The 496,409-nt window shown below is 36.5% G+C and overlaps 7 protein-coding genes and 1 long non-coding RNA gene across 30 annotated transcripts in view; 3 read left to right on the forward strand and 5 right to left on the reverse strand.

Moving 5' to 3' along the window:
- FMN1 (formin 1) overlaps positions 1-50,875 on the reverse strand; it is a 178,523-nt gene extending 127,648 nt beyond the window's left edge. For 2 of the 6 annotated variants that reach the window (XM_033062178.1, XM_033062177.1), the window contains exon 1: positions 1,758-3,236. In XM_033062178.1, coding sequence (XP_032918069.1) covers positions 1,758-3,221 — 1,464 coding nt within the window. In that variant the 5' untranslated portion in view covers positions 3,222-3,236. Of the gene's footprint in view, positions 1-1,757; positions 3,237-11,109; positions 11,286-37,392; positions 39,401-50,769 lie in introns of those variants that run through there. The other 4 variants (XM_033062175.1, XM_033062173.1, XM_033062176.2 and 1 more) reach the window with 4 other exon arrangements.
- A 20,701-nt stretch (positions 50,876-71,576) lies between these two features.
- RYR3 (ryanodine receptor 3) lies at positions 71,577-271,928 on the forward strand. Of its 16 annotated transcripts, none has more exons than XM_033062284.2 (106): positions 71,577-71,787; positions 119,261-119,380; positions 121,143-121,250; positions 122,800-122,811; positions 123,118-123,192; positions 124,176-124,254; positions 126,229-126,341; positions 126,694-126,793; positions 129,342-129,435; positions 133,212-133,286; positions 134,146-134,302; positions 140,170-140,343; positions 144,153-144,274; positions 145,477-145,645; positions 147,080-147,218; positions 148,794-148,889; positions 149,633-149,751; positions 152,158-152,291; positions 153,933-154,174; positions 155,242-155,434; positions 157,159-157,375; positions 157,575-157,679; positions 158,098-158,201; positions 158,629-158,712; positions 160,046-160,205; positions 160,641-160,788; positions 160,888-161,093; positions 161,778-161,952; positions 163,416-163,624; positions 164,793-164,977; positions 165,667-165,703; positions 166,071-166,231; positions 166,770-166,935; positions 169,596-169,682; positions 170,064-170,290; positions 171,350-172,151; positions 172,652-172,852; positions 173,117-173,219; positions 177,966-178,103; positions 180,991-181,264; positions 182,880-182,994; positions 184,782-184,914; positions 185,856-185,959; positions 187,394-187,529; positions 188,305-188,485; positions 188,953-189,058; positions 190,202-190,322; positions 190,918-191,087; positions 191,732-191,952; positions 192,338-192,428; positions 193,799-193,939; positions 195,563-195,744; positions 196,684-196,762; positions 197,901-197,990; positions 199,408-199,557; positions 201,063-201,125; positions 201,563-201,638; positions 201,808-201,931; positions 207,734-207,849; positions 208,804-208,871; positions 209,467-209,588; positions 211,769-211,818; positions 212,531-212,591; positions 213,609-213,847; positions 214,735-214,816; positions 218,574-218,704; positions 221,324-221,644; positions 222,944-223,184; positions 223,495-223,582; positions 223,686-223,778; positions 226,573-226,593; positions 228,443-228,457; positions 231,395-231,565; positions 232,029-232,088; positions 233,183-233,314; positions 234,167-234,279; positions 237,007-237,106; positions 239,838-239,947; positions 240,743-240,794; positions 241,494-241,544; positions 241,819-241,918; positions 242,125-242,204; positions 242,555-242,631; positions 244,833-244,906; positions 245,141-245,158; positions 245,648-245,728; positions 246,126-246,214; positions 246,608-246,736; positions 247,084-247,188; positions 247,976-248,057; positions 248,374-249,695; positions 253,017-253,075; positions 254,095-254,263; positions 254,860-254,946; positions 256,764-256,961; positions 257,321-257,451; positions 259,848-259,890; positions 260,449-260,576; positions 261,492-261,552; positions 262,360-262,506; positions 264,167-264,301; positions 266,236-266,392; positions 268,340-268,404; positions 268,508-268,608; positions 270,130-270,181; positions 270,990-271,928. In XM_033062284.2, the coding sequence occupies exons 1-106, from the start codon at positions 71,737-71,739 to the stop codon at positions 271,083-271,085; spliced, it is 14,667 nt and encodes a 4,888-aa protein (XP_032918175.1). In that variant the 5' UTR covers positions 71,577-71,736; the 3' UTR covers positions 271,086-271,928. The 16 variants fall into 16 exon arrangements, with proteins under 16 accessions (XP_032918175.1, XP_032918176.1, XP_032918179.1 ...); XM_033062285.2 differs by lacking the exon at positions 237,007-237,106 and adding an exon at positions 238,178-238,274; XM_033062288.2 differs by having other exon boundaries at positions 195,581-195,744.
- A 71-nt stretch (positions 271,929-271,999) lies between these two features.
- AVEN (apoptosis and caspase activation inhibitor) lies at positions 272,000-355,220 on the reverse strand. Its single transcript, XM_033062032.1, has 6 exons — positions 354,978-355,220; positions 337,020-337,200; positions 276,071-276,141; positions 274,958-275,053; positions 273,033-273,393; positions 272,000-272,440 (listed from the first exon to the last, which is right to left on the reverse strand). Exons 1-6 carry the CDS (start codon positions 355,218-355,220, stop codon positions 272,322-272,324), a joined length of 1,071 nt encoding a protein of 356 aa, XP_032917923.1. The 3' UTR covers positions 272,000-272,321.
- Positions 319,149-368,327, forward strand: CHRM5 (cholinergic receptor muscarinic 5). Of its 2 annotated transcripts, XM_033062302.1 has the most exons (3): positions 319,149-319,312; positions 319,589-319,830; positions 360,982-368,327. In XM_033062302.1, the coding sequence occupies exon 3, from the start codon at positions 361,065-361,067 to the stop codon at positions 362,649-362,651; it is 1,587 nt and encodes a 528-aa protein (XP_032918193.1). In that variant the 5' UTR covers positions 319,149-319,312; positions 319,589-319,830; positions 360,982-361,064; the 3' UTR covers positions 362,652-368,327. The 2 variants fall into 2 exon arrangements, with proteins under 2 accessions (XP_032918193.1, XP_032918192.1); XM_033062301.1 differs by having other exon boundaries at positions 319,149-319,830.
- A 331-nt stretch (positions 368,328-368,658) lies between these two features.
- LOC116998258 (fibrinogen-like protein 1-like protein) lies at positions 368,659-382,131 on the reverse strand. Its single transcript, XM_033063767.1, has 3 exons — positions 381,884-382,131; positions 371,791-371,959; positions 368,659-370,331 (listed from the first exon to the last, which is right to left on the reverse strand). The coding sequence occupies exons 2-3, from the start codon at positions 371,936-371,938 to the stop codon at positions 369,631-369,633; spliced, it is 849 nt and encodes a 282-aa protein (XP_032919658.1). The 5' UTR covers positions 371,939-371,959; positions 381,884-382,131; the 3' UTR covers positions 368,659-369,630.
- Positions 382,132-388,216: 6,085 nt separating this feature from the next.
- EMC7 (ER membrane protein complex subunit 7) lies at positions 388,217-395,337 on the reverse strand. Its single transcript, XM_033063326.2, has 5 exons — positions 395,059-395,337; positions 392,666-392,785; positions 390,710-390,848; positions 390,135-390,215; positions 388,217-388,705 (listed from the first exon to the last, which is right to left on the reverse strand). The coding sequence occupies exons 1-5, from the start codon at positions 395,292-395,294 to the stop codon at positions 388,553-388,555; spliced, it is 729 nt and encodes a 242-aa protein (XP_032919217.1). The 5' UTR covers positions 395,295-395,337; the 3' UTR covers positions 388,217-388,552.
- A 10,668-nt stretch (positions 395,338-406,005) lies between these two features.
- Positions 406,006-426,218, reverse strand: KATNBL1 (katanin regulatory subunit B1 like 1). Of its 2 annotated transcripts, none has more exons than XM_033062717.1 (10): positions 426,147-426,218; positions 418,005-418,132; positions 417,191-417,231; positions 416,534-416,813; positions 414,126-414,244; positions 413,889-413,939; positions 413,714-413,803; positions 413,069-413,158; positions 412,615-412,708; positions 406,006-411,148 (listed from the first exon to the last, which is right to left on the reverse strand). In XM_033062717.1, the coding sequence occupies exons 2-10, from the start codon at positions 418,116-418,118 to the stop codon at positions 411,116-411,118; spliced, it is 912 nt and encodes a 303-aa protein (XP_032918608.1). In that variant the 5' UTR covers positions 418,119-418,132; positions 426,147-426,218; the 3' UTR covers positions 406,006-411,115. The 2 variants fall into 2 exon arrangements, with proteins under 2 accessions (XP_032918608.1, XP_032918609.1); XM_033062718.2 differs by lacking the exon at positions 426,147-426,218 and adding an exon at positions 420,307-421,877.
- Positions 426,219-478,537: 52,319 nt separating this feature from the next.
- LOC116998173 overlaps positions 478,538-496,409 on the forward strand; it is a 76,231-nt gene continuing 58,359 nt past the window's right edge. The window contains exon 1 of the long non-coding RNA XR_004418333.1: positions 478,538-478,738. This is a non-coding gene — a long non-coding RNA (uncharacterized LOC116998173). The remainder of the gene's footprint in view (positions 478,739-496,409) is intronic.

Consider the following 496,409-nt stretch of genomic DNA (forward strand, 5'->3'; position numbering starts at 1 on the left):
AATATCCCAGAGCATGCTCCTCTGACAAGTAAACATTGGAGCAATTCACCTAAGACACCATTTGACAATGTAATTTTCTGGAAGCAGAGTCAGTTTATGAAATTCCTGCCCCACCCCCAGCAGATTGCTCAGTCCACATACCAGGTAATACTGCCACATCAAAGTAATGCTGCAGCTGTTAATGGGACTGCACTGTCAACTGGAACGCTAAAATAACTTTAAATGGGGAAGGGGGTGGAGGGGGAATGACCCACTAGACAAGCATTCTTCTAGTGGGACTTTCTGGGTGTTTTTATTGTATCTCCAATAGTTCTGTAATCTGATTTACAATATACTACTACTACTACTACTACAAGTAATCACGTAACACAACTGCAACAACAGAGAAACCCTATATGAAAACAGCCCCATAAATGACCCACAGGAGCAAGGGAAAGAAAGATTAGACACTTGGACTCCAGCTTTGCCCTGAGAAAATACAGATTTGCACTAGACCGGACATTAAGCAGACCTTTATAAAAGCCACTCCTGCTGACTCCTGTGCCTCCTCCCTCCCTGTGTGTGATGACAGCTTCCCAAATAGGTTTGCTGTGAGCCACACGAAGGCTGACGCCAGCACAGCCGCTGTGTAAGCAGGAAGGAGCAAGCCAGGAATGGGAAGGGCACACACATACTGCACTTGCTGTACATTCCACAGCCAATGAATACCTGTTTTCTCCTCCCCACAGGTAATTTACTACAAACTGGTATTATCAGTCTGCCCAAGTGTTGGCCAGGATTTTTTACATACATTTTTTTTATATTATGAAAGAATAAAAGTTTTAAAGACAGTATAACCAACACAGAAAATTAATTAAAGTAGCTTCAGATTTAAGGTCCAATCCTGAAAATGGAATCCTTCATGTAATTCCCCCTTCAGCCAACAATCATCCCCTGGGCTGATTACGTCTGCCAAAGACGTGGCTGCAAGAATTCTGGGCTGGGGGAATGCCAACCCAAAGGTTACTCATTTAATTAAAGAGTTCAAATCACATTAAAAGTCATTTATGATTGCATGAAAACTTTTCATTGATTTTTTTTAATATACTAACTACATCTCTATATGCCTAAGAGCATTAACCTTGCAAGCACTTATATTAATCAAAAACGAGTTGTCTAATTGAAATCACTTAGTTACACCTGGATAAGATTAAATGCTTATCAATATTTGAAAAGCCAGATATATGCATGCAAACAAGACAAAAAACCTTCCTGTTCTATGTCTTGAGCAAATTGAGCTGAAAATCATCCACAACTTCTTGTAACAACTCTCATCATAAAATTATTCCTACAGGTAAAATGAAATATTACTATTAAAAATAAAATACTCAATGAAAGAAAACAGAGTGAGATTGATGAACTGTTAAATAATATTACAGTAAATATCTGCAGCATCAAACTGATTTAAAGCCATAATTAACATACGGAGAACTGTTATTTATAGTCAGAAACTGATTTTTAAGTTCCCACTTCTAATCGAGAGGCTTTTACTGTCACCATCAGTTGTGGCTGAATTCTGCTTCAACTGCCGATGATCAAAAATTCTGACAAATTAGCCCAAAGATTTCCTCAGCCAGGAATCAAAAATTTGAGATTGCCAAAAGAAGAGCAATTCTGATACTTTGATCTTAAGTCCCAACCAATAATATTTAAACAAGAAATTATCTTTTTAACCCTTCTACTTCCAGATCCTAGGAAGAAAAAGTAATTCAACCTACAGACTTGTCTGATGGTCCATCCCCAGGTTTTGATTTTGACCTTTCAAATACTGCTTTCAAGGACTCTTTTTCATTTCTCATTTTGCGTTTTAGGGCTTCCAGCTCTGAAGTATCTGCAGTTGTTTCTTTCTTGGGAGGTCGCGTGAATAAGGCTTTAAAGGCATCCAGTGCAGATTCAGCAGGGCTTGATTTTATCTCCTCAGAGGGAAATCGTGGTTCTCTTTTGCTGGAGGCTTTGTTCTCTTGAGCTTCATCACTGTCCTCAGTCTCCCCAGATCCCTCACCAGAGTCCTCAGTTCTATCTTCATTCTTGGAGACCTCTATGTTTAACAAGTGTGAGAGTTGTTCTAGGAAAGTGGGATTTCCTTTAGGTTCAGATGATTTTTTTTTAATGGTCAAACCTGATGCAATACTGGATTTCTTAACAGGCTGTCGTAATTTAAGCAGAGCTAAATCGTTCTCCCTTGGTTTAATTTCTGTAACAGTTTCCCCATCTTCTGTGGTTAGTCCCTTTTTCCTCACACGTAGTCCACTAAAGAAAGCAGGCAGTTGGAAAGTCTTCTCAGCCAGTGCTGTTTTTTGGAGTGATATATTATCAACGGAAGGTCTTTGTTCTTCATCTGAAAGTTCTTGAGGGCATTCCCCTGTAGCAAGCAAACGACTGAATTGCTCATCCATTAACATTTTGTCTTTTCCACTGGAGTCATACTGCAGAATACTGTCCAGCTCTTTTGGGAGCTGGTTAGAGAATGGTGGGTGTAACTCAATGTCATCTGTATCCACAGTGTCAACACTGTTGCTGTGCCCTTCTGATTCTGACTCTTCCTTCTTTTGGTTGCTATTGTCCAAGGCCTCAGCACACAAAGCAGCATTTTTTAGCCCATATTTGCTTGCATTGTTGTCATCGGTGTCTAGGTCCTTATTCTCCGTGTCCGATTCTGTGTCACTTGTTGTATGAACCAAAGTACCTTGCACAAGAATAGCATCCTTGTCATCATTGTCCGATTCAGACAAAGAAGTCTGAACAAACCTCAGATGCTGAAGAAGTAATTCCTTTTGGTCAGCTAAGTCCAGCTCCAGGCCTGCTTGCCTGCCAGACATTGTGTCAGCCTGGCCACTGGTACCATCCACGCTGTGCAGATTTTCTGAGTCCTCTTTACATCCATTATCATTCCTCTCATGCCAGGTGTTAGCCTGAGTATTTATATTGCTGTGCAAAGGCTGAAATGCTTTAAGCACTGTTTCTTCTTCGGGAGCTGCAGATTCAAGCTTACTTGTAAATCCAAATAGTGTTTTTACAGAAAATGTAGTGAGTGGGTCAGGGTCGCTTTCTGTTGTGTTCTTCAGGTCTACAAGCTCACTGCAGTCAGGTATCCCATTACGTTCTTCCATGTTGCGTGCAGTAGAGAGTAGGTTCGCTTCCAGCAGTGCTGCTGCCGCGGAGCCAACACTCACTGCGCGCATTCAGGCTGCCGGCGGGGCTGGCTGCCGGCGCTCAACAGGCGGCCCGGCCTGGCCCGGCCCGGCCCGGCCCGGCCCGGCCCGGCCCGAGCAGGCCGCCGGCCTCCCCGCTCCCGGCCGGGCCGCCCGCCGCTCCTTCCGCCCCGGCCGTCGGGGGCCCCGCTCCGCCCGAGGGAGCGGCACAACCACCCGCCGTAAAACAAAGTTCTCGGCAGCGTCTGGAACTCGTTCCCCCGCACAACAGGGGTTTGTCACAGCACTAACCTCGGCTGAAGCCTCGGCCAATGGTCCCTCCGGGGCCCCGCGCCCCGACGGGCTGCGCGCCACCGAATCCCGGCGCGCCGAGCCCGCAGCGCTCAGCAACAACAGCTAGAGCAGCCACAGCACCCACGGCACCTACAGCACCCACAGCACCCACGGCAGCTACAGCAGCTACAGCAGCTACAGCAGCTACAGCAGCCACAGCAGCCGCCCCGCCGGGCCGAGCGCGCCGCCGCTGCTCCCTACTTCCTTGTCCCGGTGCGCCAGCGCTGGGTGGTTTTCAGCAGAAAATTCCTGACGGATTCCTTTGCACAGTCTTTCCACTAGGATAAAGAACTTCTTTTGTAAATCCATAATCACCAAAACACGTCAGATGGAAACCCGAGCTAACGACTCCGAAGCTTCCCGTGCCCTCTCTTGAAGCCCTTGCAGAGCTCCCCGTGCCCGGCCGGGCAGAGCCAACTCGGGTGAGCGCCCTTGAAGCAGAGCAAAGTAGGAAAAAAAGAGACTCCCTTCCGATTTGCTGGAGGTTTCATCTGGAATGCAGATTTCAGCCTCCAGGGCCACGAACAAAAACCAACGAGACTGGTTTCATATTACCACTGTCCTTGCCCTGCACGGCTCCTGCGGAGAGGTGCACACAGGTACTTATCACAGACTGCGGCCGCGCCCGGCGGCCGGGAGCGCAGGGTGGCGGGACAGCGGCCAGCGCCCAGGAGGGACAAATTAACTGTGTAGAAATCGGACAGCTTTGTCCATGTGCCCGGCACCACCTGGGATGGTTCCGAAGCAGAACAATCTCTGCAGGCATATTCTGTGATGATTTTCACAGACCGTACTGCTACATGTGTGAGATTTGTTTAGTTGAAATTAACAAGAACACCTGAAATCTACAAAACTGTCTAACTCAATGTTGACAGAAACTGCCAGCGATACTACATATTTTTTTATCAATACAGATAAAGTACAAAATACTCTTAAGCACTATTGACATTCAGAAAGTCAGTAACATTTGGTGCAGCTTTCCATCACGAGTCTCCACTTTTGCTACTTTTTTTAAAATTTTACCCAAGTTTAAGGGTCATTCTACAGTCAGCCGTTTAGCTGTGATGAGTAATCTTAAGCAAGCAACATGAGGAAAGCTGTTCTTCACAGGGAAAGCAGCTGCAGATCACACTGCTGTACGTGATTACCAAAAATCATTTCTAAAATGCTGAGTATTACAACCAACAAGCAACAGTAAAGTATCCCAACACATTTAACTTTCGGTTTAATGTTTTAAAATGTAGACTGTACAAAATCCAATTGTTTATCAACAGCAAAAGCGAAAGCCATTGGTATCTCCTGCAGGAACAAAGTTCTTGAAAATCAGATTGTAATACTAAGGGCTTAGATGAAGCTTACAGACACCTTTTCAATTACAGGGTTGCGTGCATACCTATAGACAAAGGGCATTGGAATCATTCCCATCTTTATCTGTGATTTAACATGGAGAAATGCCTTCTGCCCTGCTGCCTGGCATTTCCTTAGCAAGCTCTGGACTTGCTTCTCCGCTACGCTTAATCATCAGGTGCCAAGGTCAGAAGCAACTGACAGGTCACGGCTCCCCTGGTTTCCAGGCTTCATATAGATTAATATCACAAAACAACGCTCTACATAAAGAAAGAGACAGAATCCTTATCATTCCCTATGCCAACCTATTCTTAAAATACCAGGATTTATAAAGCAGATGGAAAGAAGCTACCTCAGTGCTGGTGGCTTCCCCCAAGACAAAATTTCTTGAAGGCAAATCTAAAGCATTTCTAAATTACATTTTATGGCAAAATAAATGGGGCAAAGTGACAATACTGAACCAAAGTTTTCTACATTTAAATGCACATCTGATTTTATGTTCAATTACATGATTAATTGTTCATTGTTTCAATAAATTGTATGGTTATGCCTTGCTTATTTATTTATGTGCGTATTTATTTGGAGTTTGATTAACTTCTGATGGATAAACATTAAATCGTATTTTCAAGAATAGTTTTGTTAGTCACTAACAAAAATATGCCTCTATGAATAACTTCATGATACCTTTTAAACTGAACATACTGATTCAGATTATGCCAAAATATTTATTCATCTGTTTATATTAACAATAACCCACATTTAGAATAAAACTTCTCTGTAATAAAAAAGGCTCACCAAGCTGTAATAATCCTATGAATAGAAGGTTAGTGATTACAGCTACTATTTAACTATTTAAGATTTTAAGTGAGTTATGAAAAGTTTAGTTTATAAGTGGACTTGAAACAGGAATCTCATCCTGTAGGTCTAAACAAAATCCCAATGAAATATAGGAGTCCAAGATCAAATTAGAAGTGAAAAGGATGGTGCTTTTAGTGTAAAGCTAAGGTTTTACAATATATTGAGGTACTGGGAATCACAGAGTTGAACAGTGACTAATTAAAACTCCAGAAGCAGATGTATACCCTATAAAACCAGAGGTAATCTCACAAGCCTGCAGAAAACACTGCTTTATATGTAGTAATCTTTTTGTAGTAATCTCTAGGAAGTGTGGAGAAACTTTCAAGCTTTTTGAGCTCTAGGATGAACAAGGAACTCATCTCTCCATATATGCCCAGAGAAATGACCAAAAACTCAGTCATTGTCATGAATGAGTCAGCCAGTCTCTGAAATTCACCACAGTCCATAAACTTGCAGCCCAAAATATGGCTTTTGTAGAGATCTGCTTCCTGCATTCTGATGATCAGCCCAGTGGAGAGTCCTTTGAGGGACTGAATAGCTGATTAGGAAATACATATTGGTTACTTAATCAATAGAGTGTTTCTGGGTAAAATACATACCTTAGTATGTGCCCTTAATATTTTGATATAAAAAAGAGGTCATCACTGTGATGTAAAATGAGATGGAGCCAGTTTGTTGGCAGAAGTGTTTTAATGCTGGGTGGATCTCTCTCATAAGGAAAGTCTCTCTGAACAGGCTGTAACACTGCATTTAAAGGAACAACTTCAAAATCTTTAGAAAAAAATCAGTTATGATTATGTTACAAGCCTCTTTACTTAATAAAACTGACAACTCTCTGGTGCCTCAGAAAAGCCCTTAAAACCTGTCATAGCAACTTTCAAGGCAGTCAATGCACTAATTATACAAAAGGATAACCATCCCTTACAGTTTAAAGCACATTTAACAATCCACACCCTTTTTGACCTACATTTCATCACAGACAGAAGTCACACCCACAACTCACTCCAGTTCTGTTCTTGAGGTGTCTAAAAGCTCACCTGAAGTAGGTTTTAAAACTGGCGTTGAAGACAACACACATTAGGCCAGAATAAGGTCATCTAATTTCTACCACTATCATATGGGAGGGCTTAACACTTCCTGACCCCATATCTATTCAGATTGCCTTTTCAGATCATTGTAGCAACAAACTAGATAAATATGAACAGGACAGAAAGACATTCTACAAAACAGCAAGGTTGCTAAACTGAAAACAATATTCTACTGTTTTTTCAAAATTAAGAACCCCAAATGTAGAAAAGTTTGCATAACTCCTAGAAAATAATCATGGATCAAATATGTACCAATTGTGTCAGGCTTCAGAAGAGCCACAAGAAGCAACAGGCTCTGTTTGTAGCTCAGGTGGTGTGAACTGATCTGAGGTTCAGCTGACACAGTCTGCCCTCTGCCCTATCCTCAGCCTAACCTTTACTGTGCAGATTGATAATGGTCTTAACATTCCCCTGCTCTCCTGCTTGTCTCTCCTGCTGATTACCTCATTTTAGACTTAGTATTTTAACCCATTAAATACTCTAAAATAGAGGCAGGGAAGATAGAAGAAAACCTATAAGGCCTTGATTTCCATCATTATTATCAGCCTTGTTGCCTCACTTGGACAGCTTTCCTGAGTTTTGAGGAACTGGGTATCACCAACATAAATGCTTTAAATTTAAGTAATTAATTTTTGATGTAGCAACAGAAACATAGACTTGATAATTCTTTTCAGAATTCAGCAATACACGATGTTAACAGAATGTGTGGACATCAGACACACTGGTGTAGGGGTCTGTATAAATCCAGCTGTATAAATACAAAGTGGTTTTTAATGTTTTCATCTAAATTCTGATTGATGTTGAGAAATGGACTACTTTAGAGAATTTTGAAAAAGCACTGTGATAGCTATACAGTAACAAAATCAGAAAGCACGTTAAAAACTCAGTTTACTATTTTGCAGGAGTGCATATTGTATACAGTATAAAAATGTATGGAATATTAACCTGTACAACCTATCATACGAAAAAGCAATGGTAGATCTGAGACTGAAATTCTAGAACGATGTATTGACTGATCTGGTTAATATGAGCAGACACACAAATAACAAAGACAGGGAACAGAAGATCACTGTAAACTGTATAAGTAAGCTAAGTAAGATCTTTGTACATTAAGCCACAAAGGCTGGCACTTAATGGTACAAAGAATAGAGATTAATTTTTAATCCTTTTCCTTTTCTAGGTTACTCTCTTTTCATCTTCATTTCTACAGGCCTTTTGCTCCCTATCTACAATATGATATAGTAGTTTAAAGCTTATACAAAAAGCTTTGTAAAATAAAATCCACATAGTTACATTCATTTACCACAATTTTTAAAGTAATTACTAACTATTAATTGCAATTTTAGCTGCATTTTCACATCTCATTTTTATGCTTTTTTTATCTGAGATGAAAAGCCGTCTAAAAATAGGGTGGAGTTTCATTTCTATTTTGTTTCATTACCTTCCATATCTCTGTATCTTCTCCCTGCCTAAGGTTTAAAATGCAGGATCTTTTTTCATGCTTCTGGTGTAGATTGTGCATTTAAAAGTCCTGTCAGCGTAGAATTCATTCACTCTCTCTCTAATCTGCATTATCTACCTTCTTCCAACTCACAGAAACATAGAAACAGCTTTTCAATAACAAAATGGACAAGCAGAACGGGGCCAATGGGGATATTATGAGGTCAAACGTGCCAGGGTAGGGCAACCCCCGGTATCAGCACAGGCTGGGGATGGACAGATGGAGAGCAGCCCTGCCCAGAAGGACTTGGGGGTGCTGTTGGCTGAGAGGCTGGACATGAGCCAGCCATGGGAACCCCCAGCCCAGAGAGCCAAGCGTGTCCTGGGCTGCATCCAGAGCAGCGTGGGCAACAGGACAGGGAGGGGATTCTGCCCCTCTGCTCTGCTCTTCTCTGTCAGACCCCGCCTGCAGGGCTGTGTACAGCTCTGGGTGCCAGCACAGGAAGGACAGGGACCTGCTGGAGTGACTCCAGAGGAGGCCATGAATATGATCAGAGGGCTGGAGCACCTCTCCTGTGAGGACAGGCTGGAGAGTTGGGGTTGTTCACCCTGGAGAAGAGAAGGCTCTGGGGAGGCCTTACAGCACCTTTCAGCACCTTTTACAAGAAAACTGTAGAGAGACATTTACAAGGGCCTGTATTGCTAGGACAAGGGACAATAGCTTAAAACTGAAAAAGACTTGGTTTAGATTAGATATTAGGAAAAAATTTTTTGCTTGTGATGGTGGTGAACAGGCTGAACTGGAACAGGCTGCTCAGCTAAGATCTGGATGCCCCATCCCTGGAAGTGTTCAAGGTCAAGTCGGATGGGGCCCTGTGCAACCTGCTCTAGTGACAGGTGTCCCTGCCCATGGCAGGGCAGTTGTAATTAGGTGATTTATAATGTCCGTTCCAACCCAAACAATTCTATGATTCTATAATTCCATAAGCAAACACTAGTGTATCTTTATATGCACATACACAATTATGTATTAATGGTAGGGTGTTCCTAATCCAGAGCAAGCAGAGCTTTTCAATAAGTAGTTTTTTCATATTGTTATTATTATGAATATAAGTGCATTTTAAAACAATAGTGCCAAACTTTTGATCAGTCAGGCTTTTCTTCTAAAAGCAGAAAAAGGCCATAAATAACATGACTGGGTGTAGTGCAATAGTGAATAAATAAATTGGTCCATTTTAGATGCTATTTCCTGGGAACATGATCTTAGCTTCAGAATTGCTCTCCAGACACTGGCTCCTTTTTTACCACAATTGTCTTGCTGTCCAGTCTGATGACTGCACAGGGAAGACAATATCTGGGTGTGACATCCCACCCTGAAGAGGAAGGGAACACCCAAGGGCTGTTGTCACCAGGGCAACTCATGTAGTCTGGTTTTGGCCACTATCTTTCTTATAGGCTTCTTCTAGCAGGGTTGCAGTCCAAACAGATTCTGATGGCAGCAACTGCTGCAGCAGCCTTCTCACTTCTGTTCTTTTGGCAGCTCCTCCTTCAATTCCACAGACTCATCTTGAAGAAGAAAAATAATCTTGGACGTATAAGGGCTCTGTAATTCAAACCAGAATTCTGTCCTAAAGAGAGTCACAGGGGGTGACCTGCAGAATAAAGTGTCTTGGTGGATCCTTAGCAGTCCATCAGCCCATGTTGAGCCCCCATTTTTTAATACAAATTAAGACTTTTGTTCTGAGTATTTTAAAAATAATGGAATAAATACTCTTCCTTTTTAACTACAAAAAACTGAAATTATTCCATTTTTTCATAATGCAATCCTCAAGGATTATATACTTCCTGTTGTAGCATATACTTCTAGCAGTGATAGCAGCTTTGTCACAGTTCCTCTCAGTTCAAATATTTGTTTACATCTCAACAATTACAAGGATAAACCTGTACCTTCACACGGGTACAAAACTATTCTAAATAATTATTTTAAGAAAAGAAAGGACAAGAAATTTTATAATAAGCTCAAGAGAATAGCAACAGTGGTTGTAAGCATTAAAAAGCATTTTAAATTTTCTTCTAAGTCAATTCTTTTATTTCCACCAATAGATGTCACTCTTACACAAATTTGTCTTCTGTTTCCTTGCAAAACTGTATTATGCAATCTAGTCTTTAAAGCAATTTATTTCAACAATTCAATCCTTCCCATGTTTCTTTCCTCCTCTTCTACGTTCTGTTCCCTTTCCTTCCAATCTGAAAACTACTGCCAAAACGTGTCTCTGTTGGGTGCTTACTGCTCACCCTGGGAGCACGTAAGTATTTCCAGCTACCTTAAGCTGGTCTGACGTTATGATGAACTCAGGTTGCCCTCTGAAGCTTCATTGTTTCATACCAGAGGAAGTTTAGAAACTTTTCCTGTCAAAATCATGTCCAGTCTGACTCCAGTGCTAGTTCAGCTTCTCCAAAACTCTGCGAAGCAGAAGCATGGCTCCCAGTACTTGGGTTGCACACATGCATGTGAGCACACACACAAGCACACAGCTTGCTCCTGCAATGCATTTCCAGGAAGCAACTAATTTAAACTAAATACCCATCAAGATTTTAGAAATGGCACATCATGTATCTTAATCTATTTATATAATTTCAAAAATTTTCCATATGTATTGCTCTCAGCTGCACAAAGACATATGGGCTCACAGACCATCTGGAAAGCTGTATCCCATCCAAAACTTTGCAGTTTGTCAGATATTTTGGAACATGCTTTTAGACTGACCCGAAATAAATGCATACCAAAAATGTAATAGTATATAATAAATGGTTGTTGAAATCCAATATAGCATAATTACAGTCCTACTCACATTCAGTTCCAGGCTCAGATGCAATACACTTCTGTTGATCTTCTCTTTCTCACTTGAATGAGGAAATGAGTTTGAGTGTCCCAGTCTGCAATCCAGAACCCACGTATCTTCATCCCTGTTTGCCACATCCAAACTAGTCAGCCGTTCAGTGAAGTCATCCTTTAAAGCAGACTCTGCTGGGAGCCCAAAGGAAATGAAATTAAATAATTTTATGCATCTGCACATAATCATTGCATACAGAAAGTTCTGCATCTTTTTGAAACTCTGGCACACACTACCAACACAAGCACTTCCAGTTCTCCTGTTTGTTTAAAGCATAACAGAACAGTATAAAGGGAGTACCAACCTTAACTCTGAAAAAATCTTTTTGTCCTTAAATTTTATGGGTCTGATCTAGCAAAAAAAAACAAAAAGAAAAAAGGGCTGCTTGTCTTTCCCCCATGTACAGACACAGACCCTCTGTAAGAGGCTTGAGTTTTCACCTCTGCCAAGGCACTCTTAATCTGGTCATCCTAAATGAGCTTGTTATACACACACATTTCAGAGATGGGTGTGAAGTATAAAACTACATCAAGGAAGCTCCCTAAACTGATTAGAGTAACTGTTTGACATTGGTTAAACACAGCCTTAGTGTAGACTGTGCCAATCCACAATCCACCTTACTCCCTTAGACCCAGTGCATAAAAAGCAGAATCTTTCCATCAGAAATGATACTGAAGATTTTACCTTTCTCCAGTAACCTTAAAACATAGTATCAGCCTGCTTTTGGAATGATTTTGGTACAAACACCCATGGATTTAATGGAGAGGTAAGAACAAAACCTGACAGCCATAGGTGTATTCCTGCATGTCATGCATTGCAACCACTCTACACTCTCCCCGCTGTTCACAGCATTGCTGGTTTATTAGATCCCTCCAAAATGTCTGTTTCTGCATGACAATCTCCACTTTACTAAGGAGAAAACCGATTAATTCCATGAATTTAGTGTGTTCTCTGAAAGTGTACTGTCTGACATAAGACACATAGCACCTCTTTTTATATTCTACAGGATATATACATATATCCTCATATATATACTCTTTCATGTACACAGACACACCCATCTTGGAACATTTTACTGGAATTACTTCAGATATTAGCACAATTACTGGCTGCTGCATATCATAGCTTAGCATTATAAAAGCAGTCCTGGAAGAGTTTAAGGCCAGGTTTGATGGAGTTCTGAGAACCTGGTCTAGTGAAAGACATCCTTGTCCATGACATGGAAGTTGAAACTAGATGGTGTTTATGAATCCTGTTCAATCCAGGCCCTTCTCTGATTCTATTAATGGCACTCATAATTTTGTAATTTTTAAAATTTTTTTTCCCTAACTTTAAAAAAGAGGCACTAGCATCAGAATCTGTAAGAGTGTTTGTTTAAATATAGCCTGATTTTCAAACTTTCTGGTAGCTTACACTCCCAAAATAATTTAAGATTTACACTGTATCAATAAGCATAGTAAAGTATAAATCTTGATAAAATGACCAATTATCCAAAGTACAAGTCAGTCATTATTGTGTGAATAAACTCATCTTTCATCTTATTCAGAAGAAATCTGAGTGAGATCCTATCAAAATACAGCATTTCTGCAAAAGAGTATTACATTTTGAAATTATGCTCTGCACATAATATTAAACTGTACCAAAATAGTCCAACATTAGACAGCACATTTTAAGACATTCTGAGATCTAGTTGTGCTATCCCTTTAGATCAGAGGTCTAAAGAGAGAATTGCTTTCTGACTTTGGTCTTCTATATATCTTTACACATTTGATACAATATTCGTTGTGTTGGCCCTTATGCCATTATGTAAGTGTTGTGGTTTAACCACAGCCAGCAATCAAATACCAGGCAGCAACCATGTATTCAAAACACAGCCCTGTCCCAGCCACAGTGAAGAAAATTAAGTCTACCACTCATTAAGTCATTTCAATATTTAGAAAGCTTTATGATCAGAAATACAAATATTACGCTTTTAATATTGAATACAAATATTATGCCTATAATAACCTGAATAAAACGCATTGGCTGAATTTTGACCTCGTTTGTGTTGCACCATATAATTAGCCTAGTTACCTCTAGCCTCCCCCATTTACATGATTATGATGTGGAAAATACAAAGGAAGTTCCAGGTGAGTGGAGGGGGAAAAGTAAAAATCACCATTTTTAAGGTAATTGGACATTATTTGTTTCAAGTTAACAAACCTGTCATGACAGGTTTTGATGCTTCTGATTTCTGTCATAGAACAGTGCTACAGTTTTTGTGGGTATCTAGTAATTTTTTGTCACAAAAAAACTGGAATCCTGTCATATAACCTATAAAAATCATATATGCTTTCATTAAAAAATTAAAACAGCATTAAAATGCAAATGTTCATAGTGAAACCCAGGAAATACTACCATTTTTAACTCAATGCCCTTTGGGAATTCATTTTATCCTTGTTATTACCAGTTCACTGGATGCCCACCCTGCTCAGCATTACCTCTAATACTTCAAAGTTTGCAGTCATTTTGGATCAATTATTTTTAGCTGTGTTGTTCGAGGTGTCTGTTCTATGTTAGCTACTGCTAAAGAGCAAATTCCTTTGCAGCAGTGATTTTTACCCTTAATATGCTTACTCTGATCATTTCCATTGATTCATTAAGTGATACAGAGCTGTAGCAAGAGGCTACAATCAGAATTCCTTCTTGCAGCAGTTGGTATTTCCCATAACTAACTGTGGCCCAGCTAAGAACAGTCAGCCTGCCAAATGCTGCTTTCTGGACCTCTAGAAAAATGAATACCTCCCTCAGCTGCAGAGATTCCATTTCTGTCCAAATTTAATTTTATGCACCATTATATTAATTTCTGGTATTTTTTGCTGTTGGCAGACTCCTCCAAAGTCTGTTAGCCTCTGTGTAATTATTGCTTAATGTTCTGTTATCTATGCATTTATCCCAGTAGCTGATGATTGCATTCCTCCCTGAACCAGTTCTCACCTGCACTCACCATTAGCATACAACCACTTCTATGGTAAGGGACGCATCCAACCCAGTGGAGTATGAAAGGAGATCTTTAACCACCTCTCTAAGTATTCTATTTTAAGCAAATTCTTAAATGTTTGGCCATATTTTTCCCCGGAGTTCACCATTCTGTCAGCTCTGACAGAAAGATTTTGCTGCTACTTACACTTACCCAGGAAACTTTTTTTTTTTTCAAACTGGCAACCTAATCTGATTGTACATTTTAAAAAAGGTCATATATATTTTATGCATGTATATGCAAACATATGTATATATCATTGAATCACAGGCTAAATTTAGCAAATTTTAAAATGCATATGTTTATCCTTTAACCAGCTTAAATGAATCGACATAATTTTTTTCCTGCTGAAAATAAAGAAGGCTTTCAAGAAAATTCATTTGCTATTCAAACTGTCTTCCAGGTTTACAGTTTATACCACTTAGGAGTACCTCCTGTGTGCATTGAATGTACGAAGAAGACTGCCCAAATACAGATCTGCTGCCATCTATTGTCCCAAGGGAATGGAAGACAGAGCAGTGTAAATAAGGGAAGACTGAATACTTAAGGCTTCTTTGGCAAGTTTTACCATGCAGACTTTGTGAGTGTAAGGAAACAACTTTTTTAATGTAAGAAAAAAACTCTTATATTGTCACAGGTAAGACAGATGAGACACTCAAACCTCAGGGGTACAGACAGGGTCACATCATCAGACTGTAGCAATAATTAGTACATGCAGGATTTCCTAAACCCTCTAGTCCTACGCTAAAAATACATAATTATATGGTAATTGCATCTAACTTTTTTATGTATAAACTACCATTCTTGTCACACAAAGTCTTTTAAACACAAATTCTTAAATTAGCAAACAGGCATATTAGATATATGTAATACATTTCTGTTAAGTCACCATTGTGGAATACACAATTCTATGGAACAGTTTCTATGGGCAGTCTCTCTATAGAAAACCTGTTCGTGCTCTCTCAGCTGTCTGGGAAAAAAGAACTTGGGAGGAAAGGAATCAGCTTCTTAAGGTTGTTTTTTTGTTCGTTTTGGGGTTTTTTTGTGGGATTTTTTTGTTGTTTTTGTTGTTGTTTTTCTGCTAGTTTAAGGGATTAGGATGTCATGATATCCATTTCCTTCAGTACATGGTTTGCTTAACCACAACTCATTTAACTCTAAGGCCAATGCTTACACTGATTGCTTTTAGCTATGTTTCCTCACCACTGTACGTTAGTATGTCCATCACTCTCCATTCTTTCTAGATTGCTTTACTATACCCCATAGGACAAAAATATAATGCTTATTCTTTTTTGTATGTTGATTCCTATGTAATGTGATTCTGTTGCCTAGTTGATAAGCTCTTATGCATGAATGAAGAACACCTTGTGCTAATACTTGTATTCACTGTTTGCCTCTTGGAAGAAGTGCAAAGAAGGTAAATAAAATTTAAATATTTGTACATCATTTGGGAATGAGTCTCAGAATGCCATATTTTGTGGACCTTCAAAGTTTTGAGGGTCTTAAATTTTAGGGAAAAATCCACTAACAAACAAAATAAATAAGTAAGTAGGTTTTTCAGCAAGTTAGCCACAAAACTGAAAGTCTAACTCAGAAGCTGCCTATTTAAAGGCACCATTTTGACAGTAGAAATGAACACTCTAAACATCAGAACTACATTTAGAGGATTTACAGTATTACTGACTTAAGAGAATGTTATTACTGTAGGGATTTAGCTGTTGCAAGATCTTAAGTCAGTAAATCACAGCATGTTACAGAGTCTTTGGTACACTTCCTTGTTCAAATAGATGAGGTCTGACCATTGTTATTGAAAGCATTGGTGGAACATGAAGGTAAATTAAGTCAATATATTTTTTTAAATTGTAGACATCCAAAATATGCAGATCCTACCAAATTGTTTTTTGTTTTGCAGTGAGAACCTCAAATTTCATGATCCATCCCTCTGGTCTGACCTTTCCCTTTCTAAGCAGTAAAAGCTTTCTGATTTTTCCTCTTTAAAATGTCTCTCTTATTTTTGTTATTACAGACACCAATGTATTAAATCTCAAATTAAAATAGCACTGGAAGTAGATTTCAGATTCTGTGGTTAGATGATATTGCACATTTCCATCCACATGCCATCTGTGGTATCTCATATCTGTTAGTATATAAAGACATTAATTCTGTATAAACATTTAAGTTACGCACTCAGTGTTCCTGTGTACGTAGCTGACACAGAGGACAATAGGATTAGATTTTCTGGAGTTGAATTCTACTATGAAGTTTAAGAAATATGAATAAGTAGGGAGAAAGATAAGAGAAGAAGAAAGAGGATTTTAAAACCTAGAGGGAGTCCTCCTCCCTCCCTTTTAATTTCACAGATTTCCTTAATGGGAAAGAAGCAAACAGAAGAAACCTGTTTACTCTGGTAGAGACCCAAGAGAAGACTGAAATCTCAGCATCAATGCAATTCTTTCCGGTTTATTGGATAGAATGCAAGAAGTATATAGTTGTCTGTGCAGAAAAGTAAACATAGTGTGCTAGGTAGATGAATAAATCCTTTTTACATGAAGAAAACTCACAGTACAAGGTTAGAGAAATTGGAAAATGACACTAAATGCTGTCTTTGGGAATGAAGACATATATCATCTTTCCCCCTAATTTATATAGTTTTATTTAATCTGTATTGTAGCATGGGCAATTCATAGTATAAGCAATTTAGCAAAATCCTTGCTGAAAACTACCTGTTCCCACAGTACATTTAGAAATTCTTTTTGCATGATGACAAATTGTGGATTTTAAAAAGCAATTGTTAAGCCTGCTACTTGCTATACTGCTCTAATAAAGAAGCCTGAATGGCACAGTCCTTAAATCAAATCTCTCTAAGTGGTGAGTGTGGGAACAAAGCCCTGGAGCAGCAACACCCTCCAGTGCCATTTCAGGTCCTTGTAATGCTGAGAAAGCTAGAAGCTCCTTAAGTACCAATATCCAAAACAATCAACCATTTATTGTCTTTTTCTGTGTCCTCTTTCTCCTTGCAAATAGTAAATACAACTTAGTACAGCTATTAATGGAGAAAAAGTGTGCAAGTGGCTTTAACTCCATACAATTACTAACAGAAAAAATCTATCACCAAGTAAAATTAAGACCTCCCTCCCTTGCTAGACAATAAAAATCAGTGTTTTATTCTGAAGTGTGAAATTGAAGAATATCTTCCTGCAGGAGGTGAAAAACTGTACATAGCTTGACATGAACATCTATCACTGAAAGAAAATAACAGCAAAAACCGGTGAAAAGAAAGCTCTCTGGCCTAGAAAGTCTGACTGAGCAATCACCAAACTTAGGGATATGAAGGAAATTAAAAATATTTATTGTCTTGTAAAAAAAGTTTTTGCAACTTCTCAAAGCAGAATATATCACCTGCAAAAGCACGCGAAACAACTCAATGCTTTTCAAAAATACTTCAGAATCAATATAAACCTAATAAAATTCGCAACATCTATCAAATTCTATAAATTCCTTATATAAATTTAAATGGTTTGTATAAAAGTAACATTTCATTTAGTCTGTTGACTCTGAATGATTTATAATTTTTTTTATTTATTAAGGGTTTAAATTTACAGTAATTTATATACTTTATACTGCTTTTTTTCCTTCACTTCAGTCTATTCATTCTAGACAAAAATCTCCAGTCCATAAGACAGCAAGCCCTAACAGAAAAAATAAGAATACTTGTTACTTAGTGTAAAAGATCTAGTACAATTTAGATTAGGAGGAGAAAAAAAGCCCCAACAAACAAAACCAAATAAAACAAAGAAAAAGGCATGATTGTCAGCAGAAAGGTGAGAGAACCATATTCAAGATTCAATGCTGTATAATCCAACATGTTCCTGAGAAACCCGAGGCACAGGAACTCTAGTAACAAGTACAGAATGTGTTTCCTGAATTAGGATACAGACCTGGAAGGTGCTGAGCCAGTTTGGCCCCATACAAGCCTACTGCTTTAGCACATACTCAAATTTAATGAGTTTATTTACACTGAGCAAATAATGAGCAAGACCTGCCTTGTCACTTGGCAGCCCACTCTTGCTTTCAGATGCAAGCAAGATGCCCTCCAAGTGTTCACAACTGGCACAATAAAAAAAGAGCCAAAGACTCTAAAAACCCCAAGAGGATATAAAACAGGAAGCAATTGGCACCTCAGTGCAAATTCTTAATCTTTTACTATTCCCAAAGAAACTTCACATGTCCATAGTCAAATGCCACAATCAATGTTCAGGCCAAGGTTCTGAGCAGCAATGCCAGGAGCTTTTAGTGAAAGGCTCATTTTTAATGCCAAAGAACTACAGTGCTCACAGTAACTTCCAGATGAGGGCCATATCCAAAGTAATCTAGCTCAATATCCAACCAGAATGTATTAATTATACAACATTTCCCAAGTGAGCCTTTTATGGACATACAAAAAATAAATACAACAGAAAACTTTAAAATACCTGACAATTCACATATGTTTTTTTAGTAAGCATATGCTAAGTGTCTTGTGGGATAATAAAATAGATAAGGATAATTTTCCAAAACCTGTTTACAACTTTATTACCTGAAGTAATTTCTGTAATCAGAGCACATACTATACTTGTTATAGATTACACTCAAAGCAACTACCAAAAATGGAAGCATTTCTAATCCTGTAATTGCTGTTATGGGGAGTGTTTCACTGTGACTTTTTACAACTAGTTCTCTCATCTGTGGCATTAGACAGTTAGCTAAAAGAATGTGGAGAATTTTTTATTCTTTATTTTGTTTAGCAAGATTTGACCTTGCAAGCAACAGTTTTTGAAAGGATTATAAATTCGTATCTAATGCAATAAGGAAAATTAAGAACTGTATAGAAAAGCATTGCTTTTCTCATGTGCTTTTTCTATAATATTTCTCCCTATATACTGGTTCTCACTCTTAACCATGAGAAAGGCAAAGTCACCACAGAAAAGATTTGGTTTGAGCATTAGGTAAGTAAGAAATGAATGACAGTAGGATTGACTTTAAATAATCTACATCTTTTACCTTACACTTCAAAATTTTGAAAGTTGCCTAAAACAAGCTTTAACATCAATGCATCTATTTGTAGAGGTCACTTAGGTCAGCCACCTCTACATTACATTTATGTCATTATACAAATATTTTAGTGCAAATACTAAGATTTGATATAATGAAGTACAGATAGAAATATGCAGAAGTGTCAGAAGCAACAATCAAAGAACAGCCTGTATAGATAACCAGAGACATTATCGACAGCAACAAAATTAATTAACACTGAGCATGTTATTTATAACTAGACCATGATTCATCACTGCAAGGCTGCACTGTGATAATAGAAGAATGCACATGGCCTGCATAGCCTGTGCTCTTCCTTCTTCTCCTCTTGGAATAACATCACATTGCACTCTTCTGCCCTTTATCCAACAGGAAGACAAACAACAGGCAAAAATATACTGAAAATCAGGAAACCAGGAAAATGGGCAGCAACCTTGCTTAACATTTCTGAAAAACAAAATACTCAAGACTTTGCAGCAAAAGGATCACCTGTTTTATGACCAATCTAGCAGAACCTAAGAGACGTAGTCAGGATTTGACAGCTAGTGTCTCCTTTTCCCTCTAACCTCATTCCCAATGCTGTCCAGACTACTTTAACATATGCATTATCTTGAGTGAGAGTGGTAACATTCTGTGAATGTGCAGAATCAATCTGGGCTATACGAAAGCCTTTGACACTGTATCCCACAGCATTCACCTGGAAAAACTGGCAGCCCATGGCTTGGATGGGTGCACTCATCGCTGGGTAAGTAATAGACTGTGCCCAGAGAAGCCATGAAGGAAGGTGGTGGCCAGTGATGAGTGATATTCTCCAGGGCTCAGTATTGGAGCCAGTCCTGTTAAATACATTTATCAACAACCTGGATGAGGGGACCATGTGCATACAGGCAACACCAAGTTGGGCAAGAGTGTTGATCAGATGAAGGGTAACAGGGCTCCGCAGAGGGATCTGGACAGGCTGGATCACTGGGCTGAGACCAAGGGTATGAGGTTTAACAAGGACAAGTGCCAGGTCCTGCACATGGGCACAACAACCCCAGACAGCTCTACAGACTGGGGGAAGAGTGGCTGGAATGCTGACCAGCAGAAAAGGATTTTGGCCTAATGGTTGGCAGCAGCTGAACGTGAGTCAGCATGAGCTCAGATGGTCCAGAAGACCAAAGGCATCCTGGGCTATATCAGCAACAGTGTGGCCAGCAGGAGCAGGGAAGGGATTGTTCCTCTGTTCTCCACATTACTGATGCTGCACCTAGAGTTCTGTGCTCAGTATAGGGACCCTCACTACGAGACAGACACTGAGGTGCTGGAGCCTGTCCAGAGAAGGGCAGCAGAGCTGGGGAAGGGTCTGGAGCACAAGACCTGTCAGGACTGTCTGAGAGAATTGGGATGTTTAGCCTGGAAACAAAGGAGGCTCAGGGGAGACCTTATTGCACTTGACAACACCCTGAAAGGCTGTACTAGCAGGGTGGGGCTTGTTCTCACAAGTAATCAGCAGTAGGACAAGAGGAAATGACTACGAGCTACACCAGGGAAGATTTACTCTGGTTATTAGGGAAAAGTTCTTCACTGAAAAGGTTGTTAAGCATTGGAACAGGCTGCCCAAGAAAGTGGTTGAGTCATCATCCCTGGAGGGTTTAAAAAATGTGTAGATGTGGCACTTACAGGCATGGTTTAGTGGTGGACTTGGCAGTGCTGGGTTAATGGTTGGACTCAATGACCTCAGTGTTTTTTTTTCAACCTAACCAATTCTGTGATTCTAAATTAAGTAAAAAATTGCATCCAGGACAAGTAAAATGCATTTTTGCAACTGTAGGATGACACAGCTCTGAGTCATTAAGGAATGCCCATCCTCTTTGCAAAAGCAGCCACATTAATATTTACATAAAAGAAATAAAGAAGTCTGTCTGACACCTAAAATTATTTGATAATTCATGTCCCGAAGATCTACAGCTATGTTATTTCACATGTGCTGTGGCAACCGATACCTACTTTTTCTGCTTTACTAAGACAAGAACAGAAAACAAGCAGTGAAGACCTTTCTGCAATAGTCAGATTCTGAGAGGCAATATCTCAGCATGAGGACAGTAGCAAACAGAAAAAATTACCTTAGCTAACACACTTTGCTAAGCACACCCCGTATCACTATTGACAGGGTCATGTTGAACCGAAATCAGTCGACATCACATACATTTTCAAAGGATGCAGCTGACTGTTTTCTAATGCAAGTTATCTCTGAATGTGTTTTAGTGCATCATGGGTTTACAGAAACTCCAAAGCCCTGCTATGCTTCTGTTAATGGAATACTATCATTGTGATTTTTGGAGCGCTACCAAGTAATCTTATAGGCACAGACAGACATATACTGACTTATATAGTGTTAGGGAAATGACTGAACAAAGGGAATTGATCACCCATCTGGCAAAATTTCTGAGTTTTCACAAATGTCCAAGTCCTATTGCCAAAGAAAAAGATTCTGTACAGGATACAATTTTTGTATATACTCACAGTGAACTCTCAATTAAATAGGTTTTGTCTTTACTGTAGCTCACTGACTCATAAATGGGCTTCAATTCATCCAAAACCTCGGGAAAGCACTATAACCACACCCATGGAGATGTGTTTTTCACAGTTCCAGTATGACTTGTATAAGAATTTGAGCTGTGTCACTGACATTGCCTTGTGTTCTTCTTACCCCTAAACTTAAATGGCAATATTGAATGGCCTACTTTATCTTCTTTTTTTTTTTTTTTTGTAATATTATCCACTCTTTTATTTTATTTTTTGTGTTTCAAATCTTTACTTGCCTCAGCTAATCACAAGCTCACTGTATTAGACATTGGACAAGAAATCAGTTAAAACAAAAAACAAGCCATCAGCTTTTTCCTTAATTAATTAATTGAAAAAAAAACTTTAATCCTTTTTCTTGGTACTTAGGAAATCTTAAGTCAGATTTACTCCACAACCACTGGACAGTTCTTCCCATTTTCAGTGCTGTAGAATATTCCTTACTTTCACAGATTTCAAAAGAACTGAGAGGTGAGCAGTACATCTGAAAATAAATTATGCCACCTATATAGGTACTGTTACTTGTGAAAACATGGGGGTGTGGAAGTGGTAATAGATTGCTTAAAGTAGTTTAAACTTTCTTTGAATAAATTAAAGGTTCAAACTATTTCTCTTTTACATTTATGCTTTTCCTGGCGTCTTGATTTTTTTTTTTTTTTGGTAAACATGTATTGAGATGTACTCTACATTAATAGCATGTGAGCTCAAGACTAAATTACAGTGGCATCCATTAATGACTTCTTTTTAACTATTAAAAACTGTTGCAAACTGAAAATTCTGCATTCAAACAAGATGGTGTACATTTACCGTATTCATTCCACTGTCAACATTTTGGTGCACTTCAGCTGGTATACAGGAAAGAGAGAGAGAAAAATACAGTCCCATCCAATCTCTTCAGCCACTCAGTTTTACAATCTGTATCATACATCGTGTCAGTTATCTTTAGGGTTTTTCTCCCAGGTTAAAGACAATTCTTTGTACTTCAAAACTGTTGTCCTTTCATGAATATGACCCAGTTTTACCATATACTTTTTGAGACAGAGAATAAGGGACTGCAAGATATTTGAAGTGTGAGAGCACTAGATCTCATAAAGTGGAATAATGTTTTTGGGGGTTACTTCTCTAAAAATTCCCAATTTGCTTATTTAAAAAGTTATTTCGTTTTTCATTTACATGGGACTGTTGAGATTCAAAGCTCTCATTGGTGGAAGGAAATGACCAGCTGCATTTTATATATGAAGTAAAATTGTAGGGGGTTTTTGTGCATGGCTTCCTATTTATTTCCTTTAAGTTCACATTTTTCTACTTAGTAAATGCTTTCTACAGTTCTTCACAGCACTTCTCTCCAAACATCATGATGTGATATTCATTAGCTAGAGCAGCATTCCTGACCCTCAGGAGATCAGGCTGGATGTTATGATATGCATCCCCAGGCACACAAACATTGATTTTACAGCCAGGGATGAAGATTAGGACTTGTTTAACTGTTGGGATAAAGAGGGGAATGAAAGGCGAACATCACAATGGAGGAGGTTTCAGAAATCATGAGGATATGTGCTACTTCAGAACAGCTACCTCTCAACATCACTCATTTCCTTTACTTTACAGTGTGATTCAGCATAGGACTGGCTAATTATAGCAATCTAAAAATTGCAGAACAGAAATTATGCAAAAAAAAAAAAAGAGCTAGAACTTTACTAGTTACCACCTACATTTCTTTTTAATCCAGTCTGTATTTATTCATATTTTAACAAGTATCTGCCAAAATGACAAGCAAATTTTCACAGTCTCAACTCTGACACATCTACGTGCTAAAACTAGTCAAATTTGGAGACAGCTTTTAATTTTCTTTAAAGTACTTTTTTTTGGGAAAGACTTTTTTCAGTATGTGGCTGTTTGCATAATGTCTGCAAGATACACATGCATGTTCAGTAACACAGTGTGTTAAAATAACTGTATAACCAACCAGAAGTCACAAGCATCTCAGCTTTATCAAGGCTTTCTTGAACTCAAAGTGTTCTATTACAAAACAAAAGAAAACACTCTTCATTATGTAACTTTGCCCTTTTTATTGGCCTCAGTTTGGTCTGTCAAAACAAAGCCTTAGATGTCTAAGTACCTAACAAGTGGTCTGCTTAATCCACTAGAACATATTTTTGTCATTCAATTCACTTTTGCAAGTGTTTTATGCAGTTATATTACACTACTGAGGAAAAAATAAGCTGTATTCTTTTGAAAGTTCAGAGCCTAATTAAAAGGTGGCTCATTAGCCAAATGGATTTTTGTCACATGAAATTTTTCACTGGCTTGCTAATGAAAACAGCTATAAATACCAGTCACTACTGAAACCCAGCAACCTCAAGGCTGCCAGTATTATTACATTCACTTTAAATATAAAATTACAACTTTGCAAGTGTTGGCCATCTAGCATATAATTTTGTTTTGGAAAGCATTCCTATTTAAATCAATCATAAGCATATGCTCTCTGTCTTGCTTTCAGTTAAGCCTGCACTCAGTGCTGGTCTTGAAAAGGGTGGTTGTCTCTCTCAAGGCACTCTGATAACACACGCCATTCTGAAGCACACCACGACAGGAATGTGACAGCAAAATGCTATTGCTCATATTTCTGATTCATATGAAAGACATACTTCCTATTTTAAACTTCTTTCATCTTCAACATGTAGATGCCAAAGGAACCAAATGAAAAGCATAACTTCTTATTCCTGTGCTCATAGTTCTGCTCTAACAGTAAACCTGTTATGCAAATTCTGCACACTGGCCAAAGACCTCTAAAGTTTATCCTCCTGAACCTTATACTTTTGTCACCAAGAAGTACAATTAGTGTCACTTCATCAATTTTCATGGTAGGATTAAAAAAAAAGGGTGCTGTATCTGTGGACTGAGGACCATAAAACCAGTTTCCAGAAAATCCCAACATAGTCTGTTAGGTTTTACGGTTAAAAGTCAAATGAAGTGCCTTACTGTACTGATGCAGAGACAATGGCTAAATTATACTTAAGTAGAAATGTAATTCAGAAATACAGGTAGTTCCCAGGAGAAAGAATACAGAACTAAATAGAGTTCAATTTTTAGAACAATAAACAAAGACTATAAAGCACCAAAATGTACGATGAGTGTCTAGACCCAAATTCAAATGGATTTTTAAAAAATAATTCTTTTTTTCTGAAGGAGTTTATCCATTTTTTAATAGCTTGGCTAGATGAAGTTAACAAGAATTGCTGCAATAAAAAGCTGAAACATCATTTACAATACAACTATTTGGACTCAGTTGCCAAAATGAATGTTAGATGTCAAAATTAATTTACTTTAGTCCACAAAGGTGTGGATCATTCCAGGTCATTTTTGCAGCTCTGTGTCTGTGCCTCAGGCACCCCTAGGGCACCTAAAACTGTGCTTTTTCCATTCTGCACAATTTTGCATCCATTCTGAAGATCTTGTGCAATAAGGAAGTAATATTCAGCATTCCTTCCTTTCATTTGAGAAATTATCTTACAGGTAATTGCCCAGCATATTGAAGAGGGTGGCAGAGATCATTTCATGTGAACAAGCAAAGTATGAGCTTGTTTCAAATGGTGCAGATAGGAGAGCGTAAGTCAGATGAAGGAGAAAAGTAATGGAAATGAAGGAGACATGATGAAGGGGTTGTGGGAGTGTTTTTAGGATGACTGCTGAGTAAGAAAGCAAAGTAGCATGCTACTGTACAAGAGGATGGGTGGAAATATTTCTATGATTATTCAAAGTCATGACTATTTAAATAGTAGTGTCATTAGATGTTGTTTTTAGCAGCCAAAGCTGCTAAAGCAAACTTGAATTCCAAGAAACCTTTCATTTATTCTGCTGGAACACTCAGCTGTCATTTCCATTTGCACATTTAACATCAATTTCAATGCATTACACATAAGAGAATTCAACCCTCTGATGACAGAGCTGCAACTTACTTTACAAGGTTAATTGAACCTCCTTTTATGCCCTGTCTCACTGACCATCCACATTATTAATGCCTCAAGCCCAGGCTATGGCACAGCCTTGTTTGTAGCCTGGAATCCCCTTTGAGCCTGTAGTCACACCTAACCCACATGAGGAAAGCTTCAGGTCCTTGCTCTGTGCCACAAGAGCGGAATGACTGCAGCTCACTGGTGTGAGAGAAGCTGTGTGACACCAGCCATGCCATGGGGATTTTGACAGATGTATGAAGACTGTGCAGACATATCTTAGCAGCTGCAACTCTGCAAGAATTGCTCAGGCTTCTCTTTGAACTGTGTGAGTATCCATCCAGTGAGTCTCATAGACCAAACTGGAAAAGCAGTGGGTGGCTAGTGTGAACCAGACATGCCATGCAAACACACCCTGTGTGGCTCCTCTCATACAAAGCACCTACATTACTGTAAGTGAAAGACAATTACACAGAGGGGGAAAAATAGGACTAGAAAGTAAATTTGTATGATTAGAAATACATGGAGGATGAGAGGGGAAAATTCTCACTTATTTAATTTACATTAAAAACCCCCAGACTTCTGCCTGTTTTTGATAAAGATTATTTCACTTTGGAGGAGTTACAAAAGAGTCTTATCATTGTACTTAGCTATCTCAAAGGTATCTCTTTAGCAAAAGAAACATCTCTTGCAAAGTGTCACCCTAGATATCTGAAATAGCTTCTAACTACAGCTCATTTTCTGCTAGCCTTCGAATAAAGCCTTAAAATTCAAAGTTCTTACTGGAAACCAGATTCTGAACAGAATGGAAACAATCCTTTTGCTTTGGTTGCAAGGTGAAATAGTTTAAATGTTATCCAATCACTCTGATGAAAAGGACTTGACAAATATTCAATGCCTGATGAGATGAGAAATAGGGCTCTTTGTACTAATTAGGTATGGCCTCTCTCACTAATCCACAGATTGGAGGAAAACTCTCAACGTGGGTTAAGACTGAAAAACTAAGCAACAAAATTAGGACATTTTTCCTCATGATATAAGAAAAACATTCAAATGCAACACTGCCATTTATACTAAACAAAAGATGACAAAATAGAAACCTAAAGGTTAAAAAGTAAGAGATTTTTGAAAAAAGTGAAAACTTGAAAAAGTATGGCCTAACATTTTGTTTCCCATCTTTGGATGACAAACATCTTTCATTTTTGCCTGAGTAAGTATAACTTGCATAAATAAGTATAAAAGTGGAATACAAATTAATTACAAGAAAAAAAAACATGTAAACAATTCCTGGGAATTTATATAGTCCTATTTGTCTTATTTATGTGTAATACAACTACACTGTGTGTCAGATTTAAAGAATAATCTGTTGCAGCAAACTAGTACAAAAATTATTAGTCTACATCCCATGAAAGAAGCATATTAAAGGAAATTAAGGTACAAAAGCATGATAAGTATGTACTTAGATTTTGTACAAAACTGTTCTTTTTGCCTATGCAAAAGATGTATTGCCATCGCCTGTTCTTGGTATATTAGTTGAAGTTTATTATTAACCTGAAAAATAATTTTCAGAAGCCTGCAACTTCTGGAAAAAAACTTGTTTGTTTGGAGTTTTCTTTGTTTTATATTTTATTTCTATGAAAGCTGGCATTTTTCAAAAAGAAACAAAAAAATCTGACTGGCATGACTTTATACATCTATCAAATACATGCTCAAGTTTCAACTGTAATGTCTATTGGAAAATGTACATGTCACTGTATATAAATTATATTACATCATATTATGTATAACTGTAATTATATTTTACTATAAGTTTAAAACATATACTCTCCAAAATTGAGTAGTTTTTATTTTAATAACTTTTTTCAATATATTTTTCATACTTGAATACTTTAATTTCTTAAGACAAAACAAATTTCACTTTAAAAAATCAGAAATTAGTAAACATATGCTCAAGTTTACAATATATTGATAACTACATTACTGACAAAAATGTATACTCTAGAAGAAACTTAGAGAAGATAACCTCTAAATTTTAGTTATTGTGAGAGGAAATGGCTCAATGCCAGCTGTTTACAGGTCATATACGTATCTGTTTTAAATAAAATTAACACAGAAAAAGCCACCCCCAAAAGTTTACTTTCTCCAACATACTTAACAAAGATTTAGATTTCACTTCTGAGACAATAACTATCAACCTCAAGTATATGCTAACAAAATGTTAGTTGAGAGACTACAAAAGCACTGACTTCAGCGCTGCGGAAAATAAAAGAATCAATTTTTTGAGTAATTGCTCCAAAGATCTTGGAATTACTTCTGCTGACTAATGCTCCTAATTTACCACAATATCCTTAAGAAAATTCTGCAGCTTTTAAATATGCCTGCATTAGCAGCTGTAGTGTTCAGTTTTTCTGGGCATGGAAATCAAGCTATTTGTTCTAAGCACACTGACAATATGAATCAGATCCCATACACAAATTATGTATATGAGGCAAGCACGATTAACATCTTAGGTCACAGAGAGCACCTGGTATTTTGCAAATAGTAACAATTAAAACTGCTGAAGCAGGTTGGGAACTGAGGGCGTGCCCCCCAACTGGCAGGACTACTAGCCTAGCTGCTGAAAAATGTGGAGTGTTAGGGGATAAAAGGATGGGAATAAACAGTTTTAGATTTCCTACAATTCCTGACTCCAAAATAAGTTCATGCACTTATAGAAGTAATAACTTTTTGTTTGCCAAACTCCTCTGTACTATAGTTTTGTTAGTTTTACTTGTGTTTCTAAAATAGAAGCACTGAAGCTTAGAGAACAATAATCAATTTACTTCATTTTGTACACATAATAATAATTATTTTCTGTTCATATATATTTTGTGGCTTTGGTGATTTAATAGGTTCAGATTTGCAATGCTAACAATCAATAAACAGTTCTACTCATGAGATAGGCAAAAAAATACTCAAATGATTGAAAATGTTACAGAGTAGAAACTCAGAATATCTTTTCCTTTAGTCAGATTTTTCTAGAACATATTTTCCCTGTTAATTTTCCAATATATTCAAGAAAAGTGAGAGCAAACATGGTAATATAGGTTAGCTAAACCATTTATCAGTTATACCCTTAATCTTGGTCATTTTGAACTATCCAAGTCAAAAATCACTAAATGGTGTATTGATAGCAAAAAATTGCTGACTGCTTAGGACAATTTCAGAGAGGCTTATTGTATTCAGAATGCAAAAATGTCCCATATGCCTCTTCACTGTAAAAGCAAACCTTATAAGAAAACAACATATCACTTTCCATTTTAACACTCCCAAAATGTAAATGTGAAAAAAAATGTAGAAAATTACAAAGCACTGAAATCTTTCTCACACAGGAAATTACAAGTGGCAGTATATAGAGACTGTCACTCAGGTGAGGAACTGTGAATTGTTTATGTTTTCTTCTTTCCTCATTTTTTGTCCTGGTAAAAAGATTAATTTCCCAGAGCCTTTAAAATTCCTCATGTAAAACACATCCAACAGTTCTCAACATCTCACCTCTATTTTCTCTGTCCTATTTTTACTTTGCTGATCCCAGCAACAAAACAGACAAGCCTGAATAGATCTTTGAATATGGTCTAGAAAATCATAAACACTTAGTGCAACTGAGAAGTCAACATAATCTACATGCAAGGCTACTCATAATCTAACCCCGAAGAAAATTGCTCTGACACACTTAAATAAATCATTAAACCACTAGGTGAACTATTTTATGCTATGACTCATAAATTATATTCACTATTTATTTAAATGTATTATTATAGATTTATGTCACATATAAATAATGAAATATCATTCAAGATCATTTACTGGTATGGGACACCACAAACACATAAATTGCATCTTTATTAATTTTCAGTATTTTAAAGTATATTTTTAGTAGGGATTATGCAGAATTTACCACCACTTTTACAAGTTGGGTTTGGTGCTATGTCACTTTTTCAGAGACAAAATACCAAAGAGTAGCTAATAGGGAATTTAAAAAATCCTAAATTATTAAATCATACTTACAGAGATAAATACCTGAATCTGATCTCAGTTTATATATCATCCTGATCCATCAAGAAAATTTCAGCTGAGCCATTTCTATCAGCTTGTTTTAAGCGGCCAATAGAATACATACAGATTTAAAAAACGGCTACCACCACATTATCCCAGTATTTTACTTCAAGAAATTCTTTTTGTACTGGTGAGAAAAGAAGTCCATTTCATTGCAGTAAGTTTCTTAAACTGAGTGCACAAACTGTAAGCCAGAAGGAATGTTTTGGCCTTTTCTCCCACCATGAAACAGAAAATTGTTAATCTATGACCTGCATAAAACATTAAGCTGTCTCTGGTTTTCCATTCCAATTTAATTCACTTGGTTTCCCCTCAGTGATTGCCTTTGACTGAAGAGTCACATGTTACAAAGAGAGAAGAAAATATAACTGTTGCTTAAGTGTGTCATGCTGAGAAGTCATTCAACTATAACAGGAGCTATTTGTTCACAGAATCTATCAAGGCCAGTTTTCAGAGGGTCTTTTTAACTCAGAGACCTTGTCTTGAACTTACAGTCCTGCCTACATTCATTTCAAACTTTCACAAGTCTACCTTTCAATGCAGCATTGCCTTGTTTCGTTTATACTGGTACAAGATTTTAGCTGCGCTGGGATGAAGTATTAAGGATCTTTTATCATTACCATGTGTAATAAGACTCAATAGAGAACACAGGATGATGTCCTCAAAGGCAATCACAATATAGTGTGCAATGAGTAACTGCACTGAATACACCAGGAAAACAAAGATCCATTAAACAGCTATGTAGTGACTGGAATTTTAGTTGGACATACAATTAGCAAACTTTGCAAGATTACAAATGGAGAAACACTGTAAACGTAACAGGAAAAATTTTAGATACAGCTTGCAACTGTATCCAGAGAGAGCAAGAGAAATCCTAATAAAAGAGGATATCTGTCTTACAGACCTAAGTGACAGTCAGGACAGTGGTGTTACTCACTATGACTCAAAGCCAGCAGCTGGAAAGACCTTCAGAAATAATAAACTCTGTTTAGCCACACTAAGTCTGTGTAGGTAACACAATTCCCATAGGATATAAGAGACACACTGGGCCAAAAGAAACAAGTTTAGAGTAGAAGTTACTGGTATTTGTAACACCGAGATGGTAAATTGAAAATTTACATAATTCCACCTGAACCAAAGAAAAAAACTCTTTTACTGTGAGAGTGACCCAGCACTAACACAGATTGCATAGACAGGTTGTTCAGCCATCGCTCTTGGAGAAATTAAAAAACTTGTACACAGGCCCAGGCAATTTGCTCCAGGTGACCCTGCCTGAGCAGAGGGTTGGACTAGATGATCTCAAGTGGTCCTTTCAGCCTAAATGATTCTGAGATTCTATGATTAATTCTCTCTTCTTTTTTATTTTAATTCTTTTCTTACACCAGTGGCTTAATTCTTAACTCCTTTATGGCATCTTCAAAGAACATTCATTCTGAATAAGATGGGTTTTGTGAAGCAACACATCATGTATATTACTTTCATGTGAATTACCTGTGAGAAACTATGCATCATCTTTCCATGTGATCCATATGCAAGCTTACTTCATGAAGTGCATACTTACTGTGGACAGAACACTATAGTGCTTTTAAAATGCTAATTAGCAATTCTCTGAACCACTTCAATTAGAGAAGATATTTATAAACCTTTCCCTTCCCTATAAAAGGAACATCAAAAACACTATAATATAATCTGTCTCCTGTTATAAGAGCCTTCAAACAGAGTTTTGTTTATATGAAACTTCATTTTCCAAAACCATGGTTCAGGAACACATCATAAGGCCTTCTTAGTGAATTTCTCTTAACTGACCCTATTTGTCACTTTTCAGTTTAAAGAGTGAGTTAAGTTAGGAAAAGACAAAATAATATTCAAATAGTACCTTGATATTAATTTTTTTGCTGCCTTCATTACATATCTGGGGTGAAATGTTACCTGTATGCCATTTTTCAGTAACATTTCTTCTGGCACTGGCACTGCAATAGATTCATTATCTTGTAGCTAATGATAATACATACAACCCCCAAAACTAAAGCTTCTCACATCCTGCTACTTTCATGCTGGAAATTTAAACAGATGTGTAGAACTATATAACTTCTATATTTATAGAATCAGTGTGTTCTTCTTCACACGGAAGTAAGCTATATTTACACTGCAAACAGAAATGAATGCAGGAAAACTGGGATAACCCAGTTTTCACGGGCAGTAGAGAGACAGACCCCAGCTCTTAGAGCACAGATATGAACAGTTTCTCCAGCCACCAAGGAGTGAACTGTAACTGAATGTATCATTTTGTGCTTTTCACACCCTTCAAGATCTTTGAGGATTAAAATACAATTTTACACACATTTAATAATAATAATATTTATTTAAGTATTTATCTATATAGTAAACAGTTTTTTATAGGTTACTTTCATATTTTAAGACTGCAAAATTGATCTGCCAGAGGTAGCATTAGCAATTGGCATGTTTCCAAATGGCAGTGTGTAATTTTTGACAACCATATAAAACTACCAGAATGTTTGTTTTCAATTCCTTCTAATGGAAAGTGAACTGCTGCCATAAAATTCTCATTGGCAGAAACAAGCAAACACAACATTGTCCATCTAATAATCAGCAGGGACAGGGATAGATGCATCTACAATTACATCCAGAATATATTGTAAATACATTGCAACTCTTGGGTAAACACCTTTAACTAGTCAATTAAAGAAAATTATTTGAGAAACAATCTTAAACACTTAAATTCACCAACCTTTTCAAGCAGTTAAGATGCCTTCCCTACAACATGACAAGCATTATATTTTGAAGACCTTAAAACTGAAACTCTACCTCATTTATCTTTTTCTTCCTCCCTTCTTTTCTCTGCATCTCCAAAATTTCACGATACTGCACACTCACTTCATGAATCATCAGCAAGTCAGATAGTTTTATGCCCTTAATGTACATTCTAAGGTTTACAGTTCCCTTTGCAGACTTTCCCAACAAAAAAAAAAAAAAAAAAAATTATCTCGCCTCCAATCGGCCACGTTCTAGTTGTTATGGGATACTCCATAAATGTTCTTTATCATAGCCAAGGTAACACTCTCTACTCAGCCTTGGAGTTCCCCTTTCTCACTTGTCCTCCATCTCTTGTTCTTCCTGCTTCAGCATTAATAGCACCCACTCAAAATACCACAGTCTCTCCATATCTTCATCCAACTTGACTCATCTCATTTCCCACTCCTAACAACTTCTGTTTTACCCAGCCCCAGCCAGCCTTCTGGCTTCCAGTTTTTGGATGCAGCTGAGAGTTTTGGGAATCAAATAATTCCCTTCAGGAGGGGTGGTCTTGCTCACTTGTCCTTTCTGCCACACTTGCATGTCCTCCCTCATCCTAGCTGTGGTTTTTATCAGCCCACTGTGAACTGTTCAGCTCACTAAACCAGCCAAAGCTGCTCACATCTCTCCTTTTGTGAGCTCAGTTTTCAGCTTGCCTAGTGATTTGACTCAAATTACCAAAAACCAAGGAAAACACCAAAGTTAATGCAGGGAAGGGGAGGAAAATTGAAGAGAGGAGGCTTTTGCTGGAAGGGAGTAAGAAGAGAATGGGCCTGTCTTTTCAGTCCCATAAGTCTCAGCCTTTTTACCTGACACAAACCTTAATCATTCAGTTCTATTCCAAGTTGATTTAGTTTCTCTACAGTCCTACTAACTTTGGATTTCTGTGCTTTCTGGGTATCTTCTTCCTTCACAACTACTAGATACCAAGTAAGAAGCATTATTCACTGGCTGGAGATGGGGTAACATCATCCTTCTCATTTGCTCCCTTTCTTGCTTTCACCATTCCCCCTTGGCAGAATTTTATTCTTTTTTTTTCCCCACTAGGAGCAAAAGATGTAACAGAAAGTGTGGTGAATGATCCTTGCCAGTCTCATCCTGACTCAAAGCACAGTCATCAGTCACTGTCCTGGAAGCTATAACCAGTCATAACCAGTGATTTTTATTTAAAACTTTCCTGCTCCGAATCAAATTCACTTCAATAACTGCTAAAAATATCTCTAATCTTCTTCCTCTTACAGTAAAATAGCATATTGGTGTCACTCAGTACTAAATAAATACAATAGCTATGAAAATTTTCTCCCTAGTTTTTTCTACCACTGTGAACAACTTGAGAGAGAAGCAGTGACAGAAACTAAAAGGTCTCAGAAAATCTTTCCCTGAGACAATATATCTGATATTCAGATACACTGAAGATCTTTTCAAAGGCTTCTCCAAGACTACAAAAACATGATATACTTCACACTACAGTAGAAGGAATTTCATATAGAAATGCAGGAAGTATGTTCCTGAGGATTTAATAAATGTCATTCAATGAGAAATTTTACTGCTTTTGCTGCCTGTAAATGAGAAGTTTATCATTGGAAAGCCCTAAGTTATTCTAAAGCTTTTTCTTAGAGTTTTGATAATTCAAAAAAGCTACTGCATGCCAATACAGGAATTTTGATTCCCAGTCCCACCTACAGAGAAAATTGCCAAATAATTATTGTTGAACTATAAATTATTCCCAGCTAACTATTAACTCACTCAGATGAAAGCTGTGGCCTATTCCCAGGGCCAATAGTTGCACTTCAACAAGAAGATCCAGTAAACTTGTACCTTCAAATTAACTACTAATAGAACTTTGTGCAATGAAACTATGATACATGTGCCCTATATGTATCTATAAATCTATAAAGAAACTGAATTTGAGAAAAAATGGAAGTACAGAAGTTAGGCACCCTGCTTTAGTTGTTTGCCTTTTGACTAAAGGAATATTCTCCAATTATTGAGAAAGACTGTGAAGAATCATGTTTACAAATGATAAGAAAAGAGAATTAAAATTATGTGCAGAACTGTATGATGAGTCAAATTTATAATTTAAACTAATAAATGAATTTATTATTATTAGAATATTTAACTAATTAATGAAATTTTCCAAATACAAAGTTACATGGGTAGCAAAAGGCTCCCAAAGTTTTTCAAGTGCATACTGTGACAGCAATAAAACTTTGAAAATATATTCAAAAGGCCATCATTTTTGCCATGAAGAAAATCCTTCAATCAACCTGACTGATAAAAAGTTGACCAAAATTCTCAATAATTCTTAGAGTCACTGTAGATACTTACACAATTTAATAACAGACTGGAATTGAAAGAAGACATTTCTCAACACCCTATTCAAGATAAATCTGAAAAATATTCTTGAACTCTGCTCTTCACACATGGGTGGAATCTGATAAGAATCAAACCAGGAGTGCAAGTTTCTAACTGTAAATCTTAATATAATTTACATTAACTAAAATTGGAGATACATAATTTGTCTCGCTGAACTATAGTCAGTTAGTTATTATTCATGTATGTTTACAGAAGAGTGGTATTCCAAATGCTCTGTCAATATGAATATTCCACCCCTGGTTCAGGAAGTGGAAAGTCATATTATCCCAAATCCCAGAGACATATCTATAGTATTATATATACCAGCAAAATAGGGAATTTTTCTAACACACCAGTAATAATGCTGGCATGAAATCATACTTGAAGATGAAAACAAAATAAAACAAAACAAAACAAAAAACTTGTGATATTTTCTGCTTGTCTTAATGTTGCCAGGTAACTGCAAGCAAGAACCAAAATTAGGCTTGTCTGCTTTTCTTCTCTTCTGCTTAATAGCCAGGATTTTCAGCCAACAGATGCCATTAGTATGTATGTGTGTTGTTTTGTTTCTTGTAAAACCATTATGGGTTAAGCCCAGTGGGAAAATAAGCACCACACAGACTCACTCCCTCCCTCCTCCCTTCCCCCAAGTGGCATGGGGGAAGAGGCATGGAAAAACCCCAACAACTGGGGGTCAATATAACAAACAAAAATTTTGTTTAATAACTGAAAGATAAGCGGAAAAAGACGGAAGAAAAAATGAAACAAGTGATGCCACAGCAATCACTCACCGCCTCCCATGGGTAGACTGATGCCCTGCCAGGTCCCAAGCAAAAGATGGCTAACCCCTCTGAAGCCCCCTCTTTGCGCTTTTATTCCTGAGCATGACGTTATGTGGCAGGGAATTTCTCTTTAGTTAGTCTGGGTCATCTGTCTGGTTGTGTCCCCTCCCAGCCTATTGTGCAGCCCCTGGTCTATTCACTGGGGGGATGCAGAGTGAGAAACAGAGCAGGGATTGATGCTGTGTAAACAGGGCTCAGCACAAGCTAGAACATCCCTGTGTTATCGAGACCGTTTTCATCACAAATCCAAAACACTGCCCCATGCAGTGTTCTCGACTGTAGAGAAAATTAACCCTATCCCAGGCAAAGACAGTGCAAGAGTACAGCACAATAGCTACAGTTCCACACCCAACAATTCTAAAAGACACATTAACTTTAAAAATACTAATGGAAAACAGAGAGAAAAAGATTACTGTGCTACTTTACTCTTACAAAGGGGTGAAATTGCTGTTTTTAGCTGTCAGCTAAACCAGCTCACCGAAAAGTATGATGAGTACAAGATGTAATGAGAGGGGTAGGACAGCACAGCCACAACAGGAACCAAGAAAGGAATGAGAGAAGAGCATAGTACCCATCTTTTCAGCCTTGTCAACTCACCAAACACCTTAACTTTGATTTAGTCTTGAATGGAACTAACACAACTTCTAGAAGTAGCAGGTGTGAATGCAAACCTCATAGGCAGTATTCAACATCCCCCAGTTAAGGTAATGGTTTCACATCCCTACACACCTCCCCTTTTGGAATCCCCCTTTCATGTCACTTTGCACTGCCAGGTCCCCCATGAGACAGAGGGACCAGTCTGAGCCACATCTAGACCACTGCAGAATTAGGTCCTCCAGCCTTCCTGTTTCTTAAGCTAAAAATTAAGGGTATAGATGTTGATCTAGCTAACAAAAATAACTATTCAGGATGTCATATAATTATGCATTTTTACACGGTGTATCTTTATAAATAAACCCTTGCACTGTACTCAAATACATTGTAACATGACTACAATCATTTTAAAATAAGCCTTTTCTTACAGAATTTACATCGACCTCTTGTAGCTAAATGGTTAAAGCACCAGTCCTATACCTAAGGCACTGTAAATTAGCTTGTTCAGAAAATACTCTATCAGTTAAGCCAAAAATGCAAGAAGAGAATTTTGGAGACTAAATATTACCATAACAGTTTGCAAGACTAGAACATAGCACAGGAAAAGCAAGAAAATAAGCATGTGAGCTTTTTTCATTTTATACAGAAAGGTTTTTCCTTAACTTTGGCTAAGAGGTCACTCAGTAACAAAGGGACTGAAAATAAGCTAACATAAAAATGTATCTTGAAACCTTTTATAACTGTAACTTTTGTTTAAAACTTCAACAACTTTTCACCCAATCTGTAAGTGGTGAAAAATAATTTTTATTTAACATCATATTTGTTACTAATAGCTAGTATTAAAAAAACCCAACCAAACAAACCCAGAAAACACTCAAAGACTTTGATGCTTGGTTGATTCTACTAGTTTAAAAATGTATTAAATAAGACTGACCTGGACAGAAATTCTGCTGTGTCTGAATAGTTAATTTTTCTTGCACAGTGCACTTTTCAAAATGTCCAGCAGTTGCATTCTGATGCAGGCCCCGTTGTCTTGTGGCAAATCCCAACTCTCCAGGATCAGAAAACTTCCGATAAAACCGTGGCTCCAAATCACTGAAAGAGAAGTTTACAGCACCGTGTCCTCCATGGCCATAGTCACTGAAGATGGATTCGTCCTCGGCGCTCTGTGCTGGCAGCGGGAGGATCCGGTGATGCAGCTGCGGGCTAGGCAGTCTCGGAGATAACGGAGAAGGAATAGGAGACATTTGTTTGTGTGTATTAGATAGTGGATATGAATTACTAAAAACATTACTCACTGCTGCTAATGGGGGTGAATGCAGCCTTTTCTCTTCCAGTTTAAGATTATTACTTGTTGGAGGAATATCAGGACTCTCATTTACAGGCAGGCTCAAAAATAAATGCTTGCTGTTTCCCCGGGATACCGTGGTCCTTTTCTCATATAGTGAGCCTGGCAGGTTTCTGTCTGCTCTTGTAATTTGTTGCAGTCTCTTCCATTCTGCAGCTTCATCTAAACTGTCGCTCCGGATAACTTTCAGAAGAGCTTTATTAACAGCTCCCACAGGGTTGCATGACTCATCAGTAATGTGCACTCTCTCTGCTTTGTACTGCAAACCAGAGCCATCTTCCTCCTTCTCCTCCAGCACACTGTTATTAGACTCTCCAGCAGCTTCATCTACAGAGCATACATCAGTTCTTGATATAAACTCATTATGTGTTGTCGTGAGAAAAGAAGAAATGGTTTCATTGTGCCTGTGAGAATCAGATAAAGACTCTGCAGGAGTGTTGGTAACTTTTTTAATACAAGTGTTTAAATCCTGGACTTCAGCAAGAACTGTGATTCCTGGTTTCTCCTTGCATACTGGATCAGTGTACTTGCTACTTTCCAAGATTTTAGCAGCTGCAGATTTACTTAATGTCTCAAGTTTGTTAGAGAGACTGTACTGAGATGAATTCACCAAAGTGGTGCTCCATTGTACCTTCGTAACTTCAGAAATGCATTCTCCATTATCCACAGGTTCAACTGCAACAGCACCATTGATATCTTTTAAGCTAGAACTTGGTAAGTCAACATCCACAGCTTTGTTGCTCTTAAGAAAATACCCCTCTTCTGTCCACCTTTCTGGTTGTATTCTATTGTCTACTGGTAAATTATCCTTACCTTTTACTGTTAGCCAGCTGGAGGGAGAAAAGGAGCTGGAATAACTCCTGACAGAAAGTTTTGTGGAGACCATCTTCTTATTTTTCTCTTGCATGTCTTGTGTACTCAGTAAAAAGAGGTGCTCTTGTATCTTTTTTCCCTCTTTCCGATGTCTGATCTCCTCAAAGCTCTCTTTCCTTCTGTATTTCCTCATTTTTTTGTGATTCAAATTGTCCCTCCTTGTAGAATCCAGCAATAATTCCTGCTGATGTGTAAGACTGGAGTAATTATCACCTTTAAGTTTCGGGACTCCAGAAACATCCTGTCGCTTTTCCTCCTGATGTCCTGCCTTAAGGTCCAGAAAATGAGATCTCAAAACATTGGATAACAGTTTTTCCTTTTCAGCAGTCAGTTTGTACATTTCATTGAGAAGGTCTTTTGTGGTAGTTTGCCTGAAAATAATAACTCCACAGTCTTCATATGCACGTTCTCTCAGGTCCATGTCCAACCCCTCCCTTACTTGATAGCAGCCACAGAAATTCTTACTGGTTCCATCCAGAGTTCCAGAGCTCTTGTAAGTAAATCCTGTGACTTTCCCCTCTGGATGATAGAAGCTGATGTAACAAAGCTCCATAATGGGTTTGTGCAATTGAAGGATGGTATGTGTGCCTTCCATTATGCTTGCCAAATTAGTCATTCATTTAAATTACGTTCTAAGTGTTCCAAAGCTTGCATGACATAGCATGTGAGGCAGGGAATGGACAGAAGGCATCTGACTAATCTTCAACAATAATATTGTCTGCTGGAAAAAATAAAGAGAAGCCTGTCAAACTTGATTATGGCAAATTTAATATGACAAATAACAAGCCTGCAGAAGCACAATCTTCTCTCAGTATTGTCTGATACTAATCTTTTACCTTGAAAATCTGACACAAAAAGAATGACATTGCTAGCACTCACAGTTGGAGTCATAATCTTTCTCTCTCGTACATCATCCCTGTCTCCAGGGTTCTCAGTCAATGCTGTTCCATCAGGTCACAAGCTGGTCACTAAAACACCCATTTCAAAGAGACTTCACTTTTGAATGGTGGAATCTCCTGCCCTCTCTCTGTTAAAAGTTAACTTGCTATTGAAGACTTAGTAAAAAGAACCATTCAAGCATGCCTGTTGCCTTTTTTACTCAGCACAACCACCAGCATAACACCATCACAATGTAATTACGTCTCGCTGCTTTATTTACCAAGAAAACATTTAGAAAATAAAAAAGGCTGGATATTTTCTTCTTGTACTGTTTTGTGGAACTGCCAAGACATGAAGAAAACTTGGAATAACAAAAAAAAAAAAATACAGGTTCTATTGACTTGCCTAACATACAGGCACTATACAAATCCAACTTGAATCAACATGCAATAGCATAATTATACTTCTATAGGCAGATTTATTGAGTTTTTTTATTTCCTGTTCTTTTCATCACATATTTTCTTCCTACAGATTGGATATATTTGCATTCTTTGGATACATAATGGAAGTTTGCTTGCTCCTTTTGAGAACTAAATTGTTCTTTATCAAGAAAGAACTCTGCTATCACAGTTAAAGTGAAGAAATCTGAAGTCATTAAGAAATGTATAAGCATCAGAGAAAGATCTAAAGCCCAGGAGCAAAAAAGCTGCTGTGCACCTGCTCCTACATGGAAAAATGCAAGAATTTCAGTTTTCAACTGGAAAAGAATAAATACAATAGAATTTTCAAAATTTTAAAAGAGTCAAACATAGGCAACAGTATTTAAAAGGAAGCTGTCACATTACTATGTAGCATATTTCATAGAGCCATAAAACAAGTTGATTTGGAAACGACCCATCAAGATCATCAAAGTTCAGTTCCTGGCCCTGCACAGGACACTCCAAGAGTCACACCATGTACTTGAGAGCATTGTCCAAATGCTTCTTGAACTCTGTCAGGCTTGGGGCTGTGGCTGCTGCCTTGGGGAGCCTGTTTCAGTGCCCAGCCACCCTCTGGGTGAAAAACCTTTTCCTGATACCTGACTCAGATTCATGCCATTTCTTCAAGTCCTGACACTGTTCATGAGAGTGAAGAGATTGGTACCTCTGCTACCCCTCATGAGGATGTTGAAGACTGCAATGAGGTCTCCTCCAAGTGGAACAAAATGAGTGACCTCAGCTGTTCCTCTTCAGGCTTCCCAAAGCTCTAGACCCTTGTCCATCATTGTAGCCCTCCCTTGGATGCTCTCTAGTACTTTTTATCTTTGTTATACTGTGGCTCTCAGAGCTTTCCCCAGCACTGGAGGTGAGGCTGCCCCAGCTCAGAGCAGAGCAGGACAATCCCCTCCCTTGCCCGGCTGTGATGCTGTGCCTGATGAACTCCAGGACAGGGTTGGCCCTTCCTGGCTGCCAGGGCACGGCTGACTCATGTTCAACTTGCCACAGACCAGGATCACCAGGAGCCATTCCACTGTGCTGCTTCCCAGCCTCTCATTCCCCAGTCTGTCCATACATCCCTGATTGCCCATCCCAGGTGCAGAATTCAGCACTTTTCCTTGTTGACTTTCATGTGGTTGGTGATTGCACAGCCCTCTGACTTGTCAAGGTGTCCCTGCAGGCTTCTCTGCCTCTGAGTGAGTCAACCACTTCTCTCAATTTAGTGTCATCAGCAAGCTTACTTAGTATTCCTTCAAACCCTGCATCCAAGTCATTAATGAAGATGTTGAAGAGCACAGAGCCAAGAATGCAGGTCTGTGAAAGCCCACTAGTGACAGGTCAACAGTCTGATGTCACCCTCATCACTATAACCCTTTGCAACTGTCCCATGAACCAGTTGCTCATCCACCACATGATGTGTTTATCCAGCTGTGTGTTGGATATTGTGAAACCCAGTATTGAAAGCTTTGCTGAGATTCAAAAATATACAAGTTTTGTATCAGTTTTTATTATCCAGAGTTAGATATCATTTTATAACGATGCACATAACTTCTTGCAAGTAATTAGTGAAGCCCAGCTGTAAGAATCAAGCAGTATTGACCCAAAATATCTTATCAATAAGGAGTCATTTATTCCAGTGATTTAATTGAATATTTTTACAATGCTCTTTAACAGTTTCAAACTTTCCATTTACCATTTCCATTTAGCACTCTTCATGCCAGCAAAATTCTTAAAATGTATACATAATCCTTAAAGACAAAGAAGATATCCTAAGGAGAGAGACTACAGTAAGAACAATGTTCCATTAGAGCCATATGAGCTTCTTAATTCTATTCACCAGCAGTCAACTGTTGAATGGCATGATTCAGAATACTGTTCAAGTATAGGAAGTGGTAAGAAAGGTGCAAAACCTTTAGTCACTACTTTTGTTGAAGACTGGTTTGTTGTTTCATAGACCTGTGAGAGATTCTGACAAAAATATGCCATTCTGTTTCCTATTTAACTCTTTGTGTGAGTTTGGAGTTTGAGATACAGGCAAGGTTGAGCACTACCTACAAGAGTAGCCTCACCTCTTGCCTCACCAGTCCTCCTTGTCTCCAGCTGTGCATGCCTGCTGCTCTCTAGCATAGAGCGATCTCTCAGTCACAGGGCGTGTGAGCCACAGGCACATGCAGTCAAGAGTGGTTCTTCATACAGAAATACTAGGAGCTGTCTTAAGCCTGCTCATTATTCAGTCAAGCAGCAGTGAACACCCCTCAGGAAACAGCATCATGGAAACTATAGACCCAGTAGCTATAGACATAGACATTATGATCAAATTTAGTATCCTCAGATGACATCTATGATATCACCAGGCTCAAGTCAGCCCTATTCTGTAGAGCACATTGCATTTGGTAACATGCATTGCTTTGGTTTGGTTTGGAGTTTTTTTGGGGGGTTTTTTTGTGACAAAAGATGATATGTGTAAGTGAGAGGCCTATCTAATCTGAGTTCTGAATTATTACATTACTGAAACAAGATCTACAGCTCTCCTTGAATCATATTGCAAAAAGGATTAAAATTAAAAGCTATTTTTCACTTAGAAATAAAAGAATCTATTGAAGCGTTTTTTGGGTTTTTTAAATTTTTTTTTTTTAAACTTTAAATTTCCTTCAAGGAAAACATCTATTTAGAGAAAGCTAATAACAGGAAAGAACAGCTGAAATTGTTAAACAGGCAGCTGAGAAGCAAACCTGCTCTGCGAATGGATTTTCTTTCAGGTTAACAACAGTAGTCTTCAAAGTCTAATGTCACCACATCCATTCATTATGCTGTTCAAAACATGCTCTTACAAACTCCATGGGGACTCCAGGACTCCACTCCTGCAGTTCTGTTTCTAGCAGGACACAGCGTACATTTTTCAGCTTGACAGATGGACTTCCTCATTCTCTGATACATAAGTAAACCAGAACTGACATTCCTTACTTTCCCAGCTCTCCCTAATATCTGATAGTTAGTAGGTTACAACCTATTTCTGAGCACACTATGACTAACTTTCTGAGCTATGTAGCTAATTAACACATCACAACAGAAAAAATATGGTAGGAAAAGTATAGAGGAAAGGTAGTAAAAATGTGAACAGACCAAGGCTTCACATCACAAGCTGAAGATAATGAAATGAAATTACCATAATATTTGTTTACTGAGCACAACTGTTTTGATAGAGACAAAAAGAGACAAACACTATCATTTTCTTCTCCTGCCTAAACTCGCAAGTTTCTCTGAGGTCCTTTCAAATTTTCATTGGACTTACAAATATTGTCATTAGAAAGATAATAGTTATAATATCTTCATGAAGACAAAATATTACAGCTCCTTCCAGCAGCTTTGACATAAATAAAAGAATTCCATAGAGAACTTTCCAACTCTAGGTATACATTGTGATTGTTGGATTGCAGCAAAACCAACAAAAAAAAACCCAAACCAAACACCGCACAAAAAAGTACCAACCAAATTTAGAGTATTTAATTATTCGTATAATAATTTGAACAATACTGCCTACTGTTAGCAATGGTGGTTTAAAATACTGCTCTTCTCAACTTCACAAGTACTGATTTACACCAGCAAAGGAGAGCATTAAGGAATACAAAACAGAGCCTATGCCAGACAGGAAGCTGCTTTATTAAATTTCAGATCTCATCTAACAGCACAAGGGAAGTATTAAGGCATATAAGGGTCTTGTCAACAAATTCAGATGAAACAGAGAAAACCCAAATCATAGTGTGGGAAGTCATTAAATTAATCCACAATGCAGAGCTTTGAATACCAAAACCAATATTTAACCATAAATGCAACCTTTGGCTGCGTTGTTCTGTTCAATCTAATCCAATACCAAGAACCAGGAAATCCAGGTCAGCGTCCATGAAAAAAAAAAGTGGGACCCAGATCTCTGAAACATCATGTTTGTGATCCACAGATGAGAAGATCTAAAACTTCTTGAAACAAAATTCCATAATTTAGCAAAAAGATAATTTACACAAGGTGTGTAAAGTTAATTACAATGGAATTTAAAAGTTTCTGGCTGGATTGAATAATATTATGATGTCTCACTAGGAACAAATACATTCTCAGTAGACAAAGTGTCCCACTCTTTTTTTGGTCCTTTGTAGATCGCTGTCTCATTTGACATAGCTACAAATATGCATATTATCTTCTTAGCATACAGAAGGTGGAAAAAAGAAGAAATGATACTTTGGGGTGTAGAACTAATACCATTTATAAAAAAAAAAATGTGCATTACGTTTGACTAGTCAAATATAAAATAATACATGTATTTTTTGCACCACCAGGTCTCAAAAAAATGGTCCCGAAAGTTCTCATCCCTCGTAGCCTACTTTAGTTTAACAAAGCAATATCTATCTTCTTCTGGCACAACTGCATCAGCAAGTTAAAAAAAAAAAAGTTGTCACACAAAATGTCCTCATGAAACTGTTGTTAGAGTCAACCACACCACAAAAATGTCAAAAATCTGTTTGTCAAAAGCAACTAATTTGCAAGAATTAGTTACCAAATGAGATTTCCATCACAAACTCATCCATCTGACTGTATAAGAGGTTGCTAATAAAAAAGTCTGCAATGGATATTACAAATATAAAAAGTCTTTAATGTAGGACGTACATTAAGTAGCAAAACAGCAGACTTAAAGCAAAGAATGAGCAAGGGCAATCTGTACACATATCCCAAAGAAATAACACAGTAACAGCCTGTTTGACTATTTCAAGAAGTAGAGCATTTAAACAAACAAATAAATTCCTTCTGCACTTCAGCCGAGTTTTTATACTATCCACCTTGCTCTTAGGCATTTGGCATTGAAAGAACCAAGAGAGCAGTTGAGTCAATCATCTTGTTTCCAGGTTTTTTTGACTAGAATAGAGTTTTCTGACTGCTGAAGAGGCAAACTGAAAGGTAAGCCCCACTAAAAACATTCCTCACCATATGTAGAAGCTCAAACTTATGATTCAAAGGGATTCAAAAGATGCTTATAAACAAACAAAGATTACCCCAAACTGTCTTTGATGGTTAGAAAACCTGTAATTAGCTCAGTTGGTTAGAGCATGGCGCTAATAAAGACAAAGTTGTGGGTTCTATCTTTGTATGTGCCATTCACTTAAGAGTTGGACTTAATGATCAATTGTGGGTCTCTCATAGTCCAAAGTATTTTGCCGAGTCTGGAAATTAAAATAAATGTTTCAATTATTTTATCTATTTTTAAATAAAGACATGGTATCACATGGTATATTGTGCTTTACTGATTTTCCATCAATGTAGTAATATATATACCTCATTCAGACAAATAACTCTCCCCCACAACATCCCTACATCCCTAACTCCTCCCCTATATCCTCTGTACATAAGATGAACTCTCACAATGGAATCTTGTAACTTAAAATAGAAAACTACTCCTTGATTTCTGTACAGGGGATAGTGGCTAATATTCGGTTGAACTCATAGTGATGTAAAAAGAAATTAGAGGCAAGAGGGAAAGATCTTTTGCCTCAGGTTACTGATGTCTTAATGAAGAGCTGCACTTATTAACAGTCAGCTGATTGTCAAGCAACAAAGAAACAAATAAACAAAAAGCCATACTAGACCAGAACTACAGACAAATTATTCACATTATCTTAAATTTAATCTTTACATATTTCAGCACAAAAAGAATGTATTATCAGGAAAAGTAAGATTAAAAGAAATAATTTACAGAGAACAAAAAGATGCAAACTTGCAATATTATATCTGTACATGTCAGACTTGGGTCATAAACTGCACACATGACTTTTTTCAGTTTTAACCCAGATAGGTAATACCCCTTACAATAAAACATTTTTTCTCAATACTTTATCAATGGATAAGTTCTACAGGAAACACAGTAACTTGTTTCCACTTCTGGCAGCAAGTATAGGATATTTCTACAGGAAAACAACATGAATTAAATAAGTATTTTCTAAATAAAAGGATCATCTTCTCTTTAATATTTCTCTAAAAGCTTTAATTTTGCTTGTTCAAGTAGCCAACACTTCAGCAAGAACTGCATCTTGTTCTGTATTGTATTAATAACATCTTTGATTTCCCCAAACCAAGAAAGTACATTTTATTTTTTAGTTATTGAATACTCATGGTTGTTAATGTCGTGATGATATTTAAATGAGGCATTTAGTATGCAGCGTTTCAGACCAGAGATCTTTCACCAAGCATCACCTTCAGAGACGTTTCTGGCCATATATTCTGAACTTTTAACCCAATATGGTATTTAGGGAAGCAAAGAAAGAAACTAAAAGGCTAATTGCAGAAATGTTTGAGCTATTTCATGAACAAGGGAAGAAATTACAACTGCAAAAAGTATGGACTTATCACAAAAGGAGGTGCAAATCATAAGGAAGTTTCAGTGGTGAAAACAAGAGAGAAATTGAATTTAAAGAATAATAACAGAAATTAAAACCCCTCCCATAACAACATTTTATACCTATAGAATGACTCCTTCAAAATACAGCAGGTTTTGAATATATCTTTCTGTAATTAAAGGTCAAAGACACTGTCCCACATGAAGTTCTTAAGAATCAAAAACAATTTTCTAAAATTTATACATTTAATAAAATGTATTTTATTTTTTTATTTTATATGTAAGTTAACGAGCCTATTTTTAATTATGCATATTTTTTAAAAAATTATGCAACAGTTGAGAATAAACTCAGTAATTTTCTCTCTTCAAAAATTGTGGTGGTCTTGAAATTACTTCAGCCTTAAGGAATGTTGGGTTGTTTCAAAAATTCTGACAATAATTCAAGTTTTGAAAACCTTGGCTGTACGAGATAAAATGGGATGTAGTGACTTGGGATGATAATATTAAACACTTCAAAGAAGAAAGTATTAGATCAGAGAATTGTGGAACTGTGATTGCATTCCAACTTTTTGCTAGTAGCATTTCATACAACAGTAAATAGTTTCAATATATGACAACAACTAACAAAAAAATACAAACCAAATTGCTAGGAGAGATCATAGGTTTTCAAAAGGCCTGTTAAAGAAGTAAGCACTGGATTTTAGATATCTGTTTAGTCTATTTTATCAGTCCCAAGTGCATAGCATTAACATTTTTAAAAGTCTTGAAAATGGTTAATTGCTTATATGTCATTGTCATTTTCTTGCTGTGGTCCCTATCATGAGAGATTGAACACAGAATTTTTATTAAATTTAGCAAGTCTGTCAACAGAAAATGCATTTTTACCAATAAAAATAATTATAAAACTCAAATTAGTTTAAGATTAAACAGGTTACATAAATCCCCCATGGAAGTTCTAACTTAAGCAACAATAAACCCCCATTGGGAAAAGAAGCAATAAGATTAAAACATGAAGAACAAGGTATTTCAATATAATAAGCTTAAAATGCCACAAGATCAAGAGAATGACCGAGAAAAATGCTGACTTAAATCTTGACTTAAGAAATGCTCATTTTACTTCAAGTGCTATTTAAATTAATCTATAAGACTTGATGACTCTTTAAATGGAGGACAGAAGCAATTCAATATTAAGAATTTAAAAGTCTATTGTAATATTCTAAGGGCCCAACTCAACAAAACGTATATGGTCTTGTGGAGATAATCAGTCCTCCATTATCACCCCGTAGAACTGGATGTAAAATCAAGCTGACTGTCCGAGGTAATGTTTGGAAGTTCAGTCTTCCATGGAAAGAGAACAAACGGTAGCACGTGCCTGACTAGGAGACAGTGATTTGGATGAGAACTCATGCATAGCATTTTTTGTGTGCTTCCTTTCCAACTTCTCAATCAGAAGTGCTGAGATACACATACTGCCTATTTAGCTATACTGTATCTCCAGTCTGGCAACACTTACAGGCAAGAAAAGTCACAAATATTTATCTGGAAAGATTGAATGAAATTGTGTAAGAGTAAATGATCATGGCAAAAAGAACCCTTCCGTTGGGTTTCTCATTACAGGCAGAATGAAGATTTATAGGCTCCACTGTCACAAAGGAAGCTTGAACTACTCTGGCCATTAGACATAAAACCAGACTTAAAAAAAATTCAGGTACCAACTTGAGCTTTGTCATTAAAATACTATTGCAGTCTTTGTTCCTACTGTCTCTAAGTATGGGGAAATAAACTTTAATGGTCACAACTAAAAACTATAGCAGTGATGTGATTATTAACTAAAAAAAGAGGCGCTGTCATCAAGGAATAATGTATAAATATATAAAACATGCTGAAATAGTAGAAGCAATTTACACTTGGTTAAGATTCTGATTCCATTGAGTTATATCTATTTGATTACCCTATGATGGCCAGTTTACTGCATTTTGGTACTCCTCCTGATTACTAAAACCTAATGGAATATACATTCAGATTATATATCTTTTAAAGTCATATGAGATCCAAGCTAAAAGAGGAAGTTATTTCATGCCAAGATAACTAAAGAAAAATTAAAAGCTGACAGACTTAGATTCCAGGAAGAGTGAGTGGGTGGAGAAAGGGATGCAAACTAATTTTTTTAAACAGCAACACAAAGGCACATAGAAAAGTTGGAGTTTTTTAAGACTAGAACTCATTCAGTTCTTAAATACTATACTGTAGGAGCAAAAAGCTATCCAACCCTTGAGCATTAATGAAGAACTTCGTGATTGTTCTTTGTTCTCGCTTTTTTTTTTTCCCCCTGCTCTTGACCACTGTCTGAAAGAATTATTTGGACTTGATTGCAAAGGTTGCTTTTGACTTTTGGCTCCATTTTCAAACATTTTATGTGTGCAAGTTAAAGAAGGATCAAAGCTTTGGAAAGAATGACCCAGTTAAATGATAGTGTGAGGGCCCTAGGTCTTTTCATAGGTAAACAAAAAACCAACCAAACACAACAAAAAAAAACCCTACAAACAAATCCTAAACCCCCAATGAAACACCAAAACCACAAGACACTCAATCACCACCCCTTGCCAAGTAGTTCTTCATATCCCAGGCAGAACTGTCTCTTCACCACCTTTTTATATCTTGACAAATGTCAGTATGAAGTTGACATTCATTACCTTGGCATTTATTGTGAAACCCAGCCATTTCCCAATTTTCTCCTTGGTATTTGTCTATAGCTTTCACTTTACAGATACAAAAATCTGAAAACAGAAATTGAAAGGAAAAGTTCCAATTTCCGGGAAATACCAGTCTACGTAAGAAAATCTCTACAGCGATCATAATCTTTTAGCCATGCCTCTACTTCAGTCTTATCTTCACAAGATGCAAAATATCACAGAAACATTGTCCTGTTGTTTACTACTTACTACATGATTAAGTCACCTATGCCCATGTAGCTGTACCCCGTACACATACATCCATTAACATGCAGGAACATGCATGTCCATGCCACTTGACTTTTAGTGAGATAGGTTCAACTCAAGTGAAAACTTATTTCCATTGCTCACGTGTTTAATACCAAATTGCACCTTTCTGTCGACAGTCTTTCAGATTAAGTTAATGATGTTATGTGTTGACAGTTTCTTTCTTTATAGTAACGCAAAAAAAGCAGTTCTTTTACTCTCCATTTAACCCAAAGCTGCTGAACTGCTTCTGCTGAAATTTACCCAAACAAGCCAATTCACCAGTAAGCACAGTCCAAGTTACCTGAAAGGTGAAAGTTTCACATTATGTGGAAGTGATTTACCTAAACTTCACAGGAATTCTACTGATTCTACTTGTAGAAATATCTTTAAATGCGTACGTAATAGTTTAATGGCAACATCTGCACAAGATATTTCTATGAGTAAAATGATCATTAAGCCATCATGAATGATTCAAAGGATGGGTGTAAAAAAATAACTAAAATTAGGAATGTATTCAAAATTCCTTCCTCTGTAATTTCTCTGCAATTTTAAAAAATTGGTTGATTTTCTCTGAAGCTACAAGAAAAGAACTCATTATGATTCCTGCTACATACTTGAGAAAACAAGTATCACAAGACAAGACTGTGGGACAGCCGGAAGGACTAAATATACACAGTTTCCAGACCAACTCTCTGTCTCTTGTATCATGGTGTGATTTAATATAGCAGCTGAAGAAAGGAGACTGTGCAAAGCAGCAAGAGAAGGGTTTCTCCAGAATGTCAGTACTTGTCTTTTTCCTGCATGTAAAAGGCATTAGCAAATGTCAGCATACGAATGCATTCTAACTCAGGGTAACAGTTCATCCTCCTCATCTGCAGTGGTGACCCCTGTAAGCTTCAGAAGGCGCAGTAACAGATTGTGGGAACGCTGTAAATATTAATCACGTGTTTCCCACGGTATTCGCACACACCAAATGCCACAGAACCACAACAATCTGCACTCCCCGCTTCGCTGCACCTATCCCGCACTCCGGGCTAGAAGAAAACGAGGATAGTTTTAGAGTAATTTTGGGGCGAGGGAAGTAATCCAGTTACATTTACTTTAATAGCGCTGTCAGGAATGGGGGAGGGAGGAAATCTACGGACTTTGTTCGGACCGCAAGAGAAACTAAGAGATCCCAGCTCTCGTGATCCCACAGAAGCTGTTTATAAATAAGCAGCCAGAAAGAAGATGAGATGTTAATGACGACCAAACAGATCCCTTCCCCGTAGTCTTGAGTTAGTGGTTTTATTTTGTAATCCACTCGATTGCGACAGAGCCGCTGCGGGGAACCGAGCAGATGGGCAGAGCGGTGGGCAAGCGAACGAAAGAACATTACCTTGCGAGAAGCAGCGCGCCGGGTGGCGATGCTGCGCGGCTGTTCCCGGTGCGGGGAGGACGCGGGATGCCGGGCGCTGCGGTGCCTCGCGTTATTCGGGCCGCCCCCGCCTCCTCCCCCGGCCGCCGCCGCCGCCCGGATCGCTCCCGTTGCGGGGCGCGCGCCGCACCGCTCCTCGCCGCGGGGCGGGACTGACGGCCCGCCTGGCCAATGGGCGGGCTGCGCGCTGGGCGCTGACCAATGGGCGGGCTGCGCGGCTGGCGCGCGCCGGCTCCGCGCGCGGTCCGGCGGCGGCCCCGCGTCCCTCCCGCGCGCGCGGAGCCGGCCCCGAGCGGGAGCGCAGCGGGACCGCGGGGCCGCCGCTCCCGGCCAGGACTGCTGCCCCTCGGGCAGCCTGAAACGCGCTCTCCGGAAAAGCCTGGGGCTCAGGGCAGCTAAGGCATCGCCCGGCAGCCTGCTCGTTCTCGTCGTTAACTGCCGTTGCATAATCCGTCAAATCTGTTCTGCCCCTGGATGAGCATCGCTGCCAATCATGTCGCTACGGCTCACCACGGTAATTGCAATACAGCCCCCAAGCAAGCCAGACGTAAATTTGAACTGCAACATTAGAGGACAGGAAATCCTCTGCTTTTATCCTAACACTGACAGAAGAGGAAAATCAGAATACAAGTGCAGTCCTAAACCACCTCATAAAATACCTCGCTCTTTCAAGGCACAGAATTTTACGTGGAGCAAGGACCTGGTTCATTGGTCTGAACCTCACTTTTGTACGAGTAATCTTCCTGCTAATCTTCCCTGAAAGTTCTCCATGCTGAAAGGCACCATAAAGGAAGAAAAAACGCTTTTGGAATAACAGATCTAGGTAAAAATAATAGCCACAATTCAGAAGTAACAGTGTTAGAGTTAAAACATTTCTAGTAACAGACACAACTAGGACAAAGTAAATATCTTGTAAATTCCACAAGCATTTCAGAGCCTTGTCTGTGTAGTCAAATACTGAAACAAAATACCTTTTCTCACGGGTACAGGGTTACAACACTCAATGTAACTTGTAGCCTCCTGGAAATGTCCCGTTTCGTTCTGCTTAACGAATTAGTTTATTAAATTATTTATTATCTCATTGTACAGATCTTTCATAAGTAATTATGATCTTACTGAACTTCAAAAGAAAACATCCACCTCTATTTGAAATACTAGAGATTATCAGATTCTTGTCACTTTAGACCACTCACATCTTCCTTTCCTTTTGAAAACTTAGCAAAATCAGTTTTCCTACTTTTTACCTGAAGTTTTTTGACCATCAGCTGGTGACCTGTACAAGTACTAGCTCATACTCTGCATATTGAGACGTCTGCAGACTAGGGAATGGAAAAAACCCCGGCTGAAAGTAAGTCTTGCTCTTCTGGTGTCTAGTACTTTCAAGCAAAATTACTTTCTTAGTAACTTCATTTTGCAAACACGTGATTCATGGGGAAACAAGAGTTCACAGAATGCAACCAACATGAAATGATTATGTCAGGCTGTGCTGCAATGTAGGGCACAGTGAGAGCAAAACCTAATCTCTGAGAGGTTTCCACTTCATCTGCACTCATCTGCGTAATCAGCTTTTCATCTTGTCATAGGATAAATGCAACCTGCCTTCTGCTTCATTTACCCCATATAGAACACTGGTATAGGTTTGTATGAAGCAACCGGTAAGAGTCTATGTAGAAATGTATTCAAAAAGGAACTTGAAACCACTCAATTTTTAAAGGAAATTAAAGATTGGAAGTCATCTATTTGCTAAGTTAATACACTAATTAGAACTGAAAGCTATTCACTACATCCAGTATGCACACTGACCCTGCTTTAGATGAAACAACCTTTACTTTCAGCTACCGTTTCATTTCTTAATCTGTGACTTTGTGTATGGTAATAAACAATAGCTGTTGTTTAAACCTTTCAGGAGCTGTTATAAACTGCTAAATTCCAGTGACTAACCCAAGCTAGTTAACGAAGTGGAGTTATTATTAGTTTTTTAGTTCATCTGAGTGTGGAAGGCTCACGCAGAAGTGAAGACTTTAATGGAGCAAAGCAATGATCAACAGCCTCCTGTTCAGGCTGTGCCTTTATTTGGAAAAGTTGGGAAATCACCAGAGATCACAGCCAACAATCAATGAAACAATTTACCAACAGTATTCTCAGAAGTAATGTCTGATTTGCTTTGATGTCTGACAACCTAACTCTGAACTGTTCTAAAGACTAACAATGGTGATACAGGCTGACCAACTACATATTTATGATTCCTTGTGCTCTTCTCTCAAAGAAGGAATATTTTTCTATATTATTGTAAGAAACATATTCATGAAGATGTATGGGTAATCTGCAGGTACAGGAGGAAAACATGAACTGTATAATTCAAAAAGGGGAGTAGGAAATACATTACAGCTTGCTGCTGAAACAATCGTTACCAGTTCATTTGCACTTGAAAACTAAAAAGCGAAGAACTGTCATGCATAAGACAACTTTATTTTCCCCTTTTTCCCCCCCATACCTGCAACAAATTCTAATTCCTGAACTAGTATTTCAGTCTTTTAATATGTTTATTTTCTTGTCCTAGAATTGCACATCAGAGCCGACACTTCCATATAATAGGCATACAAGATTTAATATTTTCATCTTAAAATTACTGCTTTGAATTCCAAATAAATGCAGCTCCATAATGCAACAGTTCATTGTCTACTTAAATTAACATGGCCACTTTTTGCACCAAAAATATTTAAATCTATTCTGACTTATTTAGAAATATTAATTGAATATATTTATGGCATAGCAAATACACCCAGAACTCTACACTCTTCAGTTCCGTCTCCTGCACTTTCTCAAATCTCCCTAGTGTCATCATCCCATGTTCCTCAATCCATGACATCCCATGCCTTGGAACGGCAGCCTGAGCCATCGTTCCAGGAATACCATGTACTGACCGCTGCTGCAGATTCTGATCCCTTCTGTCCTGGCTGCCAGTTTTATTACCATATTGAAAAATCATTAGAGATTGTGAAATTTTATCGAATCCTTAAGAGGACCAATTACAATTCCGGTATTATTGTTTAACGTAATGGATAGACAAAGAAAGAAACAAACACAAAACCCCCCATCTAGTTAAGTGTAAGAAAACATCTGTTTTCTTAAAAATTATTCAAATAAATAGAATTGGAATTGTAGGACCTTGATTAATTTGTATCGTCATATAGAGAAAAAAAAACACTAACACTGTTTATATGAACAACATAAATGCAAATATATTGAAATTCTATTTTAAATGGATTGGATGGAGGGGTTTTGAGCAGTGCTTTTTTTTGTTGCTTTTTTGCAACATATACTGCATTGTTTTAATTTAGTTTATTAATAAATTATTGACCTAAAACTATCTAATACAGAAATATTATAGTTTACAATAGTAATCCATTATATACATCAATATCAACAATTTTATCCTAATGAGATTTGCCTGTTTCAAATTATACCAAATCACGCAAATGCTTAAGTAATTTTGGCCAAAATGGCTTTTTCTCTGATTAATAAAATGGAAATTCAAAAGACAGCAGAGGAGAATATTTGTAATTTTCAAAATCCTGGATGTATCACTTTGAAGTGCTGCCAACTCTTGTTATTAAATGACTTGATTTTGGAGGAGGCCAATATTACAATACCAGTATGTGTATGCAAAATTCTGAGAGCAGGGTGAAAAATGACTTATTTTTATGGGAAAAGAGCATAATCAGGATTATTACAGAAAGCAGACAGAATGTTTCAGAAGACAATGTGGAAGGTCTCTCTGGAAATGAGTATGTATTTAAGTGGCTAAAACACTGCTAAAGGTGAAGTGGTAGGATCAATTTCATCAGAACATTGAAATTGAGGTTTTGTCTTCTGGGCTTAAGTACAAGAAGAAAATTAAGGGAACTGGTGGCAACCAAAATTTCAAAATAAAATGATACCAAGGAAAAGCTCTATTTGTATATTGTATTCTGTAAACAAATGTATGGAAATATCAAACATTCTCTAATGATTATAAACACAAATTACTTGTCTGAAGAAGGAGGAGATTACTGTTTGGCATATACTACATACCAACAGATTTACATGAAGCTATTACACCATCAAACCCTTATACAATCAATAAAATTGGCATGACTTCTCCTCATGTAGACTAAACACTAAGATTATGGAAAAGATGTATGTGTGTATGGTATTAAGTACCTTCTGGAAAAGATTAACATCAACTATAGATACAGCCATTTATTTAGGTCAGTAGTGAAATTCTATAGGGAAAAAAACAAACAGACTAGAAAAGAAAAAGAAGGTAGTATATCATAACCAGTTGTACTGGTTTAAAGATTGTGGAGACAAACTGCCCTCAGAAATGGTCTTAAGGATAAAAGAATCTTGGGAGAACATATCTTAAAAATGCCTAGTTAAGAAAAAAACACACCAACACTCAATGATCCAATGTCTTTAACACAAAACATCTGGCAATACTGCACAATAAATAAAAATGTAGGAAAACAATTGATGTTTTGCCATTTGTATCAGTGGTTTTATACACATTTCAACCAGATGCAGCCAAGCAACAGTGGAATTAATTAGATGCAAAATTATAGTTCCTCAGGCCTAGTAGTCTGAAGGAAAAGGTGGAGGAGAAGAAGAAAAGCAATGTATGTACAAAAAAAAGTCACACCTTTTCTAAAATGTCAATGTTCAGTATCGTTGTCTGAAAATATTTGCAAAATAAATTCAGAAGCATACCATGGCTCTTTCAACCTCTCTGAAGGTAACTGAACTTACTTCAACTGTTTTTGGAAATGTGAAGGTGCTTTGCAAAATTTAATTAAACTATTACTTGTGAGAATCTCAGTTTCACACTTTGATGAGTCAAAGAACATTCTAAGGGAAATTTGCATGTCTAAGGTCACCACAAATAAGGAACTGAGATGAAAAAATCCAATTCTCTGGATATTTTGCAAAGATGGACTATTACTTCTTCCCATATAATGCAGAAAAATAGCTGTTATTCCAGTGACAGGAGTAGACCATGATGTAATACTGTCAGACCACAATTATCTACTAAGCTTAGATCTAGTCTTTATGAAAAAACCCTGTATTTCAAACAATTTTCTCTTTATGTCTGTGGGCTTTTTTTTCAATTTATTCAGAAAAAAAAGGAAAAAATGGAATCACATATTCAGCTGCTTTGCAAGCACAACACATATTTGGAAGGAGAAAAACAGATAATCTTCCATTGTTTAATCACATAAGCCACTTCATAAATTGATCATGTGAGTTTGATATTTCTCATAAGAATATTTAGCTTAGAAGAGAAGCAGCTTTTTGTTGTTGCTGAAAGTTATTAAAAATATTTTATTTACAGCCACCATTTATGTAATCTCACCAAAATAAATCCCAAAGCTAAAATGCTTCATTTAATGACTGCATTTCTTAAAATTAAGTCTTTAATTTGAATTTTTTTAACTGTCTGATGCCGACCAGACTTGGCATGCTCTGTTTTTTTGTAGACAGTGTGCATGCCAAGTCTAGGGCAGCAGAGAGCAGCACAATTTATACCCCCAATTATTCCAAGAAGAGGACTCACATGTAGCAGTGGTGCTAGTCTTTCAAATACTACTTAATTTACCTTCAGATTCTAAGCAGCTGGAAGGTTTGCAATCCTGAGGGATTTGAACTCAGTGGTTACAATGTTAAACAGGATAATCAGCTGACAGTCATCAGTCTGACTGTGTTAAAAATTTTCGTTTAGCTTTAGCATAGTATTTCCATGGCCTTGAATGCCGCAGAATTCCCCATTCTATACACTTGGATAAATTTTGTGTCTTTGTGGAGTAATATTAATCTTTGGATGTAGAAGGTGTGAAAATGTATTTAAGTAAAATTCTTCTTTTGAAAAAAGCTTCTACATTTTAAACATTTAAAATATAGGCTTATAAGCAATATTACATCTATGTATTTCTGCACACAATATGAAGTAAGATACTGGCATATCTTGACATAGGCTCATTGATCAACAGATTAAAAACATATTTAAAAGCTGAAAGGTTTATTTAAATAGTATTTGCGGGAGGGGGGGTGGGGAACCAAAAGTAAGAAGCCCTGCTTTGATTATTGGGGAAAGACAGTCAGTATAGAATTCAGCCTCTGCCACAGGATTTAATCATTGAGCTTTGAGGTAAGCTAAGTCTGTATATGGTTAGTAATGATATATACAGTTTGTGTGCAAGTAAAATGAAAGAATAAACTGGAAGTGGTATACTACTGAGCAGTAGTTTGATCATGTAAAAATAACAGAATAGCAAAATTTTGCGCAAAGACATTCAACTTAATGGTCCTAATGTCCAACTTGGCCCTGAACATAGGATTTAAAACCAGTATGTGAAATAACAGCAATTTAAATTCTTATCTGAAGCCACTTTCCACCATAAAGCACAAACATGTCAAAACTGTATATGTAATAAAATCACTTGAAGACAGATCCTATAGTATTTACAAAAATACAAAACATGTCTTCTGATATTAAAAGCTGCCACATAGTAACTTCTTTTCACTAAAGTCTACTTAGTCTAAATGCACGAGTTAACTCTGTGCAAGCTTCCTAGATTCATAAACAAGTTGAAAAATGCCCCCCTGCCCCCTAAATATGCAAAAAGGTCTTTAGAAGAATATAATAAGCCAATTAAAAATTGAATTTATTTTTTTCTGTTGCATGCACAAAAAATCTTCATGCATTTTTCAAAATATGTTCATATATGAATTGCATAGTTGCAATTTGATACTTTAGAAAATTCTCCAATTTTGCCTCTGGGACAAAAATATTCAAATACTCATAGCAGCAGGAGGATACCAAAAGTGGTTATTTCTGTAAGCACATTATACAGATGTAACATACCACAGTATTTGAGAGGAAGAGCTTTTCTACAAGGAAGTTCTGCTTGGAATTAGACTGGCTGGATAAATAAGGCCCTTATACCTTACTGTGAGAATGGCACACGGCAGAGGAGCAGCAAGGAAGATTGCTGAAATGCCATTCACAGTTTTCATGCCCTAGGGGGAGTTAGGCATCCCCTGAAAGATAGTTAGGCATCAGTCAAAGCAAGCAGTTGCTAATTTGGCTATGAAGTATTTTTAAATTAATTACATCTTGCAGACTGTGATCATTGCAGTAAACGAACCACCTGGAAAGTGAGCTACTGCTTGAAGAAGAAAAATGACCTTCAAAAAACTGGCTGGTTGTTTAAGGACAGTGTCAGGAAAAGGAGCACAACAGATTTTAGATTTGTGGTGCTCAGTAGCTCTAGCTACTGTTGAAAAACCCTTCTAGTTGAAGTACCAATAGAAATAATGCCAACAGAATAGATATAACCTCAAAATTTAAACATACACTGAAATAGAGACAGCAAATTTGTAAAACTAGAGTGTGAAAATACTGTTTCCCCACACACTTTCAGGAGGGAATAAGGTAATTCAAGTTTGTGTCTTATATTTGATCAGAAGAACACCTAAGGCAATGTAAGAAGTGAAAGAATTCAAACTGAAAGTTTTCACCATCACAGAACTGGTTCTCAACAAGGAACTGTATTATGTTCAGATTTACTGTGGAAGACTGTAATAGAACTATTCAAAGCTTCAAGGAAATGAATGCAAAACTGACAAATGTTCGTGACAGAAAAATCAGAGCAAAAGATGTGATTGAATATGTGAAGCTGAATTGGGGCTTAAGGAAGCACATTTGAAGGTTGAATTGACACAAGTTCTGGAAGTGATGCTAAGCAATGGTATGTAAATTCAGGAAAGAAAAAAGAAGAATGCACTTTATAGCTTCTTCATGACATTGTGTCATTCATGGTTATGAAGCCTCAGATCAAGTCATTTTGTAGTTTTGTTGAACTACAAATTACTGTTAGGTTTTGACTTCATAAATTACCAAGCCACTTTCAAACCACAAAAAATGTAGTTACACTTTTCCACATCAGACCCTATTTCTGACAGCCTTTTAATTTCATATTCATCCTAATTCAGTATTTTCATTAATACTAATACAAAATTTAATCTCATTTTCCAAATTTATTATAAATGTTAAATAAATGTACATTTATCATCTTTTCCCATTAGAAACCAGTTCCAGTTTGCTTGATATTTTACCAAAACCTTTAAAAGAAAACTGCTGAAAAACCTATAATGTAGGTGTGGATTTCTGGGAGTGGTGGTAAAGGGAAAAGAATGTTTTTAATGTGACATTTTTCCCAGAAAAAAACATTGCAAAGGTAATTTAAATGCAGTTTTGATAATACTTACATGTATTAAGAAAAAGTGCCCAGAAAACAAGGTTCTCAGGGAAAAAACAAAAACCAGACATGTATTTTATGACAACCTAGTATAAAGTCATCTAATTATTTAAGGAAAAAATGTAAATTAGAACAAATTAAGATAATGTAAGATACCAAAAATTGTCATTTAAATATCTGTAATAGTATATAAACCTTTATGTAATTTAATTTTAAAATCATTCAAATTCACATGTAATTGTTTCATTTTGTTAATTTGAAACTAGAAGTATAATTAGAAGTACAATTTCTTTTAATAATTTTTAATGCAGCAGAATATTCCAATCTGGTTTTTATACTTTTTATATACTTGTCCCATAATTAAAAGTTACACATATAACTTACAGAAAGTGAAAAGAACCTTCCAACAGCCTTCTAATATAAAAAATACGATGGATATGTTTCTAGTAGCACCAAACAAGAGGTGACCACAAATACCTGGGACTTAGTCATTTAGGATTTTATGGATTAAAACTAACTACATAAGCTCAACCATAGCCCAAGCAGGAAACAAGTGCAGATGGTGTGCTACTCAGCCCATAAACCTGTTAGAAAGAGGGTATTCTACCAGTGTGTTACTCAAGTGATCTATTGGACAGGGTATGGGATCATACTACTAGAACTGTTATTGAATTCCTTCATTCATCGTCAGAAAGGTTTGTTAATAGATTTTCTACTGTTGGTAGAAATTAGGTATCTTATTCTTTCAAATATTCTAATGATTCATGACCTAGGAAGAACTTAGGCACGTGACAAAAGCAATACTAGGCAGGTGGTATCTCTACCTGAACAGAAAAATAACAGGCAGTCTCTGACTTTATCTTCTGCACTGTCTGGTAGCTACAGAGAAGCAATTCTGCTTGAATAATATTCTGTCAATTACTGCTACAAATCAGCATCCTGGGGTCAAAGTTGACAACTTCCAGAAATTAAGGTGGCTAAAGAGTATGAGAGAAAGCAAAACAGAGAAATAGAAACACAACCACATATAGAGTCAGATGTGGTAGCTCACACAACTATCTATATTTTTCTCAGTTTGTTTGTGCACAATGGAATTTCTTAATAGGCAACTGTAGGATGAAGTTACGTTAAAATAATAATACTCATTTTTTGAATAAATCACTTTACAGTGTAACTGGCCACTGAGATACGAATTCTACAAACAGAGATGTACTTGTATTTTTAACACAATTGTAAAGGACAAAATGGTAATTGAAATAGAAGTATTTTCAAATAACACTTGTTCAAGTATCTTTTGGAAAAACCTAGGATTTCAACCTAAGAACTATAAAGTAACTGATAATATTTCTAAAATACTGTAGTCTTTAAAAGTAATTTGATGGTGCCACAGTAGATTTTTTGCAATGTTTTTAGATTGAGAGGAAGGATATTTCTGCTGTAAAAGGGGCTGAAAACTTTAATCTTCTATAAAAGTAAGTTTTAAATTGTCATAAAATACTACTCTAGGAACCGGGATATTGATTTAGAAATGGCAAAATGAAAGAAAAATTAATCTTGTCCCTCAACTAAAGAAACGTGGCCATGCTAAAATTGAAATAGGTATAAATCTAGCTTGAGGATAATAAAAAAACTCAGCAAATACTATGTATTAGGAAAAGACAAAATGCCATAGAGACCTCAGTGCCTAAATTCACAGAATCAGGTATGACCTGACACATTTAACCATAAGAATGTGCCAAAAATTCTTAGATGTTTGTAAATGTAAAGATATATGTATATTCAGGTCAAGAAGTAATTAAATAGTGTCCAAATTTTTGTGAATACAAGTAATTTGAACATGTGTTTTTATAAATGGAAAAATTAAAAACATTAGGACCAATACTGTGTGTCACTTTCTTTGACTGCAAGTTGCAGTGAATCCAACATGACAGTTTACTGTATTTAGCCATGAATTCCATTAACTCAAGAACAATTGCTGAGCAACATCTGTGCAAAGTGTTATCCTTATTTATGGTTAGTTTTATTTCTGCTCATGAAGAGAACTGTTGATTCTCCTTTCTCAACTCTAATTGTTCTTTTCTTTGTTATAGCTAGTTAGACCATCTAACAGTTTGAGTGATCACAATCTTTTCTATCTGTATCTGGCTAATAGCTGTTCTTAATTAAGCTTGGGCTTCTAGGACTGCTTTATCAAGAGAGCAGTATCTCTTTGTAAATGATAAAAGTAAATATATTCCTTTTCTCACATCCAGTAGATGAATACAAATAATTAAACTACACATTTCTAGAAGAGCTGTTGAACCTAAATTAATTCAAAGTAAATGATGAAAGCTGATTTTTTAAATTGCATTTTTATTGATTTTTTTTTGTGGTTTTTTTCAGATTTAGACCCCTTTATCTTGGGAATATTTGGAAGAGTTAGTCGCATAATTGGTTCTTACATTTTCTCAAGAGATCATATCTAATATTTTCAGAATCTTGCTACAAAAGTTAATTAAAGTATCTCCAGCACATTTTCATTTGCTGCAACATGAGTAAGATTAATACATTCACAGTGTCTATGCTCCAGTTGAGGAAAAGCATTTGATTAACAAGTTGTGACAAAAGTCTTACATTTGGATATTAAATGGCCCTTTTAAAGCTGTGTAAAATTACAACAAAACTTGAAAATAAAACCAAGTAAACAAGGAGGTCAATAAATAGGAATATGCATAAAAGTAGAAATTACAATGGCTACTTCTTCTAAAGCACACAGTAATATGTACTAATGAGTTTGTACTACACCAAGGAGCACTCAGTACAGCACAAGTCATTTATGGGAGAAAATTTTAGGCTTCTTGGTTTTTAGTTATTGAGAAGAGAGGAAAAATACGTGTTTTTTTTTTTTTTTTTAATTGAGTGTCATAAAAAGTAGAAGTTGGAATTCTTTATTGAATGAAATTCAATTTTTACTTTCTTTACATATTTATCTTATTAGTTATGCCAAATTAATTTTTTTTAAATGCTGCTTTCTACAACTGATTTGTAGTTACTACATTCAACTGTTCAAGTACAATGGGATCCCATATTTGTTGTTTTGCAAGAAGTGGAAGATTTTGAGAGACTATTATAACAAATTTCTCTGTTCTATTTTTTTTTTTTCCCTGAAGTATTCACAAGTGGGCAATACCAGAAACAGGCTGAAATGCCACTTTGCTTTGACTCAGCAGTCCTTATGCAACTTTCTAATTATATTTGCAGGTGTAATATAAGTGTTTATATAAATTTTGGATTAGTATGGCTGTTCAATTTAACTTAGGTCTAACCTGAACTGGTAAGATAAAGATTATTATGGTTTGAATAGGCATGGTTGTGTACTTGGTATCCCAAGTGAAAATGATACCTTTTTATGTGATACACAGTCTAATTACCACTTGTGTAATAAGCTAGAGTAAATTTATAGATATTTATAATCTCTAAAACAGCAATATCAGCATGATATATAGGGCAATTTTAATTGTGTAGTAATATTCAGAATGGGGTTTAATATAGAGTGTAGTCAAAATTGGTTTCAACTGCTAATCCCTTCCTGGGATACTCCTAAAGAACCATTAAGCTAAACTGGTAAAGTGTCATTTGCAGACATTTTTCACTGTAAAATTGTATTGTGAGTGATTCTAATTCACTTTGGGACCTGATTCTAGAAAAGTGAATTGATCGGACTCTGTAAAAATGGAATTTGGTATGTCACTGTAGCCTCCCTTTCAGTATCAACTTTAGTATTTGCTGTATGTAAATTAATGGTGAGAAAGCACTCTTGCAAGTGGCTTTTTTCTCAAATATGCTAATTATGAATTTTTTAATTACTGACTGTTTTTCCTTATAATCTCCTTATAATGCATCATTTACCATGGTCAGTAGTCATGATTGTCAGTACTAACTCATAATTATCCAAATCCATAATTTCACAGGATATAAATATGATCTCAACAGTAAGAATTCTGTTGTCACATTTACTGAATTTTAAATTTTACTAATGATATCAAGGTTGTCATTTGTTACAGGAGATGCTGTTCTTACTGAATATATCTACATCTCTCTATATATATAAATATTGAAATTTTGTTTTGGGCTTGTGTATCTGTTGCATGATTGTTTGCAGTTATGGTGGACTTGACTCATAAACATAAGAGGCCTCCTCTCTAAATTGAAAGTAATTTATCTACCATGGCTTGTGTTAAAGTAACTAGTGGGTTGACCCTGGTTGGGTGCCACCCACCAAAGCCTCTCTATTCCCCACTTCCTCAGGGGTGAGAAAATATAACAAAAGTTTCATGAGTTGAGATACAGAGAGGGACTCATCGAATATTGTCATGGGCAAAACAGGCTACAGTCAGAGATATTAATTGAGTTTGTTACTAAAAAAATCGGAGCAGGACAATTAGAAGTAAAAATAGACTTTAAAAACACCTTTCCCCCACCCCTCCCTCCTTCCCAGCTCTACCTCCTCCCCAGTGACGCAGGCAGAGCGAATGCAGGTTAAGGTCAGCCCATCACCTGTCTCTGCCCGGGGAGAGGAGTCAGTCCTTCCTCTGCTCCAGTGTGGGGTCCTTCCCACGGGAGAGAATCCTCCATGAACTTCTCCAGCATTGCTCCCATGGGACCTGCTCTCCACAGATTGCTCCAATGGGGGTCATTTTTCCACGAGAGGCAGTCCTTCAGGCACAGCTCCAGCCTGGGTCCCTCACAGGGTGACAAGTCCTACCAGGGAACCTGCTCCAAGGGGGGCTCCTCTCTCCACAGCTCTGCAGGTCCCTGCCAGGACCCTGCTCCAGCCCCGCGGGGGTCCCAGGGGTCACAGCCCCTCTCAGGCATCCCCTGCTCCAATGTGGGTCTGCCCCAGTGTAAGTGTTAATGTTGAAAAGTAGGATGCTATCAGATTACCAGTGTAAGTTTCTCTGATTCCTGTCTTAGTCACAACTGTCCTTTCTTCTGAGCACTTTTTCTGGAACTTTATTTGGCTAGGATTAATTTGTGATACACTAGAAATTACTTGCAATAGAAACTATACCTTTCTTAGACTCTGTTTCTTTCTATGATACCATAAGATCTCAAGATGAACTGGCTCTATATAGAGTCATGTCAGTAGAAAATATGAAATGATTAAAGAAATTCAATATTTTCAATAAATGACCATAAGTAATTTTCTCTAAGGCAGAGTGTGTATTGACATGATTTTAATTATCTGTAGAAGAAAAATGATTATTGAAATAGTCCCTGGAGTTTAAAAATGTGGATTTATTTTATATAACAATTATATATACAGTAATTAAATATTTATGTGTAAAAGTTCTGAGTAAAGAAAGGTAAGTCATAAGCCAAAGTAAATTTTATGAAAAGCGCTTGAACAACTCGCTCAGAGGCAATCCAAAAACAGTGTTGGGAGACTTATTTTGCCAATCACAACTGAACAATGTAGCTGAATTCAAAACACTGTATATATGCAACCTTTTAATATTCAGCTGTTTGGATTAGAAAAGCTATAGTAATTTTATTGACAGCAATTACAACAGTCTTGAAGGAAGTTAGAATTTAGAAAGCCTTGAGATTTTTACAGAAATTAAGATTATTTTTATAGTTGCAGCTCTATAATTAGCTGAAAGGGTCATGGCATTTTCTGGTGGTAATTCTTGAATTACTTAGTAGAAGCAAAAGAAACACTAGCTACATGGTAAGTCTAAAACTTGGCTTATGTCAGTACTCTGTATCACGTTCTGGAGGCAGCTACTCGGCTCTGCTAGTACAGAATTTTTTCTGTCTCAGCTCTTTGGAAATGACTGGTCATGCTTTTATCGAATTCAAACTGAGTTAATGCAGTTCTCTGTTGGCAGATGGGCTGAAATTTTCTTTGCACAAGCTCCAGGTTCTTCATAATGTGCTGCCATAGGCGCTTCAATAAAATTATAATTTAGTTTCAGTGAACTTTGTTCAAAACCTTGAAAATCACTCATTAAAATTTCCTAATTGGTCATCAAAACAATCTATGCTCATATGCTTATAGATAATTATGCTGAAATGGTCATGCTTCATCTATGAGAGACAGATAAGACTTGGGAATGTATGACACATATTTCAAGAATAAAGCAAGCTTAAAAATACAAGTTTGTCCATATATAATAATATGAAGCAGAAACATAAAATTTGGTATTGGCATCATTTCAAGACCAGGAATGATTTTGGTTTCCCAGAGATAATCTCCCTATATCATGCTACTTTTATAAGACACAAAGTCAACATTTCTAGTTACTCTAATTAGTTAAATTCTTACTCTGCTTAATCAGAATGCTTAGTCTCACTCAGAATGGGGACATGGATGAGGCCTTCTGCAGGCAGCCAGAAGCAGTCTCAAAGTCACAGCCACTGATTCCTTTGGGGGGCTTTAACTACTCTTATATCTACTGGAGAAGCAACACAGTGAAGAACAGTCTAGATGTCTCAGTAACAAGAGGAAAACTAAGGATAATGTGGAGGACGCTGGTAACAGAACACAGAGCAGGCAGAATTACTGAATGACTTCTGAAGACCAACCCTCAGGAATCTCACCCAGAAGAGCAGAGTAAAGGAATCCTAGAAGGAGAACTCCTTTGGTCAAGAAGGATTGGGTTAGAGAACTCCTAGACAGAGCACCTTGACACCCACAAGTCCTGATGGGATGTATCCACAAGTGCTGAGAGAGCTGGCAGATCCAATACCTAGGTTGCTCATGATCATCTTTGAAAGGCTGAGCTGGTTAGTAGAGGTTCATGAGGATTGTAAGAAAGCAAATTTCACCCCAATCTTCAGAAAGGCAAGAAAGAGGACCCAGGGAATTATTAGACAATCAGCCTCACATCAGTCCCTGGAAGATGATGGAGCACCTCATTCGGGAGGCCATTCTGTTTATCCACAAGGATGACAAATAGGTGATCAAAAGTGTTCAGCATGGATTCACTAAAGGTTCATGCTTTGACCAGCCTGACTGCCTTCTATGAGGAAACAACTGTCTTGGATGGATGAGGGAAGAGCAGTGGATGTTGTCTACCTCAACTTCAGCAAGGCTTTTGACACTGTCCCTCACAGCATTGTCACAGGCAAGCCCAGGAAGTGTGGGCTGGATGAGTGGACAGAGAGGTGGATTGAGCACTGTCTGAACAGCAGATGCCAGAGGGTTATAATTAGTGGCACAGGGTCTAGCTGAAGGCTGTCACTGGTGGTGTCTTCTAAGGTTCAGTGTCCATAACTCTTTACCTTAATTCATTGATTTCTTGGATGAAGGGCAGGTGCTTCCTCAGCAAGTTCACTGATGGCACAAAGCTGGGAGAGTGGCTGATACCCCAGAGGGCTGTGCAGCCCTGCAGAAGGACCTCAGCAGGCTGGAGAGATGGGCAGAGAACTGTCTGAGATTCAACAGAGGCAAGTGCAGGGTCCTGCCCCTGGGCAGGAATAACCCCATGGACCAGCACAGCCTGGGGCTGGCCTGCTGGGAAGCAGCTCTGTGGACAGCAAACTGTCCATGAGCCAGCAGTGCGTCCTGGTGGGCAAGAAGGACAATGGGATCCTGGGCTGCATTAGGAAGAGCACTGCCAGCAGGTCGAGGGAGGTCCTGCCTCTCTGCTCAGCCTTGGTGAGCCTCACCTGGAGTGCCGTGTCCAGTTCTGGGCTCCTCAGGACAAGACAGACAGGGAATTCCTGGAGCTCCCGGTGAAGGGTGACAAAGACAATAAGGATGTTTTCCTGTTTTACAAGGAAAGTCTGAGGGAGCTGTGCCGGGTCAACCTCAAGAAGAGATGACTGATAGGGGACCTCACCAATGTCTGTCAGTATCTGAAGGGAGAGTGTCAGAGGGAGGATCAGGATTCTTCTCGGTGATGGACAAGATGACAGGAGGCAATGGGCAGAAACTGATGTACAGAAAGTTCCACCTGAACGTGAGGAAGAGCTGCTTTCATGTATGGGTGACTGAGCACTGGAACAGGTTGCCCAGAGAGGCTGTGGATTCTCCCTCAGTGAAGAACTGTCTGGACACAATCCTGTGCCATGTGCTCTGGGATGACCCTGCTTGAGCAGGGAGGTTGGGCCACTGTGGACAAATGTCTCATAATCTATAGTAAAATTGGAAATAAGACTCCCAATATCTTAGACTAAAATAATATTAACTGCCATGCTTACCCAGTCACAGAATCTTTTTTAAACTTTACCACCAGATGGCAATCTAACATAAATGTTTGGTCACTGGTGAATAAGGTTTTGAGCATCTGTTTTGGAATACTGTTCTTTCCTCATTTTGCTTTAAGTAGTCCTGAATTTGCTTAGAAAGCCACTGAATTAGGCCTTAAAAGCAATATTGATGCTATGTTATGAATTCTGAAACATTATATAATACACTTTATGGTTTAATGTAGAAATGACATCAAAGGTTTTATTTTGTTTTTTGAAAATTGAGGAAACCTTTGGCCAAGATTCTGCATTTTCCACATGAAAATTTATTGCAATTTGTCTAGACTAAATTAAAAAGAAAACTACTCCAAAGAAAGACCCAGAAAAACCCAAGTAACAAGACAAAATGACAACATAGCAAACCCCAGAAGCAAACAAAGAACTTTTTAGTTGGATATCTAGAGTAGTTTTCTCTTTGGTGAATGAAATGTTCACCTTTTTAAGTGCCTAACATTCCTGAACTGAACAAGGAGCTGACTGCTGAAGATAGCCAATATAATGAATTTAAATACTTTTGTGAAGTTATCTAGAGAAAACATTTTTCTTTCTTTTAATGATATTTTAAAACCTGTATTCGTGCATATATTTTTGTACTTAAGAGGCATATAAAGGATGCAGAGATATGGCAGTCTTTTAAGAAGGACCTAACTTTTAGCAGTAAGGCTATTAATTATCAGTGGAGAGTATAGTTTTGATTCCTCACCTAAATGATTCTTTGGTAACTGGCATTACCTGTACTTTCTAAAATGTCAGCATGCAGGTATTACCATTGCAAGTTTTGTAAATATCTTCTACTTTGTATTTGATTCATCTTTGGGCATGTCAGATCAATCTTCATAAAGATAAAATGCACACAACTAAAGTTGCTCACAGATTTTTCAGATATTAATTTTATAAAGAGTGGAGATTGTTTATTTTGTTTTGTAATATCCACCTTACTGTTCTATTGTCAGGCTACTGCTACTACAAAAATTCTCTCCTACAATCAAAGGCAAGTGAAGAGTCAGTTAGCCTGAATCCCTCTGTGAGAGGGGAGAGTTTATGTTGAAGGATAAGCAGGCTACGTGTTTGTAATGAAAACTGAAAGGAAGTTTTCCTTAAATTTGGTTTGTGGACAAGTCCTTCTGATAGCTTTAAAGCATCATGAACTCTGTCCAGAGAGTGTTTAGGAACAAAAGTGTTAAATTACGGATTGGGATAAATAGAGTATCATAAAATAGACAAGTAGTCACAATTCTGATTATTGGACCTGTGTGGTTTTCACAGTGGAATGCTGCACTTTACAGTCATATCCACTAAATAGAGTGACTGTGTATGTATGTATGTATGTATGTATGTATGTATGTGTGTATGTATATATACACGTCTACACATATATATATATACATATAAACCTTGTGTGCCATATGTGATCATTACAGCCAAATCTCAGTCTTGCAGCAATGGGGAAGTCCTAGAAAACACGTCTTCAGGAGTTGTGGAGCTCATAATGTTGTAGTAGGTGAATAATTTTCTTCAGAAACACATAGCAGGAAAAAAAAATCTAGTGAGCAGAAGTGCTATGCAGAGGTTTTGTATTGCAGTTGGCAATTTAAAAAGAGGAAATCTAACGAAAATATTTTATTTATTATGGCAGGATATTGTTTCCCATAATAAGGCATGGGATACTTTGTAAAGATGAATATCAAACAATAGAGGAACTTACAAACAAAAACCCATACCAACTGGTTATACATTAATCAGAATTTTACCTAATCTCTGTTATAATGCTCAAGGTACTCCCAATATTCCTTTTTTCATATTCTTTGTCTGTTTTTTAAAGAAATTCAAAGAAATATCCTAGCATGTTGATGTCTGCTTAAAGGAAAAAATAATTAATTTTTATATCTGCCTTATTAGGAGTTGCAGACATAGACATCTATAGCTATCTATATTAATAGATATAAATATATTATTTTACTCCAAGTTTTCTTCATTTCATATGAAGCATTTTCATTAGATACTCTTACACATGAAGAAAACACTTGAAAAGTTATATATTTCCCCCTTTTAATTTGATTCAATTGGATTAATCTCAGCTTTACATGTTCAGAACTTACTATCTGGAAATCTTGTTGCATAACTGAAATAAAATTTGGCTAGCATATACACTAAATGACATTGATTTCTATTTGTGAAGGAAATTCAGCACTTGCACTTATTTTCTCGGGTTTTTCAGTTATTTCTTGCTTATAATCTTTCAAAGTAAAGTATGCTTGAAAGGTTGTTTCATTTAAGATGTTACAGAAAAGCTGTCCTTGCATGTGTAGGTTTTGCTGTGCAATATCTGTATCAAATCCATTGTGCATATAATAGAATCTTAGAATAGTTTAAGTTGGAAGTATCCTTAAAAATCATCTAGTTCCAACACTCCTGTCTTCACTTCCTCTGGTCAAGGAAATCTTCAACTAGAATGTAAATTAGAAAAGAATATAAATGTATAGATAAGCATGTGTCATAGTAGGCCTCACTGCCTACTCTTTTTAGCAAAATCACTGAGTGGCACACTTTGATTTTGGGAAAATTTTCCCGACTTCGCTTTTTTTCTTTTTCTGGAATAGTGGTACTCCATAAGGAACATCTGTTACAGTATGTTCTTTTTATTGATGAGGAATGAGATAAAGCATTGATCCAAAGATGGCTGGAGTTAAAATAAACACCTCAAAAAGGCCCCAAGCACAAAAATGGACACTCAAATGCCAACCATATCAGTTTTCTGGCACTTCAGAGAAACATTTTTCTGCCACATTGCCTTTGCCATGGCAGAAAGCTCTTTTTCTTCACAGCAACCAACTAAAACTATGGAGTGGGGAAAAGGGAGAGGATGGACTTGCAGGGTGAGTCTGTATGACTATATCAACTTAAGCTTTCTGAGCTGCTTTTGACCTGAAATTGCCTGTTGCTGAGTAATGTGATTGGTGTTATTTTTTGGATGGATTTTCTCAGGGTAATAAGACAGAGTGAAATAAAACATTTGTCAAAGAGCTCTACCCATCAAGGTGCAAAAATCTTGGGCATCTCATTTTCTGGCTTCTGACTATGCTTATTTTAATTAGCACAAAATCAGAAAACTATTAATTTAGGGGGTGGAAGGGCAGTGTGCATTGGGTTCAGTGTCCAGAGGACAGTTGTCCATAATTTATTAGTTTGTGGGCACAGAGTATGTAGTTTCAGTTTTCAGTGTGCTACACTCATCCTTGTGACCCCAGAATAGATATTATTTCCTTATTGTACCTACGTTTTTCTTTTTTATTGAGAAAAAGACTGTATGCACATGGTAGTCTGTGTGGGAATGTATCAAGTTAAATAGGCACCACACAAAGTTGGGGTAATTCTTCTCAGGGGTTGAATGTAGGGGTAAGCTGTGGATGCAATCTTATCACAAGATTCAAGATCACACAGTGAATTGGCTGGCTGGAGCCTCCTCAGTGCTTTCTTCTGTTTCCTTTTTGTTCTCCTCCTTCACTTAAGTAAATTTTGTTCTAGTGTTGACAAATTTTTTCCCCTTCATTATTTGCTCATATTGAAATAATAAATAGGAATTTTCATTAATTATGAATTTCTTCATTATTGAACTAGAATTTAAAGTTATTTCAAGTTTTATTTTAACATTACTGTGTTTTATGGATTCTGAAGTAAATATGTAGCATCTTCTATAAATATTCAGGTGTAGTTCTAAAAAGGTACAGATAAAACCCTTGAAGTCCTTGGGATATAGGTATAAATATCATGTAAAGGGATAGCACAAATAACTACACATAGTTGGTTCAGATCATGAAGTCATCTTGGAAATCAGATTTGCAGCTGCTTATGCAGAGAAGCAAGAAATGGAAATTATTGTAAGCAAGCTGAAAACACCTGCTGTCAAAATCAGCTTGTTCTGTGATCCTCAGGATTACATCCTTCTGCTGCATAATCAGTAGGTTCAGAATTGTTGAATTTGATACATTTCAGTGCAAAATTTGCTATCCTGATCTGTGAAAATGGAAGCTCAAGCTCTGCTTTTATTAACACTTCACCATTTTTGTTGTTCTGCCCAGACAGTATCTGGAGGGGAAAAAAATCAACACCTAGTGATGCATATAATGCTTCCTGCAATACCTTAACAGTAGGGGGTTTTGCCTCCAGGGTGGAGAGAAAAGGGAGAGAATTGCTTGCTATGAGCTGGAAAAGCAGCGCAGTTGGCTCTGGCAGTGAGGGGGTTGACTGACAGTCTGCAGTGCAGTGGAGTTAGCTGAGCTCCCTATATGGCTGTGGATTAGCTATATGCTAATACTGATAGGAGAGGAGCAGTACAGAGCGCAGTGAGCTGACGGTGGAGGCGATCAGCCTCAGCAGAGCTGACTCCTCAAGAGCCATGGCTGAAGGGGGTGAAGGAGGGGAAGATGAAATACAGTTCCTACGAACTGTAAGTATCTGCTTTTTATAGGTCATGTACTACATGATTTTATGCCTCATATCTATTTCTTTTCTATTGTATTAAAAATAAAGTGTTATTTCTGTGCTGGGATTTGCCAAATGGCAGAATTGATTTAGTCAGTGGATAAAATAAAGCAAGAATAAGAGCTTTAATAGCATCATGCAGTCTCGGTGTGTTCTTCCCTGAATCTGCTCAATAGCCACTTTGGTATAAGGAGACCTATTTCCGCTGTAATCCCCTGTGTTTGAAGCGTCCTCGTCAACTTTGTACTTGGGTTTCTAAATGTAGCATGCCAAATATGTGACCTCTGAAACTTCTGTCTGGGTTAGATTTCACTGACATTAACAGAAGCTTTGCAAATAGGAGTGCCTTAAAATGATGAATAAACCAAGCAAGCCCCTGATGACCTCCTGTGATAAACATGCACACAGAAGCACACTTGTGTGTGGGGAATACCAACAGATGTTGAAGTCAGGGCTCTGCAAATATTTGGGGTCTTTTCTCTACTTAAAAGAAGCTTATCTTTAAAGGACATAAGCATTTCTTTGGGAAGGGGTGTTAATTAGTGAAATACCCTCCACTTGGTGTAATTTTCTATAAAGAGCCCTGACACCATTCTTTGCTAAAGCTTTACACAAATCTAGTATGACAACTAATTTGGACTTTTAAGTGAGTAGTGTACATGCTAATTTTTGGGAAGAGGATAACATCCTTTTCATGTCTCATCTTGTGTCTCCTTATTTTTACCCTGCATGACTAAGAGTGTGTTGTTGTGTAACTAGCATGAAAAACTATTAAATATGTGTATTCCCTCCTCTTTCTATGCTATCTTTACTTTGCATTTATCAGAAATAATGTTCCAGGAACAGGCTCCTCTAGAGTTCATTCAACTTTAAAAGGATAAGTCACTAAAATAAAACATGCTGAGTTCCCAAAGTAAGAAATTACAAGATTGATTTGTGAGAGGCTGGGGTAAGTTATTTACGGGAAATAAAGGTTGGAGTGAGGTGACGGCTGCTGCTGTAAGTTGTTTAGGTGTGATGAAGTGTCATTAGCACTTTTAAGACTCAGAGAATTTAATGGAGGGGGGATGAATAATGACAATGAAAAATCTTTTCCAATATTCCTCCCCTCCACTACAGTTTTAGAGATACATATTTTAGCAGATTACTCCAGCCTTTAATTCAAGACTGGAGCTTTAAATGTGTATCCTTCATCCTTTCACTTTCTAGGATGTTCCCTTGACTGAACAGCCATCCTCAGTGATGGAGTGAGAAGCTTTGCCCTTTCTTAGGTAGCCTGTGTGTGCTATATGAGATGGCAAATTCTGCTGCTGTGATACATTCTCATGCTAGAGTAACTCTACTGCAGTTCTTTCCAATGGTTAAAGTGCCAAATAGAGGGGTGGGCCAAAAAAGGAAATAGCAAAAGGAAGGCTAGGCAGAAGTGCTCCTTCCACATAGTGCAAGGAAATCTTCTATGGGGGAGAGAATGGACTAGATTTCTGTCTTGGAAATTCTAGCTACTTCTTGTTCCAAACAATTAAATCAGTTACTGCTGTCTCCTCTCCACTATAAAACTTCCTTCACCTTCATGAGGAAGAGATGAATTGTTGTTTCTTGAAATACTGAGAAAGGAAACATTTATTAGATTAGTGCTACAGTGAGATACACCTTCAGTACTGATTTCTTACAGATTTTATTGCTGCCTAAACAGTGTTTGTGCTTACAAACATAAAGTATAGTAGTCAGTCCTTAAGAACTCTTCCAGTGAAATTGTTAATCAATTAGGATCTTCTCCAAATCAAAATATTTTCTGGAAATTTGGATTGCTACTGAATGTTTCCGAGGCTTATGCCGCTGAATCTTCCTTTGAAAACATTGATATCCATATTTTTATTTTTGAATCCTTAGAGAGAAGCTATCTAGGATATTTTGGGGTCTTGGGGATAGCTTTTTGTTGTTTAGGTATAAAATAGGATTAGATATCTTTTGATTCAAAGATATGCAGCGTTTTTTTAAAGAGCAAGAGAATCCACTCTTAAAAATCTACTTAAATTGTTGTTTGCTATCTTAAAGACAAATGTCCTTTTGTCCTCAATTTTTTGTTGGTTGTGACTCTTCTGTCTTCCAGATCTAAGTCATTGTTTAGTTTTGTGCCTCACTTTTATGTTCTTTCCTCATATAAAAGGTCAAGAAGCTTGTTAATGCATGATGATGAAATCTGGATTTGTTTCTACGGGGCAGCAACTTGTGGGCACATTTATAAGATGGAAAGCTTTTTGCTGCCACTTTCTGTTCCAGAACATTCCTTATATTTGATTAGTTTGGCAGCAGTGGGAATGAGAAACACCTTAATTCCAGAGAGGATAACAGCATTATCATTGTTCTAGTAGTAGTATGTCTACAGTACTCATTTCAAATATGTCCCAGTGCTTGTGTGAAGCCTTTACATGCCATGACAGCATTTCAAGGAAGGTATTATTAATACAGTGTAATTTCTGTTCTGAATTTTTCCCTTACTTGTAAGTTCAGTATAAACATAAATAAATATATAAGCACACATATTTTACTGCTACCCTGTTGTGTCTTTGTTATTAAATCTTTGGTGTTTTCTTTCTTGTAATAATGCTTGGAATTGTTTATCTATTTTCTAGTTGGTGGCTTCCTTCTGGTTTTGGCTCTGGATATTCCGTGTGTCATGTGTGGAAGGGAGAAGCAAGGCACTTGTTGAATGTGTGTAACATGCAAGACTGCTGTGTTTTAGTTTCCTGTTTGTTTAGATTATTTTCCCATATTGCTTATTTGCTACCCTCTCCAAAGGTGTGAATACATGAGATATCAATGTAGCTGATATTATGCAGCATTAGGTGAGAATACCTCTTGAAATAAAAATACTGATTTGAAATAATATATTGAGGGATGTAGAAAGAACCTCATTGCCCTTAATTTGAATGAGTGAGTATAAAGCATTGTCATTTAAGCCTTTCCTAGCTACTGGGAATTTACTGGTATGATAAATTGAAAAAGTCCTGTCCTCTCTGGAAATTATTCACAAGTTCCCACTGCTGTTGAATTAGTCAAAAGTGAGGTGGTCTCCATCTTGGAGCAAAGAGCTTTTGCCTTCTTCCATTAGAAATGCCTAAATAATAACTTGCTAACAGTAACTGAGAACATGGTTGAGGATGGAGAGGAAGTTCCACCCCTGCCCAAAGTACATACTTTAAATGCAATGAAACATATCAAAGTCGTTTGTCATCCTAGAGTCCCAAATATGGTGGTAACTCTAGTTATTAGGTCTATTGCTTTGCTAGTTTTCCTGAAATTCATGCAATTAATGGAAAGAGTTTCTGCTTATTTTAATAGAAATACTTTTTTTTTTTTTTTGAGGTGGTTCATTAGTCAACAAAGTTCTGCCTAGTTTTCTGTAAATCTAAATAGTGTTTATGCTGGTGTATCTATGCCTTCGTGTATGTGTCTGTGTATGTGTGACTTTTTCCCTAGCTGGTTACCAGGCCTTCATTTCTGAGTAACGATTGATTCTTATTCAACTTTTGCTCTTTTAACAGCTTATCTCAAAGGCTTTAAGTGTTCTGATAAACCTCTCCAATCACTATCTAAAAATTTACACATAGGAATTGGAAATCATTTCCTTCCACAGGCTGAGTGTGGTTGTCTGTTGTATTAAGTAGCAAAATACCATTGTTACAAAGACCCAGAGAAAATATTTGGAGTTTATTTTTTCAAGATCTAGCCCATGTATGTAAATTTACACTATGAGTTTACATTTTTAGGACCATTTCTGCATTGAGTTGCTGCTCAGAATCAAGACACTTGAGTGGCTCATACATATATTTATTTGTGGATACAAATTCCTATCTACACTTCTTGAAAATGAGATCTTCTGCTGTTCAGATGTAACAAATGAGATGGGAAGTAATCTCAGTTTTACGATATGAACTGTCAGGTATAGTGTGATTAAATTTTCTTTTTTTTCTCCAATCATTTACACTATTGCCAAATATAAATATAAAAAGTGATTATATCATACTTCTTAAAAACTACTTTAAGAGTTGTACTAGTTAATTTCAGTTTATCAGAGCTTAGTGCGGCGTAAATTAAGGGGTTTTTTGGATGCCTCTAATACATGTTGTTTCATCAAATCTGTGCTCCTAGTGGTGTATCTCAAGTGACATAACAAAGAGCATATGAAGTGGAGATATGAAAATAATTTTTCCTTAATAGTCCAACTTTATATCTAATAGTTATGCTACTAAGCACATGCTGATATTCTGGACCACAGATCGCTGTGGCTTGATTCAGTAAAATACAGGTATCTCCTATAAAATACCCACCAGACCAATACTCGTAAACAAATCTATTGGACAAATGTCCAAATTCCAAATAATAATGAAAGATATTTCTAGGGAGAAGCTTTTAGCAGTGCTTAATTAAAAACTGGGAAAATGTGGTAACTAATTGCAGTGAGTTGTGCATGAATTTATGGAAAAGTATAGAAAGAACAAGAAATGCCTTGAGTTCAGATCAAATCTTCCTGCCCTTTTTAAGGGAGCTGGCACGTATTCTATGTGCTTTTTGAACAGCTCTGTGTATTCCACTGTGTTGTTTTCAAATTAATTAGAACATTTTGTCTATTGTCACTGAAATGTGCTGCAATTCATGACACAGCAGTTCATTAGTCAGTCAATTCCCTTAAAAAAGGGGGTAAAAATAAAGAATAATATTATATAGAACTTTAATTGCTTCTGAGAGCTGCTGTGTGTTAGGATATCAGTCATTTTTGAGTTAAATATTTCTGTATCTGTTTATCTATTTATCTCTGTGCATTGAATCTTCCCCTTCTGATCCTAGTGCTGCAGTTGTACAGTTATGTAGCAATCCACACTTCTGAGGCTTTTAAGTAGTACAACAAAAATTATGTGACCCACAAAACAAAAATTACACCATGTTTCTTTCTCTCTATGAAAAGAGTCTTTCAAATAGACTTATTTTTTGCTACTTAAACTTCAGGCTATCACCAGTACAACTACTCACAATCACTTTTATTTTCCTTCATTTTCTACGGAGTATTTTCTATGGAAATCATACTTCATGTTGTTAATTTATCCTGAATTATGTTTCTAAGAAATTGTAGTGTCCTTCTTCATAAATAATATTGCTCAGTTTATTTTCACTCATTCAACTGCCACTTTTGCTTCCTGCATGTGTTCTCAACTTTATGAATGTTTTGGACCAGTTTGTCACCACAGGCAGAACTACTCATGGTTGCTCTTAGCTTAGGACCATTTCCCTGTGGAAAGTAGGATCCTATTAAGGACAGATTTAGAATATGAGAAAAAATTCTGGTGCATCATGTGCTGTGATATGCTGTGTTTATTTTTTATAAATTAAAGAATAAATCTTGTGCAATTAATTGCAACCTCTTTTCAAGGCAGGATGGTCTACCTTAGCATAAAGACTATAGTCATTGCTTCAGACTGTAGTGTGTGTCTTTTTTGTTAACCTCCAAACATATTGGAGTAGTTGCTTGATATCTATATCAGCCTTTCAATTACTTTGTAATAATTTCTCTTTAGGAGTGAATGTGCATTTTAGGCTCCAGGAATGAAATAGTTCTTTGCACCATGATTAGATAGAAAGGGAAACACTTCAATAATTTGGTGTGTTTAATTTAATTTAATGAAAGTCATTTGATGTTTGTAAAAAACCCAACTGTAATAAATAAACTGGGGAAAATGTATTTTCTGGGTTATAGTGTATTGTGTATAGTGTATATAGTGTATAGTGTATCAGGTAAAGGGGAGCAGAAAGAGGAAAGGCAAGTACAAAACAATGAACAATGAAGACTTACATCATGATTAATCAGAGGTGAAGGCAGATTTCTTTCTATCAAATTGAAGGTAGTTGAGGTAGGAATACACTTTCAAAAGGTCCTGAAATTGGTCTTGATATGGTATGTTGTTTGGTGGTTTCTTTGAGACATTTCTTATGTTTTATTTAGCATGGATCTATAGAATAGGTAGTAATTCTATTTTTTTCTACAAAGATGTAGATCAGCAAAGATCAGAGAAGCATTGTAAAACAATACATAGTCGTAGTAGATTGCTGTATGACATATGTATGAATATATCATAATATCATATCAATGGGATATATGTAATTATATGTAACAAGTTGCACCTTACCAAGCTGCTTCATATTAGACCAGCCTACATCAGTTAAAATCAAAGCAACATTATACTACCTGAATTCAGCATTGTGCTTTTCTACTGCTTCTTTCTACAGCATAAATTTAAGAATGCTATTTCAAAAAGAAACCAATGCATATACTACAATGTTACAAATCCAGTGGATTGTTAGAAAATGCCTGTGAGATTGAACATATTCATATTTGATTCAACTTCTAGGATAGATCTAACTCCTTCCTGTTTGTGACCATGCAATAATCCTAAATTAATACCCAAGCATATATTTCCCTGTTTCCTCCTAGCCACACTGGGGGTTTTTGTAGGGATTTGTTTTCTGCTCATGCTCTACTTTTTGGTGTCTAAATGGCAATATCTTCAGTAATAAATAATTATTTTTTTGGTGATTTTGTGCATTTTTATAGAATGCAGCAAGTAGGTTTTCTGATCTCTAGTCCCTTGCTGTACTAACTGGATATGATTCATGTTGAAATCCAGCAGTGAATATTGCCTATTTTCAGTTCCCATGGCAGTGCTGTGACCACACAGCCAAATGCTGCCAGGTGCATTAGCTACACATTCCAAAAATTTAAAACAGAATTGCAGGCATGGAAGAGATGAAAAATAAAATTGGCATGCAGTGATTTTGAAGATACTGAATTCAATAAAAGAACATTAGCTAAAAGTTCTATGTCTCTTGACTTCATACGCAAAATGTACATTTTCCCAAATGACACATAATAACAGTGTAGCTATATAACAAGCACAGATGTCTATAGACAGTAAAATTATCATCTCAATTGAAAAAAAAATTGGTAACATAAATACACTTTAAAAGATTCAGAAAGAAAACATGAGGTATTCATGTATGTCTCAATGAGAATTTTGGTTTATTTCCTCAATATTTAAATCTAAAACTTTATTAAAGTTTTAACTTTATATTCTGCCTTTAATGTCATGCCAACATCTCCAGACCATTCCTTCTGTCTATAACAGTAGGATATAGTGGTTTTGGTGCTGGAAGATCTACAATTGTGTAGCAGATAATACTTACGGGGAATGTATGTTCAGTAGATATTTTCTACCTAAATACTTTATGTGCTCTGGTAACTTTTGGAAACATGTTTTCTGAAAATTACAGTGATGTTCTGAAGTGCAAATGGCAAATATGTGAAACCTCAGTGTGTGTCTAAAGTAGTTCAATATTGGGATATGCACTGGAATTACAAAAGCCAGTAGGGAAATTGAGATCTGCTCTTGGTAGTGTCTGGGTGTGAGGCACAGAGAGCTGTTGATTGGCAGTCATTGCACACCTGCTGTCGGTCAAGTCTCAGTCCCCACGGACAGGGTCCAGCTGTAAACAGAAGCTGATGACCAGTCTGTAAGCATCCTTTTGCAGTTCCCTCTTCTGGCACATCACATCCATGGGCAGGAGTGTCAGCTCTGGTCAGTAGCAGTAACAGTAGAGACATCAGCAACATCAGGTGAAAGATTCAGTAGTAACATCAAGTTTGTTCCTTCTCCTGGGCTTTTATCCAAATAAGCAAGTGCTAGTTCCTCAGTGAGCTGAGTAGTCAGCACACGCCTGAGCTGTTTTTAGTCCACAGCAAACATCTCTGTCAGTCTTGAGTATTTCAGCTACTTCAGCACTCAACCATGTTCTCTACACTTTGTGCCAGAAAACCAACTCCCCTTGACACAATTGCAACAATTTGAAATCTCTTCAATAACAAAGTTATACAGAAGATTTGCAACTTAAATAAAATCTTATAAAATTACTTGTACAAAAAGTGGAATTTCAACTTGCAAATTGAAGCACCTTTTTAACAGAAGATGCAAAATCAATTTACAGCACTGGAAGTTTAACATGCTTTCAAACTATATCAGCAGTACCCCATACAAATGGGAATACAAGGATCATCAAGCTCAGAATATATATTAGTGCTAATGTCACAGATGATTCACTAGAATGCTCGAGGCCAAATAACTCCCATTTCCCAAGACTCCATCTGATGTTCATTGACTTCACTGCCTCATCTTTTCTGTGTATGGAAAATTCTCAGAAGACCCGTACACCTGATACATATTAAAGATACTTTATGTCATTAATTTGTATAATTTGGAGGCTGATGAAGAATGTATAGAAATATTGATACAGTTAGTTAACATTTAGACTAAAAAAAAATTAACTCCCACCTGTCAGTATAAAACTCCAAGTTACTAGCCTGTCTTCTCAAGTGCATAACCATTTCTGTTGCACTGTCCAAGAGATCAAAATCAATAGACATAATAGTTCTCAGCCAAAGCTGAGAAAAGTAGAGTTAGAATATAGACTACCTCAGTCCAATCGTATATATTTTATGCTTGCAGTTATCTCGTAGTTACAAGATAACCTTTTTGTGAAGAACATTTACTGAACAAAAGATAACCTTGCTGCATTCATATTGATCATTACAGGGCAAAATGCTAATAGGGATTTATAAGATCTTAATTTTTTATTTGTCTCTGGAAAGTTAGAGTTGATTGTGTATCAAACCTTCATTAAAATATTTGCCTTTTTCCTTTATTTTATGAACTACTTTGATATACTAGAATTAATAAAAAGTGAAGTTTTTTTTAAATGCATAGGAAAATATTAACATTTTGAATTTGCAGACACTAAACCTTTTCTCTGAGTTGTAAGTTGCTCCCTACTTGCTTTCCTAGGAAAGTTTTGCAGATCTGTTGGAAATCTTTGTTTATTTTAATTACTTTGCTACCACATCTGGAAATAGGTGCAGGTAATCTGGTATAGGTGAAGCTACAAGTGGCTAAGGACAACTAATGATTTGATGGCTGAATCACACATGTGCCAGCTGGGATGGTAGATTTAAATTTTTTAAAAATTATCTGTTTGCTTTTTTTCATTTTTTAATTTTTTTTTACACAATGTATCGAAAAATTCTAGTTCAAAGCTTTCAAAAATGTGAAGGACTTTGCGTACTATGCTGGATCCTGTTTTAGGCAATGTCAAACTGGCCCCATCTTTAAGGCAGCTCTGTTGTCTGAGTGAATAAAAGAGCTGAGTGCTTGAATACTGAGTAGCACCTCAATAATAACTGTTCAAGCAACTCTTGATTATACAAGGTGGGTTTTCTCACTGATCACTGATTATTGATTATTATTTCGAAAGCTTCAATTAAGTCTTGTTAAATCCATCAATTTTAGTAAACTTTCTGCTGCTACTACTCTTTAAAGTAGTTCTGTCAATCAGGACCTCTTCCTTCCATCACAGTGAATTTGGATTATCCATATTTGCATTAGGTATTTGGTTTTATCCAAGATCTATTTACTGTGTTTATTGTAGTTTTGCTCAAATATCCCTAGTTTTTTAAAAATTTCTTCCATGCAATGCAACGAGATAAAATTTTGGATCTTGTACAGGTCCAAAATATTTCCACCTGTAAAATTAAGTGAAATTGCATCTCATATTGTGCCAGGTAATATAAATGTAGAATGTTTGTATTCTATTATTATCTTTGATTTTGTATCTGATTAGACCCATAATATTTTCTTCTCACATTTCTTTTAATAAAGATGTTGATATATCTTTTTGTAAAATAATGATGTTGATGTGTTTCTTGCATAGTTTAAAGCTTTTTTCTGATACTTTGATTTCTATAAAGAGGGGAAAAAATCTTTGTACATGCATAGTAAAAAGAAGTATAATAGAATTTACAAAAAAGAGCTTCAATAATAGTAGTATGTTAGTACAAATTTTTGCTTTACAAGAGAAGGAAGAGTCAACAACTATTATGAATCTTTTTCAGGACCAATGTTTTTTTAATAGGGACTTTAAACTGCACTGCAAAGACAAGTTTACTGGATAAAGTTTCCCAGAGGGGAATACAACAGTGTTATTGGATAATTCACTGTATTATATCCTTCACCAGTCATGTGAACATTTCCCCATTGTTGCTTCAGTTTCCTGTGTGAAACAGTAAAAGTTTAGTATATCAAAGCTGGTCTAGGGAGGAATCCTTTGCTTCACTCACACAAATCAGCCTGAGTTTCAGAATTCTTTCATTCACACATTTTGCATCTGACCTCCCTCATGCATGAAATAAACAAAGCTGTGTGGTATCCTTGTATCACTGTGAAAGTTAAGAGAAGTTAAGAGCTACTAAGTCAACTAGCACTAAATAATTAATTATGGCCCAAAAGAACATGCTACAATATATACCATATGTTCCAAATATTGTTTAAACACACAGAAAGTTCTTCCAGTAGAGAATACACACTAATTGCTGTTAGATAGTAAAGAGTTTCCCTAAAGAGAAAAAAAAGGATATCACCTGCATTTAAAATATATTGATAGGAATATATGAAAATATATCGATAATGTTTAAAAAATCTTTATTAAGGAAGAGAACTTTATCAGAAGGGAAAGTGTTTTTCTTACCAAGGCTTTTGTTCATTTTTTGATTTGAAAAGGCACAATTTGATGACTCATTGTGAGTGGCCTAGCCAGCCTAACTGCAGATAAGTTACAGAAGCTGTAATGACCTTTTACTGCTAACCAGAGTATAGTTGCTATTTCGTGTCAGAGTCGATATTTGCTTGTCACAAGCAATAAGCTGTAGTGTTGTATCCACTGATGCCTTGCTATTGAAAAACACCAACTTTGAGAGAAGTTGAACAAAGAAGTGCAGACTTTCTGTGATTTATTTGAAATTCAGGAAGCTTGGTGGTCTGTGGAAGGTTCTAGATTCATTCAGACTGTGTAAATTGAATTTCATGACGAAGTTTATTTTTGTTAGAAAGACACATTTTTTCTGCCAGGGATCTTGCCCAGCCAGCTTCTCTCAAGGTTGACCTTAGGCTTAAATAACATCACTGACGAAATAAAGGCCTGTTTATGAAGCTTAACTTGCCAATTAGAGTGGTAATATGACCTTTCTTACCTTTGCCAATATGAAGACCATTTAGAATCATAAATCACAGCATTCTAAAGGGTGAAATGTGTTCACTACAATGTAAGAAATGGACGGGGAGGAGAGATCAGAAAGGAAAATATAGATGAAGAAGGGTTATATTCTGTTACAGATAGTCCATGACATCTGTAGAATATTCCTAGTGCTATTTAGGAAATTAATCACATTATTACATAGCTCTATCATGAATTCATGCAATTTAGCTATATCCTGACCACTTAAATACTTTTATCTTTTCACATCTGTGTCTCTTTTGCTTGTTTTTCTAAAACAAACCAGACAGAGAGCCTATGATAACATGGGAGTTGATGGAAGATTATCCTGACCTCAGGCTACTTCCAGGCAACACCAGCTAATAACACCCAGTCTCTATTTCTGTGCTTCCCTTAAATCTCCAGCACTACTGCTGTAGGAAATACTCTATCAGCTAGCTATGTAATGCAGCTATATCAGAACACCAGAACCAGATACCAGCTTCTGTGGACTCTGTTTTCTCTTTTTGTCATTTCTTAAGCCAGATGTTTTCACAGCAACAATAACAACTGCTTGCAAGAGAAGTCACAGAACTATTCCTCTGAAATGCAGCTGCAGAGGAGAGGCGAAGATATTATTATACAGTTATTATTCTCTGGAAACTAGGAAGAGGACATTAGGAAGAAGTTCTTCACAGAAGGAGTGTTTAGGCATGGGAATGGCTTCCCAGCGAGGTGGTAGAGTCATCATCCCTGGAGGTGTTTAAGGAAAGACTGGATGTGGCACTTGGTACCATGGTCTACTTGACAAAGCAGTGTTTGGTCATAGGTTGGACTCAATGATCTCAGCCTGGTTCATTCTGTGATCCTGTAATATTGTCTAAACACAGCAAAAGTAGTGCTGACTTAGCTTCCATCTGACCATGCCACCATGCAAATGCAGTTTTCTTTGGTTGAGATGGCATCCCAAAAATAGCCGATACCTCCTTTTCCTTAAGCGGAGATTTATGTAGTCAGGATTCTTGGTGCATGTGGCAATTGTTTGGGGATTTTTAAGGTTGGTGGTTTGATTAAAGGATAATTGCACATTGATTGGTAAGCATTCGGGTTGCAAGGTGAAGAGTTACAATATTTGCAGAAATGCTGTCTTAGACAGTGTTGAGCAATGTGCTTCTGTCCTAAAATAGAGGTCTGAAGCAATGGCAACACCTGCTTCTTCCCAAGTATTTCTTCTCCTGTTACAATATTCTGTATGCATATTCACTCTGGTTACTTTGTGTCTAGTACATGCATAGTTTGCATGGCTCTTGTGACTATTAGCTGTGCTTGAATCATTGGCTGCAGGTCTTGTCTTCAGCTATTTGCCAGTTAGTGTAATGTTCATATGCAGAACTTGATAAATTGTTATAGCTATGTGTAAGAGTCAGTCCTTGGTAGTTACATGTGGTAGAGTGTACTGTTGCTAAATAGTAATTGGAAGGTAAATGTTCTAAATATGTGAGCCTGTAGATGCAGCAAGGGAGACCTACTGCATCTGTGGATCAATTGAAAAAAAACAATTGGATATTTAATTTCTATGTCTTTTGTATTAAGATTTGACTCAGCAGAACAGCCACTCCTTATGTTATAATGAGAAGTAGTAATTTCAGTCCAGTTATCTAATGATGGCCAAATTTGAAAGAATTATCTTAAACCATCTCAAGTATACCATTATTAAAACCTATGTTTTTGCCTAATTAAGGTGCTTTGAAGGACTCCCTTAATGTTTGCAACTGTCATTCACACTGTGGTGTTAATCTAAGGAAGAAAAACAATATCTGTGATATAACACAAGTGTATAGACTATCTGGGCAAGAAATTATTTGTTTTGCTTTTTAAAAAATATTTGACTCGTTTTGATTTTTATTCTGTTGCACCCAGAGAAAGGCTAGGAACTACTTGTGTACAAATGCAGGAAAACAGTGCATTCTCTGACATAAAGTGGATGTGTGGATGGACAGGCTGCAGATGGTCAGTATGAACAGGAGTCATCACACATTTTAAACATTACACTGCAAAATGAAGGCGTTAAATAAAAGTTAAACAAAACAGGTGAAACCACAAGAGCAAACAAACAAACACTCAAATAAATCAGAAAATGCTAGGAGGTTACCTCTGCAGGAATCTGTTGAAGATGATAGGTGATTCCCCAATCAAAATCTAAAACTAACCCCTAACCTGAATGTTTTGTAGATGGCATTTGTGATCAGTCCAAAAAACTTAAGAGAAATGGAATTTGCTTGATTGAAGGGATGGCATCTAAAGTATTGCAAAATGTAGAATATCCCCTTAAGACAGGATGTTCTTTGATGTTTGATCTTTGTATCAGGCTTTCAAGACTTATCAACCACAAGGGAGATTTAATCCATGAAACAGAGAGCAGCTAACAAGCAAGCTCCAAGTGATGTCCTTGAGTTAGAAACACAAATTACTTGTTGGTGGAATTGCCTTGTTAAGGTACAGAGCTGGACATGCTTCAGCAATCTCAGACCTAGGGGGAGGTTAACAAGGCTTGGGAAGTAGGATGCCCACTGAAAGTGGACACAAAGAATGTAGAATTTGCAGACCACCAGAGCTCCCAAGATAAGGAAGAAACCAACAAACCCATCTCAGGAACTGTGCTGAAATCAGCTCCAACTGCCTAAAAGGTAATTCCAGCAGGGAGAGGTTGCAACCACTGGAACAAGAAACCAACTCAAAAGAAGAGAAGGCCTGAGCATGTGGAGTAATCAATGTGGGAAATGAGAGAATCTGTAACCACTAGAAGATACAATACTAATAAATAAGACAACCATGCAACTTGTAGACAATGAACTCTAATTCCTTAGGTTGCTAAAATATACAAATAGTAAAAATTTTTGATAGTTGCTGTGCTTGATTTGTGGGATACCACTAGACACCCAGGCTTGCACAGCTCCGAAATAAATAATCAATGTCTCTCTCAGCTGTGTAAATATTGACTTGTTGCATACCACAAAATGAATCTGATTTTTGCAGACAACAGAAGGATGAGTTGTTAAAGATACAATTATTTAATGGGATAAAAAGGAAAAGACTAAGGTACAGTTATCCTGCAGAGATGGATTTTTCTCTTTAACAAGAAGGTTAGCAATATCATAGTGAGATACAAAAGGAAGTATGGGGATAGAGTTGACTAGGGAGACAGAGAATTTTTATAGTCAGTCACTGTGTGTACACATTAGTAGTGAAAATTATCAAGGAGAGACTGACACACCAGTTTATACCCATTTCCCCTTTAGCTCTACCTGAGGGTGTGAAAAACAGAATGAGAATAACTGTCCTTTTGTCTCTTGTTGATTGATGTCAAAAGAAGGAATTGTAAGAAATTGCATGCTTTTTATGAATCTTGATATGCATGACTTGTCAAAATTGTGGGTCTTACCAGGAGTTTTCTTGCTCTTAATGGAGAATTACAAATAGTTAGGTATTTTTCTTCTCCATCTTCGAAGTGGAATCTATATTCAGTAATAAGTAAGGCTGCATTTTTTAAAATATGGAATGAATACAATAAACAATAAAGATAATTTTCTGATAATACAGAAATTTCTCAGTCATTAATCCTCAAAGATCATCTTCACAAGCTCTTCTTCAGACTTGTTAAGTAACTGAGACTTTCCAGTCTTTTTGTACATCTTATTTTTACCATATAGCATCCATCTGAATTACCTTTTCTCAAGTTAGTCTTGCATTTGCTTTCAGTTAATGTGATAATATTTATTTGTGCATCACAAGAACAGAGGACTGAGGAGAACTTTATGAGTCATTGAATCCATTTTGAACTGAAATTCAGTTTTAGAGTTTGTTATAACTTTTCTTCTACTGCTTTTATCAAGGTACCAGTCCATTAATCTAGTAATCTTCCTTCATTTTTCCAGCTTAAATATTTTTATGTATTTATAGATTTTTTTTAATGTGTCTCAACAGTAATTTATTAATATATTTATTAAAAAAACCTCTATTCCTTCTCCAATTTGTCTTTTCTGGAATAAGTAAACTGACTTGTTTAGCTTACTTTCATGTGATTGAACGTTAGGTTTTCTTACAATTTTGTTATCCCTTTTTTATATTCCTACTGTCTCACTCTCCTTTAAACATCGGTGACAACCACTCCACGGGCAGTGACATAGTAAATTCTTCTTTTTTGGCCAGGATTTGCTCACCTTTCATGGCAAGACCACAAATTAACGAATATAAATTCAACCTAGACACCAGCCTAAAAAAGGAAGACAGGCTTAGTATCTGAACCTCTTTTGAAGGCTGTAAAATCTCTGTCTGTGTTAGTAAGTGAAATAGCCATGGTTAATTCTCTAGCCTTGAGACAAAGTGGAGGTATACAGCCTACATGCATACAGCCAAACTAATTCCCCAGGAATATTAGCTGTACTGCCTATCGGAAAGAGTCCCTGGCCAGCCAAGGTATTTATGGCAAGATTCTGGTAGGTACAGGGTAGCATATTTCCTGGATTCATGCTGGGTGTGGTCTCCCATCAGGGCAATCTCTCTGTCCTGTCTAAGAGAAACTAGAGGAATGTCAGGCACTCAGATAGTCATGAGTCTTTATTTACGTTGGCATCAGTCAGAGAGGATTTAATACTGCTTTTCATGCTCTTAAAAGTGTTTTTCCCCTGAAGTATCACATTTTAGTTTTGAAGGAAATTTAATTTTAATTCAGAAAGAAGTAGTTCCAGAAATATGCTTTCTCCTTATAGCACCATAGGAAAGAGCCATAGAATCATCAAGGCTGGGAAAGACCCTTAAGACTGAGTCTGGATGTTAAGCTAGAAAAGTTGTGCTCATCACTAAACTGTATTCCATCTATGAACCTTTTAAATATATCCAGGTAGGGTGTCACAACCACTTCCACAGGCAGCACGTTTCAATGCTTGATGAACATTTCAGTGAAGAAATGTTTCCTAATATCCAGTCTAAACGTGTATTGGTGCATTTTGAGGCCACTTTCTCTTACCCTATTGCTTGCTGCTTGTGAGAAGAGACTGATTCCCACCCCAGCCTCCTTTCAAGGAGCTGCAGAGGGTAATAAATTCTCCCTGAAACTCCTTTTCTCCAGGCTAAACAACCCCAGCTTCCTCATCCACACCTCTAGTCCTTTCACCACCTTTTTGCCCTTCTCTGGACATGCTCCAGCACCTCAGTGCTTTCTTTTAGTGAGAGGCTCAAAAGTGAACACAGTATTCAAGGTGCAGCCTCACCAGTGCCAAGTTCAGGGGGATGATCCTGCTGGCCACACTATTTCTTATGCAAGTCAGGGTGCCACTGACTGTCTTGGCTCTCTGAGCACACTGTCAGATCATGTTCAGACAGCTGCTGACCAACTCCCCCAGGTCCTTTTCCACAGGCAGCTTTCCAGCCACTCTTCTCCAAGCAGTTTGTTAACAGATTATGTGTTGCCACTGAATGACTTAGTTCTTCTGACAGTATTTACTCACCCAGCTTAATGTTTTATAAGGCACAGGACTTTATCAGAAGTGTGACCTCTGAGACAGAATCAACCAGAGAAAGAGTTCTTAGTGCTGAGTCAGAAGGAAAAATTTAGGAATAGCACTGCAGTTGTCTACAAGCCAAAATTCTCTAAACCAGGCTTACAGTCATAGCTGGATTTCTGTTCACTGGGAGAAGTATCCTCGATGAGTAGGAATGGCATCCCTGATCATTGAATTTATGAAGAATGAAGTGTGAAAGCCCTGATGTTAATTGACATGTGGTCAGGAAGCCCATGGCGAAAACTTGTATCCAAGCTGAAACATGAAATCAGTGTGCATCATAGTAGAGCTAGAGTTAACTGCTATACTTCAACACACAATAGAATAGTTTATTTTAAAAATTCCTTAAAATCTTGACTGTATCCTTATTACCATGGCTTTAGAGATGGAAAGCCCTCTTTTCTTGGTGTATGCATTAATTAGGCCTGAGACAAAATGCAAACATATTCTCTAAAGTCAGTGTCATGCTACTGAGAGGTAATTTTTATAGCAGCAATCCTCTCAGACATGGGATGCCTTTTACATAATCAAATTCAAGAGTAGAAATGCAGTTCCTACAAAGAAGGAGAATGATTGAATTCAGCCCTTTTTGTATTTTTTATTGTTTGGATGTTGGGATTTTTTTACATTCACAGTTAAACCAAGCCCCTCATTTCACTTGGAACCATTGTTAATAATAAGAAAGTGCATTAATACGATGAAGTCTTCCATTGCCCAAGAAACTTACCTGCAGTTCTCAGTCAAAGATTTCTAAATTAGAAAGGCTATATAGCTGAAATAGTCAGTAAAACCTATAAAAATCCCTCCCTTGAGCTTCCACTTGCAGGTAGAATTTAAGTGACCTAATTAAGCCTGAAAGTGATGCAGTGTCATTTATTTGTCTGCCTGTGTGCTTCCAACAAATGTTTCTAAATGCTGTAATTTTTTTCTGTGGGAGTCTTAGCTCCATGGTAACCATACCCAGTTTAACTCTTTAGGAATTTTGTCACTATAGAGAAATCTTCTTATTTAATGTTAAAATTACTTTCATCTCCTTTTAACTGTCTTCCTTTCCTTCCTAATTTCCCCCAAGCAAGGTTTTGTCAAGTATGGATGTAATTGATCCTCTGGTGTAGAATGACATCACTTCAGAATAATTCTTCATGTTTTCATCTCTTCATGAACAAGAAGAGAAATACAGGGTTAGGACAAAGTAATACTAAGATGATGAGTCAGACTGTAGTCTCACAGTATTCAGGAACAGTACCATTGCCAAGTTTGAAGTTCAGGACGTGGGAAAAAAAGTACTAAAAGCATGGAAATATTCATGCATGAATTGATGATGAAATAATTGGGACCTTTAGAACAGAAACAGTGCTGTGACAGAGATGCTCTGCAAGTTACATAGGAGTGCCCATTCTTTTTCTTAGCACAAGATAAATTTTGAAGGGAAAAAGTGACAAATTCTTATGATTCATATTGAAGTAAAAGTCTCACATTCAGAAAGAATAAAATACACTAGAGAATAAAGGTATTCCAGTAAGAAATGTATAAGGATTTTTCAAGGAGTTCTGCACTCTGCCGTAGTACAAGAAATACAAAGTAACCACTGTACATTTGAAGACTGTGAGGAAGTTTCCAGAATGGTTTTAAGATAACTGACTTAGATTTGCATGGTAATTTGTGGAATGTGCAAGGACGGGGAAGATTGTTTGTAATTACTTACCACTTTCCTCAAAGTAATGGTGTTCATTTTAAACCACAGTGATATTTTAAACCACTGATTTGACTGCTTCTGAAATAATTTGACCCAAAAGCTATTGATATATATCTTTGTGAATTTCAGTTACAGCAATTTCACGATTATAAGCCGCACCATTTTGACTAAAGTTTTGCTCTGTACCTGGAAGTGCGGCTTGTATTCCGGAGCTGCTAATATATGAAAAAAAAGTTCCGAATTTTGCCAACCAGAAATGCGAGCATGCAGCAGCCCCAAGCCGAGCCGAGCCTGCGCGGCCCCGAGCAGGGCCAGGGCCGCCCCCGGCAGCTGCGGGGGAGCGGGGCCGGGGCCGGTGGGGGATGGGAGTGCCATGCTGGGCCAGGGAGCTCCATGACAGCAGGACCAAGCCGGGCCGGGGCAGGTCAGCTGCGGGGGAGGGGGGGCCGGGCCGAGCCCACACGGCCCTGAGCGAGTAAACCCCATGTTCCCGCGATTCTGTTACTAATTGGCCACTTTGTGAAAGTTCCACGGGGATCCTCGCTCCGAACAAAAGTGCGGCTTACGATCCGGTGCGGCTTGTATATGGAGGAAAAACGAAACGTTGCCAACACCCCGGAAGTGCGGCTTATAATCGGTGTGGCTTGTAATCATGAAATTACTGTATTTGCAGTCAGTTGTCTGTGTACAACCAAGGAGAGAAAGTTCTGTCTCATGTTGAATTCTGTTGTCTGGTACATACTGAATGTAGATTTTATTGGTTTTCTTTCTATATATCTTTTCTCTCTTCAGCAGAAATCAAGTTGGGAGTCTAAGAGGATGTTAAATTAATCTCATATTAGTCCTTCTGGTTACAATTCCATTTGACTTTCACTGTATTATTACTTAGTCATTATAATGAAACCATATTGAAATCCTGGCAAACTGCCTGAGACCTTCACATCTTTCTGTGTTGAAATAAAGTGTATGCTGCTATTCTGATAGGAGTCACAATAGATGGTACATTTTTTAAATTCTATTTATTTTCAGAATTAATTTTTTCTTTTTAGTCAAAGACATAGCTATAAAAAACTGGCACAGCTTGAAAACTGCACACATTTTATTATAGCTGAAATTGTTTTGTGGTTTGCTTGCATCACCGGTCTTTAATGGTGCCCTATGTAGTACTCTGGATACCACATCTTTAAAATATGTCCTACTTCTGTTTACCTGGGTCTTACTAAACACACAAAAAATTATTTCTTTGAGCTATTGGCTGTCTTTGCCTCATGTTGTTTAGAAAAAATTCAGAGAGGAGGAATTGCCCTCCTGGTTGAAACTCTAAGTTAGGAGAACACAGGATTCCATGCCCCCTAGAAATGTGGCATCAGCCACTTGCTAGTGAAGTGAAGCTGATGACAAGTCCTACCAGACAAGCTGCACAAACTGATGGGCAGAATTGGAGTCTCCACTGTCTTCTGTCAGAAACAGCACATTCGAGAGAATTTGTGGTTGCAGTATTGGGACCAGGGATATATACACATGTATTTAATACTTGAAATGTAAATGCAATGTATATTATACTCTCTGCGGCCATCACTGACCAAAATATGCAGGTTAATTTCACAGAATAAAGCCATTCTTCTGCTTTTTTTTCCAAGATCTTGCTTTGTTAACTAAAATATTTTTGTGCTAAATACTCAAAGTACGCTTTCCTTTCTGAAATGATATACATATTTGAATTTGATTTTTTAATTTCCTTTATATTTTTAGTATAATTTTTGTCTAAGCAGATCTCATTGGCTAAAAAATGAACATAATCAGAAACTGCTTCTCTGCCACTGTGATTAATCTTTATCTAGGCTTTTAACAGTGTGGGAAATTAATGTCTTAATGTGTGTGAAAACAGGTAACTTCTACTCTTCAGTGGGACAAAATATCTTTTGTAAGTATTTTCAGGCATACAGGGAGGGTACAATTGGGATCAGCAGCTTTATTACCTCCTTCTTTGCAGTGCTAACAAGCTGCCTTTTTCTTTGTATCCCTAAATTTTATATCTCTTACACTGACATACTAGAATTAATGAGAATTGAACATGTGATTTATTGCAGTATTTTTAATGTTTGTGAGCAAAGAATTTTATTTAAAATTGAGGTTGTTAGAACCTCAAGGAACAGGAGGGAAGAAAAATAGAATATGAAGTCTTCTGTGTATTGATTTTGGAATTGCCTTTAAAAAACCCAAAACATTTTTAAGAGATTTTGACTAAGTAAGATAGTTTTGATTTTTTTTTTAAATAATTGAAGCACAAAATTTATATTCAATTTAGCTATATTTCTATTTCTCTTATATCAGATAGCACGTAATCCACAATAGATTTGCAAATCATATCACTTCCTGTCTCCAATTCAGTGACTTCCTAATTTAGAACAGAAAATGCAGTTCCCTTAGCCATACAGATAGTGGCTGCAGGATTTTTTTTGTTGGCAGTGGTGATGGTGTTTGGATTTTGTTTTTATATGTAATTACATCAAAGAGTTAGAATCTCAGAACAACATTTGATTATGTCTGGTGTGCTTGAATCTCAGACTACAGACAGTCTTAATTCAAACTCAGTCTTTCATGTCTGGTAAATAGCTCTTGTGACATTAATCAAAATTTATATGATAAAATTTAATACAATGCAAATACCATCATTATCTTGTTTATTAAATTCACTGTCTTGAATATATATTATCAGTTTATTTATTTCTCTGTGTTTTTCTCAAGATTGTGAAATCCATTCAATTCAAAATGTGAATCCAAGAGGAGAGTGATGTCTGAAATATATTACCTGGAAGATTGGAAGCAGAAAAGAGAACATTAGTATGCTTGACCAATTCCAATACAGAAAAGAGATTTAGTAATAAAAAACATTGACTAAAGTAATATACTTACTCAGACAAAAGCACTATGGCTAAAATATGAGATTAGCACTTAAACTGTGGAGACACATAAAGTTATGTACATTTGATATAAAAAGCAGAAAAGTGTCAATCAAGCCAGTGAATTTGTGCTCTTAGGCAAATAAAAGAAACCTAAGTAAGATGTATTGTGAGATCTCTGCAAGAGAGACAAAGAAAAACAGGAGCTTGTAAGAACAAGAGAGACAGGAGTCTCTTCAAATGCAAAGCAGTACAATCCTCTACCATTGCCAAGTCGTTCCATCATATTGAGAGCAGCCAGCTCAGTTCTATGGTGCTAAGGTTGGAATGTTTAATAAAAACTCTTAGGGGAAACACTTATTTCAGGAGATGGGATTTATTCTAAGTTCTCAGTATATATTATCCAGTGCAGAGTGAAATCTATATTGGGACCAAGTGTTTTATACTTTTATTTTTAAATGAAGATTCATGAGAAGGCTGTCCCATGAAGGCTGCTGAAGTCATGAATGACTGTTTGCTCTGAATGTGTTATGGTTTGTAAAATATAAGTTCCCAGATGTGAGGTTTAGAATAGGCTTATGTGAACAAATTATCTGTGAATGTTTATCTTAAAAATAATATAATGTTCACACATGTAGAATGCAGAAATTGTAGATTGTATTTTTACTGATGGTAGTAGTCTCCCTGAAGAATGGTTTACTTAAAATACAGTAAGGTATTTTAGGTACCTTCAGGCTTAAAAACCTAAATGCCAATTTTTCATTATGTCCTAAATTATTTCCAGTTAATGCAATACATTTAAAAATAAGTGCTATTTTAGAAATTAGAGTCAGTTATTTCTATAAATGACATATAATCACCATGAGATTATAGTGCTAGCTGTAGCAGACTCTGTAGTTACTTAAATATTTTGTCTTTTGTCATTGAAGAGTGTTATTCCTTTAATATAAAATTAGTTTTGTTTTGAGTTATTAAATAATTCTCCAATTATTATATTCTGAACATTTTCTCTTACAACTCCTCTAGCATGGACTAGAATCACCAAAGACTTTTTTTATACTTGGTTTCAAACAAGTGACAAAACAATCATGCAAAAAGAAATCTGGTGTCCCAACTACTGTGAGACAGGGTTGGGAAGTTAGGGAGTCTCTGTTAGCAAGTTATATCAGGCTTGCATTGGAAGATTAGTTCATAATTTTCCAACATTCGCAGCTCCACTTTGTTTATGTTGATTTTACATATAAATCCATGTCCAACATCCCTAGAACTTAGAGAAATATTTATTACCTGTGTGACTATGTAAACCTTTTTTGATTTTTCTTTAATGAAACACAACTTCTCTAATTCACTCAGTAGAAGCTGCAAAGCTTTGGCATCAATTTTATAACAATTATTTTCTGCAGGAAAATAAATCCTGTTCTACCATATAGCTTACTATATAATTTGGAACTTCATGCACAAAACTACTGCTTTCTCAGCTTTGTTCTGATTTCTCATATAAAAACTCTTCCTAATTAAATTAGTTTTATATGAAAATAATGTAGCAGTGTATTGGTTAGTGGGTATACTAGGTATTCTTGCAGTATAACCCGAAATGCTTAGAAGTTTCTGCATATATATATGCTGGACAAGAGTTCCACTACAGGCAGGGAAAAGGCTCAGTTTTGCACCACGTGATAATCATCAAGCCTGTGATTGGTTTCACTATGAGTCAGCAAAACTTGTCCATCATATGATGAAGGTGTTTGATGTCATGTCATCACACACCATAGCGCCTCACAGTGTCTCTACTCAGTTGTCAAGAAAATATTAAGAACTAGGAAGTTATAATATAACAACCTCTTAAACATTTTCCCAATTACTTTTGGTATCTACAAATCAACTCTGCTCTTTTGAGAACTGGATTTATTATTTATTTTATTTGTTGTTTGTTATTATGCCAGTGCAGGTTATTTGTACAGTTATGTATAATCCAAAGTGTATTATAATACTATGTACAGCAAACTCCCTCAATTATTATTTAAATTATTTTTAAATGAGCCTACTAATAGCAGAAAATATTAATACCTTATCAGGCATTTAGACAATCGCAGAATATTCTGATTGGAAGGCATCCATGGGGATCACCAAAGTCTAACTCCATGCCCTGCACAGGACACTCCAAGAAACACACCATGTGCCTGAGAATGTTGAAACATTTCTTGAGCTCTGGCAGGCTGATGCTCTGACTGCTTCCCTGGGGAGCCTGTTCCAGTGCCCAAACACCCTCTGGGTGAAGAACCTTTCCCTAATATCCAATCTAACCCTTCCCTGACACAACTTCAGGCCATCCCCTTGGGTCCTGTCATTGGACACCAGAGCGAAAAGTTCAGTGTCTGCCCTCTTCTCCTCATGAATTAGTTGTTACTGCAATGAAGTCTCCCCTCAGTCTCCTCCAGGCTGAACCAACTAAGCGACCTCAGCCACTCCCCACACAGCTGCTCCACCAGATCTTTCTCAATCTTCATAGCCCTCCTTTGGATGCTTTCTAGCACTTTATGTCTTTGTTATACTTGCACCCCAAACTGCCCCCAGCACTGGAGGTGAGGCTGCCCCAGCTCAGAGCAGAGCAGGACAATCCCCTCCCTTGCCTGGCTGTGATGCTGTGCCTGATGAACCCCAGGACAGGGTTGGCCCTTCTGGCTGCCAGGGCACTGCTGACTCATGTTCAACTTGCCACAGACCAGGAGCCCCAGGTCCCTTTCATAGCACAACTCTCCAACCTCTCATTCCCCAGTCTACATTCATAACCAGGGCTGCCCTGCTCCAGCTCAGAATCCAGCACGTGCTCTGGTTAAGCTTCATACACTTGCCTATTGTTCAGCCCTGTATGTAAGCTCTTCTCTTCACTCTCCAATGGGATTTGAGGAAAAAATTAAACTGTATTTGGAGTTTCAAATTCAGATTATTCAATAAGTGGATCTGATGCTTTTGAGGCAGAATTTTGATATTACCTTTATAACAGTTTTCTTTCATATATCAGTAGTTATTTCAGTTAGCAAAGTACTGAACATGGTACTCTGGAAGAATTTTATACTCAGTGGAGAAGATATTAGGAAGGGATAGTATTTATCTTCTGTAATTAATGTGCAGGCTAAAGATTTCACATATTAAGAAAATAAAGCAACCTATGTGGCTTCTTGTATAGGTGCTGTGAGGGCTTACTTTTTCCTGAAGTGCTTCTTAGACTCTATCATTTGTGTGCTGGAAATGCATGGAGTGAAACAGCTTGGTGATACAAGCCCTTCAAATTTAATTGAACCCATGGCTTATGCTATATATTTACTGAAATAACTTCTTACGAACTTTTTTTCTCATTCTGCTTTGTTGCCTGTCAGGTTCTGTTACCTGATTTTCTGCTTCTGTTTTATTTCTGATAAATTGAGTTGGAATTCCAAATTTTTCTTCAATTCTCTTTAGATGAGAAAAAAAAATAGAATTACAGAATTGAGGCAGAGTCCTCCATCTGAAGATCTTGGTAAAGAAGGAGAGAGATGGTAGGAAGTTCCAGTGTCGCAAATGACTTGATGAAGAAGATAGATATGTAGCTTTTGAGATAAAAAATAAAAGGTGCTGTTCTTTTGCAAATGCATCATACTTACCCATTTGTGTTCCCTGTGCAAAATAAGAGATAAAAGAGTGAGAGAGGAGGAAACAAAGACCCTGCTGAGCATTAAGGGGCTACACAATAAGGTAGAAAAAGGCAGAGTGGCAGAGAAGTAGAGAAAACTGGAACATTTTGTACCTTTTGCCATTTGGTCTGGAGAAGGGGGCAGAGAAGAGGTGGTAGGAGTCATCATTCCTGATGTTCTTTGTCATGACAATGTGACCATGACACAGGCTGTTTTGGCTTGGATATGTTTGTATGCCATGGTGTCTTCTATCGGTGTCTGCCTCTTACGCAGATGCTCTCAGACTCCTGTAGACAAGCTGGTACCAGTCTGTGGGAGACAAGTCTCCACATTTCTGCATTTTGCTGATGCTGACAATCCATGATCAAACAAGTATCTTTAACATATATGAAGTGAGTTCTGAACAGAATATATGTGATGGCATACCTTGAAGAACAGCCTCAATGCAGGGGTAAAGGGATCTTTGTCTTACATTTTGATTATAAATAAGGAACAGATTAATTGAATTAATGGAGCCCTGTTAGCACCTACTTGGTACAGGACACAATTATTTTTTCAGTAGAGACTCAGTTTAGTAACAGACCAAAGTTTTGTCATGTACTAAAAAAAGTGTTTATAGCTCTATTGTATATTAAATCTCGCACATTTTTTATATGCTGCACTGGGTCTGGATGGGATATTTGGCAACTATAAACCACAAAACTGACACTGATTTAAAGTTTAGATTGGCTTCTTTCATTGTATTCTTTTTTAAAAAATTGTTTACAGTAATGGTTTTTTTAGTGGGGTATGAAATGTTCATGCAAGATATGTCTGGATCAAGAAAGACAGTTTATATCTTAAAAACAGTATCTGAGCATTTGGAATGCCCATACATATCAGAAATAGCCAGAACTCTCCTTGAACCAGAACAGACATGTTGGTTGTGGGAGGGAGAAGGCAGATAGAATACACAAACAGAGAGAAGTGGTTATAAGATTGATGTGCTAAATGAAGAGTGAAGAAAATCAATACATGACAAAGACTGTGGTGAGAAATGATGCAAGAAGTAGACACGAGAGATGTGCAAAATTGAAAAACAGGAACTGATATCTGGACTACATAGGTTCAGCTTTTAAAAAGTGTTCTTTTAGGACCTTCATGTCTAAGTACAACTGCGAGAAACACATTTTGTTCACTAAGATTTTGCTGATTCTGTATAGGAATTCCATCAGGTACGTTCCAGTGAATCTTCAGAGACAGCTTTTGCATTTCCATTAAAATAACGACCAGTAAAAAATTATTTGTACAGGCTTAAAGTTGATATTCTGTGAATTTTGCAAGTGATGGAAACTTTTGAAAGAGATAAAAATGACTGAAGTTAGTAGTGATGTAGAAAACTTCATCTAGAAATAGAAGGATCATTCAAGAGTGCTATTGTTCACATAAGCATCTTTTCCTTTAGTGGACATGTGTCAAAATACAAGAAAATGGTTATGTAGGAGCTTCAGATGTCTTTGACCCCTGTACTAATGAATACAGATTAGATACAGAAGATACAGAAGCAGGACTGTAGAATTGAGGGTTTTGCTAATTTTGGGTGTAGTCGGTTGTAAGTTTGCTGTTATTCTAGCCAGTTTTAGTTTGAACTAAGATACCTGCACTGTTAAAGAGGAAGGAGAGAATGTGAGACACTTGAATGTGGCAGAGAGCCCTTTTTAACTCTGATGATAGCTAGCATCATTATTCTCATACCTGTCTTTCTCCAAGTATATCATTCTTCTCAAACCTCAGCATGCAACCTTTCCAGGAGACTAAAACAATTGATCTGCAAAGAGGTCTGAAATATTTGTATGTGGAAAAATGTTACTTGAAATAGCTTTTTCTCTCTTCCTATAATTAAAATAATGTCAGTATTCTCATCTGAACATTTTTAAAAAGGATACTGAGTGATGCCTTTGCAGTGCAATTGCCTTTTCTGCAGTATAAGAGTATGCAATTTACAGTATATGTAAAAATAATATATTATTTGACTGCATTAGTAAACCATAGAAGCCCATGAAGTATGAAGTCTGCCTCGCTGTAAAATGTGGTTCTATATGTAACAACATTTGGATAGTATTTAATAGTGATTATCAGATAAAGCTGTAAGTCCCCTTTTTTGAGTTCTCCTATAGAAATACAGAGAGGTAACCTAAAAGGATGATCAGTATCTCCACAATCCTTTTGAACAAATTGCAGAAATATGTTTCTAACATGCTTAATTAATTTAATTGTCAAAAGTGTCTGTATTCTGATAAGGGGTTTCATGATTTTAGCATTCAGCCTGATATATTTATTATATATTTGTCTGCTGTGCTTATGATTCAATTATTTGGCTCTTATCTCTGTGAAGGAAATGTTATTCCTAGCAATTAAGTCAGGCTTATCTGTAGGGTTTTATCATAACAACCACACTGGAGAGATGTCATGCTGCTGAAGGTGACTAAAGATTCTATGTAACCTACTTTCATTTTCATTGGAAGTTTTTTCTCATTTGAAATGTATCAGCTGATAGCATGAACAGTCAGCATTCAGTAAAAAACTTGGAAAGTGAAAAGGCTCTTTGTTATTGTGTGCTCAGTCAAAACATGCTTAAGCACTGAATACTTGCTTTGTAAACTTTCTTAGGCAACCTGACGAAAGCTGTGTGTGTGAGGGTTAAACTGCCCCAAGCACGCCTGTAATTTTCTTAGTGCATTTAATTATCTTGGTGTTATCATTTAAAGAGAACATGTTTGCATGCTCATTTAGTTCCTAAGCAGGCAAGAATGGGTGGAATTTTTTCTGTGCTAGTTATCCTACTGCTCTCTATTTCTGCCTAAAAGTCTTGTCGGAGGAGAAAGAGATCTTCCAGAAGAACTCCAATAGACAGTCGGTTTTAACCACCATGCCTACAGACACACATGTAAAATTTTATTAGAACTTGCATGATGACAAATTGGTTCAATGCTATCCTTTTATTGTGGCTCTATGACAGCTTCTTGCAGATGTTGAAAAATACTTTGTAAGGCAGAGTGCATTATTTGCTACAGAGAATGAAGGACAATGTAAGGGTACTTGGCTTGCTGACACAGCAAATAATTTATATCTGATTAATATCACAGTAATAACTTCCGTGACTGTAGACAGAATATGCTGTTGGATGATTTTTCAGTGCGTATGTGAGTTGGGTTTTTTGTGGTTTTGGCTTTCTTTTTAGCATTTTAATACACATTCATTGTTGTGCCACAGTTTTAATTTTGGCTGCCAATAATGAACGTTTTGTATTCATGATAAAATGAAATATCAGTGTTAACCAACTAGCAAGATATTCTGAATCTGGTTGGAGACCAATTCAGAGCCCCCTGAGTCCCAAAATAATTTGAAGTAAAATGTTCAACCAATCTCATCCTCAGATTAAGAAGCACTTTACAGATTTCACTATGTGAACAGGACTTCACACAAAACTGTGTTTTCTGTCCAGAAGATTTCCCACCCATTCCTCAAGTAACAGGAGTAGAAAGTATCATGGCTCCCATTTTTCCCACAAATAGGCTAGAGGCAGGGAATTAAGATCCAGGTTCGGATTTTCAGGAACTTTATGTAAGGAATCCAAGTTAAGTAGACCTAAACAAGAATGTTCAGGCAAAAATCTGTATCTAATTCCTCATATGTGTATCTGACACATGTAGTGTGTACCATCAAGCCTTCATTTTTGACACTTGAATGAATGAAATCAAGTCCAGTAAAGAGTTTGCTTATGTAATATCTGAATTTTCAAAAGACAGATATGACTGTTCAATGAGTGATACTTTTCTGAAAGTTTCTCATGACTTCCAGGTTAAACCACTTCTAATTTTTAGACAGCAGCTACCAAGATGACAGTGTCAGAGAACATGTCAATAGTAACTGCTGGAACATCTCTTTATTATCTTACTTAAGAACTGAAATTTCTGTGCCCTACTACCACAGAAAAAGAAGTAGTATACTAATTTGATTTTGAGGTAGTGTGGGATTTGAAAATAATAAATAAATAAATTGGCCTATACTGTTTGTTTAATCTTGAATGAGTATCTATAAACCTCAAAAAACTCCATGAGTGCAAAAATTTGGTGGTGGTAAAGTTTAGGTTAGGATGGGAATGGTAGAAATTATAGCAGAATATGGATGTGCAGATCGTATTAAAGGAATGAATCTGATAAACTAACTTTAAAGATCTATGCTTTGGACTTCATCCTAATGATAACTGAAGTTTTACAGATATTACAGGTATTCTTTTCTACTGTATTCTGTGATGCAGTTCATAGTAATCTTCAACGTCTTGGCTTTTTTATGGATCCAAGATGATAATTAGAGATTAGGCTTATGTGGAGACAATAAGAAGTTTGTAGCAGAGACAGAATATTAATCCAGGATCAACTACAAAGGAAGCAAGTACCAGATTTTACAGGAGGTGGTGCCAGGTGCATTAGTTTGAAGAAATTTTTCTCTATGGTAATGTTTCATCATTGTGTCTTCATTAAGACCTGCACTAATTGCTCTAGTCATTTAGCTCCAAGGTTTTGGTTTTGTCTGGACACAGCTATGTAAAATCTCATTCATTCTCAAACTTCAGACACCTGATTTGTCACTGAATTGATTTTTAATCTGATCTCTTAAAATTATTCTATTAAAATCTGAATCTTTAATTATCTTTCTATGCTTCATTTTAACATGTCTGTTTTTCTTGTGTAACTCACGATGAAGAGAAGGTCTAGCAGATGCACTCTAAATCTCTGCCTATCTCACTGATACTTCTGTTTGAAGTATTGAAGTGTCATTGATCTACCCAGTGGTAATAAAAATAGAATGAGAGGTTTTGCTGGCTATACTTTTCAGGTTTAGACTAGCAGAAAGTTAGAAGTTTTGTGTGAAGAAAAATGTGGTTCTAGATATGGTTCTAGATTGGGGGGGGGAAGAAAACAAAAAGGAGTACCAGAATACTTGAATATTCATATCTCTAGTAATTTTCTTTTCCCAGATGAGTTTTGTAGACATGAACATTTTGAAATAATGGATGTCAGGCAGTAATTTCTGTGGCAGAAACTCACAGTGGGAATATAACAGTTTCCCTGTAAGACAGTTTGAAGTGGTGATAGATTTTGTAACTTTGTAATTTCCTCTTTCTTCATATGTCAAGGGAGAGATGACTCCAACTTAGCATATGTGCAAGTATGAAATCGGTCTTAGTATTCATGATAAGAAAATCTAATTTAGCTCTTAGTGATAGCTAAGTTTCATGGAAGCAGGCAGTATGATCATGAATTTTGAAAGTTCAGGCGCACAGTAAACTTGAGGAAGAAAATTTGTTTCTCTGCAAGAGTGTCTGTGACTGAAACAGGATATCAGAAATAAGAATTTCTTGTTTCTTTGCTTACATCTGTGTGCAGTATTTGCATTGGCAATCAGCTGAACCAGGTGTTTATGGTGGTGTAGCATTGAAACAACCCACGAGTATTCTATATATCTTGGCACATATGCCAACCTAACATACTATAAGGCATTTACCTTTTCCTGCAGCGCACTTCTTGTTGCTGCTTTAGAAGTTACAAAGTTCCTGCATTTTATAGGTTTTTTTCCCCAATAATTTCCTTGCACAAGCAGCACTAAAATCTTTGCTGAATGTTTTTCCTGTTATACTCAAAACAAGGTCTAAGTGGAGAAGAAAGGATGAAGTGGAGGGGATTGCTAGATAAACAAAACCATACAGAGATACAAACATAGTAGACACGGGAAAATGGAGACAATGGCAAAGACCAGGGCTCTTCAGCTGCTAACTGATGGCCCATTAAGAACACACAGACAGCATTTGGAGAGGACCCATCTGCACTTTGTAACTGATAAGGCAGCAAATATGAAGGTTTTTAAATTATTTGAAGGTAATCTGTAAGACTCTGCAAAACTTATGAAGAGCTGTTTAGTGGAAGGGGAGTGGGGAAGAGTAAAGTGATGCTAAGGGATTGGTGGAGCTGTAAAAAGGGCTGGTTTTGCACAAACAGTGCCCAGCCAGTGTGCTTGCCTGGCAGCACTGTGCCTGAGCACAGCAGTTTATCTTCCTATTTAATAGTGTTAGGCAGAGGGCCGGAGCTGATCACTGAGGGAACTGCAAATTTTTGTATGCTTGTGAGTCTAGAGAGTTTCACAACAAACTTCAATCCTGGTCCTGAAAATAAATTATTTTTTCCCTATTTTGGGGATAATCAAACACTGGAACAGGTAGTCCAGAAAGTCTCAGAAGTCTCTGTCTCAGGACATATCTTATACCTAACTACATGGTTCTGAGCAGCTCATTAAAGTTGACTCTACTTTGGGCATAGGGGTGGAACTAGACAGTCTCTAAAGGTCACTTTCAACTCAAGATAGAAACAGAATTTTTGAACTTGGAAAAAACCTCTAAGATCACTGAGTTCAAGTGTTAACATAGCACCACACTGTTCACCACTAAATCATGTCCCCAAATCCCACATTGAACCCAGACATGGTGATTCCATCACTTCCCTGAGCAGCATATTCCAATGTTTGACCAGCCTTTCAGTGAAGACTTTCCTAAGATCCAATCTAAACCTCTGTTGCAACTTCAAACCATTTCCTTTCATCCTGTCCCTTGTTATCTGTGAGAAGATGCTGACCCCTACCAGGCTGTAATCTCCTTTCAGGTAGTTGTAGAAAGCGATAAAGTCCCTGATGTGCTACCCCCAGGCTTATCTCTTGCAAGCCTGGTTTTACCCCTTTCCCCCTTGAAATCTGATTTAAAGCTCTTTCAGTGAGCCCTGTCAAAGCCCATGTGAAGATCTTTTTTCTGCTTTGGGACAGGTGTTCCCCATCTGTTGTCAGCAGGCTTGGTGTTTTGTAAACTGATCTGTGATGAAAAACCACAAAATCCTGCTGGTAACACCAGGCTCGGAGCAATTACTCATCTGTGTGATTTTCCTCCTCCCACCTTCCTCTGCAACTGCCAGAATAGAGAACACTACTTGTGCTCCAGATCCCTCAGTGAGTTATCCCAAAGCAGTGAGGTCCCTCTTGGTATTCCTCAGGCTTCTTGGGACTTCATCACTGCCCAGTGGAAAAACTAGCAATGGATAATAATCAGAGGGCTGTACCAGACTGGGGAGTTTCTTGGTTACACCCCGAACCTGGACCCCAGGGAGGAAGCAGACTTCTCTATGGCTTGGGTCTGGTCAGCATATTGATCCCTCTGTTTCTCTCAGAAGGGAGTCATGGAAGACTTTTTTCCCATAACTGAGGCAGCCATGGGGTGTCAGGTAGACTAATTCACCCTGGACAATTCCTCAGCCTGTGAACATTAGCCCATGTTGCTGTGTACCTGACCACCCTCACTTCCAGAGCTTCATTCCTGTTGTATAAGGACACTTGGGAAGTGAGGTAGGCTGGGAGGGGATTCACCTCTAGCCTTGGGCAGAGACCTGGCTCCATTCCCCCCATCTCCTCAGTCCCCTCCTGCTGCCTGCTGACAAGACAGTTGGGTATCCTTTGCTAACTGTGGTGTGGCTGGCTGGTGAATATAATTTGATGTGAATTTGTATAGTGCAAAGTAAGTGATTATTGAACATTTCAATTTTATGAACTTCTCTGCTGAAAACATGTCAAGGTTTGGCTCTCTAATTTGTTACTGAATGTGTTGGCTTATTTTTGGTAGAACAGGTGTTACAGAATTTTTAAGTGTATTTTATGAAGTAATTTGCAAGTAAGCAAGCACTGCTAACATCTTATCTGGGACAGGAGCAGTGGGGAATACAGTGATACTGATTTTCTATAATTCTATAAATTTTCTGTAATTTTCTGTAGAAATCAACCTAATTTCAAAATTAAGTGCGCTTTCCTTTGGCACCATGTAATTGATGAAAAAAGCACAAAGCAGACTAATATGTCTTTATCATGCTTTGTAACATCAGTTAGTAGACACAGAGAAATATTTTTCCCAATTTTATAGAAATCATTCTATTTCCAGTAATTATGCTTGCCTTCAATTATAAATCCAATGTAATGACATCAGTGACTGAGCGTGTAGTTAGCTCACATATTCCCGCTCAGTTTGCTAGAGAATGATGTCTGATCTGTCACTTTTTTCGGATATTTCTACCACTTGCAGATTTGTAGGTGTCTCCTACTGTAGAAACCACTGTGCAGGGAAAACTGCAATGCAGCTGCTTGTTGGTGGCTTGAATATTTTATTTTGGGGGGTATAGTCGATGGATATGATTCATTTATGCTCTTTCAATATCCTGTCCCTGCCAATTCTTGTCTAAACCTCGAGTATTTCACTTTCTATAGCCCAGCTTTTAAAATATGTGTGAATGCTTGACATGGAATGGACGGCAGTTGAATGTACTCAAATTTTCACATTTTATTTCTGTGCTAGCTCTTATACTTTATTCAGTCTCTTTTTTTTCCCCATGTATTTTGTATGAGGGCTGTTTAAGTATCCGCTGTGTATTTCAAATCCCGTTTGAAAGATTTCTGTTCTAATTTACCCTGCATCTGATGCCTTTTCTCTTTTCAGCTGTAACAGATGTGGATGATTACTGAGTATTAGTGAGGTTTTTGTTTAAAGGAATTTCCAAAAATACCAGAAGTCATAATTCAGGATTGTAATGAACAGTTAAGGTCAAATATACATGACAGTAATTTATGGTTTTCGGAGCTTTTTGTTGAAATGGGAATGTAATTCATCTTAGCAGACTTCTTTAAAAAGTTTTACTGGCAGAAAAAACCACAACAAACTAACAGGTGTGTACATATACATATTACAGTATCTTCATAATGAGTACACATTAAGAAATGGAAGATACAGCTGGATTTAAAAGGCATTATATACTCATATTAAGCATATTTTAAAATAATTTGTAAACACTATAGCTCTATAAACTAAAGTTTCTTTAGTTCTGTGGTTCAATATTGGGGAAGTAATTGTGGCTGATGCTGGATTGTATATCTATCTCTATATCTATCTATATATCTACAAAAGTAGATCAATTTTCTAGTAAATTAGTAAATTTTAAAAACTCCTCCCAGAATTCTTTTTGTCTAGGTAATATATACCCCTACATATGTGATGGCACACTGTTCTGACATTCTCTCAATAAGGATATTATCAGAGAAGTTTAATTAATTGTTTGTTTGAGGAAGAATTTTTTATCTGCATGTAAAAGCTCTTCAGTGTCCTCTGCACCCCTTAATATATCTGTATATGGACTGAATACTGAAGTATACATTATTATAGCTGTATATTTGCTAGTACAGGAAAACTACAGGTATTGTACTTCCTTTAGAATTCTTTCTCTGTATAATTTGTGATCCCCCCATGTACACGTATAAATTTTAACTTATTTCATAGCTCTCCCATTCTTACCAATCCATGTTTGCCTGGCAGCTCATCAGCTATTCACAGGCTCACTCTGGTTCTGAGACCTGGTACAAAGTCCTTGTAAACTTTCTGTATGTGTTTAAATGCTACTGTCTGTTTATCTGTGTTTCTGTTGCCTACAGCTGACAAGGGTAAGACTTAAATTCAGGTCACTGTGACATTTTAAAATCTCCTCTGAGAACACCTTTTTTTTTTTTTGTAAGTGTCTATAAAGGTTTCTTCTACCTTCATGTAGAAAGCAGTTAGCCTACAACTTCATGTAGTGACTGAGCAAATTCTGCTTTGTTTAATCTTTTTTTCAGGGCCTTTTTCAATTTGTTTTGAGTTCCTAAAGTTTAAGGTAGATAATTTTTTGTCTCATTATACGTTGCTAATTTTCAAAGCTGTATGGTAAGTATCCCTTTTGTCAGAAGTTGATATAGACCATGTTTAAAATCCTGAATGGTATTAGATTCTGTAGAGTCAGTATTTAAGTTTCCTAGTAAAAAACTGTTGATTCAAAAGGGAAATCTTGCATCTTTAACAAAATGTGGTATTATATAGATATCTGAAATATTTATAGTTGATAGTTCAGAGAGACTAGTCATATACAGAATTCATGATTTAAAGAATATTCTAAATACAGTGCGCACTCATTCTCATTTTGAAATAGATATGATCTAAATGTTTGTTGCTGTTGGTATCTTTACTAATCTGGTAGTGGTCATGCACTAAGATTCCACAAGGCTGACAGCTTCTATTTGGATTCCTTCTTGCTGTCAGGTGTCAAGTTTTTTAAATTGGTTCATCTGTAATTGAGACAAGACGCTGGCTATTCCATTAATATTTATGGTCATCTTTCAAACAGTAAAAGTTTCTAAGCTAAACCCTGCAAGTTGAGTTTATTACACCAAAATCTCTTAGATTTGTGAACTTCAGTTTACAGTTAATTTCTGTAATGAAATTTGTTGTAAATTTGTTATAATGGGTGTCCTATGTTATATCTTCCTGTTGTTATCTGGTTAGCCTGCTTCACTTGCACCAGATGTAAAAGAGATGGGTAAAACAAACAAAATATATGCAACTATGTATGTACACAATAATGTATCTTACATTCATTTCTCTCTCAAAAAGGATGCTCCATTAAAATGAACAATGACACCTTTCTTTCCTAATATATCTAATATATTTCTTCATTTGCTTATATAATCTCCGCCAGAGGTTATGAATGTGAGAGTTGCAAAGCATGCCAGTACTGACACCACAACTGTAGAATCATAGAAATGGTTTGGGTCAGAAGGCAGCTTTAAAGATCATCTAGTCCAGTCCCTGCTATGGGCAGGGACGTTTTTCTGTGGATCAGGTTGCTCAGAGACCTGCTCCAATGATGGAATATCACAGCTTTTCTGGACAACGTGTTCTGGTGTCTTATCACCATCATTCTAAAATAGTTCTTTCTTGAATTCAATCTGAATCTACACTCCTTTAGTTTAAAACTGTTGTCCCTTATCCTGTCCTTACAAGCCCTGGTAAAAAAAATCTCTCTTCATCTTATAAGCCCCCTTAAGTATTGAAATGCTGCATTGAGATCTCCCTGAAGCTTTCTCTTCTCCAGGATGAACAACTCCAGCTCTCTCAGCCTTCTTGATGAGATAATTGTTTCCACCCTCTCAGCCTCTCTTGACAAGAGAGCTGCTCCAAACCTCTGACTGTTTCATGGCCCTCCTTGAGACCTGCTCTAACATGTCCATTCAGTAAGTAATGATAAGGTACTTGGGCAGGGTATGTGTTTCTTAGATAGTATCACTTCCTTGATTAGCATGGTGTATATCTTGATGCTTTTAGTCAATCTGCCATTCTGTTAATTAACATATACTTACATGTCACTTCCTTTCTTGTCTCGTTTAACCCCAGCCAGCACCCAAGCCCATGCAGCCACTTGCTCACTTCCCCATTGCTGGAATCAGGGAAAGAATCAGAAGGGTAAAAGCCAGAAAACCCCTGTACTGAGATAAAGACAGTTTAACAGGGAAAGCAGAAGCTGTGCACACCAACAAAGCAAAACAAGGAATGAATTCAGTGCTTCCCATGGGCAGACAGGTGTTCAGCCATCTCCAGGAGAGCAGGGCCCCATCATCTGTGGTGGTGAATGGGAAGACAAACACCATCCCTCCAAATGTCCCCACTTCTTCCTTCTTCCCCCAGCTTTATATACTGAGCATGATGTCATATGGTCTGAAATGTTCCTCTGGTCAGCTGGGGTCACCTGCCCTGGCTGTGTCACCTCCCATGCATTCCCAGCTTCCTCACCAGTGTGGCTGTATGGAAAGCAGAAAAGGTCTTGGCTCTGTGCAAGTCCGGCTCAGCAGTAACAAAAACATCTCTGTGTTATTAACTGTTCAACACAAATCCAAAATGTAGTCCTGTACCAGCCACTGTGAAGAAGATTAATTCTACCCCTGATGAAACCAGAACACTTTAAAGAAAGACAGGCTCTACCTGATAGGAAAAACTGGCAGCCTCTGGTTTGGACAGGAGCACTCAGTGCTGGGTTAAGAACTGACTGGATGGCCGGGCCCAGAGAGTGGTGGTGAACAGTGCTGCATCCAGCTGGGGATCAGTCACCAGTGGTGTCCACCAGGAGTTTGTGCTGACACCTGTTCTGTTCAATATTTTCATTGATGGCATGGATGAGGGCATTGAGTTCTTCATCAGTAAATTTGCAGATGACACTAAGCTGGGACCATGTGTCGATCTGTTGGAAGGCAGAAGGGCTCTGCAGAGAGACCTGGACTGGTTGGATGGATGGGCAAAATCCAATGGGATGAAGTTTAACAAGTCCAAGTGTCAAGTCCTGCATTTTGGCCACAATAAGCCTCTGCAATGTTACAGGCTGGAGATGGTGTGGCAGGGGAGTGCCCAGGCAGAAAGGGACCTGGGGGTACTGGACCATAGCTGGCTGAACATGAGCCAGCAGTGTGCCCTGGTGGCCAAGAAGGCCAATGGCTCCTGGCCTGTGTCAGGAGCTGGGAGGTCATTCTTCCCCTGTACTCAGCACTGGTGAGGTCACACCTCAAGTGCTGTGTCCACTTCTGTCCCTCAGTTTAGGAAGGATGTGGAGACACTTGAGAGCATCCAGAGGAGGAAACAAGGCTGGTGAGGGGCTTGGAACACAAACCCTGTGAGGAATGGCTGAGGGAGCTGGGGTGGTTTAGCCTGGAGAAAAGGAGACTCAGCAGGGGTTGGTATCTTACTCCAAGCAGCAGCTGACAGAACCAGACAACACAGTCTTAAGCTATGTTTAAGGGAAATATAGGTTGGGTGTTAGGAAAAACTCTTTCATGGAAACAGTGATCAAGTACTGGAATGGTCTGCCCAGGGAGGTGATGGAGTCACCATCCCTGGATGTGTTTAAAAAAAGGTTGGACGTGGCACTTGGTGCCATGGTCTAGTTGAGGTGTTAGGGCATGGGTTGGACTTGATGATCTTGAAAGTCTCTTCCAACCTGGTCATTCTGTGATTCTGTGAGAGGACATATTTAATTTGCCTGAGGTACACCAATCTGGTCTGCACAGCTAGTTTACACCAACTCATTAATAAGTTTTCTTTTTCTCAATTACAGTTTGAAATCAAAGGAGCAATTTTTAAAGAATATTTAGTACTCAGCTTTAATGATAGACAATAACTAAATATTTTGGATATTGCACTTGATCTTGGTATTTTGTGTGGATGTCCCTTTGTGGTCACTCTCTCATGTGATTTCATTTCCCCAAAGAACTGCATAAAGGGACATGTGGAGAAAGCTGTGATACAAAGGGCAGCAAACTATCTAAATGCTTCAATGACAACTCATACTGCCTGGAACTGGATTGAAATAAAAAGAAGCAAAATGGCCAATATGGCACTGCTTGACTTTCTGAAGCAATTTTTTATTCAAATACTTTTTTGTTTTGTTTGGGGGATTTTTTGTGTGTGTTTTTGTTGATTTTGTTGTTGTTGTTGTTTGGTGTTTTATTGCTGTGTATTTGCTTATTCTGCCTTGCTGATGGCTTGATATAAGATATGGGAAGGAGTATGTTCCAGAGTTATGATTGAGGCTTTGGTCCAACCACTGTTGAAGGAGTAGACTGACAACGGAAACCCCAACTCTATTTTTAAAATCTTCTGAGAAGTGTCAGAAGGTGCTGTGTGAATTTCCATCAAAGAACTCTGCTGTCATCATAAGGATCCATTTACAGTGAGCAGGTTGTAGTTACTGGGAGAAATTTGTATGCTTACTGGGGGGAAGACAGGCCCCAGACAGGGCCCAGACAGGCCTTGTGTTGGTATGTTACTATAAAGAAATAAAGGCTTTTAATTTATAAAAAGATTTAAAAAACAACTGATAGCAAGAAGTGAGGCTAAATCTCCTGAAAATCCACCTGCCTGTGACCACCACTGATTTAAGATCTACTCTGGATATTGGTTTTCTTCAATTTTATTGTAGATTTTGTGGTGATTTACAATATGAAGTGTCTAAGCACACCTTTGTTTTAGATGTTAACACATACTGTTTACCAGAAGATTTATTTATAGACATTTAAAGCAAAGCCTAAGATGATATATTCATGTGAACTCTTCCTGATTCAGTGGCATGACTGTGATGTCTGTACTTTGGGACCAAAATATTCATGCAGAATGCTCTTCTGTGTGGAGATCCTAATGAATTTTATCATATTGCAGCAGACCTGTATAATCCTTTCTAATTACAGGAGCGAAAAATATAACTTGAGTCTTTTAGGAACCTTTTTTGGTCCATAAGCTGACTCTGATATTAGACCTTGCTTTAGGTTATCCTTGGATACATCATCTAATAAACAATATTTCTAGTATTAATTTATGGAGCAAGTAGGTTTTTATAGAAAGTAGGTATTTATAGAAAAAATTATCTTCACTATTGTAAGTGGATAGTGTGGGGAAAAGAAGTGCTCTCTAGAGATAGGAGATTCACTTCACTTTGGCAGAATGGCAGAATGTAACTGCTCTGAGACAAAATTGGTAGTTCTGTAAACAGGAAGGATTTGTTTTTCTGGCATGAATATAAGAGAAACAAAACAGTAAAAATGGTTTAATGACTGGAAATGTAGTCTGGGTCTTTTTTTATTTTTTTTTTAAAAAAAGGTATTAATTAAATTTGTCCTGATAACTTTCTTAGCAGCTTACAGTTTTCTTTAAATTTTTCTCATTATTATAATTTGTGTTTTATGTATTTTTTGATGAGCAGGCACATGTTTTTTTCTTCTGCTGTCTGACAATATGACTGAAACTCTTAAACATGGAAATACTGAATAGAATATGGCAACAGGAGTACCTGTTACACAGCCTTTTAAGTTGAACAGAAGTATGAAATTACCTATAGGAGCATTTGAATTAGGACAAATAAGTACAACATAAGTTTGAAAAAAATTTTGAAATTTCAGAACTTTTAAAATGTTCACACTTCAACATGGATCCTATGCACTGCATATTGCCTCTTTGTTCTGATTGTTTCTCATTTCGTAAAAAAGATAGGATTAAAGTTCATATTACTGAAATTAACTTTAAAAGAGAGATTTGAGTTGTTGAATAACTGGGTGACTTGTCATTGATTAGGAAAAGAGAATAAAAGAATACTCAATGAAACGGTCCTGGAAGTCACCATACACTTTCCTTCTTAGGTTTTGTCCTAAGAGGTGGTTCACAAGCTGCCCTCCCTTTCCAAGTGCACAGACCAAGGGTGATTGTCCCTGCTCCTTCCCATAACCATGTCTGTGGGGTACTTTTCCCCACGTGCTTGGTAAGGCAGAGCTGCTGCTCACTGCCACCCACTCTTCACTGAGTGGGTCTCAGGATTCCACAGACGCCTGTGGAAATGTTTGGGGACTGCTGGTCAGTGCTGACTCAGCAGTAAGGACCTGCTAGGTTGCATTTATAGTAACCACAGGTAAGTTTGCATGCCTAGTAGGGTGTAGATAATTTTTGTTTGTTTCTTAGTTTCTATGTGTTTTGGTCTTTTTGAGGTTTTACTTGGTTTCCTGTTTCTTTTTTACTCATGACTAGTCAAAAAACAGAAAGAAGTTGCTTTTTATCTTGACAAAGAGTAGGCAAAATGAAAAATCCATGTCATACACTAGCTTTGTAACTGTAATAAAAATTATTTTTCAAGTGAGAAATGTCTTCCCAAAAAACAAAATCCAAACCATTCAAAACTTCAATTAGTCAAATCTCTACTGCATACTATACATGAGTGTCAGTCTTCATGTAAGAATGAACAATTATTTTCTTTGTTAAGAATGGAATTGCCTTACCAAATAAATAAAGCTTAATACAGTGGAGCTTTTGGAAATTTTCCCCAAGGAATTTTTTGTTGAGGTTACACCTCAGTTATTTGGCAGAGAAAAAGTGAAATGACCATGAAGCAAGATTTCTGATATATTTCTGATATAAATAATATATTTATATTATATTTACATCTGCATGGACATGTGATACACAATTGTTCATAATTGCAGGAAAATTGCTCTATTTTTGCAGTACAGGAACCTAAACAAACTGAATTTTTGTACTAGCTAGATGGCAAATGAATACATTAAGTTATTTTTCTGGATCATAGCCTCAAACCCAAAACAACCCAAGTAAGATTTAATCAAAGAAGCTTTTAATTTTCATGAACTTAATTAGGAAGTCAGAATAGTTAAGACTGTGTTGCCTTGGTAGATAATAAATTCAGTGGCCAGAATTTTTCCACATCCTTCACCTGAAGTAGAGGAACAGTAGCAGAAATAACAAGCCATACCAGAACAGTTTTCCATATCAGTTTTATGAAATTAATTTTCACAATGTAAAAGGCAGAAAAAAATACAAATTTGCCAAATATTGCAGTAACAATAATTGAAGCAATAAATCCCAATAATAGTTTATAGGTTTGAAAAATTCTGTTCTTTTCAAATGTGGAAGTAGTGGAATCCTTTAAAGTGGTGTTCTGTGAAGCTTCTGTTTTAGAATTAGTGGAATAATTGACTGTATCCACTGAGAGGTTGTAAACTAGGTAAATTATGGAATCTTTTTAAATGGATTTTTTAAATGGATTTATACAACAGAAGCACATAGTTACTCACTTTATTTTTATATTAATATTTAGGAAGTCTTTGTACACTTCATCAGTTTGCTATTTTGAGTCACCTTTCTTTAATTACCTTCTTAAATGCAGCAATCCAAGGAATCAGTGTGAAAAATTTTTCATATACATCATCAGCTTTATACTAGGTGTAAGATTTGACTACTGCACAGAGATTTATCACTCTATAAAAAAAAAAAAAAATTAGCGCAAGTGAAAAAGCATTTTGTCTACTTACTTAATTCTGTGCTTTCACTGTTGTCTGGGGATTTAGACTTGCTTCCCACAAAACACTGTCTAGAAATTCAATGGCTTTTATTAAAGCTGCTGTGTTATTCATGATGTAGGTGGATATTGACTATATGATTTTCCACTTTTTGTAAAAACTGTCTACGATGCATTATTTTTTTGAAACTAAGACTTAAACTGTTTATAATTATATAATTATTATGGAAATAAACAATACAATTAAAAAACAATTATTTCCTGTGTCTAAGTGAAATAAATTTATATACTGAACATGATGTCATATGGTCTGAAAACTCCCTCTGGTCAGCTGGGGTCACCTGCCCTGGCTGTGTCCCCTCCCAGCTTCCCATGCAGCCCCAACTTCCTCACCAGTGTGGCCATAGGAAAAGCAGAAAAGGCCTTGGCTCTGCACAAGCCCTGCTAAGTAATAACAAGGAACTGGTGAGTGCAAACAAATTTACCAAATCCATCTTCAGAGAGAAGATTGTCAACTCTGCATTTGGTTCCTTACTTTGTGAAGAAAAATGCAGCCACTGCAGATTGCAATTTCTGGTGAACTTTGTTTCCCAAGATTTTTCCAGAAAACTCTAAAGAAGTACAGTCCTGTAAAGAATCATTTTGTAGCTAGTGTTCAAATGCTATCTAGATGTTTACTTACATCCTCTGCTTTGTGATAGAGGAAGAGATGTGAGTAGAATGTTGTCTATGAAAGAGTGGAGGTGGCTGTGGATTTTTACTTTGTTCATTTCTTCGCAGCACTGATCTATAATCAGCAAGTGTCTCACATTAATCAGGTCTGTACAGAGCATCAACTCCATATGCCTACTTGTTTTATGGTAAAAACCCAGGAATTCTGAGTTTCTTTGAAAGATATATGTTGTTTTGGGTTTTTTTTTAAGTAATATATATATCTTGATGGAAAGAATATATTATCAAATAAAACTTTTCCATGGTTTTACAGAAGAATGTACTTTTAAACAATTCTCTCTCGCTTTGCATGTAAGTTAGTCATTCCTGTGAAAGTACCTACATGAATGTTTATTGCAGCTGTGAGTAAATTATAATCAAAATATATAACTTTTTTGAGAAGAGTCTTTCTTTTTATAGTATGGTAACAAAATTGATTTATTATCTAGAATTGATTAATTTTCAATGTCATGTCAATTTTATTTTATCAGTTAATTTTCAGCACTGAGTGTTATAGAGATTAGGTAGATGTTGATTCAGTAGGTAATAAACTAAATCTAGGATATCATTTTCCAGCAACATTTGCACGTATGTATTTTGTGTATTTATGGTTCTGTGGTTGATAATATATATTGAAGAGTGTCTATTTTTGAATACAAACCCATTTATGTGTACTATAAAGATCACTACAACTCAAATTATGGAATATATATGCAACATAAATGAAGAAAGAGTTTCACTGATTGTTGGAATTTCCTTGTTCTTATTTCAATTTCCTTATTTTCTTATTCTCAAATTCTGAGTTGAAAAACTGGTGCACTGTGCAGGAACAAGGTCATGTCAACAATACATTAATTCACCTTGATAATTGAATTCCTTTGCAGCAAGTCAAGTAATGGAGTACTAAAAATCAATTTTTCTTAAGTTTTTACTTATTATTTTGTCAAGGTAGGCCAGTTTAAGTTTGCCATCACTTTATATTATGGAACCTGAGGATGAAGACAGCCTGAACATCAAGACAAAATAGTGTTTGGTAATGAACTACTGGACTGTAGTTCTTCAAAAATTAATTTTGAAAGTTATATAGTACACTGCTTAATTCTGCATTGCCAAAGGCTAGGAATAAGAGTTTTCTGTTAAAAAAAATGTTAAATATTTAATGTATTCACAAAAGGCACACTTTTGTGTAGTCAATTTCTATTTTTGTAACTTGTTCATTCTTAAAATTAGAACATACTGAGTTTGTAACTGTTTTAGAAATACCTTTTTTTCTCAGTTTATATTGAATTACTGTCCTGTCAGATTTGGAATACAGCTTCAGCTCTAACCAAAGAAAGAGGAAATTTACTTATGCAGTCAACAAAGTTATGTGGTTACCTACTTTCAAAAAAAAACCCCCAAATCTCCCATACTGTCTTTTTCCTTTTTGCAAAAGTTATGCAGTGTGGATAGACAAAGGAACAATGGATGGTATTATTAGCTACATTACACTAGGTAAATTCTGCAATATTTAAGACCATCTGAAATATATTTTAGCAATTTCAACAGGTTTTAATGTATAAACCTTAGATTTGGGTTGGAGTTACTCTGTGTGTGTCCTTTTGCTAATGGGCTGAGAGATGAATCCTAACCAGATAAGAGATTTCTGGACAGAAGGGAGAACTTCCACTTCCTCTTCATTCAGAATAAGAGTTAAGAATTGCTGTGCATCTGTATTTTTGAATAGACAGAATGATGGTAGTCTAGAATGTATCTCATGGCTAACTTGATGTTGTCACTGGTGGAAACCAGTTATTAGTAAAAGATGCTTAGAATGTGTGTAGTTTTTGAGGAAGAATAGCAAAAGCAGTTTCTTGTGCAAATGCCATCTATAGTGGACCATTGTTTATGGGTGTCCTTTCCTACCTGTGATTCTGTGCACTCTAAGCCTGTTTTTTTAAAAACCAACCAATCCATCAAAACAAACTAGCAAACAAACCAAACAACAAAACCCCCACAGAAATCCCCCACAACAACCCCAAACCCTACCCCCCAGAATAAATGGACTAGAACATGGAATTCTCAGAACTGCTAGATGAGAAAAATTGCATTTTAAACACTTACTGAATCAAAACCATTTCAATTTGTTGAATTCATGGTTCACAAACTAATACTGAAAACAAGGTACTGCTGAGACATGGTCTGCATTTTCATGATATCATAGCAATTCCATAAAACTCCTTTCTATTAGCATCTTCAGGCCAGAAAAGTAATTACAGACCTCAGCCAGAATGATGTTTTTTCAGTGTGAATATGTTACTACTGAATCGTCTTAACTAATAATTGTCTCATTTGCAGATTGTATAGGCTTTTTTAATTATTTATGCTCAGTCATGAATTAATACTTTTTAAAACTTTGCTGGAAAACATTCTGAAATACCATATAACATAATATTCTTGCCACTTATAGAAAACTGCTGAAGGTTTTTATCCTACCTAGCAAATACCCAGCTTGTTAAGTGTTGTAGCACAAAGGAAAGGGCACCTTGGCCACTTAGGGCAATAATATAAAACATCAGTGTTAAATGCTGCATACCTTTCTAAGGGCATTCTGTGCTTGTATTTTGGTATTACCGTACTTAATGATTGATAAAGATATTCAGATACCACTGTGAATTTTAAGTGCTTATTTTTCCAAATTCTAGAGTATTACAATATTAATTTCATTATATTAGGAGCTCTTCCCCTTTTATGCATGTGGATTTAAAAACAAAATAGTTCATTTATTTGATTAATTCTCATTTTAAGTAAGTTTTACATATGTTCACAGAATCATACAGCAGTTTGGCTTGCAAGAGAGCTTTAAGATCATCCAGTTTCATCCCAATGCCATGGGTGGAGAAACCTTCCATAGACCAGATTAATCAGAGCCCCATCCAACTTGGCCTTGAACACATCCAGGGATGGGGCATCCACAATTTCTCTGGGCAACATGTGCCAGTGTGTATCTAATGTAAACCTACATTCTTTCACTTTGAAGCTGTTACCCCTTGTCCTATAAGAGAAGACAAGCCCTTGTAAAAAGTCAGAAGGCATAATTTTTTTTTTTAGGGAACTATGAATTACAATAGAGGCTATATATATGTGCACCTCTGTGGAATGATGAATACTTCAATGTAGTAGGGAAAATTAATACAATTTGAGTTATATAGAAGTAGTATAATGTAATGGTAAGTGCATGCTAAGTTGCAAACCTCAATTTTATTCTAAGTCTTGGTATTTATAAATTAATGTTTTAGTATTTTATAATTTTTAGCCCTAAAATAGGTATGTTCAAATATTGATACAGGAACCAGATGATGAAAAATATTTTAAGCATCTTTATTTTTATCTTATGTATGTTCTAATTTTTCCCCACCAAATAGGTATGATTCTGATGAACATTTTAAAAAATTCATGTAGGGAGGCATGTAGTGAGTATTTAATTGTACTCATAATTTTTGCAACTTATTACACTGAAGATTAAAAAGAAAAAAAAATTTATTAAAGAACTTGAAAGCTGAAAATTTCAGAGAGCATTTTATAGAAATGGAAGCAGAAGTAACAGGAGGAAAAATATTTTTTTAGCATTAATTAATTCTGTCTAACTGCTACATTTTACAGTTGTTTGCAAAAATGTCTTGAATTCTTTTACTGTACTGTTGAAAGCACTACTGACTGTCATGCAAAGCTAGATAAGAAAAATACTGCCTATAACTGCTGATTAATCTGAAATGTAGCAGTTGCCCATTTCAGTAAATAGTAGTAAGTAGGCAGTGAAGGGTCCCCTAAAAAAAGCCCTGTAACTTGCACACACCTATGAAATCACACAAGTGAAAAACATGCTTTTGATTTCCCTCTTTCAAGGGTGTGTCACTTAGTTCCTTTGGTGAAAATGACTTTGCCTCTCACAGCTTTTATTTCCAGTGCCCAAAGCTGTGGTAGTGTCATAGTACTGCAGTTGCATAAGGGGAGTGTAAATAGCAGTGCTGCTTTTAGAACATAATTGTTCAAGTGATCTCAGAGCTCAGCACAGGCGGCTGTTGTGTATCTGCTTTGATAATAATAATTGACACCAGTATAACTTTGTAGCTAGAGGGGAGAGTGACATATCATATCACTCCTGTTTTATCAGCTTCTGCCCCCTTGAAAACTTGTCAGGCGCTGTCTTTTGGTAAACAGTACAGTATACAGCCTGTATAAAAATAAATGCTTCTACATGCTACTCTCAGAGATTTTTTTCTTAGTGGACAAGGTTTGGAAAATATATTTTTTTTTAATTCTGTATATAGCTTTGACACAGTCAAACACTAAATTTAATCTCTTTTGGCTTGCTTTTATCAGCTTTAGTATCACATATTAAGAGGTTAAAAAGGGCTTGGCACTTTATGTCTTCGGCATTGTATTATGCAGCATTTGTAAAAGTGCTTTTCCAGATTGTTCTTATTCTTGGAAAATGTCTTTTGAGGATCAAGTTCTTACGATTTATCTGACCTTTCACCTAAGAAATGCCTCTTGGATCTTTGTTTGTACACAGAGATTTCTATATTACATGAAAACTTAAAAGTTAAGATTATGCATTCTGAGGAACAGTGTTGATATTTCACTGTGCTAAAAAATAGCACTGTTTTTTGCAAAATTGCAGTAAAGGTTTTTTACTGAAAACATTAAAAATATTTTGCTGAATAACAGTGTGCTTGCGTTTGTTTTAAATTGTAAAAGAAATGAAAGGAGACAACAGTTGTAAAAGCCTTGAATACAGTGTGCAGTCTTTGTCACTTTGATACAGTCTTGAATATAAATCTATATAGAAATCTTTACCTGTTTTTAAATCTGTTGTACATCAAAAGAATCTCTGCATATGTACATTATATGATTTAGAAGTATACTGCATTAATTTTCAACAGATGTTGCAGGATTTCTTAATATTATAGTGTGCATATAACTTCAAAATAATTTTCTTCTTGTTCTTTGTGTTGTGACAGGATGATGAAGTAGTACTACAGTGTGTTGCCAGTATTCACAAAGAACAAAGGAAGTTTTGCTTGGCAGCTGAGGGACTTGGGAACCGCCTGTGCTTTTTGGAGCCAACATCAGAAGCTAAAGTAAGAAGCTGATACTCTCAACTGGTGTAACTGATCAGTGAATGTCAACCTACTTATTCACAAGCATATTTCATTCTGGTTTCTTAAATGTGATGCTAGAGGGACTTTATCTATGCTTTTCTTCTGGACTGCATCTTAGAATTGTTGCACAAATTTCCTAGAGATTCCAAATAAATTTTGAGGCATGCCTGTGAACAGTCAAAAGCTGCTATTCTTTAACTAAGAAAATGCCTGTAATTGAAATACTTTCTATTTTCAAGATTAAGTCTCCAGACTGTTATTAATGTTTAAGTTCACTAAACTCCCATATTCCTATTACTGCTGTAGGTTCAAATATATTGATACACTGGACTGATAATTTTAGAAGCATTGTTACCTTACCTGTCAGTTACTGGTGTGAAGTGTTGCTCCTGACTTCATTATCAGTCAGGAAGTTAAATGTACAGGAACAAGAATGATTAAGTAAAAAAGAATTTTAGAAGATTAAAAAAGGAAAATTGAAAAAAGAAGCTAGGGAGATGTGGAGGAAAAAAATCCCTGAAACCCCCCAGGCTAATTAGCAGAGCTTGAGAGGAGAAAGGAGAGAAGAGATGAAACTCTAAACCTCAACTAAAGAATAATGTTAAGAATAAGTCAAACAGAGGAGGACCGCCTCTCTCTTTGTTCTCTCTGGATCTTTTTTCCTTAATTGCTTTTATTTCTTCACTTTTCATCACCTTAAAACGCAGCATTATCAAGGCTTCTCTCTTGTCACTCTGATTTAAAAGAGAAGTGCATATCCACTTTAAAGCTCACCCACAGCCATGATCTTTATCATTAGTCATAGACTACAGAGTTGTTAAGGTTGGAAGAAATCTCTGAAGGTCATCTAGTCCAAACTCTCTACTTACATTAGCTTCAGACTGAACAGATTGCTTAGGACACTTGGATCAGAGTTTGAGTATCTCCAAGGGTGGAGACTCTTCCTCTCTCTGGGCAACCTGTTCTACTCTTTACCATGCTCACAACAAAAGTAGGGGGCTTTTGTCACGTTTAAAAAATGTTTCCTGTATTTCGTTTTGTATCAATTTCCTCTTGCCCTTTCACTGGGTACTACTGTGTAGTCTCCGGATCTGTCTCTGCTCTTTTCTGCCAGCTCCCCTTTCTCATGGCTCCCCTTCAGACTTTTTTGAGACTTATTTCACTTGGACACGTCTTTCTTTGGACGTATCAGTGGCAAGATTTTGGAAAAAAAAATAAAATTATGCTGTGAAGTTTCATGTTTGAAAACCAGCAGATATATTGGTTCAAAAATTAAAATTTCCTAGAAGAGTTCATGTTATTACATCATAAGATTCTGAATCTTAGCTTTCTAGTTACTGCTGTAAATATCTTCTATCAACCTCATACATGATATGAGATCATATACCTTCTCTTCTGCTTTGTCAGCGACATTACAGAGCAAATACAATATCCATGGGGTCATTCTAAAAGACAGGAAAGCAATAATACATGGGGGAAAAGCTTTTGCATTTGAACCTGAAGAAGTTTCATTTTACTGCGAGGAGTACAGCTCAAGGAAAGTAGGATAGGTGTGTTTTCAATTCATGAGGAATAGATTTGTATTATTGTCATACAGGAGAATAGCACGTACCTCAAAAACAAATGAATAGACATTAAGTATTGATTCAAAAATTAAAATAAATACGTGTTCAAACTCACTTTTCATCCTGTTTCACTTTTTCTGCTGATCTGTTCTTGCACTGTTTGATTTTTTTTACAGTATGTCCCTCCAGACCTTTGTGTCTGTAATTTTGTCCTTGAACAGTCACTGTCTGTCAGAGCCCTTCAAGAAATGCTGGCCAGCACAGGGGAAAATGCTAGTGAAGGGGTAAGTAAACTGACCTCAAGGAACATTTAATCTGAATATAGATTGTCCTCATTTCTTTCCTTGTCCAGGATTTTCTAGAAGAACATCCTGATGTCATAGTATTCTTGGGACATTATTGCTCCACTTCTGTAATCACACTAATTTCTCTTTGGCAGTGGGGAACTGGTGCAACTGTCTTTTGAATATTTGTGATCCAGAAACACCATCAATTTGATTGCTTTGGCCCCAATTCTCTAATTTCAACTGAATCGAACTGAATTGAACTTTTATTCTCTTACAAACAGAACATGATGAAAATCTATGACTTTACTTATTTTACAACCTAATGGCTTATTCCACGCTTCAGATCTTTAACTGGCAAACTACAACTGAAAGATCTGAGGTTAAAAATGGTATATGAACATTCCATTTGGGATTGGAAGTAGAGGACATATAATCTCGTTGGTAAAAATGATCACACTCTTGCTTGAGGAGGGGTAGACAAAAAAAAAAGTAATCTGCTGTGCTGTATTTATTTTGAAGTTATCTTGTCCTGCATTTATTTTGTAGTTAGGTACCCAGTCCATGAGGGAAACTGCAATATGAACACAGGAGTTTATACTAACAACAAGGCTGAAATAAAAATTATTTGCTTTTCATATTAAATTTGGTTTGGAACAGAATTCTCCTGCTAGTTTCAGATTTTTCTAGGGGAAGATAGTAGCTTATTCAATTTGGAGGTTTTATTGTTTTGGTTTGGTTGTATTTTCTTCTTTTATTTTATTTAATAACTCAGCCTTAAACTTACAAATCCATTAAAAAACTTACAGCAAAAAATAGCAGGAAGTGGTCTTGTTCTCAGTATTCATATGTTTGTTGCAAACTGAATACATGTAATTTTTTTTTAAGACCTGTTTGGAATTACATTTGCCTTTGCTGTTAAGGTTTTCCTTTCTCATTAAAAAAAAAAAAAAAAAAAAAAAAGTTTTAATGTATAAAAGAGGTATCTTGTATTCACTGCCACGTTTTTCCAGTTTTCTTCACCTAACTGTGACAAGTTCCCACAGTATTAATACTACTTTTTATGAATGATGTATTTTGAAGAAGCTTGATGGTAGTTTAATTTATGTATTGTTCACAGTGTGTAAAACCATTTGCCTACATAAGATATGACCATTTGAGTTCTTGGAGTTTCCTTTAATTATCTTTGTCCCTTCCAAATGAATCCGAGGATGAGAACTGACCCTAAATGCCATCCAAAAGGAACTCAAAAGAAACATGTTAAATCTGCTAAAGGAAGCAAATGGAAAATACAGTTTGGCCTTTCCCTGATCTTGTCGCAGTTTTACATATTCAAAATTGATAACTGCGCTTGATTGAAAGTATGGATGCAGTTGCTTTAATGAATCTGAAACATGTTAAAGATTAATATTAGCAAGTAGGTATTCTTAGCCCATGCTTAAACTATTCTGGGAAGTAGGTTAGTTGTTTTCTCTTTCAGATTTCAGTTTCTGTATATATATATATATATATTTATGTTGTTGTTGGTTTTTTTAATGCCTGCATGAAGTTTATAAGAAAGGTAAGTAGTATCTTATTTAACTTAAAATATGTCTTTGCAAATGCCATGTTTTACTAAATCATAATAAAAATTAGGTAAAAATGAAAGTCTTTGTCAAGGAACGACACTTTTTCCTTTGGCATATATTTGGCTATTTCTGTATCGACTGTGTCATTAATATTTTTTCCCCATTGGGTACATTTCATAATTTGTGGGAATATTTGCACTTACTCCTTGAACTGCCATAGCTCTTCATGCTGCTGCATAGTTCTGATCGTGGGCCACTCAGAGCAGTGGAGTTCTGACCTTCTCCATCCTCCTCTGCAGGCAGCCCAAGGGGGTGGCCACCGGACCCTGCTGTACGGCCACGCGATACTGCTTCGACATTCGTTTAGTGAAATGGTGAGTGAGGGGGCACCTGCACAGAATCAGCCGCAGGAATGATACATGGCTTTTTACCAAAAAAAAAAAAAAACAACAACAACAAAACATAATCATTTGTAATAACATTCTTTCCAAGCTATCTTCTGCACTAGATGAAAAATAAGTTAATAACTTGTGGAGTCTCAACACAATAGAATTGTTTAAATTCAGATTCTTAAATTCAGAATTGTAGATGAAAAGTTCCTTTGGCCATGGATTACTTCTGTGTCCTTAAGGAATCCATTTTAATGATGCTTCCATTAGCAAGTATATCTAAAGCAAATGAATTTGTTGTGATATGGTTTTTTCTTCCTCATCATATTTTATAAGATAAGGTGTTCCATTTGACATCCCATAGTTCCCAGGGATTATGTTCACAAAGATGCTGTCTTTAGGCTGCATCGTATAAATTTCTTCATACTATATTCTACAACTGAAAAATTTCAGCAGTTTTGAATCTTTGACATAATAGGCCCCATGTGAATACACGTAATACAGGGCTGAAGAAATGAGAAGTCAGGAGAACACTTTCCCTCCTTTTTCCTGTACTAGAAAATGCTACATTGATCTTCAATCTATGTTGCTTATGTTTATGAACCTTGAAAATTGTAGTTGCCTTGATATACCAGAGTTGCAAGCATAATTACTGCTTTTTTATAAATGTTTGCATGAATCAAACTTATTATGATAGGGCTGTAATTAGATATTTGCCTGTTTGTGTCTGATGAGCTGTATGAAACTTCAGAAGTTAGAAGCCACATTGCACAGCTGACGTGGCAATGTGCTGCAGTAGAAAAGGATTTTGATGTTTCAAGTTCAGGAAGAACTGAATGGATAACAACATCATCTTTAACTCATTTAAAAAATTAAATATGATAGTAAGATGAAGTAAGGTGAATGTATTAATGTGTGTTAATGGATACTGTTGGGTTTTTGTTTTCAATAACTTCACTATTTTGCAGTATTTGACATGTTTAACATCATCAAGATCCCAGACAGATAAACTTGCATTTGATGTGGGACTACGAGAAAATGCAGCAGGTATGGCAAGTTGTTTTTGGAGGAAAATGAGTCACCCATTTCTGGTTTTAGGGGAGGCATTGAGTTTAATGTAACTGTCAGGTTATGAATGGGATCCTTATGTGATCATCAGAAATAAGATGACTGATTTAAAATCTAATTAATGTATTTCTGGGAGTACTGCCATTACCATTACTGCTAACAGAAATATAGTAAAAAAAATTGTGCTTCCATGAAAACACACATAAATTGAGTTGCCACTGGGAGCTATATTAAATGAATTTAAAGGTAACTTAGCCACAAAGAGCCACAAATATATTAACCTGCTGCTGTGTACATAGTGCTCATGGCTACTGAAAGTGATGAGAACTCCTCAGAAAGTAATAGGTGACTCTGTAATAATCAGGCCCAGATATATATCTTGAAGGGAAAATCTAAGTACCTGTATACACACTTCATTGTTGTAAAGCTCAAATAAAGAAATTCCTATTGTGTTAATATAAAGCTGTGCTTTCTATTGTTTTTTTCATTATTTCGAAAATAAATTAAAATCAAATAGGCTAATTGATGATAGAGAGGCAGTGTTAAAATGTTTGTAAATCATGATCTTTGAATATGTTCAGGTGACTCTACAAAAGTTTGTCTTTCAGTTGTTTATAGCCATTCAGAAGATGGCTTTGGACAGATATTAACAGTCTGTTACCTGGCTGTCTTTGATTGTCGCCTTAGATGGAGAACATTTGCTTTGGGCATATTGGAAAAATGAATTAATGTGATAAAAGGATTATATGTGTTTAATCTCTACTAAAATAGTTTCAGTGATATCTGATTTTATAATTCTGTAGCTTTTTTTAAAGATTTCTTTTAGAATTATTGTACATACATCTGCTCTTATCTATGAGGTTTTATAACAAGCGTCTGTAGTTGTTTAATTGGTAATTGCTTAGCTGTACATACACAAGAAAACTCTTGTACACATAGGTAAGATTCAAAAACCTTGGTTGTGTTTCTGTCCAGAGAGCTTTGGTAGCTACTGCATTACTGGAAATCTCATAAATTGAGTGCCATATCACTTCCTTCTGCCCAACTCCCTCACCTATGAAACTGTGCTAATGAATCAGTTTCGGCTGCAGGAAGTATTCTCCACATAGCAGAGGGAAACACCGCTGGCTATTAAAAGTTATTCCCTTTGAAGATTTAGCATTTTACACTTGCAGGGATGTAACTTCTATTTATTGTCTTCACTATAATTAGTTTAATATCTTTCAAATTTTAAGGAGCTTTGATGTGAAATATCCTAATCAATCAAATAAATTTTTGTACTTTGATTCTGCCAAATTTGCTTTTTTTCCCCCCCATTTCACATTGTCTGGTGAGAAAGTTTTATTTCAACTTGTTTTCTTCAAGATCTTATCTTTCACACTGTTCAGAGTGTGAAGCTGTGAAATTAATTAGGTAATCTTCCCAGAATATCTGTGTGTGTGTGCAGAGTAACCTGGAATCTTATGTTTCATGTGTAGGAGATGTTCTATGGCTGTCACCCTTAGGCTTGGCTATTTTGTAATATATGTTCTGCAGTGCTAGGGGAACTGCTTCCAGGGTTGTTGTGCTATGTGATACAGAAGGTTGTGAATTAAATATAACCACTAAACCAAAGAAGAGACAAAAGGTGGTAAATAAGACCACAGTAGCTGTCAGCAATTTCCTGGCAAGGAAAGCCTCCAAGGGAGAGCAGTTCTGAGCAGTGTTTTATAAACAGTCCCTTTAAAAGCACCTGAAAAGGGAAATATTGTATATGGCAAAGATTATTTGACAAAAAGTTTCAAGTAAAAAGAAAAGCACTGAAAATGATTGAAAAGAGAAATGATGTTTTATAAGGTGAATGTCTTACAAGACGATTTGTATGATGATATTTCAAAGTTGTATAAAGATATCCTTAGATTTCTCGGGAGTTGTCTGTTTTGTAGAACCTTGATTAGTGCCTCTGTCCTTTAGGTGAGGCATGCTGGTGGACAATACACCCTGCTTCTAAGCAAAGGTCAGAAGGAGAAAAAGTTCGAATAGGTGATGACCTTATCCTGGTCAGTGTGTCCTCTGAAAGATACCTGGTAAGTTTGTTTCTTTAGATAGTGGTCAAATGGTGGGAAAATACAAAATTCTGTGGGGATATTGGCAGATTGGTTGGGATTCTTATGAATTACTGTTTTCTAATCTAGGGAGTAATGTCTGGTTGTAATACATTATTATTTTTCTGCACTGAAAGGGTGATGTTTGTGTGTGAGTCTCTTCTCCAGAACAAGACTGCTCCATGCCTTTTTCCCAAATTATGTAAGAATACTAATTGTAGAAGAAATTTGTGTATTTAATTTATGATACATTCTCTTCTGTTGATAAATTAATATAATAAATATTTTGAGTGCATAATTTTCATTGTTTCCTGTTACCATTATCTTATTTCAGCATCTCTCCGTGTCAAATGGAAATATTCAAGTGGATGCCTCCTTTATGCAGACACTATGGAATGTACATCCTATATGCTCAGGAAGCAATATTACAGAAGGTTTGCATTTTATTTATTTAGACATGAATATAAATTAGATTAATTTGTATGCTTTTGATTAAGAGGGAAAATTTTAAAAGAAATTCCCCTCAGAATATCAATGAAAAATTGAATGAAAATAGAGAAAAGGAGGTCAGGAGAGAAGAATACTTGAAGGGAAAACAGGGAATTACAGATACATCAGCTGGATTTACTGAAGAAAAGCTAAATGAGTACTGTAACTTTAGAATAACAAAGCTTTAAAAGCTGCATGAAAAAAGTGAAGACCCAGTTTAATTTGAGGGAGTAGGAGTTGCAGAATAACTAAAGCCAGAAAACTTAGATTTTTGCATACAATTTTCCTAAATACTGTTCTCCCACTAGAGAATAAACAGAAGGGAGATAAAGATACAGGCAAAATGGAAAACAGTTTTCTCAAAGTTCCTATTTCAGCCCCCATTCTGCTTTTTGCAGATATTTCCTCATTATCCTTTCTGCATGTCACAGCCATGTATCCATATTATTTTCTTTTATTCAGCCTAAATCCTACACCACAGGGTCAGGATTTTGTTCAGGAAATTTTATGGCACGTTGTGGTCATGTTTGAGAAGCACCACATTCTGAGGAATGTCTTGCTCTGTAGTGAGTCTGATCCGCTCAGTGTCTCTCCTTATTTCAGTGCCATAGTTTGTCATTAACACTGTCATAGCAGACATTGTACTTCGCCTTTGCTATTCTCTACTCAAAGTATCAGCACTCAACATTCACAAACTACTTAAATGTACTTAAGTTAGGATTTTGTATCACTTGTCTGTAAAACTTAATATTTATGATATACTAATATGCAGTAACATAGGACAAAATGGAGTGTTAAGGGAGGTGAGAGAGCTATAGCGCTTCCCTGGGATCAGCTATAGTAAGTCTTGATAGAAGATGACTACCCTGGTGTTATCCTCTCCTCTCCTCTCCTCTCCTCTCCTCTCCTCTCCTCTCCTCTCCTCTCCTCTCCTCTCCTCTCCTCTCCTCTCCTCTCCTCTCCTCTCCTCTCCTCTCCTCTCCTCTCCTCTCCTCTCCTCTCCTCTCCTCTCCTCTCCTCTCCTCTCCTCTCCTCTCCTCTCCTCTCCTCTCCTCTCCTCTCCTCTCCTCTCCTCTCCTCTCCTCTCCTCTCCTCTCCTCTCCTCTCCTCTCCTCTCCTCTCCTCTCCTCTCCTCTCCTCTCCTCTCCTCTCCTCTCCTCTCCTCTCCTCTCCTCTCCTCTCCTCTCCTCTCCTCTCCCCTCTCCTCTCCTCTCCTCTCCTCTGTTGTCTCAGCCTTTCCTCATGTGTGACCTACACCAGTTTCTTAATCACCTTAGTGGCCTTTTGCTGTATTTGGAACCCTTATATTGTGTGGCCCAGAATTATTCACCTGATCAAAAATAATGTTATTATAAAAAAAATAAGTTAGGGTGTAGTAAGAAGAGAAGTAGATTTTCTGTGTATCAATCAATTTTTTCTCAAGTTCTTAGGCTTTGGTTTTAAATAACATTCTCCTGCATTCTTCTAAATTATTTTCTTCTCTATTCTTTAAATACATTCTTCTACATACAAGAATGTTTTATGTGACAGATGATCGTATGTCATATATCCTAGACATAGCAGTCAATCTCATGTGGAATGAAGAGAGAGATAGTGGAATTCCCTGAGTTCAAAACTGGATTAGGAATTAGACAGTGCTGTTTTTGTGATATTTGTAAAACCATCAAGAAAACATAAATAACACAAAAGTATATTTTCTCCATTATTTCTTTGCTTTGACTTTTCTATTAATTAGCATTTGGTAATTGTCAGTTTCCTCATTTACAAATTTATGTTGAACCAGCTGGACACTATGAAAGTTTCTTTCTACCCTTCCCCCTTGATGTGTGCTCTTTTAAAAGGCAGTAACTTCACTTACAAGGTCAGAATGGTTTGGGCTAGGATCTTATGAGTCATCCTCCTACACCTTCTTTCTCTTTTCATTTTCAGTGTGAGGCAGAGTGCCTGCTTTTCACCTGTACTCTGTGTTAAATGGGTTGGAAAGTTAACTTCCATTAAACTTAATCTTCAGAAGTGCTAAGCCCCCTTCTGTCCTCTGTCTCCTGCTGTGCACCTTTGATTTTGACACAAATGATAAATGACAGAGGAAACCAATGAAATGATGAAATTATTTTGTATTGAGATAATTTAAACTGTATTAAGGGAAACTGTTTGATTTGGCTTTTACCTAAAGCATTCCATTTTCAAAACAATAATTGTTTTTGTTGTTTTAAAGAACTTTTTAAATTCCTTTTCTGTCTCAGAATCCTAATTTGAGTTTTAAATGTCAAAAGTTTGCTTTTGTTTTTTCTTCATTTTCAGAAGAAATATGTATTTTTAAAAAGGTACTAAAATAGTATGTTGATGCATTAAATTCATTCTGGTTTAGTTTCAGTTATGAGTGAAAATTTGGAAAATAGATCTTATCTGGGTCTTGAATTTTTTAAACTTTCATGAGGGTGTTATTTTCATAGTCGATGTTTTAGCTAATGAGTAAATGAACTTCTTTTTCAGGGTATCTTCTTGGTGGGCATGTAGTACGTTTCTTCCATGGCCATGATGAGTGCTTGACAATTCCATCTACAGATCAGAATGATTCACAGCACAAGTAAGTGATGGCACATTTTTTAATATTTCCTTCTTTCAAAGAGGAAACAGGATGTCAGTTGAATTTGTGGCTAGGTAGATTAAACACTCTTTACAGCAGTCTTTAACTAGGCAGTGACATTGAACAAGAAGTTGAGACCTACTAAGCAGAAAATCAGTCATGAGTTCTTTCATTGTTGAGATTCAAGTAGCTGACTTTCACTGAGATTTCATCCTTTTATATTGCTTGTCTCTAGTTCATACTACAATAAGTAGAGGTAAGAAAGAGTTAGCAGGAAGATGGGAATGTGAAAAAAATCCCTAAAAATCTCTGTAAGTTTGCCCTCTCAATGACTTTCATATTTTATGTATTTTGCATTTTTTTTGCAAATTTTTAAGTTTCTCAAATTTGATTACATATTAAGAAAATTACATCATATTATCTAGACTAAACCACTTTTGTATTAAACTTATATCTACAGTTGTCTTCTATTATGTTGATTTATTCTTCTATATTTTTTGATTTTTTTTGTTAATCAGAAGCAAAGTGAGCTAATAATTTTGCTGCACAAACCTGCTAGCTTTAAAATCATAGTCAACAAATGAGACCTGTCTACCTATTGTGGCAAATAAGTTATGCTTTGGCAATATGATACCACAAGTAACTTCCAATTATGTCAGGTAAACAATTATGTCAGCTCTAAATTTTACATGTTTACATTTCTGTGGAGTAAAAATGTCTCCAAGTCCTAAAGAGAACCCAAACTGAAAACCAGAAAAATTTACTTTGTGAATTTACACTTCACGTGTAAAGAAAAAGAAAAAAAGTATTTATTGTCTATGAAAATGTACACACCTGGTATAAAAATACTGGCAAACATGTTAGGATGTTGCATTCAGACTTATTTTATAAAGGACATATTTCAGCAAGGTTAAAATAGATGCTGAGCTGGTTTAGTGTGTTTAGAAATGCTGTACTTTTCTACTTTTCTTACTTATCTAGAAGTCAGATATAGCTAATATTAAAATTAATTGTAGAGTCCTATTGCCCAGTATGATGTGATTCTTTATGTAGGCTTGATGTGTATTGTTACTGCCTTAAGATTTGCTTCCATGTGTTTTATGCTAAGTAAGAAACGGGGTAAAATTAAAAAGTATATTTTTCTGAATGAAATCTATATATTTATAATCTTAAAATTGGAAAAAAATGTGAAAGCTATATATAATATTTTCAAATGTGCGATAGTGAAGGATTTGAAGTTGTCCTGTTTTTTGGATTTATGAGCTGAGTAGGATATAAGGCCAAGTTTGTACTGTGTCATAGTTGTAGGAGTCATGCTTACATTATCAAAATAAAATGAAAATACAAAAAAACCCCAAATAGTAATAAGAAAGGGACAGAGAGATGTAGAAAGTGGCTATGTTTGTTTCTATCTCTTTATTTTATCAGTTCTATGCATTTCATTAGAAATGTTATATAAGTTAAGTTAGGCAAGAGTGAAGATTTCTCTTTTCATAAAACAAAAATCCTATTTTTGAACATTTCTGTAAAGAATGCTATTTTACAACTCACAAAGAGATGGTTCTCTGACAAGAATCCTAAGGTATTTTTTACAGGGCAAATGGAAATACTTGGGGTGAATGTATTAAACATCAAAAAGGCTAACTTGGCAAGAAAAATCAAAAGATGGACCAATGGAATCAAGTAGATGAAAAAAAATGTTATGTGGATGCTGTTGAGGAAAAGCAGCAATTCTTTACTACATGCAGCTTTGTTACTGAAAGAGCAGGTCACTAATTCTAGTCCAGTGTTGCATATAGAAAAAGCTGGAAAAAATATCTGAAATGTTTTAAACTATAGAAATTAGAAGTATAAGAGGTGAATAGAGACTATGACTGTATCAGGTGATACATATACCTATGAAACTGAACTACACCTGTAATAGCCCTTTAGAGATAGAATGGTTGAGTTGTGCCAAGGAGAAATGAAGGAGGTCAGAGAGAGTGGAAATGAATACTTGGTTTTGAGCTTAGCTGGGATTTAGAGTCTGCCAAAAGTAAAATCAGTAAGGTCAGCAGACCAGAGACATTAGAATGAAAATGGAGAGCTCCAGATACTTACTGTGCATTCAGTATATTCAGAGAATCATGTAGCAGCCCAGGTTGGAAATGACCTTGAAAGATCAAATTCATAGAGTCTGGAAACGAAGATGAGTTGAAAGATAGGGATTTTTTGGTTTATTTTTATTCTGTAGTACCAACATATTTTCGTGCAAGATAAGATGTGTAGGCAATGTTACTACCTTTACTATGAGGACTATTTATTCTTACTCTTCTAGTGAACTAACATTTCAAAATATTTTATATCACATGTATGCCCTTAAATGTGACTCCTAAAAAAAGTAGTGGTGTAAATACAAGTTCATCATTTTATAAAGCTGCTGGGTGCAAATGATTAGCCATGCTCCAGCATGTTTCATGATTCTTCCAGGATTTTATTGGTGTTGCTCAAGAAAGAGACCCATAAGTGTTCTCAGTTGAAGAAAAGGTGTAGAAATACTTGCTCACATACAAAAAACAAAACTTCTATTTTAAAAGTTGATTTTCTGTCCCATTGTTGCATAGTAACAATACTAAAGAGCTTTTTCTACCTGCTACCTGTCAAAAATGGAAAAAGAATTTGATCATTTGGAAAATCAGTTAAAATTCTGCATTTCAAAATGCTTCAAATACTTTAATTTACTTTAATTAATTAATTAATACTTTAATTCAGCTATATAACAGCTAGATTGTGACATCTTTATGCATGCATTTGCTGTATTCAGTCAAATTGGCCAGAGTAGGAAGGCAGATTTTAAATTTCCTTGCTGCACATTTTTTCAGACACTTAAGCACAATAGAAGGTACAGCTTCTGAGCATGTTAGGGTGGATTTGTTCTTCTCAGAGGAATAATATGTAAGAACGTTTTTCATCTTTTGGTAGGCATTCAGACCTTTCCTATAACCCATTATGTTTCCTATACTCATTATAAATGAGAACGTTTATACAAAGTCTGGTGATTAGATGACAAGATATGAATTATTATTAAAACATTGAAAACTTGCTATGAACAGGGTTAATCCACCATAGTTTTCTTTGTTTGCATTTGATTATTAAGTAGGATATTGGTTTCTGCACTAGAACACATTAATAACCCTCTGTCAATAGTTCAAGAGAACCAAATTATAGTAAAGGCTTAATCATTTCCCTTCCTATTTTTTATTTCTCTGAATGCGTTATCTGTTTTGTGAAGATTATAATACAGACATTTTGTTATCATGACAATTTTTTGCTCATTAATAAGAATCATAGAAATAATTTTAGGAATTAAGTCTCTGATATCGTATTCTTGTTGTTTTCATCTGAAAATGTATATCTTTATTTTAAAATACGTTATATATTTAATACCATTGGTAATGTAGATTAATATCCTGGGAACTGTAGCAATTACATATTTTTATGGTTGATTAAATGACAGGAAAAATTTTCCAGCTGCTTTCAAGGTTAAGCATTTTATCAGCTCCTGAGAGAGACTGTATTAATGGAAATAATCTAATTTACCTGGGACATTTGGATTGCTTATCATAGTCTCACTGATGAGTAGGAATCTTCTGTCCATTCAATGACATTAGTTTACTGAGAGAAAAGTAGTGAGTCATGTACAGTTTCCAGGGAAGTAAGTTACATACAAGTAAGTTACAAATACTATGTAAGCACAAATAAGCACAAGAAGATGGTCTTCTGAATCTTTCCTCTAGGAAAGTATTTTATGAAACTGGAGGAGCTGGCATACGAGCAAGGTCACTGTGGAGAGTAGAACCCCTTCGAATAAGGTACTGACATTTTTTAAAATTTTTTGGATTGCAAATTTGTTATATTAATAGGAATTTTATTGTTTCAGACCCTTAAGGCAGAATATATATTTGCCACACTTTATGATATGTGTTAGTAGGCTCTTTGTCAATAATAAAAAGCAATGTACTGGGATAGATTTTTTTCTGTCTCCCATATCAAAAGCAGCATTGCCTATGAGAGAAAGAATTGCTTCTTTCCAAAAATAAAATACATTTCTAGTTTTACTTGGAGTTTCATAAGCATGAGTGGAAATAAGAGAAATAGCATCCCTTCTGTGTGTTTCTTGTTTTGTTTTGTTTTGTTTTTTTTAAAGATTATATCCTTCCTCTGTGATTATCTGTCTGTTATTTCTCTGCAAGTGAAATTTCAATATATATCATAAGAGTATGTTATATATTGATGGCCATCTGAACTGTATGTTTGTTTTACCCTTGGTGTGTTTGTGATTGTGAAATACCCTCATAACTAACACAGATGTAGGATAGTTCTGGGAATGTTCAGTCCCCACTTAGGTTTTAATTTGTTTGTTTAGTCACTCAGCTAAAATACAGTAGTTAATTTGCACATATAGGATTTTTTTATGGACACCATATGTAACACCCTGATAAGACAGAGAGAACAAGAGGATGGAAGCCATGCTCCTTTCCAGGGTTCCCTTTGCAAATGAATTAACAGTTTTGCATCTGATTTAATGCAAGTATTTAGATCAGAACCAAAAAAGGAACATATATATATATATATATATAGCATATTCTTTTTTATGAGCAACCTTTAAAACCTAAAGAAAAAATTCTAGTTTTATTTACTTAAACTATTTTTGATGTCTCTTATGTTTAGCTGGAGTGGAAGTAACATCAGATGGGGGCAGCCTTTTCGACTTCGACATATTACAACAGGAAAGTACTTGGCTCTGAATGAGGATGAAGGAGTAGTAATATTAGACAGAGAAAAGTCAGACACAGCATCTACAGCCTTTTGTTTCAGAGCATCGAAGGTAAATAATGATAGTGTTAATTTGTTCTGAATGTGGAGCACTCAAATACTAAATCTGAATGGTTTCAGTAACTGTATAAATTGTAATTTCTAAATTGAAGCTAATGCTAGGGACTCTGCGTTTAAATTCAAACATAAACAACCTGTGTCAAGAGCAACAAAGGTTTCATAGAGGAAAAATAAGGGCAATTAATAAACTTTAGAATAGACTAAACTGTTGCAAGTTTTAAAAAACAAGATTAAAACCAAATAGAGTGCAAGATGTGGTGGTTCAATATGAATACTTTAATACTTATAGACTTATTTTAGTAGGACAGAATCTCATTAAAGTGTTACATGTTCCATCTGTATTTGAATTCAATTGAATTCAGTTCATCTGCTATTCTTTATGCAGTGTGCTGATAGGAACTGAACTCAATCAAATTTTTCCTAAATGTAAGGCAAATGTAGAAACTGATTTCTAAACCATATGTTTTCAAATTCTGCTCTTTAGTGAGCTGCTAATTGCATGTTATTAGCTTTTTCATTGTTTCCAGCTGGGAAAAACATTACAAGGGAGAGACAATGAAGAATGATTATGGAAGTAGGCAAAATTAATAACTTTTTTTTTTCCCCAGGAAGTGAAATGTTTTATAATCAATGATGATTAATAGTTCTTGCATTCTTTAATGATTTTACTTAAAAATAGTTACCATAGCTGTTACAATGGGATTTTTTATTGATGACAAAAAGCTAAGTATTCCACATAATTCTGAATGCTATATGATCATTAAGAAAAAAGAAACCCCAAACTGAAAAAGAATCTTTAAAATTAGTTATACACTAGATAAAATCTAACAGTAAGTCATCACAAATGATAGACTGTTGTTAGTATAATAAATCAAATACTTCTTTTTAGCATGTTTAAAATAATGATGTTTATTAGTGTGACTGCATATGATATTTCATGAATTTTTATTAAATCAAAATAATTAAAAAACTATCAGGAAATTTTCTTAGATTGGTAAGATTTACCACATAGTTTCCCATGTTTTTGTTCAGTGTAAAGTCTATGCACTATAAATTGCACATATGATTTTGTGTGGGGGCATTTAGTACTGCTGTAATTTTTTCCCATTATTGGCAAATCACTGGATATCCCAGGAGTGCCCCAGCTACTAGTTAAACATTGAATTAAAATTCCTCTGATGTAGTCACTGCCTAATTGGACACCAGCTGTCCTGCTGTTTGTCAGTATTTTAATCTATGCACATAAATGTATACATTTTGAGTATGTCAGTTTAGTGACTATGTTTATGGGCATTAATAAAACAATTTCTGTTACCTTGAGTAAGCATGCTCTATTTTCTTACTCTTTTTGTTGAGGTATTCCTCAAAGGCGGTCTAGTGAAATTTAGTGCAGACTAAGCTGAAGTACAGTAGTAATTAATTATGCAGAAGTCATTCATGCCTACTGTATTTATACATGTTATGGTTGTTAATGTACATTTTCATATTAAATCCAAACTCAGTGTCTCATCAACTGTCCCATTTGTGCTGTCCTATACAGAAAAGAATGTTTTTACAGCATGATAGATTATGGATTTAGTGCCAAGAAAAATTGCTATTTATTTTCTGGGCATGTAAGAGCTGCACTGTCCCATGGGTGGAGACATTAGTGTTTCCAAAGGTGAGGGAATAAGCAATGATAACTTTTCCTGAAGAAAGAAAGGTGATGTTTGGGAAGGGAATAAAGCCCTAGAGTGTAAGAAGAAAAGGGCTCTTAAAGCCAAGTCTTCTTGCACACAGATTGAAGGAGGGGTGGAAAGGGCCATAGATGTAATAGACAGACTAGATTAGATATATGCAGGTGTTTTAATTTAAATTTCTGCATATATGTATTTGTAAATATTTTATTGGTTTATTTTCTCAATGAAGAAACCTTTTCATTTGCATGTACCTTAACATGGCATAAATTCAATGAAATTTCAAGAGATCTGTCTAATATCTTCACATCCAGCTGTGAACAGATTCTTAAAAATATGGTGCTGGATACATGTCTGCTCCTTAGACTAATAGAATAATTCTGATTGAGAAGGACCCTGGGGAACCATCTAGTCCAACCCTTTGCTCGAGGTAGGGTCAGCACCAGTTCAGACCAAGTTACAAATAAGCACTGCTGCTGAGTATCCAAAAGGAAATGAAACATTTCTTCGTTGTGGTATTCTTTCCAGTTTGGAAGACAACAAAAGAGTTTTATAAAAAAAATGTATTATCTTTGCCAGATAGCAGAGCTATGTGGATGTGCAAATCCTCAATCCATACCCTGGAGCATGTAACACATTACTTAAATAAAGTCTTATTTTCCAGCAGTTGTTATAGAGACCCTCTGGCTGAAAAAGCACCTTCTTCTTCAATATTGTTATATTCCACTTCAGCAAACTTGTGTATTCCTTGTTTGTGAAAACCTGTGATTGCATTCACAGTGTATTTACTTTCACTTTTTTTTCGTTTTGATGGATAGCATTGGAAATTGAAACACTAATTTTAAATTATAAAATTAAAATTAGAGTTTTATTTAACATATTTTTACATAATTAAGAACAGAAGGGAACTTTTTAAAAAGTTAAGATATGTGCTAAAGAACATTATGGTGCTGATTTCAATGAAAATAGTGTATGAAATAAATGCCTGTTTTGCTTCCTAATTGCTGCAAACTAATCTTACAAGCATCAGGAACTGATGGACCAGCTCCCTCTCCAAATTGCATCTTTTATTGGTTTTAATACAGAGCTTACTTTGGACAAATTTTTAAAATGTCAACCTTCATATTTTAAGGCAACAGATCTGTAATGCCTTGTGACAACAGAGACAGCAGTTTCTCTACACCAGATGGAATCCTGTTTTGAAATAGGATGTTCTCATTCCAGCAGAGTACTTGGCTCAGTATACACTGCTAAGGAGAATCTTGGGTCTGCTTACAAATTTCCTTGGGACTAAACACAGTGGAAACAGGAGGATATTTTAAAATAATTGTTTATTTTAATTTGCATAACCCAGCATTACTATTTGTGATTTCATAATTTATTTTTATGGTGGTATGTACAAAAAAATGAAAAAGTTATTGGTATAGTCTTGGTAAGTAACATTCTGACACATTGAAAAGTCACAGATGACTCATACAGAAGGATTTGATATCATATTGATATTACTGCCAACATGTAGCTGTCTTAGGGACTCAACATGGCATTAGGATGTCGTAATAGTATGGTAGTAATTATAAAGTTCAATTTGGTTTTATAATAAGAACATAGGTATTGCAAAGGCCTTTACCTCCATTTATCTCTAAAAGTTCAAATACTAACATTTAAGCTAATATTTTATAATTGTAATTTCCCAGTAAGCACTGAATTTCAGATGCAGTATTAAACTATTTTTTCTACTTATTTTTTTATGGGAAGAGAAAATAGGAGGTGAAATGAAAGTAACTGCTTTTTCCTTGTCAACTGGGATGTACAAATGTATAAAGCAAAGTATACAGTGTACACCAATACCAGTGGCAAGCTCTTATATCTGGAGACCTTTCATCTTTTTCTTTTGTTGGAGTATCTGTGGTAGTACTTTTAACACAATAACAGTGCAATATCAAATGATAAAATTTTAATCAGCACATGAAAGCTAGGTTTAGTAAGAGTTCAGCAGACAGGTTTCTTTGCCATTCTTGGGTCTAAACAAGCCCTTAAGCTGGCAAAAATGTTTCCCCTACTATTTCTTTACTATTGTAAAATCTTTGTAAAAAAAGTTGAGTTTATTTCTTCTGTTCACAGTGCCATTCTTCATATTCCTTATATCATGTAGGAATCTATGATTCTTTCTCACTTTCTAATTCTTGCCCTTCCTCTAGTATATTAAACATCTTTTGAAAATATCATCATGACAGCTTTGCCCTCAAATTCCTTTGTCCATTCCATCATTTGTTTGTTTGGTTTGGGTATTTTTTGTTGTTGTTGTTGCTATTATTTTTCCTTTGCCAGCTTCCAGGCCCATGATGTGAACTTTTTTCTTTGATTTAATTCACTGCCTGAGGGAGTTAAACTGAGACTAGATTGTGAGGAGGGAGTTTTAAAAGTCAAAATGTTTGGATATTTTACTGTTAAGATATGTACAAATATCTAGATAAGAAAAGGGTTTATTTCCCTTCTCCCCCAGTAATCTTTGTCTGACTAGACTTTTCAGCTTATAAAATACACTGTGTCTTTGCACACTGCGATCAAATTACTTGGCTGCAATCCTAGAGAAGCTGGACAGAGTGCCTAGCGCACTATGAGGAGGAATTTGTGCTGTATTTCTCAAAGTGAAAACAGCCTTCAGGCCCCTGAAATAATTCTGAGAATGTATTTCAGAAATGAAAAAAAATGGGTTTTTTCACTACGTTTAGTGTTGTCAAAAGGGATCAGTATCACTCAGTTTTTTCAAAAAACTTGATTAGATTGCTTCTTACCACATTATGATTTTTTTCTCTGAAGTTTTCATTGATGCTTGATTGTTGATGCAGACACAATATTTGAAGAAAATGTATTATTCTTCAGTTTACTATGTAAAGACAAATAATTAATTACTGACAGTTAGTGAATTAGTTCTATTTTATTGTATTTTTTACTCAATGTCCTCACTGCCAATGTGTATTGAAATAGTTCATGTTTTTCTATATGTTACAGGACAGCTCATGCAAATATAATGTGACATGTTTTCCCCCTAGTCTTGACATTGAAATGGTATCTCCAAGGAACGTCTTGTAATTTCATTCAACTTCATCTTGGTGTTATAATGTTTCCTGTTTCAACTGAAATGATTGTTGAAATATACATATAAATAAAAGCAGCTTAGCATAGATATAATGCAATTCCTGTTTTCTCCAAAGATGTTGAACATTATATAATGAACATTATATAACCCTGAGATGAAATTAAAAAAACTAATTACACATGTAAAACCAGAGCAATCACATGTACCCATAACTTGCTATTGCAAAGTTTGCAGTATAATTCTATTCTTATTCCTGAATTAATTTTTAAAGGACATCTACTTTTTTCCAAAGTGGTGAAGCCTTAAAATTCCCAAATTGTAAATTAAGAATAATGGGATTAAGAAAAAATTTGGTTTAAAAATTGAATGCTGCAGCCAAGCATTGAGCAATGTCTTTAAAAGAGGTTTGAAAGAATCCAAATCTTACAAAGTGGATAAATAAAAACTCTATTCATTTATTTATTAATTCATTTATTTAATTTATATAAATAAATTGCAAAATTGAGAAATGCAAAAGTAAAACAAACATAAAAGCCAAATTGTACTTCTAAAATACTTAGTATTTTATTTTTTCATGGTTTTTCAATACAGAGGCTTAATTCTAAACAAAGTGTGTACCTGTATATCCAAATTATAAACAAAAATTATTCCACATAAAATTATTTTTACTACATTGCAAAACAGGTTGGGTTTTTTTTCATGTCTAAGCTAAAATTCAGAAATTTTGGCTACATAGAGTTCTACAGACTGTTAAACTGAAACTTTTTATACATTAGCAACTCTATTACTGAATAGGTTAAGAAAAACATCTGAAGATTTTTTTTTATTAATCCACTTTTTGGATTTAACTTGATTTTTCTTGCTTAAGTGAAAATGATGCTTCAGATTTGAAACTATTTTTAATCACAATCTGAAAGATTAATTGTACAGAAGCTGAAGTTATGTGAATTGAAATTGAGCTGCACCTTAACAGCATAAGTAGCATAAATATTGTTCAGCACTGTAATATGTATTCATGTAGAATTCAATGCTCTATCTTATCCCAATACAGAGATTAAACACCAATTTATTTTATCTCCTTAGGAGCTGAAAGAAAAGCAGGAATCCAGTCTCAAGCGTGATATTGATGGAATGGGTGTCCCAGAAATCAAGTATGGAGATTCAGTCTGTTTTGTCCAACATGTGGCCACCTCCTTATGGTTGACCTACAAAGCACAGGATGCTAAATCAGCACGTTTAGGTCCCTTGAAAAGAAAGGTAATGTTTTGGGTTTTTGAATTACTTGTGAAATCAATTTGTAGGTTTAATTGTTTTATGTTTTTATTTTGAAAATGTGAGTATTTCACTCTGAAAATTAAAACAATTATGGATATTAATATAACCACGTAACTGAAGAAAAGCTTTGTCATTAAGAAATGTATTTACTACTTTTATTCTCAGAAGAGATTATTAGTTTGTGCTCAATTTTTATTTTTACACCAGTAAAAGGCAGAAATTCCTGATTTAGATATTTATTTAAAATCTAAATTCAACTGTTGTAACTGGTGCAAATGAATGAGTCATCTAACATTCACTAGTGTTTTAAGATTTTTTAAATTAAGTATATTATGTGAAATGGCAATTGAATTTGTCACTTAAGAAATGGCCTTAGAAAATAATCAAGTTTCTTAAGAGGTATTAGAGAATAATTTCCTCCCAATATGTTAGATGTAATTATGATTCAACATGAAGAAGGTCTTTCTTTCAGTCTTTTGATTTTAGGGTATGACTATATTCTTAATTAGTGGCATATAAGCTGTTACAGCTTCAAATTTTATTTGCATATTTCATCCAGTGTTAAGGTGTTTAGTACTAGCTTCACATAACTTCATCATTACCAAAGGAATCCTTTATTTTCTATTTGTAGATTTTTACAACTTGAACCCATCACTAGAAGGTGAAAAATAAAAAATAAAAGTTTATTACCGAGAAGAGACTGTAATTATTCTTTAGTTACTTGTACTCATGTACATTCATAAGAGAATACCCATCCACAAGCACTGCAGTACAGAGCAATGAGGTTGCCATCACACTCCCTAGGCACAGTCACATTTATTCATACACAGCACACATGGTCATCATCAGTGGGCAGTGAGTGCTCAACCCCTCCACTTCTCAGCAACCTGGCAGATCAGAGAAATTCTTTAAATGCCAGTCATTCAGTCTTTTCTTCATAAAAAATTAAACCACATAATCATGGCTTTTTCCTTTCCCATGCCACAACTGACTATGTCCTGGACCTCAGAAGGTCCAGTTTTACTTCTTGAAAAGGTAGTGTGTGGATTCTTCCTCTGTATTCAATGAAGAATTTTACAATAGATTCCTGAGGCATTTAGTATTTTGTTTTCCACTTTTCCGCTCAGCAGCAAGGGACTAAAAGAACCTCCATAATTGCCTGTCACTTTTATTCTCCTTTGAAACTGTTTCCTTCATGTTCAAAGGCTTCAAATCTTTTGTTGCGCTCTCACCTGGAGAATTCTGTCTTGTTAAGTGCCTTCAAACAGAAGAAAATCCAAACCTTCTAGTGTCATGCAGTTGATATTCCTGTGGAGGCAAGAAATAGTTTTTCGTACCCTGCAATATATGATACTAGGCTATAATCTTGTAAGCAATTTGAGATATACATCCACTTAAATTTCATATAAAATTATTTTTTCTACATTGGAACTGAAGTCATTGCTTAGTATTCATCCTCTGCCATCGTTGTGTCAGTGACTTTTTTCTTTCTCTCACTGTGTTCCTTCTGAAGCTGGCCTGCAGTTTTTGTAACATGATCCATTAGCCCTAGGAAGATTGAGAAACACCTTGCAAGAGGCAAAGGATGCTTTTCTCACATAACCTAGCTATTATCACTGTCAGCTTCTGGAAAGCTATAGAGAGGAGAAAACACCTATGAGATTAGTTCTGTTAAAATTCCAAGTAAAAAATTCTGGGTTTTGGCTTTGATGTAGTTTCATGTATCTAATTATTATACTAACAAATATGAAAGAAAATCTGACATCACTTATGAGGCTTTTGTAGCATGATTTCTGCCAGAATTTTTATTTGCTGTCTCTCTCTCTCTCTCTGAGATTGTGGTAGCCAAGGATTCAATATTTGCCAGGTAATAATGATTACATCAATATTCTTGTCAACTTCCCTCCACCATCCAGTAAGTGATGGATGTCTATCTTTTTAGTTTGAGAGCTTGCTTTTGTGCAAGCAATGAACTCCTGCAGAGCTCCAAAATGCTAGAGCTCAGGGAGTAGAAAGACATATGCTGCATGATTTGGATTCCTCTGGAGTGTTGGTCAGTGCCTTGCTGTACTTCAATAAGCAAGGCAGTGCCAAATGCCCCTTTTTATATGCACAGAAGCGTTTTATCTGAGGAATTGATGTAGCCAGTGCTGGATGCTTCTGCCTGTGATGTTCTTACTGGAATTCTAAATAGCACTTTCCTGTCATTGTGATGTTTCTGAATGATTTGAGGTATGGGTTGTTGGCTGCTTTTCTGGGGTTTTTTTGGTGGTTTTTAGGTTGGGGTTTTTTTTGTGTTTTGTTTTCTTTTGTTTTATTTTTCTCAGAGAAATAGGAAAGATTAGGTCCTTCTAAATGACTTTTCCCTCATCCACACTGCATACTTAGGGAAAAGAGTGCATATCTGCTCTACAATAATGAAGATGCAATTATTTTGCAAAGCATGAGAACTTTAATACCCTATCTGTCAAATGTTCTCATTCCTGTATCTCCAAAATCTGGAGCTACATACAATGGCCTGAGGAAACATTATATGATTGTCAAACGTTTTCTTAGTTTTGTGATGGGAAGAACAGATCTACACTTACTCTTCAGTTTAGAGACCTCAAGACCTTCTCCATGGAAACAGTGATAGTTAAGCTAGTAAAGTCACCCACAGGGTGATTCTATATAAAGAAGTATCTGAAAAACAAAAAGAGGAAATATGACAAAATTTTAAACTAGTCTCATTTAAGAAAATATTATTAATGTAATAATTCAAAAATATCATCCCAGTCTTCGCCATCCGTATTTCCATGGATTCTGCTGTCCACATAAACTCAGCAGGTGATATTTGTCTCTTTTAAAAGTTCTTCCTCAGCATGTTTGAAGGAACAGAGCACATGTGTAGTGTAGATTCTGCCAAGCATAGAAAATATCACTTCCCAGTGCTTTGATACATCAGTGTGCTGTAGTATGTACAAAAGCTGTTGGTAAATAACTTTCCCATTCGTGGCAGCAACCACTTGCATAACATTACTTGTTTATCTCAGAATTACTCCACTGACTGAAAGGTGGGCTGCAAATTTTTATTAACTCAAAGCTAAAAACATGCAATTTTTTGGTGGAGAATTCAGTAGATTGCCTCTTGGACAAAGAAGCTGCATAACTCACATCTACTTCTTACAAAATTGCTGTAGGACTTTAATGACTCAAAATGACCAAGACTTGTTTTTGTCACATCTAAAAATTATGCTAGCTTTCTGTTTATTTGTGTGTTTTTTCAAATTCAAATATTAAAATCTCATAAAAGGATCTCTGTTATTGCTTTGAAGTTCGTATGATGTTCATATCTGGTTTGGATAAGAATACAGCATATTGTGTAGAAATAGTTGAATGAATCAGAAGTTTAGCAGCGCTGTAAAATTTGCCACTTCAGCTTGATTTTTCTTGTCAATAGACTTAAAGCATAAATCCTTTCCTAAATGATGCTTAAGAAAGTGAAGTTCCTCTTTCCCTGAGAAATAGAATACAGAAAAATGACACTTTTTGTTACAATTTGAAAATGTTTTTAAGAGAGCTTTTTTAATGAATTCTGGAAGAATAAAATTGCATTACATTGTCTTCTCTGAATAACTTATGTGAGACTGAAAAACTTGTATTTTTTTAATGGGTGTTTAGATAAAGTGATTAATGAATCTGTATATATGCAAATTATGTTTTTCAGTGCAGTATTGAAATGTGTGAAAAAAATATTTAAAAGCAAAAAGGTTTTTCAAGTAACTGTTGTGATAATTACTGACTCCCAATAGGTTATATTACACCAAGAAGGTCATATGGATGATGGTCTCACATTACAAAGATGCCAGCGTGAGGAATCCCAGGCTGCTCGAATAATTCGCAATACTACAAGCTTATTCAGCCACTTTATAAGGTAGTTGTTACAATGTTTTCAAAGTATTCAAAAATTAAAATAATTTCTCTAAGAGAATACTCAGGTCCTGCTTTCAAGCATTTGAATTAAGAAGCTACTAGAAATATCTTTTTACTGATTTAAATTTGCAATTTTGATTAGTAATGCCATTAAATAGATAGAACAGTTTATGTGAGATTATTTACGTAGAATCTAATACCTTGAAGCCAAAAGCAAGCTGGATCATAATTCAGGTCAAAGAAAACATGAAAACTGATCTTAGTCTAACTCTGTTAGTGAATATTCAAAGGTACCTAGAATTTTGTGTAATTAAATCTATATGAATGCATTTTGCACTGAAGAAACTACTTTTTGTAGTTCTTGGCAGAAGTTTTAATTATGATGATGAAGTGTTCACCCTTGAACACTTGATGTAATATTTTATGAAAAAATAAAGAAGTTTGAGATTAATTACTTGCCCACCATATGAGCCTGTGTTTAAAACATTATTATTTCAGTATCCCAAGAACCTGCACCACTCCTTTGTATTTCTTGGGCTGAGGACATAGAACAGAACTACCTTTGCCAGCAGCCTGGTGCCTGCTAGATGATACTTTTTATAGTAGTCAAACTGTGGAAAACTGGGTTATCATACAAGATTAAGAAAATACTTGAACAGAAAAAGACATTATTTCACTGACAATATAGATACCTTTAAATGCTTTATATTTTAAAATCCCATCCTTCTTTACTTACTATATGGAATAAATACAGAAAATCTAATTCATTGTTACAATTACCTGCTACTTTTGTGCTCTTTTTCCAGAGGACTGTGGGTGTACAACTTCAGTAACTGCTAATGTTACTGCACACTACACCTATAACTTAAATGAGATTTAAAGTGTCTAAACAATTACCGTAGAAAATGAACTTTCATCTCTTTTTTTCTTTTTGCTGAATTACATTGTTTCTTCTTCTAATTTTTTTTTAAACATTCTCTCTGTTTATATCAGAAAGGGAAATATGATTCCAGTTCAGGAAGCTCTGAGTGGTGGACACCCAAATAATAGATGAATGATGTTCAGTAAGGATCATCCGTTGCTTATATTCACACATCAGTAACGAGACTTCATTTAGATACTATAAGAGAATAGGTTGCTACATAATACTGTAAATTACAGGGGGGAAAAGATTAATGCTGCCAGTCTTGTTGTTTTCCATAGTGGAAACAACAGAGCACTATCACCCACTGCCCTGCCTGTTGAGGAGATGGCTCAGACTCTGCAAGACCTGATCACTTATTTCCAGCTTCCCGAGGAAGACCTGCAACACGAAGATAAGCAAAACAAACTTCGCTCACTCAAAAACAGACAAAATCTATTCAAAGAAGAGGTATAGAGAAAGGGATTTTTGCCTTAAGTGTATGGTCTCACAAACTTTGAGAAAAATCTATATATATATTATTATATTATAGGTAGATATTATCATCTAGATATATGCATATGATCTATAATGTAATGTTCCTAGCTGAAATATAAATATATATACATACAGTAATTTCACAACTATAAGGTGCACCCTTTTGACTAAAATTTTCCCCCGAACCCGGAAGTGCACCTTATAGTCTGGTGCGCCTTATATGATGTACAAAGTTGCGACATTTGCCACCTCGGAAGTGTGAGCCGTGGGGGGAGCCGGCAGTGCCGTGGCAGCTGGGTGGAGGCGGGTCCGGGGGCCTGCGGCACCGCCCCTGCTGGGTGGAGGCGACCCCAGGGGCCCATGACTGCCAGGTTGAGGCAGGGCTTCGGCCAGCAACCGCACGAGGGGAGCTGGGGGCGGAGCCTCACTGCAAAAAAAAGGTGCGCCTTATAGTCCGGTGCACCTTATCTGATCTACAAAGTTGCGAATTTTGCCGACCCCTGGGGGTGCGCCTTATAGTCCGGTGCGCCTTATGGGCGTGAAATTACTGTGTACATATATATATATATATATATATATATATATATATATATATATATATATAAAACTTGTCACAAGCCACACCCTCTGTAATAAAATTAGATTATAATACCTCTGATCATCTTTAAATGGATCTTATTTTACAAGCATTTTCTTTTTCTCTCTGTGAATTATACCGCCTGGATTTTCCAAATGAATAATAAACCCTTCATCCAATATATTCCTGATGTCTCTTCTGCCCTGTGAATCTGCCTGTAACTTTTTACCTCTGGAAAATCTAGAACCTGTTTCAGAGAAGGATATGTATTACGTAATTGTTGAAATGCTCCTCTCTGAAAATGGAATAACTACATTTTTGTGGAAATACTAAACATATTTTATGATACTTTTAAATGTTTGAATTCCTTGTAGGTTTTCAATGCCATTTGAGAGTGCAAAGTGAAGTTACAAATATCTTGCAGCATTTAAAATTCTTTGGTTTACAGATAATTTATTGGATAATAAAATTTCCACCTTTTAAAATCAATTAAAATTCCTGTAGATCTAAATTTAAAGGGTTGTTTTTCCTTATGCAAGGAAGATTTTATGTAAAAAAGAATGTCCTTAAAAACTGTAAAAGCCTTTGTTTTCAGATTTTTATTCATTATTTTGCATAATACCTGGTTGTGTAAGGAATGCAGAATCATTCTCTAAAATTAATTCTTTTTATACAGAAAAATACATTAAGCACAATTGGTTTGTTGCCTGGGATTTTCCTAATTGAAGATCATGCAACCTTCCAATTTATATAGGAAAAAGTATTTTAAAAAACTATGGCCAATGCTTTTTCATGTACAGCCCACTTTCCTCTCTGTCATACGTATTTAGGGAATGCTGGCACTAGTTCTAAATTGCATTGATCGCTTGAACGACTACAACAGCGCAGCTCATTTTGCAGGAATTGCAAGAGAAGAACATGGTGGTACATCATGGAAAGAAATTTTGAATCTCCTTTACAAATTGTTAGGTAAGTTCTTCAAAAACATACTAATGTAAAAAAAAACCAACCCAGAATATGTACGCTTGGTGTTCTACTTGCTGTTTCACCACCAAAGAATACATTCTTTCAGTATTGTTCAGTTTATTATGCAAATTACAGAATTTCTTCCATATAGTTACTGCTATTTATTACAGAGAAAAATGTTTATTGAGTGATTATACATCAGAAAATTAGATCTCAGGAAAAAGATTTGTGAAGCATGTCAAAACCTTTTTTTTAATTTAAATGTACCTGTGATTTGCAAACAGATGTGAATTATTATTTTAAAAATTAGAAAAAACTGGAAAACAGTCCTTTTATATCAAGCTGAAGTCTTAAAGCATTAGTCAGATCTGCTTGATCCGTGTTTGTCACTATTTATTAACTAAAAATAAATATTTTTTTCAATATCAATGGCAGATTTCTAGAGCACTGCTATTCAAGAACAAACTGCTTCTGTGTTGTAGAATGACCAAATTTACAGAGCAGGAAAAGTATGTATGTGTGTATTCTTAACATTTCTTATTTGATACCTAGTTTGCATTATTCTGCATTTAGGAGAATCTTGTCTTCTGATGGAGATTAGATACACTCTATTTTCATTACAAAGGAAGGTAGTTCTGATCCATAATGAAATAAGGAAGCTAAGAGTCCACAAGAATATAAGAAAGCAGGGGATGTGCTTTGAAGCATGAAGTTATTCACACAGAACAGACATGCAGGTGCTTCTGATGAAATGTCATTGCCTTAGAAACTAGAAAGTTACCACTGACTGCTTTTTACTACAGCCTTATGAGTCTGAAGAAAAATAGGATAAAAAGAAACTCTCTTTAGTACTATGTGGACTTTTTCAGATTTTTATCTTGATTTTCATCTGCAGACACATTTTGAACACAGTTGTTCTGATGTGATATTTATTGTGCTTCATAATAAAAATAATTGACACTTCTATACAAAAGGTGGGTTTTTGTTGCTTTTCCCTTCTATGATCTATGATTTCTAGAAGGAAGAAAGCCAACAGTATTGCTTGAAAGACTTGAATGTTGATGAACTTTCAACAAGCAGTCTGCACTACTGAAAGACTAAAAGCTATACATTCTACAACATTGTAATCAGAAAGTGGAACTAAACACCAATATTCCTAATCTGCACTTGACCTCAAAATTCTGCATATGATCTTCCCATACTTGATAGGAAGAAATAAAAAAAGAAATGTTTCAGCCCCATAATCATGACCTTGCTTGTTGTCATGCAAGGGTGCTGGATAACTTCTATTTAAATTTAGCAACAAAGTAAAGCATAAAAAACTCACATGTTTTGCTGAGATTTTTGTTTATCCAGTCGACCCTCTTCAACTTAAAAAACTGTGTACTCCTTAGAAATTGTCAGTAGTTGATATTCAAAGTAATGAAAATCTCAATTCTTTAGTACAGTAACATATATGGACTTGTCCATTGTTTAATGGAGTTACTCTAAAAATTGTGTTAAAATACATATGAAAAACATGGTTGATTTAAAATGGAAATCTCCTGTTATAAAATTATACCTTGTGTTTTTTCCCAGCTGCTCTCATTCGAGGCAACAGAAACAACTGTGCTCAATTTTCCTGTAACCTTGATTGGCTAATCAGTAAATTGGACAGATTAGAATCTTCCTCAGGTGAGACTCACTTTTACAATGTAAATTAACTATCAGTCAACGTTTCTTTTACATTATTGACAGAAAAGTTTTCCTTGAAGCCAACACATATTAGAAAACAAATATACTCTTGGGGTTTGGTGGTGGTTGTTTTGTTTGGTTGGGTTTTTTTGGTTTTGTTTGTTTGTTATTTTGTTGGTTGGTTGATCTGTGATTTTTTTGGGTTTTTTTAACTGACAAAAGTAAAGTATTTTTAAGAGACATTCATCTTACTTTTTTTGCTTCAATATATTTGTTATGGGTAATACTACATCCAGGCAGTTGAATGTGACTCTGATGAATTAAGGGATTGGGTCAAGGTATCAAGAGAGTTGTACCATGAAAAAACACATATTTGTGGCATGCATATAAACCCCATATAGATGTAGCTTTTTTTTTTTACAGTGGAGTATTCAACAAAATATTGATATACAATACAGTGCCCCCTATTAAAACTTTTACCTCTTCCATTGAAAAGGAGCTGAACTTGCAAATTTTTCAAGTGGTTTTAGAGCTGTGGCTACATTCCAAAGAAAAGAGAAATTAACATTTTTATTTTGCATTTATTCTTAATGTACCATGTTCATATAATTAGTCCTTGGAAGTGGTTTCATTCTCCTTTTAGGCCAGAGAAAACATAGCATCTTGTAAGATACTCATGAACTGAGCTTTTAGGTTATATTCAGTGGTGCAGATGATTTAATGACAACACTGTTTTCATATAGGTATTTTGGAAGTGTTGCACTGCATCTTAATTGAAAGCCCAGAAGCTTTAAATCTAATATCTGAGGAACACATCAAATCCATTATTTCACTGTTGGATAAACATGGGCGCAATTACAAGGTATGGAAAACTAAGGATGTAATGTTAATCTTAGAATAATTTGTGGGGGGAAAAATGATGATAAATGTCTACATGGTTCTAGTACCTTTAAAGGAATAAAATAAACCTAAAGTACAGCTGCAAAAATTCTTTTTTGATATTAAATGAATGTATAATCTATAATTGCTTTTCAGCAATTTTCAAATACCAAAAGTTTTTATGAGAAGTAAACATTTAAGACATATTGGTAATTAGTCAGAACATTGGATTTGATGAGAAAATGATGTATTCTGGTGACTGTAAGAAAGTGGGCAGAGTAGCTTGCTTTGTGATTCAGGGCTCTGGAGAAGTAGTGGACTACCTTTGCATCCACAGATATAGAGAACTATATCCTACAAAATCATTCCTAACTTGAGTAATAATAATAGTAGCAGAAAAGAAAAAAATAAATTGAGAAATCAGAAAAATAATCCAAATATCTGAAAACACAGGTGTTCTGAAGAAAGAAAAAAACCCTGAGTTTCCAGAAGATATACTGGATGAAATTAATTTAGACATCAATATGCAATTTATTATGATAGAAGAAAGTGAACAGAGTTTCTGGCTGCGACCAGGATGACATCACAACACAGACGAAGATATAGGTTTTTGTGTGATTTTCTGATGTGAGTTTCCTTCCTCAATTAAAATTTTATTTGGAAGACTGATAACCTCGAGGAAGAACAGAGAAAGTTTTAGTGAGATGAAATTACCTTCTCTTGTAAATCACTAATACAGAGAACCTAGCCAACTACAGATACAGTAAAGGAGAAAAGAATTTTTAAGCATGATTAAAGAGCATGAACCGATACAAGTAGGTATAAGAAAAAAAGTTTAAATTACAGTAGGATGTTTAGCCTTCTATTTTTATCTCTTAGCAAGATTACTGTGTTATGCCAGTCACCTAGGAAGAACTTTTTGTCTGAAACATCTCAATGTAGATAGTGAGAACTTAGAGCAAAACCAGAAAATGTACCCAGAAGAATAATTATACTGGGTAATGGATTTGTTAATTTTCATTTGTAGTGTCTTTGACTATATCTCAGCAAGTAATGAAGAGTGGGAAGAAATTAATTAATCTGTTATTTCACAAACAGTGTATCTTGTTCTCCTGCTAGATTAGAAATTCTGTTGAGATTTAGGAAATAAGAAAGGTAATGAGAAAATAGTCCTGGAAATTATTGAGTTGAAGGACTTTTTAATTTAAAAGCCTTCTGTCAGAAATAGAGTCAGCAAATTCACTGAGATTATTTAAACAGCTTACATGTAAAGTCAGAGTTGCTGGTAATCATTAATGCTACTAAGATGCTTTACAGCTGAATACTGCTGGTTCTTTAAATAATTACCTTTATCCTTCTGCTAGATGGTTTCTGCCCATTAGCAGAGGTGGTAGAAAGGAAAATGCATGGGCTGGAACATAGAAAACTATTTAAGAAAATATATTAGTTTAAACAGTGTAAGCTGTTAATGGTGGGTTTGTGTGAAATTCACTAGTCAGACAACAGGAGTAGCTAAAATGAATTTTTTATTCTACTGTTTCTGGAGTTGTACTATAGTAATAGTATAATCAATGGTGTGAAGGTGTGTCTTTGGTTGTGGAGGTGGGTTTGTTACAATTCAGACCCTTGGGCTCATTGCTCAAAGGCTGTTTGTCAGAGGTCAAGTAGATCTTGAACACTTCTCTGTTTTTTTGTGGAAGTCTGCAGATTTGTTCCTCAGCATTAAGCAACATTATGTTGTTGTGCTCTCTCTTCCAAAACCTCCTTCTCCAGTACTCTGGAAGAATGATATCAATATCTTTCAATTTTCAGACACAAGTGAAAACAAAAAAAAGTAATTTGAGGTTTTAGGATAACATCTTTCTGAACTTATGTTTTGCTTTATAGTGAACTTTTAAAGCATTTCTCATTTTATGGATAAATGGATTATTTCTTAAATTGAAAACATTCTTTCCAGAAGAGACTTGTAAGCAGTCAGATCATTGCCACTGAGAATTATCCACTAATTTTGCATAGGAAGTTTTTTTGGGCTGCAGAAAATTTATCAAGGAATTTCATTTTATATTCAAATTTTAAATGAGATATAATTTAAAAGTCTTAAGGAATTGACATATAGCTGTTTTAACTTTGTTCTGATCAGAATGAGACTGAGGAATCTTAAAGGAAGGTTTTTGATGCATTCTCAAACCCTGCGCTCTGATTTTATGTTCTACAAATGTTTGATATCCTCTATCAGGGGTCCAAAATACATGAAAAGTATATAGAAAACCATAATGTATATTATATCCCTTCCTTTAGACCTATTCTGAATGTAAATTATGCTGACAACTGAATAATAGTGTATGCTCCTAGCTGCCCTTATCTTACTTCTTCTGATTTTTCTTTTAAGGTTCTGGATGTGCTTTGCTCTCTCTGTGTCTGTAATGGAGTTGCAGTCCGTGCCAATCAAAATTTGATCTGTGACAACTTACTGCCTAGAAGAGACTTACTTTTGCAAACACGTTTGATTAATGATGTGACAAGGTATAGTGATATGTTTTACTGTTATATTAGAAAAAAATGAATTTACATATCTTCAATAATTAACTGAATTAAAGACTGTAACCTAAGAAATGTCCCAAAGCTTTCAATATTGAGAAACACATCTTAGGAAGTGATAATGTACTATGTATTCTGTAAAAAATCCATTTTTACTGACAATATGGCATTTGTATGGAACCTGGGATCAAAAAGAAGTTGCTAATTCATAATCAGAACTGTTCCAAAATGGATACATGAAAGTTGCTTGTTTCTGAGTCAAAACAGGGCACAAAGTATGCAAACATACTCTGAAGTACAGTAATTTCACGAATACAAGCCGCACCAATTTGACTAAGATTTTGCTCCTAAACCGGAAATGCGGCTAATAATCAGGAGCGGCTAATACAACCTCAGAAGTGCCTGCCAGAGTGCTGAGCCGAGCAGCTGCAAAGTCGGCATTTTGCGATTGTTACAAATCGCTACTCTGTTGCACCGCGGGTGGAGCCTGGCTCCCTGCAGGCAGCACGGGGGGCAGGGAGAGAGGCGGGAGAGCTCTCTTCTTCCCTCCTCTGCCACAGCCCAGGGGAGAGACGGGGGGGGCCCGGCGCCGCCATTGCCGCGGCCCGGGGAGGAGAGGGGGGACCCGGGCCGCCCCTACCGCGGCCCGGGGAGGGGGGGGGGAAGCCCGCGCCGCCATTGCTGCGGCTCGGGGAGCCGACAGGAGCTCCACGCAAGCCATTGCTGTGGCCCGGGGGCGGGGGGAAGCGCGCGCCGCCATTGCTGTGGCCCGGGGAGCCGACGGGAGCCCCGCGCAGCCATTGCTGTGGCCCGGGGAGCCGACGGGAGCCCCACGCAGCCATTGCCATGGCTCGGGGAGCCGACGGGGTGCTTTGTCCCCACCCGCCGCCGCCGCGGCAGGAGCGGGGAAACTCCGTCCCTGCCCGCCGCCGGCGCCACGGGCGCGGGAAAGCTCCGTCCCCGCCCGCCGCCGCTGCCGTAGGAGCAGGGGAAGCTCCGTCCCTGCCTGCCACCGCAGAGCAGTGCCGACCCGGGGTGACCGAGCCCAGTGGCAGCGGCGGCCGGCCCCGAGCTGCAGCACCGTGCTGGACCACCTGGCCCCGTCAGCGGCCCCTAGCGGGCCGAGCCTGCACAGCCTTAGCTCAGCCAGTAAACCCCGCCCTCCCGCGGTTCTGTTAGTAATTGCACGCGGGTCCTCGCTGCGAACGACAAAGCGGCTTATATTCGGGTGCGGCTTATCTATGGACAAAAACCAAAATATTTGCCAAGACCCAGAGATGCGGCTTATAATCAGTGCGGCTTGTATTCGTGAATTTACTGTACTTGTGTGTTTTAAGGTGGACTTGATTTCCTGGCAACCTCACTCCTGGTTTTTCGATTTTAGGAAATGATCTTGTCGTTTCTCTTTTGACTGTTTTTCAAAGCATGGAACCTCTATCTTAGAAGATGATTCTACAGCAGCTTTATTAATTTATACAAAATGGTTCACTTTTTAAAATATTATAGCAAAGTGTGGTTATCTACACTTGTATCATAATTGTAAAGTGAATTTGACAATTATACAGCAATATAATTCCTATGTCACACTTTATGTTTACACTAACTGGCTTGCATTTTCTTTCTTAGCATAAGACCAAACATATTTTTGGGTGTTGCTGAGGGCTCTGCACAATACAAGAAGTGGTACTTTGAGTTAATAATTGATCAAGTTGATCCATTCTTGACGGCAGAACCCACCCACTTACGAGTTGGATGGGCCTCTACTTCAGGTTATGCCCCCTATCCAGGAGGTGGAGAAGGATGGGGAGGCAATGGTGTTGGTGATGACCTCTACTCTTTTGGGTTTGATGGCCTTCATCTGTGGTCTGGTGAGTACATTGTGAGCTACCATACTCTTACATTTAACAACTACCTACCTTTACCTTCCATTTATTAGTATATACAGCATGCTATCTTATAGTGAGCTACATTCAGAACTCCAGATTACCACGAAGTTATTTAGAAGTTCAAATCAGACTTCTTGACTGAGATGTTGGCCAATATTGAATTATACCAATTAGGCTTTCTAGCAGATTGCTTCTGTTTTCATGATTTTGATCACAGAATGGCATTTTCCAGATCTGATCAATACTAGCTTAACTCTATCTGCCCAAAGTCAATGGATGTATTGGTCTCAGATAAATTACTTCTATGAAAATCAGCATTTGCATTTTTATTTTACTTTGAATGTACAGTTGAAGGAATACGACAGTTAATTTCAAATCTGTTGAAAGATCTGAAAAATTGAATTAAAATTTTGATAAAAGTTTTGTCAATAAAAAATATTAATTGCTATGCTAATGGCAACTTCAGTTTTTCAGTCCTTGTGTGTAGAGTCTTTAATTATGAACCAACACATTATTTTTTCTTCCAGATTTCTCTTGTGTGCTCAGTAAATGATGGTTCTATTTTAGCTTGTTCAATTTGTGGCATATGTTTTAAAGTACAATTTTTAAAGCATGTAGAAAAAATCCTTAGTTTCCCCATATTACTCAGTGACTTTAAATGCCATATACATCTATTCTTTAATTACTCTGAAAATAATGGAGTGGGACCATGCAAATGAAAGGTGTGTTTTAATGAGAGTGTATATGAATACACTGAAGTAAATTTTATGACATTAATTTTGATAATTAATAATCTGAGAGTGTTTAGTTTTCTATTATATTAACATTGTTCTAACATTGGGGTTTTTATATAAAATATGTGTGTGCAGACACACATAATTCAATATTTTATTTCAACACTACTGAAAAATTATCCAGTGTCAGAAATTATCTTTTTTCAAGAAAGACTAGGAGGCATCGTAACATACTCCATTAGAAATGGCTGAATAAATAATTTTTAAAAATTAAACCTGCTTAAATATTCTGATTCCTAAATACTTTTATCCTAGGTCGGGTACCCAGAGCTGTAGCATCTGTCAATCAGCATTTATTAGCATCTGATGATGTGATTAGCTGCTGCTTGGATTTAGGTGTACCCAGCATTTCATTCCGCATTAATGGACAGCCTGTACAGGGAATGTTTGAGAACTTCAGTACAGAAGGGTTTTTCTTCCCTGTTGTGAGCTTATCAGCAGGTGTAAAGTAAGTACAAGTTAATTTTAATTGTTTTCATTTCTGTCTTACCACACAAAATATTGTCCAAATTCTAGAATGATTTATTCTGCTTTGTTGCTTCAGTTCTGCCCAAATAGCAGCTGGGAGGAAGGCAGGGAAGTAATGATTTGTTCAGTGATGATTTCACTTAAAAATGAAATGCGAGCCTGTAAACTATTTGACCAAATCACGGTGTCTGGACAGTATTATTTTATGGGTATTCGATGACCTAGGGGAAATTAATTTTGTTTCATTCCAATTATCAGTGAAAAAAGCATGCTAGAAACACAGCACCATATTTGGCACTAATTAAGGCTCTCACTGGCTTTCTCAGCAGGGAGTAAAAAACCTAAATCATCATGAAAACTGATACTGTGTTCACAGTGGGAAACAGAACTGATGAGAACCTGTTTTGCAATCACTTTACTAACATTGCCCATTTCTTACCTCTTCTATAGCTGAAATACAGAGATTCGAACTTACTGTATTTAATTTAAATTGTTGTCTATGTTCAATGAATTCAGAAAATCTCCTGTAGAATCAAACAGAATAAAGGAGGGCTGGGAAAGGTTTACTAAATCAATTTCTTTTATTCCCCAGGAGTGACTGTACTAGGTAGCTGTGTTAATATAAAGCTTTTGAAAATGTTCATTAGTTTTTACTGTAAAAAATCTGCCAAAAATAGTGTAATCATTTTTTTTCATTCTTGTTTGATGTTGCTTTTATATTTTATGAGAGCATTTTTCCTCTGTAGTTTATAGTAGCTGCTGTTAACAGCAAATGTATGTCATCATCTGTGTCTATTGCTATCAGAGAAAAGATTTTTACATGGGAATCCTGAGTTCATGAATCAAGGAGAATGTTTTCTCCTATTTTGAAAAATGTAAACAAAATATGTTGATCTGTTCTAATATTCCTGTAGGTTTCTTGTCATCCCATCACAACAAATATAGGGGCTAATTCCTAGACATAACAGGCTTTTTTTGAAAAAACAAGACATTTCTGTGGGTTTTTACCTCTAGAGTGTTCCTACTTGAAGACCAAAATATGCAGCTGGATAGTTTTTGTATTTGTTGTTTTTCCTGGTATTCTCTTAAATTTATACGAAAAATCTATATCTGAGGAGAAAAGGAACATTTAGGGGTTTACAAGGAATCCTAGTTGTGCTTCTGGAACTCATGTTGTAATATTTAGTATAATGTTTGCTTTCTTAATGTATCATACTTTTAGTGGGTTTTTTTTTAAAATTATTTCTCCCATCTGTTAAACTGCCTGCATGTGAACACTGAGAAGTAACTTTCAAACTTTCAAGTGATGTATCGATAGTCCCAGTAGTATTTTTAGAGTAACCAAACTACTAATTTTAACGATTAAAATTAGATTTGTGTTTCCAAATCCCTTAAATCCGTTTAAAAAATCACAACTTCCAACCATTTGATTTTAAATGACAAGTATTTAAATATGCTACTACATTGAAAAATCAGTTTTACTTTGGCCAAAAATATTTTCAAAAACTAGTGGGTAGGTGATGGTTTTACTGACAGTATCTGCTAGTATGAATGCGTGGCAACCTTTGGTGTTTACCAAACTGTGAAGCACACATGCATTTTTGTAAATGGTAGTAAGACAAATGCTTGGGCTTCTACATTATTTATTCATAATGATAGTATATGCTGACTATTTAAGACTAATTGCTTTATTGAAAATTGCAGAGTTCGTTTCTTGTTGGGTGGCCGTCATGGAGAATTTAAATTTCTGCCTCCTGCTGGCTATGCTCCCTGTTATGAAGCATTACTTCCAAAAGAGAAGATGAAATTGGAACCAGTCAAAGAATATAAAAGGGATTTTGAAGGAGTGAGGGATTTGTTGGGTACTACACAATTTCTCTCGCAAGCTTCTTTTATCCCTTGTCCAATAGACACCAGTCAGGTATGTGAAGTTTGCAATAATGGAATCCATAACATATGTCTGTTCAAAATTTAAATTCACAGTATAAAACCTTCCCTCTTTCTTAGCAGTTCTTCAATTGTTTTTGTGATGTTGTATCTAAGCTAGATGAGCTTGGATATACAAGGTATGGTACCTGTAAGCTCTTCTTACTTCTGGAATTGTTACACTCTTTTCTTAGGTTGCTCTTCCTTTTCATCTTGAAAAGATCAGGGACAAATTAGCTGAAAACATCCATGAACTGTGGGGAATGAATAAAATCGAACTAGGCTGGACATATGGCAAGGTATGTTTTGTATGACCCATCTTGGTCTAGTTACCTGTGTTAGGTTAACTCTCCTACCAGCCCAAGCCTGGACTTGGAATTTGAGCAGGGTGTGCAGTGGTGGTCTGTACATTGCCAACAACAGGTGACCATGTAAGCTGGAAGGTGACAGTAGTATTAACTTTTTTGGTGACGTTTTAAAACATTAAAATTCCTCAAATTCGGTTTTTGGTTTTTTTTTCATTAGTTATGGAGGAGTATTAATAGTGTGCATTATAGATGAATCATGGGAAAAGGAGATTTATATAGTTATGAGTAGCTGTCATTGAAGAAAGATAAATGGTATTGATTATACTGACTTCAGTGCTGCAAAGAATTTACTGGGTTTTTACTGTGATTTTTGATTCTATCCTTTCTCTTTTCTGTTACTCTTTTGCAGATACGGGATGATAATAAAAGGCATCATCCTTGTCTTGTGGAATTCTCAAAACTGCCTGAGACAGAAAAGAATTATAATCTACAAATGTCAACTGAAACCCTCAAGTGAGATATAAATAGAAAAGAAAATAAAGTTTTAATTTTTTTAAAATTCAAGTGCATAATATTGTTATACAATATAAAAAACATTCAAATATCTCCTTCAAAGATACTACTCTAACTTTACTAGAAGTCCCAGGAACCCAATCAGACTGATGTAGAAAGACTTTGTCTCTATAGAGAGACAAAGAAAAAAAGAACACCGAATCCTGTTGGTTTTAATTAAGTGGTAGAAATCTCAGGCCATAAATTTGTGCCTTTTTAGTCTTTGAAGGACTTATTTATTATTTCTGATAAATTAAAATATTTAGGCTTTTAAATACCATTATTTTGTATTACTTTCATTTTTTAAATATAATTTCTTCTTAAATATAACTTATACAAGGCATGAGACCTATAATGTTGTGTTTCACTGATGGCATTTTTATTCCAGAACCCTTTTGGCCCTTGGATGTCACATTGTTCATGCTCATCCAGCAGCTGAGGAAGACCTTAAAAAAGTCAAACTTCCTAAAAAGTATGTACCTTATGGTAATGGTTACATATTATAATATTTATTACAAGTATAAAATAAAATATAAAATATTTTAAGTTCATTTAAAGAATGCTGGATATGAACGCCATACCTGATAAGGTATTACAGATCCTGGTTAGGCCACTACCTTGACTGTGATGATGTTGGAATGCGACTACTGCTGTGCTACATCATCTCCTGAAGTTCAGAGACAGGAACAGTCACATACTTAAACCACAGGCAATTGTAGAGGTGTTACATCAGCCTAGAACAGACACTCCAAAGTTAAATACAACGTTGCAGTGCTTTTCTGTCTCAGAGTAAACAGTCTATTCATATGATGGTAAATGTATTTACTTGAAAGAGGATTTACCACTTTACCATAGGAGACAGAAACAACTAGTTGGACACTTGCCATTTCACATCAGTTCGTCAACCCACCATATGTCTTTTTTTTTCTGAAAGAAATTTATCTATGAGAGACAAAGTTAGTTGTTTAACGTGAGCAGTAAAATACATAGTTTTATGATATGAGAGGTAGTAATTTTGATCCAGTTCCTGGCATTAATTTAAAAAAGGAAAAAAAGATCAATTTTAAAGGTTCATGCTGCAGAAAGACTGTCATAATACTGGTTTGCTATTATTCTCTTGTTGAAATACCTATTGCCTATACGAAACATCCCAATCAATGGAATCAACCTGATTTGGGCAAAAGAGAATCTGAATTAGTCTATAACGGCAGACAGTCCTTGTACAATATGGAAGAGTTGGAGAAGAGAATAGCTACTGCTGAAAAATTACTAAAATTTTATTCAGTGAAAAAGTTGTAAGAACAATAGTTAAAATTTTTCTTCTGTTGGAAAAAAATAGTAATGCAGTCCTTACAGAATAGCTAATTAAAGTACCATACTTAATAGTACGTAAAAGAGTTTCATAAGAAGTCATCATACAGATCTTTAAAATAGAAATTACTTGAAATGTTTAAATAGCAAATATAAAACATATGTATAAAAAGTAGTCATTCAATAACAATTTTGTTGTTTTATAGCAACCATTTAGGCATGTAAATATGGGTCTGAGTCACATTTAATTAGCTATTGTGCAAGTAGGTGGAAAATGAGACAGTCTACTAGAATCCAATTTGTATCCTAGTAAATGTCTGAATGCAATGGAAGATTTTTGCAAAGGAATGGGAGAGTAGGAGATTAAAAAGTGGAGATAGGTAGTGATTTCTACCCTGTGAATGCCTCAAAAAGATTTAAATACTATAACTGGGATATCTTGAATACTATAACTGGGATATCTTGACTCTCTGTTTTACTTTGTTGACTTACAGTTACATGATGTCAAATGGATATAAACCTGCCCCTCTTGATCTTTCCGAAGTGAAATTGTTGCCTTCTCAAGAATTTCTAGTTGACAGACTAGCAGAAAATGCACATAATGTCTGGGCAAAAGACAGAATAAAGCAAGGATGGACCTATGGCATTCAACAGGTAGGAACTTCTTTATATGCATTTGGCATAAGTAAAAAATGTGAGATTTTTTTATTCTACAACGTTATTTGGGAGGGACTGTTAGTTAAGATGACATACTGACTGTCTTGTAATAATTGGAAAAACCAGAGAGGGTTGGGAGCAGGAAAAGAAGCCTCACTTACAAAAGTCAGGATTGTCAGACCTGTACGGTTACAGTTGCAGCTGCTGGATGTATGGGTATACATGTCCATCCTTCTGTTTCATTCTTATATTTAGGTTTTCAGTGTTATTAACAGACAATTAATTGAGCTTGCATTCAGAGAACTCTTCTTCATTAATGCTGTTTCACTTCTGTAATCATTACATGATGGCAAAGTACACTCTGTCTCATTTTTCAATCTTTGTGATGTCTAAACACTTTCCTTCTTGTTGTTTTTTTACAATCACTTTCAGGATCTTAAGAACAAACGTAATCCTCGGCTAGTGCCATATGCATTATTAGATGAACGTACTAAAAAATCAAACAGAGACAGCCTCCGCGAAGCTGTTAGAACATTTGCAGGCTATGGTTATAGTATTGAGCCACCTGACCAAGAGATAGGTACGTATTTTAAATAAGAATCATGGCCTTTTTTACTGACATTTATAGTTTAATTTTATTATTGAAAGTCGGGTTTTTTTCCTCTGTTTATTTTTACAGCTGACCAAACAGTTGAAAAAGTCAGCATTGACAAGATACGATTTTTCAGAGTAGAACAATCCTATGCAGTGAAGTCTGGAAAGTGGTACTTTGAGTTTGAAGCTGTGACAGGTGGAGATATGCGTGTTGGCTGGGCCAGGCCGGGCTGTCGACCTGACGTGGAGCTGGGAGCTGATGACCAAGCATTTGTATTTGAAGGAAGCAAAGTCAGTACACCTTCACCTCTCTTGACCCACGAACAGGCTAGACAGAGAGCTACAGCATAGGTTTCCTCTGTGTACTCCACATCAGCTACTGGAATGTTTTTGATTCATATAAAGATATCTCTGAGCTCTTTTTCACACTTTTACCTCCATTTTGGTTCTGGTCATGGGATTATGGTAACAAAGAAGTGTTGATTTACATAGATCTTCCAAGGCTATATCCAACTAAGTACAGATTATAATATTTTTAATAATAATTGTCATAATTTTAAACAAGATACAGCATTCACTTCCATTTTTTTTATAAGTGGTGTTCTACAAAAATCAAAAACAGGTTCTTCATTAACAGAGAGAGCCACAGCCTGTTTTACTTTTTCTGTCTTATCTGCTTTCTGCATGTTCTTTCTTCCCAAGCTCCTAAGCACTCCTAAAGGACTGGAAGAATAATAATGACCCTATGTGTAAAAAGCTGAATCCAGTGAACAGTCATTCTCACATTCCAAACTGCTGAAGTTAGATTGCCTTTGCTGCTCTATGTTCCTGTTATCTCTAAGGCAAAAGTCATGATCAGTACTGTTTGCAAATTGTTTAGACATCCTGGAAAATAAAGTATCTGGGTTTCTTTATTAATTTTGCATTTAATTTTTAATTTTAGCACTGTATTTATTTACTTGGTTTTCCTTTTAGGGCCAGTGTTGGCATCAAGGCAGTGGATTTTTTGGACGAAGCTGGCAACCAGGAGACGTGGTTGGTTGTATGATAAACTTGGATGACAAGTCAATCATATTTACTCTGAATGGAGAGTTGCTTATAACCAGTAAAGGTTCTGAACTTGCATTTGCTGACTTTGGAATAGAAAATGGTAACTTCCCCTTTATAGTCACACAGTTATTAGAAGACAAAACAATACAACAGAGAGAAAAATTAGTCTCTCATAATGACTCAGTGAGCTGAGAAATCATATTTCACTGATGTGAGCCTTCAGACTGCTGTACATTAATTTCATAAAAATTTATTTTGAGAGTGCTTGTGTGGCACAAACTGAATTTCTTTTCTACTTTGACCACATTAATGAGGTTTCAGCAGTCAGAGTGAATAAATTTTCTCACTGTTGCTAGGCTTTCTCTCAGGACTTCAGTGCTAAGAAGTGGTAATAATAAGCATCCTGAAAATTTTCCTAAACCTGAAAATGCAGTCTCTGATAATCTCACTGGAGCATAAATTTACTATGTTCATGTCTGTGAAGGACAAAATGAATACTGTGCAGTGAGAGTCTGCATCTAAAGAAGGATCTTTGCAACATAACTTGAGTCTAATTTTTTTTTTCTCTGTCCTATCCATAATTATCCAAATTTCCCATTTTCCTGGGATGTTTTTCTTCTTCTGTTGTTGGCCTTTGGTTTTTCAAAAGGTAGTATCTGCATGACTGTAGTTAAAGAGTTGAGGAATATTTTCAAACTGTTTTGCTTTATGTTTTAATTGACCTTTTCTTTGTAAGTGTATCTCCTCCAACCAGTAATAGCTTCATACCTGTTAGTAATTGCCAGAAACCTTTGCAGCTGCTCCCTGCTCTTCTTTGATCTTACCATTGATAGAGTTTTTATACAGGTAGAGAATGAGGGACTGCCTTAACAAAGCTGTACTGAAGTCCTAAAGTTTAGGAGAGACAATCTCTACTTCAGAGGTTGAACTGTTGGTTTTTCCCTAATCTTACTCCAAATTCTGTTTCTTGGGGAAATGGTGAAATAAGTCAACAGCCTTTCAACCCTGTCTAAAGGTATATGAAGATCAAAAAACTGAATTATAAAAATGCTAGCATTAAAGGAGTGTGTGTTCCTCCTTGTAAATGATGGAGGAATGAAGGCTGGCAAAAAAAAAAATTACCTACTGATGATAGAGTAAATTTTAAATAAATTTATTGAGATACCTGAAACTCATCTTAAAGTCCTTTTGAAAATTTGATTCCCTCAGAAACCATACTTAACTTTTGTTAATAACTTTGATCTAGCCAAGGTTGTCTTCCGGTGTCCAGCTTGTTGTATAAAGCCATGTTCATTGGTCTAAAAATGTGAACGATAGCAGATTAAATAGGATAGTGCCTAAATTTTCAGGGGTTTTGGTAGCAATTATATTGAACTCAGACATTAGTATTTAAGGTGGCTTTAAATCCTTGCTACTGTCATCACCTCATGTGCATTACTTGTAGGAGATAATGTTTAGTTCACATTAGATGGATTGAAAATAAAGAATGTCTGTTTTAAAAGAAACTGTTTTGCAATAAGTTACTGCTAAGTTTTACTTGTATGTTTGTTTCTTTCTCTTTAGGTTTTGTTCCAATTTGTGCATTGGGCCTATCTCAGATTGGTCGCATGAACCTTGGAATGGATGCCAGTACATTCAAGTATTATACAATGTGTGGCCTCCAAGAAGGTTTTGAACCTTTTGCTGTTAACATGAACCGAGATGTTGCTATGTGGTTCAGTAAACGTTTACCAACATTTGTCAATGTGCCAAAAAATCATCCTCACATTAAGGTAACATTACATGTCAGGGAGACACCTGTTCAACGACTGTTTGTTTAGCAAGCTGAGACACTAAACCCTTACTAATACTTACTGTCATCAGATAGTTTGTCATATAACTCTATTAAGTCACTCTTAGATAATTCCAGATGATCTTGTCTATCTTCTGTTTCATTTATGGTAGTATGGATTCCTATGAATACACCTATCTGGTTTATTATGTAACTTACTAATTTATGTTGTGATTAGCTACTGGAAACATGTTATGGGGTTTTTTATATTCTATCTTATAGTGCTTTCACTTTTTAAACCTTCTCTACTATCAATTTTCTTAAATATCTGGAAATTGTTCAGCTTGAGTCTGAAGACATTTAAGTGTAGCAGTGGTGTTGCAGATTCATTCACTATGATGCACCAGTGATAGGAATTCCAAAACTCCCTAACTAATCTATCCTAGAGCAAATAATAAAGCCTGTCTTTTCTATAAATTGTTCCATATTGATATATTCCAAAATGATAAGTTCGAATTCCTGAGGAGTTTTTTTGCTATAATCTCTCTAGACAATTTATTTTAATTTAGGTGTAGCCAATTATTTTCTAATGCTTGTCTCTGAATATTTCCTTCTCAAGCAAATTAAATTTCACTGGATTCCAGCTAAATGATCTCAGCATTTTTAAAAATTTTATCAGGATTATTTCATCACTATTGCTGTCTTTAAAAGTTTTTTAAATGTTCCTATCACTGGGTTTGAAAACACATTTTCAGCACAAGGGAAGGTAGGTAATATCAGACTCAATGTCCATAATGACCCTCTGAACAATTCTAATTGATATTTCTTCTCATTTTGATAGAAAATTACTGATTCTACTGTGATTAAGGTTTTCAGTGATTTCTGTACTCAAAGTGAATTAGTTCAATAAACTATATATATAATTATTTTTTTACTATTGAATAGAACATCTTGAAAATATTTACTGTAGTCAGGATATACTGAATCTTTTGCTTCTCTTGCTCTTAAGGTTAAATTCAGTGTCAGAGAACAAAGCTGCATAGTTTTGAAGATAATTAATTATGAAAAATTTATGTTGGCGCATTCAATTTTCTCATCTTCTAGTTGCTTAATGTAGTTCTCAGCATTTTTTGGATACTATTATTTAAAAATATTTCTGTTATATTTAGATATGGAGAATTGATGGAACCATTGAGAGTCCACCTCGGTTAAAAGTTACTCACAAAACATTTGGCACACAGAACAGCAATTCAGACATGATATATTGTCGTTTGAGCATGCCCGTTGAGTTCCACTCATCATTCAACTTCAGCATGGGTGTGGAAAATGCCTCATCTGATGTTTTCCAAAAACGGTTAGACTTGGGCTTAGTTATCCTATTTCATGCTTTCAGTGTAAATGTATTATGTTATATTATTTTTTATCATTGTATACTCAAAATTTCTGTGCACTAAGCACAGATTACCATTAAATGGGTGTTATTCAGATTTTTCTATTCTTGATGGTTTTATAAACCACCTTTTCTGCAGAATGCTGTGTCCAGACAAGAGTCTTTTCTACAGAGGTGCATCACAAGATCTGTAGGTCTTTGCCTAAGCAGCTCCATTTTTTCTGAGTTATTATGATTTGCAAAAGCTAGGCTAGAAAACTCGCTCAGTCTTTTGCCCATTGGATTACTGCTCATCCAAATTATTATTCAATAGCTCACTGTTACTAGAAAAGTACCTAATTCATTAAAAGATAAAAGATTGTGGGACAGTTTTTTAAAGATACCAGGTATTAAAGGGTCCTGCACCTTTCAGAGTTACCTCTATCTTTATTTAACTGCTGCAAATCTGCCTCTTCTCCCACTCTACCTTAACAGCAATCAATTATTTTACTTGTATATTTGTATCCTGTACAGTCTTTGTTAATGCATACTCAGTACTAAGCAAGCTAGTTAGCTACTTACATTAGTTAGCTTTTAAATACACTTAGCCTAATAATGACTAATTTTTAAACTTTTTTTAAAAAAAATATTTACTGATTTTCTTTTATCTGTAGAAAGCACAGCCAAGAAATTGCTCCTCCTTCTACTACAGTAAGTAAACACGTTGAGATGCTCAGTACTTCGAATTTTTTTAAGATTTATTTGGGGCAACAGTTTCATTAGAAATTGATCTGTTGAAAGTAACCTTTTAAATAATTTTCTACGATATAATACTGTTTATATATAATGATGTCCTCAGTTTCATGGCTTGCAACTTATGTAAATATAGATCTCACTAGCTTAAAACACTATTCTGATTTTTTAATCTCAGAGTATTTTAAATGACTATTTATAAGAATGTGAATTGCTATTATTAATATTTGATATAAGGAGAGGAATTTTAAAAATCACTATTTGAGTATTCCTTGATAAAACACTTTCTATTTCCATTACTAATATGCTTTTTTTCCCCTTTCAGTATTTTTACTCACTAAGGATATTTGCTGGCCAAGACCCATCCTGTGTCTGGGTTGGCTGGGTAACGCCAGACTATCATTTCTACAGTGAGAATTTTGACCTAAATAAAAATTGCACTGTGACAGTTACTTTAGGTGATGAGAGAGGCAGAGTTCATGAAAGGTATGGAATTATTTATAGTTTATTAAAGTTTTTACTTTAATACTGTTGCTTAAAATTCAAATGTTCATAAGCTTGGTGATATTTTAAATATTGATTTAAACTAATAAGAAAATTGATTATGGAGTGTGAGTTTTCTATGCTCATTTATATATGAGTATGTTTTACGTACACGTTAAAGTGAATTTATCATTAATGTTCTGTTGGAAAGAAAATTTCGTTTGGAAAGAATTTTAAATGAAAGATGCTTCTTTAATTTAATATCTCTATTTACTCTGTGTGGATGAACCTACTGTAGCTTACAAGTATATACAGAAGCCAGTGAAATTTTTTCATAACTATTAAAAAAAAAAGTGTATTTAGTCTGATCCCTCACCCACAATGATGCTGATAAATTACAAAAAAAAAAAAAGGTTTGTTAATGAGCAAACAAACCAAAAGCATAACAAGCACCTTTGATACCTCTAAGTATCCCTCCATTGAAAAGTTTATCTCCACCAAGTTCAGTGTGATCTATGCTTGGTTCTTGTTTTTCTTTCAGTGTGAAGCGCAGCAACTGCTACATGGTGTGGGGAGGAGATGTAATTGCTAATTCCCAGAGATCAGGTCGCAGTAATGTTGATATAGAAATTGGATGCTTTGTTGACCTGGCTACTGGAATGGTGTCATTCACAGCCAATGGAAGAGAACTTGGCACTTGTTATCAGGTATTGTCAGATTTTCAGGAAGCTATCTAGTAAGCTTCTTGTTTTGGTGCTACTTCTCTTTTTCAGAAAGAAAAAGACACCATTTGGACACTATTTGTGTGATGATAACGTGTTTCCCTATATCATTCTGGTTTATCCCTCTTTTTCTCTCTCTTGTAAAGGCTATGTTTCTTGAGTTGTTTCAATATGCTCAATTTATTTTTTTTAACATCTCAGTTTGTATGGTTCAGAATCTTGATTAATAAAGTGAATTCTTTAAATTATTTTTTCAGCTGAATCTATTATACAATAAAGGGGAAAATAAATATTTTAACTATCAGAAGGTCAAAAGTAGACTTTAGATACAGTAATTTTTGTCATGAATTAAGAAGAAAAATTTAATTAATTATTACTAGGGTTTGTGTCTTCTGCAGATAGCTGTGATTTGGAGACCTTGTGATTTGATAAATTTCAAATATGAATGAATGCAGCATGCAAATATGCATGAATGCAGAAAGCCAAAATAAGTGGGGTGGGCCCTAATGCTATTAATAACCTCAAAACATGGTGTCATTATGCAAATACATCAGTGGTTGACAGGAGTTTTCAGCACTAGCTTGTTGAGATTTCCTCTTAGTAAGATCAGTTGTCTCTAGTAAAGCACTCACTGGGGAAGAGGTTGTCCAGTGTTAGCAACAATTCATTGCTTTCTTCTATGTCATCCCCTCAAATCTGTAATACAGACAAAAATTAAATATTATTTAACTAAATTTAATGGAACTTTTATACTGGCTCCATTGAAAATTAATGTTGCAGGATTGCACACAGCCTGTTAATGAGGGTGAGAGGTTAGTAATTGCAGTTTTGGAATATTTCGTAATAGGGATCAGTAGCTTCAGCGCCACACTGGGAGAATATTGAATGTCAACACACTGTGAAAAGAAAATAGGTGATCAAAGTGCTTTAGCTGTTCTTCTTATCTTGCTAGGAGATGTATGAGAAGACAGACATGGAAGAAGCTTGTTATTGAATTCAGTGCAAATACCACTTTCAGGTTTTTCCTTATATGACTTCCAATTAATGTAACCATGTTCTCTATACTAAATTTAGAACTATTTCAGAAAATACCATAATTTCTCCTCTGTTTCTTCTCTTTTTCATCGAAAATACCTAAAATTCTTTTAGGAAATATTTTTTCAATAAACCTGTTACACCTGGTCTGCTGAAAAATGAGACTATCCAGCATTTTCTATAGATATAAAATAGTATAATCCAACAAGATTGTTACAACTAAGGGTGAAATATTTTTAAATTTTTGCTTATTTTGAGTAATTTAAATATTTTGTCTTTTTTTTGAAAGTAATGAAAATAGTACTATTTAGTTTTCATTTCCATGTCTTTAATATTTTCATAATAAAGTAAGATCTTTAAAATATTTTAGTAAATCAAATCTCTCACTCCAGATGCCACAAATAATTGATATTTGTCTGGTCTAGGTAATTATTCTAGTCTTACAACATTTTGCATGCACTTTTCAGTTTTCTTAACTGAAATAGAAAGACAATATTTGTATGCCGTTTTCTTTTTAAAAGGCTTATAGGTCAACATATTTAAGAGAGGAAATTAATTTTTTCTGTAGTTCTTGATCTAACTATTGAATGCCATGGTGATAATCAGGAAAAAAAAAAAATCAATGCACCAAGCAGAACAGAATGCTTTTCTTTTCTGGATGTGAGGTTGTGGGGTTTTTTTAACTTACCAAAAAGTTTGGAATGTTAATTTATTATTTTGTCTATGCCCATAATCATAGTTCTGAAAAAAAGATTTTTATTAGATCGTTGTTCTCAAAGTTAGGATTTGTACTCCTTCCCAGCACAAATATTGTAGTTGTGCTTATTAGGCACAATGTCTGTACATGATACACAAAATGCACTATGATGTGATTAATATATATATAATTGAACTTCTGAAATTTTGACTTAATTGTATAGATGTACTTTTTTCAGCCACCCTTGAGCACTGAATTTTTAAAAATAATACACTATTCTATGATTGTATTTTTGATTCTTTTTTTCCTGGCAGTGGTGGTGGATAATCTTGTTCAGTGTTCTTCAGAAAAACTGGTCTTCTTACACTGACATGAACTTCGAGTCCAGCTATAATGGGCAAAAAAGATAACACAGCTGTCATAAAAGTGCCAAACACAACCAGAAACTTTAAAACTACAGTACTGTGATTCTCTGTGATTTTATAAGACTGGAGACCAATGTTAGGCCTGAAAATAAAAAGCTCTTTAAGAAAATTGCATTATTCTACTTTTAGAGTAGCAAATTACTAATCTCAAATAGGAGATAAAGATTTGCACTATCCTCATCCCATGATGTGCTCTCAATCTCTAGAGCAAGTTGGTGAATTTGGATATTTTTTACAAGAAACTACACAGTGTTAACAAAGTTCCTCCTATAGGGGTTGGTAGGACATAAGGCTGCAAAGCACCTATCTCTGAATCAGGTGGTCCTATAAAGATAACTTTACTATATTACAGGTAGACACTATTCTATACTTTATTTAGTAAAGTATCTAAATTATTTGATAATGAACTGTAAGGTATATCATATTCAGGGAGGTGATTATTTTTCAATTTTTAATTTGTAAAAATTTTAATCTTATTTCACTTCTAGGTTGAACCAAACACAAAGCTTTTTCCAGCAACTTTTTTACAGCCTACAAGCACTAACTTGATTCAATTTGAACTTGGTAAATTAAAGGTAGGAAATATTTTTGTATTCTATAGAAAGACATCTTTATGTAAATGTGCTCTTTTAAATCTGTTTATTTCCATACAAATTCCTGCTCAGTTAAATTTGTTTAGGAATGTTGAATCAAAAGCATGACTTGTAATTTGACTTCTGTATTTACTTCTGTAAATGTTGTTTTGTGAAGTTAATTGATTATCTGTATTTGTCAAAATAAATATTACTTGAGGGTAACACCATTAATGTTGGGGAGTTTTAATGAATTTTGTTTGTTGCAATAACGTCTACCTTTTATGATTTCCTTGCTATTCAAAAGTTATACTTCCTTTTGGTGTTATGGGTTTATTCATGATTACGTGTTTCAAAAATAATTAATGCACATATTTGTTTCAGAATACAATGCCTTTATCAGCAGCAATTTTTAAAAGCGAAGAAAGAAATCCTATTCCTCAGTGTCCCCCTCGCCTTGATGTGCAAACAATTACCCCTGTTTTGTGGAGCCGGATGCCAAATAGCTTTCTAAGAGTAGAAACGGAGCGCGTCAGTGAACGGCACGGCTGGGTTGTGCAGTGCTTGGAACCTCTGCAGATGATGGCCCTTCATATCCCAGAAGAAAACAGGTGCATTGATAATGAGATGAAATCGCTTGATGTGCACAAAATATACTGAAAAAAGATGTCAGCCTATTGATTAAACCTGCCTTGCTGAATATTTGCCCCATAGTTGTTGAGAATTTCTGATCTTACCTGGTATCATATCAGATATCATTGTATTTGTGAAACTTACGTAAATACAAGAGACTGAACTTTGATGCCATGTACCAAGTTTTGCATGCATAAAAGAAAGCACAACTATTAGATTTTATTTAAATTGAAATTAAAACAACATCTCTTAAATCTGTAGATTTTTAACATAAAGGTTTTTCTCGGCTTGAGAAAAACAAGCATAGAGAACAAGCAAGTACAATTTTGCTGATTGTTTTCTGTGATAGAAACCTTTAATCTTTTCCTGTTTTATCTTCACTGAATTTACATGAATTAAGTTCTTATGTTCTTATTGACAAGATCATGACTTTGATTTTCATTAGGTTTTGTCTTCAGAGTGAGGATAATAAAGATCTGTCCAAATATCAAATATCATAACCAGTGAAAATTCAAACAATCAGCAAAAGCATAGCAGAAAGATCATTTAACAGCTGTAATTTTATTAGTGATTTAAAAATTTCTTTTAATGATCCAAAACACAATTTTATTCATTGTTAATAAAACTGAATTCAAGAAAAGAGTGAAAAGCACTGTGTGTTGTGAAAAAATCAACCAGTAATCCTGAGTAAACTAGAAAGGCACTGTTTAGTAATGGTAATAATGAAGATTTTCAGCATGCCTAATACACCTATTTTAAAAACAATTTCTAATTTCCAATAGATTCCAAAGAATCATCTCCATCTTAGATTTTGAGGGATTTTCCCTATAGAGTACTAATTTTAAAGAGTCTCAACTAATTATTTACACCATTTACTGTGTTTTAATGATGCACATACTAAGATTAGTTATTATAAACTTTTATATTAGTGGTCTGAAGGGGAAATGACCACGATGTTCAGAGATTATAAAACTTTATTTTTTCAAAGTCTTCATTCATGGAATTGATTGGTGTTCTGTTTCCTTATTCCATAACAGATGCGTTGATATTTTGGAACTATGTGAACAAGAAGATTTGATGATGTTTCACTACCACACTTTAAAACTCTATAGCTCAGTTAGCGCTCTAGGTAATACTAGAGTTGCTTATGCACTTTGTAGCCATGTGGACATATCTCAGCTATTTTTTACAATAGATAATCAATACTTACCTGGACTTCTACGTTCTGGATTCTATGACTTGCTCATTAGTATTCATTTGGAGCACGCCAAGCAAACCAAGCTCATGATGAGCAATGAATTTATCATTCCGGTTACAGATGAAACTCGAAATATTAAATTATATCCAGATGAAACAAAGAAACATGGTTTACCTGGAGTAGGACTTAGTACTTGTCTTAAACCAACCTTTAATTTTTCTACTCCATGCTTTATTGCGACCAGTGAAGATCATCAGACATCCATCCCAGAGATACCCCTGGATATACTTAAATCCAAGGCCATAAGTATGTTAACAGAAGCAGTGCAGTGTAGTGGGAGTCATATACGAGACCCTGTTGGAGGACAGGTTGCATTCCAGTTCGTTCCTGTTCTTAAACTGATCGCAACACTGCTCATAATGGGTGTTTTTGATGATGATGATGTGAAGCAGGTGTTACTCCTCATTGATCCCACTGTGTTTGGAGACCACAAGGAAGAAACAGAAGAGAGGACAGAGAAGGAAGAAGTGACACAAGTTGAAGAAAAAGCTGTAGAAGCTGGGGAGAAAGCAATCAAACAAACCAAAGCTCCTGCAAAGGGCTTGTTGCAGACAAGATTACCAGAATCTGTTAAGCTTCAGGTGACCATTTATTATAAATATGTTACTTATATTCTGTTCTTGATGAAGAAAAGGATTGTGCTTATTGTCTGTTCTCTCCTTAATATAATTTGAAATTCTGAAGGTCTTTAATTCCATTTTGCCTTTAAAACTCAAATTAATTTTAAAAAATTGATGATGATGCAGCTCTTTCTACACCTATCCACATTCAAACAGATATGTAAAAACATACTTATTTCATAAAAACAGAAGGGTTAGACCAGATGACCCTTAACAGACCCTTCCAAACCAAACCAGTGTGACTTCTAGATATGTTGAAGGCGTGGAGTGAGGGATTATGTGTGCAATATAATATTATCAATCAGATAATTAAACTACCATTTTGTCACCTTTACAGTGTTAAAAAAATATATGGGAAAAATGCCTCTCGTTTTTACAGTCTGATGCAATGTATAGTATGTACTCAAGCACTTCCCCAGAGTTTGTAAAGCTGTTGAGATTGTCTGTTTTCTCTGCCCTAGATGTGTCATTTACTCAATTATTTTTGTGACTGTGAACTACAACATAGAGTGGAAGCAATCGTGTCATTTGCAGACCGTTATGTATCAAAGTTGCAGTATAACCAGAAATACAGGTACAACGAACTCATGCAAGCCTTGAACATGTCTGCTGCTTTGACGGCCAAGAAGACTAAAGAATTTCGGTCTCCTCCTCAAGAGCAGGTAATATTTTAAAAAAAATTTGAATTTAAGATTTAAAAAAAACTCTTTATGATGACAAAATAAAGTCCTGACTCACTGGAGAACCAAAATGAATTTGAAAATAAATTTATTCTATGCCACAAAATACTGAATGTCAGAATGCTGAATCTTGTGTTCTAGAACTTAGGCTATAAATGAAAGTTATAAACAGGTAAAGTATGACTATATACTAGAATATGTCTTCGGCTATTTCAGTGTTTTAACTATGTTTTAAATCCCTTGAAGATTAATATGTTGCTGAATTTTCAACTGGGAGAGGATTGTCCCTGTCCAGAGGAAATTCGGGAGGAACTATATGAATTTCATGATGATCTTCTAATTCACTGTGGTGAGTGGCAAGTTGTTGATACAAGTTTGTTTGTCTTTTTGGCACTTGACAGACCAGTTGAAAAATATACTAGCATGAGAGGTTTTTTTTATTAGATGTATTACTGTCTGCAAAGTGACTTTACTGACAAGCTTTGGTGTATAATATGGGAAGCCAGTGCATGATTTGAAGTTTCACTGACAAATCTCTATTAGATAGTGTCTAATATTGTTCTCTTTATATACCAGTTTTAGACTTATTAGGGAAAAATAATCTGAAGAAGATTGGCTTACCTTAAAAGACTTATATAAGCACATCTATGAGTACAAGCAAATAACAGGCACTGAGGGAACTCAATAGCTGCAAAGCTGAGCATCAGAAATTTAATGAAAAAAAGCAGATGTGGACTTCTCTGCCTGCTTTAGCTTAGTTTCCTGTTGTATGCTTAACTGTGAGAGTCAGTAATTTTAAAACACTTGCACTGCATATTACAGATTGAATTTCCCCCACTCATTTAATTTGCATTTCCTGAATAATTTCATCTGGGTTTTTTGAGGTCTATTTTTTGTTAGTTTATTGAGTTTATTGAGATCTTAGTCTAATTCAGACAATCATGGAATTATTAACCTTTGTAGTCTGATTCATCTAACTATTACTGTTCTTTCCCAGCAATTATGCAGTTAAAACTGAAATAAATAAGCTTTTTCCATTGACCTACTTGGTAGATATATTCATAGTTACTCTTCCAGTGTGTTGATTAGTTCTATGGTTATTGGCATCCATCTTTTCCAAAAAGAAAGGGGGCAACATCATTACAGTGAATTGACAGTGTCTCAATCTCTCCCCCAAGAAGGCCATGATATTCCTAATGGTTAGCTCTTCCCTGTCCACCTTTTTGCTTGAGGTCATTATCAAATGTTTACCAATACAGTCTGATAAATCTTTCTCTGCTTGTTTTCCCTAAACCCAGCATTACCTGGTTCAGGAATTTTGCAGTTTTAATGACCTTTAATTAAGTTTTAGTTTTCTGTTTGGAGGCATGGTGCCTCCTAAACCCTTCTGTGCTTGTATTGTTAAGGCTTCTGATATAATTTTGCACTGCTATATCTGGGTACTCTCTTAGAATCTCCAGCAGCCAGCAAGCTGTGATTTCATGATAAGCCAATTATAATGTTATAATTTCCTCAGACTTAGCCTCAGCCAAAGATGAGTAGGTCTGCTGGTATCTAAGTTGTGCTCCATCAATTTACTTCTGGGGAGGTAGTACAAGAACAGTTTTAGAAGTCCTTAAAAATCAAGATTTGTGTCTGTAAGACAGAAATTTACAGTAGTTTTACGAATACAAGCCGCACGGATTATAAGCCGCACCCCCGGTGCCTCGACAATGTTGCTGTCTTTGTCAATAGATAAGCCGCACCCTGAATATTAGCCGCACTTTCGTTCGTCGCGAGAATCCGTGCGCAGCTTTCACAAATTGGCCAATTAGTAACAGGATCGCGGCATAGCGGGCTTTACTGGCTCGGGGTGGGGCCAGGAAGGCTCGGCCCACTCATGGTTGCCGACGGGGCCGGGTGGCCCAGCTCAGCGCCACGGCTCGGCGGGGCTGGCCGGGTGGTGCTGCCGCCGCCGCCGGGCTCGCTGGCCCCCCTCTCCCGTCAGCACCGCCCCGCTGCCGCGTTCGCTCGCCCGGCTGGCAGGGCTGCCGCCACCGGGCTCGCCGCCCGCCCCGCTGCCGCTTTCGCTCGCCCTGCGCCGCGCCGCTTTCGCGAGCGCCGCTTTCGCGAGCGCCGCTTTTGCTCGCCGAGCGCCGCTTTCGCGAGCGCCGCTTTCGCTCGCCCCGCCGGCAGGGCTGCCGCCGCCGCCACCAGGCTCGCCGGCCGCCCCCTCCCGTCTGCACCGCCGCCGCGTTTCCTCGCCCTGGCCGGCACTGCAGGCCCCCGCACCGCCGGGCTCCCCCACGCTGCTGGCCCCGATTCTGCTGGGCTTCCCCCGCTGCCAGGCAGCCCCACCCGCCGGCCTTCCTGCTTCTGCCATGCTCCCCTGCACTGCTAGCCCCAGTTCTCCCGGGCTCCCCCGCCCTGCTGGCCCGGGCTCTGCCGCCCCCCTGCCCCGCCCTGCTGGCTCAGGCTCTGCCGCCCGCCCCCCACACTGCTGGCCCCGCCTCTGCCAGGCTTTCCCACCTCTGCCGGGGCCGGCCGGGCTCCAGCTTGGCTTGGGGCTGCCGCGGGCTCTCACTTCCGTGTTGGCAGCTTTTAGAATTTTGTTAATGTATTAGCCGCCCCGGAATATTAGCCGCACTTCCGGGTTTCCACCAAAATTTTGGTCAAATTGGTGCGGCTTGTATTCGTGAAATTACTGTAGTTGGTTTTCACAATCCTCAGTTAACTGTTACTCATCCTTGCTTCTAAGTGTTTACCAAAAACAATTTATTTCATTCCATCATTTTTCTTCCAAGTATTAAAGTGAACAGTTGCTATTATCCTATTTACTCCTCTTTCTCTCTGTTTTTTTCACATCTATCATAATAAATTATTAAGCCACCTCCGTTTTTCGGTCACTTAGCCCTTGATGTGACCTCTGGTTTTCAAGGGCAATGCCCCTTTGGCAGCACACAATACTCTAAGACTCCAGGATGGAGATTATGAAAGACCTACAACTTACTTGGAAATGTCTAAACTCCACAATGAATTAAATTTAGCCTAAAATTTTGTGGCTGATGTGAACATTGAGTTAGTTTAGCTCCTGATCACCCTTCATATTTCATGAGGTGAAACACTAGTTATTGTATGTGTTGAGATTTTTTCTTTTTAAGGTTGTACTTTTATTATTTGTTTACTACGTTATAAACGTGTTTTCAATGAGAGTTCAAGATAGAGAAAGTCCTGCCTCATGATTAAAATAGTTTAAAGATCCTCTGGATTCTAAGCAAAACCATATTCTTTACTTCATATGGATTTATCAGAGGTGGTCACTGTGGATAAATGCTCCTCGTTATCTGTGTCCTGACTTGGTCCTGAAAATGAGTACTAAGCAATCACAGCTGCAGATTAAATGAATAGGAGTTCTGCCTGGAATGTTTAATCAGCTTTTTAGTGCTAAGTATACTTTGCCATCTAAGTGGAAAAGTATGTATGCAATCAAGTAATTAAAGGCTTCTTCATAATGAATATAAGCAAATAGTTACTCAGGCAGTCTTAATCCTAGCACGTCCTAACTGTGAGTGGCTAATTTTGCTGGCAAAATACTGATTCTCTATCATATGTTTTATGTGCAATTTCTTGGTTCTAAAAGAACCAAACAAATTTACAGCATATTTTGTAGCATCTTATTAAACTGACAGTTATCTGGGTTGAAACCATCTGTACCGGTGTGCAGACTTCTGCCACTTGAAGGGAGCAATTTGCCAGCAGCAACACGAGATATTCAGCTTCTGAATGGATTTCAACCATAAAAGGATTCAGAATGAACAATTAATGATATGGAACAGTAAATGAGACCCCATCTGGAGGACTCACAGACCTCATCTACCCCAGTCCAACACTCTCTTAACGCATGATCCCAGTGCATTTCTTGTTGTCTGTCCATTTTAGCTTCTGAAGAGTTCCTCTCCCAGTGTCTTTCTCTTGTGTCCAGGACTTAGGTTTTATTTCAATGCCAGATAGTTTCTTCCTTTGATATCCTTGTCTGCTTTCTCTTTCCTTACTGATGATATTTCCTGTTTTCACTTTTTTTCAGACTGACTGTGTATCCTTTCTTCTTAACTTCATTTTGCCAAACCAGTTTCACTTATCCCTTTTCTTAAATTCTGTATTTAATGTCCAATTTCAATTTTGACTTTTTTCATTTCCTCCCAATGCCTTTGAATTTTATCACTTAGTCACTCCCAGTCAAAATTACCACTCTCCCTTTGTAGTTGCCAGCAGCAAAGTTTCTCTAACTTGATACCACATGTCTGTTCTATTTTCTTTCTTAGTTAATAGTTTGGTACCAGTTTTAGCCACTGCAGTTAATTCTTTTCCTCTCTCCTTCAGGTTCTAGCTCTAGTATCCTATCTGAAAAATTTCCTTTTCTCAATTTCTCTTTGACAAGAAAACTACAAAAGTTTACATTTCATCTTGGCTGAAGGGATCTGAAGGGAAAACTGCTTAGTTGTTCTCTGCTTCTGCACATAACATGTGTTATCTGGTGATCACTAAGAGATGTGAGAGATTTTGAATGGTTGTGAAGCAGTGTAGTGAACTGCTTTTAAACTACCTGGTGAAATGACATCCCATCTCATTGTATACATTTTCATTATTACCCATATAATCTCTGAACATCTGCCTTCTTACAGTTTTAAATTCAGTCAATATATTTGTTTATGATTGCTAAATATCTTGACTGAAAAACTGTCATGCACTTCTTTCTTTAGCCGACATTCTGCAATATGAAACAAAGGATCACATATTTAATCAAATATGACTGTGACCCATATTTAATTGCCATAGCAGGCTCTTAAAAAAGTACCACCTCTTTGCTCATAATAGTGAAAAATGAATACTATAAATCTGAATGTAAGAAGTATGTTTACTGAAATGAAAGTAATGTGAGTGGTGCATCTGGTTCTATGTGTTAAAGCTGCTGGCCTTACTACTTCTTCTTTTATCCTCCATGAAGTTTGCTGGTTAAAAAAAATATTCCTACAGCTATTTTAATATTGTTTACTACTGAGGGAGTTAAACTTCAAAGATTATGTTTTGTTTCTAACCAGTTTTGTTTTATGCTAAGGTATTCCACTAGAAGAAGAAGAAGAGGAAGAGGAAGATTCCTCCCTGACTGGTAAACTCCGTTCATTAATGTACAAAATCAAAGGTCCACCAAAAGCAGAAAAATTGGAGCCTAAGGAAGAAGAAGAGAAAGCTCCTAGTAAGTTTTCTTTCCATATAAATAAAAACTGTCCTGATGCAAGTGCTAAAGTTTTAGAGTCAACAGGATAGTATTTGCTAATAAAATTTTATAAGAGGCTGAAGAAGGGGACTGACTATTTAAGTTCCTTCTGCCTCTTGGAACTTTTGTTCTGTATATTGAACACTTCAGACATATTTTTAAACAAGAGATTAAAATGAATGGAAGATTTCTGATCCAGATCATTAACTCTGGGGTTGAAAATTTACATATTCTTTATAAAGAACTTTGAAAAGCTAATTATAGCACAATAATCTAGACTCAAGCGTTCTAAACTTGGGAAGAACTAATTTTTATGGTTTGGTTTTTTTTAATGTAAAAATTCTTCTTTAGAGCTTAGCTCCATTTCCTTCTATTACCTGTTCTTAGGCTAAATATACAGAAAAATACAGACAAGCACACAAACCCCCCAAAACACTTGTAATGACAAACTTCTTATTCTGAGCAGTATTACTGTACATATCAATTCCCATACCCTCTTCCATAACATGCAAGAGGTGTCCGTGGTCTATACAGGTGAGATTGGTTCTGTTTGCAATTCCTCAACTATTTGCATAAGCTTTTTATTGAGCTTCTCTGCACAACTCACCTGATCCTCACTGCCACTGTGCTTGCATGACACAGGAGAATTCACCCCAGTGAAGGTGATGTGTGGTGTGAGTCTCACAAGCTTTGTATTTGCTGTGGTATGAGCTTTCAATCCTTAGTAGTGACTAGGGATGGGGAGGAATAAGCAAGACAAAAAGCCAAATTCCTCCAGGTCTTCCTTTAGGACATGTTATTGCTGAGGTTTCTTACTGCCTTTCTGAATCAAGATTGTGTTTCTAGCTCTAAATTTCTCTCACACCATACAGATATCATGTGCAGGATTCTCCAAGTGACTCGAGGTTCGTCAGCCAATGATGGTTACACCTCTTCTTTTTCCGAGTTACTCAGTTTGTCAATAGGCCTGTGTACAGATGTGGAATGGTTAGTTTATTTCAGGCTAAAAAATTTCATCAGGAGTTGTGTTGAGACTAGACAGCAAAGTTATTTTATAGCTCAAGACACCTCTTGCATGATCTACTTGCTCAGAAAATCACCTTCGAGTGTTCATCCTGGCCTGAAAGTGTATTTTGATCAGTTAAGGTCATTACTGTATTGTAAGTACATTAAATATTATAACAATCTGATAGGCTCCATGTAACAGGGCTTCATTCTCCAGTGACTCCATAGCATCTGCTTTCACTTTAATGATGGCAGGACCTACTCAGTGTATGGAAGTACCATTTCTTCTCCAGGATTCATGTGGGTTCTGTTGTCATCAATCAGGAAGAATTCACTCCTAAAACCTCAGAGCACATGGTGTTTGGTCCCTGGATCAGAGCAGTTCACTTACTTCATGTACCAGAGCTCTAGGGTGCAAGGAATGTGGGTTGGAAAAATTATTTTACAGTTTCTATTTTTCTAGAAATTTCAGATGATTTCTTCAGGCCTGGACTTCTCCTTGGAGTGATGCATAGTACAAATATGTACATGGATTGAGTCATTCTAAGCATGATGAAAAATATTATAAATATATTATTTTAGATACTTGACTGTAGCTGGACTCAGAGGTTTTTAGTCCATGTATGCACTTTACCTTTACACACAGGAAATTTGGAATTCAGAGATTAAAGGAAATGGGTGTCAGAGGTACCTCCAATCCTCTTATTTGCATGAAAAGGTGTGGTGGTGTACATGATGTGTACATATTTCCAAGGTTAAAATCTCTGTCCTTGAGTGTCTTGGCTTTGATTATACAAACTCAGAGTGTGAATATTCTTAAGAAGGAACTCTTCATTACAAATAAATCTTCCTTTCCTCTAAGCATACATTCATTTCTTATCACAAATGAATATTTGCCCAAGTGAGGAATACCAATAATTTCAACCTAGTATTAATGATGAATCAGTAAACTTTTTATTTAAAAACAAGTTAAAACTCTACAAATAAACACATAGAGGCAATGGATTAGTGTTAATAATGATTACTGGACTTTTGTAACTATCAAGTCAAAACTGAGATAAGGCATGACATGTAGTAGGGCTGTATCTGTGAAGTACAGAATTTGCTCCCACAGACTGAAAGCCTAATTATTGAACTCAGAATTAATTAATGGGTTTGCATTAATACAATATTAAGTAAACTAAGAAAGAAGTGTTAGCAAGTGAAAGAACAGCATGGATACAAACCCCAATGGATCTACACTGTCCATAAACACTTTAGTGATGGAAAGTGGGAGGGAGCTGTTCTTGGCATTGGAAGAACTTTGGGAAATTTACCATCTCAAGGGGTGTGTTTGCTGGTAATAGAAGAAAGAAAGTTGCATTGTTTTAAGAGATAAGGTGGTTATTCCTGTTCTACTTGGTAGCAAGCATGAACAATTGTTGGAACAAGGACTGGAACATGTGTCTAGTGCTTTAAGCAATGTTTATTGTGTAGTTCCAAAAAATACAGTGTTTTTAGAAAGTGCATTCCCAAGTGACAGAGACTTGCTATAGAAATAAGGGACACTTTAAAAGTCTAAATGCAACATTTAATTTACAAGAATGATTTTCAGTCACGGTCAACTTAAAGGTTTTCATTGTCAACAGTGCTGGTATGGACTTGAACCGTAAGCAGATGTTTAGTTTTTTCTATCTCTCAAGAATGTTACACTTATCTCAAAGGATCTGAAAGTTGTTTTTCCAATTTAAAAATTCTGTTTGGTTTGCTTGTGTTTTTTTACAACCTCTTTGTTTTCTACTCTTGCATATTTTACAATAATACATGTTTTTGATATTTTCTGTTGGAAGAGCTAGTAACATTTAATGTGTTTTGCTTTTAGCTACACTGAAAGAACTCATATCACAGACAATGGTGCGCTGGTCCCAGGAAGATCAGATCCAAGACCCCGAATTAGTTCGGATTATGTACAGCCTCCTTCGCAGGCAATATGACAGCATTGGTGAGCTCCTGCAAGCCCTGAGGAAAGCATACACCATTAGTGCTGCCTCCGTGAAGGACACCATTAACCTGCTTGCAGCACTGGGCCAGATTCGCTCACTTCTCAGCGTGAGGATGGGAAAAGAGGAGGAATTGCTAATGATTAATGGATTAGGGTATGGAATTAACAGAATTTTGTTTTTAAGTTGTGTGAAGCTTTTTGTTATATTAGTAAAACCTGTAATTTTTGTTTCTTAATGAAAACTAATGCTGTATTGAAGTGTAAATATGTATCAGAGATCTACATTTTCACTTATATCTCCAAGGTGATTCCAACCAATCTCTCTGACAGTATCAAAAGGGTCAAAGTTTCTGTGTACTAAGGTATTATCTAAAGAAAAGGGACTCCTTTTACTACAGTTAAGCTTGATGCTTAAATCCTAATCAAAGTTCATGTTTTACCTGCTCTGGAGAAAAAAGATCACTAAAATGTTTGCCAGTGTCTATCTATACCGCATTTTCCCCAAACTTAAAGCCCATTTTACATTTCATGTATGAGTGAATAAACTTAATGGTGTCTTTTCAATAAGAAATTCAGAAGAAATTTCCTTTATATAGCACCAGACAATGTGACAATATTTTCTGCATCTTTACTATAAAATTACCTCTGCTGAGCAGTGGTATTATGTTGCATTCTTGCATGTTTGTTATTCCTCTTGTGTGATTAAAAGCTGGTTGGGGCATTAAAGGTTGGAAGGGAAAAAAATCACAGAAAGTAAATTACTTTAATTAAAATGGTGCATTTAGAAAGAGAGAAAATTGTAGTATGGTTACCTGAGAACTATATTTATTTTTGTTTCTTCAAGAATATTTTTAAAAATTCCCTGCTTTACAACAGTTGTAAGAAAGTTCCATTATTCTCACTATTTCAATGTAAAATTTATACTATATTTTTAAAAAATTGCAAAGACTAATCTCTTCATAAGTCATGGCAATGACTCATTAGGCAGTGTGCAATAATATTACCCAATTTGTCCTTGATGCCGAGTTCATAAATTTCCTGAGAATTATATGAGGGATAAAGGATAAATTTTGCATAAACATGGTATGAATACAAACACCTTCCAAGAGGTGCAGCAGGCATGATGCCTGTTATGCGCCATGTGTTTTTAACAGGTTAGGCTAAAATTTTAGAAATCCCTGGATTCTCTTGAAATCTGGTCCCTTGATTATTTTGAAACACATAAATTGTCTTTTGGATTATGAAACTATTATAACAGATTCTAGAAAATGTTGAGAGAATGGTGGGCAGAGTGAAAAAAGTTAAAATGCATATAACAGCCTTAAATACTAAGTCTATTTGTTGTCTTTATGTTGTGAACTGAGGAAATTAAGAGGTTACTGCAGAAATATGATTGATTAGATTTCATTTTCTTGATTTCTGTTCTCAATTTAAAACCTAACAAAACATATTCTTTTTCACTTAGATCATCACAGATTTTATTTAAATTTAAACAGAACAGATGGTAGGAGCAATTTGGAGATGAAGAATTACCATCCCAAAATAATTTGGAGGTTAATATTCTTATTATGAAGAATCTATGAGAATTAGAGAAATGACAGCATATTGAAGTGTGAAACATTTTGTTCTCAGGCGTTTTTGTATTATGCTGAATTCTAAGAATTTAAAATTATGTTAACACAATGAATGCATACTTCTGAAATCTCAATGCATCAGCTTTAATTAATTTGGGGTTTCTGAAAAACAAATTTTCTTTTCTTCTCTTTTAGGGATATAATGAACAACAAGGTATTTTATCAGCATCCTAACTTAATGAGAGTGTTGGGCATGCATGAGACTGTTATGGACGTGATGGTCAATGTGCTTGGAGGAGATAAATCTCAGGTAATTTCACCACAATTTGCTATGTGCTTTGCATTTTGAACCTCACCAAAAATATATTAGGATATTTAAGAAGTGAACAAAAATATATCCCATGTAAGCTAGATTTTGCTTGTCCAAATTAAAGTACAGTAATTTCACGACTATAAGGCGCACCCTTTTGACTAAAATTTTTCCCTGAACCCAGAAGTGCACCTTATAGTCCGGTGCGCCTTATCTGATGTACAAAGTTGCAAAATTCGCAAACCCGGAAGTGAGAGCCGCAATGGGGGGTGGTGCCGCAGGAGCTCCAAGTCGCGAGGTGGGGCAGGAGCGGGTGGCCACAGCCGGCTGGAGCCGCATGGGGAGGGAGGGAGCTGCCCCCGGTCCTGGCTGTGGCACAGAGAGGGCACCTGGGGCTGCGTTTAAAGGCTATGCCAGTCTGTGAAAAATGTTTGCAAACTGCCAGCAATTCGTTGCTTTGTTACACGCGGCTCAGCTCCTCACTACAAAAAAAGAAAAGGGTGAGCCTCTGCCAGTAATTCATTACTTTGTTAGATGCGGCTCAGCTCCTCGTTGCACAAAAAAAAAAAAGTGCGAGCCTCTGCCAGTAATTTGTTACTTTGTTGCATGCGGCTCAGCTCCTTGCCGCAAAAAAAAAGTGCGAGCCGTAAACCCAGCTGCGAGCAGGGGACAGGAGCGGCCAGTCCCCCGCCAGCGGCAGCCGCACAGGGAGAGAGGGGGTGGGCAGCACTGTGCCACCCCGAGCTGCGGACGGTCCCAAGCCGCCCTGAACAGCAGCAACCCCAAGGTGTGAGCCGTGGCTGCCCTGAACCACGGCAGCCACAAGCCCCACCTCACCAGCCGGGGGTGGGCGGGAGTGCCGGGCCCCGCCCATGGGGAGGGCGCTTGGGGCTGCGTTTAAAGGCTGCACCAATCTGTTAAAATGTTTCCAATTTGAGCACATGCCAGTAAACTCCACGGGGGATTCTGGGGGATTCCGTTACTAATTAGTTACTTTGTTGCGCACAGCACGGATCTTCGCAGCAAAAAAAAAGTGCGCCTTATAGTCCGGTGCGCTGTATGGTTGTGAAATTACTGTATTCATTAATGAAAAAAAGTAGATTTTTTTGTTTGTTTGTTTTACTAGAGGGAGAAACCCAGTAGCCTAACCTTGATTTTTAAAACCTGAGATATTATAGGTGTTTAATTTTTCTTTGAGTGGGATTGTAAAATATTTCATTCTTAAATTAAGCATATACTTTAACTGTATTTATTGGAGGTATAGCTCTGGTAGGAAAATAACCTTTTTTTGTGTCTCTGTCTTTATGAATTGCATGTAGCCAGTAGGTACCTCATGTACATTTCTTTCTGTGCAGTGTTGCAGCTTCAAGAGATAGAATGAGCAATCATGAAATGTAGTCTGTGGTTTAGGGATTGGACATTTTTCTAGGTTGTGCCAGAGATTGTTTAAGCTAGATCTCCACCTTCTTGGAATTAATGGTTAACCATGAGGGTATATTGAGACATGTATTGTCTCTGAAGGAATGGTGAGAAGATAATAACTTGTCAGTTCAAACTGATATGTCACCTATAGTTCTCTGAAAAATGATTTTTCAACACTTTTAGTAGCCTGATGAATGTGAAAGTTAAAAGGAAATGTGGGTCCTTTCTTAAGTTAGAACCAAAGCAACTGTCAGTTGCTTATCACCCTGGTAACTTCACTATACTTTCCTTGTTAGGAGTGCAGGAAGAACTGGAACAGATTGGTAATTAACATATTTCACTGCTTTGTCAACTTTCCTCTCCAGCAGATCACTTTTCCGAAGATGGTGGCAAGCTGCTGTCGGTTCCTGTGCTACTTCTGTCGCATTAGTCGTCAAAACCAAAAGGCCATGTTTGAGCATCTCAGTTACTTACTGGAAAACAGCAGTGTTGGACTGGGTATGCCATGTAGCTGCAACACCTAAAAGCAAGAGTACCAGCAACTGTGATATTACAAGAGTGGCGTCTAATTTGTATAGCAGGCTGAAACCAGCTTAAACCACCTTGTGGTTTCACCTTTAATTTTTTTTTTCATCACTTTCGTTTCATGCTTATGTGTCTATGAATTGTATCAAAAATAGAATAGTCTGAATCTGTGTTTTTAAACACCTTGAAAAGATTAGTAATAAACCTGTGGTCTGACATTTTTCCATTCAAATTAGTTGTAGTTTGAAATCTAAGATTAATTTGACTCCTTCTGGTGCTTGCCAGTTTCATCTGCTTTAGTTTTCCTTGCCTCTACAGTTTAGGCTACTGAAGCAAATCATATTTTTCTTTTGAATGTATGTTTTTTGCTGCATGTGCATTAGATTTTGTAACAGAAGGAAAATTTTATTAGCTAAATAAGTGGCTAGGTAGCATGTGATTTCACAGTGATTTAGCTGTTCATGTGTGCATTTGGCCATAATTACACAGAAAACTGGAAAATATTAAAGAAAGAAAACAGGTAACTGAAGCTTGAAATGTCTCTTTTTGCTAAACACAGGCATGTTTCAAAATCTTGAGTTGATAAGGCATTGCAGAATTATGTAGTTTACATGTTGGTCTCCTAAGAAAGTAGTATTCCTCTGATTTGCTATATTGTTAATACTGATATTTTCATCTGTATTTAAAACCACTGTGGTTGAGTTTGCTTGCTGGTATGGATGTGAAGTCAGAAAAAAAATGCAGCATTTTCACTTTATTAAAAACAGTTGACTGTTTCTTGGATGAAGAACTGCCCTAAAATGTACTATGAATGTACTTATGTTGTCGATTCCAGCGTGATTGCTGCCCTCTGCTGCATCAGTGTGATTACTGCAAACTCCATTTAATTATTATGTATGAACTTCTTTCTGCAGCATTTCCTTCAATGAGGGGTTCGACACCACTCGATGTGGCAGCAGCCTCTGTAATGGACAACAACGAGCTTGCACTCGCCTTGGAGGAGCCAGATCTTGATAAGGTGGCCACTCTGACCTATTTACCCATTTATTAAATGGTGTACTTGTGCTAAAAGGGTTTAAAAGGGCAAGTTTGGTCATAATAGCTTTTTAAATATGTTATCCTCAAAAATACCCACTCTAGGTATGTGTTGTTTCAAGGTAAGGTTGACTGAGCAGTATTTTCCCTGATTTTGCTTTATGTTTGTCAGGAATCAGAGCTAAAGAGGTTTATTTCTATCTTCTGCATCCTTTCACTATTGTTATCAGGTAGAAAGGATGACAAGAAAAAAGACGTGAGACAGGAATATTAAAAAGTATTGCTTGAGGAGGAAAAAAAGAGAATTAAGAGGATAACTTCAAAAAAAGGACACAGGTCTTTAGGCTTAAATCATAGAGATTTGTGGGGATGGAGGTTAGAGCTAAGAGAATGCAAGGGCAGCTATTTCAAGACGAAAGGTGAAACAGTATTTTAAAGCTAGGGTCAATGGGAATCCAGAATTCAAGTAATTGACAATGGTTAGGAATGAAGGAGAATGTGAGGAGAGGCAGGATGAGCTGGAAAATGTGGTAAAATGTAAAAAAATGACATGAAAGTTGTTTGTATATCAAAGGAGGAAAACAGGTTTAGAGGTGGAAGTGCATACTCAAAAGAGAAAGAAAGCAGGTAAAGGAAGTTAGACGTGCTAGCAGAGCATTGGGGTACAGAAAACAGAAATCAGAGTTTAAATGGAGAGAATAGTTAAACACCTAAATGACAGCTTAGCACAGAGAAAATCTCTGTGCAGTATGAGAGGATCCTGTGATGACAGGGGAACTCGTGGGACTGTTTCTGATCAGTATATGGTGTGGGAGAGGAAAAGTTGTGAAATTGAAATAAATGGGCATATTACAGTGATAACTTGGGGAAGACATACAAGAATTTGAATGGGAAGGCTGTGAGACAGCACAGCAATACACTTACTAGGCAATATGCTGTTGATAAGAATTAGCAATTCTCTATCACCTGCAAAATCGCTGAGTGCACTCTGTCCTGTCATTAATAAAAACTTGAATGGTATTGATATCAATCCTTGAATGGTATTGATATCAATCCTTGAGATACAACGCTACTGACTGGAACACTACCAGTCACTATCTTATATTTTCATGGAAATTACTGTAGAGGAAGTCACTTAAACTAGATTTCACTCTTGACCATATTTCTCGTTTACTGATTATTTACCTTGAAATACTTGGCACTTTGCTTATTGAAATACTTGGCACTGTACAAATCCTGAATGTTCAGACAGTAAGAGATACCAGCTGTAATGTCAGCAGTATTTCATGCTGCAAAAATCAGGCTGTACATGCCTCAGAACTGGGCTTCTCAAATTAATTAGTCATTTTAGCTGTTAGAATCATAATGTATTGGCTGCAATGTATTACCTTTGCTGAGAGTAAGTTCTGTATTGCAGGTTGTTACCTACCTGGCGGGCTGTGGCCTGCAGAGTTGTCCAGTACTGCTGGCAAAAGGATATCCAGACATTGGATGGAACCCAATCGAGGGGGAACGTTACCTGTCATTCTTACGATTTGCAGTTTTTGCTAACAGTAAGTCTAATTTCTTGGCATCTAGATTCCATCAAAAAGGTTTCCTTTAAATTAGTTTCCTAACTACAAAAATACATTAAATCTGAAGAGAGGTTAATGCATACTCTTCTCATTACAAACACCAGACTATTGGTGTATGATTATTATTGTAATTTTTCTTTTCTGAATCTTCATAGTTATTTGTATTTTTTTCCTTAATTTTTTTGCAAATCACATAATTGAGTAGATTAACCTGTAGCCATGGTAGCAAATCATGTTAGGAATTCCTTGGCACAGGAAGACCAGGAGTGGGGGTTACATCAACATATTCCTGCCACTCCTCCAGGAGAAGGATCTTTCCTGTTCTAGCATGTGGCTCCTCCCATGGGAGACAGTCCTCCACTACCTGCTCCAACTTGAGTCCATCCCATGGGCAAAAATTCCCTACAAACTGCTGCAATTTGGGCAGCAAATTCTGCTGTCCTGTGTGACCTCCATGGGCTGCAGGTGGATCTCTGCAATCCTATGGACCTCCAAGGGCTGCAGGTGGATCTCTGCAATCCTATGGACCTCCAAGGGCTGCAGGTGGATCTCTGCATCCCTGTGGACCTCCAAGGACTGCAGGGGCACAGCTGCTTCACCATGGGCTGCACCACACGCTGCGGGGGAATCTCAACTCTGGCACCTTGGGATGAGGACTTGTTTTATATTTTGTAACAATTAGGAGAAAATGAAATTTTCTTCTGACTTGAGAATATCTTTCAAGAGAAAATGTATAGTGCTTTTTGGTCCTCAGGTGAAAGTGTTGAGGAAAATGCAAGTGTTGTTGTCAAGCTCCTAATTCGACGGCCAGAGTGCTTTGGGCCAGACCTTAGGGGAGAAGGAGGAAATGGTTTACTGGCTGCTATGCAGGAAGCTATCAGGATCTCAGAGAATCCTAGTCGTGACCTTCCTTCCCAGGCATATAAAAGAGAAGGGTAAGTAAATGTGAATGCTTGTTTGGCAAATGAGGATTTAATAGCTGGTTCAATCATGCTTGCAATATGCGGATAATAGACCCTGTTGTGTAAGGCATTATACAAACAGAGAGAATTAGAGATTCACATCCACAAGCAGTTGTCATATGGTATTCATAAAGCATTAGCTAGATAAAAGTGGAATAGGAGTTACAGAGAGAAAAAGCCTGAAGGACAAAGCAAATGAGAAGACTGCTGTGGGATGAAGCTAAAGTTAAAGCAAAGTAAAAAGGGAATGTAGAAGGCTCATGTGAAGTCTGCTATTACAGTTAGACTGCATGCTTACCCTAGGGACAAAAACCCTTTAGTCTGGAGCCAAAGGGATGAGTATGTCTGGTGAATAGTCTCCGGATCATGTCTTTAACTCCAGAGAAAAGCTATAAAACTTAGATTAGCAAAAATGCTCAGTGTTATTTCTAACTTTTTAGTGACGAGGAGGAGGAGGAAGAGGAGACTGTGCACATGGGAAATGCAATCATGTCATTTTACTCAGCTCTCATAGATTTGCTTGGACGTTGTGCACCAGAAATGCATGTAAGTTCATTTTACCACTTGCTCAGAAAATGTAGATTTCTAATCATAACTGTACATGTCTAACTGAAACCTTTAAACTTTAAGTTTAAACTTTTCTCTATTCAAAGCCTTCTTCCCTTCAGAAGGTAGACTTCATGGCTTCTTGCTGTATCTAAGTAGATGTATTCCCTGCAAGCTGTTTATAAAGAACCACGGCCTTTTGATTCCATTATGCTTTTTTATTTATCTAAAATTTGATAATTTTTACATGATTATGAAATCAAAGCAAATATGAACTACTAAAAAAACATAAAAATAATATTTATAAGAATGCGATGGAGGGCTGCTTTTTGTGTGCATTGATGAAGCATGGTGCCCACACTATGTGAATACATGGAAAAATATTAAATTAACTGTTTCAACTGTGATGCCTGGGACAATTGTGTGCAAGACTTGGTTTTAATTAGACTGACTGTTACTTGTTGGTGCTTAAAATTCTTAAGTAGCTTAAAATCCTCTATGTATCTCCATACAACAGCAGTAAGAAGTTTGGCTTGCAACCTCTCTACTTACTCTTTCAACAGCTATTAAGTTTATTAGCTGTATGTAACTCTCTGTTGCCAGACACAGTAGTTTCTTGTTGTGCAAATGACTGGAAGAGATTTTCAGACACAGGTTATGAATACCTGATTTCTGCCAGAAGTTGAAAGGAATTGCTCACGTCATTGTTGTAAATGCCTTTTTGAAGATTTCACAGCATAGAAATAATAGAAAAATGCATGGACACGTCACACAGGTCTGCATCCACTTGTAGTGTAAAAAAAGCAAGCTTGCAACTTGTCACCATGGGATCTCTAGGTAACATGGATATTTCATAAGTTTTGGTTTCATCAATATATCTGGTTGATTTAGGAATCTTATCAATGTGGAGTTTTTTGCATTATTGGGAATTTATAGTGTTGTGAAATCGTTGATATAAAAATAAGAACAGATATACAAGTAGGAACAGCTGAATTTGGCAACTTCATTCATTCTTGGATAAATTGAATTTATATGCATTTTCTTCCAGTGTTTGAAAAAAATCATATTAATAGAAACATTTTAAGGAAAATTTTCTTATGTCCCTCAATACTAAATTTCTTAATTGATACATTTTTCTAACAGCTTATTCAGAGTGGAAAAGGGGAAGCTATTCGAATCAGGTCAATTCTTCGATCCCTAGTGCCAACTGAAGATTTGGTGGGGATTATAAGTATACCACTAAAGCTGTCCACAGTTAACAAAGGTAACTTCAACTTCCATTAGACCATATATCTGTTATGAAAGTCTTTTGCCACATTAGACTTCAGATAAAAAATAGAGCGGTTTTGTTAGAGTTGAATGTAAGCAGAGAACTGTTCTTCAAATTTTAATTAGATCTGCATCAATTAGAGCTGCTTCAGTGGCACAGATATTTGCTCCTGTAGAGCAGAGAATGTAAGAACGTAAGAATTACTTTAAAGGATCACCAATGGGCCAGTACTTTGTCTCCAGCAGTGGCTCTAGAGATGCTACCTCTTTAGGTAAAATATTTAATCTCAGACTCAATCCCTTTGTATTTCCACATTATCCAATCATTTGTAGAATATTTTATCATTCATTTCTAAGCTTTCATTTAAGAGTGAAAGATAATTAAATTGCAAAATAATGAGGTTTTTTAAATAATAAAAACTTACTATTCTAAATTATTCTTTTCCAGTATAGAACAAAACTGAACAAGAATGTAATATTCCTTGAGTATTTGATTTTACACATTAAATGTAATTATGTCTTTCATTGCCTTGTTATTTCTTGTTTTATCAATTATCTGCTATTAAAAATCACATTGTATATTTGTTTAGATGGCACAGTAAATGAGCCAGACATGTCTGCCAGTTTCTGTCCTGATCACAAAGCACCTATGGTACTCTTCTTGGACCGTGTCTATGGTATTAAGGACCAAAGCTTCCTCCTTCACCTATTAGAAGTTGGATTTTTACCAGATTTAAGAGCTTCTGCCTCATTGGATACAGTATGTATTTCTCTATTGAGTTTAAATGCAGTGGCTGGATATAGTGGCTCTGTGAGTGTAACAAACTGGAATTTCAAGTCAAAACAGCTTTAAAAAAAAAGGTATTATAGGCTCACTATAAAACAAAATCAATAGTAATTCACTTACTACTAATTTATAGTGCGTAAGTCTGATTTAAGCATTCAGTAGCTTGTAAAAGTAGTTTAAAATCTTTTGAAACAGGCTGTACAGTAACACAATAAGTATATTGAGTATACTGCAATAGGCCTAATGCTTGCTTTTATTTCATGTTTGTTTCTGATAATTACACTGAAAATCCAGGTGTATGAAGAAATTGAGATGACAACTGTTATTTAATGCTTAGTGGGGTTTTCTCACCTGTTGCAAGATAGAAGCTACATATTCTTTTCTGCTGTTATTGGTTCAGAGTGCAGGGGCAAAAGAGATGGGACATAAATGGATGGCTTGTTTTTCTCCAGCTGAAAAAGAAATGGCTTTAATCCCCATGTATATACTGAGAATATCATGTTAGCACCCAACCACTTAGGAGACATAAGGACTATTGCATTATTATGTTTTATAGCCTTCATATTTAGTGACCTTTATCCAGAGTGATACTAACAATCATTTACTACTTCATACAGGTTTCTCTAAGTACCACAGAGGCAGCTCTCGCACTAAATAGATATATTTGCTCAGCTGTGTTTCCATTACTCAAAAGATGTGCTCCCCTCTTTTCTGGAACAGAGCATCATGCCTCTCTGGTTGACTCCACGCTTCACACAATCTATAGGTTATCCAAGGGACGCTCCCTCACCAAAGCTCAGAGAGATGCTATTGAGGAATGCCTGCTTGCTATTTGCCAGTACGTATCATACCTATGAACAAGTTCATTTCTTTTGTGCAGGATAGGTAATTTAACAACTTCTTTCTTTGCCTGGGGTGCAGACCTAAGAGTGCTTTATTCTTGCAATAAATAAATGACCAGTGTTTTCTCAGGAACTGAAATGTAGATTTGTCTGTTCACATAAGAGGGTTCAGAAGCAGCACAATGTTCTGTAGAAGTTCTAACATGCTATATCCTTATATAGATAGATAGATAGTGAGATCCCTTAAGTGCCTAGCATTGTTTTTTCAAAATACTTTTAAGGAGTGTTTTATCTCCCAATAGGTAAATTATTTCAATTTTTGTTTAATTTACACTGAACTGTATGAATTTTGCTAATAAATTCTATTTTTTAAAATTACAGCCATTTGCGTCCCTCTATGCTACAACAGCTGTTGAGAAGGCTGGTTTTTGATGTGCCTCTGCTCAATGAATACTGTAAAATGCCTCTCAAGGTAAATACCTTATTTTCTGCATATGCATCCAGCATAAAACTTTAAAATAAACTGTTGTTGTCTTGTTTTTAGATACAGAACAGGAAGGGTAAAGCAATGTAAAATCACTTCTGAATTGAAAATTATGTTATTGCTTTGTAGTCTTTTAAATGAAATGTAATGTTTACAAAAGTTTTGAAATCATGCCTGATGCAAACAGTAAGGTGATTATGGTATTTTGTATTGTGAACTGTTGACTTCTCCATTGCTTCAGCAAAGGAGTATTTGAATGTATCTATTTAAATGTCAGTGTTATCTTAAGATTTCTTCTTCTCCTCTATGAACTATCATATCTCTTGGTGGGATGCATGGTCTAGGAAAGAATTTTGAGAGAAATCTAAGAGACAGGATGAAGGGAAGGAAATTCACCTTTTATTTTTGAGTAAACTGTAATTGAAGTTTTATCTATCCTTTTGTTCTGTAAAAACAGAATTGCAATTGTTAGATGAGAAATAAATCTTATTTAGAACTATTCTGTCGTGTGTTTCACCTTTTTTTGTTGGGATAAATCAGCCTGATCTTAGGCTTGTGTCTTTTTGTGAAAGAATTGAAATTTTATCACAGAACTGACATATTCACAAACATACTCTGGAGCATCATTAATTTTTTTACGGAAAATATAGAGGAAGTGCTAGGTCTGGTTTTTAATTAATATTTTCCCTTCTTACACAGAATTGCAGTAAAAAACGAAATGTCAGGATTCTAGTCAGATGCTAAAAGAATTTTTTTTTAAATTTCCATGGGATAGGAATTTTTAGTTCTACAGAAGAAACTGGTAGAAATTTGAAATTATGTGGAATAATCATATATACTAGCCCTTTAACTGCACAGATTTCCTGTATGATAGTTCTTCCTATCAACTTTTCCAGAGCTGAGCAGTAACAGCCAAGAGGGTGTACTGCAGCTGTCTTTTGCAGTATTTTGAATAACACTAAAGCCATCAACTACAAATGACAGGAGTTAAATAAATTTAAACTTGTAAAACTTTTCATCAGAATCTATCATGTCCTGCCTTATACCCATTTCATTGTCTCTATTTTTATCCTGTGAGCTAGTACTCAAATGGTGACAGTTCTAAAATTTTTGTACTCTCTGCAATCATTGAGAATCCCACAGCAGGAGCTGGAGATAATATAGGCTTTATACTTTAACAATTTGAGCTCTGCTGCTCTTCCCAAAAGGAAAGGAAGAAAAAAAGACTATTATTCTGAGCCGTTGGAAATGAAGAGACAGACACAAACAATACTACTCCTGTAACTGTTCAACATAACAGTTTTTTATTTTGTTAAATAGGAATGTTTCACATGCATTTTTGTTTCTTGAAAATCTAGCTTCTGACAAATCACTATGAGCAGTGCTGGAAATATTACTGTCTGCCTTCAGGAATGGGAAGCTATGGAATTGCAGCAGAAGAAGAATTGCATTTAACTGAAAAACTTTTCTGGGGAATATTTGATTCCTTATCTCACAAGGTAATGGCTGCAATTCACATTACATTATGGGGTGGGTATAAAAGCATTACAGTGATAATTTGCTGTGCGAAGATCAGAAAGTTCCTATTTTAACAGTTGTTTCAACTAACATGCAAGATATAGCAATGAATGCTTTTAATAAAGTGAAAAATTGAATACTGAATCTTGAAAGATTCTCTCCAAGCTGATGAAATGTCAAATCTTTCTTAATAGACTTGTAAGCTTTGCACTACTAATGAGGACATGTGTGTGTATATATCTATCATCTATCTGTCAACATATATATATATATATACACAGACACACATACATAATGTTTAGTTCTCACTGCAGTAACATGTCAGTGTCGTCTGCTCTCCTATCTTGGCTCTACTAAACGTTTTAATTACTTTTTGCTGACATAAAAATTAATTTTAATAAATATATGTATGTGCTAATCAAATTGTTGTTATATGCAGAATAAATTTACATTGTCGGTCTTCAAATATATATTTGTATTTCTTTAGTTTTCCAGCTATTGCCCAGCTGGAACATGTATATGATGCAATATTATGAAACAAGCACTTTTACGTTTTTCTGTTACAAAGTGTGATATTGGGACTTTTTAACTTAGTTTTTCTCTCAGTAAGAAAAGGTTGCATTTCTGATACAAAAAGTATCTTACTGAGTCACCACTTTTTGTGCTTCCTTGGGATCAAAATTTAGCCCAATCAAAAATCATTTTTTGCTTTAGGACAATAAAAATAATATTCTTGTGTCTCACTGAATTTATGTTCTCTTTCTAAGCCACAGATTTAGATGATTGCTCCTCTAGGCATTCTGATTTATAATATGGAAATAAAAATGGTCTCTGCATTAATGTGAAATAGGTTTTTAAGCTTCATTTGTATTTGATTTTAGTAACATTTTCTCCCCTCTTACTGCTTTCACAAGTGTGAAGAATGTCAGGAGTGCCTGATGCAATCGAATGTTTCCAATTAGTGCATCTTAGATTTTAACAGATAAATTAACATTATGTTTCTGCCAGTACTGGTGGCTCTCTATCACAACATTTTTATTTTTCTGTAAGTGGTTGCTAGCTCAGTGAAAGAAGAGTTATGTAAATCAGATCTGCTGACCTACAGTATTTTCCACCTTTCTTTTTTGTTCTAAAATATTTATAGGTTTGATGTTATTAAAAATAATGAAATTAGTTTGCTACAGTAAATCACAATTTGCTTTAATGAGCGTATTTTAAAATGAAATAGTGCAGGGTGAAAGAAAGGCAAAATGGCTTTTGCTAATTCCACAGGAATTAGTAATGATGATCATGCTCTGTAACTGGCAATAACTGGCAAACAAGGCTTGATCCTCCCTACACAAATCTTCATGGCCCAAGAAAGCTGGAGTTGAACTCATATTGCATGTACATACACAGTGTCAGCAAACTCTTATGTCAATTTGAGTAGTCTTAAAAACGTATCATGTTGATATAATAGATGCCATGCAAGAATAATTTTACTCTATGTTTGAATTTTAGATGTGACTTACTGTTTGTTTGCATCTTCTAATGTTTGTACATGGCTATGGCTGCTTGGATTTCACTAACACTTTGCATGTTTTTCTATTGGATTTTCCAACCAGTTCCTATCTCTCCTGCAGAAGTATGATCCAGAGCTCTTTCGAATGGCTTTGCCTTGTCTAAGTGCTATAGCTGGTGCCTTGCCCCCTGACTATTTAGATACACGAATTATGTCAACTTTGGAAAAGCAGACTTCAGTCGATCCAGAAGGAAATTTTGATCCCAAACCTGTCAGCACATCAAAGTGAGTCATGTAATTCATAGTGGTTTTCTTCCCTTAAATATTTTTGTACCATTCCTTATTAACTTTTTTTATCTTCTGTAGGGAGAGTTGGCTGGTGACTGGCATGTTAGTGATTTTAGGGCTTTCAGAAGTAGTACAGGGATTTTTGCTCCCTTCTGCCAAATACTTCACTGCAATATGTCCTGTTTACCAGACATAAACCATATTTTTCTCAGCCTGAGCAGATGTTAAATGTTTCCATCTTATATCTGCAGACAAAATACTAAATTCTATATTTATTATGTACACTATTGCCAAATAGTTCAAATGTTTTGAACTAATAAATTAAAAATCATCATTTTGGGTGTGCTTATGACAATTTGTACAAGATCACAAAAATTCGGTGATTCAATTGGTCTGTAGCCCAATTTTTATTAAATCTTCACTTAATTTTGAGAAATGAGCTTTAGAAACATGATATGGCAAAATAAGCAGATCATGTATGATGATTAAATAGAGATTTGGCCTTCCTAGTAATCTTGTGCTTTTAAAATACAGACTTTGCATTGAAGAAGTGAGAATCACTAGCTCAGTCTTGCTATTAAAGTCTTACCCTTCCATCATTATGCATTGTGAAACCTCCATGTTAATATTATTCTGTATTAAGAATTAGCAACATAATTACCTGCAGATTATGGTGAAGCAGATTTTTGTTCCTTTGTGATTTCAGTGGCTAAAAAAGTGTAACTGTTTTGTACTTAAAGGCTCTCTGTAAATGCCATTGTAACTAGGCCTTTTTTGTGGCATTTCTTTTAAAGAATAGGGAATTGCCACGCCAAATGCCTTGCCTTCATTTGGAGGTGAAGCATTTTGATTAGTGCTATATTATGCTGACTTTTTTTTCATAAATCAGACTGCAGTGACTTATGATTGAATGACCATAGCCCTCTTTGCTTACAGCCTTGTACTTCCTGAGAAGCTGGAGTATATTGTAAGCAAGTATGCTGAACATTCCCATGATAAATGGGCCTTTGAAAAGGTAGGAGTTATTTTAAGACTGGCAACTGTCCAGGACTAGTAAATAATTCCTAGGGTGAATACTGAAATTGAAGTTGGACAGTTTAACTGCTAGCCCTCGTTCATATATGGATATCTACATATTTATTTTGGGATATGTAGGAAAAAACTCTTTTTTAAGAAAACGCATTACAATTCGTTCGTTTTCCAAAAAATTTATTAGGAGAGACTTAGGGGTACTGAAAAGGAATTTGATTTGGGTTTGGGGGTTTGTTTGTTTGTTTGGGGTTTTGATAGGTTTTTATTGTTCCTTTTTTTATTTTTATTTTTTAATTTTTAATTTTTTAGTAAGAATATATATCTCTTTAGGCATCACTTTGGTAATGGTGCTTTTCGACTGGGAGTGAGAGATTCAATTTTACTGCAGCAGCTCCATGATCTAAGAAAGTACAAACTAATATATTTTTTTTCATATAAGTAGTTGTAGCTTTTCTTTCTTCTTAGCTTTAAGAAGCCTCTTATATATTGAATTTCTCTATAATTTTCCAAATGCTCTGTCATTATGTCATGCTTCTGTTTCATTATTTCTACTGAGCTTCAAGAAAAGTCAATGAATTCTTAAATAATTTATGATAACTATTAATAACAAATGAATAGCAATTTTTTGGAAGAGTTGTATAAAAGAATCTCTTGTTCGAGGGGGCCTGTGTATGCAAATTTGTAGAGGAAGGCACACATAAATATATAAATTTACACGGAGTAATTTCAAACCATAAATTTCAATTACTATTGTTTAAGGTAAAGGATTCATTAGCTACGTTTTTCAGTTCTTGATCTGTTAATGTTACATATTCTGACTTTAGCCTCCCAGAGAATTGGGACAATCTTTTTTGCCTGAGTCAGTGCTGTCTCAATGCATGAGTGCCCTTGAAAGGAACCCATGTAAGTCAGGCTCAGGACTGGCATCACCACTCATAGGTGACATCCATTCTGTCTCATTCCTGCATGCCCACAGATGGATGCACGCTCCTCTCCTGTGGCACTGAGCAGCTCTTGGAGTGGGTTAGCAGGGACAGAGGAATCTGGCTAATTTGCTCTCACTCATCAATGCTGTTCTTGTTTCAGGGGGTTTTTTGGGTGGTCTTTTTTTTCTTTTTCAGACTAATAGTGGATGGAAATATGGTGTTTCACTGGATGAAAATATGAAAACTCACCCATTAATAAGACCTTTCAAGACTTTAGCTGAAAAGGTAATAGAGGAAATTTCAGCTGCATCAATATGAAGTAGATTGATTTGTGTGCTTTTAAAAATCCATTTCAAATATAATCTGTTAAATGTCACACAGAGGCACAAACAAGAATTCTTACAGCTAATAGGTACAACTTTATGCTGAAGTGATTTTTAGTTAATCTTACATTGAGTCTCGTATAATTTACTTCCATTAGACATAATGTTCATTGTTTCTTCATAGACCTGGGAAAATTTGAATTCAAAAGTATCTGTAGCACAGTTTTTTCAGGCTTCCATGGATGAGAAATGACTGGCAGAAACTCTTGGAGCTTAATGAAAGTGTAATTTAACATATCTGTAGGCAATTTTGTCTTCCAGAAAGATGGTCAAAAAATGTAAAAAATGTGTAGGAGGTGATTAAGTTGAAAATGAAGAAAACCGTTTAAAGTATTTGGAATTTCTTGACTAGGCACAAATGTCATCTAGTTGTCAGAACAGTGAAGTGAACTCAAATTCTTTTACTTATTTTTGTAATGATTCACTGGGAGACACAAATCAATTACATAGGTCCCTCTTCACCATGTTTTTCCTGCTCAGAAAATAAACATGACAAGAATCAAGAGGGGTTAAAGAGGTTGAGTTTCCTAAGGTTTGTAAATTGCTTTGGAGTCTTTGGAGAGGAGCCAAAGCATTGTTGGTTGTTATTTAAGGAGTTCAAAGAGAATTTTCTGGATTGACTGAAATTAGAATTTTGAACATAAAAATCAAGTCTATCCCTAAAAACTGTCATTTTGAGCACATTTAGGACACAACCTGAAATACTTCTATTTAGTTGATTTGGAAAGTTTTAATATGGCATACTCAGAATTTTGCCACCAATTTTCAGAATTTTTCTAACAATTTTACATTTCAAAAGAGTGTTGCAATATGGGCTGTTGCCTGTTTTTTTATTGGTAACTGTTCATATGAAGAGGTGTATAGTTCAGCAACCTTCTGTATCTGTATCTGTGAGTAGAAATTAAAAGAAGACTAAAAGTATTTCTTGAGTGCTCGATGAGTTTTAAGATACATACTTGTCTAACTAATTTATAGCACTCACTGTACCCTCATTTTTTATTATTTTGTGCTGGTGGAATTAATAAATAAGTTTCCAGGTCCAATCTACAGTATTGCTCCAGGGCTCATTGCAGTGATGTCAGTTTCTAACATGTATCCCAGCAATAAATGCCACTAAGAATATATATTTTTTTTTTAAATTGCAGGTATTTCAAAGCTTCTCTCGCATGTAAAAAGAGCTATATTGTGTGTTCTCATATAATGTACAAATTTTCTATACTTTTGTGGTACTTGGCACTTAGTTGTGAAGGACAGAATATTTTTATTGTGCTTTTGCTACTTACTAAATACAGAAAAAAATTGCATTCTTTTGTTCAAAGGAAAAGGAAATTTATCGCTGGCCTGCCAGAGAATCATTGAAAACCATGTTGGCCTTGGGATGGAGCCTGGAAAGGACCAAGGAGGGAGGAGAAGCAGCAATACATCAGCGTGAAAATGAAAAGCTTCGTAGCATATCTCAGTCTAGTCAGGTAAGGTAGAATGCCTTAAGTTTAGAAATCAAAAGGCTTGTTCATTAATTTACTAATAAATTATAAACAATTATGTCAATTTTATATTCTTTTAGTGAAAAGAAACTTTTAATGGTAGAGTTCTAAGACTGGAAGTCATGTCACTAATAAACACTAAGCAACGCTAAACAGGGGATTCCAACAATCTTTTAAGACAATGTGGCTATAGGAGACCATGGATATTAATTTTCTTAGAAGACCTGAAAAGCTTTTTATTATAGTCATTCAAAGAAAACACACAAAGGATTTGAAGTCTTTTATTTAATAAAAAACCTAGCAATTTTTCTTGTTTTGGTCAAACAGAGGAGCCTAACATGGGCTTTTGTTAAGATTAAAATTGTGACTGACAAATGAGATTGCAAATTTGATACAGTTTGTTTTTTGGGGTTTTTTTCTAATCTACAGGTAAAATTCTCAGATGATCATATATTTTTTTAATCAACTTTTAGATTTTTGTAATCACATGTTGAGACTGCTGGTCAATATGTCTTGGATGGGGAAAGCTGTTTAAAATTATGACAAGTGCTGGGGAATTGTTTTTTAACCCCTTGATGTGAATGATACATAAATATAGTGGGAGCTAATAAGCAGTGCATTGGGCACAAGTCCTGGAAGGAGTGTGCAAGGCTGTGTCACAAGCTAACTCCTTATGTACACTTGCACCAACACTGGCCCCTTAAGCCTGTGTTGGCTCCTTCTCCAAGAGCAGTATTTTCTTTCCAAAAGGGCCCCTGAGCACTCCATTGCAATACAATACCTCAGCATTTCTTATCTCTTCTGCAAATCTTGGTCCCTTACAGGAAATTCTGCTGTCTCTGGAATATCTGCTTCTGACCAGTGTAACTTGTTCTGCAGTTGGGCCCTCTTGCCCAAGATGTATGATAAAGACATGACAGAGTAGAGGGTTTTCAGCACATAATTAACCTGAGTACACGTTTGAAATCACTGATTTTTCGTGTAACCATCACATTAAACATGCACCTCAAGCAGGTTTTGGAACTGGAGCTTTCTCACTTAAACCAGTTTAAGGTTGTGTTAATATATTACACTCCTGCTTTTTCTCAGTCTGTAAATCCCTCAAGGAAATAATTTATATTTTTTGTTGTATTGTCTCATCCTTAGCATAGGGCTCACTCAGGCTGTTCCCACATGGTTCTGTCATGTTTTGAAGGCACATCTTGTATGTCTCATAATTGGTCTTGTCATAGGCTAAAAACTTAGTTCTTTTCAGCTTGCCACCTGTTGTGAATAGAGAGAAATGAGTATCTGCAGCAACCCTTCCACTCACAAACCCATTCTCTTAATCATCCAATGCCTTCCATTCATTGCAAAATAAAATAAGTGAACAGGTTCTACAAGAAAGTGTTAAATTAGTAATGGTGTTACTATAATCAGGTCAATGACAGAGATGTTGTAGTTGAGTATTTGGTTCTTTTATCTGAGAATAATTTTCTTTTCCCCTGCAGGGAAATGGGTATAGCCCAACACCACTTGATCTCTCTAATGTGGCACTTTCTAGGGAGCTTCAGGTTTGTGTTTGTGTTTTGCATATATTATGCTGAAAGGAATGGGTGTACCTGGTTTCATTATTATTAATGAGTTGAATTTTGTTAGGTTTTATGGGTGTATTTGTGACTGTAGTTATGATAAGCTGTGGCAGAAAGGATGTATGCTATTTATATACTGAAAGATGAAATTTCTACTGTTCATGCTATTGGTGCTTCCTGAGTTCCCAGAAAAAATTAAGTACAAAGCTAGGGAAGGGGCTGTTAACAGCATGTCATAATATGAGAATCCTGTGCTTGTGCTGACTTCAAATAACACCTGAATATAGAAGTTCCACTTAACTATGATGCTTCTTTATCATGAGTGTGTAGACTTAACACAAGACCTTAAATTATGTAGCATTACAGAATTTTTAACTGTCATCTAATCTTGCACCTTGTTTTTTCTGATGCTAATGTAGGGAATGGTTGAAGTAATGGCAGAAAACTACCATAATATATGGGCCAAAAAGAAGAAAATGGAGTTGGAAAGCAAAGGTAAGCCACAATCCTGCAAACCACACTAAAAAAGACAAGGAGAATGAGGGAGAAGAAACAATCTTAAAGATGACAGTGTAAGAGAATAACAAATATATAGTTCCTTTTATACATGAAGCAGAATAAATCTTAGAGTAGAAAAACTTACAGTTCTTTCAATTTACTAAAGGTGGAGGTAGTCATCCTTTACTGGTACCTTATGACACATTGACAGCCAAGGAGAAATCGCGGGACCGCGAAAAGGCACAAGAGCTCTTTAAATTCCTTCAAGTCAATGGTATAATCATATCTCGGTAAGTTGCACACTTTTTCAGATGCTTGCTTGCATTCAGTGCACAAACCAACATGTTACTCTTCTGTCACTGCAGACTGGCAGTTACTAACGCAATTACCATTTGGCATTTCTCCTAAGAGTCAGAGTTATTTTTGTGTTCAGACTCCTCTAAAAGAGCATATTCAGGCAACATTTTTAATAAGTATGTGATCATAATAAATACAAAATGCAACAGTAGGGTATTTAAAGAAGAGGAAAATTTAAAATGTCTAAGTTAGCAGTCAGCAGTGTCAGTAAGGATCATGGGAAAATTAATCTGAGGTCTGATACTGAAACATATCTATGTAAAACTGCTTTTTAATCCTTTTTTTTTTTTTAAAAGAAGCATTGATTTGAGTTCTGTAAAGTAATAAGACAAGGTGGCTGCTTTGTGGGCACTAGCTTCTACTCTAGCAAAAACATAGACTTCCTTACTTTTACTGTAACTTGAATTGCTGTGTCTTAAAGTAAACTGGCCTGCAGGAACTTCTTACTGTAGTATGTGGCTTTATATGATGGAGTTGTGAATTACTATAACTCTCCTATTTTATTTTATGTGAAACACCTGAACACATAGGAAACCTCAATTTTCTGGCATTAAGCATTTTTGTGAACTAAATTGTATTAACAAATAAATTTTTCTGTACACACATAGAGTCAGATCTTTCCTGTTTTCATTTATTTCTACTTTCTATTGAAAGTATACTCAGAATTTTATAAAAATCAATGTTTAGGATCTTCAAAATGTATCTTTGTTCCCTTCAAGAATTACAGTAAGTTCACGATTATAAGCCGCACCATTTTGACTAAAATTTTCCTCCTAAACCGGAAGTGCGGCTTACATTCAGGAGCGGCCAATAATGAACAAATTTTGGAAATTTCCCAACCAGGAAGTCCGAGCCAGCAGCAACCCTGAGCCGAGCCGGAGCCTGCCCGACCCTGGGCGGCGGGGCAGTGGCGGCGCAGGGGCAGCGCTGCCTGGGCCCGGGGGGCGCGGCGGTGGCACCGGCCAGGCATGCCCCTCTCCCTCCTCCCGGTGGCACTGGCCGGGCACGCCGCTCCCCTGCCTCCCGGCGGCAGCGGCGAGCGGGGCTGGGGCCGCTCCCTGGCAGCCACCCCGAGCAGGGCCAAGTCAGTAAACCCAGTGATCACACAACTCTGTTACTAATTGGCAACTTTGTGAAAGCTGCACACGGATCTTCGCTGCGAATGAAAAGTGCGGCTTATAATCTGGTGCTTATATATGGACAAAGAACAAAATGTTGCCGATACCCGGGCCTGCGGTTTATAATCAGGTGCGGCTTGTAATCGTGAAATTACTGTAATAATATTTCTGAGAGATGAGAAAGCAGTTCTAAGTATACATTTCTGTGTTACTACAGAGAAAAATTCCCTCCTGCCACATATGTAGGCTCTCAGCCTGAACCCAGAATGTAGGTATGCTATCAAATATTTTTATAACCTCCATAGTTGCATTGGAACTATTGAATAAGTGTGATGGATTTAGAATTATTTCCTCATTTCCTGCTGTGAGACAGGATTAGAAGGAAGGCAAGGCAGGCTCAGAAGCTGTTCTACTTAGTGCAAATGAAGATCTTCTGAAACACCAGTGGAACTGCTCAAATTTAGCAGCTGCGTGTGTTTGGGTCAGGAAATAAATTTTTTCAGAGTTATATCATAGGACAAATCAACTTGAAAAAGCATGCTCAAACTCTTCATTGATATGGGCAAAGAGTTTGCAGTGATTGTCTGTATAAGGATGAATCAAGATTATCCTCTTTTCAGTGTTCTCTTCAGATGAATATATGCATATATCTATATAATCTTTTGCAGTACTCATTGCAATTATCACATTTCAAGATGTCATTCTTTAAAATGTTGAACTAATCATTAAAACATAGGAATTGTTTATAATTGGAAAGGTATAGGCGGAACAGCATGTGTACTTTACATATACCATCTGCCTCTGTTTTTTGTTTTTTGCTCTTTGCTGAGAACATTTTTGAAACAGTTTGTGTGTTTATGACATACAGATAAATCTCTCAGATCTTACTCAAGTACGTATTAGAAACAACATGGTATTTTGTTAAGCATCTTTAAATCCTGCAAGGTCTTTAGATATTGCTTTTTTTACTTCACAGACCTATCAGCATCTTTCAATATTTAGGAATGTGTAATCTCTTAGGAACCGTGACTTCTTATAAACTCAAAAATAAAACATTTACAGTGACCTCAGTGAAAATACAGATATGTACTTAGTCTCCTTTGTGAGAATGAGGCAGCAGAAGGTGCCTCTCAAGTATAAATAGCTGTTAATCCATACTAAATAATTAGATTTTACAGTTGAAAAATTAATAGGGAGTCATAAAAGCATACAACGTAGAAATCCTAAAACAGATTTTTATTAATTTTTTTCACAAATTAAACCAAGATGGGAGGTTAGAGTCCTATTAAGTTGGTGTTTAAAGTTTTTGTTTGTGTTTCCTCAATTGTCTGGCTGTGTTCCCCCAGACTGTAACCATTTGTTCCCTCTTATCAGTGTTCTGACATAATCAAGAATGTGTATTTTATTATTAGATTCTTTCTGTTAAAATTTCTGTGACATCAACCTTCTCCCAGAATTACTTTTTGTTCTAGGATTTCTCTCATAGCTGTTTTTAAACTGCTAGTCTAATATTCCATTTTACCTCCCTAATTTACTCCCATACCAGGGGTAAGGACTCTCAGTACAAATAATCATTTTCTTATACCACAGCAGTGAGTCCAGGAACTTTCCTTTGTCCTTGTTCCTTTGTTGCTTTTGCCTCAGTGTCACAAACTACCAGTTCCTTCCTTCCTCCCTACTTCTGACACACTGTTCAGCTACTCTCTAGCCTCTGCATGTCCTTTGGCCAGGTTATTTTATCCTAACTGATAGGGGTTGAGCCTTCCTATCTGCTGTTTGAAGAGGCTGTAATAGAAGCAGATGAGGTAGCCATTTATGATTAACCAGAGGTTTTCCTTAATGTCATTCTTTTACTTCTTCACTTGATAAAGCAGTTAGAAGTCCCAGCATCTACCAATAGAAAATCTTAATCAGAATTTAGCTCTTTTGATACTGGAATAAAGAATCTATGAAGAAGTAGCAAACTAAATAAAAGTACAAGAGAACCTCGAAGAAATTAAGATGAAAGAATTAATGACTTGTGACAGCAAGTACAGTAATTTCACGATTATAAGCTGCACCATTTTGACTAAAATTTTGGTCCGAACCCGAAGTGCGGCTTATAATCAGGTGCGGCTTATATATGAACAAAGAACGAAAAGTTGCTGTTTTAGTTTAGAGGACAGGTGTCTGCTGAGAAAGGCAGGAGCTTCTCTTTGAAATGGAGAATAATAAACCCCCTCTCTCCCAATTCTTGTAATTTTGAAATCAAGGGGCTTTCAGGCAAAAATATGGGAATTAGGAATAACAGTTCTTTTCTAGGGAAATTAAAATAGAAATACAGTACTACAAAGAAACAAACTCCAAACCCTGACAAAGTCAGAGTACAACCTGACACCCCATCAGGCAGGGTGTTGGTAGCAGTCCAATTAAATGGTGGTTGCAGTCCTCTGGCAGTGACAGATGTGATTCAGTTGGAGCAGTGCTCCTGTACAAGGTGCAGTTTCCCTCTAAAGGTCCAGTGGTGATGTGGAGAAATCCGGTTTTCCTCTGCAGTCCAGTGGAGAAAGGAGCTACCTTAATGTCCCAAAACCTCTGTTTTTATTTTGGTAAGAAATGTTGGGTTCTTCCCCCTGGCTGGAGCAACTTCCAATGGGATGCAGTAATTTTATCAGTCCCACAGTGGGACTCAATGGGCCATTAGCAGAAAATGACTCCCTGGAGGAAGGATGGGTTGTGAAAAGATAAAGAACAATGCCCTGCCTGGTTTCAATGGATGGCCCATTAGCAGAATATCTGCCGTTGAGATAAGGATCACTGCCCCCACCCTCAACAGATGGTGATAGAATAGATACCTTTTATCACACTCTGTATTGTAACATGCGGCTTATAATCAGGTGCGGCTTATGTATGGACAAAGAACGAAAAGTTGCTGACACCTGGAAGTACGGCTTAGAATCAGGTGCGACTTTTAATTGTGAAATTACTGGACATTTGAAAACAGAATAAATTAAAAATGTATGGAATTAAGTGACTTCAAAAGGGTAATGAAACACAAAAAATCCCTGTTCTTGTCCTGGATGCCAAGTACTGTTTGCAGATTTGTGGAGTGAACCCTTAGCAATGAATTTGAGTTTGTCTACCCTTCAGATGAGCTTTGATAGTCTGGAGAAATGGGCTGACAGAAAACTTATAAGGGTGAACGAAGGTAAATGCAAAGTCCTATACCTGGGATGGAATAATGCCAGGAAGAGACAAGCTGAGCCTGAGAGCATATGTACAGAAAAGCTCTTTGAATTGTGAACATTGAACATGAATCAGGAATGTGTCCCTGTGGTGATGAAAGCTGACTGTGCTAGGCTTTATCAGCGAGTATTTTCTGCAGGTTAATGGATGATGAGATTCTATTAGGAGTATTTTACCACATTTTTGGTTCTCCAGTGCTAAGGAAGACATTGAGAAAAAGGTTGCTCAAGTGGGAGGCCATTGAGATCCTCTGTGGATGGATGCCAATATCATGCCAGGAGAGGCTCTGAGGAGTGGTTGGATTTTTTTCAGTTTTAAAACAGAAGGCTACAATAGGATTTATGTCTGTCTTCAACTACTTCATGCATTGTTATAGAGAAAAATGACGTCAAACATTAACTCCTCAAAAGTAATAAATTGTTACAAGGATATACGAAAATATTGATATGTTTTCTTGATATAAGAAAATATTTCACCATTATTTTTTCATGGTAAAGGTGGCCAGATATTATAGTCTCCAGGGTCATTATGAGATTTCGATCCTTGAATCTACTCAGGACATTGTCATACAAGGCTTTGAGCAACCTTGCCTTGTGGCTTTGCTTTGAGATGGGACTTCGATCAGATGATTTTCAGAGGCTTCTTCCAGCCTTAATTTGTGTGTGATCCTAAAGAATTTCAGAATTTGTCATGTAGGTTTCATTTGCACTTAAAATCAAATCCAGTCTTTTAAGTCTAGGCTCAGACAACCACATGTATTTTTATTCCTCTTTGATATCTTTTGTGATCAGTCATGATTTAGGTAATGAATTTATCTTAAATAATAAATTGTACATGCCTCTTTAGAAATTATTGTATTCTGTTAAAATTTTTCAAATACTTTAATAATAAAATAGTTTGTTTAAGTACATTGAAGTTTTCATTTAGTAGTTGGAGTAATTTTGGCTTTGTTCCTTCATAAAATTAAAGACCAAAATTAAGTTTAACAATGATTAATGAAATGAAAGGCTGATTTTATAAAGATGCAACTACTGACTTCCCAAACACTTGACATGTAAATGTGCCAGCAGTGGAAATTGAGTGACCAATGCATTACTTTGTTAGATTCAGATGCACGATGGCTTTGTGCAATAAGGTAGCACTCTAAAGTTCTTATCCTAAAATACAAGGATATTTTGGATACTTTAATCATAAGCTGTTATACCTCTTGTCAGTTCATTAGTCTCTTCTTCTTCCTAGATAGTGGACAATTTAGAGCTACCATGGTAATTTTCTTCTCCTCATGAAAATTTACCATAATAAAAAATTAAGGCACAAAATGCTTCACAGTACTGTTGTCACTTGTACTACTGCCATCATCAATGCTGCTTCTCTTAAACTTTTTCAAAACAGGGGCCTGAACGACATGGAGTTGGATGCTTCATCCATGGAAAAGAGGTTTGCCTTTAAGTTTCTGAAGAAAATTTTAAAATATGTTGATTCTGCTCAAGAGTTTATTGCACATTTGGGTAAGTTGAAGATTGTATTATTTAAAATCATTAGAATTGCTGAAATTTAAATATTTGATTGATAGGATTATGTTTTTAGTGATCACTATTTTTATTGCATTTAAAAAACTTAAATAATTTCCTTTAATTTTCAGATTAAATTATTGAACATTTTTAACTAGCCAAACGATTTCTGCTTTTTTTTTTTTTTTTTGAGTAAAAACTACAGTAATTTCACGATTATAAGCTGCATGTCCGGGTGTCGGCAATGTTTAGGTCTTTGTCCATGTGTAAGCCACACTGGATTATAAGCCACATTTTCGTTCACAGGGAGCAGCAAAGTAGCAAATTAGTAACGGAATTGTAGGATCGCTCATCCCGACCCAGTGCTGCCCCGTGGTGCCGGCAGGAGGGAGGCACAGAACCCACTTGCACCCACGGCGGCAGTGGGAGGGAGGCACGGAGCCTGCCTTCACCTGCGACAGGAGGGGGAGGGAAGGAGAAGGCCCGCTTACACCCACGGCGGCAGCAGGAGGGGGAGCCACGGAGCCGCTGCCTCCCCCTTGGGCCGCGGGGCAGGCAGGAGGGAGCCCCCCGTCTCTCCCCCGGGCGACTGGGCCGGTGGCACAGAGCCCCCGCCTCCCCCGCCGCACTGCCGGTATGGAGCCCACCTCCACCCGCTGTGCAACATAGTAACCATTTTGTAACAATTGTGCAATCTCAGGTTTTACTGGCAGGTACTCAGCTCGGCACCTCGGCTTGCACTTCTGGGGTTGGAAATGTCAGAACTTTTTTCATATATTGGCTACTCCTGAGTGTAAGCCACATTTCTGGGGTGGGAGCAAAATTTTAGTCAAAATGGTGCGGCTTATAATTGTGAAATTACTGTAATTTTTTCAAGTCTATCTGAAAGATCTATTGGGTTATTTATTAATACACAGCTTATTATTTGTCTACCTTGACTTATCATTGCAGAAGCCATTGTAACCAGTGGAAAAACTGAAAAATCTCCACATGACCAAGAAATAAAATTCTTTGCTAAAGTGAGTGATTATTTCATGTTCATAAATATTCCACTATACAGAATGTGTGAATTTGTAATGTTAGACTGCTTTTTACATAATAGAAATATATATTTTCCATTTTTTATGATAACTAATCAAACTGTTTTCAAATATTTTGAAAGGTCTTCAAAAATATCTCAGTATATTTGCTGGATTCAAATACTTCAAAATACTTCAATATATCTGTTTCTGCATGACAAGGAACATAAAAATTAAAAGGCAGATAATTCATTACACAATATTAAATACTCTCACTGAATACATAAATTTAATCTGATTTTTTTTTTTACAACATATCATTGAAGAGTATATAATCTAATTAGAGGAAATAAATACTCCTATGCAGTACTAGATGCAAAACAGATATCTCTGTGGAAGTCTGCTTACTATTTCTGTAATTTTGAATAAAATTTTAAGACTTTAGGTTTTAATTTACATGAATTTGCATATGAAATAAAAAATACAGCTGATACAGTACTAAAATTCTTTTAATGAACTTTGACCAATCAGAGTAATGCTACTACATTTACCTTTGTGCTCTGTAAAAAATGCATTTTGTGTCTCTATTTCTTAGGTTCTTTTACCATTAGTTGATCAATACTTTACAAATCACTGCCTCTACTTCCTGTCTTCTCCATCAAAAACCCTCAGTAGCAGTGGGTATGCATCAAATAAGGAAAAGGAAATGGTAGCAAGGTAAGTAAAAAATTAAGATATCCACAGAAGGGTCTTATTCAGACAACTAAAGGTCTCTGAGTTTATAGAGAAAGTTCAAAAGCTTACATTCTTCACTTAGAAAGTGAATATTTTATTCTGTATGAGAATGGCAGTAACTGAATAAAATTCCTCATCTTGGCATTTTATATATATATGTATATGTACATATAAAATTAAAGTGTTAAGTATATATAATAACTATTTATTTTAAAATATGTATTTGTAGAAGATAACATCAAAATACTAATAATCAGTGGAATTGCTTAGTTTCTGGGGTTCTGTTTCATTGTTGGTGGTAGTTTCTGGTTGAAACTTTTTCCACTGTTGGTTCATTTAAAGGGTCTCACATTTTTTTAAATTTTCAGCTACCAAGAATGTGCTAAAAATACCATGAGGCAGTTTTTTAGGGGAAAATATGTATTCTATACAAAATTACTTCTGCCCCTGAACAAGTATTATTGGAATTTAATAATTGTTGCATGTCTTTACTGTTCGGATGGAATCAGCCATTTGATAAAATTATTCTAGAAAAAGCTGTTTTTAAAAATTCCCTTTTAATTTAGAATGTGCTGCCTATATGAAAATATTAATTTCTCTTTTATGCTATTAAATTTTAAAAATAATAATAAATGATACTTGTGTTTTAACTCTGACTGTAATTTAATAACTTGCCAGGTTTTTTTTCTTCCCCTTGAGGTGTGCTGTTGGTTACTTTCTTTAGGAAATTTTGTATCATAGCATTTCAAACTGTTTTAATTTCATGCTTTTTTAGTTTTACTGTCAGTTTCTCAGATTTCTTTTACTTTCCCTCACTGTGGTGACCAGTTAACTGCTTTTTCCAGTGAAAGTAGATATAAAATTTGAAATAAACACTTATGTGTTATTACATAAGATCAGGCCTAGGACTCAGATTCCTAGATTCCATTCTTCCATTTATCTCTCAACACACTTTTGCATTTCTCTGAATTATTATCTCCCTTTGTTTCCATCTTCTTTGAGGGTGGCAGTCCTTACACAGCAGTTGTGTGTATGAGTGGTAAGTTGCCACGGTTCTGCTTTACTCAGCTCTCAGATATTTACAAACCTGCAAGACAGTCCTCCAGGAGCTGGGAAGGACAGCTCAGGCTCAGGAGGATGGAAATGTCACTTAATTTCATTTCAATTTCCTGCTTCCTCTCTGAATACTCCTGTTACTTTCCTAAAGCCAGTCAGGTCTTAATGAAGGTAGAAGGATGTGTTCCAGGGCTACAAAAGTGGCTTTACAACGCCACATGAAGAAGTTAGATGTCTAGTACATGTATCTGCTGGTATAACTGCAGAAATATCTGATAATTATTTGTGCATCCTTCCTGAGAGAAGTGAATAGCTGCCATTTTCATCTTATAGGGAGTATAGTATCTGCTTACCATTGTGAAGATAATAATAAAAATCTGTGGTTAGTTTGAGACCATACCAAGTCCTAAGGTATATGCTTCATTTTCTTATGTCCTAGTTCCATTTGTAAAGTATGGCCCAAAGCAAGTCTGTCTAGCTGTCTTTGTTAAAGCAGCCCCTTTAATCTTTAAGGTATTAGGGTTCTACATTCTCTTAATTATACTACTGTTTTGACAGGTAGATTAGATATACAAGTATCTGATATGCCTACCAGAAGGTCTTCTAGTGTGTATATATTTAGAATTCAAATTATCATCATCAGAGGGAAAACACAGATTAATTTATTTACAAAGTACTTTCTTGAAAATTATTTTAAATAGTATGAAGATTTTTTTACATTCATTTCCTGCAGATGCCAAGTAAAACACTAAAATATTTCTCATTTTTCTTGTTCTTACCAAAAAAATTCTTATTCAGAAATAATAGCCATAAAGAATGATTCAGCTATATAGTATGCAATTGTTGAAAAACACTGTCAAAAGAAAATTTTAGATTTCAAGACACCTTTGAAATGTTGAGGTATAGAAAATGAGAGATCTCAGAACTTCAAAATGTTACTCTACTTAATGCAGTTGACTGCTATCATATATCACTCAAAGTATGCTTTCCAGGAACTATGTTGTGTTTTCTTTTTCATATTCTTACTATTCTTTACCTCATATTCAAAATAAATCTGTCATCTTTGTCTTATCTTGTTTTGCTCTCTCTGTTCTTCTCTACTTCAGCTTGTTCTGCAAACTAGCTGCTCTTGTTAGACATAGGATCTCACTTTTTGGTAAGTTGTTAAGAAACAGCTTGATAAAAATTTAAAGAATGTATAGCCATTGTTTCTGTCTTACCTGAAGATTTCCACAGCTATAATAGAATATAATAGAATATAATAGAATTCTATTAAATGCTCCACAAGCTTCTAGTGAAATTAGTAAGGGCATTGAACATGGCTCTGAAGCTAGCACTTAATGAAATACATAAAGTGTTGAAGCAGGAAGAAGTAGCTCATTGTCATAGCTCCAGACTCCATGAAAAAAATATCAGTTCTTTGCAGTTACTTTTAGCTTTTCAAAAGTAATCTTACACTAGTTATTTTGATTTCTGTCATCCAACTGTTGAATCCTATAGACTAATTTCTCAATAGATAAAAGGGGGTGTAAGGAAAAATAATAACCCTGCTACAAATATATTGGTAAAAAAAATAAAATAAATGTAAGTACTACAAGATACAGTTCAGAATGTTGCAAGGTTAGGTGGTGAAAATGTGTCCCAAGTAAACATTAGTTGTTCTGTTTAGTTCTTATATAGAAATTTACTTAAAAAATTGAAAGTTGGTTCTACAACCAGACTTAACTCCCTCTGCAGTGACCTAAGGTGGGAGACTTAGGTAATGTTTTGTTTAAACTGTCCATCTGCAGTAAGGACATTTTGGATTTTTAGATATGATGCTATTTCTCCTGTGCTACTGTGCTCTCATGGTATGTCTTTCTAACCAGGTAGTGATTCTGCTACAATGGTGAACTGCCTGCACATCTTAGCTCAGTCTCTTGACACACGGTAAGTTTGCAACTTTCATACCAACTGCAAACTAGGAAGATTTCAGAGCTTCTCAGGAGCCATTGGATTGTTTCTGTATTTTTCATTCTTTGTTTGTAATCAATGATCTTAACAGCATCAACAATTCAGATATTACCCTCCATATTAGCAGATTTTGTCTCAAGTGTTTCCTCTGCATTTTTCTGCTCAGTGTCTGTCATTCAAACACTGAAAACACTTGTCAGCCTTTCCAAGTTAATTTGAAGCCTTTATGGTGAGATATAACTGACACAATTATTGGAACTAAAAGTAGTGATACCTGCAGATATTAAGAAAAATTTAGTGCATAGTATAAAATTTGTCATTAGAACTATGCAGAGTATATTCATATACGGGCATAGTTATACTTGCCAGCTTTTACTGCTTATCATTGAAATGATTACGTAGATTAAAACAGAGGCCAGAATAATTTTCAAATTTGAGCTTTTTTTCTGGCCTGGTTAAGTAACAGGGCAGCCTGATAATGAACTTATTGTGAACTTGTGAACAGGACTGGAATCTTCACTAAGGAGTCAGAGAAGTGTGCAAAAACTCAAGGAATGGGACTGCGATTCTGGTATTGCAGTTGCATTTTCTAGATTTAGGGTGCTTTGAAGTATCCTGACTTACAGCCTAGTTACTGTGGCTCCCATAAAGCTTTAGGGATTAAGAGTAGGGGATTTGAGCATATTTTATAGAGGAGCTTTCTCATGAATTTTGACATTTACTGAGAAGGCATTATCTTATTCAAGAGCAAATCACAAAAGACTGGAAAGGCAAGACTATGAAATCAAGGTCTTTGCTGTTATTATTTTGTATCAAATACTCAAAGATAATTGTTGCTTATACTTCTAGGCAGATGTGAGTGCCCTTTTCTGTTCATAATGTGGAGTTCCCTTCAAAGACTGACAGAATGTAACTAACATGTACATGTATCTCGATACAACCACTAAATATCAAGATAAAGTTGATATTTTTTTTTCCCTCATTATTTTTCAGAACTGTTATGAAATCAGGATCTGAGCTTGTTAAAGCAGGATTACGTGCCTTTTTTGAAAATGCAGCTGAAGACTTGGAAAAAACTTCAGAAAATCTTAAACTGGGGAAGTTTACTCATTCACGAACACAAATGAAAGGTGTCTCACAGAATATCAATTATACTACAGTAGCATTGTTACCAATCTTAACATCAATTTTTGAACATATTTCACAATATCACTTTGGAATAGATTTACTTTGTAAGTATTTTATTTTATTTTTTTTAATTTTATTGTGTTCTAATGTTATAAATGCTTCTTTGTAATGACTGCATGCATTCAAAGGATGAAATTCTGTTTCCAGTAACGTGCACAGTTCCAGCATTAATTCTGAAATTAGCAGCACAGCACTTTATTTCTAGTACATGTTGAAAAATAATACTCAATAAGCTTAAAGTTAATTATGTACAATATTTCTTCAAACATCTGAAAAGAGAGTAAAAAATCCCTTTAAGTGCTTGCTTATCAAAATTTGTAATTCATTATATTAAAGGACACAACTTGCTGTAAGTTCCCTGTAGATTTTTCCTTACATGAGAAAACCATTTTAGGTCTTGGAAATTAAATTTTCCCTATTTTTACCATCTGCTAGTTTAAAAATACTGAAATTACTCCTTGAGATTCAGCAATATGCTGAATGGTCTTATGTTCTAATATTTCTAATTCCCGTAATTATGTTCAAAAATTAATAACCACCATCTTTTAATGGATAACCATGAAAATACTTTCTTTAAAAATATACTGAACCTTTAGATCATGTACCTAAAGGTTAGACACACTGATGTTGTTTAGCTTAAAATTGTACTCTGCAAGTATGAAAACCTGGAATATTTTAATAGCAAGTATCTTCTATCCTCTTGGAATGTCTGATTATCTGGTAGGCTTTGGAATGAATGTAGATGATAGATAAGGAATTAGAGACATTGAAGGTAAATACCATGTGGAGTATGGACAATCAAAATGTTCAGTGATATATGTGCTAAAAGTTTTAGATACTGTTTAACAGATTGCATAAAAGAGATGTTTGATATTTAGAAAGTAAACTTTAGCTGAATAAATACTGATAATGTATTTTTGTTTTCCTCTAGTGGGTGATGTACAAGTTTCATGTTACAGAATTCTTTGTAGCCTCTATTCTCTGGGGACTGGAAAGAACATCTATGTTGAAAGGTATTAAGTGTAAAACTCAGCATGCAAGATTTTCTCCTCTTTAGGAGTCTGTTGCGTAGGTAATGAAGTAATTTGGATGAAAGACGAGTTTGAAAGAATGAGAGATGTTTAAAATACACTTTCACTTGAAAATAGTTGCCTATACTTTAGCATACAATTCCACAGGGAAAAAGCCTTCAACAGAAGTAAATAACTTATGCTGCATGTGACACTGTCTCTGCACAGAGTCTATTCTTCCCACAGGAAAAACTAAATTTTTCTTTGGGTTGCCTTTAGATTCTCAAAGTTTTTCTACTGCATATTGCTGTGATAAGTAGGCTGAGCACTAAGTAGGAAGCATCTGTTTCACACCTAAGTCTATACAGGGCTCTCAAAAGAGTTGTTCTGAGCATAAAATCCTGAGGATATGTAGAGTATTCTGACAACCATTAAACCTATAATGGAAATCACTAGTTATTTCTATTTTAAAAAGACTAAGGTCTATAATTCCTTTAAGCATCTAGATACTGTGCTGTGTTTCAAGCCCTTTCTTCCAATAGGATGGGATCAAATCTGTATCCATCAGCTCAAGAAAGAGAACCCTAATAGCTTGTGTGTATATCACAAAACAGGAACCAAGATAAGGATAACCTATCCTTATACTTGTGAAAGTTTAAGGTTAGGCAATTTTTGGTGCCTTTCTTATGATGAAAAGTTAAAGATCCATAGGGAGAGAGAGACTAAACCGGAAGAAATTCAGGTCTGTAGTCTGGTTAGGAGAGGCTTAGCCTAGTAGGAGGAATGCTCGTCTCCAATTCATTCCTTCCAGAGTTTATTCACAATTATTTTATACAAAATGCAAGAGATGTCTGGCGGACAGATCTTTCCTCCCACTCTGCATGCATGCACATGTGTGCACAGCCTGTATGATCTCATTCAGGCATTTATGCATCCATCTCTAGTCACAAAGCTATACTCTTTTTCTTCTCTTTTTGGGCTTCAAAATCTTAAATACTCATTTACATGTATCTGATAGGAAAAATAGGAAGTGCCTTACCCCTTATCTAACTAGCAGTCAGGGTCTCCTCACAGGAAATGAAACATGATTGTGTTTGAGCTGCCTTTCAATAAGAAAAGCTCACAGGACAGGCTTCCACTTGATGGGCAAAATCTGTGAGCACTGGACAGTTTCCTTAAACACATTGATGCTGGCAGCATCACCTTTGCCTGCTGCAATTGTCTTCGTAGAATTGAAGAGTGATCAGATTAGATATATCCAAGGAAATTAATTATTCTCCTAAGGCTCTGTGAGAGGTTCTCAGCTGTGGATTTCATTTAGTCTGTTTTCCACTAGTCTCAGGCTCCTAAATTACAGTTGTAGGCAGACATCAGTGTCTAGGTGGGAAGTGGGATTCCAAACACAATGCTCAATGTTTCAGCAAAACTTAGAAGTGAGTGATTGAGCTGACTTGAACAGTTATTCAAATTAAGCTATGTTCAATTTCAGGATCAAATTGAAGGTTTTCTCCTAGTGAATTTTTTCAGGGACATTAAGAAGTTTTACCTTTCATTGCAGAATGAGTCATAGTTCACTTTTCATAGATAAATATCTCTTTTTATGGTTGAAATAGCTCTGCTGGCTGCAGGGGCTCAGGACTAATTCTTTTCAATTGCTGCTGCTCTGTTAAGACAAACTTCCATTGTCAAATGTTTTATCCTTCGTACAAAGACTGTTTAGCTTCTTTAGAATGTTGGAGATGTTTACGATTTTTCTGTGAACAATTCTTCTCTAAAAGTCTCCATGGTTTATGAATGTTGAGAACTGGATGCAAAATGCTGTAGCTCTTGATTACTTTGAGCCCTAATGCTTTACTAACTGGATACCTTTGTTCATGGTGTTTCACTTGTCTTGGTGCACTAGTAGATGATCCTTGAAAATATACCTTTCCCTCACATTTGCTTGGAGTTGCCTCCAGAGGCTGAGATTTTCTGCCCTTTTCCCAATCCCTTTTGCAATGCCCACATCCCAGGACAGGGACCCAGATGCTCAGTTTCACTGCAATCCAATTTCATACTGTGGGCCACGACACCCCAGCACCGGAGCAGTCAGGTCACCAGGGGCTCGCCTGGCTGCTGAGTGAAGTCTATTCACACACCTTGCAGCTCACCCAGGGACAGGGATCAGGGATCTTTCACCCGGACTGTTCCTCCTTGAGGGGCCCGATTTCCTCTTTCTCCCTCACTGAGCAAGCTGACTTTGTCTTGTATTTCTTCTATTGTGCAGGGGTTACTGCTCTGGCACAGGTTATTCCTCTGGTTCAGCCACAGTTGGGGTAGCCACAATGCATTGCTTTCCTCCTCCCCCTGAGGGTGCTGTCTTGTATCAAGCAGAATCCAAAAATAGCAGCTAGAGTCTAGCATGTTTCGTAACTTTGCACCTCCCTGAAGCTGCCACAACAGTTTTCCTTAAAACATTCTGCCACTTTATCAAGCACTGTAGTTGCTCTGGGGTGAACTTAAGAACCATTGGAGCAGAATCATCCTTCAAAAGTCTGCCCATTTTCTTCCACCTTCCATACCACTTATGACTATCCACCTTTAGGGCAGATCTCTGAAATACTCTCCTAAAAATCTCTTTTGTAACTCCATGGTGCGGACCAAGGCAAGGGGACCCAGCAGACCCAGCAAGAGCATGTTTTCCTTAACTTCCAAGGGAAGTTCAAAGTCCTGAAAAACAGTTTTAACAGGCCTGAAGGGAGTGAAAAGCTGGGGAAGTTATCCACCCTTTTCTTCCCACAGGGTAGAATTATTAATGGACTCCCTGAGGTACTGCCCAAGGTGAGGGCAGGAGAGCAACACTGAACACACATCCCAAATTACCTCCACTGTCCTTGATGTTATCATGTCATAAGCTGATATTACACAGTGCAGCAACAAAGCAATCCTGGTCCCTCTCCCTGCTCTGAAAAATACCACCATGAGGAGCACATATTGGATACATGGGAATGTACACCTGGGTTAGGTACCACAACCATGTGAACCGACCAAGCAACATTGTGACCAGCGGCTCTGGACCTAATACAACAAATTCTTAGATCATATTTTCTCACTACCCACTCTGGTCAGATGTGTTGTTATCTCACCCTTTTCTGCCCTGTGTCGAGTGCCAAATAAGGGTGTTGGCTTCAAAATGGTATTCCCTCAGTAGCTCCCATGGAAACTGTCCCACTTGCTCAGTCCCTCCTTCCCTGTCCATGTGGTGGATGGAGAGAAGAACAGGAGGTGCTAAAGTAAAAATCATGGGTTGAGATAAGAGCAATTTACTGCAAACAGCAACAAAATAAGGTAATGAACAGTAAGATAACAATGCTAACCATGGTGTACAAGAAAGAGGGAAACAATTCACATGCAATTGCTCACCATCACACAGGACCCCTGACAATGTCTGACCCCTAAGGAGCCCTGTCTCTGGCAATGACATGAGGTGGCATAGAATAACCTCTGGGTCCTGTCCATGCCAAAAATTAATCCTGTCCTGATCAGAACCAGAACATTGGTGGAGGTGGGGTTTTTTAAGCTTCTTTTCTTACAACACAGTAGTTCTTTTCATGTGAGAAATTAATATTTTTCTAAGTTATCAGATAGTTCCTAATGTTTTAAAAATATTTTTTAAAGCAACTATAAATACTAATATTTCTTTTTATCATGTATGCTAGACACTGAAAGCCTGGTGAAACACTTTTCCTCTCAGATGACTTTTAGTGTCTCTCATATGCAGGCAGCGTCCCGCACTTGGTGAGTGTTTAGCATCTCTCGCAGCAGCCATTCCAGTAGCATTCCTTGAACCTTCCCTCAACCATTACAACCCACTGTCTGTTTTCAACACAAAAAGTGCAAGAGAAAGAGCAAGTAAGTACTGTTCCTCACAAAACAAAACCAAAAAGCTGTTCACTCCACTCCAACTAAATAATAGAAGTGGTATAATGAAAAAGCCCTGAATGTATGCCTCAACAAAGAGCTCCTGCTACTGATGTTTCATTGCTTGCCATTTTAGCCTTGCTCTACTTTGCTGAGATTGTGCCAACAATGTTCTCTTTCCCCTAATGTTTTTTAATATTTTTTCTGAACATGATGTTTGAATACTTTTTCTAAAGATGCATACTGTATTATGTAAAGCTTGGTTGAAGATCTACATTTCTACAATACAAAAATTTTTGGGAAAATACAGTTCTGTTCATGTAGCAAAATGCAAGAGGTACAATATCTGATTTAAGTGAACAGGAAAATAATTTCTGTGGGTTTTTTGTCTAACCAGTGCTCCAAAGCAGTTTGGTATAGGGAACTCGCAGCAGAATATGATCAAATCCGAGACCTTGATGAAAAAGAGACCTTGACAAGTTGGAGAGATGGGCAGAGAACTACCTGAAATTCAACAAATGCAAATGTAGGGTCCTGCCCCTGGGCAGGAATAACTCCATGGACCAGCACAGCCTGAGGCTGACCTGCTGGGAAGCAGCTCTGTGGAGAAGGACCTGGGGGTGCTGGTGGACAACAAACTGTCCCACCAGCCAGCAGTGTGTCCTGGTGGGCAAGAAGGACAATGGGATCCTGGGCTGCATTAGGAAGAACATTGGCAGAGAGAGGTGATCTTGCTCCTCTGCTCAGCCCTGGTGAGCCTCACCTGGAGTGCTGTGTCCAGTTCTGGGCTCCTCAGGACAAGACAGACAGGGAGCTCCTGCAGTAAAGACTATGAAGATGATGAGAGGACTGGAGCATCTCTCTTATAGGGAGCTCGGCCTGTTCAGTCTCATGAAGAGAGGAGTGAGAGAGGAGCTCATCAATGTATACAAAATATTTAAAAAGAGGATGTCAAGAGGATGGAGCCAGGTTCTCCTTGGTGGTGCCTAGCAACAAGAAAACAGGCAACATGCAGAAATTGATGCACAGGAGCTTTCACCTAACATGAGGAAGAACTTTCCTGTGTGGATGACTGAGCACTGGACCAGATTGCTCAGAGAGGTTGTGGAGTCTCCCTCACAGCAGACACTCGAGAACTGTCTGGACACAAACCTGTGCCATGAGCTCCAGGAATATCTCTGCTTAAGCAGGACTAGGTCATAGAATTATAGAATAACCTGAGTTGGAAGGGACTCACAAGAATTGTTGAGTCCAACTGGCCCTGCACAGGACTCCCCAACAATCACACCATGTGCCTGAGAGTGTTGTTCAAGTGCTTCTTGAGCTCTGTCAGGCTGGTCCTGTGACCACTTCCCAAGTGACTAGACCAAGTTCCTCATAAGGCTTTCCCTTCAGAGCCTTCCCCATCCTTGTGGCCCCCATTTAGGTGCTCTCTAAAAGCTTAATGTCTTTTTAATGTTCTCATGCCCAAAACTGGGCACAGTAGGTAAGGCTTCACCTCAAGGTAAGGCTGCCCAAGCTCAGAGCAGAGCAGGACAATCCCCTCCCTTGCCCAGCTGTGATGCTGTGCCTGATGAACCCCAGCACAGGGTTGGCCCTCCTGGCTGCCAGGGCACTGCTGACTCATAATAAACTTGCTGCCAAACAGGATCCTCAGGTTCCTTTCTATGGCACTGCTTTCCAGCATCTCATTCCCTAGCTTGTATACACAACCTCTCAATGGGGCTTACCCATTCTCTGATTCCATTGAAAGGAGAGTGAGTCCTTCTACATTGAATTTCTTTGCTTGCTTCTCTCCCAACTCTTGATGGACTCATATCTTTAAATATTTCAGCATTTTCCTCACTGATCCAGGAAAGAGTCACTACCTGCAAAAATCATTGTAGCTTTAAACAAACAAGAAAAAGAAATACAGGTAGATTGATTTAATATGCTTCATAAAGTTTTTTTCCATATAAAAGCAGTTATGGAAAGGCTTCTGCTAGCCCTTCCTCTCTGTCTGCTTTATAGGAACAACACTATATCCATTATTATATCCAGAAATAGTGGAAGAATTTTGTTTGAGAGAGCTGGCACTAGATTGTGATGGGTTGTTAATTTCTGAATAAACATTCTTCATTTTCCAATACAAATATATGACAACTGGAATTCTTTCCTGGCATTTTTGCTGGGATGTAGTTAATGAACTAAGCACAGTTTTGTTTTAACCCCACCCATAATTCTAAATTGTTTTCTTCTCTTCCCCCAAGGTGGATTTAATCTTTGGCAAATCAGCATAAAAATTGTGAATGATTGTGAATACAGTGTCCAACATTAATGTAAGCTTTCTGTTCTGCACTTTTACACAGCTCATCAGATAATTGCAGGACACCTTAGGATAAAGCCATAGCTTTATGGCAGCTATTGTTTACATTATTGCAGTATGCACATCATCTGTAAAACACAACTTATGAAAGGAGATACCCATGCATAACCCAAAGTGTTACTATAGTTCAATCTGTCCAAGATGGTGAAGGAAAAAAATCTGAGCCATTTCTATTTAGGGTTTAAACACAGATGTTCTCTTTCATCTTGCTAATTGATCTTTTGGTTTTCTACCCTTACTTGCAGTTTTAGGTATGCCTGATACAGTAGAAGAAATGTGTCCAGAGATACCTCAGCTAGATAGACTAATAAAGGAAATAAATGATTTAGCAGAGTCTGGAGCAAGATATACTGAAATGCCTCATGTAATTGAGGTGATCTTACCCATGCTATGCAACTACTTATCCTACTGGTGGGAAAGAGGGTCTGAGAGTGTTCCTCAAAGTGCTGGGCCTTGCTGTACAATGATAACATCTGAGCATCTGAGCATTGTTCTTGGAAACATTCTAAAAATCATTAACAACAATCTGGGAATAGATGAAGCATCTTGGATGAAAAGAATTGCAGGTACAGTAAATATTTTTTGAACAGTAATTGTACTAACAATATTACTTTGCTGTTTTTTACCTTATTGGCTAGTGATACAATAATAAAAAATTATAACTAGAAATGAAAGAAAGATAAATAAAAGATAAGCAACAGTAAGATAAATGTTTCTATTTTATTATTAGTTAGATGCATGCATTGTAGCATCACTGTAAGTAGAGAGCTTCCTATTCACCATAAGAGATTTTGAAAATCTTCTTCTCTATGCACTGTATAAGAGCCTTAGCATTTAATTTGGAGTTGTCAATTTCATTGATTTTCAAGAAACCTGAGTTTTACAGTAGAGGGTATAAGTACTGTGAATTCTGTTCATGAAATATCAGGACAAAGTGGAAATAAAGTATGAATGGTGAAGAAACCTCAGGAGTAACCCAAGTTCATAATTAGTTCATTTGCCTGAATAAATGTGGGAGCTATAAAAGAAGCTGAAAGTTTTTTCAAAATATTGTGTAAGGTATAGTATCTATCCTGATAAAGAAGTTCACTAGATCTACATTTTTTCATTCATATTATGCAGTGTAAGAATATAATGTGCAACAACATGGTTCAAGAAAATCTATGTAAAGGTAATAATTTCCTGCTAAATTTGAATAACCAGTACCCATTAGTACTGTGTTTTTAATAATTTAAATGCTGGAAGGTCTTTAATAAAACAAGGATTCCTTTAAAATTTAGTAAGAAGTTTGCTTCTTAATTGTAGAGAGTGTTTCCTGCAGTTTTGTACTGATTGTTCATCTACATAAGGTGTTAATATACTCATGTTGTTCTTGCAAGGATTTTTGTCTTGGGTAGTTTGCATTTTATTAGTAGTACTTCTACAAAATTGATCTATGACCTTGAATTACTCATTCATTCTCTGCATTTTAACTTGCCCAAGGCAAAATAGGTAAAGGAATTCTTCCAGAACACTATCTTCTGGTGCTTTTCTGACACTGGATACAAAAAAACCCATTCCAGACACAAAAAAATCCAAACAAAAACTATTTTTGTAAGGACTTTGTGTCTCAATCCTTATTTTGCTTAGGTTCTTTGTTAGAGACATGGGACTTGCCAAAACCATGTTAGTTTAATTTATATAAAACTGAAATACTTACAATCCAAATCCACATTCTGTCAATCTCACAATATGCAATTTTTATAAAGTGACATTCATAGTTTTATAATGATTTTATGGTGCAGAAAACTTGAGCATTCATGTTAATACAATGAAAAACACCAGTTATGCATTAACCATGGAATTATCTATATTTTCATGTATAGTTTATGCTCAACCCATCATCAGCAAAGCCAGACCTGATCTTCTCAGATCTCACTTTATTCCAACACTGGATAAATTGAAGAAAAAGGCTATGAAGATAGTGATGGAAGAAGAGCAACTGAAAGCAGACAGTAAAAATGACACCCAAGAAGCTGAGCTCCTCATTCTTGATGAGTTTGCTGTGCTTTGTAGAGACCTTTATGCCTTCTATCCAATGTTGATACGTTATGTAGACAACAACAGGTAAAAAACCCTAATATTTAAACTCGTATTTATTACTTAATGTACCTATGTTCAGGCAGTCAGAAGGAACACAGTTCACATAATGTTAAGGTGAGAATCAGATCCTGCATGTTTTAAGATTCTTAAATCCTAATTCTGAATAATTTAAGATTCGTAAAGAATGCTGTACCTTGAATTCACACCTTTTGCTCAGGTGCAAATTCCTAGATTAACTAAGAAAATATTACCTGATCTATTAATTAAGGATTATTATTTTCAACTATCTTCTTCCCAGTATCTTATTTTAAATTTCTCTTGTTTTTGTAATTAGAGCTAATTGGCTAAAGAAACCAGATGTGGACTCTGATGAGCTCTTTCGAATGGTTGCTGAAGTTTTTATCCTGTGGTGTAAATCACATGTAAGATAAAATGTAAACTTTTCCTTTCATTACATTCTACCTTTAAATATAAATGTGGTACATGCAGATGAGTTCAACTTCTGGCGATTTATTTTTTCTTTAGAATTTTAAAAGAGAAGAACAAAATTTTGTCATTCAGAACGAAATCAACAATTTGGCATTTTTAACAGGAGACACCAAGAGCAAGATGTCTAAAGTAAGTAAAAAAATTGTGGATCAGGTAAATCTACACTATGTGTTTATTATGCTAAAAGAAGGCTCTGAAAATCTAGTCAGATTGCAGCTGCTCTGCTGTTAGAAGAAAAGAAAAATAGTTTTGCTTCTTGATGACAGATGTGACAACTAATACAGAAAATACAGTTTATGTAACTTAGAGTTTCTAAACATCTGCTAATACTCAAAGACACAAGATTAAAATAAAGGTCTTGATTTGAAAAAGTTGCATGGAAACTATGGGCTGTATTATAAAATATGGGTTACTGAATATTCAGGAAAGAAAAAGGTGGACTGTTTTATTAAAGCAAGTGAAGAAACATTGCCTCATCATTTTTATGTGAATGTCAGTCTATTGTTCTGTCAGCTCTGGTGGAGCGCAGCTATCTTTGCACATATATCTTTATTTATATATACAGTGTGCTACATGTGCACCATTTTTCTTGTTTCTTATTCTTATTGGACACATTAATTTCTTTTTTGCTAATTTTCTGTGTGAAAAGATGCTGATATGATGACTTCAAAGTACATCTTGTTACCTGTATAATAGAGAAATTGTCAAGGTAATTGTCAAAGGCTGCTTTGACCTTAGCTGAGGAAATTGCCTTACTCAGCTAAAGCCAGATGAACTGGCAAATATAGTGAATAAACCCTTTCTCTTATTCATATTTATAATGAGTTTAGAGTAATGGTATTCTGAAGGTGTAGCAGAGAAGTAGCATTTCAAGTTTTGTATTTCACTATATTTTGGTTACCTGTAACCTGGCTACTGTAAGTCCAATTTCAAACAGTAGAGAAGCAGATAAAATGTGTCATTACATTTCTTAGTTATCTTTAAAAATGTGTTTTAGAATGTGTTTAAAACCCAAGGGTTTTTCCTTTTCTTTTCCTATGATTTTTTTTTGTTTTGGAACCTGACAAAGCCAAACCCTAATACTGGATTTTTACAAGCAAAAATAGTGTATTATCTGCTCATCATTAGCTCATGACTGGCCCTGAAAAAAATTCCAACTTTATAAAGAATTCTGTATTCGTAGATAAGGACATTTTTAACCTGTATTCTTGTTGTCAAGATGCAGTTTATCAAAATTGCTTGATAAAATTGGAATGTTTGTATCATCCCTATTAACAAGATGGATAGTGGGCACATCCAAGCTATTTGAGGATCAATTGCACAATATAACAGAGTATAATACGTAGCTCTGCACTTTTATCATACGGCAATCATTGCACACATATTCATAATGAGTATTTTAACATTTATACATTACAACTGGCCTGAGGAGACAAAAAATAGGTGTACTTTTTTTTTTGGACATCATAGACTAGGAACAGTATATATAATGTAAATTGTGTCCCACTGCAGTACTGGTAACAGGATAATATGAAGTATTAATGTCATATTTTTGTCAGTCTGCCATGGCAGGAATAAAAGACAAATCTTTACTAAATAAGTAATAGGTATATCTCCTACTGCTCTGATTTTGATAAAATCATAGGAATTTAAGAAGAATTTCTATTACACAAATCTGATTTTGAGATTATATTTTCAAATGCCTGTTGTGTATATTTAAGTATACAGATACACTATGTATGAATAATTGTATGAATATATTTGTAACAGAGATGTAGATGCATATGTAACTACATTTTTATTTTGATGGGTATACAGTACAGAGAGATTCTGGGGGTTTTGTGTACATATAATTTTTTGTAAACATATTAATGTCAACTTATGGCATTCCAGGACACTGTGCATGGTTATTGCTAATAAAGGAAGAAAAAAAATACTGTATTGTTCATGACTGAATATTTTATCAATATGATACTGTAATGGCAGGCATGATTGCAGAACAGCTGATAATTTAGATATTTGTTCATTACTTAAATACCATGATGAAATATATTGAAGTGTCTTTTAGAAGGTTTGTATTGATTGTAGTGATTGTATTGATAAATGTGGTTTCTAAGCAGGAAATTGCTAATATTTCATAATATAAAGTGTAAGTGGTCTTAACCCAGCACATCAAATAAATGATAGATTTACATCTGATTTTTTTTTTTTTAAGACTGCATAGTTTAAAAAAACCCAAAAATTCTCTAAGTAATTTAATTTCAGGTTTTCTTGCAGGTTTGATATTTACTTCTATCCTTATACATTTATCAGTGAGGGACATTCCATTAGGAAACATTATTTTTATAATTTCTTGCTTTAATATTAACATTTACCTTAAAAAGTAGCATATTAACAGAATAATTAGCCCTTTCCTCTCTATCACCTATTCCTCTTTATTCACATTATTTCTAGTGGAAGCAATATTATCCAATATTTATCAAGCAAGAGAAAGTATAGAAAACTGAATATGAACATTGGTTATTGATAATTCTGCCCAAGGCAGAACATTTTGGGATCTCCTAAAGGAGCGAGGCCCCAGGCTGATCTCAAACTGCCTTAGGTGACAGAGACAGAGTTTCCCCTGATACAAAATACTGGAATGCTCTCAGAGTGTAAGGTGTAGTAGATTATGTACAGAAGGTTCTATATCCTTAAATGCCATCTGGAAGGAAAAAAAAAAGAAAGCAGAGGAGGAAGAAGTAGCAGTATGTTAATTATTGGTAGCTAATAGCCATGGTAACAAATGATTCATCGTTGCAATCAAGAAATTCTTTAAGTACCCACTGTATTTTTATTATACCATATTAACTTTGTTAATAGTTTTTCAAATAAATGTATTAACAGCTGAGAATTTAATTTTTCTTTTCTAAAAATATGGCAGCAGAATGCTCGGAGGGGAATGGTAAGTTAGAGAACTTTCAGCCTGAGAGAGACTGGTAACTTAGATCACACGGAAATACCAGATTTATGATAAAACCGTTGAGAATTTAAACACATTCAAATACACTAGTTTGTTATTTTCGACCCCTTCATAGGCTTCTTGATAAAACAGCCTTTTGGTTAAGAGGGAATGATGTCCTATTGTGTTTTTCAGTTAATTGGAATAGAAGACTAAATATATATGTTCACATGTGCATAATGATTGTGTAATATGTATGTGGGCAATTTTTCTGTCTCAGGGTGGGAATCTAAATGAACATGTGACTGGATATACAACCTCAGTTTCTAAACATTTGTATATCCTACTGAAGTTTTATTTGACTTGCTCTCATTAATTTTTTTAATCATGTTTGAGTAAGCCTATTATAGAAGTTAGAGGCAGTCACAAAATGCAAGTTTGTATTATGAAGCATCATGGATGTTCGTGCCCATCTGTAATATGTAATACATATAGTTTGCAGATTTACAATAGTTACGGGATTTCATGTTAGCATTTTCTGCAGAAATTTTAGATCTCTTCTTTGAGAGTATTTGAATTGTATAGAATACATTTACTTTGGATATACTAAGGTAAATCAGGAGTGGATTATTTTTATGGTCAGCTATAATAAATTAAATATAATTAACATCTTGTGTTTCCTTACCTTTAGTGTATACATACACCTGTAAATACCTGCTGAGCCAGGTCTATGCAGTGTCTACATATTTCATATATATTTTAAATTAAAATTTGCTATTTGTCTAAGGTATTAAAGATTCTAAGATGCTAAGATTCTAACCCTTAATTTGAATATTAGTCTTTCACTTTTCTTGACTTGTACCTGTTTTACTTACTATGCGATATAAATCAAGTAGGCTATAAAAATATTTTAATAATAGCTTGACATCAACATTCTGAAACTTATTCAGGTAACACAAGAAAACTTACTAACACAAGAAAAGTTACCATTAGGGCAGAATGACAGAAGTGAGGGCTTGTGTGTGGTTTTTTCTGCTTGTTTTTAACCAACAGTTTTCTGTAGTACTTTCGTATGCCTGGTTGAGGATTATTTTCAGTAATAGTTTATTTTATTTTATCATAAATTAATGGTTTTGTTGTTATTTTCTTAAGATTCCCTGAAACAGTTATAATTTTTACTATGGGATATGTATTTAAGTGTATTTATGGTATTAATATAATAAATAGGATAAAATCCTCTGCATGTATGAGAGTTACAGCTGAGTTTATAATACTGTTCTCAAAATGGGTATGAGAGATGCAAGCTAAAGTTTTCTTTCAGGCTGTTTTCAGTAGAGTAATAAGCTATGCAATGGGAAAATAGATCCGTAAATTAAGTGCTACACCTTGCCAGTGATAGTTTGATTTCTAAACACGGTTTTTTCTCAAATGTATTTTGGTCGGGGAAAGAGGTAGAAAGAGCTATTTTTATGAAAATGTGAATATTTTTCACTACTGGATTATCCAGAGTTCCAGACACCTTTCTTCTTTTAACAAAATTGGGAAATTATGTAGTAATCAGTGTATTGATAGGTTAACTTACTGGATGTCCTTATATGTGCAAGCAACAAATGGAAGTGTGTGGTTGAACAGCAACAGAAATTCAGAAGTTCAATAATTCAATAAAGATTAAGCTGATTTCACTAAGATCTCATTTGGTTATGCATTTACAGTCTATTGTTTTAGCTATCAGCTTATTCTATTTTTACTGTCCTCATAAAGCTGAGTAAGTTTATAAGTAACCTGTAAAATTATCATCCTCTCATCTCTTTTACTTATGTTTTTTTTTTCCCTTTATTTTTCTTTCATACAGGCCATACAAGTAAAGGTACAGGTCAAAGTGCATGATGTGTCTTTGTTTTAGATTTAGAGATGATCAGGCTCCAAGCACTCCTTCCATTGATCATAGCAGTGGCGTCACAAAGTGAAGCACCAGGTTCCACCTACTATAAATTTTGTCCCAGCTAAAGTGGCAGTCTTTGACCAGAGCAAATTAAATCCCCTTTGGCACTCCTAAATATTGCTTAATGTGAAAATGTACTAAAACTACCTTCTGTAACTATTTCAGATGTACATTCTGCCTCTGCTGTCTTTCTGCATTCTATTTTGTTGCTAAAATAGTGAAGGAGACATTGTAAAAGAAATGTCTAAGTAGAGTCATTAGAAAGATATATTTGGCTTATGATATTCAAGACGAATGTTTGGGAAAAATGTGCTATAGCCTCCACCCCATCTGTAGATGAATAGATTATATTAAATACAATAAGTTTAAATAAGATGTATAGTTCAAATCTCACCTTTTTCCAAAAGTAAAATGTTTTTTACTAAAGATGTGAGGTGTGACAAAGCTTTGAATAACCCTTATTTCTTTTATGTATTTAATGTACTCAAAGATTTCTTTTCCTTCAGTAAACTCTAGGTCACTTTCCTTTGCATCATTCATATTCTTTTCTTAAAATACAAATTTCTAAAATAGATGAGTTCTTTCTGATCTATGGTGCATTCTTCATTGGTGAAGCGGAATAAGCAGCAAAATGGAGTAGAAACCCTTTCATCTTTCCCTTCACTCTGTGTGCTGAGAAGCACACACGATGCTGTGAAGAGCTTGTAACCCATTAAACTGGAGACATGAATTAAAAAGGGAGAAGCTCTGTTAAACTAGTAACCTGATTTCATGCTTTGCTATTATCAAACTTCTACCAGGTACACACAGTAGGATTTAATGACTACTCTCATACTAATCTGAAAGAACTGAAGCTCAAAGACGGATGGAAATACAAAAAAACATTAATTCCATAATCTTAATAATCTTATTATTAATCTACTAAAGAATCTGTAATTGTTTTTTGGCATATGGGTTTTTTTTCAGAAATATCCATTTGGGTGTTTAAGTCCTCAGACAAGTAAGATTATTACATGCTTTTAGACAAACAAATGATATAATTCCTCCTGTTGAGGTCCTTTTAGCAAAGTTAATTATGTAGACAAAATATATCCAATTTCATGCTCTTTATATATGTAATGCAGGTATTTTGTGTGCACAGGTGCATATTAGAACTGAAAGAGACAAAATTCCATTGTCATTTAGATTTCAGTCTGATACTCTACTTATACATTTACCAGCTGGAGAAGTGAATTCAGAGACAGCAGAATTTATGGCAAAGGCAGAATGGATCTTTTCATGTTTTGAAAATTCTCCAGTTTTTAGGTTCACCAATCTTATTAATCTCATATGAGCATAAAGAAAATTGGATGTGCAAAATGTCCACTGGCAGAAAAAATGGAGAAACCAGTATCTCCTTTTACTTTCTTTATAAAAATACATCTGTTGCATATTTTGTTATTCCTTATTTAAGAGGCATAGTGACGCCACTGGAAGACAGTGATACATTGTGGGATTTGTTTGTCTGCTGTCAATGTAGAGTAAAAATAATGTCATTATTGAAGCCATTGCATCACTATTTCTAAGCCACTCTGAAAAGCAAAGCTTTAAGGCAAAGTACTCTCTTGCAATTGTTAGTTCCTTAAGAAAGGAAGCCACATCCATTGCGTGTTCCCTCAAACTTGCAAAATATTTAACACGAACTGTATACATAGACATTCACTCTCTAGAAGACAGAATCTGCCAAAATTTATCACCAAATAGAATACCTATGGCTGCCTTTTTCTCTTCCAGAGATTACTGTGATAATAGTGAGGCATTAATTGGGAACTAATGAATCGCAATGGATTCTGCTGTATCCTTATTTGGAACTACACAATATATTGTAAGAACAGTAGTTAGTAAATCCTAATTGTAGAAGGAAAAGGATGTGGAGGGTTAAATGAAAGCATTTGTTATTTTGTAGTGTTGTACAAGCCTGGAGGCCTAGTCCTGAAATCTTATCTTTAGCAAAACTCCCCTTGAGTATAGGAGTTTAATCTGGGTACAGAATTCAGAACTGGGCTGTTTGATGTTGTTGCTGTTTACTGTGTGTTCATGAAATAGATGGGTCTGTTTGAAAGATTTTGGTTCTCTGTCTCATAAAGGAAAAGTTGGGTGTGAAATATGTTGTACAGTGTCTGTCATAAGAAGATAGGGCAGATGTTATTCTGTTGTGCTGTTTATTTCTGTCTCTTTTGTTTTCCTTTTCCTATTACTGATGATATTCAAAGATATAAAATTTTAAATTTTTATCCCAAATTTGCTAATATTATTCAAAGGCAAAGAGCAGTACTTTCCCAGAGGCACTAATTCATTGGCATTTCATTACATTGAATCAAAGCCTTTTAAATAATACTGTTTTTCAGATGAGACAAGTCAGGCAATATTCATTCATTCAGACCCTGGATAACTATGTTTTTATAAATCTCTTACAAAAATGTAAACATCCTGAATTTGTCTCTGTAGCATTAGGCAAAGAATAGTGTCCCCTGAGAATGATTCAGCTTTTAATTTTAAGGTTGTTTCTGATTTGAAAGGTAAGATCCAGAAAGTATTGTCAAAATTATATGTATGAATGCACACAAAAGTGTGTGACTCCTATTACATTACTGTTACTGCATTTTCTGCACTGGTGCACACCAACAGTAGTCCTTCACACTTCCTGCCCAAGACTGTACACCCTTCCTCTAGTGTAGAATTTTTAATTATTTGTACCACATCAGGAACACAGTTTCCTTGGACCATTAGGGGAAGAGCGTATTGGAGAAGTGTGTGATCAGAGAATTAAAGTAAATTTCTTTTTCTTTTTCTTTTTTTTTTCTTTTTTTTTTAAACTTATAGTCTGGAGGACAAGATCAAGAGAGGAAGAAATCAAAACGTAGAGGGGATTTGTACTCCATACAAACATCCTTGATTGTGGCTGCACTCAAAAAGATGCTTCCTATTGGTTTGAATATGTGCACTCCTGGAGACCAAGAGCTCATATCTTTGGCTAAGACTAGATACAGCCATGTAAGTGTGTGATTTTAATAGTTTTTAATGCAAAATAAGCAGAACTCTGTAAACTGAAGCACAGATTTTGAAGCACAGATATCTAAGCAGTCAATATTAAAATTATCTGTATGTACTGTAAGCAATTATAGCTGATAATTATTGTGCTTTTTTTAAAAAAAAAAAGTATATATAGAACTGCCATACTTTCCCTGTTATTTTCCATTAGTCTACCATGTGCAATTTTATATATTCATGTTCTTTTGCAACAAATACTGAACTACAATTAGTTAGCTTTAATTCCCTTTAAAGTTTAATCTTTGTTTTATGGTTAAAGAAAACCTTTGCCCCTTCTGGTATCTTAAATACCTTGAAAGCAAAAGAAGTTAAATTTCAATATTGAAATATAAGCTGTTGTATGTTGTAAAAATTTTAATGAAATTAATCATAATCCAAATTGAAAAATACTTTTACCTTTCTACAGAGGGATACAGATGAGGAAGTCAAAGAACACTTACGGAATAACTTACATTTACAGGAAAAGGTAATATCAAAAAAATCTGTCTTATAGATGCCAATGTGAACTTTTCAACACAGAAGTTGCAACTGTTTTTCTGTTGTGATGTATTAAAAAAGATAATCCAAAGAGCTATTAGAAAGATTTCCATTTTAACTTTATTCTTCATGATTTTTCATTGCAATAAATTGCTTATTTGTAGATTTGTTAGGTGTATTCAAGTTTCTAGAAGATCTGTAGAATGGGACAAGTGTGAAGAATTGAGATACTGGTAGTCTTAAAACGATAATTACTTAGAATCAACTTGATCAAATAAGAAAATAAAATTGAAACTCTATTACTTCAAATTTTCTTCTTGAATTCAGCTTTCACTACTGATTAAATTAGGTATTTCTAAGAATACATACATTTTAAAATGATTATAATAAAATATTAAAAACTTGCATCATCTTAGCACTTGTGAGTTTTACAAGACATTTATATTTCTATAATTCATAAGCCAAATACACTGTCAAAGGTAATACCAATATGGAGTCTTCATCATTCTGTAAATTAAAAATAATTTAGATAATTTCCTACAGTGTTTGAACACAAAAAGAGTAACTTACTTATCTGACATTGAAGTTGACTGTCTATTTGCTATAAATTTTTGCTTGCATACATCTAAAATGGACACAAGAAGTAATTTAATGTAGTTTTCTTATTTCTGTGTTGCAAGAAAAACAAAAAACAAAAAGCGAAACTTTGGCTGTAACTCTTCACCTTCTGAAACTCCAACCGTCTTCTCCAGAGTCCAAAAAAACAGCTTTAAAATCATAGTACAAAGGTTCTGCAAATTAAACTCAATCCCAGTACTAAATCTGCTTCTTTATTTTTAATGGAATTAAGTGGAATAAATAAGTTGCAGTGCACTTTATTTAGTTTCATAAAATAAAAATACAGAACCTTGCTTAGGAATTGAGATCAATTGCCCAATCATATATAGAATGAATGTCACTTTTTTGATCAGCTAGCAGATATTAATTTGGTCTGAAAGGGGACAGAAATTGGGAGTAGAAGTGGTGTTGGCAAATTCAGTGCCTTCATTCAGCAGTTTACTAATGAAATGTGTTGGGTTTCAGTCTGATGATCCAGCAGTGAAATGGCAGCTAAATCTGTATAAAGATATTTTAAAGAGTGATGGACCTACTGACCCTGAGAAAAATGTGGAACGTGTGCAGAGGATATCAGCTGCTCTGTATCATCTGGAGCAGGTAAAAAACCAAATATCTACACTGTGTTCATTTTAAAAAACCTGAGATTTTTCCTTGCAGAGATTATTTCAGGTACATTGACTGTCATCATTAAAGTGTCTAGATAAAACATAGGGTTTTGTACATGTGTGCATGCAAGCACATATGCACATACAGATATGTAAATATGCAAAATTTTTGAAGTCATCTGTTGAAGTGCCTCCATTTACCTGCAGGGAAAATTCAGGATACATTTCTGCAAAACTGCATGAACAGTTACAAGAAGTATAAAACACAAATCATCTCCATGCAGTAGCTGAAAACCTAGTGGGTTTAGGTTGCTTTCACACTGTTTTTTTAATATACTCGGTTTAGCCTGTCTCCTATTTCGCATCATAGGATGCTGTAACAACAGTTGAGTTGCTTGCCTGTTCATCCAAACCATGCAGTTTAAATACAGAAAGGCATTTGTACTCTTCCTACATTTGTACATTTGCACTTCTTAACCTACATAAAGTTAATCCATTCCATTTACAAATGATATAGCATAGAAATGCGTTCACATTAGTAACTGAATATGCATTGCTGGAAACAGACAAAATAACAATTTTTTGAAATTTACCAAGTAGTCCCACACACGAGGTATTCTGGCATCTTGAGCTTGCCTAAATTAATTAAGAGATTTCTGTATAGAAGGCCTCCAGTAATTTTCCTTATTAATTAAAAAGTCCCAAAAGAACATTTTTTTCAGATGATGCAGAGCATTGGTAACATTTTCTACTTAGCTAACTAGCTAGCCATTAGTTGAATAGAAAATTATGGATGAAAGTTGAAAAGTCTCCATTGCACATACTAGAAGATATTTTCCTATAGGTTGAACAACCACTGAGATCAAAAAAAGCTGTTTGGCACAAACTCCTGTCAAAGCAACGCAAAAGGGCTGTTGTTGCATGTTTCAGAATGGCACCACTATACAACCTGCCAAGGTAAGTGGCTGAAAGGTTCATTTCTTCAGAACTTTTGTTTGCATTGTTTTCTGAGTGCAAAACTGCTTGTGTGTTTACCTATGTGTTTGTTGATTGTTAAGTGTATGCAATTTTAAGAGACAAGAATTGATTAGTCATCAGCTAATTCCTCACAGTAGCAAAACAGTCATCTTATGACAAACAACCTGAGTAGAAAAACACCGTAAGAATTACATGCTTCATTTTTGTTATTCTGTATAGTTCCTCAACTTATCCGTGAAACTCGTTAAGATGTTGCTGTTTCTGTCCATTTTTTGCCTCTGATTGGTTGTTCTTTTTGCTCTTTATTCTCCCGTGTTTTCATTATTTTCTTCTTTTTATTTTTTCTTTTTCTTTTTTTCCCTTTTTAAATTTAATTTTGTACGGCTCTTCCTCTTCTCTTGCATGAACACTTCATGCTCTGTAGCTTGTCTGGGCCGATCTTAAGCTACTACATCAGAATGTTATATGAATTAAAGTGACTATTGAGCAGTGCAGAGAGCACTGCAGAATGATATTTTAATCTTCTATGTTACTCTGCTTCTTATTCCAGTTGAATGTAAACACCACAAAGTCCAAGATAAAATGCATCCTGTGCCTGGATCCATCTACTGCTTTAAGCAGAATATTAAGATAAATGGCACTGGAGTAATTTCCTTTAGTCTTTTTCTTCTCAAAAAATCTGTTTTATTCAGATAGAGGTTAAGCACTTTAATTAGGTTTGCTTCTCACTTTCTGAAATTTTTCACTCTTTGTGTTTAATACTATTATTCCGAGATTTTTGGCAAAGTATTTAATGAAGAGTTGTGTCGGATTTTTTAATGCCTTTACTAAAGCAAATTTACACACTTGGTGTAAAGATCTTTAGCTAAAGCTCTGTAGCTGTGCCAGTAACACGCTGGAGGAATATTAGATTTGCACAGAACAAATAAAAAGCGAGTTTCTACCATAAAAAGCACACAACCTTCCTTGACAAAATGAGTAGTTCTAGACTATAGTAACTTCTCCATGTTCTCATGCTACCACCAGGCTGTCTTTAAAGACCAGAGAAATGGAGAGCATTAAATACAACATAACAAACCAGCCACTATGAACCCTTCCATCTTTGAGAGCTGTTTGGCAAAGCAAGAGCAAGTGGTATGAAGAAATACCATTTCAGTACAACTTTTTTGTGAGCAAGGTTTTTTCTACAACCATATTCTGCCTTTGTAAATTCTTAAAGTGTTCAGCACCCAAATCTTAAAAGGGCTCATCTTTTTTTTTTTCCTTAAAAAGCACCCATTTTTATTTTTTATATTTGAGGCTGATGGAAGACTTGCCAAGAGATGAAGTCGGTTATGAATCTTTAAATTCTTTACTCCTTTTTTCCAATAGGATATTAAATAACATCATTTTGAAATGGAACATTTACATTATTTGTAATTTTTAAAAAATCTTTTTGTGTTAAAAACATTTATTGAACTTCTTCTTCTCAAACTTTATGGTAGATTTTGGGGAGCAGTTTACTCCTAATTTGAATATGAGGCAAATTTGTCCAGCTATTTATTTTTATAGTTGCTAAAATGAACTCTGATAAAACTATTTTTGTCAATTAATTGTACTTTCTGCACATCAAAGCAGACAGAAGTGAAAAAACAGTTTGAACTTAAAATCCTAAAGTTGTGGAACAGTTTGGGTTGGAGTGGACCTTTAAAGGTCATCTATTCCAATCCTGCTGCCATGAGCAAACTTCCAGGTATATTTCTCAATCGATAGGTGAAAACCAAAGTTTTAAGGTTCACTAGCTTTTTTCCTAGATAAATGATAGGATTCTGACAGGAAAATAAGGCTATCAAACTATTATAACAATCTCCATCATCTAAATTGACAGTGTTGCTCAGACATGTCTGAACCCTAGGGAGATTATTTCAAGTGGGGTATGATTAAATCTTGTAGCTATTTAAATCTCTTTGATCCAGAGTTTAAAATGCAGCTCTCTATCTTGTCTATTTTCTCATTTTAGTTGCAACTTTGTGTTAGTTCTAACTTTGATGCTAGAATCAGTTAATTTAAAGGGCAGTAAACAATTATTATGGTAGAAAGGATAAATCTCCAGTAAATAATCAACTTACTCTTTTGAAAATTTTCCAGATATTAAGATGGCTTTCAGTATAGCTTAATTTTAGTCTCAGAGCTTAAGGTAATTTTCTACAAAACTCACTCATATGTCTATCAGTTTTTAGGAATTTCAGTAAGATATTTCAGAAATGGACATGTCTATTGATATGAAGGTGTTTGTTAAATCACAGAAAAATTACTTTAACTTCTACCATAAATATTCCAAGAACTGCCTTTGATGAAAAGTGCCTGTAGAAAAAAAAATAGCTGTATTCTTTTTTAAAAATTGTATTTTTGAAAGAATTAAATATCATTTAAATTAGGAAGTACTAATTCTTCATGTTCTGTGTTTGTTGAATGTACATGGCTTCGAAAAAGTGTCTTATGTGATAAGTGTTTTCTCTGAGATGTGTCTATTTATGTTTGATGTTTTAAGGAAATTAATTTTTTAAAAACTTTGTCTTACTGTCTGTCATCTGTATATGCACATAGATACAGCAAAGTTGTACATGGCAGTTTTTCAAACACGGTTTACAAATACATTCTTTCTGACTACTTTATTGAATTTAACTTGTGCTTTTCTTCAATGAAAACCTATATGCTTTTCTTCAGACACAAAATTAGCAATTTCTTCCTGAGCACCTTTCAACGTGTTTGGCTGGAAAAAGTACATGAAAAAACTCAGTATGACAGGCTTATACTCAAGTTAACGGTAATGTAACTTGTGGAGAGCCTCTTGCTTATGCGCCCACTTCTTCCTTCCCAGCCATGATTTGATATTATCATAAAAACATGAATTTGTACAATTTTCAGAGGGGATTCTGATTGGTCAGTTTTTTGAAATTTGGTAATAAAACAGCACCAGTGTCAGCAAGTGAGCCTAAAGTGTTGACTCAATGGCTATTCTATTGCAAAATACTGATTCCTGCGCACAGTGTATTTAAAAGGTATTTAATGGGATAAATACAGCGAATTTTTATAGCTTTTTTTGTGACAACAGATAAAAGTAAATTTAAAAGCTGCATGAACAGCCTTTCTAATCTCCTGTAGTGCAGCTCAGAAAAACATTTTCCACCAAAATAGTGTAAAGAGGGAATTATTTTGCCATTATTATGTATAGTTTTATTGCCATGAGCTGTATTTTCTGTGGAAAGTTAAATTAAATAAATAATGTACAGTAGCAATTAATATCACTTAGAGTTTTCTAAAATTGCTCATTTTATAGAGCAGGTTTTGTATATTTCTAATGCAACTTCTTTGAGGACATGCTAATAGTGCTCTGATTTGGAACTGGAAGACAAGAAGCTGAGGTTAGGCTTCTTTCTGTGGAAGAAGGCAGTGATTGTCTGATTGATGTTATGCTGGAAAGCACTTGATAATTATTTTGGTGTTGATGGCCAGTGTCTACTGTCTTGATGTCCTAAATCTAGTAATTTAGATTTACACCTTGCAGATGTAAACCCCACTCACTCATTCTCAGTCTGTTTAAGTGTGTGTTTTTCTCATGCTTGCATTAAGGTATCAGTCCTGCAGTTTCATGTATATTGTATTTTAGGCCTCAGCCTTCAAAATAAAAAGTAATGTATACATATGTGTATGAAGTAAGTGTTCAAAAGTACCTGCAGATGTGTCACTGAATGTTAGTTGTATTTTGCATTTTGTTTCACTGACCAATCAGAGGATCAGAATTGTACAAATATGTATCCTTACTAACCATTAACCATCTGAGCTGTTATACTCTGTTCCGTTACCCCTCTTGATCTCACTTTCACAACCCCCCCAGGCACCGTTCTATTAACCTCTTCCTCAATGGCTATCAGAACTTTTGGATAGAAACAGAGGAATATTCATTTGAGGAGAAACTAGTTCAGGATTTGGCTGTAAGTACTGACATAATTGGGCATATATTTCAATGCCCACTTCAGTGTGTATTCTATGTATCTATTATAAACTATATTTAATTTTTGTGTACTGTTTGCATAAACTTATAAAATATTAATCCTTATGCTTCAGACCATAAGGTCATTTTCTGCTGTGGTCAAAAAGACATTTATCCTGTGATGCACACTGAAGTGCATTAAGGTGATTTATACCTTTGGATGAGTTATGTGATACTCATTCTTGGGAACAGAAATTGATTAGGTGACCAGTCAAACTATTTTTGTCATTATGGTAATCCCTATGTTTGTATATATTATTTACTCAGGGTTTTTTTAAGCTTGACATTATTGATCCTTTTCCCTTTCAAAAATTTTTATGCATAATTAATTTTAGCCTTTTCAGCTTTGATACAAATTAATTTTGCTGTTTTCCTTTTTGATGCATCATAAGGAAAAGTAAATGCATGCAGCCATATTCAACAAAAATGTAGTTTATGTGTGCACTTGATGAAAGTAATTCATAAACTTCAGGATTTTTGTAGTGAACATTAATTCAGAATGCCTACTGCTCTTCCCTCGGTGTAGTTAGCTTGTCAAAAACACCTCCAAGGAGCTTATCTCCACAGCCTCTAAACACCATGAAAGTTAATATACAGCTTCATGGATCACATGCAGATGCATCAGGAAGCGCTTCAGTGTTAGCAAAAACAGTCATGTAGCGCTTTTTAAAGACCCATTACACTTGATATTGTAGAGGCATGGAATGGTTTGGGTTGGAAGGGACCATAGGGATCATCTAGATCCAACCCCCGTGCCATGGATGCTCTGGATAATTCATGGTCAGTCTCTGTCTGACTTTGTTGCTTCTTGCTAAAGGAAAGAATGAGGCCATTAATCAAAGCAGTGCCTGCAATTCTTTCAGATTTCCTAGAGAAGTAAATTGAACTTCTGTGATTACAATTATTACTGTAATTACAATAAATTACAATAAGTAGAAACAATATGAAGGTGTGATAAGGTAAGCATAATAATGTCATCTTTGCCAGTTCTAACTTTGTTAATATTTTTAACTGCCAAAAAATGTTGAAGTTTACAATAATGAGCATTAATTGAACCAAGGTTACTTAGAAATGGTATATGAAAATACTGTAGCTAACATTGTCTGAATTGAATGCATCTGATGATGTTATTAAAAATTATTCCCATATTCTACTATGAAATATTTGAGCTAGAACTTCCTTTCAATTCAGGTCAACTGGAGATGCATGATTTCTCTTGAATAAGGCTTCCCCAAGACTTTCCCAGTCTCATTCTCAGTACCTTGCAAATGAGACACTTCTAAAGTTACGAAAAACATGAATAAAAATCATATACTCTTATCTCTTCTGAGTCACACAGACACATAGTGTTTCGGATTGTGCTGTAAACTCCTGAATAAGCGAAATACAGGCAGTTAATACAACTTGGATAGAATAAAATTACTGAAATCCTTTCCTAAGCTTGGTTACTGAATTTTTTTCTTGCTTGTGAAGCTTAACTTTTATATCCTAAATCTTGAGACAGACATCTCCAAAAAAAGATGAAGAGGAAGAAGAAGAGACTGAGAAAAACCATCCTGATCCACTTCATCAGATTATCCTCTATTTTAGTCGCAGTGCTCTTACAGACAGAAGGTAAAAGAGCTGAGTAGACAAGCCCATTGAGTAAAAGCACTGAATTTTTAGTAACATTGCCAAAGTTATTTAACACAAGTGTAGTTCATTATCGTATATGATGAATCCCTTTTTTCCCTCTCAGTTTCATTAGAGTGTTCATGTATTTAAACTCAGTATAACCTTTACATTGAGATAAATATTGACTATTTTTGACATTTTAAAAGCTTGGTAAATACCTAGTGCAGAAATGATTGAGCATGACTTCTCACAGAAACACAAATTCAACAGGAATTGCAGCTTTAATCAGAGCACCTTGCCCTGATCTCTCCTGGTAATAGATGTGTGTTCTTGGTTTTGGTATTTAGTACATTTCACTCAGTGAGTCAGAAAAGGTTTTGTTTACGTTTATGAATCTCATTGCCAGTTTCTGTTTTGACTTTAGATTGTTGATTAGAATAGTTAGAATTAGATTTTTATGAGTACTCCAGAGTTTCATGTACTTTTTCTGTATGATGAATGAAGTCATGCTATCTGACAGTTATAATTACTCTGGCTTTTACCTCCATATTACTTTTCTGCACCTTCAGCAGCCAGTGATGTCTCAACATGACTGAGTGCACTAATATACCTTTAAATTAAGCAAGAACTTAGAGACTTGGATTTTGCTAAGTCATTCATGACACAATTTTCAAGTTTAATAGCTTTTCAAGTAAACTACTTAAACAAAATACCCTCTAATAAAAAACATAGGCATATGACATCTTTATATTGCTACATCATAAAATAATTTAAAATATTTTTTACTCTTGACAGCAATCTAGAACACGATCCTCTATATATTGCCTATTCTGCCATGATGGCAAAAGTAAGTACATAATTTCAAGCTTCATCCTTCACTGCATTTAGGTTCTTCCCATTAATTTTAGATACTTCTTAAAACTTTTTTTTCTGTTTTTTCCATGGACTGCTTGATACTAGTAACTTCTGTATTTTTAATGAAGCAAATGCTATTCAGAGTTTCACATACATGCATAATGAGAAATTTCCTATGTTAAAACAATGGTGTAAAATTCCAGTAGGTGCCATCCTGTTCCTTTCACTTGGCACTTCTTTTTTTTTTTTGCATATGATTAACCCATGAGCAGTTTAAACCCATTAGTTATCTTTATTCTTTGGCTAATTATTTTTGAATTAATTGTTTAAGTATGTCAAAGATAAGGCATTTTTCGCAATATATTGATTACAGCTGACTCATGATGAGAGCTTGACTGTGAAGAGAAATATCATGGATATACAGATAAACACAAGACTATATAGCCTGCAATTGCAGGGTGTGTATATAGTTGGATGAATACCCTGAAATACTCATCCATTAGGGAATATCAGCTTCTTAGTGTGGATGAGCACAAATATTTACAATTACAGGTCTTTAAAATTTTCTTAATACCTTTAGTAATTGCTTGAAAAAATTATTTGGCCATTTTTGTAGAAATACTGCAGCAAAAGTATGCATTATGTTTCTTAATCAGCAAGATCTTGTGATTTCTGTTTTTAACATAAAAAGAGCTGTCAGGAAGAAGAGGAGGGAGACGAAGAAAAAGAAAAGACATTTGAGGTGAGAGTTTAAATAACATTTCTTTTTCACAATCTAATTTTAAATATGTCCACTAGAATAAATGCAAAAATAGCATAACACATTGTGTGTTGAATAAAGTGAGGTGGCTTACTAGGCTATTCATATGAAAGAAAGATGGGGGGTTTGAAGCTTTGGAGTCAACACATGGATTTTGGAGGCAGATGGTCTTCAACAACTACAGTTCTCTGTCGTCCTATTTTTCCTGGATCCATTTCAATCTGTGCTCTGTTCACATTTTTGCTCCCAAACCCAGGAGAAAGAAATGGAAAAACAGAGAACTCTCTACCAGCAAGCTCGCTTACACGATCGTGGAGCTGCTGAGATGGTTCTTCAGATGATCAGTGCAAGCAAAGGTAATGCTCTGTGATCTCTTTAGAGTATACACAGGTGTGCTATGCCATGATACCTATCATGTAATATCATATGCAGCTTCTGTATGACAGTTAATGAGGCAAAATAAATGTCAGTAACAACTGCACTAAGTAAAAGTTCCAGACTGCACTTCTGATGGAAGGGTTCATAACTGCAAGTTTTAAGGAGTGTATCCTTGTTCTGACAGGTCATACAGGACCCATGGTTGTTGAAACACTGAAACTTGGCATTGCTATTCTAAATGGTGGAAACACCACAGTTCAACAGGTAATGCTTTTCTAACTACTGTGAGTCTTGCTGCATAAATGAGGCAAATAATTTTTAGAGTTTTAGTTTCCTGTTGTTTAAATTAGTGTACTTAATTTTAAGCTGAACAGTGAATAAATATCAGTCTATTTTTGGTGCAAGAGCAATTTTTTTTTCCAGTAATTTGAATTTCAAGGAATTAATTAAGGAAGTTTTGAATTAATATAATTTCAATATCATTAATTATAAGGGTACTTATTACTTTTACTGTTTTATTTTGGTTATATTAATTAATAATTAATTTCTAATTATTATTTATTGTATTTTTTGTTAACATTGTATTTTTCCCTTCAAAAATATACAACGTTTAGAAAATGCTAGACTACCTGAAGGAGAAAAAAGATGATGGATTTTTTCAAAGCCTCTCTGGCTTGATGCAGTCCTGCAGGTAAAACCATAAATTGCATTATTACAGCTCCGTTTTATTCATGTTGGTGGCTTGTTGCTCAGTGCAGGTGGATGTGTTAGATTTAAATTAGAGGAGTCACAGGTTGCAGAACTCTTGTGGGGAGGTTTTGTGAAACACAGGAATAGCCTGTGTTAATCTTTTAGAGTATTCTTCCAAAGGAGAAAATAAAGCAAAAGGCTGCACATGCCTTTGAAGGCTTAGTTTGAAGAGGCAGAAAAGTAAAATATAATGACTCCTTTACTGATCCCTCAAGGTTTTTGTCTGGAAGGTTCCAAGGATGGAGAAAAGCCACCACTAAGGGAGAGACAGGCCAGTGGAGCTTTACTAAGCTTTCAGTTTCTGCACATTTCTGACAAATTGCGTAATCTCTGTCTCTTCTGAATCCTGCATATGTATCAGGTTTGTTACAGTTGGCATATGACCAGTGAGACTAGTAGCGAAACACTAATCTTAAAGAAATTAGGATTTTAGTTAAAAGTTAGAAGAAACTGGGCTTGAGATAGTTACCTGAAACTTCAATAATTGATTGCCTGTCAGTTTATGTTTGTTTAGCTGTGCTTACAATAGGAAAGGATGAAACTAGTAGTTAGGTCCAAAGAACACGAACAATTGCAATCAGAAACTCATTCTTTGCAAAACTGGAGTTGCCCCAAAAGCCATTTATATTGTCATTAATAGAAAAGGTCAGGGCGAGGAAGACTTGCCTTACTTCCTCCTTCTAAGACCCCCTCCCCATAAAAACGACCCCAGACTTAATTCAAGAAGCCAACCACGCATGCTTAATAGCCATTCAAGCTAATTACCATGGGAAGCAGGGCATGGGAGGGGCTGGTATTATGAATATGGATTTGTTTGAACCTTTTGTCAATAAATAGACTCTGTGACCACCTGTAATTTTGCAGTGCGTATTAGGGGGCTACCCCACGCTGCTGCCCAGCACTGAATAAACATACCCTTTCTAACTTTAAATTGTTAGAGAGTCTTTTGTCCGTCACAGTTGAGTATTGGTATTAGACCAATACTCATATTTTGGTAAATCAGTAGTCCATTCCCTTGATAAAGCAGTTCAAATTACTTAAGGTAAAGGACTGATGATTTTGCTGATGATTTTGATTTCTCTCATAGTAGACAAACTCCTTCTCTCAGCCTTTTAAAGAACCAGAAGGGTTCTGAAGGAGTAGACTGGGAATTAGAACTGGAGCAGCTGTATGAATAGAGAATAAAATGTGTAAGAAATGGTGACCTGCATTGCAGAAATAATTGCTGAATAGTTGCAACCTAATTATATAATATCTCCCTTGTAATATTTTCATTTACTTTAGCAGGGATTTGCTCAAACAGGCCCTGCTGTGATATTATTACCAACTGTATATATGTATTATTCAGGACTTCATTAGAAGAGGTATTGATAAAATCACTTGAACTTGATGAGAGAATGAAAATTATGCTTTAAGAAGTTCTTTTGGTTTTAATGATGTCACCAGATTGAATATGTGACTGCATTGCTATTTAACTGAACTAAAATTAGATAATGATAGAATTACATTGGATGGTTTGAACAAAAGTATTCTGACTGGGTGGTGAGAAGAATCATGATTTGTTATTCCATGTGCTAGCTATGCCAAGTTAACAGAATAAAATGCAGATATTACTGTCTTTTGGAAGATCTAGAACCTCTGATTACATTTCCGTCTTGTGCATATAGAATCAGAAATTCCCTACATCTTCTGAATAATATAACCATGAATAATATATGCATAAACAATATAATGAAAGTAATAGCAACAACTTAGTTGAAAACACTGTGAGAGAGAAACAATGGCAGTAGTTTCCTTTTGGTGGTAGCTTTAAATCAACGCCAAGAGTGATATTTCAGGCTTCTTTCCAACTCTTCATTTATACATGAAACTGTGAATAACATTATCAGGAGTGAAGTTAGGTAAGTGGTGAGACCTGACCTGAGACTCATTTTTTATCAGATTTGGACACTGCACCCTTATTTTCATCCAAGGCTCATTTATTTAATACAAGTATTAATGCATGTAGTAGTAGTAGTTCAAGAGTAGTTATTGAAGGCCTCTAGAAATTTTGCATAAGAAAATTATTTTCCATTGGTTACTATAGTTCTTTTTTCTGTTTGTGCTGTTTTGTTTTGTTGGCTTTTTTCCTTTAAATATAAGTGTTCTGGACTTGAATGCGTTTGAGAGACAGAATAAAGCAGAAGGCCTGGGAATGGTTACTGAAGAAGGAACTCGTAAGTAGAATGAAATTGATTCCAGTAGTGCTTCAAACATTATTTGTGCTTCCTTCTTTAACTAGAACTGTCATTTAGTGTGGCTTGAGGTTTCTGTTGTTAAACTTATAATAAGTTCTGAATGGGTTCTGAATATGGTTTTTTTACAATATCTTTAGCAATAATTTTTAAGAAAAATATTGTAACTTCCAATATTCTTATCTTGTATTCTTGTTATTTTTCTTTGATCCACAGTCATCGTTCGTGAGCGTGGTATGTTTGGGTTTACGGTTTTTGATACTATTGTTGCAAAAGTGTGTTGCAAATACAGAGAGAAATCTCTCATTGCATCTTCTCAGATATCTTTAGGTTTAGCTTTATGGTCTGCAGCAGGTTGTGTGTTTAGCTTGAATAAAGAGTTTGATGCTTATTTAAAAAGTGTCACTCATATTTAAGGCATGATTTTAGTTATAACTAACAATTTACTTATTAGATATATATCCTGTTGCCTTTTTTTTTCAAATTAGTGTTGTTTTTTTAACCATGGATGCATTGGAGTGCTAAATACTTTGGCTCTGCTTTTTCTGTCTCAGTTTTTCTTTTCATTATTATCAGTCTGTTTCTTTTAAATTGCTTTAACGCTTTTAAATACTGGTTCTTTTATTAAAATTCCAGTTTAAAAGGTTACTGTAAGATTATGTGTTCTGCATAAAATCAATCATAACAATTGTCACATAATCATTGTATTTATATATTTTGAAGGTGAAAAAGTCTTGCAGCATGATGAATTTACTCGAGATCTATTTAGATTTTTGCAACTTCTATGTGAAGGGCATAACAATGGTAAGAGAACTGAATGAATTTTGTAGAAAATGTGTGATGAGTCTGTTCCTTAACAGAGTAGAGTGGAACCAATTCTGGTGTTTTCCTCTAATGCCTTAAGTTTTCTGAGGGGAAACTGGCATAACAACAATTTGAACTGCAGAGTTCAATTTGATATTTTAAGTCTTCATTTAGTTTTGGTGTATAGCATATTACTAGTAAAGCTTGTTCCAAGTCATCTGGATAACAATTCTTCAGTTATATTTACATTGAAATCTGAAGTTCAATTTCTACCACATAAGCATCTGTATCCAACAAGATGCTGAAAAAGAAGGCATTCCCCATGAAAACAGAAAAATAATGTTGTATTTTTTTTTCCTCTATATACTAACCAAGCACAAATCACTTCTTATTTCAGATTTTCAGAATTACTTACGTACTCAGATGGGCAACACCACAACAGTGAATATTATCATTAGTACTGTTGACTATCTCCTGCGTCTTCAGGTGAGGAAAAAACAGATGAAAATGGAGTATAACATATTTGCCTTTCCTTCACTTCTGTAGATTCACATTATATGGGGATCAAACACAAAAATTCTCTCTAAAAGTAGAATTAAAACAGAGAATATTTATTTATTTATTTATTTATTTAATCTATTTTTTCCTTGGAGAACAGATGACATGTCAGAATTCTGTGTGAAATCAGATGTTTGATAATGGATTTCTATGCTCACTTCTGAACAGAGTGCAAAATATTATTGTAATGAGAAATAGATTGACATAGAAATGCTAAATTTCATCTGAATTACTGATTCAAGTTTTGGTGATACAAATGCAGGCAGTAAATACTGCATAGAGAATTCAAAACTATAAAATGCAACTTTGTTTTTTTTTTAGGAATCCATCAGTGACTTCTATTGGTACTACTCAGGAAAGGATGTCATTGATGAATCAGGACAACGTAACTTTTCTAAAGCTTTGGCTGTCACCAAACAAATATTCAATTCTCTTACAGAATATATCCAGGTAAACAGAATGTGTTTCTCAAGGTACTAACAGAGATGTTCCATGCTCACTCTGCATGATCAGCTCACACAGCATGATCATGTTCTTTCATAAATTTGTAAATGCTTTGCACTTATTTTTTTTTAGTGTTGATAAAGTTACATGGAATCACTGGACCAGTGTAAAGTGGAAACGAAAACATGCAAACAGCTATAAATTTAACAGAATACAATTTGGTGTTTATGGACTAGATACCCACAGGTCTTGGAAAACCATGTAGCTTCATGGCTTCCTCAAACTTCTTTTCAATTTATTTGTTTTGGTTTATTTGACATAAATTTAAAAATGTGTTTTTCTTAATTTTTCAGGGCCCTTGCATAGGTAATCAACAGAGTCTGGCTCATAGTAGGCTGTGGGATGCAGTTGTTGGCTTTCTTCATGTGTTTGCCAATATGCAAATGAAACTTTCACAGGTATTTTCAACTTTAATTGTCACTGTGCACTCACCTTCACAAAAACCAAACTTGACATTTACAGCTCAATTATACCTTTCTGATAATGAATGTGGCAGTTCGGTCCCTTCCTCCCTGCTGCCAAAACTGGGAGATCTGTCAGAGCAGAAGCACCATTAAAAGCATGAGAAAGATCCAGACAGGGAGGGAGTGTGACATTTGGTCAACTTATCCAGCTAATGAATCAAAGACACTGAGCGTGGGGGCACAGGCGGAGTTCATTTCATTGTACAGAGCACAGCGAAGTCCCACTCCAGTGTCAGGATTCTGTGATTTCTGCCTAATGTATCCAAGCTCTGCACGGAATGCAACAGTGCAGAAAGCAATTTCATTTCTTATTAGTGTTTCTACTACCCTCTGATTTATAAGATTTCTTCCCACCTATAGAGGTATATCAGAATTTTGAGAACAGTATTTAGGACCTTAATGTCAAACACAAATCTACATTAGACTTAATCGTGTTCTGTAATTGAACTAAACAGTTCTAGTCCTCTTTGAGTGGTAGTGCATTATGCCATCAAATATTCCCAGTGAAGTAAAAAAGGATGGATTCTCTCTGAGAAAGATACTTAAAGATATTTTCAAATCTGTGTAGCAACCTTTTTTTTTTTTTTTTTTTTTTACTTTGGTACTCCTTATGTTGCTGAATAATGTGAATGAAATTTAGCTGACCATATTTAATACCATTCTTCTCTAAACTTATTTGGTTTTCCATATAAATCTTACTGTCCTTTTTTATTTTTCATAGGACTCTGCTCAGATTGAATTGCTTAAGGAACTGCTAGATCTACTAAAGGATATGGTAGTGATGCTTTTGTCACTGCTTGAAGGTTGGACCTGTTTTTCTTTATGATCAAATATGATTATTTCACCTTCCTAGTGAAAAGCACAATTATTATTTTCATCTTTCTAAACTGCTTTTTAATTGCCTTTATGTAATTTTTGGGGAAAAACACATTGTTCATATTTATTAAGACTTATTCTGGAATATATATAGTGATGAAATAGAGGGCTGCTAGAGAAAAGCATGTTGGAAGAAAAAATACTAATATTTAAGAACATTTTTGTTCTGTTTTCAGCACACACATGAAATGTCATTCTTTAAAATGTACCTGTCATAACTTTCTGTTTTACCACACTACTTAGGTAACGTTGTAAATGGAACTATTGGAAAACAAATGGTGGACACACTTGTAGAATCATCTAGCAATGTAGAAATGATTTTGAAGTTCTTTGACATGTTCCTGAAGTTAAAAGATCTGACTAGTTCAGATGCTTTCAAAGAGTATGATCCAGATGGTAAAGGAATTATTTCCAAGAAGGAATTTCAGAAATCAATGGAGGCTCAAAAGCAATACATACAGTCAGAGATTGAATTCCTGCTGTCCTGTACAGAAGCTGATGAAAACGACATGTTTAATTATGTTGACTTTGTGGAAAGATTCCACGAACCAGCCAAAGACATTGGATTTAATGTAGTAGTATTGCTAACAAACCTTTCAGAGCACATGCCTAATGATCCACGCCTTCAGAGCTTACTTGAACCTGCAGAAAGTGTTCTTAATTACTTTGAACCATACCTTGGCCGTATTGAAATAATGGGTGGGGCCAAGAAAATAGAAAGAGTTTACTTTGAAATCAGTGAATCAAGTAGAATGCAGTGGGAGAAGCCACAGGTGAAGGAATCTAAAAGACAGTTCATATTTGATGTTGTAAATGAAGGTGGAGAGCAAGAAAAAATGGAACTCTTTGTGAATTTCTGTGAGGATACAATTTTTGAAATGCAGTTAGCATCCCAGATCTCTGAAACAGATTCATCTGAGAGGCCTGAGGAGGAGGAAGAGGCAGAGCCTGCTTATGTAGTGGATATTGGAGATGATGATGAAGAAGAAAAGTCCCTGGAACCTGCTTCAGCTTTTGCAGTGGCCTGTGTTGCAGTGAAGAAAAATGTTGCCAACTTTTTAAAAATGGTCACTATGAAGAACCTAAGGAAACAATACAGGAAAGTTAAAAAGATGACAATAAAAGAGATGGTGAAAGTGTTTTTCTCCTTTTTCTGGATCCTATTTGTAGGGACATTCCAAATGTTCTTTTCTATAGTGTGGGGGATATTCCAGATCCTTTGGAGCACTGTATTTGGGGGTGGCCTGGTTGAAGGAGCCAAAAACATAAAAGTTACAAAAATACTAGGGGATATGCCTGATCCAACACAGTTTGGAATCCATGATGATGTTATGGAAGCAGAAAAAGCTGAAGGTGCTGAGCATGGCATAAGAGCTGAACTTGGGGAGTTTGTGAAGAGTGAAAAGGGAGAAACTGACTTAATTGCAGATATTTTTGGCATTCCTACAAAAAAAGAAGGATCAAAACATGGTCATGATGCTGGACTTGGAGATATTGCAGAAATCCTTGGTACTGAGATCCAGACACCTTTGGAAAACACAGTTCATAAGAAAAAAAGATTACAGGTAAATTAAAGAGATTTTGTATTTCTTTTAAGATAACAGAATAATTATAATTATAATAAACTACTGAACATTAATGCCAGATTTATTTTATATTTAACTGATTATGTAATATATATTATCAGTAAGAACACACTTTATAATCTCTACTCATTTAAAAACCAACAGGAAATTCTGTCGTAGAAAAATTCAGCCCAGTGTTTAGGTTTCAGTGCAGCAAATTGTTACTGTTTGTTTGGACTTTATTCAAAACATAAACTGCTAGCAAATTTCTAGGCACAGTTTTTTGCTTGAAATTATTTATGGTCTGGTTTATTCTGCATACCTCATATTTTCACAGTATACTTCAAGTACTTTTACAACTTATTATCTCCATAATAATGCCTTATCATTAATATCTTTCTTCTATATGCTTTACATGCAATACAGTATCCTTTTTTCCTATTATTTGAAATATATTTGCCTGAATTTATTGTTAATTTGATGTTTATAATGTAATTATTCTTTACTTTTATTCTGGTTTATAAACAATATATTTTGTTCCACTCAGTTAGACTAAAGAGAATAGATAGAACTAAATGTCAAAACTCAAATTTATTTATCATATTTAGACAGCATTATGTTGCACTTTATACCTCAGCTCTGTTTCTACTTGTAATTAAAAAATATCTTTTCCCATCTCTTTATGACATACTTCTCAGATATTTTCAAGATAAATCTAAACTGTACAACTTTTTAGTGCATTACTTTCTCTTAATTTGTATGTTTTTCTCCAAATTTTGGTTCTTGCCTAAATTGCACTAAATTTTTTGCACTTGTTTTCCTTGTTTATTAAATCATTTTTATGTGAGGACTCAAAAACTACAGTCTATTAAAATCCTGTCTCATTTAGCATAAACATAATGTGGTTGGTATCTAAAAATAACTATTTTAGGGCAAGAATCTTGGCAGGTATAATTAAACACTTTAACACTTTTTGCAATAGTTGAAGTAAATATTTCAATTCATATCTGAATAAACACTTTAGAATACTCTTTGCTTTACTTTGATTTCTAGATTTCTCACAGATGCGTTTGATACTATCAATGAAAATGCTCTAATTTTTGCAGATAGTTTGAGTTATTAACACGAATTCAGTTATGCAATTTATCCAGCTTTTACCTCTAATATGTTATCTAGTGAAACTTGCCAAAGCAATGTTTGCACTAATTCTAGTACAATTACAAGAATTGTTATTCATTTCACATTGTGTATATAACTGCCTCAAATAATCTGATTAGAGGATTGAATATAAAGAATAAGTGGAGCTTGAAGCAGAAACAGCAGTGCAAGAACCAAAAGATTCCCTTCAGGGAGTCACTGCGTATTTTTCAGGCATCTGCAATGATAAAATTCACACACATGGAAAGAAATAGAAAATCATGTCTGTGTACTGGGAAAGTGTACTGATAAGGTCAGTGTGAAATTCACCATATAGCCAGAGAAACTGCAAAATAATCAATGGAATCATATATGATGAGCCTTTTACTATAAGGTTCTACAGGAATCTATGCTGAGAGTTATGCGGGTTCACAAATTAGAAAAGAAAAGCGGTAGTGACATAACGGCTTGCTGATAAATCTAATTACTGGTAGCAATAAAATCAAGAGCTAACTGTGAAGCTAACCTTAAAATAACAGATAAAAATCAGAAGTGATGAATACAGGAGGAAAAGTTATAATTTTACCTGTAAAATGCTTCATTTTGATCTCATTGTTACTGTTTGGGTATGAAATCTTGGGAATATAATTGAGTTGTACAACAGTATCAGTTCAATGATAATGTCAGTCAAGCAAACTGAAATTTTGAATTGTTAAGAAAGGAAGAGAGGAAACCCCCCATATTATTATGCTTTATGAATATTAATTTATCTGTGTCTTGAAGACCAAGTTACCTCATTTCAAAAAGAGTGTGATAAAACTGGAAAGGATTCAGTGAAGATCAATGAGCTGTTAAAACCCGATATGGAACAAATCTTGTGTATGGAATTAAGTAGGTTAAGACTCTTCAGCCTGGAAAAGAGAAAATTGAGAGAGCATATAAGGATAAGATGGATAGTGATTTATTCATTATTCTACCACCCTACCCTGTAGAAGAACCAGGCATCATCAAATGATCTCTCAATTTCCCTCCACCAACTTGAGATCTTAGGGGAGACTCTTTGTGAGAGTTACACCTGCATCATTTAGTAGGTGAAGTTCCACAGATAATATGTGAGATACTCAAGGCAAGATCAACTTAATAAATTCTTTCCTATATCCTCATCCCAAGTACTTGTGAGAGAAAGGCATCCAGATGAGTAGTGGCAAGAAGTTACATAAACTGTATATATGTATTAACCAAAAAGAGATAACTGCTGTCAAAGCACTTCAAGAGAATGCAGGAGAGGATTAAGAGTTAAGACAGGGTTTTGCAAAAGGGAATGGAGACAAATGTCAGCCTTTTAGATTTCTTTGTGAGTCTGGAACGTCAGGGCCTGCACCTCTTAGACTTCCATTGAAGCTTAGCTATTCAAACTCCATCTGCAATGAGTTTACTTAGATCTTATAACACCAAGCCTAAAGGTGTTTGATATCCAGCCCCCAGCTTCTTTGCTGCAGTTAGCCATCTGTAAAATTGTGTACTGGGTTTTCCTTATCTCAAGGGAAAGCTGTAAAGACACACTTGTCTGGTGTGTCAGTAAAGGTTTAATGAACCATGAGCCCAGCTAAGATAAACAGCTTGAAGAAAGCATTGTGCAAGTAAAAGTTGTGTTAAGTATTTGTCTTTTTTCAGTTGCATTACTCTATCATGACCAAATAATTGGGTTTTTTAATAGCTGATAGTTACATAGATATTTTTCAGATTTTTTGTGATAACATTAATGTGTTGTTTCTTGTTTCATATTTGCAAAGGGGAGATCTGGTGCTCATTTTGCACATTCAGTAACTTCACTGAATCTTTGTGGGTGACTTTAGTGTCCAGGATATGATTTGGATGTGGTTACCTTCATCCTCAGGTGGACACATAATTTTCCTGGTGACTGTGTATAATCAAGTTGTTCAGTCAACTGGACTAGTTGGAGTATTGATAATACTATACTGAAAATGTCTATCAGACAAATTCCTGCCATTTTCACTGTTACAATACAGCCTGAGCTCTCTATTTTAAAAAATCTAACACTTTAAACATGCAAAGTGCTATAAAAATATTATTAATTATTTTGTTTCTTAGAAGACAGTAACCAAAGTTACCAGAATTTTATTGGAATGGATACCATTTTGACAATTAAAATACTTTTTGCAGATATCTGAAATTGCAAAAGAAGCTGGAACACAAAGAAAATCAGAAGCTGAGAAGGCTGAGTAAGTAAATTTTATAAAATTCCAGCTTAAATCCTTAGTACTTCCAAATGCTAAATAATTTGGCTAGAAAGAATGTAAGAAATGCTCAGTATTCAAAGAACTTTATGTACACTTTATCTCACCAGAATTTTGAAAATATACTAAGAGGTATATACTAAGTCTATTGGAAATATACTAAAAAGAGGGCAGACCATTTCACTAGGCAATGGTAATCTGATTTTTGTGGCCCTTGACAATTATTCATATATAGACCTGTGGCCATGTCTTTTTGAAAATTCCCATAAAAATTCCTTTAACTTCCTTTACAAATGACTAGCAGTCTTTTAAAAACCTCTGCAATTTATCATTACTGTTTTCTGCTTTCCCTACTTCCCACTGTAATTTTCCTGCAACAATACTGGATCATTAAAACACAATATTTAACCAGCCCAACTATTTTACTTACTGCTGTTTTATCAGTTTTTGAGTTGTGAAGCAGCAGATGCATTCCTGTCATCCTATAGATACTGCCTAAACAATATTTAAAGTATTTATCTTGCTTTAGCAGCATCCTCCAATTAAGAAGCATTCTGTCTGCCTGGATCTGCAGCCACATTGCACTAACAGATTAAAATATTTGTAGAGGCAGACAAAAGGGATTCTTACAGATTCAGAAGCTATACATAATTTTCTTTTCATCTTTTTTTTCTATTTTGCTTCATGTTTAAAATATTTACTTTAGAGTAATTTATCTTTCTCCTATTATCTGCCAAAGTTATCTGCTACTGGGGTCTTCAGGACTTTAGAACTATCATATTAATGCCTGACCATTATGTCACATATATGCAAATCCAGCTCTTTTATTTCTTTCTTTTTTTTTTTTCTTTTTTTTTTTTTTGTTGTCAGTAACTAAATTCCTCTACTGCTACATACAATATAACAACTAAATTTCAAAGGCAAACTTTACGAATTCAAATTCATTCAGGATGAATGCATTCACATTTTGGTAGATTTTTTTGTTTAGTTAACATTTCTTCTAGCATGGAAGATGGTGAGAAGCAAGATAAAGCAAAGGAAGTGCAAAATGAGCAGCTAGAAGAGGGAAAAATGAAGAAAAAGAAGAGAAGGCATGGACAAAAAATTGAAAAACCAGAGGCTGTTATGGCTAACTTCTTCAAAGCTTTGGAAATTTATCAAATAAAGATGCTTGTAAGTTTCTCTTAAATTCTTTATTCATCGAATTTTTCTTTGTACAACCCTTTTTTGATGTTTAAGGGAGAAATGTCATCGTAAAGGGAACACTGGCATGAGTGTTCAGATGATTGCCTGTAGTCAGCCTCCTGTGATTTTGCAATACTTTGTAGGGTTATATAATTAAGTGTTTCTGTGTGTAATTTCTAGCAGGACAGATGAGCCTCTTGAACTCCTTTTTAGGATCTTCCTATTTTTCAGAATCTAACTTCTAGAATCTTTAACTCTACTTTCTATTTTTTTTTTTGGTCATAAAACAGTGGAATGTTGAATTCTCTGAAAAGTCTCAAGTAGCTTTTTTCCAGTATTCTAACATATCTTTCTGTACTTCTATTTCAGTCTTCTCTGATTTATAATTTTACAGCCATTATTTTAAATTCCATTTATCATGAAATGGGATAATAGGCTTCCAAGAAATGTCCTTGCTTATTGTACCAGGTGTATGAAGGCAGCACAATCGTGTATTTACTGTTGTAAAAATCTTGCTATCTATTTTACCTATTTTGATGTTATCCACAGGTTACCTTTAATTACTTTTTGTTTTTTACTTTCAGCACTACTTGGCAAGAAATTTTTACAATTTAAGGTTCCTTGCTCTATTTGTTGCGTTTGCCATCAATTTTATTCTTCTATTTTACAAGGTAAGGTTAAGCATTTTTCTTTGAATATTTTTGTTAGTACCAGAAGATACAATAATTTAATGTTTGCAACTATTCTATTTTTATTTCATTCAGACTGAATGAAAAGAGATTTATTTATTTTCTCCTTTATAGTTCACTTTCTAGGCACTTTTTAATTTAATCATGTAAGTCTGTTATTGTTTGAATTGTCAGTCTTGTTCTGGGAAAATTGAAATTGACTTAAATAATTCAAATGTCAACACTGTTGAAATATTTTTCTTTCATTTATTCTCAAGATGTTAGGAGATGAATAGAGCATCTTCAGCAGCCTCCACCAATTTTTTTCATGAATCTTCACAACCTTTATACATTAAACAGGTTAGAATTTTATAAAGAGAATTCCCATCCATGAAAACCTCTTTTTTATTCCTTTTTTTCTTTTTTTTCTCTTTCTTTCTTTCTTTCTTTCTTTCTTTCTTTCTTTCTTTCTTTCTTTCTTTCTTTCTTTCTTTCTTTCTTTCTTTCTTTCTTTCTTTCTTTCTTTCTTTCTTTCTTTCTTTCTTTCTTTCTTTCTTTCTTTCTCTCTTTCTTTCTCTCTTTCTTTCTCTCTTTCTTTCTCTCTTTCTTTCTCTCTTTCTTTCTCTCTTTCCCCCCACCCTCCTGCCCCTTTTCCATACAAATCTGAAGTCTGGAAGAAGAGTTCTGATTTATCTACATCCTGAATTCTGGACCTTTTGATTTTCCCCTCCTAGATACAGAATGAAAGTTATAATAAGCTGATGAACCTTGTATTTTCCAATAATACATATTCTATTACATATTCTGTTACTTACAACCAAAAACTTCAAAAACAAAAGCAGCTGGCTGAACATTCAGTCTAGAAATAATGGAGTCCTGTTCTCAAATACCTTGAAAGGCAACTCCTATAACTCAATTATTTTCTCAGAGACAGGTCAGGTAAAGATGTAAAAAGCTCTTGGAAACTGGGCAGAATGTATGTACACGTTCCAGGAGAAAGATGTCATGGCTGTTTAGGGCCTCCTCTTTGTCTCTTTCCTTCCCATAGGGTTAGAGGAGATGGACTTGAAATATATGTGTAGAATTCTGCTTTTGTCTTTTTGTCTCCTTTTCTCCCCATTCTCTTCTGCTTTTCTTTGAGTCTCGTTGGTGTCAACCCCTTCTGTTGCAGAGCAAGGACAAAAGTTCGTGTCTATCAGTGCAAGTCCATCTGTCATACATGAGAAAGGGTCAGAGGGAGTCAAACAGGACTGAACAGGACTTCAGCTTTCAGATAAAGCTGTCAAAAAAGCAGGCCTAGGGATTTTATTTTAAAGGGCAGGTTTTTAAAGTCACTGGAAGAATGTAGGACAGTATGTCAGCTGATGAAATACTGTATATAATTTGCAAGCTCTAAACTGAGTCATGAAATAAAAAGTTATGAACAGTGTATAAGCTGATTATATGAAAATTTTGCTTCTTTTTAAACTCAAGTAATCAGGAGCTATGTAAAGTACAAAAACCCCCTGAATTCAGTCATAATAGATAACCCTGTCATTCCTTACTTCTTCCAAGAAATTCCAAATTTTTGCATAACTTTTTCATTTGTTTTAGTTTTGCTATGGGATTATTAGAGAGATTTGTAAACTGTCTGTATTTGCTTTTTCCAGATTTTATTTTCAGTGACATGCCATGATGTGGAAACTTCTGCTGTGCAAACGAAGAACGTGTAAAGCTAATGATCTATCATTCTTTGAGCAGCTTTGCAAAAATCATGTATCATTAGAGTAGAGAAAGCTTTTAAGTTTGTTTTGTTTTCAATGTGCTTGAATTTTTCTCAGGTGACAGAAGAGCCACTTGATGAAGTAGAGGAAGACTCTAATCTCTGGAACTCTTTTGCTGAAGAGGAAGAGGAGGAGGGCATGGTGTTTTTTGTTTTAGAAGAAAGTACTGGCTACATGGCACCCGCCCTCAGAGCACTGGCAGTCATCCACACTGTCATCTCCTTTGTCTGTGTGATCGGATACTACTGCTTAAAGGCAAGTTCTTAATCTTACTGCCAACCTGTTAAACATTGGCTGTGTCCCAAGGCTGGTGATGCTAATACTGGAATACTTGTTTGCTCCCAGCTGTTTACAAATTCTCACTGCTCAATAGGTAGAGGTTTTCCTCCTGTATTCTGACCAGCAGAAATGGAATTAACTTTTCTTCATGATAAAAAGCAGTGTGTGAGGGAGGGCTGGGCCTTGACTGCCACAGTGGCCACTGCTTAGAGGCTCCCTGGGCATTGATCTGCCTGTGGGAGATTTGAGTGTGATGTTTAGTCTTACATTTTTAGTGTTATAAAGAACCAAAAATGCAAAAACCATGACAAAGCTGGCCGCTGTCATTTTCACAGGTCCCTCTGGTTGTATTCAAGAGGGAAAAGGAGGTAGCTAGAAAGCTGGAATTTGATGGGCTGTACATAACTGAACAACCAACTGAGGATGATATTAAAGGACAATGGGATCGCCTTGTTATAAATACTCCGTAAGTAAAATTAAATTACTCTATGCTTATAAATATTATAGCTCATAAAGCCACTGACCTTTCCTGTTCACCTGCCACTTAGTTCATCTAAAAGAAAGGCATTTTGCACCTTATATTAGATGCTACATTAGTAGATTCTAATGTGAAGTCCTGTATTATCTGTTTATTTAATATATACTATGATAACACATACATTCCATATCCTTTTCATTTTCTAGGGTTTGCAAGGATTAAGTATTTTACCTCACAATGTCTTTCCAAGACACTTCACACATTAGTTTCTATTGAGAAAGTTTTAAAAAGATAACTTCCATCCTTTCCAGTGACTCTATTTCACTTGTACAGTAATATTCTCCTTCCTTTCTTTCCCATTCCTTGTTAAAGAAATTTGCATGTGATGAGAGGAGTGAATCCAGTGAAAAATAGCATTCCTAGAATTTGAGTAGGTCTGACAGGAATTTTTGTCAAGTTGTAGGCATTAGCAAATACTGTAGTAGTCACACACTGATTCTGAGAGTTTCAGTAAGCTGCAGCAGTTTGTAGGAGTGGCACAGACAAACACAGCAAGTCAGCTCTTTTCCCACAGAAAGAATGCCTTGACTACAGGCTGTTTTTCAGAATTTACTGGTAGGTTTAGATTAGCTATTAGAAAGAAGTTCTTTACCCTAACAGTGGTGAGGCACTTAAACAGGTTGTCCAGAGAAGCTATGGATGCCCCAGTCCTGGAAGTGTTCAATGCCAGGCTGGATGGGGCTTGGAGCAACCCAGTCTAGTGGAAGCTGGCCCTGCCCATGGCAGGCGGCTGGAACCAGATGATCTTTAAGGTCCCTTCCATCTATGCTTCCATAATTAGAATTTCTAAAATACTGGAAATTCTTGAATGTTTTTTTGTCCTACACCTAATTTTTAAGACTTTTTCTTAAATTCATACAGCAGTATGGACTAGCATGTATTATTAAAGTTACAGCAGAAGGTAATTGGGAAACGGAAGAGCTTGCTTATTTTTCAACCAGTTTCTTTCAGTAATGATAGCAACCCATCTAGATACCCAGTAAGTTTATCTTCAGAAAAAAAAAGCATGAATTAATGAAATATATTGTCAACTTATCCCTAATGACATGCTGTACTGTCTGTTCTCAGCATATTGCACAGTTTACTAAAATTAAACAAAAGATTCGTACTAATTTAAGCAGGCTAATCCTTCCCTCAGATGTTAACTGAATCTCAAGGTTTAGTGCAAGTACTGAAAGATCAGCATAACCACTTCTGGAGAGTATCAAGTGTTCTGTATAAACTGAAATGTACTTTCTATAACTGGAAAAAAGTAATTAAAAGTGTGAAAGATGTACCCTGACAAATAATTGGATATTTTTGGTAAAAGAGATAGGCTACGACATATTTTGCTTAAAAGCCTGAGAAATCAAGCAAAAAAATAATACAGAGCATTTGACTAGAATATACCATCCATTTGAGTCACTATAAGCATTTGTCTTTATCCAGATTAATTTAATTCAGAATTCCAATTCAGAAAGGTAAAAGTTGGAGCATAATCATTGGGAAATTTGCCTCACATCCTACCAGAACACTGTTCTGGAATCTTATTTTTCTTGTGCTAGCACTTACTTCATTTTACGAATACTGTCCTTTAGTTTAAGTAGTTATTTTTCTCTTTTACATTACTGCATATTTTCTCAACTCAGTGTTATTTCCAGGAAATAAGGAGAGAAAAATCTTAAATTTTGTAGTATTTCCTGCTAACTGGCATTCCTCAAAATGGATATAAGTATACAGTAAGATTATTAGAATGAGCATTTCCTGGATACTGCTATATAAAAATATATATATACTACATATTGGCAAATTATTTTGAATTTTCTTGGCAAGTTTAATATTTTAAAACTTTCTGTTGGTAAACAGTTGACTGGTTTTTAAGTGTTCAGCTTCTATTTGAAATGTAATTCAATGAACTTAAACATTATTTATGCTTTAAGATTCTCTTATTTTTCTCTGATAATCATTCTGTGGTTTGATTTTTATGACTAGGGTTGATAAAGTATTTATTTAGGAGATAAATGATGTTACAGTGACTAACCTGCTGTTATGGAATTGTTACGCTTATTAGGTGACAGTATTTAGCCTGCTGTCCTTTTGTAGCCAGTCATGTTTGGGGATGGAAAAAAGAAAGGGGGTGTGGAGAGGGAAAATGATATCGTAGCAAATTAATAACAGCTGTTGTCCACATGAATAGAAATCATTCTCCTAATCTGAAGTGCATCGAGTGAACAAAATTTGCAGTGATCAGGAACACAGTATTTTCTCTTTTATTTTGTTGGGGTTTTTTTTCATTTCTCCTAACAATTTAAATAACTTGAAATATCCTTGCCTTACCTATGTAGGTCCTTCCCTAACAATTATTGGGACAAATTTGTGAAACGGAAGGTAGGCTTTTTATATTTCTATTATGTTTTTCAGAGCAATAATCTACTATTTCATTAATTTGGATATCTGTATAATATGCTTCTGTACAAATAAATACAGAAATATCTGAGAAGTGGAATTTTTTTTATCGAAATCATTGTGTTAAATGTCTCAGTGAGCAGGCAGCTGTGGCGTAGGTGGGAGGAGGGAGGAAGGCAGAAGGCTGTGGTTTCCTTCCTAGACTCAGACATTTGAAATAACTTTGTGCTGTCAATCAGCCAGCAGGTCTAATTTACAATCATTGCCATCTTTAGGATACAAAGCCCCCTCATTGCCCTAAAAAAAGAAAAAACATGCCAACTTAAATGACAGCAAATTATACATAAGCTTTCAGATAATAGCCTTTAATGCTTCTGTTTTTCTTTTTCATGCTCCCCTGGTTTCCTGGGAATTCTTACTGTACTAGTAGTGCTAACTGTGAAGGACTTATTTTTTAATTCCTGACAACTACTGGTCTAAAGTAGATGAATGTCACTGAGGAGTTTCTGTGAGCAAAATCTTCTCTTCTTCCCTTTCTAGGTTATTAACAAGTACGGGGATTTATATGGAGCAGAGCGCATTGCAGAGCTTTTGGGTTTGGACAAAAGTGCCCTTGATTTTAGTCCAATGGAAGAGAGTGAACCAGAAGAGGCATCTCTTGTGTCATGGTAGGACTTCTGAACTTCTCAGACAAATGATGTGTTAGTATAACTTCACCATCAAAGATAAAAATGGATTTCATTTTGAAACTGTTGTGATGTTTTTCTCAACATGGAAAATTCAAATGGATAAGTCTTCCTAGTGAGGAAGTAAAATAAAATAGCTTTTTGTTTGTTCTAAAACACAGTTGTGCTATAAAAATAAGAAAAAAAATCAGCAAATTTATGCTGACTGATATAGCTGGCCATTCTTTAATTTTAAAAAATAATTATTGCAGTATTTAAAAGATCTTACAACAGAGTTTATCAACCAAAGGACAGAAGAATTATTGATAATTAACCTAGAAAACAGGTGTCTTGTACAGATTCAGCGATGTTTTCTTGACTTGGTCAGTCAGTCAAGATGAGAACTTGAAAATGTCCTGGTCCCAAGTGATTTATGCTCCTACAAGGGTTGGTTTTCTCAATACGTAAGATGAACAAGAGACATTTCCCTTTGCATACCATCCAATGGTTAATAAAATATTTAGAATACTGCAGAAGGCATTACCTTTCCTCTCGGTTATTCTGGCAATATTTCACACTAGACAGAACACTTACCTCTTGAATTTAAGCAATTTGTGTTTCACATTTCACTACTTTTGGCATGGATTTTAATTTTTTAAGGCTGGAATATGGCAGTATTATTCTTCCTGAAATTGTTGCACCAGTTTTGTTGGTTTAGAAACTCTTTATGGTGCTCAGAATTAATTAATACCCTCTAAGAAATGAAGCACCCAGATCACTCAAAAAATGAACAATTAATTTATATCACCACCTTCAGCAAAAAAATGTGAAGTGCCAAAACAAATTTGCTGTTTATAAACATAGATTTCGATATTTATTTTTGACATTTATGCATTTCAAACATTTTGTATTTCTTAGGCTAAGCTCCATTGATACAAAATATCACATTTGGAAGCTCGGAGTTGTTTTCACTGATAATGTGAGTATGTAAGCCTACAAGAATATGCTTTGATTTACTCTAAACATGTATGTCCTCCACCATCTGCTTTTATCTTAAACAAACACAAATAATATTGCATTACTGAGCTATGTTAAAATATTTTTTTCTGTCTTGTGATTAAAGGATGTTTTAATCAGAATTATATACTGCACTGTAGAGATGGTTACAACTGCTACGACAGTACATTATTTCTTAAATTAATGGTTTAAAAGGTAGCTTAATAATTATTGTTACTTGCGCATATCACTGACAGTGGGCAAACCTCTTTGGTTCAGCCTCAGTGTTCCCACTCAAGTAAAAAATCTCCACATACCCCTGGGAGTGCTAGAAATCCCTGCCGTTGAAAAGTGGGACTGAGCTTTTGCAACATAAAGTGATTGACTGGAATTCACATGTTCCCAGGCTAGTCATGCTAGCTCAGCAGAGCACCATTCATCTTCAAATAAGTTATTAGCACTACCAATCATTGGTTGCTCTATCAGGAAACACCTGCCTTCCATAACCCTGCCAGTGCCAGGATGCACAGATTTTTCACATCCTTGTGATGTCTGCTTTCGGGGTTGTTGAGTGAGGCTGGTCTCAGTGTTTTCAAGAGCCAAAGCAGTGCGATGTCCCCCTCCATCACTGGCAATTCTCAAAAGTTGGGTGAAGTTTGAGCTGTTTAATCCCTACATAGGCGAAGTGTCCTACTACAACAACTTGAGTGATTTTAAAACACTATGTTCTGGATCCAGTAATCTACATCAGCACCTGCTAATCCTCTGCCACTTTTCACTTTCTCTGCAGTCATTTTTATACTTAGCTTGGTACACAACTATGTCTATCCTTGGGCACTACAACAATTTCTTCTTTGCTGCTCATCTGCTGGATATTGCTATGGGTTTTAAGACATTACGAACTATTTTGTCTTCAGTCACTCACAATGGCAAACAGGTTAGTGCTACATGCAAAGGTTTGAAATTAAATGCACTTTGTAAAATTACTGGAAAAATATTTGTTGTACTGGAAATAATGGAATGCAATTAATTTTTATCATGCTAGGATTGATCATATCTTCTGCAGCACACTTGATACATGTTAAATCCTATGAAGTTGTAACAATCTATACCCACCAAGTGATGACAGATGAAGTGTTGTACAATTTTAGAAATATACAAGAATATGACTTATTACTTAACCTTCTATATTCTCAATCATGACCTGATTGGTGATAAATATTAAGAATATATAATCCCTCCTTAGCTACAGCAGTAATATTGATCTGGGTATTGAGATTTCAGTACCTGGCTAATAAGAATGTGCTTAAAGGTGTGGGCATTCTGCACTGTAGAATATGCTTCTATAGCACTTTGTCATGCAAAAATCAGGCTAATAAAACATACTTCTAAAACTAACAGTTAAAATTTCTGCAGGAAATCATGCTCTGATATCCAAAGAATCCATGTTCCTAGCTCGCATAACAACAAAAACCAAGCTGTATGGTTAGTTTTAAACTCACATTTAAGAAATTTAAATTCCCCAAAATACAATTTCAATCATACACATTCCATTCCTTCTCAAATGCAGTAACATACTCTCAGCCCACTCCTATGCCCTGCTAGATTTGTCAAAACATTTTAAATCCTATGATGTTTTGGAAGAGGCATAAAAATACACCCACAGAAGGTGATGACGTGTTATCATCACACAAACAAATGAAATCTCTGATTTTATACTATTTGTTTTACTTCTGGATCACAAATTCCGCATTAGTTTTAATGACTATATTGATTTATGTATCTTCTTTATGAATTTTTTTAAATTGTAATAGTCAAAACTGAGCATACTTGACAAAACTGTTTTAAATCAAGACCGTGGCTTTTACATTCTTAACAAGCAATGAATAGTTTTTCTAATCCTGTTGCTTTTTTGGCTATTAAATATGAACACTGAAAGACAGCTGCAGATTTCTGAATTGAAATGTTCACTTTGGGAGCATGCTGACAGATCTGCAGATAGTGATAATTGTTCAGCTTGCCCTTCAATACTCTTATGTTTCTTTTAAAACAGTAAATACTGGTTGTTGCATTTTTTACAATATGTAGCTTTCAGTAAACTGCTCTCCAGAACTGTATCGTCTAACACCAACTTCAACAGACAACATAAACTAGTCTCATTAACTGCTAAACTTTTTCACCTAATGATTTTATTTTCTTACAGGCAGGACCTGGAAATTACTTATTCTTCTCTAAAAAGTTTTCTCTCCATTTCAAGAATGGTTTTGCAAAACAGCTTCAGAAGAGAAAATAGATTATGATAAGTCTTTATAAGTCCTAATAAGTCCCAGCTCAAATTGTCACATTATCTAAAGGATTTTATTTTTATTATTTAATTTTTATAGTATATCCAATGTTTCAAGTTACTATAATTAAGCTTTTAAACTAAAAAGTGTAAAAAATTGCTTTGGTGAGACACGCATAATTGCTGTCTTTAGTTTATTGGAAAAGATACAATATGACCCATTTTCAATATTTAAGGCAATGCACCAAGCAGGCATGCCTCTTCTGACAAAATTATATTGAAACCTATTTTCATGTCATGTCTCCACACACAGCTTGTGCTTACTGTGGGACTCCTCGCTGTAGTAGTGTACCTTTACACAGTGGTGGCTTTCAACTTCTTCCGCAAATTCTACAACAAAAGTGAAGATGAAGACGAACCAGACATGAAGTGTGATGACATGATGACGGTAACTAAAACATCACCTGCATGCCCCAAATATCATCCTGAATTCTCAAATGGATACCTTAGACAGAATGATAAGTAACGAGGGATGTGTTTGTTGTTAAATCCATTGGGTTCTTCTTGACACATGTCATTTTGGAAAAGCGAATAGTCTTGAAATTCCCTCTGCATTCTCCAGAGGTCTAAACTCAACAGCAAATAGATGTAGGAAGGTATTCTGAATTTTTATCCCAAATACTGTGGTTTATGATGTCCCAGAATGCTTTTACAGCTGAGGATGGCAAACCCTCCAAGTAAAAAAGGAGTTTATTGACAAACTGGTCAGAACTTCAAAAAGAAGCTGTTATCACAACAAAGAAACCCCATTTGTCTCCAAAGTTCACAAGCGTGCAAGCTCTTCTCATCCTTATTTAGGTTATATGAACTATGTGATGTTATTAGCACTAGTTATAAAAGCCTGCTCCAAAATTAAAATTAGCAATTTAGTCATGAAGAAGTCAAAGGTGAGAAAGTAGAAACTGCAACTTATTATGGGTGACAATCTTATATTACCAATTTAAGATCTGATTTCTACCCATCACCACTGATGGTTATTTCTGTCAAAATAACATATACTCTACAGATACATATTAATGTCTGAAGAAGATTTGATTTTCTTTCTGTATACAGAAAACACAAATTCAGGTATTAAAAATGTAATATTCTGAGTTTGGGGCCAGCTGATATCTCCCATGGAACAGAAACTCTGTCCTGCATTTTACACCAAAGACAGAATAAAATACATCAGAACAGAAGTGTATCATAGACTTCACAGAATGATCCTCCCTATTCTTGAACATTCTTTTAAACACTCATGCAGGTTAGATATGCAAATTACAGAAATTATGAAAGCTGCCCAAACTTTGTGAGCTGAATACTATGGCCTGGTCATAAAATAGGTGTAGAATAATTAAAATAATAAAACAGTACTACATTTTAAACTACCCTAACAAGTGAGGTAAATCAATTCTAGACCACATTTTTAAGTATTATTAAATTAGTACTAGCATCTTACGTCATCAGCAAAATTGCATTATAAAAATAGATGTTTAGTGTTTGCTAAAACTCCAGGTTATTTAACACCCATGCTCTCTAATGTGACTCCAGAAAACTGACTGTGCTTAGATACTGATATTGTTTTTAACCCACACTGTGTGGCTGAGGTAGTTTACAAGATTCTGTAGCCAATCATACAGGGCCAGTAGTTTATCACTCCTGCAGAAGATTCCACTCCAAAATACTTACAGAGTTTAAATACACAGATTATTAAAGATTTTTTAATTAAGGTTTATATGTTCAAAAATGTGGCAATATTTTGTAAAGTGATTTCTTCTGCATTGAAATGAACGTCATTTCACAGATCACAACTAATTTACAATATCATAAATCGGACATTTAGTATTGCAAAATAATTTATCTAGAAACTACCTACACACAGGTAGATCTACTTGTGAATATTCAACTATGGCAGCATTTTCTACATTTCTAAACTTCACTGCAAGACTTGAAAATATGCCCTCTGCTTATTCAGAGCTAGATAGAACCTTAGGAATTAATATAAGGAGTAGAATATAGTCAAATATAGTAACAGTAAATACAAGAAAAATACCCCCAAATAGTCTCAGTCTGAAAGTAAGACCCAGGGAGCGAGAAGCAAATGACAGCTGATGCTGACTCTCCCTCTTAGTAAGTGTACCTGAAGGTGGAATCATATTAGTTAAGACAGTAACAGACTTTTGGTGCAGTGTGTTTGATACATGAGGAATGATATTGTATGTTCTTGTTACTATAAGTTGTCAAGAATTAGCATAGCAGAATAATTTTTTAAAAAAAAGAAAAAAAAGAAAAAAAGAAAAATTCATGGAAAATATATCTGTAATTTTCCTCTCTCTTTTTTAGTGTTATCTGTTCCACATGTATGTAGGTGTAAGAGCTGGTGGTGGCATTGGAGATGAAATTGAGGATCCTGCTGGAGACCCTTATGAAATGTACCGAATTGTCTTTGACATCACATTTTTCTTCTTTGTCATTGTTATCCTACTGGCCATTATTCAAGGTACCATCACTTACCTTTGTAGACATTGTTCAAAATTAATTAATCATTGAAAACCATATTTATGTTTGAGGCAAATTTAGCAATATTGCTGGAAAGACATTTTTCTGAGTTTATAAACCATTAATTCTGAAAGTAGTACAGTAATTTCACGATTATAAGCCGCACCATTTTGACTGAAATTTTGGTCCCAACCCAAAGTGCGGCTTATAATCAGGTGCGGCTTATATATGGACAAAGAACGAAAAGTTGCTGTTTTAGTTTGGAGGACAGGTGTCTGCTGAGAAAGGCAGGAGTTTCTCTTTGAAATGGAGAATGCAAACCCCCTCTCTCCAAATTATTATAATTTTGAAATCAAGGGGCTTTCAGGCAAAAATATGGGAATTAGGAATAACAGTTCTTTTCTAGGGAAATTAAAATAGAAATACAGTACTACAAAGAAACAAACTCCAAACCCTGACACAGTCAGAGTACAACCTGACACCGTCAGGCAGGGTGTTGGTAGCAGTCCCATTAAATGGTGATTGCAGTCCCCTTGCAGTGACAGATGTGGCTCAGTTGGAGCAGTGCTCCTGCAGAAGGTGCAGTTTCCCTCTGGAGGTCCAGTGGTGATGTGGAGAAATCCAGTTTTCCTCTGGAGTCCAGTGGAGAAAGGGGCTACCTTAGTGTCCCAAAACCTCTGTTTTTATCTTGGTAAGAAATGTTGGGCTCTTCCCCCTGGCTGGAGCAACTTTCAATGGGATGCAGTAATTTTATCAGTCACACAGTGGGACTCAATGGGCCATTAGCAGACAATGACTGGCTGGAGGAAGGATGGGGTGTGAAAAGATAAAGAACAATGCCCTGCCTGGTTTCTATGGATGGCCCATTAGCAAATTATCTGCCATTGAGATAAGGATCACTGCCCCCACCCTCAACAGATGGTGATAGAACAGATACCTTTTATCACACTCTGTATTGTAACATGCGGCTTATAATCAGGTGCGGCTTATGTATGGACAAAAACCAAAAAGTTGCTGAAACCCAGAAGTGCGGCTTATAATCAGTGCGGCTTATAATCGTGAAATTACTGTAATTTTATAGTAAATCATACATAATATGCCTTTTCCCAAGTACTAGACAAAGTCAAAGCACAAGGAATGTAACTTAGGGGGGTTGCAGAGTTTATGAACATTTTTATAACTATCCAGCAATGGTGAACCTTGTGCAGGATCACTGTTCACCTATACTAAGCATTTAAACTTGGAAGAGCCTTGCTGAAGACACTATTCCCACTTTTAGCTGTAATCACCGCAGCTGACTGGAGAATGGGTACTTTCCAATTGGAGATGGTAAATGACATGGAGAAAGTCAGCATGGCCACATAACCATTTCCTCCTTTCTTTAGAGGCTGGTTTGCAGATTTAATTGGTTTGGAGTTGTGATTCACAGCGAACAAAAGCCCTCTTCAGTGATGGGCAGCATTCAACACTCATTGCATAAACTGTTCTAAGGCTGTAAGGAAAAAAACGCACTGTTCTATGGCAACCTGGTGGCAAAGAAAAAATGTAACACATCTATACTGAGAAAAAGTTGCAAATGTCACAGTCCCCAGAATGATCCAATTCTTTTCTTAAAACATTGAAAGTGGAGGAGTAATGCTTCAACTGTGAAGCAGACTCACAAACTGTCCAAGATGGGCTGTGGGAGCAGAGCTGTCTGTTGAACAAGACTTGGGATATAAGAGTTTCATGAGAAGGAGAGTGAAAATTAATTTCATTCATGGCAACAAAAGAGATGAGCTTGTGTAAGGTTAAATGGACTACAGTAAAGCACAAAAAAGTCTTTCTGCTCTCAAGATTGTGCCTATATGTATAAGTATGTTAAATTCTAGACACCGGAGAACTGACATTGCTTGCAATACGAATATTGCTAAGTGCTGAAGTGTTTCTACTTTTCTACTTTAAATAGGTCTGATTATTGATGCTTTTGGTGAATTAAGAGACCAGCAAGAACAAGTGAGGGAAGACATGGAGGTAGGAAGCACAATACATTTTTCATTGCTCTTGTTCAACTAGATTGTTACCAAGCAGCGTCTTTGAGTTAAAATTCATCTGTAACCACTACTTTTGCTTTCAGACCAAATGCTTTATTTGTGGAATCGGCAATGACTACTTTGACACAACCCCACATGGCTTTGAAACACATACTTTGCAAGAACACAACTTGGCAAACTATCTGTAAGTACATTTTACAACTGGAATTGTGATAGAGAGACCTTTCAGATGTAGTGCAATTTAGGCACACACACTGCTGAAAAACCCAAGGCAGAATTCTTTAAAACTGAGGAATATGTCCTCTTCTTTCTGGTATCCCCTCCTCTATTACATATTGCTGGTTACTTTTAAAGTGGTCACCTTATACATGAGGTACCTTTGTGAGACCAGAAGGCACATCAATTCCTTATTCTGCTGGGAGGAAAGCCAGACATGGAGAAGGATAGGGACAGTTTAATAAATTGCTTTAGTTTGGAAGTTTTGATTGTGACTTCTGGGGGCTTGATAATGCTGGTGAGACCATAGAAAATTGGTTTCAATTTGACAAAAAAGAAAACCCAAACCAAAACAAAGCAAATAAAGGCACTTAGAAAGTTCTTCAAAGATAAGCTCCAAAAAAAAAAAATCTGCTCCTATAGTTCTTTAGCAACAGTGGAGCTTTTTGAAACCTTCAAGCACCCAGGAGCTGTACATGTTTAGTGCTCTTCCACTTTCATTATAAATATAGAGCAGAACTAAGAGGATATTAAAAAAGCTATTCTTGTTGCATTAGTTACTGATACAGCAAAGATAATTAATTATACGAGCATTGTGCCAGCAGAATGAAAGAAGCTAGTGAAATCTTATAGCAGTCGGACTTTGGAATACTGCATCTGAACTTTTTTTAATTAAAAAAAATCAATTGCTTAATGTGATGCAAATTTATATTAATATCCATAGTTTTACCCATCTACAATATCCAAGCTTTTCTTACTATATTGAATTGCTTAGTTGTTACATGTGCACCTCCAATTCACCATAAATTAAAAATGGCCATTTTCTCCATAACAGAACGTATAGTGAACAATTGTTTTACCCAGGTTACCCTTTAATTAGACAACTGTTAAAACAAACATACTCTTTCCTTCCTCCACAATGAAAGCACATACTAAGCCTAATTCCAAATTCACTGCATCAAAACTGTCCAACCATGAGTAGTACTAGCTCTAAACAGACCACAGCTGGCTCTCTGTAGAGTCTTCCCAATTAGCTGAAGCTCTCAACATTTGACTGAGCACAGGTGTTGGGGAAGGATAGGCTCAGCCTATGAGCTGTATAGCAGCAGGGTTCAGAATTCCTGGTGCAGCTCTGTATTTATCACACTTACCATGTAGTAGCCATAGTAACTTCTTCCAAGGTGAGATGATGGAGCATATGTGCTCAGAATTTGGCATATGCTTAATTCAGGTATTGCTCCTCGCACTGAAATGAAGGAAATGCTAAACTGCATGTGTCTACTTCTACAGATTTTTTTATCTGTTAGCACTTTCACAGAAGACATGTTTCAGGACAGAATTTTCTCCCTTAAAATAAGCACCTTAGATGCCTAGCAGTGTCATTGCTTTGCTGATTGCCATAATCTTCCTCACATACCCCAGACTAGAAAAGGTCAGGCAGAACTATTGTGTTTCCTGCATTAATACCCACTTTGTGTTCTTGTTTCAGGTTCTTCTTAATGTATCTAATTAACAAGGATGAAACTGAGCATACTGGCCAGGTGAGTTGAAAATAAAACTTAAGAAAAACCATTAAGCTTAACTTTCAATACTTTTTCTCCTCAAGCCTTGTAGCTGTGTACCAGCAGGTGGAACTGAAGTACCACTGAGAAGTGTGGATGATGCCACTCTCCCCAAGAGTCCACTACCAGTGAAAGAAAAGAAGAGTTAGAACAAAAGAGGGGGGAGGAATGCTGCACTGTGCTATTTGACCCAGCAGTGAACTCTGTCAGAAGTCATTTAGTAGTAATCTTACTGTCATCTTATCTCTGAAAAGAAAATCTCTAATGCACTAGGTGTAGTTTATTCCCAAAAGGCTTAAGTACTTAAGCTATTATATTTACAGTGAAAAATCTAAATATATGTGTAGATAGATAGGTATTTGGGTCACTGTATGTTTCGCATTGTTAAGCCTTAAAGGTAAATAAATAAGAAAATAAATAGAACTTAATTATATCTTATCTCTAATAAGAAGCTCTTAGGCAAACATTACAGAAGCACCTTTGTTTTCCATTCAAAGTAAAACACATTTGTTTATATACAAATTTATCAACAGGTTTTCTCTGATATAAATAGACTGATTAATTTATACGTAGATGTTGTACTAATAGAGCTTAAATTTCAGTAGTAGTGAATTAAGAGAAGTATAAAACTTTTATAAATGTTATTGAGTTACAATCTTTTGAGTTCCAGTGTCTTTAAAGTTCTACTCCATGGTAGCAGGCACAATATGTGGTTATTGTTAAAAGTTTATCTACAGCACTAACTGCACAATGACTAGTAAAATAAATAACTCTTTCTCATTTTCAGGAATCATTTGTGTGGAAGATGTACCAAGAAAGATGTTGGGATTTTTTCCCAGCAGGGGACTGCTTCCGAAAACAGTATGAGGATCAACTTGGCTAATATCACAAAAGAAATTATTTACTCACGAACTGCTGAGATCCAGTATAAAAAAAAAAAAAAAAAAAAGGTGTTCTTTTCATGGCGTAATTTTGCAGCTTGTATTTGCTTTAAATGTCTTCAAAGTTCAAGACACACATAAAATTTGACAGCATTTCAGATGCTTTTTGTATCTACACATATGAAACAGGTCTTTTGTTGGCATTTTAATTAGCAAAAACTATGCCAGATCAACTTAAGCCTTCCTGTTCAAACATGGCCTAAAATTATAACAACTTTTTAACCACATCATTAACCTGGTGTTTGGCAGTACAGGTGAAAGGGCTAAAAGGCATCTTAATTGCACATCTGACATTGAAGAACTTGAACATCAGAGACCATACCTCAGAAAAAATAGTTCAACTAACTGCTGTCCAGTTTTTCCCCACAGTATTTGCTAGTGAATGTATTAAGATACAGTTTGAAAAGCTTTAAGCAGTGAAAAAGAAATAATTTTCAAACACTTTGTCAACCTTGAAACATTAAAGTGCCTTAAAACCTGTGTAGACATAGCTATGCAAATTTTTTGTTAGTGTTCTAGATGAACAGACCCATTAAATGTATTGCTTTTCTGTCTTTCTGTATCAAATTGCACTTGAAGTTCGTTTCTATACTACCTTCAATAACAGCTTATTAGATGCTGTTGTTAAAAGACATACACTGTATCAAAATGAACACAATTTAAATCTTAGGCCAAAATAAAACAATGCTCTACAGTCACCTGCAAGTAGAAGTTGCTAGGATTATGCTTTTTTTTCTTCTAATAAAAAGTGCCCACTGCAATAAAGTATTATAAACCAAATACAACTGTTGCAGTCATCTTTCCCATTTTTCTACAATACGGGGTTTTGTGAGAATGGTAACTAAAAACACATATATTCATTGTTCATCCACAGCTTTATTTTAAGGACTACATAGAGCAAGCACAAGCTGAAATAACAGTTTTCTGCACTGTAGCCTGCCTCTTTAGTGAAGAAAACTCTAACTCCATCACAAATTTTAGACCTTTCTAATAATATCATTAGTCTTCAAAAATTTTTAATCTCATCTAAATTAATTTTGTTTGCACAAAATTTTAAGTGCCAGCAAAGAAAAACAGGCATTTGGCATACAGAGAAAGGAAATAACAAGGACATTCAAGATTTAAGTTTCTACGTAATGTTTGTTACATTCAATTATTCATATGAGGAAATTTGAGCTTCAGGCGATCATGCTGTCCAGCCAATCTTCAAGCTCTTCTTCAGTAACATCTTTAGATGCACTTTGCTGCTGCTGTGATGATGTGCTCTTCTCTTCAGGCAAATCTACTTTTAAAGGCTCTAGAGAAGTGAAAACAAGAAGACTGAAAATCTGGAAACAATTCCATACTACCTCTGTCCTGCATTGTTTTGCTTTTAATGCACAACTGACTATATTTAACCACAATCTCTCCTTCTTGAAGAACAGCAAGTCATATTCCAACAATACTTTCCACACTAAACTTCATTTTGTAAAATCAATGCTGGTAAAGTTTCAAAGTAGCATTTAGGAGAAGCCATCAGAAATAGCTGTCAATTCTTCTGTACACTGTTAGCACAGTGAACTAAAGGCTGATGAAGTTACACAAATGCTTTACCTTCTCTGCAACAAAATTCCCTAGCAGTATACTGTTTTTTTTTAATTTAAATTTTCACTAAATCATAAGCCCAATGCTGTTTTGCAGAAGAATTTCACTTAATGTTTGAAGTGAACTAACAACGGTGACACTTAGTGAGGAGTTAAAACTGAAAATGAACAAATGGGCCAGAACACAGCCTCGGATAAATGAAATGCGGGCAATATGGTTGACTGGTTAATCAAAAATTCAAAAAAAAATCACCAAAACAGACAGCAATGGAAATTAAATAAGGTCATGTTGGGTAGAAAACTTACCATTTTCCTTATATTCAATTTTCGAATCTTTCTCAGTTGATATGCTGCAGGATAATGTACCTGACACAGGTCTATTTTCTGTATTAATGGGAGCCTCTAGATTCAGGAGAAGATCTAGTTCTTCATCCAAATGGTCAGTGTCTTGATTTGGCAGCGGATGAACACTCTGAAATGGTTGTCTTGCATTTGCCCTAGAGCCATTTTTACTCCCAGGTTCTGATTGAGCACCAGAATTACCAATAGGATGGGAGACCAACCCAGTTTCATTTTGAGCTAGAGACTGCCGAAACAGCTGCTCTCTCTTCTTCCCATTTTCAAAAACTTTAGATTTCATCTGTGGGATCTCTAGAGGTGTTGATGCCTAGGAGTACAAAAAAGGACTTGAGTCCTTACAATGATTATCTATTATTACTATTCTGTCAAATTTGGATTATAATTCCTACTTCCTATATTTGATCACTTAAGAAGGGACAGGAAATTTGAGCAGAATCAAATTCAGAATTAAAATAAAACTGAAGTTATCTTGATACTTTTATAAAAGCAAACACAAAATATAAGCTCCTTTTATCCCTTAGAATTCTCACAGAATATGCGATTGTATGCTAACACTGATACTGACAGAATCATAGAATGGTTTGGTTTGGAAGGGACTTTAACAATTACCTGTTCTAAGTTGCCTGTCATGGGCAGGGAACTATCCACTAATCCAGATTGTTCAAAGCCTCATCCAACCTGGCATTGAATACTTCCAGGGATAGAGAGCTTAGGGATAGGGATACATAGCTTTCTTAGGAAAGCTGTTCCAGTGCCTCACCATTCTTACAGTCAAGAACTTCTTCAAGTCTAATCTAACCAACCCTCCTTCAGCTTAAAGCTATTTCCTTTGTCCTGTCTATACATGTCCATGTGAAAAGTCCCTCTCCAGCTCTGCTCTGTAGGCCTGCTTAAGGTACTGGAAGGTGCTGTAAGGTGTCCCTGGTGCCTTCTGTTCTCCAGCCTGAAGAACCCCAACTCTCAGTCTGCCTTCACAGGAGATGTGTTCAACTCTCTGATCAACTTTATGGCCTTCCTCTGCACTCACTCCAACAGGTCTATGTCTTTCTTGTGCTGAGGACCCCAGAACTGGATGCAGCTCTCCAGGTGGGATCTCACACGGGCAGAACAGACAGTGAGAATTACCTCCCTCAACCTGACGATCAGGTTTCCTTTGAAACATGCCATGCACTGCTGAGTCATGTTGATCGTTTCATTCACAAATACCCCAAAAATCTTTCTCCCTTGGGCTAGTCATAATCCTGAAAGGCCATACTTCTCCTTGCTTGGACATATAGATCCTTTAAAAAATTTTGGTTTTATATTTAAGTCTCACTGGCTCTTTTTCCCTTACATTGGTATTTCCTTCTTCTCTGTTTGAAGGAACGCTTTACTAATATTGTTGCGATCACACCACTGGAGAATAAATGACATTTTCTTTACCTGTACAATTGAAAGTTTTATCTACAAGGATTGATTAATGCAAAAAAAACCACATGTATGTTGATAACAGCTATACAGAAGATTAAATCACAATTAATATAATTAGCAGGAAGAATGTGAAAGCATTTAGAAAATTCTGGTGTAAGCTTTTAACAGCTGCTACAAGAGAAGAAAATATAAAAACAGTGCAATCATTCCATGTCAAACACTCTGATACCTGATTTCAAATCTAATATGCTGCATATGCAGACATTTTGTTTAAGGCCAAATAAGCACACAAAATGCATCAATAGAGGGGTATCCTACATTACATGCCACTTAACACACCAGTCTAAATTAATGCATTTACTTATACAATACACTTTACTTCTGTTTGAAAACTAATCATTCTTGCACACATTATTTCTCGTAAAATATTTGCATTTTCTTGTGAAATTTCACAGCATTACCTGCACAAGTTCAGCAGCTACATTCAGCCTCAGATGTAGAGGCAATTCCTGAAGGGCCTGGACCAAAGACTGGCAGTCAACAGAAAGTGCAGAGAACTGCAACACAATTCAACACATAGTACATTTGTGAAAAAAAACCAACCAAACAAACACAAAAATACCCATCAACAAAAACCCTCATAATTTTAATATATTATATCAAATTAATATTTGGGATACTGACACCATACTGCACACTAGGAACGGAAGAACTGATAAAAAATAGTCACTGAAAGGCTGTGTTCCACTGAAGAAACAGGTAGTGGTTTAAACAAATGTATTTAGTTCCTCACTTTAATAACACTGTGACTCTAAAGCACCTTTAAATACCACTTCCCAGGGAATAACTATTGCAATATCTTAGAAAATCCGTAAAATTTGAATACATGTGGATATTACAAGAAACACTCAAGCAGAGTTTCACACCAATTTTAAGAAAAGCCTGGAAAACAAAATCATATATTTTGCAAAAATTTAGGTGACTTGGAGAGGAAGACAGCTGCAGAGGTTGAGACACTTTAAAGTAACCTGATAGAGAAACAGAGACTTCTATTGCTGCATGCCTTTTAATTCAAGCATAAAGAATTCATAAAAAATATAGTTAGTGTCCGAATTATTTAGGGCATGAAGTTTCAACCAGTGGATATGAACTGTTAATTGGAAGAAACTAGAATGCTTCACAGTCCAATATATGAATATACTCCTGCAGGTTTTGTTACAATCATTCTGTTAAACACTTTTCTCTTGAATACAGCTGAAAAAGGAATGCTGAATTCCTATGTCAGTAAAGCAAAGAAACAGTCCCTTATTTCCTCTTCACTGGAGGGCTTTCTTGTTCTTTCCTCTCAACATTACTTAAAAATCGAGCCTGCAGCTTTGATTAGTCTTCAGTAGAAAAAAAAAGGACAAGGCCCAAGGACAAGAGCCTCCAGCATTAAAGAGAAGTCGATAAAAATATGCAGAATTAAGAGTCCTTTTATTGTATTAACAATTTGTTGCTGAAGGCACAACTGCCTAGATATTCTGTCCCAGGTGATTATCTATGTAAAATTATTTGAATGATAATTCTGTTACCTGCTTATGGCATATACTTTCTTTATCCCATTCTTTCTCATCAGCAAATCGAAACTGTGTAAAGGAATCTCCTAAGGAAAAGAAATGAAAAATAAATTTATTTTAAAAAAGAATGAAAAGTTTTCTCTGAAGTTGCCAACCCTAAAAAAGTAAATTTAAGAAATAAATCTCACCTCCTCAATAATTTTCAGTTACTATTAATGCTGCTTATATTCACAATACTAAACTTATTTATGCCAAACTTCTATAGCACTTTTAATTGCTTACTGCAAAACAATACTAAAAAGGGGCAACAAATGCAAAACTGAATGATGAGTGCTAGGTGCCATGCCAACATATATGATTTTCATTCAAAAGTCCAATTTGGACAACATAGTAGGAATACACATGGTATTCATAGACTGAAATTCTTAAGAACAGCTTTGAAAGTTCTGTAGATAGACTTTCTCTTACCAACATGCAAATATTTCTAAAAATCTATTACAAATAATTTTTAATCACTTTGTACAAGCCAAATAGTGGTCTAGCAGCTATATTCTCTCTCTTCATTGAACTACTCCCTCCTCAGAACATCATCAAAACAAGGCACTGAACCCCAAATTCCACTTCACATGCAAAAAGGACTGAATTTAAAAGAAGCCCTTAAATAGGACTAATTTAGTTAAATACATAATTGCAGGATCTTCTAACCTACCGCATTCCTCCAAGGCAGCAGAAACCTTTTCTCACTATTAGGGATACTGGATTATCATTTTGCTTGAAATGCAGTATTTTTACTGCAGCACCATGCTGTGTTACAAAAGACAGACCTACAAATTTATCTATTGATAAAAACATACAACAACACCAGTAACTCAAAATAACTCAGTAATGTCTGTGACAGCAGAAACATGAAAGATTAGGGCTGCAAGATGATGGCCAAAGGTACAGAGTAAGAGAAAGCTAAGTTGTTTCTTCTTAGACTGTTATTTAAGGATAAAAAACTATTCCAGGAGTTGCATTAGAAAAAGAAATAAAAGCCATACAGAATTATTACTTGAAGCAGGTGAAATTTGATACTGAGCATTGGAGAGCTAGTAACTTGGTCAAGGGTCTGGAAAGTCTCTCTTTTGACAAAAGGCTGAGGGAGTTGGGCCTGTTCAGTCTGAAGAAGAGATGACTGAAACGGGACCCCATCACTGTCTGCAGGTCTCTGAAGGGAAGGGATCGAGAGGCTCTCCTTAGTGGTGCCAAGCAATAGGAAAGAGGCAATGGGCAGAAACTGATGCACGGGATGTTCCACCTGAACAGGAGGAAAAACTTTCCTGTGAGCACTGGAACAGGTTGTCCAGGGAGGTTGTGGAGTCTCCCTCATTGGAGATATTCAAGGACCATCTGGACACAATCCTGTGCCATGTGCTCTGGGATTACTCTGCTTGAGCAGGGAGGTTGGACCAGACGACCCACTGTAATCCCTTCCAACCTGACCATTCTTTGATCACCTGTAAGTCACTGTGATTTATTTCAGCAGTTGGTTGAGAAGTAACAGCTCTCTCTAAAAGAGAATAAATGCCCTAGAGGAAGTTTTCAATGACTTTGCCAACAACAGATCATCTAGCTTTCATTTGGCTCTCAACATCCTAACTGCCATTCATACCTTAGATGATTCCTGAATCATGCCCTTAATCCTGCAGACAAAATCTGAACATATAATTTGCCTTCCCCAAAATGGCTTCTTTTACATTGTCTGCCTGTCTCAAAATGTAGGAGAATGCAACCTTTCAGCAGTTTTACTCAATAGTGCAAGCATCAGCTGGCTTCTGTTTTGCAAACAAAATGAACAACAGCAAAATAGCACAGCAACTGGCATATTTCTTTGCCAAATAATGAGTAATGAGAAATCTAATCACCCTTCAGGTGGAATCTAAAATTTATTTGCCATGAATTTTAAAAATTTTTTACTACCAAAAGTGTATTTCTATTTCACTGCATTTCATTTATGGTCATTGGGTATGCAAATATAGTCCTATAGTAATTTCACGATTATAAGCCGCACCATTTTGACTAAAATTTTGCTCCCACCCCGGAAATGCGGCTTACACTCAGGAGCGGCTAATATGTGAAAAATTTTCTGAAATTTCCAACCCTGGAAGTGCAGCCGAGGTGCCGAGCCGAACACCTGCCAGTAAAATCCGGGACTGCGCAATTTTTACGAATTGGTTACCCTGTTGCGCAGTGGGCGCAGGCGGGTTCTGTGCCGGCAGCGCGGTGTGGGGAGGCGGGGGCTCCCTCCTTCAGGCAGCACAGCCCGGGGGAGAGGCGGGGAGCTCCATGCTGCCATCCCCGCGGCTCGGGGAGGAGGCGGGGGCTCCATGCTGCCATCCCCACGGCCCGGGGCAGAGGCGGAGAGCTCCATGCTGCCATTCCCGCAGCTCAGGGGGGAGGCGGGGGCTCCGTGCTGCCATACCCACGGCCCAGGGGAAAATCGGGGGGCTCCCGCCCCCGCCTGCCGCCACAGGAGCAGGTAGGCTCCGCCCCTGCCTGCCGCCGCGGGAGCAGGGAGGCTCCTTCCCCTCCTGCCACCACGCATGTCGGTGGGCTCCATCCCCGCCTGCCACCGAGAGGCAGCGCTGGGCCGGGGCGAGCGAGCCTGGCAGCAGCAGCGGCCGGCCCCGAGCAGCCCCGCTGAGCTGGGCCACCCAGCCCCGTCGCCAGTCCCGTGCCCGCACAGCCCGAGCCGAGCCAGTAACCCCCGCCATGCCACGATTCTGTTACTACTTGGCAACTTTATTGCACGCGGGTCCTTGCTGCGAACGACAGAGCGGCTTATAATCAGGGGTGGTTTATTTATGGAAAAAGAAAGAAATGTTGCCGACACCCGGAGATGCAGTTTATACTCAGTGCGGCTTGTAATCGTGAAATTACTGTACCTGGCACATGCACCCTTGCCATTTTCAGAAGCATTATAGCAAAAAAGTGACCTTCTCAGTAGAATATCTGTATAGATATTTAAGGTCATTACTATGTCCAGCTTGAATATGCATTTTTCTTTTTTGAATTGCTTTATCCAACAGTATTGTGCGGATATACAACCTTGCCTGATCAGATATGTTTTGATTTACATTCAGTGTCTCCTGAAATAACTATTTTGAAAATAGCCATTATCAAACAGTACCAGTGCCAATGCTGCATCAAGGAGGAAATAGGTTTCTCTACTTTTATAAATGAGTAAAATTAAACTAAAGGATTAGTTAAAGTATCTGAGAATGATCAGATGTAAACTAGCTAAATCAACCTACTTCATCTGGAAAATCCACTGGGATGAATCCACTAGTTTATGAGTGTCCACACTCACAAAGTTGGTAACCACAGATCTTCAGTTTGATATTGCATTGCTGAATTGAAGAGTATGACTTAAAGAGCCTAATTAATCTGCAGTTTAAGTAAGTTAACAAAGCTTGCCATTCAAATGGAAGAGCTTAACTACAATTCACAGTACCATATTTAATGCAAATTAGGTCAATGAGAATGTTAGTCTAACCAATTATCTTTTCACAAGTTCCTTTACCCTGAAAATAACCTCATTTTATGTCATGAATAGTAATCAAACCACTTGCAATAACTCTGGAGCTCCTTTCAACATTGAAAAACACTTTTCTTCTTTAGAATATTTTTAATGTTACCTACAAGTATCATTTGGCCTTCAAATACAGAGTAGCTGAATATAATGCATTCAAGTAAACCTTACACATGGTCTTTGGTAACAGTCATGATAGGCCGGTTTTAAACAATATTGCTTATTGTTAAAAATGTGAAATTATGACGAGAATGGCAGAACTAAACCTCCATATTTTACTACCACTCAAATATAGGTAAATCAATTCATTTCAATAAAACATATATTTCATTTTTTCATTATCCCAATTACCTTTTTCTACAAGTATTCATTGAATAACAGAATCAAAACACACCCTGTAAGCTATAATAAATATTTTCTCATTTGTGAAATTTAAAGTCTAAAAACAGAAGAAAATGGAAGAAATCCAGTTTTCTGAAGGAAAAATTCTTACAGTGGAAGGATTTTGATAATTTAAAACTCTCTCAATCACATAAAACGTTACTGAAGACAGAGGAAAAATACTCTGTATTCTTAGAGATTAGATTGGAGGATGAGAATAGCAAGGAATTAACATGATCCTTCTAAGATTGCCATGGCTGTAAAGAAGTGCTGCAAGTGCAAATATAACACTCTAAACCCACTTTTTAATCATAATCTCTCCCCTTTGGGTACTGAAAGGTACTATAACATTTCCCCTGAGTCTTCTGTTCCTCAGGCTGAAATCCCCCAATTCTTTCAGCTTATCTCCATAGGATACTGACAGCAAGAATATTTGTAGCCTGCACTGCAAACGATAAAGGATATTTGTAACTAGATGCCAAAAGAACAATATTCTAAATTATTTCCCTGGCACAACTATGAAGCACTACTAGTCACATTTTAAAACAAAAACACCTGACCAAACAGCAGGATTATCTGACCAAGGCTAAATGGTGTCTTCAAAATTTAAGATGTGCCATAGAGAAAGGAGTGAGAAGGAAGGATCTTTGGAAACCAGGGTTGGTTCTGGAACAAAGAATGTCTGTTCAGGAAGAACAGAACTAATTTAACACATAAAGGAACTGCAGCCTATTGAAATCAAAGACAGATACCAATTTTTTTAAATGAGAAGCAGGGTGAAGCCAACAAATGCCAAAATACACAATCGTTCAGAAAGAAAAAAAAAAAAACAAAAAAATCCCCCACAAAACAAATCTTACTAAAAACAAAAACAGAGGCTAACAAGAGTCAGGAAAACTAAGCAAATAAAATTATACTGAAAGAGGTTTAGAAAAACAAACAGAAGTACACTTGCTTCTTTATGAATACCAGGTGACTAATCAATAAGACAGAAGAACAGGAATGCCTTTAAGCCTTTAAAGCTTTAAAGAGCTAAATGACAACTCAAGGATACTGGGAACAGTGAAAGGGAAATTGGGGAACACAATGCAATACCAGCTCAATGTGTTTGATGGAAAAAATAGAAACTATCAGAAATTTAATAGCTATGCAGATAAATAAAATATTTTGGGGAAGAGTCAACATGGCATGTGAAGTTCTGCTGCATGATCTAAGACAACTTCTTGAAAGAAACAAAATATCATGCACATAAGCAGGATCTTGTTCATATAATTTACATGCACTTCCAAAAGCTCTCACTGACATCCTACTCCCTTTCCCACCCAAGACTTCAGAGCAGCAAAAAGGAGGCTTTGTATGAATAAATAATTACCTTAAAGTGGGAAGGAAAGACTAAATTGTCAATTTTCACATTAAAAGAAACAACCTGTGCAATTACGTATCTGGAGTTCCAGCTGTTTAGTCTCTTCCCTCCATTAAAACAGAAGAGAAGAATAAGAGGACAAGATGAAGTAACAAAATTCACTGATGATACCATGTGTTAGTGCAGATGAAGGTAGGCTGTGAAGAATGACATAAGACCTCTGTAAGATTGAGAAAGTAGACTTTAAAATGGCAAATGCAGCTCAATACTGAAAATGCAAAGTGCAGCAATTCTCAAAGAAAGTTTAGAGCTAATCAACACCACTCCAAATCAAAATCAGTGCTGCAAAGCGTGCAAAGCAGCAAACTCTGTGGAATTCTTAAAAAGGCAGGAGTGAACAACACACAGTAATGTTTCATTACACCATTATCACATATTACCTCGAATACTGTGCAGAGTCTTGGTTTCCCAAGCCCAATCTATACTGTGCAGAGTCTTGGTTTCCCAAGCCCAATCTCAAAAATGTAACAGCATTAGAAAAGGCATAGAACAGATTCTGGATCAGAAGCAATTTAGTGCCTTTAGCCGAAGGAGTGGAACCAAGGGAACATGAAAGACATATAAACAAAGGAAAGGCATAAAAAGGGCAGATGGGGACTAACCACTCATTGTCTCTTCTCACCTAGAGGCAGCAAACAAACCCAGCAGGTACCAGAAAAACAGAAAAAATGTGGCAAATCTTTATAACTTGAAGCTGGTTTGTGGGACTCCATGCCACCAGATCGTGCAGACAGCACAACATGCAAGGAGGGATGTAGGATAGCTATTTCTAAAAACAAAGATTGCACATCTGGCTCAGCAAGTCCCTCAGATATAAACTTCTGCAGATCAAAAAAGAATGTGGGAAAGTAGCTTATAATATAGCATATATTATAATATAGTACATTCAGGTACCTTAGCTCAGGTGTCTCCTGAGGGACCGTGGGTCCGCTTCAGTAGAATCAATCTTAAACTAAAGCAAATAGCTAGGGTTTTATTACCTTTAGAGCTCTACTCTTCTCTTAATTGGCTATCTTTCTGCATGAAAAATAAGGAGGAAAAGTAAGCAATTCACAAATTTATTTTTAGTCTGTAGTTGTGTTCTTTCAAGGCCATGGACGTGTGTTTTCTGGTTTCTTCCACATTTTCTTAAATTTAACACTATTTTTCATATGTAATTCTTTTATTAATTACTTCATTACTATAGCTTTTGGAATGCTGCAAAAATGCAAAATATTAAACTAAAATGCATTGAACAAAAAGGTATATTCAAAATTTGTCTCAACTGCAGTAGCCTGGTTATTTGTAAGCACCAATCCCATCTCCTCCAGTATTCACTTTTTTAACTGAATAAACAATAAAATTATATTTAAGGTTAAGTTACTTATTTCCCCATAGATAAGCTTAAACTTTTCAATAAGTACAAGCTAGTCACCTTAAATATTTACATTTTTCCTGACGCTTTATGACATTTTCTAGTGTCATTTTTTTCAGGCCACTAATTTATAACATACTTAGTGATTTTTAAATGTCACTGCAGCCAGCTTGCAATATTAGACAAAGTATATAAACCCACAGAGCATACTGTTTTTTGAGCAGTATCATTCAAGTAGGCTGAAAAAAAAGGGAAAACATTGCTGCATAACTTAATAATAAAAAAGAAGCTTAATTACTTCATAAATACACAAGATCAATGAAATTTGTGATTCTTTCCAGAGGCAGGGACAGAAACTCCACCAAAGGGTAAAAGGGAGAGAACTCATATATTTTGATAATACTACATCTAACAGAGGAAAAAGTAGCTTAACAGAAGAGTTTGTGATCCACACAGACTGACAGTTTAAGGGAACTAATGATCTGGCCCTTTTTGAAGACACTGTTTTCTCCAACACCCTATAAGCAACTAATGTCAGTCCAGCATACGTCCAGATTAGGAAGCAAAGCTGAAATTCAACACTGGAAGAAAAGAAGAAATGGCAAGGTTCCCACCCACAAAGAAAGATTTGCATAACGTCAAATTGCAGATCTCAGAAGAGGAATCTATTTGCATTTGCTGGCACGAGGCACTCTTATATTCTGGCTTGTGAGGAGAGACATCATGAAAAGGAAAGAATCCAAGAGAAACAACATTCAATCAGAATGAAAGACAGTCATCTCAAAAGACCCCTGGTTTGCCCTGCCTATTTACAGGAACCCCTGCATGGCAGCCACAGAGAATGGGTACTGAAGGATGAGGAAGAGTGGAGAGAGATCCACTTCTGTGCATTCTAGTAAGCAAAATTACTGCCTTGAGACCTTGGGGCAGACAGGGCCTCTAAGCTCACACAACCACTTCAAAAGCAAAATGACAGCTTGGATGAACAGTTTAGTTTTATACTGGAGTGTGGTTAAAACTGAAACAACACCCTTCATTGATACTTTAAACTGTACAGCTTGCAAATAATTCATCATCCTATGCCGCTAAGGTTTGATGTTTTGGATAGCTAAAAATATATCCCATAACAGCAAAACTTCTGCCATTCATTAGTGAGGTTTTAATTTTTTCTCAAGTACAAAAGAGGACCAATTTTCACGGTGTTTCCAAATCCAAAGTTTAAGTAAACTATGTTTCAAAAACACAATAAAACTGCTACTGTTATTTAGATACCACATGTCATGCTAGCTACAAGAAAGAACAGAAACTCCATGTTAATAGCTTTTGTTGAGTTGCAGAATGTCACTCATTGGCCTAGGTTCTTTACCATGTCCTATTTAAGACAAGTTCTTCCCAATTACTCTTTATTAGAATTATTGTTCATAACAGTGCACAAAAACATATTGCTGTATCATATCTAGGAGAATAAACAAGATTTATTGTTGCACTTTTCCATCTAAGAGAACATCGTATCTGTCATGCAGTTAGATATAAACCACTCTTAGGTAGCTAAGATTAGTTGCATTGCATAAATTTACACTAGGATTACTTCTGTTTTCTGTAAGCAGACTGTCAGAATATTTGGTCTGAAAACTTTGAAATTCACTTCACAGATTACTTGTCCAGAAAATGCAGGAATATATAAAACAAGTCCCCTTTATTTCACATTGTACCTCCACCCACAAAAATCTATTTTTAGAAAAAGAGTACCCAAACTCCCATGACAGTCATCTTAGAGCAAACAAAACAACAAACTTAATAAATACTTTATTTTAACCAGCTTGTTAGTTTTTAAATGCAATAATAACCACTAATTTACACAATTAGAGAAAAAAAATCTCATATCTGCAGTCCTTACATGCCACACAAACACTGGAAAACTTCTCTCTCTCTATCCCTCTTCCCTCCAATTTTATAGCAGATAAATCATAGACGTTTACAATAGATTTGACAGTTGAACATTCAAACTTCCATTTTAAGCATTTAAAGTCAGCCTTAATTTTGAATGGTAAGCACACGTTGACATTCCTCACATTATTAGAATTTCCACACAGAAAAAAAAATCTAGACTTTTCTTAGTGCTACAGTTTGATTCTTTATTCTTTGACAGAACATTTACAACAAAGAATAAAACTTTGTTAAATATTCTTTATGATGCTGTTCTGACTATTTTTACTATCATCACATCCAAATTTGTACTATCCTTCCCTAAAGCACAATTCACTATTCATGTAGGTGGTACATTATGCTCTGTCTATGGGACTATCTTTCAAAAGTATTCATAAATTATACACAAATGTGCAGGCCTAAAAATATCCAAGCAGATTGATACAGTGAGTATGAGGCTTGGCTTTCTTACATTTATGAGGGCTCTGCAAGATATGAGACGTCATAGTACCAACATGAGCTTGCAAGATTTTTTTTAATGAAACAAGAAAAGTAGCTTCAGAAAACAAGACAGCAGGATTTTCTTCTGAAACGTTAATAAAATTACAAGGATTACCATTAGCAAATAGTAAATCTCGTAAAGCCCAAGTTCTCCAGCATGCAAGAGTCTGGAAAGCATTTCTTTGTGTGTGCAAGTTACTCATACCCCTTCAAAGATAGCAGTGAATTGAATTACCAAAGAATTCTGAACATCAAACTAAAATTAACAGCAGATAATAAATATTCACTTGTGGTGAAAAATACAAGCGAACAGCATACTAGATTTGCCTTATCAAAAGCTTAGAAAGTCACTACATTCTTGGTCCAAATACACAAAAGTGTGCTTTTTAAAAGGTTATGATTACCTACAGTGGAGTTTTCCCATTGCTACAGAGCAGTGGTCAATGCAAAGCTTCAAAACCTTGAAAAGGATTAAAAGATATTAAAAGAAATTAAGAGTTCTTCTGAAAAGCAAAAAGAAGAAAAATAATTACTTACTATCTACAATTCTTAGCGTCATATTAAAAGGAAATTGTAGGCACATACAAGCTTCTGCTCATCTTTTGTATGAGTTACCTTGAAGGATTTTCTAACAAATTTATCATAAGTACATAAAGACTAGGTTAGCTCAGCTGAAAACATCAGTACACCTCATGCTAACCTCTGCTCTTGTGCCTTTGCCTTGAACATTCTACATTCTATAGCTTACAATGCCCCCTAGCAACAAATCCTCTAGCCTTCTTATGCAAGTTCTCCGTATATGGAAGTGACAAGACCTTCAGCTTTCCCACAAATTAAGAAACAGGAATAGTTGATGCAGAATGGAGAATTACAGGTTTCTGGATGACAAATACCATCTGGGCTATGTATTTACCACTGACGCAGTGTTTTGCCACTCTGAAAACCGCAAAAGTATTGATTTTTATTTAATGATCTTCTGTATTCAAAGACCAGAAAATTTAAATGTGCATTTTAATGTTGATCTTGAAATATTAATTTGAAGATTCTATTTTCCATTACACTATTAACATACTATTAAACAGCATCATAGCACTATCAAAATTCAAGTTTTAAGTTAATGAAGACGGTGACATATCTGGTAATGTTGGCTAAACTGAAAAATCATCTGTATCCTAGCTTTTCACTAGACATATTTGCTTAGTGTTTTTTCTATGATCTAGTTCTACAGAGTTAAAAAAAATTGCTTGCACAACTTTGGCGCCCAAGGACATTACATCACAATTTATTTTAATGTCATGCTAAGGCCTCCCCCACCTATTCCTTCATTTACCACTCTGTTCTGTTCTAGCCCTGCTTATGGAGTTTCTTTTAACTTTGTTTAAATCTATTCTTCCAGATTTCTAATCATGATTGTGGTATATTAAGTCCCTCTATTCTACTTGAAACACAATAAGCAGGTGCTAATCAATGAATTTTTTAGTTTAGCAGGAATTGATCTGTGAATCATGCAGAAAGTAGTCTTTATTCTCTGCTCTGCCTTTTCAAATTGCATTGCTCTTTCACTGTGCACAGAAATATGCATAACATCACACATTATCTTCAGTGTTTGATTTAATTCTGAATATGTATTTCAAAACAAAAGGTTACAACATTTTTCTTTTGTTTACAGGAGTTTCAAAATCCTTCCCTTTTTCCTGTTTTCTTTTTTTTCTCCCCTTTCTCCCCCTCCTTTTTTAATGTTTTCACTCAGCCTTGCCTTATGGGGTGCATTAATTTTGCTCAGTTAGTAATCTGAGAGCACCGATTAGCAGACAATGAAATCTTTTTAGAATAGGTAAAAGATATTTAGCAGCTACAAATCTTAATAATATATATCTAAAAAGGAAAAATAATAGTGTTCATAGAATAAAAAAAAATGCATCCACTAAGATATTGCTTCTGTCCACGTGTTTTCCCAAGACAAAAAAAAATGACCTTTTCTCTAAGCATACATTCAGGACTTTAACACCTCTTCTGGTTTTGGTCAGCACTTTTGAAATTATCATTTGTAAAATATCTTTGTTCATTTTGCTTTTGAGCTTCAGAGCCTAGAAAAGAATCAGAATCAATCAAATTTTTGGGATGCCATCAAGGTTACTTAGGCCTCTACTCGTAGCCTAATGCATACAGCCTTCAACTCTCTTTATAGTCCAGAGGAAGTTTTTGCACAGGTTTCAGTGAGCACATCTGAAGGTCAGTCCAAAACTCGGAAAAATCTTCTAACTGTGAAGGAATGCACTGGGACAGGATGGAAGGGAAAAACCTCTCTCCATTGTAACCAAAAAACTATATATGGTACTACAGTGCCACTTCTCATATTTGTCAAATACAGCCTAACATCAGTATTTGTCGCCAGTCCTGCTACCACCAAAAACGTGTCCCTGCTGAAGCCTGATACTTCAGTTGTAATTTCAAAACCATTCAAAGATTTTGGCTACTGCAGAAGAAAAGAAAGATAAAAGGTTTGAATGAGGGACAGTCTATTTAATGAACCATTCAGAGTCTAAAAAATCAACCAATGGAGCTCAACTTTGAAACAGCTCTACTTTACAACAATCCACAACTCTCAAAGGGAGGAACTGATTTTTGCTTGCCTTTTTCACATTGCACATCTTGTCTTTGCTAAGTACAAATACAAAATGTAGTTGTTCTACTAATGGTTCTACGTTTTTCAAAATTGAGTTTGAACAACAAACCTAGGCTTTTAATTCTTTCAGAAGCAAGTAAAGAAATTGATTATCACATCTTCAAATAAACTTCGAACCACAGTCTTCTGGAGTATTGCACTCACACTGAGTACCTTTCAATTTTCAAGGGACAGGATTCACATAATTCAAATAATTGTCCAGTAAGACCATGAAGAGATTTATAAGAAAACCAGTTCCCTGATGTCTATTTTCCTTGCAGAATACATTTTGGTATGTGTTTTCAAAGCCCACAGAACTGACAGTAAAATGAGTATTTCCTATACAAACTTCAACAGGCTCTTCAGTTTGAGAATACAGCAGGAAACTTCAGAAAGGCACCAAAGTACTCTAAAGGGAGAGTACTTTGTCACACTGACTAGAAAATATTCAGAATAGAGAAGAAGTTCAATTCATTAACAAAAAGTGACAATACAAAGACTAGAATAATATATCAAACTATACATGTAAAAAGTGAGACTTAAGTTTAAGAAAACTAAAATTAAATTTCAAGGCTGAGTTTCAATTCAACTAAACATTTTTATGTACTCCTAATTTTTTTACCCAGAGAACTCCACATTCATAATTTTCAGCCATGGGTCCTATGGACTTCCTCTCTGGAACCCTGGAAAAGGTGATGAAAGCAATATGTGACTGTGATTGTGTCACCACTGGATTCCACACCACACTGGGGGAAAAAAATGAACTAAAGATCTGCAGGTATAAAAATTAAAGTGCATTCAGGTCAGCTTAACTACTGCAGTAATTAAATTTTATATTACATATGGGGAAATCGAGTGTTTTTTGTCAATTGTCAAAGCTTACTTGCATTTTATTCATCTTTGGTTTTGAGAGGTGAGCTGCTCTAACCTGCTAGCTGCAGTTTCCTTACCTTACATTGAATCCATGATGAGTCACTGAAGAAACTAGACATACTGCAAGGCTGGTTTTGATGGATGACTCAGAACTAAGAATCAGCAACCATTGGAGGGATAAGAGAAAAAAGAGTATTTGGAAATGTCACATATTTCTAGACACATTTGAAACTAAAATTTAACTCTTCCTATGCCCTCAAAGGTCATGGTGGGGAAATATTCTGGACTAACGTCAGGAGGAAGTACAATAAAATAGGTTGTCATACTATTGTACTTAGTAATTAATAGATTGTTGTGCTTTTAGAAATATTTTTATTCCACTGCATAATAGCACAACAGCCACATTCAGTAATTTATCGGTACTGCACCTAAAAAAAAAAGGTAAAGAAAAGCAAACATATCAAAAAACACCCTTAACTACTGAAAAGCTATGTATCTTTCTAGTTCTATAAAATGAAGACAATACAGACTGAAACTTACTCTCATTTAAAATATACTTTTGAAAAATATCATCGTCCTCACTTGAATTTTCTAAGTTCAGAAGAATAAAAAACCATTAGGCAATTGATCATCTTCAAAACAAGCTCTCTTTCTATGACTATCAAAATGCTCACTAGGAAACTTTGGAAAATACCACCCACTGAATTCATGAGCAATCTTTGTGTTTATCATGTCTGCATTTCACTGTGAAACTTTCTAAGAAGGATAATAAAAATAAGATAGGAATCACCAGGCTGGTGTAAAGCCAGACATAGCCTCATAGAACCTATAAATGGGAAAGCAACAGCCACATCTACTGAAGAGATGGTCTCTCTGAGCTGGAGAGACCCCACGGTCTCTGGGCTGAGCAGAAGGAATCCCCAGGAGCTGTCGGAGACAGTGGTTGCTTAGAACAACCCAAAACAAATAATCAAGGAACTTGCTCCAATTTTTTTGTTTTTAATAAAAAGGGCAAACCTATTTTTAATTATCACAGAACATATGGAAGAAAACATAGTGCAATAGGTCAATTAGCACCAGTAATTGATTTTAGTAATACAAAGTTCAATAATTGTGTGTTTAAGAAAGAGCTTTTTGCTTCAATGATATAAGGGAAGTATCTCTGATGAAATGATGCAGAAGTGAATATGGTCACCAGATGAGTGAGATGTCTTGAGGAAAGAGCCAGCTTAATGAGTTCACTCTCATCACTTTGGTTATATCCTTTATATAATACTGCTGCAAATGAACATGAACACGAAAATGTGAATGTCAGCTGGAGAGAACTACACATGCTAGGTACACTCATGCTAGTTCACTAAATATATAGAGAAAGTATAATCCAATGTATTTGACAATGTTAAGTACAAAGAGAAATGTGAAAATGATTACATTATTTTTTAAATCTTTTAACCTGAATGTGTCTTCTTGTACCATTTTTCTACAATTAGAGAAGTTGAATTTAATAAGTGCAATAAAATGTTTCTCATTCAGATTGAGTAAGATTTTATTGGTTACAGGATATCAAATTGCTTCCTTGAGCTTCTGCAATCAGGTATGTGCTAAGAATCAAGCATATAGATTTTACATGTTTCAAATAACTAGGAAAGAAAAAATTGCTAGGCCAACTTGAAGTTATAAGTAATTTAGTTTACTTGACAGTAATAGCTCGAAGTAGAAAAGTATGGATCACCTGACTTGATTATAAAAACGTGACTCCATACCAAACTCATCTTCTGAAATTCTGCAAAGTATTGCTTTTTCAAAAAAGCCCTCTGTGCAGTTTCTCGACAATGTACTTATCTGGATTGTAGATTCATTTTGCTTCTTCCATGTCTATAAATAAAGAATGAAAAAAGCTATTGCATGAAGTGCTACATGTTTGCAAGAGGTCACATGCCCTTAAAGGTGGCCAAGTTCATACTGGAAACTGCTAACTTGATTTCACAGTGCGGTCTGGCATCCATTAACAGTGCATTTATTCATGCTTCTGTAAGCCCAGAGCCATGGCCATAAATTTAACAGGGCAGACATAGTCAAAAGATCTTTGTAAGAGGCTACCCAAAGGAAAAAAAAAAAAGTCCTCTTTATCTGCAGAGTATTTTCAGGTCTCCTTTGCTACCTTTAAGACTCTTGTACCAGACTAATGACTGCATTCAGCTGTCTGTGAATTTGCTTCTAGGAAGTGTCTTTCATAAGCCAAACATCTTCATATATGAAAAACTGCAAAACCTGGCAGAACACACATGGACCACTACAGTGTTTTCCTGAACGTTCTCACTGCTACAGAAAGGTCAAAGCAGCACCCTGCACAGCTGCTTAATGTATTGTAACATAGTCCAAGTGAGGATCTCAAAAGTTTTTTGTTGGTTGGATGAGTACTTACAAAAGTAGGTACCTCTACAATTGCTTTTAATCTGATAATGGAAATAAAACAGTGACCAATGTGAATACAACACAGTAGATAAAATAATTCAATCCCCTCAGTTGAATTCACCTCCTTTCTTTGAAAGCAGGAAGTAGCAGTCTCCTCATCTGAGATAAGAAGATACAAATCCCATGCCTGCTGCAATGATAACGGCTTTTCCTCTCTTTGAATACCTTTTCAGTGAGACACATTCATGAGATTAGAGAAAGAACAGCTGGAAATAGTATGTGCATTTTGTGGCTTGTTTACTCCTTTGATTTTCACTGAGGTCGTCTATGAGTAATAGAGGCAACTTTTCTTATGAGTAAAGGATTATGAACAGCAGCTACAGTCAAGATCAAACTTACAGTCCAAAAGTGTGCTACTTGAGGAACACTGTGTCAGTTGACCTTCCTAGGATTCTTTGCAGGTTTTAAACACACAGAGAATGCAGCCCAAAAGATCTGATAATGAATACCCCTGTAAATGTTCATCAGATAATTGTATACTGATAAATTTTAAAATTGCTTCTCTGGACAAGAACTTTTACACTTTGTAGTTACAGAACAGCAAGAAATATCACTGTTTTGTGCAACAAAACCAGTGATTAAAACAAAAGTAGCTAATACTTAGTTCTATTATCAGTCCAAATAAGACTGTTCCGTGTATAGATGTTTTACATTCCCAGAAATAGAAAGAACAGTGGGTTATGTAAAAACTCTCAAAGTATTTCTCATTCTATCAGTCAGTGAATGCAGTATTAGTGCCTAGTGTTTTACTGAAAAAAGCAATAGTAGTGATTTTTACTGAAAAAAAATACTTCTCATTGTTAAATAGAAGCCATTGAAATCTAAAGTTTTAACAGTATCTATTTCTATTCCTGAAGCATATGACATCTAAGTATAAGCTATAATTTTCATTTAAGATCTAGGCAAAACATAGAGAACTAGTATATCTCTTAAAATGGGAGTTTTGATCGCAGGGTACTATGTCCTTGGAGAGGAACATGAAAAATGGATGAGGGATCAGAGAATTTAGTTCACATACTTTTATCGCTGAAGTGACAGTCAAAGAGAAATTAATTTTGAGAACAGAAATCTGAACTTCACAGTCTGAGATTATGGCAACCAACCTTGCTGATGACACTTGATTTCTTCTCCCTGTGGGCCATTAAAGCTTAGTTCCTAAGGTCAGACCCTCTAAGCAGCTATTAAGGTTTTTTCTGTGAATGGAAAACTTTACAAGATATTCTAATTATTTCTTATAAGATATTGAAAATAATCAAAGACAAGAAGTAAATACAATTTTTTTCAAGCCCGAAAGAAAAAAATTGCTGTTGTAACTGTTTTTTTATTTTAAAATACTTCATACGTAAATCTACCATCAATAAGGGCTCATTACTCTACTTGGCAACATGTTTCTTCTATGCATTTCCTGCTGTAACCTACAACACTCACTGGAAGATACTATTAAAAACCAAAAATTAAGCTATAACTAATATGAACGATCTGTGAAGTACTGACAAAGCAGAAAGTCACAAATTAAGGACAGAAGTAAAACTACCAATTATTTATTAAAACTCTGTAACTTTTTCCATCTATTTTTGCAAGTGTGTATTTTGCAATACTTGAGTCAAGTTAACCTAGAAATGAAAACTGTTACTAATAGGTTTTGGTCTCTTTTGAAACATCTACTTAGCTGCAGTAATATAATGGAAGTTTCAATAAAGGTTAAAAACCAACTAGTATCTGACAGTCAAACATACACAAACCAGAAAACACAGACGAAAATCTGAAAACATTCTAAATAAATGCACTAGAAAATAGAGAAGTTTAAGAAACTGCATTTGGAAGTGCACAAAAATGTGCAAGAATCTAGTTCAACTAAAACATTGTTTAATCAGTCCAGAAGTTTCATTTCAACAACTAAACAAATTCCCAAACATTTGTTCTCTGACCAATCTCTATCCCTCAGCTCCATTATCTTTAGATAACATTCTCAGGCAGATGAAAAGGAAAAAACATTTTGTTTAGCAAAATAGAAAGGAAGCATTCAGACAATACAAAATATTTAGGTAACTTTTACTTCTGGCTACCAGTAAAAAATTAGACTTCTTCATTTTAGGAAGTACATCTATGATCCTACACTTCTATTCTATAAAACAGCAGTTAACTTCCCATATAATTAATATTTACTGTTTGAAGGTCATAGCAAAAGCTTTTTACATTAATCTGTGCTGTCATCCTTAATACCTAGCATACGTGTGTAAATGGCAGTGTTCAGCATACAGGTAGTACTTGAAAGCACCAAGCTTCTGGCATAGAACCTACTGCTCAGTCATGTCAGAAAGATGTGTGTCCCACTCTTCCCCCCTTCCCTCCACACCACAGCTCAGTAACCATCCACCTTCTCCCTCAGGCTGCCTCTGGGGGCTCTCCCACTCACGCCTCCTCTTGCTCAGGTCCCAGATTTTAGCTGCAAATCCTCCTTCATGCTATATCCTTACTGAGCTGACTCACTTTGTAAAACCATCAGAAAAACATTGCCTTTTTGTTTGTCAATTAAACTTTCTGTCATTTTAGCAAGCAGTTTCCAAGAAGCATGAGAGCTGGCACAGCAGGAAAAAAAAATTATAAAAGCTGTCAGAAGCAGAGAAGAAAAATGATAAACTAGGATAAAGCAGAACACTAGCTCTATTCAAGAGCAGACTCTTACACGAGGTCTTACAATTGTCTAAAACTGAAAAACCAAAATTGCAACAAGCTCAATTATTTAGAAATGAATGTCTGAAAAGAGTATTAATTGCCAATATTTAACAACCCATTTGCTTTGAAACTAAGCACATTATTCAGATGGCAATTTTTTCCTAAGAAAGCATATAGAATATTTACAATGCTGAAACTGTAACATCAAAGCACAAGCAAAAAATCAGCTTCCATGTCTCCTGCATGTGATGAGGTCAGCACAACACAACAGCAGAACTACTGGTAATTAATTCTCTCTTTCTAAAACTTTTTCCTCAGTGTGAGAGAAAAGCATTAACTCATGAATTGTCAGTGAGATAGATATCAGTATCTCAGAATATATTTTTCTGACGAAAGTGGGTCAGAGTAGCCATGTACTGGAATTCGAAAATGTTGAACTCTGTTCAAGGATGAAGGGGAGGGAAAAAGAATTAAAAACATTGCAAGGACAGCACTGTTACAAAAAGCTTTAACAACAATAGTTACTGATCTTAAAGAAAATGTAATATTTCCATTAGCAAAGCATTATGCAAGCCATTTTTACTACATTCAAACAATAAATAATTTTCTTCTGTAATCTGAACAAAAGTATCAGATGGGTGGCCACATTATTTTAAACATATTAAATACAATTAAAATAAAAATCCAGCCCAGTAATTTTAACCAAAACAACTCATCTGTCTCTAGTTACAGAAATATTGTGATGTGAATTCTGCAGATGACATATGTTTTGTTTAAAGGACACTCATGCCTTTTAGAATGAAAATGTAGCATGTCTTTATCAACAGAACTCTTGGGAAATGTCCTTCTGGGTAGAGACATTGAATTTCTTTGCAAACAGCGATTGCATAGTCATGGTTCTTAGAAAGACATAGAGCTGTGATATCAGTCTGGTACTCAAGAGATCTATTCTCTTGAAAGATAAAATACCCAGACCTCTGTCTTAGGTCTCCTTAATGCTAATCTTCAATTGAAAGAAAAAGTCTTTTTCATCCATGAAAAAAATTGTTTGTATGTAAGTACTTTTCTGGAAAATTTCTGATAAATGCACATAAAACTTTCGTTTTCAGCATATACACAGGTGATACAGAAATGAAGCTAATGTGTGGAAGCTAACGTCTGTAATTTGTTTTGTTTGTTAATTCTCCATTCTGCAAGAACTGTTTTTCCTTTTTCAATAAACTTGTTTCTCAACAGCTTTCTTGCCCCACAGCTAACTTGAGAAGCTCTATGGCCCAACCAAATCAATTAATTAAAAAAACCCCAAAAAACTCTCTCATTCCTTTTCTGAAATACCCTGGAATACACTGACAATTAATATTACCCTCCTATCAAAAATCAACATTGTTGCACCATTCCCTAGCTTTTCCCTTCAAAATATAGGAAAAGTCATATCAAAATGACTGAAACTTGCACAAAAATTATTTTTAAAGTTATGCATCTGAAGAAGTTAAACTTCCTGTATCTGTGTAAGAGAGCAACTGAATAACTAACAGAAGTTGCAGGCCTACAGATATGTCACATACAAAATTAAAACACAGCATGAATTTCCTGAGATATGTAAACACATCAAACCTGATGAAATCAGTACATCCTGAAACCTAAAATGAAGTACATCAATTTTAGGAACAGCATGCCTACACCACCTTTTCTCACAAATACTTTCTATCTGTTAAACTAAACACAATGGAAAGAAAAACTTAGTACCTTTTAAAACAACTAAGTTTTCATCAAAACTTTTCTGTGAAGAGGTCTCTATGAATTGGGGAATATTTCTAAAACAAAGTCTGCATTAACCAAACGTAGTATGAACCAGATCACAGTAATTTGGAATGACTGTGAGGTTCTCTTCAATACTTCATTTCTTTATCCAAACTAAAACACCAGCAAAGATGCATCCAGAGTATGAAAATCAGACAGCTCAGAGACTTTTCTATACATATCTGCAGTAAGCATTGTGCAATCATACAAACCCTGTCCACAGAATGAAAAAGCAGGTTTATCCTGTCAACTGAAACCACATAAGTAAAATTAATGACCAAACAATCATTTAATTTGGCTTTTAAGTAATTTTTATTTCCTCTGATTTAAACCTTACATTAAAACAAACATCCAAGCTTCAATATCTGTAGCCAAAATTAAGGTGAAGTAGTGCACTGACAAAAAGAAAACAACAAAGCAATAACAACATAGACTCAACGAGGAGCTCCACATATTTTATTTGCTCACACGGCTTATGGAGTGCAACTGGCTCACACTTGGACCTCTTGGAATAAGTTTGTCCGCAACAACTTTTGTTCATTTTGCTTCATTAACATCTCTACAGTTTATGTTTCCTACCTTTTATAAATAAGGAAGTACAGTGCATTAGTATTTCACAAGAAGCATTGCTTGTACAGTTGCAAAACTTAGACTCATAAAAGTATTTGCCATTATTTTTACGAACACTCTACAGAAAAAGTATTTTTATTTTCAAATCTTACGGGTTAAATTTAAGATTTAAATTGATATTTGGAAATAAGATGAAAGCTTAGCTACTTTAAGAAATACAAGGTGAATAAATTTTGTATCAAGAGAAACCATGGCACTTCATATAATTTAGTGAAGTACAGAGTCTTCCTAGTCCATTAAATTACAGCAGTCTTTTAATAATTGAACATCTTTCTAAATAGCATGAAGCTGAATGATTAAAAAAAAGGTCTTTCATTTTAATAAGAGATTAATCTTTTTGTTTTAATGAGGGTTAACCACACTGGTGTTTTAGTGCCAAGGAGGCTCATGGAAGACAGCAATTATTACACAGCTCTATCGATATGTACAAACACTTATTCTAAGATGACATATTCTCAAAACACTTTACCCTGAAGTATTCCCCTTCCATAGCACAAATACTCCACATTTGGAAAATCCTTTTAAAATACTATGTTTTTTAGTAGCTATTATGTAATTTAATAGCATCTATGTTGCTGCAGAAGTGTCATGGGTATGCATGGATAAAGCTATTTATAACCCAGAAGTCCTGTTAAGTGCTTGTGCTGTAGCACAGCAGTCTTGCCCTAGTACTTAAAAAGCCTCCCTAACAAAGTCTATGTTGCAAGGTCTACTAACTCTTCAGCTACCAGAAGTTTTATAAAATATTTGCTAAAGACAGCAATCTTTCTGTATTGTACCCCTTTTTAAGTGTGTTTCATGTCTAAAGGTCCACTAGCCTCACTGACCACAATCAGGACTTCAAGGACATCATCTCAATAATTGAACAGGTGTTCACTGACATCTGAAACAAAACACCCAGAGAGACTGAGACTCTTCAAAGGAATCAATCACAACTCACTACACAGCATTAGTTTAATTTTAAATTCTAATTCATACAAAACAAAGGGTAGACATGAGCAATCATCTCTGAGGTCAAATTTGTCCAAAAAAATGTAAAACAAGGATGCAAGGCTTATTTCCTCCAATAAGGGATAGATACAAACTTGTTTCATTACTAAAGAAGAGGGAAAATGTGCTGCCCACTTCTAAGTAAACCATGTATTTCAGCTTTTCAGCTTTTTCTTTCTTCCTAAATCCTAGACAGCACATTTCACTTTTGCCACAGTAACAGGAATTTATTGAGTGATTTCCTTAATGCTCCCTGTTCTACTAACTGCATTTTCAAACACAAATTATCAAGACTGTACTCTGCCTGGAATAATTCTTCAGTTTCAACCACAGGAATAATTCTGTTGTTTCCTCTGCACTGACATTGGTGCATTCATTTGTTTCCCAAAGAAATGTCACTTACACTCACCAAGACTCCATGCATCAATATGTGTAAAAATACATCAACGTTAAAAGAAAAAAAATCCACAGTTACCTATATCTGAATTGAAAAGCCTTGATATTTCTTTCTATTCAATCAGAACTTGAGCTGGATAACCATTAGCAAAAGGAACTAAGTGCTTCTGTTTTCCTGAACAATGTAATGCTAAACCAGAAGGATAGTTAACTCTCACATTATAACTGATCACACAAAAATATAACAATAAGCCTACCAGAAAATGCATTTTAAAAACACTTTGAGACATATTTATTGACTTACAAGACTAATTCTTAATGAAATAGGGTTTATGAGATATACCATTTGCCTATCTACCCATAATTTTTGATTTATGTAACAAATTCTAATATAATGTAACAGCAGGTAAAGCTTTTGAACATACAAAGGTCCACATGTTGTGACCAAAACTCACCAGGTAAAGATGAGCCCTTGAATGTATTTATCAAAGGAATGACAATTAAAACTCATCCTCTTATTAATTAAAAAAACTCTAGCAATCAGCAGAGCAATTAGCAAATCTGTAAGTATAAACCAGTAATAACAGAGTGACAAATGTCCAGATCAAAAATATTAGGAACACAAAATGGTATATATAAACAAGCTGTAAAGAAAATAAACTTAGTAGTTTCCTTTCCCACAGGAAAGTCTATTTTTAAGAAGAACTTTCAGCAAGGTTTTGTTTGTTTTCAGGGTATTATGTCAGAGAATTATTAAAAAATCTCATTGTCATTATTTAAAAATCTGGTGTGAATCTCTGATTCACATTAATAACCTTCCAAATTGATATCATTAAGATTTGAAAGACAGAAGGCTACATAGCCTTCAACAAATTTTAATTTAAATCACAGGGAAGCAACACCTTAATTCCCATTTACTTTCTACTTTAGCTTTTATACATTGTGTTTTATAGTTACAAGCTTGAGTTTAGTAGGAAATTTGGCATATTACAGTAATTTCATGATTACAAGCCACACCGTTTTGACTAAAATTTTGCTCCCACACCGGAAATGTGGCTTCACTCAGAAGCGGCTAATATGTGAATAATTTTCTGACATTTACAACCCTGGAAGTCCAAACCGAGGTGCCCAGTCGAGTAACCTGTCAGTAAAACCCGGGACTGCGTGATTGTTACAAATTGGTTACTCTGTTGCGCCGCAGGTGGAGCCAGCCCTGTGCAGGCAGCACGGGGGGTGGGGGGAAGGCAGGGGAGCTCCCTCCTTCAGGCAGCGCAGCCCGGGAGAGGCAGGGCGCTCCCTCCTGCTGGCCCCGCGGCTCAGGGGGAGGCAGGGGGCTGCCATCCCCTCCTGCCGCTTCTGCCATGGGTGCCGGTGGGCTCCTTCCCCTCCTGCCGCCGCCACCGCGGGCGCCGGTGCCCTCTGTGCCCCCCTGCCACCGCAGTGCAGCGCTGGGCCGGGGCGAGCGAGCCCAGCGGCAGTGGCGGCCAGCCCCGAGCAGCCCCGCCAAGCTGGGCCACCTGGCCCCGTTAGCAGACCCAAGCCCTCAGGGCCCGAGTCGAGCCAGTAAACCCCGCCATCCCACGATTCTGTTACTATTTGGCAACTTTGTTGTACACGGGTCCTTGCTGTGAACGACAGAGCGGCTTATAATCAGGTGCGGCTTATTTATGGACAAAGAACGAAATGTTTGCCAACACCCGGAGATGTGGTTTATAGTCAGTGCGGTTTGTAATCGTGAAATTACTGTACATTTCTGAATGCCTGGTTTGTATGGTCTTCAGAAAAAGGCATTTACCTTCCAATGAATCCTACTGCGAAGAATATGGATGTTTTTATTAAAAAATAATGAATAAAATACAGTGAGGAGAGCTAGAAAATGTGCTATTATTTCCCTACCTGACTGATTTACAGTTCACACCTGACTGGCTAATAACCCTCTTTTACCTGTTTCAGATACTTTTACTATCAAGGCTTTTTGACGTACATAATCTATTCCTCCACATCTAAATGAAGAAACAGAATATCATAGAAAAAGACAGAGAATGAAAAAAAGATGAAAGGGAACCTCAGAAAAATTCATGCTTCCATTAATTATACACAAATACTTAGATAAGAGAGCAGAAAACAGTACAATGAAATTAAAACTATACAAATCAATCAAAGGAAACAAACGGCTGTAATTCAGTGGAATTTTACTCTTACAGTGGTCTTACAAAAACCAAAGCAGTGCTTGTAAAACAGGGCACAACTTAATATGAATGAAGGTGGCAGAGTCTATCCTTTAGACTATAATGGTACATAAAGGATTATTTGTACTACTGCATCGAGTAAACTAGTTTATAAAATGCATTATATAAACAAATTAGTGACATGGATTTTTTTCTTCAGCTTGTAAAAGGGATGGAGGAAATAGCACTAATTCTTTCCGCTAGTACCATCATTAACAGTGAAGTTAATGGCTGGAGAAGAGAGTGTTTAAGCCTAAACCTCTCTACCTTAATCTTTAAAGTGAACCTCTGATATATAGACTACATTAGTAGTTAAAAAATAAATCTATTATCAGGGAATTTCACTGATACTCAGACACAAACAAAATACCATGTTTGGGTAATAAAAATTCATCCGGAAACATTTTAAAAATAACATATTAGCACAGCCAAGGTTTGCTCTATCTGTGTCTTTAGGATCCAGCCACTCATAAATACGATCAGCCATGCAAATGTGTTCAAAAACCTCAAGTTATAGCTAGCATTAAAAATTAATATCAAAACTACAACATGAACTTCCTTGAGATCAAAATTTCAGTCAAGTGTTTACCTGAACACAAATGAGAATACCAAAACTAACCAGAGGAACTGGAGAAAGACAGACACCTTTATATTCACATTAGCCTCTCCCCTGCTTTCAGGCCAACTGATCTTCACTCTGCTGACTCAGCACTTTTTAAAGTCACATTCTGCTTTTCACTGTTGAAAACCACTGGAGACAGCATTTTGAGACCTCTAAGAACTGTACAGTAAGAAACTAAATAAAAGCTAAATTCATCTCAAGCTACTAATTTTGAAGGGTTTTTTTAATCTTACTGCTTTTATTTCATCACAAGCTACTATTTCTGAGGGGTTTTATCTTATTTCTTTTATTAAATAGGGTAAACTTTGTTCTTTTAGAAAGTATGCACCATTTTCTTAAGCAAAACCCCCTCAAAATTCAATATGATAATAATGGTGTATTGATATAGGATTAGTAGTAAGTAATCATTTTGTTCGTAATTGAATAAACAGCAATTAAAGAACAGCAGCTGTCAATACTTGCATAGATAGCCATAAAGCCCCAAATCAATACTTGCTTCCAGTTCCAGTAATGAAGACACACTCTCATTCCCTAATACCTACTTAAAGTGATACAAGAGGAAATACTTGCAATTTTTTGTACAAAGTTTACACTATTTGACTTTTTAGCACCAAACTACTTTATGAATGAAAAGGATCCAAAAAGCGTAATGAAAGATTATTTAAGTTTTGGGACTAAATGTTACATAGGCTTTTAGGCACATTTTTAAAGTAGTTCCATGCTCCTGGGGAAGGAGATTGCTTTCCATTCCTGTTACTTCTTCTCCCATTGGGATGACAAGCAGTGGAAGCCCACCATGGAAGGTGACTATGGGTGTCACCTTAAAAATGTAGAGTTTAAACCAGATATACTGAAGCAGACAGACAATTAGATTTCATTTAAAAAGTAAAGATTGCATATTTGCGTAGCACAAGTGTAAGAGGTTTTTTCTCTTTAGTAAGGCAGTTGTGATATGCCAAAAATAAGAAATGATGGTAGATAGCGCTTAAAGAAGCTATCCGATTCAGACACAGTACATGTATTATACACATAATCTTCCAGAAAGGAAGAGAAGGAACTTTATTAAAGCAACTACCTCACAAAGAAGCATTTTAAACTTTAATATACACATTAATCTACATTAGAGATTTCAGTGCTAACATCATGCTGACATTGTATTTTTTTTGTACTCTATAAAGTTAAATGTGCAATCTTAACTGAAAACATTTTCCATTAATGAACATGCTTGAGCAAACGCCACTATGGCATTACTTCTCCAACACCTGATACCCCAAGACATACCTGCTTTGGAAACTACTGTAAAATGCTACATTTGTAATAAGTATCAGCTAACATTGTTGAAATTATAAAATGGCTTAATACCATTTTAGATCATTTTATTAACATACCTTCAACTGACATTAAAGAATTTTCTCAACTTGTTTCCACTTTTGCCTGTTTGATTCACATATGCAACTTACAAATCAAGTATTAATCCTTTCTTCTTGAGGGGAAGAGACAAGATAGAGGGAATATGACTACTCTTGTGTTCATCAATTTAATGACAATCTCTTGATTCAGTTTCCTACTTCCATGACTATTCACAGGGAAATTTTGAAATGAGGTAGTTAAACAAATATAACATATATTAACCTACATTCTTTACCTCTTCTTTCCACTTTGTTGAAAGCTACCAAGTACCATAGTGACAGACACAATAGAAAAAATACTGTTGTGCCATTCTGTAGTGATGCTGATACTAACATTATACTGCGGATAAATTAGAGGGGAAATGGCAAAGACTACCATCATTGGGCAAGGTCACGATGACAGTTTAGGGTAAGTCATGCAGTTGTTTCATAGCAACAAGTAAAGAACTTTATTTTCTAAAAAAAGGAAAGAAAAAAAACTAAAACAAAAGAAAAATCAAAACTACCCTGAAAAACTCATACATATATAGTGGAACAGCCTATTCTTCCATATGAAATTAATAAATTATGTATAACTACTTCTAAATCTTGTAGGATGATAAGTCATTTAACCCATAAAAGCTAGAGGCAGAGAAAAAAAAATCATGAATTTTAATCATGTATCTCCTCACTAAAGCTTGAAGAGTGAAGACAGAAGAATGAGCTAATACATTGCACGTACGTGTGGCAAAGTACTGGTAACCAAGCAACAGGCAGGAAACATATCAGAAAGGAAAAGCATATTTACAGTCCTAACAGTCTCTCATTTATACACAATTATAGATACCAGTTACAAGAGGAAAGGATCAGACTGCACAAAGCAGTCACTGAACCCTTTCTTTTTTATTTTTCCATTTTGCTCTTCTACAGATATTGCCTGAGTTTTAATCGGATTAATCTCACATCACAATATCTGCTTTAATTCTCTTAATTCATAACAGAATAAGCAACTTGCCTAAAGTCTGCATGGGTAGATGCACAAACAGAGACTGTATCCTGAACTTGCTGTTTGTTTGGATTTGTATTTTAATAGGATTCTGTGTTAGTACTTCATGTAAATTATTCACTTTTTCTGTATGATCAGCAGAATGGTCAGGAAAAAGAAAACATATATTATTAGACAAACATAAATATATTGTGCATATATATGTTCAGCATGATTATTCATGCAAAGACAGTTTTTCACATACACACACCTGCTTGGAGAGTTTTATCTTCAACGCTGAAGTTCTTAAGACTTAGACCAAAGTGCACAAGTTTATTAAATCCCCAATGGAGAAATTCAATTTCTTGTTAACTCATTTATCCCTTTTAAACATACAAATGGCAAGTAGGAATGTCATACATAGTCATATTTAAGTATTTCTGGGAACACAAGTATAGCAGAAACAATGTCTATCAATGTTATTTCAAACTAAAGCATTCAAAAAACTCAAGGGAGTAGAGTAAGCAATGAAGCACTAAATACATTTTTAGTCTTATGTTAGTTAGCATTTATTGAAACACAACCATTAATGCAGGTATTTCAATCAAGTTGTGGAAGTAGTAGCAACCCTGGTCCTCACTACACCTAAAAGATAGTTGCCAAACACACCAGAACACACACACACACAAAGACACAAGTCTTTTAAGTTTTGGATGGAGTCATAAGGAGTAAAAGAAATCTTTCAAGGGTCAATTTCTGCATCTTCAGAAGCAAACTCCATGAATATTCATTCTCACATAGAATACATTCTATTTTTGATACAAATATTGGTGCTAAACCTAAAGACAATCACTTAAATGGACACAAGTGACAAGAGGTACTGCTAATAATTTCTAATAAAAATTTCAATAAATTATATTTATAGCTTTGGAAAAAAAATAAAATATGGTAATCGCAGAGTCATCTAGAAGCCCATATATTTTGATTTTATTTGATCACCATGACACTTGTAGTCTTTATTACAATCAGGAGTAAAATTTAAATCATGTTCACTGCATTATAGGGTATTAACTAAAAGAAAATTTAATAAAATTACAATATAACCAATCTGAGTCTGAAATAAGACTTGGAAAAGTAGACCATGAAAAGAAACAATGAAGAAATAAAAGTTATTTTTTCTACGATTGCAAGTTGCTTCAGACATTTCTTCTTCCAACTTTCAGTGATACAGTAGTACTTTACACACTACAAGAAAAGAACCAATGTAACAATAATCAAAGAAAATATGGAAAAAGTATCATTAACTGTGAGAAATATAAGAGGATATCGCTAAGTCAGCCTTGCTTGAGTGCTGAACTCTAATAATTCAGATTGAAATGGAATACAGAACAGAAATGGTGACACATATGCCCACTTTCCTCTGTTTTCCACAGCTTATGGTATGTAGGGCTATGTTCATTCATATAAACATAATTATTTCATGCAATGTTAATTCAAACAGTTAATAATATTTAGAAGGAAAATGTTGAGATCTTTTGTTCCTGTTCAGATATTGTGAACAGAACTTGAACAGGCCTCACATGAACATCTAGACCTTTTTCCTTCCCAAACAGGCTCACCTACTTCTATATCATTCCTGGAAGATGTTTTTCTAGCTTGTTGTAGAAGACCTTCAGTGACAGAGACTCTCCAGTGTCCTTAGTGAGTTTACTCAAAATGTTTAGCTGTTCTCTCATAAGTATTATTTTTTCCATGTTTAATCTAAACCCTATCTCACTGCAATGGGCATGCTACGTCACTTTTCATCGACACCATGAAGATGTCCCCAGGCTGCAGTAGGGGCCTTGCCAGGCTGCAAGCTGCTCAGGAGCCAGAAGTGCTCCCTCAGATCACATCTGGAATATTGTACTGGTTTGGGCCCCCAGAAGAGACACCAGTAAGTGGCAGCAAGTTCAGCAGAGCCACTAGGATGGCTGCAGGTTGGAGCACTTGTGGGGAAAGGTTGAGGGAATGAGACTTGTTCAGTCTGTGCAGGAGATGACTTTGGAGGAGACCTAACAGCAGCCTGCCAGTACCTACGGGGAGGTATCATTACAAAAATGATTGAGCCAGGGTTCTCAGTGAGCATGGAGAGAAGGAGAAGAAACAATTGAAATAAATTGAAATGAGAGGTTGGATATAAGGAAAAGCATTTTCACCATGGGTCAGGCAGTGGAGCAGGTTATGCCAATGCCAACCTTTGAGACTCCTATTGGATAAAGCCCTGCACAACAGTGTCTGACCACAGCTGACCTTGTTGGACTAGAGAGCTTCTAAAGACTCTGACAACCTGAATTGTTGTGTGAACCTATAACTTCCATACAGCTCCACAGAATCATTTAGGTTGGAAAAGATCTCCAAAATTACCAAGCCCCACTTTTGACTGATCACCACCTCGTCAACTAAACCACAGCACTAAGTTCCATGTCCAGTCATTTCTTGGACACCACCTCTCTGGGCAGTCTGCTTCAATGCTTAACAACCCTCTTCAGACTGATGGCTGATCACACAGCATCTCACCTCCATCACTTGTGAGAAGCAACAGAGGAAGCATACTCTCTCCTCCCTAACATTACTTCAGTTAAACAGAAATTTGAAACTTGTAACATTTCTAGAATTCTCTAATAGAACCCACTTCCAAATGCTGTTAAAAATATGTTAGCTATCCAGTCTGAGAGGATCTAGTTAGTGCGAATTCATGCAAAAAAGAAGATATTCAAAGTTTTCATTTTCCTGCTTTCACCTGTTAGCAACTTTCATCCCTGCTCATGAGCAGGGCAATTCCTTTGCTCATTTTTATTCAAAAACTTAATAATTAGAAAAAAATGTAATCTTCAATTACTCTTATGCTAGATCCTTTGTGTGCTTCCACTCTGCTTTTTTTTACCACAGCAGACTCTTATTCTGTTCCTTCATGACACGAGAATCATCTAATTTCTTCGACCCTTAACAGAAGTATCAAACACACACATACAGTGTTAACAAACTGCTGGGTAATCTCCTTCCCAGGCCAAATTCGGATTTTCTGTAGTTTGATTTTGGGGTTTTTTTAGCTTGAAATATCCATTTTCTTTTCCTATTTTTCTCCAGTCTTAACTCTCTCAGATTATTTTCCTGTGTTTTCCACCAAACAATCAGTAAAACAAAAATGGGAAGATCAGAATAAAAACCCTCTGTCATCTCATTTTTCATCAGGATAAACAGAATTACCATAAGTGTCTACCTGGACAATAAATTAATCCATCCAATATTTAATGATACAACCCCAATGAAATAATATTTTACAATCTAATAAATGCATTCTATGACAGCTCACTTTTCTGTGTTGAGTGCCAGAGCTTCTAAGAGATTTATTTAATCATAAATGTTGAAAAAATTCCACGCCAAACTCACCAAAAAAAGTATAAATACATATTATAGCTAGTCACACTTTGTTAGAACAGTGTGTTCCAATAAGGGCTTCAGTAAAACAAAATTATACAACTTGCAGTATCATTTAAAGCATTTATAATTTCTACACGGAAGTTGCCAAGAAACCCTGAGAAGCAGATGGGCATTACTTCTGTTAAAATGTAATCAGTTACACCAGAAAAGAATTGTGCCTTCCATACTTACAGAAGAAATATTACACTTTTCTTTAATTTAATTTCTTATTTTTATTAACAAATAGTATAAATGAACCCATTTTTAAAAAAATCTGGTTTTCTTAGTAAATACCACTAGTGGCATCACTACTTCTATTTAAGAACATGATCAAAATATAAATAAATCACTATCTAGGCAACATCTCATTCAAAAAATTCCCAGCAGCAAGCCACCTGAAATTCTGCCGCTAAAGTTTTTCTTACTGAATGCCATAAAACAAAGCTTCATTAAAATCTTGATCTGTTTAAAAAATAGAAAAATCCAGCAGCTTCAAGATAAGGACTAAATTCTAAATTCTACATTTACTTTCAACTTTCAATACATTTCTTATTTGTATTGCATTATTTTCATAAAATACCATTTATTATAATCATATCCATTGCTATCAATAAATATCATCATTCATCATTATTCACTAGAGAAGCAGTCCTCACACCCATTATGAGGTTATAGTATTATAAAAGTATAAACCATACAATTTGCATGAAAAATTATTTCAAAGTCACTACAAGTAATACAAAATTAAGGTTTACCTGAGACTAACCTTCTATGATTACTCCAATGTCATTTTTCTGAACATCGGTCTCACCTAAGAAGGTGCTGGCTTACTTCAAGAATATCAAATAAAGGACTTCCAAATGGGCATATATAGCTTCCACTCTTTAACTGAGATATAATTTAACATTTTTGAATGTATATCCTTGTCGATTACCTCAAAATGTTCATTAAATTTTGGAGTTGTGCTATTAGCATGGTCTGCATAGAAGATTGCAGTGATTTGGAACACACAGGGAAGAAATAAAATGTCTAAATCAACATGTTTGACATACTTTTATAATGAGCCTCATTACAATTACACAACTATTTTCTGTTATACCAACAGAATTCATCATCTTTTTTACTCAGAAGTAGATCACCTGACCAAAAGAAACCATGTTTTATAATAGAGGGTACATTTTGTACTCAGCCATCCACATTTGGACCAGTTTCAAAGCCAAGATTGTTAACCAAGGTGTTTCTACAGATAGCAGCATCTCTTTGGTTGTTGGAGGTAAATGTCATGTTTAATTCATTACACAAACAGCACTTCTTTTCTCCTAGGCAGAAAATGCTGTCAGTCGTAATATTTTCAAGGTATTTTTTACAGTTAAGGCATTTTTTGCAGGAGTTTTTACTGAGATAACAGGAATGTGGATGATGAAAAAGGAAGTTTCTGAAGCATGAATATCTATCCATACACCCAATGAATGACATTTTTTAAAAAAGGGCACTGAACTGCCTGTTAACTGCCCCAACTAATACACAAAATAGTCTCAAATATTTCTAGAATCTCACTGATTAAGTGCATGAAATTGTTCTCATTGCTCATTGTTCCTAAAGCTACTGAAAAGCACACAGCTGTTTCATAGATCCCATTTGCTTCTAGAAAATGATTTTTTACATATCCTGGCCCAGTCAAATAAGAACTGAAGCACACAGATAACAGCTAACTTCTATATTCTAAGACTTAATTTCTCATTTTTATGTCTTTCTGTTAAATATGATACTGCAATACTGTTGCAAAATGTGGACTATGTAAAAATCTTTTTAGGAAAGAAAGTTCTTTGATGTTTAGTCTTTGTATCAGGCTTTCAAGTCTAATCAACAAGAAGGGAGATTTAATCCATGAAACAGAGAGTAGTTAACAAGCAAGCTCCAAGTGATGTCCTTGAGTTAGAAACACAAATTACTTGTTGGTGGAATTGCCTTGTTAAGGTACAGAGCTGGACGTGCTTCAGCAATCTCAGACCTAGGGGGAGGTTAACAAGGCTTGGGAAGTAGGATGCCCACTGAAAGAGGACACAAAGAATGCAGAATTTGCAGACCACCAGAGCTCCCAAGATAAGGAAGAAACCAACAAACCCATCTCAGGAACTGTGCTGAAATCAGCTCCAACTGCCTAAAAGGTAATTCCAGCAGGGAGAGGTTGTGATCACTAGAACAAGAAACTGACTCAAAAGAAGCAAAAGCCTGAGCATGTGGAGTAATCAGTGTGGGAAATGAGAGAATCTGTAACCACTAGAAGATAGAATACTAATAAATAAGAGAACAATGCAACTTGTAGCCAATGAACACTAATTCTTTAGTTTGCTAAAATATACAAATAGTAACAATTTTTTATATTTGATTATTGGCTTGCTGCACATAGATTCTTGCAGACAACACCCTTCCCACTCCCCATTCCCTGCAGGAGAAAGGGAAAAAATGGTCCTTGATGGTTACCCCAAAAAATGAATTCAAATTTTGGAAAACAAGCAACTGGGAAGATACACTATTCCTCAAGAGGCAGGTCAAACAAATCCCCTAGAAAGACAAAGGACAGAACAACAAAACTTCCCTCTGCACAGCCAGCCTATTCCATCTGAGGGTAGATTTCATGGAACACTGTTCCATTCAAACACCCAGCAGGAAGCAAAGCCTGAAATTTCTGAAGATACTCAAAAGTCTCTGGATGAACAACCACAGCTTAACTTCCTATTTCTTCCCATCACACAAGTTGTCATGTCTCTGTAAGAGATATTTTAATTGCATAGATGCATTCTTTTGCAAGCACTGAATTTTAACGTTCATCTTTATTTTAAAGCAGTAATCAACAAGACAGGTTTTCCCAAAAAGCAGATCTCTGAAGTACACAAGATTCAAATGTAGAAGCTGTATGCATTAAGTACAACAATGGGAATGGGCAATCCTGTTCACTAATGATGCAGACATACATCTGTATCTGCCCCTGTGTGACACATATCCCTGTCCTGCAGGTATCACAACTGCAGGATAGGCCTGAGGCTTCCCCTCTGTGCTTCTGCACAGCCCTGCCACCTCTCAGCACTTGATAGCCAGGCCTCTTTGGTCTGCAAATCCTTCCTCTTCCACACTGCACATGTGGGCTGACACAGGTATTGAGATAGAGCCCCTTGCTGCCATTATGCAGGATGCCTGCAGTGTGGCAGGAGACCATGTGATGAGTCACAGAAGCATGAGTTTGTGCTCCCCTCTGAGACTTGACGTCTGTGTGATTGGAAAAAAAGACAGAGATTCCTTAAAAATAAAGCTGAGATAAGGCATACTCATAATCTAGCTGACAAATGCATTCATACATTGAGTCACTCAAAAAGCACATCATGAAAAAACAAAGTATACATTTTCATAATCCCCAGCTTAATGGAAATGGAAAATAATTGCATTAAAGTACTATTTAAATAACCAGATAATTATTAGAAGTTATTGGATCTTTCCTACTGTACATTCCTACTCCAGATGTAGAAACACATCTGGAAGCATTGGACACTAAGGCATAAGGGTACACTTTCTGACCTGTAGTTTCAGTGACAAAATCAGAATTGCATGCCCAAATAGGTGTTTGAAGATGCCATCTGCATTACCTCAGCAAGATGCTCTTTCTCTCTTAGGACATCTGTACTTGACAAACTTTTAAAAATGCAATTTAAGAAATTGTAACTGAGTATATTTAAAACACTCAGCATGCAAACAGACACATATTGCATCACATTTAGATTAGTTTATCCTGCAAATATAGCATCCTTGAAATTGTAAAAGAAACATGAGGTATCAAAATACAGCCTTTCTCAAAATTCTATAATAATTTTGAAATGAAAGAGAGTTAAGTGGAATCTGTAACAAATAATTATAAAGGTGTTCTACTGAGGTTTTTTCTCTAGTTCCCAATGCTGCAGCAGTAAATCCTCAGGAGGTAAAAAAGCCCCTCAACCAAACAGCAAAACAAAACAGAACATTCTCCTTCTGAGATACAATCCCAGTCCCTGCTCCACAAGCGGGCAGAGACAAACTTCAGCTCCCAGGATTTTTTAACTGAATAGAGAAGTGCTGCCTAAAATGGAAAAGAATGGATCTCAACAAAGAATGTCCCTACATCTATATAAAAGAGCAAGATAATGTACTCATGATGCAGAGACATTTGTAAGTTTCTCATCTTTCCTGATTTTTTGGCCTTCCAGTGTGCACTTTCAGTGGTGCCTCATTCATTGATATTCCCCTACCAAAGGAAAGCTGGATTCCTTTCTCCTTTAGACTTCCTTATCTATTGTTAAGAGCTAGCTTTTAAGTAGACTGTGAAAGTGAATTCATTACTTCATTGATTCTCAGTTCTGGAAAAGGCTCCAGCAGATATTTTAAATAGGTAAAATTACAGGATTAAAATGCATAAACCATAAAACGTTACTTAATAGACTGTAGAGCAAAATACAGAATTTGGAAAAGCAAACTAAAATTCCAGTATCTTTAATATTTTGAATTCATTACTTACTGGGCTAGATTTTAAACTATACCACTGCAGTGGTGCTTAATTTTGCCCTAATTATTAGGCAAGTTCAAAATATAGTTTTTGTGTACAGATTTCACTTCCAAATCGCCAAGCTTATAAAATGAGTCTTTAGAAAAACTTGCATACAATCTGAAAGCAAGAAGAAAGGACTTCCTTTTCCTGAATAATATATTTATGAAAACAGAGATACAGCAGGAAGATTATTGAGGTTTTTGAACAATAATTGTTTTTCTTCTGCAAGACCAGAGATCATTCCTCATTTACTGGGAAACTAGCGAGTTTTTTGTCTTTTGTGGGATGGTCTTGCCCTTAAGCAGACTACAGACACCAAGCTCATTTGTCACATCACAAGACAGAGAATGAAACACATCACTATGAAACCACCTGAATTACAGGCATGTGTTCCTCAGACACATTACTATCTGCTGGGTGACATCTACACACATGGCTCACAAACAACATTAGTTAACCTAGGAAAAAACCTACAGGAAACTAATAACCTTTCAGATAAGTCTGAAACTTAAAATTTGAACTTTAGCTCAACTGAAGGCTGAATAATAGAATTTCAGTGAAATTAATGTTTATCAAATAGAAAGAAAGGACACAAAATTTTATATTACTGAATGTCCAAAAAGCTTTTTCAATTCTATGTAATTTTACAGATCACATAATATTTTTTAAGGGAACTTTACAAAATTATAGACCACATGAAAGAAGAAAAAAAAGGACCTATTGCTGATTGCTTTCTGGAAACAAGCTGTACCTAGGCATTTATAGGTAACAGCTGATACAATTAGCAAACCACAGGCTTTAAAACAAATGCAAACCCTGATCTGTATTTCTATTTAAATCTTCCCTTCATAAATATGTGCTTCCCCTACCTAATCTCTAATACATTGAAGATTGACATAGCACGTGTCTTGGAAAAAAGAAAAGCTTTGAAACAATTTATCCCAACAACCCAGACTTATTAATACAGTTAGTACTGTTATACTGCTCTTCTGAGATGCAAGTGACATCAAACCTTATATTTTACTGCAATTGTCATTGATAAAGAGGGAGATCTTTCAGAGGATTTCCAGGAAAACCTTTTAACTAAGGTCAGTTCAACAGCACCAGAGCACTGCCTTACAGATTTCAAAGTAAATGTGGACAGACTAAAGTTTACCCAAAGTCTGCACCATTAAACAGCTCCTTTCCATAATTCCTCTCATCTGAAGTTTACTATTGAAGAACAGCACCAAGCTAGGATTCTGTTCAGATATTTACTCCTATGATGACAGTTGCAGAGAGGAGAGGGAGTAACTTCTCACAGCTATGAAGGATGCAAAGGATGCAAAATTTTCCATTAATTCTTACTTACCACAGACAGGACAAAATCTTTTACAATGAGAATCACAACAGGACACAGAACCTAGAAAGCAACTAACCCTTCATGCTTAAATTTAAAATTAATCCTCCAAGTCTAAGAACCCTCAGAAAATCAAAGCTCCATGAATTCAAGGAATAGGGAGGAAAGATGACAGAAGTGCAAATGCAGACTTCTGTAAAACCTACAAAAAGAAACACCATTTGCAAACACCATAATAACGTAGCATTTTCAAAATAATTTCTTTATGGACCACTTAAGTGGGTTTTCCTGCAACATTTATAGGATTTTGGTTGTTAAGTCATACTCAGTTGAGAGAAAACTCTCAAAAGCAATTTTCTGAATATGATTTCAAAGCCATGCTATAGAAAACAATTAACAATTAAACCAATTCTGGCAGGAAAGTGGAAAACACATTAAGGGCAAAGAAGTGTTCATGCATAGCATATCCAGGCTGAATATTTCACCTGCCTAGAATCAAACAGGAAGTCTGTGCTGAAGGTATCAATGAGCTTTCAAAAAACTATTTATATTTCTCACTTGAGAAATACCTACAATCTTTCTTCAGAATAAGATATACATAAACAAATACTTTCTAACTAGGATGGTTAAATTAGATATATTTTCCTTTAAGAGTAAAAATCAAAGAAATTTGGCTTTGAAATGAACAGCTGTGATCACTACATTCAATGTGAACATTCAAATCAAATTACTCTTTCTTTCAAAGTTTCATGTTGTTGATGAAGTTTTACAAAGATCAACCAAGATGATACAAATGTCTAAATAGCTGCCACTGTATTTTATTACAGTGAAGCAGTACCATAGATTAACGAAAGTAAAAAAGAACATGCTTCAAATTTAAGTAATTTCATGTAAGGAAAGACTTGAAAGTAAAATAAAAACAATTTGGGATTAAAAAGGATATGAAAGTTTTTGGGCTTTTTTATAACATACTGTCTCCTACAGCAAAACCACATTAATTTTGTTTTAGGGGCAAGTGTCTTGCAATACGTTTGGCAATAAGATAGGTGAAAAAAAAAGTAAACAAAATTCCCATGAATCCTCACAAGTATTTAATTCGTAATTATTCAAGGAAGCAAGTTTGTGCTGTGCCTGAAATAAATGTGTTTAAATAAAACCTACAAAATCTATTTGGGTGCCTTTATCACAGGCTTAGTGGAGTTACAGAATACCTTCAGCAAATTATATAACTGCTTTGACACATTTCCCAGGCTAAACAATTCCCAGACTTCAGAAAGTTGTACTGTAGTTATGCACAATTCCTTGCTAAAACTCCATAAGAGGAACTGCATCTGCAATGAATAACTGACTTTTTTCAATACTAGGAACAGACTCACCCTCTAGTTCTTGCCTTTCAAAAATCATCCACCACTTAACATTGCTAGTCTTTATTTAACATTAAAAAAAATATAAAAGTATTGAAGATGTCAAACACTTATTTCTTAATGAGATATGAAACTCTGTTATTAAAAAGGTTATATTTTTCTTGCTTCCCAGAAAAGCGCCATGCTCACACTAACCTTTTAACTAACAGGAACAGATGGGTCTAGCTGGATACAGGCGTGATGGGGCATTGTGGTAGAGCAAAAGAACATGTTGATTCTCATACCTCTGGCAGATGGGAACCAGTCAAAATTAATTTTAGACTAAAAATGTTTTGCTGCTTCTCAGTAAAAAAAGAAAAGAAAAAAACCCACTTGGAACAATATGCTATTTTATACATGCCATCAGAACTCAGACAACAGCAGCTTTCAAAAAGTTGGTACATACATTAAAACCAATTACATAGACTTACTGTATGCCATTTTTAAGCCTGTGAATAAATTAGAAATTCCTGAAAACAGTAGCTTATAATGGAAGTGCTGACACAACCTTAACTACAGCAGTAAATGTGCTGTTATTATGAAGTTGTTATGGCAACTAGAAAGATCAAATTGAGAGAGAAAGGAAGAATATGCAAAAGCAAAACTTAAAAATCTTTGACACCACCCTCCACAAACTCTTTCAAAATTTCTGGTCACAGTCTTATTGCTCCTTACTTTTACCAAAAAAAACCCAAACCAAACCAAAAACACAAAACAAAACAACCCCAATCACCCGAAAAAAAAAAAAAATAAAAAAAAAAACAAAACAGCAAAACTTGCCTTTAACACAGATGAGGGGTAGGGCTGCAAAAATAGTGTAAAACCCAAAACAAATCCATGGTCATAATATATTTTGTTCAGGGACAGTCTAAAAATAGAGTAAATCAAAGATATCTGACTAGCATCTGGTGAGCACATATTCATCAAATATTACAAGTTAACAAACAGCAATTATGCAAAACTGTTCAGTCTTTAAAAGAGTTCCATAATTTGTTACCAATCTGAATAGTTTAGTAACAGCAACCTGTTGTAATTTGCCTGAATCAAACAGACACCACATTCACAAATACTGATCCATTAATTAAAATGTGATTAAAAATACAATTTGAGCTCATATATTTGTGAAACAATCATTACCTACCCTTCCTAATACTGTGTTAAACAAAAGCAGAAATCTTTGGCTGTTTCTAACACTGAAATAATGGGGAACGATCACACCAAGGTAGTCAAATTTTAACACACAAAAGTACTCAAAGTATGATTTCTAAAACAAATTCACTGGAATCTGTGTCAGCATACTAGTTATCTTTCTCAAAAAAAAACAGTTTAGTTGCAAGGGTCATTCTTGAAAATTTGACTAAATAAAATTTCCAACAATATATAGCAGCCAACAGCACTAGTAATAATATTAAATTATTATTATTATTAGGAGCAGTAGGTATACATTTTTATTACATCATTCTGTCCAAATTTATCTACTAGCAACACTTTGACTATAAAAGTAGAAAACAAACTATTTATCTGTCTTTTCAAAGATTTTCATATTAAAGCCACTTTGTCTCAAGTCTAGCTTTACTGCCATAACTAAAATCTAGGGAACACAAAAGCCCTCAGATGTCTGGCATGATAAGAGCTATGCTAAGTACTTTTACTCACTCATTTCCTAGGTAACAAAAACGCCTTTTTTTTCTAAGCTATCTCATTCCATTTCTCTTTTGAGTTTGTGGATCTATACCATTTTCCAGACTATGGGAAATATCCATTCAATGAGAAGAGAATCAATTTTAAGAAATGCCTAAGTATCTACTTTCACTGAGAGCTAGCAGACATGGTTGTTAAATTCAAAATAATTTTAAGATTCAGGTTGACATGTTCTTATATCAAAAATTAGTGTTAATTATCCAACTGATTTCAAAATTTTAAAACTCTGAAGATTGTTTTTATTTTCAGACACATGTTCTATATTAGACACTGAAAATACAGTTTTGCAGATGAACTTCATTAAGCTGGAAGATAATCAAACATTCCATTGACAAAAGAGAATTATTTAATCTGCAATAATCTATACTTATTGATAGGAGATCACAACAAATACACAAAAACACCTTCCCTTAAAAAAGGGATAAAAGAAGGCAAAAGAGTATTTTGTTCACAAAGGCAAGAAATACTTCTTGGCAACAAAGGCAGAAATAATGATGGCATTTTCTTCAGAACATTAGTTCTTCAGCAATTTAAAAATTCTGATAAATACACCGCTTTTCTCTGAAAAGCAACCACTAGTTATCAACTTGCTTGAAACAGGTAATCTTACAGCTCTCTAAAAGTTGACTGACAATATTCAGAAAAAAAGGTAAAAATAGAATTTCCATGTGCATAGCTGTTTGTTAGATAAATGGTAAACACTTGATAAAATTCTCAAAAAGGAAAATGCTTAGAAGTATTCTCTAACACTATGTCTTCTTTTAGGGTTTTTCCAAATTCATTTGCAATGCTAACATTCGTGATGTGATTATTACGCATTTTATAACTTGTAGAAACGGCTCATTGAGATACAGTTTTACTGATCACTCAGTCTTATTAGAAAAATGTTTTTTCCAATATATTTGACAAATTACTTTCATAGAGTGGGTGTAATACTTGGCCTTTAGGACTTGAAAAATCCATAATTATTAATCGTGAATGGACTAACATAGGCAATACATGGCTTAACACTATTTGCTAAGCTACCAGCTTTGATACTGTAAATATTAAATATCACTGTGAGATTGCAATGAAATTTTGGTGAGCTTTCAAACCAAATGCTCACACACTTAAAATGCAAAATGTTTTTAAGAAAGCATTCTGCTCACTTCTTATGCAACTTCTAAAAAGTACTCTTCTTAAAGCAGGTAAGTACATTATTCACCCTAGACCAAACTTTCAGGTGCAGAGTTTCAACCCATTGTTAACTAAAGCGACATAGTAGTTTTTTGTGCATAAGACCACTCAAAAAAGTAGGAACTGAAACAGAAGTCTGTCCAAGTACAGGTCTTTTGCCTCACTACAAAGCTAATTTTTCTGCTGTCACAAAGTTATGCAGAAGACAATACACCTGTGATCCAAATGAAAGAGGGATGTAGCCAGTGCCCTGTGATTCCTTACTACTGGCTCAGAGGTGTGAGAACTTCACGTCAATTGATTTTAATTATGGCTATGTAATCCCTCATCAGGCCACCTTGTAAGTCCAAGATAACCAAACTCTGCAAGGAAGCAATCCCCAAGCACACACAGATATCCAGTAGATATCACAAGATGGACTACAGCCCCTTTGGAGTGCTCAGTCGTGCATGCTTGAAGCTTTTGCTACTTCAGTCATACCAGCTACATTCTCCACAGCAGATGTTATATATCCACTTTAGTCATGCAGCCTATATATAACTTATTCTTGTTGCAGATTGACCAAACAGAAAAGATTTTCAGAACACCGTGCTAAAAATACAATGCTTTGTGCTGTATTCAAGGTTGAAAACTTTAACCACCTTCATCTTCAGTGTTTGAATTCTTAATCATGTCTTATCCCAGACTAAAGCTGCACATCAAGATGTCAAAATTATTGTCATCCCATAAATTTTAACATGCTGCTTTATCTGAGTTATCCTCATCTCCAGGTTTGAGACAGCAGAATACTTTTGATACTAACATACACAAAGCTCAGTTTACCTTGTTCTGACAATATATATATATATAATTTTGTGCTTCAGGACTTCTTCAAGGGATAATCACAGAGTAAATATTTGAGTCCTCTGTTTTGGGATTTGCAAAAGGGGAAGTAGATCGGGCTACTGCTGTCTCCCAAAAGATTATCTGAGAATACAAAAGTTGTGCCTTGTCAGATTCCAATTACTTGGAAGGCTTTTATAAGAATCAACACTTTTATTAAATATGCTAATAAATTCAGGACCCTTTCAGTTCAGCTTGGGCAACAACTCCAGGCATGGATTGTATACGTGAAGACAGAAATCATGAGAAAGAAAGTGTTAATATTATTGCAGAAAGTATGTCTCATTCCAGTACTTTCAGCATGGACTTTATATCATGTACCCATTGTATCCTTGGCAACTCGACTTGTTATCGAAAGACAAAATTGACAACTTAGATTTAAAGTTACAGCCATCATATACTTCTAGGCTTGGGTTTGGTCTGGAGCAAGATAGAATGCAAGCTAGAGAACAAAATTATTCCAGAAATTATTTGATGTGATGTAAGGGCATAACAGTGCTCATGACTGTTGACTAGATAAACTAGAAGAAGCTTTATCCAGATGCTCTCCATCATCTCATAACAAGGAAGATGATGGTAAGTTTTCCTCTTCAATGATGAGAGAGGTTCCTTACACTTAGAGTAAACAAGTACAAACTAGCAGAAGTAGCCCTTCCTCCCATCACCTTTTTGGTGGGGTTTATAGTTCACCCTGGTTTTAAAGTAGTCATCATCTTATCTCTTCTTCACCTTCAAGGTAGAAAAGGCAAAAGAAAAAACCAACCATATTTATTGTAAACATTTTCTTGTCAATAAATCTAAAAAGCAAAGTTACACTAAAGAAGATTCTGAGAGCAAAAAAATACCTCTATTTTAAGAAAAAGATCTAAACATCGCATTCTTTTTCCACAATCATCATACATCGCCCTTAACAGTATAGATACTGCAAATTCAGACTTTATCAATCATATTTTATATGTATGAAGGGTTATGCTACACTGAAGTGAGTTCTTCAAAATATATTATTCTTCCCATATTAACCTCGAGCGAGCAGTTCCTCAACATTAAATCAGACAATTAAAATTTCTAAATTAATTAGAAATGGATTTGTGAGTGTCTATGATACAAAGTGAGTAATGAGTTTGAACATAATCTTCATAGAGAGAGTCCTCTGAAAAATATATATTTTTTTTATATATAAGTTTTCCGTTTGCAGGGGAAAAAAAAGAAATGTGTGGGTTTAATCTATAAATTAAGTTATAAATGAAAATCTGCAAGACAACAGCCAGGTTCCCCAAATAAAAGGCTACAGGAAGCAAAACACAAATCATGATTTTTAAAGCAGATCCTTTAGAACATCCTTTTTATAAAAAGCTGGCTTTGAATAGACCTTAACCTGACTGGACTTTTTGACCCTGTAAATGACATCCACCTCTGTCAAAACAACTCTGGTCTGTTTTACCTGATCATATTCCAAAACAGCAGGTTTTTTCCTGGTTTGTTTTTTAATGACAAGCTGATAAAACACAGAGAACCTATCAAACCTAGTATTATCATCTGCTGTTTTTTTCTTCTAGTACACACTGCTGTCCATCAGAAGAAATAATTAATGGTTCTATTATGTATGAAAGCATCATCCTGTCAGTTCAGCGACTGGTTTGAATAGCTCATATCTGCCACTCATTGATGCCATGCGTGCTCACTGTCCTGAGAGATGACAAAACACTACACCCTTTAGGATTTTTTTTTCCCCCTCTCTCTAAAGCAGCATTTCACATCTGTGTCTGACAGAAGCATGAGGAGCTGAGAGAGGCAGACCTTCATCATCCTTCACAGAATAATGTTGCACGGATTAAAAGTTAAGACCTGATGTCTACTGATCCTGTATATTTCCTACAAAAATCTAAAATGTGGAGGCTACCAAAATGTGTAGGAAAATAACTTTTCAGTGTTGGAATAGCACCAGAAATCAGATGGAATTTACTGGATATCAAATATTTAAATGATTTTTTTTAAATGGGTGCTGAATGCTTGAGTTAACCGGGGTCGGTGCATTTGCCTTTTTATTTTACATTTTTTTTTGGTGGGGAGGGAAAGATGCAAAGTTCACAGGTCCTTTCTGTTACCTGATCAGGGTAGAATTAACAAAAATCCTGAATGTGGAAGAACTCAAATACTGAAGATACCTGGAAATAAACTGGAAACAACCAATACCACAAGAGCAAAGCAGCAGTGAACAAGAAGAGGCTGTGGAAAAGAAATCACAAGACGAGAGTGCACAATGCATTTCAAATAGAAAAAAGCTTCCTATCTGCTGAGTGAGTCTCAGTATATTCTGACAGAGCACAGAAAAAGCTTCAGTCAAGTATCTCCTAGGTAAGTTCTTATTTCATATACTGCTTTGATTGCTTATCACATCATGTATGTTAATGTATTAAAAATAACTCAATTTAAAATTCTTTATACTAACACTGAAGTTTAAATTCTTCAATGACAGATGTTTGATGTTCTTAGATTTCCTATACTGTAAAAATAACATCTCTCTTTTGATATTAAGGTTATTCAAAGGAAAACTCTTAAATGATCTCTTGACTTATTACCAGAGTGAAATATTTCCTAAGATTTAAATCCTTCAAAATATTTTAATACATATTTCCATACACGGCTGTTTAAGAAAGATATTTTTTAAAAGCCATGCTTCTGTTAATAGCACCACAAAACATTTACTGCACTTCATTATCTATTTAATCTGGCAAAGCAAACATTTTGCACCACAGCAGCAGATGTAAGAGGATATTGTTTATTACAGAATAATAAATCTCTGTTTATATAAAAGAATATTAAATAAAGCTAGAAGTGTTGATCAGTTATTTATGAAAGGTAAACTACAGCACAGTAAGGAAACAGCACCATGTTAATGCACCCCAAGATACTGTGTACAGTGTCAATAAGAAGACTGGACAGTCATTCACCAGTTAAACTATAAAAAAGAAGGTGCAGGTCATCTAATTTTTTTCAGTCATTTACAGCATTCACATGAGTCACATAGACATGAATTCTACATGAAAATAGGATGCAAAATATTTCAGAATGAGATTCTACCATCTATTAGGGCTTAAAAAAATAAACACTATACCTTTGAATCAAAAAATTACACCCAGAAGTCATAGAAAAAGATACCTTTTCTCAGATACAAAAACCTCCCACAACCCTTGAAATTAAAAAAGCATTAAGAATTTTATATCACTTAGAATACCATTTATATTTTCACACTGGTCAATTTTGTAATCAATAGCAGCTTTGAAAAACTACATCTTTGCTGCTACTGTCTCTTATTGTTTTCGCACAATTTTTTCTATTTATTAAAATGCAGTATTTCTTCTTCTAGCATTGTTTTAAGTACCTCCTCTACTTTTCTCTGTATCACTTCCCTTGTTTCTATTTAGCACATCTGATTATATGATAGTCGTATTTAATATAACCTTCATTTCATTCTGTTTTTTTTTTCTTTTTATGTTTTGCTAACTTACTAAAACAATATCCCTCTTGCCTGATGCTTGCTAAAGACAGACTAATTTGCCATTCACAAATACCTGTTATGAACCCTTCACTTTTGCACAATGCATTTAAGAATTCTAGCAAGTGCTAGAAAACTGAACTTGCCAAAGACAGGTGGAATAGTATGAGACTAAAAAACTCTAGTTGATATGAGACAAGGTTGATAGTAGTATAAGCAGTCAACAATATAATCCCAAAATAATGGCAGGATATGTGAAACAACTTCTGCAAGAAAGGGGTCGCCTCATGCACATTACTGTGGCATACTTTATATATCTGAAACTTATTCTACTAGTCACACTTTTCACTGGCATGGCAGGGGGAAAAACCCATTTCTCTAAAAAAGCCTTCTGCTTAATAGAAATGTCTTTGCTTGTATTATTCTAACCCTTTTCCATTTTCCCATTTGCTGTATTTAATGAGAACTTGATGGAATTTTTGCTAGTGTACCCATAACTCAGCCATTTTGTTGACAGGTTCCAGCACTCCCTATATTTTCCCAGTTTCTGTCCTTACTCTCTCAATCATCTTTTCCCATGTTTCACTTCACATATCAGTGTGATCCAGTAAGAATTCTTCCTGCCTGCTCACAGCTCCTATAAAACAAGCACTGATACTTTGTCTCACATCCAATACACCAGGAAAAAATCATAAGTGAGGAAGTAAATTCTGTACAATATCAACTAAAATAATATGGCTGTAAGTTTCAATAGTTCACGATTTCCACAACTTGAACCATTAAAGCCTACTACAACCCAAAAATATTTGCAACAAGCAGCAAATGCAATACAGCTTTTGTCAGCTGATTTCAGAAGACAGCTTTGTATCTGCTAGATGTGGATCAGAGCTGGATATTAAAAAAGATATAAAAATAAGAATTGGAGTTTAACCTTTGTTTCTCCAAGTACTGCTCTCACACTAGAAGCTTAGTTAACTTGAATATTTTCTGAGTTTTGCCTTCTCTTTTGTAAAAGACACTGCTTATCATGGTTTAAAAACAAAACAAAACAAACAACCTGTTCCCCCCGCAAAAAACCCCACCATTCCAAACTCTAAACATGCCAGCTAACTGACATCCTTTTTTAAGAAAAATCAGGGGATTATTAAAGATCTCAAAAGGCTTACTCAAAATCTCTGAATTGAGAACTGCAGTTAAGGTTTTTTTAAGATCAGTTGAAAATATGAGAGGGCTAAGAACAAGTGGAAAAATTACTTGTAGGAAGAAGTACTGGATACAATTAACATTTTTTTCAATATACAATATTTTTAAAGGTTTTTTCAGATGTATTCATTAATAATTTTAATTCATCAAGATAAATGTTACTTTTATTTTAAGTGTATTATTTCTCTCACTTATCCTCAAAGAATTCAAATGCACTAACTAAATGAACAGTTTTTTATTCATTCCAAAACCTAATCTTCCGTGCAATCAGAAATAAATATCAAAGAATCACAGAATACGCTGAGCTGGAAGGAACCCACAAGGATCATTGAGTCCAACTACTTGCTCTCTACAGTACCATCCCCAAGAATCACACCAGGTACCCAAGAGTCACTAAGTGTTTTCCAAGATGTGTAATTATGGAAAATCATATCACCTGAAAGCAGTAAGTCAATATTTATATTTCCACCTTCATCATAATCAGTTGTTTAAGGATCACTGAGCATCTGACAAAGATATCTTTTCATTTCCACCGTGTATTGAGTTGTTTGTATACGTGAAATGAATAAGTCACGTCACAAAATAACAACAGGCAATTTCCAAAAGAGAGCGCATTTGCTTAGCAAAACAGCATATGTGGTCCATACGTAAAAGAACCCCTTCCAACTAATTCGGCAAGTAACAAATATTAAAGCAGTAAGATATGGTTTAATAAGTCTTTTAAAAATTATGCGAATTAGACGCAAACCAAAAGTGCCAACTGCCCTAAAAGAAATCCCCAAATAGGAGTACAGATTTGGAGGTACACATTGCTGAGCTGTTGGCCTAGCTTCTGCATTCACTGTCAGGTCTTTCAAGACTCCTATGTTACAGATAAAACATAAGATACTTTTACACTTCCATCCTTTTATTAAAAGAACTTAGAGAAGCTAATTGAAAGTAAGGAACGAAATCCAGAACTTATGCTCCTATAGTTAAATCACTGATGCAGTAAGTCTATTTCACCTTGAGCTACAAATGAACACAAAACTCACCACGGCCATTTACATCTCTCAAGCCCTTCATGAAATAATCCCCTGCCTCCACAAATTACTGTAATGAGAAAAGAGGAACTAAAACACTTCAAACATTTTGCACTATAAATACACGAGAGTAATACTATGCAGTACTGCTAACCAGGTGGAAAGAGCTATCTTTCAAAAATCCAAACTGACTGATAATGGTTATATTCATATACAAAAAATTTTAACCTGTGTTCATATATATGTATCTTAATATATATTCATATATAGAGAGTTTGTGGTTTTGTTGGGGTTTTCTTAATTTTTTTTAAATTGTTTTTGGAGCTTTTTAGTTATTTGTTCGTATTGGGGGAGGTGTATTGATTTTGGGTTTTGTTTGTTTGGGGTTTTTTTGAATTAACAGGAAGAGTCAGTTCATGCAAAACCTGGCTACAGGTGACAGGGCAGACATTCAGGTCTCTATCAGTACAAACTCTGACTTCAAACAGAAGCACAAGAGATTACATACATTTATGGCAGATGCTTTGGGAAGCGGCTGACATGGCAAAGCAGCATCTGCATAGAAGGAAGCTTTGTTAATGCAGATGCAACTGTGTGCTCCTGGCAACTCAAAACCAGCAGCTCAACAGCCTCAACATACATCTGTCCAGGTTATTCGCCTCTGTTTGTAATACCTGGTCCTTGACTAACTTTTAGGTTCCTCAAGGGCTGCCTCCACACTTTAAATCTCAGTCGAATCCTATATCAGCTTTTCCATTCTTCTTTTCCCAGAACTGATATAAAATTCATGGATCTACAGTTACCTAAACAGTTCCATTTGATAGGAATTTTTTTCACTTCTAGAAAGACATTCCCTAGTTTTCTTCAATATTCCTGAAACTAGGAGACATTATAAATACCCATTTGTATAGTCTGCCTTAATGAGCAGTATCAATAGTTTACAAAGAATTAAACTTGCTATTTCTCTGCTATATACTTATGTATAAACCTGTGGTGAAGCCAACAAGTGTGCAAAAAATCTTAAAATTACAGGAAAGTCAATTCTTTATGGGACCTCAGTACCTTCCAACAGTTTTGAACCGACACCTTCTCAAACTTTAAATATCAATTTAGTGATTCTTCAGCTTACAAACAGCGAAGAAAGAAGCACATCACTTGGGAAAGGTCACACCATATCCATCAGAAGCTCCATAGAGTCCCAAATTCTTCACAACAATAACTAAGAGAATGAGGCTAAGAACGACTGAAATCAGGATACACACACAGGGATGCTTCCTCAGAAGCATTCTGCCTGCCTCTAGCTATTTGCAGTTCAGGGATTTTTTTGAGCCTGAGATAATGTCTTATTTATAAGATAACTCTCGATGTACTTTTCCAGTTGCTTTAGAACCTGCAAAAAATTTCAGTTTCCACAACATCCTGTGACAAATTTCCACATTTAATTATAACTCATGATCAAAAAATACCTTTGCTTTGAATTTGCTGCCAGATAGTTTCGTTCAGTACTTTCTACTTCTTCCACTAGCAGAGAAAATAATAATTTCTTATTTATGGTATTAATTCTTCCATGATTTCAGAGGGCTATGGCATACTGTTCTCATCTGTCTTTGCAGTTGAAGACCTCTATTTTACTCTACTCATACCACCCTTATCCATGCCTTATATGTAAATTCTTCTATACTGTTGGCTGTCCTGCTGGCCTTTGCTGCATCTTTTCAATACTACTGTTTCTTTGTGGAGCTTCTGGGATCCAAAGTGCAAAAAGCTACACAATGTGCCTGTGTCACTGATTTATATGGTGACACCATGATGTATTTTCTGTTTTCTTCTCTATTCTTTTCCCAGTTTCTGTATTCCAGTTGCTTTCAACTGGGGAGGAATAACAATCATCTCAGATGACTTTAAATTTATAGGGACTGTTTACACACACACACACACATACCGTACTTCACTTAATCTTCATCTGCAGAGAATTTAATCTGTCATTTTTGTGGTTTTTTTCTGCAACTCTGTGCAGCCATTAGGCTATATGGAATTAGAGGAGAAATAAGAGACATACTTTTAAAAGTGAAGGCAACAACACATCAGATCAGTCCAAGAGTTCTAATCACCTAGAGCTCCACCACTGAAATTCACCGGATCACAGAATAGTTGGGGTTGGAAATCCACTCTGGATCTCTGGAGATCACCTAGTGCAACCTCCCTGCTAAACAAGATTCACCTAAAATGGGTTGCACAGGAACTGGTCTAGGCATGTTTTGAATATCTCCAGAGAAGGAGACTCCACAATGTCTTCAGACAGCTGTTCCAATATTCTGGTATCCTTGAAACAGTGTTTTCTCATATTCAAAACTTCCCATGTTTCAATTTATGCCTGTTGTCCCTTGTAACTGGACACCACTTGAAAAGAGTCTGGCCCTATCCTCTTGTCACCTGCCCTACAGACATTCGTATGCACTGATGAAGTCCCCTAAATAATCTCTTTTGCAGGCTAACTCCCTCAGCCTTTTCTCACAAGAGATGCTGTCTTGCTGCCCTTCACTGGGAGCTCCAGGAGCTCCCTTTCTCTCTTGTCCTGAGGAGCCCAGAACTGGACACAGCACTCCGGGTGAGGTTCACCAGGGCTGAGCAGAGGGGTAGGACCTCCCTTGAGCTGCTGGCAGTGCTCTTCCTAATGCAGCCCAGGATCCCATTGGTCTTCTTGGCCACAAGGACCACTGCTGGCTCATGGACAGTTTGCTGTTCATCAGCATCCCCAGGTCCTTCTCCACAGAGCTGCTTCCCAGCAGGACAGCCCTCAGTCTGTGTTGGTCCATGGGGTTATTCTTCCCCTGCTGCAGGATCTTACACTTACCTTTGTTGAATTTCATTAGGTTCCTCTCTGCCCAACTCTCATCCCTGTCTAGGGATGCTGGATGGCAGCACAGCACTCTGGGGTATTGGCCATTCCTCACAGTTTGGTACTCCTCTGTCCCTTCATGCAGGTCATCCAATCAGTAAGTTTGAGAAGACCCAGTACCGAGCCCTGTGATGCAATGCCAGCTACAGCCCTCTAAACTAGACCTGTGGCACTGATCACAACCCTCCAAGCTCTGCTGTCCTGCCATTCTCAATCCACCTCTCCATATACTCATCCAGCATGCATTTCCTAAGCTCAGCTCTGAGGATGTTATGGTTCACATGTCAAAAGCCATGTCGAAGTCAAAGCAGATATGTTTAAATCAAGACTGACAAGAACTTTTGACAGTAGCTGTACTAAGAGATGTGCCTTAAGTCAAACACTAACTAGTTCACAACTTGCTTTGATAACTGCTCATGTTATTCAGACAAGTTCACCCAACCACAAAGGATTTCCTTGACCTTGATATCTATTAATTTTACTGGTTATGTGGGGGTTAGTCTTTCATGTACGACTAAAGAGTACCTTGTCCATTATCTTTCAACTCAGTAGGGAATTTAAGTTGGGGAAAGAAAAAACAGCAAGTTTCCCTTCCTCAAATTTGTCCCAAACTTTACTGAAACTGATTTTTTTTTATTATGCTTGCTATTGCTATTTCACATGTTTTGCAAGTTAAAAAATGAAGGAACAATGCTTTGTGTTTCTTAGTAGTATTTTATCTCTAACATCTAAAAGCAAATAATGAAATTATAATTTAATTAATAATTAAATTATGTATGTTTTAAAATCATTTTGAAAGGAGAGGAGGAAATGGAATAATTTCTAAGTTTAGCTGTGCCCAGCTGTCAAAATGAAGTTCATTTTTAATTCATGCTAAAATTTAGACCATAAATATTCTTTTCCCCTACTGAAAAAGTTTGTAAAAACAGGTCTTTAATTCATACTCCCAATTTTGCTTCCCAAATGGGTTCTACACTTCACTTCCTCAGGTTCGAATAGTCACTGCAGCAGCAGAAAATGGTAGTATGTTAAAATACTTTAAAGCAGAAAAAAATTGCAAATAGAAAAAAGAACAAAAGACTCTTCTATTAATAAATGAACAGACAAAAGAAGGTTCACATGCACTGACACAGATAAACTACATTAATTTCACGAATACAAGCCGCACGGACTATTAGCCGCATCTCTGGGTGTTGGTAAACATTTCGTTCTTTGTCCATAAATAAGCCGCACCTGAGTATAAGCCACTCTGTCGTTCGCAGCGAGGACCCGCGTGCAACAAAGTTGCCAAATAGTAACACAATCGCAGCATGGCGGGGGTTACTGGTTCGGTTAAGGCTGTGCAGGCTCGGCCCGCTCGGGGCTGCCGACGGGGCCAGGTGGCCCAGCTCGGCGCTGCCGCTCATCAGGGCCACTCGGGGTCGGCCGCCGCTGCCACTGGGCTCGGTCACCCCGGCCTGGCGCTGCCTCGTGGTGGCAGGCAGGGACAGAGCACCCCTGCTCCCACGGCAGTGGCAGAGGGCAGGGACGGAGCCTGCCTGCTCCTGCCACGGCAGGTGGGGGCAGGAGCCCCCCGCTTACCCCCCAGCCCGCGGGGATGGCAGCACGGAGCCCCCCCGTCTCTACCTTGGGCTGCGGGAGAGGAGGGAAGGAGGGAGCTCTCCTGCCTCTCCCCCCGCCCCCCGTGCTGCCTGCAGGGAGCCAGCTCCACCCGCGGCGCAACAGAGTAACAATTTGTAACAATCGCAAAATGCTGGCTTTTACTGGTCGGTTGCTCAACTCAGCACCTCGGTTTCCATTTCTGGGCTTGGAAATGTCAGAAAATTATTCACATATTAGCTGCTCCTGAATGTTAGCTGCATTTCTGGTGTGGGAGCAAAATTTCCGTCAAAATGGTGCGGTTTATATTCGTGAAATTACCGTACTCTGAAGTACAGACACTGAACACAAATAATCACTAGCGGTTTTTTGTTGTTGAGTTGGGTTTTTTTAAACAAAAAGATAACGTGACCAAATCAAACACTGTAGACACTAAAATGCTTTGTCTCTAGTTAAATGTTACTTTACATGGAGATATTTATAAAGAGCAATTTTCTTTGACAAGCTAAACTGCACTTGTAAGGTAAAGGTATGAGATCTGATGCTTTCAGATCACATTTCTACAAGTTAATTTAGTCACCTCATATTTGTAGGCAATTTTCCTCTAAGAGGCTAGATTATTCTTCCTGGAGATTTCTATTCCTCCTTCTTACTCTTCCTTCTCCTCCTCTTTTCATAATCAAATACAATTCAGAGAAAAAAAGTTGTCTCTGGGACAGAAAGAGGATATATAAAAGCAAGAGTAAGGGAACAATTAACAAGGTATTATGAAATGAAAAACAGAAGAAACATAAAAGAAGGGGCAGACAGAACCATGTGGAGCTACACAAAAGAAAATTTAAAGCAACAGAGGCTGTAGACTCTTGCATTAGAAAATTTACTTGTTGACAATATTCTAACTGCAAATGTACATTAAGATGAATCAGAAGTAGGCATCTGGATTTAATCCAACTTTACCCAATACACGTGCATGTTACCACCCTTACTATTATCAAGAGCAATTCTAGTATTTTACTGATTCTGCAAGATCTTTCCCTTCTCACCAGCTGTTCCATTTCATGTTCCTGCCAACTCTTTTGCACCATTCATGTAGTCAAATCAGGCAATGAGATCCATATCTGGTGATGGGCCAAATCCATAATATCACTGAAGTGTCTTTCAAACTTTTTTCTTCAGAAGAGAGGAGGTGACCTCAGTTTATTATTGAGGGCAGAAACAAAATATAAAGCAACTTCAAATTGTCATGCCAAATTCTATCTTCAAATGATTTTTGAAACATTAAGCACGCCTAGAAGAAAACAAAGTAACCAACAATAACAAGGCTTCATTGTAAGGAAAGTCAGGGAAACAGTGCTCTTTTCTATTAGAACCATTTTGGTATATTTCTTTGGGCATTGGAAAGGTTACAGTGAACACTGCAAAGAGAGTATCTCTTCCTAAATAGTACAAAATGTATAGACTTTCTGTCTGGTATTGTTACTCTTACACCCCTAGCACTTTATTTATTTAAAAAAAAAAATCTAACTCAGATTACCTCCTATTACCAGTGAACTGTCAATCTATAACACTTGGCTTTCCACCACTTCCATTCTGCCAGTATTTTCCCAGAAGGTTAACCAAGTGTCTTGAATGAAAATGTCATTGCTATAAATATCTGCAATTATGGCCTCTAGCCTTCATGACACAAAAATCAATAAAACTATATCGAATAGTTCTTCCACCTTTCCCGTTATTTTGTAGAAAGCTGATACACAATTTTCAGTGACACATTTTCTCTATATTGAAGCACATGCATATACTCAGTCAAAGAAACCCATATTGTCACAGGCTGTTTCCAGTCAACAGTATAAAAAGAAGTAAAGAGAGTATGATCACATTCACAATCCAAACTATCTGCAGCATATTCAGAAATACCACACTTTATAACCTGAGACAATGAGCGTGTACTGTAAAAGGAAAGCCATCTGATTCACATACCAGTAAAAGTTGAAAATTAGTCAGAATCAAAGAAAATACCATTCTTCCCCACTTGCACCCTATTCTCACCCTCAAACATGACTTTTATTAAAAGATTTTTTAGTTCACAATTTTACACGCACAAGGGTTTGGTTTGCAAGAAAGGACAAAAACAGGATACAAAGAATTTTCTTGAGGTTGGAATAGACAGTTAATACAACTCTTGTTTTAAAACAAGCTTTGGCAAGGATGTCTTTGATATCCTTTAGGAAATTTACTCAAATCTAGACAAAAAAATTAGTTGTTTCAGAAAAAAAAAATATTTTAACTGCTCAGAAGAGCCATCTTCATATACAACACCCAGAAATGCCAAGGATGCCACTTTCCTGATGAGCTAAGAGTGAACAATAGGCAAGAGAACATAGAATAGATGAGGAACCAACGAGTCATTTCAACAAAAATATGAAGCAGGGGAAAGGTCAAGAGAAAGCCTGGACTATAAGTTGGACGTAGGAACCGGGAATTCTTGAGCAAAAAGAAACAAATTAATAAGTGTGGTTAAAGCACACTAAAACCAAAGGCATTAAAAAAAGAACAGGACAAGGAAAGCCCAACCCATCAAGATCAGATCTGAGGAGAAATTTCAGGATCACAGATGGAATAAGAAGGAAGGAAGAGCTGTAAATGAGATTAAGGAACAAACAGGCACTCCATATCCTTTAGAGCACTGTCTACTTCACACCCCTTCTTTCACTCCAAAACTGATGCTTAGAAACAGCACTGTTCCTTGCCAATGAATTTCTGAGACTATTGCTAGAACAGGTTTTGCCGTCTCTTCTGAAGGTGGTTCACATGCAGGCTGATCACAACACTTCTTTGGAATATGTATCAATGAACAAGGAAACATTCCTATCACTGTTATTTGTTAACAGATATTAGAATAAATGCACACTTATGAGAGACAGAACATCAAATGTTGTCTGGTTTCTACAACTAAACCAATCTGCTACATCTGATAGTCTTATCTTTAATAAACAAAATCTTCTAGTTTTACAAAACTTTGTAGAATTTGGGTTTTTATTTTGTTTCTTTCTCTAATGTAAGCTGCTGAGAGATTGAACAAAAATATTACAATTAAAAAAAACACAGCTCCTCCAAATCAATCAACATCTTTTAGTATTACCATAGAAGTGATATCTATTAATATCATTATTGGAAAAGAACCAGTAATTTATCAATAAGCAAAAGAACGTCTCTGCTCTAAAAAGTTTACAGTCTAATTCAGGTGATTCAACAGTGGTCAGAATTTAACAGAATCAAAAGCGGAAAAAGAAAACCAAAAGAAAAAAATAAATTAAATCAAAAGTAATATGCAGCAATAATGAAAATCAGAAGTTTTTAAAAATTCAAAGTAGGGAATGGAACAAAATAAATAAAAAGCAGTGAAAGGAGAAAGTGAACAAGAATATCATGGCAACAACATACTGAACTTCAAAAATGAATACTGGAATAAGAAATGTACTATCTGAGTACAAGAGTCAGAGTAGTTCAGTTTTGATTAGGGGATTTCAGTGGCAGAAATATCAGAGATGATGTGGCAGAAACAAAAGTGACCAAGATGAGGCCTAGTCAGGCAGAACAGTTTTAGGGGCATTATAACAACAAGGGACATTATTAAACTAGAGAAACAGTGAATCAGGTGAATAGGCATTTTTATCTATGTCTCAAGGCTACAAATTCAAGTAGTGGACATGACAACAGCAAGACAGAAATAAAGACAAATTGCTCCACTTTCAAACTTACTGATTTGTGATTTCATAAACAAAACATACTTCATCATTATTCAGATGAATTACCATCAATATAAAGTAGCAGTAAAAGATTAAGGACCCAGGGTTAGAGACAGATATCGGTCAGAAAACCTTCTAAATCCAGAAATCTGGAACCTCACAAACAAATGACTGTACTCAAGATGTGAAAAAAAAATGGGAAAAGCTTACCAGACTGATTTTAATGGGAACCAAATTGAACCTCTTTAGTCTGTGACTCTCACTCTATTCAATTATAAATCATAAAGCATATAAATTTCTCTGAAATACTGAAACCTGTCAGATTTTTTTAATTACTTACCATTACTACCACTGATACTTAAAGCCACACAGTTCTAAGACATCAGAATGTTAAAATGAAAACATATTAGCCTACATTTATATTCAAATCATGAAGTCACATTATACTTCCACACTTCAATCATAGTTTTGGTTATATATTAGATAAAACTTAGTAGGGAAAAAGGCACAGATATGAAAGCATATATAATGAACACAGACTACCTATTACAGGAAAACACATTTATCAAGAAAATGTAATTAATACTGAAAATCTGGCATGTCTTATTTTTAGTTCAGACAAAAAAAAAGAAGAAAAAAAAAGACAGCTTGGCTTGTCTGATTAGGAAAAAAAAAAAAAAAAGATGAATTTCTGCAATGTTAGGAACAGTTCAGGAAGAAGCACTGAGCAGATGGAGAGCCAGCTTCCACTGATGCCAAGTCCTGTGATTTCAATGCAAATCTTTATTGTGGAAGTTTTATTTTCTATTTGTTTGGGAGAAGAAAAGGAGTACAGGAGAGACTGTTTCTTGCTGATTTAAGATACCTAGGGGTACTTGACCTAGAAGTATCTCTTAGGTCTGGTAACAAGTCCAAAGTTGCAGACTGCCCTGTTGCAAATAAAATATGTGCAAGTGGAAATGAGACCACCTGGATACGATGTGTCCACAGATGGGAAATGTTATCTACCAGAGGACCATCAAAAAGGAAGTGAAAGTTCTGATGTACTGAAACGGGGATAGAAGGAGAAGCAGGACAGGAGAGCATGCTATGGAAACTCAGAGAACATTTAGAGAATGAGGCAGTGAAAAACAGAGAACATGAAGAAAGGTGTGAGTAAAGCACATGCCCCCACCTCTTTATGTCAGGAGAGCACAAACTAGCAATATTTAAGACACCTGCTACCAATCCTTTGTGCTACAGCATAATCCCTTTTCAGTAACCTGGCACCTGAGTCTCAAAGCTGATAAGTGGTAAGAAGTAACCAATACTGCTGTGTTCAGCTACAGAGGTCATGTCATTTGGGGAACAGCAAGAATATGGAAGTTTTGCATCAGTTGAATTTCTTGGCCAATTTCTTGCAAAGAAGTAGCTGAGTTGTCAAGCAAGTGCAAGTGAAAACGGGACCCTAATATATACAGAAATCCAAATAAACAAGTTAGGTATTTCTGTAAAGAAAACTGATTTTCAGGTATTCTCTATACTTTTCAAATTTAAAGGATTCTTTTTTAGTACTTGAACTATGCCCTGCTATTGTCATTCTTTTTGTTTGAGCAGAATTGCCATTAAAAAAAGAAAACTGATTTACTCTTCACACAACCTCCTTTTTTTCCCTAAGTCTCTACTTGAGATAGAAAAGTTGAAGGAAAACCTACTTTTAATGCAAGCCTTGCTCCACAAGTTTATCTGTTCAGATTTTCCAAGATGGCCAAAGGTCTTTTGTGTACTTCTAACTCTCAAGCATGTACTGACCATGTAAATGACAAAAATGTAGCAATGTATTGCAATAGACACATCAAAATTAAGCAGAGACCCAAAAGAAAGAGGTTAAAAAACAGATCAAGCATTTAGGGAAGGGACTGTAACTGTTACCTTACAATTCTTATATCTATTGCTCACTACAATTATGCTCCAATGACAGTTCTTTTGATTTTTATTCTACATTTTTTATTGTGTTCAACTACTAGGTACCTACAGAAATTATATGTATTATTATTATTATTATAAATTATATGTATTCTTATAATATAAAAACCATTCTCCCAGTTTTATGCTGCACAACATTTCTCCATCTTAATCTTTAATGCACCAGAATTATTCAGCTATGGCCTAAAAAACCAAATGGGAAAAATTCATGTCGAAATTATATTTTTCATCTTGATAATCATCATCTTGCAATCTGAGTATTGTTATTGAGGCATGTATGTTGGCAATTTTTGGCTGGTGTACTGCTAATGTACATTTAAAGAAAAGTTATCAAGTGCCTGGATACATTTTGATCAGCTCTTTAATGATATTTTAAAAATATGTTTTTAAAGAATCTACTCATAGTCAAAAACTTGATGAACAACTTAACCCTCATCTGTCAAAAAATGAGGGCAGCTCTTCAAACATGGCAAGATTCTGCTCACAAAGTAAGGTTATCCTATCACTTCCACTTCTCTTGTTCTTTATGCTTCAACAGCATTTTTACTAAATTGATTCAAGACCCATTCCCTGAAGGCTTCATGATAGACTTGTATTTTATAGCCAGAAAAAAGCAACACAGAAAAGTTTGCTATATTCAAGATAACTCAAAATAAATAAAATATAAAAGGCTAGAAAAAAGAAACATACTGAAAAACTTAAGCTGAACCCACGACACCTATTTTTCACAGAAATACAGTAAGCCCTAACAAAGAAGCTCCATCAGGCCAGTGACATCAGCTGTCATCAAAGCCACCTGGTAGTTCTTAAAACCTTTCTCAGCTGCCTTTTTAACTATTCAGTATGAAATTTTTATGGTCTAGCATCTGCTTCAGGTGGTTTTTCCTTATCCTCCCCTTACCACCACCTTGTAAAAGAACCCAGAAAATGACTTGAACTTTTCTCTGTGTGAAAGCACTTGAGAACCTGTAACCATTTTCCTGCCCCAAATCAGTAACTCGAAGTCTGACTGCATAATGATTTTGTATGAAAGAGATATACTCAGCACATTTTGTGAAAAATCTGACCTGACTTAGCCAAGCTACAAGTTTCTAGAAATCAGTTTGTACCTAATTTTTACAAGATCTCATGAAGCTTAACAATCATGGCATCTACCTCCTCAAAGGTCTTCTGCATTTCATCTCAATGTGCAAGGCAACTGAATTAAGTTTCCTCTAACTTTCAGTTTTGATTGAGAGTCAGATTTTCCACTGTAAGAGAAGTCTGTGTTTAACAGGTTTTAGGTAGAACACTGAGCATGAACTGTTGCCTTGCATATTTCTGCAGCCTCACCTATGGTGATAGCCCTAACAGAGTTGAAAACAATGGTGTGTCACTTTATACTGTCAGGTGACTCAAGTAAGATTTAGGGTATACTGACAGAGAACGTGGAGAGAAGATGGAAAAAACAGTTTATAGTGGAGACCAGAACTGGAAGCTTGAAAGAATAAACTGGGATTTACTAGACAAGGAAAGACACTAAGGGGAACATAACAAGATATGGTAGTGAATTAAACCAAATGAGCAATGCCATGCAGAACAATTAAGACTTGGGGATCACCAGGACTGGAAAGAATGAGGGACAAATATTCTGCCTCTGACAGAATTTGAAAGAATTGGAGAGCTGGCTAACAACAAGAGACTGAAGAAAGATCCACCAACAGGAATCAGAAACACAGGCAGGAAGGAAAAACAACAGAAGGAAGGAAGAGTGAGAAGAATTAGTAGGCAGGCAAGGACTGACAGAAGAGAAACAACATGCAGTCAAGAGACAGTCTGGGGCTAGTCAGGCCTAAACATTGGATTGAAAAGACAGAATCAGTGCTGCACTAGGGATTAGCATGAGGCAGAGAAAGCTAGAACTATAAGGGAAAGCCTAAAATCCAGTGTTTGCCTTCAGAAGCTATTGAACTATAACATAACATTAAATACCCTAAAGACTTTACATTTTCTGCAAGTATCTGCAAACTCCTTTCACCTCCTCAGACTTCCACTTTCCACCTTCCTCTGCTAACAATAAAAATTTAGTGTAATTATGCATAAATTTGTTCTGTTTTTAATTCAAGCAACAGTAATATTTATGCATTAGATTTAAAGCTCTAATCCTAACTATCAACATGACACCCATATCATATCTCATTTTGCTATTTTTAGGTTGATTTTAGATGCACTTTTACATTATATTAAACAAATAAGTACCAAGGACTTTTAATTCCTTGGACATCAGCAATTCCACATTTAGGTTTGTCACTAGTATTATTTCTGTCTTTGTTACATTATCCCAAATGATTCTTTCTATGCTAGTTCATTCAATTAACAGCATATTTTCAGGAATAAGCCAAGTTTCATGTTGAAGGATTACACTCTCTTTAAGAACCTGCATTCAATAATATAGAACCTAACTGTTAGAGAGGAGATCAGGTTTTTAATCTGAACTCTTGCCAAAGAATTCTTAACTGGCTGTATTAATTACATAGTTGTGTATTAATAGCAAATCATAAGATTTCAAGACTTTTTTAGGTTTTTGTATTAATGAAAAATTGGAAATTTAACTCCATTCCCTCTCCAGTACTCCCTAACTGCTTGTTGCAATTAAATTGCATTTATTTTGCATCTTCAGAATGCTGAACAGTAATATACTAACAACAGCAATTACCAAATAAAGCAGATGTGTGAGCTTCTTCTCAGACCACTACAAATACATATGACTGTATTCTCAGTTTTCACACATCAGCCAAAAAAACTAAAGAAAAAAGAACACTGCTGACACAAACTGCTTTTTTATGTGACTCCAAGAAATTTGCATTATTGTTTAGAAGGTACTTTTTTTCTTCCTCCAAAAGAAAGTACTTTATTCCACTGCAGTTTCTCATCAATTTATTTCACTGTAGAGAACAATAATAATATATCTTAAAATAAAGCACTCTCTAAATCAAAGATTTAGAATTAATAAATAGGATGAATATATAAACACCTTCCAATATTATCATTTGAGGCATTAAGATAATCTAAAGAGTAAAATAAATGGGAAGGTAATACATGTGCTGAAGTATAACTCATGAAAAATACAAATTAGTAGAGCTAAATACTATTTTGTTATATCCTCTGCTCAAAGGTACTATTCTTTCGAACATTTTAAAGACATTATGATCTACAGAGTTATTGAAGTTATTACAAAGCTGAACCATGGAGACATGGCAGCTCACGACAGGTCTCTTGATTTAAAAAGCTTTGAATTACTGTATCTGCTTTGCCTCCCGGACTCATTTCTGAGGTCTACACTATGTGCCTTGACTCCAGCATTGTTTGCCATGCAACACAAGATTCAGAGAAGTCAATACACTTTTCATGATACTGTGATTAAAATCTGACAACTTAGGCCCAACTTTGCAATGCTTATGTGAAACAGAACTTCAGAAAATTATTCTTGCACAAAGAAAGGAATCGACTACTGAGGTAGATAGGAATGGTATTCTAGGGTGGAGTTTCATCATAAAGGACAACAGCCTTGATTTAGTCATGTCTCAAAACATGACTAAAGAACTAAAAAACTCTACAGACTGAAAAATGCTTACCTGCTGAGCTAAGCAAAACACTGAAGTCTGTTCCTCTCTGTGATTCCCCAGCTTCACTCTGTCCCTCTTTTTCTGTATCCTCATAGCGGCTCCAGTTAGAAAATACCTTTCTTCTTGAATAGCATTTCACTTCTTCCTTCTCTTCTTCATGTCGTGATTCAGTATCATCATCTTCCTCTACCTGCGACATTTAAATGGACAGTTAAGCCATTGCAACTTCATAGCATTTTGTTCTGTATTTAAGCAATCATTCATACAAACAATTCCAACTACAGAAATAAAACCCAGAAAAACAAATCCATCTGGATCCCCGCATACATTTGGGTGGTACAATCTTTGTGAACTGTATGTAATTCATCAAGAGTAACTAAAAAGCACCAAGTAAAGCTTCAGCTCTTACTGAGAGTCAATTGGAGACACTGATACAAGTTCCACTACTTTCCCTCCTATTCTGAAAATTCATAATGAATAGCCTTCCTCCTGAAACTGAGAGCAATGGATGGGGAGTGGAACTAAGAACTGAAATCCAGTTTCTCTGCCCAAGTGTCACAGTGATACAGATGATAACTGAAAGAAAATGACATTTGTAGAGTGGAATAGGAAAAGATACATTCTGCAGAAAAACATTTTGGAAATGGTGATTTATGTAATAATTTCCATTATAACCAGCTACAGAGTCTTAAATCAAGTAATATGGACTGAGTGATCAAGTTTTATTTCCTTCATGAAAGTCATTTTATGGAAATAGACATGAAAAAATTAAATACACTGCTAGCAACCATTCTACTAATCTTAACCTGTAAGAAGTCCTAGGGTCAAAAGGACAATTCATTGCAGAGTCAGCTTAAGATATAAGCAAAATAGGCATTTGCCACAAGTACTCAACAGCTGTGGAAAACTCTCTCCTGTCTTGAATTCTCTATAAATGCAGCTCTCTGAGAGCTTGGGGTTTAGCTGAAATGATTGTTGCTTCACAGTAAGAAAGATTTGCTTGCTGGAGGGAGGAGCACTCAACAGGCAAGAGATTAAATCTGTCACAATTACACAGATGCGATCTCACGTGTCAAACAAATGACAAAAAAGAAAATATTCTGTGCATTCTCACTGGTTCTGTGTAATTTTTAGGTGAATTCTGTTTTCTTTGTAGTCATCAGATAAATGCACTAAAATGGTTGTTGTAGGTAAATGGTTACGTAAGCGAGTGGATGAAGTGACAACTACATTACTGGAAACTGAGGCAGAGCTAAAATATAACACAACAAAGGCCAAATCCACTTACGCCAGAACAAATATGAACATATTTCTTCTCTATTCTTCACCTAAGAAATTAATGATTTGCTATAATCAAGCAAACTTAGTAAAATTCAGTGCTCAAAATAATTGGAGCCAATATAATTCACAAGTCAATGCAAGAATGGTGCTACAGAGATAGATCAGTTTTGTACTTTATTTTTAAGAAAAGATCAGAATCATCTTAAGCAACTATGACATTATAGGCATTTACTTATTATAGATCTGTTTGAAGAATTTGCTCCTTTCAGCTGTAGACATAAAAAACCCAGGACTACCATTTCCATAGTTCAACAAGCTTCCAGTAAACTAGTATGGACACAAATGTTTTCTCTTAAACCAGACTAAATTCTTTTTCTCTTATTAGCTATGCTATACAGTGCACCTCAAGGAAATTTCACTTCTTAGAAATAGTTCACTTCAAAAAATAAACCACAAATTCTCAGGAGCATTAACAGCAGCTGTGCAAACTGGTTGCCCAAGTACTGTCCTGAAGCATACTGTTAAAACCAGTAAACTTCAAATAAAAACCTGCTTCTGTTTCCAATAAATATTTAACGGAAAATCTTACATGATGCACCATCAAGCTACAAAACCAAACTACAAATAATCACAATTGAATAGTCAACATTCAGTCAATTTTAAGACGTGTTAAAATTTTCAAATACATAAAAAACTGATCAGTGAAACTTCAGAAAATAGTTTGCTTCTACCATCTCACATGGGACAGCTACGAAGTAATAACCTCAGAAACTCAGAAACATAGATCTTAACCACCTTTCTCTTAGCTGCCTATTCAGCTACACCATATGCTACTAACAGTCACCCACCTTCCTGAAAATAAGCCTTCATCAGTACAGAGTAAACATCTGTCCTATGTGTAATGAAATAAAGTACCTACCCTCTTGCCACATTGTGAAATAACAAAAGATACAAGCTGAAACAAATTCTAGAAGCCAAGTCAGATATGACCTTTAAAATAGTATTAGTCACATAAGGAGAACAACTTCGGTCTTTAGAAAGTATTAACTCTTCATGTTATTGCTCAGTGTTCTAAGACAACATGATACCACAGAAGGTATAGCATCTATCTGCTGTGCCTCAGCTCCAGATACTAATGCATCATCATTTGCACATTTCATTGAAATTTTCAAAGTGTGAAAAGGATGCAAAAAAACAGCTGAAAAAATCAGGAAACCTTCAGACTATATTGCATAGCAGAAAAAAAAGAAAAAAAAAAAAAAGAAAAAAAAAAAGTGTGCAATATTCTGCATAAACACCAAAGCACTCAAACAACAGTGAAAGGGCCAAGTTCCCCTGCAGAGGAACTTGCAAAATTAGTGGTCTTCTGCCGAGCAATGCATTTTTATCCTTTATGTGAGAGCCTGTGACTGCACTTGTCTTCTAAAGGAAAGAAAAGTGCATAGCACAAATGACCACAATCTGCAGTCTAACAGAGCAAAGAAATATTTTAGTACACTAATTTTACATACAGGGTTGAGAACCATATGGTATTGAGAAAATACAGGGAAGTGGGCTTTTTGTTTGACTTTTCTTACAGATGAGAACACATTGATGCATGTGGTTCAGGAATGAAGTAAACATTGTTCTAAACAAGTAATTCCCCCTGGGATCATCCTTCTGCACTTCCCTGGAACCCAGAGTGGTTTGGACCAAACCCAGGCTGAATTATACAATGGAAAAAGTGCAACAGTGACCTCTTGCATCCCGCTTCAATTACGCAACCACTCTTCACTGTAAGTGCAATCAGTCCTACCACGTTAAGGACACATGTCCAAGCACTCAATAAGAATTGTTGAGTTCACAGGCAGCCCTTCAACAAAACAATCCTCAAAGTGCATTAAAAGTCATGGTTTCCATTAAGACTTTCTAAAACTCTACTTATTACCCTTAGGAAGCCACAGGAGCTAGAGCTTATAGCCTTCTTCCAGTTCAATTGTGGTAACACTGTAAGAAAAGTTCAAGACTATCTCTGTCAGTACTGAGAATATCCTACAGTAACAGAAACAACTGATGTTCAGCTTAGTTTTCTTTGGGTCAACTGCTGTTCCCTATCATATAGGTGTTCTGCATTATTAGATTTCCGTTCTTATTTATTTTGTAGCATTCGTCCCAACTCTCTTGCCAGTATGCCACTTTACAGAATGTAAACATAACTGGAGCTTAGCTATTTGTCTTCTTCATTTCCGTCCCAAATTATCTTTAGAAACTCTTCAAAATGATATCGATCAAGTGCGACTTTTCCCCTTTGATACTTAATCTCTGTATTACTGTTTTGAATATTGCAGATACAACATACTCACATTTTCTTAATCTTTTCCATTCTTTATTAAGGACACTCACCTACAATACCCCAGCCATCATAGGTATCCACTCAAAGTCACAGCAAACAGTCACTGCCATATGGGGAGTCCTGTATATGCTCATGGACACTCACAACCACTATCTACTCCCTACATTTGCTGCTCTCACAACAAGTAACAGCACACACCAACTCCTTGAATAAACTTCTGTCTTGATTCACTCTTGCCTTTGTGGAAACTGCTGTCCAGCTGTGGTCAAGTGCAAGGACATTCAAGCTTATCTAGATGTCTCAATCCCATTTTCTCTTCTCATCAGGGTAAAAATCTAGCAAGACAAAATGAAAATATTCTCTGGATTGAATCTGATCCAGACTATCAACTGCATCATGACTGAGCACTTATCTTTTTTCTCATTTATATTTAAAATACTAAGGTGTATGTGCAGAGTAAATTTATCTTTTGTTCCTCATTCTTACTTTGACAGCATTTGTTAAGACCAAATTTTCACAGAAGGAACTCATAAGTCAAAGGGTCAAAAAAATATATATAATTAAGCAACAAAGTCGTTCATGATCTCTACACCTTAAATTGTTTCTCAGAATATGCATATGGAGGCTTGTATGTATGTAAATTATGAAGGCAGTTTGGCTGATACTGACTTCTTATTGGTTCCTCTGGGCAGACATAATTGGAAATGTTAAAGACTGTTACTCTTTAATTTTAGAGACACTCACTCCTTAATGACTTAAATTGTTCTTGGAAAGACATACTTGCTTTTAATTTCATGGTTCAAAGTTATTGGTAGTGTAACCAAACAGGAGCAATGAGATTACACCAGGAATTATCTTAGTACCTTACAGATACAACACAATCTCAAAAATAATTCCTTTTTTAGCAACAGTGCTCATTAAATGCACTTTATTTACATTTAAATCCAAAAAGGTACAGGAGAATTCCTTGACAGTTTAATTTATATATTACCATGATTGATAGGCTAACCTCACGATAGTTCCATATAGCAAAAAAATATTCAAAAGTTTTGTAATTTATATCTTTAACTAATTATAACCCATATATATATATATCCCTCTTCTTGTAAGCAATTACTTGACAAAGGAATGCATCATCTGGTTTATTGTGGTGGAAATTTATTGGACTCCCTAAATAATGAATTAAATAGTATATTAAAGAAAAACAGATTTTATTAAGAACAATGGCAAATGGAAGCAGAATTTGCTGTTCTACTGAACCAAAACCCCACCTCCTAAAATATTCTTTGCACTCTTTAAAGTTTTAACATGACCAAGCATCAGGGCTACAAGGTGTCCTGCATCTTTCTCACAAATCATTATTAACATTTCCATTAGTAACATTTCCACAAGCTACAGACATATTCTGCACAAATCTTATGCCTCACTAAATTGAAATCCGAACTTCTACTAGGAGTTAAATCTCTCCCTTAGTTTCACAAAGACAGGAAGATAAAAAAAAAAAAAAAAAGGAGGTACAGGCAAACAGCTTGGTTACATTGTTGGTAACTACTGATTTAAATGGCAGCCATCTTCTCTTTTAAAGACCTAGAAAAGAATCCATAAATCCTGATGCTCACTCTTTACTGCCCTCTCAGAAATACCTCTGTGACCTGATAGTACATAATTAGCTGCATGGTCCTTGAAATGAGGGCCTTCCAGGGGCAAAATGAACCAATCTAGTACACACTGCTCAAGTTTTGCACTGCAGCTTTCAGAGACCCAGTCTGATAGCTGCTGACTTGTAAATAAATTAAACTTAATAACGTTGCACTGTAGGTTAGCAAGACTTTGTTCTTGGTAAAGCCTGCCAAGTAAATAATTTCAGAAAGTGCATATCTGAACACGTTGCTCATTAGATACAGGATTTTCCAAACTACAAAGTCACTAGCTAAAACTTCACTCTATTAATTTAGATTAAACCTCCAAACTAAAGGATGCTTGATGGGGTTGTTGTGAGAACAGTATCATTATAAATTCTGTACTCATTCTGCATTAACTGGAAAATATGGTAGAGTATCAACAAGTTGCATTAACTGCAGAAGTAGCCCTTTACCTCTCTTCCCCAAGGCTGTCCCATGCTGCAAACAGAGTCTGTAGAACGTTTGACCAGCTGCTGTCTATAGGTAATGAGACTAAATTTCCTAAACTTGCCAGTATAATGCATTTCCACAAACAAGAAAATCAACTGTATTTTTTTCTTTAATTCGGGGGAAATGATTTTATGAAAGTTACTGGCAACTATGTAAACTCATCAAGCAATTTATACAAAATTGTCACATGGACAGAACCTGGCAGCTCTTCTACCTTCAAATTTTCAGTAACTTCGAAAAGTTGATTTTACGTCTTACAAACATCAGTCAAAAATACGAGTGCAAACATAAAATAGGAGCCTCTGTCTTGACAGAAGTAACAGGTTTCAAGAAAACCTTACAAAGTATATTGCCACAAAGGTTACAGTATTTTCAGTAAGATTACTGATTGTTCCTATGTATAGGTTGTACTTGGCAAAAAACCAGAAGGTTTATATATTGCATACATATGGATCCACATATGTGAATGTTGCATGTCTTATTTCAAAACCAAGCTACATTTAGCATTGTGGCTCGGTTAAGGAAATCTTCTGCAGAAAAATAATTGTTTTCACCAAATCTGCTGTTCCTAAAAAGAAGTTTTCTAAGATGCATTAGAGACTGACAATATCCTGAAACAGTTTCAATTCTTATGTGTTAATGGCACAGTATTATAGAATAACCCAAATTGAAAGGGATTGCAAGAGGTCATCTTGTCCAACTACCTACCCAAAAGAAGGTCAAAACTGAAGGCAGACCATGTAGGCTGGGGCTTTGTCTGCTCAGGGCCTGAAAGCTCCAACAGTCTACTTAATCCTTAGTATTTCATTTTGCTGTTTTATTCCAGCACTTCTAAAATTGCAAAAGCAGCTAAGTATTAACAGCTTTAACAAAAACTTCTAAAGAACATATGTGAGGAGTTCTGTAACATCAAGAAAGCAAAATTATCGAGGGGAAATATTCACCTCAACACTTAAATAAGAGATGTTTTAAAAGATATTGCTATTTTACTAATCTTCATGAGGTAATGGGTAAGACATCCTTTCTCAATAAAAGTATCTGCTATAAGTTTCTACATACTGAAAAGTTTGCTTCTTCTGCAACCATATCAATGATGAAGTAAAAGCACAACAAATTACGTAAAAAGCTCAGTCAAACTCAGAGAGTTTTAAACAGCATTTCTGAGACCCATACTACAATGAATTTCTTTCTTTATACAGTGGAAAACCAGAAAGGATGCAGAGAGTACTAACTACCCACTTGACAGACACCAAAATCTTTCTTCTTCCTTGCTTTTTAAATTACATGAGAAATGTATAGGCTGATCCATTTTCTTAAGCATCTGCAAACCAGCCAACTCAATCATACAAGGAAAAGAAAAATGAGTGAAACAGTAATTCACCAAGAATATGAATTTAAGGGATTGCAACCCCTGCCTCACAGTCAAAGCAGGGTCTCCCTGACAGAATGCCCAAGTGGTGAAAAAAAATAAGCTACTTACACCCTTCATTATCAACTTGCCTCACACAAGTCAGTAGCATCTCTCCTAAAACAAACTCAGCTTAAAAAGAACTAATCATCTGGAGTCCTCTCAGGCACTGTGCAACGTGCTGTCCCACAATGCATCGAATTATGGTCAAATGTCTGATTTGCGGTGGGTTTGCCTTTGAAAGTGATAGACTTGAGTTGAATCCACATGCACTGTAATCAAAAATACAGCTGTATTATGCACAATGCGTCTCTGCAATGCTCTCCCAAAACAAAAGGCAGCTACACACCACACACTCTTCCAGTAGGATAGCTCAAAGATGCTAAAGGCAGTAGCATTCCACAGCATGTTCTCCAACTCCCATACTACAGTCTGAGAATTAATGATGAATGTGTCTGGGGACTCTTATACATCGCAATGATAAAAAGGTGTAGAAACATCACATTGTCTTGACTCAGGTAAGTCAGAAGCAGAATTTTTTATCACCAATGTGTGGCAGGCACTTGGCCTCAAAGCAGTGCATTTTGGACAGAAACAACATTTTCTCCAGCAAAAATAGTTCTGCTTGTCCTACAATGAACTGAGACTAGATGGGGACTGAAGCAAAAGAGAGGGGAGTGCCAAAACAAAGCACCTCAAAGAGATGTGTAAATAAACACGTTTCTTCAGATAGTGCACAACAACAGCATTTTATCCACGAAGTGGACATAAATTCAATATCCTTTTCTGCACAAATGCATTCCAAGTTGCATCTCCCACTTCCCATAAGAATACTCTGGAGTGGGAGATCTAGTCTCTTTTCTCAGCTGGACCTATTCTACTTTGTTCAGCACCTGGACACTTCCAGCAGGAGAACTCAAGAAGTTGCCAGCCTATGTGTCCTGTAGATGCACAATCACCACACACACACACCAAAAAAAAAAAAAAAGAACAAGAATGTAACACTTAATGTCAGTCTTTCATTCCCACTCTCTTCATGATAATACCATGTTTGTACATAAAGTACAAAGGGACTGAAAAAAAGGAATTGAGGGAAATTCAGATACAAAATTATTTCAAGTTCATTGGCAGGTTACTTATCTAAGAAGTGAAAAAAAGCTTCACTGCACTTTGTATTTGAAACTGGGAAGAAAACATATCGCAGCTTGAACTTTTTTTCCCCATCCTCAAATCCTTTGCCTCAGTAGTCACTGCAGACTGAAACTTTTTGATCGTGCACTCTCTCTATCCAACACAGGCTCTGTACCCCCTGCCTGCCTTTTTACCAGAGAACATCAGTGATAATGGTTCTGTAACATTACCCACAAGCTGTTTCTGAGGTAAACTGTCATACACAAGGATGACTTTGCTATATATTTTGAGAGAGTTGAAAATAATACATTACCTTATTAAGAGAGTTTTTTTTCTGTATCATAACCAGTATTTTGTGGGGCTAACAAAAAGACAATAAGGCAAGAAAATAAACAAACACTGATAAGGTCATGAGTCTGTTTTGCTGTCTCACTGAAAATAATTAAACCACTTTTCATTATACTTCCTCCTTCAGGGTTTCATATAATTTAAATAAGATTTTTCCTCTTCTCAATTATTCAACAGAAAACAAGCATTTGTAACAGTCACTTAATTGCAATTCTTGGCAGCTAGCTTAAACAAGTCAGTATAGATATTTACAAACCCTTTTGTTTTTATGCTTTCTGTTTTCCAGACTACACCTAATGAAATACAAAGACAAAACAAAAATCTTGACATTTAATATTTTGTGTATTGCACTTGTTGATTTGTCAAAAGTATTAATAAGATTAAATTGTACCGTTAAACATTCAATCTATTCCATCATTACAGTGACACGCAAGAGAGTAAGCTAAAAACTATTTCTACAAAAGTATTAATGGAGATGAGGTGACATATATGTTTGTATGTTCACAGTCTTTTCATATTGATATAGTGACCTATTGATGAAACTGTAATGAGCCTTCAGTGATTTTTCAGTGTTGCCTCTCAGAAACAATTTATTTCCTTAATGTTCACCTAGGTGTCAGAGCTCTTCCAGTACAGGTTCAAGTTTCTAAATGTTTTTTATTTTTTCAACTTGAGGGAAAAAGGAAAAAGCTAAAGCTTCCCCCGCTCCCCCCTTTGGACTAAGGAAGGAAGAGCCTTGACTCAAAGGTTCTTTCATGAAAAGAAAAAAATATTCCTACAAAGAGTAATCCTCTTCACTAGTTTGCTCTATTGGTGACCTTTAGAGAGATCTACCAAAGCTGAAGAGAAGCTTAATTAGCAGAAAGGGCAGCTGAGCGAACAGGTAGCATAAAGAAAAAGGCTTCTAGTCTTTATTGTACGGGATGAGAATTTTTGAAATAGGGATGAAATACTAAGACCGGTTCATAAATGTTGGACACTGGAACTCAGCACTCCGAGTTAGCTAAAGATAGAATTAGCCAAGAGAGACATCCTATTCTGAAACCAATGTTTTGCCTAACAGGAATGATGCTCCAGTTAAAGGTAAAAACATCTCATCAAGTACACAAGAAAAAGACTTGCTCTTGAAGTTTCTACATAAAATTGTTACTGCTTCGATAGTCACGAAGTATGGTTCTAGAAATTGTCTTAATAACTTCAATAGCAAAAATATTTCCCTCTCCTTGATTTTTAATATCTCTTATGGGTAATTCAAACAGACTAGTCATGTGACTGTGACCTGGTATGAGCCATCACCCTCTACATCACCCTCCAACTTGTAGATAAAGAGGATAAACAAAGGCTCCTCTCTGAAGTTGTAGAATACCAATATGAAACACCAGAAGAAAAAAAGTATAGATCCTGAAAAGTTCTTATGTTCAAACCTATTTACAGCTGAAGAAAAGAGCATGACTCATATCTAGACAAAACATCTGTAAAAAGCCTAACATTGAACCAAGCTCAAACAATTCCATACAAACAAAACCAAACTTACCAAGTGTGGAAAACTCCACTTCTGTGTATTGCATCTCCATGTTTATTCTGTCACTATCAGCGTCTTGAGATGCTCAGTGTTGCAATGTTGTTTCATATTTGAACCACCATTATGAAACTGTTTCATAACTATACCAGAGTGGTATAATACCATCAATGTTTTCAAATATCTGTCTCTGCATTCACTCAAAAAACACTCTTAGTTATTTTTATATCAAATTTGAATGCAGCTTACTGCAGACATTTTAGAAACCACCACTCACACCTCTGACATCCTTTCCTCATTCACCTTCAACCTTTTTCGGAAGAGGGTAGAGGGAGAAATCCTGTGAAAGGTATTTTTCTAAATAGCATTTAAGAATATGCTTCCCTAAATCCAGCACGCAGTTTGAGATAAAGCAGTGAAGAATCACTGTCCAAGGTCCTCAATGCCACAACACCACACTTAAAACCCCAAGATGTTAAAATCTAATTTTGTTTTGCCATTGGTCTGGAGTATAATTCTGAAAAAATAAGTTACCACACAATGATGCTCCTAGACCCTGAAGTCAACTCTGCTGTGAAGAAGCTTTAAAAGACATTTAGAACTTTCTGAGAGCGCAAACATATCCAAACTACCAACAAGGACTGGGCTGTACCTGCTGGGGTATGCTACAATCCCATGATTTTATGCGTCCATCATATCTTTACATGCTGCAATTTGCACTGGTGAGCCAATTCGGGTGCACACAGAGCAGTAACTGCAGGAGAACTTTGCATCCAGTTTGCAGTGGTGAGCTACAGACAGTGCTCAGCTGTCTGGACAGCTGGTGGACAGCTTCAATTCTGACTCCATCAGGAGTGAAATCGCACTGAGTCCACTAATATTACACACAAGTGTAGCTCACAAGGCCAATTTGCATCAAAACCCCATCCTTGACAGTAATTTGAACTAAGAGTCACACCAAAAACACCGAAGGAACTACTTTTTCTCATTAGCACAATTATTTTTTAAAATTTTGTCTGTACAAAAACATTTTACTCTTAGACAATAATCCTTTAACACCCTTGCTAACAATTTGGTTGAAATGGAAGAAATACTGAGGAAGGAATCATTTGCACTTCTGTGGCTTCCATGGGCATGCCACCTTTTGTTACAAACTAACAGGAACACAATACACCAGTGAAGTCAGCAAAGCAGCATGACATGAATAATGCAGTCTGAAACAGGACACTAAAGAAAAAAAGAAGAAGAAAAAAAACAAACCAAAAAAAACCAAAAATATAAAACCAAACCAACAACTAAAACAAACCGATAAAAACAACCAAACCAGCAAAAATCTAGTTGCCTAGTTTGTCAGGCCATCAGAAAAAACTCAAGGCCTCAACAACAGGTCAGTGAAAGAGCCTAGGAAGAACTGTAGCCCAGCATCACCATTCTGTTCCTATGAGACAAAGACCGTGGCTATTTCAGGGTTAAGGAGAGAGACTGTACAGTCTCTAATGTAGAATAATCCTCTGGGGAAAGAGAAACAGGAATAGAAACTGGACCTTAAGGCAAGGTTCTTACACACTCCAGCAGGTTTATGGTTTTACAGCAGTGTATTACAGTGTCTACCTGCAGAAGAGTTAAAGTCTTATTTCCAAAAAAATAAAACAAACAAACAGAAAAACCCAATTCTCTCCCCGGAGACCTCCTACATACACATAATACAGATGAACTGCATACATGAAAGAACAGTGGGAAATAAATGGAACCCCCCTCTATGCCTTACCACAGAACACTGAATCACACAGGCTAAATCCTGTGATTGTGAAAACCTGTAAGAAATATTCTTCCATACTTTTTTAAAGTCTCTAAATCACCACTGAATCAATCATCAGCATTTGTTTGATTTTTTTTTTTTTAAATACAGTGAAACCTTCTGATTGCTACAAAAGACTGTGCAGCACTATTAGGCTGACTGGAAACTCAAAACAGGGCTCCTGGAACTGCCCGGTTACTTTTGTGAGGAAAAACAGTAGCAGCACTGTATGGCATAATTTTTTAAACAAATTCATCACTTCTACAAATTTTTTGATTTTTCAGCAGAAATACTTACTGACTCTTACTTGATGTAACCAAACAAACTCCTGTATTGTGCTATCTGGGATCACTCATCTCAGTAGCACAGCAAGATATTTAGCTCAGAATTACAAAGTGTACCCTTCCCACAAAAAAACTTTTTTTCACAGTTTTGTTTAAAAGACCCAGGGACAAGTCCGAATAATTCACGTGTACATGTGACTTTCACACGTTGTGCTGTACGTTCAGAAAATATCACCCTGAGATGAGAAGAACATTCCAACCCACGATATGCGCACATCCTGACTCCTCACCAAGTAATTGCAGCCCAGCACGGGAGCTGCCAGTGCCAAGGGGTGAGCTGCCTGCACCACCTACCGGTACCTTACAGCACTGGCTCATTGCCCCGGATGGTGCATGCACAGATGCATGAATGTATGCATTCTTAACCTGCAGGAGTTTTAGTTCTTCCCGAAATCCTAAAATCTTCAGTGAAATACGGCAGGAAGTTCTTCTCCAATATACAAATAATTACCATTTTGTATTTCCTCTGAACAAAATCCACACCACTTTACTGGATAATTATATCTAAATAAGATTATGATTGAAAGCTGTGTTTCACACAATTAACCAAATATGCAGCCTGTAAAGTTATTTCTTTAAGCTAGAAAATATTTGAGACAACCTGTTACCAAAGAGCTACCAAATTACTACCCCAGAGACTTGAGAGTAAAAAAAGAGGGAAAAAAAAGCATTTAAGTAGGTGAGGACAGAAATGCACTGCCATCTAAAACATTAAAAAAAACCCTCAAGCTCTTTCCAAGGAAGTTACAGAAAAAAAGTCAGATAAGAAGTTGCTCTGCGGCAATAATATTCACCTGTGTAATGGGATGCTTTCAATACAAATATTTCAAATTATATCAGCAGGAAAGTTGGTAAAATATGCTGAATGAGTTACAATAAATATCACTAAACCATTCCACACTAAACAATTAGGGAATATTACGAAACTCTAGAGTCCCCAACACTGTAAAAAAAAGGTTACTCTATCGTCTAGAGTAAAGAATAAATTAACTTTGGCTGTATAAAAAGCATTTATGCTTTTTCATTGCACAGACAGCCTTGAAAAAATAAAAGAAAAATAAATAGGGCTATGACAAGCAGTTACTCAGCAGGTCTACCGAGTAGGGTCACTAACCTTCACCATACATATTTTTCTGTCTTGATTCCCTTGTACTTCTTACACAAGCTACCTAATCTTTCAGTCACAAATTTTATTCTCAAGGCCCCAATTAAATCTCTTCCATCTTTATAATGTTTCTCTCCTTGTCCTGTCAAAAATGGATCTCTTTGCAGCAACCTTTCTACTTTATGGAATATAGCTAACCAGGCCTGTCCAACGTGTCCTCTTCCTCAGATTAAAAAAAAAAACCAAAACTGAAATAAATACATGAATAAAATAAAAAGAGAAAGAACCAGGTTCTTCAGCCTTTCTTCCTTGGTCATGCCCTCTTTACATCTTTCTTCACTCCTTCCCTCTGAACTTTCCCCAGCTAGTCCCAATCTTACAAAAAATAGAACTAGTTCTTCAATGTAATGGCATCACTAATTGATACCTTCTCATTCATCAAGCTGACAGTCCTCTTCCATAAAATTGCACCTTAATCAGTCACACACTGCTACAGATTTTTCCTATGTAGATGTGCTTGTACTATACTTGACCTTGAATCACACCCAAATGCAGGCTTCTTCCATTTGTTGAGACTGTGTTCTGCGCTCCACCCTCCTGCCAGTTTAGCACTGTCTGCAAATTTTAACAGTGTATATTTTAATCCTTCCCTGGAATTATTAATAGAAAACTGAACATGGGCAGATATAGAATGAAGCCTTGCAGAATCCCATTTAACAAACACCAGTTTCACACTGAACCATCACAGTGGAGAAACTACTGAGAAGGGAAGCTCTTCACACCTCATTAGTTATTAAGTACAGCTTACAAATCGATATACATTAATTGAAATAAGTTTTTTCTAGTTGCTTTTCAGAACATTAACAGAAAATGTCAAAAGATTTATTGTTTCCAAGATCCAAAAATCTATCCTTCTATCTGCACAAATTCAGTTACAGCGTTCTAAAGGAAATCAAATGTATCTGTATTTGTTACTTTTGTTACTGTGCCTCACAACTACTTTTTGCAGTTACTCAGATTGTAAAGGGTTAGCTCATACCAATAATTAGGATAATTTATCTGATGCTGACAGCATTAGATGTTCTCTTAGATCACTTCTATGCGTGCATGGACCCCAAGAATGAAGATATAATAAATGCAAAATAAATGTGATGCCATCTAACCACACATGAGAAATATGGCACTAAGACCCACCTGTTAAACTCCATTTAATAACAATAAAATGTTTACTGCAACACCGCCCAAAGCCAGGAAATGAACATTGAAACAGACCTGGCAATTCTAACTGCACTGAAGCAGCAGCATGCATCACATACACACTCAGTCTATCATTGAACAAAAAGTTAAAAGATTATTTCGTAAATCGTAAATGTATTAATATAAAGCACAAAAAAATCTCCTTAAATCACCCCCAAAAATGTGGTCAAGGACCATCAAAATAAAAGCCAGCATCATATCCACAATTTTATAAAGTTGTTTCTATTTTAATATACTGTATCTCTTACAGTAATTTTAAAATTCTGACAGTACATAAATTATGAATTGAGTTAGACTAATAGTGGAAGATAATATTGGACCTTTTACTTTAGCATTATGAGGCCACATTTTACTAAAAATGAGTAATTTTAAATGTGTTTTATTTATTTAACATAGCATAGATGAGCCAAAGTAGACTGAAACAATGGAAAATTATTCAAGATGACAGATCTACAAAGAAACCTGACATTTGGTAAACCAGCTGGTCTTAATTAGACATTCATTTTTGAAGAGAGGACACAAAATCTTCAGTAATCTAGCCAGTTAAATCAACATGCACACTAGTTGCAAAAAGACATAACAAGTGGAAAAAACATTTCCCTCTTCACAAGGAATGAGAACACTTTTTCTCATGGTTTCTAAATCAATTTCACCTATGAGAGAGGCAGTACCCTGTTTCAAAAGTGGAGCTGGGAATTTACTCAGAGAGCCACTTTCTCAAGAGTTGTCAAAAATCATGAAGCTTTATTCTCTGAAGATTCTGATCCACAGCTGGATCTACCATGCAGGGCATGAAGACAAACACAGCACCTAATCTTCTTCTCCCTCAGCAGGGTGCTGAGGAGGGGAGAACTGACTTAGCAATTTCTGGGTCTTTCCAGGCTTTGCAAATAACACAGCTGATCAACCATGACTAAAACCAAAGAATTACAAGACCCCTGCAGCAGGGTAAAGCACAGTGTCCAGTCTTCATATCCCCCACAAAACTGCAAACTGAATGTGCCACTGTAACCCTTTCTTTTCCCTCTTGAACAGGTCAGAATTAATGTCCTCCTGTAGCTTCAAAGGCAAGCTTAGGAGTCATTAAATTAAAACATCCAAAACACAACATTCTAAGACTAACAGTGCATTTACGTGAACACAATTAACTAAGAAATATTGCTGCCAAAATATTATGCAGTTCAATGCCTATTTCTACTTCACTGTAAAAAAGAAAAAAAAAGAAAAAAATATTTTTCTGAGAAGACCCCAGCATCTCAGCACACAGTAAGGAAAGGGAACACGGGAAGACTACCACACTCCCTGCCTTATTACCTGACTTCTCCATTTTGCAATTCACACATCATCACTTCAGCAGATTTGCCCCCTGCTGCTGAAAGACAGCAGGGTCTTGTCACACAAAATGCTTACTCTGGGACAAGCATCCTATCACTGAGGTGGTGCACTCTTGTAACACAAGTCACTCTGCTGAACACAGAGAACATTAAGGAGCTAGGATTAAAAGGGGATGACTTTCTGTCAAATAAACACTGGCTACTGATGGAAGGAGGAGGCCCTCCCTCCCTGCTCCAGAAGTGGTGAATTATGAGATTGGCTCAGAGGCAGCACTAAAATTCAGCAGCTGCAGGCTGGCACAGCTGGTGAAGCTGTGGGTGGATTGCTGGAAGCCAGTCCCATTCAAGCTGCTAAACACGAAATTTGTGGCAGGTGCACTAAGAGACCATACAGTGCTTTAAGTCAAAACCCTCCAGTGCAAGAAGAGCATTACATCTGAACAATCTTTAGCAGAGTTCTCTGAAAATCCTGGGTATTGCTTCACTTTTAAAGTTCCAAACCATAACAGCCTTGGCCAAAAATAAAGCCACCGCGCTAGACTAAGATGAAGAGCATATCCAAGTCAGTAACAAAGCGAGCAGTGGCAAAATATATTGTAATGTGCCCCAGAAGAACAACTTTTAATTGCAGGGTTGAATGACTTGGGAAAAAATCAGTCCAGAACAGAAATTCCCCCAGCTAATACACAGAGGTGCTGAATTTCCTCTGTATGCTTCTGCAGCTTATGAGGGAACACTGTTGTTTCACATCCAAGATCCAAACCTGTGTGACATCAGTGTGAATTCAGCAATTTACATGTGAAAGCACTGACCAGTATTCTGGGTAACTGTACCAATCATTCTGTAACTTTCATCTCTCAAAACATGAGTGCTATGTATATAAATACAATAACGAAATTAACATTTTATATGTTTTTAAGTCCACCACCAAGCAGGGAAGTTCTAATACCGATAAAACAATGGGTGGGTTCAATTAAAGCCACGGCATCATAAAAGTCAAAGTGAATCTAATCAACATGATGCTGGAATTGGGGTAGCAGCTGCTCCATCTGCATTAGGACTCTCAGTGCTGCCAACACCAATTAGTATTAGGTCATCATTGTAATCTCTTTGCCAATCCAGGGACGACTATGATTTCTATGTTTTGCTTCTGTTAGCATTGTTGCAACAATCTGAATGGTTAAAGCATTTTTTATGGAAACTCTTTTTAAAGGCACAGTGTTGATCTCACACCATGGTGAGTCAGAGAAAGCATTTTAATACCTCCACAGGAAATGTAGTTGTGGTACACAATTGTATGTCTGTGCTACTTTCAATCTGCTAAAACATTTTATAATGGGTCGAAGCACAACAATCAACTTCTATTAATGACAAATACACATCCAGTGAATCACAGCTATCCATTATGTAAGGCGTGCTCTGTTACCATGTGCTCACTGCGAGTAGCCCAGGCTGGACAAGACACATGCTCATTTCAGCTTCTGATCACAGAATCGTTAAAGCTGACAAAGATCTCTAAAATCGTCCAAGTCCAACCATTGAAACAGCTGTGCCAAAAACGCTCAACAATTCTTCGTATCTACTTGCAAACTGAGGATGTATTTTTTAGACGCATTTTTCAAACAAGACTTTTATCTTTTCAGCGCAAAATCATACGCGTATTTCGGCAAGAAAAGCCCTGTGTATGCTGCACCAGCGTGCGCAGCCTGAGCTGCCGCAGGGCAGGAAGCGCGCACAGAGCGGCTGCAGCTGCCGAGCCGTCCCGGGCGGTACCGCCGGTACTCGCAGCCCACCCCACAGCCGAGGGCACAGCAGCCAGCCTGGCCGCACCTCGGGAGGGGAGGGGCAGGCCGGGGAGAGGAGGAGCAGGGGAGGGAAGGGGAGGGCTGTGCCGCCAACCCGAGGGCCGCCCCGGGGCCCCGCACGCTCAGCCCCGCCTCCCCCGGCTGCCGCGGAGGGCGGGCTCTGCTCCGCTTACCCGCCGGTGCTGCTGGGCGCGCGGCGGTGGCGCTGCCCCGCGACCTCGAGCCTCTCGCCTGCCCCGGCCCCCGCCTCCTCGGGGCCCGTAGGCGCCGCCTCTTCCCCGGCCCCCGCCTCCTCCGCGCCCGTGGCCGTCCCCGCCGCCTCCTTCGGTCGCCGCTTCGGGCGCGCCGGCGGGCCGCCGCCGGCCGTGCCGGGTCCCTTCCCTGCGGGGCCGGCTGCCGCCCCGCTCCGCCTGCATGGCTGGGCTCGCCTGCCGCGGGCCGCCGGGGCCGCGCCCGTCCCGCCCACTGCCGGAAAGGGCCGCTCGCCGGGGCCCGGCGAAATGGCGGCGGCGCGGCCTCGGCAGCGCCCCCTGCGGGCGGCCGGCCGCGGGCAGGCCCGGGCCGGGCCCAGCCTCCTGCCGGTACCAGCGAGCGGGGAGGGCAGGGTCGCATCACATCGGTGAATAAACTGAAAAACATGTGTCTGGTGTTTGGAAAATAGAGCTCTTAGCTGTAGCCAGATGAATTACGGAATTGGTTAGATTGGAAAAGACCTTGGGTATCACTCAGGCCAGCTGTTAACCCTGCACTGCCACTTCCACCACGAAACCATGTTCATAAGCTCCACTTTACACATCTTTTAAATACCTCCAGGGAAGGGCGATTGTATTTCTTCGCTGGGCAGCCTGTTCCAAAGCCTAACCAGCCTCTTGGTGAAGAAATTTACCTCACACCCAATGTAAACTTCCCGCAGTGTTTCTTTCCTCTTGTCACTTTCTGCCAGGGAGAAGAGAACAATCCTCGCCTCACTACAGCTGCCTCGGAGGCTGTTGTTGAGAGCGATAAGGTGTCCTCTGAGCCGCCTTTGCTTCACACTAACCAAACACATCGCCCTCAGCTGCTCCTCCCAGGACGCGTGCTCCAGACCCTTCCCCAGCTCTGCTGCCTTTCTCTGGACACGCTCCAGTTCCTCAGTGTCCTTGCAGGGATGGCCCAGGGTTGGTCACAGCACTTGAGGTGTGGCCTCACCAGTGCCCAGTACCGGGTGGGCAGTCATAGCTGCCATGCCATTGCTGGTCCAGGCCAGGATGCCATTGGCCTTTTTGGCCACCTGGGAACATGTTCACTCATGTTCAGCTACTGTCAACCAGCACTTCCAGCACCTTTTCCACTAGCCAGCTTTCCAGCCACTCTTGCCCCAACCTCTAGAGCTGCATGAGATTGTTGTGACCCAAGTGCAGGACCTTTGCTTTCTATAGCAAATGTGGGAAAAAGCAACTGAAGCCAGGCTGACAGGGTGTTATGCAGACACCTGCGCTACATGAATCCTGTGGGTTGACTCTCCTCTTGAGGAGCATCCTTCTCTCAGGACACAGAGCAGAGACACAAGAACAGCTTTGTGCCATAATGCTAGGCTGGTTTGTCCTGCTGTTCTTAAACTAAGCAGCCACCCATGCTGTTCTCAGGAAGTTCACCACTTTCCTAGCACCAGCTAGCCCGATCCCTCTTGAACACACAGGCTGTCATTTGACAGCACATTAAAACATCTGTCTGGTTTTGAAGGGTCTTTAAACCCAGGAGTCATTCCAGCAAAATGTGATCAAAACTCCCATTTTGTGAAATCATGGGCTGTACTGTAGCTGCACAACTACCTGTGTTGTGGGCTGCTGAGTTCCGGGGCACAGTGGGCAGCTAATCCGTAAATCAGCTTAGCACATAAGCAAATAAATAAAATAACAGGGAGCAGCATTGCCAAGCACATTGCAAAGACATCCAAGCAATACTTACGCAGCCACCCCAGGTCTGACAGATCCAGAATGAGACAGAGCTAATAAAACCTGGTGAACCCAAGCTGTGCCTGCATCTGTGGTGCAATTAATCTGTGACACGAACAATCTGCCTGCAGATAACTGTAAACTGACTTTATGTGCAAATTTAACAACTCACATTAATTAATACTTACAGATAGATTGAAAAAAATATCACTACTACTTGGCAGCACACAACAAATACCATTGCAACTCACAAGCGTGAACATAATGCATTAATAATTATGAGACATAGCAAAGTCATGATACTGTACATATGCATTTTGATTTTATAATTCAGTTTTGATGTCCCTGTTATTATCATCTCTTATGATAGACAATTAACATAAATTATGTTGCCATAGCACACAGAAGTCCCATTCACAGGCTGTTTTTAGCCTGAGTGATACACAAATAGATAACAGAAAGGTAATGCCACAAAGTATTAACACAGACCTATGCAACAAAAGAGGATAGAGTATGATGAGATGATGAGAATGGTCAACATGCCAAGAAGAGATCTTTGCATACTAGGAAGCCAGCTGTTGTCAACTTTATAGACATCACAGTAAAATAGCCCATTAGGGAGGGAAGGCTTTGCATGATGATATAAAACAGTGCTTTTTATTAAGAAATTATTAAGAAATTTATTAAGAAATTATGTATTTCCATAATATATTATCAGTATTTCTCCAACCCGTGTCAGTTTAAACCAACATCTGTGTCATAACAACAACAACAACAATTTCTGCTTCTCCTGTCACTCTGAACTCTGCAATCCACATGGCATAGTTTGAGCAGTCTATCTTCCTAATTGCTGATGTTAGGGAATGTGAGTGACCTGAGAGGAGGGGACACTTGCTATAGGCCACAGCATCTACACAATTTCCAGTCTTCCCTCTTCGGAGGCGAGTGCCATCTTCTGGCAAAATAATGCAGAAAGTTGCAATAATCTGTAATTGTTCTATGTGGCTCCACAAACCCAGGTGTTAGGCAAGTGTAGTTTGTAAAGTTTTTTTATGTGCCTGATATTTATTCATAGCTGTGCCTTTTTAAGACCATCTCTAGCCTTAGCTGATATCTTGCAAAAGCCCAAAGCCAGATGCTCTGCTGGTAAGACCTGTTGAAGAAAGCTGGAAATGAGAGCCTCCCTCCCCTTTTCCTTGGGAACTGCTTTTAAGCTGGGCTTGTATCATTGACCCTTGCCTGTGCTACATCCCAGCCAGGCATCAGCTACATCTACACCTGGTCTTCTCTCAGATCCTGACTCAGGCCTACTGGCTGGTCTTCCTGGCTTGGTCTCAGACCTGCCTCATCACTGCAGACTTGCTGTGCTGATGCTGTAAGTTTTAGCTTTCATATTTTCCAGATTCTGTACTGCATTAGTATTTAACTTCTCTATTCATATAAAGTGTTAGGAAGTTCTCTTCACAGGGTAGTTAGACAAAAACAATCCTTTTCCAGCCTGAGAACCAAGGATGCCATTGCAGCTTTGTGCCCAAGAAGTACAAACAGCAGCAAATGGAGAAGAGCAGTCTGGGAGGAGGGGACTTCATAACCTGAAGCTATATTTGGACAATTAATCCCTATATGTAAATGGACCAAGACTTGTAAAAGTGTGAAAACTCAGAACAAGCTGCCCAAGGTGTATCCTTTGAAAGCCTTTTAACAAATACTTGTTTTATTCCTTTAACACTGTCTAACCTCTGTTCTAGGTAGCCTCTCAAGGCATCAGTGCAATCACTGGGCTATCACTGTCTCTGGCCTTCTCATGAACCAAACGTGCTTCTCCACATCCTGCTACTTCTTGGTCAGGCCTCAGCTCCCACCTGCCTCGGCATTGTCCTCACCTTCCATCACAGAGTGAACAGCCCTCATTGTCCCCTGACATTGCCACACTGAACCCACTCTGCCATGCTTGAAAATTCAGTCACATTGAGCTTTTAATGCACAGAAAAACTTTGCTGAATGTCCACAGAAAAAGAAGCATAAGCCATGTGAGGCAGCAGAAACACAGATTCCTCTCCCACAGCTCAGTTACCTACCACAGCCATGCAGCTGCTCCACACACCTTTGTTTCACATGAATTCCTACCCTTCAAAATTTTGTAAAGATTTGTAAAGTCAGTGCAGCAGCCATCAAGACAGCTCTGACATAGGGGAAGTCTTTGCAGAATGCAGAATCAGGATGAAATGTCTTTGTTTGCGTAGGGCTAATTAAAACTGCTGTGGCAATCCAGCTATTTTTGTCTGCTAGACTGGCTCTGGAGTTGGAGAAAGAGAGCCAAGTGTACAGATGGTGAACATGGTGTATAATGATTGTTGTTAGTCTGCAAGGTCTATCGTGAACTAGAGTCCTGTTGAATTAGGCTCAGTGTATAAGCAGAATAGAGATGCACGAACATTTAAATATAAAATGGAATATGGTAGACACACACATATGGAGGAGAATCATTTTGAGAAGTATGATAAGGAGAAGTCTCAGTACATGAGGAAGCTTACCATTATCCAGTTTCATCACAACAAGAGATCACCATTTAAGCAGAGTTTGAAGTAGAAACATGATACACTTCTGTGGGTATTGAGGAGACCTGTGAAAAAAAGTGAAGGAAACAGTAAAAGCAGAAAAGAATCACAGAATCGTATGTTGGGACGATCAAGGTTGGAAGAGACCTGTAAAATCAAGTCCAGAACTCAGAACTACCGCTGTAACCCCTAAACCACTAAACCAGTGCCAGATCCAGACACCTCTTAAACACCCTCAATGTTGGTGACCTCCCTGGACAAAGAGGATAATGAAAAAAAAGTACATACTTTCCTGAAAGTTCACCTAATGGCTATAAAAAATTCTATTCAGCTGGTGAGAGACAGGACACAACTGCTTGGTATAAAAGATAGATGTGGGGAAGAGATAGGCTGTAAAAGCTTGCAGTTAATAAAAGACACTTGCCAAGACCAAAGAAAACAATGTTCTGAGAGTTAGGATGAAAGCTGAAAACACAGAGAAGTGGTGTGGATGGATAGGGAGGACCATGTAATAGAGATCTGATATAGAGAGAATCTTAGAGACTAAGAAATGGACTTGAATAGGTGATTCATGTGATTTTAGCTGAATCTATGTCTGCTTTGAAAAAAGAGATCATACCAGTTTTACATAGGCTAAAAGCCAGTAGAAAAGTCTGTTAGTAATTTATCTTTCATGTCTGACTTTAAAAACTGAGTACTGTTTGACTATTTCAAAATTACACAGTTTAGTGAGACTAAGCATCAAATAAGTGATCAGCATAACCTGATGTGATGGAATTACTCAAAACCAGCAGGTATCTTTGAAAGAAACTTTGCCTAATACAGGTGCAGTGGAACAAGAAACAGTGATGAGGAATGTAGAAAGCAATGGATGTCAGTGGTGTGGATGCGTTAATAGAGTTGTCCTGTTTTCACCTTATGCAAGCATTAAATTGGTATTAGAAACCGGTTACTAAATTTGCAATTTTTTACCACTGTGGTTATCCTCTACTTCTTCCTCTTCAGTTTTATCTTCTGTGTTCTCAATCCTACCATTCATTCATCCGGACTACCCAGACTGTACTTCCATGCTTAACCCCATCAGTCTCCTCTGTCCTAAGATTTCTTGGTAGAGTTTTTCTCACAAACATCTTCTTGGCCTTGCCTGTTTCATTTGCTCAAAGATTGCTCTCCATTGCCTCAAGCATGTCTAACACCTATTTGTTTCTTGCTGTCACCATGCCAGTGTAGTTCCTAACTCCTGTATATCCCCAGTATTCACATTTCTCTTGTTGGTGACTTTTACAGATTTTTCAAAGATAATTTCTGAAACCTTGGCATGCATTTTAAATACTGTAGGAAACAATACAGTGACTCACTGTCTTTGCACTGCAAAGCTTTAAATGTCTGTATTTGATAATATGCAGAGGGTTCTTAAGGTATTCAAAATATAAGAGCTGGGGTGGTTGACTGTCTTATGAAATGATAGTTAGATTGCATTTTGAAATGTCATAAAATGCCAGAGCACATTGTCCTAGGATGTACATTTGAGTGTTTTAGTTATGTTCACAATTGTAAAAAAACAATCAAAATGCAAAAAGAGAACACAAAGAGCATGATAGTGTTTTCATGGTGAATAATGGAAATCTGTGCTATTTAATGAGCTACTTAAATTTTCCATTTTTTTTTTCCTTTTATCTTTATAGCTATCTCCAAAAGGATGCTTCTAAGTACAGAAAGCAGTATGCAACAGTGGTGAGGTCCTGATGACAATACACCAAGGACAAGAATGGAAGACAATTTATTCAGCAATTCCACTGGTGTAAACAGTTCATCCATCAACCATAAGCAGTTAGAAGGGCATAGCCTCTGGGAAGTCATTACTATTGCCACTGTAACTGCAATTGTAAGCTTAATAACTATAGTGGGAAATATTCTTGTAATGATATCCTTTAAGGTTAACAGTCAGCTCAAAACTGTCAACAATTATTACTTGCTCAGCCTTGCCTGTGCAGATCTCATCATTGGGATATTTTCTATGAACCTTTATACATCCTATATACTCATAGGCCATTGGACTCTTGGAAGCCTTGCCTGTGACCTGTGGCTAGCACTGGACTATGTAGCTAGCAATGCCTCAGTGATGAACCTCCTAGTCATCAGTTTTGACAGATATTTTTCCATCACAAGGCCTTTAACCTACAGGGCCAAACGCACACCCAAAAGAGCTGGCATCATGATTGGTATGGCTTGGCTGATTTCCTTCATGTTGTGGGCACCCGTAATATTGTGCTGGCAGTATTTTGTGGGTGAACGAACAGTACCACCTGAAGAGTGCCAGATACAGTTTCTGTATGAACCCATTGTTACCTTTGGTACTGCAATTGCCGCTTTTTACATCCCAGTGTCTGTGATGACCATTCTGTACTGCCGCATTTATAAAGAGACGGAGAAACGCACCAAGGACCTCGCTGAACTGCAGGGCTCAGAGTCTGTGGCAGAGTTTGAGACAATAAAGCCTCAGAAAACTCTCCTGAAGTCTTGCTTCAGTTGCAAGCAACAAAACTTAGTCAAAAGAGAGAGGTGTCAGGCTTCTTGGTCTTCATCTAGTCGTAGTACGTCAGCTACAGTGAAAGCATCCCAGGCAGCGAGTACTTGCATGGACTGGGCTAAGGCTGACCAGTTAACCACCTGCAGCAGCTACGCCTCGTCAGAAGACGAGGATAAACTTGCCACTGACTCCGTTTTCCAAGTAACTTACAAAAGCCCATCTAAAAGTAAGGCAGAAGAGTATAATGAAACTACCGATGTTGTTGTCAAAGACCAACCTGAAGAAAGTGATTTTGAGAACCAGAAATACTTTTTGTCACCTACCAAAGAACATGTACAAAAAAGTAAAAAATGTGTGGCCTATAAATTTCGTTTGGTGGTTAAGGCTGATGGCACCCAGGAAGCCAACAACGGTTGCCGAAAAGTAAAAATAACTCCTTGTTCTGCTACTCTGTCAAAGGACCCTTCCATCAAAAGCATGGATCCAAATATAAATAGCCAAATCACCAAAAGGAAACGGATGGTTCTTATAAAGGAACGCAAAGCAGCACAGACTTTAAGTGCCATCCTTTTGGCTTTTATCATCACATGGACTCCCTACAATATCATGGTTTTGATCTCCACATTTTGCTCTGACTGCATTCCCCTGACACTGTGGCACCTTGGATATTGGCTATGCTATGTGAACAGCACTGTTAACCCCATGTGTTATGCCCTCTGTAATAAAACTTTCAGGAAGACTTTTAAGATGCTGCTTTTCTGCCAGTGGAAAAAGAAAAAAGTGGAAGAGAAGCTATACTGGCAGGGCAATACCAGACTGCCATAATTGTTCTTGTATAAGAAATAAGAGGAAATATAGATATTGATGTAACCTAGCAAATTCTGTCTTTTCAAAGCCATTGCTGTTGTGTCCAGTGGTTACAAAAATCTGCTGAAAAGTAAAATTTTGCATGAAAGTAGTGTGCTTGGGATAAAAAGTCAGTGGCTGCTATAAACAACACAGGTTGTTTTTTACTATGCAGTAGAATTGCATTACAATTATTGTGTTTGGTGTCTTATGTCCTTTCTTTCAGCCTGAGAATAGGTGGAATAAACTATAAACTACTGGAAATTTGACTGAGATGATCACCCAGTCATCAGGTTAGGTCATTCAGTCTGTCTTCCTGTAGAGCAGAACTGTTTCTTCCAATAGTTCTTTGCTAGTGTATTGTTTATTTAGTTTTTCGATGCATCAAGCAATGCAGCCTGTGCTACTTCTGTTTTGAGGCTTTACCATCAGCTGTTGAGATGAAACAAGGACTGTCTAAAGGGTTAATGCTGTCATCCCCAGTACCAAACAGCTAGGGAGAATCATAATGCTCCAAATGAACACACACATTATAGGAGAATGTAATACTGAGGAAATTTCCACTTTAAGGCTGACTCTTGTGGAGACTTAGGAAGGGCTCGAGGTGGAAGGACTTACAGTGGAGGAAATAGATAATGTGTTTTGTACATGATGAAGCCAGTCCCAATATCCATTCAATCATGCATGTCGCTGTCATTTGTAAAAATTGTGAAGGTTAGAAGACACCTCTGAATTTCTCCAGTTCCCAATACCTATGAAGGAAATTTTAAAATTTTATTCAACAGTGACAAATGGTACAAATCAGAACTGGCTGTAAAGCATAATGGATGTAGTCTATCTACAACACATTTTTTGCAATCTCCTTTGTTGTGCTACACCTTGCTCCAAAAGTTTCTATAACATTTACCTATATGTAAACAATGAGAGAATTGGCATCCTTTAAAGAGGAAAGATTTTTTAAGCACCCTTTTAATGTTTCTGTAAAACTATTTAAAACATTTTATATTCTTTGTCTTTAAATAGCTTTACAAGTACTAGTCAACATCAGGTGCTTGGAAATGTGAGTTATCTTCAGGCACTCGCTTTTGGTCCAGCAAAACCCCATCTGCTACAGTGGCTGGAGTCAACTCCTGTGGTGGCTGTGGCTTCTGGGACTGGGTTGTACTGGCCTAGTTACGAGCTGAGACTCACCACTAGTGGAGATTTGAGAGGGCTTTTGGTGCCAGAGCTGAACTGGCTGTGCCTGCCCGATGTCTGTGTTAGATTGGCAGGAGCCCTGCAGCACTGACGAGCAAGAGGGCAAGCAAGGGGCTGCCTTCAGCAGGAGGCCTTTGGAATGGAGCTGGTGACCTGGCTCCTGGTGGTGGGAACAAACAATAAACATCCTGAGAAAGCAAAGTTAATGGCAACAGAAGTCATGAGGTGTGGAAGTCCTAAAGAAAAACTTTTATAAAGAAATGAGAAAGATCTTCATGTACACAAAGTTCAAATTCACTTCTAGGCTTTCTATCAAATTCTGAGTGAAATACTTTGGAATATTAGTTTGAGACAATCTTCATACTGTATCTACTATACTTTAGTGGGACATTGCAGTGGTGACATTACCCAGTTGCACATTTCAGGGATGGTATAAGTCATCATGAATGTACCATTGCTCTCAGTGAAATTGTTTGTATAACATATTAAATTATCATAGCATCAGAATGTTTTCCTACAGATAGATAAATCCTCCATGTCAACAATCACAGTACAAGTAATTAGCAGTTTTTAGCCCCAGTGTCCACAGGGAGATATTTTGTCAGTGAAAGATTAGCAGTGTACTAATGTAAAAAATTGTTCTCTAACTTCACGTGACTGATTTTGTAATGCACCTACTGGGCCTATTATTTTTGTGCATTAGCATATGATTCCTTATGAAAGGAAAGCAGGGGTCTTTATAAAACTTTTTGTCAGCTTTGTTCTGTCACTATCCAGAGCTTTTCCTGTGTACAGTAAGTATGTTCAAATTGGTTATTAGAGTGGGTTTATTTCATATTAAATCAGACCAGTCATTCAGTAAACTGTGTTTGATTTTTAGCAAATGAATGTGACTCTCCTAAAAGCTGTAGTTTAAGGCAAAATCTATGAGGTAGTAACAGTTCCTGCTAGCTGCAATGTTATTCTTGAAATGAAGCATTGGCTCTTACTGAAATTAAATGAGGTATTTTTTGTTGTTTTTAACTTCTGTTGATCAAGAATGTTCTGTAAATGTTTATGGACTCTCTGCTCAGTAAATGTATTAGATACACAGTGATGGATGCAACAATGTTGGTTCAATGTAATTGTAAAATATGTGCTCAAATAATGCTGCTAGCACCTAACCATGTGAGAGATTACATGGCCACACATGAGTACATTGTAAATATCAAGAATTATATAAAGAGATGTGTGTTACTTTATTGTTATGTAGAATGCTTATTCTTAAAAAAAAAAATCAAAACCACAAAAAGACAAATGTGGTCCTTATCAGAGTATCAGTTGATTGTATTTTGTACCTTTAAAAAGTGTTGTGGGATTTTTGCAGTGTAGGACAATCTTGTTATCTTGTTATCTGTCCTTTTAATGACATTTTTACTGATCCTGTAATTGATTATTGCCATAGACTAATGAAATGTTTTTTGTAAAACTCCATTTTGGTTGTAGGTAATTTCATACACATACATATATATAGATACATATGTATCATCAATATAGATGCATAAATACACATCCCTAACTAAGCTTTTCAGAGACCCAGCACCTTTTATATTTTCAAGTATTGAATTTGCCCACAAACTTGGGGTATGATTTTTGTCTCTCCCTTTTGATATATGCCGGCATCCCTACATATTTCAGATCCCTATAATTTATCAACTTACATTCATTTTTTGCAAATATAATTTATGTTTGTGGAGAAATACTTGGAAGAGTTCCCAGAATTTTTTAACAGATGTAGAACACCTGGATACAGTAGTGCACTTCTGTGACTACTTAGAGTGAAGAGCTTTGCAAAGGACAGCTCCTGTAATGTTCCTGCAGCTGCTGGGTAGTTAGTGGCTTCTCTGTTTTGAAACACAGGCTAAACCTCAACTCTAGGAAAACGATGCTGTGTCTTTTCACTTCACTACTTGGCTTTACCCTTAGTGAGTCAGTAAGAGGCCACTCTGTTTCTTGTGTGGTCTCCCCCAAATCTCTATTGCTGCCTTTTGAACTCTCAAAGAAATGTTCTTCCATGTACATTTGACAGTTGAGTCTCATAAAACCTTTAGATTTAATAAGATTCTTGTTTATAATTTTTTTAATAGTTACCCCATAAGTAGGTAATACAATTAAAAATTGGTAACATCATGTTGTAAAACAGGAGATAAGCTGTGACTATTAGTGGTTTCAGAAAGAAATGGTGTTAAAATTGTTTTTTCCATCTTGGTAAATGTATTTTTTCATTATTAAGGAACTTCAGTCTTTGTTACGCTCACTAAAAGCACTGCTTTTTACTCAGCATTTTTGCCATTGGTCGCTAAATGTCACTAGTTTCTTCATGTATCTGCTGATATACCAAAGTCAGTTCTCCTCAAATAAACCAAACATTTCAAATCCTTTACAAGTTTTCCTCTCAACAGGTCCTTCTCCAGACCCTGATTGCTGATGTCTTCTGTTTCTGCTGACCTCTTACACTGGAGGGGTTTTACTGAATTCCTGGATTACGATGCCAAGAGAGAAGCTGAAGTACATTTTAATCCTTACATGCAGCAGCCACCTAGATGCAGTGGAGGTCAGATAGTTGTTTTTAGTTTCTGCTGCCCATAAGGCCTCCTTTAAGTGTGCAGTTCATCAGGTAGCTGTAGGAGGAAGAGTGGAGAGAGGGTACAGTGGAGGGTTCCATATGTGGAACCAGGCTGGATTCAGCTCTGCAGCCCCCACTCTGTGGCCTGATGCCTTTTGAAACACCGAAGACATTTGCGTGCCTGAAGAAATATTTATTAATTCTAGTAGGAGAAAATGAGGCCATGCAGCTAAAGTTGTTAATTTTTTGATGCAGTGTATTGCATCAATAGATTAACAACATTAGTCAGCTGGCCCCTTAAACCACTTTGTCATACTTTTAAATCTATGGTTAACACACAAAAAATAAGGTTACCTGCAAGTTTGGGAAATCAGAAGCAAAAGCAAGCACCTTCTCATATGAAAATTTGATTATTTTAAAAGACAAATAGTAAATAAATTCTGAGTTGATTAATGTGGTATTGTATGTGAGAGTGTGCTTACATTTCATGCAGTTGACAGTATAAGGTCAAATGCAGCAGCAGAGATAAAGAAAACTATTTCAGTGCTATTGTTAGGAGATTGCCTGGTTAAAGTGGAACATGCCTCCCATTCACAGGTGCTTAGAGCTGGAACCTTGTCACTTACTCATTTTGGAAGGGTATTTATTTGACCAAATAAATTTGTTTCCGCAGCTACTCCTGGGAAGACCCTCCTTCTTTCCTATACTGGAGGAGGCAGTAAAATCAGGAAAGGCTGAGAGCGTAGGGGAAATGTGATTGCCAAAAGAACTTAGGAGTGGGTAGAACAGAAACCCCACGTTTCGGCCTGTGATTTCACTGATTCAGTGATGAAAGCCAGATGCCTTCAACGTTGTTCTGGGTCTCTGATGATCAAGGCTCAGCAATGGAAAGAAAACAATCTGTTCAGTTAAAATAGTCTTTTGCTAAGGAATTATGAAGTAAAGTTAATCTACTTCTAAAGCTTCCATACTGGTGGGTGTTCTAGAATATTCTTACTTATTTTCATCCAGTACTTAATCCCTAGCCCAGCCCCAATAGTCATTTCCATCCATACTTAGTTTAGAAGTGTGGAATGTAGCTCAGTCCCTGAGTTCGATTAAATGCCTCAGGTATTTGCTGGTACACTTCTTGAGTTTTTATTACATTTTAAATCTAATTTTTTGTATTGGAATTCAGTGCATAGGTTTGTAAGGCTCCAGTTAATCCTAGAGTCCCTCCAGAACTGGGCAGCTGGATTTGGTCTGCTGGCGCCCAAGTTATTCATACAGGTGATTTGCAGAGTCCTTACCTACAAAACCTTCTAAAACAAACTAAGGGTGTGCTGCAGAGAGGGTTACCTGCCTCTTTTGATCAAATGCAGCCTGTGGACTCTCTCTTCCAAGTTCCGTGTCAAGGTTGCTAAGAACACATTTTTGAAAGGTATGTGAGCATCTGGCTATATGGCCAGGAATTCTAACAAAAGCTGTATGAGACTGGCAGCACTCAGGTGATTTTCTTGTATCCTCATCACAACTTGGGAGGAATTATGCAGGATTATCAGATGATTATCTGATTATGCAGAACCCACATTAAATTGACTCGATGATATAAACTCAATCTAACCATTTCTTCCCCTATCACCCTTCTGTCTTTGATCACAAATTCAGGGGGAAAAAATCAGATGCTGCAAAACTGGCATGTGTGCTATGTTGGCTTCACCCACATCATGTAGCTGTATCTCTTTCTAAAAATGCTGCAATGCATCAAGCAAAATAAAAATTGTTTTCTTGTCTTTTCTGCTTCCAAAATAGTTTCTCATCTTTAGCAATTGTGACAATTTTGGTTCTTTCAAAACACAATAGAATTTATTTTCTGAAGCAATTTTCATGAAAACTATAAATATTATTTTAAATTAAAAAGCAGGAATTTGACAGTATCTGTTGGTGGAGTTTCTTTAACTGAAATATCTAAAAAACATACATGATGATCTAAGTATTTTTCTGACATTTTTGTAAATGCAACAATAAAAACTCTTCAGTTGTCATTCAGCTATTCCAATGATATAGAACTGTGTGAAGCAACTGAAACAGTGGTAAAAGAAAACAAGATCTTCAGGGTTATAAAAATTGAAAGCCTTTTGTTTATTGTTTTACAACAAAATAATTTATAATTAAATTTTATTTTATTTTATAATTAGCAAAAAGGCACTGTTTAATTGATGCCAATTGAAACTATTAAATGTGAAAGAAAGACAACATTCTCTTCTTTTCTGACAGTGGTATTAAAAAAAGAAAAAGATGAAGCGCAGCATGGAACAGGGAGAAGTAACAGTCAAATAATGGTAAATAAAGTGGAATAATCTTCAGGGGGAAAATGGAGGAATAAATAAACAAACGATTGCAATATCAATTTGATCTTTTAAAAAATGTATTCACTGAGTTTCTTGGGGGAAAAATTCAGAGGGCTTGTAAGCTTTGGATCAGTGGCTTTAGGTGGGAAAGCTGACAATCTCATTAGTGTTGACTGCTCTAAAATGAAGGCAGAAAAGTCTGTGCTGAATATTTCACTGTATATGGGATCATTAAAAATTAGAGATAAAAGAAGAGTCATTGAAGGTGGGAAGAAGCCATGGGAGATGAGGTTAATTCCAATTTTTAATATTAAAATACCATTCACTAAAGTTAAAAAGAAAAGGCCTGTTGGAGCCCTGTGGTATGCGTTTTGTAAATGTAGGTATATAACTGGAAATATCCTCTCTGCATGATATATGAAGATTTTAGATGTGCAATTATAGATGTGCAGTCAATCATGAACATTGACACCAGAGCAAAACCTTCTGAAATGCATTTTTATTCATGTATATATTGTACAAGACATCATATCCTGGATTTCATACTGGCCTTGTCTTATTGCTAAAATAGTATAAAATGAATTATTTAAATCTTCTGGTTACTTAAATCTTGTGGTAATGGCCTCCATTTCTGACAGTTTCTCACTTGTGTGGTTGGTAAATTTCTGTGACGTGTTCCAGTCCTGGATATTTTGTCATCATAAAGCCCTTGCAGAGGCCAGTTTAAATTTTCAGTCATGGTTACTTAGGGTTATTACTCAGTCAGTGAGTTCACTTCAGTCACTTGAGAAAAAATCCATGTTCCTGTCGAATAGGCATCGCTTGTCTACAGTTCAACCTTCTGACAGGGGCAGGCCTTGGCAGGGTATGGCTGGTGGTGCTCAATGGGTTTGATCATCATCCATGCAAACTTGCAGGGGCGTTGCTTGTTGCAGTCTTTTTGCCAGTATATCACATTCCTGCGGTTTAGATTTGCTCCAGCACACGCATCATACCACCAGCCTCCCCCAGGAATCCCGTTCAGTTCCAGTTTGGCACAATTCATAAAGTAATTGTCGTTGTCTCGGTCCTTGGTGGTGAACTTCTGGTTGTCATGGAGATAGGCTTCTGTGTCCAGGGTCAGCGCATCAGTGGCGTTGCCTTTGTACAGACCAACCCTGATTCGGTACTGGGACTCTTCCCCCTCGATCAGGAATGGCTCATACTGTCCCCATTTGACTTCAGCATTTAGATTTACAAGTTTAATTCCAAGTATATATTGCACTGAGCTGCCAGTTAGCTGATGCATGTATTCATTTCCTAACCAGTGGTTCTCATGAACAGAGCCAAATCCATATTTGTAGTCCTGCCAGGTCCTGTCAAAGTCGACAGTACTGTTGACTGTAATGTGCTGGATTACTGTCCAGCCACCATCCTGCATGTTACAAAAGACAACAATTGGTTCCTCTTTTGGTTGGATGATGTAAAGGCCATCTCTGGAATTTCCTTTGGAGCGTTGTAAAATATCAAAACAATCCCTTGGATAGTCTGAGAGAAAAAAACAAAACAAAAACAAAACAACAAACAAAACCCAGCAATTTAGAATAAATTCTGTTCAAGTAATAAATTTCAGAAATTGAACTCTGTCCTTTAGAGTGACTGAATGACTCTCTTCAGACTGGAAGCTGACTGACTTCATTGCAGGTGATGGGCATTTATTCAGCTGAAGGGGGAAGATTTCTGGCAGGAACATACAGGAAATACTCAGAAATTCAAAATATGATTTGTTACTCTCTCATACAACAGAAGATTGATTTTGCTTTTATGACAGAAGTATGGTTGAAAAGCCAAAAGCTATGTACAGATCCTTCCTTTTCCACCAGTGTTCTTCCAGTTTAAGTATTCAGCAAGTTTGCAGTTCCCTGTGCTATGTGTAGGACATTTGAGTTTAATAACTAGACCTAGTCTTATCCTCAATGAACAAATTCATTTCTCTGAACCAATTTATACTTCAGGCACCTCCAACATTGTTGTATTAAATTCTGAAATGTGTTTATTGATAGAAGAGAGATATTAAAGCATTTTTATTGTTAATATAAATGTTATAAGCATCTGAGGATTTTCTTATGATGAATTCTTTTCACTCAAACATCTGGCTAAATTTTTATGGATTTGCAGGTAGAACTACAGTTTTGTTCAGTGCTGAACACCAATGTCAGGAAAATAGGTGAAAGTACTTTTCCATTTAATTGCTTATCCAGTAGACTAAGAGTGTAATAATAAATGGCATGTAAGGCTTGGGTTGACATTCTCTATTGGGCTAAAGTATTTACTGGGTTTTTAAAATGCAACGTGCTTATAAGGTAACTTCTTGCTATAGTATAGTATCAAGCATCTCAGACTTCAGTACAATGTTCTGAATTTTACCATTGATTCTGAAGTTTCTTAAGAGCCAGAACATAATTTATTTAAATATACATTTACATATGTATGAACTTATAGAGACAGAATTCCTTTAGTACAGAAGAATGGTATTCATTGTTCTGTTACTCAGACATATGTTTATGAATTGAAATCACTCCCTTCTCCATAGAGTTGAAAGGCATGTCCTTATGTCATTAAACTGTGGAATATTTGTAATTTTTATTTAATAAAAACTTGAAAATTTTATTATCTCTGTGAGAAAAATTCAGTAAAGATTACATTTGCCTGGTAGACATAGCCTAGTTGACTCCAAACGCGATGCCATGATTTTATAGAAGGATTATTTAAATAATTTATATGGTGATGTCCAAGACATCAATATACACAGCGACCCCTCCCAGTTGCCCTTCTCAGTGAACATTATAGAACAACTTCTACAGACAGGACTTTGTGACAGGACATGTTCATATATCAAATTATTCTTCCAGGGCTAGCTTTCAAATACATTGATTAAAAATATTACAGCAAAGCAATAAAGTAAAACACAGAACGCTTCCAAATCACTCACTGCCTTCATGAGTACCTTTTTCATTGGCATTTCCCAGTCTCTCATAGTCTCCTTGGGGAAGAAGGTGAGCATTAGCCAGGACCACTGTCTCTTTGGTGCCCAGGGTCACAGAGCATTGAGAGAGCAAGAGCAGTATGAATCCTGCTGAGCTCCTCAATAGCATCTTCCTTCTGCCTCAGTCCTCCTGCAGCAATACAGAACTGTAACACAGACTGGAACTGAAAATGGCAATATTTATGAGTTCTAGTACAAAAGTCCTGAAGGAGAAAGGTTTAGAAATACTAAGCTTCAATACAGTAAGCCTGTATCAAAGCTGGCTTCTTCCATCTTTGAAGGACCTCTCCTTTCCTGCTATCTCAGACCTTATTTCCGACGAGTCACTCATTTCTGTGACACAGAGCGCTGTGCTGAGAGCACTTGGAACATCTCACCTGTCACCTTGTTCCGTGCTGGGCAATGAGACATAAGGTAATTTTGAGTGTGACAAAAAGCCATCAAGACTAATGTGATGACAAAAGAAAAAGCACAACTCTTAATTATCAGAGTTGAATTTTTCTTATTCCTTGAATCCAAACTGCAGTGAAATAGAGACACCAGTGGTCGAAGGGACAGAAAAAGTAACATTAGTTCTGCTGACTGTAGCTCAAACAGTACTCAGAGACATGGCTTTCTTAGTGCTGGAAAGGTTTCCATGCACTGGAGAACTCACTTAACCCAAACTGTGCTGTTTTGGGAATTTCTATCTACAGATTGAAATAACAGGTCATAACAGGTCACAGGTTTCAATCAGATTTAAAAGAAAAAAAGTTTCAGTAAACAAAGCAAAAGAACTTTTTTTTAGCTTATTCAAAACCCACAAGGGTTCAATATACTGAATTGAAACAGCTTTGAGCCTCCTTTTATCCACCTTTTGTGGTACATGTCTATTAGTACTTCATTCAGAAGGCTTAGGCTATTGCTGGATAAAATTCTGTGGTCCTCACTCAGGCAAATCCCAGATTCTCTGCCAACAGTTCAGAATTAATCAGGTAAACAAATGTTTCCTATATTCTCAAAGGATACATTTACTTAGACTCTAAACAAACTCTAATGCTTTTTTTTTTTTTTTTTTTTTTTTTTTTTTTTTTTTTTTTGTTTTAGGACTGAGCTCCCCACAGTGGCTTTGCTGAAGGCAGAAAACAGATCTAGCAAAAAAGCTCTTTGGTCAGGGCTTATTTCCTGCCAGCGTCAGCACAAAGTCTGCAGAGGCCAGTACCCTTCTCCACAGTGGCTTATGTTGCAACAAAGCCACATTTCTTATAAATCCAATGACTTAGCAGCAGATTCAGCAACCAGTTTTCCAGCATGAAAAAATTCAGCACATTTTTAAAAAAATGTCCAAGATAAATAATTGTAATAAGGTTTAAGAGTTAATTTTTCTACCTACCATACATAAAGCCAGCAAACCAGAATTTTCTATTCTACCTAAAACTATTCAGTAAATAACTATGATTTACTATTAAAATATAATTTGCCCTTTGTGCAAAGTTGGTCATCTGACAATGGGATCAAAATAAACTGGAAAATTACCTTCCATTAAATTTGGCACAGTGCTTCCCTTTAAGCGTTTAAATTCTGCTGTACTTATATTTTCTACTGTCGTATAATTTTCCCTAAAATCTTTGATTATTGTTGCTATAATGAACTATTAAATTATAAATGTCTTTAAATTAAACCCTAGTCCACAAGCCCAAATCTTAATTTTCATGGAATTTGAACTCAGATCTAGAGTTATGTTTTGAACTGTTTTGTTTTTCTTTTAGTATTTTTTAAGGAGTAAACTTTTTTTTTTCCACTTATATTTATGCATAAGCATTGAAAATTGATTCAAAGATCAATTTAATTCCAGAATAGAAATAGGTATTAAAAATTATTAAGAAAGCATCCAAGGAACACAGCACTGGGCAGGCACCTTACCTCTTTCAAGTGAAGACTGGCAAAGAACACAAATGAACTCACTCTCTACAGTTGTACTTTGCCTGCCACTTAAGTCCAGGTGAATAAATCAGATCCAATGTGCTATCTCAAATGCAGCAAAATTGCATTTTGCAATTCCTTATTTCACACTGTGCCTAATCTGCTGGACTTTGCTCTGACATATTATACTTGCAATTAAGTATGTATGAATCATAAAGTACAAAATTCTTCTAATTATTAAAATGACATAGTAATTAAATTAAATTTCCTTTATTAACCAGTAGTCATGGAGAACCATGAAGAAATTTTAGTCCAGTAAATTATTTATGTTGCTTAAATAGACGCAGGCAGATGCTAAAATCTACTTACCGTGCCATTTTGCATAGATTAACTCAGAGCTCTACTGAAATGTAGTCACATTTAAATTGCACAGAGATTACTTGATTTTTAAGTATTAGGAACAATCCAACTATAAACCGTGTTGTTACTTTGTGTTTTAATGTGGATTAATCAGAAACAGTGTCTGAGAGCTCTATAAATACAGCAAACAAAAGCAGAACCCCCTAGTCATCAGGTTTCTATTTTAGTTTATGTGGATTAACAAGATTTCATTAACATTAACTCAGACCAAAACTGTCATGAACTAAATAAATTAATAATGGCTATGTAGATCTATAACTGAAAGTTCTACTGCCTGTCTGCACAGCCTTTGGATGATGTCTGATCTACATTTACCCTTTCAAAGATTAGACAACACTTAAGTTTTTGAGGTCCTTGATCCACCCTACAACCTGATTGATCAGACTCCATCCTGGAAACAAATCAAAAATAAAATTAATCGAACATTTAAGTCCTGTGCAAGCTCTACTTCAGGATCCATATCAAGTCATGCTTTCTGTTCTTCAATAATTCATCTTCAGTGAGGATTTGTATTTCATGTACAATTAAATCAATACCCACAGCAAATGTTTTAGGAAATATTTGCTTGTAGCATTTAAAACTCAGTGATCTTTCTCTTTCTTCTTAAAGTACAAACAATTTATTACACAAGAGGATGTCCACAGGAAGTCAGAAGAGCATCTTCTCTATGACACTGATCAATAGTAGAGCTACAGGGAAAAGTTTAAGGATACATATTCTCTGGTTTTAGCATTATGAAGCTCAGGGAATTTCTGGTATTTGTGTGTTTGACAATATCTAATTTATGCCTGGTACCAAGTATTACAAGCCTTGTCTAAGGCAGGAAAATACTGTATGAAATATAAAATTGCTTTGAACATATACTTCTTGCTGAACTAGTATGCTAAGAAAAGGGAAGGGAAGGTTCCTTTCCACTCTGTCCATATAGATACACTCTGAAAAACACCATTGACCCTAGTGGTATTTATTGATGGGCCTCTCATCACCCTGACATAAATTGGGGTGCATCTTTGGTGCCTTTGATTCCTGTATATTTCATCATTGTTTATCTTCTCTCCTGTCTTTCCATTTTTCTTTACTTTCTTGCTGTTTGCTTCTTTGTTGATTTCAAATTTTCATCTGATCTGGCAGAGCAGAAATGGAGTGGGAAGTGTTTAATTAGAAGAGAGAAGGGCATCAGCATTCATTCACTCATGCTCAGAAATGCATCTATTTTTGTAAATGGAAACTTTGAAAAACAATGAAAATCTTTGCATGTCCTCTCTGCCCAAGACAGACTCCATCCTTGTGGGAAAGGCTTTGACACAGGCTGGCAACTTGCATATCCAGGATCTTCAAAAAGCTTGACATGGGTGATTTATGGATTTATATGGTTGCCAGAAGCATGACAAAGGCCAAATTACATGTAAAAAAGTTGTTCAGTATACTGAGGAACACAAGAGATAAAGTTCTGACATGATAAAAAGCGGAGCAAAGGTCTCACTGAGTATCTTTCCTGCAAGGTTTCATGGGCACACAGCACAAGTGATTGCTTTGGGAAAACAAACAAATCAACAAAGCCCCACCAAACAACAAAATCAGGCCATAGAAATACTTCTGCAGCTTTGAGTGGTTTTGAATTGCTTTGCAGCCTTGACTAAATGCACTTTGGTATTTTTGCATAGGATCAATATGAAAAAAAATGTTCATAACAGCTTTCACTTGTTCTTGAACTTATGAGCTGGCATTGGCATATGAAGTGTGTGTTTTGTCTGAAAATGCAGAAAGCAATTATTAACTGCTGAAACACATTACACATAAAGCTATTTTCAATAGAAATTTTAAATCTCTTTTTACACATTCAGTATTTGTAAGATTAACTATTATTTGGGGAATAAACCAAAGTATATTTTTTGACTGAATGTAAAACAGAACAAATGCTACACTCTTAGAAACATTTGACTTTTCAAATGTTCAGCAAATTTATTGATATTTCTTACAAAAATATTTTAAGAACTGAAGTAAATACTAAAGACATATTCTTCGTATCTTTCTGCTGAACCCAAGACTAAATTCCAAGGGTGTAGAAACTTAATAGAATTGAAGAGGGTTTGCCTTCAACAAAAATACTGACCTAACATGAAAAATACAATCAAAACCATCATGATGGAAGATGCTGGAATATTACTGGTTGATTAGCTGTTAGGACTGGTGTTAATGAAAAACTTAAGTTACTCAGATTGCTTTGAAAAACGATATGATAGGAAACATCCAGTAATTTAATTTTTTTATTCTAATGGTGGGAACAATTTCCAGATACGAACACTGCAGGTGAAAACTCTTGGAGAATACTTGCATGGAATGCCAATTAGGTGACACCTATCTTAAGAAAGTAGAATTCATGATTCTGAGGAAAAGTATGTGCAGCACTGCAAGGACAATATATTTAAAAAAATAAAAGGTAGACCAATAAACTTAGGCAACCATGTTCTGTCCTCTCTTCCTAAGAGTCTGAGAGAGACAGTCTCTTTGAGCAGTGAAGATGAAATGACAAACTATTTCTCATGAAGAAAGACAGCAACCATAGTAAGAGCGCAAAAAGTCTGGCTAAAAACTTACTTGAAAATTTGAAAGTCAGAATGAAGTTGTGTAAGCAATTGGAGTCAAGAGACAAATTCTAAGAGCATGTAGGGATAACATAAAAACCACTCATTATAAAATTAGAGGTTAAGATTAAAAAGGCTACTGCTTTCAAGGGACATAAAAACCCAACAAATATTCAGTAAAAGGATTGAACATACAAAGAGGTTAAACCCAAAACCTCATTATTTTATGAGGGAGAAGGGCAACTGCTGCAGATTTTATTGTTGCAGACTTCATAAGCAGTGACCAGATACTTAATGAAATTAATTTTATTGGAAGAGTAGGACTGGGGCCCAGATTAAGTGAAAAACATCTCAATAAAACTGAAGTAGTTAAATATTTTCTAGGTGGCAAAGACAGATAAAATTCTGTGTGTACCTTAGGATCTAGCAAAAGTCCTCTCTGAACCATTTACAGTTACATTTTCAAAGTAATGGAGGTCCCAGAGGATTCATTGGGCCTATCTTTTAAAAAGGGGAAAAAGCTAAGCAAAATAAAGAAGAGTAAGATACCTTTCAAAACACAGAAAATAAGAGAATTTTTTTAAAAAGGGGATGATAAGGTGATAAAAAGCAGACAGCAAAGACCAGTCAAGAAAGAAATCAAACCAGGTTTGTTCTTTCTTGCTACATGGGTCCCTTCTCTGACCTTTTGTCCTTTCACTAAATATTTCACAGAAAGTTCTGCATGCTCCCAGGGTCCCATTAAAAGTATCCCACAATAACCTTTAAAAAATTTCAAAGTGCCCTTCCCCCTGCATCCCATAGCAAATCCCCTGTAGGCAGTAATTCATTGTGCCAGGAGCTCTAGAAGTTTTTATTTGCGTTTCGCACCAGGGACAATGGTCTAATCATTTTCCTTTGATAACCTCAGGAGCAGGGAAGTCTGTGCCTTCCAGTTTTCAGTGACTATGCTAACTAGGGCTCCTCTGCATGTCATTATTCACCCAAATCTCACCAGGCTTTTAGCCTGATTCATCCCATAGTCTAGCAGTAACACAGTCCAATGGCCACAACCTGAGACTTGGAGATTCAAACTGGACACTTGGGAAAGCTTGCTCACCAGGAGCAGTGGATCAGGGGAAAAGGTTTCCCAGATGGGTTGTGGAACCTCTGTACTTGGAGATTTTTAACACTGGCTAGATACAATATGACTGAACTGATGTTGGTGATAATCCTGCTCAAAGTGTGGGTGACTAGAGACCACCAAAACAACCAACACTTCATCAACTGTCTGGACTTCAGAGGAAATAAACTTTAAAAGTAACTAGCATTTCAGAGCGGATCCAGATTTGGCATATTGCAAAGTATGACTCAAACTCTGAGTCATATTTTAAACTACCTATCTAGGTAAACACATCTAGTAAAATCAGTAAGTTGAAAATATTTTCCATGTGAATGCACCAGTTTTATCTCAAGTACTTGAACAAATAGAAAAAAATATTGGAGAAGTACCTGCACAAATATTTGAGCCAAGAATTTCAGATGATTATCAGCCCAAAGATATTTAAAAAGCAATGTGTTGATCTTAATTTTAAATCAATCAGCTATATGATTTAGTTTTAAACATTATAGCTTAACCTTGTAATATAGGAGTCTAAAAAATTATTTTCTCAACTGAGACAATAAGCAGCTGGAGGCATTGCTATAGCAACCATCTCATTTCCAAAGAGAGATTCTGTGACTTCTGTTGCTCTTCAGAAACCTCACAGCTCAGTAGTATGGCTTTTAAAAAAAAAAAATTTAAAAAAAGGGAAGGGGGCTTGGAAGAATCATGAAAAGAAAGCTTCAAAACATAAGGCAGGCTTTAAGTAAACAAAGTAAATTCTCAGTCGGATGATAAGCCCAAGGAATAGAAAAAACCAAACCAAAAAACCAAACCAAACCACATATATCCCACCACTCTATCATGTGTCTTTAGAGTCAATTTCTCCCGGAAATTATGTTTATCACAGATTTCACTGTCTCACACTAAGTACGTGACTTAGTTTCTTGATCCTACTGTTTAAGGAAAATTGATAGCAACATGAATAACACACAGGGGGTGGATAGGGTGGGAGCAAAAAAATTTTTGTCAAAACAACACATTTTACTGCCCACAGCTCTCTGAGGAGAGAGGTTGAGATCATATAATAAGAATTAGTCAGATTGCTCAATGACTACTGAAAGATTTTAAGGATATATGGTGTTATGAACCTATAGTCTAAGAACTTGTACAGACTACAAAACCTGCAATACCTGTTTAACACACTGGTTCTGAAAAAAATCATAGAATTTAGAAATTAAGGGATGCTCATGCACAGATCTCAGTGTTATGGTTTAAATTCTTATTTACCCCTGCTTCAGTCTGGTTGGCTAAATGGCCCTTCCTTGCTACTGGAGTATTGCATGGTTATGGCAAGTTTGGGAAGCAGATGATGGTCACTCAGACAACAAGTGCTACAGCAGCACAAGGCCATACACAGGCTAAAAGTCTGTTCCTACAGTGTAGGCTGGCAGGTTTTCATCATCTGTATCTGCAGTCATGCGGTCTGTGCTCTGCTGCTGAGTACCCCTTGTACTGGCTGGAGAAGGAATACTAAAGTCCCCTTCAAAAAGAACCCTGTATAGCAGAGCAAGATCTCAGAGGTGTGCATGTTTTTTCTCATAGGTATGAACGGAACCTGGCTGCACTGGTAACTTTAGTCTGTATCTTGTTCATAAAGGAGCTAACAGAAGCAAGTAAGCAATGCTAACAACAGTAAACACATTTTCATGGTTCAGGCTTCTGTTGATAAACCACATCATATTTTTATTGCAGAAACACTTGTTTATTCAAATTCCTAACTCAGAACGTAAAGGAATTGTTAAGATGTATCTTGGGTTACAATACAGGATGTGATAAAAGGTATCTATTCTATCATCATCTGTCAAGGGTGGGGGAAGTGATCCTTATCTCCGTGGGAGATATTCTGCTAATGGGCCATCCATTGAAACCAGGCAGGGCATTGTTCTTTATCTTTTCACAACTCATCCTTCCTCCAGAGAGTCATTTTCTGCTAATGGCCATTGAGTCCCACTGTGGGACTGATAAAATTACTGCATCCCATTGGAAGTTGCTCCAGCCAGGGGAAAGAGCCCAACATTTCTTACCAAGATAAAAACAGAGGTTTTGGGACACTAAGGAAGCCCTTTCTCCACTGGACTCCAGCGGAAAACCGGATTTCTCCACATCACCACTGGACCTCTGGAGGGAAACTGCATCTTCTGCAGGAGCACTGCTCCAACTGAATCACATCTGTCACTGCAGGAGGATGCAGCCACCATTTAATGGGACTGCTGCCAACACCCTGCCTGACGGGGTGTCAGGTTGTACTCTGACTTTGTCAGGGTTTGGAGTTTGTTTCTTTGTAGTACTGTATTTCTATTTTAATTTCCCTAGTAAAGAAATGCTATTCCTAATTCCCATATCTTTACCTGAGAATCCCTTGATTTCAAAATTATAATAATTTGGAGGGAGGGGGTTTACATTCTCCATTTCAAAGAGAGGCTCTTGCCTTTCTCAGCAGACATCTGTCCTCCAAACTAGGACAAGACGTAAAAGTATGTAAACATAAACTACATATATCAAATATTAAAAGCACATAAGGAAAGAATAGACAATAAAACACCATTAAAAAACCCAAACCAATAAACAGTGCTTAAATCAAGTTAGAAATTTAAATCTTTTTAGTTGTAATCGTACTTTTCAAGGAAGCAAATTTAGAGAGTGGAAGTTTATTTAGTTTAAAAAAAAAGCTATCAAATTTGAACAATGTTTAAGAAGATTGAGAAAGGCTAATGAGGGAATGGAAAAGTGCTTAATGAGCTTCAGAGGACAAGTGTATTCTGTCATATAAAAAAGACACATAAAGAAGTATAGTGTAATGAACAAGAGCATACAGATGTTTTGTAATCAACAGATTCGAGTGAGAGGCAGAATTCTACAAATGTGTTTCTTTACTATGCGATACTGATGAAGTGGGTTGAAAGCAGCAGGTGATTTTTGTTGTTAGTTAATGGGATTTAAAATTACTTTTTTCATTAAGAGCTACCCAGACCCTTTGGATATTTTATTCAACCATATTCCTTTCCCAATGAAATAGCTGTAAACAGTGCATTATGTTGAACTCTTGTATTTGCACTGAACTGTGTTGGAGTCTATAAAATCCTTCTAATACTCTCCTCAGCGTACACTTACACGTTTTAGGGGAAAAAAAAAACCAACAAACCTTAACAACAAAATAAGTTTTTGAATGTATTACAAAGAAAGCACAGCAGTTTGATCAGATCTTTCCAGGAGAAATGACCTCTCCACCATTAGTCAGCTACCTGGTGATAGAAATAATTGGTTGCTACCAGTGAAACACTTGAAAGAACAAGTGATGTATACAATTATTTCTGCCAGCACCAGCTCAATAGAGCTTGCTACTGCAATTTCAACAAGACTCTTGTAGTCTTCATAATAACGAAGGGCAAAAATAAGTGAAAAAATTCTGTGCAAATACCATGTGAATAGAAGTAGCAGAAAAACAAACCAAAAGAAAAGAGGGAGTATCAACACTACAACTCAAAACCAAGTATGAGAGGATTTTAGGAAAAGGTTCCTCTAGAAATCTCTACTGACTGTAGATGCTCATGCCTAATGTAGGGGACCCATTACAAAGCTACAGGTAGGGGTATTATTTTTATGGAGCAAACATTTAATCACAAACCTGGTAATAGAATCATAGTTCAATTCTCATCACTTTTGGTAAATATGATGATGGATGCTGTACTGACTCCACGATAAGCCTATCTTTCAGTAACTTAGTAACTGCTCCACCTCTCATCTGAGCTCCTCCTCTTTCTAAGAGAGAATGTTTAGCACAGCAAAAATACAGGCTCATTAGGAGCTTTGACCTCAAATTTCTTTGGACAGTCTGTTAATACAGCTTATGCATTTCTCACCTGCCAAGCTGAAGCATTCTGAACCACATCCATGGATGATGGGACAAACAAACTGGTAGGAAAAGAAATATGCCTCCCTAATGCCAGAAATTTGTTTCAAGTCCTGTTCTGTTCTGATCCCAGGAGTGGAAAGTATTACTCACAAGTATTTAACTGGATTCTTCATGCAGCTTCATGGTAAATAGCAGTCCCATGGCATGCACACCAGACTATGAGCTTGGGTGTCCTATTCTCCATTCTGAAGCACAATGGAAAACTCACACCTGTGTGTAGCAGACAGCAAGAAGACCCTTAAAGAATTCAAAGAACTTCTGAGGAGAACATTCTAATATTTCATATAGAAAAAAATGTTCCTTTAAAAAAACTTTTTCCTTTTTTACTTGCTGTGTTTTCAAATTTATTTCACCACCTGTTATATTACTTTTTAAATGTTCGATTCAAATTAAAAGAATCAGTGGAAAATTCAGTTTTGTTTGAAAAATGCCACAAAAGGATTTCTTTCTGTTGCATATTCACTACCTTTTGCCCCTGACTGAATCACAGTCTTTAATTAATTTTTATTCCTACCAGCCATGCAGAACCAAACACATAATACAAATGATTCTAACGATGATGTTTTGTGCATCATCACTAAATGAGCTAACTAGCTAAAGTTCCATTTGCTTTTCCGCAGAAAATTATTCTGTCATTAAATATTTATAGCCTTATTAGAAACAAGGTATTACATAAAGGTTACTGACAGCATAATTGAAGGAATAACCTTGTAATTTCAAAAGTGAACTGGTTTTCCTGAAAAATCAATATTTATTATGGAAGAGGATGAATAATCCTTTATGGCTTTTGAAACATAGAAACAAAATAAATTAAAATGCCTCAAAAAGGCAGTGAAAGCTGAAGAAGCTTTCGCTAGCTCAATCTGAAAATAGACTAAAACTCAACAGTATTCCTACAGACAGTTTTCTGACTAAAAGCTCCCTGAATGTTTTACTAATATATGGCCAGAATCACCAGATTATACACACAGTATAATGTTCAAAATAGTCATTAATATCTAAGGTCCTGTCTTTAAAGCCACTGAAATTATAAAAGAAGACTCCTCATAATTCTTTTTCACTATAGGTGCTGATTGCTTTTTGTAACTCAAAGTGTAATAATGCATTTATTAGAAGACTATTACACAGAATGAACCCTGCACTGAGTGGGGGTGAACTGGCTATATTGTACCACTTAGGGAAGAGCTTCAAATGGGCGCTCAGTCGTTATGTAGTGACAGAAGGAAAGACTGATGAACTTAATCTCTTGAATGGTATAGCAATCTTTCCCAGATGGAAACATGGGATAACTGCTTTTTCTTCACTGGGTAATAGGAAAATAACAAACAGGCAAAGAAGTCAGTGCTCTCCTAAAGGCTGTGACTATAGCCTTTCTCACTTGTCACTTGCCAACACTACATTCACCTAGAAAACCATGTCTGTAGAACATCATGGAAACATCTTCCAGCTACATTTTTTTTGCAAACCTTAATACTTGAGTTAAATATGCCATGACAGCAATACTTAGGTTTTCCTCGACCTTTGGGGGCTTTCTCCAAATTCTTCTCCTTACAATTACTGTAATTATACCTTCAAGTATCTTACTGAATGAAACATTGCCAGAGAACTTCCCTGGCTACAGGAATCTGCTGATTCATGGTATTAAGCTTGTGCAATAGCTGTCAATACTTGGAATGTGCCTAACAACAACACTGTCCCACCCTCCCAGTAATTCCTGGATATGGTAATAAAGTTAGCATGGGCAATAAATGATTCCTGAGCCGCAGGGTCTCCAGGCTCTGTTTTGCACAACTCAGCATGCACAGAGATTCTTCCTGCCAAGTTGGCCTCTGTGCCAGTTCCTGGCTGGGAAGAAGCCTTTGGAGATACAGACCATAACAGCCTGTTAAATGGGACCTTCCAAATGCCCTGTGCACCACGGGTGCTGCTTGTGCTTCTCCTCCCTCAGAATGCACAAAATGTACATATGTAATCTTTTCAACCTTTTAACATTGTTCAGTATGTCTGCTTTTTCACTGATTTGAAGTTTAAATTCTTTCTGTACTCCTTAGCCCATCAACAGTAGATGTAAACACTTCCATTTTCCTTCAGTTTGTTAAATTAGCACAATATATAGCCATATATATCCATATTTTATTCTGCCACATGAGAATGAAAACCACTAAGGGTTTCTTACTATTTATTTTATATTGGTTATTTTCCTAAAAGAAATAAACTTCAAATGAAGCATAAAATCGTAAGAATACAAATTCACTATCTACTAACTACCAATAGCAACGAAATTAAGGTCAGAGATGTCTTAAACATGAAAATTAAATCCTTTTAAGGTACTGCTATCACTGTTAGCCTAGGGTCCTTTGATCAAACTGTAAAACGAACTTTACCCTCTTTGAGTTACTAATCACATATGACCTTTATGCAATTAAGGGTACATTAACACCCAAGTGGAGATGTTCAAATGGATCTTAGTGATTTAATACACTTTACACTGTTGGAAAATGGTATGTACTTAAATTGCCTAGATTGTTTTTGAAATCTTGACATGCAGTTACTTAAAAAGGGTTGCTTTAACAGATACGTATAAAGATCTATACAATAATGCTTTAAAAAGGTACTCTTTAACAAGATTACATACTGTATTTTTTCCAGTAAGCTCATTGCCACACTGAGTACCCAATATTCATTACTAAATTTATCTTCATAATTACTTTTAAGAGATGAGCTTCTCATAACTCGTACACAAGAAATTGAAACAGAAATAACATGTTTTTTACAGTCTGACAGTTACATCTGAACTCACAGCACTTGATACTAAAGTTCTCTTCACAAATACAAGTCTTAATCATAAGCCAGCCTGTCTCTCTGAAGCAATACACACCCCATTTATGGAGCCATTATCATCTCCACTGCATCAAAAAGATAAAGAGCACCAACAAATACTTTTTTTTTTGTTTAAAGCAAAGGGGAGATAGCTGTACATTAGATTTCTTCCTTATATGATGCAGTTGGTAAAATTATTTCAAACTGTTTCAAACACCTTCCAGACCATTTTAAATTACTAATAGCTAAAACAGACTTCAGCAAAATATGTCTCCTCTCCCTTCTACACAGCTTGTCATAAACACAGTTGCCCACTCATTCAGAACATGGCCAAATGAGCTCTTCAGCTACAAATCCTCAAGATGAAGTGAGCTCATTGTATTACTCACACTCACTGCCAGGAACTGAGAATTCCTGCCTCTGACTGAATGTTTCTGGTGCTTACTTTCTGCTGGCTCTGGGATTTCTTTGATCCTTCTGTGAGCTGATTTAACTTTCTAAAACATAAGAGAATTTCAGCAGACTGATGAACCAATTTTGCTTGTTAAATCAATGCATGACAAAGCCTGAGAAGTACCAGAACTTGTAATCAGAAGGTAGCAGGGTTATCCAGTCCAAGGTGAGGGAGCGTGTCTTCCTCTTTTTGGCAATAAGGAAATCAGCTTGTCTACAGTCCAAGTAAATCTTTAATTTCTATTCTGAACTATCAGTTCCTTCAATTTACCGTCTGCCTTATGTTATCTCAAGAAGCCTCACTAAAAGGCAGATATGTTGTGTTCTTTTGAAGAAGGAAATGCCAGACCTAACAAAGAATAGTGACTTTTAAAAATCTGTAAATAAGAAATAAAACTCAACTACAGCAAACATTTACTTTCTGCAGAAATTCAACCTTGCATTGTTATTGCTACAGGTAAGTTTTGCCTAGTGGCATTTATGATAGCCAAAAGCCACATTACAACTTTATTTGACTGTGCTGGTTTTGACTGTGGTAGAGTTATGAGCTTCACAGTGGCAGCTCTGCGGCCATGCTTAGGACTCATGCTGGAAACAGTGTAATGTAACCCAAGGACATTTTCATTGCTGATGCACAGTGCTCCCACAGAGCCAAGGCTTTTCTGCTCCTCACCCCACCCCACCAGCAAGGGGCATAGAGGTGCACAAGGAGCTGGGAGTTGACACAGCCAGGACAGCTGACCCCAAATGACCAAAGGGATATTCCAGACCATATGGCATCATGCTCTGCATAGACTGAGAGTAAAAAGAGTGGGATATTTGGAGTGATGGCTTTGTCTTTCCAGGTATGCATTAGGTGTGCTTGCATCATGCCATCCAGGGGATGACTGAACACCTGCCTGCCCATGGGAAGTTGTGAATTCTTTGTTTTGTTTTGTGTGTGCAGATTTTGCTTTCCCTATTAAACTGCTTCTTCCCACTGGGGAAAGAGAGTGAGCAGCTGTGTAGGGCTGGGCTATCAGCTGAGGTTAAACTACAACAGTGACCAACTGACAGTAAGTGACCAATGTACTTTGGCTAGAACCTCTCTGCTCACTTGACACAAAGATTCCAGCTCTAAAATGAAAAAAAAAAAAAAGTAACTTGCCGTTCAGCAGCAGACTAACACACTTCTACAAACTGCTTTAGCACAAAGGTGACTGAAAATGAGGTGAATAATGTACAATATTTTTGGGCTTGGGATTTTTCTGTTAACAGGTTTCTGAGAGTGGGACACTGCATCTGATCTATCTGATCCTGATGCACACAGGAACTGCCTTCATATACAAAGTCCTAAGAAAAAGAGAAGTGTTGAATATTCCATTATGCTCCTTCCAAAGGTCATTTTACTACAATCTTTACAATTCCTGTGAACTTTGTCACTCTGAACTCTTAACAAAGACTTTCATATTTTCATGGCCAGAATTCTCCATTCTCTGTTGGAGACAAATCAGGAACGTGAACAGACACTGTGAAAGGCAGAAATATTAGTTCCTACATTTGGAATTTTTCCATGTTCCTAACATGGAAAAATGCATCAGTATGATTAATTATAAGCTAATATAATTCAACTGTTATTTCAATTACTGTTAAACAAAAATAACTCATGGTTTGTACTTTCCAGGATAGCACAGTAACAATACTAATTGCCCCATCTTCAAAGAACTACTGTCTGTTTTTCATGTATTTTTTTTCATAAGATATTGCTGAAAGAGGTCTGGGTTTCTTTTTTAAAGGTTCTTTTTTTTTCCCACCAATGCAACTTGACACTTACTTCAGTAGATCCTTCCAGCAAGAATATCCAAGTATCTTCTTGCCTCCACTGAAAATATTTTACTTCATATGTGAAACAAAAAGACCATTCAAGCAAAACAAAGAGAGCAAAAACGTGCAGCTTACTTTGCAGAGAAAAATCTTTCATTGTCCACAGAAAACACTGGGTTATTTCTTCTCCAACACCTTAAAAACTGACTTAATCTTATGAATATTCAGTCTCTTGCAAATTTTGTTTCCCAGCATAACTTCTAAATATGTATTCTTAAAAAAATATAGCCCTCTTCTGTGTATGGCAGAACAAATACATGCATTAGAATTGATTTTGCTTCAGATGTACTATAAGGGGATGTTAAATATCATTTTTGGAAGCAGATATACATTACCTACACTGCATGGACACTGTCACCTAAGAAGTTACCAACTGTAAAGAACAGCATTTATGATGAAAAAAAAATATGGACTGCTGCTAATAGGGTTTGGCAAGTATTGCTGTCATTTTAATTTACAAATATTCAACTAGTGAAAAACAATTAGCTCTTTTAACGTTTCTCTGGGTAGCTTGGAAAGATACTGTGCAAGAGATATACAGGCATGCTCAAGAAAAAAGTTCCACCAGTGACTTAGCATTCCTCACGAAACATATACTTTGGAATGTCATTTATAAGATGAGCAGAATTTAGCTTCCTACTACACCTTAAGTTTTTTTCTTTAATTTTAAAATTAGTTAATTTGAACTTCATTTAAATTTGTAGTAAAAATCTGTATTTGGCCTCAAATCATTCAAATCACTGGTAAGTTGAAAGCACAGCACGCATGAAAACTGTAAGAAGCCTCAGTGTCACAGAAGTGATACATGTAATTCAGAAAAAACAGACTCAAGATTTGATGACTACCTCATGCAAGATACCTTGCTTTCTTTCCTCCCAAAGAGTTTTTAGCAGAAAGTAGATGAGAGTAAAACTGGGCAATACATAATGGAAAATCTCTGAACTAAAGATTGTGCAGAGAGGCTGTGGAGCCTCCCTCACTGAAGATATCCACAAAGCTTCTTGGATGCAAGCCTGTGCCATTTGCTCTGGGATGACCCTGGTTGGGAGATCAGACCAGAGGAGCCAGGGTGGTCCCTTCCAACCTTACCCACTCTGTGATTCCGTAAATTGTACAGGCAGAAAACAGCATAAAATAAAATTATTTTATATGTAACACGTTACAAGCTGATACAGCAATTTACTTACCCAGTAAACTCACAACTCCATTCTGAAAGGATGATTTGTTCATTTCAGAATTCCACAAGTGTAAAACATTAAAGACATATTAAAACTGAACTTCTATTATCTTCTAAAATTTTTTATACATTGTCTTAAGACATTTATTACTGTGAAGCACATTGTATAATTTATTTTCATTCTCTACAGAACAATATAGTTAATTCAGTATCATCAGTAAGTTTATACAGATACAGTATTGAAGCCATGTCATTTTTTGCTTACTGTCAAGTACAAAACAGCTTATACAATCTAAAAAAAAGCTACAAACCACACTTGTAGCATAACTTATGTTGTGCCTGGTTAAAGTTTACAGCAGTGGGTTTTTGATCTTTCAAGACAAATAAACATGACACCACACAATAGGAAACAGCTGTGCAAACTCAGACTTAGGAGGAAGACCTAACTACCTCCTTTTTCCAGAACTACTTTTCCCTGCTTTACTGCTGCTACCACCAGACTTGCTGGAAGATTTTGAAGAGAAAAGTCTTGTCATGAATTCAGACACATCTGGCAGCTCATGGTTGGAATTCAGCATGTTCATTGACTGCTCCATTTCCTGCATGCAAAGATCAGATAATCTTAATAGCTTGTAATAATTCTGGCTGCATCTAAGGCATCAGCTGAAAGACTGTATGAGAAAGATACCAAATCTTCCCAAATACTGTTTTACTTTTTGTAGTCCTCCAGCATACATATTGCTACATAGATTTATGCAACCACAGCCAAACACCCAGCTACCCAAAACTAAAAGCAGCGGCATATGGAAAATGGTAACCATGTCTTAAGCAGTCTTACAGGGCAACCATCTGATAAAAAAAATTTAAAAGATAAAAATTATTTATTTTCAGCACTGCTTTTCTCCATACTAAAATGTAGGAATCATAGATCTTTAAGTGCTTTCAAGGCATTTTAGTAGCCTTTGTTACTATTGCATCTACACTATACCTCTACAACAAGCACAGTTACTAAATAATTAAACTTTCTGCACAAACTAGTACTGTGCTGATTCCAGAAAGCAAAAACAAGTTAATTTGAAAAACATCACAACTTCCATATACTCCACAAGTTCACACTTAACAGTTTAATACATGGTCATCTAGAGAATGACATTACAATTTAGTTCTTAAAAACAACTTTTTCCTACTCTTTTAAGATAAGTTAAATTATAAGCAAAATTCTTCCAAATTAAAAATTTCTCCTTAAGAAGTCGTATCAGTTATCTGATAAGAACAAAATCATCCAAAGTTTCGATGGCTTTACCATCAAAACAGCTCATCTATAAGCAGTATAATATCAGTGAAAAAGGTAAGGAATATGTGATTATCTTTTTTTAAAATTCAGCTTCCAGAGTTCAGCTTGGTTTGAAGAACATGCCATGAATACCTGGCATATCTTTGTATCGTTTTTAAAAAAATCAAAATTATAGCCAAAAGAGCACTATACAGCTCTGATATGCTTTTTAAAGGTATTACTTATTAAAAAAAAATAAACACCTACGAAGTACTACTGAAGACAGTGGTCATTTACAGAAAAAGGAGTTTTTAGTTAATCAAGCCTTCAAAAAGCAGCCACCCATGACAGACAAATAACACATGTAAAAATAAAAGATTTAGCAAACACCTTGAATCTCCATTTTGTCCTAGCCTTCTGCTACTCGGCATTTTGCATGATGAAATGACAATAAATCAGATAATTTAATGGCTACATTAGGACTTCATATCATATACACTAGTGTGACATCCAGATTTAACAGTGTAGTAAACTGTAGTTTAGGCTGAAGTGCAAGAGAACCCCACATCACATTCTTCTCAACACACCTGGCACTTATTAAATGACTCATTGCCAAAACAGCATCACTGTATTAGCTGAATAAATTATGCCCATTAAGCCTTCCTTTAAAGTACAGTTTTGGTTTTATTACTTTTCTGTGCCCTGAAATCTCATTATCTTTGGTCTCTCCACATGCATCAACTGAATGTACTTACCCGCCTCATATCAGGATCACTGGTGTTAACAACTTTAGGCAAAAGCACAAATATCAGCAATGGAAGAACCATCATCATCACCTACAGAGAAAACAGGAAATACCTCTTCAGGTTAGTTATTGCTCTAAGCACTTTTCAACCTACTAAAATAAAGTGAAGCTCTACTAAACAGGCAAACTCCAGAACTACTGCATTCTGAATCAGAAAGCCAGTAACACTTGTCAGGAATGAAACTTGATAAGGGAGCATTGTGCTTTAAACAACAGATTTCAGAGTTGGACCAATAAGGCAAATGGCAGTTCTCTCTTACACCTGATGTAATTAAAATTTTGCAACATGTTGATCTCTGCACTACTAGAACAGCATCACATTGTCAAAGGAAGAGATTATGGGCTATTTTCAGAGGACGTACTTTAACAGTGGTATAGGGGAGATGTCAGAGAAAACCTTTCCATTTGTAAGCAAGTAAATCCAAGAACACAATCCTCTCAGAAGAGCAAAAGAAAAATGCACATTTTTTCTCAATCGTATTATCCTTATCATACTTGCAACATTTGTGTGTTGCCTGTACGTACCATAGGATTCATGAGGAAATCTGTCCATCCCCAAGATTCTCTCTTTATAAAGTATGAGGGTGGTCCAGAAGATTTCATCTGGAGTGGGTATGGCAGCCTGACAACTTCAGAGGGTTTGATGTAATTCACATATCTTGCTCTATTAGGCAAAATGTAAATAATTGAAAATATAAACATATAATCTTCAGCAAATAATAAAGAAGATTTTAAAAATCCACACAACTTTTAATAAAAGACTACAAGCAAAACCATCTGCTATGCAGTGTCAGCTAGGCTTCACTTTTGAAAAGACGATTTTTCTCAGTAGCATATTTTATGGAATCAAAAGCAAACTGCTTTTTGTTACCTTGTAAATGAGCAAGAAAACCTATGCTGTTTAGGGTTCAGCTTTGAACAGTGTAGTGTAGTTTAACCAGTTTGTTCAGGACATTGACTACTTGCGAAGTTAATAGCTTTTCCGTAAGTGCATTACTCTGCATTTATCAATACTGAATCTCCATTTTATTACATTATTTCATAAAGTTTTTCCATAGTACATCACTAGTATTCTTCATTTGGGCCTAATATTTAGATAATTATTCAGTACTAACATCTTTGTCATTCTGGACCCATTTTTCCTTATTTTTGAATATTTATCCACTTTGTGCAACTCCAGAGATGACTTCCGTCCATAAATAATTTATTCCTTGTGAATTCTTCACCAAATACTCATCTATAAAATCTCTTCCCCTCCTACCTTATGACGTGTTTTCTTCAAAACTTAAGATTTTCAAGTAGATCTTATCAAATACATCTATTATAATCATGCTGTTTTCTCTTTCTAGTTATTACCGTAATTTTTAAGGCAGCGCATCCCTTAGAAAAGCCCTGTTGACATTTCCCCCAAGAATCACTGTTTTCCATGCACCTCTGACTCTTCAACTGCATTCCTCATTGTAGTTTCTATCTGATGGACTGGTAGAGATGCCAAGCCTCCTGCTACTTTCCCCTGCAGATGTATCCCAGCAATTTACTCCACATCAAATTTGTTACCTTACTAGTCCTCAGATAAACAAACATTGCTAAGGGCGAGGTTATACCAAATATTTTGTCTGTATCTTTGTATTTGTTACATATTAATTATTGCCAGTAAGACAATATACTAAGTATAAAAATAAAAATTTCATAAAGTTTGGAAAAAACTAAGCTCAAGCAAACTGTATGAGCTTATTATAAGCTCAAACATTATGACTATAATTATGCATTATAATTATAAACAGACTGTTTGCAGTGTTTTCAGTGAGATTTCAATTTTTAATCTCCTCTAAATATACTGCAGAAGTATTTACACTGATGTTTGTATTCCTAAAAGTTAAGATGCTATGTGCATGCTTGAATAAAGAAAAATTAACTACAACCATTTTCATCTAAATGAAAATTGCCTTAACAGACAGAATTTTCTGTATTACTGAATCATCTGCAGTTACAGTCAAGAGTGGTTTGGCCACAACATAAAAACAATCCAACAATCCCACAGAAATAATGCAAACTGGCAACTGCTAGTATTAACCAGTAACTGTAGCAAGTGTCCTATGGGGATATTTAACAAATATCATTGTGCCAAATCCTGACAGTACATATATTAAAGTAATGGAGAAAAACCCCTGTTGACAAACAATAAAGCAGTTAATTAGTTTATGCCTACATTTTATTTCAGGATAGCTGCATAGAAAAATAATAAAAGCAAACAAACATATGAACTTCTAAAGTCTCTTTTCTCTTATTTCAGGCCATAAATATGAAAGGAAGAAGGATATCAGATTTCGGAATTTGAGAGATGTGCTTCTGGAAGTTAAAAGAAGCTGACACATACTGAGATGGAACATCAGACCTACAGCCCTGCTTCTGTGAGTTCTTACACTGTGCTATCAAGCACACATAATTCATCAACACAGAGGCATATCAGGAAAGGCTCACCTCATTTTGCCTTTTGAAGTTATGTCAACTCGCACGGGCTCAAATTTATGAGCAGGGGATATAACTTCTACGACATAAGATCCTGAAGGTACATCATGAACCACAAAACTTCCATCTGTCCTGAAAAAAACAGTGAGTGCCACGACATTTCAGTATGCTCCAGATAAAAAGACAGGGTGCTCTGCTGTTTTTGGGTTTTTTTAAGCTACATTATTCTATATTATAAATCTTAATGTAACTACAGTGATGAAAAGGAAAATTCAAATCAGTCAGCACTCAAAATATCAAGCCCCTTAAGTTCATCAATGCTGCAACAGGAGCAGAAATTCCCTGTTAGGTTAAAGATTTTGTTGTGCCCTCAAGTTGTGTGTTGTCTTGCTGGAGGAGTAATTTAACAGCCCAAATAAGATCTGAATTAAGTTTCATTTCACGTATTCGAGTGATGGCAGAAGTAATTTACACCTTCCTTCCTCCTTCTGAAATATACACAATGAAGTTTACTTTGCTTCAGTGCTTCTGCTGAAAGCAAAACCCCCCCAGATTGACATTCTACTCAGTGTGGGTGGGTATAAGGGACGATTTGCAATGCACAAAAATAGCAATTTGTGCCTTTGTTGCGAAATAGCAGTTTTTACTTCTAATTGCTCCCTTTAGGACCAGCCCACGCTGGAAAGCTCAATCACAGCAATAAGGAAACTAAGAGCTCTGAACATGTACACACAAGGGATTTTTACACAGGTGGCTTTTATTTTAAAAAATGAAGCTTGAGTATTCGATGAAAATATTAGTAAAAGGTTACTTGCAAGCTTCAGCACTAGTTGCCTTAAAGGTACAGAAGTTTTCCTCCTATGTGTTTCCAGAAGTCTCCAGTAAGAAAAACCTGGTGCTCTCTACCCTATTAAAGGCAACATCAAAGATCTCGTTTCTAAAAATAAGATTCAAAGTTAAGACAAAAATTTGTTTAAAGGGCAAAAAATGTAATAGACCCTAACAAATTAGTAATATGCACCAGAAAAACAAATAAATGAGCCCTATTAAAAGGGAATTCTCAAAGAATTTGTCACTATGTCCTTCACACCACATCTCTCCCGAACATGCACAATACTTAAGGACCTACCCACCTTTATGTGATGATCTCAATCCCTAAGAATGCCTACACTGTCTTATATTGCAACTGCTATAAAAATGTTTCCCTGAGATCTTCCTTTTAATTTTTCATTCTTTACATTATTGGAGAAATTTAGTTTCAGTTAAGCATTTAGAAACTTGCCAACCTGATAGCCATTATTAAATCAGCTCTCAAATATGATGTCAGGCTCTCACAACTTGTTTGCAGTGGCTTAGCAGGTGCTACACTGTCAATATTCTACAAGATCTGCAGAGTAGAATCTGTTGTGCTAATCTATTGACAGAATCCAAAGATAAGGTTAAATTTAACTCCTATTGCAGAGGGATAAATTAAAAAATATGAATGTTTATGAGAATATATCTTACTTCCACATAATCTCATTTTTATAGATATTTTAAAAGCAATTTATTGTACTGTACTGAAAACCACAAAGAATTTAGAATTTATTTCCTACTCTTGAAATTATGGCATTATTTCAGTGCTTAATTCTGAGGATATTTTCTATGTCTTAGATTCTCTAGGTATTTTGCTTATCTAAATATATCCAGTACCCACTAGATATTTTGTTTATCTTAATATTCTTGACCCATTTTTCAGTACACAGTAGCACCCGAGTCTGAGTAAGATAATTATTCTTTACAGCTTCCAGCTACCTTTGCATGATGTTGTGTGAATCCCTTAGATCAGCTTTCACCAGTAAAGCTTTTCACGGGTACTCAACACAGAACTACAACTGTAACTTCTGCCACGAACGTATCTCCACATGGGGTAAATTCTTAGCCAAGGTGAGGTTCCTAAATAAGAACCGCCAGAATTTACAGCAGAAGCTGAGAAGAAACACGGTCCTCCAGACAGCGCAAACGCGTTTGGGGTTTCTGTTCTGGCTCTTTTTTCTTTTTCTAATTAATTCTCCGTTCCTAAGATTTTGGTGAGCAACCTGAGTCATCAGTTTGGCTATGTCTGCTGGAGGCTGAGGCCAAAACCTACGGCACGGCACGGCTGGCCGTGCCCAGCCCGTTAGAAGGCAGGGGCCCAGTGCTCACAGTACCGCCAGCAGCTCCACTCGGGATTCTGGGATTCCCCGCTCCCGCTGCCGTGCGCGGCTCATCGGGACACGACCGAGCCCACCGGGGAGGAGCCGTGCCCGCCATCTCCGGTCCGGGCCGGGCCTGCGAGCGGGCCCCACAGCCCCGGCAGGCGCCGGCTCCCGCCCGGGCAGGGCCGCCCGCCGCCCCGGCCCCGCCCCGCCCCGCCCGCCGCTCACTTCAGGAAGCCGACGTGCTCCTCCCCGTCCACCAGCACCCGGGCCCCCGCGATCCAGTCCTGCGGCTTCACCCCGGGCACCACGGCCCGGCCCTCGATCTTAAACCGCTCCCCGGGGCCCGCGCCGCCCGACGGCTCCGCCGGCCCGGCGGGCTCCGAGCCGCGGGCGCCGCGGGGCAGCAGCGCCGCCGAGAGCCAGAGCAGCGCCAGCCACAGGCCCCCGCCCCGCGCCGCCATGGCCGCGCGCCGCCCGCACCGCACTGCGCCTGCGCGCCGCGCGCCAGCGGGCCCCGCCCTCGAGGCCCCGCCCCCGCCGTGGCCCCGCCCCTCGCCCTCAGCCGGGCCCGAGCGCGTTCGGCTCCCGGTGCCGGCTCCTCCCTGCGCTTCGGCGTGGGAGCAGAGCGAAGGAGAATTGCCGCTTAGAGCGTGGAGTGACAGAAATGTGAACCCGAAGAAAGCAAATGTCTAAGAAATTCACGTATCTTCCTCGGTCATGGGTATACTTGAAATCTTAATAGTTGTCATGAAAAGACTAATGAACATTATTCTAGAGGGGAAAGGAACAAAAAAACCTCACAAAAGATTAAAATTGGCCTAAAGCGTCAATCTTTTAAAATTATTTGTAGCACTGCAGTTTGTTTGATTAGTTACAATAGAATGAAAACGTACTAGTTAGTAGGCAGGCGCAGACTTAGGGGAGAAACCACGAGGGCTGTAATACCTTCCCTGCCCCCAAATTTCCTCTACAAAGCACGTCCTGTTATGTCATATGTATTCCTTGTCACGTTGTGGCTGCACTTGCTTCCTTTTACCTCTCTTATTTATGTCAGAGTTAATTACTGAACCTGTGGAAAACACTATCATTAGACAAGATGAACCTGGTCATCAGCTGATAATAAAAATACTGCATTGTACTAGGCATGATTTTAAAGGCATATGTCATCCTGTGTCAGTGGATGCTGTGAATTATTTGTCTATTAGTAGCTTTGAGCTGTCTCTACTTTGGAGGAAATCAGAAACATGAATGCTCTGTGAGGTTTTTCTGTCATACAAGCTCACAAACACCTAAAACTCCATCAGTTTTGGGGGTGGAAACCTAAGAATCCCAGAACTGAATAGTGTTAAAAGTACTTGCCAACAAAACCACTAAGCAGAAGCATTTATGTTAAAGCTACTTACAACACTCTTTCCAGTACAACACCACAGACAGACATCATCTTCATTGTGACATAGTGACAGTGTAAAAATGTTCCTTTTAAAAAAATATCCTCGAGGAACTGTATTAGGATACTGTCAGACCACAGTATGAATGATCATGCCCTCCAGTTTTAAGGATTTCCTCATCCTAATAAGTTGTTTTTATAACCTATATAATACAGTTTCTTGACTTAAACCCTTGGAGAACCCAAAGAAAAAGACTCTCCTATTTGTTCTTTCATAATCTAATCCAAGAAGCTTCTCTCTATATGTATCATCCTGTTAACAAATTGAGAAGTTAATCAAACAGCATCTTGCCTTATCCAGTAGTTGCACTGGCATGCACCCTTTTCATGTTAGGTTAGTAGTCCCTTGTCCTCTCATCATGTAACTTCTTTACATATTAAAAGTTCTCTTTCATACAGATGTATCAGTCACCATATTTTTAAGTGTACACAACTTAGAAAAAAATTAATTTGGTTGATTACTGCCTTCTTCTGGTTCAGACTAGCTACAACAGCAGCTTGAATGGATTGCACAATGCTGTTTTGTGAGTTTTGATATCGTGCTGTGGGTGTTTGTCTTCAAAGTAAAAAACGAATCCCAGACCAACAGTAGGACAAATGGAAACAACAACATAAAAACATCCAGGTATATTTTTATCAAAATAATTAGTACATCAGCTGGGAGATGGTACCTGTTTTTATTCTGGAAGGAATTTTACTATTAGCAAAGTTGTTTCTGCAGCTTGATTTCAAATGAATCTCCCATCAAAAGACAGATAAAACTGAAAGTATAATTGAAACAACCAAACAATTCTATGAACTTGAAAATGCAGTCAAGAATGACCTCCATGTTTTGTAGTTGTCTCTTCATTGATGGATTCACTCCTTGAGTAGCAGCTACATAGAAAATTGCAAGTTTCTTAGTTCTACCCTGCTCACAAGCAAGTTTTCGGTTTTGTCTGAGTTGCTTCAACCAGCTGTCACTAATGCTACAGAGCTGTCAGCCAGATGGATGAGAACTGACAGTCACTAATGGGTTGAACAGAGAGAAGGCCTAGATTATTACTGTAATGCCATCACACTGGTAACACTGAAATCTCTGTCTCCAGATTCTTGTCACCTTTCATACAAACTGAAAAAGGAGAGGAAACCTCTTAAATCCCTCTGAATGAAACATCAGAATCCAAGATCTTCACAGCTGTCTACAAAGAATTAAGTGGTTTGGAGTACTTTTGGATATGCTTAAGTACTAAGAGAGGTTTTAATCTCCCAAGAATAAAAGGAGTTTGCAAAAAATGTAGCAGAATTTACTTTTTGATGAATCCTCTTCACAGTGAGAATGCTAGCAAAACTTGCTATGTGTCTTTTGCTTACAGGTCACCATTAGTAAAGCATTTCATCCACCTTTGAAAATTTCGAAGATGATTCCTCTGTAAAACTTCTCTTTCTATAAAGATAATAGTACCTTGGCTAGTATTTAAATATTTGCTTTGGAAAATGATTTGTCATGGATACTGGTTCAGTGTAATACACCAGGCAGATGCTGAACCTCAAACAGCAGCAGTCCAAAATCTGTTTTGTGCGTGACTCAGGCTGGATATGCAGAGGTGTTGACTTTGACCAGACAAGCAGGGAGCACCTTCAGCCATCTGCCTCTAATCTGACCATAATCTTTGAGTCAGTCCCCCGATATAGATACACAGATAACAGCACTCAACACACCAGATGAGTAATGCTGGTTCACAAATGCTCGGTGGAAGCAAAGATACACTCCTTGCTGATACAGAGAATAAATAAGAACTACATGTGCATCAGAATACTCACAACTACATCGTATTTGGTTTTCGATAAAATAATTAAAGGTGAGAAGAAATCAAAATACTCAAATAGGCAAACTGAAGATAGATGGAAGAGTTTGGCATAAAGGTACTGTGAAAGGGCACAGCCATGTAACTCATTTACTGAGCTCTCTCCTACTCAAGGAGCTTTACTATGATTAAAAACAAAATTAACAAAAATTGGGCTACATATTTCTTTCAGGACCATTTAAAAAATTATTGTAGTGTGCCATCTACTGTCAATTTATTGTGCTACACTAGAAATGGTAACGTGGACAGAAAAGTCAGGATTGCAGCCTGAGTTCAGCAACAGTCTTCTTGTTCTTTTGAATATGAGGTGCCCTGAGGTCTCTGACTTGGGGAAGAAAGTGCACAGGCCATCTTTAGTTGCTCCAGAATCCCAGGCTGCTTCAAACAAATTGCGATTCAAAGAATGACGGTGAAGCTGATGAAAGGTCTGAGCACAAGTCTCATAAGAAGCAGCTGAAGCAGCTGGGGTTTTTTAGCTGAAGAAAAGGAGGCTCAGGGGAGACCTTATTGTTCACTAAAACTATACGAAAAGAAGTTGCAGCAATGTGAGGATCAACCTCTTTGAACAAGTTACAAGTCACAGGAAGAAATGGCCTCAAATTGCACCAGGGGAGGTTTAGATAGGACATTAAGAAAAAATTCTTCATCCAGAGTTGTCAAGCATGGAAACAGGCTGCTCAGGGAAGTGGTGAAGTCCCCATTCCTGGAAGTATTTAAATGACGTGGAGATGGGATGGACGTGGCAGTGTCAGGTTACTGATGACCTAAGATGTCTTTGGCAATCTAAATGATTCTATGTTGGGGCAGAAAATCTCTTAATCCCCTGCAAACTCTGCAGTTGTCAGAACAATTCCTACATCTTCAACACATCCACCCCCACAGCATGGAGTCAGCATGTACAATTGAGGACTTTCCTGTCTCAGAGAGAGAACATCTCCCTACTCCCTTGTTTGCTTTCACCTCAAGTTGACCAGATAAACTTCTTCAGGACTTTTTTTGGGTTTTTTCAGGAATTGTTTTCATCTTCTCATAATATATGTCCAAAACCATGAACAGGATACTCTACTTTGGCACACTTATCCTAAGAGATAGCAAATACTGACACTGAGATTGCAAGATGATAGCCAGTTTTGCCTGGAAATTTAATTAATAGTTTGAGTGCAGGGAAAAGAAGCATAATTTTCCTGCTAAAAAATTTCCAGACTCCCTCACGCAAGCAGAAAAAATATGTAACATGATGGAAGTCAGTTTTACCGTACTTTGACTGCACTCCTCATCTGGTCCTGTTCTCTGTAAGAATTTGTCCCTACAAATCTGTTAAGCAGAAACTGTGCATTAACCATGCAAGCAGTAGGTTTAATAATTGCAGCATTCATTAAGCTGACTAGGTAGGAAGTTATGACCCACAGAATGGTGCTACACACGTCCTCAGATTCCTGTGTTGTTACTTGTGTGGACAGCACCTGTAATCATTCACATGAGGCTGGAATGACACATCAGTGTGATGTTTGGGTTCTCAAAATATAAGCAATTTAGAATCCTTATTTCTGGTATGCAGTCTAAATGCTGTTGTTTCTTTACATTTGGGTTTTGCTTCCATAATGCCACAAGGTGGCCTCCACATAATACAGCATTATCATCACAGAATGACATATGAAAGCATGTTGTTGCTTTACTGCAGTGTTAGTAATAGACCACCACAAAATGATATTTTCTTTGTATTTCAGGCTCAAGAAGCTTACCTGCTGTGTAGAATTGGTTCATATCTGACAGGAGGTCTGAGAACACACAGCAGCTGCAAGCACTTTCGCAGGATGTTCTGTCAGAGAGAAGTTTCTTCAGGAACCAAGCGTGTGACACGCTCACAGAGCTGGTCTAGAAGTTGTCTGCCCTGCAGAGAGTCTGGGAAATCCTGCATCCAGGGCTGCAGTAATTCAGACAGCATTAAGCGCTTGCTTAAATTATGCTACAGTTACTTCTGTGCTAGGAAGACCTGAAGGAAGAAAGGCCAAAAGTAGCAGAGATCTTCTTTCTGGCTGGAAGTTAAACCATTTCTGGCCTATCACAAAGTGATGCTGGTTTTCAAGGAGGTGAATGATAAAGCTCACTAAAGACTGATTTGCACTATTTAAAAGCTTACTGTTCCTTAATTTTTTTTTTTTTTTCAGGGAGGGGGCAGGGGAGCTTTATTTTACATAGTGGAACTTAAAAATGTAACAATGCAAGTGGAATCGGAGTAGCAATTTCTAGATGATAAACATTTTCTTTGGTAATTAAAATGTTACAAAAGCTATTACAGTGTGTACAAATAGCAAATCTAGATTCAAACTAAATATGAAAAGTAGTAAGACCTGTGAGCTTGCAATATTTGACAAAGCAAAAGGAGTCTTACATTCCTTTTCTCATTTACAGAGAAAATTACAGTGGCTCTGAATTGAAGTGTATCTTCAGCAGCAGCTGTAGAAACCTTTTTCTTTTAAACACAATCTGTCAATTTTTTGAGAAGCTGAGAACTGTAACTCTCATTGGTTTTAAGTTGATCTGTACACACCTTTCTTGTACAAGGCTGGCATTTGGGATACATAACCCTACATGCACACAGCTGATACCTAAACAAGTTTACCAAGTTGCTATTTCTTTGAAATTCAACACTAAGAAAAATAACTATTTGTAGCTTTTTCCTATGGTCTTCTTTCAATGTATTGACCTGTAATTTTCCTGTAACTCTTTTCAAGCTACTGTTGAAACAAGCAACTTTTGTTCTTCTGTCCTTCAATCTTTCTCTTGTTTATCTGAATGAAATAATTTGGAGGTGTATTACACCTCCATTATACTTTAAGTAAGCTAAATATGAATCTTGTTTTTATCTTTAAAGTGCATTCCTATTTGTGTGGGTTTTTATGCTGAATCAGACTGTGCAAGTAAAGACATGCCTTAATAAGGCTGAGTTTGTACATGACAGAGAACTGCTCAAATGTCCCACTGTGGGGAACTGCACACATTATCTGTCATTAATCAATGGCAAACAAGCTAATTTTCTGTGCGTTGTTACATTGCTATTCAGTGTGTTAAACAGTTTCATTAAAGCAACATGATGAACAGCTTTGCAATAAGTAGTACTTCCTGTTTGACTCAAATACATCTATGTCAGCCTTAGACTAGAGGTAACAGTCCTATGGGAGTACAGTGATTCCATCTATATTATATTAATACCTTTTTTAAACTATAATAATTTAGCCTGATGCAGGATTTGCCAATTCCCAAATAAGCACTATAAGGTTAAATGAAATAATTTTTAGATTTATAATACTAGGATTATCATATAAAGCCTTTCCAATTGCAGCAGGAAGTTTTGTACTTTCCATATGGGTCTGGAAGCCTATGTTTCCTCCTCTGTTTCTTGAGCTAAATAAAAAGGGCTCATTTTTCTATTTCTCGCACATTTTTGGAAGCAAATAATAGCATAAGTGACTATGCAATGCCTTTTCTTCCTTCTAGTACTTGTTTTCATTATTTGTAAATGCACTGTAAATATATTTAACAGCAGGCTCCTCTAGGAAGCTCTGTGTAATGGCTGGTAAAATCCAGGGCTCACTGGAAGTAGTAGCTTTGCTACAGATAGCAAAAGTCCTGAATTCAACTTTGTGCTTTGCTTTTAGATTCCTATTTTAGGCAAATAAAGTAACTATGATCTATTGAAAGAGTGCTGCAGGGTTTAATTTTCAGCTTTTACTGTCTCCTGCAAGCCTGTAAAGCATCTTAAAACTGGTGTTCATTCCAGGTGATAGAGACACTGCTGTCTAGTTTAGAATGACTTCTTTCAAGTGCAAAGGTATGTTTTTAGATATTGATGTGTCAAAATATTAGGAGGAAGAAACAAAATCAAGTAATCGCCATGACTGCTTTGTTTTCATGCAGAAGTTGTTGGGACATGGATGGAACAGAGAGGCAAAATGCATATCTCTTAAAAAAATACACATTGCACTGAGGTCCCAGGTAATACCTGTCTAGAAAAAAACCAACCTAAATCAAACGCACCACTTTGCTCATCTCTGGAAGTGTTAATATTACTTGATGTGCTATCCCTTTGTGCATATAATAGTGTAATGCTCAATGTAAAAGCAACTGGACCTCTTAAGAGCTGCAGTGTAGCTACCTGGATGAAGAGCATTCTTCAGCAGGGCCACAGAGAGCTTGGGCTTGGTGAACCATGTGCAAGTCTCACCACAGGCTTTTACGTAGCCCAGTATCTAGCTGGACAGTCTCTGTGGCAGACCAAACATAAGGAGATAAGAAAGTCTGAGCTTGTGCTGTTAAATTAGAAGATTCTCCTTGCTGGAGCCATCTGACTTAAATTAGATCTTCCTCTTGCTTGAGTGTCTCATTGTTGAGGTCATAAAATTCAATTATATTGCTGCAAAGCCAGCACAAATGATATTTTCATCAAAAACCGTAGTGCTCCTAAACACCAGTGAAGATATTATTTTGGACTATTAAAATCAGTTCAAGTTCTGAATGCATTTCCTGGCCAAAAGACAACCTCACATAAATGCCTGAAAAATGAGACAATTATGCTAAACCAGAAACACATGGACAGCAGCATCTTGGCGACATACCTTAGGGCTAATGGATAGAAACTGCTCTATATGGTAGGAAAAATATAAAGTGATTAAATACCACAAAGGAACCACAGACAAATCAATTTTGTCAGAAAAAAAACTATGAATGAGGCTACTAAGATCTGTAGATTAGTGATTTTTCGCTACAGAAGCGTATTACAATCAAGATTTAGATTTAGTGCATTTATAAAGCAAGACAGGTCTTACAGTTCCTTTCACATAAGTAGAATCCTTGACATCAGAACTGTTTCATCCAAACTAAACTTAAAGGAATTACCAGAGGCTAAATGCTCATTTTCCAGAGCTCAGAGAGAACTATCAAGTAAGAAAGCAGCATGAAAAGTGTGTATGCCAAATCCTGCAAACAGAAATGTTGAAATATGCCTCACTAGTCCCTAAGGTAAAAGCTGAAGTTAGCAAGCTGCCAATGGAGAAGAAAAGCTCCAAGGGCGTTTTCCTCTTATTTACAGCCCTTCAGAATAAGGTGGCTGAGGTCACAAACCAAATATTCACTTAGAAAGTGAACTAAATCACAGTGCACTGACCCTAAAAAATCCCAAATTATTTGCAATCTCAGAGACTCCTTGCTCAGAAAGGCATTCTTAGGACTTCTTTTAAATGAAAAATGGAGAGCAGCATTTCTTGTCAGTTGGCTGCAGCACTACTGTATGCTAGAGACAAGTGAATTCTGTTTTTTTGGTTTAGGTTGAGTTTTGAATTGCTGCTTGTGGTTTGGTGGTTTTTGTTGGTTCATGTGTCCGTCTCCCTCCTCCATTCCTCCCCCCTTTCTGACTTTTAGCTTTAGTAACAACCTTCTCTGTTCATCTGAAAGCAACTAATCTGCTTTTTGAGTCAAGAACTGTGAGGTGAAAAGAACCCCTTTAGCGATGTTAGGGGACATGCCACCATTGGAAGCATAAATGGAGTGCAGAGCAAAGGGCAAAAATTATACTTCTGCACAGGAATGAATGCAAACATGCTTATACAGCATTTTGTGAACATAACACATCCTCACTCTACCCAACATCCTGATTATTTCATGTGGTCAGAAAACCATGAAAGACATAAGCTTGTAAAAATGAAAATTCATATTGGCACCAACAAATTTAAAGAACTGCACTCAGAGGAGAAGGCAAGATGTGTGAATAGGAAAACATCCCCAACCCAAACTAACTAACTCACTCCTAAGCAGCAGGATTTCTCCCTAACTAGTCACCAGCCTGCCATTTGCAAAGGTTCAGAACTCTATGCATTTTTAATTAATATCCAGTACAATATTGGTAGGGCACTCACGTTTAAAAAACATTTATACACACACAAACCCTCCTAATACAACAGCTTCATCTTAGTGGCCTCCACAGTTGCTCTGTGTAGGGCACAGTCCAAAACCTCAGTTTTCACAGTTCAATGGCACTAAGTTGTTTTGTAGTGAGAACCTGGAAGACCTGAGGGACAAGACATCACTTGGGAAACTAGGTGTGCCAAATATGAAAGCATTTTATTCTCACTTGGGTAAGTGACAAGGATGTAGAGCTGGAAATCCAGCCAAGCAGATGTGCCCCAGCATGTCAGAGAGGGGTGGAAAGGCAGCAACTGTGTGCATCAGGTCTCCAGCCTCCCTTTGTGAAGTGCCTCACTGCTGTGGATTAGGCACACAGAACTGGAAAGATTCTGTTATCATCATCCACACAATATGCCAACAATCACAGGCACTCTTTTCAGGTACTGGGAATTTTTGTCCTGTCTTAAACACTCCTCCTTCCCCAGTTTTATGCAACTCCCTACATTGACACCCAGGACAGCACACATTGGCCTGATTAGAATGTGCCTATGTTCAAGCCCTCAACCCCTGTAATGATTACTGATGCTGCTACTCAGAGGACAGCATTTTCAGAGGTACCTCTTGCAGCACTACCCCATCATCCAATTAACAGATTTAAAAACTCCCTGTCTGCTCCCTTTGTCCAAAAACACCTTAACTGTAACATCTTAAAAAAAAAAACAAAACAAAAAAACAACCCCTCACAAACAGCTACTCTGCTTATTCTTATGCCAATGCTGGCTGCTGGCACAGAATTATTCCAGAATTAATACTCCCATTGAATACCACTCATTTTGGCCGATTAAAAAGTCAAGCTTTTTAGACTTACCAAAACACAAGACAGAGATCAAAACTTGCCAGTTATTTCTTTAGTCCTGCTTTGCTTCATTGTTTCACTAGTAATAGCCTAAACCTTAAAAATGCTGAAAATCAAGTTTTATCACTACTTTTACCATGAAGGTTAATTGTATTTTTGTAATTTACTGTTTCCTGCAGCTGGAATACATGCAGCTGGTAGAGTCATTCAGAAATTAACTAATGCAGCAAGGTTGGCTTTTTTCCTGTTCAGTCAGAAACGTGTTATTTTAATAACTAAAATTTTAAGCAAACACACATAAATGCTTATGCCTTTGAGCTTCAAGACAAAGACACAGAAAGTATTAAGAGATTTCTGCTCTCCAAACCAAACATACAACAAATAGCTCCTTTCTGCATTCATTGTAGCAATTTTATCAGAATAGAAAGAACAGTTTTAGTTTTCTACAGCCAAGAGTCGTTACAACTTTAACTGCCCAATAATCCATCATTCCACTTTTATCTAGACTAAGCAGGTAATAGGACAGTGGAGTCACATGAGAAGACAATTCAATAGTAATGAAATTTGCACTGTCTTAACAGCTGCCTGTTTGTATTTGTGCAATATTGAACCCATTTTGAACCAAACATGCCATAGGCTTCTTGTATGTGGCAACCCTCCTCTGAAACCCTCCTAAAATTTATTTAACTCTTACAGAAAAGAAGTTTGTCTCATGCAGAAGAGATGTAATGAAACCCTGTTATCACAAAAGACAAAAAGATCAGCTATTTTTTTGAAGGTGGAGTATTTACTGCACTAAGTCTTTAAATCCATAGAATATCCAAAAAGAGTAGAAGTGGCAACTGCAAGATTCAAAATTAATTTGGGCTTTTTGAAAGTGAAGTTCAATAGATTCAATTTGACAAAGAGACATCATAAATTACAAGAGCTATTTTAAACTGTCTACAGGTCACTTTAAAATATGATACTAGGGTGCATATATATTTCAACACTTACACCTGTAAGAGCAGGCAGTTTTGGAATGTAACTTTATCTTGATATTTAGATTTGGGTTAATTGTTTCACAATATACACAGTGCTTATGTTAAAAAAAAGCATCAGGAATACAATTACAGTATCAGTCAAGTCCACTAGTTCTGTTTATTTCAAGCCTATACATACAGAAACAGTCTCCTTCCCAAATCCACAGAAAACTGTTATTCACAGAACTGTATTAAAAGAAGTCAGAAGCATATTGGTAAAAGCATTTTATCACATTTTGGCATCTATCACTTTCCAATGGGGATTCAAATGGTTCTAAGCACTTAAATGAAAGAATAAGGGAAGAATAAAAAGGTGGGAAAGATAAATGTGATGTCCTTGTGTTTTGTTACAGCAAAGAACAGATGTTTGAGACTCCAACACTCAGTTGCTCATCTACACTACAGCACTCAGAGTAACGACTGCTTGAATTGAAGCAGTGATCCGTATGAATCACAACCACTATGGAACACATTCAATCTGAAAGTAGCAGATCTCATTTTACAGCAATAATCAGCAGCCAAAAGAGATACAGAAAAAGCTACATAGAGATATACTACATAACTCCCATCAGTACAGAAACAAAAATATTCTAGGTCTGCAATAGTTGAAGTCTGTGGATATTTCCATTTTATCCCTTTAAGGGATAGTGCTACAACCCTGCCTCCCTTATGGCAGGTTAGTATCCAAGTCCAGCTTAGTACTCAATGCAAAAAACAAGAACAGAAACAATACTGCAGCTACAGTTATTTAGAATGAAAGCACTTTATTTTTTTCCAACCAAGTTCAAAATCAAACTTAGTGCTGTGAGTGCACACTTCAATTCATAGGTATTAACAGAATTTGTGTGAAAAGTTTCAAAGATGGAAATTTTTCACAGTTGCTTCAAATTGAATCATGTTAAAAGAGCTAGCCCCGTGTTTTGTCTAGAATTCTCATCTTCCCCTCCTCACTTCTAACAAGACACACTCTTAGTATATTTAAAGTAGATGAGCAATAAATAACATCAGTAAGTGCTAAAGAATATATGTGGAAAGGGGGAGAAAAACAGTTGCATTTAATCTCATTCTGAGACATAAAACAAGCTATTTAACTCCTGGAATAAATGTGAGTTGTTTAAAGAAGGATAACATAAGCACTAATAACACAAGCATGCTCAATCTATTCTCTTTGTGAATCTTTATCTGCAGCCTACAATGATTACTGTGTGTAGGATGGTAGACTGAAGGCAAAAATTAGACTACACTGTCTGGCTTTTACCAAGGCTATTAAAAACGGCTTCATTTTTTCCCCTTCACTAATGCAACATCAGTTCAATATAAAGTTCCTCTCAAAGGAATCAACTGCTTTCATAAACTTTAGCATTTGCATTGTGCAAAGCTGGAATAACTTCATCCCAGTACCATAATTTGCATGGTTTTGTATGCTGAAATAGCTGACTATGAGCCACCAGTTTCACTTTGCACCAGAAAACCAGGCACAAAAAATAGCTGCAAATCTCCACACCAAGACAGACATTCAGTCTTTCGTAGAACTGGAAGATCTGGCAAGATGAACTGGCAAAAGCAACCACTTGCTAGTCTAAAATGTAAGCTTCACATAAGATATTTTCAAGTTTCCACACACAAGAACATCCACTCTTCCAAGAAAAAAAAAAAACAAAAAAACCCAAACAAACACAAAAAAGTCACAAATTGACACTGTAGCATCCATCTTCAAAATCTTTATCTCTTTAATTCAAAATGCATAGACATTTAACTCCAAGCTTGCCTACTTCAGATGCCAGAAAATGAAAACAGAGCCTGCTTTATAATGCAGTGGGGCTGGCACTCAGCATAGGGCATGCGTACTTTGTCCTTTCCTATTCTCCCATCCCTCCTGCACGTCAAGTGTTAAAACTGCAGCCACCAATAAAGCAACCTACAGGAGGGAAAAAACATTTTATTTATATCTCACTGCAGAGAGTAAGCTTTTGGAGGGTTGATGCTATTTTTTATTAGTATCAGCAACAATCTGAAAGCACTATTAAGTAGTGTGGAACTGCAGTATCTGTGTGATATAAGAGTAAAGGACTCTTTCCTGAGAAACAGGCATAGCCTTCAAAACAGAGCCATACAATCATTAAGACATGCTAACTTCTTCATGCCCAGCTAATTAATGGCATAGCTTTTTCCACCTCCACTCTTCAGCAAGTTATCAGCAATACCTCAACCTGGCCATTTACATTTATAATATACTGGACTTTTTTTTTTTCCCCCGGCCCTGCAGAAAGAGACAGTTTGCCAGAAGGATTCTCTAATTTCAGTTTAGGGGATGGGCAAATCCTGGTTACACTTAAAAGTACTCCTTCAGCAAAAGAGCCTCAAGTACTTTCGGGGAACACTACTGAGGCAAAAGACACACTGCTTTTCAAAGACATCAGTTTCATGTCAAGTGGTATAACACGAAGAACAGCTTTGTAGAGACATCCTTCATCCTCAAGTACATGTGTGCTTCTGCATCACAAGAACATACAGATAAAGGATTAATTCTGCTTGGATCTTCTGCCTCATCCTAAAACCAGCATTTTTAGAAAGTGTCACAAATATTAGCATTTTTGCATGGGATAGGTCATAAAGTTAATTCTTAGATTCACTGAGAGAACGATATTAATTTAGTGGAGTTACACAGCTGTTAAGACATTTAAGTCATGTCAACTTTGATCAGATATTATACATGTACATTCTGTAACAGTAAAACTGATTCCTAGCTATTTGAGAACTAAAGAGAATACAAGAAGCTGAGCCTGAATATTAGTTTAAATTAATTAAGAACGTGATGGAAAAAATAATTTCATAATACAGACACCTGAATCCTGTTCTTACAGTCTAGTAGCTGCCTAAAAACAGTAAAAAATTCATTTAAAATAAGGCACAGATACTAATGACAATGTTTAATACTGTATTATTGATGCTGTCAAAATACAACTTTTGGCAGTTAAAAAGAATGCATTACTTTATTAAATATTCCTCAGTAATGATTCTCAAGTCAGTCTTTCCTTGCCTCTAAAACAAAAGCACTGTCCACAGTTAGGATTTGGGAACTCTATGGCCACATACAGAATTCATTATAAGCCCACGTATCTAAAACTACATTCAAGCTAGATTTTTAAATACCAGAGTATCCCTTTAATCAATTACAACTATGCTTCCTTATATTATCAGAAATAAAGGGCAACAAGTTACTTTATTTCGTCCATTGCAAAAAGAAAAAGAAATAAGATCTGAGTTTCCATAAAGGACATTCTCCTTAAGGAATAACCTAAGAGTTTCAGCAATTGCCATCAAAATGATGATACTAGACTTCATTACTTTTACATTTAAGTGTTCAACAGAACAGTAAAATAATACAATGTCATCATACTATAGTTCCTTTAGATTTTTAATTGATAGTAAGAATATTTGAAAAGTCCTATCTTAAAACTTTTTGAGCATGAAGTATCTCTAATGATACACAATTCTAGCAAAAAGATTGGCTACATGCATGTCTCCAAATTGTCCCAAAGTTCACAGTTTTGGGAAGCCCCAGAAACTCTTTGTAACCGACTGCCCTAGGAAATGCAAAACCTTTGGTGGTTTGCAGAACAAATAACTAAAAGCACCAAGTTCTGATAACAGACTGCTAGTTGGCCTTCAGAAGTCAGCAACAATGATACATAAACTGTATACAAAACTAAGCAATAGGAGGCCTGGTTATTGACCACTACAGGAGTTTAGAATTCATCTATTTAATCTGTAAAGCGAAAACCACTTGTGGCTATCAAAAGACTTCTCCGGCATGTCAATAAAAGTGCACATGCTTAATGCTAGGTATGAAAACAACCCTTGCAAGTGCTTATTTTTAAGGAAGTAGTCTATTTGGTCATACATGCTGTGCATGTATAACTTTTAAGTGAAGACCTGGCACTTCATAAGTTTTCATTGAAAAAACATGCTTCCTAATCACAAAATTTAAAAAGGCAACAGCAAGCCTAAAATTAAGACTCTCTCATAGCTATTAAGATATAGCTCTTAAAATATAACAGCATATCAATATGACAGTAAAAGTTTATAGCTGTATTCTCAATGCTGCTGTTGGTACAAATTTGCCATTATTGATCAGGTTAAAACTTGATCAATTTTGCAAAAGCTCTTTGTCAGTTTCTTAAAGGAGGTAGCATAAAAAGAGTGTGATTTGAATAACATGGCCTCACCTGGCTGTAAACATTTTAAACAAGAGACATAAATATCTATGATAAAAACAATTGTGGAAGAGATTATTCTAGAAATTTGGGTTTTTTTGAACTTGAAAAGAAAAAACAGTAGATACATTTAATATATTTACTTATTTGCATGTAGTTTGAATGATACAGAACAAGATTACTGTGTTAGAAATCCACATACATTATAAAAACATTTGTTAGACATAAATTCACCATTCTGCTGACATTTGCAATAACTGTTTATACAAGCTTAACTTCAGGAATTTATAATATTTTTCATACATGAATCTTTGTATATGTGCAATGTTTCATTAACTACACAATGTGAAACCCTGATTTTTGTAGTTTTCCATCACAATCTGAACATAATACCTATTTGCATCTTAACACATTGGCTTTTTGAAACACTAGTAATTAAGGCATCTTTGCTGTATAGTTTCTCAATAGTGCAAACAAAAACTGTCTTTAATAATTTGATTAAAACATAGAAGTAATTGAATACCCCAAAGTTTTTTTGTATTTTTTAATGTAATTGGAAGATAGTTGTGCATTTTGGAGTTCTCTTGTGAAAGGGACATTTAAAAGCTCGTAATGCTGATTGTTTTTGTTGGTTCCTTATAACTGGTTCTGCTGTCTTGTCTTCATGACAGTATAGTTCATCTTCTTGAATGTGATGATGTCGTAAAATACAGTAGCATTTAGAGGAATACCTAGTAACTGAGCGAATCCCAAATGCAGCAAAGGCATACAGTTTCCATAGTGCACTTTCACCTCACTGAAGCAAAAGTTGCTCCTACTAGATATTTTTCCACTTCAATGTGAAGTAGATTGTTAGAGTTTTGTTAGTGGTTTCATTAAACAGCTCGACAGTTCAGTTCTCTTCTGCCAGTATTTCTCAAAAGGCTTTCAGCACATATTTCAGGAATACTTTAGGGAATTTTTCACCACATAAGCACAGTTTCATCATCATGTCAGTGTAGCTGCAATAAATAAGCATTTACATCCTAGAAGGAAAAAAAAGAGAAAGGGTTTGTCACATTACTTAGAGCTCTAACATCAACTGTATGTCTGAAGCAGGGCAACCAATCAGGATCATAACACAAGAAAAATATTTGCCCAAATTTCAGAATGAGATATCTTCACGATTACTTTCAATTAATGCTATCAATGACACCTCTTTATGTACTAAAAAGCCTGCAAGAAGAGTAGGATTAGTTTTCAAAGCCATCAATTTAATCTTTTATTCCTCTGCTCCCTGCATGAGCAGGAAACATCATTGTCATAATATGACCATGTAGTTAAAACATGTTATGTATGACATTCCTTCACCCAACCACTCCAACATTCTTGTATTACTTTTGCTCTGACTTGCTCAGGTGACTTTGGTCACAATCTATCCTGATATACATTAAGAAGCCAGCAAATGAACATAAAGGGAACCTGAAACCTGGAGAAACAAACTGACACGACCTATAGCTGCTATTCTGATCCAGCAAAAGAACTAGGCAGTCTAAATTACATGCTCTCATAGCTCTACTAAGCTAGGAGTCAGAACTCAGTTCTTCTGCATCTCTGCTGACTAGAACTGCAAGGATTTTACAATTATACTCGTAAGGACATCAGCATTGAAATTGCAAGTGCACAGTAGTCCCAGAAAAAACGAAATTTATTTGACGCATCAATTCTGTAAGCATGGAATTACAGACTCCTCAAAACTCCTTAAGAAGTAAAAAATGCAATTTTAAAGTTCTCTTCAAGTTCAATCACACAATCCTGCACACAACCAAGTGTCTGCTGTAACTCCTTTCTCACTGTCTACTTTCATCAGGTCCCTCCACCTGGAGAGGTTTCTGTCTAGTGAAACTTTTGGTGCCCAATCTCAGAAAGCCCTATGTACAGAGATGAGCACAAACAGCAAAACATGCATCGTGATGTTACTGATACCATAACCTACTGAGAAATACAAGCAGGGATTCCTCTCTGACAGGCTCTTCTGCTCTCCACAAACTCATCATTTTCTATGCATTAGGTCAACAGTAGGCTTTAGAATGCCAATGATTGTTCCTGGGTTAAGATTCTCCATTCTGCATTAAACTTACAACAATAGGTACAACATATCTAAGAGATATATCCACAGTCCACCTACTCAACTGTGCCCTTTTTCACATCAATTTTAAGGCTCATTACTATTAGCTACTTTGTTATTAAGGAGATGCTTCCTCTGTAAAGTAAGAAAAAAGAATAAAAATTATTATAATTCTAAATCACACAACTATCATAGGGAATCAAATCCAGACTTCTGTAAAAACCATGCAATACCCTTGAGCATTAGCAGAAAAAGTATTTGTGGCCAACCACAGTTGTAAACTGTGTATTTGTGTATTTGTGTCCAACCACAGAAGTAAAACAAGAGGAACACTGTAGGTGATACAACCATGTTTATTACTGAATACAACCAGAACTGGATTACCTTAGCTATATTACCAGTATATCCTGGAACCAGAGTAAGATGATTCTCCTGTTCCCACAAAACATTTAGCTGTTGTTTTAAAATATGAATATTTCTGAAAGAGAATGAACATTACTTTATAACAAAGGCAGTACATCCAGTAGTCTCTTCTAAAATGAATTATTAATTCTGCATACAGACTTAGCCTATAAAACAGATATTGCCCCAAGATCTGAAAAACTGACTCAACTTCTACAGCATCTGTATAATCCCTGATGTGTCTTACATGACATTACTGTATTAAAACAGTAGCAAAAAAACCCAAAACCACTAACTTGACTATCCTTAAAGTACTTTTAAGCTTTAACTTTAAAATTGTAGTTTTGCCTTTAGTAGGCAAGTTGTGCTCCTACTGATCAAAACATTGCGATGAAATAAGTAAATACATTTAAGTATTTCCCAACACTATACTCACCCATCTTCTGCCTTTTCTGTATGTCCAGATAGTTCTGACCACCATCTTTTAATGACAGCCTGAAGCCAGTTTAAACCAACTATCACGTATCTGTAACAACACATTTTACACATTATGCATTTCATCCTCCCTGCACATTATCTACAGGCCAGATAAAGCATTGAGATTACTTTGTAAGCATTTTAGAAAGCAACACGTTTTCTATTCTGGAAGAAGAAAAATCTAGAACAATTTTTAAGTTTAAATACTTGCTTACACTCACAATTTCTAAGTGGTAAACTGAAGTTCTTGTTGAAAAAGCAGAAGAAAACTCTGCCTTGATTTCATGCTATAAAGTATACTAAAACCTCAGTGCTATTCTTTTTTACGGTTTAGGATAAATAAATCTTAAAAGGGCAAAGCCAGTCCACTTGCCCAAGTCCCTAACATTGCAGAAAAGAATTTCTGCACTGATGTTTTGTTAAAGCACAAAAGTTCAGAGAAAAGTTTCCATTCTGGAGCTTTCTCATTTCCTGAGAAAGGCAGAGTTAGTTGGGAGAAGGGGCAGAGGGAACAAGAGTCAGAGGATTAAAAACCATTGATTTCCAGGGCTCTGCATGGCCAGGAAATAATAATGCTACAAAAACATCCCAAGCTGATACTTACTCTTCATATTTGCTTTTAAGCAGAGATTTCACTAAAGGCAAAAGATCTACACAGCAGCCAACTGAAACATAGGGTTTTTCTTCCTGTAAACTTAAAAAACAAGATGTTTTGGAAGCGCCTGAACTTCAGTGTGGTTATAAGCAGATTCTAATCCCCCACTTTTTTCTGTTTGTACCTGTTTGTAAGCACAGGAAGGCAGTCTACTACTACTCCAAGATCCTGTATCCTAGAAACATTAAGAATAAAATCAGAAATGTTACTAGTACATCCTACTACTAGTAGTAGAAGTATATGCTTCTACTATGATTTAAAAAGTGTAGCTAAGTCACAATATTTATGGAACTTCAAAAATACTCTGGCATATTTGAGATTGATATAATTTTAAGGTTATAAAAGAAGAGACTTATTTTACCTCACTAAGTAGGCTACCAGTTCACTTATACTTCTCCTTCTCCAAAAGGTTAAAGCTACATTCAGTCTCAGATTCCTGCTGAAAAGAACTTGAGCCATAGTTTCATGGTCCTGAGAAACCTGCATATTTTTAAAAATATAAAATGTTGTCGCAAGTTAAGTGGCCAGCACTAAAACAATAAGCTACTTTATAATCTGGTATATGATAATATACTTTTCTACCTGTATGTTGTTGAGTCTGTTTTAAAATTTATCTTAGAATGGACTTAAACCCATAAATTTCCCTTAAAAAGGGGTACAAAAATATTAGACCTACTTCACACGAAAGCTGCAAAAATAAAGTTTGTACTTCTTTACCACCTAAGACAGGTATCTAAAAATGAGCATTCATGAGCATCAACCTGTAAATGTCACCAACTCTGAGAACTTTTTACTTAGATGATTATTAATTTTGACACAATTTTAACACAAGTAATTACATGTATTATTCCGAACTCTGACGGAAATGGTTCATTTCTGAAAAAGCTTGTTCTCTGAACAAAGTTCAGGCATTTTAATTAATTAGACCTTGGATTGGAATGAACACTGCAGAGCCACACACATCTCTCAAACCAGTTAAATAGTCATTTGTGGCCAGAGGCCAGTGATCTGGTCCCTAAGCTTCTCAGAAAATGAATCTTCCCTGTCTTCATTTCTTTACCCATCCTTCTGCAACCTCTTATTGTAGCTACTCTGCTCTTTTCTTGAAACCATCAAATTCAACAGGGCAGAAGTGCTGCAGACTTGAGCCTTCAGCCCACTGGTCTCCCAGGACTTTCTCCTCATGACAACCCACATTCACAGCATCCTGACAAGACAGCGTGGTGATAGTCTCTTACCTTCCCTGTCATGCCTCACCTTAAACACATGCAAGCCTTGATGAGTAACAAAAATCTGTTGTGACAGAAACGCAAACTTTAACATTAAGGGCCTTAAATGGCCTTCATTGTCACAAAATCCATTTCATTTAAGTATCTGACCTTTTAGTCAGTTTCAGAAGCCCTGCAAGCATCCACTATGTTTCCTCAACAAATCCTAACAAGAAATAAAGCTCATATAAACACTTACAGTAATTTCACGATTATAAGCCGCACTGATTATAAGCCGCACTTCTGGGTTTCAGCAACTTTTTGGTTTTTGTCCATACATAAGCCGCACCTGATTATAAGCCGCATGTTACAATACAGAGTGTGATAAAAGGTATCTGTTCTATCACCATCTGTTGAGGGTGGGGACAGTGATCCTTATCTCAATGGCAGATAATTTGCTAATGGGCCATCCATTGAAACCAGGCAGGGCATTGTTCTTTATCTTTTCACACCCCATCCTTTCTCCAGCGTCCCACTGTGGGACTGATAAAATTACTGCATCCCATTGAAAGTTGCTCCAGCCAGGGGGAAGAGCCCAACATTTCTTACCAAGATAAAAACAGAGGTTTTGGGACAATAAGGTAGCCCCTTTCTCCACTGGACTCCAGAGGAAAACTGGATTTCTCCACATCACCACTGGACCTCCAGAGGGAACCTGCACCTTGTACAGGAGCACTGCTCCAACTGAGCCACATCTGTCACTGCAAGGGGACTGCAATCACCATTTAATGAGACTGCTACCAACACCCTGCCTGACAGGGTGTCAGGTTGTACTCTGACTGTGTCAGGATTTGGAGTTTGTTTCTTTGTAGTACTGTATTTCTATTTTAATTTCCCTAGAAAAGAACTGTTATTCCTAATTCCCGTATTTTTGCCTGAAAGCCCCTTGATTTCAAAATTATAATAATTTGGAGAGAGGGGGTTTGCATTCTCCATTTCAAAGAGAAACTCCTGCCTTTCTCAGCAGACACCTGTCCTCCAAACTAAAACAGCAACTTTTGGTTCTTTGTCCCTATATAAGCCGCACCTGATTATAAGCCGCACTTTGGGTTCGGACCAAAATTTTAGTCAAAATGGTGCGGCTTATAATCGTGAAATTACTGTAAGTTAGTTTTGCACACACTAAGTGGATACTGCTATTGAAAATTGCCCTAATCTACCTCACCAGTTTATTCTTATTGATACACTAGCATTTTTACATTTCTATAAACATACATATGGACATGTATCCTGCCAGTTTATGAAATCTAAGCAGGTCAAAACAACGCTTTCCTTTGGTGCTGGTACAATTTTAACCCAGTCAAGTCTGGCAGATCTGAAATATGAAAAGTGGCACGGCTATTACTGCTGACAACTGTATCACCATAAAATGATGGACTGTAAATCACAAGACCTGATATTTGCAGAATTGAAGGAAATTAATCTAAACTAAGAAAACTTTCATAGCTGATTACTAGGAAAACTTCTTTTTTAAACTGAAGTTTCTTCAAACTCAACCCACCTCTGAAAAAAATGCGCTGTATTTGGATGAGGGGCCTTCTGTTTGAGATGAGCCAGAGTCACTGGAATTCATCAAGTGTGTACGACTGTTGTGAAGTTTTGCTGGCAGGTTCCCTGCACAAGCCAGTTCATTTTCCTTATTTGCCATGTCACGGCCCCTAGACTTAGGGCACAGTTTATTTCTGTAACAAGGCTTTGGAGTATAACAATGAACTTTCCTTTTACAATATACCACTTTGAAAAGAGAGAGGGGACTGGTCACTGTTTTTCCAACCGTTACTCTGCAATAATAAAGCACTATTTTAGTGAAGGTTGATCCAAACCAAACCAATTGCATTATTATGTTTATATACATATACATGTACATAATTATGAATTCAGCAGTCAGCTTTCAGGTTATTGAAAACATTTTTCCCCCAATATATATCTTAATGACACCTGGGTTATCAGAAGTCAAGCCACCAATATTCTTCTGTGTTTTTATTAATACAGAAACTCATTACTATGGATGAAAACACAAGAACCAAGAACTGTCATTAAAATCAAGATCCATCAACCATTTGTGTTTGCTCTGGTGCTGTAATCTATTTCAATTGTGCCTTCCTCCCTACCTCTGTCACACTTTAAACTCAGATATCACACAGCACAGCTCTCCTACCTGTTTGTGTATGAAGCCAGCTGTTTTGGAGATTTCTTACCCTGGGAGAAGGGAAATAGAGAAAAAAAAAGCTATATTACTAAAAAGTGTCAAACACTCCTGCCTACGCTACTTAATATTAATGGTAACATTTACATTGTGTGCCTCAGCAAGGCAATGTTACAATCTTTTTCTGTTAACACTGGTCATAAAATGCTAGTTTTAATACAAAATTTCAATGAACAGAGGATATTGATATCTTCACCACTGTTTGAAGATATCTTCAGAAAGTTTGTCTCTAGTACTTCCTCTGTACTCCACTGTCTTACTCTTCAACCAGTAACACAGGTATGACGTTATAAAAACTACTTTTGAGTAGCAAGAATCCAGGGAAAAATTACACATTAACAGCGTGGTAGATAAAGCTGTAGGATTGTATGACAGATCAATTTCAATGGAAGTATTTCACCTACTCCACCTCTCACTTGTGCTACGTAGCAAGAAAGAACTTTTTCATAACAGAATTCCTGTATTGAAACATTTCTGGCGAGATTGCAGAAAAATAGCCATGAGTAAGACTGTATCAGTTCCTACTGCTCACATGAACGATATGATGCACTGATCTGTGCAGCTGCTGCCTGTATCTAATATAACACAGTTTTCATAACATAACTGCTACTCAACTTAAAAGTTCTATTGCACATCCAAACATCAAATGTTTAGTAGTGCTGTGCTTCTAGATTTACACTGCTCAGAACTATGAACTTGTTTAAATCTCTATTTCACTTTTCTCAGAGGACATAAAACAACACAACAAACAACACAAACAGCTTACCTCCTTCATGATCTTTTTAGTGGAAGAAGAGATTCTTTTTCTGGGGAGATCAATGGGACGACCTTCAATATGCAATACTTTCTGTTTTTTAACATTGTGAGCTTCAGATGCCATAATCTCTCAAATCCCTGTTCTCAATGGAAAGATATTTACTTGTATTTTCTAAAACATTCCATCAGCTTTCTTCAAATGCAGCTAGCAATACCAGAATTCAACTGTTTGCAAGATCTTCCATGCTATACATAACCCAAGATATCATCCTTTTGCAAATTTTAGGTTGGAGGCCTTATCATTAACATAATGAGCATTTCAAAACCTCTAGCTTTCAAAAAAGACGAAACAAAACAATAATCACTCCAAGATACAGAGGCAGAGATGTTTCTTTCACTCTAGTTTCTACACCTGCACTGAGGGGTGCCATACAAACAAGAATTCCAGTAAAGAACAGGGCAATTTATGAGACTCTTTCCTCACATTATGAATTTCATCTCCTGCCTATAGAAAAATAATTGGTTTCACACCTGTTTCCAAGTGTGAAAGGCAGCTAAAAAACTCAATTTTTTTTTCCAGGAAGAAAGCAAACTTCATCAAAGTAACAAAGGTTGGGGGAAAAGTGAAATATCTTCCCCTTAATTTATCGGTAAGTGTACATTCCCCTCTCCCCATTTTTTTGTCAAAGCAGTACTTTGGCTATTTTTCATACTAAAACCCACAACTTTATCTTATGTCTAAAATCCTTTGTCTTGAAGTATGCAATTATGTCTGTAAGAACCAACACCAAGATTGAGACAGTTGTACATTTGATTTTGCATCTTTTGTAACCGATCAGAAGATCCATTGCTTGAGACTAGGTTCAACTACTACATTATCTTAGAGGCACTGTTCTTGGAGTGTTTTAGCAAGACCTCCCATGCTACTTCTAAAAGACAACCACTTGCTCCAATATTACTGTTTTTCCCCTATAAAGTAAAACTCTGGTCTCAACATAAGCGCTCCAATATCCCCCCTCCATCTTTAGCAGAACCCCTTTACTCTATGGAGCAGATTTACCCTACATTAAGAACTTCAGCATTTAAAAGACTAAGACACTAAGCACTGAATAAGCCAGATGGGAAACAGCTTATTAGCCATGAAGATCCATGCAGCAGCTAAAGGCCATCAAATAAAACAGGTGGCAGGCCTAAAACAAGACAGATGCTGTATTCAGGCACATTAAAATCAGTGTTGTAGGGTACAGTGGAAGAAAAAAATTTTTTCAAATGTTCTTTAGAACTGGATCACTACTAAAGAAGTTCACTTGAGATGTCTCTCCAAAAAACAGAGTATTTACTGACAGAATCCCTTGCCTTGTAAGATGGGAACACAGAGCCCTCAGACTACAAGAACTGCGAACAGCAGCATTATTTAGGGCGATATTTTTAACAGCTGGTGGCAAATATTTTTCCAGTTGTAAGTCTTGCTTAAGACTGGTTCATTAACTTAATTTTTTCATGCTATGAGACAGTGATGAAGAATTATCACTTTGCTAGCTTTCCACGCTTCCTAGTTCTTCCACATAGGCTTGTAAGTAAAATTTCCCCTGAAGTTTAGAAAAAACCTCACAAAACCAAACACTTTTTCCTCTGTTTATCAGTTAAAACCATTATTTGGACTCAAAATGGGCTTTATATTAAAATATGAACTTGGAGCACAACACAAAGGCATATGCTGAACAACTGGACTTTTGAAGAAAAATCCAAACAAATCCATCCTTTTACTCAGGTCAGTGATAAAGAGGACTTGGAAAAAAATCTTGATTTTTAAATTTTCTTTCTATCCACTGTTTGAGAACAATACTGATGGGAAAGTAATAATATAAAATATTGGCGGGGGGGGGGGGGAGGGCGGGGAACGGGACAGGGGGGGACAGGACAACCTCCAACCACCAGAGTTAATATCCACAGTCACCTCATCAGATGCTAAGAAAACCCCTAATCTCTGATGCTGAAGAATAATTTTTGTGACTACTCCTGTAACACACTATCAGCTTACAATTCTTCATGCCTAATAGTGATTGTTCCTTATTTTTCCTTGTTTAATAAATCATCTCAATCTACCCTCATCTTTCACACTAAGCAATAAACAAGAATCTGATCACCAAGATAAATGACAGGGCCATGCAACTAAAATACTTTTTGTTTAAAATAAGTGTAAAATATTAGAAGGTTAGAAAGATATTAAAGAAATGTCTTGGCAAGGAAATTTAATTAGCGTATCAGTTTTTAATATTAGGCTCTAAAGAGCTCCTAACATCTCAAAATACCTGAACTGGAACTATCTGAACTGGAGAGAGAGGATGGAAGGAAGTTCCTTACAAAAAGCTGCGTGTGTCCAGGAGAAAAATTAAGATAATTTTGCACTCTGAGAAATCAGACATAAGAATATATTGTTCCCCAGCCGCTCAGCTGAAACAGAAAGAAACAACAGAACTATCAATACTTTTCTTAAAGACTGGTAAAAGTAATTCAAAAGGTCAAAAAATGATCAGATATAAAGGAATATCTGATGAAGCAAAGTAAAACTTTTTGTATGACTTCACTGTCCAACAGTTTAGAGAGGTTTCCGTAGTTTAACCTGTTAAGGGTCTCAGATTATGCAGAAGTAGCCGTGAACATTTAAGCAGTAATGAAACAGCTCTGTTTTTAGCCAAAGTGCAGAATCTCTTCTCTGGAGCTGACAAAGTACCTAAAGAAAACAGTCAATATTTAAAACGCCTCAAGGAAGATCCAGACAGACATCTCTGTTTACTAATTAGTAAACAGTGTTATTAAGAATAGATTTAGTGGACACAAATAATATGATGGCAAAGATTCAGCCTGGCTGTCACTAAGGCAACATGGCATGGAAAAGAGAAGGCTCCAGGGTGACCTCATTGTGGCCTTCCAGTACCTGAAGGGGCCACAAGAGAGCTGGAGAGGGACTTTTTGCCAGGGCATTTGTCATAGACCAAAGGCTAATAGCTTCAGTCTGATAGAGGTTAGATTTACATTGGATATTAGGGCAAAATTCTTCACTGAGAGGGTAGTAAGGCACTGGAACACATTTCCTAGAGAAGTGGTTGATGCTTTGTCCCTGGAAATGTTCAAGGCCAAGTCAGATGGCGCTTTGAGCAGTCTGGTCTAGCACGTGTCCCTTCCTTCCCATGGCAGGGAAATTGGAACTAGAAGACCATTAAGGTCCATTAATGATTCTATAAAGTCCTACTCTGCAAAATTAATTATTAAGAGTATGGGGTAGTACAACATGGATAAATGGCAACTAAGTGATAGACTATTTGAGTTTCCAAGTCGCTCACTTAAATCTAGAGGAAACTAAGTAACCAAGCAAAAGAAGGGAAAGCTCTGGCATGCATAAGTATCTCAGGAACAGCCATAAACTGTCTAAGAGGTTTTCACACTGCAGAAAATCATCTCCAGATCCCTGGGGAAAACCTGCATTGGTTTATGCTGTTCAATATATTCATTAATTACCTCACAAAAGGGGATGAAGACTGTTGTCAACACAAAGTCATACCAGTGAAGATAAAGGCCAACTGAAGAACTGGAGAAAGACTGATGTACAATAAGCAGAAGCAATGCCTATATATCAGTATAAAGCAAAGCCTATGTACCTGCAGGTAGGAAAAAATTCTGGGTTCCTATTGGAATCACAGTCTCTGAGGTAATAACTACCACCCACAACAATATCTGGATTTAGCTCAGTTTACTTTAGATCAGTTGGACTGTTCAGTGCTCATACGGATCAATAAATAGAAAAATAAAGAGAACACTATTGTGACTGTACAGAACTAATTTGTGCCTGCATTTCAAATACTGAAAGCAGAGTTAGTTAACTTTAACAAAACCAAACCAACCTTAAAAAGTCAAAAAAACAGCTCAGACAAATACAAGTTAAAAATACAGGGAATACTTTTCATATAAGCCTCAACTGATTAGACCAGTCTCTTCAGTCTGGAGAAGAGGCTACTTACAGCCAACAGTGGAAGTAAGACAAGGCCAACAAGATGAATGGCTTGGAGAAGTTGCACAGAGATTGTGCCCTCTCTTGCCCAATATAGAAATAAAGGGTCAAAAGACAAGAGCTGAAGATTGGATCAAAACTAACAAGGGTGTGCAAATGATAATCAGCCTGAACTTGCCACAGATTGTTGTTGACCCAAATGTTTCATGTGGGTTCTAGGACTGACTGTGCAAATACATTAAAGAAAAACGAATTGACTGAAAGTGATTAAATTCAGATACATAACCCACGTAGTCCAGACAGAGCAGAACACAAGCAGAAAAATCTGGTATATACAAAACTAACAGTGCTATAATAAACTTAGTCAATATCTTAAGAAACCAGCTTCGAAAGACATAGTAACACCCTAGGAAAATGCTTGCTGGCCAGCTATTTAACAGATGAATGCTACAGGATGAAAGGCACTTTACATGGCTCTTCACAACTTTGATTTCCTATTTGCAGTCAGATATTATCTAGGGATAGCCAATTAGACACTACAACCCCTGTAATTTTGAGATATATACAGAGGGTTCTTAAACTGGCATTAGATACTAATTTGTAGAGTCAAACAATCTATACCTTAATGCCTGTAATTTCTGACTTTTTCCTTGTGGTGAGCACAGCTAGTTGTACTTGATCACGACAATGTGCTACACAATCTCACTGAAGCCAAGACATTCCCCCTTACTTAAAGTTTTAAAAATTAGACTAAGGCTAGAATGCATGTCCCTTCAGTTCTGCCTGGGTCCATCATACAATCCTAAATTGTTTTACAACTGAACAAGGTAGACTGCAAATGTGAACAGAGATGTAGGAGTCCAGCAGGATACAGAACCAAATTCCACCAATTTCCCCGGGTGGGTGATTTCTCACAACAGACGACAATCTTCCCTTCTCCCCATTTTATTCTCTTCAATCTTCAGTAACCAGAAGGAATAAAGTAATAGCAGACATGTCTCCTGAGAAGAAGCTGGTTTGTCCTCACAATCAAGAGACAGCACCTGTGCAAAATTTTCTTGATGGTTCTACCGGCATTTTCTATCTCTGATCTCTCCCAGATGCAATAAAACTCTTTGGGTCATGTCAGAATTAGGCAAAGAAAGTCAGCACTAACAGGCTTTCAAGTGCATATCTATCAAAGGCAAGTATTAACAACTCTGCCACTCCCTCCGATGTCCTAAGTTCTGGGCATGGCCCCCAAAGAGGGACAAACTCTTCTTGGCACGTTATGTAATCGACATGAGTATTAACATAATATTATTTTCTTACAGAACACAGACTGGACTACTTTGCATGGCAGCAAGGAAAATGTAAAATAGATCTCAAGCCATCAGCAATACCTTTTACAACACACATTCTTCCAACCTATTCCTAATCCAAATTCTTAATAGCTACTTTTTCCTGCAGCATTCCATGTGCACCAGCCATAGCAAATACTCCTGTGATTCTCTTCCATCCCACAGTAAACCGAGTGCAAGTTCAAGGATGACAATATTAAACTCAGATGAAAGAGCTAATTAACTGTTACTCCCAAGGAGAGCACATGCTTTGAAAGCATTCCAAATAGGTGTGCATCAGGGAAGCAGTAATGGTCAACTCATTTTAATGGCCATTATTAGATCTACAATGGTCACAAGACACTTCCAAGAATGGTTATTTCAAATTTATTTCCAAAAGCGTAACTTGCTTACACACACAAATTAGTACTATCTTATAATGTAGAAGTGATTTTGTAAGCTTGGCATAACTTTATTTTATCTCCAGTAAATGTTACAACATCCATCTGTCTTTTAGAAGGCTTCCACATCCTTTGCATATGGAACAGTTTGGTTTTTTCAAACTTCTTTTTTAGTAACTGACTTACTGGTGGTTCACCAGCTGTTAAATACTGAATTTTCTTTAAAATATGGAGTTCAAGATTCTAAGAAGTATGTTAATACAAAACTTTTCTGCAACATTATAAAGGGTGTTATATGCCAGCAGAACACAATTTTTTAATGTGATACACCTGTCAGGCCATTTGTTCCAGTTTAAAGTTTCCTATGTTGATAAAAACTACAGAAAGTTCACTAAATTTACAGTACATAAAAACACTATTTGAATAACTAGTTATGGTAAACTAGCTTACACCTAAGATTTAAGCTCATTTTCCTCTTACATACAGAATTCGTATGTGACCCACGGTCAGCCATAATAAACCCCCAAAAATAACCGCACATCACAGTTCATCAAAGTTTAGTGAGACTGAACCCAGGTGTGCATTAGCTCTCCTTGTGGAGATAGCCCAGGATTCTAATAAATGAACCTTACCTAGATTTTCTGCAAAATATGAACTCAGTTTTCTGCATCTGGAGGTACCATTTACAGATATGTTAAGCTGCCCTAAAGTAATAGCCTGTACCAGTGGTTAAGTCCTTTCTGAATTCATCTTTCAATAATGAAAGATACTTTTACCTGTTGATTTTCATTTATGAACACTCCGGGAATAGCAAGTTTAGAAAAGTTTTAAAACTGTGAAGCGTTATAAAAGAAATAAATTTCCACAACACTGAAGCTTCCACATTAACGTTTTACGAAATTCTTTTAGAAACTACCCAGGAAATTAAATATAGCAACTTCCTTTATCATTTATTGCTCAATCCAAGGAGGTTAAAAAATTGCAACAAGAATTTTGAGTTAAACTCCAGATACAGACATACTGGCAAACCCCTCAAGCTCCAAACTTGGTAGAGGCTAAGGAAGTACTCATTACATCCCCAACTGGCTAAACAGTCTGTGATTACATGTCACACAACTTTTGCATGGCTTTATATGCTCAAATACATTTCCATTATTGATTGTGGTCTATTTATAGTATTTAAAAAGTCATCTTAATTTATAATCAAGCTTCTTATCCTAGGATCAACATACAGTTACTTTTTAAAAATGGCAGATTTAAATTATGAGACAATATATATCACACACAATCATTAACAATATTATGAAAGATAATGAAAATAAATTTAAAAGAGAAGTTTTGAAAGTGGGCAAGTGCATATATATACACACAGCTATAAGATGTGTCAGCATACTGACATTTCCTTTTTAATATACATGTATAAAATATCTTAATATTATTTTTAATATATTATAATGAAATTCTGAGGCTTAAAGTTTAAGAATTCAAATCAATGCTAACTTGAGTTCAATGAAATAACATTAGAGAAATTTAAATCAAAACTACATGGACTGTTAATAAGAAATTAAAATGACATCTTTAAGACAAGAACATGTTCTTTCCAATCAGCAAGACCAAAGAGGCACAAACTTGCCTTCTGTTATGCTTTAATTCTACTAAACACAGGAAAATACATATTTTTAATTATTTCCCCGAATACAGCCAGAGAATAAGAGGAAGAAAAAAATAGGGGAACAGGAAAAGCAAAAATGATGTTCCAAGAAGAGATGGACGAAAGCTGCTTTTAAGCAAACGGGCTTAACCTTGCTCCAAAGCAGAGCATGTTACAAAAGCAGAAACAAAAAAATTCCAGGATCACCACCTAATCGCTCTCTTCAAAATATCTCCCTATTCAAAATATCCTTTTTTTAAATCTGCATGCCAAATCATCCAGCATGACACTGAAAAAATACTTTGAAGGCTTTTGAACGAAGTAATTAATGCAGGATCTGATCTTCAAGCACTTAAGGTTCTTCCCCCCCTTCCTTCCCCCTGGAATCTGTCACACCCAAGAAATTAAATCCGTCAGCAGGCCTCACACCCAGCTTGTTGTCCTCCCTTTCGGCAGCACCAGAGCCTTCCCTGCTCTCCTGGCACGTATCCGCCACTGCACACGCTTGCTTCGAGCTGAGGCTTGCTGGCACCATTTTAGAAAGGGACCGAAGCGCCAGAACCCGCTCTCCGGAGGCGGCAGGCACCGCACACAGCTGTGCCAGGGCGTGGGGGAGGCCGCCGGGGAGCGGGACGGAGCGACCCGCGATCCGCGCCCCCGCACCGCCCGCGGCCCCCGCCGCCGGCCCGCACGCCCGGCGCGGAGCGAGCGCGGCCCCGCTGCGCTTCCCCTGGCGGCGGCCCCGCGCTCCGGACACCCCCGCGCCACTCACCCGCTGCTCATGTTCGGGGCCGGGCCGGGCGGGCGGAGCGGCGGGAGCGCTACTGCCGGGGCCCGGCGCCCGGAGCCTGCGCCATTCAAACGCCGCCGCGGTGCACGCCGGGCCGCGCGCGCCGCACCACGCCCCACCGCGCGCACCGCGCGGCATCGCGGCGCCCTCTGCCGGCCGCGGCCTCGCCCCGCCCCGCCCCGCCCCGCCCCGCCCCGCCCCGCCCCGCCGCGCACCGCCGCCTGCGTCACTGCGCGCGGCCTCGGGGGTGCAGCCGTGCGGCCGGCAGGGACGCTGGGCGTGCCGGAGGATGGCTGGGAATGCCGGATGATCCCAGTCATGGTGCTCAGCGCCTGCGTTCTCCGCCTGTCTGCTGGCCGCCAATGACGGGCCGTGGTTATCAGTGGCTGAGAAATTCATGGTAGCTGCACGCTGTGCTGCAGTATCACAGAACAAGCTGGGTTGGAAGGGCCCCACACGGATGACCAAGCCCAGCCTTTGCATAGCACCATCCCCAGGAGTCATAGTATGTGCCCGAGAGCACTGCACTCTGGCAGGCTGGTGCTGTTCCACTGCTTAAACACCCTTTGGATGAAAAACCTTTTCCTAATACCCAACCTAAGTTTTCCCTGACACAACTTCAGGACATTATCTCCGGTCCTGTCATTGGTGACCCCTCCAATTGCCCACACAAGGAAGTTGTTACTGCAGTGAAGTCTCCCCTCAGTCTTCTTCAGGCTGAACAGTGACCCCAGCCGCTCCTCCCACGGCTTCCCCTTTAGACCCTTCACCACGTTCATGGCCCTGCACTGTGCCCCCCAAACTGCCCCCAGCACTGGAGGTGAGGCTGCCCCAGCTCAGAGCAGAGCAGGACAATCCCCTCCCTTGCCTGGCTGTGATGCTGTCCCTGATGAACCCCAGGACACACTTGGCCCTTCTGGCTGCCAGGGCACTGCTGACTCATGTTCACTTGCCACAGACCAGGAGCCCCAGGTCCCTTTCTGTGGCATGGCTTCCCAGCCTCTCATTCCCCAGTCTGTCTGTACATCCAGAGCTGCCCATCCCAGGTGCAGAATCTGGCACTTTCCCTAGCTGAACTTCATATGGCCAGTGACAGCGCAACCCTCTGATACGTGATGAGCCTCCCTGCCTTTGAGGGAATCAACAGCTCCGCCCAGTTTTGTACTGTGCAAATTTGTTTAGTATCCCTTCCACTCCTGTGCCCAGCTCATTAATGAAGATGTTGACAAGCATAGGGATGAGGATGGAGCCTTGGGAACCCCACTAGTGATAGTCTGATGTCACCCCCTTCGCTATAACCCTTTGCACCTGACCCATGAGTCAGTTGCTCACCCATCCATGATGTGTTTATCCAACTGGACACATTATCCAGAAAGATACCATGAGGAAAAGTATTGAAAACTTTGCTAATCATAACCAGTAAGGCCCTTTCTGTCCTGGCTCCTCTTGTGTAGAAGCAAACATAGGACGTATTCTTTGCTGGAGGTGGTATCCTTATTTCATCGATAAGCTCCTGGAAGAGAATGACACTACTTTTCCATAGGAAGGAAAGCAAGTAACCCCAGTTTCAGGTGCAGATGAAAGGCTGCCAAGGGAGGTTATAAACAGTAATTTCACTATCATCATTCCCCTTTTTATCCAAAACACCCTGGTGACTAGTAATGCATTCTTATTTCCAGTTTCAGTTTATTCACATCCTCCTTATTCTTCCAGTACCAATATTACCCTGTAGTTTAAGCAACTCCCACCTGCCATCATGGCTGTTTCTGTAAGAGAATAACATAAGAGAGTAATTTGATCCTCTCAATGATTTCATTTCACTCATCTAACCATGTCTTGGTCTCTCATTGCAGGATACATAGCCATTTTGTTTGTTCAATCATCCTAAAGTCACTTTTACCTATGTTTTTGCAGATGTTGCAATTTCTATCCTGTGTGCATGTTTAATATATGCATGCTCATCTGAGCAGTTTTGGATAGCCAGGTACATATGTTCACCAAGGGTTTTTAAAAGAATATTTTCTTTGAGCTGTGACTGCTGATGCAAACTTTTCAAACCAAACAGATGACGCCGTTTTAGAGAACAGGACAATTGGCAGATAACGTACACTAAAGAAATGTTTGGGCTTTTCAAAACCCACCTTCCCAGTGAAGTCTGTCAGGAGCACATAGTTACATACCAAATGGTTTTTAGATTATTGCCAGCTAAATGCAGTTAAGTTCCATGTGGATGCCAGACAGTGACAGAAATGGCAGCAGTGCTCCATGTGTGATGTCATCTTATGTTTAGCTTTAAAGGGCAGCACAACTGGTTTGTCCAGTCAAGGTGCCAAGCATAATAATACATTTATTACTGGGCCCCATTATTAAAGAACCTCCTCTGAAAATAAGCTGTTCTGCAAGTCCACAGAGGAGTCAAATTTTGTAATGAAAATGTAATTTCTGTCAAGGGCTCAGTACAGTTTTCAGAAGCACACAAGCTGTACTCTGGCTACTCAGCAATGATCATGAACCATCTAGCTACTAATACCGACAGGTTCATTATGGTTATCCTAGGGGTCAACTGTAGTAATTTCCATAAACAATTCCCAATTTTTAAATGTATTTTCCTTTTATTCTGTTTTAGATATGCATATTTTCAGTTGTTGTAAATTACTATCTGGGCCTTGAAAAACAATTCCCTTAGCTAAACATTCTTAATATATTCCTTTCTGAAAATATTCCTTAGCCTATTTTACCTTTAACTTACTTTTTCTCCTCTCTTTTCCAAATTAAAGCAAAAAAATATTTCTTGTATTAACTGCAAGGCACTGAAAATACTCCTTTTTGAAACTTTCTTTTCCAATTCCATGTTCATTTCTATGTTCTTCATATGTTTTGGTTTTTTGGTTTTGTTTGGTTTGGTTTTTTTTGTTTTTATTTTTTAATTAAACAGTTGAAGAATTTTTTAATATTTAAAATTTTTTGGCAAGATCTAATTATGTATTTTCAAGGAAAATAATTACACGAGAGATTCTAGTTTTTGTAGTCGACTTTATAACAATGCTTTTTCCTACTTACTGTGACACTAAATGTGATATAATAGGGCAGCTATAGACAAAAGATGGAGTAATTTTAGCCGTTAGAAACATGATTATAAATGGATTAAGCAGATTATCATGAGTAAAGCTGACCAAGAACTTTTATATACACATGGCATGCATTTCTCTAGGTGCCATAAGTGAAGCTGTATGTAATATGAAGGGAGAAATAAACACTAAGATAGCAGCAAGGAGTTGTGCTTATCCTTTCTGCTCTCTCAAGGGCAGCTTTTTTACAGTTGCTTCCATGGCTCCCCTGTAAATAAGTTCTTTGTGCATGGCTTCACAAATTTGAACAGTCCAGTTTCCAGATGGGTGATGGAGTCTAACTAGATGTCCTGGTAATTATGGTTATTGTAGTGGGACAGGATTTTATAAGACCATGACATGTAAAATGAATTATGTTTTTCTGCAGGAGTGAAAGAATATAGATCCAAATATACCCAGGTCTAACACACTATTAAAAATAACCTACTAGCTCCTTCTCTTGTGTTCTTTTATTTTCAAAATTCATACTGGTACTTAATTCATTTGCATTTTTAAAGAATTACAGTGATTACGACTGGATATAGAGAAGCTCAGAAATTCTGTAAGTTGTTTGCCTTGCAGTTATCTTGAACTCCAAATTATATGTTTTATGTCATCTTCACAAACGTAAAAGTAGCTTCTCTGGCAATGTATAGTGTAAAACAGACATTTTAATAGCAACTGTGGATGCAATACAGAAATCTATTGTGTACAAATTAAAAACCTGAATGTGCAGCAGAGCAAAGCACTTGTGCAGAGGGCAAAGAAAATAGGGATGATAGAATAAATAAATTTGCTAAAATTGGTTCTTCTGCTCTGAGCTAATTAAGGTGTTCTGACTGTGGTAGTGTTAAAAGCAATCATGTGATTCTTTTCCTGAAACCTGCAAAAGGGAATTGCACAATGATGTTTTCTTCTTGTGATGTCTACTCCATTTATTTCCAGATTGCATTTCTCACAGTCTACTTGAATTTTCTACTTTTCTGATATTTTCTTCTGCAATAAACTTTTCCTTCCAGATGTCACGTGAGTAGTACTATCCAAATTGATGCTGTAATTTTACCAGCTTGGCTTTTTCATTCCTGCTTAGGTAGAATTTAAAGTCAATAGAATATACTGACATTTATGGATCTTGTCCCAGATCTGCCCAGGAGATGCCTGGGATGTGCAGTGGATGGGATATTTGAGGGGGTGGTAGTTACTCCAAGACTATTAACTGTTTAATCTTTAGCCCACAGGTTGGAGACAGGACTGCTCAGGCAACTGCTAATGGGATAAAGGTTTTCACCTCTGAATTGCCAACTCTGGGCCAGATTAGTAGGACAGGATATTTCCACCATCTGGTGTCTGGTCAGTGACCCATATGAGGAAAATCAGTAGCCATCCCTTCTACTGGTGAACAGCTTTACAATTAACCCCCCCTCCCACCCCAACACATACTGTGTGAGAATGATTGCACCACAAACAGCTCCAAATGAGCATGAGGACTAAAAATCATTCTAGAAATTTGATGATCAGGATTGAGCACACTGAAGGGAGTGTGGGAAAATCTGCCAGCATGAGCTGTCAAGGGATGCTGTTTCACTGGGAATAGTCACTTTTGCAAAAGCTAGTTTTTTAGACAGCAAGAAACTGATGGCTCTTGGCTGAAAATAACAACAGTTTGCAAAAAAAAAACAAACTTGATTTTTCTGTGATGCAGAAAAGCTGGATTTCAAAAGGCGAATATCCACTAATAATATTTCTTGTTGGCATATGAGATCAATACTCAAATAGGATGAAAAAGACACTATTCAAATGTGTAAAGTTTTTGCAATCTGAGATAGGTTAGCAGATTTAATGAATAAAGAATTATGAATCAGTGTGCCATATTGGGATTATTTGTAACATAGCACTTCCATTCATTACATCTATTTCCTATTTTAGAAATAAGGCCAGGTGTAATTATAGGATCTGTGAAGTGGGCTACTGTCTGAATTTGTGTAGTTTTCTGAAGCAATATTCTGTCTGACTCAAGAAACTCAAGTTGAATAGTACTCGGGAGAAAATAAAAGCCCTCATATCGTAATATTAAAACCAGTGCTTATATCGGAAAATGTTATTTAAATTTATTTAATTGTTATTTATCTAACAATAACAATAGTTACTCTTATATTTTATTTAAGTATGGAAATAATAAACCAATGCTAACCAGTTTAGGGCTTTGCCTAATGCTCCCGAAGCAAAACTATGCTTCTAGTGTGGTCACTTTGAGGCCTTACTGAAGAGATTTAAGGCAAGGTACGAGAAGTTTAGTGTGTGGTTTCCCGGGATGCTGGCGCTGTTCGGCTGTTCGAGGCCAGGCAGTGTCACAGCGGCGCGCAGCACGGGGACCGCGCGGCTGCCGGCGCACGAGCGGCGCGCTCCCGCGGCTGCGTGCCCGCCGCCAACCAGCAGGGGGCGCGCCCGCGCCAGCCCGGCCCGGCCCCGAGAGCCGTCCTTTCCCAAACCTGTTTTCGAATCTGTTTTTAAACCGTTTTAAATTCTCTTTGCTGAAAGTGCCTTTAGCTTGCATTTGGGAGTGACTGTTTCATAAAACACCACAGCCTTTTTATGTTTATTCTTATGGTTACCTTTGTCGTTTTATTAATCACGAGCTATGGATTGCTCGGGCATCATAACCCTTGTATAATTTTTCTCATCGACAGTATTCAAGAAATAGACTCTGAATTAATTCTCACTATTAAGAGCTTGCGAGGGAAGTAGGCTTTTAAACTAAACAAGCTTGGCTTTGTTAAATGTAACTCAGGGTAGCATAAGGTAGCATAAGGTAAATTGGAATTCTTTTTGCATGTGTATGGCAAGAATTTTCAGATTTCAGTAACAGGCTGCAGTGACTGTGATCTCACCTGTGGTTTGTACTCTGGGATTTCACTTTCACAGAAGCCATGGAATACATTCTGGGATACAAAGAAGTTGGCTGGGACATCTCACCTCAAATATGTGCTTTTTCTGTTAGGTCTTCAGTCTCAGAAACATACAGCTATTTTGGAAAGAATCTTTGTCTCTGCAGACTCAGTTAATGACTAGAAAACAAATACAGCAAAATCATGTTGCATTCAATTACATCTATTTTATTTAACAATTCTTGTTTCAAAAATTAGTGACTGTAATATCACTTTTTGTGCTGCTGCCGATATCTTCATTCTCTTTAATTTAATTTATTTATTTCTCCCTTTAATCCCTCCATGTCCTTAAATCCTTTGGTTCAGCCTAATCCTTCAAATCCTATAATTACTCAAACAAAGCATTTTAACCTTGTGGCCTTCCTGGACTCTTGCCTATTGCTTATGACGTGTAGGTCTTGCTTGACTAATGATGTTTACTGCTGCATTTTCTTTCCTAGGATACTCATGGAAAATTTCATGCCCCACAGCTCCCGTTTATAGCAGGGCTCAGTGTCACAATATTACTATGAGCATTGTAAAAATAGTAGTGGCTGCCTTCCACTCTTAGAACAATTCCTTCTTTTAGTCAGAATTTATAGTTGACTTCAGTGTAATCCCAAATAATTAATCCCAGTAAAGCCTAGATGTTGATAATTTTGATTTCAAGTAACTATATCCAAATTCTTTGTGTCTCTTCAAAAGTGTTTTTTTTTTGCATACTGTGTAAGGTGTATAACCATTTTAATTCAGTCATCTAAGAATGACAGCACTTGATGACATTATGTCGGTGTGCCTGAGTATTTGTATAAACACTTAATAAACACCTTATATTAATTTCTCTTAGAAGATTATAAATATTATTATGAGGATGCTTGTTTACGTATTTATAATTTTTCCTGGAAGGAATTTTGTAAAGAATTAGTAATACCTTTACTTATTTTATTTATTTTAATTTTTGAAATAGGAATGAGTCAACCAGACTCTGACTAAAATTAACAAGTGATTTTGTTAACAGGAATGATATTTTTAAAAAAAATGAAGAAAAAAATTTTAGAATATTAAGGGGAAAAGGAAATAAAGGTATGGCAGGAAATTTAGAAAAAGACTGCAAATTTTAATGACCTACAGTACTGAAAGAAAATGCCCTGTTGACAATGGTGAAAGCAAATTATAATTTCATAAGAGACTAGATTTTAGTGAGGTCTAAATGTGCAGTGGAGAAAAGAATATAAAGGCAGAAAGAGACCAAAAAGATACTAGAGTGTTATCAAGAAGAGGAGTACCAAATTAAGCATGTGAAAATACAGGAAAACAAATACCTGGAATGTGAGTAATAGAAACAAATTAGCTGAAGGAATAAAGGAACTATATACATGTATCTGTGAATTTTGTATGTATTTTAAATTATTATTAATCACTATGATTTGAGCTGAAAAAGTCCCACAATCCTATTTTCACAACATTAAGCACCTGTGTTAGCAAAAAGTTCTAAACTGTTCTGAATATCTCATGTAGTAAGAAGGATACATTTCTCAGGAGACAATGATAAAGAGAAGAGTAATGAAATCTGCAGTTTTATTCAGTGTTCAGCTGTTCCAAAGCTGTTGTTGGGGGTACACATGCTTATAAAGGGATCTACATTGATAGCCTGAATCCTTGAATAGAGGGAGACTCTCCTTGTGTTACTGTTTTTATGACCTGTGAGCAAAATTTTCTAACCTATGTTTGAACCACAGCCTCTGGCCCTCACCTCTGTGTTTTTTAGGTACAGTTAACACATGGCATATTTACCAGAAGTACATTGAATGATTTTTTAAATGCATGTACATTACTTTAAACTGCCTAAACAAACCATGGAAGCATTTATGAAAATATGCTGGGATGACTTTTAGGCACCAGAGACTTGCACATCTGGACCTGACACAGGTTTATGGCATCACCTTTTCCAGCATGTTTTTGAAAGAGGTTCTGCCTAAGAAAATATGAATTCTCATTATAAGGCCCACTAAGCTCAGCTGCAAGCAACAGAATGCCTGGAACTATTTTCTCAATATGATTTCTTGGGAGAATATTTTTTTCTGAGATTGAGTAACCTAGACTAAGTTCTTGGAAATAAGTTCATAAAACAATTTAAAAAAATTAGAATAACCAGACTCCTAAACTCACTTTCTATCCCACACTAAAAAGGACATAATTGTAGGTACAAGAAGGGGGAACAAACATGGTAAGATATAGGATGTGGGAGAAAATTCATTTCTGGAGAAGAGATATTGAAAAGACTTGTATGGTACAATTTCTGGAGGAGACATGTAAGTTTGGATTTCCCCCAAGTAGAGTGAATGAGAGCAGAGCTATCTCACGGCAAAAGCTTAGTACTCATTAATGAGGAGCATTGAGGACGACACAATACTCAGCACGCATTTCTTGTACTCCTCAATACAATTAGATGATTAAAGACATTATAAAGCACCACTTAAAATGCAGCTGCTGTGTCAAAACATGTAGGTAGAGATAATACACGGTTTTTTTTAACCAATGTTTCACTGTTGGAAAAATAGGGCTGTTTTGGGACACACACAGTTTTTGTGAATGATACAAACAAAAGTCTGTATCAGCTCAGATTAACTGCACAGCTGAGTTAATCTCTGGCCATGTTACTGAGACATATAGCATGATATGATATGATATGATATGATATGATATGATATGATATGATATAACATAAAAGAGAGCAGTTAAAAGGTTAAAAGAGAAAGTAAAAATGTTGCAAATACTTGAAATTTAAGGGAAAATATTTTAATTGGTAAGAATGTGACAAAAATGGCACCATCTTAATACTGCTGCCAGATTCCTTATTCTCCTCTTTCCTTTAGCATTTGTCACTGCTGATAAAAATGTTGTATATTTGCTGAAAATAGCCTGGACACTACATTGCTTGACTCTTTAAGAGAATTCATGGTGACTGAAGTATCTTTGAGCTTGCTGCTGCTTGCATGAAATTATTGCAACTGTGAAGAAAAACTGTAATTGAAATAAATCAGTTTAAGGACCAGCCATATTTGTTTACAATGATCAGTATCGAATCGCTGAAGCCTTTTAGTAATAATCATAAAATTTTTATGCACAATGAGCACCATAGTCTACATTATTAGTGCAATAAGGCATCAGTTTCTTCATTTTAGACCTACTTCTTGATGTTAATCAAGAGTAATGCCTTAAGCAAACAAGTTCTGTGGTATTTTCCTCTTTTCACTAAATATAAGCTACCTTAACATGCAGAATCATCTGTGTCTACTCTGCAGCTTAATCTTGCATGATCTTCATAGCTTAATCTTGCCCTGTCTTCACAGCTCTTTCATGTTGGTTAGATACCATCTTCTTATTATCTTTGTTGAAGCCTGTCAAAAAAAAAAAAAAAAAAAGAAAAAACAAAACACAAAAAAAAAACCCCAAAACACAGGTAATTCTTGAGGGAGTTTGGATTTGCTGAGTTTTTAAACCTTTACTTTTTCCTGCAAATTTAGGCTATGACATGAGCATTTTACCACTTTACTAAATGGTGAGGAGGTATTAGGTTCTATTTTTACAATTTAAAATCTGGATCTATTTTTATTCTTTCTGTGTCTGCTTATTCTTCTGCAGCTGTATTTCCAGTATTTTCTTTTTTTGGCTACAGTCTTTCAATTCTGGGTTTAAAAAAGTTATGTATATATATATAACTTGTAGGCTGAGATTTTTTCTTCAAGTAAGAGAAATCAGTCTTTTAGAAATCTGATTTAGTACTTTCACATTATAGGCTACATATTCTGTTCTTTATATGCTTAAACTCCATGAGATATAGATTTGGAAGATCTGTAAAAAAAGTTTTCTTCCTGTCTCTTTTATTGTGTTTTTAAATGTTATTGTATTTTTAAAATTTTGTACCTCATCCTATGTATCTGTAATGCTGATTCTCCCTGCAAATAGGAGTGGGAGAGCTGCTAAGCTGCTAAGGGGCTATGTGGGAATCTCCAGACATTGTCTGCATCTTGGAGCATTCATTTATTTTGGTCTGTTGCTGTGAGATTCTTTGCAACTTTCTGCACTTAACAGGAAGATTTGCTTGCTCCTCATTCACATTTTAATATTGTGTTTTAATGCATGTTTAATTGCAATGGAATTAATAAATTGTCATGCTGTGGGATCAGATGATAGCTCAGTTCTTTTTTGTAATCATATTTTGCAAAGTTTTCATTATTTTGAGCATAATGCTGTGCCTATTGATTGAAAAAAAGCTTTGTGGAGACTTCTAAAACTATTTCTGATTTTTGTTGGTTCATTTAGAAACATAAAGATTCAAAGCAGATAATTTCTGTCAATCTTTGTTATAGAGGTGGGGCATGTTTCCCTTCAGGGTTATCTACTTGATGCTCTGGACTTCCTAGGAGACAATTTTTCATCACTTAAGTAAAATAACTATTCTCAAAATCAGATTCAAATAGATTACATAAACTGGTTTAAAACTGAAGTGGAATTAAAATATGAAATACAACCTAAAAGACTGTGTTTGAGAAAGTCCACATCCAACAGTGACCAAAATAGCTATTAAGCTACAAATGTGTATCCAGGCATGCAAAGAAAGGACAAGGCAAGGATATGTTAACTGCAATACTGCAGTACCATACCCAAACAATCTCATAACTCTCTTTTCTCCTGTGCCTGTACTGTTTGGTTGTTTCTCACTTCCTTCAGAATATAGAGAGTTTATTTCTGGGTCCAAGTGACCTCAGACATGCCAAAAAAAGCCTACTATAACTCTAGTTTTGATTGTACTTTACTTCTAAGCTTGTTATTCTGCATCACTCCACATGGTGTCTTCATGGACCGTGAATCTCTAAAAAGAATTCAAAAACCAGTACCCTTCGAATCCAGCCTTCCATTCTTCCCTTCTCTTCTGTGCACGTGCATTAACACGCAGCTCATGTCTGATCCATTTGCGATTTGACAAAATTTAAAGCTGTTTACTTTGAAGACTTAATTCTTTATTTTCTGCAAGGAAGGTGACCTAGTAAATGAATAATTTTAAGTTGCTTTAGGGAGTTAAGTGTGTTAGAATAACATGGTTTTGTTTTTGAAGGCTTTGAAGTGATTCTCCTTTTCTTTCTAAATGCACACATTCAGAAGCAATGTTGTTCAATATATTCCTGTAGGCTAGATTCCCAAGTAAGAGAGTGGGATAGTGGAACAGCATGTGAAGATGTCCCTGAGAAGAAAATCAGAGGAATGGAGTTTGCTGAGCCTGGAGAGAAGGCATAGGGTGGTACAGTTTCAGTCTTCCAGTACTTTAAAGTGCAACTGTGGTGGAGAGGGAGGTGCTTTCTTCTCAAGCATGCACAAGGACAGGACAAGAGGCAATAGGCACAAGTTCTTCAGAAAAAAATCCCTCTGGACACAGGAAAGATATTCTTCACTGTGAGAACAACTAAACTCCGGAATAACTTGCTCAGAGAAATGGTGGAATGTTCCTCACAGGAATTACCAAGAGCTTGGCTTGACAGAGCCCTGGCTAACCTAATGTAGGTTACCCGGTTTTCAGTTAGTTACCCTGCTTTCAGTTTAGACCAGATCATCTTAACAGCTACCTTTCAACTTGGATTATTCTATGTTTGCATGGTTGTTTTTGTTACTAATTTGTAAAGCTGAATGTTGGAAATAATCTGCTTTAAGGAGAAAATTCTAATGTTACTTTTAGCGTGCTAGGGAATTGTTGTGATGAGGACCCAAAGTGTAGTGGTATAGAATATATGGAAAGACAGAGACATAGAGAAAGACATGCAGAAAGAAGTAAGACATTGGAAAAAAATCTATAAAAAGTCATCCAACCTGGCAAAGTCTTTCACAGGTTCCTTCTCCCATTTTGTGACAGCATCAGTTGCAGTGAATGTCTTAGTTACTGTTGGAATAGAAATAAGCTTTTAAGACACTTCCAGACTTTCTAAAGTCAGAGTTGTCACTGTTCTCACTGTTACTGGAGAAAGTGTCATTCTGCATGCGCCATCTCTTCTACTGAGAAAACTGTAGAAAACTTCCACCTAATCTTGGAATTCAAATGTTTGATGTCTATGAAGCAGTAACATTTTTGGTTTTGCTTTATCAAGACAAAATTATTTCCGTATGTAAGAGCTAGCTACCTGGAGACCTGGGTCAGCTATTACACAAGGGGACTTTTTAAAAGTAGGTAGCTAAAAGCATGACTGCTAATATATTCAATTCTTAGTGTAACTTGAAATTAGAAAACCAGTATAAGAAAGCCTGGAAGTCCCCAAAATAAGAATATAAATGAAGCATTTTAAAAGATCAAGGTGAATGTACATGACAGTTTCCACTCAATTACTAATGATTAATAGTGATAAAAAGAAATGCCTACACTGCCTTTTTTGGTGTAGAGAAGACACTACAGGGAACGAAACATAAAGTATAAAACTGTAAGTAAAAGGGGAAAGGATATATTTTTAAAAATTGCATCACATCAAATTGCCAAGGACAGTTTGCAAACCTCAAAAAAGCAGGTGTCACTACGTCTTTTGTGTAGCCACTTACTGGTGTTTCAGATCCAGAACTCTGTGTTACATACCTCTGCTCCCTCTCGCCCTCTGAGTGTTATATTCCTTCCTGTGTGGAATCATCACAGCTCCAGCAGGAAGGGAGGACACACTAGTGTCTAACAGAGGAGGCAGAGCTCTGAGTCAAAGCTTGTAAATATTAAAGTTGTAAATAGTTTCATTGTAATAAATCATGAATTGACTTACATGCAAGACAGCAGTTTTTAAGGAGGTAAGAGTTTTCTGTCCAGGTCTTTGATGGAATACAAAACTGCTGCTGCTGCTGCTTACAATGAATATGTTCCAATTTCTTTAGAGAAAGAAACCTAGTGTCATGTAAGATTCTTCCCAATGCTTCCTCCTTTTCAGGTACTTGTGGGATAAACTCAGAGCAAATTAGTAATTTTTTTCATGAAAGTCCTGCTGGGAGTGGGAATAAAGAACTATTCACAGTGAAATAAATGACAAGTCTATCAGTGTTATTATTCAATACTAGGTTAGGATTTCATGCTTGGCATCTTTCATATTATGCTCTTGAAATCTTTGAAATGTTTTTTGCACTCAGCTGGTGCAAAAGTCTATATGCAAACATCTCTCATTCCTCTTGTTAAATGAATTTATATATTCTATGTAATGTAACACAATTTGAAAAACCTTAATTTATAACTTTTTCTTCTCTTACCATGTCTTTATCGTATGAGCAGACTTTGGTTCCAATTGCTTCAAGTACAGTTCTTGAGGATCTATAGGACAATTCAAATGTTAAAAGATTCGGGTGTGAGGCTCCATTTGTTTTTCCATATTGAGAATTTCCAGGTCAACTTTGGTAATACAGAAATAAAGTGTAAAGGATTGGAGCTATTAATAGGTGCCATTGGTTCATAACCATTATGTCAAAGTTAAGTTTGCAGATGCTCAGAAAACCACCATTCCATGACCTCAGTCTCTGAAACAAGTTTAAAGCTCCACTTCAGCAATATCAGTAAGAAAGCAAATCCTAACATTTTAGTAAATTGCAAAGGTGTTTTTTAAGAGAATTTTAGCAGAAAATTTCTTGTGAAACATGGTTTAAAACAGTGCTTATTTTGTTAAAAGCCTTCATAAAAATAATTCTCATTAGCTGACAATAAAACAGTCCAGAACCACATATATTTTGCAGTATTAAAACTCTGCTTTTCAGAGAAAGCAATGAATCCCCTTATCCATCTTTTTATTCCATCTTTCAATACCATCTCAGGTGTGTACAGATATTACACATTTTCACCACAACTCTGCAAAAGGAGTGATTATTACCTTGTTTAGCAAATGGGACACACATTTAAAGCACTGCATTTGATCTCAGCTGAAAGTAACAATTAGTGGTGTAAATCAATCACTCTTCAGACCCTGGCTGCCAGTTTTGCCAGCAAAAGAAAGTAAAGACTGAATTCTATGAACTATTGTGAGTCATGGTATGATTTCTTCACTGAACTTGACATTAAATATTTCATATGTTTAGATATAACTTCCAATAAGGTAGTAAACCTATCATCTAGAACGTGCTAGATGGCAGTCTGTGAAATGCTCAGTTTAATTTATTTGTCAGCATTGGACAAAAGTTCAGAAGTGTGATTTGGGATGAGAATGAGCTTGAAGAAAAGACTATGTAGTTAAAGGCTGTATCGTAATGCAGTCAAAACCAATGAAAATTCAAGCAGTTCCTAATTGTTAAGTGCTTGATTCTACACACACATAATATTTTCATAATGGGTTTTTTTAATAGATAATTTCTTAGCTCAAAAAAGAGAACTCAAAGCCCTAGTGGTGCATCACTATGAAGCACAAGTCCCTTTTCCTGTATTTCTCCAAAAGGTTTCCAATTTAAAGGTTTCCAATAGGTGTAGAAGCCTTAAGAGTATCAAATGTTTTTCAAGTATGGTGAAAATTTGTAGCAGGACAGAGAAATTAGATCCCACTATGCAGTACTACTATAGAGTGATATGGTAGAGCAGAGACTTTTTTGTCTTGCATTGTGTCCTACATGTGTATCAGAATGAAGTATACCTGCAAGAATAATACAAATAAATCCAAAAAATTAGTGAATGTAATAATTTTTTATTTTATTCTTTTATTCCTTTATTCTTCCTTTATTCAATTCCTTTATCTATGCAATCACATTTGCTAATCCATTTTGTACCCTTACTTATCAAATTTTGTGTATATTAATTTCATCTTTACTAACCCAATCTTCTCATTTTTTTTTACTTACACTAGCATTTCTGCACTCGTGACTTTTAAAAAAAATACATGTTGCTATTTATATTTTCTCCATAATCATATATCTGGGTGTCTATGAAGAACATACTTAGAATGCCAGGATGAATCCATGTCTAAAAGGAAGATGGGAATTTCTATGCTCAGTGACATATGCAATAACAATAGAAACATACAGAACCATAGAATACTTTGGGTTGGAAGGGACCTTAAAGGTCATCTAAGTCCAACACTTCTGCAATGGGTAATCTTCAATGGGTAATCTTGCTCAGAACCCCATCCAACCTGACCTGGAATGGTTCCAGTGATGGGGCACCTACCACCTCCTCAGGCAGTCTGTTCCAGTGTGTCCCCACCCTCTTTGTAAAAAATGTTTTCCTTTTATCTAGTCTAAATCTACCTTCTCTTAGTTTAAAACTGCTACCCCTTGTCCTATCTCAAGAGGCCCAGCTGAAATGTCTGTCCCCATCTTTCTTATGGGTGTCATTTACACACTGGAAGGCTGCAATTATGTCTCCCCAGAGCCTTCTCAACCCTAATTCTATCAGTCTGCCTCCACAGGAGAGGTATTTAAGCCCTCTGATCATCTTTGTGGTCCTCCTCTGGACTTGCTCTAGTGGGTCCATGCCTTTCCTGCGCTGGGGTCTCACCAGAGAGAAGCAAAGCAGAAAGAATCATCTGCCTTGTCATGCTGACCACACGTCTTTTGATGCAGCCCATTACTGCCCCATGAGTCAACTATCTGCTAGCTTTAGGTTAGCAGAAAATCCTGGGGAAGACATCTCTTTTGAGTGTAGGAGGAATAAGCACTCCAAGAGCTATTAGAGGTGAAAGATTCAATTGTTCAAACAATGTAAAACACCACAAGGCAACAGCCTCTTAAGCCCACTGTTTTTTTCCATTTCATTTTGATTCATAGGCTGGAAAATTCCTGTGACTCCTGAAATGCTTATGGTCATTTTGATACTTCCCTATAAATTGTGTTTTATAAGATTACCTGTCCAACCTATATTACAGTATCTCTTTAAAAGTCAGTAGACTTCTGTGTAGCACTCTACGGTGGAAAGTCAGTCGGGATTTAAAAAAATCTAAAGACTATTACATTAATTTATAATGTGCAAGCAAACTCATCTTTTCTTCCAAATAGCTTTATATACAACTGAATAAAAAACTGTTTGCAGGAGACCTAACCTAATAAGCTCTGGAAAAATTTAAGGAACAGAGTGGAGCTTTTCAGATAGTGGTCAGGGAAATAATATTTACACAGTGTTCCTTCTTCCTGCTTAAAAATCTGTGCCTTTTCTTCCCCAATTCACAATACATATACACATGTTCTCAAGAAATAGTATAGTTTGCAGAATAGAGAGATTAAGGTTTTTTTATGTAAGTTTTTTTAAATTTTTGATGTTTTAAAATCAACAATCAACTTTCTGAGAGAAGAATTTAGTATTTGATTTAAGGATTTCCAGCTCTTTCCTGTCTCTCTACTGTCTCATTTTCTTCTCTGTTCCTTTTGTGTTGACTTATTCTAGCTTGTCTTTGAAATTAATAGCACTTTCAAGCTGGGTTATTGGGATGTTTGGCCAAGTGATTGCATTTTGTCCACACCCTCCTCCTTATAAATTGATGTTTCTTCAAAGCAGAATGCATATCTATGATACAATGAGGTGCAAACTATATTTTAAATTTCTGCTTAAAATTCTATTCTCATATTTCTGTGTGGAATAGAAATCAAAGCAATGATAAAGTCTTTTTTATGATATTTACTTCAGAAATGAAGTCATAATCACTTGTTAAACTTGGCTAGTTTTACACATTAATTCACATGGGATTTCATTTGGATTCCATGTAACCAAAACAGATGTATTTTAATAGCAATGAAAGTTGATTATAATTTGTTTTCTTGAGCAAGCTGCTTTCACTGATGTTTTGTAGTTCAAATAAACTCTAGTGCCTTGCCTTAGAAAGTCTGAACACCTCTTTTGAGGTTAAAATTGTAGAAAGCTGCCTGAAATAATCTTTGATGTGATTTTTCAAGCAGTGACAGGTCAAAGTGACTAAAGGGGACTTTCTATGGAGAAGTTAACGAGTCTTTTCCCATTCTGCTCTCATTTACAGTCTGCCTAAAATTCTAGGAATCTTACCTGTCCAGCTACTGCTTTTTCCATAAGACAGCCCCCATTGCTACAATCAGCATGGGTTTTATAAATCCCTTTCATAATGAGATGTGTTGTGAAGTAGCAGAAATTTCTATTGTGAACTTAATGAACTTCACTGCCAAATCCGTAGAGAAAAGGCAGCAAACACAGGGAAAGAGCCAACACTTCTGACCCCATTCAGTTTCTTAAAATTCATGTTCTACAAGAGGTTTTATGGGAATATTAGCATTTCTACTCATTCAATGAATCTCTGTGAAAATAGGAGGCTCTGATAACTGTCCATTCATTCTTTCCACTAAAATTTTCATTTCCCTAATTTGTACCTGCAAGTAGGTCCAGATGCAGTGAGAAATAAAGATGCAATTTTGCAACTCCTGAGTACATTGGATTCTGATTTTCGCAGAGGTAAGGACTGGTTTCCTTCTTCATGTATTTTCTTGTTCTGTAAAACAGAAAAAAACGAGCATCTTTAACATTATCAGAGGAGTTGTGCACAGATCTGGGTTAGTATTTTCATTCATACCAAATGGCTTTCACAATAGGCCTGATATGGTTGTTTAGGTAATTCTTCACTTATATGGAAATTTTTGGGTCCATAGAGAAACTACTGGCAAACTTGCTGTGAATGCTTTTGTCTCTGTACTTTCTAATGTGTTTTGATACTTGATTTTGATGTGACAGAATATTCTTCTTTTAAAGTCCTTGTTGCTCTGCCCCTTTGTGACCTTCAAAGAGTCAAAAGCCCTCTTCTATGTTGGTGCCCTTCTCTTCCACAAAACACAAATACTCTTTCCTGGAATATTTGCTAAAGTACAAGGGATTTACCTTTCTAGTAGCTTGTTCCATGGAGAATACTTACAGGAAGGAACATGTCTCCTTTCTGTTTGATTTTCCATTCCTGAAGCAAAGATTTTAGCCTCTTTATCTACTTCACTGAATTTTCAGACAAGTAGCATGGTTCATTCTTTGTCTAAAACCCCTTGACCTCATTTTTTTCAACCAAAGTCAGCTAATGTTTCAACACTGAGGCTGAAGCATAGATTAAACGGATCTTTTGGAATATATATTGAAGTTTGTGTTTATGTACTGTATGCATTATTCTCCAACTGATTTGATAGCTTACTGAAATTTATAGTAGTTTTTAAAGGCAAGAGAAAAGCAAATTTTTTAAATTAAACTGAGAAAAGATGTAATTCATTATAGTATTTGTCAAAATGTAACTTGAGCAGAATTAGCACTTAATTTCTGAGTAATTTTCAAGCACAAAGTGCTTGTCTTATTCTACTGCCTTTGAATTATCACTAAAATTGTCATGCTCATGGTTAGTACACGAAACTTTTAAAAATTGCATCTTTACAGTTTCTATTTTAATATAGAATCCTTTCGTAAAAGTTCTCTATCTTTATTATGTGTATAAGGAGAAATTAATGATGAAATGAATTTTTAACATTTTCTAAAATGCTACATATCATTTTTATAACCCTAGAAAGTGTTCTATTTCAGAAATTGCTGAGGGGAAAATATTGCAATGATCTCAATTTATGTTTTATACCACCTGCCCTTTGAGCAATTGCAAATAAAAATAGATCTTGTCCTCTAGGTTATCAGCATGAAACAGAATTCCAAGAAATTGTACATCTTTTCATTCTTGTTGGCACCATGACTTACAAATTTATATTCAAAGAAATTGCATATATCATTCTGACATTCTAATTTACTGAAACTTTTCAGATAGTACCAAAGCATTTTTTGTGAGGAGTTCGCTCTTTGTAGAGAACGATGACTCATTTTAGCCTACTGCAATTGTAAACAAGAAGAAATTGTTCTAAGAGCACGCATGCCTTCCTGCTACTGTTCATTTTAACATTTAGGAGAGGGTGGAGCAGCCACAGAATTTTCAGTCAAATCTTTTTAATTGCTGGACTTCTATCTTATGAGTTTTTAATAAAAAATGTACATCTGTGACATTAAATAATTTTTACAAACTATTATCTAAACGTTTTTTGTTACAAATATTTGCTCATCTTGTGTCTTCCTTTTATTTAAAGAAACCAAGACTGACCTTAGAAAGGGAAGTATGTCTTAGTCTGCTCTAGCTGATTTAAGTAATAATGCATACAGCTTTATTTCTGTGCTGGAAATATCCTGACAATTTGTGTTTGTTGGTTTTATTTGGTAATAAAAAGGAAAAGAAATTAGAGGCTATAATCAATAAAGTTTGACACCATAAAATTTATTTTTTAAAGAACTTTCCCCCTGGATTACTCTACAGAACCCATTTTTTATTACTACGCAACTTCAACAGTGGGTTTGAAGGGAAAGATTTATAAAGCTCTGTTGCTAAGAAGAAATCTCAGCCAATATCTAATCTGAGGTGAGGGGAAATCTCAAATCCTCTTCCTCAGACTATTTCCTTTAGTCAGCAGGGATACATCTTCTTACATGGGATCTGCAGAACTAAATTCCCTCCTGCAGTTAGTCCTCATGTCACTTTTCCTTAAAATATAAGTTAGATTAATCCTTTCTTTTGTGAATAGAACGTGGTAGCTGAAGCATATTTTGAATTTAATTCTCAACTGTTCTTGAAGGCACTCACACTGATATCCAATAGATTTCCTGATTAGTACGTGAGAGATTTCTGCCTAGGCACTTGCTACCTTTCCTGAAGAAGCTGTGCAGAAAGTTATGAGAGATTAGTCAGGGCCACCCAGCTTCAAGCAGGGTGTTTGCTGAATTCCTGATTCAAAGCATGCTTTCACTTACAGTATAAAAGAGAACACAGAAGCAGACAAGACTGACTCAGTACTTATGTAAGGTAAATGTACTTACTGCAATTTACTCCTATTTGGATGCCCAGCACTGGTCCCAAAACACTTTGAAGGAAAACAAATATCACCACTTTTTTTTCCTATGAAAATTCAGGATAAAATTATGAGGCAGAGTTCATCCACAAATTTAGTGCAACAAAAATCTTTGCATATACCTGTCTAGTGTTTAAGTTTTTCTGTGATACAGATACCATTCTAGCAGAAGAGGAAGAGTCATAATAAGCCAAATGCATATTGAGTGAGAAGGAATAATTTTTCCCCCACCTTCTAAAAATCTTCCAAAAATATATCATGATTCCAAATGACACTGCCTTTCTCAGAAAATTTAATTCTGAGAATTATTGTAGATTAATTGTCTAGGAAAAAGTATTGCAGCAAAGTCTGTGTTTGCTGTCAGGAGCCACAGCTATTGAGATGGTTAAGTCTCTGCTCAGATGCAGTGTAATGGAGGGGACAGTCTTCTTTGGATGATGGATGGTTGTTTCTTTCTAGGGCCTCCTCCTGGAAATTTCATGAGGTGAGGATCTATGCCTCTTTCCTGGCTTCAGTGCAGCTGGATTTTCACAGCTATTATTAAAAACAAATTTTGAGCTTTTGACTGTAGTTGTAGTTACTTGGTGAGTAAGGTCAAGGGTTTTAGTGAGAATAACAATACAGTGCTAGCCATGACTTAGGTTTGTGATAAACAACTGAGGATTTTTTCATACTTTAGGTAAATCAAGTTCAGAACTTAGTCATTCTCTACTTGAAGTCAAGAGCAGAATACCCATTACCTTCATATATACAGAGTCAAGCCTTGGGGGAAGTAACGGTTGCTTCCAGGAATTTCAGAATTATATATAAGGAGCTGAGGACAGTGGCTGGCAAATAATAAATAATTTAATATACATCTTTCTTATTGCAAAGAATATAATTCTTATTCTAGTTTTCTCTGCAGCTGATTTATTCAGGACCCATCACACTAACATTCACCCCAGCATCTGCCCACCCAAAAGTTCAGACAAGTGATGAGTTATTTCAGGAGCAGCTGTTTTTCCAGTACACGTATTTTTCACTATGTGTTCTCAGTCTTGTTATATTTGTTCTCGTCTCATTTGTTTAAGAACAAAGGAAAGTTTTAACTCCCTGATTTTTCATAGTTTCCTATTTACTTCTGGAAAAAAACTTCGATTACTTAATTTACAGATGACATCACAAAAATTTTATATTTAAATGACCCAAATGACCCTGTCAGTCAGTGTGAGGGAGCTGTCATACGCTATTGTTTTGGCATTTCGCACTGTGATAATGAAATGCACAAACTTAGAAGTACTTTGCTGTGAGTTGTGTACTACTCAGAAAAACACATTTTGAGTTTGATAAACACCTCTAATATATTACGAATTTGATAGGTTGGGTTTTTTTTCCTCAGGGAACATAGACTAAATATCAGCAGCTTGAATGGTCATAAATTTAGAAAAGATTGCTTACCTGAGTATGGAAAAAAACTACTTATAAGTCAGATCTTAGTAAATGGGAAAGTTAAATCGTTTTTGGTTTGGTTTTTTTTTTAATTACTGTTTTTATTCGTTCTGGTGTATAACCAGCACTACTAAACAACATGACATTTGGAACATGACATTTTTTACGATATCAAGTGAGTTGGAAAAGATTTCAAGAGGCCATCTAGTCCAATCTCCTGTTCAAAACCTCTCTTACTGCTTGTGGTGTGAGAAATGCTGGATATTCTGGCCATAGTTAAGACATCACTGGCTTGGTAATAAGAGCAGCACATTTATTCTGTAATTAGTCTTGGTTTCCCTACTTTTGCATGGTTCTTTGAAATTCTGGTGAGTAACCTGATGCATACCTGTGATCTTGACCAAAATCATGCAAAAAAATAAACAACTGAACTACATATAAAATTCAGAAAGCTGACTCTCAATCCTTTGTTCAAACCCTATTCTCTCTGGACTGCATTGAAATTATTTGGGAAAATCCTTATGGAATTTTGTCTGAGATTTGTGCTGTGGCATCAAATAGGAAAACATCTGTCTATCATGGAAAAAATTTCTGTGTGACAGCTATGCATCCTATTCAGCAACGTGCTCAGCTCTGTACTTATCCATAGCACTCATAAAACATGAAAAACAGATATATTCTATTGATATCCCTACCATTTTGGTGATCTGGAAAAATGATGTCAAATTAAAAATAGATAATCACATTTAGATACTTGATTTTTTTTTTTTATTTTGTTGCCAACACAGGTCCCACAGTATTATTAAATATTAATCTGAGCAAAGTTTTACATTGGCTGATGGTCAAAATCCAGGATTAATGCTGCTTGCTCAACAAGTCTTAGTGAGAATTAGTTTTATCATGTACTAATTGCATAAAATATAATTTTCTGATTATGAGAACTTATGTGACTGAGGTACGTTTAATTTTAGCACTTTTATTATCTATTAAAAATAATTACCTAAATGCTGCCCTTAATAATTTGCTAGTTAATGGTGTATTCAGCAATTCTATTGCTGGTTGAAATATTTAGTCAAAAAACATCTCCTTGTGTAAAGGCATTCAGAAGGTTTATTTTTAATTGACTTTGCAAAATGTGGGAGATGACATATGGGCAAAGATCAAGAGAGCAGCTGCTTTCTGCAAAGACTTTTGATGGGGTTGTGGGACCTGCAGCTTACAGGGCTCTGTTCCAGCTCCTGGACGGTATTGGAAGAGTATGAGTTATTTACTCCTAGGAATAATGCATACCATCACACTTCAGTTACTGTATTTCAAGTGCTGTCCTTACTGACTGGTGAGAGGGGCTGTTTCATTACAAGATACTTGGTAGTAAAAGAGCACTAAGATTCTAATGTACAAACCCTATTTTTATGGATAGACAGGTATTTTTAATTTTTTAAAATATTTTTTAACCTTAGTTGAAAAACTGAACAAAAATATTCACTATCTGGATTACTTGCAAAATAGATCTAGACATTTGGTAATAAATTTGCTTTTTAAACTCTTCTGTTTTTCTGTTTCCTTTGAGGAGGGTCTCATGTGAGATACTGCACTGAAGAAAACTGTGAGTGCTCTACTTGATTACAGAGAGTGTGGTGAGTTCTTCATGTTTCCACACTTCATATTTTCAGAGTCTTTCATCTGTAGCCAAAGTCAGAAAGTTCTACTCACATCTCTCTTAAAAATCCTGGGAGGAGAGGTGGGCATAATTCCAGCATCCCTTCTAATCATACCTCAATGTAATCTCTTGTAACATCAAAGCAGTTGGAGGATGATGACTAGGAGAAAAAAAAGAGTCAGCTAAAGTTCAGTCTCTGAATAGGCTGTGTTTGCCTTTAGATTTGTGTGTGAGGAGGAAGGGGGTGGTGGTGTCAAACTAATCACATGGAAAACTTGGCTTTTCCTGAAATAAGGTTCATATATGCCTGGATAATGAAATTTTTAATAACTATTTGCCTTCATTAATGTGAGGGGAAACAGTTCATGTAGGAATTCAAGCTACTGATTTTTAGCCTTTAAACGTCAGACACCTGAGTTTCATTTCAAGAAGCAATGTCCAATGTGCTATGTGGCACTTTTAGACAAATTTGCAGCTGATAAATCACCTGCATCTCTGGGAGCCAAGTATGGACTGCATATATTGAATTGATTTGAAGAACTAGAAAGAAATTAATGCCAGATGTCACTTGTTCTAACACTTTGAAAATCAGGTAGGAGAGGACATTACTGCTTGCATAAAAGCAGTAAGCATTAATTAAAGTCCCACTCAAGAAACCGTCAGTGAATGCTGAGACCGTAAGAACGTAAGACTTCTCCCCACATCTCTTCAGTGCACTCTGCTGAATTGTCTACACAAATTCTGCTTGTTTTTGTGGAAGACTTGTAACAAAGTCATCACTTCTACTCCTGCAAAATATTTTCTGCTGATTGTGTCCTAGGTTTTTGCTACTTTCTTGAAAGGAACATACCCATTACAACATCATAAATTATTTTCTTATTTATCATATCCCAAGAAAGTGCTTTCTAGCTTGGACTCTTGTCTATATGATTCTTACTTTGTCAGTCTTTCACTGAGGCATCCTGATCAGCACCACAGCTAGTGTTCTGGAATATCCAGTTACTTATACATTCTTTATCTAGGGAAAGGACTTGGGTTCAAATTCTGATCGTCCTCATGATAGCTATTCTTACGAAAAACTTTTTCCTTTTCTATCTACAAATCTCTGACAGGAGAAAATGTCAGGAATACTGGAGTACGAATCAGTTTGGATGCACTAAGAATGACATCTTTTACTCTGTATATTATTCTAACAATTCACAGAAAAATAGTTTTCCATTACAGCAATTTGATTGAAATTTATTTTAAAATTTGGGCATGAATGCCTTCACCAACTTTTGTTTCTCTCTTAGAATGTAGCATCTGTGACTGAATAAAAGCTATAAATTTCTTGTTTATTATCTACAGAGTTATTTGCATGTACCTGAAGTAAGGTTTGTATATGCCTGGGTAATGACATTTTCAATAACTATTTGCCTTCATTAATGTGAGGGGAAACAGTTAAATGAGAAACCTGGTATAGTTGAAAATATCCTTGCTCTTTGCAGAAGGGTTGGACTAGATGACCTAAAATTAGATGTCCCTTCCAGTCCAAACTATTCTGTTATTCTATGGTTTTCTAAAGAAGTTCTTTGTATGGAGCAATAATAAAGTACAAAATGTCATTTCTGGGTGAAGTGTTGACAAGAAAATTCTTTTCTTTATTCAGTTTGTATGGCTATAAAAGCCTTCATAGATAATACGGAACAGAGTAATGGCAATTTACACTTCAGCAAAAGGAATGGATAAAATTTTTGAATTCTGACTTACCAAGATAGCCACAGAATCAAGGGTCTAGTTTAATTTAAAAAAAAAACAATCTTTTGATTCTTATTCCATAAGAAATTGAATTAACATCAACTTTGAAATAAAACCCAGCAAAAGGACTGAAACTAAGAATATACATAATAAAGTGTGTATATGTAGTGGATTTTCACATGCTTCACTTAGTTAAAAGAGGAAGAAATAGGAAAATATTTTTGAGGAAAAAATCAATAAATCTTATTCACTCTGACTAGACATAAAAACTTGAGATCCTTTTGAAGATTTAACATCATTTTTGAATATGAACTCACTTGCATGTCCCAAAATTGCTTTTTGTAGATGGAAATTGTTCTTAAGTATCCTTTCACAACTTCTATATACATTTAAGGATCACCTGCACTCAAAAGACTTAGGAGATTGGGTACCTGTATGGCTTTTCTGGTCTTTCCAGTTCAGCAAAAGAAAGTGAAAAATTAGCTTATGTTGATGCTTTAGGCAGCAGTATGTAAAATGGTAAGTAGAAAACCACTCTTTGAAGTATCAGAGATGCAAGCTCACTATCCAAATTTATGGATTTCAGGTTATAAATTGAGTATGAGATTGAGGAATAGAAAAAAACATTTTATTACTCTGTATTTGTCATTGTGGGAATACGATTCTTATACTGTGAGTTTATTTCTGATGATAATTAAATGCTATAAAATAAGCCTTATATTCCAGCACTGTTATACTTCAAAACTAAACAGTGTCATTTTGTTGTTAAAACTCTAAATGGCTCTTTCCCAAAGAAAGCAGCACTTACTATTCTATTTCAGTACTTCTTAGTAATGATGCACTGAATCCAAAAATCCTTTTCTGACAAAAGGGGATGGTGTGAAAGTTTGGAAATTTCTTAATAGAGTTCACAGACCTCGTTTAAAAGTGTAAAATATCTTTTTCCTACTAACTCTATTTAAATCAATGAGGAAAAAAGTTTAACTCCTGGGCAGATGAACTTGTGCCTCAGCAGATATAATTCATTCACTATGATTTCATTGCTTCCTTCCTCCTTCATATACGATGAGATGATCATACCAACTTGTTCCAATGTTCATTTGAACTTGTTGATCTGGACTTTCAAAGAAATAGAACAGTGTTATCCTTCCTCGTGGTAAACACGTAATGTGTGATAAGGAAGCATGCTTGCAGATACGTATTTATGAGGGAAATTCTTTTTCATGTATGACAGTTGAAGCAAAACAAACTCAGAGCCAATCTGAACAGTTTTCAAGCCCAACCAACACAGCTGCACATTATCCTTGTAATCAGTACCAAGAAAAGCGGCTCTGTGGCTTGGACAACGTAAAATTTTAATGCTGTAAGGGTGCTTTGACTGTGAAAGTGAGTCTATATTCTTAGCTGGGCATCTATCCAGCCATTTAATTCATGAAGTGACCTTCTCTCTACTTCAGGTGAGCTGCTCTAATGGCTTGGTTGGCACAGGATGTGTGCAGTCACAACCAAAAAGTTCCAGTTGTGTGAGACTTGATTTTTCGCCTTTGAATAGCAATTGAAACACATCTCCTATTAAATAACCTTCTGTACATTCCTCTCACCACAGTGCTGTGTTATTGAACAAACTAAACTCATGACATCACTTGATGAGTTAAAGGTACTCAGCACCAAACCATTCAGGAAATAGTCAGACTATTGCAGAATCAGGCCCCTAATTACAAACTTATGTGCAGTGTTCTGGTTCATTTCTGTTACTGATCTCCCATTTCAGGGGCAATTTTTTTTCTTTTTCTCAGTAATCCACCTCTGTCTAAATATTCTCCAAGGACAAAGATGGCTGCTGCAAAATATGAGCCAAGGTTCCATAGTTGAATTTCACATAGTATAAGGTTGTGACAGAAGTATAATCTGTCTTGTAAAATGTTACTGTCATCTCTGTCTATTAGGAAAAATAGATTAAACTTCAATTTTATGCTACTCTGCAGCATAATGGGCCTGACACTTTAGAGATCAACAAGCAGCCTTTTGGGCTGTTTTCTTGCACAGAAGACAAGCTTTTTGATGGTTGGACACAATATTCTTTTTTAAAATTAAAATTCTGGATAAAATAATTACCAAATTGTTGGTACTTTTACAAGGCAGTTTCTAAAGAACCATAAAAGACTGACACAAACTGATTTGCAATCTCTAGAATGCCTACTTCAGAAGTTAGAAATAACTAAATAATGTGAATTTTAAAATAGATAACTAATGCATTATAGTTTTGCTGTAGGAATATAAAGCTATTACTAATTATTTTCAACTGCAGTTTTTCTCTGGGACCAACCAGCAATAGGACTGTGACTTTCCTTTTGGCTTCCTTCAGAACTCTGCCAGCCCTATCGCCTGCAGACTATGATTTCTGATGTAAATCTGCTGGTCTATGCACTAAAGGGAACAACCAAAGGCTCTCTACATTCTCCATACAATCCTGGTCCCATTTAATGACTGCACAGGATTCTGTCCAAAAGTAGATGATATGAGTAGTGATACAGAGAACTGTGGCCTGTTGTGATGTCTGTACAAACAAAGAAGAAACAAGCTTGCTATGGAATGCCATGTTTGCTTCTCTAAACCTGGTATTTACATACCCTTTTAAGGCTTAGGTAAGCAGTTGAAATCTATAGGAACCACTGTAGAAACCTGTGAACATGGGCAGTCCATACATCTGTATGATTCTCCTTTGATACCTCTTAAACTCCACCAAACCCTTTGTTATTCCCTTTTCCAAAGAGTAGTCCATTACTGTGTATGTGTATATTTATTTTTCAGGAGCGTGCCTAGAGTGGGCTTGATTCATGTGGAGGTTGCATTTGATTCTGGTAACGTGAACAATAGAAACTGAGTGTTCTGTGTTTAAAAATAGTATTTGAAAACTGCATATCCTTATCTCTTTTCCATTCTGCTAGCTCTTCTGTAAACAAATATTTAGAAGTAGAACTGCTAATACAATAAATATATACTCCTGGTAGTAATTTTTTACTTATAGTCAGAATGCAGGAAGTTCTTCAACTAAAGACTCCAACCAAGATGGTGCAAATGTTAATCTTCAGTTCCCGTTACACGCTGTTGAAGTACCAATGGCCCTGCATATATGCTGAAATACAGATGAATCTGCTGTAAGTCTTACAGCAGCTGAAGAGCAGCACGACTTCAGAACGCTTTTAGCTACATTGTCCCTAGTATGTCCTCATGATTTTTGAAGGTTGCTGAGAAATAATTTATCCTGAATCCTTTCCTTGACACTGATTCTTGAAGCTTCTGTTGCAAACTCTTAGAAGTTTCAATTTTTTGTATTCTGTCTTCCATAATAACATGTTATTTTGCTACAGTTATACATACAACGAGAAGGACTCAACCCTTCCTCTGGTTCAGTCTATCCCATTCTGCCTGTTTTGGGGAATGGAAAACTTGCAATAGACAGTGGTTTATATTTTTATAATGTTATTGCTTTATTAGGTATTTTTAGCGATATCTTTAACCTAATCATGTTTCTAAGTCCAAGGACTTATTGTACAAACAGGAAAATAAATAGCAGAAACAAAAAAACTCTATTACGAAGCAGTTATTTTCATTCCAATATTCAAAGGAATGAAACTGTCAAGGAATGGTGAATATGTGATATATAAAAACTGCTTCTGAGCAGAATGATTTTTAGGAGATTTCATTTGATTTTTAATATTATTCAATAAGGGACAGCTGTAAACAAGAGAAACAAAAATATCTCTGGAAGTAATTAAAAATGTGTTTTGGCAACCTCTTCTTTAGAAAAGTAGGTAATTTTCCAGAGGTAGATTGCAATTCCTGAAACAGATCCATCCTTTTTTGCTTTGTAGCTGTTGAGTCCTGTCAGTTGCTACTGCTAAAAGTAAACAGAGTAACTAAAAAAAAATTTCTTGTCTTTTCTTAGTTTACTAGGAAAGATCTAGTTTCTGCCTTTTTATTCTCTGCATTGTTTACATGTCAGAGTGAAATAACTTCATTTAGCTATATCACATTTCAAATCAAATATTGTGTCTGGTTGCCTGGCAAATGCTAGGTCACTTATTTTCTGGGGTGCATTGCCTACTTGATATGCATGTGTCCATTATCCCAGAAAATCTTTAATTTTAGTTTAGGAACTCTGTATCTAAAAGGGGTTACCCTCACTACTCCCTTTCATTAAAATCTCTTATCCCCATGGACATTGAACAGCCTGTTTTCCAGCATGACAAGTGTGTTTTGCTGGTGAGCTAACAGTCTGTATCACTTTGTATCTCTCACTTAAGCTTTAGAGTTTTTGCAAACGAACCATGAAAAAGTCTGTAACAGGAATATGGGACAAGATCACACACACATGTGAAGCCAGGTTTCAAGAGCTACTTTTCTGCCCTAGCAAATATCCCACCTATCTAATACATGACACTCCTGCTGTTACCCAGCTGTTTGCAAGCTACATTTAAAAATTATCCCCTTTTTATTGTCATAGAAGCCTTGCATTTAAATCCCAGTAAAATGCCAATCTGTTTAGGATATGAGCTACAGGTTTATTCACCTTCATATTGAACCCAAAGGTATTTTAAATCAACTTTCAGTTAAAAACACTGAACACTTTTTTTATCTGGTAGACCATTTTTAGATAATTATACCATTACTCAGTATGACTAATTTAATAACATTAGACCTTGTTGTAGTTACCTATCTCTACTTTCTCTACTTGCTCCTTTGAGCACATAAAAAGTCTAAATATTAGATTTTCTGGTATTTCTCTGTTTTAAAGGGCTAGGGAAAAACTAGACCAGGAATTTTATTTAACATATTTAGGTCTTTTTACATGTAGATTGGCAAGTTAAAGATGATTTTTAAGTCACACATAAGTTCAAAATAAAGGGGGACAAAATAGTATTATTTTCAAATCTAAATGTCATGCAAGTCCTGCTAGTCTTTCTGGCTTCTTATTAAGTAAGTAGGTAGGGGTTTGCATTTCTGCAGTGTCTTTCATCCCAGAGGACTTAAAAAACTAGATTAATACACACAACAAGCCTTTGAATTTAGCTGCTGCTATTGAGAGCTTTGATAGCAGAGTGTGAGTGCAGTTAAAATAGAAGGATTAACTCTTGCACCAAATAGAGCATCCCTTTACAAACTGAATGCACAAAGATCCCAACTCATAAAGTATAATTAAAAATGCTGAAAGTCATAAGGTTAGAGGACTAAATTTACTGAGTATCCTTTGATGTGACAGCCCAGGTTTTATGTATTTCATCCTGGATTGTATCCAGTGTCAAAGTGCGCTTACATGGAATAATATATCTTATAACTGAGCTAAAACTCTTGGTGTCTAAAATACAAACCAACAATATATAATTTTGGAAAAAAAACAGTGAGACCAAGAATGTTTGAAAAAGGAACAAACTGGAACACAGGAATAAACAGATGTAGCAAAACCAACGAAAATGTCAACATTTCCCTGAAGTGATCATTCTGAAGGTCCAATGACCTCTTGAGCAGCTAGTATGAACTTTCTGTGTGCATATGCATGGTTCAGACTCACCTAAATGCAGATTTGGAATGAAATTTTCCATTATGAATCTTGCTTGGTTTCCCCACATGTGAAAATAGGCAGATCCTAACTGCGTACAATTCTGTCTAGGAGGCTCCTGAGACACTTTAGAGCATAAATAATACATTTATCTAAAAATGATCCAAGTTCAGACAGCTGTGTGTAAAGGCTCCCAGTCTATTCCTAAGAGAGGAATAACAGTAAGAGTAGTTTCTTGTGATTTAGTACTGATATTGTTGGTAAATTCCAGGTTGCAGCAATAAGAGATAGTATATATTTTAGAAGTTATAGGCAGGGGCACATAAATAAGAAAACTGTTCAGAATGAAACAGTAAACAGCTTTATTACAGCTATGAATCTCACTCAATCCTAGCTGATGTATGGCCACAGAAGTTGTTTTTAAGAGACAGAGTGCTGGACACGAGTTAGGAATGATCCTCGGCTATTTTCAAGAAATTCCATGGCTGCTTGATTTCCATGTAAACAACTCATTAAAGATGAATTGCAAGACTGCAACTTTTACAATACCTCAAGACTGACAAAATTCAAAGTCTTTGATGTCTATGGCACAGTTCCACTGGTACTAACAATGGCAGAAAACTGAAACTGTGGTATAGAATTAGACAAGGAAATATGCCTTAGCTTTACTGTGGTATACATCTTCCTTAACCCCTGCAGAAGATAATGTCTGTTTATTGTCTGCTGTTGTCCTTGCCCAACAGAGCAGAAACATCTAGCTTAGTACTGCAGAACAATACAGAATAGTGCAAGCCTTCATTTTTTGAGCTTTGGGAATGAGTCTATACATTTTAATTTTCAAAGAAAAAATGTGCCAATACATCTACAACAATAAGCACTTTAGATGAAACTCTACCAGTCCTTTACTTTGCCTTCTAAATCTGGTAGGGGTGTCACACACATATGGAAGGCCCATTTCCTGTATTGCCTGGCTAGCACATCTGTAAAGTGCCTTGGAAATAGGACCTTTGAATGTGTTTTAGTATTCCTTGTTCTCTCTGCAGAGGCTGCCAGCCAGTCTACAAGTAATGCCAGCTTAAGATGCTACATTTTGGGTAGTTTTTGCTTGTCTCCACAAACAGAAATACTTGTGCATTGATTTGTTTATATTTTGCCATGTCAAGCTTGTAACAAGTCATGCCATTGTAACAGAGTGGAGATGTCAACATAGTTTCTCACCTGCAAGAAGTTGCTGCCTCAGATATATGAGGCTTTCTGTCCCTTCTGTTTTGACTTTGATGGTCTTCGGCTGGAAGGTAGCAATACAGGATGAAACCTTGAACCCTTGTATTCAACTGGAAAGAAAACATTCCATGAATAGATGAGACTCATACTCTCAAGGTCATTATTTTGGCAAAGAATGTTTTCAAAGAAGTATATGAGAAACTACGCTTATTCTAAAAGAAATTACAGGAAATGTAGAAATTTTTTATATTTCTTAAATACTGACATTTAAAAAATATAATCTTTGAAAAAAAGAGACTTTAAGAATATCCTGGACTGGAAGTGAACTTAACCATAGTTTGAAAGAAACAAAATCAAAGAGATCTGAGCCACTAAAGTAGAAAGATGCAGAAGATGGCAAAACTAAAAATAACTCTGGCAGCACGCTGTGTGCAGATTTTGTGGGACATAAAACCTTCTGAACACACCTTTTGGAAGGCAGCTGAAGCTTCTGTCACTTCCCAACATTTCTCCTTTAGCTCAGAGATACTACAGACCAGTAAAGCATTTCCTTCAAGACAGTTCCTGAGCTAATTTGTCCTCTTTGCCTTGTGCAGAGAATGTTCTATCTAGTCTGTACTGCCTGGTTTGGTATTACATTTTTGACTCCTGAACTAGATTTTTCAGTCTGCAGTCTGATCACTTTAGCAGAGCTTATTATGTGAAACTGGCATTTTTATGCCTCTTTTGGGTAGCAGAATTTTTCACTTCCTAGATTCTGAACTGCCCTTAAAGCTTCCTTTAAATGCTCCTGGCAGTGAAAGCATGAGGATCAATTTATGATTGACAAATAATGAATAATCAAATTTATAGAAAATACTTCAAGTAAGAATATTTCTCTCTGAAAAACTATATGAGAAAATATTTCTACCCTTTTCCTAACATTTTTGTGGTTGTCAGTTGGCCACATGGTCACCTCAGGACAGGGACCTGCCATTTGTGCTATTTTTTCTGTACGTGTGTGCTTGTGTGCACACACAAATGTGTACTTTTTTTTTTTATATCTGTGTAAGTAATAGAAACATATTTACCATTTCTCCTCTTACTAATTCTTGAAGTGCATTACAAGGTTCTCTTGCAAAGTGCATTTAAGTCCTCTCCTGCTGAATCTGCAGCCTCACTAAGACTTTTAAGAATGTCTATACAAGTAGAATAAGACAGAGCAGTTCTGAGACCACTTAAAACAGTCATGTAACATATATCTTTTATATAATACATGAATATGTGTGCACTTTGCATCTTACTGCAGTACAAAACACTGGCCTCTTCTGTGAAGCCACTATGTCCTTGGAAGTTTTTGGAGATTCTTCTTTCCTTTGGGACAGCATTACTTATGATCTGTAGTTAATTTACGTTTACTTCATAGATTAGTTTTTCAGTTCCTTCAGATATCGTTCTTAATGCTTCTGTCAGATGCTTTCAGATGCTGTCCATGCTGGGGAAGCAAGATATTGGATCTGCAATTTGCTGTTGTATGTGAAAGGAGAATTTTATTTCAACTTAAGAGCTTGTCAGTGCCAGTGAAAAACAGGTTTGTGAAATAATATCAGTTGCACCTATATCTATTCTTTAAGAGAGTGTAATTCAAGCTGAAAACAATGTCAAAATGATCAGAAGCTTTTATCCATCAGCCAGGGAGAGACCCATTCTCCATAGATAGCTTTCTCAGTTTTGCTGGCTTTGTACAGGTATGCATGAAAGAGGTATTCTTTGATCTTTTCCAAGTTGTATCTTGCAACCTAATTTATAAATGGGATAATTTTTCTCCATATAAATTCACTTGAGCTAAGGCAGTGCATCCACAAAAAAATCAGTGGAATTACAGTTAGAAACGCCTCTCTTCTACATCTACCTGAAACAGAGGAAAGTCAGTTCCAAATTTTCCTTAAGATAAAGCTTAATACTAACCCAGCTGCTTGTGTATTTCTTCACTGAGTGAAAATAAGCTTTGGTAGATAATTTTGGTCAAAATGCAAGAGCAATTCTTTTATACTAGATGTAACAGGTTTTTTTAAGTGTCTGGTTGAAAATAATGGAAGTTTTTTATTCTAATTAAAATTATTTAAAAATATTTTATATATATAACATTTAAAAACTAAGATTATTGGTCACATTAGATAGTTCAGTTATGTCTATCAAGGTTCAGTCATAATAGGTAAATAGATTTATCTGTGTGCATCTTTGCAAACTCAAGCACACAAAGCATTCTCATAACACTCCTTTCTGATAAGCAATGCACCACTATCTTAAGACCATTTCTTGGCAATAGGCAGGCATCCAGCCTTTGTTCCTCCTGCAAATTTATTGCATGCTTATTATTGGCCAACCTTGGCTCCTTAGGTGATTCTGCTCTTAGGTGAATGTCTAAGCAAAAAATCTATCTGTACTGTGACACTTGAGCTATGTAGTAAAAAACACTCACTGGGAACTTGTATCTTTTCCTAATGTATCCTTGGGAATTTAGCATTGTTGTGAAACTATCTGAGAAACTCTGGCAAAGGAAATGTGAACAGAAACCAGACAGTAGTGTTTAGAGAGCTATTATGAACTTTAGCTACTGTTCACACAGTTCTCAGAAAAAACAAAACTTTCAGTTGCTGAAACTGCAGTCTGAAGGGGTAGAATGTTTACCAGATTCTTTGTTACAAGCCAAAGAATCCACAGAAAGCATATTCCATCATATGTTTACATAGCAAATCACATCCACATACAAATGCTTTCATCAGTTGAACTCCACTGGAGACGCTCAGCTGAAAAGGCTTATACTAAAGCATATTGAAGTCAGTGGAAATTTTCACATGGACTGCAGCAGGCTTGCTTTCTAGTAAGGTTCTAACTCTAGAGCAAAGCTAAAGAAGTAACTCTGTAAGTCATAAGCTCACAACACACTGTGTTCTGTGCCAGACATAGTCTTGTGACATGATTATTCATTATTATGCAGCAGGAAAACAGTGGTGAATATTGCACATTTTCTATAGATAAAATCTTACAAAATTTGCATTCCCTATAGAATAAGCCTATGCATACCTAAACTACTTCATAGACATGAAAATTCCTCTTTATATGCACTAATTCTCCTGCTGAGAATGGATGGGTTGAGTTGGCTTCAAAGGACATACAAATTATTAATCAGGCTGGTGACAATCTTTTATAAAGATACTTTTGAAGTGTACTGTACAAGGGAAAACAATGTAAATGGTTAGGGTAGGGTATGGCCTGCAGTTCAGCCCCTATGTTTCTTCTATATTTGAGTTGAGTCTGGTTTGGTTTGGCAATTTCAACAAGGAAATTGCTTCATCCGATAGTGAAAAGCAGCCTCTGTACAGTCCTGATGTGTATTTCTTGCATTTCTCCATAGGGAACTTGAAAGTTTAAGGGTTTTTCCCCTTTTCCAGTTTGAGACATGAGTATTTTGCTATATGAAGGTGACAAAAGCCAGGTTTTGAGGAGTGAGTACATTACTGTTAGATGGAATTGCTAAGGACTGACATCATAAGTTAACAAATAGTAGAATCATAGAAAGGTTTTAAGAGACCTTTAAAGATAATCTAGCTCCACCCCACTTTCCATGGCCAGGGACATCTTCCACTAGGCCACATTGCTCAAAGCCCCATCAACCTGGCCTTGAACACTTCCAGGGACAGGGCATTCAGAGTTTCTGAGGGCAACCTGTTCCAATGTATGTAATACATATTCTTCTCTCTGATAACTGAGTGGGTAAACACAGATTGCTTGCATATGAAGAATTAATGCATCTATGGCAGTTCAGACAAGGGAAAGTTCACAGGAAGTGCTGAGAGCTGTTGGCTGACTCAGACAGCTAGTGGTGTTACTGGGCTACCATCTATTCACTGATCCTGTTATTCAATCTTTCTCTCTGGAAATTCACATCTTCATGACTTTGCAGGCCAATGCATAAAGAAATACAGGTTCATACACAAAGGATCAGGGAAGACTGAGGAGAGCAATAAAAAATGCTTTTCTTTTCTGAAGTATTTGTGAGATTTTAAAATATTTTTAAAATCTTTAACGGTTCACAAAAGTCCATTGTAAGAACTTCTGAGAATAAAAGATTCTATGTTTTCAGCAACTGGCTCAAATCAAATGATGTGTTTCATTTAAGCAGCTTATCTTTTGAATGCATGAGTAATTCAAATTCAGACAAAGTATGACATAGTTACAGAGTGTTTCTGTATACAAATTTGTTGTAAATTCTTCTAGGTATAAAAGACAGAACATGACTTCAGAAAAGCAGTCTGCTAACGGACTTCTTGGAGCTGAACTTTGCTCGCAGCATGCTCTAGGGAACAAGATGACACACAGTGACCTTAGTCACAGAGAAACACAGAATACATTTTCTCAAAACAAGAAATAGTGGTAGTTCTGCTGTCAGTTTCTATAAATCTGGGAACAGAAGCTGTGAACCAACCTTCTGTCAAAACAATCTCCTAATAAGCCACACATTGCATGTTTTTTGTTATTCTATTTTAAATATTCACTTTTTACAAAAATGGACTCTGTACTTGGACTTTCTGTAGGCCTACATTTCCTATTCCATATAATTTTTCTTCAAAGCATGAACACTAAATTATAAAACTAAGACTTTCCTCACAGCTTAGGTGAAATTAAGGATAGAATTGCATCCAAAACCTGGGATCAAACTCCTCTGAAAGTGATATCCTAAATTAAAACCAGACAAATTTTTCATTAAAATTAGCTTGTCTGAATATCTGATTTTTATTTTAGTATTTTGATTTTAAGTCAGGTTGGGTGCTGGATTTAAAAACTATTAGTCTACATCTGAGTTTTGTCACTGACCTACCACAGAGAACGTCAGTTCAGATATTTCAATCAGGTTCAGAGTTGTCTTAAAAATCTCTAATTCATGTCTTTTGCACTCAGAGAGAAGTTTAGATAGGAGATCGCTTCCTAAAAAGGTTGTTGGGGAAACAAAACACATTGTATAACAGGATTAGGATCACTTTGAAAGTTTGAACTGCTAGTGGTTACTTAAAAATAACCTTGTGGGCTTGTAATTGAAAATTCCAGTTGTATTTTTAACAGTAGGTGTTGCTGTAGGAAAAGAGAACAAAGCACGCAAAGCAAACTGCGGTCATAGGAACGGCACATTAGAGAAGAAAAAGGGCAGCCAGAATGCTTTGTTTAGAACTACTTAGAAAAACCCTCTTGCCAGCTTATGTGATTTAAAATTTGACATTATCACCTTTTCTCAGTCAGTTCTGATGAACTGCCTTTTAAAAACAGTTAGATAGTTCAGCATTTTGAATATTTTGTCTGATTATAAAATTACCACTCAAAATTAAACCTTCCTCTTCTCACTGAAATTTATATTAATATTCTTCTGTCTGCAAGAAAACTGAATCATAGATATATATACACTTCTAAGACACTGCCTGGCTAGTATTTCAACCTGAAGATGTGGACAGATCAGAACAAAAGGTAGGATTTATATTAAGTAAATATAGTGCACAGCTTACTCTTGTGTCTAGGTAGCAGATACTACTAGCAAAACTCATAAAGTCATTGTAGGTACCCATTTGGCATGTTGAGTTAGCAGATAGGTATGGCTGGGTGACGCTATCCTTTCCAATATGCTGATGTAAGTAATTCGTGTTGCAGTGGTACCAGACCCTGATCAGAGAGAACTCTATGTGCACATAGTGTACACACAAAAAGTCCTTTTTGCCCTGGTACTGAGGTACTGAGACAAACACTGAGCAGCAGAGCAGAACCTGAGCAGCAGAAACCCATAGCAGAAAAATAAGCATGTTTGTTAGATTTTTGATCTGGAAGAGATTAGAGGGATTGCTAGGAGATTGTGGTGGAAGTGTGTTTGGCTGAAAAAGGAGAGAAAAAGTCACAGCCATGCTTGTCTCAAGTGTTACCTGAGAGCATGCTCTGCTCCAGCCAGTAGGAGGAGCGGCCCTCTTATAACTTGAGCTTTTTCTCTCAAGTTTTCCTCTCCCTCACTTACATTGCAGTTCAGAACTTCAGGATAGAAGAACCGTTGGCTTCGGATGCTCAGCAGGTTTGGGTGAAGGATGTGTGTTGTAAAACAGGTTTGAGGAGGAGCACTGTGTGAGTGAGCACAAGCTGACAATTTGCTGAAAGCCCAGAGGCTCAGCTTTCCTTGTATACTGTGCTCAGCCTATACTGTCATTACTATTCCAACTATCTGCTTGTGGGGAAGAACGGAAGTATTCTTCACTTCTCATTTGTGGAGGCACATGGAAGTTGAGATTTCAGATGTTACTTCTTACCTAATAACATTGTTTTAGTAACAGCAATGATAGTTCTTGGTTTGATGGCATAAATCATTCACTGAAATATGAAAGTTTTATGGAAAAAGCAAAAACTGGAAGTGAACCAAAACTACTAGATCCAGTTGACTCTGCCAAACTGGAGCAATGACTCAGTAAAGTTAGAGATTCCAAGGATTTCATCAAGTTAGTAAAAATTTAGGAATATAGCAGAAAGATGCTTTCTTTGATATATCTAACTGGAGATTTAAGTAGTGATGTCTGTTGAGGAATAGTCAGAGATGATGCAGCATAAATTGCAGCATATTGAGAAGTCATTTGAAGATCTCTTTTTATGGCATGAGAGATTTACTGTGTTGAGAATTACTGGAGTAAGATAATTTTGTACCAATCCTAACAGAGACCAAAGAGTTTAAGCTATGCTTAAAACTGTATAAAGTTTACATATGTGATGTCTGTGGTCCAAAATAAGTGAGTCAATCAATCAGTTCATTGTATAGGAATACTTTCTATTACTTTCTGGTCTCTCTAAACCATACTATTCAAATTTAGAGAAGTGAGAGGGTTTAATGGTTTAATTACTAGTTCCTTTTTAAGGGTTTGGTTGCTATTAAGGTATGAGCTATTGTCCTTGGAAGAAATTACAAAAAATATTTTTTAAAAAGTGTAATTTATTGGAAAGTGAAAGAGAGACAAGTCCCCACCCAGGGAGCAAATTGTAATAGCACTGGCAATTTAACTGAAAGATCTCATCAGTTAAATTTTTAATAATATTGATAGCAGAAAGGATCAACAAGTGTTGAATAATAACAAATATTTTGCCCAAAGAATGAAATATATGATGGGGGTTTGTGAATCGGTTGAATTCTTCTCCTAACATTCCTTGGGTCTGTTTTTTTCGCAAACACATGGTAGAAGAAATGAGATCTTTTCTCCTTTATATCTTTAGAGTATGCAACCGGTACCCACTTTGTGCTCCTCACAGCACCGCAGATTGCCGCTCGCTCCACACATGCGGCAGCATCCTCCTGTCGAGCACTCTGCTGAAGGGAGGAGCAGCTCCAGTCAAGGTGCACAGCAAAGCTGCCTCCTGCTTCTCAGAGTTTTTTTCAGGCAACGCTAGGAGACTTGATGAAGTGGCAACATAGAAAAGAGGCAAAAGCTAGCATCAGAAGTCAATTGTTCGCATTAGCACCTCAAAGATTTAATTTTGCATACTTTTAGATATTATTTCTGTACCATCTGAGGTTACACACCACAACATCTGCAACCATAAAAAACATGTAGATAGAATAAGAGGGAATCTTTGAGTTAAAACGTGCAAAAAATGTTTCTAATGAAGGAACAGGATTTTGTTTCCTCTTTACTGAGTACATGCAGTAATTGTGTAATTCTAAATTTTGGTTAAGTGTAAAAGAATGGAGGATAACATAACGTCTGATAGAGCTGACTGATAACGACTGCAAGTCTACAGCAAAGATCCTTCTTCCAGTGATTTTTCTCCTGGTATATTTTAAATAATGCATATGGAAACCAATGTTTTGTACTTATTAGCAGCTCTGTTACATGTCAGCCTTTGCTTGCAGCTTGTTTTCTGCAATATTGCATTTGGATTATGGCTCTATTGAAAGCTTCAAACTTCAGGACATTCTCAAGCTCAGCTGAATCATGTATATCACATCTGCCTTGGAGTAAAATTAGGAATTACTAGTAGATACTGCATTATGAGGTGCCTTCTCCATCACTGGGTCTCCTAAGCCAGGTTCTTCTGCAATAAATTTGGAATACAGCCATGAGCCACGACATTTGATCACAGGCAATTTACCACAACAGTCACGGAATCACTTGCTTCTGACTCTTGACTTCTGGACTTTGTATATTGGTTTGCTGTACCTCTGAAAGCAGACTATGCCTGGAAGGGAACACAAGACAGAAATACCTATCAGAAAGGCTCATGTTTGCATAAAGATAAATTAGAACACATTCCCACTCTATGCTTGATTTTGGAAGTAGAACGCGGGCACCAATGCTGTGGGCTGAAAGATATATTTAAAAAGATTGCTCTAGGTTGTACTCCTGCATCTCCTCTGATCTTTTGGGTAAATCCTGTATTTAGTTTTCATGTAAAATCACACACAAGTATACACAAACCGTGTTTTGCTGACTGTCTTGAAAGATGGAACTCTCAGTGAGGAACAGAGAATTGGACTTGATGATCTTTACGGGTCCCTTCCAACCCGAGATATCCTATGATTCTATGATTGTAATCTTCTGAAGTCCAAAGGAGCTGTGTTTGAAAAGAGTTTTGTTTGGGAGTCCTTATTGCTGATGCTGTCCATACATCTTGTCAAATAAACCCTTGTCCCTTTCCAAAACTAGCAATGGAAGTCAAAATGGGAGTGAGAAAAGAGGAAGAGTAAAAAGATATGCCAAGATTGCCAAAACAGACAAAAGGCAAAGCAGAGAATATCCTCCTTTGTCCAAGACTGTGTATAGTGTTGACTCACAAATTTTCTCAAATTCTCCAAGCAGTAGTAGAACATACAAAGAAGTGTCACTGCTGTGAGATTGAAAGTTTACCTTTGCAACAATGTTCCAGCCCCATTATGAAAAATACTATATAAGAACATCAAGAGCCTAAAGCTTTTCCCCTCATTGATAACACCAATTCATGAATTTAAAATAACCAAATTTTGTTACTCACTCACTTACCTCCTCCCAGCAAGAAAATTCATAAGTATTTAAAGTTCTTCCATATAAGGATAGTATTCCTTTGAAATTAAATGATATAAAAATATGAAAATAGTCTGCAGTTGAATCATACTTTCTTTTTTTTTTTTAATATAGGTTTATTCAGCAAATTGGCTACCAGTTGAGAGCAATGGTTTCCATACTACGATTTGTGGTGTATTCAAAACAGATGGAAGCATCTCAAAGCCTGCTTTGTCCAAAGCCAAGAACATTTTTCGGCAAGAAGTCTGAACTTGTTGCCACATAAACAAAATGAGTGATTTAACTTAGTGTCTACATATTTTGGATTGGCTAAAACTGCTGTAAAAAAGTAAAGCCAGAGAGCAGACTCTACAAAAATAGGAAAAGACGGAGCAAGAAAAAGAGAGAGACACACACACATATGCGTGCACCACACAGAAACACACCCATTCTGGCAACTGTTAGACCTGAAGTGTTTGTGTTGTGAGATTCTAAACAAGTAAAGGGCGTTTTGGTCCATCTGGAAAATTTCTTACACTTTTTGTTCCCTGAGTTTAGGCACCTGCGTTAATATTGAAGAAAGCATATTTGTATGCCTTCTATTGGCTGGCCCTAAAAATAAAATTAACCCTTACATTTTCTTTAGGTTTGTTTATAATGTAGATATTCAGTAAGATGCTTTCCTAGAAGCCAAATGTATCCCAAAACTGTGAAATGTAGAAAGGTAAAGAGAGTAGATAATAATCTTGAGAGCCGTATATGTGTATACTTGTGTGGAAGGGATCAAAGATTTAATTTTGTGCTTATCTGCTTAGTCCAAAAGGCACATGTGTGTTTGGCCCTGAACTTCAGCTAGATGATTCTGTTGCAGAGACTATCATTGGGCACTTCCAAATCTTCAGTTTTTGTAGACATTGAAGTTCTATCTTGGAAGTGCTCATGAAGAGGACTGAGTATGGGAGTAGACAGAGAAAGCTGTGCATAAATCTGCCTCTGTCATTGATGTGTTTTGGTGGTTTTGGTGTTGCTGAGCTGTATAGGTGTAACTCTCCAATTTTGTTCCCTTTTCTAGGGCGGTGTGTCTTGTTAAAGTGTACATCAGACTGTTTTCTAAAATGTCTTCTAACCTTGCTTAGTTGCTCTAACCTTAGCTAGTCACTACAGTTTTTCCTATAGCAGGAGTGATGATGGTGACATGAAATGAGAAATTATTATGAAAAGTGTCAGACATGGCATCAGATATAAACCAGTGCATTTTGTGAGATTTCAAAGACTGTAGGTGATCACTGCAAGATTCTAGAACAGACTGCCCAAGAAAGCAAGTTCCAAATCTCACTGACAAAATCATAATAGATTTCTGATTTAAAAAATTTGGTGTTTGATTGCTGTTGTTTGGTTGTTCATAATAATAATAAAAAATAAAACAGAATTATTTTTTACTATATATCTCACAATTTAAGGACTATGGAGCACACAATGAAGCTGCTGGTACATTTGTGAACAAGCAAAAATGCTTTTTTCACAGAATGAATAAATATAATAAGTAACCTATAAATAATTTGGAAGCAGAACTATTCTAGATCCAGAAAAAAAGGGAAGACATTAATTTCTGATAGCAGATATTAAACTGAAAAAATTCTAGTCATCAGGAAAGGTGAAGTCTGATTTGGGCATCTTAATCAGACACGAAATAGCATTTATCTGCAGTGAGAACAGGGTGAAAGATTATTCAGAACTGATTTCAATCATGGTGAACTTGATTTAATAACCAAGACTACCTATTAGAGAGAAAGCTCAATGCTTGTTTTTGATAAGAAATAGGGAAATTAATGGCACCATGAATGGTAATTGAATATGTATTGCTGATGAGATTTCAGGGGATTGTGACAAATGGTCTCCAGAACAGGATCTGACAGGATCTGTCAGACCTCTGCAAGAGGCATCTGTGAGAGGTAGCAGTTACAGAGGAGCTACGAAAGAGGTCAGGACTTTTTGTCACACATTAAGCTGGTGATGGACACATGCCCAAACAGCATTTTGATTCTGTGTTGCAGTCAGATGTGGTTGCACATCCCATTATTCACAGCCTTGCATTTGCTTCAGAATTAAGTCTAGATGTGCAACAGAGAAAAGCTTCAGTACAGTCTGGGCAGGCACCTGATTTGGACGGATGGGGAAGTGGTATGTTGAGATGCATGGCAGAGAACCATTGCTCTGCATTTTAGATAGCCTATGAGAGGCAGAAATTGGAAGAAATAAAGCAATTATGTAGGCAATGAAAACCTCTGCCTGAGAAAAAAACTAAAGGGAGCATGTATCTGGCACAACACAAATGATATATTTCATTTTTTTTGGTCATAATAATTAAAACTTCTTTTCAGGACTATTTTTGATTGTTATAAATAGCAAATTCTGAGCCTAGCTATCTTCATGGTTTTCTTCTATGAATTTTCTTCTATGCATTTTCTGTGTTGAAATGTCATCATGACTGTCTCACAAGTCTTTCACTATTTCATACTTGTTGGCCAAGTAGATCAGGAAAACACTGCAGAGGAACAAATTCAGACTGCAGGGTACAGTTTGAATCAGTGATTTTTTAAAATTCATATGACTCTTTCTTTCATCTGTTAGCATTTTATTAGCAAAAAGAGGCAATTATTTTTATTTTATATAGCTCTTATAAAGTCAGTGAGTTCAGAAATATGGATTTGTGTGACTAGGCACTTTATAGAAATGTCCCCAGATGATTAGAAAGCAATCTTTGAATGTCATGAAATGAAAAGAAGCTATCAAAATTCCTGGGTTTTTTATCTGATTTGCCAAAAAGCATTCATCAAACACGCATTTGTAGAAAACATTGTGTCTTTCTCAGTAATGTATTTTCTTCTAGAATGTAACATAATAAAACATATGCCAATAGATTATTAAGAACAATGGCAACTCAATGTGATTTAGTGACTGAGGTGGTAACACTTCATGTTCATAACAAACAGCTGAGGAAGTACCACAGGAACCATAAACTCATGTTTAAAAACTAATGTGAAGGGGGTTTATACTTTAAGTCTGCATCAGTCACAATAAAATATATAATGTATCTTTAGAAGGATGGTAATTTCACTTTATTAAGATCCATTATTTTACAAGACAGTAGCTCAAAACTTTAGTAAAATTTCCAGTCCATTTAATAGACATGAAGGTAGTACATTCTTCAGAATACATCAAAGCTTTGAAGGGTTATGCCAACACTTTCTACAAAGAGTAGATGGGAAGGAATAAGGATATATAACTTTTCTCCTCATCCTTGTATTTTTGACATTGAAAATTATACTTTTAAAGTAGCTGCATATGAAGCCTGCATATGAAGACTTGTGATTTTTTAAAAGCTGCATTCCATTTATATTAGGTACTCTGTTTGTAGATTTCTGATATATCTAATTTTAAAAGTACTTTACTAATACTATATTTAAAATCAAAACCAAAAACAGGAGCCTTTTAAGGATTCTTTTACTTTGTGCTCCTTGTTGGATTTTTGTGGTTAGAGAATCACATTTTTGTTTCAAATCCAACAGCTCTGTTATGAGAACAAAGCCTAATGACTGGGGAGAATCTTGCCGAGGGATGATTCCTAGTGTATATCAAATGGAAGAACCACTGCTTATAGTGAAAAATGTCTTGAATGATTCCAGGCTTTAGCTTTATATGCTAAATAAAATAGAGAATTTGCAATCCAGAAGAAGCTGAACTGTATTAACAGTAAGGATTTTAACATTGCATAATCAGAAAAGTACCTAATTTTAAATGGTTTATCTCTGTGTAGGTGGTCCATGCTCAGAAATTTTTTTGTTTAACTTTGACACAGATCTCAAAGATGTGTTAGAGGTCCCTGAAGAGCAGTAAAGCTGGGAGTCTAAGATTTCAACCATAGTGAAAGGTGGAAGCAGTGAATCAGCTTATTAGCTAGCAAGCCTTGGCATCTTGTGGTTTTGCTTACATTGGTGCCTTTAGGATTAAAAATATATGCCCTTTGTAATAGTAATGATTTTAAAAGTAACCACTTACTGCTCGGTAAAAATTGTGATTCCTAAGCAGAACTGGCCCAGTGCTTCTCAGCAACAAATTTTGCTGTCTCAGGGAAGGGTCCTGCCACAGGAAGCATGGGGACAGATATCCAGGAAGTCTGTTATAGGGAAAGACCTTGGAGAGTAGGGATTGCTGCTCCCACTGCCAAGGGAAGGATGGTCAGACAACTGCTGTTTGTAAGGACCACTCAACACCACAGAACGAACTTTTGCCAAACCAACACTGGTTTGGAAGCTGCCAGATTGATTTTCCACATCTCAGGTGTGGGTAAAAGAAGCAACTAGGCCAAGGTTTCTGATAACAACTCAGAGTTCGCGGTCTTAGAAAACCTTCTGCTATTCCTGAGCCTGCAGTTAAGTCTCTATTGATCTTTCGCCTTTGGATTCTGTATGTATTATTTGAAGAGAATCTGTAGTTAATTATGCAGTTGACATCCAGGAATTCCTGCTTCTTACTTCAAGTCTGAAATGCTGTCTGTCTCAGTGGTCTGGATTAAAAAAAAAAAAAAAATTCTGCACCTTTTTCTGATTTTATAATATGTCAATCACTCATAGGACTGTGGCTAGGATTTGCCAATGTCAGTAAAGGGTTTTAAAAATAGAGTAAAATATAATGTCACAGAGTGTACCTGCTAGGAATTGGTTTTGTATTCAGCAAACAGCAACTCTTCAGAGACAGAAAGACCCTACCAGCTGAAATGGTAGCATTGCATCATTGCAGATAATCTCAGGCAATGAAAAATTCTTGAAGAAGGGTTTCTCCTCATCTTGTGTAAGATTTACATTGAACACTTGGACCTCCAGGCCAGAGGATGCATGTTGCACAGGGAGAGGGCAGTTCTGAGAAGGGTTATAAGAAGTCCTCCTAATGCCAGATGGCCTGGAAGACCACCTTTATGTAAGAGAATGGAGTATTACATTTGAACAGCCATAACTCTCAGTGCTGGAAAACTAGGACAGTAAGATGTAAGATATACAGAATCCTTTCTTCACTAATTCCTTCCTCCTGTGTACTCATTTTGCAGACCACATTTCCAGAACTGCAAACTGCTTGGAGACACAGAAGTCACAGAAATCACAGAATATCCTGAGTTGGAAAGGCCCCAGTGGAATCATTAAATCCAACTGTTAAGTGAATGGCCCATACAGGGATCAAACCCATGACCCTGGCATTATTAGCACCATGCCCTACCCAACCGAGAAGTTTATTGCTCAAATGTACATTGAAATATATGCTTTTCAAATGCTAGTAATTATGTCCTTTCCTGAAAGTGTATCTTCTATGTACTTCACCAAACACATATTTCAAATACAGAGATTGCAAAATTCTACTTTTAACTGAGATTTCCAGGTGAATAAAGGGAGCTCAGTTGAATCTTAAAAGATGTCCAGAATTCTTAACTGTGATATTTCAATTAAGCCCAAGCTTGAAAATTCTTAATTTTCTTTCCATATCATATGTTACCTCCACTAAAGAAATTACAAAAGGAAGTAGCATCAGATGATCTATGCATATTCTTTGAATCTTAGCGGTTCTTACTGGCAATTGTAAGACAGCGTATGGAAAGCACCAAATTGCTTATCAAATAAAGCTTTCCAGCAGGTAAATGGAATCTATTTTATTGGGCAGAGAAGCATGCCGTACAAACCAATTATGAATTGCAGATTTTCATAACTAATACACTTGTCTTCCAACACTTTAGAGGTAAGCCTGGTTGGCTATACTGTCTGTTTGTGTTGGTGGTCCATAGTATAATTTTGTAGACACAAGGCTTGCACTGTCTCAGAAAAGGGGTCCTTTTTGTTTACCAAGTTTCTAAACACCAGGGCTCAGAAGAGAACCCCTGGGACAAAAGGAGTCACCCTATGCTCAAGGAGAGATGATATCATTTGGAAGTCATCTGCTCAGGGAAGAAACAGGAGGGAGAAAACATCTGTTGACTGTTGGGAGGCTTGCCAAGCAAAACAGGAGTTGCGGTTGATAGTTAGGACATGCTAACAAAACCAAGGAAAGTAATAATTGTGTATAGAAGCATACAAGATACATACTACACATAGTTTTCAAAAGATGACCTTCAAACTAACACAGCTGAAATTTTGCTGAAGGGTGGTTATCTATCTTTGTTTTGCATGAAGAAAATAAATGGAAACTAAACCATTTTTTCTTAAATATTTTATGCAGAAAAGAAAACTCACTTTTGTCAGCTGTTTCTCAGCCTTCCAGATGGTTTGGAAGACATACCGGCACTGGAACTAAGGGAGAAAAAACCTGTGAGACAGAAAAAATGGTAAACTTGTATTTCTGATACAACATTATCACAGAGTAGTCAGGTTTGGAAAGGACCTCTGAAGATCAAGTCCAATCCCCCTGCCAAGGTAGGGTCAGCTAGGGCAGGTGACACAGGAATGTGCCTAGGTGGGCTTAGTATATCTCCAGACAGGGAGACTCCATGGCCTCCCTGGGCAGCCTGTTCCAGTGTTCTGCCACCCTCCATATAAAGAAGGACTAGTTTTAATATTTTGGTCAAAAAAGGCTGGGCGATCCATTCCTTCACCCTGCTGTTCCATGCCCTTATGGACACTTGCTTCTCAAATTTATTTTTTCCTTTTTTTCCCTAGAATATTACTGAGAGTATTCTAATGTTCTTTTCTCTTAAAAAAATGCTCAGGTCATATATATTGAGGTGGGGAAGATAATTAGCATGAAATGTAAGTACTAAAATGAATGAAACAGATTGGATGAACTTCCCCTGTGTTGGGTAATGCAACAATGGAAACTCATACCTAGGATATGGGTAGCTGCTCATCTCTTTAGTTATGTCTGTCTGGACATCTCATCAGGAGAAAACTCTTTCTTGCTTTATTTCAACACTCCACCTGTGGTTTCTGATGGTATCAGGAAATGCTGAAGCACAAGAAAAATAAGTAACAGTCTGTTAAAAAGACTAACATGTAAGTTTAAGGATTTATGATAGACTGTGTCTCCAAAGGTTGAGACGAGTCTCCCATAACTCTCCATGGTATCTTAAAGAAAAGACAGTGAACAAAAGGAAATTCTATAGCATTTCCCCGGAGCTTTAATATTAAGTTAAATTAAATGTTAAGATTTACAACAAATCATTAAGAGCTGAGAAGTATGGCTTTAGTTCCTTGATGGTATTCCTTACTCCTGTATCTTCTAGAGCTCTCTAGTATTGAAGTCTGTGTAAGAATAAAACTTCCTAACTAACTGGAAAGAATTTTGATGAGTTAAGTTTTCCTACTTTCACTTTAGTGGTCTCCTGAATGTCTTCACTTCTTTATAGAGAAGACATAAACATGCTTTTAATGGAACCACTGCTAGCCAATGTATTGTGAAAGCTGTGGCCAAGTAGAAAATTTAGGCAAAGTTCACACTTTCTAAAACCCCAGAGACTGTGACTATTTTAATTTCAGAATTACTCTTCCATCCTAGTGAGGGGGTATGTAGATCTTCTACATATCAGGGTCCATGGAGTACCTAATTATGTCCTCAGCTTTACTCAAGGTGATTGTCAAAAACAGGTGTTATGAAAGAATACTGCCCTCAGAAATACATGGATAGGCTGGGAACTGCCTCAAAGAGGCTTTAAGTGTGAGATCAAAGGGACAATGTAGGGATTCAGGCCAGTAAGCATTACAGAGATGAAGGTAGATCTAATTTTCTCTCTTGCAGGAGAGAAGTGAGTGTCCTGAAAACAAGGAGCCAAGAAAAAATGAATCCCAGGTTGGACAGAGACCTGAGACTGATAATAAGATTCTCTGGATTTTGAGGAATGACTGTGAACTTTTTTTTACCCCTGAGAAAGGTGGGAACTTGAATCAGCCCAAGTACTTCGAGCAGCCTCTCTTTTTTACATTCAGTAGCAATTTGAAGGGTTTTTTCTTTGAGGAAAAGCTTCATCACTTAAATTGTTTATATCTTTAAACATATATGATTTTGTATTTTTTTTACTATTGTCATTTTCACTTCTTCAGGATGAAACTCTTACCAAATACTTTGCTTGCAAAACTTGTCGTTAAGCCTAGCAGAATAAATAGCTATGGATAAGCGACCTTTGTGGTGTTTTGGGTTTGCAGATCCTCTAGAACTTTATTTCATAATTCTTTGAACTGATGTAATATGCCAAGTCTCCCCCCCAATTTAATTTTCTTGCTCTGCCAGTGTATTTGTAACTGGGTGGAATCATGTGTTTTTTAAATAATGATTCCTGTCTGAAAGTAATTTCTTCCCTGTTTGTGGAAGAACTGTTCATGCAAAAACAAAACCTGTGGCAGCTTAGGATTTCTATTTGAAATCCTGAATGGAATAAAATGACCTGAAATAAAGCCTCAAAATATTGTGTGTTGTAATTCCTTGTTCTGTTCTAAACATAGAACTCTGAGTTATTAAAGGGTCCAAGTTCTGGCACAAATAGTTTTCTCCTTCCTTTTAATAATTGCCTGTGTTAACCAGACATGGTGACAACAAACTTTGATCCTTACAGTGGTATTCATAACTCTCCATGCTGCATCCAGTCTAACAGTTTCAGGACTGGTGGAAGTGAGTTGGTGCTTGCTAGATATCGATCTATTATAAGAATACAAAAATAGGAATGCATTTTGTATTGTCTCTTGTGAAAGAGATTTGGGGTGCTAAACCTTGGAAAATTAATATTGTGGTTGCCTTCTTATCAACAGTACATTAGAAAGCACCAATACCTTTTCAATAATGAGAACAGAATATGTCAAATAATATGCAAACCCTGGTGCCAACATGCTCTATATAAATATTTGCAGTAAACTATTTCTTCATAATAGATTATATATTATATACATGTAGAAATATAAACATGCATATATGAGAATGTTGGAAAAGGTCATGCTTATATAGACTTCTTTAGTTTTCCCTGGGATTTTTTTTTTCTTCCTTCCCATCTGAGTTTAGAACTATCTCTAAAGTATTATCAAAGTAATAAAGGAAATGGCTAAAATTCCACTAAAGTAAGGTAAATATTGTTTTTAAACATTGGATTAGAGTAAATCTAATGCGGCCTGCACAGTTAGGGCTTCAGTGCTCTCCACAGAACTACCTCAATTCCCAGAAAGAATGATTGCAAGCTGAAATATAATATTCTGCCAGGAAATCACTAGTTCCGAGTTATTAGATTCCAGCCCTGGTTGAGACTGAGGCAAGGAGACAGCACAGGAAGCACTCAGAGTTCTTTGTAAGTGTGGCTCAACATTATTTAAATAGTGTAATTTCAAAGGTATTGGAGATGAAGGACTGCAGCAACTGAACTGCAGGTGCAAAGAGACCCTCCTGTAAACAGTGATTATTTCTTCTTTTCCTGTTGAAAGTGTGAGCACAAGTACTCAATTTTGTTCTCTAATGTTTAGAAGTATTTAGTCTGAAGTAACCATATCTATTTTTGCATGAATCCCTGTGTGTGGGATGCATAATGTTATGTTCTCTTTGAGCAGAGCCCACAAAATTTCAATCTTCACTAAATAAATTCATCCTAAATCAGAGCATGGACCAAAAAGCCTCTAAGGTTACTGAAGTTGCTCTTTGATGCCATATTCTCGATGCTAAAGAGCTTTACAATACTGGTTAAGAGGATCATATTGTCTACATGCATGAAGTAGATGATTCAAACCTGAAAACAAGTAGTCTATAGCATATCAGTTATGATTTATTTCCTTTTAAATCAAGGGCATACCGGTATTTTTCTTTTAATTGAGGAATATCTTATGGAAAAAGCATCTGTTTAATGAAGGCCAAGAAAAACATTCTTTAATGTTGCTCTTTTGTCACGTGGGACCTGCAGCTCAGATATTTCCTGTTCTTACTTTTTCTCAGTTGTGTTTCCCAGCAGATGACATCTAGCCCATTTATTTTTCAACATAAATCCTTATTGATTCCTTATTGGGAAAATTCTGCCAGTTACATTGGATTCCTCTCACAGATCAAATTCTATACTGGTCAGCCTTAATGAGAATATGACATATTACTGAAAAGCTGCTTATATGGAATTATAATAATTTTATTTCTGTCAAGTGAGAAGTGGGCAGCTATTATAAAACCCCGTAACACATTTTCTGTTGTAGCAAACATTTGCATTGCTGGTTTTAGTAGGGATAAAGGACTGCATCCACTATGAAGAAATAATCAGATTCCTTTCTATGCTTTGACTAAAACAATTCTTTTTTCTCTCTGTCTGTAACAATGAAGTTATTGATGAAACCATGCTCTGGTGTTAAGATAACTCCAAGTAATGCTGTCAGGGAACAAGTAGGGTGCTCACTCCTTCTGAGTGCTCACTCCTTCTTTTTTAATAACTATCCTGAAACTGCTCTAATGATCATTACATGTACACAAATCAGAAGAATCTTAATAGTCTTTACTGTGCCAAGTGTCCTGCATTTCAGGCTTCCCAAGAGATTTGCTACCCTTGATGGCAACCTCCAGGCAAGTCTGTGACACTGTTCAACAGACTGGTATTTTTAAAAGGGTCATTCAGAGGTTTGGACTAAATTTGCATTTCAGTCCTTGTGGTAGACTGAAATGTAAGTAAAGCTACTTGGAATGTAAAGAATAAATGTGTGAATTCACATAGTAAATTCAGAAGGAAAATATTTTCAATATTTAAAAATATTTTCAAATTAATTAGAATTAATTACATATTTCTGTAATTTCCTTTCCTTTTTGTCATCAGTATTCTGTTCATGGGGTCCAATAACATTTCACATCACAATAACCATTAATAGGAAAATAGTAAAAAAGTGTCACAGATATAGTCTACTTCTATAGAAGTAGAATATATTTCTGAGTATTGTCTACATTCTTTCACTGGAATCTTCATCAGAAATTTTACATTGAGTAAAGGAAAAATACTTTGCAGAAATTCTAATTTCTGTGAATACTAATTTCAGAAAAACACTGGGAAAAAACAACACAGCTACAATTTTGTTGTTGATCTACTGAGTTTTTAATAAGAACAGCTGGATAAACTTTTTTCTTAAGTTAATATTATGCTATTAGAGGTATGAGATGCATCTCTGATGTAATCTTCATTAAATAATAATGTTGTTTTTCTCAGTAATAAAATTCATGCTAAAATATTTGGGCTTGCCAGTCAAAGCAACAGAAAATAAAATAAGGAGCCTACAGAAAAACACAGGACTGCTTCATTTTTCTTGGATCTTGTGGAAGGATATTACTTTTAAAATTGCAGCTCTGCTACCTCATCTGTCAGGTTAATTTCACCAATGTTTTCCATTTCCTTCTGTTGAAAACCATTAAAATGATGGTGTTTAATTTGAAGCCTCATTTTAGTGAACTGTTTATTTAAGACAATGGATGCAATGAAAGAATTTGGTTCTCTTTTTCAAAAGTTCCAGGTTTTTCACTACCCAGATACAACCTTCTTAAAGTGACCTGTTAGTTGATTTTGGTTAATGTCATAAATATTCTTTAGGTTCATAAATGTCACAGTCTCATTAATATTCTTGTTCTTAAAACTGGGTTGAAGGTTGTAGGCAGTTTATTTTCATTCTATACTCATTTAACACAGGATACTGTCCACCTACTATCTCCACCTCACTGAAGTGGACAGAGTTATAAACAAAAATATATTTACCATAAGCATTCTGCTTGTCTGGTCCCTTTATCAAGAAAACATCTAAACAGGGGGACTGCCCGAGCTCGAGTGCTGGCATTTCGCGGGCTGACTTGCCGGACCGAGGGCAGGGAGAAAGCCAGCGTCTCTCTGGCAGCCAGGGACGAGCAGGAGCTGCACGGCCAGCCCGCGTTTGGTTTGGCCCGGGTACGGCCAAATGTGGTAATCTCGTATTCCCTAAGGCTCCTTTCTGCTACGGAAGAAGCAGGAGACCTAGAAGACCTGATTGCTTGAATATTTTTAGTGCTTGGATGTCATGTTTTGAGGCCGATGCACTCACCTGCGAGGTAAGAGAGCAGAGAGAGCCGAGCCGCTGCGGGGCTGAGGGGCCGCCCTGGCGGTGCCGAAGGGTGTCCGTGCGCATAGGCGCGCCCATACATTTGTAACACTGCAGTGGCATTCCCGCCTCTTATTTATAACAGCTGTACCCTTTAATCTGAAGAGAAAAATATGTATAGGTATTGGCAGCTTTTGTTTGCCAACTCCCGGCTGCCCCGACGGTCCCGTTGTGCCGGGCCTTCAGCAGCGGGACAGCAGAGGGCGCGCGCGTCCCGCCCGCAATGCGCCTGAGGGGCCGCGCTGCGCACCCGCGGGATTCCCGCAGCGCATCCAGCCCCTGGAATCCCGCAGCCCATGCAGCCCCTGGAATCCCCGCTGCCCCGCAGGAATCCCGCAGCGCATCCAATCCTTGGAATCTCGCAGCCCATGCAGCCCCTGGAATCCCCGCTGCCCCGCAGGATTCCCGCAGTCCCCGCATCCCTGGAATCCCCCCAGGCCATGCAGCCCCTGGAATCCCCCGCCGCCCCGGGTGCGGAGCCGCGCCGGCCGAGGGCCCGTTCGCCCGGCAGGCTCCGCTCTCACGGCCGGCTCAGCCCGCGTTCGGACCCCCCGCCTCTGGAACACCCCAGGGGTGCCTCCCGGCGCAGGTAACTCGGAGGTGGTTCTGCAAGACAGCTCCGAGCACCTTTCCTCTGTCTGCCCAAGGATCAAGTGGGAAACACCTTTTCCAGACTTCATTCCTGACATAGTAATTTTAAAATATTTCAAGTGTTAATTTCAAAAGGTAGGAGGGGAAAAAATGTTCTGTCTATGCACAGGAGGATCCAGGCAGAGATATGGTTCTGCATTGAAGCATTTATTTAAGAGCATACCTAGACTTAAATATGGTACCCATGTCAGCCTTTATATGAACAATATACATATTGGTGTTGAGAGGTTTTCCTGTGTATTTATTAGTGGTAAAATATTACTTTATTTAGGGGTTGCTAGTTTATAGTGTAGAGCAAGTCACAATATAACACCTTCAAGATCTTGGATCTGAAGTGAAAGAATCTCGAGGGGAGTCGCAAATATTCTGTCAAATGCAAGAACTTGACTTTCCAGCACCATACTTTTTAAAAATAACATTTTCTGTAGTAATGGGCTAGACAACACAGTCATGGGAGACTTTGAAGAAAAAAGCCATGGTTTTTAAGCTTTAAAAACATTTGTTTGCTTCTGGGCAGGGTTAGGTCTGACTGGGAATAATGTCTTCCGTTTTGGAAATAGAGATATGAGAGGTTTGTTATTGAGACATTAGAGAGTGAGAGGGAGATCTTGTGGTCTGAAACAACTTCCAGAGCTCTAATTCCACATCCTCTGCAATATTTACATGGCAAATAATTTATATGTAATCTGGCTTTGCTCAGTGGAGCTCCTCCTGGTCTATACACTGCAGTACAAATCATAAACAGATATTCCACATCTGTTTCTGATTTTGCACATGGGAAAAAAAGGAACTAAAACCTAACATCTAAGCCTCAGTCCATACATTTTAATATTCTAAATTAGACATATCTCCAGTAGGATGACTTGCCTGCTGTGGAGTGGATATGAGCTAGTTAATTAGCTAGCATCCTTTGCAGACACATTTTCAAGTGCACAGCACAAGAGGTACAGAACTATCAGTTACTTCAAAGCACCTCTAGTTAGCAGTGCTTTTCTGACTTTCCTCAGTTTTAAAACCCATGTGTTTTTTGTGGTTCTGTCTCAGATGCAGTAAAGCTGCAGCACTGGCATTGAGACACACCATAGCAGGGTTTGTGGCCTTTTCCAATGACTAGGTTATAACATGGTTATAGTTCTAGATGTTAATATATAGAATAAATGACAGGCCCCGAAGTAAAGCCCTATAAACACTGAGCATTGAGCGGATGATGACATCGTAATTAACCAGAAGGGCAAGGTTCCAGAGCTTGCTGTTGTCACCAGGACCTTCTGTAATTATAGCTTTGTCCATGGTATCTTCCTGTTTCACTTTTTTCTCTTTATAGTTCAGAGAACCAGTTAACATTTTTAGTGGAAAACAGATTGCTAGTAAAGGAATATAATCTGACAGCTAAAAATTGTAACTATCAACATTGGTATTTTAGAGAACCTAAATGGTTATCTGCATCAAATATACTTGACTGAGTATGACAGTTCTGTCAACAGGGGATTAATGCGTAGTGGAGGTTTTTTGTGTCAATCCTTCTTTACTCTTACACAGAAGCCGAGGGTGGCAGAGAAGATAATTCAGGGTATTTTAGTTGTCTCAGAAGCTGAACAATTCTCTTTGCAAAGAGGTGATGACTGCATTTGGAAAGTATTTAAAATGTAGAATACTCTCTGCCTCAAGCAAAGTAAGAATCGGGTTCATGTACTGCATAAAATCGAAAACAGAGATGGGGCATATCTAGATTGGTGCATTTGCTGAGTTGAAAGAGTAATTTGGGACTTTAGGCCTCTCAGAGCAGTTCTGTTGCTGGATGTTGGCTCTCTGCATCTGGCCTTTAAGAAGCCTGTCTGAACAACTGCGCTTGTGATGAAGACACTGTCAGAGGTAATAAATAATTACCTCTGATATAAGAGATAAGTGATGAGGTCAGATCATGACATATCCATATCACGCATTATACATAGATATGTACAGTAATTTCACGATTATATGCCACACCATTTTGACTAAAATTTTGGTCCGAACCTGGAAGTGCGGCTTATAATCCAGTGCGGCTTATACACGGACAAAGAACAAAAAGTTGCTGTTTTAGTTTGGAGGACAGGTGTCTGCTGAGAAAGGCAGGAACTTCTCTTTGAAATGGAGAATGTAAACCCCCTCCGTCCCAATTCTTATAATTTTGAAATCAAGGGGCTTTCAGGCAAAAATATGGGAATTAGGAATAACAGTTCTTTTCTAGGGAAATTAAAATAGAAATACAGTACTACAAAGAAACAAACTCCAAACCCTGACAAAGTCAGAGTACAACCTGACACCCCATCAGGCAGGGTGTTGGTAGCGGTCCCATTAAATGGTGGCTGCATCCTCCTGCAGTGACAGATGTGACTTGGTTGGAGCAGTGCTCCTGTGGAAGGTGCAGTTTCCCTCCGGAGGTCCAGTGGTGATGTGGAGAAATCCAGTTTTCCTCTGGAGTCCAGTAGAGAAAGGGGCTCCCTCAGTGTCCCAAAACCTCTGTTTTTATCGTGGTAAGAAATATTGGGTTCATCCCCCTGGCTGCAGCAACTTCCAATGGGATGCAGTAATTGTATCAGTCCCACAGTGGGACTCAATGGGCCATTAGCAGAAAATGACTCGCTGGAGGAAGGATGGGTTGTGAAAAGATAAAGAACAATGCTCTGCCTGGTTTCAATGGATGGCCCTTTAGCAGAATATCTGCCATTGAGATAAGGATCACTGCCCCCACCCTCAACAGATGGTGATAGAATAGATACCTTTTATCACACTCTGTATTGTAATGTGCGGCTTATAATCTGGTGCGGCTTATGTATGGACAAAGAATGAAAAGTTGCTGGCACCCAGAGATGCAGCTTGTACTCAGTGCGGCTTATAATCGCAGAACACAATCACAGAGTGTCCTGATTTGAAAGGGATCCACAATGTTCACTGAATTCCACCTCCTGGTCCTGCACAGGCCAACCCCAACAATTACACCATATGCCTGGCAGCCCAAATGTTTCTTGAACTCTGTCAGGCAGGTGCTGTGACCACTTCCCTGGGGAACCTATTCCATTGCCCAGCCATCCTCTGAGTGAAGAACTTTTGCCTAATATCCAATCTAAATATTCCCTGACACAGCTTCATGACATTCCCTAGAATCCTATGTATTTTATGACTTTTATGACTTTGTATTTTATTTTTATTCTTTATGACTTCTAGCTGTTGTGTGTCTTTCTGTAATTCAGTTATTTGTTCTGTGCTTCTAAATTAAGTTGCTAATTTTGGAAAATTAGCTTTGTAGAAAATTTATGATTTTTTGAAAACTTTTGACTTTTTTCTATCCTTTCAAACTACAAGAAAGACACTGAATGCTCTGTAGTGGTACTTTCAATTCATTACTTGTTTTTAAAAACTATTAGCAACAAAATCTGTGAGCAAGTGTGATGCTGGATATTCTCAGGAGACTTGCGCTTAGTACCTTTGAATGTCAAAGTATAGTGAAGACTCAGGTTTTGTAATCCAGTAGATCTTGAACTGGAGTTGTGTGAAGCATCTCTAAAAAAATGGCTGATTCCAGTGCTGTATTCCTCATATAAAGGCACCTTACCATAGTTAATAATTTTAGCAATAGTGACAATAGCTTTTGAAGCACACATACTCTTAGAGTTGTTTTACCACTGCAAATTAAGATTGCTCACTTTTCTCCTCCTTCTACATCCACATTACATGGCATGAAGGAACCTTTTAAATTATAAAAACATATAAAAGGAAGAACAAAATATCCAGATTTAGCAATAAGATTTTTAAAATTTACTCTGCTTTATTTGTTAATGTGTAGGCAGAGTTTGGCATGTCATGTAAAGATTGATTCAAACTATGATCCCTTGTCTGACTCCATTATACCAGCCATTGAGATATAAAGCCTGAATGTGGTGTCTGTTTTTCTTCTGTCTTCAAAGTTTATGCCAATTTAGTTTTTGTTACAGGAAAACACATATTCCAACTGTCTTGTTCAAATACCAAGCACCATGCCAAAAACAGGGCAATCCTAAAGAACTCCCTTTCTCCTCAGGCTTTAGTGGTTTGTATTAAATGAAACCTGGATTTACAGCTATTCCACTGAGGTTTTTCAAAACCTTTCCTGAAATAGTCTTTTGCCATTTTTGCTTTTGTTGACCTGATGCTCTAAAATTACAGAGTTTGCCAGGGCTCTTGAAACTTAAATTAGTGCCTAAATTATCACAGCATCATGTCTTTCTGAAGTATGGTACTGTAATTATGGTGCAAAATTACATTAATTCATGATTTATGATGAACAAATAGTAAATACTGTATCACTTTGTGTAGCTGCATTTCTCTGTTCTGCAAAATACCATTCCATTGTTACTGGTATTTTCTGTGGTGCACAGAAAATGTCCTTCATTCACCATTTAATCCATTCACTGTAATTCGAGGCAGCAGTCCCAACATAAAAAAACACCCTTGATGTTGCAAAAAGTTATTTTAATGTTAAGTTTCATTCCCATGTAGTTGATTGCATGTGAAAAAAAAGTAGTAGTATAAATGTGCAACACATGATATTTCCTTTTTTTCCAACACACCTACTGCTGATTTATCCCATCCTAGTTTTGTGGGTTTGGCATGAAAAAGTCAGTATTGAATTTGTGCAAACTGCTTTGAGAAGTAAGCCATAAGCGCTTGTGGCAATAGCCTTATTTCTTTCTGTAGACATTGAAGCAGAGTGCTGGATGTGACCAGAAGAGACAAGGATTTCAAGGAAATCTTCAACATGCGAATGAATCACTGATATAAACTCCTGTTTTGTTTAATCCTACTGTGTAAATAAATATAAAGATCTGAGTTGCTACTGTATGGAACTCTCAGAACACTGAATCACCCACCAGAAAGCTCCCTTCTCTGTCTGATATTTTGCAGTATCTCATTATCAGGCTGCAGATTTGGTGAAATGTGATTTCTTTGCTTATTGGCAGTGACAGCTGGAGTGGAAGTGTTCCTACAAGTCCTATTGGATGGCAGCATGATCCTCCTAATACAAGGAGGGTTGTGTCTCCCCTGTGTTACCTCTACTTATTTTTACAGGATCCAGCCTTACAATTGTTGTTGGTTTTTTTTAAAAAAAGGACTTAATTTTAGAAACAAAAGTACAGTAATTTCACAATTATAAGCCGCACTGAGTGTAAGCCGCATCTCTGGGTGCCAGCAAATTTTTGTTCTTTGTCCACACATAAGCTGCACCTGATTATAAGCCCCATGTTACAATACAGAGTGTGATAAAAGGTATCTATTCTATCACCATCTGTTGAGGGTGGGGGCAGTGATCCTTATCTCAATGGCAGATATTCTGCTAATGGGCCATCCATTGAAACCAGGCAGGGCATCGTTCTTTGTCTTTTCACAACCCCTCCTTCCTCCAGGGAGTCATTTTCTGCTAATGGCCATTGAGTCCCACTGTGGGACTGATACAATTACTGCATCCCATTGGAAGTTGCTCCAGCCAGGGGGGAAGAGCCCAACATTTCTTACCAAAATAAAAACAGAGGTTTTGGGACACTGAGGGAGCCCCTTTCTCTACTGGACTCCAGAGGAAAACCGGATTTCTCCACATCACCACTGGACTTCCGGAGGGAAACTGCACCTTCCACAGGAGCACTGCTCCAACTGAATCACATCTGTCACTGCAGGAGGATGCAGCCACCATTTAATGGGACTGCTGCCAACACCCTGCCTGACGGGGTGTCAGGTTGTGCTCTGACTTTGTCAGGGTTTGGAGTTTGTTTCTTTGTAGTACTGTATTTCTATTTTAATTTCCCTAGAAAAGAACTGTTATTCCTAATTCCCATATTTTTGCCTGAAAGCCCCTTGATTTCAAAATTATAAGAATTGGGACGGAGGGGGTTTACATTCTCCATTTCAAAGAGAAGTTCCTGCCTTTCTCAGCAGACACCTGTCCTCCAAACTAAAACAGCACCTTTTCGTTCTTTGTCCATATATAAGCCGCACCTGATTATAAGCCGCACTTCCGGGTTCGGACCAAAATTTTAGTCAAAATGGTGCGGCTTATAATCGTGAAATTACTGTATTTTGTTTCTTTGATGAATCAAAGAGATATTTTTACCTGCAAAAATGAGTACAGGACAATCCAATTAATCATTTCCAAAAGTATTACAGAATAAAAGTTATTTCATTTATTATACAATTATCTCTGGCTATCACCATGATGCCATGACTAGTCTTTTTTCTTCATTTTACACATTGATAAAGCAAAAATTTCATGTTATTTTGCAAAAATCAAGAAATGACTTCCACGATTCATCTTTAAAATCCATACCTCTAGACCAGTTTGTTATAATACTAATACGTTACCCTTTGAGTTTCATATTCTCTGGGAAAATGAGAGTAGATCTTTATTATAATCAGACAGATGAAGTGGTTCACCGTGAAGTGATTCCCCAATTTTTCCTGGAGTTTAATTGGACAGCAGTCTTTCTCCAGTAGGAGTTACACTTAAATATAAGTTATACTTAGGAGTGCTCCAAGGCTGCCATTCACTAGACCACCGAATATCCTCTCTGTTGAAGAGATTTGCACAGGATGGATCCTTACATTTTTCTGATTGAAAGAAAGACTTTCAACCAATCTAAAGGTGTCAGTGTTAAATTAACTAAATTTGCTTGGTGTAGAATAATGATTAAATCAGGGACTGGAATCTTTCTCTGCAGATTAGGAAACACTTTTTTAATGCCCCCTCCCTCACCCCCCCAATAAAGAAATTTGTAAATGCATTTTTTCAGGGAGAATAATTTCAATGGAAGAAAAAATATGTTCACTGGTATAGAAAAAAAACCCTTCTAGTGCATTTGTTCAAGTCAGACTTCTGGGGAGTAGGAAAATGGCAGGGGATATGTGTTTTCTTTATTTCTGAGTTCTTTCAATTGCACAGTAAGTAAAAGAGATTTTTTCAGAATTTCTAATTTCATAACTTTGTGCCTTCACTTTTTTTTACTACTATTTGGAAATGCAACATTTAGGAAGAATTGAGCCAGTTTGTTTGTCTAGTCCTCATTTTTTTTTCACCTTAAATTTATTTTTGCATTTTCTTTTCAGATCAACCCAAATCTGGATTTTTCTGTTCAATTCTGCAGCTAAATTGACAATTTAATTGTTTACAGCTTCACAGTTACTCATAAAATTTCTTTTCCAGAGGCTCTCGGGCTTAAAACTATGTTGCTGTGTTCACATCTATATTTCTAGCAAGTTTTGTAGTGTCTTTGTGTGTGATATTACAGCTGTGCCCCTTGAGGCGAAAGTCTTTTAATGCTGAAATTTAATTTTTGCTTTTATAAAATTAGCAAAATGGCAATTTTATTATTAATAAGCCTTCGTATTAAATAACATGATGTTCTGTTTGTGCTTCAAGATGCATCATGACTCTTTCTTTCCAACAGTAGATACATATTCATTTCATCCCACAGAGCATTTGTAAGCTTATTGATAAAGCCAAGTCTTAACATCAGAAACCTCCCTGCAATTTAGAGGGGCTTGTCATATTTCCTGCTTAAGGGGCAGCCTTTTACTTCTGTGAGGGCACCTTTGCCCTTTTAAAATTAGCCTATGGCTTTGCACATTAGACAGTGATCTCAGTTAGGAATTCTGGCAAGTGTTTTCTGAAAATCCAGGTGCACAGTATCCCCAGCATTCCCCATGTTTGTATTGGCAGGCACAGGCTCAAACAATTCCAGCAACTAAGTGAGGCATGCATGCCCTTCCCTTCCTGAGACCCTGTTGGCTATCCTTAATTCAAGATGTGGTTTACTGACTGTCCTTCCATTTGCTCTTTTCCAAGGCTTTTCTCCTAACTGGTGCAAAGCTGCAGGAATAAGCCTATAGTTTCCTGATCAACAGGTCCTAAAAATGGCCTTATTTTGGCCACTTGACACACTTTTAGTTCTTTTCAGCCTGTGTTCCTTTAGTTTCTTTCCTTTGAGTTGCAAAAGCCAGAATTTCATATCAAACTTTCTTTAGGGTTAACATTTGTCAGGATTTGCTACCTGTAGCTGATAAATCTTGAGAGATTCAATACAATCATCTGGTCCAAAGGAATGGTGAAGGGAACACAGATTAAACAAGAGATTTTGTCATTGGGTGATGAAGCAATTAAACCTAGTAGAACAACACAAATTCCTAGATCTTACAATGAAAATTGATGCTTCTTCAGAAGCCTGCATGTCTCAGATCATAAAATCTGCTGATTTCTTGCTCTGTCAAAATTTGTGGGCTTTCACTTTCTTAATTGAATAATACTTGTAGCTGAAAAGAAGATTTTTATATAAAACACCATTCAGAACAAAAGCAGGAATGGCATCCCTCTTTCATATTTGTTCATCATAAGCACCTTTGTAAAGCTCCTTTGACTAAACTAAAAATGGAAATGAATATTTTATAGAAATAAATGTAGTGAAAAAGAAGATTGAGGTATGCTAAGCAATTAATGTAGAAGGCTGTTCAACATGTCATTTTCTTCTCCAGTAATTTCTCAAATAATTGTTGTTTTTAATCTTTTACAAACTTCTCTTTTACCAAGTAAAGCCCAAACAAAGAAGAGAAGATTGCCTGTTATAAATTTTGAGTTGTTCTTTGGTGGAAACCAGGATATTTTCTTAAAAATGGGCTTTTAATTCTCTATATCAAACCTTAATAGTAATCTTTATCCTTAATTGTTGTTTCCTGAAGTGCATTTAGTGCATGATGAACTTCAAGGAAAAGAATAGAATTATACACTGTTTCTGCAAAATTGCTAAAAGACTTTTGGGAACATTCTGAGTTGCTTGAATGATATTTTTAAATAGAAAAATAATTGTTGGTGTTTGATATGTAATATTCACTAAAATTAAAAAAAAATAAAATTGACAACAATAACAAAACCCCCAAGAAAAATAGATGGAAAATACAGTTTAAAATTTTGCAGAGTAGAAGATCTTTCTTTTCATAATTTTTGTGATTAATTGAATTAAAACTCACGTTTGCTTTGCATATTATTCACACAAGGCCTTTTTTGGCCATCTGATGTTGCCAAGTGCCAGAGATCCACATTTCATTTTTTAGCACTGGCCTGCCAAGTTATATAAAGGAAATGTTTGCCCTCAGTGTTGTTTTTTTTCTAAATTATTTGGACTGCTGTGTTTTAGTCTCCTTTGGGTCGATTCATTTTACAGAAGTTCTATATTCTTTCCCTTCATCTTCCAATAACAGCAAATGTCTTACATCCAGAAATCTTTTCTTCAGCTGAAGCAGATGGATCTCTCAATTCCTTGATTCCCGCTATCCTTCACACAATCTATGCCTGGATTTTCCTGCCAGGAAAAAACCTTTTAGGAATCTGTTTTTCTCAGACTGTTTACCTTCATCCTTGATTGGATTTCCTTCCCTGACTCACTTTTTCTCTGTCCCCACTCTGTTAAAGTGATACAATACTTACGTGCACAACAAAAATGGGTATCTGAACTTACAGTGAACCAAATGACTGTTAAGTAAAGATTTTAAAATGGAAGATTCAAAAAGATTTAAAAATGCCCTTTGTCAAGATAAAGCTGATAACTTTCTATGGAGCCTTTTAGAAGTGAGTAAAATGTTCTGATATGTTGCAGTTAGTGAAGTGGGGTTGTGAAATGCTGTCTGTCTGTAAATGAAGAAGCGGAGATTAACTGGCCTGACATGTCCTCGTTTTCAGAAGTGAAATGCTATGTAAATCAGTTATGGAAATGTGATGTTTAATATACCTTGTTCAAATTAGATCTTTCCTGCACACACTTAACTAAATATTTTGCTGTGTCTAAATGGCTGCAAGTATATACTGAATGGGAGAGATCACAATATTAAGTTACACAGAGCCATCACACATAGTGACATGAGGGATGGTATTAATTTCTATTTTCTGAGATGGAGGAATGATGCCAGAGTAAAGATTCCTGAGCTACAGTTAGTGACTGAGAAAATAATTTGGCTGTGGTGTTTAAAGGGCTTATTTCACAGCATTTTTCGCTTAATCATGCCAGTTCACAGGAGAAACCCGTGCAGCTCTGGGACATCAGGACATATGGGATCTGCATCTTTGTTGCTGACTGTCACTTCTGTTTTAAAAGGCAGCAAGATAAACAGGTATGTGACAGGGGGTTGACATATGGCATGCCACAAATGTCCCAGGCTTAAGGTACAGTTATATCTGTGTTAATCTAAGTATCACAACAATGTAAACAATGGTATGTGTGAATAACAGTGGAGCTTTGTTGAGAATATTTGTACCAATTATATTATGAATGATGGAATTTCAGGCACGTGTTTGGATTACCTATCCATTTCAGTAGTTTCCTGTTGTTGATTCTTTCTAGCAGTAATTTTTTCCAATTACAGGAATCGTTGGGTTGGTTTTTTTTCCTGGAGACACTAGGCCTTTAGTATAGGTAGCAAAAAACATGGAATGCTTTACATAGCCATATCCTCAAAGGGACTGCTGCATAGGTTATCTTTCAAAGCTTAGCAGAGTGCATACCACAGCTAGAGGATGTAGAACATCTCAAGGGTCCCTGTGGCTGTTTAACTCTTTGAAATAAATGGTTCCCTCTAGCATGAGAAGAAAAAGACCCACATTGGTTTGCCAAAGCTGTGCAAACACGTTCATCCAAATAACGCTGATCAATTATGTAAAAACTGGAACATTTTAGGAGCAACATGAAGATGAAGGGGAAGAGGCACAATTTATTTACGTAGTGAACATTTTTGCTTAGATGAACACTGTACTAGGAACAATCAGCTGCTAAAAGAGATACTCTGCTTATGCAAATGGAGGAAATTGGTTTTTTATTTATTGTTTAGAGAACCAGAAGGTACAAAAAACAGGCCTATTTCCACTTTCCTATTTCCACTTTTTCCTTCAGTGGGGAAAAGATAGATAAATAATGTTTTCTTAGAAATGTTGATCACTCTTTGCAAAGCAAGATACCCTTTTGCTAACACTGCCAAAGATGTGATATTTACCCTAAACATGAATGAAATTTCAGGTATCAGTGGAAATTCTCAGCAATAACATTAGTTGGTAGAAACTGGATAAACTCATCATGTGATGGATGAGTAACTGGTTCATTGGTTGGATGCAGAATGAGGTGATGTGAGACTGGCAACCTGTCAGTAGTTCCCTATGGGGTTCTGGAGGGTTCCATTTTGGGAAAATGACTTGAACACAGACCTGGAATGTGTACTAGGTATGTTTAATGATGATACTAAATTGGGAGAAGATGTTGACTCCCTCAAAGGAAAGGAGGCCCTCCAGAAAAGCCTTGACAAGTCAGAAGGCCGTGTAATCACCAGCCACATGAAATTTAACTAGGGAAAGTGCCACATTCTGCCCCTGGGATGGGCAGCTCTGGATGTACAGACAGACTGGGGAATGAGAGGCTGGGAAGCCGTGCCACAGAAAGGGACCTGGGGCTCCTGGTCTGTGGCAAGTGAACATGAGTCAGCAGTGCCCTGGCAGCCAGAAGGGCCAGCCCTGTCCTGGGGTTCATCAGGCACAGCATCACAGCAGAGCAGGGGAGGGGATTGTCCTGCTCTGCTCTGAGCTGGGGCAGCCTCACCTCCAGTGCTGGGGGCAGTTTGGGGTGCAAGTATGGGAAGAACACTGACCTTTTAGAAAGAGTCCAGAAGATGGCATGAAGCATGGATGAAGATGGTGAAGGGTCTTGAGGGGAGGCTGTATGGGGAGTGGCTGAGGTCACTTGGTCTGTTCATCCAGGAAGAGACTGAGGGAAGACATCATGGCTGTCTCTATCTTCCTTCTGAGGGGAAGCAGAGGAGCAGGCACTGATATCTTCTCTCTTGTGACCAGTGACAGAACCCAAGGGAATGGCCTCAAGTTGTGTCAGAGGATGTTTAGGTTGGATATTAAGAAAAAGTTCCTCACTCAAAGGGTATTTGGGCACTGGAATAGGCTCCCCAGGGAAGTGGTCACAGCACTTGCCTGACAGAGTTCAAGAAACATTTGGGCTGCCAGGCACATGGTGTAATTGTTGGGGTTGGCCTGTGCAGGACCAGGAGGTGGAATTCAGTGATCCTTGTAGGTCCCTTAGGATAGCTTAGGATATTCTATAATTCCTTAAGTAATTAAGGTTTTGGGGTCAGGGCAAGGCACTCCAGTGCTCTTTCTGTCTGCTTTTTCATTTTCCAGATATCCTTTAATGAAAAGTATTATAGAATTGACCTGTAGAAGGCGGTAAATGAATTAGAATAATGTAACACAGGGCATTGTCTAAGTGGGATGGAGGAATTTGAACTCTAAGACTGTCTTGTCAACTTGATAGTTAGCTTAGAATTGCAGTGTGGAATTTAGTTAGCTTAGAATTGCAGTGTGGAATTCTATCGCTTAGAAAAGATGCAATTTCCATTTGCTCCACCCTGTTTTCAGTTACAAGAGACAGTATGATTTAAGAACAATTTAAATTTCTGAAGATCTGCATGGGTACCAAAAATTATTTAGTATCTCTATTTGACCAATTAATGGTCAAGTACTGAGCAAAAGCAGCCCTAAGAAAAGGATTTTGTGGTTGCCTGATGAGCAAAAAATTTTTAGTTGACTAGTTGTTATGTAAATTATTAGTCTGTGCTCTCACCTAAACTCTTAAAAATGATAGGTACTTGCTTGCTTAGCATTTATGGCAGCAGCAGCTACCCACCTTTCCTAGACTTAAAATTGTATCTCTAGTAGTGTTTTAATTTTTATTATCTGAAATTTTCCGCTAAAAAGAAACATTAGCATTTTTGAACTTATGAACTAACACTGCTCACCCCCATGTTTTATAGATTGAAACAAAAGCAGAAAATGGAGTTTTCAGAGAACAAGGATTATATGAAACAGAAAAAGAGTGCAAAGGTTTGCACTATTAATTAATTTAAGTATTTTTAATCAAAACTCCTCATTGTACATGAAAATAATCTGTCCATCGCTCCTTACTGAACTCTGTGACTAAGTCATGATACTGTCACTCAAATCCTAAGGAAATAAATTTTTTCAGATGATAAAATTCATTTGCAGTTTTTGGACTATGGACGTCTTTCCCTACTTGGAAAAAATCTGATTTTTCTGACCTGAATTTTCTCCTAGAAAGCTTTTCTTTAATTTTCTACTGTGTGAATCTCCTCTTCAAGTATGTGTCTGTGCAGTTTTTGCAGAAGTGGCTCTTTGGTCTGTTAAGTGAGTACCATGGCACGTGATACAATTGTTCCTTAGATGACTGAAAATACAAATATCGTGCTATGCATGTGGGAAGCACAATGTGAGAAATTATTTGCTACATAAATTTTAAGAGAGTCAGGATTACCAAGTCTTTGTAGCAAGTTTTTGAAGGGTTCTTAGCCACTCAATGACTTAGAGTAAGATTTCATCTGAAAGGTTATTTTTCCTTTTAAAAATTGACAAAAAAATCTGCATGAGGCATGCTATTTAGAAGAAAACTGTTGTCTGAACCAATTAAAGCCGCATGGTGACCTGTCATGTGGATGCTGCTTCTATAACTGCATGGAACACGTCATTGTGTAGGACTTTGTCTGGACAGGAGACAAATAATTTGAAATGTGGGATGGATATAATCTCCTACATGAACACTTCTATTAGAGAAGAACCATTTGCTTACTTTAACTTAGAGTTCTTCCCATGTGATGTAAACAAACTTCAAAAAGTTTTGTGGTATTGAAAGCAAAACATCTGCATTTAATGTCATAACTGCATTATTTCAAGTTTACAATAAAACTGTACCAAAACAAATCTCTTGTGATGACAAGGCTGAGTTCCGCAGCCTCATGTGCATGGTCAGCAAAAAGGAGTGATTGAAAAAGCTCTCTGTGCTCCACCAAATGAGTAGTTGGGAATGATGGATTTGAAAGAGAATAATCCATGGGTAGGAGAGAAAATCACTACCTAGTGGGCATGAGTGAAAAAGGTGTAAAATGTGACTGTTTTCAACAGAAGAAATCCTATAATTATATCTTATATTTACATCTCCATGGAAAAAGGAAGATCCATTTATATGGTACATAGACATTGCTTTCATAGAACATGGTTAGATGATGAAAAATAAAGCAAAATAAATAGCAAACTGGAATTCCAATTGTACAACGTGAAAGAAAAATACAAAAAATATTTTTAACCTTTCTTCTGTCTCAGAATCCAGCCCTTTTCTTTTTAACAGTGTACATTTTGCCCATATGCATGTTATTGTGCATATTTAATGTAGATTGTAATTGCTTGTATAGGTTTATAAACAAGCTAAAATAGAAAACTCCAGAAATATTGCCATAAGGAATACTTTTCACCACTCTGATACCTGATATTTTTCTAAAATTGTGGGTGGGATGCCTTCTAGCAAAGAGCCAGGAAAAGCTGTATGCTGTCTTGGTGCCAGTGTCAGCTTGGAGCCATGACTGATGCTTTTCTGAGCCCCTGTCAGCTATGGTCACAAAGGCAGCTCCTTTGGAACCTCACCAACTGGTATAAATTAAAGCAGCCTTCAGGATGTTAAAATTTGTACAGGAAAGTTGGCTAGGCACAGGTGTAGCCTCAGGCAATGAGGCAGAGAGGTGGCTTGATGCCTCCTTCTGGGTCCCTTTGTTTAGGCTGGTATAAGAGGACTGATCTTCAGACTTGCACATGGCAAATATGTGAGCAAAATTATTTGTGTTTATGGATAAAATAATCAAGTAGGTTTACATTTTTTGTCACAAAGTTCAGGAGGTTTTGTGGATATTTCTTTTACAGTGGGTTTGTTTCCATGACAATTTCTAAATATGTGTTTCTTATTTTCCCCAAAGATGTATAAGGAGTGATCCTATATAGGAGTGGTCTTTGATAGCAATAGGTTTTACATGGCTCCATTCTTGTTATTTATCAATTAAAGGAGAGAATCTATATATTTTTTTCCTCATACCTTGGTTATTTTACTTCTGGCAAGCATTATATAAAATCACTAAATATGCCTGTCTGACACAAAATTGAAGTGATTATTGGAGCCCTAAAGGAGAGATGTAGTGATAATGCACATCCTGAAGTTTCAATCTGATCTGCAGACAAAAGAGAGTTACTTCATGTCCCTAAGGTGAAGAGTTTTTTATTCTTAGGATATTATCTAGCTATTTCATGGGATTTTTTGACTTTGTTGTTAAATCTAAATATCAGGTTTTTGGAAAAAATGCTTAAGAAAACCGATAGATAATTTTTAGTGTGGAGTAGCAACATCCATAATATACTTTAGAGAGTCCTAGAATATGAAGCCATATCATGCAATATCTCAATTTCACATTAAATGTTATGTTTTTGTTTTAACTGAGCAGCTAAGTCAGCTTGCTCCTGCATTTCTTATGGTATGAACCAGAATGTGACTATTCACTCCTGAGCAGCCATATATAGTTTATAGGGTTTACAAATTAGCCATTTTCTTCTGCAGACATATCCCTTTTTACATGGAAGATGAAGCTGAAATTTATGTCTTCATTTAACATTTGGTCTTTAGAGGTGGTGCCTTCTTACAGTGCTTCCCCTCTCAGAGGTTCCCTTAGCCCAGTGTAGGGTGCCAGCCACACACCACTGACCAGCAGCACCACAGGACACTATTTAAGCATTTAAATAACAGTGACTCTCTCACACCATAGCTAACTGCTGGTTTGTTTTCTCCTCAGATTTCAGCATTTTTAGTCATACAAAGGAATTGTTTAAAAATAGAGCTGTGTGATGTTTTCGTGTTAAGATGGACTTAAGACCCAGAGGACTGCTTGCATGCAAATGGCCTCTCAGGCTAAAACAAATACACCTGGAGATTTGCAAAATCTAGTGTCCCTCTGTATTGTCCAGTTACCCAGAATGAGTATCAGGTGTTGTGAGATTATTTCAAGTCAATTATGCATGACAATTGGTTTATACACTTACTCAGAAATGTGTTACAAGGAGTTTTTCTGTATTTCTTGTCTGGTTTTCTGTATCAAAACTGTGAGTTCTGAAGTGTTTTTTCAGTAGCCAAGCTTTTGATTTTGCCTTGTATACTCAAGCAACTAACTACAAAGTTTCCCTTTTGGTGTCTGGTGTAACATTTACAAGACATAAGAGAAAAGAAAATTTTACAAGAAAACACAAATATCTTTGAGACCCAAATTTAAAGAAGCATAGAGATTCATCACTGCTGAATGCCAACCTTTATTTATTCTCCAGGAAGAGTGTGCAAATATTTATACTGAACTTGGAGTTATGTAGACTAGGACTTTATTTAGTGTGCATGTTTGTTTAGATGTTAACTTGAGCCCTCATATCTCTATATTTTGCTAATACAGTTTTTCTAGTTTTACTTCTCAGCTTTCTTAAATCAGGGTGGACAGCAGCAATGTATTCTGAAGAAGAAATTCTACAAGGATTAACCCTTCAGAAATAATCTGTTTATTAAATTTTTAAATTTTTAGATTATGCATAGTATTTTTTAATGGAAGAAAAAAGGGCATAGCATGGAAGAAAGTGAAAAAATGAAAATGAGAAGTAGATGATAAAAGGAAAGTTGAAAAGAAAGGAAGAGGGAGGAAAGGGGAAAAAAGGATGAAAAGGTGGGAAAGGAAAGGGAAAGTGAAAAAAGAAAAGAAAGGGGAAGCAAGGAGTTTACATCTCTTGAAATAGGAGATTTATTAAACATAAGAAGAGAGAACATTTTATTTGGAAACACATGGAAGTAATTCCTGCTTTGTATTAGTAGCTCTGGTTTTAGTGCATGAAAATAACATTAGAAAGCCAGGTAGTAAAAGGTAGGTCTTCCAAACAGGCCTCTACCAAATATCACATATTTGAACTTTACTTATTTAGATGTTTTTGTTTTGTTCTATATAGACATGGTTTTTTTAAAAAAATTATGGCAAAAGCATTCCCTAAAATTAATAGAAGGGGTTAT

This window comes from Catharus ustulatus, chromosome 6 (genome assembly GCF_009819885.2).
Source record: "Catharus ustulatus isolate bCatUst1 chromosome 6, bCatUst1.pri.v2, whole genome shotgun sequence".
NCBI classification, from domain to species: domain Eukaryota; kingdom Metazoa; phylum Chordata; class Aves; order Passeriformes; family Turdidae; genus Catharus; species Catharus ustulatus.

Excerpts from the sequence above, each read along its gene's own strand:
- AVEN (XM_033062032.1), bottom strand. The coding sequence starts at position 355,220 with ATGCAGGCGGAGCGGGGCGGCAGCCGGCCCCGCAGGGAAGGGACCCGG. Across the intron at positions 275,054-276,070 it reads AAAGTATATGCCATAAGCAG|TTCTCTGCACTTTCTGTTGA; the intron begins GTAACAGAATTA and ends ATTGTGTTGCAG. Across the intron at positions 272,441-273,032 it reads AATTGAATATAAGGAAAATG|AGCCTTTAAAAGTAGATTTG; the intron begins GTAAGTTTTCTA and ends TCACTTCTCTAG.
- LOC116998258 (XM_033063767.1), bottom strand. The coding sequence starts at position 371,938 with ATGCTATTGAGGAGCTCAGCAGGATTCATACTGCTCTTGCTCTCTCAA. Across the intron at positions 370,332-371,790 it reads GGGAAATGCCAATGAAAAAG|ACTATCCAAGGGATTGTTTT; the intron begins GTACTCATGAAG and ends TTTTTCTCTCAG.
- CHRM5 (XM_033062301.1), top strand. The coding sequence starts at position 361,065 with ATGGAAGACAATTTATTCAGCAATTCCACTGGTGTAAACAGTTCATCC.
- KATNBL1 (XM_033062717.1), bottom strand. The coding sequence starts at position 418,118 with ATGGCATCTGAAGCTCACAATGTTAAAAAACAGAAAGTATTGCATATT. Across the intron at positions 414,245-416,533 it reads ACAGCGCATTTTTTTCAGAG|GTTTCTCAGGACCATGAAAC; the intron begins GTGGGTTGAGTT and ends AAAAATATGCAG. Across the intron at positions 412,709-413,068 it reads ACAGAAAAGGCAGAAGATGG|AAATATTCATATTTTAAAAC; the intron begins GTGAGTATAGTG and ends ATTCTCTTTCAG.
- RYR3 (XM_033062284.2), top strand. The coding sequence starts at position 71,737 with ATGGCTGAAGGGGGTGAAGGAGGGGAAGATGAAATACAGTTCCTACGA. Across the intron at positions 149,752-152,157 it reads AACATGGGCGCAATTACAAG|GTTCTGGATGTGCTTTGCTC; the intron begins GTATGGAAAACT and ends TTTTCTTTTAAG. Across the intron at positions 199,558-201,062 it reads GCATATCTCAGTCTAGTCAG|GGAAATGGGTATAGCCCAAC; the intron begins GTAAGGTAGAAT and ends TTTCCCCTGCAG.
- EMC7 (XM_033063326.2), bottom strand. The coding sequence starts at position 395,294 with ATGGCGGCGCGGGGCGGGGGCCTGTGGCTGGCGCTGCTCTGGCTCTCG. Across the intron at positions 392,786-395,058 it reads GAGCACGTCGGCTTCCTGAA|GACAGATGGAAGTTTTGTGG; the intron begins GTGAGCGGCGGG and ends TGTTTTTTTCAG. Across the intron at positions 390,849-392,665 it reads ACTTCAAAAGGCAAAATGAG|AGCAAGATATGTGAATTACA; the intron begins GTGAGCCTTTCC and ends TTTGCCTAATAG.